The sequence below is a fragment of the Podarcis filfolensis genome (genome assembly GCF_964270895.1).
Source record: "Podarcis filfolensis genome assembly, chromosome: 14".
In the NCBI taxonomy this organism is placed as follows: Eukaryota; Metazoa; Chordata; class Lepidosauria; order Squamata; family Lacertidae; genus Podarcis; species Podarcis filfolensis.
Genome location: NC_139616.1, coordinates 42237698 through 42810765, shown reverse-complemented (window position 1 = coordinate 42810765; position 573068 = coordinate 42237698). Strand labels below are relative to the sequence as shown.

Genomic DNA, 573068 nt, shown 5'->3' with positions numbered 1-573068 from the left:
TATCCAGCTGTTCACTGTAGGATAATACCCTTTGGTTTTATGTGAATATTTTTCATTATTTAAGAGCCCAGCATTTTCTAACCCTTTAATTCACATTAGTGGTACTTCCTGTATTCTGTACTCTAAAAAATCAATAAAAATTTCTACACCAAATTCTAGTATAAATTAGCAATCAAAGTGAAGTCATATTGCTGGAAATCTGAGATCTTTTCATGATATAAAGCTATGAAAAATAAACTTGGTTCCTTGCCCTCCCATTTGGTGGTATTCTCAGGAAGGCTGGTGAATTCTTCATTCAGATTCTGTAAATTTTCCTATACATTCACAGAATTACAGAATCTGGGTAGACCTGAGTATGGCAAAGTGTATTGCCCAGTATTGTCTTTCTGTTATTTCTCCCCATTATTTCCCTGATATTCTTGTGTTTATATTTATGTAAGAGTCCTACTTGTGGAGATTATATACTGTAGTAGCATCACATACAACCTAAATCCCAGCAGAAAAAAATAAGCATAATGACAGGGCTATCAGAAGCCCTCATGACTTTCTTATTAGGTGTTTTATCTACTAACTATTTACTTTCCCATCCTCATTTCAATTAATACATTGTATTTCCCACTCCTTGAAGGAGCTTTGGTTAACCAGGGAAATTCACATGACACTTAAAGCGAGGTCTGATAAGCACTGGCTGCAATATTGTACCAGGGCATTTAGCTGGCATACAGTCATACCTCGGGTTAAATATGCTTCAGGTTGAGCATTTTCAAGTTACGCTCCGCTCAGAATGACATCAGGCGCAGAAGCGGCGAATCATAGCACGTGCAGACACGGATTGCGTTCGCTTCAGGATGCGAACGGGGCTCCGGAACGGATCCCATTTGCATCCAGAGGTACCACTGTATTTAAATTTCCCAGACAATGTTTTTGATCATACGCTACCCTCTTAGATCATGGTGGGGGAACTTCAGGCCCAGTGGCCAGATGCAGCCCTCCTAACTTCTGTTCAGCTCCTGAAACACTTCCCCAGGCTACACCCTCTTCCAAGGCTACACTACCTCCTTCTGCTCTGCACTTTCCTCCACTGCTTTTGCCAGGCTAAGATGCTGCTGCTTCCTTGCCTGGATGGAGGGTGAAGAGATGTGGGTTGGTGTGTATAGAAACCTCTCACTTCCACAAGTCTGAAATGATCTCTGTTGTACAAAGATAAGAATCACATTTGTTGCTATGCCCACTTATGTATCTCACCCACCCACTTTTGCATCTGAGCCTGCCCATCCGTGGCATGTGGCCCTTGGAAAGTTGCCCGTGAGGGAATGTGGCCCTCTCTTTGGAAAAGGTCCCCCACCCCTACTCTAGATGGTTAAACCAGTAAACAACATTGCTATTTGTCAACAGCTGGAAAAATTAAGATCTCAGTCCCAAGTGCTGTGTTACAGGCTTGCATAATTTCTTTAAACTTTAGTTTTGTGAGTTGCAATGCTGAATGTCATAAATAGCAGCCGTCTATATTTTTAACACTCCCGGCTAATGATTCATAAGCCACCTTGATGTTGCCATGTTCTATCTTTTCCCAAACTTCCTTGAGCTTTTGAAAAAGTCGTGATTTGAAAAAGAATTGCATCATTAGAAGAACTTTTTCTTTAACTAGAATAGGAACAGATTTGTTAGCGCTCTTTCGGGTGTTTGGTAACAAAACACACATGAAAGGGCTTCTGAGAACATGCTGCCTACTTGCCTCTTAGCTGCAGTCAGTGGTTGACTGAAGAACTACTTCCATGGGGATGCAATCTCTGCATCTGTGTTAGGTCTTCTTGAAAGGATGCTGGCTTCACACCAGTCAGGGTCAAAGTCAACACATGTATTGGCATTTAGGCGGTGGGGCTAGCATTCATTTGAACAGGAGTTCTTGCTTCGCTGGGTGTTATTCCTTCCCTCTCTTTTCCCCGGAATAATTTTGGCAGTTAAATAGTTATCCAAGGCAGCTGACAGTTTGTCTAACCCAGTGTTCAAGCTGCTTTCTGACACATTGGTGCATATTGGCTCATAACTAACATTTGCCTAATTAAACTAGCTATGGCCTTTTAAAATGTGTGTGTGGGGGGGGAGTATTGTTTTTGTTTGTTACAATGGTATATATTTTTGTGTTTTTATTTTGCAAACCACCCTGTGATCCTCGGATGAAGGGCAGTATAGAAATTTGAACAAAAATATTTGTTTAGTTCTTGCCTGCAAGCTTGAGAATTTGCTTTTTTATATATGTGAGGTCAGAATGGCTATTGCCTCTCTACTAATACGTTGGCTTCTTACTTGCCATTGACTAGTCTGCTGTGATGTCATAGAATGTTCCCAAACATTCTAATGTGAGTGGGCATTCTAATTCTTGGGCATTCTCAATATGGAAATGGTCTATTGTTCATTGAGAAATGTCAGGTTAGTAACATTTCTTTAGAATAAGCCCAACTTCTTCCTGCCTATACCTACTTAGCCCACCCTCCTTGGGAGTTCCTTTTCCTGTCCTTACTTCTCACATGTTTTTTTTTACTTTTGAAGACTGCCAGGAACAAAATGATGTCACTTTCTGCTAGTCATTCTTGAGTGCCTGTAACAAAGTAGGTTCTTTTCTGTTACCTCATTGTGTTCTGTACAATCAAATTAGAAACAAAATTGTCAAGAGTTGTTGACATAGTGCCTTTCATCAGAGAGATTGCTCATATTTTAGCCATTTGTACCCAAGAATGACAGCTCTGTATTGATGCATTATGAAATTTGCAACTTTTATGTAAATAAGTGTTGGAATTGTATCTATGTTTAAAAATAATCCATAAAATAGATAGGCGGTTTTGGGTTTGTAAGAGGATCGGTTTTCCATTTAAAAAATATTGACGCTTTTTCATAATACAATACAATAAAAAACAAATTAATCTAAATGAAAAAGAAAGGGGAGGGAAGAAAAGGCAAAGTGCTCTCTCAAAGGTAGATCTTAACCCTTGTCTCACACAGAAAGGGGTGAACTCTCCCAGCTCACCCAGTCACTTCCCTTTCTTCTCCCAGCCTCCCACCCTGGGAGCTGTTGTAAGTGGATCTGTTTTCACCTCTCAGCTTGGATGCGATGCTTAAGTCAAAGTTGGACTTAAAGTGTTTTATCCAGCTAAGTTCTTCTCTGGGTATACTCATTGGAATTAACAGACATTACTAACTTAGGTCCATTAGTTTAAATGAGTCTGCATTGAACAGAATTTGGTTGGCTGCAATGGTTAAATGGTTTTGGTTTTTTAACGGAGTGCTTAAATGGTTAACCTCCCACCTGAATTTAATACCTAACCATTTCCTAAAGTCTGTGTGTCGAGACCAGCATGCAATTTTAAATTGGTACCTTCTGACTTCTGTACAAATCTTGGCAAATGGAATGGGGACAAAAGGGCTTTTGGTAGACATAGAATAATAAGTACAAACAAAACAAAACCCAATTCCCAATATTTTAACGTATCTGGAAAGTAAAACTCGGGGGAAAGAGATGCAGATTGGAACTCTCACACTTCTCTGGGGCAAAGTAAACAGACTGTGACACAGCTGAGGAGACTAATCCTGAACCGAGTGCTGGGATCAAAAGAAACAGAAAGCATGTCTAACCTCCACTGCAGTGATTTTTCTGTATGTACCCCTTTCTTTTCTCAGTAGGAATGAATGGTCATCATCCATGAATGGACTAAAATAAAAAGGATACTTGGGGATGGAGTTGCAGTGGGGGTTAAAACAAATCAACATCCCTGGCAGCAGGTGGCCAGGCCTTCGCTGGCAAACTATGTGTGTAATATATCTTTGTTGTGCACGTGAATACATCCTTCGTCCCCATCATACATATAAGAGACATTTTGCTAGTCTAAAATGTGTTGTGGTACTGCACAGTGGTGGGAACTCTCTCCGTATATTATCAAAAAAAGTCTTTCCTGTCTTTTCTCACATCTTTATAATAAGAGTTCAGTGCATCAGAGAGTATTTCTCCAGCAACTTTAGCTGCATAAATAAACAAATAAGCAAGTTATTAATCTGATGAGTTTTATCTGCTTAGCTATCCATTTTAGCAGTTTGCAAATCTTAATTGACTAAAGACATCTGATTGGCTAGCAGAAGGTTAACAGAATGTTGCACCACTTTCTAATAATCTCTAGCTGTTCTGATAGGTACTGTTTTGGATTGTATCTGTGCCATAATAAATAGGGATGGACCAACAGAGGTATGGGTTTATAAAAGTGTTTCATTAGTGGGAAAACATGCACAATAGCTATCTGCATATCATTTTTGGATGGAGAATTCAGTTCTAGCTATCAGTCTGGCTCATTTTAATACTGGAAAGTAGAAATAAATGTCACACATATGTTAGTACTTATAAACCTAATCAGAGAGTGGATGAACTTACACAATAAAGTATTTGCTATTTGTAATGAATATCATCTTTGTATTTCAGGCAAAGTCGTGCATCTGTCATATGTGTGGTGCCCATCTGAACAGACTTCATTCTTGCCTGTATTGTGTTTTCTTTGGCTGTTTTACAAAGAAACACATCCACGAGCACGCAAAGGCAAAGCGACACAACTTAGGTAAGCAATCTTTTTAGACTCCTGCAATAGCATTGCTTGTTCACTAATGCATGATTTTTACAATGTGGAAAATACTACATTTAGATCAGAACCCAGACAACTTGACTCTTCCGGTTATAGAGGATATTTCATATAGAGATTTTTCTGGCTGATATGACTGGCACCTCTGTCGAAGCCCTAGCCAACCTCTGGAACACCTGAATGGCTTGGGCTATTGACACAATCGCCCCTGAGCACCCGCTCCCACTTCATGGAGCCTGTTTGGCCCCCTGGTATACTCCAGAGCTTAGGGCTGGGAGACAGATTGAATGCAAGTGGAAGAAAGATCCGAATGAATGTAACTGAACTCTGGTAAGTGCTCTTTATCGAGCCTACCTAGTGGCAGTGAAGGCTGCAAAGAAGGCATACTTTGCTGTCTCTACTGCATCTTCATCATGTCGTCCGGCAGAGCTTTTCTGGTTTGTATGGAGCCTTTTATAGGCTGGCCCAAAGGAGGTGGTAGAACCAACTGTATCTCGCTGTGACTTGTTTGCAAAGCATTTTGAGGATAAAATCGCTTGCATCCCACCAAGAACTTGACTGTGCTGTTACAGCAGGTGAATCTCATGGGGTGCCCAGAGCACAGTCTAGTCCTGTTGTGTTGGATGAGTTTCAGTTGATAAGGCTCGAGGATGTGGATAAGGTGCTTGGATCGGTCAGGGCGACCACTTGTGCTGTAGATCCTTGCCACTCTTGGCTGATAAAAACCAGCATGGACGGAACAGCTGGCTGGACCAGGGAGGTGATCAACGCCTCTTTTCAAGAGGGGGTGATCCCTGCCTGTTTAAAAGAGGCAGTGGTAAAACCACTCGTTAAGAAACCTTCCCTGGATTTGGAAAACCTAACCAACTACCAGCCAGTTCCTAATCTCCCTTTCTTGAGCAAAGTTCTGGAGTGAGTGGTTGCAGACCAGATCCAGGCACTTTTGGACGAAACAGATTTTCTGGATCTGTTTCAGCTGGGGTTTAGGCCCAGTTTTGGCACAGAAACTTCTTTGGTCGCTCAGTATGATGACCCCTGCCTAGAGAGAGACAAGGAAATGTGTCCCTGTTAATTCTTCTTGACCTCTCAGCAGCTTTCGATACCCTTGACCACGGTATTCTGCTGGAGTGACTGTCTGAACTAGGGGTGGGTGGCACCACTTTGCAGTGGTTCCAATCCTACTTGGATGGTCATTTCCAGAGGGTGTTGCTTAGGGAATGCTTAACAACAACAACAACAACAACAACAACAACAACAACAACAACCACCACCCACTCATTTTTTCTGGTAGTTTACAGTCTGAAGTTACCCTATAATTATGGCCTTGATTAATTGAGACTAGCTAAAAATAAATAAGTCAAACACACACACATACATATATATATATAGAGAGAGAGAGAGAAAATAACTAACTGCTTTCTAGTTAGTGGAAAGGAGAGTGGTATTTATGTTTTCCATTTTATTATGATGCAAAGCTCATTTGTAATCATGAAAGATGTTGGTGTACCTGAGTGTTACAGTTACAAAGCTGATCTCTTGATTTTAACAGAAAATGCCAGACACTTAATTCCATTGGATCTTGATATCTTTTAAATTTTATAATTTCCTGCCTAAAATCAAATGGTCTTTGGTGGTTTATCCTGGAAAACCTTCATTTTTAAAATGCTTAAATCCCTTTTATTTATAAAGAAGTAAACATGTTCTCAGTTCACCTAGCAGGACTTCCAGTTAGGCCTGCATTAATGTATGAGCTCTGTTTTTGTGACTTGGATAAACAACCTCCTTTTTGTGACTTGGATAGACAACCACCTTGAAGGTGTTTTTGAGTGTTTTTAAAAATGAATTTTGATTGTCATGTATTTACTTCGTTAGTTAAAAACTTTCCATCTACTGCCTCACCTTCCCAGACTTGTCAGATGCTCAGCCTGGTAGGAGTCAGCAAACAGTATGTCATATTATCTTATCAATGTCTATGCAAATGTCCTATTATTTAAATAATTATTACATATAGTACTTCTTACTCTTACTATACATCTTGAAAAGGCTTAACTGAAAACACGAAGCTTGAATTACCTGTTCACTTACCGTATTTTTCGCTCGATAACACGCACCTGACCATTACACGCACATCGTTTTTAGAGGAGGAAAACAAGGGAAAAAACATTCTGAATGAAACAGTGGATGTATCATTTTTGTGCTTCATGCTGTGGCCACAGACATGTGATCTGATGGTGAATTTGGGGTGACCCAATGCAAAAATCCTGAGAATCCCTGTGGATCCATGCTTTGTAACCACGTTTTTGCACCATTGCAGCCCCAGGCAACAGTGGGTGTGTGATTTTGGGGGGGGCAGGCTGTAGCCATGGACATGCTATGTGCTCTGATGGTGAATTTGGGGTGACCCAATGCAAAGATCCTGAGGATCCATGTTTTGTAACCACGTTTTTGCACCATTGCAGCCCCAGGCAACAGTGGGTGCGTGATTTGGGGGGGGGGCAGGCTGTAGCCATGGACATGCTATGTGATCTGATGGTGAATTTGGGGTGACCCAATGCAAAGATCCTGAGGATCCATGTGGATCCATGCTTTTTAACCACATTTTAAGTGGGGAAGGAAGGAAAAATACAGAATGGACAAGGAGCACGAGAGGGGTGTGCAGAGAAGCAGCTGGCTAAGAATGCAGGAGAGGGGTATAACGGGAGGGAGGAAAGGAAGGCAAAAGTTTTCCCTCACCTACCCACCCAAGCCAGCCAGCTCTCTCTCTCTCTCTCTCTCTCTCTCTCTCTCTCTCTCTCTCTCTCTCTCTCCCTCCCTCCCTCCTGCATGTTTTCAGCAGCACCGGAGCACAGAGACGACACTCTGCTTGCCTGGAGGGGAGGGGCTTTCCCTGCTCTTTGTTCCGTTTGAGCAAACACAGCAAGGAAACAGAGGAGGGTGGGCAGTAAGACCCTGAGGCAGAATGCAGGAAAGCAGCCACTTCCTCTTTTCAGGTTTCCCTTCTCCGAGACGCGCGATTTGATTTTTGCCTGATTTTTTTTGCCATTTGGCTCCAGGGACCACACATTCGCTCAATAACACGCACAGACATTTCCCCTTCCTTTTTAGGAGAAAAAATCTGCGTGTTATAGAGGGAAAAATACGGTAATTATCAATGCATAAAGTCAAACATTTTGCCCACATTTTGTGCATGGTTGCATGCATGCCGTATCCTTTCTAAAGTACATTAGTTTTCAAACTTTTGATACTGAAGGAACTCCTAGTGATCCAGGCACCAACTGAGATATTCTCAAGGACAAATCCAAATTAGCTGGGACCAATTGCTTGGTTGCAGTCCTCTTTCTTGAGACCCCTAAGAGCTACTGCCAGTTAGAGAATACAGGAAAATATTGGGAAAGGACCATAGCTCAGCAGTAGAGGATTTGCTTTGCATACAGAAGGTCCTTGGTTCAGTCCCTGGCATCTCCAGGGAGGATTGGGAGAGGCCCTGTCAGAAACCCTGAACAGCTGCTACCAGCCAGTGCTGAACTAGATGGACTTAAGTGTCTGACTTGCTATAAGGCAGCTTCTTATGTTCTACATACTGGTCTAGAAAGAGCATGATCGGATCCAGTATAACGGGAGCTTCATATATATCAAATGCAGTCAACTTGTAGTGGCTTGGAAAATAGCATGGGAGTTGTCACAATGAAACCATAATAGGAGGGCCAGAATTCTTAAAAGTTATGTGTGTGATTCTTTTCACCAGCTAAGGAGTTTTTTCAGTTGCAGGAATTAGGAGCAGGCAGACCAGAGTGCACCTACCAGTTTTGGGAATGCTCGGGGAACGGGTTCCCAGTGTTGTTTCATGATTATTATTTTTTACAGTGCTGCTGTTACCTTAAATGGGATCTTGCAGGCCCATTAGCCAGTGGCTCACCTTCTTGACCTATACTCTGAGGGTAACATGTGGGTTTCAGTGTGAGAAAAATGAGGCTATTGCATGATCAGAGAAATCTTACTTGAATAAGTTTAAGTTCATTTTAAATTAGCATAAATTTACATATCATTAACAGAAGTTTTGAAGAAAGGAAGCATACTTTTAAAAAAGATATTGTATATCACAGCAGACATACATCTTGGAAAAGGCATTCCTTCTTGTGTGAGAGTGAGGGGTGAGTGCCTCTTAAGATGGTCCTTGCCACCTGCAGGGTTTTTTTTTTGAAGAAATACTTTTTTAAAATGTAATGATTATTTAGTTGCTTTACAAATTGGTGGTGCCAGCATACAGCAGCAAAGTGTGGGGATGCTTAGATCTGCAACCAAGTAGAATAAGAGTGACATATCTGTAACTTTTTGGGGGGAGAGGATTATTGGAGGTAAAGGAAGCAATCCAATGGGAACTGGCCATTAGCTTAAGAAAACCTTAAGAAAAATGGGAGAGAATGAGAGATAAAGTGTGTGGTCTAATTAATTGCTACAATTAATTGTCTGGGATCTACCGTATATGGTAGTAATATGGTTTAAATCTTCTGTGCTTAAATTTAGAGTGCATATAAGTCTTAAAACTTATTCTAAAAATTCCTTCTTGCCAAGGTTATGAGTGGGGAAACTCTCTTTTAATGTGTGCTAGCCCTGAAATGTCAGATGAAAATATTCTTTACAGCAGTGCCTGAAACAACACCATTGGAATGCCATTTGATCACCCCCCAAAAAAAACATGTTACATGCATACACATCTCAAAATGAACTGAAATTATTTTTGAAGCACTTGGTGACTTTGCTGAGCTTACATCAGTCTCCATGGAGACAAGCAGAACCTGAAGCTCCAGATAACAAATTGTGAAGCTTTAGCAGAAGCAGCTACATATATGCTGCAGAATGATGCATTTGCATGTACTAGGGGTGAAATCCACCCACAGCGTGTAACCCCTGAGCTTGAGGACAAGTTTCCCTTCTCATTCAGTATTATGCATCTCACTACTTTTCTCCAAAACGGAGATATAGTTAGAATTCTCTAACACCTTGATTTCTATGGCCTTTAAAAGCAACCTAAATTTGTCCTGTGTGTATAAGTCAGAACGGAGGTGCATATAGGAAGAACTGTGCCAAAGCATCTGTTACTGTTCCTCCTGGGCAGAAAGAACTTGGTGCCGTTTACTGGTGCATATGCTTTGAAGGAGGTGAGTTGGTGGGTGGAGCTAGTCCATCCCCAAGCCCTTGATCAGTTCAAAATACGACTCCTGATTGAAAAAAGAAACCAAGTTGCTGACAAGGTAATTATAGGCTTCTGTATTCTACAGTGGAGACCCCAGCCTGTGGCAGTCTTCTTCTTTGTGAGTCTCATTTTGTAGCCCTTGGCATGCAGGACCACACTGCAATATTAATTCCTTGGATTTTCAAAGGCATAGCAGATAGAGGCAAGATCTTTGTTTTCTGAGAAGGAATGCATGTTTGATAGGACTGAAAAGATGGTCTCCACTCCAGCCACCTGCTACTTATTCAGTGATGGTGGACAACTGGAGTGCTCCTTGAGCCGGGTTTACTGTGTACCGGATTTGCTATGCAGAAAATATCATAAATTAGGATCAAAATGGGAGTATGGAATCCTCATGCTTTGCATGCAGAAGGTCTCTAATTCAGTCCCTGCTATCTCCAAAATAGTAAGTGGTGTGAGAGGCTTCTCTCCAAGACCCTGGAGAACTGCCGGGCTAGGTTGAAAAACAGAATAGAATAGCTTTCGACTCAAGAGTTAGAAACAATAGAACTGGCTCCTGTTAGTTTCAGCTCCATAGTAATTGTCCTATGAACTGCCCATAATGGCTAAATGGGATAAGAGACAACAAAAACTAATAACAGGGTATTTTACTTTGAATGTAGTCAAGGTGAATTAGTCATTAAAAATAACCAACTGAGATGAAATTCTGCAGGAGGTTCATGTTTTCTTTCTCTTCCTTTTTCTCTACATAGACTGCAAAGTGCCGCAAGACCTATATAAGAGCTGCTGCCAAGATGCATGTTGTTTTTGTAAATACAGTGACTTGTGCATCTGTGCTTAATTTCTGAGCCATAGTTAGATCAATTCTATTATATGGGAGGGTGAAAGTGGATATTCCAGTGTAGTTAACATACACATTTGTAAATAAGCAAATAATGAGTTTCTGGGTGCATCTGGAACCATAGATGGCTGAGAGAAGCAGAAATCATAAATTAGTTCAACTTTTTTTTGGGGGGGGAGGGTACTATGTTACATTTTCCAGAGGAACTGAAAGTCTGCAGCAATCAGTATTATGGACAAGGCAGTATTGTGATCTTTAAACACCTCCTGTTTCTTTCTGTGGAGACTGACACTGCAGACCTCTTCTTTTTCAAATACCTTTTAATCAGGTTTGTATTGCTCACTTGGAAAGAGTTGGTTCTGATGTAGGTGACCCTCCTCCCAAAGAAGTGCACTGACATCAAGAAATTTGAAGGACTTTAGGCATCCATTTGTTAACCTGTGGACTCTTGATCACAAAGGAATGCCTTTCTCCAGGTCCCTTGGTAGCTACCTGTCTGATCCCAGAAGACCAGTCACAGATACGTTTCTTATGTACCTCTTTGCCTCTGCATGCCTGGTAGGACTTAGTCACTTGCCATCTTTCACAGGATGGCTTTAAATCTTTCTGTTCAGACTGATGAATTGTTGCTGCTGTTTCTGATTCATTCTTGGTGGAGCGACTCCTGGGGTGATTATAAATGGTTAGGTACATTTTTCTGGGGGAGGGACCATGGCAGACGGAAGGTTTTTTGTTGGCTCCCAATGGAGATAGCAGCATGGTGTTTGATGATAGCCAGATACAAGTTTTGCTGTCAGCTTTCACTTCCACAAAGAAGTTGAAATGAAGGGATTGCCCCTCTTGTTTGCTTGAAAATTTGCTCTTCGCACTTTAGAGAGACTGTTGGAGGGTTGTTTTCCTGCCCTGTGGGTTCAGTGCCTGGAAGCCACCATCTTACCCAAACCACCCTGCAGCCCTAATATGGGCACTGCGACTGCAAATGCATCACTTTCTTAATCATCTTTGGAACAGGATAACTTACAACCTAAAAGAGTTTCTGCGTCCGTTAGTAAGAATCGCCACCTGGTGAGTTAACTGCTTTCCATAATAAAAGAAGGAGAAGGAAAGAAAGCTACTGCTTATGGCATTGAGTAAAAGTGACAAAAAGCTGGATTTATGGTGTGAAATGAGAAAGTTTTAAATGGACAAGGGGAATCTCTGTGAAGCTTTAAGTGGATTATTTTTCATTTTCATTTTTTATTTGAAGAAAGTGTGTTTAAGAAATTGAAAGTTAGTTTGCCAACTGACACTATATCCATGGAAATGGAATTAACCTTGTGATGCTGCTGAAGTGATGGAAGCCATTAAGGGACAGAAGCCCTAATAACTTCAGTGAAGCAGGAAAATAGCCTCCCCATTCAGAATAAGAAAAAAATAAGAAAAAAAAGGCAGAAGGGGGGAAAAGAGGTAGAAAATAGGAGATCTTCAGGGTCCTTGCTTACTGTGGATGTTCTTAAGCAGATGATGACAGAGCAAACAATGTCTCTCAATGAAACAATATAGGCTTGGGGGGGAATAGATAAAAAATTGACAAGACTAAAAGAACAGTCAATGAAGTGAGGAATGAAATTAAACCAGAGATGAATGAAATGGAAAATGGAATCAGATATGACATAGAGGCTTTAGATGACAAGGAACTGGCAGGACTGAGAGCTGAAACTATGGCAAAACTAGAAGGGACAACTGATGAAATTGAAGAACCCACTATGCATAACTATGAAGTTATGGATGGAGAAAGATCTGGATAATCTGACATTGATGGAATTGAGAGAGAGAAAGGGTTCCATATACAATTTAGAGTAATCCCAGAGGATAAAGCTATTAAATCTCGGGGGGGGGGGATTTCAGAAAAAGAATGGAAGGACCACAAATGGGTCATTAATAGATAACATGGAGAAAGCATGGCAGATATAACAGGAAATGGGAATTGAAGAGACAGAACTGGGTGTGAACAAATGGATACAAAAGAATTATGGAATATTATCTCAACATTTGATCACAGTGGAGAGACTCTCATATGTGCCAAGAGGGAAACATTTACCATTTAATATGGAGGCATGGTTTCTGAAATTGTTGGAGGCAAAGTTGATACTTTTAATTAGAGAAAAACTATTGCTGACATTGAATTGGGAACCCCTTTTGGATTTTTTGTGCGAAAAGGAAAATGGACACAAATATGAACCAACCCGGACCCTGTGGTCATCTGAGGCCCTTCCTTGGGCGCCTTCCCCACGTAAGGTCTGGAGGGTGGCAGTGTGGGAACGGGCCTTACGTGCAGTGAAATGCTCTCCTCGAGGAGGCCTGCATGGCACCTTCATTACATATCTTTAGGCACCAGACAAAAATGTTACTCTTCAACCGGCATGTGGCAGATTCTAGGGCTTTTTAAATGTGTGTGTGAGAGAGGGGAGTTAATGGTTCGTTTTGTTTTTGTTGTGCATTTTGTGTTTTCATTTTGTATTTTTATGTTGTGAAGGGCAGTATACAGTTGATAGATAGATAGATAGATAGATAGATAGATAGATAGATAGATGATAGATAGATAGATAGATGATAGATAGATAGATGAACTCTTCTGCCAGAATGCAAGACAGTTAAGGCAGTTTTCAACAACCGAATCCTGAATCCCGAGGAAACTTCATTCCTATTTCAGATCCACCATCATCTGTGACTGTGTTTGACACCAAATGGTTAGATGTCCTACCACAGTAGCACTTTGCTCTGTTGGAAAGCCAGTGTGGTTCAGTGACTGGATGTCGCAAATCCAGGTTCAAATCCCTGCCAACTATGAAACATCCTAGCAAGGGCACAGCCAGGATTTTTGCTGGAGGGATGGAGCCAAAGTTGGTAAAACTTTTTTTAGTAAAAACACCCCATATATAGAAAATTGTGGGGGCCATCCTACAATGGAGTACTTACAATAAGGGAGAAACAAAAGTCAGTTCCTAGGGGGAAGGATGAAGTTCAAATTCTTGCCCTCTTTGTAAGAGGGTAGAACAGAATATACAGAAGAACATAAAGTAGAAAAGAACCAGTATGTGCTTGTTTGGAGTTCACACCCATAATGTGCAGGATCTTTTCTGCTGTGTCCTTGGCTTCTATATATCCTACCACAGGAGCTTATATTACATTGTCTAGAGAATGTGTGCATGTAAGCCTTGCAAAAATCTGTCTTGCCGGAGGCACTATAGTCATTTTGAAAATCTGGACCCCTACCCCTTATTTGGGGACACGGGTGGCGTTGTGGGTTAAACCACAGAGCCTAGGGCTTGCCGATCAGAAGGTCGGCGGTTCGAATCCCCGCAACGGGGTGAGCTCCCATTGCTCAGTCCCTGCTCCTGCCAACCTAGCAGTTCGAAAGCACGTCAAAGTGCAAGTAGATAAATGGGTGCCGCTCCGGCAGGAAGGTAAACGGCGTTTCCGTGTGCTGCTCTGGTTCACCAGAAGTGGCTTAGTTATGCTGGCCTCATGACCCGGAAGCTGTACGCCAGCTCGCTCGGCCAGTAAAGCGAGATGAGCACCGCAACCCCAGAGTCGTCCACAACTGGACCTAATGGTCAGGGGTCCATTTACCTTTTACTGCTTATTTGGGAAAAAAAAGTTGGACATTACAGTGCACATTGTTATAGAAGTGGGGCAGCCAACCAAAATATTGGCTGTTAATTCTGAGAGAGGAGCTGAGGCATGAGGAAATTCATGTTGCTAGTCTTGGCCAATAAGTGGCTGGGATAATAGCTGCAGGTACAGCGATGTGTGAGAGCAGATGAGAGGGAATGTACAGGTGCAGTTTGTTAGTGATTCACTTGGCAATGTGTATCATGAGCCTCAAAGTTAGACGGGAAAGGGTATTTTGAGATGCCATCTCACTGATTGCTTCCAGGGAATCTGTTAGCAAAGCTGTCTTGTCACATGTACTGCTAATGAAAAAGGTTTCTAAGGCTTGATGAAGGCCTTGGCCCCCTAGTCCCTAAATGTACTTGGGTAAAATCATCTTGCAAAATTGGTGTCAATTCAGAGATATTGAGTACTAAATAGGTCTTAATGAAAGAAGTTAAAGTAATTGCAAGCTAAAAAACAGCCTTTGTTCCACCTTTCCATCTTGTTTTGTTCCAACTTGTTTTGAAAATTCTTCATGAGGCAGGATTATAATAAAATGAGAGCCATAAATATCCAATTTTTTCTTCAAATCTCCACATACTGCATATAACATATTGGAGGACTTTGTAATTGACTTCTGTTTTTAAATTTAAACTAATTGCAGAGGTTTCCTTGATTTAATATAAAGTTGTATATGGTATATATAAAGGGCTATGATAATTCACTTGAAAATATCTGACTATTTTAAAATATAACATTCAGATATCACTTTATGAGGCTCCTAACATCCACCCACCCTATTGCTATGGCAACAGTTAATTTGTATGTAACTGTTATATAAGCAAGTACCATAGTCTATGTAACAGTTAAAATTGGCATTTTATTTTTTTAATCTACACTGATAATAAGCAAGAAGGGTAGGAATAGGAACCTTAGTTTGTAGGTTAGTTACTATAGTCATCTTTTAAGATTAAGATACATAATATCCCTAACTTACTTTGGTTAGACTTACAATGATTTCTAATGTTTAGAAGCAACAGCAGTGCACACTTGGAATGCCTGTAGTGGTACTTCTTTCAATGGTCTATTTTAAAGATAAAGTTTATGAAAGGTATCTGGCCACCGTTGAAACACAGTGTATTGGCTTTGTTGGAAGAACAGCTTTTCTCAAAACGTGCTTTGGGAAATCTAATTTAAGATATTTTCAGATACTGCTCTGAACCTTCGCATACATTAAGTCCTTCAGAATTCAGGGCTGCTATACCTGAAGATTTGAAATTGGATATTTGTGGTTCACATTCTATTTCAAAACAAGATGAGAAAAAAGGAGGTTATAATAGCTTGGACTTGAGGTTCATTTAGCTCTTGTCACATACAGGCTTTGCATTCAAGTCAACCTGGTTTCTTCTGATGGAGGAGGCTTACTGTACCTCTGGCATGTGTGAATTAGATACAGTGGTACCTCGGTTTACGAACTTAATCCATTCCGGAAGTCTGTTCTTAAACCAAAGCCGTTCTTAAAGCAAGGCATGCTTTCCCTAATGAGGCCTCCCGCTGCCGGTGCCCTTCCACCGTTCGGCTTCTGTTTGTTGACCGAGGTAAAGTTCGCTAACTGGAACACCTACTTCCGGTTTTGCAGAGTTCATATACCGAATAGTTCGTTTACAGGGCTGTTTGTAGACCGAGATACCACTGTATCTGTTTTTATCCCTGTCAACTTAATTATCAGCTGAGAAATAGGGCATTTATCTGTAAAATGAGACAGAACACACTGGCAGCCACCTGAACCCGTGGGAGGTTTGAAATCCTGGTTCTCATCTTTTATGGGTCAGTGTGGCACCAATCTAAGCCAAATTAGGATGTGGAACTGATGCAAGAAATTTTTTTATGTGTCTTACATCAGTCTGAACTGAAATTTCTTAATGGATTTGTGTATATAATATCTGTAAAAAATGTAAATAGCTTACGTTGTCTTTATTGGGAAGAAACTGATTTGGCTCTGTTTTTGGAGTTCAGTGCATCTTTAGAGGGCAACTTTGGAACCTCCATTTTCAGCAAGAAGTAAGTATTAGCAGATAAAAACCAGCTGATTAATTAGATTGAATCTGTTTTGTATAAGAATGCCCTGTAGGTTTTGAAGTTCATATAAGAACACTAAAGAAGTGTATGACTTCAAGAGCTGTTTGAAGATTGAGATAGCAAAATATTGTTGAGAATCGGATATGATTCACAGAGGAAGTTGCTCCCAGTACCATTCACCACAAGGAAGGAGCTTAAGGTCCAAATAGTTTTCTGTATCAGAAGATCAGTAAAACAGTTCTGGACATAGTTTTTAGGCTTTTGCAGATACAGATACAATCAAGTACAAAAAAATTCCGTTGCTCCAAATAAACTCAGCAATTCAAGACGTAAAACCCAGCAAGGAACACCAACAGATTGATGAGTCACAGACTAAGTCTGCTGAACTGATATGCATTAATCACTCCTTCTCATGTCCAGTTACTCAAAATGGGGGCGCTAAGATGGTGTGGCAGGGGTGCTGAAGGTGTAAATGACTACCAGACTTTGAGAAGCTGGTATCGCTGGATCAAGTTCATTAATTTTGTTGATTTAATTAAATTAAAGATTTTAAGTTAGACTTTGAACAAATGTGCAGTTGTTACTGTTTTGAATTTAATTGTATTGTTAATCTTCCTTAGTAGGTCATACAAACCACTATTTTGAATAAAGCTTTTTATAGGGCGGGGTAGGAAGCACTGGGGATGACCCAGACTGAGAGAGAGAGAGCACACATTTGCACAAATTATTTGCTTTTCCACAGTGTCTGGATGAAAATCATATCCAGTAAAATTAAAACGGATCTTCTTGAATTTTCTTGATTTTACATGAGTTTCCCACCCCAAACCACTACCCCTAACAGTGATGGACTATACAGTAAAAATCACCGAAGTAGTGCTTGTCAGCACCATAAAAATATTGATTCAAGGCATGGGTGCTCATAGATTCTCTTAAATTTTACATAGGATAACAGCAAAACCACCAGCAAATTGCAGAATACGTCTGTTGACACATGTGACATAAGATTTAATGGATAAGTGGCTTGGATCCATGTTTTTGCACCATGGCAACTCTGGAAAATAATGAATCTGTGTTTTTTACACTTCAGTCAATGGAGATAGATGTGATTTGTGATTTATTTACCAAATTGAGAACCCTTAAAATATTGAGAGGAATGTGCTGATGTTCATCTTAGAAAAAAAATGCTTTGGGATATAGATTTTTGCCCACTTCAGTCTCTCAGGCAGAAGAAATACAGTAATTCTGTTACTAGCCTAGCTTTGATGCAGCTTTCTATAACTGAACATATTTCATATTTTTTATATAACACTAGTGGACTGCCTTTTTTATTTGCAAGCTGTTTGTTTTCTGTATCTTAGTCCTTATTAGAGATTTGCCTGTATTTATATTTGAAAAGAAGTAATTTTTATCATGTTGTCCATGTTGAGTTCAAATCTGAGAGTCCATGGCAATGAATAATGTTAACTACCAGGAGAATCTGAGAAATCTATTTTAAATGTTCATTCCTTAATTTGTCTGAGAATACTTGTTTGTAGAAAAGGTTGTTGGCGTAAAAGTGTCATGTGACATAATAACACTTGGTATTTTTGTTCTTTCGTCCCCCTTTTGAGGTCAGGGGATATGTGTGTAGATGCTATTATGGAAACCAATGCCTACAATTTTAAATTTTTGTGTGTTTCTCTCTCCAACCCCCTTCCCAACCACCTTATGTTTCTGCAGCCATAGACCTTTTGTATGGGGGTATATACTGCTTTATGTGTCAAGATTACATATACGACAAAGATATGGAACAAATTGCCAAAGAAGAACAACGGAAGGCTTGGAAGCTACAAGGTTTGATTTTATTTAAGTATCTGCTGAAAGAATGCTCACTTTCATTCTTAGTTATACCTGGCCCTCCCACCCATCAAAAGGTAGAAATCAATAATAGGGAAATGGGGTACCAATGCAAGTTGTAGGAGCAACAAATGTAGAGATTATTTATCTTCAGAGGCTAGACTGCTTAACATGCACACCTCATAAAATTTCAGCCAACCTACACTTTTAAAATTTACTTTCAATGAAGTAACCCCTTCTCTTGTGATTGTGCAAAGTTAAGGATAAGATAGAATAAATCTACTTTTAAGCATAGCAGAAAAGAAATCTGTTCCCTTCCTACAAAGTGTCACCTCTATCCCTGTGTGATTATCTCATAGAATGTGCCAGCTTTATAAGCACACACTCTTGTTTACACATATAGTATGTATATCTGTAACTATTTACACACAAGTATATGTACACACATTTGTTTTGTTATTCAGTTTGCTTTCCCTAATTTTTTCTTTTTTAGCCTTCACCCCAACAATGGTTTCTCACTACCAGTGTACAATGACAGGTAAGAAGTGTGACCTGGCGACGCATTTCACTAACAAGCGTCGCTTTGCTGATTATCTGCCATTTTAAGACAAGAATCATGGTTTACAATGCCGCTTTTTCATTTATAGATTGCTTTCTTGTTATAGAGAATGTGTATCAGGAGGTAAAGGGTGGTAAACCTTTGCATGAACTTTCTATGGTTGACCTACTCCAAAATATTCCTTTCATTTTTTGAGAGGAAAGCAAAACTAAACATTGTTCTGGCCAAATTGAAGCATTTTTAAAAGAACCTCTGTGTCAGTTTCCAAAATAATGACTACTAATATTTTGAAGTAGTTCAGGCAGAGAAAGGGGGGGAAAGAGTGGTGGATTTGAGAACAAGAAAATCATAGCATACAATGTTTCATGCAAAATTCATTTTAAGGTAACTAACAGTGCTGAAGAATACCCAACAATAAATATTTGTGAAGGTATTTTTAAACCTTGTGTTCTGTGTATTGTAATCAAATAACCTGTTAAATGTGTTAATATGGGCTTGTTTTTGGCCCAAGAAGTAATTAAATTGAAAGAGCAAAACAGCTTCACTGAACAAAAAATAGAAATTGGTGACTTGTAGTCTGGCATTGATAGCCCAATACAAAACATGCAGCCAGGTCTCATTAATGGTTGTGTGGCATACTTATAGTTGTAAATATTACTTAGAGTTCAGCTGATATCCTTCATGAGTCCCCAGGGTTGTGTGTGTTTAAAAACATATTGCAAAGGAAAGAGAAAATGTTGAGGTATATTGTTTGTTATCCTAGTATGGGAACAGCAGGCCAGTGTACCATATTTATGCGAATCTAATGCGCCATCTAATCTAATGCGTACCTTGAAGTTTTCAAAACCTTGAAGCCAAAAAAGTATTTGTTGGTGCCATCAAATCTAATTCCCACCCTAAATTTTGCAACATAATTTGGCCAAAAAAGTGTGCTCTTCATTCAAGTAAATACTGTATTTTTATATTATTGGCTGCAAGATGGTAATCATATTTTAAGAATTAGAACTGAAGCACATGAGAATGTAGAATGTTAGTGTAGTGGTAAAGAGTGCGATCTAATCATCTTAGCATAAGACTAGGGCTTCCATTAAGCTGCTGTCTCTCATCTTCAACCCCTACCTGCAGTATGAGGATAATACTCATTTAATTTAAGGTTGTAATGATAAATTATAGAGGAAGCTTTTTATAGCCCATTAAGACTATTTGCCTAACTAACCCATAAGATGACCCAGTGGGCATCATTGCTTAGGTGGGATTTGAACCTAGGTCTCTCCAATCCAAGTCTTGCCCTTTATCAACTATGCTGAACTGGCTTTCCTAATACATTGGCACTGTTTGGAATGCTCACAGAGAGCTCTGTGAATGCTTTGTTACTATTAAGCAATAAGAGCTGTTCAACAGTGCAGCAGGCTGCCTTGAGGATGATGGCTGTCCTTCAGTGGATAGGCATTTGCCATGGATGCTAGAGTCTCATCCTGAATTCACACCCTGCACTGAGCAGGGGTTTGGATTGGATGTCCTTCAAGGTCCCTTCCAACTCTGATTTTACGTTGCAAAATGACCGTTTTATATTCAAAGTGTGGTGTTTTTATCATTTAGAAGAAAAACCTTAGCTACACACAGTTATCTCTATATTCCTTTTAATTTCTGTAACTTTGTAGAACCAATCCCCGAATGCTTCAGTGGTTAACACTACTAAAAGTCTCTGTCTGGAGCAGCCACTGGCAATACTGAGCTTACAGTATTCTTTGATCATTTTCAGTCTGTCAGTATCTGCGATTCTAGTTTTAGGTTAGTCACTACTGTTGTCATTATATTAATGCACCTAATTTTATGTCACAACAGACCATGTGCTGAAAAAGCAGTTGTATATCTGCTAAAATATTGGCATCAGCATTCTTACCTATTTGAGTGGTACCTTGCTTTGTTTTAAGTGTTTCCCAAGGGAAACAGGAGACCACCTAAGGCGCCATTACAGTTGGCTTGCACTCTAAAACTGAACAAAAGTCATTTTCTAAAGAGAACCTAGAAACCCAAGCTGTTTTGCTCTAAATATTTGTCCACATAAATAACTGTGTGGTTATTTTTCTGTTTCTGAGCTGGCCAATTGTTTCTATTAAGTAGTCGGGCACTAATCCACACAAACGTGTATGCCTATTTCTGTTTGATTTGCCCTAATACATGCTTTCCTTGCATACTGAATATTTGTTTATAATTTTTGTTCTGAAGCCTCTTTAACAGGCTACACCAGGTTAACTCCTTCATGCTAACTGTAGCATAACTTAATATTAGATTTATAATGTTTTCAATTAGTTAAAGCAGCATTGGGTTGTGGGAGCAGATGAGTTTCTGTAATATATGTGCTGATGGACAATTTTAAATGCTGTAGTGAAGATGCCAGCGAGAAGCATCTGGCTAAGTAGTTGTGTTGTAGGTACGTATTTGTAATGGTACCTCATTCATCATTGCAAATGCAGACTGTATAATGTACTGAAGCACTGTAGCTGCTTAGCCCAGTATTTCATGGGAATTAGTTTTCCCTTTATTTTTGTGGGTCATATTTGTTTTTCTTACTCTCTTCAATTGTTAGGAGAAAAAGATGTTGATGGGATGTATGCTTTGTTGAATTTCACATGAGGAACATTCAATTTATTGGAAGATCACTTATGTGGAGTTCTTTTTGGCCATATTCTCTGCCATAAAAATGGCACCCAATGTGGTGCACAAGTTAAATTTAAAAAAACCATGAAAAAATATTGGAATAAAAATATTTTTTAAAACATTTTTTAAAAAATGGAATCTCAAATAACTATTACACTTCACAGCACACTATACATCAGGCGTCCTCAAACTTGGCCCTCCAGATGTTTTGAGGCTACAGTTCTCATCATCCCTGACCACTGGTCCTGGTAGCTAAGGATCATGGGAGTTGTAGGCCAAAAACCTCTGGAGGGCTGAGTTTGAGGAAGCCTGCTATACATGCTTACCACCCATTTTACCCTGGTCTTGCACAATGCATTTGCTTGATTGCTTTCTGTACTACCACTATGAGCAATATGTATTCCACACAGAACAAGATGAACTTTAATTGGCTTTAAACCTCATTTTTACAATAGTGCATTTCATAATAGTACCCAAATGCTTTTATGATTATCAATAGCCTTGCACGTTTCTCCGTTGGGTTGCTTCTTAGATCATTATTGGTCCCTTAGTATCTCAAACTAAAAATCTTGTGCACTTGGTTCCTGCATCTAGTCCATTTTGCTAGCATCCTTTCTAAAGAACAATCTCTTCAAACTGCGGCTTTTCTTCCTCACAAGCATTATTGCTTTGTTAGAATGACAAATTTTCAGCTATAGCTTTTTGAGATAAGGGTGTTATTTATTTATTTTTTGTTCTTGTTGAGAGATGATAACTGCCCTAAGACATTAAAATCAGTGCATCTAAATATTTTTCAGGAGCATGTAGATTAACTGAAGCCTGGAACCCAAAGAGCTGCTTAGACTCACCCAAGGGGTTCATGCTAGCCAGATTAAATCTTTTGATTTCTCTTTGAATACTGATCACCAGAATGGCCTTTGAAATGTCTCTGTTTCAAAGCTGCTTTACCATCCATAGGGGACTATTCTTTGAGAAGGATGAGTCTAAAGCTGCCTTCAGGTCATATAACTTAATTTATGGTTCTTTGGGTCCTGACATATATTTCTGGAGATCCAGTCTGCAGTGACAGTTTCAAGGAAATACAAGGTGTTCCTTGATATATACATCCCAAAATGTGTTTGTTTTCTTTCTTTCTTTCTTTCTTTCTTTCTTTCTTTCTTTCTTTCTTTGGAAATACACTATTTGGTATCCCTTCTTACATATCTGATTCTATGTTATGCCTTTTAAACATAGGTGTGTAGCTTGTAGTTGGGTTGCTTTTTTGCTGTATTTGCCATATTTTATTGAACAGAGCTGGACACAGTGGGGCTGTTTTTAGCCCATTTGTATTGAGCTTCAATGAGTAGTTGTGCTGGCAGAATGACCTCTGTGAACCCAAAGAGAATGGTGGGTGCTCGAAACAAATTCCCACATGAAGGGCAATCTGTTGTTGTGATTTTAATTGAAGGTTTTTTCACCCATTGTTGCGGGTGGAGAGTAGAGAGAGAACTGTTACTTGGAAACGGGTAGGAATTCTATACAAGTAGCTGCCTTTGTGTGCTTTTAGTACATGTTTATGGGAACATAGTGTGAAGGTCAATTGCTGCCTTTCTGAACTATAGAGAAAAGCAAGCCTACTGTTGGGGTAATATGTATGGGGAATCCAGCCTAATGGATGGTACAGCTTACGTTGCAATGTACCCTTGTAGCTCTTTTTCAAGCAACCCTCTGAAGTACATATCTATTTCTCTTCATTACTCAGGTATTGGAGAGAAGTATTCAACGTGGGAGCCAACCAAACGAGAGTTAGAGCTGCTTCGACACAACCCCAAGCGGAGAAAAATAACTACAAACTGCACCATAGGTAAGCAAGAGTCTTCTGTTTCCATGCCATTCTACAGTACTGTGGTCAGTATCCCTGTTTCAGGATAACATTTTTCCTTTTCAAGGTTTAAACGCATATCTATTTTCTATTGTTTTCTGATCTGCCCCATTAGTTTGACTGCACTTTGACTTCAGTCCTCTCCGGTCACTTAAAATACTTAAGACAGTGAATCTTCATTGGAAGTCTTCAAAGCAGGAGACTTGAGTTCTATTTACACTAATCCTAAGGAGCCAATGTGTGAAAATGTAGTGACCCAATAGGAGAAAATCTAAAAAGCTTCTGGAGTTTTGCTTATCCTGTTTCAACTCCTGCAGTTTCCATTACAAATGAGTTGTGCAGGTACAAATCACTCAGCCAAATCAGAGTGTTTGCTTAAGTTTACGACTGCAGACCATTAGCAAAGTGTAACATGTGGCTCTTTTTTCTGCTTCAGCTTGTGACAGACTTCAAAAGGAATTCTTCAGATTTCTGCATTTCTTCACTGATTATATAATGTGGTTATTTCATATTTCTATCCTTTAATCATTTGTATGTTCACTTTAGACCTAAAGAAGGGCTAATTTGAAAGGCAGGTATGACTAGAAGTTTCCAGGAAAAGAGGATTTGCATAAAACAATTTTACTTCTGGACCCTTTTTAAATAATGGATGATCTGCCTGTCAGTCATTTGTGCCCTGTGTAGAATTGACTATAACTGTCTAAAGGTTTTGTGTGGTTGGGGAAGGGATTGCAATTACATGCCCCACCTAATAAGGCACACCTGACATTTTTTCAGGAGCCCAATTAATACAAAAATATCCCCAGTTTTCAGAGGGTAACAAAACTCATGGATTTGGGACTATTAGAGTTCAGAATGAAAACAGCTGGATGATCTAAGAGCAGGATAGGTGAGCAAAACCCAGCTTCTTCAGTGCATGTATCAGGGGTCCGCAAGCTTTTTCTGCAGGGGGCCAGTTCACTGTCCCTCAGAACTTGTGGCTGGCCAGTGTGTGTCCGCATGCACACATGCCTTCCTTCCCTCTGAGACAGAGCGGCTGAGATACCTCCACTCACCTTGTTCAGACTGCTAATGTGCCACTGCCGAGCAGCACAGAGGAGTCTTCCTCCTCCTCCCTCCTCGCAGGCTCTCTCCTCCCGCTTCTTCCCGCCCCTTCACTTCTCCTCCCTTCTCGGAGCTAGCCGTCAACAAGGTACTGTGCCCTGCGCCTCGCCCCAATTGGAGCAGCAAGCCTTGGGAAGGGTCGCCATTCGCCGCCGGCTTGCGTCAAACTGGCCAATGGAGGGGAGGCCTGAGGTTGCTAAGGCTTCGGATTGGCCAGCGTTGTGGAAGTCTGAGCAACCTCAGAGCATGTTGGGATTTGTAGTCCTGGGAAAGCACCTCTCCGCAGAGCTAAACTGGAGCTAAACCTGACCGAGTGGGCGGCAAGCTCCGTGGACTGGATTTATGACCCTGGCGGGCCTTATCCAGGCCCCGGGCCTTAGTTTGCCGACCCATGATTTAGATTCCACATAACACTGTATACAGCATGTTTGGAGACTCTTTGGCTCTCCAGATATTACTGAACTACAGTTTCCATCAGTCCCTACAAGCATGGTCAGTGGTCTGGAATGACTGGGGTTGTATGAGAATATTTAAGTGTCCTTGCTATCAGTGTTGCAGGAGCTAATGAACAATAACTTTCCTGTGCCTGCTCCAAGCTATGAGTTGGCAGGGTGGTGGAGCAAAGGTCCAGTGGCAATAGCAACAGGCACCCCAAGCTTCGTTATGGCAATCTGGCTAGAACTCCACATGCACTGCAAAGTTACATGATGGTAAAGCACAGGGTTGACTGGAGCTTCTGCCCAAAATGCAAAAGTGATTTTGGAGTGTGTGTGTGTGTGTGTTGGTGTGTCGCTCAGTATACACAATTTTGAAAAAATGTCCATTCATTTTTCATGAGTATTGTGGGTGATGCAGCTGTGTTCAATTATTGGTCCTTATTCTGTTTTCAATCACTTATCCTTTAATTTCTCTTTACAAGCTCTTTAAAAGTTAGCCCAGTCATTCTCAAACTATGGGATAGACTGAGGTTTCTTGAGATTGGATGTGTTCCTATGGTAAAGTCCCAAGGATGGATAGGACTTAAAGCAAGTAGTACCTTTATCACCAGCCAAGACCTGTGTAGATTGAGCACCTCTGGCAATGGACCTGCAGCACTAATCACATTTGGATTTGTAGGGCTGAGTGGGGCACTTGCTTGCCCCATCATCCTAGTGTTTTTTGGGAAGGAGGAGTTCCAAAAGAGCTGCTACTTCCTATGTATTTCTCTGTGTGTGGCTTTAAGAGGGGAACACAGATACTCTGCTTTATTTTCCTTATGCCAGTGTGGCATTACTACCCTGAGCTACAGATTGCAGCAGCAAGCAGTTCTGTGCACAACTTGCACAAAAGATAGCTATGCATTTACCTGTGAAAAGTCTGTCTAACAATCTACAGTCTTTGAGAGCTGTATAGCCCCATCGAAGCAGCTCACATTGCAAGCTGCCTTTCACCGAGGGAATTTAACCCTCTACCATCAGGTGGGATTAAATGCATCTAGACAACACTCGACAATATTCGAAAGAATTTTTGTGCCAGTCTTCATGCTCCACATAGTGCATAGCTATGCCATGTAGTATTTCAGTGCCCCATCCTTTGTTTTATGGCAATTCAGTGCTTTTAATTCATTCACCTTTTGGGGGCAATTTGACTCCTATTGTGGAATGACCGACAAAGCTGAAACAACATGCTCACAAGTTGCTGGGGTCAAAGTAGCAAAATGCTGTTTGAATTTATTTGTTTATTGTCATGTCTGCAGATGTTTAACCTGTTTTTTCCTCGTCTCATGGGAAAGGAGCATGGGGCATGACAAGAAGTTTTTGTTTGTTTTCGTCATAGACCGATTACTCTGTCTTTTAACATTGCTACAAATGGCATTAGGGTCAACCGTACCTCACAGGTTTATAAAAGCCCTTTATAGACCTAATTTAAAAAATAAATAAATTCTGAGTTAGAACCTTCCATGTGACTCAGCAAAAGTATCTCCTGTAAAATAATCCTAGTAATTTGGCATTTATGGTTACTGTCATTGCAGTTGCGTCTGTAAACATTTGTAAGCAGCATGTATGCTGACCTCAGCCAAGTGCCTGACTTAATGGCAACTGAGTCGAGAACCATTGGGTGCCCAGTTTTCTATGTTCATGTCAAGATGAGGGTTACATTCAGCACTTCTAGGGCACAGTGTCTCACAGTGTCTCGGCATTTTTCAAAAGAATCAAAGTCCTCAGATAGGACTATTTGTTTCAACACTTGGCATTACATGTGAACCTGGGTTTGTGGTTTATTTTGGGGAGACAAATCTCAAACCTGGGCTTGTATGTCTCACTAAGCCAAATTATGACGTAGTTATAGGTAGCACAGCAGCAGCAGAACCAGAGGAGGAAGAAAATGGAAACTCACACGCTGGTTTGTTCTCATTAAACCATGATTTGGCTAAGTGTTATGTGCGAACAAGACCAACTGTTGTAGTTGTCTTTTTCTATCTTCAGCTACTTCTTCTATCTTTGCTCTTCTGTTTCTCACTTTAGTCATATTCTTCTCTCTCTCCTAACTTCCTTTAGCCTTTCTCCTCTTACTCTACTCTTGGGGTTTTTTTTTACAGTATATCACCTTTGTTTATTTTTCATCACTTCAACTTTTGCTGACACCTACACATCTGCTTCATTCTGGTGGTTGATGAAGATAGACTCTAAAGGTTTATTCATCTATTTCCCAATAAGGGGCAGAGATAAGCATTTTCAGATATCCATGTCACTTTCTTTGTTGTTAATCTCCTTTTCTTCAGACCTACCCAACAGGGTGAATAAAATTTAATGATTTTTAAAAATAGTTTTTTATGTTTAAAATTGGATTTTTCCCCAAAGCTTTTTTCAAATACAAAGCTTCTCAAATACTAATTAGGTTAATATTAAATCTTAATTTAAACTTGTTAGCCTTACAGTTAATTTCTAAAATGAATCAATGCCTCTTCCAGATAGTTTCTCAAATATGAATATTTACAAACCATAGGTATTCAATTTTGATCTGATGAAAATTAGCTACTCTACTTTGCCCCTACCTTATTTTTACCTATCAGTCAAGTATATATTTCATTCTTGTTTTGCTGTTTTGGTTTTTGAGGGTGGGGGTGGACCAAGGCAGAGTGGAAAAGCAAGGAACAACACTAGAAAGAAGAAAAGATGAAATTTCCCAGTGTACAGGTTCCTGTATTCATATAAAATTGTAAGAAACAGTGTTAATTAACATGATTTAGTGGTCAGATTTGCACCATTGTACAAATATATGAAAAGACAGGAAGCATTGGTGGAAATGTGATTTAAATCAAACATCTTGTCATTTTAAATCAATCCTCCCTGCTAACCCGGTATCTCTTTTGGCTCCTTTCTGGTGTTACGATTCCTGTTCTTATTTGTCTGTATAATTGTGGGCAGGGCTTGCCTCTCTTTGTATTGTCCTTAGTTGCTGGCTCTTTATAAATAATACTGCACACTTTCAACCTACATATATGGAAACAAGTTTCCCCTCGGCTTCATAATTACTTTTGCCATACTGTGTTAATGTTTTGAAATGTCTGTTTCTAGAAGCCTATTGCATAAATCATGAAAAAGTTTCACATGTGTAACTTTGGGGTTGTGTGACTATAATGTATTTCATTTCAATTCACTTTTAATTTGTATACCGCTTTTCTATATTGCTATACACAAGGAGGTTTACAACAACAAAATATACATCAAAGGTCACATAATAATCCAATCCAATAGAAAAAACACCATAATAAAACATAGCTTTAAAATAAACAACTTATATAAAATAAAGTAACATTCAACAATCCATTAGAATATAATAGTACTGTACACAATAAAATTGACTCTCAAAATATCAGCAAATAATAATTAAATAGAAATTTAGAAAGTATAATAAATAATTACCAAACTATAATCAACAGAAATACAAGCAAGTCACAATGCATAAAATACACGATGTAGGTTCAAAGAAATAGTTAACATATAATAGAAAATAGAAGCTCCATCCATACTGAATAGCAGGGATGGCGTGTGAAGCCATGCCTGTACCCCAAGAATGGTCAAGTTGTTTGGAGATAGTTCAACTGATTGCTGAAAGTTTTATTTTGGGATTTGCAGTTTACCACACTGTATTTTGCTGAACCTTAAAAATATTTAGGGAGAGATTCACCTAACCAGCCCTGCACATGGACTTTCCCTTCTCTCCTACTCCTGTGCCTTCCCAAATTGCCTCAGGTGTGCGTGTCAGGAGAACCCCCAGAACAGTGCATGAAGGGAAAGGAGGATTGCTCCTTCTGGCAACCTGCAATGTACGCCTAGATGGAAAACATTAAATTCTACCCTCAGTGCCTCTGAAAAGTCTTTTGACTCCATGGAAGCTTCTGTGCCATAGTAAGGAGGGGGGGAGCTCCTGAAATTCAAAGCATAAGGGGAAATGACTGATCTTTATTTCTGAAGGCATGTTTTTTAATAATGTCTTCTACTGAGCCTTCAAATTTTGTCTGTGTCAAGATTTAAAAGTATCTAAAACTATGTGCCCAGGGAGTTGGGGGTTTAGGGCTACATTTGACAGGAAAAAAATGATTTCTTCCACTAAAGTACTTTTCTTGAGGGAAGTGGGGATACATACCTGCTTTCAACCATTTCTCAGTGTATTATCTTACATACTGATTCATCAGCATTGCATACAGATACAATTTGCTGTTATTTGGACAGCCCCTCCACACGTGTTCGTTTGTATATATTGTTGGCTATTCAGACGACATGGCTTGCCTGCAGTAGGCATTAGTGAATCTGTTTTAATCCTTTTTGGTAAGAAATAATTGAGAAGAAATGCTTTCCTCCCCTTTACCTCATTATATCTTTATCTGTCACATTCTAGGCTTGTATATTTCCTTGTATAGACTCTATTATAGGTTTCCCAAAGGCGCATGAAATTTCACAGGTGGAGTGTTGGGGGCAGATGGTAGGTTGAAGGGGAGAGTTTCATCCTCCTTTGGCTAAACAGTCTTTCTTCACCCATCCTCCTTTCTCCTGTGCTGCTGTACATTCTGCTGTTTGCTCTTTCCCTTACTGTTGGGGGTGGGGAAAGTATTCAAGATGGCCCTTTTCCCTAGAGCCAGCTGTGTTCTGCAGAAGGGGTGTTGAAGTGGGACTGGGTAGGCAATGGTGGCAGAGGGTGTTCTCTCAGTCTTCTCCCCACCCAAACCCCTGGCAAGCTATAGACATTTTGTTTACGTCTGTCATGCTTGGTCCATCAGCTTCTTAAAAAATATCTACATGCCCTGTTGTTCAATTTGGAAATGTCCAGTGATACATTGATTAGCTTAAAATTTTGATTGATTACACTACCTGTAAATTATATTAGTCCAAGTGATTAAGAATACTGTGCTACACAGATATTTAAACATTTATGATTTTATTTTATGCACTCTTGTATCTGAAGAGAAGCCTGGGATTCTTATCTTCATACCTAATCTTATGGCATCATCTCTCTTCCCTTCCCCTCCCCATTATTATTTATTTACTTTCCCTTCTGTTTTGGGATTTTTGTTCCAGATGTATATACTACTTAGGCCATGTTCTTATGAACAGGAAATTACATGATCAACTTTTTATTACTTGAAACTGTTAACAAAGCCCATTTTGTATAACAGGTTTTCCCTATTCTTTATCCAAGAGCTGAATTCCTATGTCCTGCTTAGCTGTGCATAAGTGTTTCTTAAATCTGAATTTTTGAATATCCCAGTATTGTAAGTCTGATTCTCTCCCCCCCCCCCCCGCCAATGAGCTGAAAGTATAGTACAGTGGTGCCTCGCAAGACGAAATTAATTCGTTCTGCGAGTTTTTTCGTCTTGTGAATTTTTCGTCTTGCGAAGCACAGAACTGCACCTCTTCAAGCAATGCACCCTGGGTATTAACGGTTTTAAGAAAAAGGAAACAAACTCGCAAGACGTTTTCGTCTTGCAAAGCAAGCCCATAGGGAAATTCGTCTTGCGAAGCAACTCTAAAAACGAAAAACTCTTTCGTCTTGCGAGTTTTTCGTCTTACGAGGCATTCGTCTTGCGAGGTACCACTGTAATTGTTACAGACTGAAGAGGCAATGTAAGAAATGATCACAATCCTTTTATTTTGGAAGAGGGTGGTTTGAAGTGTAATTGCTCATATATTGCAGGTAATCCAGTTATTATCCACAAGAGCAACAGAACCCCAGAGGAAATTGCATTTCTCAATATTTTGTTGCAATGAAAATGCAAAGCATCTTACCAGAGATTGCTATCACTGCAAACCAAGAAAATTTAAATATCATTGGGAAATGCTTAAAAGAAATCAGGCAGTTATAAAGATTAAATGTCATAAGGAATGAGGTTGCATAAATGTACTCCAGGCGGCTTGTTGTTTAGTGCTTGTGACATTGATAGTACACCTCATCATCAGGTTTTATGCATGTACTGGTTGGTGTGGGTAGAATATCTCAGGAGCACTCATCTGCAATCTACCTGCCCTATTTCACGCACACTCCTTCCTCTTCAGAGCATTCTTTTATTGTTACAGTTCATTTCTGTACTGCCTATTGGTCAAAATGGCTCACAAAGGTTCACACCTTTGAAATAGAAAATTCAAAATACTGGACTTCCTTTAACCTTTCTTTAAAATTCTGTATGCCTGTTTCCTGCAGATTGATGCTTATTTACATGGGTAAAGGTAAGAACTTCTCAGTAACCTTTTACTGTTCTTTGAAAGTGTCAACAAGCATGTGGATAGGAGTGATCCAGGCCAAAGACTGTACAGTCCTTGAACTTTCAAAAAGCTTTTGACAAAGTCTCTCATGCAAAGGCTTCTGAATAAACTTAGCAGTTATGGATAAGAGGATGGGTCCTCTTATGGTTTCGTAACTGTTAAAGAACAGAAAGCAGAGAGTAGGGAGTAGGAAAAATGGACAAGTCTCACAATGTGTAGTAAGAAGTGAGGTTTCCCATACATCTGTATTGGGGCCATTGCCTTTTAAATGATCTGGGGTTCAGGGAGTACAGTAAGATGGCCAAACTTGCTGATAACAAAATTTTTCATGAGTTAACTGGAAAGATATATTGATTGTGGTGAATGGCATGAAAATGAGAACTGATACGTGACAAGTGGTGTGGGTGGTAAATTTTATGCTTGGGAAAGTTAGAAAGAAGGTTCAGAAATAAAATTCTAATTTATGGCTTTATACAGATGTGACCATGGTTGGCATACAGTTCTGGTTGTCACATTGTAAGATGTTAAAATCTTAGAATTTGTAGAACGAGAGAATATTCAGAGAAGGCTGACACGCTCTTCACAAACCTGAAGTACCTCTCCTGTGATTTGGAGGTTGTTGTTGTTGTTGTTTGGTTTAGAAAGAAAGGCTAGTAAGAGGGGACATTATCAAGAATTATAGCATTATGCACGATGTGGGGGAAAGTGAGTAAGGAGAAGGGTTGTTTTTTTTTAACATTAGAACGTGGGGTCCTCCAATGAAATTAAAGGGCAGGGGAGGAGTTTCAGTAGAGACAAAAATATGTATTTCACATAATGCGTAGCCGTGTGACAGTTGGTTGATGCGTAGTTATCTATGCTGAGTTGGATAAGCGTATTGGCAAGGCGGCTACAGCAACAGCTTGCCTCTCCAAAAGGGTATGGGAAAATGGGATGCTAATGATCAATACCCAGATGAATGTCTACCAGGCTTGTGTGTTGAGCACATTGCTTTATGGTACTGAGACGTGGGCAGCTTACACTTGCCAGGAGTGACGCCTCTAAGCCTTCCACATGCGCTGTGTCAGGAAGATTTGGGGCATCACATGGCAGGACACAGTCTCAAACAAAGATGTGCTCTCCCAAGCTCACATTCCTAGCATGTTTGCACTCCTGTCTCAGTGACGTCTACGCTGGCTTGGTCATTTACACAGAATGGAAGACATGCTCTGTGGGAGGCTGGCTTCAGGCACCAGGCCTGTTGGCAGACCAACTCTGTGTTACAAAGATGTCCGCAAATGTGACATGAAGTCTGGCAACATTAACTTCACCATGTGGGAATCCCCTTGCAGATGACGGCAGTGCCTGCAGATGATCAGTCAGGTTATGTATCTGCAACAGTGACCAGAGTAGGAAGGACCACTGGGAGAAGTGCAGAAAGAAGAGACACCTTGGTACATCTGCACCATCAAAAACCGGATATCTTCATTTGCCCTAGCTGCAACAAAACATGCCTCTCTTGTATCAGTCTCTACAGCCACAGCAGGCCCTGTAACTCTCCAACAGTTTGACTTCACCCCCCAAAGGTGCACTCTTCCATTGTCTCCTGAGATGGATGAATGCCAACCGTAGTTACCTTACAGAATTTGATTTTAGATGATGTGGTGGCTACAACTAGCTTAGATGGTTTTTTAAGCGGTTTGAACAGATTCATGAAGGATAATGCTGCTTGCTGTTTTATGGTTCAGATACCTCTGCACCGGGGGACGCGGGTGGCACTGTGGGTTAACCACAGAGCCTAGGACTTGCCAATCAGAAGGTCGGCGGTTCGAATCCCCGTGACGGGATGAGCTCCCGTTGCTCGGTCCCTGCTCCTGCCCATCTAGCAGTTCGAAAGCACGTCAAAGTGCAAGTAGACAAATAGGTACCGCTGTGGCGGGAAGATAAACGGCGTTTCCATGCGCTGCTCTGGTTCACCAGAAGCGGCTTAGTCATGCCAGCCACATGACCCGGAAGCTGTACGCCGGCTCCCTCGGCCAATAAAGCGAGATGAGCGCCGCAGCCCCAGAATCGGTCACGACTGGACCTAATGGTCAGGGGTCCCTTTACCTTTACCTCTGCACCAGTTTCTAGGGAGCTGTGAGAGAGGGCTGTTGTCCGCATGCCTTGCCTCTGGATTTACTAGAGGTCTCTAGCTAATTCTTCTAGGGCAGAGGTTTTCAACCTTTTTGAGTCCATGGCTCCCTTGACCAACTACATTCTTTCTGCGCTACCCCTGTGGGACTCAGGAGCCAGTTATGTCACCCCTTGCCTGCAGAGCCAGCAGCCCTGCACCCTTTTTTGAACACCCTTCCTTGTTGAGTGTTCCCTCAGCCTCCTCTCCCTTCTCCTTGGGAGTCCTCTGGGCAGCCGCAGCCGCCACCCCTGGTCTCTGAGCTTCCTCATCCACCCCAAAGAGAGGTGCCTTCTCACACTGACCCCCAGGGGCCTGGGAGGAGGATGCCCTCAGCCTTAGCGGCCTGACAGATACTGGAGAAAGCTGAATGTGAGGCCAGCACCTTACTTTGGGAAGCAGTAATGGCAGTGGTGGGCACTCAGCTCCCAGGCAGGCATTGCACACAGTGAGCACAAGAAAGGCGAGAACAGTTCCTGCCTGCCTGGCCTCCCATTAGTCTTTCCATTCCCAGCAGCAAGGGCTGGTGGGCTGGCTGGCTGGGCTCCCTCACCCGCTTACTTGCTTACTCCGAGGCTGCCTCAGCTCCTGGCAACCAGCACCCCCTGGCCAGCCCCAGAGGCACCATTCGCCTGGGGCGCTTGTAGCCAGGGCTGCTGCAACAAACAGCTGTGCAAGCCTTTGGGAGGCAGAGATGCAAGAGGGCATAAGAGGAGAGAGGGAAGAAAAGAGGGACAGAGGCCAGTGTTGCCCGTGGCACCCCGACCATCATTCAAGACACCCCAGGGTTTAAAACCCCTGCTGTAGGGAAAGGAAGCTGGACTAGATAAGCCTCTAAATAGGCAGGGACCCCCTTACAAGTATGGGGAGGAAACGAATACAGTGGTACCTCGGGTTAAGTACTTAATTTGTTCCAGAGGTCCGTACTTAACCTGAAACTGTTCTTAACCTGAAGCACCACTTTAGCTAATGGAGCCTCCTGCTGCCGCCGGAACACAATTTCTGTTCTCATCCTGAAGCAAAGTTCTTAACCTGAAGCAATATTTCTGGGTTAGCGAAGTCTGTAACCTGAAGTGTATGTAACCCGAGGTACCGCTGTATGTACATTCTTGTGAAGTACTAACAAGGTATCTTTTCCCTGCATGTTAATGATTGTAATGATAGTATTCTGTGGCTTCTATAAACATTTGGTTACAGTATAGACAGGTTGTTTCCACACATGGTGTACTTTTATCTTTCCTTGCGTAGAGGAAATACAGGCACCCCCCCCCCCACTTAAGCAGAGGTTATGTTCCGGGTCCCTGCACACATAAGCAAAAATCGCGCAAGTGAGGAGCACAGCATAAAGCAACAAAACATAGCTGGTTGGCTGATATAAAACAAGCTTTATAGACATGGCTCTGAATGAACCCTGGCTTCCAGTCTAAGGCTTAATTGTTCTGTTGTGGCATACCAGACAGCCTCTGCATACTCTGAATCGGAAGACAGAAAATGTTTTGACTGGATCACTCTTGAATGTTTTCTAAAGTTGATTGAAACAGAATTATTATTTTTCTTCCTGTTTTCTTTTAATGTTCAAACTAATTTGCAGCAGTAGTGATAGAAGCAGTGGAAGGAGGGAGGAAAATTCAGTTTCTTGTTGGTCTCCTTGCACAACTTACATTTTTGTACCATCTCCCTCCCTCCCTCTCCTCCATAAGATCAGTACTCCTCAACAGACCGAGGTATTAGCTAGGGATCAGCCTGCCTCTGATTAGCATATGAAGTGACTTTGTGGCTGAAGACTCTACTGCATTAACAATAGGTGGCATTAGGTTCCCGAAGCACATGGGTAATTAGCTAGAGCCACCTGGGATTCCCATTTGCATTGTTGCCAGAAAAAATAATTTTAAAAAGGCAGCGAGAAGAAACTTTTTGTTGTTGTTGTTGTTGTTTTACTTAGCCAAAAAGAAAGAGAGAGAGAGAGAGGACGAAAAGGGAAGGAGTTCAAATCCTTTTCAGGAAGAATGATGAGATCTGGGGGAGGTGCCACAGACAATGGCAACACAACAGTGGCAGGTGGCTTTTGCAGCTGTGTGACACTCGGGCCGCATGACCTGAGAGTGAGGCATGAGTGGAATAAATATTGCAATAGTTCTTCAGCATAAAGGTGGCACAGGCAGGGAGTGTGTGCAGAACAGTGGCCTGGAAATTACTTCTGGTTCTCTAGGCAGCAACCAGAAACACTGCTTCATCTTTCAGTATTGTATAAACTATGCATGAGCTTCTGTACACAAGGGCCTAAGTAGAGATGTTGGGAAGATGTGGAAGACTGCCTACTTTTAAAAGTAGAAAATGTGCTACTTTTTTGCCTGTTTATTTTGCTTTCCAATATCTAGTTCAGAGGTGAACTAGAGTAAGGAACCATCAGCTTTGGTTACAAATTTTAACAGGGGTGGGCTAAGTGTTGGTAATTTTTTTTGTACTGAAGTGGCAGTCTTAACAAGCATGCTTGAAAGTGGTTTTTGCTATCTCCAGTTTTGACTTAGAATACACATGTTGAGTCAAGAGTGGCATAAAATACTGCCTAAATATTTTTAATTTGCGTAGTATAGCTTAAATTTACTGGGAAATGAATAATTAGAGCTGTTCCCTAATTAACCTTTTTAATTAACTGATTTGCTTTCAGATTGCTGAAATTTATATTTTATATCTACGCAAATCATGTAAGGATATTTCAGACTGATTTTTTCCGGACCAAACTGCAGGCTTATCCATATTTCTGAAAACAGTTTGATTTCCTTGCATAAACTGTTTTACAGCAGTACTAGCAAAATCACCCTCTCACAGGGGACTTTTGGTTATAAAATAAATGTAAAATTCACATTTTAAGCCCTGTACCAGTAAATACAGTAGAATCAACTGACAGGAAAAAACCACCTTTCTTTTATTCACCGAGAATATGTTTTAAAACAGACCAGTTTTTTTTTTACAGCAGATACAAAGATCTAAACACTGCTCTTTTTGAAGTTGACAGCACCGTAACATTTTACTTTTAAAAAATGCAGAAAGGTAGTTTTGTGCTTTCAGTTACCACTATCTCTTCGGTCTTTCTAATACTTGGGCCTTTGCTTGTCATCTTTGACTAATACAGTAATAATGAGAGAATTTAAAACCTTGATGTGTATTTTTTTCCTCCAAAAAAGAAAAGAAAAAGACATGTATATAAATGGCCAGAAAGCTTTTCTGAAAGCAGACTGCTCCAGGAGGCTCAATTGTACCAGCCATCTGTGAAAGAAGAATCACACAGCTGCTTCAGAGTTCTAAGAGGTTTGTTGCTTCTAGAAATCTGTGGTTGATGTTAAATTTTAGTCAAATCAAAGCTCCCAGATTTGCTGCCTAACGGGATGTGTCTAATCTGGTGATTTGGATGCAGTTCGCTTAGGTTTTCAATACCTAATGATGTTCATATGTCTGGTGTGATCATGCGCCTTAGTGACGCTACTTACAGATTTCCATTTAGGGGATTGGATGATAAATCACAAGTTCAGAAATTAACTCTTCAAAAAGTTTGTGGCATAGATGCTAAGTTATATTGGATCTGTTGCTGTTCTGAATGTTCGCTTCCTTTCCCACCCCTGTTTTATGAAGAACTTTCGACATTCCTTATATTATGGCATTTAGAACTGTGTAAGGTAAAAAGAGACAGAATGCTTGTTGGTTTACAGTTTTACTGGTTCTTTTTTTGCTCTTGTCTACCTGTTTTCCTATATCTGATTTAACCTCCAATGCATCCTTGTTATCAGGATTTTACTGTTTAGGAATGCAAAACACACTCAAAACATTTGTTTGTATTTCAGTCAAGAGAGTTATGCTTACGTAACCATTGGCTTTTGTGGAAGTTTTGAATTATTTATTTATTTGAGCACATACTGGATTGGTTTGATTTTGAGACTTTGTTTTTCCTTTATATAGAATGTGAGCAGCAGTGGCTTTGTTTCTCACTTCCAGTTTTGGATCTGGGCATTTTTAGAAACTGAGTTCTTGAGAGCATAGAAAGGGGGCATACATAAATAATATGATATCCAGGTCCTGAGAATATCTGTAGTTCTTTTACATAAATGAACTTATAAATTATGTTGCTGCAATTTTTTTGTTCATCACATTCATTTGTTCATCACATCCCCTAAAGCTTGGAACACAAGTAACAATCATGTTTATTTAAAACCCCACAAAATATATTTGTGATTCTGTTTGAAATCTAGTTAAATGAATAAAGACATTCTGGTGTACCTTCTCATGGATGAACGTTCGGTCTGCAAAATCTCTTCCAAAAGTACATATTTCAAAATGCTTTTTGAAATAAATACGTTTGCTAATCACAATGCATACCTTAATTCTGTAGTTGCAATGTACTCAGAATGAAAACTGCTCTCCTTTTTGTTGCATCTTGTTTTCCTTACTCCCGGGAAGTAAGCTACTCCCTAGGAAAACAAATAGTGTAGCATCCACTTGCTTATACAATGTAATTTAGTTCTGGATCTTGCGACAGATTTTTATTTTGTGATGACTCATGTATGAAGCATTTTTAGAAATGTAGGAAACAGCCTATGACGTCCCATTCTTTCTCCATCTAACCCTGTACCATCTGCTTTGACTGGTAGCAACTCTATAGGGCGTAAGGCAGGGATCTTTCCCATCACTTGATACTAGGCCCTATTAATTGAAGTTACTGGAGATTCAGTGTGCAGCCACCTGCACAGAAAGCATGTGCTCCGTCACTGAGCTATGGTCCCATCAAAACGGGCGGACTTTGGTAATATGGTGCCCTGAGCAAAGGGAAAATTAAGTGCCCCCCAATATATTTATTATTTTCACAATAATTCATTTTTTATTATTTTGCGCCCCTTTGGCTCGGCGCCATGTGCTATTGTATAGTGGAGGGCCACAGGTCTCCTATCCCACCAAGAAGTAGGAATGCCACAGCCTCTCTGTAACCACCAAAAAGGCCCCATCTCTTGTGCTTGCATACCTGTTCTCACAAGTACATGGAGCAAGACCTCCAAGACAGGTAAGAGTGTTCATATGGGACTAAGCAGTTTCTGATATAATTTGGTTTTAAGCCATTCAAGGTTTTAAAGGCCAGCACCAGCAAACCCACAAACCAATGGCAAACGTTATTGAACGTTGACAGTTTGCTAACAGTGGAATGTGGGAGATGTTAATGTTTCAAACTGTCCAGAATAGCCTTGCAATGTTGAAAAAGAGAGTTAATGCCACCATCCACCTCTACTGCTGAGAGCAATTGCTGTCTGGCAGAAATACTACACAGTAAGTGGTCTGCTTGAAGGGTTCAGTTGATGATCCTTTTTAAAATGCTGCTCTAGGTTTACAGTATACATCTCGGCAACCCATGTGACCCACAGAAATCTCCAGTTCAACCTGTGGAAGTACCCATGCTGCACTCTTTGCCAATTTCTCCTGTTGAATTTGCTTCCTCCCTGTTAAGGTTTACATTCCTCAAAGTCCACTGGCATATACCAACCACAGCTTTCTCCCCACAACACCTGGCCCTTGGGGGCAAGAAGGGTTTCCCTCTCTGTGTAATATGGTTGGATGTCTCAATTTATGCCAATCTTAATCCTTTAAAAATACACTAAATTCTCTTCAGGAGTGCATGTCTCATATTGTTGGGATCAAGTGGTTGATGAGATCTCTTTAGCTTCTTTTGGATGTCTTTTGGATGTCTAATCTGAGTAGAAGAAATCCTACTCAGAAAGGACCAGCAAACTTGATTTACTCATACACATTTTGCAGAGCATGAAATTGAAGATTACAAGCATCAGATTCACTGAAGTAAAAAATGTCCTGCTGAAGGGAATTTTGCTTTGGCTGACTGCTGAAGACCAAGTGAGATTTAAACTTCATGAAATTTGTTTGTGAGAAAGTCTGATTAATTCAGCCACAACAGCATTTACCCTTTATAAGAAAACTTATGCATATACTTCACATAGAAAACAACTTAATCATATAACCCCTAGCAGCTAACTTGGGGATTTGAAAGTGAGGAGGAGTGTCTTTGTATGTTACTATGGGGTATAATTTAATCTGCAATCTGTTCCAATTATTTTCTTCCTAGGGGCATATGCTTGAAGCCTTTAGCTGTACTTACTTTCTTTTAAAACAAATGAAATATTGATATATGACTGTTAACCTAACTAAAATATTCCTAAAGGGATGGATCTTACTAGATATTATGGGGGATTTTGGAAGCCTCACATGTGGTGGTGGTGGTGGTACTCATGCATTTTGGAAACTGCTGGGAAGCTTTCTGAAGATCTCCTCCCTCCTCCAGAGCTAAGGCATCACTGAAAGAATCTTGGCAGTTACATATGGCCATCGGTTATAAAGCCAACTTTTTGACGCAGATATTTTCACTTAACTGGTGAAACAACTGTGTGATAAATCAGTGAGTCACAGAATTGTCTTCAATTATCTGTGCACCCAGGGCAATGTTAACTATACCACACCTGCCTTTTATTATGATTTTTAATGAGTCACTTGTTCAATGTGGGTGGGAGGAAAGGTATATCTCAAGTAAAGGATTACTCTGTACCTCAGAATCTAGTTGAAGCGTCTCATCTCCTGGACAGTTCATATTATTTGGTCGTCATCCCCCCCACTTCTCTTATGTTTAGATGAGACTTAAAAGACTTAGGGTGTGCTTACATGTCCTCTGTAGCCTCACTCCTCTGAAACCGCTGCTTCTCCTCCCGGCACAGTACTTAGCTGAGTCAGTAACAGGTATTTCTACTCATCAGTTGTGTGCAAATATGCCCAAACTGTGGCTAATGTGTATGAAGAAGTGATGATGTGCAGATTGTTGTAAGTTGCTTTTTAAGAAGGTCCTACATGCACATCCTAAGGGACGCGGGTGGCGCTGTGGTCTAAACCACTGAGCCTAGGGCTTGCCGATTGGAAGGTCAGTGGTTTGAATCCCCGCAATAGGGTGAGCTCCCATTGCTCAGTCCCAGCTCCTGCCAACCTAGCAGTTCTAAAGCACGTCAAAGTGCAAGTAAATAAATAGGTACCACTTTGGCGGGAAGATAAACAGCGTTTCCATGCACTGCTCTGGTTTCGCCAGAAGCAGCTTAGTCATGATGGCCACATGACCCAGAAAAACTGTCTGTGGCTCCCTCGGCCAGTAAAGCGAGATGAGCACTGCAACCCCAGAATCGTTCGCAACTGGACTTAACTGTCCTTTACCTTTGCCTTTTTACATGCAGTCAGCCATTTGGGCCACTGAACTGCCAAATCAAAGGTTTGTGGTGGTGTTTTTTTGGTGGGGGGAAAGTATGCTCTGTGTGGCAAGTGGGGACATGTAGGCCACTTGCCTTAAATGGCAGCCTCCATACAGAGTGATTTGATGCAGCCCACACAGCACCTGCCAAGTTGCATGCATCAGCTTTTCCATGGCTGACTTTCAAGAACCTTTGTGTGTATTGCAAGCAACCCTTCAGTGGTCTCTTCTCCTCACTAGAGTAGGCCTGGGTGATATATTGGCGAGGCGCGATACAATCTGTTCCTCCCTCTGCCTCTTTAGACTGCTTGGCTGAGGAGCGCGTACTGCCCTTGCTTCAGCCAAGCAGTTTTACCAAGCCCCTGACCCTCCGATAATGTGCTCCCCTGCTCCAGCTGAGAGAGCCTGGATCCAGCTCCTGCTTGCCCGCGAGCAGGAGCAGGATTGTAGCTGCTCAGCTGGGGAGGTGCAGGCTCTGTTAGACCTCTCCCCCTGCCCTGCCAAGGCTGGCACATGCTTCCCTCATTCAGGGTCAGGTGGGCTCAGCCAGGCAGTGCAAGGGCTCTCCGATGGTGCTTCTAGGCCCAGTGCTTGCCAGCAGCCTCACCTTGTGGACTTCACCTGGAAGGGTGGGCTGCGTCTTTCCTCCCTGGGTAAATGACCACCCCAGGAGAAAAGAGGCAGCACCCCCGCACGGGCAAAGGCAGTCAAACACACGGAGCCTGGTGAGCTCTGTGCACTTAGCTATCACTGCCTGGTCCATCTTTAGGGAGTGGGGGCCAAGCAAGCCTCAAAAGGAGCCCTGTGGCCCCTATTGTCTGCATGTGAGTGGCAAGGACACCGGGGCTTGCTCAGCTGGGGGCAGGAGCCTTTTCGCCCCTCCCCCCCAGCTGAGCAGCTGGCTGCATTGGCCCCAGCCTGCAAGGCGCTGGGGTGAAAGCGCCTCAGCTCCCGCGGTGAGAGCTGAGGCAGTTTCACCCTATGCCTCGCTAGCTGAGGCCAGTGCAGCTTGCTTCAACATTGTGGTTTATCGCCAAAGCACGATGTTTGGCTGGTGATACATAGCAGTGTTGAAAATCTAACATCGACCAGCCCTACAGTCGAGTGTTCATGTTGCAACGTCAACTCCAGTATGATAACTTGCCCACAGTTCCTGCAGCTGGGCCCTTACATAAGCTTATGAGCTACAAGGTGTTACTAGCTAGGCCAGCCTTACCACATTTGGTCAAAAGGCTCAGAAGTGCTGGCTGATCAGTTACATAGATAATAGTTTATAGTAGCAGTTACCATTACAGTCTTTATGCAGTTGTATAGCTCTCTTTGACACTGGAATTTTTTGTTATGCTGGGTGCAGACCTCCAAGGCATGCAGTGTTTTGATTCGTGTCCCTCTTTGAGCAACGCTCAAACCATTCCTAAGCTGAGCTATGGTGCTCTTTGCAGCATTTACACATGGATGCCAAGTTAAGTGACAGCTACGCTGACACCTTGAGACCTTTCCATGCGGCTTGTGAGTTGCTCCAGCATGGAGTAAAGAAGCTGGGGGCCAGGATGTTAAAGAAGAGGATAAACTGTTTGAATACTACTTGTAGGCTTGCTCTATGTAGGCACACACACAGGACAATCTGCACTGTGTTGGGAATTTTGATAACCTAGTGATTTTTGGCAGTACGGTACACAAGGGATTTCTACGGAAGCTTCTTTATCTGCTTCTTGTGCTTTACATGTTTGAGGTTAGAGCAGGTGTGGGGAATCTTTGGCCCTCCATATGTTGCTGAACTACAACTTCCATCAGCCCCAGCAAGCATGGCCAATGGTCAGCGGTGATGGGTGTTGCAGTCCAGCTACATAAGGAGGGCCAAAGATTCCCCATGCCTGGGTTAGAGTGTATAGTGCAGCATAATCCAGGTTTGGTGGTTTAGGATTTAGTTTTAGGTTGCTTTCCAGGTTTGCATATTTCAGCAAGTTTATCATAGTCTTGTTCAGCCCTGAACAGATGGGGAAATTCTTGTTGTTTGCTACTGCAATAGGACTGCTTAATGTGTGGACACCTGCTCATAACCTGCACAGCTGGTTAAGGTACCCATCTTGAGAAACAATGGGTCAGGTCTGAGAGTGGATGGCTCCAGGTTCTACTTCAAATATGCTTTTCTCTGGATATGAATTCCGTAGATGAATTCCCTACCTCCTTTTCCAGTTTAGATCGCTGTATTTTATAAAACAGAATAATATGGTTTTGTAAACCATAGGTCTTTTGGATGATACATTAAGTAGCTGTCTAAAACAGTCACTCCTTGTAACCTCATTCAATATGAGAAGACAAGACAAACCATTCTGGCCCCATGGAAGGAAAAGCAATGTGTTTATACAAATAAGTAACAATAGGCGAAAAAACAGAAAGCAGCCACCACACCCAGGGAGCTTCAGAGAAAAAGAAGAGCTCTGTACTGCACCAGGAAGAATTTTGAATCATGTAAGATTCTCTATACTAGCAGGTTGGAACATATAGGTAGCATTGTTGAAACAAGCAAAATGGTTCCATGGAAGTATCAGATAGAGCTGTCAGTAAAAGAAGCAAGCTCCCGTTCAGATGGCAGCATAGAAGAACACACTCTTTCTGGAGTTGAGGAGGAGGAGGAGGAGTTGGGATTTTCCTGCATCCCACCCCCATTCCCATTGTTGTTAAGGGTAGTGGGGACCCTTTCCTCTCCCCAACTTTGCACCACACTTTTCAATGTATAGTGGCATCACTTGACTGTGGTAGCTGAGGTATAGAGTGAGGCCATATCTGGGAGGAAGTGATTAAGTTGCTGTTTGTATGATATAGCCCTAAATGGAAGTGGGTGAAAGAGATAGTTGTAAATTATGTTTAATGCTGCTAGGGATTTTTGTTGACCAGACATACGCTTTGCAACAAATGCTTGGCTGGGGATTAGCTGTGTTATCTGCATGGTTGGCAGGAACGCTTGAGAATGAGGTTTGTATGTGGGAATTTGCTAAGGATGTATTTGGGAGAGGTTACTCAGGTGAAGGAAGCATGGGTGCAGTTTTTATTTGAGTTACTTTGTCGCTAATAATGCTGTTTTGTGTAGTTTCACTGTATTTTTGTCTTTGATTTTTGTCTGTGACATTTCTAAGTTTTCCTACTAATCACACTGCTTTAAATGTATATTTTGTATTTGATCTTTATGTGTAATACTTTATTTTGATAATTCATAATGTTCTATTTTATGTTTTAAACTGGATTGTAAACCACTTTGAGATTATTATTATTTAAATATAAAACAGAATAGAAATGGCTTAAATAAAATAAAGCTAGACATCCAGAAGACCAACTGGATCTCTCTTATCTCTCTCTTACCTTGAGTAACACAGGCTCCTCATTCTTTTCCTAAAACTGGGGACTCAAGGCAATATGTTTCCCAGTCCCCATTAGCAGGTACTGTAGTTCCTGGAGTGTTTTGCTCAGGCTTTTTGTTCTAAATCTTGAATGCTTCCCCATGGCATCACTGCACGCATACTATGTGAGAGAGCCACAACAGCATCACTTTACATCAGTTCCTCCATGAAGGACACCCGTAAAGTGGCCACTTAGACAAGAAGGTGGACAGATACACCATTGGCAAATGGTTTAGCCAGGGTTACTCTTCCTGCCCGTTTTTCTGGGGATACCATTTCCGAACATCCGTTTCTTGTATTCTCCACTCCACTAACTGAGAATTAAAAGTTGGACTTACTGTGAAGCAGTGGCGTAGCGTGGGGGGTGCAGGGGGGGGCCGCCCGCACTGGGCGCAACATCTGGGGGTTAGGGTTAGGGGGCGCAAATCCACGGGTTAGGGGTGCAAATTACTTGCCTTGCCCCGGGTTCTGACAACCCACGCTACGCCACTGCTGTGAAGCGTTCTGGTTAGCAGAGAATGGAGCATACAACCCTGTCCTGTGAGTCAAACATGGCTTGGGGATGTGCTCGCCTTTGCAGGACTCCTCTGTTTACTTAGGAATTCGTGGCCATTACTCCTGTTTGGTACCTCGTAAGTTTTCTTCTTTTACTGATCTTGTTTTCTCTTTTAAAAGTTGATATAAGTGTCGTTGCTTTGGGGAGGTTTCTCCTCAAAGCTATGGCCAGCTTGGGTCTGGAGGAGGGGTTCCTCTTCCCAGGGCCAAAGGGGGGGGAGTCCTTGTGTTGACTCTGCCTTCTAGAAGAGAAGTTAACCCTTTCTCCCAGTTCCAGTATATTTTCGCATAGAGCTTGCTCATTTTGTGTCACAGTTGTGTTCATCTGTCTGCAACCACATACGTCTTATTAGCACATGTATGTAATCCTTGTAGGTGAGGCCACCTGCCAACTCAACACCGGTTTGGAAGTGCCTGATTTCTAGCAACAGGCACTTTTTCAGACCTTTGTATCTTTTGACATGCCTTTTTGGTTTTCGGGGTGGTTACTTCTGGCACTATTATGGAAGGGTTTGTCTCCATCTAGCTTTCTTGGTAACAAAATGTTCTAGCACTTCAGTTGTGATTCTGAACTAACCATTTGCCTTGAAGAGTGACTCCTGTGCTCAGATTTCCTTGAGCATCTTGTGGGTTCTTAGTGAAGCACTTTACAGTGATAGTGTTTTCAGTGGCACTTGAAGTTCTTAATAATCACCTAAGTATTCCCTCCCTAAATAAGTGCCTTGTTGCTGCTTGTTGTCAGAGAAAGGACTGGATTACCCTAATTACCTCTGCATTGACCCTGCCATTATTCTTAACCTTGCTACTGCCAATTGTACCCTATCAGGATAAAGGAACTAGCCACGAATCTCTCTTCGCTCTCTTTGCTCTAGTTTCAGTGTAATAATAGAAGCACAACATATTCCTCAACTATTATTGCACATTTAATTTAACCTGATTTTTTTCCAGGGGCAAGTCATTATTTGTTTGCGTTTCTACCAAAACGGTTCCCTCTGTCAAAGCTTGCAGACTCCCCACTCAATCTTTGCGGGTTTTTAAAAAACCAGTATCAACCCTTTCAGTCCCAGTGTTAGAAAATCGTCAATATATAAGCTAAGCACCAAATTGCACTTTAAACCTAGGTTATGGTTGCCACAATGGAATGTCTAGGCCCCCCTTTTTTGCAATGAGGTTTATTATTATTCTTAATTTCATGTTTATACTGCTTTATATTTTAAAGAAAAGAATTCAAAAGCAGCTTAGAACAAATGAAAACATCAAATAAAACAATCCTGAATAAAACAAATTCAAGCCTCCTCAAAATTATTTCATATCCTTCTCTAAGTGACATTTTGCTTTCCACATACTTATTTACCTGCTTAATTTATAGAGCTGCCCCATAGCAGAAGTATTCTAGGAAGCCAGTGTGGTATAGTGGTTAGAATGTCAGACTTGGACCTGGGAGATCAGGGATCAAATCCCCACTCAGTCATGACGCCCCCTGAGTGACCTTGGGCCAGTCACAGCCTCCTAATCTACCTCACAGGATCGTTGTAGGGATTAACTGAGGAAGGGGGTGAACCATGTACTTTTTGGAGAAAAAGGTGGACTATACATGCAGTAAATAAGCTGTTCTGTATACCTGCTAAAGAAAGCTGGAGGGAGCAGACAGAGGGAGATGTCAGTTGCCAATCTGGCATCCAGAGATCGCCATATGGTCGCAATTGGAACTGTGACAGTCGCAAAACGCATTGGCACCTGGGGGATTTCTAACACTGGCTGTAGCTTAGTGGCATAGCACACAATTTGTATGCTGAAGATCCCAGTTTCAAACTGAATCATCTCTAACCAGTGTGCTCACAGGCTTCCTTGCAATATTACATGGATTTTGGGGCACCTTTGAGTTGCAAAGGCCAGCATGGTTCTGGAGTGGCAGCGCTGCAAGGGATCCTTGGTCTTGTCTCTTGAATTGCATGCTGCATCCTCATCTCCTGGCTATCCGAGACAAAAAATGCAAATCCTGTGCCCTTGGTGGCCATCAGGAATGCTTCTGAAGCATGGAGGCATGGAATGGAGCCTTAAATACTTGGCGTATACTTTTTATTTCTCAGATTTACTGAGGAAGGTGAAGAAGCTTATTCTTTTACACATTTTTTTGTTGCGAACAGCCTAAGCAACGCTATGAAACCGTGTTGTCTAGCTGACTGCTTTTGCAGGCTCACCCTGCTGTGCCTTTAGTCCAGTGCTGTTAAACTGCCTTGGGATTGATTTTAAATGAAGGCGCACAGTTAGATGCAAGGTCACTGCAGAGCTCCTCTAGTATTGATTTACAATGCTGCTGAGGGCTGCAAACTTTAACTGTCTCCACTGTTTCTAGCAGAAGGCTTTGTATGGGCTGGAATATGGGAACTTAATGCCTGCTGTATCTCCAAGCCACTTTCAACAGATTTTAGGACCTTTAATATTTTATCAGCCAAAGTGTGACCATCTTTTTAGCCTTGTTGCATTGTTGTGAAGAATAGTAGAGTTGTTCATTACTTCATTCAATTGTGTACTTTATTGGTAAAGGTTGATTAAGGCCAGTGGTGTTTGTAAAAGGTAAAGGTAAAGGGACCCCTGACCATTAGGTCCAGTCGTGACCGACTCTGTAGTTGCAGCGGTCATCTCACTTTATTGGCCGAGGGAGCCGGCGTACAGCTTCCGGGTCATGTGGCCAGCATGACTAAGCTGCTTCTGGTGAACCAGAGCAGTGCACGGAAACGTCGTTTACCTTCCCGCTGAAGCGGTACCTGTTTATCTACTAGCACTTTGATGTGCTTTCGAACTGCTAGGTTGGCAGGAGTAGGGACCGAGCAATGGGAGCTCACCCCGTCGCAGGGATTCAAACCACCGATCTTCTGATCGGCAGGTCCTAGGCTCTGTGGTTTAACCCACAGCGCCACCTGCGTCCCTAGTGGTGGTTGTAGTGATTAAGAAAAACCTGTGACCCCCACAGCTCACTTCCAGTTGTTTAACCATGGTTAAGTCATCATGAACATCAGGTCTGTACTGTAACCAAGGAAGAAGAAGGTGAAAATGTCTGACCACAAAAGAGAAATATGGAGGCAATGCATTGGTGGATTTCTTGTGTGATCGTGGATATCAGTGAACAAGGAGCTGTCCAAAATGCTTTATACCTACCAGTCTGAATATAGCTGTTCTTGCTCTCCTCTGATTCATGTTGCCATGTAATGTCTATATGTTTGGATGTCATGCCAATTCTGAGTGTTATTTAAACAGAATAATGCAGAGGAGGAAGAGTAAAATTGATTGAACCCAAAGGGAATTAGTAATGTAATGTTATATTTTGTCAGGGCCTTATGCACCAAAGTCAGCTGTGAAATTATTTTTTACAATAGGTCTTATTGTCCATAATACAGTCCTAAATTGTATAAACCCATGAGAAACTTATGTGCTAATTACTATTCTAACATGGACTGTAGTTTTTTGGGAACATTTTAAAGTCTAAACTGTTTACCCGGGATGCACAAAGTTTGGCTGACCTTGGTATCCAGCCAAAATTCAGGTTGCCATGACCCCAAGGGCAAAGTTTTGTCTTTGGCATAATGATCTTTGACGGTGCTGTAAAGTACAGTGTGAGCTCACCAGCATGAAAAGTAAATTTGTGGACCCACAAGTTCAACACAAATCTTTATAAACAAAAAAATGATTGTTGAGAAATAGCATTATATGCATGAGGAATTTTTATACAACAGCATACCCTTTTTTTGTTCAATTTATTTCAATTAAAACCCATGGACGCGTTCCCCTCCCCTTACTATGTTGTACTCAGGACTGTGCCAGGGAGATGTCATGTTTCGTACTTACTGCCCTGCTTATCTCAACTGGGAAATTTATGAAACTGGGCATACTTGCACAAGTGGAGCAAAAAGGTCTGTTAATAAGGTAAACAGACCTATAATTACAGCCTTTAGTACATCACTAAATACACCTTGCATTCCCTGGAGGAAATAACTTGAGCTTTTTAAGTCTCTGGACTGATGGTCCTGTGTGAAACTAAACAAATAATGAATTTGTAGAGGTAGCCATAATTCAAGGGCTAGAGTATCTCCATTGTATACAAAAGGTCCTAGGTCCAGTCCCCAGCTGGCAGAACTTGGAAAGTCCACTACCTGACACCCTGGAGAATCACCGTGAGTCAGAGTAGATAGTAATGACTTGGATAGACCAGTGGTCTGATTTGGTGTATGGCCGAAATTTTTGAATCCTTTACAGAAGCACAGAATTGCATCTTGCCAACAAGTGAATGATGTATTCAGGTGACTAAAAATGATGCTCTTCCAGATTATTGCATGAATAACTCCATAAATCAAAACATTTACAGATACATGGTAATTAATTTACAACTTCAGAGATGCACACAGGCACCAGCAAGCATTTTGTTGGAGACCAGCCCTGATAGTGTATAAAGAAATGGAAATGGTAAGCAGTGGTTACTCTGTTGTGGAATCATATTGGATGGACTACAAGTGGTGATGATGATTGGACTTGAACCAGACTGCCATAAAACATGTACCTGTCTGCAGTGTGTTAAGTGATCTATTGCCAGCTAAAATAAGGTAGCAAAGGTGAATGAGCAGGCAGTTATGTGACTTTATTATAGTCAGCTATAGCCCAGATTGTGAAATCTTGATTTTCTTGAACTAGCTTTGAAATCTGAGAACAGAAGTCCTTCAGTTTTAAGGTGCATTGAATACTCTTCCCAGGCTTATGTATTGTGAAAAAGTGTTTTCTAACAGTGATGGCTTCCTCTTTTTGCATACTTGGGGGACAACCTAGGAACATAGAAATGTATTAGCTTGTGAACTAATTGGGTGGAATTCAGCGTCACACTATTTAAATTGTTCTGCCAATGCAAGTATTTCTGCTTGCCAGACAGAATTATCTCCCCTCTCTTCCCCCTGTACACTGTTCTTGGGGGGCGGGGAGTTCTGATTCCCACCAGCCAATTTGGGAGGAAGCCCCGGTTGTGCCAGCATAACTGGTTTTTCTGGCTCCCATTTAGCACAGCTATTCAGTTGAATCCAGCCCATAGAAATTGTTTAAGCCCTGAGCATAGCCCACTCAGTGCCTTCCACTACCTGCACAGAATGTTTCCAGCTCTCTTAGTATCACTAGAGATACCTGTGACTGAGAACAACGGCAGCAAACAAAGATGGACTTCCTCATAACTTGCACCTGGAATTACAGTTTCCAGTTGTGGCACTCTCATAGGTGATGTACAGCAAGCATATTTACATGGTTTTGTCTACTCAGGCTGCAGGGGACATCAAACATCATCTTTAAAATCCTCTGACGGTTACTGTGATAGGTGCACAGTGTGGTTAGTTTAATGGCGTAAGTATATTGCACAGACCGGTGCTGCACCAACACACACTTGCATTTTGTTTAATCACCAAGTTTTGCTTTGGCTTCCTTTCTTTCTGCTTCAGGAGTTCTATGTAGGGAGAGTTTCTGCCATTCCCGCTACTGGCTGCCAGCATGAATGTTGACTGTATTTCTTCCCCAAGGTAAGGATGGTAGTCATTTTAAGAAGTCAGTTGTTCTGCTGTGTAATATTAAACTTAACTGAATATATGTTTTCTTCTCAGGTGAGGTTTCAAAGTGTGTGCTGTACCTCCTCTACTTACTGATTCCCTATTGTAATCCAGGTTTGAACTCCTTCCTAAGTAAGTTCAAGATTTAGGGTAGTATCTAACATTAGTCATGCTCTGAACAGATTCATTGAAATGAATGGAAATTGTCAACTTAGTTCCATTACTTTCAGTGAGTTTACTTAGAACAGCTTAGTTGGATACAACCTTTAATTCTAGATTCTTCTTTAATTATGGACTGATGAGATAAGATGGTGTCTAAAGCTTCTGTTGTTTTTGTGTGTGTTACAGGCTACAATGTGACCAGTCTATCGGACTGCCATGTGACCACAAGAACCTCCATCAGAACCTTAGGTTCCTCCCTGCCATCCCACAAACAAACAAATAAACAAACAAACAAAAATGAACACCAGAAGAACTTCTGAAAGCAGGTCAACCGTTGCCACGATGATCAGATTGTAACTGTGGACCTTCTATCACAGCATGTTTGAAGCAATGCATTTCAGTGGACAGCAGAGGAGCCTAGATCTAGGTGGCCTTCACTGAAACAGCAGCTGAGCCATGGATTCATCGGGTGGCATCTTGGGCACATCTGTATTGCTTAGGGTTAACTTATTATGCTGTAACTGAATAATAACGCAGGTGGCGAACATTTTCTGCAGGGGTTCCGTTCCTAGCCCCGTGAGCATCGGCGGGGCGCAAATAAGCCTGCCCCGCCCTGTTAATGTCCCTGTTCCGCCCTCTTCTGGGTCCGAAAGGACCTGCACATTGGCAGTCGCTTGTTGGGGCGGGGACAAAAGTGTTGCCGCCTTTTGTGCCTTCCCTCACAAAGTTATTGTGAGAATTAAAAAAATTGAATATTATGAACTTACATTAGATGTGGGGCAAACTAAACATGTAAATTTTAATGAAATAATACCAAGGAGATCAACTTGTACTAAAGCAGATGTAGCCACCAGCATGTATAATAAAACAATGTTCAATAAATATGTGCCAAAAACTATCTGTACAAGCTTTACTTAAGAGCACTTTACAACACTTCAAAATACGTAAGAAGTACATTTTATATTAAGCCTCTGCTCCAATATTCTTCTGTACGGTACTGTGTTTGTTTGTGTAATCATGGGAAATGACTTGTCAAGGGAGATTTAGAAATCTTGGTGGTGATAAATGAAAGTGGGCTTGTGGTTTCTTGAAGCTCAACTTTAGTCTTGTCTTATTTTTAAGCGCTTATGGAGAAAACATGTAAATGTGTGCTGTTTCCTGAGTACCGAAAATATGATGATTTCATGGGCTTTCAGACACGCATAAAACATGCTCTTTCTCTCTCTCACCCCAAGGTTGGCCTTATTTGACTTTTAACCTACAGTCCTCTTGCACATCATGCCATCACTTCCTGTTTATTGAAGCTGCTGCTTCTAATTTGCCCTTTTCTCCTTTGCAAGAACAAGATTAGGGCAGAAGATGCTATAAAAACAGGAAGTGATTAAGCCATCTAATACAGTATGGCAGAGAGGGAAAAGGACAGGCTCACTTCTTTGTAGGTGGGTCATAGGAGCCTGGATTGTTGTGCTGTTGCCACATACCACATATGCACAAAGGCCTAACTACCTCTAGCAAAGGCTGGGAGAATGTGAATAGGGTTTACACTGACTTTCTCATTTTGCATCAATCATTTGGTTTGTATGTCCTTTTTACTACTGCAAATGTGCCAGATTTGGATAAATAATTTTTAATTGGCTTGTTTATTTTCTGGTTGAAGAATTTGGATTTGTTACAGAAATAGAATTCTGCAATATTGCCTTCCCCCAGCTCTTTTTATTAGATAAAACTTGTACTAGACAGTTCTCTGCTTCACACCCTTCATAAATTTACTTATTTGTGCATGCATGCAGAGATTTTTCTTCACTATATACTATACCTCGGACCTTCCTTGTTTCAAAGGCACACAACACACATGAACTAAAATATACCTGCATTTGCAATGTATGTACCATAAACCACAGTGAAGAATAAACCATTGTACAAGAGGTTATACTAGTACCGGGAAAGAGGGGGAGAGAGAGAGGTAATGGCTGGTCTTTGGGGATGAACTAGTGTCTTGTCAGTTAGGTTGGAGAGGAGGGCAATTTTCTGCTAATGGCAATGATTTGGGGAAGATTTGAGTATCCATCGACTGATGCTCTGTGTACAATCCAGCACAGTGATTTGCTGTCTTCAGTCTGCAGTAACCTAGCAACAAGCTACACACCCTCCTTGGGAAGAAAGCCAAAGGGCTCTTCAAACACATTATTGTGTATTGCCAGAGCCTTTAGTATTTTGGACAATCTCAGCAGTGCTATCACATTGTATCCTCATGGGCTGGTAGACATTTGTGAACCTGCAGCATCATAACATCTACTCTAAAAGCAAAAACTAAGCTCACTAGAGCTGTTGCATTATGTAAGCAATGATTGTCAATTCAAGGTGGAGGCATTAGCCAGAGTTCTTGCAGTACTTTGATCAATAGTTCACAATACATAGAATTGACACAGATATAATAATACATAAAGTTGTATGAGAGAGAAATTGCCATTCGTTTTTTCTTCCTTCCTTCCTTCCTTCCTTCTTAAAGAGCGAGTTGTAGATATAGATGAAATCCAAACACACCATTCCCTTCGTTATATGGGTACCAGCTTCCCTTTCTTGAAACTTTCCGGGTTTCACAGAACAGAGGCAGTCGGAGGGCGAAGTTCTGAATTTGAATTTATCTCTCTTTGATACCCTGTCTCTTAACCCAACTGCAAGGTAAAGGAATGCACTTCCACACTAGAGAAGATAGCAAGTTCCATTTCTCAACCACAACTGTTCACAACTGAATTATTGCCACGGTCCTTTTCAGCGTCACTATTATTTAGCAATTTTTATTCCAGTCTTTGGTTCTCAGAATCCTTTTAAAAAAGCAGAACAAGTGAATATATGCTTGATATGTTTATGCCAGGATTTGACATCCACTTGGTGATCTCCATTTCTATAAGCATGGTTGGATTTACAGGATATGACTGCAGCTCCAAGATACTATTGGGTGTAATCCACTGCCCACATCACCTACTCCACAATAAGCCAGTGGATAGCTACGGATGCAGTTCAATAACATAATATAGCCTTATGCCTGCAGCCACTGAATGTTTTTGGTGATCCTCTCACGGCAGCAAACTGATACATATTCTTCTAGCAAATCAAGCAGTTTGTAGTTTTACTGTTTTTGTTTCTTTTGGGTGTTAATGGTGGGAGGGGGCACAACTGCTTCCTGGTGTGTGTGTGTGTGTGTGTGTGTGTGTGTGTGTAAGTGTAAGAAAGAAAGGGGACAGGGTTCTTGAGCCAGGAGGCAGAGCACTGACAAAATTTCAAAAAGCAAATAAACCCATCACTACAATATAAGATGCAATTTGTTCTGCATCAAGTTCATAGTGCTGGTGCCAGTGGGGGTTAAGGATGGGAGCACAGCAGTAAGCCTGCTGTAGAACCATGTAGCCTTGCTGCCTCTTCGTAGACTGTCCTCAGCTATTTGTAGAGGGACCAAATCTTCACTTAGCATTATTGTTCACAATGGGTAGCATCCGCTCCTTTGCACAACAGTGAGGGGCAAAGCAAACATGTATCTGCTTTTTATCAGCCCATTTTTAGCAGGAGAGGCTGTTTCTAGATTAATTAGCCCAGTGCAAGATATAGCTGCGATAATGTTTTTCAGGCTTTATAATATTTGAAAGTATTTTGATGTGCATAACTGTGCGTGTAGCTGTGATACATGAGGCATACACATTTTGTGAAATGTTTGTTTTATATAGATGTCTGGCTTGCTGTATCTCAAAGACTTGATTATAAGAGTATTAAAAGTCACTTTCAAAGAGGAGGAAACGAGTTCTCTCTTGTGGAATGGACCATATCACTGGATACATCATCAGCCTTGATTCTTAAAAAAATCATGATTTGCAGCTGTGTGTTGAATGTGGTGATTTTAAAAATCAACTAACTTAAGCAAACTACAATTTTGTAAGCCAGGACAATTAACAAAATCTCCCCTTTTTGCTTGTTTTAATAGGTCTAAGAGGGCTAATCAATCTTGGGAACACATGTTTTATGAACTGTATTGTCCAAGCACTTACCCACACTCCACTACTGCGAGATTTCTTCCTCTCCGACAGACACAAATGTGAAATGCAAAGCCCCAGCTCATGTCTGGTCTGTGAAATGTCTACACTTTTTCAGGAGGTGAGTCATCCTTTCCGCTTATAACTTGTACATTCACACATTTGTAACACACGGGAACATTACTTTTTAAATTTTGGGTTCAGATTAGGTTCTGAGACAAACTGCGGGTTGCTTTAGTTATAGTTGAGAACCTAAACTGTGGTTTAAGCTTTGTAATGTATAACAGGCAAACTGAGGTTTAGAGCTTCCTTTTTTGTCCCCTCCACACTTCGCTTTGTAAGTTCACTCTCCTCTCTATGTGCGGGAACCTCTTGAGGCAGTGCAGTCAGTGGCCATTGCTATAGTTTGTCTACTCATTTAACAAACTGGTTAGCACAAATCGCAATTCTTTTTAAAATATATACTTTATTGAAAGATAAAAAGTACATAATTACAAGTGCACAGAGTAAGATAAGGTGCAAAAAGGAAGAAAAAGAAATAGCACCCACGTGGAAAACAAAATAGCACAAATCTTAATTCAAAAACTCATTTGAAAACATGATTTGTAATTTGTTTTACTAGCTGATCACAAAGCAGAGTTTGTCAGTTCAGAAATCACGCTAAGCCATATTTTACCATTATTTATTTTAAACATTTCTACTTCTCTCTTCAGCTGAAAAGACTTCCAGAGCAGCTTACACACAGTTAACAAAAGCAAAATAGTCCTTGCCTGCAGGCTGGCAATCTAAAAGACATGACATAAAAAGAAAAGGGGATGAGGAGGGAAAAGGAAAAAAGAAATCTTAGGCAAGGCAATAGTTCTTAAAGAGTAGTTCTTACAAATGATGAGGTGGAATGAAAGCTTTTCAGGGAGCTGAAGAGCCAAATATAGCTGGTCTCTCAGCAGAGCCTATGAGGTAAACCTTCTTCTCATCTCTTGCTGTGCCTGCAGCCTGATAGAATGGCTGCTGCCAGGTGACAATCAAGGGAGTGAATGCCAAATGGAGCTGTTCTGTTCTGTTGTCTGTCTATTGTGGTAGAGTGTTAATATGGTTAGAATTGCATAAAAACTGAATAGGGTTTCCATTGCCATGAATACTTAGAACATCTAAGTATTGTTTCATTAGCTTCTTGCCATAGGAAAGAAATATGAATATATTTATGAGTGTGCATGTGTGTAGATGATGGGTGATTCAGTCTTCTAATACAAGAATGCAGTTCTGGAAATGTGTTTCTTTTCATAGGACATCTTGGTGTACAGTTAGAAATGAACTTTTTGCACCTCAGATTGCAGCCCATCCTTAACCATGTCTCTCATATTCAGACATACTGCTTAACCGTGGCTGCTCTTTGTGGCCTCAGCGTGCAGGTACACGCATGGGTTTCTGTGACCGAACAAGGCCTCATTCAGAAACTTTTAAAGAAGGCTATCTGTAACACAGGGCAGCCTAAACAAATAATAATAATGTAGAATTTGTTCATCAAATCAAATGAAACAGGAATCATGTAGTGCCCTTTTCCTGCAGCCTCTTATCACCAAATAAATTAATTTAGTGGCTTGTTCGCAAGGGAGCTTTAGTTAGTTCGAAATGTTCTTTTTTTTGACAGTTCATCTCTGAAATAAAGATGTATGAGGAACTAGAATAAATACAAGCATTTGATGGCAGTGTGGAAGACTTTTTGGCTTATTTTCCATCCATATTTGTGTGGTTATGCCAAGACACTTTGGGGGTACTGGGCAAGATTGTAGGACATTCTTACCCGTAATTAAAAGAATTACCGTATTTTTCGCTCTATAAGACGCACCAGACCAAAAGACACATCTAGTTTTTGGAGGAGGAAAACAAGAGGAAAAAAATTCTGAATCTCAGAAGCCAGAACAGCAAGAGGGATCGCTGCACAGTGAAAGCAGCAATCCCTCTTGCTGTTCTGTCTTCTGGGATAGCTGCGCAGCCTGCATTTGCTCCATAAGAAGCACACACATTTCCCCTTACTTTTTAGAAGGGAAAAAGTGAGTCTTATAGAGCAAAAAATACGGTAATTGGCACTGGTGTTAACCACAGTTAAGGTTGATCAGGCTCCCTGCTTCACCATGTTTCTTAGTCCGATATATCCCTAAACCATGGCCAAGGTGAGAAGGTGAAACCCACTCTCCTAAGCGCAGGGCATTTCCACAGCCCTCCATTGTAGTTGATGCTGCAGCCATGCTGACAAGCAACACACAAGAGAGATAAATGTCCTCTTTAGGCAGCTGCCATTCTGAAAATGGAGACTGGATAAAGATGATAGATTCAAACAGTGATTCCTAAAAGGAAGCTTTGAGAAATTAAGCCTAAGATTGGAGTATAGGATCTTCCAAGGTCTTAATCCTGCTGGGCACGCTGTACTCTGTAGTTTATATGGTGAGACAGTGTTGGGCTCTTGCTACACACAAGCTTACCAGGTTATTGTTTGATTACCTTGGGATAAAAATCTTGGTGTGCTGTATGTGTGTGTGTTAACAGCTCTTTGGCACCCATCCCCACTCTCTTTTCACCTTTCATTTGGCTCTCTTTTCTAGTATTGAACTGCTTTTCCACATCAAAGGGTAGAATCTATTTTTGCCTCTTTGTCTGCTTACTGTTATTCATTGAAAATATTGTACATGAAGAACCACATCCAAGCTGAAGTCCGGGGGGGGGGGGGGCTAAACGAATGTAGAGGCACTATTGCTGCACCTACAGCATGGCTTGTGCTCATATACAGGTTAGGTACATTTTCATCCTCTGCGTGGTAATAGCCAGTGGATAGCATGGGCTGCTTCTTAAGATTCCTTTTCATCCTAATGAAGCACTAAATAATATAAAAAGGGTAGCTGCAGTGAAGTAATTATGGAAAGTGCTACTGGGTAGAGTGACCGGATAGTGCCAAGGCTAATTGTAAGAAGTGACAAATTTTATTGCTGCAGTTCCCTGAATTATGTTGTCACAGCAGCAGTGTCAGCAGATTTCAGTTACCACACCCGGGCTCTAGTCCCTTGGTGACATTCTCGTTGGCATCTCAGAGTTGCCTATTGATCCTCTTATGAAAAAAAGTGCTTGTGCATTGTTGCATTGCTGCAGTGTAGTTTCATGCCAAAAATACGGGTAGCTGTGCAAGAAAACAAACTTTCCTTCTTAATTGAATTGCATATAAGGTTATATACAACAAGCTGTTACTTCCCCATCTATCCCTCTCCAAAGATGGCTGAGCAAGATGTCTACTGCCTGCTATTATTATTATTAGTATTATTATTAGTAGTACTAGTAGTAGTAATTCAATTTATATGTTACCCTTTATCCAAAGATCCCAGGGCAGTGCACAACAATAAGAACATAATTTACAGTCCCGGTAATGAATAGAACCACATTCACCACAAGAAAACTTGAATAATGTAGAAAGGTGTACATGCTGTGTGTCAGTTGCAGATGTATTAATTTTATGGCTTGAAGGCTGTAAAATGGATGGGGAACCTTTTTGCCTGCATGGGCCAGACCCTTATCAGGATTGGCCCTGCAGGCTAAATTTGATAGGTGGGCAGGATTGCCCACATGTCAGTCACCTGATGTGATGCCAGGTGATTTGACACTGTCAAAGTCCGAAGGCAGCATGGCGCATCTAAAGCAGAGTTGTTGTTGTTTAAAAAGGCAACAACTTCATTTTACCTGGGGATTCAGTGCAAGCCCTTTCATCATCTTTGTAGATGTTTACATTGAAACCCCTGCTAAAAATGAAGGGGTTTTGCTCCATTTTAGCAGTGTTACTGTGCAAGACCCTTCCTGATCAAAAAACTGACCTGTACAACCAAACTGAGCAGGGTTTAACCCCAACTCATCAGCTGATGATTGAGATGGGGGTGGTTTGACGCTCCTGCATTGGCTGTGCACAGCATTCTGTCATGGGGCATTGGTGCGCACAGTCGACATAGATTTGAACCCCACACCCCCAAACCATCAGCGGATATCACCCCACCCACCAATTGGAGTGATGTCTGCAGTTTTTTGGGGGGGGGAGAGAAATGCCTTGCCAGCTGCCTTTTCCCATGAAGATAGAACTCTCTTGCAGAACTCTTCATTGCTTATTTGATTGGGTACTTCCTTCAACCTTGCCCTTAGAGTCGCACTGTTGTTGGCATCCATCTGTCTCAAAAGATAATGGAGTGTACCTCCGGGGGTGAAGTAAAACTGTTGTGTTAGCAGCAGTGAAGTGACCTCCCCAGTGCGCAAAGCCTGGGCGGTGTGTATGGAGGGCCAGGAGTTGCCAGAAGGAGGCATCCACAGCACCATCCAACTGTCATAGGAACTCTACTCTGGGTTTGTGTAGGGTTTACTCCTTAGTCTTTTCTTCTCCCAAAGATACCCCACAAGACAGCAGATGTTTAAGATCAGCAGAAGGTTTAAGACCTTCTTGACCATTAGACCCACTATTGGTCTTGTCTGCTCAATCTGCCAGATCTTGTCTGTGTGGATTGCACAGGCCTGTTCAATATTACTGCACAAACTCAAGTATTCCTGGTCCATAGTAGAGTATTTCATTTATTTTTTGCTCTGCAACCACAGCCTAGCACACCCTGAATCGTGTTGGCTGCTGAGGACAAGACTAGGAGATGAACTGGACTCAAAGTCCAAGTTCTAGGGTAGCCATGAATTCTGTACCAGATAAAAGTACTCTGTACCAGAGTAAAGGCTCTGACTTGACATTGCATATCCATGTGATAAAGAAACCCAAGATTGTATTTGTTACAGGGATGAAATATTCCAAGATACTAGATCAGAAATGGTTTAGGTAACCTAAAACATTTCTGATATGGTGGTAAATTGCTTGGGATGGTGGGTTAGATACGGACACAGAGGTTGAAATTCTGAACTCGCTTACCGTTGAACACAATAGTTAATCAAAGATGGAAGTGAAAGCTTCTGAACTTACCTTTTCAGCTGCAAAAAGGCTTGGACAGAGGCTAGGCACATTCTCATACCACTAAACAATGGTTTATTATTGCATTCAAACCATCCCAATGAAAAATATTTGACCGTTTCTTATATTCTTTTTCTGAGCAGTTCTACTCTGGGCACCGATCTCCTCACATTCCATATAGGTTATTGCACCTGGTATGGACGCATGCACGGCATTTAGCAGGGTACGAGCAACAGGATGCACACGAGTTCCTCATTGCTGCGTTAGATGTGCTACATCGACACTGCAAAGGTAAGGCTTTTTCCTGGCAGTTTTCCCCATTATGGCCTCTTCTCAAAGGAGAGCAATTTCAGCACTAACCAGGTTTCCTTCTCCATCTAGTATATGAGAAGCATTTCCCTTTTTACACTTTAATTACAGATGTAATAATACAATTTTCAGTTGGATCCATCTGGCCACATCATGTGGGACACATAGAGCTTTTAAAACCGGTCTACCTCACATAGTCGAACCTCTTCAGTTTTTACCTTTGCAGATATATTAGGGCAGGGGTAGGCAACCTAGGGCCCGTGGGCCAGATGCAGCCCAATCGCCTTCTCAATCCGGCCCGCGGATGGTCCGGGAATCAGCGTGTTTTTACTTGAGTAGAATGTGTCCTTTTATTTAACATGCATCTCTGGGTTATTTGTGGGGCCTGCCTGGTGTTTTTGCATGAGTAGAATGTGTGCTTTTATTTAAAATGCATCTCTGGGTTATTTGTGGGGCATAGGAATTCGTTCATTATTATTTTTTCTAAAATATAGTCCGGCCCACCTCATGGTCTGAGGGACGGTGGGCCAACCCACGGCTGAAAAAGGTTGCTGACACCTGCATTGGGGCATATGGAGCAGCATTTTCCTTTAAGTGATAATTTTCTTTCAGTTGAATAATACACCTTTTTGCTGTTGCTGCTGCTTTACATATTGACAGGTGCAAGTAGGTGGTAATTTCATCCCCCCCCCCCCTGTTCTTGCCAGATGCCATGGGAAGCCCAGTGAGTGGGTAATACCTTTCTGTGTTGCTGTGAACAAGCTTATAAAATAGTCTTTTGAGACCCCCTCCTCGCTGAACCTAATTGACTTGGGTAATTGAAAAGGGAGCAATCTTATCCTCCTTTGGGCAGAAATGGCTGTCTATTAAGCATATCCAGCAGGGATGTTGCCTGATGGACAGTGAAAATGTGAAGAGGCCATTTGTTGGCTTCTGTCTGAGGACCAGAAATCCTAAAGAGAAGGAAATGCTTTTCAGATGCAAGGATTAAATCTTGTTTCTTTGCACTGAAGCAGAATCAAAGTGATCCTCTTAGATAATTAATAGAAGCAATAATTAAATTTTAAAATTATATAAAATCATTACAAAACAAGAGAAATCAAAGCAGCAAGGTGATACTGTGCAGCTTTTTTCTTTCTATCCCACTCCACAACTGAGTCAGCAATGCAACTTTGCATGACTTCTTTTTAAAAATGAACAGAGAACCTATTGTGTGTTAATAAGAATTCAGCGGACTGTGTCTTCTGGCTGAAAGTTAAATCCCTTTTGATTGACAGTTGTTCCATAGTAAAATAGTTCACTTGTTAAATGCTGTGCAAATTTAGTAATTCACCACTAAAAATAATGTATTCCAAGCTGGTCTTGGCCCTTCTTACAAATCGGTGGGATTTCTACCTTCCCCAGTTCCAATGATATGGGAGCAGGTAACAATACTTTTTTTAAAAGGTTAAAAGCAAAATATAGCCCATTTTCAAGCAGAGAGTTTAGCTCTATCCATCCCAAATCAGCACAATGCAAAAATACCTTCTTACAAAACTTGATTTTGTCATCCTGCTATTATGTCTTAGTAGATGCATTTTTAATGTTGCCTAATGGAGTATTCACTGTGGTTGACTTTGGTGGCAGTGGGTTACTCTGATAGAATTTGAAGCTAAGTCTATTTTTTAAAACCTGTTTACCTGCTTAGTGCTTTCAACTGGTTATTTCTCGTTTAATATATTGCAACCCACTTGCAGCCAGAGGAGATATGCTTTTTCAAACTGTATAAGAGATTGGAAGTGGGTCGTGGGATTTTCTTTTTTCTTCCCTCCAATAAAGCAGATTTCCCCCACCTACCTTAGTGCCAGTTTGTAGATGCTGTGTCACAGGTAATAGTTATGGCTAGATGGGTTCCCTGATGATCTAGGGTTGTTAACAAAGTTCATCTCTTGGTCAAGCATTGCACCTGACTAGGCTTACCTGCAGTTTAAGTCAGTTTAAACATATCCCTTACCCCTCCTGGCTTTAACAGTGATTAGATGATACTTTGCTCTTATCTGTGGTTGAGAGAATTCCACTTGGCTAGAACATGAAATAAGAAACTTAGCCTTAGAACTTGCCTTTAGCTTATTGAACACGGTAGGGTAACCAGATTATTCTACAGAATTTATACTATGTTTAAAGCTGCTGATGCCTTCTTTTCTTGCTTAACCGTACTTTGGCAATTTCACTTAGGTAGTGCATATATGATTGCATGTGTGGTTTTCTTAAGTGGAAATAACCATTTTGCCAGGAAATGCTTGTTGTTTCTAGAAGTACATTTGTCGCTCACTGGTCCTCTTAAGTGGGGTTAAGTAGTCATTTTCACTAACCACCTCAGCAGTGCGGCCTATTCTGAAATCAGTGCTTGAATTAGGCCAAGTCAAGCCATTCTTCTGGTTAATAATAATAGATTATCCTCCCACACCACTATGGGCTCTCGCAGAGTACATTTTGGATTAACTGACTCTCCACTCTGCATTGATTGAACTCAGTGCAACAGGAACAATAATATAGAGGTAACTTTCACACTTGATGGGTTTTTTTTCTTTCTTTCCATATTCTTCATGCACCCATTTCCTTTCACCTTGGCTTTCTATAATAGCAAAGAGGCTAAGAACTTTCTATACGTGCTATTGCTGTTATGTGGAGCCTTTTATGCACACCTGCCTATATACATTACGTAGGGATTTGTTTCAAAGTCTGTTCCATTTTATTTTATTTTGTTCAGGTGACGATAATGGGAAGAAAGCCAACAACCCCAACCACTGTAACTGCATCATAGACCAAATTTTCACAGGTGGACTACAGTCCGATGTCACTTGTCAAGTCTGCCAGTAAGTATGATGGAGTTAATTAATTTCATTTTAAAATACAGAATAACTCACTTGACGTTGAAATGATGAGCATGGAATACACAAAATGACATAGCCAACACTCTTTTATGAAAGAATGTGTGCTTCACACTCCCCTGGTTTAAAGAAAGTAGATCTCTTCTTCCTCACCCCCTATCACCCTGGGTCCAGAGTGGAACTGCCAGAATTCTGTACCACTAAACCCCATGGACTACTTGTTCTAAGTGATCGTATTCCAGTATATCGCATGGGGTGGCTATTGCTGTAAATTCCTCAAAATTCTATGCCCTTTAATAGGTTCTTAAAGGTCCATTTAAAGAAAGTTGACAATAAAAGAAGCTGTTTTGATGGAGGTGCTTTCTGTAGTCTGAGCACCCTCTAGAGGTGAAGTACTACCTCTCCCTACCCCCCCCCAAGTAAACAAAGCCTTAAAGTAAGGGCTGTTCCACACATTCAATTTTGAGATAAGAGGCGCCATAAAAGGAGCTCTCCTCCTAATTTTTACATGGTTTAATTGTCTTGTGAACACATTTTTGTATGCCAATATCAAATGATACATACTTTTAAGAAGGAATAATTTTTCAGAATCCATTAACTTACAGGATTGTTAATATTTTTTATCATTCACTTTTGTCATGTGAATCATTCAAAGTCCTTTATTGCTTAAAAAATGGATGTGCCAACCATTCCTATGTATCATTTTTGCCCAAACCGTTGCTTAGTTTATCCATTTGATTGCAGTCTCTCCTCTTCCTCCCTAGTGGTGTTTCCACGACGATAGACCCATTCTGGGACATCAGTTTGGACTTGCCAGGTTCTTCTACCCCATTTTGGCCTCTGAGCCCAGGCAGCGATGGCAGTGTGGTGAATGGGGAGAGCCACGTGTCAGGAACCACGACCCTCACAGACTGCTTGCGAAGGTACAAACTGTGGCAGACGGCCTTTAGCAAGGAGCAATCTTAACTCCCCCTCCTGCTGTCTGCAGACCAGCAGTTTTCGGGCAAATGGCCAAGGAGCAAAACAGCACCTCAGCTGCGGTTATTAACTGCTGAATCATCTTGCAGAGCAGTTCGGTTCACTTGCAGAAAAAGAAACCAGGACAAATCTAAGCATGTAGCATAAACTGACAAACTGGTAGGTAACCAAGACTCAAGTGGTCCCACCTGATGACCACTGGTTAGTTTCCCCATGGATAGGCTTCAGCACTGCTTATCACACATTGTTGTAAGTATAAACTGCGGAAAATACGGCTTCATTTGGCACAAAATATGCTCATCTCAGAATAATCGGCAGAGATACAGATGGCTAAAAGAGTCTTAGAGCTTGATCTCTCCTCTTCCAAGACATTTTTAATGTAGATTCTGTTGAACTATGGACTTCACTATATCTGAGAATCAGGGGCACACCTTGACATAGGAATATTGCTCCAGCTCTCCACAAGACTTCCAACCACTCCTTTACATTCTTGTTGTCGGGACAGAAACAGAATCTCTCAAGGGACAGGGAGGGGTTTATGATGCTGGGGAGGAGGAATAGGTGGGCAAAACAGCCAGTTTTCCCAGTACCCTTTGGGCAAAGAATCTAGTACTGTCTCCTTCCTTTTCTCTTCTGTACCTCTTCTTCAGTTCTTGTAGTGTGGAACAGCTAGATGCGAGAGAAGTCTCCAGGCAGCTAATTCAGCATTGAAGAGCAGAGGTCCAAATGACAGAGTTCATTGTGATACTTGTACACAGTGGGGAAAACTGAGTTTTAAGATTTTCATGGCAAAAGAAATTTATTTATGTTATATAGCCTTACATTTGATAATTGGCCAGGCTAAAGGAACTTGATCCTCACAGAGATCCTATGTGAGGAAATACACAGAATCTCCTCCTCCCCACCAAAAAAGCACATTTCTATGAATGGAACAGGATTTTTAATTCTGTCAGCTAGGGAAAGCAGGGTGTGTGTGGTGGGTGATGAAATAGCGAATGCAGGGTTCCCTTCCCACCTCTAATTACAAAGATTTAATGGAAGTGGGTTTTCCAATTCCTAGGTAGGAATCAACCCTAAAAAAGGGGGGGGCAAAGTCAGCCAGATATAGGGTGTATATTTCTGCCATCTTGCCCTTAAAGCTGGGGTAGGGAACCTTTTTCAGTCCATGGGCATCTTTCAACCATGGCCCACCCTTGGGGGGGCACCTGTCAGTGCTGAGAGTGGCCAAAGTGGGTGCTTGCACATGGACATACCAACACCCCACCCCCCAGCTGATCCATGCAGATCAGCTGTGAAGTAGAGTGTTAATTACCTTTTTTTTTACCTTCACCTTATTTACCTCCCTCCCTCATGTGATGAGCAGGGAGGAGGAAATTTTCATTCCATAGCAGCTCTGGACTGAGCAGAAAATTTATACCTCTCTACCCAACACTACAGAGGAATGAATCATGGGTTGTGCCTGCTTGATTCTGGATTTCATTATGACACAGCCACCACCAGAAAGTTGGGCCACTGGGGAAGGCTTGGTGAGCTCTATGAGGCCCATTGGCTAGAGGTTTCCTGCCACTATTCTGGATGAACTTAAGCAATAACAGGCAACATGTGGCTAATAATGTTATAACAACATACAGTTGGACCTCGGGTTAAGTACTTAATTCGTTCCGGAGGTCCGTTCTTAACCTGAAATTGCTCTTAGCCTGAAGCACTACTTTAGCTAATGGGGCCTGCCGCAGCGCAATTTCTGTTCTCATCCCAAAGCAAAGTTCTTAACCTGAAGTACTATTTCTGGGTTAGCGGAGTCTGTAACCTGAAGCGTATGTAACCCAAGGTAACACTGTATATATCAACTTATAAAAGAAATCAATATTCTGTGAACAAAATTAGAGAAGGTAGTCAATCAATATCACTAAGGCAAACAAGCCTTTCAGTAGTCCCAGTTCTGCAATCATGTGATAATTAGAAGCTCAAAGTGTAGATGATCGCGGGAGAGCAAAGATAGGACTCTTTCATAGGGGCCCATATTCCATAGCCCTCTTTGGAACAACCAGAAGCCTATCAAAATAAATAAGTCCATATTGCTTGCAAGCAATGTTTCTGTCATTCCGATAGCCTTACAGTCTAGCAGTAATGACCAACTGCAGTTATTGGGGAAAGCTAGAAATGTACTGAAGAAAGGAGCAGCAAAATCTGTCTACCAAGACAGTCTTTAGATTTTAGCTCAACAATGCAGTCCCACGTTGCAGCTGACAGCTTCCAGAGCAGTTAAAAGAGGAAGAACCATCCTAGTTTAATCCTTGCTTCAGGATTGCCAAGTCTTTCATAAAGAACTGTGAAATGTATGAAGAGGATAAAGCCAGCAGGACCCATCACTTCACCTACCTTTTTGGATGCTGCCCGTTGATTGCTTTGTTATGGAAAAAGAAAACATTGCTTCACCTTGCCTGACATAAGCTGCTTCGCTGTACATGTAAATGTAACGAAGACCAGCATATGAGCAGAGTCCAACAAGAAGCAAGTTTTGTTCTGGTTTCAGAGTAGGCACGCTATTCCAGCCATCCTGATGATTGTACCATTGAACAATGGAGCTGAGAAATTAATCCAGGCCTAGACTATAGAATTTGTTAATCAGCTATATCTCCATCCCTTTTTGAGAAGCCACCTATTGCTCAAGAAGATTCAAAAGGTCCTTGCCAAAGAATTTGTCCAGCAACATACATGAATTTGTAGGCAATACTGCATGGAGTTTCTTGACCTCCAAATAAGGTGGTGGGTCAGAGGAGCCTTACATGTCTTACTAAAGTTCTGCATGGTTACTATCCAGGAAATTCTCCCCACTGTGTTCCGCAGCTTTCCATTTCAGTAATGAGAGTGAGGAGGTGTTTCCATATATCTCCTTGGCTTAGTCCTGACATCATATTATTATTCATAGCTCGGGTTGAATGCTGCAGAAGTCCTTCTGTTTAGGCTTTCCGCATCAAGACATCACTAAGCAGTTCTCTGCTGTAGCTACAGGGAAGTCACTCCAAAGAGATGCTCCACTGCTGTATGATGGTGATTTTCTGCTTTATTCACTACTTGTGTTAGCAAACAAATATCCATACTTTCCCCTTCTCCAGGCCCCTGCTCACTTGTCAGGATTCTCAAGTGCACATTCCAAAACAAGTCATCAGATTAGTCAGTTCTATGAAATACTTGGTCTTCAGTTCTCCTCCTTCATAGTAGCTAAGAATATAAGAACAGGCCTTCTGGATAAGATTTAGGCTCCATCTAGTCCAGTATCCAATGCCCAACAATGGCTGTTGGGATGCCTCTGGAAAGCAGGCTTGAAGGCAACAGCTTTCCCCATTGTATTCCCCTGGCATCTGCTATTCAGAGGTACACTGCATCTGAACATGTGAGATCCTATTTAGTTGTCATGACTTAAAACCATATCTATACCTTTTAAGAGATCACCTGCCCTTTTAAACAGGTATCTATGCCACTGTCATTACCACGTCCTATGGAAGTGGACATCAGAACTTTGTTATACAGAGAAGCGCTTCCTTAATTTTTTAAATAAATAATTGCACACATTCTATTATTCCCCTATCGTAATAATTTTCCCCAAATTTACCCCCCCCTCCCCAAATGCTTTAGTCGTTACTTAGAAAGAGGTTCTCAAACTCCTAGTCATGTTAGTTACTCCCCCCCCCTTTTCCAGTGCTACAGTATCCTTTTGAGAATGGGCGACCAATGCTGTACACAATATTCCAAATGCACCCACACCAAATACTTCTATAACAGCATTGTGATGCTGGCCACACCATCATTAGGCTTCACATGAAGCCACTTTTGGCTAGAGCAGTGGTTTTCAACCAGTGGCCCGTGGCATCCTGGGGTGACTTGAATGATGGTCAGGGGTGCTGTGGGCAACACTGGCCTCTGTCCCTCTTTCCTTCCCTCTCTCCTCTAATGCCCACTCACATCTCTGCCTCTCAAAGGCTTGCACAGCTGTTTGTTGCAGCAGCCCTGCTGCTGCTGCCACTGCTGCCTCCCAAGGTAAGGTCCTGGCCTCAAGTTCACCTTTGGCCAGTCTCCGTTGGGCCACTAACGCTGGGGGCACCCTTTGCCCAGGCCCCTGTGGGGCAGAATGAGGAGGCACCTCTCTATTGGGAGGGGGCAGCTCAGAGACCAGGGATGGCAGCAGTGGCTGCCCAGAGTACTCCCAGAGTACTCCCAGGAGAGGAGAGGAGGCTGAGGAAGCACTCCACAAAGAAGGGTGTTCGAAAAAGGGTGAGAGGCTGCCAGCTCTGCAGGCAAGGGGTGACATAACTGGGCTCCTGAGCCCCAAGGGGTGCAGAAAGAAGGGGTGCAGAAAGAAGGCAGTTAGTCAAGAGAACCGTGGACTCGAAAAGGTTGAAAACCTCTGGGCTAGAGAATGCAAGGAATACCAAGTTCTAGCTGGGTAAATCTAAAAACCTTGGCATTCTATACCTGCCTACCTTCAAAGTAATGTGTTTCTTAATGTTCAGCTGAGTAAACCTGGTAACTTTTGGACAAAGCAAGTTCCATAAGACTGGTTCATGCATAACATTAAACCACAGCCTAGCTCTATGTAGACATGCCTTAGTAAGTCCAAGGGAAGTACCAGGCTTGCACTTGGAAACCTTGCTGCCACCTCCTGCTGCGCAGCCAGAAGGACAACTACTGAGATCACTTTCCATTTCAAAGATCTCATTGTTACCCATGAACCAGGAATCATGGGTTAAAACAGACAGAGGTTCATACCATAAGTTATCATACTGACTTGTTTGTGATTAACCAGGAGGCTTGAATCACCCGGAACACTAAGCCAACATCTTTGAAAGCTCATCAGAAGTTGTCCTCTCAGCTGTGCAGGAAGAGGAGAAATGAGGGGGGAGCATGCAAGTCCAATGCTTTCCTCAGGCTTTTTGATACTCCTTCACATAGCACTAAATCATTTGTTACCTCAAAACTGCACTAGCACGTTGCCTAAAAATAGTAATTTTACTATATCCATCAAGTTGTTTTCTGCAGGTTCATGGGTTAACCTCATTCTCAAGTTCCACGGTGGGTTGGGCAAACACATTTCATTATTTGGGACAGTTACTTCAGAACAGAAGTACAAGTGATCAGTTTAGAGAAGGTGCTTCAGGCTTTAAGTGCACCTTGTCACAGTTGCAAAATCAGAAGAGTTAAAAAAATAAATCCATCCATATAGAAGGGGGCTCTAGCCTGGTCATCTTGACATATAAAGGGAAGGAGGAACATTCAGTGTGAGAGGCCCCCCCCTCTAGTCTGAAACGATACATTGCAGATGCAGGCTTTTTATTAAATTTGAATACTGCCTTTCATCCATAGATCTCAGGGTGGTTCACAACATAAAAATACAAGATAAAAAACACAAAATATATAATAAAAACAAAAACAAAAGAATAATCCCCCTCCCCACTGTTTCATTGAGACTGCATCTGAGTGGTGTCTTACTGTTTGGACATTATAAAGGCTTGTGCGAGAAGCCAAGTTACAGGGAACCAGGCAAAGGGCCTTCTCGGTGGTGGCACCCACCCTGTGGAACACCCTTCCACCAGATGTCAAAGAGAAAAACAACTACCAGACTTTTAGAAGACATCTGAAGGCAGCCCTGTTTAGGGAAGCTTTTAATGTTTAATAGACTATTGTATTTTAATATTCTCTTGGAAGCTGCCCAGAGTGGCTGGGGAAACCCAGCCAGATGGGCAGGGTATTTTTTATTATTATTATTATTATTATTATTATTATTATTATTATTATATATTATATGTGCTTCTTTAAAGAATGAGTCAGGAAAAGTAACAACCAAAGTAGCCTAGTTATGAAGTCGGGAATTAAAATTTCCGCAGAAGTAAATTCCAGACAAGGTAGATAAAGTTTGGTAATACTAAGCATATTTTAAAATATACTTAGGTTAAAAGAACAGTAATTGTTGCATCTCTTTAGGAAAGAGTTTGCGTACATATGAGATACATATGGCTTCTTTCTGGATAAGGAAGAAGGCTTTGTGAATGTAATTTTATCATGTATGTCGCAGGGTGTTTTAAACATCACAGAAACCAGATGAAGGAAATTAAGTAGTGGAGACTTTATAGATGTGAGAAGGCAAAGCCTGTTTTAAGAAGAAGGTCATTGAGTGGAAAGTCTAAAGGAAAAAACCCCAGATGTAATCAACACCCATGTAGGAATTGTCAAGATTGTGTTTTAGTAACTACAGACTCCTTGAGCAACTGTATTTGTAAACAGATTGGTTTGGTTCTCTTGTTTATTGCAGTGTGAGTAAGTGGAAAAAATTGCAAGCATGTTGTCTTGGGTTTGTAGATTAGAGCATGAAAAAGAAGCTCGAGATGAAATTTTGAAACAATTTTCCATGCTTATATGCATTATCTCTTCTTGCAGAGCACCCCTTCTCAAACACTTGTCTCTTTTGCAGGGCTGGGACTTGGGATAGAATCCCATAGTTTTGCCATGTAACCGAACACAAGCCTGCCCATCATTAACTTTGCATCACAGTTATTGCAGTAATGGGCAAGGAGAAAAAATAGACCAAGCCATGTAAGAAGCATCATAGCCAGTTTTTGCGGATGACCAATGGCTGGTCTCCCTTCCTCATGGTATTCACATGGTGATAAACATCCAAATTGGAGGCTGAACCAAAACTGAATCCATGTGGTTTTAAAATTGTGGTTTCATGAGTGTTAGCAGTGTGGGTAAATGTCTCCATAAAGAAACTTTATTTTTTCATAAGGTTGTACAAAGGTCTTTGATATCAATAATTTCCCCCAATACTTTCTAAAACACTAATCTTAGTAGCAGGTCACATGCCAAGAGCCAGTTACGTATTGGGGAACAGGATTTGAGGGCTTTTTGGAAAATTGCTGAGAAACCAAGAGCTGAAAGTGCTACCTATTCTTTTTATGGATGACCAAGTGCTAGCCTTTCTTTGATCACGGTGGCCCATTTGCTGTAAGCATCCATATTGACAGTCCTATGCATGCTTACTTGTGAGTAAGCCAGTTAATCTGATAGGACCTACTTCTGAATAAACATGCCGACGATTGTGCTGGAGATGTAAGTGGAAACTCAAGGTGCAATAGAAATGATTTACTGGTGCTGGTCGTTCACTCTTTTCTTAAAATATTTGTTTAGGTTTACGAGGCCAGAACATCTAGGAAGCAGTGCCAAAATCAAATGTAGTGGTTGCCATAGCTACCAGGAATCTACCAAACAACTCACTATGAAGAAATTACCCATTGTGGCCTGTTTTCATCTCAAAGTAAGTTACCAAATCATGATTTCAGGTAGAGAATCCTGCCCTTATAGGCTTGATAGATTTTTTGGGGGGTGCCAAAGACCTCTGAGTCTACATCTAAGAACCTCAAGATCTAAGACAGTAGTTCTCAGTGGATGTGGCAGGAGAGGATGGCAAGTGTGGGAAGATTCAAGGACAATCAAACATTTAAGCATTTCGGTGTAGTATAGCATATAGTATGCAAAAAATTTTTTTTTTATTTGCAGAGTATGGATAGATATATTTTCAAAATGAGAGCAGGCGCAACTGAGCAGAATCCTAGTTGTGTTTTCCAATGTATCTCTAATACAACATTCTGTGTGGAGCAAGCAAATCTTTATTCTAAAAAAAAGTTTTGAGAACCACTGATCTGATATGAAAGTCTAGTCCATCCAAGACTTTGCATGCTCAAGTCTCAGAGCCCTCTCCAAGAACAGGTGGAAAATTGGATGTGCAGCATCGTTCCCTTTGCTGTCGGGCAGCAGGATGCCTCTGCATTGGCTAGGCCATCCACAGACCTAAAATAAATACTTGGAATCTGGCCTTCTGTTGTTGCTGGGTCAAAAGAGCTGCTTTTGACTGCTGTAATCAAAAGTTTCCAGCATCTGGCTGTAAAATCCCTGGATTGGAGTAACCACTTCTGGTCCAGTCTCAGATCCAAAGGACCCTACCGGGCAGAGGTTTTTGCTACTGGAACTATGCTCTCTGCCTTTCATTGTGTGATTTATGGAAATGACAAGCATGCGTAATTGGGTGTTCACAAGGATGTTGGTCTATTAAGCATTTAATGTACACCTCGCAAGGTATATGCTTTTAAAACATTCTTAACAGACTTGTGATGGGCTTCAAGTAGCTCCCAGCACTTGCCAGCATTTCCCGATACTGTAATCAGAATGTCCTGATTTTGTTATAGGATTAAGAGGAAATGCTTGTGATAGTTAGCAGATTCCACAGTAGGGAACCTCCCTTTGTATTTTTATTTTTTGCACTTCCAGGTGTATTCATAGTTGTGCAGACACCTGGTTCCCGCTTTACCTAAAGTACAGAAAAGTATGGTTTCAAACTGAAACCGTATTCGTAGATCTGTGCTGAATAGCAGAGGAGGATCTCTTGCCACAAGCTATTGTGCCATCCTTTCCAAAATTAAGATTTAATATTTCCTGCATCAGAACAGCATTCAGACACTGGTGAAAGTAATTTTGCTAAATTCCACCAGCTGTTTAATTATGAAACTGTAAGTTATTTGTAGCTTAACTAATGATAACAAAGTCATTATGAGGGGCATATGTTCTGACAGTGTTAATAATGCTGTGGAAAAAAGATGAGGAGAAATGCAAAAGGATATCTAGTCCATGTGATTCTTCTTTTTTAAACAGCCTGATCTGTTGCTAGGGAATTGTTATGGTGCTGTAAGCTGAGAATAATTAACAAAGAGTGTAAATAGGACAGGAGTTCCGAGAAACGGAGAGAGGTGCCACCTTCTTAAAGAACAGTTCATTCATCTTTTTGCTCCCTGCTCTCATTCTTCTGTGGCATTCTGCTTAAATGATGATGAAAGTGTGGCGCTTATCACACTTCCCATTGTCTCAGAAATTAATCTCTCCTTGTCTCTTCCTTTCCACCTTCCTTTTCTGTTTATTTCTTGTCAGGATGTGGCACTTCAGTACGAAGTATTCTTTGTTTTTCTTTCCCTTTTTTGGCTGTGTTTTCCCCCTTACTGATACTGAAGTAAGCCTTTAATTATAAGCCAATACAGACACATTGGGTAGCACCTGGGCTATTGTCTATTAAAATTCAACCCCTGTCAAAAATCAAATGGTGCCATTTATTTATTTATTTAGAACTATATACTCTGCTTTCCCATTGCAGTATCCACAGGAACACTATTATACCCTATTTTATTATACCCCGTCCATCTACACTCTGAGCAGCATATGTAAAAACATAGTAAAACATCAAGAATTAAAAACTTCCCGATAGCAATTAAACTTTCAAAACCAGAGATGGGAGCAATTGATGAAAACCTAAAGAACCAGATCAGCTTATTAAAACTACTCAACCCAATAGGTTGAATGCCTTTCAGAATAAAATAACCTTGAGCAGACAGCAGAAGGTCAAGAGAGAAGGAGCCAACTGAACTTTTAAGGGAAGAGAATTCCATAATTTGGGCACAATCACACAGAAGACCCTCCCGTGTGTTCCAGCCAAACATGCCTTTGCTATTGTTGGGGTGTGGAGAAGAGCTTCCCCTGCAGATCTTAGAGTGAGCAGAGTCATAAGGGAGTAGCTGATCCTTTTAAATATCCTGTGTCCAGTTTAAGGCTTTAAAATCTAGGATTTTGACTTGTACCCAGAAACAAATTGGAAGCCAGTGCAGCTGCAGGTCAGTTGAGCGTTGCTTGTTCCCACGGGCTGATACTCAACAAGACTCCTGCTGCCTCACTCCGGACCAGCTGATGTTTCTGTAGTATTTTCAAAAGCAAAGATCATTGCAGTAATCCAACCTGCTCATTCATATTCAGAACGGGAAAGGCATCTACACGAACGTGTGAATGGCAGACCGACCGTCTGTTCTATTCCCAAGACTCGTATTATGAAGCCGGTGCTGCTCTTGTCACTGGCGGAGGGGCAGGGGGAGCACATCACCCCTGGCACCATTGGGGAGGGGGGTACCATTGCGGCCGCCCCCCTTGGAGACACACCGTGCACCCCCCACCGTGCTGGGCACCATGCTCCTGGGATGCCTGCCACGCCCCCGCAGGCGACGTGTCACGCCTCCTGGGACGCCCATCATGACCCCCCCCCCAGGATGCACACCAGCCATGCCCCCGCCTGCTCTCCGCCCCCGGTGCCAGAACATGCAGCGTCGCCACTGGCTCTCACCTGTGTATCTGAGATGAAACAGATGCTTGCTTACAGTGAATGACTTCTTACCAGCTTGTTGAATGGGTGAAACTTGGATTGCTGGCCCTTGCACTTGATAAACAATAAATTCAAATTATTGTCATTATTGACTTAATGATTGAGATCTTAAAGGTGTATCAGCTTTCCTGCATGCTAAAGGTTGTGTATTGCAAGTCTGTACGCTTTGTTGCACAGACTTGAATTGTACATAGGCCGTTGCGTTTTGTTATGGTCCATCACAATTCCTGCTGGAAAGAGAGACGCTACAGAAACATTGTGCAAATAGAATGCGGCTTCTTCATTTGATCTCACCTTTTCAGTAGTTTACTCCTACTGTCCGCTGGTTTGACTTAGGTAGAAAGAAATGATACTATCTAGTGAGATGTGCTTACATAAGTCATGCTTAATTTCTTTATTCTAGCGGTTTGAACATTCAGCCAAACTGAGACGAAAGATCACTACATATGTCTCCTTTCCGCTGGAGCTGGACATGACGCCTTTCATGGCCTCCAGGTATGTTCCAGGGCCTGTTCTTGTGAGAAAGCATTCTTGTTTGGGGAGACGGCTTAAAAAGAGTTTTGGAACCCCCTCTGTGGAACAGCATGCAGAAAGAAATGACTAAATGTCACTTTCCGGTTGGAAACTAGCTGCAGCATGATTTGGTTTCTGGGGTTTTTATGGTAGTCAAATTTAAACTTATTTCAAAACTTGATTAAGTGAAAGTACTCCTGAACTGAAAGGAGTCTGATTCAGCTCCCCCCCCCCCGCACTTTCCTTAAGGCATAGATGCCATTCAGGTCATTTAAATAAAATATCAGTACCTAGACTTCCACTTGTGGAATACCTGATTTAGCTTTAATCCTAATTAACCAAGATATATTCTCTTTTCCTTGATGCTTCTGTTTGCTGGAATACTTTAGGGAGAGGCATGTTCACAAATTACTCCTGCCATACAAGCTCAGGCTAATAAGTTGTTAGACACGTCAAAATATACTTGCCCATAGGAAGTGAAAGTTAAACTCTTTTTAGTGGCAGCTGACACTTGTTGTCGTCTACTGACAATTTCAAAGCCATTTCCTGCAGAAGTGGGTAGAAACCTTGCATTTTAAAACTAGTCAGTGTTTTGATACTTAAGTTCACATCAATCTTTTGATTCCTATTCCTATTGTTATTTTACTAAAATAACACTTCAGATGTTAGCTAACGTATCTATGGTAAGTTTGAAATTATTGGTTTCTCCACCCCTTACACAAGGAGCTTTGTTAATCAGTTTCACTGGTGAAACAGAGTAATCCAATTGCCATAGTCGAAAACATAAAATATGCTAATGAACAAGAGCAAGTGTGGTTCAGCAGTGTAAAGAGAGCTAATGCAATTAAGGTTTTCTTTTCAGTGAAGAATTGGATTAATTTTCTCTTCCTTTCAGTTTTGGGATTTACACAGAAGTATCCTTAGTCTTAGATTGTCATGAAATCTGTCATGGATGATCTCAACACAAAAGGCTTCCCAGGGCTCCTTTCTTTAGCAATGCATCAAATATAGGACATCATTGTGATTGGATAATATGAGAGGCATGTTTGGAGTGGATAGAGCCATCCATTGGCCATCCTGCTGAACTGCTTTTACTTATCATAAAAGAAGAAATCTATATGAGTGTAAATTGGTCAAAACTATATTTTCCACCCTTACAGCATCTGTTGTTTTCAGACAGTACAAACAACGTCCAACTCTGTGATTCTATGATAATAACAGAGCACCCTGGGAACCTATTGAGGCCTATATTGACCACAAGGGTGGCTAGTGTGTGGACCGCCAGATGCAGCTTGACTTCAGCTCCCACCATCCATGACCATTGGCCTTGCTGGCTTGTCCTGATGGGAATTGTAATCCAACATCTACAGATCTTCCCAAATGCCCTGGGGGAAACCCCCTGTGTGCTTTTTAGAATTTAACTTCAGGATGCTTCCATGTGACTCCAGTCCACATTCTGGATATGGAGCAGTCCTTCCCCCTCCCTCAAAGATAAGAAGGGGACATGACCTGTAAAAAAAGGCTGTACTCTGACCTCAAGCATTTTAGCCCCCAGATATACACATATCCTCATCAGACGGTTCATTATGTCAGGTGCATTTCACTTACCTGTGCTTGCTTTTTTAAAAAATAAAATCATTACGTTGATTAACTTTTACATAGGCAGCCTGAAATCTGGCATTGTCCCTTTGAAAACTACCATGGGGCAGTGGCATGAATTTCTATCCCCTGCCTGTAAAACTTTTGATTTTTTCTTTCTTTCTTTTTTGAAGCAGTGTTAGCCTTTTTAGTGTGTCCCATCTTCTCCATCAGCAAGTGTTTTATAAGTCAACATGCTGGCTGGGGCGGATGGGAACTATAATCTAGAGGTCACCAGGTAGGCAAAGGCTGTTCTAGAGTCTTAGCCTTCACTATCCGTCTCAGTTTTGTAAGGCAAAAGCTTTGGTGAGCAGAGCAGGCGTTGGAAGCATATGGGCACATTATGATTTCTCCCCCTGCCCTGCCGATTAAGAGGCGGCTTTATTCTGATTGGCTGAGATCACTGTGGGTCAGGAGTAGACTTGATTCCCACCCTTGTTGGTAGTGCTCCTTTGTTTCCTCTGTATAGGCAGCCCCCTCCCCCCCCCCCCCGGTTTATGCACGTTCAATACACACAATATACGCACATTGCAGTGAACCTGGAAGTGACCCAGAAACGTCATAAATATGTCTGTGAAACGTCACCAAATGGGCAGAACAGGGGCGGGGTGGGGGCGTAGCTGAGTGTTTGCAGGCTTTTTCAGTGGGTTTCAGTTATATGTGATTTCACCAACGTGTGCAGTACCTCGGAACGGAACCCCCGCATAAACGGGGCGGCTGCCTATATAGGGAAATGATTTCTCATTCATTCTGGGGGGTGGGGTGGGGAGTAAAGTATTGCCCATATGTAGCACAATGCCTTCCACCCTCGACCCCAAATTGTGCAACCCTCAGTGGCAGAGATCATACAGAAAGGTGTAACACAAACACACACACACACACAGGGGGCGGGTGAGGAGAGGTGTACAGGTCCTTGCAGTACACAAACCCTCCCACACAGCCCACCAGTCACAATAGGTGTTTTTTATTAGTACTGCAAACACCAAGTTCTGTTGATCCATGGGTAGGTGATGCCAGTTCCAGATGGCTGTTTATATTAAGCCCCCTGCCTCCTCCTTTTGAGAAGCATCTTCATAAGTATGAACGAAGATTTTTTTAACCCTCTTATATGATGTACGCCTTATAAATACAAATCAACGTTTGGAATCTACTCTGTTGAGAGAAACCAAGGAACTATTTACAACCCTTTGTCTTTTTAAATGATTCTGAATATTTGTGTGTGTTTTTGTTTTTTGCTGTAGTAAAGAGAGCAGAATGAATGGGCAGTACCAGCAGCCGGCAGATAGTCTAAACAATGATAATAAGTAAGTAGTATTGAATTCTGTGGCTCTCCCTCTTGGGTGAGATGGACTAAATTGGTTGAAGTGGAATAGAAATCTGTTCTGTGTCCTGCAGAGGTGTAGAAAGGCGTGGGTGTGTTGAGCATGTAACATTATATACCACCCCTGATAATAAAAATCCAAGAGCTAGGTCTTAAGCTTCAGTTTGCTTCTGTTCCTCTTCCGTTTGCCTCCTCTGTCATTGCCAGCTACCAAATCCCACAGTCGGCTCCAAATCCTTCTATCAGCTATCCAATTTTAGCATCTGTACTGTATCTGCTTCTACCACCATTGCATACCCACTAGCCCAGGGGTCAGCAAACCTTTTCAGCAGGGGGCCGGTCCACTGTCCCTCAGACCTTGTGGAGGGCCGGACTATATTTGGGGGGGGGGGGAATAAAAAATGATGCAAGAGCACCACAAGTCCCGGTGGCTGCTTACCTGTGTCTTGTGAGCGGCAGGGGCTGGTGGCGGCAGAGGGACAATGAGCGGTACGCAAAAGGGCTCCGGAGAGGGGCTGCTTAAAATGGTGGCCGCTTGAGCACTACTTCTGCTGGCACCAACAAAGCCCAGCCCCCTTCCTCCTCTAGGCAGGGCGGGGAGAAGCCAGGAGGAGGGAGGGAGGAGGCGCCACCATCGTGTGAGGGAGAGGGAAAGAACGCGTGCGCTGGCAATCCACGCGACAGTTCCTGGACCGTTCGCGGGTCAGATCCAGAAGGCAGTTGGGCCTGATCTGGCTCTCGGGCCTTAGTTTGCCTACCCATGCGCTGGCCCAATGACTGACCTACTCTTTTAAAGCAAGGGTTTGCACTCTTAGTCACCAGAGCAATGCAACTACAGCTGCTATTCCCAGATTTAAAAGGTGAAAGGAAAGCAGTGTAAATGGGTAGATAGCAGCAGGAGAGACTGGTATCTGCAAGTGACAGGCTAAGCTGGGTGCATCGTTATACTTCTTTGTGTAAAATGAATCTTGGCCTCTGTGCTTTGCTAGCTGTGGATTGTAGCCAATGTTAATCCCACTTGGAACCAACTCATTTTAAGCCCATTATCAACAATGCAAAGAGGTGAATGCTTTTGATACAGGATGTGAGATTGTGCTCTTTGGAGAACCTTATTACAAATAAGCATTATCTTTATTGCTTATAATTGTTGCTTAGAATTCACCTCACAGGTTGCCTCTCATAGCGTGGGGGGGGCTGTGAAAAATAATTAACTAAAAATGTGTGCCGCCTCAGTTTATTAATGTTCGTTAGAAGCCATAGCAAGAAATAGCACCTCATTCTTTAAGGGCAATATTCCTCTTAACTGCTATATGTTGGGAGCAATCCAGGCATCAATGTTGGTGGGTCTAGTGCAGCCAGGTGAGCAAAATGCTGATTTTCAGCCAGGTAGGCAGTCTGGGATATGAAACCAGACAAGCACATAGGTTAGTCTGACAACAACTTGACCTTCTCTCTAGAGATAATTTGGTATATTATTGTGGAATTCTAGGCCCAAGTAAAGCTTCTTGCGTCATCAGAGAATCTCTGCAGTAGCTCCCATTTCTGGTAACTGCAGAGGGTGAGATGCTTGAGTCCATTTACTTCAGCCCCTGGTTGAAGACCCAGACCCCTTACACAATGGAAACCTTGTGCCACCATGTCCTGTTTTATGCGTTTCCCAGAGTCATTCGGTTGGCCACTGTAGGAGAGTGAGTGCAGTGCTGACCTAATTTAGAAGTCAGTGCTGAAGTCTTCTAATGTGTACTACTTACAAGGAGACTTTTGAGAGTTACATTCCATATCATATCCCTTATTAATAGTTGTTCTTATAGTTTTAAACACTGTTGGCATTTCCCAAAGTTCTGGGTGCAGAGCACAGGAAGCACCCTTGTGGATATGCCCCGCTTTTGCAAGTATTTTATAAAGACTCAAGTAACATTGATTGAAATAGCTGCTGCATTTCCTCTTGACCTAATTGCTTTCTCCCAACTTGTTTTGCCACCAGGTATTCCTTGTTTGCAGTAGTTAATCACCAAGGAACCCTGGAGAGCGGGCACTATACCAGCTTCATCCGGCAACACAAGGACCAGTGGTTCAAATGTGACGACGCCATCATCACCAAGGCTAGCATTAAGGATGTACTAGACAGCGAAGGGTACGTCTTGAGCAAAACACAGAGGAGGGCAGCCTCCTGTTTAAGCCATAAAATGCCAGTTTCGATCATTTCCTTTTCGGTACGTTCATGAAGTGTAAAGTGCAGCAGACTCCAGATGAGGAGAAATGGAGAGGAACATGTGCAGTCAGATTTCAGGCTGACCTTTTGGATACACTCACAGGGGACAGGCAGTGGGGATTCTAGCGCCTTTCCCTTACATATGTTGCCTTGGGTTGAGCTTGTTTTGTCCAGCAGAATCCAAACTGCATACTCGACAGAACTTAAAAGGTTGTGCTCGGGGAACCTAATAAAGGTCCCTATATATAAACTCTGCAATTTGTCAAGAATGCAGAAGCCACGCCCCCAGCTGCCAAAAGTCATACACTGCCCCCTTTTGTTTATAAGATTTTGATGCACATTGATCACATGCGTTTGCAAGCTTGTCTTTGCAGCTGATGTCAATAGAAATTGTATTTTTGTGTGTGTTTGGATTTTTTAAAAATTAAAGCTGAAAGCTGCACTTTGCAGACCTGTGACATATGTAGCCCTCTGTACAAGACACCCAGGGGTTCCCACTCTCCATGTCACATCCAGGGTCTATAACTGGTGTGGCATATGATTCTTGCCACTATCCATAGCTAGGTGTTGTTAAGGCTGCAATATATTGTGATGTTCTTTATCACTGTAGAGCTGCATTCTATTTTTGGGGGTGGTTTGGGGGTGTGGAGAAGCATGACAGTTTGAAATCTGGAGTTGCCTCCACTTCTGGCATTCCACGCTCTTGGCTATGATAAGATTGATCCCATCATCCTGTTCTTGTTTTCTTAATTACACCTGACATTTTCTCCCCACTGCTTGCTTAAAGGGTAGATGTGTGAGCTTGCAAGTTTTAAAAAAGAACTCATTTGAAATCTTCGGAACGGTCTCCTCCAAAGGCAGGCATTTTTTACTCTCTCGGTATCTCTCAAAGTGAATCCTTGAGCTGGTTTTTAATTCAGAAATGTTGTACCACGGCTTTTAGAGGTTTGAGAAATGCTGGTTATTTATCCAGAGTGAAACTTAACTGTAGAGACCAGAAGCCTGATGGCCACAATGTTAATCATCTGGGTGCCCCCTACTGGCTTAGCATCATCATTTGTGTAGCTCTGACCTCGTCCTGTAGGCCTCCTTTCTGGGTACCAAACTAGACCAGTCTCTGCATTAAGCAGTCTAGTGCAGATCCAGAATAGAATGGGCACATACCATGATGAGTCATTGGCTTTAAATTATTTAGAGATTCACAGTATGACCACGAAAGAGAGCTAGCGTTGCTGCCTCCCTGGAATAATTCCTGCCTTGTGAGAAGTAGTCCTGCTTTTAACATGGCTGGGAGAAAGAGAGAGAGAGAGCTGTATGGGAATGTCAGTCAGTCAGTCAGCTGCAGACAGCATTAAAATGGTGCCTTGTCCTTCCTCTTTTTGTCATCTCCCTGCAGATATTTGCTGTTCTATCACAAACAGTTCCTGGAGTACGAGTAGCCTTCTTCAGCAGCTCAAGAGAGAAATGAAAGGAAGTGAAATGAATGGCAGCCTTCTGAAAAGACACACAAACCTACCTGAAATGAAAAGACACCCATTCGACATCTAGCACTGAGCTGCGACAGGACCTGCTTGCCGCTGGCTCGTGGCCTAGAGGAGTAAGAAACGAACAATGTCCATCGTGTACGCAGTCCTGCAGGGACAGAAGAGGGGGGGAATGTAAAAGAGGCTACAGTCAGTGACTTTGAAAGAAGAAATATAATAACGCAAAGATTGCTCTGGGTGGGGAAAATAGGAGCAGAGGAATCCAGGCGCTGGCACATCTCCCTCCGTTCCTCCAAAATGTGTGTGGGAAGGCCGGGGGGTGTACTCTCATCTCCATAAAGCATCTTCTCCATTGGTGCTTCAGCTCCAACTGACCAATCATACAACAGTTATAATTAAAAAAAAAAAAAGTCCAAGCCCATTTTTTTTTATGCCTATGGGTCTGAAAGCAGTAAAATGGAGGAGAATTGGGACGACGCAATGATATGGACTTTGCAAGTACCTTTTTATTTGTGAATTTTAGTTATTAAATAAATACAGTATGAAATTACCGGGCTCTTTGTTTTTCGGCAAGCATTAAAAGGAAGTCCGGATATGCGGAACTGAAGTCGCGATGCTATGCGAGGCTTCCCAGCATGCCTCCTCCTGCTGCTGCTACTGCACAGGTAACCTTCTGACACCTTGGGACTGCTCATCAAAAGTGTCAGCACTGATTCTTTTTCTGTCTGAGCCCCCCCCCTTTTTTTGTTTTCTATAAATAGCTATTTTCTTAATTTCCACACCCTTTTGTTCACCCTCCCCACGAGAATGAAATTCATATTTGCAACCATCAGTAAAATGAATGAATTGGCGTGTTTATACTGTAAAAGTGGTCTTGATTGTTTATTTTTTTGTGGGGGGCAGGGAACCTGCGAATTAAGTTGGAATTCTCTGGACGGCGTTGTTGTTGGGTGTTTTTCCACCCTCTCAAAGAAATACTGCACTCGGGAGACACTTGGAATCGAAAAACCTGCCATCTGCTAACTCTGGTAACTGGGTGCCACTGTTGCAATTAATTTTCAACTATTGGACACCTCTGCCTCAACACCAGACACTAAGTAAACAAAGGATTTCCCCACTTGCTCTGCTTTTATTGGTCCCTTATCTCTCAGATATATTAATTTTCTCATACATCACTCCCATTCTGTATACAGAGCCTCCTGGCTTTGTCATTACCTCCCAAAAGCCCAGGAGCTTGCTTGCTTCTGCCTTGTCACAAATGTGTTTATCTTCTTCCCCCACCCTCTGCTTTCTTCTCCCCCCTACTTACTGTCTAGACACTGGCTGGGAGTCCACATGGGCTGTATATTTTATAACCCAGAGGTGGGGCTGCGTTTGATTTGCTGCTTATGGAGAAAGGGGCTTTCTTGCCTAGTAAAAAACAAAAAAGCCCTGCTTTTGGTGTGGGTGGGTGTGGTTTTAAAAAAAAAGAAAGATCTGTACACAATAGCGAGAGTGAATGGTTTTGTAACCTCTTTTCCATTTACAACCACTTTCGCATTTCTGTGAGTAAGGAAACACTTTTAAAGGGCCCACTGATAGTGCTGGGGTGCAAGCTAAATTTCTGTAAAAATCTCCTAACTTTTTATTTTGAAGGCTGCTTCCTACTTTTAAAACATCAAGCCCATCATTTATACAAAGCCTTGGGGGGGGACCCAACCATTCAGCATTCAGAGATTGTTACCAAATTCAGCAGTCTTCTAGCACATGTAGAACAAGCGTTGTGTATTAAGACCAACTTCCCCACCCTGGTGCCCTCCAGCAGTTTTTAGACTACAACTCCCATCAGCTCCTGCCAGCACAAATGCTGACAAGCTGATGGGTGTTGTAGTGCAAAAACCAGATGAAGAGTGTGGAAGCTTGGTCAAGATGGATCCTGGATCCCATAACATTTGGTGGGAGAGAAAGGGTAGTAAATTCACTGATCCAGCTTTTGCATGTTCCATCCAAAATGGGATCCTGCGGCACATGGAGAAGCAGAGCAGTCCTGTGCGACGAGAGCAGATCTTTGGCATGAGCTGGAAGTACACAAGGATTTCTCTAGGAAGAGGTGAGTACAACTCGTGTGTCTCAGACCAATGTAAGACACTTGCTTCCATTCTCATGAGCGTCTGGCCTGTGCTTGTCTCATGGGGTTTTTAGATGTCAACGTGCTCTTGGAAGATGAATTAAAAAAGAGAACAAGGGGATTTTTTGTGCTGCTTTTCTTATTTCCGGTTCTGAAGATAAAGTAAGATTGGTACTTCCATTCAAAGTTAGATCATGTCCTTGCTCAAGTTTTTAAAGCTCTGTTCTGAGGAGCCCTGTGCTATTTAAAAAAGATTACTAGGAGCCCCTCATGTGAAGTTCTGGGGCTATTTTCAAGTGCATATCACCATTTGATGTGTACAGATTACGTAGAAATCCCAAAAGATGCCCTGACTTAGAGAGCTGGCTGATTATTGTAATGTTGCCCTCCTTATTCCTTTTCAATAATGCAGCAAGCTTGCAGTGGAAGAGGAGTTGGCCTACTGTTTCCTGCCCAACACTGGAGCTCAAGCTGCATTAAAGTGAAAAAATAAATAGAGGTATGGCACCCCCTTGTGGCTGAATCATACATAGGATCTCTCTTCACTTCCAAGCTCTATATTTACTGTCAGATGTCAAAACAACTGATTTTTTTAAATCATTGCTTAGGCAGAAATTTATGTGATCATTAAGCCCTGCATGCATCCTTGATGCTTTCAGTGTAATAACCAAGAATAACCAGCTGCAAATACCTTCCCGCTGCAGCAGTACCTATTTATCTACTTGCACTGGCATGCTTTCGAACTGCTGGGTTGGCAGGAGCTGGAACAGAGCAATGGGAGCTCACCCTGTTCAAACCGCCAACCTTCTGATCGGCAAGACCAAGAAGCTCAGTGGTTTAGACCACAGCGCCACCCACATCCCATAAAACGGCTTGCCAGCAGTACACGTGATAAGGATCTAGGAGTCTTAGTTGACCACAAGCTTAACTGAGTCAACAGTGTGATGAAACAGCAGAAAAAGCTAACGCTATTCTAGACTGCATCAACAGGAGTATACTGTATTTACGCAAATCTGATGTGCACCTCAATTTCCAAAACCTTGAAACCTAAAAAGTATTTGCTTGCATCATCAAATCTAATGTGCACCCTCATTTTCGTGAAGTAATTTGGCCAAAAAAGGTGCACATTATTCGAGTAAATATGGTAGTTTCCTGATCAAGGGAAGTAAGAATGCCACTCTGTTCTGCCTTGGTTAGACCACACCTGAAGTACTGAATCCAGTTCTGGGCACCACAATTTACTAAGGTTATGTAGAAGCTGGAATGAGTGCAGAGGAGGGCAAGCAAGATGATCAAGGGTCTGGAAACCAAGCCTTATGAGGAATGGTTGAGGGAGCTGGATATGTTTAGCCTGGAGAAGAAGAGACTGGGAGGAAATAGGTTATCCATCTTCAAATAACTAAAGGGTTGTCACATGGAAGATGGAGCAAGCTTGTTTTCTCCTCTGGAGGATAGGTCCTGATCCAATGGATAAAAGTTGCAAGGAAGGAGATTCTGACTAAACATCAGGAAGAACTTTCTGACAGTACAAGCTGTTTGACAGTGGAATGAACTCCCTTTGGAGGTTGTGGACTCTCCTTCCTTGGAGGTTTTTAAGCAGAGGTTGGGTGGCTACCTGTCATGTATGCTTCAGAGATTCCTGCATTGCGGGGGTTGGACTAGATGACCCTCGGGATCCCTTCCAACTCAACAATTCCATGATTCTAGGATGCCACATCCCACTTCCCAGGGCTACAAGTTCTTGAATTCCCTGCAAAGAAGGATTGATTGTCAAACTACTCTGGAAATCATAGTTCTAGGAGGGGAATAGCAGTCTCTCCTAACAACTCTGCAGTCTTAACTCCTGGAATCCTTTGGGGAAAGCCATAGCTCTTTAAAGTGGTTTGATGCTGCTCTAAATGTATGGTGCAAGTGTGGCCCAATGTCAAACATAACATGGAGGAAGGAGAACTATTTGTCATCTTCCAATGGGTCACTTTAGCGAGATCACCCAAAAAACCCACAACACCCTTAAAATATATTGTGCAATCCCCTTTTTTATAAGCATGTTTTAATTAATTTGAGGTTACCTTTTGGCCTTTTATGTTCCAACTCTTCTGTTTCGGTTGTGCTTTTCAAATGCAGGTGGTGGGGAAGAGATGTGGTTTAGCTCAGTCTCTTCCAACGCCCTTTCCCCCCCCCCCCCAGTTTATCATTATTTTGAAAGCACTCCTTGACAACAAGCCATGCCCATTTGAAATTCGGACAATACAAGCTGCATTGTCTCTCTTAGCATCGTGGGCTTCTCCTTCCAGCCGGCCGCACAGTGAGCGCTGGAAGAAAGAGTTGCCATCCTAACATCCGCTCACATGCATGGGCAGTGCTATTGCTCCGGTTGCCTGGTAACCAGGGGGAGGCCTGCCCGAGGGCGAGCGGATGCTGAATTAAATAGCATCTCGGGTCGGTCGGTCTCAACGCTACTTTCTGCTTGCTGTCAGGGGCAGGCTGGGAATGGGCTTTATTTACAACTGATGGCTCAACTTGTCTTTGTTCTGCTGGGGAGCATTTCAGCCCAAGGAAGCCGTACGTAGTTGGCGATGTGCTGGTGGTGACTGGGGCGTGGCCCGCTTTCGACCATAAAAACCACTCCTGTTTACTATACAGTGGTACCTCGGGTTACATACGCTTCAGGTTACATACGCTTCAGGTTACAGACTCTGCTAACCTAGAAATAGTGCTTCAGGTTAAGCACTTTGCTTCAGGATGAGAACAGAAATCGTGCTCCAGTGGCGCGGCAGCAGCGGGAGGCCCCATTAGCTAAAGTGGTGCTTCAGGTTAAGAACAGTTTCAGGTTAAGAACAGACCTCCGGAACGAATTAAGTACTTAACCTGAGGTACCACTCAGTGGCGTAGCGTGGGGGGTGCAGGGGGGGCCGGCCGCACCAGGCGCAACATCTGGGGGTTAGGGTGCACAAATCCACGGGTTAGGGGGCGCAAATTACTTGCCTTGCCCCGGGTGCTGACAACCCACGCTACGCCACTGGTACCACTGTAATGAACTTCCAAGTATTGGAAGCGATTTGCATGTGCTGACACGTCGTTCAGTCTCAATATATGTGGAGGGGTTTGTGTTTGCTGGGGCTCCTACCCCAGTCAAGAAAGGAAGCCACAGAAGACTGGATCGATAAGGGGGGGGCAAGCATTTAGCCCTTTGCTTTCCAGCTGTGTGTTCATTCTAAATCTCCTCCCTGGGGTGCGGGGTTGGGACAGAGTGATACAGGCATCCACATCTTTCCTTGCCATGGCTGGAACCAGCTCTCCACACACACCCCTCTCCTAGAACTTGCAGAGAAATGAAGAAGGCACAGATGCAGCCTGAGACTGTGTGGGAAAGACCCTGGAGAGGAGGATGCCTAGTTGATGCTGAGAAAGCAAGGGGCCTTTGGTCCTTTCGACTGTCGTGTGGGAGCAAGGCCTACTGGGAAGAGTTGGTGAGATCGCTAGGCCTACGCTGTTTTCGGTTTCTTTAATAAAGAGTTGACTTCACTGAGACCATGTTTTTCTTTGCTGACTTTGGCTCCTGACAATTAAAATAATAATCTCCCATCAGCCCCAGCCAATATGGACAGGGAGGGTGGGAGCAGTTGTGCTAAAACACCTGAAAGATCACAAGTTTCCCATTTCTGTTTTTTTATATAATTTTTATTAATAGGCCAATCACATCACATTAATTCCAAATCACAATAATTCCAAATTACACAGCCAAATTTTTAAAATTTTTGTTGGGGGTACCCATGCTTCGAGCTCCGAAAGGGATCCGATCATCTCTCTTGCTGCTGCTTTAATTACACAGTTCTGTCAAAATAATATTCACAGTTCTGTTCAATCTTCTCTTTGTTGTTTTCCTCATCTTCTTGTTGTTATCATATATTCCTTTCTTTGTGATCTCTGATAATCTCCACAAGCGGGTTGAAGACAAACGTTGTTATATTCTGTGTGGATTTTACACTCATCCAAGAGCCATAAAAGTAGACAGACACCATTTCAACACCTCCATACAAAACATTCCAACAGGCTGTCCTGATCTCCCCAGGCCTGCCTCAAGTTTCCCATTTCTGGGGGGGAACCGCTCCTTCCCCAGTGGCTGGGAATACCAGATGCTGAGAACCACAGAGTGGGGTTGCACTCATGACCTGCTTGCAGACTTTCAATTGAGGCATCAGGCTGGCCACTGAGAACAGGCTGCCGGACTAAATAGGCCTTTGGCCTGATTCAGCAGGGATCTTCTCAATGTTCCTACGTCTCTGTACTTCATAAGCTGCTTTTTGGAGGGCAAGGAAAGGCGTTTGCTTGCTAAGCTATACTCATCTGCCTCTGACATGACGTTTTTGCTCTACCTCCGCAGCTGCTTTCCACCGCCTCTCGAAAAAGCGTTTGAGATTGTTGAGCCTTTGCAGTGATCGTAGCTCTCTACACTCACAAAACATTTCAAATAGGCATGCCTAATTGGGCCCCAGTGCAAAGTGTTGTGCAACCATTTTCCTGGGAATCCGCCTATCCAGTAGGTTTCTTCGGCTTTTGCATGAAATCTAGGGACATGAAGACCAAGGGATGCCCGAGTAGAGTAAAACCTTCTATGGCAAAATGACTCAGAGCTGATGTACTTTTTAGGATGGCGAAAAGCCTGCCATGTAGCTGTGATGGGATTTATTAGCAGTCCTATTGAAGGTGGCTCATTTCATGCCACTCTTTAGGGAAGGTTAAAGAAAAATATGCCTTTCAGCTTCAGAGCTAAGCATGCAGAATTTGCAAGTGAGTGCCACTGAAATCATAGAATCGTGCAAGGAACCCCAAGGGTGTTATCGACTGGTTGGACGCCGAGGAACCAGCTGGGGAACCCCCAAGGGTAGAAGGCTCAGAGTCTGGGGATTGGTGGTGGGATGTCATGAGTGGTCAGAAGGAGAAGACTGGGAGGAGGAGGTGTCGGGGGAGAGTCTGTGGCAGAGAGAAGTCCAGATGCAGAAATGGAAGCGGAAGCAGGAAAGGAGGGAGACCAAGAGGCAGAGATGAGTCTGGCTGGCGTGGAAGCCAGGTTGCCTCCCCCTGCTGCTGCGACAAGCTCCCCTCTTCCCTGGTCTCCCAGAACCAAGGGAGGCATGAAGTGGGAAGAGCAAAGGCAGGCATGCCTGCAGAGTCTTAGATTGCTTGGGGAAATGATTAAATGAGGAGGGGAACCATGTACATTACTCCTTTGAGGAAAAAGTCGTGTGTAAAATAAACACTGTAGGCATATCTGATTTTATATACCTGTGAATGATTGCTGTGGCACGTATTGCAGAAAGTAAGGCATGTTTATTTGAGATCGGGGTCAGTAGAAACATGATCTTTCATTCAAGTGTTTTTCTTTTGAAAAAAAGGCAATGAAGGGCTTTCCCCCTGGGATGTCATGCCCACTGCTGATCTAGAACATGTGCAGAGAGGAGAGCAGGGAAAGACTTCCTAACTGTTAATGTAAGTAGCAGGTATGTCAAGAGAGAAGACTAGGCTGCAAAACTCTTATTTCTGAAGCCCTGGCTTTCTATATGCGGGGAGGTCTTTCCAAGGGGGGTAGAATTCAGACATGCAAATTGCTGCCACCTGCAGTCCTGAAGTGGCTGAGTCCAGGAATTGTTTTACCTGCTGGATTCTGCAGATTGTGTAAGGAGGCATTCCCAAGGGAATTGTGTGGAGGAAGAACCTGGAAAATTCACGCAGCTTTGCTCTAGTGTGGAGGGGCAGCTATGGTCCTGTAGTATCTCATTGCCCCGCATCTCAATTCACCTGCATCTTTTCTTGCGAGGGAGAGCAGATAATTTGGAAGTGGCCATCTTCAGGGGTAGGAGTGGTTCCCATACTCCCTGTGCCAGCAGACCCTGCCACGGCGGGACTCCCTTCCATCCCGGCTTGGTAAGTCCTGTGACACGCCCTGGTTTCCTGAACAGCAGGGCTTGCTTCAGGGAAGCAGAAGCCACAGGTTTCAATGGGCTCTGGTGTCTGGCTGCCGCTGGATCCGCTCCCCACGCTCCCTGCTTCCATTAGACACTCTGAAAAATAAGCCCATGTGCATTAAAGTGGGAGTCTTCCCAGAAGCTGCCAGTGTGGTGTGGCAGGCAGTATCAGGTAAGGAGCATGAAGACACGAGTTCAAATCTCAACTCAGCCATGAAAATCACTGCATGAGGTTTGGGCCTTTATTTATCCAGGCCAAGTGTTCTTACTTTCCGGGGACAGTCCCAGATTTACAGAAGCCATCCTGGTTTCTGGTTTTATCCCGGAATGTTCCACTTTTCCTTAGGATGTCCCTATTTTGCATCAGAGAAATATTGGAGGTTATGGGTCCCTATTTTCATTGGATAAATTTTGGAGAGTATGTAGTTCTGCCAAGGAGATAACTAACTATACAACCTTTAGAAGACATTTGAAGGCAGCCCTGTACAGGGAAGGATTTTTTTTTTAATGTTTAATGTTTTATTATGTTTTTTTATATGTTGGGAGATGTCCAGAGTGGCTGGAGCAACCCTGTCAGATGGGTGGAGTAATAATAATAATAATAATAATAATAATAATAATAATGATGATGATGATGATGATGTTATTAAATAGGACATCCCTATTTTCATTGGAGAAATGTTGGGAGGGCATGTTTATCCATTATATTTATAATCCATGCAGAAGGCAATAAAGCTGGGCATTTGCTGAGGCCTCCACACCAAAAGAAGCACAACAGAGCGGAATGGATGGCACAATGCACAAAGGGTATCTGAGGAGGCTGGGAAAGGCGTGAGAGAATTCTTGGGTTGCTGTGAGGTTTGGGGGGCAGAATAGAATCTTGCACACTGTCCTGAGCTTAAGAAGCAGAACAGTGTGCGCTAAACAATACCTTTCACTGCTTGGGGTACATCTGTTGGTTTTATGCCAGTTTTAACTGCTTCGCATGCCCTCCCAAGTGTCCCTATTTTCCAGGAACAGGCCAGGAATTACAAAAGCCATCCCTGCTTCTGATTTGATCCTGAAATTCCCCTATTTCCCCCATCAATCTCTTTCCCGCTTGGGAGAGCCCTTGCCCCTTCACAGAACTACTCCACAGGGAAGCAAGAATTAATGTCAAAGCCTAACCCTGTAGAGTACATACTAGTGTCATTTTTTTTTAGCTGCACAGCTGGGAGCTGTAATAAAATGTTGTAGCGTGAAGGCTCTTTTTTGAGGGGGTGTTCCTTCCCTTTCTTGCGCTGCTGCAAACCAGGAGGTTCCACCAGTCCCCAAACTCCCTCTTGTGCATGAGCAATGCTGTTTTGACTACATAAACAATGGCACCCCCAGCCTGAGCCTTTCTCTCCCCATCACTGTAATTTCTAAAAGTAAGAAAATAAAAGTGGAGGGGAGATAAAGGGGTGGTTGTTGCAGCGACCTGTGGCATAGCCTACTTGTGGAATCTTTCCTTCCAGTTGAAGACCAGTGTGGTATAGCTCTTGAGAGTGTCAGACTGGGATCTGGGAGGCCAGGGTTCGAGTCCCCACTCAGCCACAAAGCTCACGGGCTGACCTTGGGCCAGTCATTATCTCTCGAGACTAACCTATCCCGCAATCTTGCGGGAATATGATTGGCAAGGGGCAGGGGGGGAGAGAACCACGAACGCTCCCTTGGAGCTCCTTGGAGGAAAAAGAGGCTGTGAATGCAGTAAATAGCAATGCCATAGATAAAAGACAAATGCATTAGGGGGGGAAAGGCCTCTATGAGGCTGAAAATGTAAATGAGAAGAGGCAGTGGCATGGTGCTAGGTTTGCCAAGCTTCCAGCCCTCACTCTGGCTCCCTGCAGGTGGCAAGTGGAGCGCTGGCATCAGAGTGCATTTAATAGTATTAAGAAGACTGTATATGTGTATGCATATTGCAAGCTTCTGCCCAGCGGGAACCGACTGTGGATGTGAGTCTGGATGTGTCTTGGCTGCCTTCTTCCATTTCCCCCTCCCAATTAACCTCCATCTCCAAGGTTCACCGATGTGACACCACCGGAGGCTGCTTCTAGATCTCAGGTTTGTGCTCTGAAATCTCGGGGTCTGGGATGCTCCTGGCCTGGCAACCCTACACAAGGCAAGCCACCATTGAGTGAGGAATCCAGCAGTCTACGAATCCTGAATTTTGCTTTGGGAAAGGTTCTAAGTCCTGGTGGCAAAGACACACTTGAACATTGTATACCAGGGAGGTCTGAGGAGATGGGGTGTGGCTAGGGAAGATTTTTGGTGGTGTGTGCGTGCTTTGGAGATGGGAGTGTGGGGCTTCCATTATCTTCATAGTTTCCTGCAAAGTCCCCCTGGCCTAACAGAAGCAGGAAACAAGTGAGCATGTTTTTAAGTGGGTTAAATAATTTATACAGTTTTTCTTGGCACAGGAGAGAGAGTGTGTGTGTGTGTTTAGGGCTGTCCTCTATTGAAAGAGATTTGTTTGATTTCTTATAGGCACTTGATCACTTAAACTAGTGAAATACAGAAATCCACATATGGGTAAACAATTATAAAAGGGGTGGGTGGGAGAGAACCAAATTATTATTTATTGGGTGGGGGGAGGGTGTTAGTGCCTGCCAGAACAGATGAAAGCATTCTCTGTCCTGTGTATGTCACTTTTTTTTTGAAATATTTAATGTTTCAAAAAATTAAATTAATGCCAGCTTTTCTATTAATCAAATATATTAATTTACTGTGGGTTACATCTTTAGACCAGGACAGTTTACTGTGGCATAAACACAACCTTTGATAAAGCAGAATGCTGAGGTCTGAAAGTAGACTGTGCTCCTTTAGACTTCAGTGGGGAATCGTAGTTTTTAACATTCTTCAGACAAACCTCACTGCAGTTAAGAGTTCTAACTCAGCCAACTTTACGCTCTGCTTTTCCTCTTGCAGGGAAAGCTTAAAAAAAATAAAATAGGAGGAGCATATACCAATGTGATCACCACACCCGCTTATCTAAAGTGTACAGTCCTCCCCACCACCTGATTCATTTTATTTTATTTTATTTATCTTGACAAAGTAATAATCATAAATAAATAAGAATAAAAATGTGCACCCCACCACTGAGACCATTCCATTGTAACTATCCAACCTCCCAAAACTTCAACACCTCTTGCGACGGTTTAACCCCTTTCCATTTTAACAGTACAAATTCTACAAACGCCCTCCATATCTCCTCAAAATCATTCCTCCTGCATATTCCACCGTCTTACCTTAATGGCACATGTTAATTTATCATTAATAGCTAAAGCCCACACCTCTATACCATTCTTCCATTTTATATTCTGCTGCCCCTTCCACTTCCTAGCTATAATAACTCGTGCAGCTGTCAATAAATTTGTGAGCGAGTCCTTTATTGCCTCCCACCACCTGATTTTGATGCATCTGTAGATCTGACCCGATTCTATGCTGGACAATGTAGATTCTGCGTTTGGGGTGGGTTGAGAAATCTGAACTCAAATGATAGAAAGCATTTACCTTTGGGGCTGTCATTTCCTTTCCGGCAAGCGATGGTACCGGCTTGGCAGATCGCCGCATCCACCCATTTCCTAAAGTGAACCCAAGTCAACAGCAAGGAGAAGAGCAGAGTACACAGACAGATGCCCAAGACCATGTAGATGACCATCCGCTGGTCACACGCACTGTCCATCTTGCACTGGACACCCTGGAAAGCAGCCACTGCTGGTAAGGTAGGTGTAGCATCCTCTGAAAGTCAATGGAGGGGCAACGAGGTCAACAGCTGCTTATCTAGCAGGAATCCTCCATGGAGCTTTGGTCAACATCCTGTGTACAGTGCCTAAAGCAGGGATCAGGAACCTTTACCAGCCCAAGGGCCACATTCCGTGCTGGGAAACCTTCCAAGAGCCACGGGCCAGTGGTGGACAGGGCCAGAGGCAAAAGCTAAATCTTACTTTGTACACACACATTACACTATTCCCCACCCCCACCCCCAATCTGCCTGGTGTGTTGGCACATCCGCCGTACACGCTATACCTTTAAAGAATTCTGCGCACTGTAGTTTCCCCCTCACAGAGTTACAATTCCCAGCAAGCCTTAACAAACTACAGTGCCCAGAATTCTTTGAGGGGAAGGATGTGCCTCAAATGTGCTTTAAAGCCATAGCGTACACTGGATCTTCGCAGCAGCATAGAATTCTGTCCTTTATACCCCAACGTTTTGGTTTATACAGGCATGCTCCGACACAGAAGCTCTGTAACCTAATTCTGGAGTGTTGCGTCTGGGCGGGGCGGGAAGGAGTTGAGCTGTATTTACACTCTGAGAGGGAACGCTCTCTCTATATGCCTGGAGGTATCATTTGGGGCTGAGAATCCAGCGAGGAAAACCCTGCTTTCCAGCTCTAATGTGGCCCATTCATCCCAGGTGCTTACTTTTGCAAAAAGGGTTGCATTCCCTGGGGTGCTGCCCACAGATACTAACACAACTGAAGCACTGCCTCAGGAGCCAATCGTAGTAGAAGCCCTCATGTTTGCTGCAGTCCATGGAACCTGAGGAGAAGGAGACAAAACAGGGTTTGCATCCATTGTATTAAATAAATAACGAGCGAGATGCTCCAGTCACGAGTCAGCATTTTCTCCGGTCCAATCTTGGGCCCGCCTGCAGTTCATTGGCTACCAGCTCATGTTGCCATGGGAACAGCAGCATCCTTGAGGTTGGCGAAAGCTGGAAGAGGGATTGCTCTCCTCTCGCCACTGAACGGCTGGAGCATCTGGCTTGCCAGCCGGTTCACCTTATTCCGCGAAGCTTTTTGCACCTATTGCCAGCTGTTAAATCAGCCTGCACCCACCAAGCATGGCTGGCGCGCCCTTCAGATGTTGCAAAGCGCTTGTTGTCAGAAATAAGTGCTGATAAATAGGGATCGTGATTATTTTTATGGGCTTCATAAATTAGCTCATTATAATATTTTGTTGTGACGGGGATGGGGGAGTCTGTGGCACTCCCAATGCGGTTAGACTCCAGCTGCTGTCAACCCCAGCCTTCATGGTCAGGGATGATAATAGTTGTAGTTCAAAATACAGGGAGAGTCACAGATTCAACATCCCTCTTCGTAAATGAGCTCCGTAACCCGTGCCAATTCCAATTAGGGTTGCAGCTATATTCAATTAGCCATTAGACCGATTGATTAAAACCTTTTCAAACAAAGAAAATATGCTTCTTGCTCTGGAAATTATTATTGAATTGCATTTATAGCCCACCTTTCCTTCAAGGGGGGGGGTGCGTGGTTCTTCGCCGCCTCCTTGAATCTTACAAAAACCCTGTGAGGCTGATTAGGCTGAGATGTTAGGCTGGTTAGTGACTGATCCAAGGTCGATGTCATGGACTGGCTGGGTACTGAGGAGTAGTGGGAGTGATCAACTGGAGAACCATCCAGGGAAGAAGGCTCAGATCCCAGAGATTGGTGGTGTGACGACAATGAATGGTCACAGGGAGAAGACTAGGAGGGTGAGGTATTGGAAACTGAAGAGGTAACAGGGCTTAGTGAGCTGGGGGAGCCTGTGACAGAGCAAAGTCCAGAAGCAGAAGCTGACTCAGAGAGTAGGCCAAGAGTCAGAGATGAATCAGGCTGGTGAAGAGTTATGGGTGTCTCCCGCTCCTGCTGCAACAAGCTCCCTTTGGGAAGTATGTTGACCAAGGCTGAGTACCAGTGGGAACATCTGGTGGACTCTGGAAGAGGACTCTGATGAAAACACTCCCTCTCCAACACTAGAGCTTCTTTCCTACTTGGTGGAGCTCCCTATTTGAAGGGCTGTCCAGTCCAAGTCTGGCCAAAAGATAAATACTAGAGTTGTCAAATCAGGAGCATCCCAAACCCTGAGGTTTCACATCCCAAACCTCTGAGCTAGGGTGGCCCCTGGTGATGTCACAGGATGGGCCCTGGAGATGGAAGTTAATGGGGGGGCACTTCCCCACCTCCAAGTATGCTACAATTTGTAGCTGGCTCCTGCTGGGCTTTGTAAGCTTGCAAGCTGCATGTAAGTCTTCTTAATAATATGTATTATTATTAAAGGGACTTTTGTCCACCTGGAGATTCACCTCCATCTGACATCTACAGGGGGCCAGGCACACCTGGAGACTTCAGGTCAGACTGAAGGTCTGGCAACACCAATAAATACCCTTTAGAAAGGAGGGCAAGGGCCCTTTCAGCTTCCCATCAAAGATTAGTAGCACCTGAACAGCAGGCTGTGCAAAACACACAGCTCACTTGGCTGCCCATTTCCCCAGGACAGAGAAATGCAATATTAAATCATAGTCACACATTTTTCATTTAAGCTTACAAATTAACATATTCAATTTTTGTGCAAATTTTATGCAAATGAACATCCTCTTTTTTCTCTCTCTTTTTTTTACGAAAAAAAAATTATACCACCATTTTTCCAGGAAAGCGAGCCAGGAGCGGTTATCTTTCTCTGGGACCATCAAGGGCTATTTCTGAGCTGCCATTGCAATGGGAATGCAGCAAGTGATGTCAGCGGATCTGATTCCAGGATCTGGGAGCAGCATGGTTGAAAAGAGGCATGCAAATATTGCAACTTAAAAAATAAATAAAACAGCACATGTTCCCAGGACACTCACTGCAGGCATCGGCACATCCTTGAAATGGGCGCGGGTGACATGTGACATTGCAGGATACGCACTTTTGCAAGAGCTCGTCCAAGAACTCATCCTTTGCACACAGCATGGCAACCCAGGAAGACTGTAGAAATAGAGAGGGGTAGAGTGAAAATCTCACTGAAGGGGCAATGGCGCCAGGCTCACTCTCTGCAAAAGAGGAACTGGGGGACCACAAAGAAGGGTACCAGGGGTGGGTTTCTCTTAGCCCACAATCTCACCATACAGTGGTACCTCGGGTTAAGTACTTAATTCGTTCCGGAGGTCCGTTCTTAACCTGAAACTGTTCTTAGCCTGAAGTACCACTTTAGCTAATGGGGCCTCCTGCTGCTGCCACACGATTTCTGTTCTCATCCTGAAGCAAAGTTCTTAACCCGGAGGTAATATTTCTGGATTAGCAGAGTCTGTAACCTGAAGCATATGTAACCCGAGGTACCACTGTACATTTAAAGCAGTATCATATCACTTTAAACAGTCATAGCTTCCCCCCAAATAATTCTGGGGTTGTGGCTTGTTAAGGGTGCCAAGAGTCATTAGGAAACTCTTCTCTCCCTCCTCAGAGCTACAATTGCCAAAGTGGATTAACAATCAACCCCTCTTCACAGGGAATTCTGAGAACTGTAGCTCTAGGGAGGGGAACAGGGGCCTTGTAAAATGTCTCAGAACCCTTAATGAACTACTGATCCCAGAATTCCTTGGGGGAAGCCATGGCTGTTTAAAGTGGCGTGGTACTGTTATAAAGGCATGTCATGAATGTGGCCTTAGTTCTCTCTCCTTCTTTTTTTCAATCTTAAGTTTCAATCTCCAGCATCCTTTTCTCACAGTGGCCAACATAGGAGCTAACTCCTAGGGGCTGAGGTCCCTTTGCTTCCTTGCCCATAACCATAGCTATCAACTTTTCCCTTTTCTTGCAAGGAATCCTATTCGGAATAAGGGAATTTCCCTTAAAAAGGGGGAAAAGTTGACAGCTATGCCATGAACTATCTGAGGGGCCTTGGACCCCCAAAGTTGATGGGCACTGGCATTCAAATGCTGTGTGTGTGTACGTGTGTGCGTGTCTTGTGGTTGATCATGTGGTGATGGGCTTAACTGGGCCCCCCAACGTTTTGTTCAAGTTGGCACCCCTGCTGGCCAGCCACATGCCCATGGACAGCCTAAAAGCAGGACCTGAACCTCTCTCCCCCCCCCTCCCAGCTGTTTCCAGTCACTGGCATTCATAAGCATCCTCCCAAGCAGCTCTTGATACTATTCATGGGTTTGCCTAAGCCTGTTTCAAATCCATCCAACTTGGTGACCCATCACTGCTCCTTTTGGGAGCAAATTCTGTAGTTTAACTCTGTGGTTTGTGAAGAAGGAATCACTGAAGAGTTGGAAGGGAGCCTGAGGGTTATCCAGCCCAACGCCATGCAATGCAGGAATTTCTGTTGTCTGTCCTGCGTCTTCCAACATTCTGCTTCTTTGGGTCCCCAAAGGTCTAGCATTTCGAGGGAGAAGAACTACTTCTCTGTGCTATGTATAATTTTATGTGCTTCTATCATGCCCAAAATGCTATAATCTGTCCTCACAGGGGAGTCGTTTCATCCCCCTTGATAATTTGGGTTGTCCTTCTCTGAACCTTTGGGGGAGGTAAAGGTAAAGGGACCCCTGATCATTAGGTCCAGTCATGAACAACTCTGGGGTTGCAGCACTCATCTCGCTTTACTGGCCAAGAGAGCCGACGTTTGTCTGCAGACAGTTTTTCTGGGTCATGTGGCCAGCATGACTAAGCCGCTTCTGGCGAACCAGAGCAGCGCACGGAAATGCCGTTTACCTTCCCGCTGGAGTGGTACCTATTTATCTACTTGCACTTTGACGTGCTTTCGAACTGCTAGGTTGGCAGGAGCAGGAGCGAGCAACGGGAGCTCACCCCGTTGCAGGGATTCAAACTGCCGACTTTCCAACTGGCAAGCCCTAGGCTCAGTGGTTTAGACCACAGCGCCCCCCGCATCCCAAGGCTCCATACCGGAGGTAGAGCCCAGAACCTATGACAGGCAGAACCAACGAATTCCCCATCATCATCCTTGCTTATTTCTACAAGGAGCAACACTGAGACTTAGCTGACTTAGTTTATAATGAAGAATGGAAACCCTTTTTGGAATACCTGAGAAAGAACTGTACTCAAATGAATTTTGAAAGGGGTTGAATTATGAGCAGCAGATTAAGAATGGCAATAAGTGTAACAGAGGAAATGTGTTATTAGATATAGTTTGACATAAAATGCAGCAGATTATGGGTGGAAACAAAAACACCACAGTAAGGTAAGGGTGGGAAGCCACCCTGCTTATTTGGAAATAAAAATGTATGCTGAATTTGAAGTTAATGTGTTTTAAGTTTTCAAAATGGAATAAAACGTATTAGAAATGAGGGGAGAGACTTAGCTGATACTACGATCCTCTGGAGTGGTTGCAAGTAAGAGGGTTGACAGAGGCTGGTGGGGCAGTGCCCCCCCATCTGCCCCAATGGTCAAACCACCCCTGAATGCTGGACAATACATTGAGGCCAGTGAAAAAGGATTGTGGCAAAGGAAAGTGATACCATTTTTTAACCTAATTTCCCAAGGAGAGTCTTTGGACTCCATTCTAGAATCATAGAATTGGAAGAGACCACAAGGGCCATCGAGTCCAACCCCCTGCCAAGCAGGAAACACCATCAGAGCACTCCTGACATATGGTTGTCAAGCCTCTGCTTAAAGACCTCCAAAGAAGGAGACTCCACCACACTCCTTGGCAGCAAATTCCACTGTCAAACAGCTCTTACTGTCAGGAAGTTCTTCCTAATGTTTAGGTGGAATCTTCTTTCTTGTAGTTTGGATCCATTGCTCCATGTCCGCTTCTCTGGAGCAGCAGAAAACAACCTTTCTCCCTCCTCTATGTGACATCCTTTTATATATTTGAACATGGCTATCATATCACCCCTTAACCTCCTCTTCTCCAGGCTAAACATGCCCAGCTCCCTTAGCCGTTCCTCATAAGGCATCGTTTCCAGGCCTTTGACCATTTTGGTTGCCCTCCTCTGGACACGTTCCAGTTTGTCAGTGTCCTTCTTGAACTGTGGTGCCCAGAACTGGACACAGTACTCCAGGTGAGGTCTGACCAGAGCAGAATACAGTGGCACTATTACTTCCCTTGATCTAGTTGTTTGCCCTACATGTACCTTTGGAAAACCAATAATTTATACAAGACGCAGCAATGGTTATATTTTCTCTCTTTCGAACAGTTGAGCCTATCCAAGCTCATTCTCCAGCGGTGCTTTCATTGAAAAACTGGCACTGTTAACTGTCTCTGCACTGTGACAATTTCAGCTTCAATACGCCCTCCTGTGGTCGGATCTGGTTGTTGCCATGGCAGGGCAACGCTTTCTTCTGTGGCAAATGCCAGAATGTGATTAAGGATGTGTGGCTCTGGCTATTTCCATTCTGTGCTGCCATTCCCTCCCCACCCCCCCACGATATGCATTTAAAGCAGCAGCATATCACCTTACAGCAGGGTTGCCGTATTTCAAGAAGAGGCTAATATCTATCTGATATTATCAGATGGAGAAGCCATGTGATGCAGGCTCTGACAACCTCGAAAGTTGTTGAGCTTTATTTAGGAACACCCCAAAATTGTTGAGCTTTTTTTTTTTTTTAGACTAACCCCAAAGTTGTTGAGCTATTTTAAACAAAAACGCCAAAAAACCTGCAATTATTTTTCGATTGACTTGCCTAAGATCCAGGACAATGTGTCACCTTCCCTCCCGGACGTCAATTCCACCTTTGAAAGCCCGGACGTATGGCAGTCCTGTTTAAAGAGTCAGGGGATATCTGGCATTCCTTTTCGTGGAAACGACCCTACAGGTAGAAAACAAACACAGAGGCAGGGTGGGATCCAGCCTCCTTCAGGAAGGGCAACGTGTTAGCAGCCGTGACTTTTCAGAAGTTTGAACCGTCTGTGCGCCAATCTCTCGTGAGAAAGAGGGCTGCTGTGTCTGTCAGTGATTTTTCAGCACCAAAGACTTTGTTTTTGTCTTCTCAGACCTTTTAGCATCTCTAATATCTTTTAACACAATTGATGTCATCCGCCCCCCTTCCGGAATTACAGAATTACGACAACTCTACCAGTTTTAGGTTTTAGCATATGTTTTGTTATGCTATATCTATCTACCTATCTATCTACCTATCTATCTATCTATCTATCTATCTACCGGTATCTATCTGGTTGGCCGCCAAGGTTTGATTTGTGAAATAAGTTGGAGTTCTTGTTGTTAAAAACTCTGTTAGAGTTTGTAATCTCTATTTGAGTTTGTAATCCTTGTCAGAATACATACTTTTGAATGGATTACCGTAGTTTTTATTACAACTGACTATTAATTTGCAAGTAGGAACCACTCCCGCTATTAAAACTTACATTGGCCTGAGTTCTTGGTGTGCTTTTTTCAAGATTTGATTTGTGCCTGCTGATATATGTTGGCTTTTATGAGTGAATTTTATTATTTGCTATAGCTGGGTTGGTTTCTAAACTAGATGGCATGCTATTTAAATTTGTCTATTTCACTCGGTAAGCTGCCTAGAGAATTATTACTATTATTATTATTATTATTATTATTATTATTATTATGGCAACTCATGAAGGAATAAACATGGAGAGGCTTTCAAAAACGGCATTTCCCAACACCAATGGCTGTTGCTGTCCATTGGAACTGATGGGGCAGAAGGCAGGGAGGTCAAAAGGAGGGGCAGCCAGAGCCAATGATAGGCAGGACCAAGTAAATCTATATTCATCCCCTCTCTACCTCTCAGCTGAGTTATGCAAGGGCAATGCTGGGTTTGAGGAGGAGGAACAAACTGATAGGCAGCACAAACACACCCTAAGAAAGCACCCTCCAACACTCCTCCAATGAAAATAGGGACTTCCTATTCCATAATAATAATAAGAAGTAATAATAATAATAATTTTACTATTTATACCCCGCCCATCTGACTGGGTTGCCCAAGACACTCTGGGCTGCTTCCAACATATATAAAAACATAATAAAATATGAAACATTGAAAAAACTTCCCTATACAGGGCTGCCTTCAGATAAGTTGGGGGTCGGATAACTCCACACCCTCCAGTATTTCTCTGATGAAAATAGGGACATCCTAAGGAAAAGCCATGGGATCAAATCAGAAATTGGGACAGCTTCTGTAAATCCAGGACTGTTCCTGGAAAATAGGGAGCCTTGGAGGGTTTGGGGGAAGTGGGTACTGGCTAAGGCCAGACTGAGGTTGCCCTATTTATCCTAATGGACCAGCGTCCACAGCAGCCTAAAGTGAGCCAATCTACCTCAGGATTCAATCTCCTCACCATCCCTTGCAGGTGTGGCCCTCCAGAGATTGCTGGGCTACAATTCCCACCAGCCCCTGCAAGCATGGCCGATGGCCAGGGATGATGGGAGTTGTAGTTCAAGCAACATCTTGAAAGGCCAATGGTTCCCCACTAACGGTTCTCTTGCCTGTTTTTCACCAGGCTTTATAGATGCTGGCTCTTTTTTTCTTTTAAGTTTTGTGCTGACAGAGTCCATACAGTTAAGCAGGCTGAGGTGGCGGATGAGGTGGGGCACAAGTTGAATTTTCCACCTCAGGTACTGACAGCTGGGCTGTCTCTGGGTTTTGGTACTGACTTTCACAATGGCGTGGCTGTTTTCAAGCTGCGTTCTGGTGAACTCTGTGGTTCCTCAACGAAAACCGTATTAACAGTGCTCCGGCTTCCCTGAAAGCCAGGCAGCCTGCCATTGTCCATCTCCACATGCAATGCAGCCCCACAGAGCGGTATGGACTGCGTTCGTGGCCACACTCCAACTAGACCAACAGGCCTAGTCAGGGAATGGAGAGTGAACCCTTAAAATATGCTCTCCCTACCCACCACCACGATCATAGCTGTCAACTTTTCCCTTTTCTTGCAAGGAATCCTATTCGGAATAAGGGAATTTCCCTTTAAAAAAAGAGAAATGTTGACAGCTATGACCACAATCCTTTGTACTGCACAAGGGGTTCCTGAGATCCCCCAGCAAACAAGCCAGAAAGTTCCCATAAGGTGGCAGTTTTGAAAGCTACTGGTTTAGTGACTTGGGCCATATCCCCACAGTACATTTAAAGCACTCTCATGCCATTTCAACAGTCAAAGCTTTCCCCCAAAGAATCCTGGGAACCATAGCTGTCAACTTACAGATTTGAAAATAAAGGACCAGCAGCCTTGAAAATAAGGGATCAGCAGCCAAAATAAGGGATTTTGCTCAGCTTATGCACGTTGGGGTTGCTGTCGTCCTGGCATGAGGAGTTCCATCGGCCCTTCCCCACCCGAGAGGGAGGGAGGAAGAGAGACTCTCGCCCGCGAGCCCAGCATGAGGCGGTTGCGGCGCCCTTCTGCGTCCCTCCCCATCCCCTCTTCTTCCTCCTCCCTCAGACCGCCTCCTCAGCCACCTCCGGCTTCCCCTGGCAGCGCGGCGGAAGTCTCGCAAGAGAGGGACTGCCTGCCCGCCTGCCGCCACCCGTCTCCTCACGACACACCCCTGAGGGGGAAAAGGGAGAGACGGAGACAAAGCAGCTCATGCGCGCGCTCTCTCTCAGCGGAGGACCCCGAGCCGCTGCTTCCCTTCCGAGCTGGGCGAGCATGAAACCCGGGAAATTTAAGGGACATCATCAATCCGGGACAGCAGTGGGACACAGCGCTGGGATAAGGAAGTTTCCCGCCAAATAAGGGACGGTTGACAGCTATGCTGGGAACTGTTGCTAAGGCTGCCAAGAGTTGTTAGGAGACCCCTCTTCCCCTCACAGATTCCCAGAGTTCCCTGGGAAGCAGGATGGGCTGCTAAACCACTCTGATAACTTGTAGCTCTGTGAGGGGAATAGGAGTCTCCTAACAACTCTCTCTCAACCCTAAATAAACTACAGTTCCCATCATTCTTTCGGTGTGGGAAGCCATGGCTTTTAAAGTGATATATGAATGCGTCAGAAGTTAATGGCGTGCATGTGACCTTAGCGTGCTTCCACACGGCAGCTGTTGCAGACTTGGTACGGCTCATGCATGCAGGGTTTTTGAAATGTCCGCACCCTGCTGGTGTCATTCCATACTTCTTCCTCCATGTAAACTGGTGTTGCTGTTTCCATGTTGTTTGGTTTATTACTTATTATTACAGGGCATTGCAAGGATGGTGTGCATCCATGAACAGCACCGGGTCCATAATGCAGAGTGCCCTAAGGCTCTCTTGGAGAGCAGTGGGGAACCTCTGGCCTTCCAGAAGTTACTGAACTACAAATCCTATCAGTCCTAGCGAGCATGGGCAATGGCGAGGGATGATGGGAGCTGTAGTTCAGAACATCTGGAGAGCCAAACACACAGCTGCTCCATTACGTGGATTTATTTTTCACTGTTAGCGACGTTGCACATTGGAAGAGATGGCCTATGCATTTTAGGCTCCATCTGCACTATGCATTTAAAGCAGTATCAGACCACATCATGGCTTCCCCTGAAGAATTCTGGGAACTGTATCTTGTTAGGAGTGCTAACAGTTCTCAGAATCCCCTTGGAAGAGGAGTTGGTGTTTAAATCTCTCTGGGAATTGCAGTTCTGTGAGGGAAACTGGGGTCTGCTAACATCTCTCAACACCCTTAACAATCCACAGTTCCCTAGATTATTTGGGTGAAGCCATGACTGTTGAAAGCGGTATGATACCACTTTAAATGTATAGCGTAGATGTGGCCTTTAAAACTTAATAAACCTAAACATTGTCTGTGCAACACTGATACTTTATTCACAAGGCATATTGAATAAGAATAATCTTATTATTTATACCCTGCCCGTCTGGCTGGGTTTCCCCAGCCACTCTGGGCGGCTTCCAGCACATGTAAAAACACAATAAAACTTCAAACATTTAGAACTGCCAATAGTAATAATAATTTTACATAGCCTCCATTTGAAGCAGGGATGGGATGTTGCTGGACTCCAACTCCCATCATCACACTGGCCATGACCATGGTGGCTGAGGCTGATGGGAGCTGGAGTCTAACGCTCTCAGGAGGACCCCTGTCTCAATGCCATTTCACAACCAGGCCTTGTCATACGTGCGGAGAGAACACGGCTCTGCTTGTCTCTTTGCTAAGACTGCATAACTATTGCATCTGCCGGGTTCAGGCGGAATCCCAGGTTTGTAAGGTTTGTAAAGGGGAGGGAAAGAAAATTGTCACAAGAGAGCTACTCTTTGAGGTTTGCACGAGGCTCCTGTCATCTTGAATACAACATGGTTGGCTGCCTGGACATCGCTTTGTGCTGTTTTTTCTTTTTCTTTTTGGGGACAGAAAGCTCTCAACAAGTCACTCTCAGAATTAGGTCTGACTGAAACCAAAAGCTGTGTAGCTTTGGGTTCTTTCTGACTTGCCAGGGTTGTTTGTATTCTGTATGTTAAGGCGTGCTAATTATCCTGACTCTCTGTGGCTGCTGAGGTTATTAAGGGCTTGGAATTTCCACAGCTCATGTGAATTTTAGAGTCGGGAGACCCAAAAGGATTTCCCCTGCCACTTTTCATTTCCTTACGTCACAGCTTGCGATAGCTATGCCTGCAGCGTGCTCTGGGTTTTCTCAACCAATATGGATTGGGTCCAGAGTAGGGATGGATGGACCCATCCGCTCCAGTTTTATCATTTTTTTCCAGTTTTAAATTGAGTCTTCCCCATTTCTACACCATTTCATGATTCTCCCCCCCAAAAAAGCTTATGAAAATTCACCAGCATTTTAGTGTGAATTTCTTATAATATACACCTCAGTATGCAATTATGCAGATTTTTGGAAAATACTTTTCCCTAATAGAATGCATTTTTCTTTGCTGTTTTCAGTAATATGTGCATTTTTAAATGCACGATTTACCTTATCAAATGCATTTTTGTACAAATTATTTGGCTAGAGAACTACGCTGCAAAACTTGGAGAAGAGCAGGTTTCGAAGGGTGGTTGTGCTTCCGTTTGCATATTGTTTTGGTAGGTGTGAATTAAGTAGCTTTGCCTATAAATGTGAACCTAATAAAAACTCTCCGCCTGTCCAGGAGGAAAGGATAAGCAAATGGACCACAACGAATGGTCAGGAAGAGGCTGGCCCATACCCAGAGGGGGCAGATCCACTGAGGGCCTTTTGCCCAAGTCCTCCAAGCTTGTAGCACTTGTTCTGCCATCCCCAAAGGCCCAGGAAAGCTGCCTTATACTCTCTCAGAGCATTGATACCTCCATCTCAATGTTTCCCAAACTTGGGTCTCCTGCTGTTTTTGGACTACAATTCCCATCATCCCTAGCTAGCAGGACCAGTATGGGAATTGTAGTCCAAAAACAGCTGGAGACTCAAGTTTGGGAAACACTGCTCTAGTTCAACACTGTCTACAATGACTGGCAAAAGTTCTCCAGAGTTGCTTGCAGGGTGTCTCTCCCAGCACTACCAGGAGATGCCTCTTACCTGAAGATACCACTGGCATGCCCACCAAGTACCCTGGAAAAAATGGGACATCTGTTTTTTTGCCTGGGATAATGGCCGCCATTTTGGGTGCTGTGCCCTCATATACTCTTCTTGTGCTTCGCTCTTGCCCCTCAAAAGTGCTTTGGGGGGGCGAGAGCAAGGCGTGGGTCACGGGCCACACCCAGGAGTGCATCCTGGAAGACACGTGTCTCTGTTTTGGGTCCCCAAAATTGGGACGATATGCATTGGGGACCTTCAGCTGCTCTACCACTGAGCTATGCCTGTTCCCCTGCTGATCCTGAACTAAATTTGTGATGCAGGTCTCAGCACTGGTTGTAGATATTGTAAGACCCCCTTGGACAAAGCACCCTTTGCGGGACCCCCTCCTTCTTCCTTATTGCTCCAACAACCTGATTTCTAGCAAGGCAGATGGCCGCTACATAAGTCGTCATTGCTCTTCTTTCTCACCACTGCTTTTCCCTGGGCCAGAGTGAGAGACTGGTGAACGAGCCAGCAGGTTTCGGCGTATACCGGGGGAGCAGGTCCAGGGGTCTTTCCAGTGACGTAGCGTGGGTTGTCAGCACCCGGGGCAAGGCAAGTAATTTGCGCCCCCTAACCCTAACCCCCAGATGTTGCGCCCGGTGTGGCCAGCCCCCCCTGCACCCCCCACGCTACGCCACTGGGTCTTTCAGCAGTGGGCGCCCTAACTGTGGTAGGGCCCCCTCAGCAGATGCCCAACCTCGCAAAACTTTGGCGCCAGCCCTGATATAGAAAAAGCCATGCTTGGTGAAATTCTCATTCCTAGATAGCTATCAGGGGTCCAGGCCTGGGCCTAGCAACTAGGGCAAGCTGGTCCATTAGGACGAATGAGTCACTAACCCGCAAATCTCAGCCAGCCCCACTCATCTGCCTTCTACTCTTCCTATTCATCATCCAGTCTTCCTATTCACCCACTCTTCCTATTCATCATCCAGTCTTGGCCATGCCTCCCTCCCAGACCCTCGCGACCACGTAGGAAAAGAAAGGGACTTGCTTTTACTTACACTTCCCCACCTTCCTGGTCTGCTCAGAGGTTCTCCCAGCTGTAGGTCATCTCCCCTTTGAGCCCTGAGCCTAGTCACTCTGGTCCTTGACAGAGAGATTTATTATTAGTACTTGATTTGATTAGCCTCTCTGCTGTTTGTTTCCGGGGGGGTTTCCCTCGCATTCTTTTGATGCAAATGAACCCCACAATGAATCTCTTGAAATGGTAGGAGGCCCTTTTTCTCAGCTGTCCCAAGGGGATAGAGAAACTCCTTGTCACACCTTTTTTCTGAAGAGAGAGGATACGGCTTAGTTTGTAAATACCCAGGGATGTAATTTGCCAGTTTGAACCCTGCCAGGGGTCGTGGACCTATAAGAAGGGGCAGATTCTTCCAAATATGGCTCTCCCCGCCCCCAATTGCTATACACGTACTATTCCCAATTTAGTGTGTTTTTTTTTAATCTGAGAGATTGGTCACCGTTTTCCAATACTAACTGTTGGTTCAGGTTCTTTTCACCGTCACATTGGGCCTAAAGCTGGGGAGATGGACTAAGGGTGGGAGAGAAATTAATTTTGTCTGCATTTTAATGAGAAACTGCATCATTCACACTTTACAAATTTGCACTAGGCAACCTGAAACACAGTTCACACTCCTCTGAATTTTGCAAAGCCATTCTCCAACTCAACGAAGTTTAATGAACTATGCAGAATTGGCGAAATTGACACGCAAACTACGAGACAAGGACAACTGTGATTTTAAAGAAGAATGGGAACCTTTCACAAATTACTTAAAAAGACAACAAAATGAACTGGACTCCTTGGCATGTTTTGAATAAACAGACACAAATTTATTGAGGGTCAACATAGTAGATAGATAATATAAAGATGTATATAATTTTATAATATGCAGAAGTTAAAATTGGTTGAGAAATCAGAGAGAGGAGCTGAGAGAAGTTGTAGGGGGGAGGGAGGGAGGATTTGCTGGGGAGGGGGAGGGGGGAAATGGGGGGAAATAATGGAGATGATTTGTTTGGATAATTTGTTATGTGAAAACTGTTAATATTTTTTTTAAAAAAACACCACAAAGTTTACAAAAAAACATAGAATGGGAGAAACGTACATAAAAGGCATATATGGGGGGTACATACACAAATTCATTACATTGGGGAGAATTGCTTGCAGAAGTGTGTATATTAGTCAAAACTGATGGGTTTTTTTTAATTCTCATGCAAATTCATCAACATTTGAGCAAAAATTTCTCCTAATAATCCTAATAAAATACATTCCCCCTAATAGACACATTTTTTCCTAATATTTATATCTTCCCTAATGCCATGCATTTTTGCATCGTTACTAATATATGCATTTTTATGCACAATTTATTTCAGTCCATGCATTTTTGTACACGCTACTTGACCAGAGAATTGCACTGCAAAATTCAGAGGAGTGCAAATGTCAAAGGATGGCTGCACTTTGGTTCTCTTTCGTTGCTTTGGAAAGTGCAAATAAGTTTGCCTTTAAATGCGAACTGTGCCGAAATTCTCTCTGGTCTCTTATTCCCCATCAAACGTCTTCAGAAGAATGCTTCCTCCGAGCACAGAAGGGGCAGCTTATAGCCATCACGACTAGTAGCCATTTTTAGCCTCATCCTCTTTTGTTGGCGGCCATCTCCGCAAGTCATGGAAGCGGATTCTGTAGTTTTATAACTATGGTTCAAACAGGGATACAAAGAGCCTTCAGCAATGTGTATCAGTGGAAGGGGCGACACTTGCGAGTTATCTTTCCCAGTGCCTTTTTTCCTTAAAAAAATGTTTAGGGCTACTTCCATTTTCCTACTCATATTGAAATACTGCTCCTCAATGAGGCCAAACTTAGATTCACAAAATGTTTAGGGGTATTCGTACCCCTGCGGCACTGGTCTTTCCTATGAGCACGGGGGTACTGCAGCAAGCACGCCCCTGTTTTTCACTTCTGGGAGGGTACTTCTTCCTTGCACATTTTGCTTTTCTGCTTCAGCTGCTTCTGAGATTTAGGTCACCTCAATGACACGCATTGGGCGGCCAAGCGTCCAGAAGACATGAAACCAAACACCCATCTTCCCGTTCTGCCTTGTACTGCTGCTTGTTGTGACATGAATAATTAAGGCCTTCTCCCGCCCGCCCTGCCCTGCCCTGAAACGTGTTTCATAGGAAATATCCCTTAGCATCTTTGATTTCGTGTGAGAAGCATCAGCAAGCGAGGGGGAGAACTTCAGTGCAAAGCAGCAGCCTTGCTCTACGATTCAGCTGGGCAGCTGTTGACTACGCAGTGGTTTTTTTGGCGAGGGTGGGAAGGGAGAAGCATCCTCTTAGGCTGCGAAACTGTCATCTGCGGGGGTGCCCCAGATTTCTTTTCTCCATTTTAGCTTTGCACGTAGCCACTCGAAGCCTAGTTTACCTACATAGCACAATGGTGGGGCAGAGGGCCAAAATGCAGAATAGACTGTACCACTTCAGACAGTTGTTAGGGAACGGCTTTTTTGAAAGTTCTCCTTTGTCAAAAAAACTCATTGCAAACAGAAAACCAGCACAGCAGGGAAAGAACTGGGGTTGGAGCCTTTCTCCTTGATGTGCTAGCTTTCTGCTCGTGGGGATTTATTAACTTTATTTTACACAGGAGCATGTACAACTGAAGTCCACCACAGTCATTCTACCACGTCATTCCTATCTCATTCTTTCACCTGTGTAGACCAGGTCTTGCCCCTAAGCAGGGAGTAAGAGGAGAGAGTTTCCTCACTGGAAAATCCTTTTTCTTTCCAGTCTTAGTACATCCACCACCCACAGTTCATCCTGCAACTTCCCATTTTCTAATCCCATGCAAAGATAAGGTATAAGGCTTCCTGCCTTTTCAGATATCCATTAATTTGTTTAACTGGGGGGGGGGGGGCAGGTTACACAACTTCACATAGTTTATGTTCAATCTATAACATTTTTAGCCGAATCTAAATACTTGGTTTTTGTTTGTTTATGAAGTGTTTTCGAGTCACTTTGGATTATGTGGGTGCTATGGTGTGTCACCCAGTTAAAGGAATCTTAGCCAACTAATTGTGTGACGTTTACTTCGTTTTAATTAAATTTATTTGCATATGAATAAAAATAACAGTCATGAGGAAAGTTGTGCCTCATCCTAGAGAGATTGGCAACACGAGAAACAGGCCCTTTCTGTGGTGGCTCCTCGACTGTGGAATGCTCTCCCCAGAGAGGCTCACCTGGCACCATCACTACATGTCTGCCAGGCAAAAACATTCCTCTTTACCCAGGGCTTTAGCCATTTAAGAAATCTATGGCTTGCTAAAGCTAGGGGGACCAGGAGGCTGTTATTATGATCATTTTATTAGTATGCTATCTGTTATTGTGCTTTTTATTATAGATGTTCCATAAAATGCGCTCTTAATGTTGTGGATCACTCTGGGATCTTTTGATGAAGTGCAGTATATAAATACCATTCCCAGTGTGTGGGATGAGAGCTGTGGTCATTCAAGGAGCACTCTCTGCATGCCCAGAGGCGATCTCTTTATTACTTCTTCACCTATAATCCTCCCCCCCTTTCGCTTTCCTCACAGGGGTGGTTCCGGATTTCTTCTCAGGTTCCGAGCTCCAGCCGTGGAACCGGGTTCTGGTGCCTCACCTCCAGCCGGCATGACACCTCAGCTTGCAAATAAGCCCTGTTCACCCAGCACTTTTGCCAGTCACCAAGGAGGAAGAAAACCACGGTGCAACGCTGCATCATGGGAATCGGTTCGCAGGCGCCAAAGCGCTTCTGTCAGCCATGAAGGCCCGAGGCCTCCGCAGGAGAGAGAAGACCTAGCAGTTTTCTGACTCAACCAAGGAAGGCAACCAACCGTGTCAGGGAAGCCAGTGCTCTATAAATTGTCAACTGAAACCCCCAGAGCATTGAGGCAGCCCCCCCAGAGGGGATGGAAACTCCTGCGGCTGAAATTCACACAGTCAAGCAGGCAGCAAAGAAAAAAGCCAGTCAGAAATATGATGTGATTCCGGCTTCCAAAGTCACTTACAAGAACTGGGCCTCGTTCCTGCTTACAGGGCAGAGCGGGAAAACCTAGAGAAAAAGCCGTGTTGCAAAGAACTGCTTGTTTGTTATCATATGTGCCAACTGCGTGGGGCAGCCCGTTTCCTCTCTGGGAAACAAGGGGGACAAACTAGCTGCGATGTTTGTCATGTTGTTTGTGTCGCTATTTCCCCCCTCGCTTTTTAAATTTTTATTTTACAAAAAGATGCTGTGCTGTAGAGGACCACAAGCAGGACCATGTTGGTGAGGAGGGGAGGGTTAAGTCACCCCTCCGTGACATGTCCCAGTCTGGCTTGACCCTCTCCCTACATACCAGCAATGCAATATGCCAAATTTAGTTTGGCTCTCATACAGTGGATGCTCGGGTTGTGAACGTGATCCATGCGGGATGCAAGTTCGTAACCCGCAGCGTTCACAACCCGCAGTGGAGCGTCTGCGCATGCACAGGTTGTGATTTGGTGCTTTGGGGCATGTGCAAAGCGCGATTTAGCGCTTCTGCGCATGCGCAACTGCCGAAACCCGGAAGTAACCCGTTCCGATACTTCTGGGTTTTGGCGGTCCGTAACCCAAAAAAACACAACCTGAAGCGTCTGTAACCCGAGGTATGACTGTATTGCCCTTACTGTCTTCTCTGGAAGGGGGAATTTCAGACCTGAGGGCCAAATGGGAACCCCCCTGGCCTTTCTATTTGGTCCTCTGGATTTCCCCCAGCTGTGCCTGTTTACCAGGCCTGCTTCCTGCTTCCACAGAGTGGTTTTTGTTGTGGTTGTAGTTCTGGCGGGAGTGTGTCCTTGCACTCTGACCATGCCTCTTGCTTGCGTAGATGCAGGACGGAGAGGGGTGTGTGTAGTGTCTACAGAAACTGGCCCAAGGGTGAGATTTGCAGTCACCGTTCCATCCATTTTGGCCCAACTGTTTTGTTAATTTGTTCCAACTGCACTACACACAAGAATACATGCTCGAGGAGTGAATTGCATTTGGCTGCAATCTTCATTGGAACAGGTGGGATTTACTTCTGAGTAGACATGTTTTGGTATCACACAGTTAGTCTCAAACACACGTAGAGGATAGTTCCATTCTGGCACTTTAAAAACTAGCAGGTGTCAGGGCCAGAGTCAGACACACGAAAGAAGCAGAGCTCCCTTGTCAGTGAAGTTAACTCTTTATTCAAAGAAATGGCTTACTGTACAAGACCTTACTTGGAAAATCAATACAACCCAGGTGGTTAGGAAAGCCCAACAGAGACTCCATCTCCTCAGAGTATTGTGAAAGAACGATGTCAATCAACATTTGATTATCTCCTTCTACACGTCCACAATAGAAAGTGTCCTTTCATACTGCATCACGGTGTGGTACACTGGTTTGACATCATCTGACAGGAAGTGCCTACAGAGGGTGGTGAATACAGCACAAGATATTATGGGCTGTCCCGTGAATCCGCTGGATGAAATAGCGGAAGAACGTTGCCTCAGGAGCGTGAGGAAAATTCTCAGGGATGATTCACACCCTGGCTGGCACTTTCTGGATCTCCTGCCCTCGGTCAGAAGATATAGAAGCATGATTAGTTGCACCAACAGGGTAAAGAACAGCTTCTATCCATGGGCTGTTAGGCTGCTGAATGAAAAGATAACAACAGGGCAACTGACTTTCGTGTTTGGTGGGTGTGCGTCAGTAAACAAGGGGAATTAAGACTAAGAGAGCTGAGTGGGGGGTGCTCGTGTAATCTCACTGTATACAAGTTGTACAAGTGACAATAAAGTATTTCAATTTCAGTACAACTCAGCAACCCTTCCCAGCAGCTCCTGCTCCTATGGACTGAAGTTCTCCGCCTCCCAACATCCCTAACACTCCTCTCCCAGATGTTTCCTAAGCAGTCACGTTGCATCTGCGCACCTCTGGTCTGCTCTCATTACTCTTCAATTTATTGGAGACCAGGGGTGGAGCTTGTCACAGCAGGCGAGGGAGACTCCCTGGATTCCCCAGCTGCCGCTTGACCCGCCCCCCCCCCTCTGCTTCAGCCTCGGAGTCTAAACTGCTCTCTGTCACAGCCTCTTCCTTCTCACTAAGCCCTGTTGCCCCTTCAGCATCCACCCTCTCCTCCCAGTCTTCTCGCCCTGACCTCTCCTTAGTGTCCCACCACCAATCCCTGGGCTCTGAGCCTTCCTCCTCTAGGGTTTCCCTTGGGGGTTCCCTAGCTGGTGCCTCCCACCACTCCTCTTCGTCCAGCCAGTTCCTGACAGCAGGTGTATTGAGACATTTATGCTGTCATATGCCTGCTGTAATAACTGTGATCTCTCTGCTCCACCCCCCCCCCTCGCTTTTCAATGCTACTGATTATCTGCAGGGCCAAACTACAAATGGTTGACTGACCACCAGTGAGATCCTGAACATTTTCTGCTCAACATTCCCACTGGATATAATGGATCCTACACAGACCCGTTGAAGGCCATGAACATGCCTAAGTTAGGTGCATCAATGCATCTGAGAAATAAATTATTTGGATACTATCCATTTACAGTGCATGGTTCCACCCCACAGGAATCTTGGGAACCATAGGGTGCTAGAGAACTATGTTTCCCAGGATTCTTTGAAGGGAAAACACGTGCTTTAAGGGCAGGTCATTATTAGACATTTAAAGCACATTAAATGTGCATAACTCTCCTCAAAGAATCCTGGGAACCCTAGCTTGCATAGGATGCTGGGAAGTGTGGTTCTGCACAGGGAAAACCTGCAATTCCCAGTACTCTTCGGTGGGGAAGTCATGTGATTTAAATGTACAGTGCAGGTACGGCAGGTGTGGGGGACCCATCAGTCCCTCTGAGCAGGGCAGCAGGGCCTGTTCCGCCGCACTGGGCGCTGAGCCTAGGGGGCACCTCAAGTTGTTGCAACTATGACATAGTGAACTGAGCAGAATGGAAGGCAAGAGGTGTGGAGGGTGTGTGTGCCGAATTTGAAAGACCAGGTGTTGCTGAACTACAACTCCCACCTGCTCCAACAAGCCAGGAGTGGTGGGAGTTGTAGTTCAGCAACATCTGGCGGGCCAAAGCTTCCCCACACCTGGGGTGTGTTTGTGTGTGTGTGTGTGTGTGTGTGTATTAGGCATGTCCAACAGGTAGATCGTGATCTACTGGTAGATGACTGGACATCTGTGGTAGATCACTGGTAGATCACTGGCTCCCCCCCAAAAAAGCGCAACCTTATTGCCTTGCACCCCCCAAAACGGGGCTTTCCTCCTCCCTAAAAAAACCTTTGACCTGAACCCCTAAAAAACGGGGCTTTTCTTCCAACAAAATCTCAACCCCCCCAAAAAAACCAGGGCTTTCCTTCCTAAAAAAGAGCTCAACAACTTTGACCTGAACCCAAAAAAAGGGGGTAGATCATTGCCAGTTTTTAACTCTGTGAGTAGATCGCAGTCTCTTGGGAGTTGGCTACCCCGATATATAGGATCGCACGGGGGCGTCGGATAGCGCCACCCTCACCTGGAGATAACAGAACTCTCTTGTGCTTGCGCTGCGCCTTTAATATTTACGGTTCTCCTCCCCGCTGGAAGTACAGTACCGCCAACACCAAGCCGGGCTCCTCCGCAGTGGCTTTTCTTCGTCTTAGGATGGATGAATTGAAGATGTAAGCCTGCCCGACTGGGGACTATGCCTAGCTGGGGGTGTCTCCTGGTCAACCGTGAGGGAGAGGAAAAGGAGCCACCTCCTGCCGTTTGGGGGGGAAAGAGCCAGGATTTGCCCCACCCCGCCCCTAGGAAATCCCTTCTGCCAAGGACCCCTTCCCAGGGTAATAATATTATTGCAGGAGACCTTCTTATGGCTACTAGGGCTTTACGCGCTAGAGCTTCCCAACTAAGGCCATACTCGGGAGGAGACCCGCTGAAGTCAATGGCCGGAAGCTGGGCGTGAGGGGCCAGGGCTTTCAATGGGCCTACTCTTGAGTAGAAGCTTAGTCGGAGGCACAACCCACGGATCTCCTTTTCTCGCCCATTGCATCGCTCAGGAAGCGAGCGGTGGGGGAGCAAGGAGTATTGAATCTCACCCAAAGGTGTACATCTCCAGGCCTTCTAAAACTGAGAGGTTTGGTTGAGTGAAAACGAAATAACGTTTGCAAAAGGAAATAAAACGTGTACGGAGGGACTACCCTGCTTGGGACCTCTATAATAATTGTGTGGATGGTTTATTATCCCAGCAATCCCCACCCTGTCTTCAGAACACCCTGTGATTATTTATAATTTCCTACTATTCCTGCACAGAAATAAGTATAATTGGTGTCGCCACTCGCTGTCATTCCCTCACTTCCAAAATTAAAATTTAATTTTGGGGCATAAATGCACAGTTTACCTGGGAGTAGATGTCATTGAACTGGGTGAGTCCTACACCTGAGTAACTGTGCTTAGCACTGCACTGTTAGAAGGTTTTTATTTTATTTTATTGAAGTGGTGTTTTGGCAAAGCTATGAGTTAACGTACAACCAGGGTAATAAACCGATATTAAAAGTATCTCGCACATATCTGCCTGTCTAGATATGATAATATCTGGGGGTTTGTGCAAGGAAACCACAGGTATTTTCCTTTTTTGAATGAGGGGAAATCCTGTGGACCTCTTTCATTTGCTGTGGCAAAGATCTTTGCTTTTTATAGCAGAATGGTGAAATGGTTTTGTTGACAACATGCTTCATCCAAACACAGCGGGGGGGGGGGCAGACTGGAAGGCAGAGATGATGTTTTTCCTTCAGGTAAATAATTGGCTTATAACAGGGATGCAGCAAAAGTTAGCAGTGCAGGTGGTTCTCCCCCAACAATATCTTCAGATGTTTTAAATAGCTCAGTTGGTGGACCATGAGACTCTTAATGTCAGGGTCGTGGGTTTGACCCCCGGGCAGAAGATTCCTGCGTTGCAGAGGGCTGGACTAGATGACCCTCTTGGTCCCTTCCAACTCTACAATTCTATTCTTCTCTGTGTCTTATGTCATGAGTGCCGAAAAGAAACATGCAGCAAAGTTTGAAAAAAGTGTGCTTGTAATGCAATAATAAATGGAGATGGAAGGCTGTGCCCTTTGTATCTGAAGTATTCAGATTTATCCAAAAATCACAGCCAAACTTCAAAGATGAATTCCCCAAATACTGGAATCCAAACAATCCCTGTGTGCCAATGAGCAGCTTTGCGTTTTTATTGTTTGCACTCCAAGCCAAGGCCTGGTTACTCCAAAGTAAACCCCACAGATTTCAGTGGAATTTACTTCCATGTAAGCACACCTGGCCATTGCTGTATTATCCCCACAAGAGGCGTGAGGTAGAATTCTATTTAACTGCACCAACTGTCTCCTTTTAAACTGAAACATTCTGAAGCGACGTGATGCAAAAGCAGTTCTCTGTTGCAGCAGCCTATGGGGAGAAGAGACTTATTGGCATATGTAATACGATTGACTACCTTTTACACCAGATTCTTCATTGGAAGATGCTCGTGACCACTTTGGTCTATGGTCCCAGGAGTATAAGAAGCGGTTGTTATTACCTTGGGGTGACTAAGAGAGATTTATTTATTTATAACAAAATTTACATATCGCTTGATTGTAAGAAAACCTCTGTGTGGTTTTCAAAAAAAACCAGCCACGTTGGGGGTTAATAATGACTACCGTTCACCAACCCACCCTCTTCCCATTAAGTAAAACGAAAGCAAAATACAGCCCCACATCTGATATATTTTGTTTATTTCATACAATGATTTCCACCCAAGACCACAAGGGGGTATATATGCTTACTTCCTTTTTATCCTTGCGACAACCCTGCGAGGTTGGAGAGGCTGAGAGATCATTGTTGCTCCTTCACTCCCTACCAGGGTGGCAATGGGTGGCGTGATGAGAAGCAGCTACATAACGAATGAACTAGGCTATGGGTTCCTTCTATGCCCTTTCAAGCATCCTTTTTAGTGCTCATTCATGATTATTTGGGTTCCTAATGCTTTTGGGATGGTCACATATGACCCCACCCATACAGCGATAACATACTAGCATTGTGGAAGTGTCACAGAGCGAACGTAAACAGAATAATTCCACCACCAGTGCTTCATTTTACTGTGTGATGAACATGTTGCAGTAAACACTAAAAATTTAATGCTTGATTTTATCTAGATCTTGCCAGATTGAATGCAATCTAAAAAAGAGAGCTGTGCCATGTAGGAACTCATTCCAAACACCTAACTGGACGGCACAGCGTTTACACAATTAGCAATTGAGATAATGACTTTTTGAAGTAAATTGCAGGCAAGGGGGCCCTGATCTGCGTTGGGAGCCTGCTGCTTTGGGGGGCGGGGGGGGGGAGGCGCAGAGGGGCTTTAAATCTTTGCTTCTTGCAAATGTTCAAACCTTTAAACCTTTGTCTCTGGTTGGAAATGAAGCAGTATGGCCACCCCAAACTTTTTGCAAGTGTGGATTGCATCAAAAACAGAAGTGTGTATGACCCCCGTTAATAGCACTGTGAACACAAACGATCATGAATGTGTGATAAAAAGGCATGGGGCCATAGATACAGAGGAGCAATATCCTGATCTCACCATGGCTAACCAGATCCCCGTAGGAATACCAAAACAGAAGTCCGCTTTTGTTGTCTTGCTGTTAATCCCCATGCTACGGGAATATAATTTAAAAATACGCGGACATCTCCAAATATCAAGGGTTTTGCTAATGCAAAGTTGATGCTGACAACTTTGGACCAAATATAATTTATCACTGGAGAAGCCCGCCTCATATGCCCCAGTGAGGCATTCTCAGAAATGCTGAGAAGTGTATCACTTTTCATAACATCACAGCGTGTTTCTTTTTAATTTTCATTACCGAAGTTGAGGACTATAGGGCAAACAGCAGGATATCAGTAGGGTATTGATAACAGAACGCCAAAAAGTTAAACATTCATTTGTGAATAAGTGCTACATAGAGAAGCCATATATATATATATGTTCCTTAAATAAAATGTTCCTTAAATAAGAACCGGACTGAGAAACATGGAAATCTTAGAATCAAAGAATTATAGAGTTGCAAGGGACCACGAAGATCGTCTAGTCCAGCGGTTCTCAACCTGTGGGTCCCCAGATGTTATTGGACTACAACTCCCATCATCCCTGAGCTCTGGACTTGCTAGCTGGGGTGATGGGAGTTGTAGTTCAACAACATCTGGGGACCCACAGGTTGAGAAAGGCTAATCTAGTCCAACCCTCTGCGGTGCAGGAATCTTAAACCCATGGCCCTGTGATTAAGAGTCTTATGCTCTACCAATGGCGCTGTTATTCCGGTAGCAACAGCAGCAACAAAATTGGTCTTTGTGCTCTTTCAACAGGTTATGAGAAGGAGATACTTTTGCTCCTACCTTGGTGGAGTTTTGTAATACCAGATCCGGTGGATCCCTGAGGCCCCCCCCCCCCCCGTAGTGCGCAATGGAGACATCTCAGCAGAAAGACCGAAAAAACCGCAAATCCTCTAAACAAGATGCCCAGCCTGCTGAACAGAAACTTGACACCGGTAACCGAGGGCTGAAGAAAGTGAGCAACAAGACAGTGATAACAGGAGGTGCTGGCTATTTTGGCTTTAGCCTTGGCCGTGCCCTTGCCAAATCAGGAACCAGTGTGATTCTCTATGATATTAACCAACCCCTCTGGGAAATTCCAAAAGGAGTAGTACTCGTACAGGTATTTATCATTTATTATTATGATCGTAACACCCCACTTTTCTTTTCCATAAGCAACATATCATGTAGAGAGAGATTATTATCTGCTGTCAGGTGTAAGGCAGGTAAAGTGTGGTTGTGGGGGAAGGGTTTGCAAGCACCAGTGATCAGTGGCACCTGGTGGGGTAGGTGACTATGATCTCTGCAAGATCGGGGGGGGGGGGTCCAATCCTGCCTGTTTTGAACTTTCCAAGGACCAGGAAAACCCTCATTTAAAGGGGGGAAGTTCCAGGACAACACTATGGGATGGGAAGGACAACCTGTGGCTATCCCTATATTAATGAGACAGGCAAGTGCAAATCCAGAGTTCTCCAGTATGGACAAACACTCTCTCTTTCTGCACAGACACCCGTTGGATTTGCTTTGCAGTCCTTCCATCAGAGGGATGGATGGTGTGTGAGGCCTCCTCCAACTCTTATGATGGCATGATTTGCACAGTATGTCTCATGACCCTTTGCAATGACAGAGAAGATCTGCGTGATCAAAGAACCGGGTCCTTGCCCTCTCTTCCCTGTTGCTGGTGGTCTTAGAGTGTGTACCTTGGCTTCTCAGCATCCTTTGTTGTCTGTTGCCTGGGGAAAAACATTGCTGACCTCCCCAGCCCTCACTCAGGAGTATGTGATCTCTGTGTTCTAGGCAGACGTGAGGCACTATGACCCGCTTTATGCAGCCTGCGAAGGGGCAGACTGTGTCATTCACGCAGCCGCGTACGGAATGACAGGATTGGAACAAGTGAGTTGGCTTCTCTTCGTCTTGAGTTTCTGCAAGGAATCAACCCCTTTCATGTGGCCTTTCCAGATTGTGTTGAACAGATTTTCAGAAAATTTCCCGCTGCCCTAAATCAAACGGAGATCTATTGGTAGTTTTTTTCCAGGGCCCGTCCCTTTCAGAAAGGAAAATAAAACACACTAGACTCTCAGCCAAAGAAGCCCTGAATGGATACAGACAGTCTGGGATAGCTCAGTCTGTAGAGCATGAGACTCTTAATCTCAGGGCTGTGGGTCCAACCCCCGCATTTGGCAAAGGAATCCTGCACTAGAGGGGGTTGGACTAGCTGACCCTCTGTCAAGGAGCTGTCAGGCGAGCACAGGTCATCCACAAGCCAGGAAAGAACTTGAGACACAGAATGCAATAAGCTTTTAATTCACAGAAAGGAAGCAACACAGCAGCGTCCCTCTGGCTCGTCTCACCTAGCTCCTTCCCCTCTCACTCCAGATCCCTCCCAGGCAGATGTAAAATACGGCAAGGGCGGGGGCTCCTTCTCTGGGCCTGTCTGGCCCGTTGCTGAGCAGCTTGCAGGACTCTCCTCAAGTGGGGAATCTGGGGAGGAGAGCCAGTTTCTTGGCAGCAGAGGCAGCCTCGGACTCTTCTCTCTCTGAGTCTGCACTCACGCTGAGACTCTCAGCACCTAGCGCTATCTTGAAAGACCTTCTGACCCCCTCCCCCCCCCGATCACTCAGCCCTCCTGCATCTAGCATCTCCCAGCTTGACACTCCTGCACACTGGCCCCCTGTGTCCCACCACCACTGTCCTGGGTCTAAGTTGTCATCTTCTGTGTCCTCCCTGGAAGGGTCTCTTGTTTAGGCGGCGCCCAACACTCTTCCTCATCCAGCCAGACCCTGACACCCTCATGGTCCTTTCCAATTCTATGATGCTTTGAAAAAAGATGCCTGAGTGATGCTGAATTAGATCACAGACATTAAGCAAAGGCAACAGTAAGAATATGTACATTTTTTAAGAAGAGAAATGTTTTATTTTCAGTAAACAATGTGCTGAGAGGGGTGCATAAGTAAATTATCATTTGTTGTTCCACATCCACTTTTGGCCCCACCTAGAAACATGTGACCTCTGGAGGACTATTAAAGGTTCCCTAGGCTTGATTTCACCCAAGACTAACTAGCAGTTCTCCAGGGTCTTGGGCAAAGACTCTTTCCCAACACTTGTGGTCTGAACCTTCTAACTGAAGATGCAAGGGAACGTACCTGGGACCTTCAGCAGGTACACAGCCTCTGAACAATAGCCCTTCTTGACCACTTTTTTCAGAGGATTTTTTCCCCCTTTTTTGGAGAAATTCAACTTTTACAAGCTGGCCTTCTTGCCGCCTAGGGAGCAAGCCAGGCCAATTCTCCAGAGACCAAAACAAGCTAAAGCAATTCATTTTGCTTTGATTGCAGCAGCTGGTGCGACATTAAACCTCTTCCTGCTTTTCCTAGATGCACAAGAGACATATTCGGTCTGTCAATGTCGGAGGAACCAGTGTCGTCATTGAAGGTGCGTACAGCCTCAGTGCTTTGTTTTGGATGAGCCCGGGCTGAGGATCGTCGATGGTCGGCTTGTTTACATACCACATCTCCCACAAATAAATCTGTGCTCAAAAGCAGTTCGCACAAAAGCCAGTCTAAATACGATAAAGAATAATAATGGTAATTTATTATTTATATGCTGTCCATCTGACTGGGTTGCCCCAGCCACTCTAGGCAGCTTCCAACACATTAAAACATAGTAAGACATAAGACATTCAAAACTTCCCTAAACAGGGCTGCCTTCAGATGTCTTCTAAAAGTCAGATAGTTGTTTATTTCCTTGACATCTGATGGGAGGGCGTTCCATAGGGCGTGCGCCACTACCCAGAAGGCCCTCTGCTTGGTTCCCTGTTACCTTACTTCTCACTATGAGGGAACTGCCAGAAGGCCCTCGGAGCTGGACCTCAGTGTCTGGGTTGAATGATGGTGGTGGAGACGCTCCTTCAGGTATGCAGGGCCAAAGCAGTACAGTGGTGCCTCGCAAGACGAAAATAATCCGTTCCGCGAGTCTCTTTGTCTAGCGGTTTTTTCGTCTTGCGAAGCAACCCTATTAGCGGCTTAGCGGATTAACGCTATTAGCGGTTTAGCGGCTATTAAAGTCTTAGCGGCTTAGCAGCTAAAAGGCTATTAGCGGCTTAGCGGCTTAGAAAAAGGGGGGGAGCGAAAAAAATCGCAAGACTCGCAAGATGTTTTCGTCTTGCGAAGCAAGCCCATAGGGAAATTTGTCTTGCGAAGCGCATCGAAAAACGGAAAACCCTTTCGTCTAGCGGGTTTTTCGTCTTGCGAGGCATTCGTCTTGCGGGGCACCACTGTATAAGGTTTTAAAGGTCAGCACTGACACTTTGAATTGTGCTCGGAAAAGTACTGGGAACTAATGTAGATACTTCAGGACTTCAGGACTGGGTCCCGGCAGCTGCTCCCAGTCATCAGTCTGGCAGCTGCATTTTGTCTTAGTTGTGGTTTCTGAGTCACCTTCAAAGGTAGCCCCACGTAGAGCGCATTGCAGGAGTCCAAGTGGGAGCTAACTAGAGCATGTACTACTGTGGCAAGACAGTCTGCGGGCAGGTAGGGTCTCAGATGGAGCTGGTAGACAGCTGCCCTGGACAAAGAACACAGTAAGACAAATAACATCACTGCAACATAATGCAAAAAAACCCCCAAGAATCAACAATTAAGAATTAATTTAGCAAGGATAAACATTTAAGAAGTAAGTATACTGCTTACTAATAGTTCAGGCTAAAGTATTCATTAAGCAATTCCCTTCTGCAGGCTCCTAGGGCTGGAGGGTACAGCAAAACCAATCACCCCCAGATAGCAACTCCAGAGTCTCTCTCTCCCCCCACCCCACGGTTCTTTCTCTAGAAAGAGCTCCCTTTTGAAGGCTCCTGGGGCTGGAGGATGCTGTAACGTGAGCCGGGGCAGAATCATTTGTTGGCTGCTGTTGCTCTCAGCCATCCTGAGATACCAGCCCTTTCCCTCAGGAAAGCAGATTTCCATTTGCCTCCTTCCCTCAACAAAGTGCTTTGTGTTTCCTATGTCTCTGCAGTCTGCAAGCGACGAAGCGTCCCCAGGCTGGTCTACACAAGCAGCATCAACGTGGTGTTTGGCGGGCAAACCCTTATTGACGCCGACGAACAGAGTGTGCCTTATTTTCCTTTAGCAGAGGTATTGGGGCTGCTCCCCTTTTTAGCATTTGGCTGCAACCGACGGTGGGGGGGGGCAAGAGAGAGGAGGGCCGAATTGTTTTTTTAAATGACCTCCCCACAACACAAGGGAAATTACGTGTTGTTTTTTCCCAGCCTGTTGCTTTGGATCCAAAGTGTAGGGGTGGATCCGAAGAACTGGCGGAGCCTGGTCTATTAGCCCTCGGTCTGCCCCCCCCCCCACCTCCATGCCTTCTTGCTTAGAAGCTCATAGATAAACTATGGTACTTTAGGGGCTGTGATGGCCCCTAACTTGGGTGGCTTTAAAAGAGGATTAGACTGTGATGGCCTGGGACTCGGGCTCGGACTCGGAACCAGAGGAGACTCAGTCTGCACCAGATCCTCTGCCTCAGGCATCATCTGAACCAAGTCTGGGGCCTGATCCTGAAGATTCCCACTCTGCACAGGTTCCCCTGCAACAAACACCAGCTGGGCCAAGTCAGGGGCCTGAGCCTGCCCTGGCTCCAGATGCGGGGATTACCTCGTTGCCTTCAGCTGGGCCATCACTTACAGCTGCTCCACTATCAGTTGGGTCAGGGGAAGCTGGGTCTAGTAACCCACCGACGTCTCCCAAGCTGCAGAGACTATGGTCTGAGAGAAGGAGAGACCTGAGTACTCGCAGGAGGAGTGCTCACCTTCGGGCGAAACAGGGAGGTGAGTCGCCGGGGGATCAGGACCAGCCGCTACCCCAACAAAGATAAAAGGCTGTCGGACCCTGCCCCAGGTTGCGGGAGCAACATTGCTGTATGCTAGATCCTGCACCTATCCTTGCCTGGTTTCCTGCCTCGTGTCCTGCCTTGGCCCTGTCGGACTGTCTCCCAGCGGAACCTTTGGATTCTGGACCGTGTTTCATGTGTTACCCCCGGGCCCAGCACATAGACAAATTCCCAGAGGAGCAGGCTATCAAGGACAGCTAGCCATAATGGCTCTGCTCTGCCTCCACAGTCAGAGGCAGCAGTGCTTCTGAATACCATTTGCTGGAAACCACAGGAGGGGAGGAGAGGCCTCTTGTGCTTGGGTCCTGCTTGTAGGTTTCCCACAAGCATCTAGTTGGCCACCGTGAGAACAGGATGCTGGACTAGATGGGCCCTTGGCCTGATCCAGAAGGTCTTAGAACCAGTCATGGTGTGCCCCTGCCTGTCTGTCGTTGGGTTTGGCTACTGCTAGTCTCCTTGCCTTCTGTTCTACCGGTCCTAGTGGGTACTTGCCTCTTTTTCCTCCTCCTTCTCCTCCTCTCTTCCCCACTAACCAGTGGTATATGATGGGTTGCCAGTGCCCAGGGACACGTGGAGGGGTTGGTTGGATGTGAGGGAAATGGATGCTTGCGCATCCAGCTGCTTAAAAGCATCCGCAATCACCCAAGAGATTGCAGCCACAGAGGTAAGGAAAAAGAGCTCTTCCATTGTCTGGAGAGGTTGTTCCCAGTTTGCATGGAGAAGCCATTTTCAGTGGAGCCCAGTGATAGGAGCGTGCAGCTGGACTGAGGCAGCGCTGGGTGTTGAAAGTGTCCAGGGAAGCAATTTTGCACCCAGGGCAACCACCCCTGTGCTACAACACTGCCACCAGCTCTTGCTCCTGCTATTTCATCTCTAGACTTAGGTTACCACTAGAGACCCTTGGGCACGCTGGGATTAAGAACAGCCCTATTTTTCTCTCCGTATCATCCCTGTAGGGTTACACCCCATGCTTTGGGGAAACTGAATCACATCTTCTCACAGGTCTGTTAGGAGTAAGACACATGGAATTATTTTCACATGACATCACTTTCCCTACTGGTGTCCCATACTCCTGTAGGGCAGACTGACCTCCTCCCCACATTATTTTCACTCTTTTAAAAAAATAAATGTTATTACAGTCTTGGTTAAATCCTAAGGGAGAAAGTGTTCCCCAGATTCAGGCAGAAATAAACCCCTTCCATCCATCTTCTAAGTTGGCACATAGAGGTGTTCTATGTGGTCCTCCTCCAATTGTGGAAGACCCTCTGCTGGGGGTTTACCCATAACCCCGTGGTAAGACTTGGAACTGTGATTAAAATCTCATTATACAGGCTGTTCTTTGGCACCTGGGATGTAGATAGTGACTGACTGAGGGGGAGAAAAACGTATTATTTGTTCAAGCAGATCTGTTGGCTTACGTGCTTTGGTATTTGCTAAATAATCCAAACTAATTAATTTGATTTCTTTTTAGCAAATGAACGAGTATTCCAGAACCAAATCAATTGCGGAACAGATGGTTCTAGGAGCAAATGGAGTGTCTCTACCAGGTACTTTTCTGTGATCTTAGCCTGTGGCAAACTTGGGGGGGGGAATGATTTTATTGTATCTTTCGTGACCCCCAGGGTCAAGCAGTGATTAAGGTTCAGACTCAAGAAGGTTCAGACTCAAGAGGCTCAAGCTATGAAGTTATTCCAGGTTCACAGCTCTGGCCCTGCTCTTGGAGACTGAGAGACCGCAGAGCCTGGGGTTGGCTGGCAGGAGTCCGCAGAGGACACTCCCATACCACCAAGGCCTGTAGGCTCAGAGCCAGGACCTCCGTGGACACCTGCCCTTGAACCTGAAGAAGCCAGTGCCTCCCATTGCACCTCACTGGTCCAGCAGCACAGAGAGGGATGCTCACCTTCAGGATAGAAGGTTGCCCCTTTAAGACTCCAAAGCTATCCATCAGAGGAGCCTAGAAGCAGGTAGGAGGAGGAGCCGGGAGATGCTGAAACCTCTGGCCTCTCTTGTCCCATGTGGTCCAGCATCAGCCCTAAACATGGCGGTTTCTTCAATTGACGTGTTCGGAATCAGCCAGCGGCTTCTTGTCCTGTTTCCTAGGAGGTGGTAAGCTGCACACCTGTGCTCTTCGACCGCCCGGCATCTATGGGCCAGAAGAACAAAGGCATTTTCCCCGGATGGCCGTACGTATTGTGACTTGCTCAGAACACTCTTCTGTGAATGTGGGGGGAAACACTACCATATGAACCTACCCGGACCCCAAGGTCATCTTCTGAGGCCCTCCTTCGTGTGCCTCCTCCTCGAGAGGTCCGGAGGGTGGCAACACGGGAAAGGGCCTTCTCTGCAGTGGCTCCCCATCTGTGGAATGCTCTCCCCAGGGAAGTTTGCTTGGCGCCTTCATTGTACACCTTTAGGCGCCAGGCAAAAACATTCCTTTTTAACCAGGCCTTTGGTTGATCGGATTTACATCCTATTCCCTTTTAAAATGTAGGGGTTTGGGGGGGAGGGGCTATTGGGTTGTTGCTTTTATTTTTATTAGGTATTTTGTGGTTTTATATCTTGATTTTATTCTGTGAACTGCCCTGAGGCCCCCGGGTATAGGGCGGTATATAAATTCAATTAATAATAATAATAATACCACCATGGGATGAGACCAGTTACAGTTAGGTACCAGAGAAAACAAGCCACGCAAGGAAAGGTTGAAACAGCTGGATATGTTTGGCCTGGAGGCGAGAAGACCGAGGGTGAGGTGGGGGCAATGAATAGTGTTCCTTGAACAGAAGAAGGGTTGGCACATTGAGAAAAGCAAAGACATGCCCTGGGTTTACTCTGCTTGGAATACAGTGGTACCTTGGGTTACATATGCTTCAGGTTGCATACGCTTCAGGTTACAGACTCCGCTAGCCCAGAAATAGTGCTTCAGGTTAAGAACTTTGCTTCAGGATGAGAACAGAAATTGTGCTCCGGCAGTGCGGCAGCAGCAGGAGGCCCCATTAGCTAAAGTGGTGCTTCAGGTTGAGAACAGTTTCAGGTTAAGTACGGACCTCCGGAACGAATTAAGTACTTAACCTGAGGTACCACTGTACCTGAATAGGGCTTGCTTTAAAAGTCTCCTGTTCTTCAGCTCAGGAGAGCCAGTGACAATTCTGCATCACATCTAGTTTGCCCCTCGTTGTAACTGGCAACGTTATGCTTCAATCATACCTTCCAACAGTTGAATATTCAAAGAGGGATGTTTGTCTTCACATTTGGGGGACCAGAGACCCGGATGAACTGGGTTCATGTCAAGAATCTCGTGCAAGCTCACATCCTCGCCATGGACGCTCTCACTCCTGAGAAGAACTATATAGCTGTGAGTATATCGTTACACGTGCTCCAGTTTTTCAGGTGCCAAACATTCTGGGGATGTGCAGAGCATTTCCTTGGCGTGAGGCACCTGGAGGGCTGTGGCATTTTGGGGATAATTGATTTACTAAGCAGCTTTTCAGCAGGCATTGCTCGCTAATGCTAAGAAACCCACAAAAACACCAGTGTGGTTTTGAAATCAGTGGTTAACATCAGTGCAGCGTCAAAAGGTTCAAGTCCACCATGTTGATTCAAAATGGCTTCCAGGTGTATCCAAATATAGATGATGATGATGATGATGATTTATTTATACCCTGCCCATCTGTCTGGGTTTCCCCAGCCACTCTGGGCGGCTTCCAACAAAATATTAAAATACAATAGTCCGTCAAACATTAAAAGCTTCCCTAGATAAAAACCTGTTCCTTGCTGTCATGCAAAATTTGGCTATAGTACCCTGGGAGGTGCCCAACTCCCTAGAAAACAGATGTTCCAATATATATATTAAGTTTACTGTATGGCTCACTGCTATAACTAATTTCCCCCATGAACTTTCCCTGACCCTGAGGTCATAATCTGAGATTCTCCTCTATAACCCGCCTCCAAGGAAGGTCTGGGGATAAGAGTGGGGATAAGAGAGCAGGACCTTTCTATAGTATCCCGCCATTTATAGAATGCTCTCCTAAGGGAGGCCCACCTGGATCCACCCTTGTCCTCATTTTGGCGCCAGGCAAAGCACAGGCATTTGGATAGCACCAGTGACATGACGTTGCACTGTTAAATTAGTTTTTGATATGTTTTGCCTGAGTTTATTGTTGTATTTATACTTTGGCTATCAAACCATCAGGGTTTTTGTTATTGTTTTGTTTTGGTGGGCAATAAATTTAATGCACCTAAACCTCTGGAGTTTCCAGGAAATTATACAGTTCTCGGTTGAGCACAAAAGGTGTCCAGGTAGGTTATTTTCCTTCCTAAGGCTGCACGCAAACCGTACATGTAAAGTTCATTGCCAATGTGTGCCTTGCATGATCATTGGCCATTGGGGCCGAGGAGAGTTTAATGTCCAACAATGTTTGTATGGCCACAAGTTCCCCCTGTCTATTCTGATCTCTTTCCCCTGTGTTCTTTGTAGGCTGGCCAGGCATATTTCATCAACGATGGCGAGAAGGTCAACCTTATTGAGTGGTTAACCCCACTGGTGAGTGCAAGAGCTGTTTGTTATAGACACAATTGTGCTCTAAAACCTCTTAAGCCTATTGGCTGTGGTGGTTGTGATGGATGGGAGTTCGAGTCCAGTATCATCTGTTGGGCTTCAGTTTCTCCGGGGGTTTTTTTAATGTGCCTCGAGTCTCATATGGCCTGATGTGATGCAATAATTAATAAATTATTAATAATAATTTATTATTATTATTAATAAATTATTATTAATGTGGGGGGAATCAGGTGAATATAGGGGGAGGACCCCCTTACAAACCATAGATGACTATGTATAATGCAAACCTTTGCTGAGTATTTTACCAGTGAAAATTTCCAGACACAGAAGTTTTCTGTAAGAAATTCAGTAACAGGAGTTTTAATTTGTTTTGGTCTTAATTTTGGACTTAATTTTAACCTCTATATTTTAAATTATGGTTGTAATCTGCGAGCGTTTTATTGTTTTATCCTTTTCGTAAACCGCTTTGAGGTTTTCCTACAATCAGTACAGAAATGTTATGGAATGGATAGATCGATAAATGAACAGCTGTATTCAAAGCTGTCTGGTTTCAGTATTTCAATGTTTCTTTCAGTTTAAAGGATTGGGTTGCAGCAAGCCATGGATACGTGTTCCTGTTCTTTTTGCTTATTTTTCAGGTAAAATATTTCCAGTTGTTTGCTCAACAGTTGTTTGGGGTTTGTTTGTTTTTACAGTAGTTCTGACAAAACCTTGGGTTTGCACTTGGTGTGAATCAGGAATTTTATCTTGCAATAAACCATGGCTTGAGAAGCTGGCTTGTTGAACTGGCCATTGTGGTAAACCATAATGCTTAAACTGAGAAGTTTGGAAGCAGAAGCTAAACTCTGCAGAAATCCTTCTCCCAATCACAAAAGATCTGCGTTTCTGAAGCTTGACAGCCATTGTTTAGTGTTATGTGCAGATGAGCCTATTGCACTATATTGGCGCCCATCTCAACTGAGACCTGAGGGGGCAGAGGTCAATGTTTTTCAACCCTGATGTTGTTCCATAAAAAATAGCATTCTCCATGCACACACACCCCTGGCTACAACTGCATTGCCTTGTGGGAAGGATGGGGAAAAGTTTCTGTGGGGAAGTTCACTCCTATGCAGGTGTTGAGGAGGGGGGGAATTTTGATCAGGACAACAGCAAGTGAAGAAAAGGATCAACCTTTCACAGCATGGCCTCAGCCCAGATTGCGGCTGCCCATGGTGACAACTGTCTGAAACCCAAATGTTACATATATTTAATTTAATGTATAATTTAACCCAACCTTTTTGGAGCTCCGGGCACAGGGAATCCCCGATGCCAGAGAACAGTTTAATTGCAGCTCTTTTTAGCAATATAAACAAATAAGTTGCCAAAGTTAGACTCGAGAAATGCAGTCAGGGCTCAGCAGCAGAATGTGTTACTTGCGTGCGGAATGACCCTGGGTTCAATCCCTGGTATCTGCAGGCAGGTATTGGAAATATGTCTGTCTGAATGGAGCATTGCTGCCTGCCTGTACTGAGCTAGACAGACCCAAGCATTTGACTCACAGCTTTGTGCATGCGCTGCTATTTCAAGTGACCATTGTATTTATCAAGTGCTTTTTTTTTCTTTGTACAGCTGTGGCAATGGAACACTTCCACAACCTGTTAATGCCCATTGTTGAAATCACACCTTTGGTCACCAGAAATGAGGTAATGCATGCCTACGTTATTACGTACTGGGTTTGTTTCATAGAATCAGGAGTGTAGAGTTGGAAGGGACCATCAGGGTCATCTAGTCCAACCCCCTGCAATGCAGGAATCTTTGGCTCAACCCTACAATACTCAGATTAAGAGTCTCATGCTCTACTGACTGAGCCATTTGTTGTAGTAACGTATACTCTACCCATCAAGCAAATTACCAGGGCAGAATACAAAATAGAAAAGCACAAGAAAACAAACTTAAAAACATACCAAAAGCCCTTGTAGTGCAGAGGGAGCTTTGGAATCTGGCTGGCTGGCTTTTGTCCCGCACAAAGAGCCCATTTTACAGATGGAGAAATCTCCCAGGTCACGTCCCAACATTCTAACCATTACACCACACTTCTTTCCCCTTCTAATTTTTCTTTCGTCTTTACTCTGTTGTTACTCTTGGCTTGCATTACATACGTCTGATGTTCTTAATGGTATTATGAATTGGCATGCTACCATATACATTTTTGTTGTTGTTTATGTTGGCAGAAATTCTAAAATAAACTATTGTGCTTTTCAAAAAGAGGGTTCAGCAGAGTCGTGGGTGAGAAAGCTATCACTGGCTACATATCACAATAGCTATGTCCATAGCTGTCAACTTACAGATTTGAAAATAAGGGACCAGCAGCCTCGAAAATAAGGGTTCAGCAGCCAAAATAAGGGATCAACAATTATTTTTATAAAATACCTATTTTGTTGCGTGCAAATGGCTTTAGATACCTATTATATAGATATCTGCATATAATAGGCTTTAGATACCTATTATATAGATACCATCATATAGCATATATTCAACACAAAAAACAGCAACAATTTGTTGACAAAGCAAGCTGGACATAGAAAGGGCCCCATTACCTTCAGTAGCTTATTTCAGAGACATCGTCAATAAGGGACAGCAGCGGGACATGGCGCTGGAATAAGGGACTGTCCCGCCAAATAAGGGACGCTTGACAGCTATGGCTATGTCCTGCCTCCATTGGATGCCTCTTAATATCACCTGCTGGGAGTCGCAAGTGGGGAGAGGGCTGTTGTTCTCAGCTCCTGCTTCTGGGCTTCCCATAGGCCTCGGGTTGCCCACGGTGAGAACGGGATGCCAAGACTAGGTCGGCCTTTGACCTGATACAGCCGGTGCCTTCTTAGGTTCTTACAAAAAGCATCATTTTAAATGTGTGATGGAAACGATGATGGGATGAAGGGAATTGTGGTGCAGCGACATCTGGAGGGCACTGAATCTGGGAAGCCCACCCCAGACCAGGCACCCTCCATTGTCGTTTGCTCTCATGTTGTTTCAAAACAGTTTTTAAAAGAAACCCAACTCCTTTGCTTTCACTTCGCAGGTGTACAACATTGCTTACACGAACACGTTCAAAATAGATAAAGCCCGGCAACAGCTCGGCTATGCCCCAAAAAAGTACTTGTTTGCCGACTGCGTGGATCATTTTTTGAAAACCAGGCCCCGCAAGAAGAATTATTTCATGTTGAAAAGCTTCGTGGTGATAGCCCTGTTCATCGCCCTGATCATCCTGGCAGTTTACCGTCAAGAAGTTTGGGAATTTGTTCACAAGAACTGGGGAAAGTATCAGCATCTTGTTGTGCGATAAACCAGCCATTCTCAGGCACAGGGTTGGCCGGGGAAACATTGCCCTTGGATCGCATGGTCTGTTTTTCTTAGCTCTAAAATAGTAGGCAGGCAGGCAGGCAGGTACATTAAGAGGAATAAGAAACATACAAATCGTCCTGCGGTGGCTAACGAACAGAAAGCCAAAATGGCCACCGAAAATCACACTCAGGAGACTCGCGCAAGGGGAGAGGGTGTCGTTTTTATATCAGCGGCGTCTGCGTTCAGTTGGTTCCTCGACTTTCGTCAAACTGGAGAAGAGAGGGGGGCTTTCAAAGGCTGCGTACAAATAATCCTCCACAGGATCCTGCACATCAGGACAGCCTCTTGCCTCTCCAGGTCATGATGAGAAACGGGCCCATGGAGGTGAGAAAGAGATCCAGGAGAACAGTGCCAACAGCGAACCATTTTGCACGGCACCGGATGTCTCTCGCCAACTTTGCAGCACGAGCTGAAAATAAAAGCACGCCTGAAAACCTGCCTGTGTTTCTCCGAAGCGGACAAATCTGGCCTGTGGAAAAGCAGGTCCACTGGTCTTGCCATGTTTACATATAATATGTGGTTGGAGAAGGCGGTGGTCTGTCCTTTACATGTGAATAAGCACACTTGAGGGCAGGGGAAGGTTTCTCTGTGTTGTTTGAAAAGGGATGGGGGGGGAACCTGTGGCCATTGAAATGTCGTTGGACTACAACTTCCATTGGCCCTGTGATGCAGTGAATTGAGCAGAAGGGAAGGCGGGGGGTGGGGGGTGGGCAGGCCGAATTTTGGCCTTGCCCAAGGTGAAATTTGAAAGACCAAAGACAATCCCTGGAGGTTCCAACACCACCTGGAAGGGATCACAGTGCCCTCTGGTGTAAAGAGAGGAGCGCATCGGCCTCACCCATCTATTCTTGTTTCTTTTTATATGTTGGCTCCTCCAGTTGCTCAGTTTAACGGATTAATTTATAAGCCCTGCCTTTCAAGAATCAAGGTCCTTTCCAGCATTAAATGCTACATTTAATAACACTGGTCTAATCATCAAAAATACAGCATGAACTGAGACCAGGCAACACCATCTCATCACTTAGCCATAGTCTGTTTCCGTTAAGTCAAGGTAAAATATTAGGGTTTCAAAATATATTGGGATGGGGCCTGCATAATGCTGTGTGTTAGCATTGCGCAATTGTGGGGCCACTGCCAAAAAGGCTCTGGCTGATGTGTATGTCATCTGAACTCCCTTTGCTGGTGGGCATCGGAACAAGGTTTTGGATACAGGTATGGAGTTACGGGCAGGCGTCTATGGATGTAGGTGAGCCTTTAATTTCAAGGTCACTGCCAGTATTTAAAAATGGGCCTGGAAGTGCACCAGTAACCAGTGCAACTGGTGCAAAATTAGTGTAATATGCCTTGCCTGGACTGGTTCAGGGTATTAACTTGGTACTGCAGTATCTTCAAGTTAATGTTTGGGGGGGGACGTATTTTTTGTTTTAAAACACCGTATTTACTTGAATGTAATGCACCCCTTTTTTTGGCCAAATTAAGTTGTGAAAATTAGGGTGCACATTAGATTTGATGGCACCAGCCAGCAAATAATTTTTTGGTTTTGAGGTTTTTGAAAATTCGATGGCACATTCAATTTGCGTAAATACAGCAGATGTGATTGGGTAGGATATGGCAAATCCATAAACTGGATTGTGTTCCATTGAAATACATAGACTAACAATCTTATGGTATATAATTGTAGAGTTTGAAGGGACCCTAAGGCTCATCCAGCCCACCCCACCCCCTGCCTCCTGCTGTCCCTAGCTGAGCTCGAATTCAGTGGGGCTTGCTCCCAAGTAGGGATGGGGGAAGAAATTCGGTTCGGTTTACATTCAAAGATGGATTTATCAAAATCACCCTTTCCGAAGCAATACAAAATTCATGCATTGTATTCAGGGAAACTGATTGCAAAAATGTGTGGTTTAGTAAAAAAACCCACATAGGAACAAAAAGCGGTATTTTTAGGAGAAATTTGCACTAAAATACTTGTGTTTTGGTGTGTTTTTTAATTAAATAAGAAATTGCTGTAGAAATAAGGAGAACTGAAGACTGGGGAAATGAGCAACGGAGAGAATCGAAGGTGACAAACGAAATGGGCATGTCGTTTCATTCCTACATGGTTTTGCAGTTCGTATTTATTTAGTTCACCGTCTTTCGCTCTTCTCCCCATTGAAAACGCGTGGTTTTTGTCTAGGCAATGAATGGGCTGATATGCATGTCAGGCCTGTTTTAGAACAGCGAGAGCTGCGAGACAGAACAGTATTTTCAGTCCCCGGGGGGAAACGACGAAATAAAAAGCGAAGTATAAAGGGAATTTCACCCGGCAGCCTTGAGAGTGTTGGGTCTCCCAGCTGCATTCCTTAAGGGCATTGCAGAGATCGCAATTGCACTGCAAACGGCAGCTCATCACGATCCCGAAACCCGGGATTTTGGAGAGCAGCAAATCTTTCAAGATCACCTTTCCAATCAACGGGGAGCAAATTACCGAGATTTCGGGTGGAAGAGAGAGAGAGAGAAGGGGAAAAAAATAAAAAAGATGTATCTTGGCAGCGGTGGGATTCGAACCCACGCCATCGAAATGACTGGAGCCTAAATCCAGCGCCTTAGACCACTCGGCCACGCTACCATCTGATTGCAGAGAGGCTCTGAACGGCATATAAGGGACGTCGGGAAATTCTTGCAAAGCTATTTCCGGCTTGCTTGCTTTTTTTTTCCCCTTCCCCGTTCATTGCAAAAGGGAAGGAGCTTCGCAGCAAATATTCCCCTGCAGTTCTCTGTTGCTCGCCGCCGCCCTTCCTGCCACATAAGATGGTTTCCCCGTTGCTCCGAGCAGAAAAGCAAAAAAAGGAACCACCGTGCAGACTCATTGCACTGCCATGTCCTGCCAGGTTGTGGATTTATTTAAATTAAGTGAGCAAGGAAATAAAATGCGAACTCTCCGACACGGTTTGCTGCTTGCTCCGAAAGTATATATATATATATATATATATATATATATATATATATATATATATTTAAAAATGGGTCTGGAGATTAGGATTGCTCTGCGTTAACTGCGCCATGGAAGGCAACCCCAGACGCCCAAAGCTGCAGTAAAATAATGGCGGCCCTCGCACCGAACTGCAAACGTGGACCTGATTATTGCAAGGGTTGCTGTTGTTGCACATTGTGGGCACGGGGTGGCGCTGGTGCTCCAGCATTTTCCTCCCGGGTCGCAGAGTTAAGAGAAAAACGTCCAATAGAGACTATCATTTGCTTCATCCTATTTTCTTGCCCTAGTTAGTTAACTTGCCACAAGTCCCAGAAGCTTTCATGCTAATTTCTAAAGGAAGCTGGCCATGTGTAGATAAAGTGGGAACCAAGGAAAGGACAGTGCTGCTCTTATTTTCCCCCACCCTCTTCTCCAAATATGCATGCAAGCATATTGCAGTTTGCATTTGCTCCCATACAAATGAGTGGGTCTTTATTCTTTATTCCCCCAAAATATTTTTTTTCCTGGGGTGGATGAGGGTGAACAATTGAGGCTATATGTCATGGGTAGGCAAACTAAGACCCAGGGGCCGGATCTGGCCCAATCGCCTTCTAAAACAGCATGTTTTTACATGAGTAGAATATGTCCTTTTATTTAAAATGCATCTCTGGGTTATTTGTGGGACATAGGAATTCGTTCATTTATTTTTCCCTCCAAAATATAGTCTGGCCCCCCACAAGGTCTGAGGGACAGTGGACTGGCCCCCTGCTGAAAAAGTTTGCTGACCTCTGCTATATGTCCAGATAATAACAGTTGTACAAGCATGTATGAATAAATTGTTGGTTTCGTACGGTCACAGACCAACAGGATTAAATGCACAATTAAAACCATCCATCTCCTTAAAACAGTTTAAAACAGATATACGAAAATATGTTCGCTTGCTCTTTCTTAAATGAAGCCGGCAAGACAAAATTATCCTCTTCTGCACTGAAGTCGGAAGCTTATTTATTTATTTATGGCAAACCTTATGCAAAACAACACCGATCTACAGAAGAATAAGATATTCCTGGGAGATTTCTTAATGGGGGAGAATCAGCACATTATACACTGAAAGCACTTAGAACCAAAAAAACTGTAGAGTTGGAAGGGTCCCGAGGGTCATCTAGTCCAACCCCCTGCAATGCTGGAATCTCAGCTAAACAATTCCTGATAGATGATGGCCATTCAACTTCTGTTTAAAAACCTCCAATGAAACCCTTGCACCCACAATAAAATACTTCTGGGAACTGTAGACTTTCTGGGTGCTGGTAATTGTAGCTCCGGGGAGAAGTAAACTACAGTTCTCTAGGATTCTTTGGGCGGGAATGGGTTTTAGGGACATGGTCAACAGACTCTATTGCTCCACATCTGAAGCAAATTTGCTCCCTCAAATAATTCCGGGCGCTGTTGTTTGTTAAGGGTTGGGGGGGGGGAAACTACAGTTCCCAGAATTCTTTGAAATAACTTGCTCTGAATATGCTTTAAAGGTGTGGTGTATACACAACGACAGATAGGAAACGGACATTAGCTAATCAGAAAAGAGTGAGGGTGATAAAGGAAGAATATGACAGTTTAACTGGCAGATAGGGCCTGGCTAGCAAAAGAGCAAGAGGTGCTTAGGGGTCTGTCTGGCAGGATAAAGCTGTTTATAATTTCCTGAGGAAAATGACCTAGAAAGGGGCTAGAGGCAAATTAACAGCAGATAGCCATTCTATTATTATTATTATTATTAATCATCAATTTTTCCCTGACGGACTCAAAGCGGCTAGGAAGCAATAGATTTAACAGCAGCCGTTCAGTTGTGGGGAATTATAAGTGAAGCTCTTGTTTAAACCCGAAACAGTGTTTCTGACAGAAAACGACCATGCATTCATGAAACTATTTATAGTTCGCTATCTCATGAAGAACATCAAAGCGGTTTACAACAAAAGCACACGAAAACTGCACAGTAAAAAAAAAAAAAGTCTGAAAGTGTGTGTGGTGAGGGGAAACCCACATGTGTCAACCATTGTGGAAAATTCTTAATTTCCTGACTAGGCCTGGTGGAATCATGCCTTTAAAAGTGAGACTGTCTAGTTTGATCCCTCACCAAGTATTAATAAAATTACAATTGTCATAAAATAAATCATTTTTTTAAGGCAGTTCTTGTTGCCATCTGTGCCTCAGCTTCAATTTGCACCTGGTTCAGGGAATAAGTGGTCACTGGGAACCCCAACATCAAAGAGTCCTTGCTGTGGATTTATATCCTGCTCTACCACATAAACTTATTTAATACTGTACATTTACGCCCCACCTTTCTTTCAGGGACCTCAAGGGGGCCTACATACTCCCCCCTCCCCGTTTGACCCTCACAACAGCCCTGTGAGGCATGGGCATAGCCAAAGGGGGGGCAGGGGAGCAGTTGCACCCCTAAATCAATACAATGCAAATCTTAGGTTTCCCCCCCAAAACAATCCTGGCTACGCCCCTGCTGTGAGGTAGGCTAGGCTGAGCTACAGTGACTGCCCCAAGGTTTCCCAAGCAAGCATCATGGCCCAGCGGGGATTTGAACCAGGCCCAAGTCCAGCACTCTAACCATTACGCCACACACTGGAATCCCCGGTTTCTTGGTTGCTACTGACAGGGTGCGGCAACCAGGGCTGCAACCAGTGCCGGATTTATGTAGAAACTAAACAAGTTATAGCTTAGGGCCCCACACTCTGTTCGAATTCCGGCTCCATGATTGCAGTCATGGGATTGTTGTCTTTCACATGACGGTATATGTTTCGACCCCACAGAGTGGGAAGTGATGGAGACGGGATGTTTGTGTTACTGTGTTCCGTGAAGTGGGACTATTGTCCTTCGTTCTTTTTCTCTTTGCTGTCTGATGCTAGAGAGAGAGGGAGCCATGTTGCAGTGCTCCGTGCGTAAATAAGTAGATTAGCCAAAATGTAAATAAGTAGATTAGCCAAAATGCTGAGTTACTGAGGTCTGTCACGTGAACTGCGCAGACTCTGTGGATCCCTAAGTGTGCCGGTGTCTGTTGGCATTGGTCACTGTGATGTTCGGACTGAAGAAAGCTTAAGAAGCTCCCGAATGATCGACCAGGAGGGAGGGAACATGCCAGTCGGGCATGTGTCTCTGCCAGGGTCCTACTCGAGTGTAGGCTGAACTCCTGACACTCTCTTGGGAGCCCCAAAAAAATTTAAAGAAGGGAAAAACTGGATGTACATTTCCAAAATATAAGATAAAAAACAAATAAAATAAAACCTACATACAGCAACAGTGTTTTGTGTTGTGTAGGCTCCTATGCTGTAATTAGGTCCATAAATTACCATATAGCATATATTCAACGCAAAAAACATTTGATGTTGACAAAGGACAGCTGGACATATAAAGGGCCCCATTAACTTCAGTAGCTTAGGGCCTCATCAAATCTAAATCCGGCCCTGGCTGCAACCACCCTAGACTGTGCTGCCTGCTACCCAGCTCCGACAAGGCACCTCGTCTCGCGCTTTAAACGCGCGCTCGATGCGCTTTAAACCCGGTCTGCATGCGGACGCCCAGAAGCTCTGCCTGACTCTGCTTCTCGGCTTGGAGAGCCGCCTCTTCCCTCCCTCCTTCCTGCTCCGGCTCCTCCTCCTGCTCCAGCCCGGGGTGAGAACGAGGCGTGCCGTCGGATCCCTCGCTGCGTAGGGAGAGTTCAGCGGGGAGGCTGCAGGCGCCGCGCTCCGGAACGTGCTCGGTGCGCCCCAGTCCCGTCCCCGGGGGAAGCAGCAAAACAGCAGCAGCCGGCGCGCGCGGCTCTTGCACGTCGCCTCTGCTCCTGGCACGCTTGCAAAAGCCTGGCCTGACTCTCTGGAGGCGACTAGCTGGGCCGTCCTTCTGCAGAAGAGAGAGCGAGAGGGCTTGGCGGGGTGGAAAGCAAGCAGGAACCTTTGCTATTTTGCAAAGGTGTGGATCTGCGTGGAAAGGTAGGCCCGGGGCATGCAATTGTTCCTGTCGTTTGTTTGGGGCGGGCAAGGCAAGGAAATGCATTGGCATTGGCCTCGTGTGTATTTGCGTGGGTTTAGGTCAGCTTGGGTGCATAGGGGACGCTTGTGTTTGCAAGGCCGCCTTTGCAGACGGCCCAAAGCTCTGGCTAGCGGCAATCGTGGCAGCCCGGAGAGGTTTCTCTTCCTGCCCCTCCTTAGGAGCGGGTAGATGCAAGCAGCGCCCCGGTTGACCCTCCTGCCACCCCCCCCGCCTTCTTTTGCTGACACGTCTGAATTCGAGAGCTTTCCTGGGAGCGTCCGCGCTGCTGACCTCAGTGCTGGCGACTGGGGTGTAGGTAGGGTTGCATCAACACACAGCTGTGCTGTTTGTGACTGTGGGAGTTGCGAGCGGCCGTGTGGACAGAAACAACCGTCTATTGTGTTCCTGGCTGCACAGTGGGCATTTTGTTTTATTTGCCTCTCGTGATTCGTTCTGTCAATCATCGGGATCAGGAAGGGTTTGGGTGAGTTTGCGCATGTGTGTGTTGGGTTTTTTAATTTTCTAAAAACCAAGATCGTGATCAGCTAGGAGTGTGTTTATGAACCGATCTCCAAATGCATTGTCATTTAATGAGAACAGATTGGGGCGGGGCGGGGGAGGACAGCTCCTCCAGAGTATCTATTGGTTGAATATGCCTCCTGGTTTGCTTGCAGGGAGGTTAGACGAAGTTGGCTGTTTGTTGAGCGTTTGTCCTCATCTGTTTGCGGGGAGGTCTGATGACAATGCATCAAGCCTTATCCCACGCTTTCCATTGAACCTAAGAAGCTGCCCTCTACTGAGTCAGAAAATTGATCCATCTAGTTCAGTATTATCTCCACTGACAGGCAAGGGATACCCCTAGCTCTCCTTATTGAAGAATCTGATCTTTTGGGGAAACTGATTTCTCTTGTACGAGATCTCCAATTTTAATTGCACAATTCAAATTTGCTGCAAAGTGATTGAATTGCACCCGAAAATAGCAAGAGTTTGGAAACACCTTTGGTTGCGTGTGTCCTTCTGTAGAGTTGTTGGGTTCCCTTTCCCTTTGGATCTGGCTGAACACCATATTTGGGTGGCGGAAGGAATTCTGTCCCCGATTAGACCACAATCCTATGCACAACAACTCAGAAGAAAGACCCATCAAATTAGGAATTAGTTATATGATTGCCGCTTTACAGCACAATCCTAGGCATTGCTACTTAAAAACAAGTCCCATTGTGTTCAGTAGGGCTTAGTCCCAGGTAAGTGTGAGCAGGATTGCAGCCTTGGTTACTTTGTTTTGAAATTAATATACTGTATACTGCTTTATTCAACTATGGTTGACTGGCGATCCTCGACTATTTGTTCTGTTTAAAGGAAGGGATTTTCTCTTGTGGCGGAGAATGTGCTTTGCATATGGAAGGTCCCAGGATTTTACCCTCAGCCTTTCTTAGGTAGGAATGGGAGTGAGCCTGGACAGTTGTTGGTAATTGGTTTAGACAGCATCGAGTTAGATGCACCAGTGTTCGGATTTGGTACCCTGGACTGATCTGTGAGGAAGGCTTATATTTTTCTTCAGGGATGAGCCCAATTCTCACGCATCACCAAACCATGGCTAAGTGTGAACCGGTGAGTGTGTGAATGCACAAAGCAAAAACTGTGGCTGCTTTCAACCTCTGCCTCCTGCCGCTGCTACCCTACCTGTAGATAAGCCATGGTTTGGTATAGCATTGTAGCCAAACTTGGGCTTGTGGGTTGTCTCGCTCCCAACAAACCACGAACTCTGACCAAGGTTTGTTCTTGGGGGAGACAGACCATGAGCCTGGGTTTGGATGTAATCATAAGCCAAACTATGGCTGAGCTCCACGTAATGCAGCAACAGCATCTCCAGGGGAGTGAAGCAGGCCGGATTTCTCCCAACTACGTGGGCATCATCCCTTGTTCATGCCAGACCATGTGTTGAGTTTCTGCTTCATGTGAACAGGTCTATGGACTGTCCGTTTCCCCTTCGCTCTGTAACATCTGTGTTAAAACCGCTGTGATGTTGACAGACCCTAGCTGTAGCTGCAGCAGATTAGGAAAAGGCTGAGCAGACAGAAAGTCATTTTGTTCAAGATTCAGCTATCCCAGTGTAAATGCTCCCAAAAGACAGGACGTTTGGTGCCTAAATGATGGGTAGCGTTCTGCTAGGGTGCTTTGTAATAAGGAAGCAGCCATTATCTTTTAAGGAACAACTCCCTTCATGCTGCTATTTTCCAAAAGTGCTATGTTATGAAGCCTTGTCTTCTAGTACAGACCCTAACCAGCTTGGAAACTTGTTTCTGTGGGAGCACGTTTGAAAGTACAGTGGTACCTCGGGTTACATACGCTTCAGGTTACAGACTCCGCTAACCCAGAAATAGTGCTTCAGGTTAAGAACTTTGCTTCAGGATAAGAACAGAAATCGTGCTCCGGCAGTGTGGCGGCAGCAGGAGGCCCCATTAGCTAAAGTGGTGCTTCAGGTTAAGAACAGTTTCAGGTTAAGAACGGACCTCCGGAACGAATTAAGTACTTAACCCGTGGTACCACTGTAATGGAGAACAAGAAGGCTTCATAACTGCTTGAGGAAGGAGAATGGGCGAAGGCTTTGGAGTCGTGCTGGAAATAAGGGGAATGAATGCTGGTTTTCCCCACAATGCCAGCACCATAAATTAACACAGAACATGGCTGGGAAACCCAAATGAGGCCTTCCAGGCCTCCCCCCCCCCCCGCTTGAAATTCTCCCCAGGACAAACTCCACATTTTTACCCCCATGTAACGTGTGTCAGTGGATTCTGGTGATGCCCCTTGCTTGCCTGGAGAGAGAATAGGGGAACTAGCCTGTTGTTAGGATGGCCAAATCAGGAACACCCCAGACCCTGAGATTTCAGAGTACAAACTTGAGACCTAGGGGTGGCCCTGGCCCCCGGTGATGTCAGAGGAGTAGGGTCTGGAGACAGAGGTTAATTGGGAGAAAGGAGTGGAGGAAGTGCTTGCACTGCAATTTGCAGCTGATTCTTGGTGGGTTGAAGCTTGCAAGTTGCATGCACAATCTGATAGGTAAAGGTAAAGGGACCCCTGACCATTAGGTCCAGTCGTGACCGACTCTGGGGTTGCAGCGTTCATCTCACTTTATTGGCTGAGGGAGCCGGCATACAGCTTCTGTGTCATGTGGCCAGCATGACTAAGCTGCTTCTGGCAAACCAGAGCAGTGCACGGAAACGCCTTTTACATTCCCGCTGGAGTGGTACCTATTTATCTACTTGCACTTTGACGTGCTTTTGAACTGCTAGGTTGGCAGGAGCAGGGACCGAGCAATGGGAACTCACTCCGTCACGGGGATTCGAACCTCCGACCTTCTGATCGGCAAGTCCTAGGCTCTGTGGTTTAACCCACAGCGCCACCCGCGTCCCATACACAATCTGATAATTGTGTAATTAAAGACACTCTGGTGGACCTGGAGATTTAAGCTTTCCACCTGGAGGGGGGCCAGGCAAACTTGGAAGACATCAGGTCTGACCTGCAGGTCTGGCAACCCTGCTTACTGTACCAGGGTATTTGTCATTAGTATGGTGTTTGTGTTGTGGAACAGCGTTTTAGAAACTGCAGCACCACAGTCCTGTACATGTTTACTTGAAAATAAGTCTGGCTGAGCTTTCTCCCTGGTGAGTGTGTCCCACTGAACACACTGGGACTTTGCTGGGTTTTAATGCATCCAGTGTTATGTAATGGAATTAAACATTCTGTAGTTGGAACAAAGACAGGGATGATTCTGATACCCAGGAATAGCCATTTGTGTTTTTCCAAAAGTAGGCTTCTGTTCACCGGCATAAATGACAACGAGGTTGCAGCCTGCTTCCTTTTCTAAGCAGAGAATGCTCCTGCACTGTTTGATTGCAGGTTGTTGATGTAATGTCATGGCAATCAAAGGCGCTCAGTCAGCAGATCTGCTTATTGACAAGCTTGGATATGTTCACATATTTATGGGGATCTGAACATGGAACAGATGGAGGAAGGGGGGATACTTCCCCCCCCAAAAAATCATGGCTGCACAGTACCAACCTCCTGCACAGTTAAATGTTATGCAATCGTTGCTGTGCCAACGCACCAAAGTGTTGCAAAAATAAATAAGTAAATAAACATTTAACTCGATATGTAGATCTCTCATCATGTCCTACATTACTTGACCAGATTATAGCTTCATGGGGACTGAATGAACATACCTGTCTGGGTTTTAATTCAAAGAAAACCATACTTTGGGCTTACAATTTATGACCTGCATCACGTACAAAGATGAATACGAATTTGAATTTTCTGCATGGTTGGTTCAGAGTCTGCATTCAGACGCTGCATAATTCCTTCACTTTCTGGGTGTTACAACCCAAGAGATTGTTGTGTTTCCTAAAGCTTGATGCACACTAGGTAGAAGCCCTAAAGAAGAAGTAAAAATAAATTTCAAGATACAAAATGGGTGGGGAATTGTTTACAACAGTATTTGTTGGAATGCTGTGTAAAATAACCACTGCTGTTTTCAACATAAGGTAGCAGGCTCTGGAAACCTCGCGGGACAAAGACAGCGTTCTGACTTACACTGTGAGCGCAGGCAGGAAATGGAAATGACGGCCATAATCATCATTATAATAATTGATTCTGTGGTTTGGGAGAGAAAGTAGTTGTTGTCTCTGCAGACTGACTACTGAATAAATTTTGAAAGTAGCATTAAAAGTATTCTGTAACGCTGTTTCCCTCCCTCCCTGCTAGTAATTCAGTCAATCAGTCAACCTTTATTATTACAAGTAATTATTATTTTGTGGCTATTGTAATGCTGAATTTAGAGCCCTGTTGCACTGTTCAGGGTGCAGATTTCTACACACCCAACCTGGGCACAAGCCCCTGAGTGCACAGGTAGAGGACAGCAGTCTTGTATGCTTTTCTGTACTCTGTTAGATACGGGTGTTTTACTGCGTTGCATTCCTGCATTGCTGGGGGTTGGAATAGATGGCTTTTGGGGGTTCCTTGCATTTCCTTAGCACAATTATAGCTTTGCAGCTCTGATCCTGGCAAGTAACAAAGTGCACTTTCTAAATTCCATACTGAATCGGCAACCCGTTTAGGCGGCAATCCTAAGCACCTTGGACTAAGTTCTAGTGGACTCGATACGACTTTTTTTCCTGAGCAGACATGCCTAGGGTTGTCTCGAGCCGCTGGGTCTTGTGCCATTCCCAACTTGCACACTTTCTCAAGATCTCAGGCAACATCTGGAGATCACACAGTGTTTCCAGAGAGTGCTGAGAAACAGTTTTGGACAAGACAGTTCTGGGAACCAGAACTGGTTCCCAGTTCTGGGGTTTTTAAGATGTAGGCAAAAGGTGTTATTTTAATGCAGTGATGGTGAAGAAGCCATGGCTATCCAGACATTACTGGACTCCAGATCCCTTTAGTTCCATCCAGCATGACCAACAGTCATGGATAATGAGCCATGTTGTGTATGTTGCATGTTGTATGATAGTCTACCATACATCTGGAAGGCCATAGGTTCCCTATGCTGGTTCTAAAGAAATGTGGGTTTTGAGTTAGAGGAGAAGCTGCATAAATCCCGCTTGCTTTCAGCCTGATCTCTAGATGTGTCTGGGTTTGTTTTTATATATATAAAAAAATCATAGAGTTGGAAAGGTACCCCATGCAATACAGGAATCACAGCTGAGGTTGTTTTGATTGACTGTGTTTATTGTAATTGGTTTTAGGATTTATGCTGTCTTTGTAAGTTGCTTTGAGTCCCTTCCATGAGTAAAGCGATGGAAAAAAGAAAGTCTCACCTTTGCTTATTTGGAAGTAGGAATGGGGTAGAATTCAGTTCACACTTACACATATTTACAGGCAAAATTGTAACTCTGAAGGGTAAACTATGGAGTCCAGAATGACACCTGCAGAATGGCAAAAGCAGGAAGTGTACAATTTCCAAATATCGCAGCAGGAAACCTAGTTGTTGGTCATGGCCCTCAAGACCTAATTTGGGCTTATCAGCTGACAGTCTAGGGGACCTGTCCCAGAACTCCTTCCTCAGTTCTGAGACGCAATTTTAAACTTTGGAAGAAAAGTGGTATATAAATGTAGTCAGTAAATAAATAGGCTCTGTGTACACAACAGGCAGAAACTGATAACGGGAGCAGAAGTCAGCATTCTAAGAATTTCACCTTTTACTATTCAAGTTTTTAGTCCTTATGCTTTTTGAAATTCAGGAAAGGGACAAAAATGTGGCAAAAAGGAGCATATTCAATTAAGTTTTCGTCTCTCATTATCTGTATCCCTTGGAGAATTCACAGAATTTTGGGGAAGCAGAATTTGGATTATCTTATTTTGTGGGACGAGGGAAGCACAGAATATATACATAGCACCATGATGAAATATCAGGTTGACCATCAACAATAAGAACCTTCTTGGAGCTGCCAAAACAACTCCAGCTTGAGCACAGGGCAAGTTGCCATTCCTTTTAGATGAACCTTTTAAATAAAAGGTCTCTGTCCTTTTATTGGCACAAGGTAGTGAGACTGGCCTCATTGACAGGCTCGTTGAGATCTCGAGCAGCAGAATGACTGGGGGTGGCAGGAAAAGAGTCTGCTCATTTGGCACCTGTACGTGGCTGCCTTCTTAAAACAGAAAGCACAGGATGTTCTCCTGGAAGCAAACAGCTCTCTGCTCCTGCATGCCAGGAAGATAAGGCCTGGAATTGGATCTGTTTCAGAAGCATGTTCAGTACTGCTGATGGTGCAGAATTAGTCCTCGAGCTTAGAGCACAAGAGAAGTGCATTTGAATATTCTCTGCATGAGATTTCCAGTTAATAATAATAATAATAATAATAATCTCCAGGGTTGTGGTGGTGGTGGTGGTGGTGGTGGTGTGTGTGTGTTCTCCAAATCTTGGGGAATATACATGGAGGTCTAACGGACTGCAAAAAACACACACCCCGAAAACCAACACTCTGAATACCGTATTTTTCGCTCTATAACACGCACCCGACCATAACACGCACGTAGTTTTTAGAGGAGGAAAATCCGTAGGCATGCCACCCGTAGGCATTCCCTCCATAACACGCACAGACATTTCCCCTTACTTTCTAGGAGGAAAAAAGTGAGTGTTATGGTGCAAAAAAATACGGTAATTCTTGCCCTGGTTTTCGTAATCTTTCATCATTCATGTAGTTGTGTGGCTTGGTTTAAGGCCAGAAGTCAAACCAAACAAACTTGTTCCTGTGGAAACAAGGAATGCCACAGAAGGTTACTTATTACTTTATTGAAGGGGTCAGCAACCTTTTTCAGCTGTAGGCTGGTCCACCGTCCCTCAGACCATGTGGTGGGCCGGACTACATTTTTTTTGGGGGGGGGGGATGAACAAATTCCTATGCCCCACAAATAACCCAGAGATGCATTTTAAATAAAAGCACACATTCTACTCATGCAAAAACACCAGGCAGTCCCCACAAATAGCCCAGAGATGCATTTTAAATAAAAGGACACATTCTACTCATGTAAAAACACGCTGATTCCTGGACCGTCCGCGGGCCGGACTGAGAAGGCGATTGGGCTGCATCCGGCCCACGGGCCTTAGGTTGCCTACCCCTGCTTTATTGTTTAGTGACAATTGTTTAGGTACCGTATTTTTCGCCCTATAGGACGCACCGGCCCATAGGACGCACCTAGTTGGGGGGGAATAAAGAAAAAAAATTATCCCCCCCCCCCAGCCGCGGGAACTCCCGCGGGCTCCCCAGGCTGCGGATAGCTTCCCGAAGGGCGGGGCGCTCTGCTTCAGGGCGCCCCGCGCTCCGGGCAAGCAGGCTGCTATCCGCAGCCTAGGGAGCCCTGCGGGAACTCCCGCAGGGCTCCCCAGGCTGCGGATAGCTTCCCGAAGGAACTCCCGCGGGCTCCCCAGGCTTATGGATAGCTTCCTGAAGCCTGCATTCACCCCATAGGACGCACACACATTTCCCCTCCATTTTTGGAGGGGGAAAAGTGTGTCTTATAGGGCGAAAAATACGGTAATTCTGGTCCAAACTTAAGGAGGTGCCATTTATACAATTAGCAATTGCATGGGCGACTTTTTAACAGTAAGCAGGGGAGGCTGATTTGAATCAGGTGGCAGGAAAGGATTAAAACCCCTTTGTGCCCCTGCCCCACAGGAACTTCCTGGTTAGTATTGGGCCCAGTGCCTGCTACTTTTTTTTTTTTAATGAAAAAGTAATTGTTGTGTGAGAGCCAATATGGTATAGTGGTTAGCGTGTTGGACTAGGACCTGGGAGACCAGTGTTCAAGTCTTCCCTCCGTCATGAAGCTCACTGGGTTACCTTGGGCCAGTCACAGACTCTCAGCCTAACCTCCTTCACAGGGTTGTTTGTAAGGATATGCCACCTTGAGCTCTTTGTCAGAAAGGTGGGGCAGAAATGAATAAATACAAATAAATCCATCCATGCAATTGCTAATTGTCTTCTCTATGTGTTCAATGCTGGGGTCCTTCATTGGGGCAGGATCAGTCCAGCCATGGCGGCAAACGAGGCAGCTATCTAGGTGGCTCCCCGCTTTTAAGAAGTTGGGGGGGGGAAATACATTGGTGCCATCGGTTGTTTCCTTTAGCTTGATATTTTCTGCTCAAGATTGAACAGCCTCATTGAAAGTTGTGCTGCTTTTCCGCAGAGAATCACATATACACTTGCCTTTGACTGGGAAAATACCACCTCTAATTTTAAGCTTGTGTCTTACTTTAGAAGCGGTCAGAGGAACATTGCACTGTGCCTGACGGTGAGATTTGTGGCAGGCCAGCTCTTAGTAGTGGTGGCTAACGGGACATTTTTCTCCTTTACCTACAGGGTTATAGTTTTTACAACCGCTGGTACTTCTGTGTGGCCTCCTGCCTCACTCCATTCCTGCCACGTGAGGAGGCTTGCGTTCAACTTCTGCTGCCGGAAGTTGATCCACCATAGGTAAGTGCCTTTCCTTCTTATTGACTTTAACTGTAGGGTGAATTCACTGCGTGGATCTTCAGCAAACTAGTCTCTGTGCCTGGGTTTCCGCATCTGAGATCTGAAAGGTCTCTTTAAGGCAGTACCTTCCTTTTGCACCAAGCAACCTGGGAGTCATTGATGATTTGTTATTTAGTGTGGCAGCACCTGCACTTTGGAACTCCCTGAGATCAAGTAGGGTCATTCACTGTGCTCTTTTTGGCGCCTCCTAAAAAAATTAGTGCTTTGACAAGGCGACCCAGATGTTTAGAAAGCTGAGGTAATTCTAATCTGTTTTAGTATTTTAACTTTTGTATGCCTTAAAGTACGGTTGTGTGTGCAAGAGCATTAAGGTATAAGAACATAAAAATAAGATAATAATTAAGCAGAAGCAGTAAATATTTAAAGAACCAGAAGGGGAAGTTGAGGGAAGTCACGAGAAGGGGGGGCGCTTCTTTTTTCTTTTGTATGATAAATGTTACATTGTGTTGTCTGATTGAATATAAAACTGTAAAAATTCAATAAAATTTCATTTAAAAATAAAATAAATTATGTTTGTGGATTTTTCTCCATGTTAGCACTTTATCTTTTTGTAAACCATTTTTAGGTTGTTCTTTTTTTTACATCCGAGCGCTGTGTAAATTTTACAAAGCAAGTTAGTAAATAGATAGATTAAAGTAATGAATAATTCCACCTTTCATTTCTAGAAGAAATACCAATTGCTAATCAGAGACACAGTATGGAATCAGTTTGAGGCTGTGTCTTTGTTGTTTGTTCAGATATGTTTCATGTGTTGAGTATTGATTGCCTTCAACAAAATGTGCTTCTGTAGCCAGCCAGCCAGCTATAACCCCCTCCACAATACTCCATTGATTCCATCCCCTTTTCCACCTAGTGTTCCATTCACCACTCAAGACAGTTTTCTGTACCCACTGAGCATGCTCAGCCCTCATCTCCCTCCCCCTGGCTAAGCATTTATTGTACTTCTGAAAATCTTGGGGTTCCCACCTAGGGGTTCTTTTATGTCTGTAGGTGGTGGCATTTTTGGCTGTGCAAATTTTGGCACGTGCAGCCTGGACATGGGAAATAGAGGGAGCGATTTACCCTCAGTCTAGGTTTGATGAGTTTGAAATGTCTTGGATAAACACCCACCAAAGTGCTGGCACTAATTGGACCAGTGGCTCAGCTGGAAAGAGTAGCAGCGAGGTCCCTTCCCAAGAGAGTTGGATTGGGAAATTTCTGGATGCATTGCACAATTTAGCCTTTTGCAAGTAAGCGTTTAAGCTCCACCCGCCCCCCTCAAATCTTCCCCAACCTTTTTAAAAACGAGTCCTGCTCAGAAACAATGATGATGAGATGTATTATTTACCAGGCGCCGTACAGAAGGTAGAATTACATCACCCTGCTCTCAGGCTTGCAATCTCATAAAAGGAGAGTGAAGCAAAGGCATGGAACCAGAGGGGGAGGAAACCAGATCAAAAGTTAGCTAGAAAAAAGGCTAAGGGAAGTCTCGTGTTTTTAAACAATGGAAGCACGCCTCTACGGTATATGTGAAATTCATCTAAGGCACAACTATAGCCATAGAGAAGGGTTGTAGCTCAGCCGTGGGTCATCTGTTTTTGTACGCAGGAAGTCCCAGGTATGTCCAGTTAAGGGGCTGGGAGAGGATCCTGCCTGATGCCCTGGAAAGCCACTGCCAGATAGTGTGTAGAGCATGGGTAGGCAAACTAAGGCCCGGGGGCCGGATCCGGCCCATTCGCCTTCTAAACCCGGCCTGCGGACGGTCTGGGAATCAGCGTGTTTTTACATGAGTAGAATGTGTGCTTTTATTTAAAATGCAGCTCTGGGTTATTTGTGGGGCCTGCCTGGTGTTTTTACAGGTAAGCAGCCACTGGTGCTGTGGAGAAGGGAGGGGAGAGTCGGTTGAGGGGGTGGCTTATAGTCCGGTCCCCCAAAAGGTCTGAGGGACAGTGGATCAGCCCCCTGCTGGAAAAGTTTGCTGACCCCTGCTTTAGGGGAAGCTGTGACAGTTTAAAGTCGCATAACACTGCTTTAAATTAATAATGTGGATGTGGCCAGGAGGTAGGAGACAAATTCCATGCATACGGCCTGCATCGTCTCTGGTTGGTGGGTGAGGCTAGGCATGTCTTCTCCATTGCTGAGAAGACCTCTGCTTCAGCCCTCTCTGCCTCCCAGGAAGGTGAACTGCTACCCCACCTGGGAATACAGGCCTCAACAAGAAGACACTTCATATTTATCCAGGATCTGGGATATTTCTCCAGGTTAGGACGGAGCGCCACAAGCCTGAGCTTGCAGGTAACTTCACCTGTTCTCCCCCACATAATGAATGAAGAAACGGCAGCAAAGAGAAATGAGAGATCTCCGTTGGCTCAGGAACTGCACTCTGCGATGAAAGCAACATTCAAACCGTCTCATCGTTTTATTAACCACCAGGGGAACCGCCCAAATCTTTAAAGGAACGCCACAAACAGAATGCAGCTGTTTTCACACACTAGGCTGATTTCATAAACTCCTTTCCTCAGCGTAATTTTTAAAAGGGATATATTGGCGTGCGAACCTCTCCCGGCCCAAAGGCTGCCTCATCTCATTAATTTCAATGGGTCTACTCGGAGAGGAACTTAGCTGGATGCAACTCAGTGGGGTGTGAAAAACGGCATCATTTTTCTTCCAATTAATGCTAACCTGGTACACCTGGAACAGGGCAGCCTACCTTTCCATACCACGTGGGTCACAAGAATACTTTGACATAGAACCCACGGGCCGCACACTGATTTGGGGGTGAGCAAGGCCAAAATTAAACGTTCCTCCCTCCCCGAGTCCTCATGCTGCCTTCCCAGAGCTGGTTAAGTGAGGGAGCGGACTTTGGGAAGGAGGCAGGAGGCTGTGACAGGACTCTAGAGCCCTCCCGTCTCCTTCCCAAAGCCCACCACCTTGTTTACCTGGCTTTGGGAAGGCGGGCTGGGGGCAGGGGCAATCAAATGTTGCCGAAGGCCACCCAAAAAAGATATTGAGGGCCATATGTGGCCCTCAGGCTATGTGTTGGACTGCCCTGGTCTAGAGCATCAGCTAGTACAGAGTGCGCGCAGAGCTACAGACAGACACATAGGAAGCTACCTCCTACAAAGTCAGGCCATTGGTCTATCCAGCTCAGTATTGTCTAGACTCTACCAGGAGTCAGCAAACTTTTTCAGCAGGGGGCCGGTCCACTGTCCCTCAGACCTTGTGGGGGGCCGGACTATAAGCCACCCCCCAACTGACTCTCCCCTCCCTTCTCCACAGCACCGGACGAGCCCCGGTGGCTGCTTACCTGTGTCTTGCGAGCAGCAGGGGCTGGCGGCGGCGGAGGGATGATGAGCGGCGCACAAAAGGGTTCTGGAGAGGGGCTGCTTAGAATGGCGGCCGCTCGAGCGCTGCTGCTGCTGCTGCTGGCACCAACAAAGCCCAGCCCCCTTCCTCCTCTAGGCAGGGCGGGGAGAAGCCAGGAGGAGGGAGGGAGGCGGCGGCAAGGGAGGGAGAGGGGGGGAAACGCAGGCGCTGGTGATCCATGCGGCAATTCCCAGACCATCCACGGGCCGGATCCAGAAGGCAATTGGGCCTGATCTGGCCCGTGGGCCTTAGTTTACTGACCCGTACTCTAAAGCAGGCATTTCCAACAGGTAGATCGTGATCTACTGGTAGATCACTGGACGTCTGTGGTAGATCACTGGCTCTCCCCAAAGAAGCTCAAGAACTTTGGCTCCCCTAAAAAAAGCTCAAAAACATAGACCTGAACCCCCCAAAACAGGGCTTTCCTTCCAAAAAAAACCAAACCCCTTTCAGAGCTGCAGTTCCCAGGGTTCCCTGCGAAGAGGGATTGATTCTTAAATCACTCTGGGAATTGGTGCCATGGGAGGGGAATAGGATAAGGTTACTAGACGTCCCCGTTTCCCAGTACAGTCCCCATACAGAATCCATTGAAGTTGCAAAGTGTCCCCGGATTCATTGGAAAAAAAATCTGGTAACCTTAGAATAGGAGTCTCCTAAGAACTCTCAGCATCGTGTTGGCCTTCAGGGCCATTTTCACCAAACTGTAGCCGCTCGCCCCCACACCTGGTGCCATATGCGAGGTCAGGTATGGAGCAGTTACTGCTGTGGCTTCAAAGGAGGAATAGGGAGCTTGAAGTGAGCTCCTGATGGTTCATTTCCTGGAGGAAGGCATGTTTCCCACAGTGCCTTACCATGGAATGGGAATTCGTTTCCGTTGAAACCACTGCTAAAATGGAGATACGTAGAATGTTGTGTGTTTTAATTGGTTGTTATTTTATAATTGATTTTAATTAAATGTCTTAAACAGCTGTTTCTAACATATTTAGTTAGTTATTTAAGTTCTAACATTACATCATCGGACATTGTCATATTACATCACAAAACTTACTATACTATAATTTTCAACCTGTATGTATACTTTATATACATAAAGAAACAAAGATTATTGTATATTTCTTTACTTTTTATCTAATACATTCCTATATCAATATGTATCCTTGGTCTTGTTTCTCAACTCATTCTCTCTCCAACGTCAATCAAATGCTTGCATAGATAGTGAACCATTACTGTTATTTTTGAACATATATCTTATATCTATCCCACTGTTTCTAACTTTTTACTGATGATTTTGTTTTATTCTTTTTTTGCAAACCGCTTTCAGGTTTATTCAGGGTTTGTTTTGTTTTTACAACCAAGCGGCATGTCACTTTTATTAAATGAACAAATGTAAAGCCTAAAGATTCCTACATACTGACCCATCCCCGCCCCCCCCCCCGTTAATTCAGATATTGATCTCCCGCCTTTCCCTTCCTTAGGTTCCTTCATTTGTAATACTGGCTACTTCAGCCCCCACCCGAGCAAAGCCACTCTCCCACCAGTATGGCAGAAGAAGACCTTATCTTTCACATGGAATGCTTCGATAACACCAAGCCAGCGAAAGCAGTCTCTGGGAATTACCACGACACCGATAGCGAGGATGAAGATAATTACTATATCTGCCCGATAACAGATGACCCTGTTGCAAACAAGGCAGCTGGTGACAAAGTCAGCAACTATTACACCAACTTGATGAAAAATGAGCTGTATTCATCCAGCGCTTCTCCTAGGAGTTCTTTTGACATCAAGGTTAGTCCGCACCAGTCTCTCTCTTTCCTGGCATTTCCTGGGCTGGCATGAGGTCAAAACTTTCTTCCCCTGCTTTGTTTCTTGTAACTAACTCCTGTGATGTCCAACTTGCGCTCAATTTACCCAGACCTGTAGCTGCTCTCAAGACAATGGCCCACCCCTTTAGACCAGTTTGCAGTTTGCTCATTTCCTGTGCGTAGACTGAAGTGTGAAGCGGTAAACATTTGGCACAGAGCAGGCTTGTGTGTTTGTAAATATGCAGAAGACACAGGTTGTGGACCTGCAGTTGATCATGGCCACAATTGTTGGCAAAGTCTGTTAAATAACGCAGACAGAGCCCAAAGAGAAAATAAATCCTGGTAATACTTTGCTGAGGCAACTGAACGGAAGGCAATGTATAATTTGAAGAGAAAGGAACAGACATGTGCTGTCTTTCTCTATCTCCAGGCCTTGTACATAGCAGGGAGGTGTCCAAGCAAGCATACAAAGGAAAACTCCCTCAGAACTACACAGCCTATCAAGGCAGTGTGCCACAGCAAAACATCATGCCACCTGAACTGCAGCCCTTGTTGAGCTGGCTTTGGTCCTAAGGCCTCCATTATTATAATAATTATTGGCAACTCTCCATTTTCAATTATAATTACTTCCCATGGTAACAATGTATTACGTACTCTTCAGTCGTTGCTCTCTGTGTGGGATGTGAGACAACAAAAAGCTACAAAAGTCACAATAAATAAAAGCATAACTAGTTGCAGCAAGCTGTTTCATAAAAGCAGCATAAACAAAAGGTAAAGCCAAAAGGTATTGGCAGGTAAAATGGGTTTTCACCTGGTACACCTGGCAAACCTCTCAGGGAAGCTGTTTTCCCAGCTAGGGTGCTATAGCTGAAAAGGCCCTGCCTTCCACTGCCATCTCTCTTCCTTCTGATGTTAGAAGGACATGGGACAAGTTTACTGTGTTTACCTCTGAAAAACACCACTCTGTGTGCAGCAAACATAATTGCCCTGTGACTCATTTGAAAACTCTGGCCCTTGCCGTTAGCTTCCATATAACTATTTCACAATGGGATGTTGTCACTGATGTTTCTTAAGAAGTAGCACTCTGGGCAGCAGAGGAGAGGAACACCAGTTGAAAGAGAAGTGAGCAGTACTGTATTCTAGATGATCATAGAATTGTAGAGTTGGAATGGATCCCAAAGGACATCTGGTCACAATCCCCTGCAGTGCAGCATGCGATCCCCCATCCAGTTTGAAACCATACTGGACCCAGTCTGCATTGGTGAATCAGATGAAAGGTAGCGTAGAAAAAGTGGCTTTCAAAAACTTTCACCAAGCACAATGGATGTGTCGATTGTCTTGAAAAGCGACTTTCATTTAAATGCTATTTCGCTCTGTTCTACATGCTTACTGTAATTGTTTCTCATGTATGTCCTTTAGAATGGCACTCAGCAGCATTCTAAGCATGGCTCTGCCGTTGACCATAGCCGGGTAGGTCAAAAACGAATGTGGTAACATTTTAAAATAAATTTCTTGTTTGAGGTGGGCGAGTGGTTTAAAACCCAGATCACACCATTTCCAGAAAAATCATATGCAGTTTTATGCACATTTCTCTTAATAAACACAGTTTTGTATGCAGTTTCCCCTCACATAAGCATTTTCACTAATACGCACATTTTGTGCACAGGATTGGGCTGAGTGTCTTGGAGAATGAAACAGCCATTTGTCTGGAGTTGTAATGTTCATCTGCATCCTTTACATACTAACATGCCTTTTGCTTCATGTGGTGAGCTGGGATTTTTGGTTCATTTTCAAGCGGCTTTTGCTTCTCAGTTTGATTATATGTAGCTTGTTTTGTGTTCTTCCCCCCTTACTTTTTCCTCAAGAGCATGTTTGAGTTTGACTGTATCACTGGGACATTAAAAAATAAGAAGAGGAATGCATGAGCAGATCCAAAGAAAGAATATGTCTGGCTGAGATTAGCGGTCAAAGGGCTCCCACCAGCTGAGACAGGGACGTACTCCCAAAATATTTTGTTGTAAAAGAAAATAGCTTTGCATTAAAAGAAAAACACGAGTTCAGTCTTGGCTCTCATGTTGATTATCATTTGTTGAGCAAATTAAGTTACTTTGGATAGTCAGAGAATATTAAAAATACATTAAAGAACCGCAGAAAGAGGGGGAAGGAAGTTTTGAAATGTTGAAATGACTGTAAAATTATTGAAATGTATAAGATTGAAAATCATAAATAAAATATGTTTTTTTTCAATAAAATTTTAAAAGCAAAATGCATCCAGCGGAGGGCCATTGGCCTGAACCAGTAAATCCTTACACATATTTACCTCCCCACTCCTTGATATATATATGATATATATATGAATGAATGATGTGATGTCAGAGTAGTGCAGGCAGGTGTGGTTTTTCCAAAACTGGTCCATATGTAGAGGCAGGCCCACGAGACTTGTGTCCGCAGACAAATATCCTTTATCCTGCACCGTTTTCGGGCTCTCTCTGCTTCCCTTTGCAAGACTGAGGTCCAAAATTACAATGGGAGATCAATGATTGTGCATTATTTCGGGCCTTTTGTGAATAACTCAACGCTTTCCAACTTCTGCAGCAAGCCTGGAAGCACGCCATTGAGAAAGCCAAGCACATGCCTGACCCATGGGCGGAATTTCATCTGGAGGACATTGAAACGGAAAACGCAACACGTTACAGGTTTGTAGGCACTTCTGCTTCTAGTACTGATGTTGCATGTGTGCCCCTGTGGGCCTGGGTTGGGGACAGGGGCACCATGCTGCGGCCACTGCTCCTGCCACTACCTACCTACTCCTGCCGCCATTACGTGCCCTACTACATCCACCAATGGTGGCACAGATTTCATGCAAGATCTTGCCTATTTTGGGTGAGATCTTGCCCCAAATCGCATGAGATTTTTTATTTTTATTTAACTAAGAAACAAGTTTTAATGTAGCTATTCAAAATTATATTCCAGCAGAAAGCATCCTTAGCTGCTGTTAACAACACAGAAGCAACACAGTTCCCCTCCCCCCCCCCAACAAACAGTCTTCTTATTCCCTCATTAATCACATCCTGGATTTCAAGTATGTAAGAACATGTTGATTTTCCTCCTTTTAAACTGATACAACAGGCTTTCAAAAAAGAATAAGCCTGCCTGCTCAACCATACCTAGTTATTTGTGATCCATTGTCAGACATGCAGCACAATCCTATGCATATCTGTTCAGGAAAAAGTCCCATTGTGTTAACGGATTTGAGTCCCTAGTATCCATGAAGACTGAAAGAAAAACAACAACTCTTGTCCATTTAAAAATCTCTTTACATCCCTGATGTGTATAACCTCTGATTACACGAATTAGGCCAATTTTGTGCCAATACAAATTGATGTAGCTTTTTATGTCATGTGCATGCTTACATATAGTAAATGGCAAAGTCAGGTTCCAAGACAGCAGTTGGTTGTTCAGTAGAACACAGCAATGTGCTCTACAAAATCTTGTGCGATTTTGGGCAAGATCTCGCCCCAAATGGGCACGATGTTGTCCAGAATTGGTGCCGATTGCGGCATCACTTCTCTGCTGTTGGCAGAGGTGGCAGGCCAGGCGGGAGACCTGCAGGCGGGCAGCCTGAGGCAGTGACATCACCCTGCCCAATGGCTGAGCCGGCACTGGCAGGGGAGGGCTATGTGTCAAAGGGGTTTGTTTCTTTTTCAAAATAGTCCATGTGAAAACAAGCAGAAGCATCTTGAAGCAGAGGCAAATATTAATATATCTCTCTCCCCCTGAGTATGGACTTTTTAGTGGCACCCTAGGAGGAAAAATATGTGATCAGGAAGAGGCTTGCTGCTGATTGATGTGCAAATAGGTTAAACAAAATGGGCAATAACCACATTACTCCTTTTAATTAGTTGTCATATTTATGGCTCTTGCCTGTATGCCCTGATAGGTTCTTGCTTGCGGGTGTTCTGTTCTATTTCACATTTTATTATTAACTTCCATTGCAGGTTTTTAAAATAAATACCAACCAACAATTTAGGTAACCTTTATCTGAACCGGAGTTAAGCTGGTTATCCAGAGTCCGTGCGGCTTGTCCATTACTGCCCCCTGCCTCACCCCTTGTAAACATGTCTTGCACGTATCCTGATTTTTGATTCTCCAAATCTTATCTTTTTCTTCTTTGTCCCAAGCTACAATTGTGAGCTCATTGGTGTTGTCTTAGGAATTAAATCTTCATAAGGAAGAAGGCTTCCAACATGCTTTTATGCAAAGCTATAAATAGTTGGGCCTCTTAGAAACGCGCTGTGCCGTTCTTAAAATAGTGTTTGCTTTCTCTCGGGTGTGCGTGCTCCTCTGCTACGCACAGCCAGAATGTAAACCTTTAAAAAAGGACCAGTGCAGGCGTGCGCAGAGCAGAACTGACCTCTGACTTGTGTGCGTTCCTGCTGGGCAGACAAGCTCATCGGAACATGCTGTACATAATGCACATCTGAAGTGTGCATTTGCTGGGTGTGAAATGAGTGCAACTAAGCATGTTATGGCAGGATTACATGAGGAAAGGTGGAACAAAACTGTCAGAAATAGATCGTTGCTCAACACAGTTCAATTATTATAGCTCTCTTTTCCTATTAAAAAGATCTTGAATCGCAGTCTCTGCAGAAAAAGACAGATAATATTTGAAATACATTGGCTGATAAATGGTCTCCTGCGCGACTTTAAGGAAAGTGTTGGACACACCCTTCTTCCCAGGTCAAGTCAGTCCTTTGCTTAATCTGAAACCCCCTTTCCATTATAAACGAAAACCTCAGGAAAACCAGTCATGGAGCTATATGGAAATTTGTAATTCCTCCATAAAATATTATAACCACATGAAAACACTTTTGTTTCAACAAGGTTTTCCAGCTGGATGAAAAAGTATCCACCTTAGGTGTTTATTCTGTACTGTTTTTCAAACTTCCATTGTTTCATACTGTATTTTAAACTACTTTATGTTGCAACCCTCAATGCCACCCCCCCTGCCGCCACCAAATGCTGTCCCAAGAGTTCCCCCAACCCTTGGATCAGATTTGGGAATGGGGGCAAGGGCTGTGGAAGGAAGGGGGAATAATAGAAAATTGCCTCCTAGTGCCCCTTCATGGAGGCCTCCACAAGATAAAGGAGCTTCTTTGAATGGTTGCAATTGGGGGAAAAACAATGACTAAAATGTTTTGATTTGAAAGACAGTTAAATTGATCTTTTAATCGACGATACCTGATGGATGCTTATTTTTATATGTTTCATTACAAATATTGTACATGTGTGTTTTAAATTCTATTTTCCCTCTCTGGTATTTGGGGGGGGTGTTTTGGGTTGTTCTTGTTTTTATTTTGATTGTATATTTTGTGTTTTTATATTGTGATTTTATCCTGTGAACCTCCATGAGACCTGTGGGCATAGGGTGGTATATAAATGTTAATAATAATAAATTTGTGGTATGAGACTCACATGAAAGGCAATTCACAAGTTAATAACACAGACCAGTTCCTCCAGTTTCACATGTGCTTCATGTGTGTTGCATAGCATGTAGTGATAAGCAACATGTGAATCCACATGTACAGAATTGCACATAAGCCAGTTTGTGGCTGCCTCCACACCATACATTTAAAAGCTAATTTAAAGCGCACGCACGCGCACACACATCCTTGAAACTATAGTTTTTACCCTTCACAGAGCTACAATTCTCAGCTCCCTTAACAAACCAGAGTTTCCAGGATTCTTAAGGGGGGAGAATGTGCTTTAAATGTGCTCACAGAGGCCTGGTCTCAGCATGTCTGATGGTGTTTGCTGTGCTGATCCTTTAAAGGAAAAAATAATCCACATTCTTGTACTTACAAGGGAAAGTAGAAACTATTTCAAGTATTGTGTAGTGCGTGTTCCCAAACACTTATGCACAGTCACATGTGGCTCTGCAGAAGTTTTAAGGACAGAAAGAGAAGCATTTCTCCCTAGCTGGTGCCGAAGATATGCAGATGATGGCTATCTGTCTCTGGCAACTTGCTGTTTCAGCTGAACGTGAAGCGACCAGTTAAAAGAAAACCCGCAGTGAAACAATCACACAACTAAAGCAAGGATGTTGTTCTCCCCTTCACGGTCTGAGGGAGGTGGGGGGGAGGGAACCCCTAAAATCTTTGTTTCTTGTTCAACCAAACAGTGATTAAGGGTGTTGAAAGTGGGCAGTGGTTTGTATAGCCAAATATTGTTTTCTTTCTCAGCTCCCATCCGTTGAATTTTATTTCACTCTGAGGAAAACAGAATTGCATTCTTCCCTTCAGAGTTGTTGTAATACAGTGGTACCTCGGGTTAAGTACTTAATTCGTTCTGAAGGTCTGTACTTAACCTGAAACTGTTCTTAACCTGAAGCCTCCTGCTGCCACCGCGCCACCGGAGCACGATTTCTGTTCTCATCCTGAAGCAAAGTTCTTAACCTGAAGCACTATTTCTGGGTTAGCAGAGTCTGTAACCTGAAGCGTATGTAACCTGAAGCGTATGTAACCCGAGGTACCACTGTATATATTTATTAGCTGATTTACTTGTAAAAATGAGTCAAAGTGATTTACAAACACAACAGGAATACTAAAACCAATTATGATAAACAGAATCAACAAAAATCTAACAAACACGTCTATTTGTTTTATCCTGTTCCAACCAAAGAGGTCACAAATACTTACAAATGCTGCAAACAAGGGGGTGGAAACCTGGGTAACCACCCCCCCAGCTCCTAAAACTAGCTAAAGAAGGTTTCCAGGCAAGCCCGGGGGGGGGGTTGGCATTCCACAAGCAGGGAGCCACCACCGAAAAGCCCCTTCTTGTGTTGCCATAAATCTCCTTTGAAGGGGGAACATGGAGAAGGGCCTCAAATGATGATCGCAAATATTTTTCTGTCACTTAAAAAAAACTGATGTTTTTCATTTTTGTCTATGTGTGTGTTTAAACTGCTTAATGTTGTTTCTGTGAGGCTCCTTCAAAGGGCTTGTTTTTTGTCTTGAAATATAGCATAATAAACAAACAACAAACGATTCGTTATTACTTCTACTTTGGCCCCTACCTCCAGAAGGTTATCTTCCAAAGTATATATGTATATATTAATATGTAAACACGCATAACTCCCTTGGGTGGGGTACACAGATAATATCCCAATAGGCCAAATGACTTGGTAGAAAGTGAAATAGCAGTTTTGCTAGGCAGCCTGCCAAGGAAAAATTGCTGCTCCTGCCCTTAAAACAGTGGCGTGTGGCTGTACCTAAGGGCATGTCTGAATTATTTGCCCCTTGTGTGCTTAATCCCATTTTCATTTGTCCCTCTTTGTTTCTGTACAGTACTGCTCTCTGCTTATTCACACTAGCAGGCCAGCCGCCAGCAGACAGCACTCTCAGGGAATTGCTAGGACTCCAGCCTCTAGGCTAACCCACGACTGACTCATGTCTTTAGTATTTCTTTCCGTCTCCCAGACCTTCCAGCCAGCTTTGTTTGGGAGACGTGAGACAAGAGCAGGGGCATTTCTCTTCCACTATCTGTGGGTTTCCCAAGAAGTGTCTGGTTGAACACTGTAGAAAGTAGGATACCGGATTCTGTCAGCCATCAATCTGACCCATGAGGGCTCTTCTTGTGTTCTTAATTTTTGTTGACTACTGTAATTCGCTCTACGTGGGGCTGCCCTTGAAACTGTCCCACAAACTCCAGCAGGTGCAGAATGCTGCAGCGAGGCTCCTCACGGGGTCCCTGCTAAGGGAGCATATTCACCTAGTGCTTTACCAGTTGCACTGGCTCCCGGTGGAGTATAGGGTCATGTTCAAGGTGCTGGTCTTGACCTTTAAAGCCCTTTGTGGCTTAGGGCCCTCATACCTACAGGACCGCCTCTCCTAGCATGTCCCGCAGAGGACCTTAAGTTCCATGAATAACCATAGTTTAGAGGTCCTGGTCCTAAGGAAGTCAGACTATCCTCCACCAGGGCCAGGGCCTTTTCAGTGATGGCTCCAACCTGGTGGAATGCTCTGTCCCATGAGACTAGGGCCCTTCAGGATTTAACCTCCTTCTGTTGGGCCTGTAAGACAGAGCTATTCCGCCTGGCCTTTAATTTGAATTGAGCCTGATCTTTTATTTCCCTTCTCTTCCCTCCCCCTCCTCTTTTATGAAGATCACCCACTCTGAGACCCCACAGCTAATTCTCCCCTGAGCTCCTCGCTGGCCCAAGTAGGACCAATTCAGCCAGCTAGCCCTGAGGATTATCTAATTGATTTTTGAATTTTATTGTTATTCATGTTTTTATACCCTATTTTATGCTGCTTTTATAATTTTAAGTGTATAATTTTTAAAGTGTTTTAAATTTGTTGTTAGCCACCCTGAGCCCAGTTTTTGAACTGGGAAGGGCGGGGTATAAATAAAAAGTTGTTATTATTATTATTATTATTATTATTATTATTATTATTAATTTCCCACAATGCCCCTGATGTAGCATCACACTGGGGCACTGTGGGAAATTGAAAAGTGAAAAGCAGACTCTCCATTTAAAGCCTGGCAGTGTGGTTAAAACAAATAATAGTTTCTTTTTCTTCCTTGGTGATTTTTAACTACCAGACCCATGTTGTTTCTTACTTGGCAGATACAATGCTGTTACTGGAGAGTGGGTCGAGGATGAGGTTCTGATCAAAATGGCTTCACAGGTGAGAACTTTGCAAATTCTTGGCTTCCGTTCCCACCTGCCTTAATGGAGGCAGCCCCACGACGGCGGGGGATTGTCGGCGAGTTTATTTATTTATGGCATTTTAAAAGTCCTGCTCTTCCTCCAGGATACATAGTAGCCCCCCTGCTTTATCCTCAAAACAGCCCTGCAAGGTTAGATTAGGTGAAGAGTTAGTGATTGGCCCAAGGTTACCTGGTGAGCATTATGGCTGAGTGAAGACACGCGCCTGAGTCTCCCCTACTCCTTTTCTAGTCATTTAACCTCCACAGTGTTGTGTAATGGTTAGAGTGTTGGACTAGGATCAGGGAGACCCAGGTTCGAATTCCCTCTTGGCCATATGGAGCTTGGGCCAGTCACCATCTCTTAGCCTAACCTACCTCACAGGGTTGTGAGGATAACATGGGAAGGAAGAGAAATGTGTATACCGCTGTGAGCTCCTTGGAGGAAAAGTGTGGAATAAATCCAATAAATAAATAAATGGGAGTTTGTACTGAGCCTGTTGTTGCTTCAGACTGCTCCATTCTGAAAATACTTTTCCACAGAAAACATTTATATTCAACAGGGAGTTTGCCCCTTTTTGGCCGGGGAGGGCAGTAGTCTCCTGTCTCTCACCTGCTGAGTCTATTTCCAAGTCTCAGTACTTGGCCTGCAAATTCCCTCTGGACCTTTATTGCTTGGAGTGAATCTTCACATTACCTGTTTTGACTGGGATGCTTAACCCTTCCCACACCGGCTAATTTTCTCAAGCAAATAAATGCCTACCCATGATTTTTCCTCTCAGATCACCTTCCCATCTCAGAGCCCATTTAAGGGTGAAAGTGAATTAATAACATCTGGGAATTAATAGCATCTTGAAGGGGATACTTGCTGGGAAGAATTGGATGGGGGGACACTCACTGCTTCCTTCCCACCAATTCTAGCCTGCAGCTCAACCTCCAAAGCAATTACAAAGCTTCTGCTTGTGAGCTACGATAAAAAATAAGTGTACCCCTTCTAGGGCTTAACTCACACTTAAGATAAAAGGCGCTGTCTACATATTACAGAATGCTATGAAAAGAGACCATTAACTCCCACTTTAGCTTTTTCTTGCCCTCCCAGTAAATTTAAAATACAGTAAAGTAACCTATTTCAGGGTTTGTTTGGTTTTTTTTTGCTTGATGAGCCTGTTTTCACATCATTTGATTTTTATATTGCTCTTTCATTATGGGTTGGGCTGTTCTTTACTGTTGCAAATGGCTGCTCTGAGTAATATGAGTGCATTAGAAGGGCAGGAATCAGGATATAAATATTTGAATACACATGTAAGGAAAACATTGACTGGGAGAGTGTATTTCCAGTACAGATGCTTTAGCTGTTGTGACAGTTCTCTGCATTCTCAAAAGGATGCCTGCAGCTCATAGGATTTTCTTTCAGTTACTGGGAGTACAGGCAGAATTTTTCAAATACAAATAACCTTTGGATGAGTAACGATTGATCATATTTATACTGATTTTCAGCCTTTTGGCCGTGGAGCAATGCGGGAATGCTTCAGAACGTAAGTGTATCTCTGCCTATAAATATTCTTGGGCTGTATTTTGTAGGATGGGAGATTGAGCCTAAAAGCCATGAAAATAAAACAATCAGGGCCAGAGAGAGAGATGTGGGGCCACATCTGGCCCTAGATCTGAGATTTCGCATTCTTGCCCTACAGGCTATGGGGTAAGAACCCAACAAATATAAGAATGTCACCTTATTGCAGAAATTATCCTGGCTCCCATGCTATCATGTTTTTAAAGAGCATTAAGTTCAATTTTTCCCCCTATTCCTTGTTCTCTCTTGGTCTTTGGTCTTGCAGGAAAAAGTTATCTAATTTTTTACACACTCATAACTGGAAAGGTGCCTTCAACTATGTTGCCAAGAGATACATAGAAACCGTGAACAGGGATGTCTACTTTGAGGACGTGCGACTCCAAATGGAGGCCAAGCTGTGGGGAGAAGAGTATAACCGTCACAAGCCCCCTAAGCAGGTACCTTGTTCTAAGACAGTGAGCAAAACACCACCCCCACCACGCAGGGGAGGCAAACAGTTCATTGAGTTTCTGAATTAATGCCGGTTAATTACGACGAATAAATCCATGACCATTTCACTGGCAGCTTAATGTAAGTTTGAATTCTGTGGCGATCACACACAGGGCCCCTAGACGTTTGACGGTCTATTGACCCTGTGCCGCCACTGCGATTGCTTTTTCCGCTGCCACCACCCTGTATCTCATGGGGACACACGGAGTCCAGTCAGTTGTTAACATAAACAAATAATCAAGTTTATTTTTAGATGCAGGAACAAGCTTATGGTTTCAGTTTGTTTTTCTTGACAGTTTCTTCATCTTAGTTCCTAACGACTCCAAACTGATTATTCCATCTATCTATCTGACTCCACCTAACAATTCCTCTCACTCTCTCACAATACAACTCTACCAACCCATTTCCTATTCCTCCCTCTTCCTTCTTCAACACCCAAACCTCAACTCTCAACTCAAATAACCCAACTGACTCAACTGACTTTCAAAACCTCCCACTCTAACTTTTATTCCCCCCTTGCATTCTCACTGGCCAATCACATCACACCTATTTTAACCCTTTCCTTATGACCCATCCGAGGAGGCAAACACCACAAATTCCCAAAAAAGCATCCAGTGGAACTTGCTGTGATTTGTCTTCCACAATGGAGTGTGTAACACGGGCAACGTTCCTGATGGACTGGGCACAAGGAGTAATTTATAACTGGCTGAAATTTGCTCTTGTTCTTTAAATAGAAACTTGAATTGTTTTCAAGTGAAGGCATTTAGCTGTTTGTCACACCCTTCTGCCCAAATGCCATAAAGAGCGCCAGAAATTATACTCTGATTTCAGGAAACGGATCCTCAGCATTTACCTGCATACGTTTATCCTGGGAACTATAAGTCCCGTCAGGGGAAAAGGCAGGGTATAAATAAATACCGGTATATTACAATAATAACAGCAAATTTGCCCCTCACAGAACTACAGTTCCCAACACCCACAACAAACTTCAGTTCCTACAATTCTTTGGGGGGAGTGTGCTTTGAATATACTTTGGAAATATGGTGTTTATGCTGCAGCCCGTGTTCCTTCATAGCCTCCTTTTTTGGCCAGAGTTTACCATTTGACGTGAACTGTTTCTTCAAAACTTCCTTGCTTCCTTCCTCAGGTGGACATAGTCCAGACCTGTATCATTGAAATGAAGAACAGACCTGGCAAGCCTCTGTTCCACCTGGAACATTACATAGAGGGCAAATACATCAAGTACAACTCAAACTCAGGATTTGTGCGAGACGACAACATCCGCCTCACCCCGCAGGTGAGACTTTCTTGGTAACTGGATTAGTTTTAGTGGGCTAGCTGTGGGCCTTTTCAGCCTGAGCTGGCTGTCATCAGAGGCAGTCCAGAAGCAGACGCCCGGCCCCAAGTGTCCAGGCAGGGGGTCAAGATTCGAGGCAGTGATTGGAAAAGTCGAGCAGCAGCTTATGCTCTGTCCTCAAAAAAGAAGACCAATGTCACTCTGAGATAGGGGCTTTACAGGCACCAAAGGACAGGGATTGGCCCCACTGAGGTCACCTCACTGAGTGACCCGGCAAGCTGTTCCTGCAGTGTAGATGGCGCTCACACTTTTATGGCTATCCCTGCTTTGACTTCCTGTCTCTGAACTGGAGACTATCTGAACACTCCCTGATGCTTGATATACCTGTTACATGGGGCTCTGTGACATTGCTGCCCTTGTAATGCTTTTTTGCTGAGTTATTCTAGCTTGCCAATCTAATGCCCCTTAAGCTTTTATGGCTCGAGCTTTCAAGGTTCCGTTACTTTTTAGTTAGGAAAATGGGAATACCTTGATATCTGCTTAATGAAGGCAGGAGCTCCAAGTCTGCCTTCTGCCTTAAGTTGTCTTGGAGCTGGTCCAGATGTTATACTCGTACCTTGGTAGCTTCTGAAAAGTTGGGAACTGTGTGGCCAAGCCTTTGTGTGGGAAGTAATTAGTGTGCAGAAGTTCCTAATCCAAGAGATGAGCCTGTTTTTCCATTGTGCTGTGGCCTCTAATTTTTGGGTGGTTGAGCCTCTGTAGGTTGCTGGCTTGTGTGTACAGCTTCCCGGGTGGAAGTTCCATATTTATGTGGATCAAGAGCTGTAGCTCAGTGGTGGAGCACCTGCTCTGCATAGTTCAGTCCCCAGCATCTCTTGATACCACTGGGAGAGATGCTTATCTGAATTCCTGCAGGGCCACTCTATTCAGCATAGATTAGGTGTTCCCAAACTGAGGTCCACAGACAAGCTTCATTCAGGTGGTTCACGGCGGGTCCGTGAATTTGTGGCTGAAGATGGGAGACAGCGCATCCATCCCTTGAAATATTCCTATTGGCTTCCAATTGCATTTTTATTGCTTCTTCTATTTCCTGTATTGTATCTTACTGTATTTCAATTTGCGTTCTGCAGAATCCAAATTGAAACACAGTAAAATGCAATGCATGAGAAATAAACGAAGCAATGAAAATGCAATTACAAATCACATGGCATCTAGCACAGAGCATTGCAATTGCTGCAGGCAGGCAGAAAATCAGTAAGTGGTCCGTCAAGAACCTCCGCAATTCTCAAGTGGTTGGGGGGTGCGTGTGTGGAAGTGAGAACTTTGAGAACGGCTGGGGTAGACAGTGCTGAACTAAATGGACCAGTTGGTCTGACTAGATATAAGGCAGCTTCCTATGTTGCTAAGCTTACAATTTCCTGCAGGCTTTTAGCCATTTCACGTTTGAACGCTCGGGACACCAGCTGATTGTCGTTGACATCCAAGGAGTCGGAGATCTTTACACAGACCCTCAGATCCACACAGAGAGTGGCACAGACTTTGGCGATGGCAACCTAGGTAAAACCTGGCCTGTCGTTTTTGTAGCCTTGGTAGTTCGTTAGTGAAGCAACTCATAGAATCATGGAATTGTAGATTTGGAAGGGACCCTGAGGGTCATCTAGTCCAACCCCGAAGTGCTGATGGGCTTTGGGCCCAATGCTGAGGCAAACTGCCCCTTACGTTGCAGCCGTTGGTCAAGGAGCCCTAATAATGTGGCTCCTTGTGGCTTATTTCCCTTGAAACCCTGTTTAAACATGCCATTATTCATGTGCAACATTTTGAAGTCCCAAGGTGTTTTGACAACAGTGAGAGATGCCTGTTTCTGCACAATTTCAGGGGGAGATTTAGAGCTTTGCATGCTGAAATTCTTCTTTGGATATCCTCAGGTGTGCGAGGGATGGCCTTGTTCTTTCATTCTCATTCCTGCAACAAGATTTGCAAAAGCATGGGACTGACACCTTTTGACCTCTCCACCAAAGAGAAAGATGCCTTATTTCGAAGTAATAAATTGCTTGTAAGTGCTCCCTCTTGTATCACTAAACTGTGACCCATTTTTGCTATCATATCCAGGTCTGCTTCTACATCTAGACAGCTAAGCAGCATCTAATCACTGCTGTTCCATTTGAGCTGGAAATGGAGCATATAAATTAAAATGATGCCTCTGGTTATTCAAGAAGCAGTTTTGTTGCCCCCCCGCCCCCCTGCCATGGTCCTGGCTCTGCTGTTCACATTGGAAGGAAAGCTTTCATTTCTACAAGTGGGGTCTTTCTTCCCAAAGCATATAGCATCCAACTGAGATTGGGACATTTCTACCCCTTTGTCCTTAAGGGGTAAAATTCCTCTTACTCCAGGCACAGAACTTGCTATTTTCTATTTTTTTAACCCATTCTCACAATTTCTAATTGCATAAATCAGGACACATCCACATCGTACGTGGCTTTCCCAAAATAATCCCCAAACACTGTGGCTTGTTAAAGGTGCTGGGAATCCTAGCTCCATGGGGAAGGAACTACATTTCCCACGATTCTTTGGGGGTGGGGGAAGCCATGTGTTTTAAGTATATTGTGTGGATGTGATGCATCGAGTCTATAGTTTGGGCCCTGGGTCTGTTTCAGATGTTTTCCTTCATTGTCCCCAGTCTACATCTTCCCTTGAAATGGCTGGTGAGGACAGGGCAGCTCTTTATGACTGCATAACAGCAGCATTTCCCATTCTGACTGGGGCTGATGGGAGTTGTAGTCCACAATACTCAGAGGGCACCAAGTTGGAAAAGGCTGCGTCGGGCCCGCCATGCCTAGAACGTGTCACTGGATCGTGGCTTATCTCTTCAGATGTTGTGAAGAGAAAACAGGAACCTGATATCTGAGGCACTTCATGTGGAGTTTTGTTTTGTTTTGCCAAGGAAAACGCTCAGACCGTTCTGCGAGGAACAGAAGAAAAATGTGGCAGCAGCCGTGTCAGAACCGTCTCTGGCAGCAGGCCTCCTCTGCTTTTCCGTTTGTCCGAAAACTCTGGAGATGAGAGCATGAGCGATGTGGCCTTCGACTCGTTGCCCTCTTCACCTTCTTCAGCGACACCCCACAGCCACAAAACTGAACATCTGCGTAAGTGGCGTATAGGGTTGTCGGACGATTCTGGCTCACTCGGCATTTAGGGATGGGCCTACCCATTTTGGCCACCCCCAGACCATGCACGGATCGGAACAAATGCATGTGGATTTCCCTCCTATATTCTACGAACCGATACATGCATGCGTTGCAAAAACACAACTGATATACTTACAAGCTATTTCATAGAATCATAGAACTGTAGAGTTCAAAGGGACCACAAGGGCCGTCTAATCCAAACCTGCAATGCAGGAATCTCTCTTTTATTTAGACACCCCACTGCTGGTTTTCTCTCCCTTTACTTTTTAATTTGTATTTTATTATGTATTTCCAACTGTTCTAATTGTATCTATGTAACTTTTTTGTTTCTACCTTGTGCAGGTAGCATTGACATTTGTGTTGTAAACTTCAGTTTGCCCTTCTGCTTTTCCCTGAGAAAACCCACAATTTAGTGCTGAATAGGAATAAACGGCAAGCAGGTTTTCCACAGAAAATAGTTGGTTTTCTGAGGGTGAGCAGCAGGGCAAAGGCAGAACCGCCCAGCTCTGTGCTTTCTAGGCATGGGACAAGGAGGAGTGTGGTCTTTTGACAAATGGCAGTATATAATTTTTTTTAATTTATTTCTAAAGTGCAGGGGAAGTGTATGGAGAAAAAGATGGCTGCCCTCTGTGTGCCTTTGGGGGATGACATCTCCCCCCCCCTCCCCGTACCAGATCCCTGGTGGCCTTATTGGAACACTGAATGAAAAAACACCACCACCAATGACTGCTCCTTTTGGCAGGGAGTTTAATTTGAGCCTAAACAGGCTTTGGGCATATCCCCTTTTCTATCGGTGATCCACAGTGCAGGTTGCCAATCGGTTGTACCTTGGTCCTGTTTTAGGTCTAGTTTTTCTGGCCCTGAGGCGTTTTGTGAATCAAGACTATTGCCATTGAATTAATGCGTAACATTTTGCCCCCCAGACTGGCCGGTATTCAATGAAGTGGATAACTTGGTTCATGATGGCCTTGACAATCAGCGGGTAAGTGCCAAAGTAGATGTGATTGTGGCAGTTGTGTGTGTGTGTGTGTGTGTGTGTGTGTGTAACGTCACATAGACACCTTGTGGGCCTTTATGAGACCAGGATGCTGGTCTAGATAGGCTTTTGACCTGATCTAGCCGGGCTGCTCTGATGTTCTTAAGAGCTGCCCCAGCCACACAGAAAGAGTGAGATAGGAATCTGATTTTAAAAGCAAAGAGGCGTGCACCTGAGGAGTGCAGTATCGTCATCTCACCTTTCATTTTGTCCCCCCAGCCCCTCTTCCCCAAGTGCTTTTCTTCCAACCAGAGCTACTCTTTCTGTGGCAGGGATTGCTATCCTTTTTTGGGCCCGTGGCCACACATGCAAACTGGATAAACTGTTGTGTGCATCGTTTGCATGCTTCCAACACGCACTCATGCCCTGCAACCATACACACACATGCAGACTCATCTCCCACCACCATTTATGCTTGGAAAAAGTGTTTTTGCTACTCTCCCCCCAATCCTAATTTACTGCCGGAGGGTGGAGGGTGGGTAGAAATATCTTCCTGAAGAATGCAGCTGGTGAGGCAAGATACAGTCATACCTCGAGTTGAATGTGCTTCGGGTTGAGTGCATTCGAGTTGTGCTCCGCGGCAACCTGGAAGTAACGGAGCGCGTTACTTCCAGGTTTCGCCGCATGCACAGACACTCAAAATGACGTCATGTGCGGTAGCGGTGAAACGTGACCTGTGCATGCGCTGTCGCGTCTTGCGTTCCATTCGGGGTGCGAACGGGGCTCCAGAACGGATCCTGTTCGCATCCTGAGGTACCACTGTATAATCTTTATAATCCTGAATTCAGCAAGGTAGGTTCCTGCATGCCCTAGGGACAACCTTGGAGAACACATGTGAACTCACAAGCCCCACAGTGGTGACCCCTTTTCAATGTGATTTCATCAGTTCTCGTGTATTTAAACATGGGTGTTGGTTTGCCATGTCCAGTTTGAGCCCAACATTCCATGTAGAGGGACTGTATGAGCTTTATCTGTTTCAATTTAAATATGAGCGCGAAGACATTGAACTCCATACAGTGTTTAGGCTTTTAAAAGTGTTTATTTATATATTTTAGTTTTCTGTGGCTGATTTCAGTTTCAAAACATAATAAAAACAAAAAACAAAATATAATGTAAGACCGTCACTCTTGTTCCATGCAGTTGTAAAATGCCACAAAACTCTCCTAGTCAGAAAGGAGAAGGATGTTGAAGAATTTCAGAAAAAGTAGAAAAAAAAGCGGAAATTGCTAATGTTCGCATATTTAGCTCGTGTCCAGAATGGAAATCAATACGGTGAATATGATCGGTATTCGCTGCCGCCGTTGTTTTCAGTCAGCAAATGATATTAATTGATTATGCCTCCCTTGCATTGGGTTTCCTTTGCACTGAAATGAGCGGGGTGGTATAACATAATTACATAAATTATGAAAGTTATTTTGCCACAACAAACAGTGAGGCTGACCTGTGGTGGAACGGAAAGTGTTGCATGAAATGAATACAGTGTGGAATGGAAAATAATGCCATCTTGCGTCCCTGCTCTAGAGCAAACGTATCTCTGGTGGGCATTCATTTCAGTATAGACTTAGCAATCTATAGTATAGACAAGCAGGGATCTTTATTACCTGCTGCTGCTTCTACACAAACACACAAACACACACTTTCCCAGTCATCTTGATTTTCCATCATTGTGCCACTAGTTCCGTGAGCTAGTTAGGAATAATCTTTTCATGTCTAGTTTGTTGTGCTGAGAAAGCAAGGTACAAAGCTGCTATGTGACTGTCCTGGAAGGAAATACAGTGGTACCTTGGGTTAAGTACTTAATTCGTTCCGGAGGTCCGTACTTAACCTGAAACTGTTCTTAACCTGAAGCACCACTTTAGCTAATGGGGCCTCCTGCTGCTGCCGCGCCGCCGGAGGACGATTTCTGTTCTCATCCTGAAGCAAAGTTCTTAACCTGAAGCACTATTTCTGGGTTAGCGGAGTCTGTAACCTGAAGTGTATGTAACCTGAAGCGTATGTAACCCGAGGTACCATTGTAGCTGAATTTATAAAGCAGGGGTATTTGTACTGCCTTTGCACATTGAGAGTTCAGAGAAAGTACTGGCATTGTATCCTGTTTTTTCTCCATAGGACTCTGAAAATGGAGGTGACAGTGGATACCCCAGCGAAAAGAGGAGTGAACAAGAAGACATGGATCACCGAGAAAAAGTAACGCCTTTTCCCTCCAGAGTGAATAAGCCTTCCCCTTGCCCCCTCATTTTTGTACAGTGGTGCCTCGCAAGACGAAATTAATTCGTTCCGCAAGTCTTTTCTTCTTGCGAGTTTTTCGTCTTGCGAAGCACGGTTTCCCATAGGAATGCATTGAAAATCAATTAATGCGTTCCTATGGAGACCGCCTTCAGACCAGGTCCGGGGACAGCCTGTCCCCGGACCTCTTCTGAAGGCTGGCGGGGGGAGAAGGACTTTTCTCCCCACCGCCAGCCTTCAGAACAGCCTTCTGAATCTCCGGGGACAGCGGGGAAGCGCAGCGCGCCTTCTCCTCTGTTCCCGGACCTGTCCTGAAGGCTTGCGGTGGGAGGAGGGCTTTCCTCCCCACCGCCAACATTCAGAATGCTGTTCTGAATGTTGGCGGTGGGGAGGAAAAACCCTCCTCCCACCGCAAGCCCCGGGAACAGAGGAGAAGCGCTGCGCGCCTTCTCCTCTGTTCCCGGACCTCCCACCGCAAGCCTTCAGGACAGGTCCGGGAACAGAGGAGAAGGCGCGCTGCGCTTCCCCGCTGTCCCCGGAGATTTCCCTATGGGCTTTCGTCTTGCGAAGCAAGCCCATAGGGAAATTCGTCTTGCGAAGCCGCTAAAAATCGGAAAACCCTTTCGTCTTGCGGGTTTTTCGTTTAGCGAGGCATTCGTCTTGCGGGGCACCACTGTATTATATAACCCATATATAATTTGCTGCTTGTTTTTCATTCTATGAATTTGAATTGTGAGCAGAAGCTCACAGCAGGCAACTGGGAGGGTATCAAGCTGTAGTTTAAGGGCACTGTGACTTGTAGGTCTGGAAAAGATAAACTGAAGTTCCCAGGATTCTTTGTGGGAAGTCAAGTGTGTTTAAATGCATAGTGTGATTGCAGCCTACATGAAAGAAACGCCATGTTGTGACAGGTGCCTGTCTCCTCTATCCACCTCTCTTTTTCCTGACCTTAACATCAGAGGAAAGAGGACAGGAGGAGTGTAGCAAAAAGGGGGCAGATTCACCTGCACTTCTCTGCTCACCTATAGGCAACTGCTAGTCACCCCAGGTGAGGTAGGAAGGGACACACTTCATGTCTCTTCCAGCTATCGTTATAAGAACCAGTGCTTTCCCCCCTAGAAAAATAGGTCAGTACCATGATGTTGTTACAGTAAGTGCCCCACTTTTTAACAACATAAAAGAGGTGCCAGTACTTCATACCCTTGAGTAACCCCTGAAAAAAAGCACTGATAAGAACTTAACATCATTTTTACTAATTTTCTGCTTCCATATTTGAAATATTTAACTTTACTCATATTGAAATGAATGCATCACTCCAAAATCTTGGGAAAGGGAATTGTTTCCTAATGCTGCAAAGGTTCCTAGCAAAATGTGAGTCATATTCTGCACCTTTCTTTTCTTTTAACATTAATGTAGGGGCATTCCAATTGCAACCGGAGAAACGAATCTGACGAAGACAGTTTGGGCAGCTCTGCACGGGTAAGTAAACATAAAATGTCTTCAGGTAATAGCTGATTGCTGTGGTTTGGTCCTTAAATATCATATGCATATTAATGCACTTAGCTTTTCTCAGAGTAATATTTCACCCTGACTTTTTAATTCTTTTTCCTCCCTAATTAGATAAATGCTGTTGTAAATAAATCCTCTGTGACCACTAAAACCAGTCTTCAGAGCAAACTGGTGATTCTGCATGAATATTTCAGTTACATGCTGTTATTTGTTTTAACTTTTTCCCTGCTGTTTGGTTTTGTTTTCATTCTGTTCTGCTGTTGCTGCTCTGTCCACACTGTTTGAATGTTTCTCTACAAAAGGCTCCAGATCTTGGAGTACTCAAAAATCTCTCGTTACTGCTGCTCTTTTTATTCCATATTTCCTTCTATTATTATTGTTAATTCAAATGAAACTTCTTTTGATGCGTTCGTTCATTCATTCATTTATCCTTACTCATGATTTTCAACAGCAATTTTTAAAACAACCTACCAACTCATTCTAAACTAGAAGAAAGATAAGCTAGCTGAAGCCTAGGGTTGCCATATTTCAAAAAGCACATTTCCTGACACCCGCAAATTTGTTTAGCTTTTGGGGGGAAACCTCCCCCCAAAATAGTGATTTTAAGCTTCTGGAACTGTTTCTGCTGCTTTTTTCCATCACGTTGCCATACTTCTGGGTTTTCCCTGACATTTTGCTGATTTGGCGAAATTCTCCCATGACATCATTTATACACCCCCTAACAAGGATGTGTCAGGAATTTTCCTGACGTATGGCAAGCCTAGCTGAAGAGTTCTCGTTAGCTGCAAATCTCTCTGAAACAAAGGTATTGTTTCTAGCTGTAAGAAGCAGCTAGAGGATGCTAGCAAAAGAAAAGTCTTAATTAAAATACAGATTCATTTGTTTTTAACTGCCAGAAGAATTGTGAACAACTTAAAATGCCTGAAAATAGGCATTTGCAATTCACTGGCGGAAGTTTCCAGGCATCTGTACTGATGGGGACAGATGGACACATTGAAATTACCACGTTATTGCCAAGCCGCAGTCTGAGACTTAAAGAGAACAGCATGCTGTTATCTAGCCTGCCTGTGCCTGCTTATCTGCAGCATTTCAAGAGAGATTGTTTCAATTGTTACTCTCCTGTTCCTGCTTTCCTCAACCTGGTTCCCTTCAGGTGCTTTTGACTGCAATTTCCACCAGCCCTAGGCAGCATGGCCTTCGATGGTGGCGGTTGTGTTCCAAAACATCCAGAGGGTGGGAACGTTTGGGGAAGGCTGATCTGAGGGCTTAAGCATGTGCCTTGGTGTGTCCTCTCAAATTTCTACATAATGCATTTCCTGCATTGCAGGATATTAGTCTAGATAACGCTTGGGATCTCTTCCTGGAAATGGTTCCTTGCCTTTCAGGCTGCTGTGGTTTTAAGGCTATTATTTATTCCAATTATTATTATTTATTTCTCACTATTCCTGACCCAGGACGTGGGTGCCGCTGTGGGTTAAACCACAGAGCCTAGGACTTGCCGATCAGAAGGTCGGCGGTTTGAATCCCCGCGACGGGGTGAGCTCCCGTTGCTCAGTCCCTGCTCCTGCCCACCTAGCAGTTCGAAAGCACGTCAGAGTACAAGTAGATAAATAGGTACTGCTCCAGCGGGAAGGTAAACGGCATTTCCGTGTGCTGCTCTGGTTCGCCAGAAGTGGCTTAGTCATGCTGGCCACATGACCCGGAAGCTGTACACCGGATCCCTCAGCCAATAAAGCGAGATGAGTGCCGCAACCCCAGAGTCGGCCACGACTGGACCTAATGGTCAGAGGCCCCTTTACCTTTTTTATTCCTGATCCACCTGTGTTTTAGTTGGTTTTCACTAGGGACTGAGCCTTTAATGAGGCAAACCCTGCATTCTAGAACTCCCTGCCAGTGAAGTTTGGCAGAAACCATCCCTCCCATCCTTTAGACGTCTTTTGAAAACTTTTTTGTGTGCAGACAGGCATTTACAACATTTTTTTCTTTTAACCAATCAGCATATTTTTAATGCTGTGAACTGCCCTGAGATCTGTGGATGAAGGGCAGTAGACAAATCTAAACAACAACAATAAGAATAGAGATGATTATTTATTGATATTTTTTATTAGTGGTTCTTTATGGCTCTTTTGTTGATACTATCCTTGTACATAACCTTGCAGTGCTTTTATGCAAATGTGGATTATGAATTCAGAAAGAAGAAAGAAAGACCACAAAGATATCTGGGGTACCGGTGGCAAAAGCTTCTAAGGACATTTTCCAGGCCTCTGGTTGTGTAGTGCAGCGTTAAACCAGGAGTTTGTGGGTGTGACCTGCCTGTTCTCCAAAGTTGCTAGAAATTCTGGTTGCGGGCAGAGAGTTAGGTGTTGATGTTGTTTTCACCCCTTTGCTTCTGTGCACATTTCTGTTTTGAAAAGCCCAACTATAAAGGTTTGCTGATCAAAACTCATGGCACAAGAGGGATCTATCGGTTGGCGCTGTTTGTTTAGATAGGGCAGCACGCGCTTTCTCTTTTTCCTTTTCTTTTTCTTCCTTCTTTTTCTTTTTACGTTTCAAACTCAAGTCACGATGCATTCGCCCTGTTTTAGGTCAGTGTGGAGAAATGGAATCTCTACAACGCTTCCAGAGTTCACATTCACAGACCCTCCTGTGTGGCGGTGGAAGTGCAGAGACTCAATGCCTTGGAGCTTGAGAAGAAAATTGGGAAGTCCATCCTTGGGAAGGTTTGATCACCACACAGTCTCTTGCATCCGGCAGGCACCAAGTATCACCTGAGCCCGATGGCTCACTCTGCAGAAAGAACGAGGGTTTTCACATAAATTGCTTGTCTCCTTAAGTAAAGAGGACCAGCCTGGTTCTAGGGCCAGAAAAAGGAATAAACTTGTAATCTGTGCATCAACTAATACTTAATTTTCCATTGACAATGCATTTAAACTTACTGGGTGACTATGGAGTTGTCAGCGTTGCCAGGGATAGGACAATTTAGATTAGAGAAAGGGCATCAGAGAAGGGAGTTAAACACCTCCCTCTTAGAGCCGCAGTCTTCCAAACTGCTCAGTGAGACTAAAGATTAGTAAAGCAAAACAAAAAAAAGTTTATTTTGGCCTTAATACTCAGGGATGAGCTGCTGATATTTCCTCAGGGGCAGCAAATGGCTAGGAGATTTTTTTTCCCCTGGGGAGTGCTTCATAGTACCGTATTTTTTGCTCTATAAGACTCACTTTTTCCCTCCTAAAAAGTAAGGGGAAATGTGTGCGCGTCTTATGGAGCGAATGCAGGCTGCGCAGCTATCCCAGAAGCCAGAACAGCAAGAGGGATTGCTGCTTTCACTGTGCAGTGATCCCTCTTGCTGTTCTGGCTTCTGAGATTCAGAATATTTTTTCTTGTTTTCCTCCTCCAAAAACTAGGTGTGTCTTGTGGTCTGGTGCGTCTTATAGAGCGAAAAATACGGTATTTTTGAGGAGGCTTAGTATTGGCACCCGGCACCCATGGGCAGCTGTTCATCCATATTACAGCCTTTTGAGGACTGCATCCAGGGGGAGCAAGAGGATCTGTGCAGGGCACCAACAATGAAGCTGTGTCTGTCCGTACAGCCTCAGTTGCAGTGCAGAAGTGACTTTGAAAGCATTCAAAATGTGCTGTTCCTTCCTCTGGTTAGCATGGGTGTTCCTCTGAGACAAGCTAAATACATGGTAGCGTTAGGTGAGATAGAGCATGCATTTGGAGCCCGCTCCACACATCATTCTTTTCTCCAGCTTGAATAGGAGGGAGGGGGGAAATATTATCCCAGGCAGTACTAAGATAGTCCTGTGAATCCACTTCCAGGAATTTACCTTGCTGGCTTTTAAGGTTAAGAAATTGCTTCAGGGTTTCACGGAACAATGCCCAGTGTTCTAGGTGCTTCTGGTGTGGCGGCATTGCTAAGACTAAACACGGTGTGGATGTGCTCAGCCCCCTAGATGGGAGACCACTATCAGTTCCATGTAAGAGCAGACATAACATACATAATCATAAAACGATTCCTTGAAAACGTTTTGCGGAACTGAGCAGGCCATCGGGTTATTCTTCACTGGGTCATCTTCCTTTCTGATTTCTTCCGTTCTCTTGATGTCTCTCTGTCTCACAGGTGCACTTGGCCATGGTTCGTTATCACGAAGCGGGCCGTTTCTGTGAGAAAGACCAGGAGTGGGATGAGGATTCGGCTATTTTTCACCTGGAGCATGCAGCTGACTGTGGAGAGCTGGAAGCCATTGTTGGCTTAGGGCTCATGTACTCCCAGCTGCCCCATCACATTCTCTCTGAGGTCACACTAGAGGTAAGCGAGGCAGTGCTTAAAGTTGCCAAAACCTGGAGAGGAAACGGGGCTCCTGCATGACCATTCTCGCACCTCTGGATTCGTGTTTGAACACAGAAACAAGTCAGGGATGTTGACTATTGTAGCAGCGGATTTTTGTAGCAGGGGATTGAACCAGATCACCTTTGGGGACGCTTCCGACTCTTGTGAATCACATTTGTCTGTACACTTTAAAATGTGAAGTGTACCAACACACGTACTGTGGTACATTTGAGTGAATGAATGAATTTTATTATTACGGTCACAGACCAGTTTCGGCTCACTTACAGTATCAGGAAAATCATAAAACGCAACAGGAATACATTGAATTGCAACTGGGTATAACAGAGACAATTCAGATCTAGTGACAGTTAAAAATATATATTAAATCTTGATCACTAAAATATAACCTAAAATTATCATTTAAAACCTTAATCATGATGATAGCACAGCTTGTTCCCTAAGTTTTATGGCAGTTGCACATATTTTGGCCACCCTTAGCGTGATCTCTAGATCATTGTCCTCTACCAGGAGTTTTAGACATTGAAGTTCGGACCCATTTAGAGATTTTTGTATGACAGGAGTGATAAATACTGAGCATATATCCCCGTAGAAACGGCAGCGTAAAAAGACATGAGAGACAGTTTCTACCTCCATCAAGCCACAGGGGCAGACTCAGTCCACGTATGGTTTACCCTCGAATCTGCCCTGTAATAAGGCAGATGGCAGCATGTTGAAGCTAGTGAGGGTAAATGACTGTCTGTGGTACATTTGGGTAATTTTAGAGGATCTAAAGAGGGGAGGGGCTCTTTAGATGCTAACGTATCGTACTGCATTTATTTCAAAATATTGTTGAGGGGACCCTTTTGCTCGTTCAGTTGAGCTGGGCTCTGGATGTTGTTCCAGAGCCTGACCTTGGCATTGCTGCTGCCCATGTATCTTACAAATACTGTTGCTGAGCCCTGATTTGCTGCCCGGGAGGCAGTTTGCTCTGCATTGTGTGTGGAAGGCTCCCTGTCCCCTTGAAAGGGAACGATGCCAACATCTTTCCTCACGTTAGCTGTCACATTCAGCATTCCACAAATGCAGCGTCTCTTCCTGGCAACCTGATAGCCAGCTGCAGTACAGTAAGACAGACCCCCCTCCCCAAATCTCTTATTTATCTGTGGCACACACAGAGGACATTTGGTGAGGTGGGGTGGGGGTTGAGCTGGGAAGACGGCTTGTGGGGAGGAGCTAGGAGTAAGAAACTGGTTGAGCTTTTCCCTGAGCCTTCTGCACGTTCCTACCACTCCAGGGTGGGGAAAACTTTATGGACTCCTGACCTTACAGGTCCTGCAGTTGCTCACTCTGTCCCTCCACCACCCATCCGTTCCATATCTTTATTTAAGATGATAATACACAATGTTCCAAGGAATGCGGGTGGCACTTTGGGTTAAACCACAGAGCCTAGGACTTGCCGATCAAAAGGTCAGCTGTTCGAATCCCCACGACGGGGTGAGCTCCTATTCCTCGGTCCCTGCTCCTGCCAACCTAGCAGTTCAAAATCACGTCAACGTGCAGGTAGATAAATAGGTACCGCTCCGGCGGGAAGGTAAACTGCATTTCTGTGCACTGCTCTGGTTCGCCAGAAGCAGCTTAGTCATGCTGGCCACGTGACCCGGAAGCTGTATGCCGGCTCCCTCGGCCAGTAAAGCGAGATGAGCGCCGCAACCTCAGAGTCGGCCACGACTTGACCTAATGGTCAGGCGTCCCTTTACCTTTACCTTACACAATGTTCCAGTAGATTAAGATCCCATACAAAAATCTCTTGACAATAGTTCAGCTTTTTCTACAAGCAGATATGGCAACTATGATAATTGATGGTTATCCTCTTTTTGCTTTTACAGGACATCAAGGAAAATAGAAGCAAAGGGTTTGATTATTTATGCAGAGCATCAGAAGCAGGAGACCGTCCTTCCATGATTCTTGTTGCTAGAGCATTTGATACAGGCATGAACCTTCCTCCTGACAGGTACTATTTTGTTAAGGGCCTCTGACAAGTGGAAGGTGTGTGTGTGTGTGTGTTGATTCTTAAATCACTTTAGGAATTGTAGATTTATAAGGGGAATAGTGGTCTCCTAACAACTCAGCACCCTTAACAAACTATAGCTCCCATCATTCTTTGCGGGAAGCCATGACAGTTTAAAGTGGTACCATAGTGCTTTAAATGTATACTGCCATTTCTTTTCTCACTCTCTCATTCTGCCACGTTTTTCTCCTTTTGGCCACCACTTCTTTTCCCTCTCTCTTATTGCCACCTTCCTCCCTTTCTCTCTGTGCCATCTCCATTTTAAGCCGCATGAAATAGGCCGAAGCCTGCATGAAATTAGGGCACTTTTCCGAGGACAGTTTGCCCACCCCTGTTGCAGAGTTTGGCAGATCAAATAACAAGACTCAGCAGGATGCAAGATCAAATCTTTAAGCAGCTCCAAATGTATATCCCCTCCCTAATTATCCTTGGAGTTTTCCATGATTGATTTGTTGTTTAATTACTCAGATGCCGGGACTGGAAGGAAGCCATACATTGGTACAATTCGGCATTGAACATGACAGATTATGACGAAGGAGGGGAATACGATGGGACCCAGGATGAGCCCCGGTATCTACTCCTGGCAAGGGAAGCCGAGATGTTGATGACTGGAGGGTTTCATCTAGACAAGGACCCACAGAAATCAGGTACAGTTCTGGCTTTTTTTTTTTCCTTTTCCTTTTTTTAACTTTCTGTGTTTCATCTGTGCGTGTCTTAATCTTTATAAGATGCCTTGAATCCAATTGTTCGAGACTTACACTTCTCTGCATTCTGCAGTGCTGTTCTCCAGTGAGGGAATGTGTACAAAAATGCATATACCGGGGGAGCGTTTGCATAGAAATGCACATCTCAGTGAAAATAATATACAAAAATGCTTTCGTATTTGTTTTGTATGTGTTAGGCAAAATTGCATGCATGTGAACGTTAGCAGAAACTTGCATTAATTTGCATTCATTCAAATTTCAAGAGGATTTTTGTTAAAATCATGAACTGATGTGGAAACGGGGAGAAGTAAACTTAGGATTGAAAAAAATGAAAAACAGAGACAACCCGCAACTGACAGCTCCATGCATTCCTATTTGGAACTGCCTTTCATGTGATCCTTCGTCCTGTTTTCTTTAAAAATAATAATTTTATAATAGTACAGAAGGAACATTAAAACAAACAAACTGATATAAACACACAAAACATTCCAAAGATCACATTGAGAAAAGGAATACACAGGTGAACCACACATCCTCATTACACACTTTGAAAAGTATACATTTATAAATGCCAAATGTGTAGCATCAATTGCAACAGTGAAGTTAACAACAACCTTCTTTAAACCTTGGAGAAATTCTGGGACGTGATATCTAAATAAAGAAAATCTAGAGTATTGAGATAACATACCTCTCCAAAAAGAAAAGTGAATAGGAGGTTCTTCTGGTGAGGAATTAATGAAAGAAATGGAAGCTACTCATCTTAAAATTTATCTCTGCTACAGTTGTCTCTGACTACTCAGCAATATTGTGTTAGTTTGCCTACAAGTGCAACCTTCCAAAGCCTATCATACCAGTTTTGCATAGTTAACAAATGATGGCTTCTCCATAAGAGTGGGATCTCCCCCTAGGCTCCTTCCAGGAAACACATTATTGATGACTTAAATTGACAGATCCAGCCATCTCTTAACCGGAGACATCCTTCATGTGATTCTTCATCCATTTTTCTTAGGTGAGCTGTTTACTGAAGCTGCGGAAGCTGCTATGCAAGCCATGAAGGGGAGATTGGCCAACCAGTACTACCAGAAAGCAGAAGAGGCCTGGGCCATGATGGAGGAATGAAACTTGAACAAAGGCTGTTTCCGTGTGTGTGCATGTGCATGTGTGTGCGCGCATATCAGTATAGATGCTTTTTTAAAAGACTTCTTTAGTGCAAGGTGCACGGAGGGTGGGAGGAAATTTAAAAAAAGGTTTTTTTATGTGGTGTTAACTGATAATTGTGTTTTTCATATGACGATTTTTCTAACTCTGTTGGAACAGAAATACAAAGCAGGAGTGGTGAAATGTACTGTTACTGACATTCAGAGATGCAATATCAGTTGCTGTTGATAATTTTGTAAAAATGGTCCAACCTGTCTCTTCATTTGGAAGAAATAAAGCAGACATCCACTTTTATGGTAGGCACAATAGAAAGTTGCTTCATGTTTTACTTCCCTCTTCTATCTCTGCCTCCCTCTATTAGGAAATGCAGATATTTTTGCATTTGGGCCTCTTTTGTTAGAAATGCATGCTTGTTATTGGTTCAAGATTTGGTCTTCCAGTCTAGGACATAATAGATGTGAGGAACTGGGGAATGTGGCCCTTCTATCCCCACAGTTCTTGACTCTATGGTGATGGGCAGGAAGGCAGTCTGGAACCTCCTTCTTTTGAACTTGGAAGAAGCTGTAAATTAGGAATACATCCAAGGGTGATACTTTCTTCATCGTACAACCACTGTTGCCTATTAATCATGGAGCCAGGATGGTGGTAGACTCCTTGTTCGGTTGCCACAGGGAGCAAACCTTTCCCAATTTCCTGCAGTCTGCTGATTTTGTTTTCCCCCCTGCTCAAGCTTTTAAAATTCTTTGAAAAGAAAAACCCTGAGAAGTGATTCTCTCCAATCTCATCCTGTTCTGTGGTTTAGGAGCCAATTTAAATATTCAAGAGGTCCGTGAGGAACAGTCTGTTGTGACGTGGGGTTTGTGATTTCAGCTCTCTTGACATAATATGCTGGAGACAGTTCTGTAGTAACGCTTCTTTATTACAGCAAACAAGACTGAGAACTGAGGAGGGGAGAGCTACATTTATAGGGACAGGGAACTAGCTAGAAAGGATACATTTTGGAGGGAACAATATCAGGCAATCACAGTCCTGCCTTTTGGATTAAACCAATAAGACAGAGGATCCAAATACAGCAGCTTAAATGAACCAATAGTAGCTGTACCCTCTGGAACCAAAAGGCAGTTACTTTACCCTAATGCAAATACAGACAATAATAATACAGATATAAAATCCTTTGACTCAATACACAACAGGAAACCTTTTTAGACCGACAGCTTCCATTTCCTCATGGGCAGCCTTTGGGTGTCTGCCGTGCTGGGCAGAGCCAGAGGTGAAAGTGGGAGTAGCAACAGGTGTGGCACTTACCTGTTGTACAGGAGACTACATTTCAGCCACACAAAATCCAGCTACATACATACACACACACCCCAACGTATTTCTCCATCCAGGCAAGCAAGGCACATATTATCACAGTTGAAGGACACATTCTAACAAGGCAAAAGCACTAAATGATGTGGAGAAGAACATGAGGTGGGTGTATCCTGGGGGGGGGGGGAGACACAGCATGGGGAGAATTCGGAGGACCAGGCAAAGCAATCCAGATGGTCACATTTGGCCCCTAGCCCCAAGATTCCCCACTCCTGGTGTAAATGAATGCAAAGGTAACAAATAAGGTGCTATTTTTGCATATCCTGATGGAAATGAAAGTGTACGGACATGGCTTCCTCATTAGAGCTCTTTCAGAGCAATTGCTTTTCTGCAATTAGCAGGAAGTGAAATTAAAAGGAGATCCAGTATAGCAATAAGCACTATTATTGTATAGCAATTTCCTTCTCCATAGTCAAGAGCCAGTGAGTCCCTTTTCAGCAAAAGGCCTTCTGTAGTGTTAATTAAAAGCTCCTCACAGGTTTAGCCATCTTACTGCTTCATGTTCAGTGAACAGGAATTAGTAATGAATTTCCCCTTTAATTAGCTTCTCTGGTTTTCTCCTATTTTGTGTGTGTGTGATTTTATAGCATAATAGCACTTTAACATCAATGAGATCACTTTGCTATGTTAGCTACCACTGCCACCCTCCACAGAACACACCTGGCTAAATGAGGAGCAATTGGGGTACAGTTCATTACTAATCCACCAGCTGTGCTGAACAGGATGTAATAAAACAGGCAGAGCCTGCACAACTTGCAGTTAAATGCACATTTGTCCTTAAAATGCATTGCTTGTGCACACTTGGACAGGGTTTTATTTTATTAGTAATATATATATATAATATTATATATAACAGTAAATACAGTGAGCTCCCCATGAAAAAGTAAGTGAAGAAGGGATGGCTATTTCAGACAAAAGTTTTGAAGCAACCAAAAATGATCTTATGTGGGCTTTCTTGGAAGTAAACCCCACTGAACTTGGAGGGTAAGGTAAACGGTGTTTCCGTGCGCTGCTCTGGTTCGCCAGAAGCAGCTTAGTCATGGTGGCCACATGACCCGGAAGCTGTCCTTGGACGAACACCGGCTCCCTCGACCTATAGAGCGAGATGAGCACGCAACCCCAGAGTCGTCCGCGACTGAACCTAACGGTCAGGGGTACCTTTACCTTTACCTTTAATCATATATAGGATTGGGTTGCAACAACTTTTCTGACCTCACTCTGCAATACAGTCCTTGCTTGTTTGTCTATGCAAATAATGGTTTTGTGCTTTCTTCCATGGTAGCATCACTTTTTCTGCCTGCTTTATTATCATTAGTGACATCTCCATTCCCAGTGAAGTTCCCAGAAGCCTCTAGCCTAATTCTGAAAACGCAGCAGATTTGATGATGAATCTCTATCTAGACTACATGCTTTAATGTTCATGCATTTATTTGTTTTTTTAAAAAAACCCTATATATAGAAAACTAGATATCGGGGAGAAAGCTAGAACTAGGACCTAGCATCTAGATTTCTACATTCAGAGTAATTTTTTATTTTGTATAGAGGAGCACTCGGTCATGTGATCCCCCACCTGCAATCCAAAGTTGTAGACTCCTGACTGCATCTACTGCATGTAACTATTGGGCTTCTGGCTCTCCATTCCTTAAGAAAACATTTTTGATGTGACAGCCAGACTTTCAATTAAGTAGCAGACTGTTAATCATTAGTTAATTAACTTTGTCGCCTTTGTACCAAGCCACTCAAGAGATGAAAGCAATTTCTAATAACATCTGCTACTTCACTGCAGAAACAGAAGACCTATTAGTAAGTTCCCTACAATGTTCATTCATCTCAGATTTTCATTACGCACCTAAATTTGCCATGTCCACTCTCTTTGGAGATTTCACTTGTTTCCTGATTTACTAACCTAAAAATCCTGAAATCACCTTCCAGCTGCCACCAGCACTTCGCTTTTGAGATATTCTCCTTCTGGGTTTGATCTTCTTTGGGGCATATTCCACAGCAAGAAATGCTGGAGGGTACTTGATGGTTACGGACAAGTACTCAGAACTTGTTAAAGATTTTGCTGAGCTTTGTTGCAAAGCATAAGAGGCTTGAGTTCCTGTATCATGTTTACATTGCCTGACGGAAAGGAAGAAGCACAAAAATGTTGTGATAGGTACATTTTCAATAAATTTATGAGGAAGAATCTTATCCAAAGCTTGTGTCTTTATTTTGGGACTCTTGTGTCAGGAATGTCGACTTCATTATTGATCTGGTGTCTAATTGCATATACATAATAAAAACCATATAAGGATTTGAAATTACGGATCATCAGCTGACTATTACAGAAAATATTTTTATTGTCTGCATGATGGTATGGAAAAGTTTTCAGCAAACATTTAAAGGTGAATATGGAAGGTGCCTGCTGTATCACTTAACTGGAAGAGCATTCTACAAGACTGGGCCAAATAAATGAAAGGTTAGTGTTGCCAAATGAGCCTCATCAACTCAAAAGAAAAATCAGTGATGCTCCTGCAGTGGATTTTGATGGCTGTGCTGGGATAGAATCATAGAATCATAGAGTTGGAAGAGACCACAAGGCCCATCGAGTCCAACCCCCTGCCAAGCAGGAAACACCATCAGAGCACTCCTGACATATGGCTGTCAAGTCTCTGCTTAAAGACCTCCAAAGAAGGAGACTCCACCACACTCCTTGGCAGCAAATTCCACTGTCAAACAGCTCTTGCTGTCAGGAAGTTCTTCCTAATGTTTAGGTGGAATCTTCTTTCTTGTAGTTTGGAACCATTGCTCCGTGTCCGCTTCTCTGGAGCAGCAGAAAACAACCTTTCTCCCTCCTCTATGTGACATCCTTTTATATATTTGAACATGGCTATCATATCACCCCTTAACCTCCTCTTCTCCAGACTAAACATGCCCAGCTCCCTTAGCCGTTCCTCATAAGGCATTGTTTCCAGGCCTTTGACCATTTTGGTTGCCGCCCTCTGGACACGTTCCAGTTTGTCAGTGTCCTTCTTGAACTGTGGTGCCCAGAACTGGACACAGTACTCCAGGTGAGGTCTGACCAGAGCAGAATACAGTGGCACTATTACTTCCCTTGATCTAGATGCTATACTCCTATTGATGCAGCCCAGAATTGCATTGGCTTTTGTAGCTGCCACGTCACACTGTTGGCTCATGTCAATATTTGGATATTTGGGTTCAGATGGTGCCTAACGTACTTACGTCGTTCAGGGTTTTGTAAACCTTGAAGCTTGGATAGCCACTGTAGATGTTTCAACAAAGGTGTTGGCCATGTGCCTCCATCAGTCTGGCTTCCACATTCTGCACCAGCTAGAGCTGCTGGACCAGGTCCAAGGGCAGCCCCATGTAGAGTGCATGGCAGTGCGATGCTCATGCCCTCCGTGGGTTTTCCCACAGGAATCTGGTTGGCTTTTGTGAGAAGAGAATGCTGGACACAACAGTCCATTGAATTGCACCAGCAGGGTGCTATTTCATTCATTCAAGTTAGTATATTTCTAATATGCCAGTTTCTGGGCAGCATACAATACAGTTAAAAACCACCCCTGGTGACCTAGGCTTGGGCAGAACATTGTTGTGGGGTGGCTAAGAGTTGGGGAGAAGTTAGATTAAGGCAAACATACAAAATCCATGCTTTCCAAAACAACACAAACTAAAACAGCCATCCTTTGAAGTTTGCACTTCACTCAATTCTGCAATGCAGTTCTCCAGCCAAATAATGTGCACAAAAATGCTTATACTGGAGTAAAATGTCCATAAAAATGCATATAAATAATGTACAAAAGTGCATTGTATTAGGGGAAATTCCTTTACCAAAAATTGAATATATGAGAAGAAATTAGCACTAACGTTTGCATTTTCATGTGGACTTTGAAAAATTGTAAACTTGCAAGGAAATGTGGAGAACTGAAAACCGTCAAAATGGGAGCGAACAAAATTGGCAGATTAACCCATCCTTAAAGTCCCCTAAAAGGTCCTGTCACGGGTCTCTGCCAACTGGGCAGCCCTGGTGGTAGCACAACCAAGGCCTCACCTGTTGTTGTATGTGTATAATGCCCCATAATTCCAGGATTCAGGAAAGAAACACTTCCGACCATTCCAACCTGGTTTGTCATCTTGCCTATCGTAAGCTTGAGCAATAAATGCAAGTCACTACGTAGCATGCATTTTCATTTGTCAACCCTTCATCAAATCAAATGAACTGGGCTGCTACAGGGCTGAAAGCACTTTCTGAAGAAAATGTGATCTTCATGCTTCGAATCATAGAATTGTAGAGTTGGAAGGGGTCCCAATAGTCGTCTAGACCAACCCCCAGCAATGTGGAAATCTCAACTAAAGCAATCATGACAAGTGGCATGTACCCAGATGAAATGCACCCAGAATCTTTTACAATTTTCTAGAAATTAACATTTTAAAATTGTGTGAGAACCCAGGAGATTATTTATTTATTAGACTTTTAAAGTCGCTAGTTACCTGAAGTTCTTCAAGCAACTAACAATGCATTAAAAATATAAATATGCTAAACCAGGGGCCAGTCCGCTGTCCCTCAGACCTTGTGGGGGGCCGGACTATATTTTGGCCCGGGGGGGGGAATGAACAAATTCCTATGCCCCACAAGTAACCCAGAGATGCATTTTAAATAAAAGGGCACATTCTACTCATGTAAAAACACGCTGATTCCCAGACCATCCATGGGCCGGATTTAGAAGGCGATTGGGCCTTAGTTTGCCAACCCATAAGCTAAACCATCAAAACAAAAATTACCCTGTAACAGCTGTTATAAGAATTTTAAGGTCTTCTATATATAAAATAGATGTTCATAAATGTACCAAGCAAACATACAAATATGTAAACCCACAGAAAAGTCCTGAAACCATTTTCTCTCTCCCAAAATGACCTCAAATATTTCTCTGCAAGGTCAAAGGCAAAGGGGAAAAACCTCCCCATTATTTCTGTGCTCACAAATCCTGCCTTAAAGGCACATTTAAGGTGTGAATAGGGTGAACCTGTGACCTGTGACCTGGATTCAGGAATTAAGTAGTTATAATAACAAGAGAGTGGCCAAAACCCAGATAATGCAATCAGCTAACCTGCCAGACAGGAGATAAGCAACACACTCAGGATTTTGTTTTAGAGGACCGCCTCCTGTGATGTATGATGCATTGGAGGAGGTGGTCCTGGGATACACCCCTTCTGTGATGTATGTATGATGTTTCTGGGGGTGGTCCAGAGTTTGAAGGTGGGCAATTTAAAAAGTCTATATAAGGGTGGGCACACCTTTGTTCTGGGTTGCTTCTCTTTCCTGTTTGTGGTGAGGACCCTGTTGGAACAGTTTAATAAAGATCAGGTTTACTAGCTGCTTTGGTTCTCAATATTCTCTGGTTGGTCTCTGTTATTTTCTCCTACCAATAGAGAACCAACAAAATGACTCTATATGGGCTCTTGGGAAAAGGAGCAGGTTTTTTCTCATAACACAGCCATGGGAAGTTTGGGCAGCACCCTAGTAACAAAACATCATAATTGTAGTCTATCGAAAGCCTGGGGAAAACATTTAAGTCTTTTACCTGGTGCTGAAAATATGTCAACAAAGGCACTAGGCACACGCTGCTCAAAAAACCTTTTTCACCTGGCATTGAACCAATGGAATTAATTCTTTGTTCAGAACTCATACATTTCTGCTGTCTCATGGCCCAGAAGTCATGTTTTCTCAGTATTTTTGCACAACACCAGGCCACAATATCTTTCCTCAATGTTCTGAAAGTCTGCTAACCTTGCCGTTTTATTTTTTTCTGCACTTATGTGTAATTTTCTGCACAATCTGCAGCCTCTCTCAGTTTCACAGGGCTGTAGCCATAAACAAAGCAGAGTCCTGGCTCCCTCAGAGATTCTCTATGCCTCCTTGAAGAATTTTCAGCTTTCAGTGTTAAAATAGCAAGTTTTTATATATTTTACCTGAGAGATATAAGAGAAACCATGTGCACAGTATTCTATGTGATCCCTCATTAAGATAGGGCTGGGTAATGTTTTTTGTCAAGACGAGGGCCACATTCCCTTTTGGCAACCTGCTGAGGGCCATATGGCTGTAGCCAGCAGAGCAGCAAATGTAAATTTCTACACACAGACCTTTTTATCTTCCATTCAACACCCAGGGCGGAGAAGCAAAGCCAGTGAGGCAGAAGAGGAGATGACTTGGGGAACATTCTGAGGGCCAAATAGAGGGGCCTGGAGGGCCGCATTTGGTCCCTGGGCCTGAGAATCCCCCAGGCTCCACTAAGTAGCAAAATGTTTACAGGGTAATCCTTCCATGTCTACTCAGAAGTAGGTCCCATTCATTTCAATGGAGATTACCTTCTGGTACCTGGGCATAGGATTGCAGCCTTTAAAGACCTCTAAACATTTTAGGTTAACTGTTACTGAAATACTCGCTGTTCTTTAGTCGCACCTTCTCCCTTAAGCCGGCCCTCACCGCAACATGGAGGCTACGGCCTTCTTGCGTCTCTATGATAACAGTGGCAGATAGGATCTTCCCCATCTGTAGAAACTAAAGTTGTGGGGGCTTGGTTTTTATAGACATGGAGTGAGGAGTGCAGGATCCCCTCTGCACCTTAATTCCCTGAAATTACTCTCCTTAGTGCTTTTCTTCTGAGCCAAACTGCAAACCAGGGAGTGATGTTGGCTGATGGGGCAAAAAAAGCTTGCAGAGAGAGGGGCTGTGGCATTGCTAGATTGCCAAATAGGCAGAGTAGGCACCAGTCTATGGGTCCCATGCCTTTTAGGGGCCCCACGCCTTTTAGGGGCCCCACAACAACAGACCAAAATAATATTGATTTGATCTTGAAAGAAAATTACAATCATGCTTTCTTAGTTCACTGTTATCCCACTAGAGCATCACACCCCCCCCCCAGATTTCGACTGCCATGGGGCCTCCACAGGGTTTAACCCGGGACTGGGCTGTGGCGAGAAAAAAAGTGGCATAGGGAGGTGCCTAGAGAATACCGGGAACTATAGTTTACCCCCTCACAGAGCTACACTCCTCGGCACCCTCAGCAAACTACAGTTCCCAGAATTCTTTGGAGTATTCCAAAGAATCCTGGGATTCAATGTGCATTTAAAGCCAATGTGCATTTAAAACCTTTCTGGCAACCAGATGTTCCCCAGGAAGACCCTCAAGGTGAGGATGAAGACAAGATATTTGCTCCCACTGTCAACCGGTATTCCAAGGTACGCTGCCTCTGAATCTGCAGGTTCTATTTAGCCACCGTGGCTGATGAGAACATCGGGTGCTGGGTCAGAGCCGAGGACCAGCTGGGTCAGGATCCTGCCTCTCGCAAATGCCTTTGGGAAGTCCACACAAGCAGGGGAATGAAGGCAATTGTTGCTCTCCCCATCAACTGGTATTCAGAGATATACTGCCTCTGAATATGGACGCTTCATTTAGCCTTCATGATGAATAATTGACGGAATCTTTCCCCAAAGAGTTAGCTGGTAGCCTAATTCTGATTATAGAGTTGCTTTCCCTCCTGCAAGCTGACCAGCCACACAAAATAATAATAATAATAGATTTCCATAGCATAACCGTTAATTTCAATGCACCTATTGTTATTTCATGCACTGTGCTATCTGCACAAATACAGTACAGCTCTGTCTCGTTTCAGACCTTGATGGGGAAGGATAATAAAATTATTATTATTATTATTATTATTATTATTATTATTATTATTATTATTTAAACAGGGCCAGGTAAGATATGGAAGGTGAACTTGGGATCTGGATGGAGAAGGAAAATTAAATTACAGTATTAAGGTAAAGGTAAAGGGACCCTGACCAGTATGATAATTATGATGGCAATTATTTAAACAGGGATGTCTAAAGCATGGAAGGTTGACAGATCTTTATGGGAGAAATAAAAGTGTGATTATTCTTAAAACAGGGCCAAGTATATGGAAGGCCGACTCAGATTCTAATGGGGAAGAAAAATTAAATCAAAGCATTAGTATTATGGTGATTATTGTCATTTAAACAGGGAAGAATAAAATATGGAAAGTCGAGCTGTACACCTTGATGGAGAGGGAAAACAAAACCATAAACTTTTAGTATTATTCAAACAGGGATGAGTAAGAAGATATGGAAGCCGGTCTCTCCCATCTCGGTAGCGTGGCCGAGCGGTCTAAGGCGCTGGATTAAGGCTCCAGTCTCTTCGGGGGCGTGGGTTCGAATCCCACCGCTGCCAGTACGCTTTTGCTCGCTTCCTTTTATTCAAGGGAGCCTCTCTGTGACGAGGCGGCGGCGGCGAAGAAGCCTGCGCACACAGCGCCCCCTGGCGCCCGCGTCCTAGCAGGCCGCTTCCCCGGCGAGCATTATGGGTAAGAGGAGGAGCCGAGGTGTGTTTCCCCACCCCCTCCCACGTGCCTGCCGGAGTTACACCAACATGGCTGCTGGCTGAGATTTCCCCCTGCCGGACCTGCAGGCACGTTGCCGCGAGGAGGAGGAGGAGGAGGAGGAGGGGGCCGGGAAAGGCAGCCTCTCCCCTCCACCCCTTGGAGCCACGAGGTAGGAGAAACAGCAGCGGCGGCGAATTGCCTCCCCATTCCCGGACTTTTGCAAGCTTCTGGGGTTGGTTGCATGCTGCTCTTTTTTGCAAGGCCCGGGTCGTGTGGATCCTCCTTTCCTCCTCCCCCCCCACCTCTCTCTCTCTCTCCCCCCCTGTTGCAAATCTTGGGAGTGGGGGGAGCAGGAGGGGAAAGTAAAGTGGGGGAGACACGCGCCAGCCCTGCAATGTTTGCCTAGCAAAGTGGGTGGGCCCTATAATCTAAGGGGGCATTTCAAGGGGGGGGGCGGTGAATTGCATATGTGGCGAGGGAGCCTTCACGCTCCTTTTCCTCCTCTCCAGCAAAAGTTACAAGGCCAGGGGTTCGAGATCCAGCGCTCCCCATCTCTCTCCGCACCTCCCCCCAACCCCCCCCAATAAGCAGCCTCCCTAAATATGTGTGAGCTCTGCAAAGCCTTCCCATTGCTGCATAGTTACATCAGCCACGCTCCTTCCCGGCAAGGAGCCTTCAGGAAAATATAAAATAAAATAAATAATGAATGAATGCTTTGAGTGAGTTTTTCAGGCTCTCCTTCCTGAAGTTTTCCCTGGGAATATTCTCTCCTGATCAGGGAGAGAGTTGTTTTGGCTGGGGCAAAAATCCGTTTCCTCTTTCTCTGCTGTATGGTTACATCAGGGTGACTTGACTTGGGAGGTTTAGTCACTGCCAAGAAAAGGAGTTTGTTTTGGGTTTTTTTAATGAGCAGGTGCCAATGGACACCTTGCTTCTTTTCCCCAGACCAGCGGGGTGGGGGGAGTTATTAGTAAAATAGAATAACCTCAGTTTCCCTCAGCCACAAGTTCTATCTAACATTGCAAACTTATTGAGATCTCCTGATAGCTCTGAGAGAAAATAATTGTCGTCCAGTTCAGCTTGAGCTTTGCAGTCATGGCAGGTGATTTATATATGTGGAAGGGTTCTTAGATAAATGACATTGGGGTGGCTGTTTTTCACCTTATCCTTGGCTGCTGCTCTTTTACCTTTAGGAGTTGAATGTGGGTTTTGAGTGTTCAATGCTAAATTACTTTAGAGCAGGGAGTGGCACTCTGTACTTGGGCCCAGCCTTGCATAGCAGTTGCACTGACAATGAATGAGCTTTACCAGGGAGTTCTTGGTGACTCACTGACCACCTGACCTGCCCTGGCTCCTGAGTTGGCTTCTGTTTATTACGCTGCCCTAACACAATATTGGATGATGGCTGTCCAAATAGATTCCTCTGCTAGGGTTGCCAACTCTCCCCACCCCTTACAGTCCCTGGTTGCTTCTGTGCCTGTAGCAGCACTTCGCTCAGCAGAGCTTTGTGGGCATTAACATTTCACAGGCTGCTGCCAAGAAATTAATCCGCTCTGAATTCTGCAGATTGAGCAGCTGACCTTAGCAGGTAATTAATATATACACACACACACACACACACACACACACACACATTATTTTCATAAGAATACAAGGACTGAATAAAAAACAACAGCCCTGTCCCTACCGATGTGTCTTACCTCAACCCAATAATATTTATTATTTTTAATGCGTTTATCCCACCTTTTCTCCAGGTGGTATCCATGGTTCTCTTCCTTCCTAATTTATCCCACAACAACCCTGTGAGGTTGGTTAGGCTGCGAAACTGTGACTGGTCCAAGGTCACCCAATGAGTTTCATGGCTGTGCAGGGATTTGAACCCTAGTCTCCCAGGTCCAACACTCTAACCACTACACCACTTTGCCAGGGGTTGGGGGAGGTGTTGCTGGGTAGTCTGCCATGTTCATATACATGAGGAAAAAAACCATTCCTCTCCCCAAGTCATTGTCCTATCCTCTTGCATCTCTGAACTGACTTCTCAGTTCTTCTGCTGTGACAGCTCATTAGGTAAATATTATTATCATTATTTGTTTACAGCATGGAGACAAACTTTACCACTCATGAAGTTCTGCACATCAAGCTGCTGTTATGCCAAGTTTGCTAACAAATGAGAAAAAGAGAGTCCTGGCTTAATCGAATTTTGTTGATTTCTCTTTCTTTTCTAGTTCTCTCGAAACAATACTAGCAACACCACTTTTCTTTCCATGCTACTATGGCAAATGAAGAAGATGACCCAATTATACAGGAGGTAAATAGATACATGTCTTCCATTTGCATTGGCTTCACGACAGATTAAAGAGCATTGTATGTGTAAGGGTATCAGGGGGTTGCTGGAGAGCAATCAGGCAAATGCCTCTCTGGTCGGCTGTAAAGCCTTGTTATTGGTGCCAAAAAAAACCTTCACCATGCAGAGCGCCACTATTCCGTGGCTCGCTCATTCACTGGCAGAATCTGAGAGTGGGCGGTCCTTAAACCTTCCCCAGCAGAATAGTTTCTTGATGCCCAGTCTGCGCTTCCCCTCTCTGCGTAGAAGCCTACTGCGCAAGGAGGGCGTGGGTAACGGAGGACCTCTCTCCTCCCCGCTTTGCTCAGGCAAGGTGTCCGGGCACCGCCTCGCCTCCCCCGAGCCCTGCAGCTCCTCTCCTCTGGAGACGTGGTTACTCTCCTCCGCTGACGAGGTGCTGCTTCCCACGATCTTTGGGGGCTCTCTGTAATCCATCCGGCTTTTCCCCTCTCGCCCCTGAGCTGATGGCAGTTCCCTGACAGTATGTTTTGGGGTTTTCAGCTTTGTGGTGGTTTTGGCCATGGAAATCAGTGGCAAGTAATTGGTTCAGGTTGGGCTCCATGATGAAGCACTCTAAATATGGTGCTGAGCCTGAGTGGCTTCCAGAGAGGGTTGTATCGTTCTTGGGGATGATTTTGTAAACTTCTATGTGCTAAATAAAATGTAACATGTCTTTTTTTTAATCCCCCCTCCTCCTTTTGTTAGATTGATGTGTACCTGGCCAAAAGTCTGTCAGAGAAGCTGTATCTGTTCCAGGTATGTTAATTGTCGAATTAACCTGTTTAAAGGGGAAATGAACTAAAGCAGGGGGCAAGGAATCTGTTCTCCTTCAGATGTTAGACTTCAGTCAGTGCTGCCTCATTGGGGGGCGGCGGCAGTGGTGTCTTCCTAGCAACAGCAGTGCTGGATTTGCTGGGATGGAGAGAGGTGAGGCAGCAGCATTGAAGTCAGGGGAGCTTAAGGGCAGTGGCTCCACAGGTGTGCAGACATCTGTGAGAGCCCCGGTGATGACCTGGAGCTTCCCCAAGCTTCCTGTGACTTTACCTAACCTCCACCAACCCCCACCCCGTGAGTAACTCCTGACTCCCAGCCCTTGTCACTTCAAACCAAGCATGGCCATGTGATCGGAGTCGAGTTGTAATTCAGCATCTGGAGAGTGAGAGATACAGGTGGGGTCCAGGCAACAAGGCCAAATACTCCCAACTAAAGATATAAAGGCTAGTTTCTAACAGTGAGGAGAAGGGTGCCAGCACATCTCAAATCCTACAAATTTAGGGTTGTACCCATTGTGGCTGTTGTGGTCACTCAACTGGACTTCTCCCTCCGCTCATCTTCCCTGCAGGCAAAATTTGCTCCAGAAGGTTAGGGGGAACCCCCAAAATGAAATTGGCGAGAGAGAGGGGGGACCCCCTTATGAAGCATTGGATTTCAGCTGGAAATCAGGGTTCATTGGGAGGAGGCTGCATCTTCTCACCCCCCCCCCATATGTGAATGCCCCCAGTGACAGGTTTCCCCCATTCTTGCACCAAACGTGGTGGCTTGTTTTTGCCTTAACAGCAGCAACATCTTTGTGTTTTCATAGTATCCCGTTCGCCCAGCTTCGATGACGTATGATGACGTAACTCATCTTTCGGCAAAGATAAAACCAAAGCAGCAAAAGGTTTGGGCCTATTCTCTTTTTTTGGAAATAGTTGTTTAATAACCAAACCGAGCTGTTTTCAAAAGGTTATGGCTTAGTAGAACCACTGCAGTCGGTGTGCCAGACCTAGGACAGCCGGGGTGAGGCATCACCAGGTAGGGCTGGGGACATTCTTCATCCTCAACCCTGGAAGGCTGCTGCCAGTAAATGGAGACTGTGTTGGGCTAGATATGCAAAGTGGTCTGGCTATTTATTTCTTATTTCACAGAATTTGTGTACCTCTTGGTCATAGGAAAAAAACCTCAAAGCAATCTATGAAAAGGATAAAGCAATAAAATGATCACTAAAATATTTACAGCGATAATGAAGAGAACAATAAACCACGCTGGGCGACACGCCCCCAGGACGCACGCCAGCCCCGCCCCCCGGTGCCAGAGCAGGAAGCTCCGCCACTGAGTGAGAGTATTATTTGGCACCTGTAAATGTGCCAGTTCCACCGATCGAAGCCGTCAACCATTCCCATCAGGCTTGGTTTCCAGACCCTTGATCATCTTGGTCGCCCTCCTCTGCACACGTTCCAGCTTGCCAACATCCTTCTTAAATTGTGGTGCCCAGGATTGGGCACAGTATTCCAGGTGTGGTCTGACCAGGGCAGAATAGAGCGGTACACTTAACGTATTTTTCCGTCTATAAGACGCCCCCATGTATAAGACGCCCCCTATTTTGGGGGTCTCAGATTTAAGAAAATGGGGGGAGATGACCCCGTGTAGAAGACACCCCCTAATTTTTGACATAATTTTTAAGGTAAAAAAACCTAGTCTTATACATGGAAAAATATGGTACTTCCCTTGAACTGGACACTATACTTTGGTTGATGCAGCCTGGAATAACATTAGCTTTTGTATGTTGTCACTCTTGAAAACCTAGTGCATATTTTTTTAAAAAAGATTTAAACACATCTTTTTTTCTTTTCCCTTTTTTAAAAAAGATCTCTCACTCCTAACACAGGCTTACAGTAACTGTTAACAGATTTTAATCAGACACTTTGTGTTTTGGTTCATCTTTCCCTAATTATTCTATTCTGCTTATTAATGGTCAATGTACTGTTGATCTACTGGTGCTTAGGTTGAGCTGGAAATGGCCCTTGACACTTTGAACCCCAATTACTGCCGCAGCAAAGGAGAGCAGATTGCGCTCAACGTCGATGGCACTTGTACAGATGAAACGAGCACGTATTCCTCGTAAGTACCATTTTTGCTATAGATCAAGGAGCTGGGTTTTGACTCTGCTATTGCTTGGCCAGCCGAGTGAGGCAGTGGAGATGTGCTGGGCCTGTAACCAAGACCCCAAAGTCCTAAAACGTCCATCGCTGGCATCTCCTAGGAGAGACTCCTTGTCTGCAAAACCTGGGCACCAGCTGCATGCCAGTGTTGGTGATATTGAGGTAGATGGACCACTGGGTCTGGCTTTTGGCATAAAGCTGCTTCCTGAATATAAGACCCTGAGTGTTCTGGGGGACGGCAGAGAATCTGGTTTGCAGGTGCAGTCCCTGGAGCCTCCAGAGAAGGCTGTGGAAAGCTCCTGCCTGAAACCCTGGAGGGTGGCTGCCAGTCAGAGTAGACAACACTGAGCTGTATGGACCAATGGCCTGACGCATACTAAGGCTGATTTCCCTGTTAAAATCGAAATATGCATATAGCCTGAAAGCTGAGCTACCATACATGAATGGAGCAATTTGTGTTGCAGCTGCTCAACCTTTGGCTCTTTTATCATGTGTAAAAAGATACACATGGGTTCTGTCCCGCTTCTGAACACAGAGCATCCTTCCACACATTCTATGAGAGCCAGTGTGGTGTAGTGGTTAAGAGTGGTGGACTCGTAATCTGGTGAACCGGGTTCGCTTCCCCGTTCTTCCACATGCAGCTGCTGGGTGACCTTGGGCTAGTCACACTTCTCTGAAGTCTCTCAGCCCCACTCACCTCACAGAGTGTTTGTTGTGGGGGAGGAAGGGAAAGGAGATTGTTAGCCGCTTTGAGACTCCTTCGGGTAGTGATAAAGCGGGATATCAAATCTAAACTCCTCCTCTTCCACATCATTGTTTTCTGTAGTAGAGTTGCTTTCAATCGTCATCCTCCATCTGAATCTTTGGATCCAAACTTAATTACTTAAACGTAGGTCTCTCTTTCTCCTCCTCTTCCCTTTTCTCCCTCTGTCTTGGAGTGCATTTCCATAGTAGACATACTGATTTAGCAGCCACCCCTTTTCCCTAAAGAACTCTTTTTATTGTTTGTGTATGTGTGATAGAGCTCTCAAAACAGCAGCTGGCATTGACAACCCCCCCAGCTTTCCAGGGTGGAGAAGCCAGGTTTAGATATAAAGATCTTGATTGTGTCTGCTCTCCCTTGTCCCTGAACTTGACTTCATATGCTGGTTGGAAGTCGGGAATTTAAACCACAGTTTCCTGGTTCAAGTTTCAATGTAAACGATGGATTGAGAAATTCAGGAAGCATAGAATTGCGATACTCGGGGAGAAAGTTCATGGGCCCAATCTGAAAGACCATGGCTTATCAGTTATGTCAGAGCTTTCCAAACTTTTCATGTCAATGACACACTTTTTAGGTGTGCATCATTTTGTGACACAGTAATTCAGTTTTACTAACAGACTAACTCCAGCCCTGGGAGGAGTATGGGGAGTGTTCACACGACACAGCTACACACTGCAGTGAGCACACTAAATGTGTGGCGACACACAGTTTGGAAAGCTCTGAGTTATGTAATTTGTTAACATCTGAACTGGGCCTTGGATTACAATCCTGCACATATTCAGGGGCAAACTCTGCGCGCCTTACTTCTGAGCAGACACGCAGTGCCTAACTAGAATGTATACATTTGTACAGTGGTACCTTGGGTTAAGTACTTAATTCGTTCCGAAGGTCCATTCTTAACCTGAAACTGTTCTTAACCTGAAGTACCACTTTAGATAATGGGGCCTCCGGCTGCCACTGTGCCACCGGAGCATGATTTCTGTTCTCATCCTGAAGCAAAGTTCTTAACCCGAGGTAATATTTATGGGTTAGCAGAGTCTGTAACCTGAAGCATATGTAACCCGAGGTACCACTGTACTATGAACATTTCCCCTGTCTGATCCTGGGCTGTGACCTGCTAGTAGAATACCACTGCTTTGGTAGATATAATTGAGGCAACTTCCTGTCCTTTCAGGAAGATGATGGACAAGCAAACGTTCTCCTCCTCACAGACGACCAGTAACATATCGCGATACGCTGCTGCAATCTACAGAAAAGGTTACTTTTTAAATTTAGCTTTTATTAAGTATTTTCTTGTGTAACAAACAAGCAAAGAAAGAAAAGTAGAAAAGGTGACACTTGAATTCTCAAGACTTGTACCAATTTTGGTAGAAGGGATGGGGAACCTGTGGCCTTCCAAGTGGTTTGTTGGACTCTAAAACGCTACTAGCTTCAGCCAACCTGGCCATAATGGGAGTTTGCCAGTGAGCTTCCAGCCCCAATTCAAGGTGTTCGTACTAGCATGCAAAGCCCTATATGGCTTGGGATCCAAGAATTTATAAGAGCGCTTTCCTCAGCATCAACCATCTTGATACTACAGTTGGCAGGTGAGGCCTTGTTGGTGGTGGCACCATTGGTTGACCTGTGGCAGGGCTTTTTCGGTGGTGGCTCCCCAATTGTGGAATGCCCTCCCTAGTGAGGTGCATCTGCCTACATCCTTATTAGCTTTCAGGAGGTATTTGAAAATCTTCCTGTTGATGCAGGCATTGGGAGGCTGAAGTATATTGTTCCTGGCAAATCTGAGCTCACCGGATGTTTTTAACTATGACTGCTTTTATTATATTTTTAAAAGATTTTTATTGGTTTGGCATATGCTTTTAGAATCTTTTAAAACTGTGATTGTTCTTAGAATGTTTTTGTTTTTCAGTTGGCTCCTTTTAGGAAGATGGGCGTGATATGAACAAACAAATCTACTAAATAATTGAAATAAAGAAATTTGCTGAATAAATACTAGTCCATATGCCCCTGAAGGGCCACAGATTCCTCACCATTCCTTTAACAATTCAAATACTTAAACACTCATTCCTATATATATATATATATATATATATATATAATGTCGGGATTCTGTTAACGGGATGATTGGCGACAGTATTTCCATCATCCCGCCTGCATGCTCCGGGGTGTGGCTCTGCCTGCTTCTTTCTTCCCCGGAAAGTGAAAATGGCTGTGAAAATGCCCATCTTTTCCCTCCAGGTGAGCTCCACCTTACGCCTCTCCATGGAATCCTGCAAATGAGGCCGAGTTTCACCTACTTGGACAAAGCAGATGCCAAATACAGAGAGCGAGAAGCTGCTAATGAGCGTGAGTGGCTTGCTAGGCTTTCTCTGTCCACGGGCTAGTCAGACATGGGCCTTTCTCAGCGGTGGCTGCCAGCCGAGATGGCTTTAAAAGGAGGATCAGAAAAATTCGTGGAGGGAAAGGGCTTGGCGACAGCTACTAGCCATGATGGCTGTTCCTCCTCCTCAGTCAGGAGGCAGCTGTGCTTCTGAATACCAGTTGCTGGAAGCTGCAGGGGCAGAGGGTGCTGTTGTGCTTGAATCCCGCTTGCAAGTTTCCCCGCAAGGAGTCTAGTTGACGCCTGGGAGAACAGGATGCTGGGCCATTGGTCTGATCCAGCAGGCTCCTCTTTTAGGGTGCAAACGGCTACAGTCTTGGACGACTCCAAAAGTGTGTTTGTGGAGGATCATCCCATCAAGTGAAAACTCAGTGATGAATATATATTGCACACAGAGCTGGAAGCTATATACGAAAGAACAAATTGTTGTTATCATTGTTACTAACGTTTATATTGTGTCCTTGCTCTCAAGGGAGGGTGGGTGGCTATTGCTTTTGTGTTAATAATAATAATAATAATAATAATAATTATTATTATTATTATTTATTATTTGTACCCCGCCCATCTGGCTGGGTTTCCCCAGCCACTCTGGGCGGCTTCCAACAAATATTAAAAATACATTAAAATGTCACACATTAAAAACTTCCCTGAACAGGGCTGCCTTCAGATGTCTTCTAAATGTTAGGTAGTTGTTTACCTCTTTGACATCTGATGGGAGGGCGTTCCACAGGGCAGGCGCCACTACTGAGAAGGCCCTCTGCCTGGTTCCCTGTAGCTTTGCTTCTTGCAATGAGGGAACCGCCAGAAGGCCCTCGGCGCTGGACCTCAGCGTCCGGGCAGAACAATGTGGGTGGAGACGCTCCTTCAGGTCTACTTCTTTTGGATCTCCCAGAAACAGCAAATTGGTCCCTATAGGGAAGCAAAAACGGTAGATTAGATAGGCCTGTGGTCTGATCCAAGAGGGCTCTTATATCAGGGGTGGGTATCTTCAGACTCGGGGGCCAGGTGTGACTCTGTATGCTCTCGAGATTCTCCTCAGGCCTCAACCCTCACATGCCCCTGCTTTGAACCCCCAAGCATATTTGTCTGGTTGGGGCATATTCTGGCTTGTTGGGGTGGAAGATGTGAAGAGGGATGTGTGAATGTGTGTTGCCTACCATGTACCAAAGTCAACATTTACATTTGCTGCTTTGCCCTTTCTTGGCCCCTGATCCTTCCCACCACCAGCATGTGGCCCTCAGGAGCCCATTCAGAATGGAAAGCGGCCCTTGGGCTGAAACTTAAGTCCCCCCACCCCTGTCGTGAGGTTCCCCTGGCAACTCCAGAAAATGTAATGGCATCTATCTTGGAGATCGCACATCCCTGCCTGGAGAAATGTTGGCTGTCAAGGCATTTTGGTAGTGATTTTCATGCTTCCCTCCCCCTTGTTAACAGCTGGCGATTCTTCCCAGGATGAAGCAGAAGAAGACGTCAAGCAGATCACGGTAGGCCCAAACTCCCTATTTAGCAGCACTTCAGAATCTGTAGCCTAGAAATGTATATAGGAAGCTGCTTTGTACCAGCTTGGACTATTTGTTTATCTAACCCAGTAATGCCTTCTCTGACTGGCAGCTTCTTTAACTGGAGAAGCTGGGGACTGAAGCTGCGACATTCTGCCACAGAGCTAAGGCCTCTGCCTTTTTAAACTCCCTGTGTTTCTTTAACCAAGAGTGGCAAAACTACAACTCTTCCAGATGTAAGGAACATAGGAACCTGCCTTATGCCATGTCAGACCATTGGTTCATCAAGCTCAGGAGTGCCTACACTGGCTGGCAGCAGCTCTCCAGGGTTTGGGGCAGGGGATATTCCTAGCCTTACCTGGAGATGCCGGGGATTGAACCAGGGACCTTCCGCATGCAAGACAGATGTTCTACTGCTGAGCTGAAGACCTTCGCCTTGCTCTTGCACTACAACTCTCATAATCCCTGGCCCTTGGGCCATGCTGTCTGGGACCGAGTCCACTAGTGACTGGAGGCTACAGCTTCCTTGCTTTAAGGCTGTGCTTCTCAAACTTGGGTCCTCAGCTGCTGTTGGACTACAACTCCCATCATCCCAAGCTAGCTGGACCAGTGGTCAGGGATGATGGGAGTTGTAATCCAACAACAGCTAGGAGACCCAAGTTTGAGAAAAGCTGCTAAGGAATGCAGTTGGCGGGGGGGGGGCATTAAACCCAACCTTTCAAACCTATTTCCTTGATTAGTTGAGTCTCGTCTTCCCTTTACTATCAGTCGCATCCCTTTTTCTAACTTCCTGGCCTCCCACAAGTCTTCTTTTGACTCTCCCTTCGCCAGAGAGCCATCTTGAGTATGCTAGGACAGTGTCCTTCTAGACCAGCCTTTCTCAACCTGTCGGTCCCCAGATGTTGTTGAACTACAACTCCCACCACCCCAGCTAGCAAGGCCAGAGCTCAGGGATGATGGGAGTTGTAGTCCAACAACATCTGGGGACCCACAGGTTGAGAACCGCTGTTCTAGACAATGTCCTTCAGCACCATCCCCAGATGTTGTTGGACTATGACTCCCATCGTTCACAGCAATTGTAGCCCACAGCCAGGGATCATGGGAGTTGTCGTCCAAACAGCGCTTGCGGACGCAGCGTTGAAGAACGCTGGTCTAGGAAATCTCCTTGGGCTCCCCCCTCCAGCTGTGTGCTTCCTAACATGTGCATGCCCACATACATGCACAGAGACACATCTCCACCCCCTCTGCTTCCTTATCCTCTTCACACTCGAGCATATAGTCCTATATCTCTGGGCGTCACCGCTTCAGACAAGGAAGCGAGGGATCTCGTAATGCTGTTCAGTGCCTTTCGCCCTGCACATAGAAAACTTGGTGTGATGCCTCGGTCTGCATAAAAGGACTGTGAAAGAATCTGGAAATAATTCATAGGTGAGAACAGCGTAGGAAAGCAGAGGCAAGTCGTGTCCATATCAGCCATGAGGAACTCTTTTCCTTCCAGAAAACAGGAGTAATAACAGGTGGAGCTGTGAAAAAGTGAAAGCAGTGGCTCCGGCCGCAGCTGCAATGCCAGTAATTTTGGTTGGCATTCTTATTTTTTTAATTGTATGTTCTTTATTGAAGAATAAAAATCACAGAATTACAAGTGCACAGAGTAAGTGAAGACACAAAGAAGAAGAAGAAACAAGAAATAGTGCCCATGTAGAAAACCAAACAGAAGGAAAAAGAAAAAATATATTGTGTACATTACAAAAAGGGGGGGGGATTGCTATTGTAGTTCACCAGACCTCATGGTATTTATAAAAATGAATTTCAAATATTGTTAGTCATGTCGATTGTCTCTATCACCTTCTGCCAGAATTTTTTCCATGTAGGACATTGTACAAATAAATGTTTTAGGGAAGAAGTATCCCAGTTGCAGCTAGATGTCTTAGAGACATTCCTTTCAAAAACAAGCTTTCTGGCTTCAGTGCATTTTTTATTCCTTGCGTACCACTGTGGACTCAGAGAGGATTTCCATACATGGGATTGGGGGGTTGGACTAGGTTTCTTCTGTCTGACATTTTTGGTGCTTGGATCCTGTGGCTAATTGTGGGGAAATGACACCTTTTCCAGGTCAGGTTTTCCCGCCCCGAGTCGGAACAGGCCCGGCAACGTCGGGTTCAGTCTTACGAGTTCCTGCAGAAGAGACAGGCGGAGGAGAACTGGGCTCACTTACATTACTACGGTTTAAAGGTAGGTGTGTAGGCACATGTACTTGTGTTTCTGCTGCAAAAGTGGATATGCTAAATATGCACGGTGAGTTTTACATTTTACGCTGCCCCCTTTGCAATAAACAGAGCTGCAGTTGCATGCAGTCGGGTCTCAGGCCTCGATCGATTGAAGGCCACTGGACTAGACTAACTCTCAGGGTCCCTGTGATACTGGCAACCTGTTCCTGTGAAAGTTTTACTTCTCTGTTTGGGGCAGCTGCATATTCCTGCATTGCAGAGGGTTGGACTAGATGACTCTCAGGCTCCCTTCCAACTCTATGATTATGTTGTCTTTTCGGCACCTGCTAAAGATGTCCTCCTTTCAACAAACCACCTAAGGTCTTTATCCCAGCGGGTATCTGTCTCAGACATGAGCTGGTTTTACATAGGCGCCGTCGTCGTTTTGAATTGTTTTTACATATGCAAATGTTTTAGCTGCTTTTATTTATTTTTCCCCCGTTCTAAATTTATTTATTCAAAGATGTATAAAAATACACATCCATTGCAAAGTATATATATATTTTTATAACATGCTGAGATAAAACAGCTACTTAGTCTAAAAGGGAACAAAGTCAGAAGGAGGAAAAGACAAGGAAAGTTTAAAGCTAAAGAAAGGGAAAGCGAGAGAAAAGGAAAAGAAAGAAAAAAACTAAAGATAAAAAAGAATGTTATACTGTAACTTTTTTATATTGTGACGTGGATTGCTTCAAGATGGGAAGCCATTAATAAGTGAAATAAATATAAAATATAGTGCGTTTTCTTGAATACATTAGAGATTAGTTCCAAGGAAGCCTAAGTAATAATAATAATAATAATAATAATAATAAATTTTATTTATATCCCGCCCTCCCCAGCCGAAGCTGGGCTCAGGGCGGCTAACAACAATAAAACAATACAAAAGTACAACACAAACAACGCTCTAAAATCATTCATTATAAAATGAATACTTCTGTAATACTTCTACAGTGTTTTTTTCCTCTCCCCCTTTTTATAGTCCCTTTTGGTGGTGATTTGGGGAGAGGGGACTAAAGACTGGATGGCCAGGGCAGTGCTTCGCACGCTATATTATGTGATGGACTGACATTCCCCCCCACCACACAATTGTGCCAAGGGACCAGTTCACTTGGTAGACCATGAGACTCTTAATCTCTGGGTTGCAGGTTTGAGCCCCACGTTGGGCAAAACCATTCCTGCATTGCAGGGGCTTGGACTATATTACCCTCACGGTCCCTTCCAGCTCTGCAGTTCTATGATTTCCATGATCTTTGAAACATTCCACCAAACCTGGACTGTGGTGGAGTTACTGCAACCAAAAGCCGGTGGCTCGTGGACCAGCACTGGAGTAAGAGTTGTGTGACACAGGAAGTGTCCATATACTTCTGGTTTTCTCAGTGCATCCAACAGGACTTGAAATTTGTGGGGGAAAGCTTTGCTTTCAAAACCCTTACAAGTCTGTCTTACAGCAATTTGAGGGGAATGCCAGCTATTCTGTTTCATATTATACGGGAGAAATGTGGAGCACAGCAGGGGTCTGAGCAGTTGTTCAGAGTATCCCTTAAGTCTCTAAAGATTGCTTGGAATCTGTACCCCATCATGAATCTTGGGCTTCTCACCCCTGCTTTCCCAGGACAGCCGTTCCGAACACGAGCGCCAGTATTTGTTTAGTCAAGGTCACGGCATGGCTGGGAACACGGAATTAATTAAATCTCCAAGGTAAAGGTCTTTTAATTCCTCAAATTGTTTCGTTGGGGGCAGTTCTGAAGTGGGGGGCTCACAAGCGCACTTTTAATGCATTTTTTATTAGCATGGGAAATGGCATGCCTACAGTCCCCCTCCCCCCTGCATTTAATAAATTCCAGGCCTGACAAAAAGCTTGTATACGTAGACTTTCTGCCGGCTTTTCCACCTCTGCAAAGTTAAATGGCCAATTCACAATGCCTTGGGCCTCATTCTAGCACTGCTACCATCTCCCCAGATGATGTTTGCTGCTGTTGCTTTCTCACAGCTGTTCCCCTAGGCCTCAAATGAGCTGTGCTGGCAGGTTTCGTGTTCCTTGTGTGTGGGAAGGCAAAATGGAAGATGAGTTTCTTTTTTTAAAAAATGTATTTTTATTAAAGATTTTCTTGATTTACAAAGGTATGTGCAATGTCTCTCGGGAGATGAGTTTCTGAATGAAGATTCCCTAGACTGGGGGAGGGGGGGGCTAGTCAACCTGGTGCCCTTCAGATATTTCTGACCACAATTCCCATCAGCCCTTGTCATCTGCCACCCCAACAAGGGATCATGGGAGTTGTTGTCCAGGCCGCCATGTTGGCTATCCCTTCTCTAGGCAAGCAATATGACCTATTCTTTCTCTTTCCCGCAGTGAGTACTTGATGATGCTGGTGCCTCCGAGTGTGGAAGATGAAAAGTAAGTAAGCCAAGGGCCACATTCTGTTCTGACCCATCTTCCAGGGGCCACATGCCAGGAGTGGGCGGGGCCTGTGGCAAAAGTGGGCGGGGCAGCAAATGCAAATTTTGCTTTCTACCCAGGCATTCTTCACATCCAGGGGAGCAAGAGGCATTAGAGTTTTCAGGGACACTTTCTAGGCAGGCAAAACAAATCAGGCAAAGGGGGCGTTTCTGTGAAGCTGACCTGTTCCCATTTGTAATAACCATGGTCGCATCTCCTGCTCCCACATCCCGCCCCCCGCCCCCCAAATCTGGGCTGATTGGTTTCTCCCAAGCCAATATGGTGTAGTTGTTAAGAGTGGGGGACCAGGGTTCAAGTCCCCACTTGGCCATGCAGCTAACTGGGTAACCTGTAACCAATTGCTCGGCGTAACCTACTTTGCAGGGTTGTTGCGAGGGTGGAAAGGGGAGGGGGAGAGCCACGTATGTCGCCTTGAGCTCCTTGGATTATAAATGAAATAAAACTCTTGCTGAAATGGGGAGGGCAGCTTTCCATAAATCTCCAAACCTCAGTTATCTGTGGTGGTTTCCCAAATCGTACCTTTCTTTCCTTACGTAGGGACAAGCCTGTAGCCCCAAGTAATGTGCTTTCCATGGCTCAACTGAGGACTCTGCCCCTTGCGGACCAGATCAAGATCTTGATGAGAAACGGTATGCTGTTTGACATTACGCAACTCAGGCAGCCTCTGTGAACTCCTTTGACTTCCTGCGTTACCAGCCCCTCCTGCTCCCTCTTCCTGGTTAATGGATGCAGTCTGCCATATTAAACAGGGAGACACCGGGCCCCGCCTGAAATACATAGTTAAAGCAGTATCTTGCCGCTAGAAGCAGTCATGGCTCCCCTCCCACAGCAAAGAATATTGGGAACTGTAGTTTGTTAAGGGTGCTGAGAGTTGCTAGGAGACTCCTATTCTCCTGGCAGAGCTAGAATTTCCATTCCTCTTCCCGGGAATTGTTGCTCTGTGAAGGGGAATAAGGGTCTCCCAAGAACTACAAACTACAGCTCCCAGGATTCACTGGGGGAAGCTGGGATAGCTCAGGCAGTAAGAGCATGAGACTCTTCTCAGGGCTGTGGGTTCGAGCCCCATGTCGGGCAAAAGATTTCTGCATTACTGGGGGTTCTTTCAACTCTTCAGGTCTATGATTCTAGGATGGTTTAAAGTGGTCTGATGATGCTTTAAATGTACTAGGGCAGATGGGCCGTATTTCACTGCTTGCAATTATTTGCTCTCTTATCCTATGAACGTTTACCTTCAACCAGAGATTGGAAAGCCTGCAGACATCCAGATAATTGCTAGACTCCAGCTCCCATCAGCCCCAGCTGGCATGGCCAAGGACAATGGGATTTGCAGTCCAGCAACGTCTAGAAGGCCACCGGGACTCCATCCTTGACTTAGGTATTTGAATCTCTAAGGATTATTTGCATTTTCTGCTTTCCCCCCTTCTGCAGTGAAGGTCATCGCTTTTGCAAACCTGATGAGCCTCTTGGCTTCTGGGACGGATCCTACGGCAGCCTTGCGGTGCATACAGCAGGTGGCGCTGTTGGTGCAGGGAAACTGGGTTGTGAAAAGGTAAAAATGCCTTTTGTTCTTGAGGGACTCACCCCTTGCAAAGAACGCCAGTCTGTTGTTTGAATTACGGCAGCTCTTATTCTTGTTGCTGCTGTTTTTTTTTACAGTGATATAAACACAATGCAAAGCATGACAGTTTGTTAATGCGAGACAAGGGTGTATTGCTTGTGTACCCATTGCATATTTTCAAGCTGGCTCCTTGTTGGATACAAACCATGCACCTGAGTTATGTGGGATCATAAACAGTGACTCCCGGCACCCAAAGATCTCAGGGATCAGGCAGGGATATAAGCAATCAGGTGACCCTTGAAGTATCCTGGACCAAAGTTGTTAATGGCCTTGTAAGTGAATGCAAGGATCTTGGAACCTCATGCAAGAGTTGTGCAATTGTATCAGAATTCTCCTTGGGAGTTTCTGATCAGAGGGAACCGCTTGTACGTAGACCTTAGAACCACTTCTTCCTCCTCCTCCTCCTCCTCCTCCTCTTCTTTTCTTTTCAAATTTAGTTTTAAAGTTATTTACTACACCGTCATTGCACACAACTGCATTTCACACACCTTTCTGGTTCTTTCAAAACCCTGGCAAATAGAAACCGGTCGTGTCACATGCAGTTCTATGTAGCTTTCACTATTGTGAAATTCTTTCCGGCTTTAATATATACAAAGCGTTTTGGTTTCTCCTTGGAATGCCTTTAGCTGGTGGCTTGCAATCCCAGGCAACGTTTCAAGGTACCATGGGATGGGTGCCCGGAATTTCTGTACATGTGTTATTATTGGGTCGCACTGTGGTGTCCTGCGGCTAATAAATGGTTTGTCTTCAACAGCGATGTCCTCTATCCAAAAGATACCTCCAGCCCGCACAGTGGGGTCCCGGCGGAAGTGCTCTGCAGAGGAAGGGATTTTGTTGTGAGTATTAAAAAAAACAAGAAAGTCAAATATTCCTTTGGCTGCAACAGCATTGCAAAGAAGTTTAGGAAATCTGTTTGCCCACTTGAACATTTATTTTCTCAAGTCCAGAAACCCTTGGAAGCCACCCAACACAAAATGTGTGTTCTCTACCAGCCCTGCGCTTGTTTTGTTTTGTTTTTTAAGTGTTCAGAAGCATTGGGGCAGTGGGCAGGGGTTGTTGGTCCCTCCCAGACCTCCATACAAGGCTCACTCCTTGTCCAACTTTCACTCGGCACTTTGGCAGGTGCTCGCCAGATTGAAATGTATGTTTGCCCTGGCAAGCACACCTGTGGGTTCCTGCTTGTGTTAATCATTTGAGGTTTAAAATTGGAGGGGGGGGAGAGCTTAGGATGGAATCCAGCACAGCAAGACCATTGTTCTGTCAGCACAAGGATTTCTGCTTGTTCAACAGAACATTTGGGCCCCCCCCTCTTGTTGGTGTGTCCCCTTCAATCTATCTGTCCAAGAATTTCCCCCAACCCTCTTGAGCAGCATTGGGTGGGAGGAAGGTGTCTTGTTGCGTAAGAGGAAATCCTTAAATTGGTTAACCGTTTTTTGCCCAGGGGAGGCCTTTACTTGCTTCCAGACTGGAGATTCAGTACATCAGGTTCAACAGCAGTTCCCTCATATTAACAGTTGTGCTTTTTTTAAGACTGCGGCTGTATTCACACTGGAGAACGGCCTCTTTTTAATACGATGGTGTCCTTCTCTCCCCTTCCCATGGCGTTTTCCCTCCTCAGATGTGGAAGTTTACACAAGACCGCTGGGTAGTTCGGAAGGAAGTAGCGACAGTTACAAAAGTGAGTTCCTTTTATAGTTCTTTTGCTTCGTTCGGGACACTCATCTTGGTTCAACCTTCTGTTTTCAATCCAGGGCTTTGATAACTTCTTTCAAACCATTCAGTATATGGTGAGCCTCCTGCCCCATAGCAGAGTGGTGAAAGGGGCCTACAGTTTTATAGAGGAGAGCTATAAAGAATTGGGCCTTGCTGATCTCCCCCCCTTGCTATGGTCTGAGGAGAAAGCTGTTCTCTGGGTCTTGAACCTCCTTGCCAAGATGTCTTCCCCCAAAAGGGAACAAAAAAATCCACAGAAAATTTGCAACCGTGACAAATCACACAGATAATGCATGCTTGTTGCTAAAGCGTTTTGTCATGCACTCTCACATACGCAACGTTATTATTATTATTTTTAAATCATCAGGCCTAGGTAAACTCGGCCCTCCAGATGTTTTGGGACTACAATTCCCATCATCCCTGACCACTGGTCCTGTTAGCTAGGGATCATGGGATTTGTAGTACCAAAACATCTGGCAGGCCAAGTTTGCCTATGCCTGATTCAAAACAATCTGCTGCATCTTTTGGTACTGTGTCATCAGGGTTGACCCTTCCAAAACATCAACTTCGCTGCTACCGGTAAATATCCAGTTGATGGTTTGAAAGGAACAGTCGGGTTTTCCCCTTGCAGTGAATTCTTGTCACGTCCCTACCGCAGGTGTGCAGGAAGGGTCCCTTAATTTTGCACGCACACACCACAACGCCACGGGGTAGGAATCGGATTAATATGCATGAGGCTTAGAGGAGCATGTTTCCGCTTCTGAATAGTTTGCGGTGCATTTTTGTTATTTATTTAATTTTTACTAGAATTTTATTTACAACATAACACAAACCCCCCACCCCCCAATACACCAATCCACCCTCATGAAACGTGAACATAACATACAGTGAACATAACATACAACAATACAAACAACCAAATGAAAGACTTCCTTTATTCTGAACCTGGCCTCCTTATTTACTTCTTATAAACTGTTTCCTTTATGAATAATTATTAAGATTTTTCTAATTATAACTTAAATATCCACAAAGTCTCCTGCATTTTCCTTAAATGAAGCGGCAATTGCTTTGTAGGGGAATTTTGCCTTTCCATTTGTAGATATGCTGGTTTTACGCCCTAAGCATAGGGATTGCACAGGCAAGTTGGAGCTGGTTTATCTATCGGACTTAATGCCTTCTCTGAGTTTCGGCTTCTTGGAGGTGCAGTTTAGCCTCCCATGTTTTTCTTGCGGGGCCACACCCTGGCGCTTTGTGTGGCCGCCGATCTCGTTTAAAAAGGGTTTTGGTTTCTCCTAAGCAGCTGGTTACATATATCTATTGCTTCGTTTGTGCAGCTCGGCCCAGAAGATGTGAAAGATTTCTTGGAGCACATGTCTTTTCTGAGGATAAACAGGGGCTGGGAATTCAAGCTCCGTTACGACGAGGATTTTGTCCAGAAGCACCCAGATGTGGTCCAGAGGCAGCAGATGCTCTGGATGGGCATCCAGGCCAAGTAAATGGTTTGCTTTTCCTTGGGGGTGGGAACAAAACCGAGATGGGAAAGAAAAAAATGCTGGTTTCTCCCTTGCATCTTCACACTACCTGTTGCAGTACAGTTGCGTAAATGGAGGCCGGTTGCTTAGACGGATTTAAGGGTTTATTTTCTGGATCCTATTACATACGCCTGCTTGGGCCTGATCTTATTTACAGCACATGGTGCCAGCAAAATACCTCAGTAACTTGTAAGACCATCTGCGCACTCCCCAAGTTACACTCAGAGACTCATAGTGTTATTGCCAAAAGAGAATAGGCCAAATTGCACATGGTATACTCATCGATCTTTGAATTGGAAAGATTGGTCCAGTATACCTGAAGGAGCGTCTCCACCCCCATCGTTCTGCCCGGACACAGGTCCAGCGCCGAGGGCCTTCTGGCAGTTCCCTCCCTGCGAGAAGCCCAGTTACAGGGAACCAGGTGGAGGGCCTTCCCGATAGTGGTGCCCACCTTGTGGAATGCCCTCCCATCAGATGTCAAAGAGATGAACTACCACCAGACTTTTAGGAGACATCTGAAGGCAGTTCTGTTTAGGGAAGCTTTTAATGTTTAACAGACCAGTGTATTTTAATACTTTGTTGGAAGCCGCCCAGAGTGGCTGGGGAAATGGGCGGGATATAAATAATAAATTATTAGTATAGTTATTTATTATTATTTGCTGAGCAACACAGCTGGGTTGCTCAGACTTTCTGTGACATCACAGCAGCTAAGCCAGTGGCAACTCCAAGAGCCATGGCACTTTCACCTTACCAAACCCCATTGGTGAACATTCTGAGGATAAGCAAGACAGGCAGAGATGTCGGGCCTTGCAAGACCTCAAGGACCGTCTCTCTCTCCCCTCCCCCCCTCCCCACGAACCAACCTGGAACCTGTGTTGTCTGAGGCTCTCTTCTCCATGCTCCCCTCCAAGGGAGTTGGGGAGTGTGGCAACATGAGGACAGGGCCTTTCCAGTGGTGGCTTCCTCCTTGTGCAATGCTCTCCTGCGGAAGGCAAGCCTGGCACCATCCATCCTATATTTATAAGTGCCATACAAAAACATGTCTTTTCACTAATGCTTTGTGGTCGTTAATTAGAGGGTATTAGGTATACCTGTGTTCTCCCCACCACCCTTTTACTGGGGGTGGCTTGTGTTAGACCCACCTTTTTATATACATTATGGATACGTTTTTAGATTCTGTTTCATTTTGGTTTTAATGTTTGCACCGTTTTTCAAATCACTTTTGGTATCTTCCTGTGGAAAAAGTGGCTCTAATAAACGCAAGAAACATAAGCAGCAATAACCAGGTTGGATTCCATGAATACAGACACTCGTCTTCCTTTCCACATCATCGCCAGTCTTCGCAGTTTGCAAAACGTGGCACCAGAGATCTCTTTGGCTTTGTCGACCTGGTGGCCACCAGGTCAATGCAGTCTGCTCTAGCACACCTTGCCTGTTCCCTTACTTGAAAGGCTAGTACATTTGCAAAGCTAAGCAGGGTCCGGTATGGTGTCAAATTGGATGGGGGACCATGTGTTGATTCCTGCATTACAGGGGGTTGGACTAGATGGCCCTCGGGGTCCCTTCTAACTCTGTGATTCTGTGTGGTTCTTTCTGGACTCCACTGCTGAGAATCATAGAATTTTAGGAATCTTGAAATTCACCCAGTCCACTGTGCTGCTCGAGCAAGAATCTGCCACATTGCTGACAGATGCTTAAATACCTCCAGCAGGAGAGACCCGACCACCTCCTGTGGCAGACTCTTCCGCTGGCCGGTGGATCTTACTGTGTTAAGAAATCCCACCTAATCTTGAGCTGCGATCCCGGCAGTTTCCACCCATTGACTCCAGACCTGCCCTCTGGAGCAACAGAAAACAAGTCTCCACCAACATCTACATGGCAAACCCTTTGGTTTTCTTTGCTAAGCAGCTCCTTCAGGCTGCAAAAGTATGATCAGTTTTTAAATGCATTCCTCCATTTGTATTCTCCCCCACATGTAGAAAGCTAGCACATCAGTGCTGGGCCTGAAACCTTTCTTCCTAGACCCTTTTTTGCAGGCTGATGTGGTTCTGTGCAGGAAGGGACATTGCTGTGTGGCTTGGCTATATGTCACAACTCCACAAAGATGTATTTCATTGGGTGCTTGACATTTTCTGGGTTTTTCCTTGAACTGTATGGCGGCGGGATAAGTTGTTAATGTTCGTGATCTGGGTGTAGCTGTTCACAAGGCACTGAAATGCTCCTCCCACCCAATTTCAGGTTGGAGAAAGTCTACAACTTGGCCAAGGAACACGTGGCACCAAAGAAACAAGCTGCACAAGCAGGTGAGCCAACCTGATCGTTTTTATTTTATTGCATTTATATCCCCACTTTTTCTCCCAAGGAGCTCAGGGTGGCGTCTGTGCTTCTCCACCTCCGTCATGCAGTCTTCACAACAGTTCTGTGAGGTAGGATAGGCTGAGAGTGAGTGACTAGCCCGTGGTCACCCAGTGAGGGGGGATTTGAACTCTGGTCTCCCAGATCCCAGTCCAACCATAATGCCACACTGGAAACCAGAGGGTTTGATGCAGATTTTGTAGGTCGATAAGCTCTGTGGACATCTAATGGCTTTTCTGTAAATGGTGATACGCTCTGGTGTCTCCCCCCCTTTTTTTCCTTAACATTAGGGCTAGGCGATATCTGGTTTTCAACATCACAATATATCACCAGCCCAAACATTGCGATATATCAATATATCACCATGTCTGAAATAAGGGTGGGAGTATGTGGAGGTGAACGTGGGCTTGAATTCTCCAAAGGACCGTGTGTGTGTGTGTGTGAGAGAGAGAGAGAGAGAGAGAGAGAGAATAATTCTGGTTTTTTAATCAAATTTATACCCCACCCTTCCAAACAAGTGATAAAACAATAAACATATTTTTTGGGTGGGGGGAACCAACCTAAAGAAAGCATATAAAAAAAATCCTATAGAGATCGAGACTGAGAAAGATTTCAGGCTTGTTGAAAGAGCGGGGACACAAAAGAGACAGCTCCTGTCTAATATTCAAGGGGAGTGCATTCTAAGGGGCAGGCGTCACCACACTAAAAGCCCATCTCCTGCATTGTGCAGAGCAGACCTCCTGATAAGGTGGCATCTGCAGGAGGTCCTCACCTCCTGTGCTCGATTGGGTATATAAGGGGTGAGGCAATCTTTCAGATACAGTGGTACCTTGGTTCTTGAACAGCTTAGTTGACAAACAAATCAGCTCCCAAATGCCGAAAACTTGGAAGTAAATGTTTCAGTTTTCTAACATTTTTTGGAAGCCGAACATCTGATGTGGCTGTCGGCTGTTGGTTCCGGGGCGCCTGCGCCAGTCAGAAGCCGTGCCTTGGTTTCCGAACGCTTTGGGAGTCGAACGGACTTCCGGAACGGATTAAGTTTGAGAACCAAGGTTCCACCGTATTATGTTCCCAAGCTCTGTAGGGCTTTATGCACCAGAACCAGCTGCTTGCACCAGCAGGACTCTACACATATTGTACGCTAGAAACTGACTCTTCTTCCACTAATCCCTTCCCAGGTGTTTTCCTTGGTGTAGTCAAACTTTCTCCCTAGACACCCTACCTTGCTTTTCTTTCTCAGGAACTCTGTGTGGTCTGCCTCCTTCTCACATGTGCTTAATACAAGGCTCTGCAGATGCTGTTGTGTTCCATCTCCCAGCAGCCCCTGCCAACATGGCCTATGGTCAGGGATGGTGGATGAGAGCCAAGGTTTACTCAAACCACGGTTTACCCTCACACCCCTTCTGTTCACTTGTTTTTTGTAGCTGCCCCCTTGCTGGTTTCTGGAGAGCAGCGGGTCAGTCTGGCGAAAGCAAGAGTCAAGCAGACCTACGGGCAGTTGGAGCAGGACTTCCAGAAGCTGAAAGCGGAGGGCAAAGCCAGCCAGGGCACTTGCCCGGTGGACATATTTGGCGTCCGTATAAAAGAGGAGCCCGTGAGCGATGAGGAGCCTATGGACACCTCTGTCTGCGACGGCCTCAATAATGGACTGGCCAACGGCATCCATTCGGAAGAGAACTCTGTGGACTCCGTGAACGGCCTCTTGCCGGTGCAAGAGAGAGTCACGCAAGAACTCAGAGCCTTTGTGGCGGCGACGTTTAAGAAACAGTATGTGCTAACCCTGAACGAGCTCAAACGGTTATTTAATCTCCACGTGGCTAGTCTGCCTCCTGGGAATCTCCTGTTCAGCGGCATTTCCGACAAAATGTTACAGGACATGGTGTTGGACATGGGCTGCAAACAAATTATGGTGCCTGTAAGTGATTTTTCTGCTCCTGTTTTTTGTTTTGTTTTGTTTATAAGTGCCTTTGCAGGCTGTGAGTGGCAGGTTCGATTGATGTGGCAGGGGGCTGGTGGAAGAGGTGGGGTCATGGTATTTCTGTCCATTGGCTTGGCTGCTGTGATGTCATGGAGGTGCTAGGCAGCCACTGTTTGGAAGGGCCCTCATGAGACCTGGTAGCTGGAGTTCTACTTCTGTTTTAATGTGTTGCTGAAATATTATCTGCAGGCTTTTGGATGCAGATCTGTTGTGCAGTTCTAGAGCCTTTTAATGCAAGCTATTGGAGGGGCGATACCTGGTGTTAGAGCAACTGCTTTGCATGCAAAAGATCCCATGTACAGTCTCTGGTATCTCCCTGTTTAAAAGGATCAGTTGTTGTTGGCATCAGTCTTGAGAGACAATGGAGTGCACCTCTGGGGGTGAAGTCAATTCGTTATGTTAGCAACACCAAAGTGACCTTCCTGGGGTGCAATCCCGGGCAGGTGTGTATGGAGGTCCTGGGCTCCCCATGCAACAAACCCTCCCTTTTGGCATCACTGATGTGGTCCAAAGGAAAGCAGAACAATACATTTGGCACCAGTTTGCCTGGCTGCAGGAGTTTCTGGAAGGAGGTATACAAGGCATCATTCAACTATCTCAGGGATTCCATTCCGGATTTGTGCATCCCTTTCTTCTCCCGAAGGAATGCCACAAAGCAGCAGAGGCTGAGGACCAGAGTTTTTTTTCTCCTAGTTAGGCAAAAACTCCATAAAATAGTTTTTAAAATGGCTCAGAAATCTCAAAATCCTTCAAGCATTAAGTCCTTTTAGGCCAGGGGCAGGGAACCTCTGGCTCACCAAATGTTGGACTCCAATTCCCCTCGGCCCCATCCAGCATTGTCAGTACTTGGGGATGGTAGTTGTTGTTGTCCAGTGATATCTGGGAGGCCAGCGGTTCCCCAGCCCTGCTTGAGGCAAAGACTGCTCAGAATAGGTGAGTTCTGAAGGCCCACTTAACACCCATATTGTAGCAGCCATATGTAATTCAGTTGGGAGGGAATGCCATGACAGAGGGGCCACCACTGAGAAGACCCTGTCTCATGACTGCCACCCTAAGTGATGTTTCTGATGAGCACAGAAGCAGGGCCTCCAAAGTCAAAGGACACTCCTCTGTACTTAAACATTCTCTCCATCAAAAACTAGCTTAATAGCTTTTTTAAATGGCCTAGTTTTTACAGAGGTGGCAAATTCCATGGGCTTACCCTTTCAGGCTGCAGGTGAGCTCTCATACAAAGGAATGTTTCTCCATGCAACCACCCCACAAACAAAAAATGCCTCCCTGATATGCTAGTTTTCTGTGTGCAGGGAATTTTAATTTATTTATTAAGGAGCATTCCAGTATCTGAGGTCCCCACAGACTTTTAAATCCACCGTTGAAAAAGGCAGGTTTCTCCACTTGTTTAGTTGCATACCCAATACTCCCTCCTGTACTTGCATGTTGTAATTAAAAAATATGCAGAGTTCCTGGACTCGTTTCGTTTGATCTGTAAGGAAGAAGGCGGTGCCCATGATACATAACTGCAGGTAGCTAACTGGAGTGGAACAAATGCCATCTTGTCACAAGGAAGGGTAGCTGATTTGACGGTGTATATCTGTGTCTATAACAGTAATTTAAGGAAGTTACTTGTCTAGCTGGAATAAAACGATCATGGCTTAAAGGCGCTGGCATGTTGGAAGGGAGTGACTATTTCATCGGTCTTTGTTAGTCAGAGCTTTGAGGCATATGCACTTTAAGCTGGGAGAGTTTTATGATGTTCCCTGTGAATGAGATTAATGCTGTTGCCTCTGGATCGCCAGGCACTTCCGCAGCCACAGATGTGATTAAAAAAAATCCCACTGAGTAAACTTTGAAGAAAGCCAGACTCTCTTCTCCGCTTGCAAAGCGACAAACAAGTATTGACAGTTACAAGTATTGAAAGTTGCCTCTTTTTCCATGACCTCCAGGAGCAGGGCTTTTGGCAAGCTGAACCATGGTTCTAAGAAACCAACAAACCCTGGTTATCACTAAGGTTTAAAATGTTATGTCTGCACAGGGCCCTTCTTGGACTGTTTTAAACCAGGATAAAGGACTAGCACATCCCTTTTAAAACATAGGTTTCTGATCTGCCACACTGTCCCTTTCCAATCCTTATATCTCTGCATGCTCTTTGCTCCTTATGTTCTTTATCTCTTTCCATCTCTTTGGATTGTGAGCTGCCTGGGCTGTGGGCAGGATGGGCTTCACTTGGTTAAACAGCTCATTTGTGTAAGGGACTGTATAACCATTGGAATTGGAGAGGACAAGGTTTCAGTTAGCCCACTAAACCGTGTTTAAGGATTGTCATTTATGGTTTACTGTGATGTCACGTCAAACTAGGGGTTTTTTGTAGACCGCAAACCAGCATCAGGACGCTTGGCTTGTAATATTATTATTATTATTATTATTATTATTATTATTATTATTATTATTATTTATACCCTATCCATCTGGCAGGGTTGCCTCAATAACTCTGGGCAGCTTCCAACATAATATAAAAACACAACTAAACATCAAGCAATTAATGCTAACCACGGTTTGGTGTGACTGCTGAGCCATAGTTATGGTTCCAGCCCCTCTTCCTAGAGGTACCCATATCCTAGAAATGAGAGTGAAGGGAAAATGGAAAGACACAAACTATTCTAAACCACTGTTGTATCTCAAACACTCCACAGATAACACCAAAGATTGGTTTGTGCTAACCATAGTTTAGGTTCAAGCCAAAAGTGCAAACAAGTAACAGTTTGCATGGTTTTCCCCCTTCCTCAAAAAATCCCTACGTACTGTGTCAAGTAGTGGGCTTGGTGGATGGAGCAATGACCCAAACCATGACTTGTTGGCTAAGATGTAACGCCCAATTACAGTTTACCCAAGCTCTTGTTTATAAGAGCTTGCTCCACTTCCCAGCTTGGTGGCCACCTGCGTGCCATAATTAGTCATGCAGTTTTGATTCATACATTGCAGCAAGCCACAGTTTGATGTTGCACCTGAATCGTCTTGGAGGCCTGATTCAGGCCTCATGCAAATCTGTAATGGTGGGGAACCAGATAATGCACAGTTCCTGTTCCTATCAGTCCCTGGGGGGGGGGATGATTTGAATTTTTGTCCCAATAACATCTGGAAGGCCACAGGTTCTGTGCCTGTCTGTTCTCCCCACCCGAGTTGGAAAGCTGCTTTTTAAGCAAACCAAAGTTCCCTGGGTCATCTGAACCCCTGGAACTGTGGCTTGTTTAAAATTGGAAGTGAATTCTAGTCTCCTCTTGCTGGCATGGGAAAGGGAAAGGGGAAGCCCAAAGCTTGCTGTGGCTTGTTTAACCTGTTCTAGGTTAAAAATCTAGGAGTGAGGCACAGAAACCTAAAATGAAAAGAAGAAACTTGTTCTGAAAAATGCCAACTAGGTGGATTAACTACAGCTTGCTGTGTTCCTTTAGGAGGAATCTAAAACTTCCAAATTATGTAGGACAGAGTGAAGCATCTTGCACAGTTATTGCTGCCCATCTTGGCACCATTTGAGGTGGCTCCTGAAGAAAGGAACCCAGGTTCCAAAAGGCATTGCACTTTGGAGGAACAGCATTCTTTCCTACTTGAAGCAAGCCAGTATATTTTGGCGCGGTGTCTGAATTGAACCCAAACTGAGCTTGTTTCAAATGCAGGAAGTGAGAGACAAAGGAAGTGGTGCAGTCGAGAGTGTGGTCCTTTCTTTTAGGAGACTGGCGAATTAGATTTATCACATGTCTGCAAAACTGTTGCTATGAACGGTGTTTGTTTTTAACAAGTAGGGGTGGACTCCTTCAGAAAGGCAATAAAACTGATTCACATCATAGCATACAACAGCTCTGGGCACTGCTTGGCCTGGAAACCCATCTTTTTGCCAGTGCGCTGTTAATAGGGAATGAATTCATCTTCTCGTTGCCATGAAAGCAGCTTTAAATATTTTAAGTGCGCAAATTGCCGCTCCTAGTTCCTGGGTGTGTGAGCACGGGGGTAATTCTGGGAGTTGTAGCTTCTTTAGAGTGCTGAGAGTTGATAGGGGACCCCTGTTCCCTTCGCAGAACTACAATTCTGAAGGCAGCCCTGTTTAGGGAAGTTTTTAATGACTGGTGTTTTAATGTACAGTGGTACCTCTGGATGCAAACGGGATCCGTTCCGGAGCCCCGTTCGCATCCTGAGCAGAATGCAACCCGCGTCTGCGCGTGTCGCAATTTGCTGCTTCTACACATGAGCGTGATGTCATTTTGAGCGCATGCACGAGCGGCGAAACCCGGAAGTAACCCGTTCCGTTACTTCTGGGTCGCCACGGAATGCAACCTGAAAACGCTCAACCTGAAGCTACTTTAACCTGAGGTATGACTGTATTTTTAATCTCCTGTTGGAAGCCGCCCAGAGTGGCTGGGGAAACCCAGCCAGATGGGCGGGCTATAAGTCATTAATAATAATAATAACAATAATAACAACAACAAAACAACAACAACAAATTATTGTTGTTATTGTTATAATTACAATTCCCAGAATGGTTTCATCCCTCTTCACAAAAACTCAGAGAATTGTAGTTCTGTGCAGGGAATACAGACCTCCTAAGAACCCTTAAGAAACTACGGCGCCCAGAATTCTTTGAGGGAAGGCGTGACACACCCAGGTTGCAGGTTCAGTCCCCACATGGGACAGCTGCATAGTCCTGTATCAGACTTGGTGACCCTCAGGGTCCCTTCCGACTCTACAATTCTATGATTCTATGGCTGTATAAAGTGGTATGGTACTGATTTAAATGCAGAGTGCAGATGGGAGTAGCGAGGGCCAGCAATAACTGTCTGAGCAACTGTGAAAGGGACTCCCGCTTACTGACAGCGCGTTACCTCCGGGTTTTGCCGCTCGCACATGCGCAGGCGGTCAAAATGACGTCACGTGCATGCGCAGAAGCGGCGAGTCGCGGAACACGCAGTCGCGGGTTGCGTTCGCTTCAGGATGTGAACGGGGCTCCGGAACGGATCCCGTTCGCATCCTGAGGTACCACTGTATCTGGTTAATGTGACTTGCTGGAATATTACAGCTAGGTAAACATACAGGGTTGCAGCCAGCCAGCTTAAGTTTTGCTCAGAGTAAATCCATTAAAATTAACAGACTTAAATTAGTCATGCCCGTTTGTTTGAGTAGGTCTTCTCCGAGTAGGACTAGCGTTGAATCCAACCCATAATCTCTCCATCAGACTATGTGTATAGAAATCATTAGCTATGAAAGAACAGAGGTATTCAAAATCTTTACAGCAAAACGTTCTGCCTTCTGGTGCTCATCACGTTAGAGAAGCTGAAAGTAGACGCCAAAACGTTTTGCTTCAAGATTTTGAATACCTGTTCGTTAGTCACTGTAATAAAGTATATGGTGTTGTTGGTGCTTAATTACATCCTTCCAGGACCCAGAGCAAAGTATGGTGTGATGATGCTTTTAAAAAACTGTTGTTGTGTGTCATGCGTAACATTTGACTCCGAAAAGATTAACAACCTGCTCTTTCCTTTCCCTAATTATAGTGCTCTGGAGGCATTACGGCAGCATTATGTGACTTTTTAGACCATGCCCCAGGTCTAAGCAGAGCTGTAGGCAATCTAAAGCAAATAAATAGGGTGTTTTGTCTCAAGGGGTGTAGGAAACACTTCCCAGCTTCGGCGCTAAGAGTCCTGTTGAGCCCCCACGAGTCTGGTTCAAAAGTTCTGTATTTGTCACCTGCCACCATCTAAGCACATGTCTGACGCGCATGTGCCCAGGCATGAATGAAGGTGACGTAGAAAAGCTTAGACCTCTTCGTCTCCAAGTGCTGGCAAACCTATTTGCTTGGATCCAAGTGGGGTGGCAGTAATACGATCAGAATTGTGGAGGGGTTTTCCTGTGAAAATGATCAGGCACTAGATGCTAAAGCTTTGTGGTGGTTGTTGGGCAGGCTGCAATTGACCGCCCTTTACTTTAAACGCACAGAAGCAAAGTTTGCTATGTAAACAAGTTTTAAGTCCTCCTTATGTCCTCAAGATACAGTCTTACAGGCTTTCCGCTCAACTACTCTCTTGCCAGGGGATACCGAGTTGTTGTTCTTCCTGCATTAAGTTGAAGCTTAAGATTGTAGACTCTGCGTTCTGTCCCCCTGGGTGCAAAATCCTAATTGAATTATTCTTTTTTCCAATCCTGTCTTTAAATACCCTAAAGCCAATAATCCTAACCAGCGCAACCTGTTTGATTTATTTATTTATTTATTTTAGTTTCCCCCGCAGACGACTGCGTTGCTGGATGAACAAAAGGTCTTTGCACTTTGGGAAGCTGGCGACATGTACGATCAGGTAAGCTGGTAATTGGAGCTGTTGCTCCAGCAGAGTCCTGCCTAGAGCAAGGGACATTGGCACCCAGCAGCATTTACGCATTTGCTCATCAGTCGTCCAGTCAGCAGCAGTGCACTTTCAGCTCATTAGGAAAAAAGGCTGGTCCAAGAGGTGGTTTTATCCTCTGGGGCTCACTGTACCATCCACCCTTGATGATGTGCTGCTTTGATCGTATAATTCCTCCTGCATTAAATGATAATTTTAGGTGATATTTTAGTGACTTAAGTTTTAATTTATATATATATATTTAACTGTTGCTATATCTGTATTGTCCCTGTTATAAAGGTAAAGGGACCCCTGACCATTAGGTCCAGTCGTGACCGACTCTGGGGTTGCAGCACTCATCTCGCTTTATTGGCCGAGGGAGCCGGCGTAGAACTTCCGGGTCATGTGGCCAGCATGACTAAGCCGCTTCTGGCGAACCAGAGCAGCGCACGGAAACGCCGTTTACCTTCCCGCCGGAGCGATACCTATTTATCTACTTGCACTTTGACATGCTTTCGAACTGCTAGGTTGGCAGGAGCAGGGACCAAGCAATGGGGATTCGAACTGCCGACCTTCTGATCGGCAAGTCCTAGGCTCTGTGGTTTAACCCACAGCACCACCCGCGTCCCTGTCCCTGTTATACCCAATTGCAAATTCAAATGTATCCATATCGTGTTTTATGACTTCCTTGATATTGTATGTGGGCTGGAACTGGCCTTTGACCGAAATAATAAATTCATTCATTCATTCGTTGTGCACAGAAAATATTCACTTTGCCTCCTGCAAGCAGAAAGTCATGGGGAAGGGCTGTGACTCACGGGTAGAGCGTATTCAAAACCATAATCTGCTTTGCATGCAGAAGGTTTCGGGTTCAAGCGTATAACACAGCTCAGTTAGATCTTCAAGGTCCCTTCCAACTCTACAATTCTAAGATTATAATCCCAGGCATCTCCAGGCAGGGCTGGGCGAGAACCCGGCATGAAATCCTGGAGAGGAGACAATACTCAGCTAGAGGGGCCGTGGTCTGGCTCGGTGTAAGGCAGCTTCCTGTGTAAGCGTTTCAACCCTAGCATTTCCAGTTAAAAGGGTCGGGTGGCAGGCGGTGGAAAAGACCTGCAGGACCCCTGCCAGTCAGGCAGGATGCAGGGAGGCTGGAGTCTGATTTGGAAGAGGGGGCAGTGGTCTGTGAGGACCTGTGCCAGCCAGGAGGCAAGAATCAGCAGCAGGGGAAGAGTCAGACCTGGAGGAAGAGGAGGAGGAAAAGGCAGGCAAGGCAAGCGCTTCTTCACACTCCCCTGCACTACTGTCTCCCAGACCCAGGAGAGAATTGAAGTGGAAGAGCAGAACCAGCTTCCATGCAGGCACCATGTCTTGCAATGTGAATGCAGCCCATCAGGGGAAGAAGGAACATAAACTGGTCCAGGGGAGAGGTCCCCAGTTGCTGCAACTGCTCCATAAAGCATGGACCTGAAAATAGCTGCCTAGATGCTGTTGTTGTGTTCCAGAGCAGTAGAAGCGACTTGGTTCCCTTTGACAATGAAGAATTAACATTCCACCATGTGCATTCCTTGGCTGTGAAGTGCCAAGGATGACCATACACTCTGGTTGAGCCCCATGGACATTGCATTACTTCACAGTTGGCACAAACCAGGATCCACTTTGAGCTGGACTTCCCAATTCTGACTTTCCAGCTGGCTTCAAATCGTGGTTTGTCCATTTAGGCACCAGTCAAGCCTTGCTATGATTTCTGAACTGAACCGCTCTAAAATTAGTGCACTTAAGTTGTTGTTTTTCTCGATCTTGCTCTTCTGATCAGTGCAGTGGGATGAATCCCTTGCAGCTGGCTAAGTCAGTTGTTTTGCATGATGCACTGAACAGAGCAATCGGTTTCTCGATGCTGATAGACCACTCTGCTGGCCCGGGATTGATTAGAAGGAATCTGCTGAGAGGGGCTGTTTCTATTCCTAAGTCATCAAAGAGTGGTGCAAATTATACTTATGCCTCTAGGTTTTGTTTTATGCTGACATGAGCTTTTTCTTGTTTCCCTCTTGTACTAACTTGAAGTTCACTCATTCTCTCTTTCTCAAAGCACCGGCAAATTTTGCTCGAAATCTTTTCCAAAAACTACAGAGTGCGCAGAAACGTCATCCAGAATCGGCTGGCCCGGGAATACGGAGAGGAACTAGATAAACAGGAGATCGATAAAATCTTGAAGGTATATATTGAATGGGATGCGTGCAAGCAGTTTTAAAAGGAGACAGTCAACAGGCCCCATGTTAATAGGATCAGTCCTTCTCTAATCCAGGGATAGTAACCTTCCAGGCTTAACTGGACTACAATTCCTATCATCCCTGCCCATTGGCTTTGCAAGCTGGGGCTGATGGGAGCTGAGAGTCCCGCAGCATCTAGAGGTCACCACCCTTGCTCTTAATTCATTTTGCAAATAGAGCTAGAGAGGGAGTAGACAGACTCTGGGAAAGAAGAGAGGTGGTTGGTATTAGGGGTATGAACGTAACATTTGAAAGCTGACTTCTGTAGAGTCAAACCATTGGTTCATCTAGTCGCTTGGTATTATCTAGGCCATGGGTAGGCAAACTAAGTCCTGGAGGCCAATCGCCTTCTAAATCCAGCCTGCGGACGGTCTGGGAATCAGTGTGTTTTTACATGAGCAGAATGTGTGCTTTTATTTAAAATGCATCTCTGGGTTATTAGTGGGGCATAGAAATTTGTTTTTGGTTTGTTTTCAAAATATAGTCCGGCCCTCCACAAGGTCTGAGGGACAGTGGACCGGCCCCCTGCTGAAAAAGTTTGCTGACCCCTGATCTAGACTGACGGGCAGCTGGCGTCCCAAGTGTCCTACTTGTGTCTGGGATTGAACTCGTGTGCAATGCATGTGCTCTACTATTCAGATGCAGCTGCTCCCCAAGTATCTATTCAGAATCTGTCCATTCCTGATTATAGAGAACAGACCACTACCTGCTCTTTCGATGCAAATTTCTAATGATTTGCTAGAACGTGTTTACACACGTGTGTGTCCAGATACTTGCAGATGCATTGATGTTTGGGTGATAGCACACTTAGCTTTATTACTGGATTGCTTTGCTCAAGGCGATTCCCAAAGGCCGCTGCCTTTTAAGTTTACTCTTAATCCATCGCCCTAATTGCATTGCATAACTCACTTACAGCAGGTCTCTACCTGGGGCATCTATATTGCTTAAGCTTTAATTAAAATCACCTTTAAAGATTATTTATTAGATTGCCCAATTAAGCAGCCGAGCAAGGGCCAGCTGTGGTATTGAGGCTGGAAGGTAGTGTTTGAAGCCCTACAAAGCTTTGAAGTCCCCTTTTCCTCGAGCTGTGACCCTCTTTGCAGAGTGGCTGCGAGGGGTACAGTCAGTTGTGAAATGCGGTTTTATAGCAAACTATAAATAGCTACCGTTGGGTGGGAAGAAATAATAATAATAATAATAATAATAATAATAATAATAATAATAATAATAATAATTTATTATTTGTACCCAGCCCCTCTGGCTGGGTTTCCCCAGCCGCTCTGGGCAGCTTCCAACAAAGACCAAAAATACACTAAAATGTCACACATTAAAAACTTCTCTGAACAGGGCTGCCTTCAGATGTCTTCTAAATATCAGGTACTTGTTTATCTGTTTGACATCTGATGGGAGGGCATTCCACAGGGCGGGTGCTACTACTGAGAAGGCCCTCTGTCTGGTTCCCTGTAGCTTTGCTTCTCGCAATGAGGGAACCGCCAGAAGGCTCTCAGTGCTGGACCTCAGCGTCCTGGCAGAACGATGGGGGTGGAGATGCTCCTTCAGGTATACTGGGTCGAGACCGTTTAGGGCTTTAAAGGTCAACACCAACACTGAATTGTGCTCGGAAACTTCTGATATTGCGGATTGTATGGTTCTTGGTTTCACGAATCCTGGGAAATCTTGCTGCCCCCATCCCTAGGTAGGCTTTTAATAACCCTGGGCGGTGGGGTCCCATTGATGCCCTCACACCTGTAGAATATTCTTGGAGTTCAGGGACCATTTTCAACCCAAGGACCGCATACACTGCTCTGCAACCTTCTGGGGGCCACATACCAATGGTGGGCAGCGCCAAGGGCAAAAGTGGGTGGAGCAATGAATGCAAATTACCTTCGCTGTCCTTTGTACCTTCTTTCCAGGCGAGCAAGAGGCATTGGAATTCAAGGTCACATTCCAGCCAGGCAAAAACAGAGCACACAGGGAGAGGCCAGAGGGCCAGATAGAGAGACCTGGAGGGCCACATTTGGCCCTCAGGTCCAAAGTCACCTAGCCATATTCCCCTCAGTTCCAAACTTCTGAGGTGAATACCAGTCCTTATATAACCAGAATGGGATAGTCCATGGATATATGAGCAGGCTTTGGGGGAAACCCCTAAGGCTTGCACAAATAAGGGCCCCCCATCTGCGGAAGCTGAAAGGGCATGCTCAGTGAATGGCCATGCTACGCTGAGCAGGTGGAATGGTATATTCCCAAAAAAGGGTACAGGTAGCTGGGGGGATTCCTTAACTGGGGTGTGCTATACACTGCAACGTTTTGTTTCAGATCCCAATCTAGTGTCTTAATCTGATCAGTTTGGGAGCTGTATATAGCACGGGTTGGTGGGGAAGCTGAAAAGGAGACAGGCCAGACGGCTGGATGTGAACTCTGGGAGTGCATGCGCTCTCGCTCTCTTTAATCTGCATTCAGACGGCTAATTAGTTAATTGCACCAATTAGCAGATTCATGCTTTCTGGTCTCTAATGGCGCTTCCAGCCAGGTAACGAGTTGCAATGCTGTGTTGTGATTGTTTCTGTAGGAGGTGGGAAAGGGGTGCCAAAAGATTCCCATAGGAAGTGTTACCAGGGCAGGTTACGTTCTCTGAGGATCCTTCTAGTTGCCTAGATTGTATCAACAGAAGTTGGCTGCAGGCACCAAAGCAGTTGCTTTTTTCAGCCAACAGCTCTTCTCTGTGGCCCCCCTGGGTTGCTGCCTCCCTTGAAGCTGCCGCCCTGTTCACCTCATGGGGAATGATGACGGAGAGTCCTTGGGAGTTGTGCAGTTTAGAGGATCTTGACAAATAGCAAGGGTGGCAGTGGATTACACACACACCATACCTTTTTTTTAACTGCTTGGGGCTGTTGAGAATGATGGCTCCTTTCCTTTTAGTTTCTCAAAAGTACATGTTAGAGGCACATGCTGAGAATCCTGGGTTCGTTGAATGAGCATTGACAATCCAGTTAAACCCCACCATTCCTAACCTTCTGGGGTCCACAGATCCACTTGCAGTGGGTGGGGGGGCTAACTTCCTTCTGGTGACTGTGTCAAGCACAGAAGGGACAACCTCCATTTCTCCTCTAAGGATGTAGAGCTGGGGGAAAGCAGGTATCAAACCCACAGACTAGCCCTCCACTTGAGTTTTAGAGCTGGAAAAGCAGCTGGCAGATTGAAGGTGCTCAGAAGTTCCCCTGATGTTGTGCATGACAGGGTGACCACAGTTTTTGTTGGCTCCCAACATCCAGCAGTTGCTGCCTCTTTACCTATTTTGCATTTCTGCATCCTTGTGAAGTGTGCAAATGGTAAAGCTTTATAAATAAGTTGACACACTTTATTTAAAAAAATGCTATGCAGTGTTTAGTTTGTAATGAAAATGGTAAGAATTACTGTATTCCTTCCCCCACATTCTTGGTATTCTCAACTTAGAGAGGACAATGGCTGCCTGTTCACTCTTCCCTCACCCCTCCACCCCACCTCACTGACCTTAATTCTGGTGGTATGCAATTGGGGGCAGAAATCTTCTGTTGCAAGTCTACTTTAGAAGATTATAACAATACTTCTCAACAGCTTTCCCCTTTCTTCCAGGACTGCTGTGTAAGCCAGGGTGGCATGTGGTATCTTAAAGGGACAGTACAGCAACCAACATCTTGACGAAAGGGGTTTTGCTTTAATCGCATCGGATGAACTCCAGGACTGAAGCAGAAAAGGTGGAACAGGCAGGAAAGCAAAATGACGAGGGGCAGAGCCTGTTCTCACAGCCCTATGGACGGATGAAGTTATGGACACGGAGCTGCTCATTTACATGTCTGCATGGCATCCAAAATGCCACCGTTCAACACAAAAAGAAAAAATGGATCTTTGCGAGTTGTTAGGTTAATTTGGGATTCCTAATATATTAACTTCTCATCACAAAAAAGGAAAAAACCCCACCTACTGACCCAGATGTCACAGATCATGATCTAATGTTTTATTTTGTAACTAATGCCAATAAATTGCAAGTTTACACTTAGATAGTGGGAAATTATTTTTAAAATCCCAAATGTTTGTTCTTCTAGTTCATCCCCACCCCTTCCTTTTTTGGAAAGCAAGGAACAACCCTACCTCTGGTTCTAGGGAAGAGTTGTTGTACTAAATACTGTCTCACGTATGAAGCTGCCAATTGTTTCTGGAAATAGGAAGATATGGTTGGGGTGTGTGTTCTTTTTTGCATAGCTAGCAAATGGTGCCTCGGCTATGTGCAGTTTGAATCACCATACTTTGTGCCAGTACAGATCTTCCATTGCTTCAGATAAAATTTTACCTTGAAGGTTGACAATAGCATTAGCTTGAGCACCACCACTTTCTACCTTTGCCCTGAAGGTGGGTTTTTCCTATGAATCATAGAATGCAGTGCTGTAATAAACTGCAAGTGTAGTTAAACGTAAGGGTTTTCTCTGATGCTAGTTGGGAAATCTGTCGAGATTTATTCCAGAACAAGTGGGCTTGTTAGCAGCTATGTATTTCATTTTAAATGTATAGGGTCATTGCTAGTCATCTTTCATACAATAGGTGCACCCTGTAGTTGTGATTTTAATGATCAATGATAACACAGCTCATCAACCTCCAAAAAAACATTTAGGCACATGAGCTGGACTGCAGTGTTCTGAAGTCAATGCAGGTGGAGAGACTTTATTCTTTTAAACAGACATTTGCCTAATACAGCAGCAATACCAAGTATACCAGTGATAGACTGAGGCTGCCCAGAATATCCTTCCCCTATCCCACCCCCAATAGTTCTAAAGGTATTGAAAAAAGCATTAAGTGGTTTTTCTACATGCTTCCAAGCACCTAGTTAGTAATCAACTGGCAAATCTCACTTAAACACAGACATGCACACACAAACGTCAGAAGCTTATTTTGTTGAAGGGATTTATTTGTGATGGGATTAAAAAAAACAAACCAATATTCAGAATAGCTTACAAATCTTTAAATAAGCTTAAATACAGTTTGGTGGAGTGTGTCCGTATCCAGGAAAAACATGTAATTCAAGAACAAGAAGCCATTCCCATTTTACACTGTACATAAGGCAGAGATGTTTGCAATAGCAGCAACCAAGTTAAAGCTGCGATATCCCTTAAGCCGCACATGTTCAGTTTAACTAGTAATCACAACACTACTGTTGACAGATACAGTACCTTTTACTCTTGAAAAAACATGTCATCTTATGCAGTACTGGTAAACCCTTCTAAATCCTCAGCTCTGTTACTTATCATCTTTGTGTATTTGAGAGCAACTTTAGGGAACAGAGGTCTGTTCTTAGAGCTATGTGCTCAGTAATATAAAAGCACTGCAATAAGATTTGCTTTCAAGTTCAACTTGTAATCGCAGAAGATTCTTTTGGGAATAGTTTTGTACAGCCTAGAAAATATGCATAGTAACACCTACCTATTCCTTTTACAGCTTGTTCAAGGTTTTCTAGGCTACATGAAGCCATCCTCCATGTTAAATACAATATTCTTAACACAAGTGAACAATTACATGCGCGTGGTCTTGGCAACAAATGCCATTATTAGCAGCAGAACAGTGTGTTGAACCCATAACCTTCTGCCATAAGACAACACTCTATACATTAAATATACCTCAAAAATACCCCCCATCGCACCGTAGTCCCTTTTACATACAGAACATTTGCTACTCCAATGACAACTCCATGCATAAGAGGCATGGTCACTGGTTCAGGCAGCTATGATGGGGCCCATCTGATAACTCAAAGCATTAATGTTCAAAATCTTACCAATTTAGTCTTAAACTGGATATTTAGTAGGGGGTGAAAGATCCAGGAAAAGAAGCTTAAGCTGCCAATTCATGTGAAATCAAGGTCCTGCCTGAAGAATTCCCTGGCATTTTTCCTTTGATGTGACATTATAATCACTGTACCTCATATAAAGTAAGCATTCAGCTCAAGCCTTGTTTAGTTCAAAGTATTTAATGTTTATGCAGTGAGAAATCCTGCCAATAGAATAATCCAGGCTCCCTCCACCTCGGCCCTCCAGATGTTTCGAGACTACAATTCCCATCATCTCTGACCACTCTAGCTAGGGGATAATGGGAGTTGTAGGCCAAAAACATCTGGAGGGCCGAGGTGGAGGAAGCCTGGAATAGCTGGACCTATTTGAGATGTTCAGTGAAAAAGACTGCCCATATTTCACAGAACAGTGGAAGCAATCTTTGCTCATCTTTTCAGGGGATGAAAGCTTCCAAAACTCCCAGCTGGTCACTGAAAGATTGCTTGCTTCCAGGAGCAATTTGAACTAGCATACACATAGAACGGATACATACAGAATGCTTGTTACCCAAATGTAGCACACTCGGCAATGGCCACTTCTCTGTTCCAATCATTCCTATAGCAACAATTTCTTCTCAAGACAGCAACTGTACTTTATTTCCAGAAGAACCAATGCCCATCTACTCAAGCAAATTAAACCAGTGCTTGATCTCTGCATGGACATTTCTTGTTAAATTTATTACTCTGACAAAAACAAAAAAATATTTGGAGTCAAATATTAAATGCAAGGAGGTTGCCTTTTAAAAATGAACCAGACTTGCAATTTAATTTCATACCATGTTTAATAGCCGAATTGCCATTGTTGAAAATAAACACAACACTACAGAAGAATTTCTACTTTCCAACTCAGGACCGCAGAAATAATCCAAAAACTAGACCTCCATAAGTGACAACTCTTTACATGCAGCCACTGGGTGGTTTCCAATTCTCCAAAATACAACTTTTATTACCAGGCATTTGGTGCAGTTAGCAGAGTCACGTAACCATTTCATCTGCCAATTTAGCATATCTGCAATGTCCTGAACAAATCATTGGCAACAACTGTGTCAAACACACACACACCCCAAATCAAGTGGACCCAACCCATCCTACAAGTTCAAAAAGTCAACCTACATATACTCTAGCAGAACAGACATGCAGCAATGTCTCAAATGAAACATTCAGACAGCTACTTCAAGAACAACGGTTTTCTAAGGTAGTAGTGATGTACAGAAAGTTTGTTAAGGCTGAGAAGGAAAGGATTTATACTTTGCTCGGTGTTCATCTATTTCCTGTTTGGTTTTCTTGATACAACTAAAGATTTCCTTAAAGAGAAGCTTGTATTCGGGTGGAGGGTTTGAAGGCAAGCTGGCTGGGGCTGGGTCAGCATTTGTGGGTTCAGCTTCTCCAACACACATGTCCAAGGATTTATTCCCCACTCTGACATCTTTGGAATGCTGTTTAGAAGTTTGTACAGCTTTGTGTTTCAATGACTCCTCGTCTAGTTGACACTTCTTCAGGAGTTCTTCATACTTGACCTTCAAAGCATTATACTGTGCATCAACCTCATTAAGCAGAGAGATGCCCCTTTGCTTTACAGCTTCTGTCCGCCGGACACAGGTTTCTTCATGGCCCTTTATTAGAAGATCCCCACCGGCAACACTGCCAAGGAAGGTCTCGCTGGTGCTTCTTTTGAGTGACCTTCTGTCGGGTTCTGGGACAGTTAAAAGAACCCCATCAGAAGAGCTCCAATCTGAAGGGCTCTGACTCAGATCTCTCTCTAAAGAATCTTTGAAGGAAATAAAAAAAGACTCTGGAACAAGCTTTTCCACCCCATTAGCAAAGGTGCTTTCAGACTGAAATATCTGCTTCATTTCAGCCACTTCAAACTCAAGCTCTTCAGCTCTGGCTCGGTATAGATCGACATCCACCAACCTCTGCTCAAGATCACAGTTCTCCTTCAGCATGAGATTGTACTCTTCCTCCATCGTCATCCTCTTCTCTTTTTCCATGCTGAGCTGTGCTTGCAAAAGAGTCATTGCCTTTTTTAACCTCTGGTTTTCTTCCTCCAGAGGACTCAGTTGGCTATCCACAGAAGTAATTTTTTCCGCAAAAACATGGTCATAAACAAAATACCTAGACACAAACAACAAGAGCCAATGAAAAGCATTAGTTTGCTCTTCCCAATAACTCGCTTTTTTTGTATACAAAGGGTAACTTTATTATGGATGAATAAAGCACAGCAGTGTGTGTGCCAGTTTCTAGACATGAACCCTAAAGTGAAAGAGCTGCCTGTATTAGGTCTCGACAAAAACTAGAGCCTTTGTAAAAGGCTAGAAATACCTAGGTAAGCATTGTAGAGTTAAATCAACAACTTAGATAATTTTCTTCAGAAAGAGGATCTGGGTTGGACAATTTTACGGTTTCCACTGTCCTGAAATTCAGAGAACGCACATCTATATCAACAACTTGTAACAGTCACCATCAAGTCTCCATCCCTATGACTCTCTACCAACCTTCTGAAAGCCATACTGTTCATAAGGATACAATACCAGTTCTGACATAAGGCAAACACCTTAATGGTTGACCTTAAAGAAACAGGTCTGTCACTAGTTGGCCTGAAGAGAACAGGAAATAGGCTGATTTAGAGACCTTTGAAGGGCTAATGAAAGAGACCTAGATTTCCCAGGATCTTCCTTTACAAAAATTCCCAACATCGTTTTCAACTAAAGTGCAGAAATCAGCCCAAAGTTATCCAGAGCATCAAAAACGTCAGAAAAATATACACATGTGGCTATATATGACAGGTTCACTTTAGAGCTGATGAGGACAGGTCTTCAATAATCTTTGTTTAATCTTTGTTTAATCATATGCCATCACTAAACTTGACACATTTCCTAATCAGAATATTGACTTTTTTTTTACTTCTCTACCAAAACTGAACAACATTAAATAACTTTTCCACAGAAAATGAACTTGAAACTTACTTGCGAAGGTCATACAATTCCTTCAGACATGCAAAACTATGAACAGATCTTGGATGCTCACACCGTTCACGATTCGCATACCCTTGCCCAGAATTCTTTAACTCTTCCACTTGTCTCTGGAGATCATCAATATGTCCTTGAAGACTTTCAATAGTCTCAGTAAGGCTGGGGAAAAATTGCACACACAGAAGTACACAAATTTATCAGCATAAGTCAAGTTTGACACATCAACAATTGTTTAAACTGCAGTTTTGAGAGATGTTTGTGTTCCAGGATCTTGACTCTGGGAGTCAGAAACTCGGTCTTTTGGTTATTTCTTGACCCCCAAAGTATGATTGGGAGAAGGCATCAGGGTTCATTCTTTTTCCACCACCATCCTGAGGAGGAAAAGCTAACAAGTACCTCCAAAGGCTCCATGTCACTTTAACATACATCTCCCTCACCCAGATAAAGACTCTGCTTTTCTAGTGGATTCCATTTTGCAAGATTAGAAAGAAGCTATATTCAAACAAGGACGGAATCTTTCAGTTCAGCTGTTAGCTTAATGAAAGTGGTGGCGGGAGGGATATAGGGGGACACAGGGAGAAAAGTCAGTCCCTACTCCCAACCTCAGCCCAGGCAGAATCCAGGAGGGTCAAGCAACAATTGAATTATACAGACATTGTTGGAGTAAAATATGCATTATATATATGGTGCACGTTAAGGAAGGGAAACAAAGTGCCACAGGAGCATATTACCTTATTATCTTTTGCTGCGAGGCTCTACTGTCAAAAACTAGCTTTTGATTAGCATTTTCCAGTTCTCTGGCAGTGACATCAAGCTGTTCGTAAACTTTGGCATGTTGATCATTCATTTGACGCAGAAGTTCCACCTGCTTTGTAAGATACTACAAAATAATGTACGGTTAATGTTGCAAATGTAATTAAAGAGGGGTTCCTTAACCAGCGGTTGAAATTACATTATTTTTGCTGCTTTCCTTGCAATCTCAAGCAATGATAGTTAAGAAGATTAGCAGGACGATACTGAAGTACATACGCCTTCTTCTTACCCCAAATAAGAGGCACTATACAACTAACCTTTTTCAAACAACTCAGGCCAGAGTAATCCCTCAGACTGCTAAAGGTCTCTGCAGAAGTAAACACAGAGCTCTCCCATTTTACTCTCCAAGCACACAAGTCATGGTAAAGTTACGTAGCAAGGAAGATAAAATTAGGTCTAGGATTCAACATAGTTTAAGTACATGGCCCAACAGGCTTTCTGTCTCAAACGTGACCCCCCCCCTCCACCATGGCAAATCACTTTGGAAATTGATGGGAGCATAAAGTTTGAGACTGACTAATCTCTTGTTCAAAGTGAAACACTCCACTGGGCATGCTTAACCCTTAGGCACACTTGAAGGAGAGCTTTAGATTTTGACTCAAAAGTTTATTTCTAAAACTACAGACACTTTCAAGAAGCTGAAAAGACATAATGGGTAAATAGGGCAATACTGCATAGCATATCTTGTCACCTGAGAGTGAGTTCCTACTTTCCCCTTTATACATTGAGTTACTCCTGCAATCCCTGTCAAGGGGCTCCTGTTTTAAATCTATATTAAATGTTTAGTGCAAGCCTCTTTATTCAATAAATATAACAGGTGCTTTATTTTTAAAGCTGTGAAAACTACTTTCAGAAAGCCTTGGCTAAGAGGTGTCCGGCATAAGAATACTAAACCATTAACTTTAAGCTGCTTTGCAAGAGGGGCAAACTCTGGATTTCCGCCTCAAACACTATTCAATCACATGCTCCCAACTATGAGAAACAGAAATGCAGTAAAATGACTTGAGTTCACTGGTGAGAACAGTTCCATTTGGCATATTTCAAGGGAATCAATATGCCAAAGAAGTTGCACAGGAATAATTATGATAACTGAATGCTGGAATTTTGTACACATTGCTAATACATGAATCTTTCGGAGAACCTGAAGTTTAAAGCCACTACTCTAAGTAGCCTAGTAGCCTATTGATTATATAATCAAATCTTCTGTGCTGGAATCTTTTTATTTCCCTCATTAAAATGATTGATAGGCTTACATTTTGAGAAGTCTAAAGCAGGATTACAAGTTAATCTAGTACCACCCGCAACCTTTACCCTATTAGAATCAATTAGACATATTACCTGTTGCAATTTATAGTCCGCCTGTGAGCAACACAGGGTTTAGCCAAGGTTAGCATTAGCCTGAATCTCAGTGTAAACATGAACCAGATTAATTTTGTCTGCTATTCTGAAAGCAAGCTGAAGATCTTGTTATAATAAAGCTCTGCCAGCTAAAATAGCATCTACAATGTCATGTTATCAGAAACATGGAGAGGAAGCTTTCAAATTGATCAGAGCCAGCTTGTAGTTGAGAGTGCAACTAGCAATGCAATCTTGTATATTTTTGCTTAGAAGAAAGCCCCACTGAAATCAATATGAGTTATTCCCAGGTAAACTGGTAAGGTTGCAACCAAAACCATTTAAAACATGCTTTATGTACAACTTCAAATGAAGCACACATAGATGCTCCACACCAGCTTTCCTCAACCTTTTGCCTTCCACATGTTTTGGATTTACATTTCCATCAGCTCTGACCAGTGGTCAGAGACGATAGTTGTGGTCCAGCAACATCCAGAAGGCACCAGATTGGAACTTTATTCCGTACTCTTCTCATTCTGAAAACTTCCATACTCTAGAGGAGCCACATACTCCTTCAGCAGAAGCAGATTTGCACCCTTGGTTGGTAGATACAAAAAGCTGAATCCATGTAATTGAACAGAAAACACCACCCTCAATTGCAAAGCCTTTTACTGGGGCAAACTTGTGTTTATTTGGTACATTCGTATTCTATTTTTTATTTTTTAATTATTATCATTATTAATTGAATTTATATACCGCCCTGTAACTGGAGGTCTCAGGGCAGTTCACAGAATAAAATCAAAACATAAAACCACAAAATACATAAAATAAAAACAACCCCCCAACCCCCCCAAAAAACCCCACATTTTAAAAGAGCATATGGTGTCAATCAAATCTATTCTACCCATTAGTTCTACAATTCCCATGGCAGCTTGTAATACAAAAGTTAAACATAAAAACCAAATTGATAGGCACTGAATGCTACAGCTAACTTCAGTAGCTGGTGTCCTTTATTTTTATCTGTTTTTAAAAATACATTCATACACCAATATGTTATTTCCCCCTAGATCTAGAAAAAAGGAAGGAAAAGGAAAATCCTCAGTGCCTTGTACACATCGAGTCTAAGATTAGCAATATTGAATATTTGGCTTTCATGTGTTCAAACACTTCACTTCCATTATCTTGCAGTAATTCTAACCATGGCCCCATAAGAAGGAACCTAATATTGCAGGTAGGCAGTGAGGCCATGCAAAAGACAGCTTGCCTGGGCCATCTGTGAGTTCATGACTGAAGATTCAAATAGAGGAGTTTCTGGTTTGAAGTACAGTCACTGCTCTAGGCCAGAATAATGGGCATATAGCCTTTGGGCTGTACATTATGCTCGCTTGAACCCAATGTGCAGTTGTTACCTCTATCTCCTGCAGTTGCTCTTGATTGGTGGAATACATCTGCTGCAGGGATGTCTCCAACTCTGTGTTCCGATCCAAGAGCGTCTTCCCAAGCTCAGCAGCAAGATGGAGATCTAAAATGAGTTGTGTGTATTTAAACTGGTTCAATGGCTATTGTGTTTTTCAAGGACAAGCTTTGCTAACAATGGTTACGGCACATTTTTTTTTCAAAAAAACCTACAATTCCTAAGAACAACTAATCACAGCTCACATTTTTCCATTTTTGTTTTTTGTGTGTACTTTATGGATGCTAATACATCTCTAATACATCCTCATTGCAATGTAAGTAGAGAGAAATTAGTGATGCCCTCCTAGGACTTGCCTATTTCAAGTCATACATTTTGAAAAGCAGATGCTTCAAGTACTCTACCCAATTTCCTACCCGTGTTCTAGTGCACTAAGGTGCCACCTGACCACTAAGTTTTCAAGTTCAGGTATAGAGCTGTAGTGATGAGGTACAGGTATCAGAGAATGCATGTTATTTGAAAACAGATCAACTTCTGTTGATACTAAAGGCTTACAAGTTCCAACATGCTGAAATTCAACAGATTCTTAAAACCTGCACACCCTAAATACTATCATGAGAAGTCGGCAAAATCAAAATCTGTCATTTTAGCCATTTATCAAGCTCAAGAGCACTCCCTGCCATCAGCACCCCTTTTCCAACTGTGAGAGCTTACATATATTCATGCTGCCTGTCTGTGATGTGTCAAGAACCTGGTATAACCCTTAAAGATGAGTTTTGCTTAGATATCATGCTATTTGTCAACATGACAGTTCTCCAATTCATTTTGGAGCGGTGCTCCCTTGAACAGCATCACCTAAGCCCACAGTTTGTACTATTTCATACACATTTTTATCCTTTTGTTTCCAGTTTTAAAAAACATTTAATAACTAATATGGACATTTGAAGAAGAAGAAGAAGAGTTTGGATTTGATATCCCGCTTTATCACTATCCGAAGGAGTCTCAAAGCAGCTAACATTCTCCTTTCCCTTCCTCCCCCACAACAGACACTCTGTGAGGTGAGTGGGGCTGAGAGACTTCAGAGAAGTGTGACTAGCCCAAGGTCACCCAGCAGCTGCATGTGGAGGAGTGGGGACACAAACCTGGTTCCCCAGATTATGAGACTACCGCTCTTAACCACTACACCACACTGGCTTCTCCTAGCAGTATTTGCAAGACTTAAAAGCAGATAATTTGCAACTGTCTGAACAAGTTATTCTGGTTACCAAGTGCTTAGAATACACAATTTTATTTAATGCTTTTCCTTCACAGCTACATAGATCAGCATCTTAAAATATATCAGGAAGAACTCACAGACTTAACAAGTTGCCTCCTCCTATGCCAAGTTAGCTTTTTAAGTAACAAGTGACCATTTTTTGCTCTACATCAAAGTTAAACTAAAATATATCCAAGCTAGAATTCAACACAATCCTCTAACAATTTCTGGAACTGCCATGAAGACAGCTGTTATCAGGTTTGGAGGAGAAAATGAAGAAAAATGCAGAACCTCTGTTTAAATGCCACCCAGAAGAGTGGCAATACAAGGAAACTTGATTAATACTTGAGACACAACCTTCCTAATCCATTACTCAACCATAAAATGCATTTGCCTATGCTTAACAGTCCAAAGTTCAGTTACTCCATCCTGAACGTAGTATTAGATTCCCTACGAAGCTGCATTCAAAATTTAAACAGCAACAGGACAACAATCCCATTTCAACTCTAATTTTCTACATCCATCGTACTGCTAGATCTATGACAACACTGCCACACACATGCATAGTGTAAGCAAGTGCGCAATCCCTGTCACACCCATGCAGAGCCAGTGTCGTGAAGTGGTTAGAGTGCTGGACTAGAATATGGGAGTCCAGAGTTCAAAACCCCATTCAGCCATGAAGCTCACCAGGTGACCTTTAGACAGTCACTCTTTTTCAGTCTATCCTACCTCACAGAACTGTTGTGAGGATAAAATGGAGAGGGTGGGGGGGAAACAACCAAGTATGCTACCTTGAGTGCTTTGGAAGAGCGAAGGAACAGAAATGTAATTTTTAAAATGGACACTGGGGATGTAACTGTTGAAAGTTTAGATTTGGAGCAGCGACTAGGAATCTGTGCCCCTCCAGGTTCGTTTATTTCATGAAATTCATATACCTTTCTATATGACTCTCAAGATTCTCCCTAGGCCTTGCCCCCTCACCTTCCTCAAATGCTTTTGCCTGGGTGGAATATGCCCTTGAATGTCTCATGCCTGCCTGGATAGGTAGGTGTATGTGTGTATAAATCTCTGATTTGTGTATAGCTGGAATGTGAAGTTAAGCGTAGCCTACTGCTTCCCTCACTTTCCCCTCTGCCCCAACAGTGGCAAGCAGCCCCCCCAAGGTCTTCCACGGGGGAATGTGGTACTCTGGCTAAAATTCCCGTTCTGAATGCTTGATAAAATGATATCTTTAATAATGATTCCATCACAACAGATGTTATACCAGCTGGCCTGCAGTTCCCTTGATTTCTTTTTAAAAATCAGTGTTCTATTGGCTGCTTTCCAGTCCTCTAGTACAGAGGTCAACCTTAGGGACACGTTACATATTTTTGCTATACAGTGGCGTAGCGTGGGTTGTCAGCACCTGGGGCAAGGCAAGTAATTTGCGCCCCCTAACCCGTGGATTTGCGCCCCCTAACCCTAACCCCCAGATGTTGCGCCCGGTGCGGCCGGCCCCCCCTGCACCCCCCACGCTACGCCACTGTTGCTATACAGTCAGCAATTTCATATTTGAGTTCTTTAACTCTAGATGCCAGACAGACAGACCTGTTAATTTTTAATTTGTCCATGACATCAAAGAACTTCGTCTCTTGTCACCACTGTTCACTTAAATTCTCCACACACTCCGCCTGCAAAACTAAGTTCAGGCATCTACATCTTCTGCAATCATAGTAAGGAAGCCATCACTGAGACTAAACAAGGAATGCTTCTGGAAATTAAAGCCTCTTTGCAAGTTTATATTTCTCCACCAACATCTTTGGTGCCTGGAGAATTACCAGTTTTGCAATTTGTCATTCCAACTAGATTAAACAGTCTTGAAGTAGCAAGGCACAGTATGCTGCCTGAGGCTGCAAAATGAATCATAAATGCCACATTCCAAATATTGAAATGCATTAGCAGTATAATAGAGGGGAGACTGAAGCTGCTCAAGACAACTGCTTAGATAATGAGACATTATAAATCATTTGTCCACATGGTGCAAGACAAAGCTTAAGGCAAAGTTATACATGTTTATTGAAATCTTCCATTGGAGAGACAAAAGCATATATTTTAACTTTTAAAAAAATCAGCAATACTTTGAACTGGAAATTTCAAACAATGTAAAATCATTTAAGTGTCTCAGAAACTTAACACTTTGGGTGTGTGTGTGTTTTTTTTCTAAATCACACCTTCCCTTTTCCACAACTTGAAAATGCCAATTTAAAATTGAATGTTGGCAGAAGAACGGTTAGTTGACTGCAATAATGCAATAAAGTTGGACTGTCAATGCAAGAATAACAAAGATCAAGCTGACTTATTAAAGGAGCTACATATTCAAACAGTTGTATAACAATGCCGTGAGCAAGAGCTTTGACTATATAAACACATCTCAGACGTGCCTTTGACTGTCCCCATTTCCTGGCTATTTCGAGGTTTTTAAACTGGGTAAAACAAGTCCTAGATACTATTTGAAGAAAGAGCTCTATTTTTAAACACACTGCAGTTTATTGGCTTATGTAGAAGTAATGCATGTTGAAGTTACTGAAACTACAAGAAATGCTGTTACATGAGCAAGAATACATATATCACATCAGCTTCTGCACAAACCAATATAACACAGACCAAAAAATAAAAATAAAAATTGGAGAATTTCGACAGTTACACTTCCAGCATCCAAAGGTGAATTATGTGACACCCTCAGCTTCCTAGATACAAGTCTGAGTCTAATTCTTGGTCCTTGAAAAAGCCAAGCAGAGCTGTACTGTAAAATATTGGCTGCTTTTACCACAAGAAAGGCACTCTTTCTACCTCTGTACCCCACAAGCCTCCTCCAGACTGCATACCAAACTCATTTTTCTTCTATACATACCCTACTCAGCAGCACAATTATATTGTTGCCAGCTTTATGGCACATCTTATAGCACAACCTGCCTTATTCCTTGAAAAGCTATTTATTCTAAATATGAATACATGGGCACCTGTAGTTTTTAATATTTAGGATGCCAGAACAGGGTCTGAATCTTTCTATGGCTTACTTAGTCTCATTGAAGTAAGTAGTGCTAGAGTAAAATCTTGAAGGTCTTCCACCAACTGAATTTCTCCAGTTTAATTTATATTCGTTAACCCAGAATAACTCATACCCCAATTTGATTATGAATTCAGACTAGAACCAGTGCTTCTCGCAAATGTGCATTAAATGGTGGGAAAACTGCATGTTTAATTTCACTGGTCTGTAAAGAGCTTTCCAGAAATCTAATTACATACTGTACATGTTTATTTGGAAGTTAAATTTCACCATGTTCAAAGGGCTTACTTATGAGCCTTTTAGGCACCTTCACTCTTGAAAAAGTCCCACTGAAGTCTGAAGGATTCAATTTCCAAATAAAACTTGTAAGGAATTGGCCTGTACCTATATCTTTAGCAGAATCGAAACAGATTTAAATGCCCCTGAGCACACATAAGATACAGATACTTTTTTATGTGACCACAGACCCAAACAAAATAAAACCAACAACTGTACAAGTAAAATACAATTGCATACAAAATCCATTAAAGTGGTTTGCAATGCTGGGAACTCATTTTGAGAGCCATGCCTTCCTGACCTTCCATGGTCCTCTCCCCTCATCATGCATCCTCAATACATCTTCCACAAGTTCTTGTCACAATTCCAGTTCCTCCCCCCAAATAACTGGTGTCCCCAAATCCCCATTACTCTTCTCCAGACCACCATCAAGTAACGTCTCTCTTCCTAAGTGTTCTTCCCATTGAACTTTGGTCGCACTCAAACCACTCATACCCCATAGCATACTACCTCCCAAGTCTCTACCCATACATCCCTGTTTTTGTTACTTTATCCCCATAAGTTCTCATTACTTCTTCCCCCTCTCTCCTTGTCTAGCCCCTTAGGTGTGCTTTTATTATGCCACAAATCACATTTTGGGGTCTAAATGACATGGGGTACTCACTTATGGTGGAGATAAATAATTAAAGCTGAATATAAAATGTGCTTTGATGATGATAAAAAATATGACGGGCGGGGGAACTAAACCCATTAAGCTGATGGGTGAGGGATGGGGTGACAAAGAACTAAGTCTGTGATCCTAACCATGTGTACTCAGAAGTCCTAATGAATTCAGTGGGGCTTATTCCCTAAGTCACAAAAAGGTGCAGGTGAAAAGCGTGAGATGAATACACCCTAGAGATGAGCTAGTTGGGCGGGAGAAAAAGCCATGAGCAGGTGAGCATGAAAGGCATGATAGAAATACTTATCTGAGACCAAAAGAAAAGAAAACAAGAAGAGATAAACTATGACTGTGTGAAATAAAGGAAAGACAAGGAGGGACCTACTGCTGCCAATATCCATTAATTGGTCTCTGCTACTGAGAGGCAGCTTGGTGTGGTTAAAGTCCAAGCTTTCTCCAACTTGGGTCTTTAGAGTTTGCTGGACAACAGTTATCATTTCCAGCCAGCATGGCCAGTGGTCAGGGGTGATGGGTGAAGAACATCTGGGGACCCATGGTTGAGAAATGCTGGGTTAGACTGCTGGACCAGAACCAGGGAGAAAGGGATTTGTAATCCCCCCTCAGCCATGAAGCTTCCTGGGAGACCTTGAGCCAACCTCCTTCTCAACCTAACCTCCCTCACAGGATTGTTGGGAGCAGTGCTTTTTTCTGGGGCGACTTTTTTCTAAGTTTGGCCTCATTGAGGGGCATTCTTTCAATAGGAGTCGGAAAATAAGCGTACCCCTCAACATTTTTTTTTTTGGAAGAAAAGCACTAGTTATGAGAATGAAATGGAGAAGAGGAAAACTATGTATATTACCATTTCATATTTATCCATATCCCACCAAAGCGCCTTACCGCTAAAATAGAAACGTAGAATGCAATCATTTTTTAAAAAATAATGTATATCACCTTCGGCTCTTTGAAGGAAAAGCGGGATACAGTACTGTATAAAGAAAGAAAGAAAGAAAGAAAGAAAGAAAGAAAGAAAGAAAGAAAGAAAGAAAGAAAGAAACGGGCGGACACAGGCTGTGCTTTTTACATCCCACTGCCCTTTAACGCCAGCCTCCGCTGCTCTTTCGCCTGGGCGCCCGGCGTCTTCTCCACACGGGCGTGCCCCACGCGCATCTACCTGCGACACGTGAGGATGGATCTCCGCGCTTCTGAAACCCGCTAGTCCTCAGTGAGGCGCCACAAGGCTCTTCACTTATTCGAAAAATTAAAGAAAAAACCCAACCCCCTCGCTTTCCTCGACCGTTTCCTGGTCTCTCTTCTCTCTTTCCCGCAGTTTCCACCTCGGCTCCCCTCAGCCATTGTCTCTCCCCCCCACCCTCCATTGTCCCAGTCCCACCTTCTTCCCTCTCCGGCGGCTTCTCCTCGCCGCCTCTTTCCCAGCCTCCTGACCCACCCGCAGCCCCTCAGGACCCTCGGCCGACCCGCTCCTCCTCCTCCGCCGCCGCCCTCACCTTGCTGCAGGTCCTGCTGGTCGTACCACGGCTCATCCTCGCGTATCTCGAACTCCTCCACCAAACTGTCGGTGAGCATGGCGGAGCCGCCCTCGCCCTCGCTTCCCAACCCGAGAAGCAGCGCCGCGAGCCTCCCGGGACCGACGCCCGCTCCTCGCCGCGCCTCTTTATCCCCTGCCCGCCCGCGCTTCGCCTCAGCAGAGCGCTCCGCTCGCCGCCGTTTAAACCCGCTTCCGAACTTTCCCGAGCGCTTCCGGACTGCGCCGAACACCCCTCCCGACCAAGCCCGGCATCACCGCCGAAGGGGAAAGCGGGGGGGGGGGGGGAGGAAGGACGCCGAACAAGGAGACGTGCGGCTGTAGCAGAGCAACGTGGCAAGAGGCTGGGGCGGTAGCGATTCAAAACACGGAGTCAGCCGGAGCCCACCCTAAGAAGAGCCAATGGCGGGCCGGCGTCCGCGGCTCCTCTGGCTTATCCCGTGCGGGCCGCTCCCAGTTTGGCCAATGGGGTGGAAAGGGAGGGGCCAGGCTCGAAGGCGAAGACCCGCCCTCCGAGTATTTCTGAGCGGCCCAAGCGCGAAGGCTTGGTTAGTATACGCGGGTCGGAGGGGGGAGGAGGGTCGGGTTGGGGTTGTTGCTACGAGGCGCGCGCGAAGCGGGTTGCTAGGGAGGACAGGCAAGCGGGGTCCGCGCGCGGTGGGCTTGGGGGGGGGGGCATGCTGTGCACCCTTACCTGCGAGTAAACCGCGTGCACCACAGTGGGGCTTACCGTCGGGTAAGGATTTCGCGTGGTTTTCAGAGCTGTGGGGGAAATGGACGCCTTTGGTCGGGCTCCGGAGTAGGGCTCTATTATCAAATACCGCTGAGGAAATAAACCTTGCAACCCCACCCCCTCAAAACCCCAACAACCTCGTCACATATTATATTTTTGGAGAGGACTTAACTAAAATTGCATTATAAAATCTTTGAGGATGATATGTGGTGTCCTCCTGTACCTGTTTAGTCAGAAATAAGTCCCAGTAGGGCTTTACCGCCTCGTAAATTAAGATTTAAATAAATACATTTAGGGCCTAGTCGTCACAAGGTGGCTCACACAACAAAATTCTCAAAGCCTGTTAACAAAACAGCAGTTTAAGAGCAAGGCCGAGGAGCTCTGTTTAAAAATGTTCATCGAGGTTTTAAAGCAACTCTGCACTGGAGCTTCAGAAATGGAAGAAAAACAAAAGTGTTGTATTTTCAGAAACAAACAGCCTTATGCTAGAAATACAAAATAGATTGCTTTCGTTGAAGTAGCCGGATAATGCTGTTTTGAATTGTGGGTGCCTGGTTCTCCTAAATTCCTGAGTTTGATAGGTGTTAGAACTTAATCAGTGCTTGGAGTGTTAAAAAAGGCTGACAGACACTGGAGTTAGCAATATTAAAATACAGGCCAAACCAGCTTCCAGGTCAGGAAACCACCTGGGAAATTAGTTAAAGACAAAGGAAAGGCAACGGCCATTAGAAATGTAAGAGACATGAGACTCTGGGCCAGCCAGCAAACAGGCAGAGCCCCACCCAGAACTCCGAGATAGTTAGCTGAGACAAAATAGTTACAGTCTGTAAAGTGTGGCAAGATGGAGAAAGGGCGAGCCTTGGCTGGTGTCTTTTTTAATCCTAGGCTGTTGTGGCTATGGGAGAGTGTAATGCTGGGAGCCCTCCATTGCAGGCTCAGGTTGTATATATGTATAAATAAACCATATATCGTAAAGACACCACAGTCCCTGCTTTTCCTCATTTCTAGACCCTGGAACCCTTGGGATCTCGCACAGCTTGGAGATTGGGGCGGTGTGTAACGATACAATTACTGTAATTGCTTTTTGAAATGGACTGTCAGGTCCCACTTGTAGATCACAAATAGATTTTAAGTTACAGAAAGTAAAGGGTTGGCATAGTGAACAGTTCTCCAAATGGAGAAATTGGAAAACTAGAGAGTTAGGAGTGAGCAGTGAAGCGACTACGTTTGCTGATAAGGTGTTTGGGGTCTTCCCACAGGCGTCTGGTGGGCCACTGTGAGAAACAGGATCCTGGACTAGATGGGCCATTGGCCTGACGCAGCAGTTCTTGTGTTCACTGCTGCTACAATAAATGTTAAGTTTTAAGGTACTGCGAGAGTCATAAAACAACTGTCCCTTTTGTTAGAGACAGCTTGTGAATCAGGGTATATTAAAGGAGGAGGAGAGAAGGGCCTCCTGTATCTTTGATAATTGAGTAGAACAGGGAATCACAGCAGCACAAGCTGCACCTGTCAAGCTTTCCTCTTGTATGCAGCTATTAATGGGCAACCTTTGTACCTTCAGGTGTTGTTTGATTACAGTTCCCATAATTCCTGACCATTGGCTGTGCTGGTTGGGGTTGATGGAGGAGCTGGAGTCCCAACAGTTTCTGAAGGGCCGCAGCTCCCGCCGCCCCTGTATTTAAAGGTTAACGGCAACCTTTTCATTCTGAGAGGGGGCAGCCACGCCTCCTTACAGCAGAAACAGCAACAAAAAAAATGGCATTTCAAAAGCTGGGAAATGTGTTTGAATCATAAGCTTTTACTGGATTAGAGGGCACCTTCAAATAATTCCATTCTTCTGTTTTTATATTTAAATTGCTTTTTCCTGATGAAATTATTTGAACTATTCAGGACTTTTCTGCCGTATGTAAATAGCTTTAAGTAGAGTTCCTTCATCTTTCCAGTGACATTGGAGGCTTCTGCTATTCATACTTTTAATACAAGCCCTTGTTTCATACAATACATACTGTGGCATCACCAACAGACAGAGTTTGAGTATAATGGAGGTTACAGAGAAAACCTAACTAGTGCTCACTGTTCCTTGTGTTGATTATAATGCCATTCATGCTTACCTCAGGCATCTGTTTAAATGGAGGAATCGATTTACTTTAATCAATGTCATTATATGTCTACTTCATCTGTTGGAGCTAAATATTGATAAAGGTCACCTTTGCCATCTGATTAACAGTTTTTAGATTGCTGTTTCACCATTCTGTTCAAGCATTTCTAACAGTTTGTTTTATGGTTCAGGTGGATTCAGTATCCCAGTTTTTGTTACAATATCCTAAAAAAACATATATTCTTACTCCATCTTCTCCCCCACCCACTGACCCAGATAGGTGGTGTGAGAGAGAGGGAGAGGTGTTCCCCTTTTAGTTTCACCTTCCATGATTTTTTTTTTTACTGGGAGACATTACTGAAGAAACTACCACCAGAAAGCATTTAACTACATAGATATGGGATAGAAGGGTTTGATCCTGTTCTTGTCAATTGTAAAGTGGAAGCTGTGAGGGCAAAATATTTATTACAATGTGAGACAAGGATAAATAGATGAGAAAATGTTGCCCTCTTGTGGATCATGCGAAGCCACTGATCGTACAGTATTCATTGTCACTCCGACAATATTCATCTTGATCCATGGAAGGCATTTTGCATTTATGGATATTAACTAGCAAAAATAAAAATAGGGTTTTTTTTTACTAGATTTGGAGTGTTCATCTTTGTAACTTTCAAAATATTCAAATTCTGGCAACTGCAAGAAAAAACAAATAAATGTAAAGCTTAAGATTTAAAACAAAAACAAAAAAATTTTTCTTTCCAGTAGCACCTTAAAGACCAACTAAGTTAGTTCTTGGTATGAGCTTTCGTGTGCATGCACACTTCGTCAGATACACTGAAACAGAAGTTGCCAGATCCTTCTATATAGTGAGAAGGTGGGGAGGGGTATTACTCAGAAGGGTGGTGGGAATGGGTGGTTGGCAGATAGCTGAGATGAGCCTGTTGACGGCTCTTAACGACTGCAATAGGTCTTACAGGAAAAAGCAAGGGGTGAGAAGGTGAAAAATGGCTTTGTCATGTATAATGAGATAAGAATCCAATGTCTTTGTTCAGACCAGGTCTCTCCATGGTTTTAAGTTTGGTAATGAGTTGCAATTCAGCAGCTTCTCTTTCCAGTCTATTTCTGAAATTCCTTTGTAGTAATACAGCTACTTTGAGATCTTGTATAGAATGTCCTGGGAGATTGAAGTGTTCTCCTACTGGTTTCTCTGTCTTGTGATTCTTGATGTCCGATTTATGTCCGTTTATTCTTTGGCGTAAGGTTTGGCCTGTTTGTCCAATATAGAGAGCTGAGGGACACTGTTGGCATTTGATGGCATATACAATGTTAGACGATGAGCAATTAAATAGTCCCGAGATGGTATGTGTGATGTTGTTGGGGCCAGTAATGGTGTTGTCCGGGTGTATGTGGCAGCAAAGTTGGCATCTGGGTTTATTGCAGGCTCTGGTGCCAGTGTCCGTGTTACGTCTGGTTGTAGTATTATTGTGGGTTAGGAGTTGTTTAAGATTGGGTGGCTGTCTGTAGGCAATGAAAGGTCTTCCTCCCAGAGCTTGAGAAAGAGAACTGTCATTGTCCAGGAGAGGTTGTAGATCTCTGATGATGCGTTGTACTGTTTTGACTTGGGAGCTGTATGTGATGACTAGGGGTGTTCTGTTATTTTCTTTTTTGGGTCTGTCTTGCAGCAAGTTCTCTCTGGGTATCTGTCTGGCTCTGTTGATCTGTTGTCTAACTTCATCTGCTGGGTATTTTAGTTCTAAAAAGGTTTGCTGTAGATCTCTTAGGTGAGAGTCTCTGTCTGTAGAATTGGAACAGATACGGCTGTAACGTAGTGCCTGGCTATATACAATGGACTGTTTGGTATGTTTGGGATGGTAGCTAGAGGCATGTAGATATGTTTGTCGGTCAGTTGGTTTACGGTATAAGGTGGTGTCTATGCGTCCATCCTGTATTTTTATAGTAGTGTCCAAAAAATGTATTTCTTGCATAGATTGATTCATTGTTAGGTTGATTGTGGGGTGAAAATCATTGAATTTCTGGTGGAAGGTGTCCAGGGTCTGTTGACCATGTGTCCAGATGATAAAAATATCGTCAATGTATCGCAGGTACAAGAGAGGTTTGAGTGGGTAGGAGTTTAGGAAACGTTGTTCTAAATCTGCCATGAAGATGTTGGCATACTGTGGGGCCATGCGGGTGCCCATTGCTGTGCCGCTGATCTGAAGGAACAGGTCATCACCGAATTTGAAGTTGTTGTGGGTAAGGACAAATTGGCAGAGTTTGGTGGAGAGACCTGGTCTGAACAAAGACATTGGATTCTTATCTCATTATACATGACAAAGCCATTTTTCACCTTCTCACCCCTTGCTTTTTCCTGTAAGACCTATTGCAGTCGTTAAGAGCCGTCAACAGGCTCATCTCAGCTATCTGCCAACCACCCATTCCCACCACCCTTCTGAGTAATACCCCTCCCCACCTTCTCACTATATAGAAGGATCTGGCAACTTCTGTTTCAGTGTATCTGACGAAGTGTGCATGCACACGAAAGCTCATACCAAGAACTAACTTAGTTGGTCTTTAAGGTGCTACTGGAAAGAAAAATTTTTTTGTTTTTGTTTTGACTATGGCAGACCAACACGGCTACCTATCTGTAATTAAGATTTAAAAAATACTATATATATTCCATCACTTTAATTTTGCCTTGTACCTTCCTTCTGCTCACTCCTTGTGTGCAGGCTTATACATATCCATCTCATGACAGAATTATTCCTAAAGTGCATTTCTTATTTTTTACAAAATTGTGGTTAATAGACTCAAAATATGAATCATATCTAACAGTGACTTCCCTCTTAAAGCTGCATTGGAAATGTGGTAATGCTCACAGTTGAATTTGCAAATAAAAATTGAAAACCCTCTTCCATACAGCAGCACACAAAAGTGTTTCAGTTTATTAGGTACAACTATTCAGCAGCGGAACCACAAGTTGTTTGACTACTCCCAATTGCTTTAGCTGGCAGGACCATGGTCAAGGATAATGAGAGTTGCTCTCTAACATCTGGAGGTCTTTGGGTCCGCTATCCCTGAAGCATAGCCATTTGTGACGCTGTAGTTAAACTGAACAAAAGAGCCCTGCTGGATCTGACCAAAGGCCCATTTAGTCCAGCATCTTGTTCTCACAGTGGCCAACCAAATGTCTCTGGGAAGCTTCCAAAGAGGACTTGAATACAGCAGTACTCTCCCCACTTGGGATTCCCAGCACTAGTATTTACACAGAGACAATGGAGGTAGCACATAGCCTGTAGTTACCCATAGGCTTATCTGCTATGGATTTGTCTAATTCCCTTTTCAAGTCATTTAAGATGAGCAGCGGGCTTGAGGTATATGATCTGCAAGCTGATTTCCAACTCTAAAATTCTGTTGTTCTATGTAAATGCTTTAGATAATCTGCAATTTGCCTTTCTGTTTCCTATAATAAAGTGTCCAGTCATGTGCCATATACTGGTACTGTAGTGTTACTTCCAGTATTGTGATTTCGTTGTTTGCTGTTTTCCTCCTCACAGTCCTACAAACATTGCACAGATAGGCAAATGCCACAAAATTATCCAACTTTTCATTGGAATGAAACTACAAAAATCTATACAGTATCTGAAGGCATAAACTCTCCATTGGAACTGTAACAGCCTGCAACTGTTTTATCATATTATTATTTACCTCCTAGGGGAAGAAAAAAACCACCGTGGAAAAATGAAGTTTTTTTCAAGAATTCATCCAAATGCCCTGGCATACTCAATGACGACTTTAGGTGCTGGGATGATGAACAGCATATTTAATTTTTATTATGTTAAACTCTTTTTAAACAAATACAAGATATCTGAATCAGCATTCCATCAAGCACAGGTACAGTTAATGTCATCATTAGTTTTTCTATTGTTTTTGGGTGTTTCCCAGGTCATTATTTTGAATACAGAATTAGCAGTGTCTTTTATTTTAATGTAAGCAACTTCTATACTGCTTTTCAAGTCCTCCCAAGGCAGCATAAAGTAAAAAAGTCACAGCAAAACAATAAAACAATTAATAATTACCAGCGCAATTGAAATGAATATGTTACTTTAATCAATAAAAACAAACCAGCAGCAGATTAAACCATATAAAACACCACTGTCTGCTCCCTCAATGCTAGCTCAGGATACTAGCTATCCTAATTCGACTAAATGAAAAGCTGGTTGGAAAATAAAAGTTTTATGGCTTTCCTAAAAGAAATCAAGGACACTACTGTAATTCAGTACAGTTTGTATGGTTTATATGTTAGTTTGTGTTATGTATTCAGTGGTGTGGGCCTCAGAGGTGGCCTCGTCAGCCGAGAATTGTTGATATGCCTTGTTGAGGGTGCACTTAAGGGGAATGACAATTGGGGTCTCCCATCAAGTGTGCAGAACTGGCTCGAGGAGCCCTTGTTGGATGAGGTGATCCAGCTCTGCATCCATCTTGGGCTTCAGGGCGAATGGCACACGCCAAGCCTTCATGCGGATTGGTACTACAGCCGGGTTGAGTCTCAGTGCAACTGGTGGATCCTGAAATGTTCTGTGATTGGATATCATGTATTGAATCAGAACACAGGGGCTCATAATCCTTAGTCCAAAACTCCAGCTCAGACAAACACAGATCACTGAATACATAACACCTTGTACATATGTTTATGATTAAAAAAATATAAAAATATATAAACGATTACCGACATTGCCTTGCGACATATGAGGAATGTGGTTAATAAATTATAAATTTTAGTTGGAATTTTATTTAATGCTGCTGTTTTAGGTACCGTATTTTTTGCTCTATAAAACTCACTTTTTCCCTCCTAAAAAGTAAGGGGAAATGTGTGTGCATCTTATGGAGCGAATGCAGGCTATGCAGCTATCCCAGAAACCAGAACAGCAAGAGGGATCGCTGCTTTCGCTGCGCAGTGATCCCTCTTGCTGTTCTGGCTTCTGGGATTCAGAATATTTTTTTCTTGTTTTCTTCCTCCAAAAACTAGGTGCGTCTTATGGTCTGGTGTGTGTCTTATAGAGCAAAAAATACGGTAATTGTATTTTTATATAGTTATATATGTACCTTTGAAAGATACATACAAATATTTTCATTGTACAGTGGTACCTCGGGTTAAGTACTTAATTCGTTCCGGAGGTCTGTTCTTAACCTGAAACTGTTCTTAACCTGAAGCACCACTTTAGCTAATGGGACCTCCTGCTGCTGCCACACTGCCAGAACACGATTTCTGTTCTCATCCTGAAGCAAAGTTCTTAACCTGAGGTAATATTTCTGGGTTAGCAGAGTATGTAACCCGAGGTACCACTGTATTTCCTTGTGTACCACTGGTACATTTTTCAGTGGGTTTTCCAGGGTCAAGAAAACACCCATCAACATATGCTTTTAACTTGTAATTTTGTTGGCCCACTCTTATGCCCCTTATTTTGTCATTATTCCTTATCTTTTGTGCAAATACCTTCAAAATCAAAATAAACAATAATGGAGACAACAGGAATCCTTGTATGCTTCCTTTAATAACCCTACACACCCATCAGTTGTTGTATTATTTACAATAATATTTGCACATTGTTCAGTATATATTGCTTCTATGGCCTTTAGGAAGGTTTCCCCCAGGTCCACTTCCCTCAAAACACTTTTCATAAATAGCCAAGTCATGTTGTCAAACGCTTTCTCCGTATCTAAGAATATCAACGCTGCCTGTTTTTCGTTATGTACTTCTAAGTATTCTATTAAGTTAATTATATTTCTAACATTGTCTTTTAACCGTCTGCCAGGAAGAAAGACTCCTTGGCCCTCATGTATTAGATCGCTCATAATTTTTTTAAGCCTGTTGGCCAGTATTGCTGCAAACATTGTATAATCACAGTTTAGCAATGAAATCAGGCGAAATTTTGTCATGTTTAGGTATCAAGGTGATATAGGCCCCTTTCCAAGTTTCTGGTACTTTTCCTATTTCCAATACTTTATTCATAATGTATTTCAATGTAAATTAGGGACATGGGAGAGGGCCTTCTTGGTGGCTTCTCCCAGACTTTAAAACTCCCTCCCTAGAGAAGTTAGACTGGCTCTCACCTTGTTCTTCTGTCAACAGGTGAAGACTTTCCTGTTCCAACATGTTTTTGCGAACTGACTGCTTTTAATGAAAGGGCTGGTGCTATGCTGTTTTTATTGTACTTAATTGTACAGTGGGTGCATGGGGATGTCTCTCTGTGCAGCATTTGAAACTCCCATTATTCCAGGCACGTTTTGCAACGGAATTTCATTAATGTGAGCAGTTTCTGAGCTCTAGGCACAGTACTGTGCCCAAGAGTTCAGATTAAAACTGCCACTGCTGGAAGGAAAGGAGGACCTTTATTCTGCCTTCCAACTTCCAGCCACTCTGAAGACTGCGGAAGGGACTCTCTCATAAGACTATAAGGGGGGGGTGGGCAGGGGAAATGCGGCTCCCCCCCCCAGTCTTAAGATGAGGACTAGACCATGTGAAAAATGAATTTAAGATTTTAGCTGCAGTTCATTCATTTTCAGCTTTGTATTCTTGTTACTAAATAATTTGTCTAGACACTCCATTGCAGTTCCCATAACCTAGGTTTAAGGTGCCATTCAGCGCCTAGCTTTCATATCTTAGTTTCTAACACTGTCTGTGTCTGTATAGGTGTATTGATAGTTGTTTTTCTATGTTTTTAGTTCTTATTTTTATCTATAAGCCACCTTGAGTCCATGTCAAGGAAAAAGGTGGGGAATAAATAAATAAATAAATAAATTTATTATTATTATTATTATTATTATTATTATTATTATTATTAGTGTTTAGAATCAGTGTTTTTAATTACAGGTGCAAATGCAGCAAACAGGATGGTACACACCCACACCCACAGCTTAATTTTTGTGGAAGTTCTCCTTGGCAGCTGCCATCAGCACAGACACTAGAAAATTATTTTCTTAGGCATCCCTAAGCCCCAGTTTCCCATCTCTACTCAACTCAAGAATAAAGCTCATTGGGTGATCTTGGACTGGCCGTTATCTCTTAACCTAAGTTAGGCTTGTAGTAAAGGCAAAAGGAGTGAGGGATATCCAAGCTTCTTGGATGAAGGTTAAGAGACAAATAGAATGAGTGCAACATTTTCTCCTGAGTTTTAAATCGCCCCCGTTCCAATCGCGTTTTCTTTTCTTTACGTTACTAGTGTCGATTTGTCATTCATTTACTGATTTTAAACATTTTCCATTTTATAATCCATGTTATATTTTTATTGATGCGATATGTTTTCAGTTGTACAAGCTGCTATGTGATTTCTGCTGAGCCATGAAAAGTGGTGCAAATAAATAAACTGGTGTACTTTTTTATTATTATTTTACTCAGGTTGTTTTTATGATCTGGAATGCCATTAACGACCCTCTCTTTGGCTATATTCAAGACAACTCCAAAGTGCCATGCTGCTCCAGGCGTCAGTTTTCCATTTTGTATGGAGCTCCCTTGTATGCTTTGGCCTTTCTTCTTCCTTGGTTTCCTTGGAAACAATATGAAGAAGGTGACTGGCTTAGCGGACTTCATCTTATCGTTGCTTTGTGCGCTTTCGATGGCCTGCTTACGTTCGTCTTGCTAGCACAGTGTGCCCTCTTTGCAGAAATTTCAACTAGACATGAAAATAGGCTCCAGCTTATTAAGTATAATCAAGTGGCAACCTTGGTTGGCTCCACCAGCATCCTTTTCTGTGGCTTAATTTCAGATAACATGGAGAACTTCACCTATTTTCAAGCATTTGCTGTTCTGGTAGGAGCAGTTGCCACTGCTTGCATGTGCTACACGGGAATGTATAGCACCACTCAGTATGAACAAAAAGAAACTCTAATGGAGGAATTTGAGGAAAATGCTGAGAGCTCTCTCTCTTGGTCCTCTGTGATTTTGTTGACAAAACAGATCATGACTCAGAAAAACTTTTTGCTTTTTGTGACCATGAACTTCTTTCAAGTCTTCCACTTGGCCTTCTGCAACAATTTCATGATGATCTTTGCAGATAACCTCATCCCTAACAACGTTCTATCATCATCTATCAGAAGTATCATGTATGGGGCAGGTTTTATTTGTCCTCAGGTAGGCAGAGAAACCTTTTGTTCTTTTCTCTTAAGACGAAAATATGCTGGTTCTCAGCAGATTTATTTGCTTACACTGATTGCCAAGAATAATTATGCATTAGCTTGCAGAAAACCTTTATACTGCAAAACTAACCTTTGGTGCTACTGATTTCTCCCAAAGGAATTCAACTGATGCACATACGGTTTGACTAAAGGGGAAGCTGGCTCTTCAGTGTGTGTGTGTTTGCTTTTTGGTACTTTTGTAAAAAAAAAAAAAGTTGGTAAAAACCTATAAGAACAATTATGGGATTAAGAATTGTGAGGGATCACATTTTCTGAAAGCCAGGTAAATCTATGGTGTTGAACCTGGAGCAGTAGTTCTCAAATGATAAGGCTGGCCTCTCGAGGGCAGGGGAATTTAATAACAAATGGCTTCTTTACTATTCAGGTTAGAGGGCAACATATTTTACTTACTGATTTCCTTTCATTTTTTCCTATTCATTAGTACTGTTTTTTCCTCTGTTCTTCTCTTCCACATTTCCCCCTCACTAAATTCGGAGATTCCCTATACAGTCATACGTTGGGTTAAAGTAGTTTCGGGTTAAATATTTTCAGATTGCGTCCCACAGCGACCTGGAAGTAACGGAATGGGTTACTTCTGGGTTTTGCCACTCGCGCATGCGCAGACGCTCAAAATGATGTCATGCGCAGAAGCGGCGAATCGTGACCCACAGACGGGGGTTGCGTTCTGCTCAGGATGTGAACAGGGCTCAGGAACGGATCCTGTTCACATCCAGAGGTACCACTGTACTTTGAAAATGTGAATAGGAGAGCTGCATCTATTTCGTAGGGAAGGGAGGATAAAGTGTGGGACAGCAGTAGTTGGAGGAGAACACCACATGGATGAGGAGGAATTAAGAGACACAAGGGGTTCATGCGCCACATTAAGCTGAGGCGCATAGATGGGCCCTTAGCATGTTACACTGGATATACGAATAAGCTGTTTAGCTAGCACAATAGCTATGTATTTGCAAGTGACATTTTGATGTGGGTTTATAATTATTAAAATCCAGACAATGCAACACAGTATATATATGGCTCGATCTAAAATGCCACTTTATTTTTATTGCTATTTTCAGAATGCAAATAGAACAACAAGAAAGGAACAGCGTCAGCTTCCATTAACAATTTAAAAATCCACCAGTCCTTTGGACAGTCATTTGTCCAAATAGATATCCAAACGAGATTGGCTGTTATAAGGCGTATGTTCAAATGTTGGTGATGTAATACTGATGTTGCCTTTTTGAAGGATTGGGTGGTCAGGGTATCCTGTGGTGCTTTCTTTCTGGTTAGAAATAATTCTATCTTTGACAGGGTTTCAATACTGTATTAATGTAGCTTAAGATTTCTGTTATATTTCAGTGCCTTGTGCTAATCAGTCAAGCTTTGTTGAAGAAATTTGGTTACTATAAGGTGGTCTTATTTTCCTTCTACTTGGAAGCAATAGCTGCCGCTATCATGCTTATTGTAGGTCCAGAACACTACTACATATTGGCTATTTATCTTACGGCAAACATGTAAGTAACTTTAGTTTTAAGAGCATGGCAATTTTGACCAGGATTCAGAGAGATCTACTTCATGTATGGCCCAGGGGTGGGGGGGGGGGTAGAGGAGAGAGGGGAAAGCAAGATGCCCCTCAGTAGGATCTCCATGTATTATGGATGGAATCAATAGCGGTGGCTTGCTCACATCTGTGCTGTTCTGGGCCCAGGAAAAGCCTTTTGATTCTCCCTTTCTTCCCCTACACACCAACCATGTCAGCCCTAGGACCTAGCACCACTGTTTTCATTCCCCCACTATTCTATCATAGCATTGTGGAGTTATAAAATGGTTGTGCCTGAGCACTGGGGGAGGTAAAAACGTATTAAAGGAGCCAAGGTCCTCAAGTAGTGTGGGTCATGGAGGCACCAACACTAGGTCTCGTTGCAGAAGTCCTCTTACGTTAGGTGCATGTGGGGGGATTCATTCCTAGCCCCAATGTGCGTTGGTGGAGCATGCATAACTCCAAAAATGGTCACTGTCTGTACAAGCAGTAATGTCATTAATCAGGAAAATGACTGGTAGTTCTTTGGGGATTCTTTAAGGCAGATGGGGTCACAGATGATTTGGAACTGATTACATTTTTTATAAGTAATGGCAATTGTCCTAAAGTGGAGACTATTGGGAACCACTTATTCTAGTTTCTCAAATCTGGAATGTATTATTTTATTTACATATTTATTTAAATGATTTATATGCTGCTTAATTCTCCAAAAATCTCTTAGGTGTTATTAGAAAAATGAGACAAGTTAACAGTGAGATCTTTGGGAGGAAAGCCAAGATTAAGTTTTCAACAGAAGTGGACTTTATTCATTAATTTCTAGAATCCTTATTCTTCTGGGTCCTCATATCCTATTTTTAACTTTGCTGTTTTATTAATGTATTTATGTAGTAGTTCACTATACAAATATTTTATGGTACTAAAAATATCCAAATTTAACTTTTATTTGTCCAAGGCAATTCAAATCTAAGTCATTTATTTATTTATTTATTTATTTATTTATTTATTTAGGGTCATTGTTCAAGCTTCTTTCAGTCTGTTTAATTTGCCTTTGGCCGATATTGTTGATGCAGATTTAAAGAAACATAAACGGAGGTAAGCATGGTTTGTTTACTTTTTATGATATGCAAACTTTCATTGTAGATAATAAATGTTAAATTGTTTTTCAGTTATTATTGGAAAGTCTCAATTCAGCATGCTCATTACACTACATAGAATGATTGTTGATACATTCTATAACACTTTTCAGTGTATGAAGTGCTTTACACTCCTCCCCCCCCCCAAATACCCAAACAATTTGTCAGTGACCTTGAGTTGAGCAGTTTGGAGCCTGATTTTCCCCAATTTATTAAATTATCCCTATAAATTGCATACAAAAATACATATATTAGGAGAAATTCACACTAAAATGTTGGTGGATTTTCATAAGGACTTTTAAACCAAAAAAAAGGTGCAGCTGAAGTATAGAAAATGGAGTTTAAGATTGGAAAAATGAGAAACTGAGGAAAGCTGAAGTTGACATATTCTTAGTATTACTATTGAAGAATTGAGTATAATCCTAATAGTGGTACATTCCAGCATATATAATGCTTGACTGTGTTTGACTATAACTTTCTGCTGAAGTATTCAATTTGCAATTTAAATAATCACTTGCAGTCTATTAAAATTACTGCTTAACATTTCAGATTACCACTTTCCTCCATGGTTTTTGGAACAAATGCCTTGTTTACAAAACCAGCCCAGTCTTTAGCCCCTATGCTTGTGGTTACCATACTAAATCAATTTGGTTATGCAAATCTGAATGGGAAGGTTGCTCATCTTGACCCAAGGTAAGTAAGAGACAATTAATTGCCATGGTGATGTTGTTTTAATCTGATGAACCCTTTGGTCTATTTGGCTATTACAGCTTTCTTCTTTTATTCTGACATTAAATTGTTGGGAATTTGTGTTCTAAAGCATGTTATCTGGAAAGTTGCAATGGTTGAAGGTAATTTTTGTTTTATTATATTCACAAACAATTTCTCTTAAGTGCATTGCAGTTTTCACTTGTGCTTCTTGAACATGAAAGTTTGCAAGTTTGTCCAGATAAAGCTGTCCCATGCAATCAGTCTAGTCCAGGCACCCCCAACCTGCAGCCCTCCAGATGTTTTGGCCTACAACTCCCATGATCCCTAGCTAACAGGACCAGTTGTCAGGGATGATGGGAATTGTAGTCCAAAACATCTGGAGGGCTGAAGGTTCCTGGTCTAGTCTGTACTTGGTTAGATCTTCATTTGAGTATAGCAACAGTGTTTCCTGTGTTTGCAGCAGCGGGATGAACATACCTGACAGATCACATAGGTCCAGTTCGCATGACACGCAAAACTGTTCTTAAACCATGGTTTATTGATCAAACCACCCTTAAACCAAAGAACATTCTGCAGACTATCAAAGTAACTGGTTTGTGTTGTCATCCTCCATCCCACCTACTTCCAACTCACAACTGTCTCTTCATCTGATACCCATCAAGCCTTTGTGGCAACTGCTGGCATTTCCTCACCATGTCACTTTCCATTGGTCAGGTGTGGTAATCTTTGTGCTGATCTTCTGCAGCAGTCCTCAAGGAACCACTTTCCTCCCTTCCCCAGAAAAAAACTGCCTGTATACCTTTGCAGCTCGTAAGGGTTTTTTAAAACAATTTTGCAACTGCTGTTTTTATATTCACAACCGACAACCACTTTTTACTGTATATTTATGCTTTTAGATTAGTAATCAGAACCTGTGTTGGTTGTCTCAACAAATGAAACTGATTTGTAAAAATGTTACATGGAAAAAATACAAGAGACGTTACACATACTTCTGTAAAGCAAGAAAATCTTTAGTAATAATAAAAAATAAAATAAAAGAACCTGTGTTGGAGCCAACTTATTACTACTTCCCTATCTCTTATAGGAGGTTTGAAAAACTTGCTTTTATTAATGCACACTTAAATATTTTCATTTGTGCGTTCTAGTCACTGTGAGGAACAGAGGCTCATTTTGAAACCCCTCTCACTCAGCACCTGCTCTGCTTCAAAACAGCATTTCATTCACACTCCCATAAACAGACCTTAATGTTTTTATTTCAGTGTGTTTAAATGCAAACCTTTTCCATCTCCAAAACTTTTTTAAGAATTAATATTTGCTGCCTGTGCTTTTCCTTGAAAAGTTGACAAGATTTATTGAAGGTAATGAATAGATGCCAACACAGTAACACACACCCCCCCCCCCCGGTAACCTAAGTCCTATTTATTTGTGTAACTTTCGATTTATTGTTATTTTTCTTTTTAAAAATCCAGATTATTATTTTTTTATAAAAGCTGACCAAATTTATCATTCATTCATTTACCAACCAATAACAGTTAATCATCCTGCAGTCGAAACATCTGCAAAGCAGTAGTTTAAAGAAGTTGCTTTTAAGTGTTCAACTCTCCAGTTCAGGCTGCTGCCATGAAGGGGGTACAGGGTAGAGTTGGGAAGGGAAGAGGATGCTGTTACCAGACAAAATGTGCAGCAGCAGCAGCTTCAGGAAATGCACCAGTGAGAGCAGCTTGAGTACTCAGGGCAACTTGTCTAGTGTCTCTGTTGCTTGGTGGGTGATGACAAAACAAATTATGCTTAAACTATAATTAAGTATGTGCCCATGTTTTCAGGTAACACTAAGCCATAATTAAGGCAATAAGCCAACAAACAAACTATCTGAACAGACTATAGTTCAGACATTGCTGGGTTCAGATGTACAGCTAAGGCATGGTTTGTTAACTAAGGTTTATTTAAACCCTGGTTTAACATATTATGCAAATCGGGTTATAGAGAAAGTAGTATCTTTTTCTTTTTTTGTAAACTGCTTTGCTGAAGTAGCCCTAAATATAGTTGCATCAGCCTCAGACGTCCAGAGACCTCCACAGAATACTGTACCATATAGCCTCTCTGAAATATTGTTAAAATGAACAAGACCGTTCACAACACGTGCTAGTTTTTCAGGCCCCTTCTGGGTACCCCAGCATATAAACAGAATGGTAAAATGCTTCTGTAAAACAGGGTGTAAATGCCATTGTTCAGTAAATTCGCATTCAACACCATTGATTTCTCATAATCAGATGAAACAAGTTAAATTTTATATAGTATTGGTATTCCACTTAATTTATGTATACAAATGGGGATAGATGATTTCCTAATTTGAATTAAGCATGATCTTGTTGAAGTGCTGGAACACAACTCTGATAAATATATACTGCAATGAGTTTTGTTTTGTAGTGATTGCTGAAAAAAACTGAACATTTAAAAAAACCTTACTTCTCTTCCAGTTTGTTTCTAGGTCTCCATGATGCCATGTTCTACATGATCTGTCTGGTTCCTCTTTGCATTGCAGTTATACAGATTCTGACATGGACACCCTTTTCCATTCAGAATAGCCACCTTACACTTTGACATTGAATTGCAAATGTGTGGATCGGGAACCGTTCTATTTTACAGAGGTCAAATGAACAAGAATATTGGACTTCCTTGATTTAGGGGGATCATCTGCAGCCTGAGCCAGTAAATTCTTTTCTGTTATATCTGTAAATCGTGTGTGTGCCTTATCATCATGCCATATCTCTTTCTAGTTCAACTGTATGCAAGTTAGATACCACATAGACTTACTGAGTAAACCAAAATGCCACTACCTCACTGGATGCCTAAGAGATAAATGCATAATGGTGTGGTGTGATTCTGTGAACAATAAACGTGACACTCTTTTTAGAAGAACTAAGGGCCCATGATAAATCATAAGAAGCTGCATTTGAGCACCCTCTCTCATAAAATGTGAAATGCTACCTCTTTGCTGCAAGCAAAACAAGGTCATTTCCCCCCATGGAATATTGGAAAATGTATGTTAGATTTCTCTCCCCCAAACTGGTATATGGTCTGCAAAACACAACATGCTTTCTCTACATGGGATACCTTAGCTTTGCAGGGGTTGGAAAGAAGGGCAATGACAGCACTGGAGCACATTGGATAAATTTGTATGGACTGTTCAGCAAAGAAAGCTTGGGCAATATTTAGAGGGGGAGGCATGCATATCTGCGATGTGGAGAGAACGTGAACTGATGTTTATGTTTACATACTCATTACTACACGAGTAGTGCTGAAGATTGTCATTGGCAACGGAAAAGGGGGAGACAGAGGGGGAACAGTATAGTTGATGCAGCATAGTGGGAAACCCAATTAATCCACATGGTGGAGATGCAGGTGGCTGCCTGAAGTGGAGGGCAGAGAAGCTTGCACGGAAGCCTGTGGCTTGTGATGGGAAAACTTGATAATGAAAGAAAAAGTGTTTGGGCGTCTCCAAAGCATAATAAATGTGATTAAATCAAACTGCTGGGTTTATGGGACTGTGGGAAAAATAAATTTACTGGGTGGTAGGCTCGTAAGCTTTGGATTTCTTGGCTGCTTGATGCCATGCAAAGAGGGATAATCATATGTAAAACTGTACTATAGCCCTTGGAACTTGCATTAAAATATACTATTTGAAATTGTCTGTCACATTTCCTTTATTGTCAAGTAGCTAAATGCAGCATTTTGGATTTGCCCCTGTTAAAGCCTTTTCCATTTTTCATCTTTTGAAAAGATGGCGATTAAAGAGAAACTAATGCTACTTGATATGTTAAAAGTCCGAATTATGCCATATTAAATCCTACCATCCTGTTCTTTATCCAATAGATTATATATAGTAGCACTTTTATTTCTCATAAAGCAGTCTTTTATTTTATTAAGCCAATTCTTTATAGCTCAGTTCTTAATTCAACACTGGAGGAACAGACTTCTTAGCCTGTTTAAGGTGGGGTTTTTTGGCTCTTTCCCAGATTTGTTTTCTTGTAGAAAAGAGAATTGTTATCATTTTCTAGCCTATTTCTTACCCCATTCATTAGCTACGGTGACAGATAGTGCAGGGATCTCTAATTCTGCCTCTATACATTTAAAGTCTCCTCTAAGGCTGCAATCCTGATGTGGGTAGGTGGGAATCTGAAAGCAGTTTAACTGCCAAATCTAGTGCTGGAGGCAGCAGGCTGGAAGTGAGGAGGTAAGAATGCTGCCCCTGTTGCTGTGAATCTTCCCCAGCTCTACCTGGCGATGCCAAGGATTGAAATGGACCTTCCGCATGCAAAGTAGATGCTGTACCACTAAGCCAGGGGTAGGCAACCTAAGGCCCGTGGGCCGGATGCAGCCCAATCACCTTCTCAATCTGGCCTGGGCTATTTGTGGGGCATAGGAATTGGTTCATTCCCCTCCCCCCCCAAAAAAATAGTTGGCCCACCACATGGTCTGAGGGACAGTGGACTGGCCCACGGCTGGAAAAGCTTCCTGACCCCTGCGCTAAGCAATGACCCTTCCCCAGCCATAATGAAGTGACTGAACATAATGCACTGCAATTCACCTCACATCTTTTTGCTACTCTTCGGAAGCAGCTGTTTTATTTGAGCCAGGGTTCCCAAGATCTCGGTAGGAAGCCTGGGTCCTCTTAGGTGAAAAAATAATGGGTGAGGGAGCTCTCTTGAGCATGTACAGACCACACACTCCTACGGATTAGAAACCGCCCAGTCCTTCCCCTACACATTTGGAATTTGAGCAAACGGGGCTTGGAAATCAGTGAGTGTGGGAAAAGTGAGTAGAACAGGCAAAATTCATGGGAGGGTGAAGGTCCCTCAATTGCCCACCATACCTAAATAGAACTGCAAAGGCCAGAGGAGAGCTACCACCTTCTCACAGAGGCCAGTTTGGCCACTGGGGGGAAAGGATGCTGGACTACATCGATTTTTTTCAGCCTCCTCTTGTATTCTTGGTATATTCTTGTCACTCCTGCTTAGTAGACTCTGAAGACAATAGCAGACGGGCCACCACCTTCCTTGCCTGTTTTGTGGGATTCCCAGGGACGTGTGCTTGGCCACTGGGGGAAACGGGATGCCTAACGAAATGGTGCGCTGGTCCCGATCCGCGGCGCTACGTTCCTGCCTTCCTGGGTGCGAAATCTGGGCTTTTGTTTACCCACCCCCACGACCCCCTTTAGTCCTCTGCACCCCTTATTCCTGTACAATCGGCCATTCCCGTTCAGCATTGGTTGTCACAGCCGTGCCGCAGGGGGCGTCCTCGCCCACCCTCCCGCCTCCGAGAGAACGCAGCCTCCCTGTCTAGGAAAGGCCGCCTTGGGAAGTGGAGGCGCCTTCCTCCTCCTCCTCCTCCTCGCCTCGCTCCTTCCCCTCCCTCTGCGCATGCGCCCCGCAGCGGCGGCCATTGTGCCGCCTCTCGTTTTGAAAGCAGCGCCCCCAGAGGCGCTGTCCTGCGCCGCGCCCTGATTGGCCGAGAGGGCGGACAGAAAGGCTGGGCGCCCGCCCGCCCACCGGCCCGCGCGCGAGCGAGCGAGCGAGGCGTTCTCTCGTGCGGGTGGGTTGGGTTGGTTGGTGTCTCCGGCCATCCCGTCCGGCCTGGGCCCTCGTCCCTGGGCTCTCGGGTTCCGGCCTCGCATGTATGCATGTGTGTCTGTAATGTATGTGTGTGCGTGGATGTGCGGGCACTGAATGGGGAGCTCCGCGCTGGCTGCCGCCGCCGCCGCTGCCGCCGCCGCCGTTGCTGCAGCCATGGAGAAAGGAGGCGGTGGTTGCGGGAGGGGGTGATTGAGCGCCCCTTTCTTCCCTCTCCCACCCACCCCCCATAACCCCACCCCACCCTCATGAGACTCTGCCTGGTCTGGCTGGGCTGCTACACCTTGTCTCTGTGGGTGCTGAGGAAGAGGATGTGGTCTGGGCCTGCCAGGTACCTGAGGAGCCCTTTATCCAGGTCTCTCTACATGAATATGATGGGCAGCCACAGCCAGCCAGCCCCGGGCATCAAGGAAAACCACCAGGTATGGACCCACCAGCAGGAGGAGCAGTACTTCTAAGCCCCCCACCACCCCCACCCAAAAACCTTTTTGTGAGGGGGGAGGGGCGGCAGGAGGAAGAAGGGGGAGGGGTGTGTTTTGAATGGGCCCCACATCCATCGCCTAACCCGCTCCCCTTCCCCCCAAATAGAGAAGGATTTCAGGGTTTGGGGTGTAGGGTAGCTTCTCCTTTATATTCATCTCTCACTTCTTTTGGAAGCGTGTGATTTGAGGTGAGAGATGATGTTGTTTTGGGGGGAGAGAAGAAGAATAAAAAGCTCCTTGAGGAGAGTTAACCTCTGCCCCACTCCATTCCCCGCACAACACACACACACAAAAAGAGGATTGGAAGAATCTCTCCATACTTGGCCTAAGAGACAGAGAGAGAATATGGACACATCCGGGTGAGAGATCAGGAGAAAGATTTGTGTGTGTTGTGCTTTGTGCATTTAGTCTGTGCACAAAATAAAGGAGGGGAGGAATAAATCTCTTATGGGACATCCTTTGGTTGTCGGGGAGATCAGCGAGCTTCTGCTATTTCTGTGGGTAACAAGACTGGCTCCTTTGCCCCCCTTTGAGTGTAGGGCAGGAGACTTCGGAAGAGCACATGCTACTGGTGAAAGGTGGGGATACAGGGGTGGGGGGAAGCGAAGCTGAAAAGTTGCAAGGAGGAGATGAGGATTTACTTGGACCGTGATGGGACAGGGAACAGGAAACTTAACGTAGTATAATTGTTCTCTTCCTTTCTCTGCCTCAAAATGTTCTGAAGTACAATCGGGTGAATTTGTGCTGAATGTGTAAATATAAAACAGCGGGGAGGAAACACAATCTGTGTTCAAAAACAATAGTTCTGGCCATGAGGCAGCTTTGTGGCTTTTGTAAGTATGAGCTAAGCAGGCATGGGGAGTTGCTAGGGAAAACAAGGCACAACGCAATTTTTGTATGCTTGTACCTGTATAGACAAGACTTCTGCACACACTTAGAGCTGAAAATTCCAGCAGTGCTGATTGCTGTGCTGTTGCAACTTCCTCTCTCTCATCTTTGATATGTGATAACGATTCTCCTTTGTGTCCATTGACAGTATGGGATGGATAATTTAGCAGTCAATCCCCAAATGCTGCCTTTTATTCAGAACTCACAATAGGACTCCCAAAGTTTGTTTTCTTCTCCCAACTCCAATACATTTGTCATCACTTTGTGTTCTTTTCCTTACCCTTGTGACCTGAAGGACTGGAAACTCGTTTGCAAAACCTGTGTGCACCCAACCCATCAATCCAGTTTACTGAACATGACACCTGCCTATCCATATTTCTGTCATTGCTTCCTTCCATCCTGACCATATATTTATTTATAAATATATTTTTAGCCTGACATTCATCACATGATCCCCAGGGCATTTTACGACTCGATTAAAAATACATCAGTTTGAAACAGTTGAGAGCAGAGAAAAACACAGTGCTAAAATTCCATGAAGAGTTTAGTCACAAATTGCATTAGCCAGCCTCCCATAACACCTGGGTAAATAAACTGGCCTTTGCATGGCACTGAAATGCCATAAGCATCAGCACTAGGCATGCTTCCAGGGGAGAGATGTTCCATGGAGTGCCACCACAGAGAAGGCCTCACACCTGTCAATCTTTCTCCTCTCAGCGTTTTTTCATCTGAACAATCACAGATCTAGCCACTGAAGTTATCTCCCAACCTATACCTGCCTCTCATTCCCACCTCTAATAAGGCCCTCACGTTTCCTTCCGTCCCCAAGGACAAATGTTCTGCTTTGAATTGATGCATGTGGCCTCACCCACCTCTTTCCGCTGCTAGCAAAGTGCAGTGCAGTGATACTGAATAATGTTGCAGTTTGACCTCCAAAACAGAAAATGTGAACTTGCATAGTGAGGTTGAAATACTCTGAAATGTATGCAAAGAGAACAGGAATCAGTGAAGCAACAAGATTAAAGGAGCTGTGGAGTGGTCGTGTGCAACAAGTTAGGTACATGTTTGTAATGTATTATGCATGGCTGGAAAGCTCCCAGGCATGCTTCTGGAAACTTAACACCACCTTCCGAAATCTGCAATATTTTTCCAGTAATGTGGTTGTAGGTAGCTTTGGGCTCTCTGTTGGCATAAATTGATGACTTCAGGGAAGGAATGCTAGTTTGATATGCTGGCATTCAACCTGGAACACTGCGTACAGACCACTGTGCTTAATATCTTAAAAGCCAACTGGAAAGAATGGATTTGTGTATTAAAATACCCAAACCATTTTAGATTCTTCCTTTTAGCTCTTTTGGTAGAGTAGGGTAGCAAGATTGAGAGTTGTATAGAGCTCATTTCAAAGCACAAGATTTGAATTGTTTGAGATATAAATATAAATTGTGTGTTAATAGTGCCAGTAGGCATTTATATTGCATAAGTATTTTCAGGCCTTGAACAGGGAACGGCAAATGCTGGAATGTTGAAGTTTGAGCTGCGAGAGCTTTGTAGATACCACTGTCACACCGATTAGATATTATTCTGAACACAGTTGATTTTAGGTGAATTTAGCAGTCAAAAGCCAAATGGTTGATTGGGCCAAGAGTGTCTTAAGAGCTATCTGCTTCTGTACAAGCCTGTCTGACCCTTAGGGGAGGTCCTTCTTTGTGTACTCCCAACTTGAGGCAAGGCAAGTGGTGAGTGAGGATGGGACACTATCTGTTATTGGCACCCCAGCTGTAGAATACCGTCCCCAGCAAAGGCCAGTCTCATGATGCCAGTTCCTGTGAGCTGTAGTTTACTGCTTACATAGTACAATTTTCGGCACCCCTAACTAACTACAGTTCTCCAGATTCTTTGGAGGAAGTCATGTATGGTGTAAATATGACCTGAAAGACATTGACACTCAGGGTCACAGCAGGAGGTCCTCATCACTTGATTCTTCTGTTTGCAAAACATGTGCTTTTCAACTAAGCTGCCACCCCTCCCCAATCCGAAGACAGTGTTAGAAATTGAGATATGAAAGCTAGGAGCTAAATGGCACCTTAAACCTAGGTTATGGGTGTAACAATGAAATGTCTAGGTGAGCGTTTTTATAACAAGAATACAAAGCTGAAAATGAATGAACTGAATCTAAAATATTATGTTCATTTTTCATATGGTCTAGTCCTTCCACTGCCCACCCCCCTAATATTCTTAAGAGAGTGGCTGGAAGTGGGGAGGCAGAAAAAGCTCCTCCTTTCCTTCCACTCTGCAGTTTTAATCTGAAATCTTAGGCGCAGTACTGCACCCAGAACTCAAAAACTGCTCACACTAGTGAAATTCCCTATCGCAAAATGCGCCAAGAACAATGGGAGTTTCGAATACTGTCCAAAGATCGTTCTCCTTTACTTAAGCCTGGCTTGGCAGTGCCGACTAGGGCTGGGCGATGTTAGATTTTGAACATCACGATCTATCCCCAGCCAGATATCGTGGTTTGGCGATGTTGAAACAAGCTGCATTTGGCCCCAGCCAGCTAGACACAGGGTGAAACGGCTGCTGCTCTCACTGCTGGACCTGGGGCCCTTTCACCCCAGCGCTTCGCAGGCTAGGGCCAATGCAGCTGAGGAAGCCCTGACACCTCAGCAACATCGGGCTTCGCTCCATTGTGGCATAGAAGAAGTCTTCCCCACCCCATCTGATGGGACGGGGGGAGACTTCTTCCAGCCCCCAATCTGAGCGATCTGACACCACAGCAGCATTGGGCTTTTCGCAGCTGGGGCGAAGAAGCTTCCCACCCACCCCAGCTGAGTGATCTGATGCTGCTGAGGCCTCGGGGTTGCTCAGACGGGGGTGCAGTTTCACAGAGCCCCCACCCTGCTGCCGGCTTGGGCAAGCTAGCGCAGACTAGGGGCTCTGTTAAATGCTTGGCTGAAGGGCAACCAGGTGCCCATCAGTTGAGCAGTTTAAAGATGCGGAAGGGAGGAACAAGCACCTTGCTGATACAGCTTGTTCCTCCCTCTGCGCCATATGAGGGCAGACCGCAACATTGGTTTCACTCAACGGTATATTGCTGGTGAAATCTCCGTGCTTCCGAACCCCCTCTGCTAGCAGCATCTCCTGGATGAAGCTGTGCTGCTAGCAGAGGGACTCAGGAGCGGAGCAGTTTCACCAGCGATATACTGCTGAGTGAAACCAGCATCACGGTCTGCTCCTCATACCGGTCCTGGGCGATAGGTCGATATATCACCCAAGCCTAGTGCCGACATGTGAATAATGATTCTTGTCCCTTTTCCTCCCCCTGCAGTGGTACGTGTGCAATACAGAGCAGCTGTGTGAATCTCTTCAGCCTATCTTTGTCCAGAGTTACCTTGACCAAGGAACACAGATCTTCTTAAATAACAGTATTGAGAAATCGGGCTGGCTGTTCATTCAACTCTATCACTCCTTCGTGTCCTCTGTTTTTAGCCTGTTTATGTCCAGGACGTCTATCAATGGGTAAGTGCCAAGTGGAAAGTGGCGAAGGGGAGGGTGTGTAGGTCTCAAGCTCAAACAGAAACGTTCTTGCTTCTCTTGTGCGGCTTGACTTTTGCACCAGGGAAGTCCACCTCCAGATCCTAGTTAAATGAATTATCTAAGTGTTTTCCTAAGTGGTGTCTTATGAGATGACTCGGAGGCAGCTATGCCACGTGATTGCCCTGGTTTTGGAGGGGAGAAGGAATTGTCGCTTTGACAGTGCAGCGACAACTTTTCCACAAAGAATGAGCATGCATCTTCTGATGTGTCCATCTCATTCAGTATCCTGCTTCCTGTATCTTGTTTCCAGATGCCTCTTGGGAAGCCCACAAGGAGGACATGAGTCCCTCAGAGACTGATATGCTGAGAGCATACCGTCGCCATGGCTAATTGCCATTGACGGCTGGTCCTAACAGCCATCATACCTTGTAGCATTCGGGATAGCTCAGTTAATATTACCTCCCGGTATCTTGCTCGCGACCGAGGCTGTTTTTCAGCCGGAACTCTCAGGAACACAATTCTGGAACCTCTCAGTTGGGCGCCATTGCCATTCTAAGAGAGCGAGGGAGGTGTTTGTGGTGGGATCCTGCACCTATTTTCTGGAAAAATAGCACGATTATGACATTTCCAGCAGGAGCGACTGGCGAAGAGGGACATTGTCATATACCTGGCCTCCTAGCACTAGCGCTGCTGCAGCTTACCTAGAGGGGGAGAAGCAAAGAGGCAGGAAGGTGGGCTCTGTGTGGATGTACCAGTGCGAGTGCTGGATTGCCTCTGCCAGTGCTTTTCCCCACCCCCTCATCCCCATCTTTCTCTCCACACTAGTGCTGGGGGAGCCACTTCTGATTTCTAGAATTCCCCCATAGGTAGCATCTCTACATGAAACATTTAAGTGCCTGCTTAAGACATTTTTGTTCAGGCAAGCCTTCCTGGAGATGTAGAATGCTGAAACATACTTTAATCTCTTTTTGCTTGCTGTTTGATTTTGATTGTTTTAAACAGCACTTTTAATAATTGATCATTTTAATCCTGTTGTGTTTTTTGGGTTTTTTTTTGTAAACAGCTTAGAGGTGTTGTTCCAGTTGTGAGTGGTATATCAAAGTTGTGAAATAAATAAAATAAAAAATCCCATTCGAGCTGGAGCATTTCAACCGGAGCAGTTCTCTCTGCTTCCAAACTCAAGAGGAGCGTGCTGTAAAGCTTTTGCTCTCAATTCTATATATCAGTGTGTACAGATGGAAGGAGGGGGAGTGGTATTTGATTAATAATCAAATGGTTCTCCATTCTCTTTAGCCTAGGAAGACTGAAGATAGCCAAGTACATAATGGAGTTGCTTGTCTTGGAAGGGTCTGTTCAAACAGGTTTTTCACAGGAAACTTGGAGCAGATACTCAGCATGGAGAAAGCTGCCCTTTAGTGTCCTTTGAAAAAACACAACGCCAGTTCATTTCTACACATTAAGGCCACCTCCTCTGCTTTGCCTGAGCTGACAGATTGAACTAATATGCAACTGGAGCCTTCAACCAAATTTTTCACTGTAGCAAATTTCCTTAGAGATGAGCCCATAACTAAGCATTCAAGCTGGGTGAAGACTTAAAAGCTGCTTTATTGGGGGGAGGGTCTCCAAATTCAATCAGAACAGTGATACTGAGGAAGAGACCTACCACTACCCAATCAGTATTCTTGAAATTACACGTACACACTAATAATACTTTTATTGTCAATGTACAACCTGTGTACAGTGAAATTAACCGAGCCTCCCCCCCCAACACTCAATCCCATTGCACTCTGTGTGCTTGTCGCACAACACACCAACCCCGAAAGTCAGTTGCACTATATTATTTTCTGTTCAGCAGCCTAACAGCCCACGGATAGAAACTGTTTTTTAGCCTGTTGGTACAGCACTGTGGGTTAAACCACAGAGCCTAGGACTTGCCGATCAGAAGGTTGGCGGTTCGAATCCCCGCGACGGGGTGAGCTCCCGTTGCTCGGTCCCTGCTCCTGCCAACCTAGCAGTTCGAAAGAACGTCAAAGTGCAAGTAGATAAATAGGGACCGCTCCGGCGGGAAGGTAAACGGCGTTTCCTTGCGCTGCTCTGGTTCGCCAGAAGCGGCTTAGTCATGCTGGCCACATGACCCGGAAGCTGTACGCCGGCTCCCTCGGCCAATAAAGCGAGATGAGCGCCGCAACCCCAGAGTCGGCCACGACTGGACCTAATGGTCAGTGGTCCCTTTATATTTACCTTTTACAACTGATTATACTTCTATATCTCCTGCCCGAGGGTAGAAGATTAAAGAGGTGCTGGCTGGGGTGTGAATCGTCCATGAGAATTTTTCTCGCTCTCCTAAGGCAACGATCCCTTGTGATGTCATCTAGCGGGCTCAGGGGACAGCCCATGATATCATGTGCTGTGTTCACTACCCTCAGTAAAGACTTTCTGTCTGTGGCTGTCAAGTCAACGTACCACACTGTGATACAATATGAGAGGACACTTTCTGTTGTGGTCATCAAGAAGGAGGTCATCAATTGTTGTTCAACATTGTTCTTTTGCAAGACCCTGAGGAAATGGAGTCTCTGTTGGGCCTTCCTAACCACCTGAGTTATATTTGGGGAGACGTGCATTACACCTGCCAGGGTGGTGTGCCTTGCCTAGCGCCACCTTCAGTAATATGCTGGCAGACAGCTGCTTGAGAGCTATGCATCCTGCATCCCAGTCATAGATGCAACCCTGGCAGTCCTTCCCATGCATTTGCACCCAGCTGCTCAGTTTCCTTTAGTGCCAGGCCCTCCAAAGGACTCCAGGCTTTATGTTTTCCTTTGATGCATGCTTGACTCTACATCCTCTTTAGCTGAGTGAAGGAAATACCATGACTTTTTTTTAAAAAAACTCACCCTTTTACACGTTATCCTGCTATACAGTTTGATCTGAGCTGCTGCTGTTTCAATGAGAGAGGAATTATGTCATGAGCCAATCATATTTCTCAGCTAGACGTTTCCTGTGGGGTGCACAGTCGACTGCAGTGCCTCGCTGTATCCCCTTGTATCCTCGCTGTTTTTGCTCCAGTCCAAAAGGTTTCTGTTGCTTTGAATGCCTTCTTGCGGTGTCTTTAGGAATAATGCCCTTGAGCCAATTTATGTGAGGGATGCTCAGATGTACTGCCAGGGGGCTGGTCTTTGAAAAGTGAATGCCACTCGCTTTCATGTTTTTCTTCCAACGCCCGTTATAAAAATGGCAGTTCCCTCCGGACCATTCCATTCCACGCACATTGGTACGTTTTTACTTTTCCCACTTTTTATCTGCTCTCATTGTCTTCACCAGCCGTTCTCTCTCCTTCCCATGTCCTCTCTCTTGATCATGATTCTGCTCTTTGCAGCTGGGACTCGCTGGCACAGATCACCTTTTTACCCTTCAGCTTGGGCTCCTTCCTGTGGTTGACCTGACTAATGCATTGCTTCCCTCTTGTGTCTCTTGCTAACCAATTATTTTCTTTCCCCCTGGATTCTCCCACTCCTTATTCTTTCATTCACTTGCACCTCTGGCACAACTACTGTAATCTTACAGTATAGACTTCAAAGTGGGACAAGCAGAGATGCCATTGATACAATCCACAGAGACCCCAATTGTCCCTGCTGCAGATTCCTTAATGAATGGCTCATTTGCCATTCCACGTTCTTTTCTATCGCACAAGGAAGCTTCGGATACCTACTGTGGTCTTTGCTGCCAGTTTATACCGTTTTAAAATATTAATCTCCTTTCCCACTGCTCTAACGATGTCATCTCTTTCAGTCTGTTTCTTCTTCTATTCTTTTACATCTTCCTTGTCACTCTTGTCTTTTTAAAGCTAACCTTTTTTGAGTCCTCTTCTCCTCTAATGCCTTTGAATATCAAGTCAGCATGTAAGGCAGGCAAGTCCAAAGTCCGCCGGTTGGTTTAATCTGGTGCCTGTGGCAGTTTATTTCCTGGGGTAAAATAGTAAAAAAAGCTCGACAACTTTGGTTGGCCCTTTGGTCAGCCCTCACACATGTTCAGTTCATCAAATCTGCCCCTCTTTGAAAAAAGTTTGGACACCCCAATAAGGCTTCATGGCATTGCAAGTTGGATGTCACGTAAGTGGAATGTTGTCTCTCTTATTGGGCCAGGCAGCTTGTTGTAAAATACTGCAGTTCTTCATTAGGCGACTTTAAATGCTGGTTAAGGGCCAACCCAGGTCAAGCCCTATCTGCACTATTCATTTAAAGCAGTATCGTACCACTTTAAACAGTCATGGCCTCCCCTAAAGAAACCTAGGAACTGTAGATGTTAACGGTGCTAACAATGGTTAGGAAAACCCATAGGGACTGAATGTTAAACCACTCTGGAAATGGTTAAAAGGTTCCCCATTGCTATGTCTACACTGGTTTGAAATTAAAGAAATGTTGTCTCCACTTCCTAAATTTGCCCACTTTGTTCATAAACAAATAAAACCTCATCGTCTTTTAACATTTCAGGTTACTGGGAAGAGGTTCCATGTTTGTGTTTTCACCCGAACAATTTCAGAGACTGCTTAAAATAAATCCAGACTGGAAATCCCGCCGGCTTCTCGATTTAGGAGCAGGAGATGGAGAAGTCACAAAAGTCATGAGTCCTCACTTTGAAGAAACCTATGCTACCGAGTTGTCTGAAACTATGATTTGGCAGCTTCAGAAGAAGAAATACAGGTATATTGCTTGCTAAGTGGGCTGTGTGCTACGTCAGTGATGCTACGTTAGCTATCTTCTCCCCCACCCCTGCCATGGTCTATCAAAGCATATAGGCTGTTACAAGATTTCTATCTGATAACTATAATTATTTCTGCAAATTAGGGAAGATACAATCTGTTTGCTTTTTTAAAAAAAATCTCATTAGGATTTACAGTCGTACATTGGAAGTCAAACGGAATCCGTTCTGGAAGTCCATTTGACTTCCAAAATATTCAGAAACCAAAACACGGCTTCTGATTGGCTGCAGGAAGCTCTTGCAGCCAAGCGGAAGCTGCGCCAGACATTCGACTTCCAAAAATTGTTAGAAAACTAGAACACTCACTTCCGGTTTTTGATCGGGAATCGAAACATACGAGTTCCAAGGCGTTTGGCAACCAAGGTACAACTGTATATCCTTTCTGCAAAATATCTAAGGTGGTTTTTCAGACATGGGGCAGTGGGGTAATGTGTGCGTTTCCCTTGCGCTTGCTGAAAGGAGGAAAGCTGAGCAATAGCCGTGTTGTAGTTGTAGTAAAAAAGGTAAGGTAGGTAAAGGACCCAGTTAGTCCAGTCAAAGGCGACTATGAGGTGCGGCACTCACCTCACTTTTCAGGCCGAGGGAGCCAGCGTTTGTCCACAGACAGCTTTCCAGGTCATGTGGTCAGCATGACTAAACCGCTTCTGGCGCAGTGGAACACTGTGACAGAAACCAGAGCGCACGGAAATGCCATTTACCTTCCCGGCGCAGCGGTACCTTTTTATCTGCTTGCACTGGTATGCTTTCAAACTGCTAGGTTGGCAGAAGCTGGGACAGAGCAATGGGAGCTCACCCCATCGCGGGGATTCGAACTGCCGACCTTTCAATCAGCAAGCCCAGAGGCTCGGTGGTTTAGACCACAGCACCACCCTGCTTCCTTTGTAGTTGTAGTAGTGCAGCAGCTGGGACCTTGGTGCCACGAGGCCAGCAGCAATCAAGACTCTTGAGTCACAGGCTGCAGAATCTCCAGCTAAGGAGCCAAACAAGGAACCAGGCCAGCTTTAGGGCTCTAAGCCTGTTGGTGGAGACCAGGAGTCCACTAGGCCTGAGGCTGTCAGACAGGAGCCCCCAGAACAACTATCAGGGCTTGTAGGTCCAGAGCGAGGACCATCACAGGTATCAGAGCCTGAGAAAACAAAGGCTTCTCACAGTACCTCACCAGTCCATTGGTACAGGGAGCTAACAAGGCAAGCGGCTATGGAGAAGTGCCAGACGGTTGGTCCTCTAAGAATCCTAAGATTATCCACAAGGGGTGGAGCCTTCAGACGAGGTCTAGTGGCAGAGGCTTAAAGATGTTCTGTCTGCTCTCAACCATCATCAGAGCAAGTTGCTCACCTGGAGCTATCTGTGGTTCTGCAGCTCCTGACCTGCCTTGCTGCTTTGAGATCCAGCTTCAAACCACAAGAAGACACAGAGGCTGCTGACTTACTGCAAAGGAGATCTCTAGTGTCCAATTTAGCCTGAATTACATTTGTGGGTCTCTTAACTTATAACTCTTGAAATGTTTTGTTCCTCGTTCCTTTCTCTCTCCTGCCCCTCTGCCCCCTCCCAGAATTAAATACAGTGCCTGCAGTTGGGCAGAAGCTATAGCTTGTGTTTTGCAGGATGGCTGTACCATGATGATTTATTTTCTTTTTTTAAAATAGCCCATTCTTATTTTTCTGAATGAATATAACGAAAGCAGTGAACATTTAGAACAGGTATCACCAGCCGTTTCAGACCCAGGATCTACTTTTAACCCAAGCAAGCATTTGGAGGCCCATTTCTTAAACCTTTACCATATATTTGCATTGTAGTAGTGCTCCTGCTGTGACCCACTTTGGATCAGGCCAAGACCCACCAGGGCAGGCATGGCCAGACTTGGCCCTCCAGATGTTTTGGGACTACGACTCCCATCATCCCTAGCTAACGGGACCAGTGGTCAGGGATGGTGGGAATTGTAGTCCCAAAACATCTGGAGGGCCAGGTTTGGCCATGCCTGCGCTAGGGGGTTCCGACCCACCAGTTGAAGACCAGTGGTTTAGAGCACATTAGAAGTATGGCCATCAGAATGCATCAAGCAGGTTTCCTTTCAGATACTTTGGACCAGGGGTCAGCAAACTTTTTCAGCAGGGGGCAGGTCCACTGTCCCTCAGACCTTGTGGGGGGGCGGACTATATTTTTGGGGGGGAAATGAACGAATTCCTATGCCCCACAAATAACCCAAATTATCTGAAGGACTCCAGATTGGGTAATGTTGATTAACAAGTGCAAAGACCTGTTTGGCTTAGGTGAGTTTCTGGCAAAAAGATACTTGTGACTCTGGGAAGTTGTAAGCCAAACTCCCTTTTCTTTACAAATGAGAGAAATTCATCTCGTTTTGATTGTCCCCTGACGAAGGCTTCTGTTATGTGTCAGCTTCTCCAGCCCCATTATTTGCCAAGTTCTGCTGTATCAGCTGTGGCTGGTATAACCTCTTAAAGTTTTCTAGTGTCTGGCGATTTCAAGACAAGCTGCAGCTAACAGAGCTAATACAAGCCCTTTGTATAAAATTGTCATTTTAGAGTTATTGCAAACAGATTATAATGCTAACACTGGCTCTGATGGAATTATTGACTGTATTACATCTGCGATCGGGACAGACACTCTAGGCTGCAACCGTTCTGCAAACTGACAAGTTCCTCTGCGGAGAATATAAAGGTCCTGTCTGTTTGTTCCCTCTTCAGCATGTACCCAGCAAATTGCTGTTCGTGTGATGAAATCTTATTGGAGCAAGACGTATAATGTTGATTTGCAGATCTCCCACTGCAAAATAGATGCTAACGCTATAAAGCCCACACTCCTTTTGCAGGATCATCTGCATAGTGGCCTAGACTTAATGAGCAGAGGTTAACGCATTATTTTCTTACTTTGCCTCACATGTAGGCAGAAAGAAAACAATCTCTCCTTGTCTGGTTGTAACCCTCAACACTTTCCCCCCCTACCTATACAGAGTGCTCGGCATCAACGAATGGCAGAGCACAGGGTTCCAGTACGATGTCATCAGCTGCTTGAATCTGCTCGATCGCTGTGATCAGCCATTGACTGTATTAAAAGATATTAGAAGTGTACTGGAGCCTACGAGAGGCAGAGTCATCCTGGCATTGGTTCTGCCCTTTCATCCATATGTGGAGAATGGTAAGTGTTTAACAGCTGATTGATGGGGATTGGGAGGGAAGAAAAGGGGGACTTCCTCACTCCTGCAATTTCATGAGAATCTGTTCTGCAGGAGTTTCCCAAGAGCTGTTTGCAATTGCAGACAGCCTGCCTAGAATCCACGGGCGCTTTACGTCTTGCTTGGAGTGGCATGGCTGGCCTCGCTTCCACTGTTGCTCCCACGCTGCTCTGAAATGTTTAACGTGTACACCAACAAGTGCAGCCAGACCACATTCCCAGAGCTGTATGGAAGCAACAATGGCTCCACGTATGTAAAGTGCCTCTTAGGAGGACTTATTTAGAGACTTCAGCCAGTCATAGCCTGTAGTCAGAATAGAAGGCTGGACCAAGTTAATTTTTTAAGGAGCAATACCTGGTTGAGGTTATGTCTCCACACCGAAAGGACTCTGGTTGTAGTTGCAAAGGAACTACTCCACCCATGCTCCAAGTTGACTTTTATAATAGTTCATTTTTTCCAATATTCTCTCTTTCTGTTTGTGTGTGTGTGTGTGTGTGTGTGTAGTTCTGAGTTTTTGTTTGTTTTGTTCTGAGTGGTTTTTTTTAAAGGTTTATTTAGTCTTAACTAAGTACAAAAACTCACATCTCCAGCATTTTGGTCAATAATGCCCACTGTACAAAGCAAATTTAAAATAACCAAAGGAAGGAAACTAAGCTTACAGCCTATGCACAAAAGCTACAAAGACAAATCTTAATTTGCAGGGAGTCTGTTCTTCCGTGGAACTAGATACCCATACGTCAGCATCATACAGATGACAAATTGCAAGAAAGTACTTTGTATACATTCAAATTTTGGCAGTCATGTTTTGCTGGGGGTGGGGGGAGTTAATATGCAAGAAAAAGAGAAATGAGGTGAGAAAAGACTTGTTGTGGCTTTGATATCCAGTCTTTCTTCTTTACAAGTTCAGTTTCTGCATTACCTTCTATTCCCACCCTTTGTTCATCCACTCATGAAAAGTGGGAAGGATGTGTTGTCTCTCTTTCTGTCTTTCTTAAAAAAATATATGTAAGCTTATAAATCATCATTTGTGGCAATAATATATCTTGTGAGGAAGAGGTAGTTCCAAACTGGTTTGCAAGAAAAGCACAAACCAAAGGTTCCTGGTTCAGACAAAATGCCAAACTATAGTTTGCAACAAACCAGGATCTGTGGTTGGGAGCTGATGGTGCAGGGGAAAGGGCACAGTCCAGAGACCCCTTTCTGCACGCTATCGTTTGGGATTCCATTTGAACCACCGCAACAGATCTCTTAGCTTTTGTACTGTTTTGAACTACGTACCGTATTTTTCGCTCTATAGGACGCACTCCCCCCCCCGAAATTAAGGGGAAATGTGTGTGCGTCCTATAGAGCAAATACAGGCTGCGCGGCTAAGCCCAAAGCCAGAACAGGGAGACGGAGCGCTGCGGAGCGCTCCATCTCGCTCTTCTAGCTTGGGGTTAGCTGCGCAAAGCCTCTGCAGGGCAGCGGGGTGAAGGCACCCCGCTGCCCTGCGGAGGCTAGAAAGGCTGTCCCTGAAGCCAGAAGAGCGAGATGGAGCGCTCCGTCTCGCTCTTCTAGCTTGGGGATGGCTGCGCAAAGCCTCTGCAAGGCAGTGGGGTGCCTTCACCCCGCTGCCCTGCAGAGGCTAGAAAGGCTGTCCCCGAAGCCTGACCTTTGGAGCACAGCGGGAACTCGCGCTGCACTCCAAAGGCTTCAGGGATCTTTGAGGCTGGCGGTGGGGGAAAGCAGCGCTTCCCCCCACCGCCAGCCCCACAAACTCGGGAGCAGTGGCAAGGCTGCGCGCAGCCTTTGCTCTGTTCCCCAACCTGCTCTTTGGGGCTGGCGGTGGGGGAAAGCAGCGCTTCCCCCCCGCCAGCCCCAAAGAGCAGGTCGAAAGGAACCTGAAGCCTCTGGAGCCCAGAGGGAACTCCCGCTGCACTCCGGAGGCTTTGGGTGAATGCACCTTCAACGCACCTTGTTTTAGAGGGGGAGAACAAGGGGAAAAAAATTCCCCTGTTCTCCCTCTCCTATGGTCCAGTGCGTCCTATAGAGCGAAAAATGTGGTATGTGCTAAAGTAGAAACATTTGACTTCCCATTAATTTTGATAAAATGCCATGTTGACAAAGAACATTTTTTTTTGTCTTGCTTGAACACTACTGAGGAGTGCACAAAATTGTTGTTGTTGTTAGTATTTATATCCCATCTCTCGCAAATTAGGATTCTGGGTGGCTTACAACATTTAAAACGGCATTATAAAATACAAAGCGATAAAAACAAACTAGTTAAAAACAATAATTAAAATACAGCAGAACACATTCAAAACCAAAAATTAAAACCCACTTTGCCCTGACCGCAGCCCAGTGTCTGCACCTCCATTTTCAAAGGCCTAGGAAGGCCTTAGCCTGCCAGTGGAAGGATAACAAATAGGGGTTTTTTGTTTATTCGTTTAGTCGTGTCCAACTCTTCGTGACCCCATGGGCCAGAGCACGCCAGGCACTCCTGTCTTCCAAATAGGGAGCCAGTCTTAACATCTCTTGGGAGGAAATTACACAATGTGGGAGTAGCCGCAGCAAAGGCGCTCTCTTTTGTCACCAACAACTGTGTCACTGATGTCGATGGGACTGAGAGAAGGTGCTCACCTGAGGATGTTAGCACCCGGGCAGGTTCGCGTAGGGAATTACAATATTTCCTGTAATCAGGGCTCAAGCATATAGGGCTTTATAGGATACAGCCAACACTTTGAATTGTACCCAGAAACGAACCGGTAGTCCGTGAAGTTGTTTTAATGACGGAGTAACATAATAATAATAATGCTCTCTGCAACCGGTACTAGTCAGCACTTTGGCCCAGAATTCTGAACCAGCTAAAGCTTCCAAATACAGTGGTACCTCAGGTTAAGAACTTAATTCGTTCTGGAGGTCTGTTCTTAACCTGAAACTGTTCTTAACCTGAGGTACCACTTTAGCTAATAGGGCCTCCCGCCACCGCACCATTTCTGTTCTCATCCTGAAGCAAAGTTCTTAACCTGAGGTACTATTTCTGGTGGAGCCTGTAACCTGAAGCATCTGTAACCTGAAGTGTCTGTAACCTGAGGTACCACTGTACTTCTCAAAGGCAGCCACACATAGATCACGTTACAGTAGTCCAACTGGGGCGCATCTAAGTCATGCATCACAGTGGCCAGATCCGATAAGGAACGGGTGCAGTTGGTGCCTGAGTTGTAATTGTGTAAATCCCCTTCTGGTCACTGCAGCACCCATGTTCGGGGCAGAATCCCAGGAGTACAGTTGTATGCCTGGAGATGCTTCTTAACCTCAGGTGCGTTGCCAGTTTTGAGGGGGCCTTGGGCAAGATGCCCTTGCAGGGGGAAGACAACACCGCCCTGGTTGCCCTTCTCCTTTCCTGCCTTGCCCTGGCTGCTTCCCTACTTACTTCCCACAAAGCCCTTCCCTGGTTGCTCGGCCACTTCCTGCTTTCTCCTCTACTGCTCCCTGCTCTGTAGGCTTAAGAGGGAGCAGCAGGAAGTGGTCTCTTAAAGGGAGAAGAAGAAGAAAGCAGAACTGGGGAAATTAAGATGTTTGGTGCAGCTTGAACCTCAGCAGGTCTTTTCCTGCATAGCAAACCCACCCAGCTATTTAAAGGGGATACTTCAGCAACTGTCATCAGCCCCAGTATGTGCCCTGGACTGGTTGTTCACACCATTCTCCACCATGGACCAGTGCTGCTGTTTCTGGTCCATTTAGGGAGAGCCCCCATAATGTAGCATGCAAGACCTAGGCCCCAGAATCTGTGCTTAAGCTGGCCTGAGTTGTGAAATGGTCGTCGTCCTTGCATTTTCCATATCTTACTTTGCAATTCTACAGTTCTGTTTCTCTCTCTCTGGGCTTGTAACTTCTCAGGATTTCCAGGGTGTTGCTGTTTCTCTCCCACACCTTTATGTCCAGGATCCTGTTTGGTAACTGTACAATAAAACTTAACGCAACTTCCTGGCAAGGCAGCCAAGCACATACTGGCATTTGTTTCCTCATGGTTCAAAGACCAGTATTTACTTTGAGATCAGGATGCTAGATATGTGGGCCTCTGAAGTACAAGATGGGCTTGCCTTTTGAAGAGGCACAGGCAGCTAGAAACTAAGCAAAGAAGGGTGAGGGTGGGAGAGAGAATGTGGGGAAGATGGAAATCAATGAAGGGAAAAGGAAGGAACACCAGTAAAACTCAAGGACATTTCTGATTAAATAGGTTGTATTCCCTGTTAGCCCCTGCTCAAAGTAAAGCCACTGAAATTAATTCCAGTTCTAGGCAGCTCCTGGCAAATGTGTAAATGCTACATTTTCATTTAACATTCTGGGTTAACTATATTTCAAAAAGTAAAAACCAAGACACCCTGAAAGTTGTTGAGCTTTTCTTTTCTTTTTTTACAAAAACACCAAGAAAAAGTGATTTTTCAATTGACTCGCCTAAGATCCAGGACAAAGCGCTGCCTTTCAAAAATTCCCCCCGGACGTCAGTTCCGCCTTTGAGATCCCGGTGATGTCCGGCAAAATCCAGACATATGGCAGCCCTAGCTTGGTATGACACAATAGGAGATTTTTGCTATATGAAGCTCACTTTTTCCCCTTCGGATGTTTAATGTGTGAATCACGTTTCCAGTTCTACCGAACCCATGAAAGTGCATCTGCTATGATAATTCATCCATTTTGTGGCTTTTATCCAAATGTCCCTGCAAGAAAAGAAGCATGTTCAGTAGTTTGCTAGTGTGAAATAAAACCCAAAAATACTTGATCTCAAAGGGTTATGTTCACTGCAATGGTGCACTTCTCTGTCTCTTGTTGTTTTTTAAAAATACCACATATACATAGCTATCCATATACCAGCAGAAGAAAACGGCTGAATCATAAGCTTCCCAAACAACTGCAAATTCTCCGAGAGCTTACTCAGTGAAGGGATCTCTATACCATACTGGCATCCATTGGCAAGCTCAAAAAGATTAGCTTTCTATGAAATATTATTCTGTCCGGAATCTTTATGTGTAAGACTGGGTTGTTTGTTTTTTAAGCCTACTTTCTGTAGCTTGTTTTTCATTGCAACATTCCCATTTATACAAGATACATTTTTGTGCGAGTTGCAGGAAGAATTATGCCATTCTCAGAACAGCTATGCCACCTTCTCCAGGTTGAAATGGATAAGGAGGGACGGGTGCCAAGTCACAGCACAGACAAGACAATAATAATTCTTGCATTCATTGCTAAACTTAGAATACTGGAGCTACATTGGCATAGCAGCACAGCCTATAACCCGGCCTCTGTGCTGCCGCCCAATTGGTTCCTTTCCCCTTCTGTCACCGATGCGCTGCGGTTGCCCGTATGAACACAGTTCCTGCCCCCTTTCAATGCTCCTGGCTACTTACATGCCTCCGCTGCCTGTTGCGCTTCTTTTTGCCAAACTCCTTTGCGATCGCTCGACAAACGGCTACTTTGCTTCCCCCACCCTGGAAATTTAAAAACAGAAACTGAGAAAATGACCCCTTCTGACACTGCCAATGCGACAGGAAACATGACTGTTACTAACAGTTGTGGGGTGGGGTATTTATCAGCCCGTAGCCTTGTACAGAACCAGATCAGACCATCCCAACCATACCTCTCTTCCTTTGCTGTTATATTATGGGAGGGAGCACAGGTTGGTCAGTGTGCCCTGGCAAATAGCAGCAAGGCAATTATTATTATTATTATTATTATTATTATTATTATTATTATTATTATTAATATATTGCTCAGTGCCCAAATAGACTTCCAAGCGATCTCCAAGTATAAAAACCAGTTACACAAATGTTAAAATGCAAACGTTCATAATTAACTACAGAGCCGTGTACGTTAATGGCACGAAATAACTAAATAATAAAATTGAAATACGCAATGAAAAGTACCATTTGGAATACCAACATCTGTAAATATATCATGCAATGAAAATGGTCCCATTTAAACATGGCAGCAATTAAAAGAGGAAACGTGGGTCGAGGTGCCTCTGAAAGAGAAGGGGTGGCAGCTTTAGCCAAGCAGAGGCCCAGGCCTCTTCCTTGCATTGGTTCGTTCCCTGCTGGTCCCTCTCTCACTTTTCTTTCGGTCCAGCCAGGCTCCCATATCCACAAATGCAGCACACCTGAGTGTCAGGTGCAGCCCTGTGCCCATCACCTGCCTGTTCCCCATGGAGCTCTGCCACCAGGCAGTTACAAAGGCAGACACAACAAGGAAGGGGTGTTGCTGTTCCTGTTGCTAGCCATGCAAACTGGCTATCTCTAGAGCCGCCCACTCAGCATGTGCTCCCTTTCTCTTCCCGTAACACCACAAGAGGAAGGAGGAGGAGGAGGAAGCAACCCCAGCAGAATTCTGTCTTTCCATCTCAGCATAAAGTGGTGCATTGTGGTGCACTTACTTTTCTGGTCCTCCTTTCTAAAGCAGAAATGGATTAGGGGAAAACTTTCAGGTCTTGGATGTTGTCGGACTCCAACTCCCAACTTCCCTGAATACTGACCACGCCTGCTAGGACCGATAGGAGTTGGAGTCCAGCAGCATTCAAATCGACCGCAGTTTCCCCACCTCTGTTCCAGATTGGCAGCAGTCATAGTCTGGCTCCATTTCCCCAGCTGGAGAAATTCAGTCAGGAGATGAGGCTGCGCACATCTGTTTTCAGACGTCATATGCAGCAGCAGCGGTTCCCTGCAGGCTTTGGATTAACTCGCCATAGATAACCAAACTGCTGTGTAGCCTACAAACTTTGTGATCTTCCAGCTGCTAAGTGTGTATAAGATCGCAGGGTTTTTTTAGGCTTGCCACATGCCAGCCCACTGCAGATTTGAAATGCAACAGGCTGGACATACAGCCAAGTGTTGCCATGTGGAAGGCTCCTATTCAGGGCTCCAGCCAGCCATGTCTTCTTTTAGGATAATCCCTCTTCCCCCAGTTTTCTAAGGGGGTTTCTCTCTCAAGGGTGGCTACTGCGCATGCTTAGGCCTCACTGAGTAGCTTGGAAGGGTGCCTCTTTTAAGAACTGGAGTTTTAACTAAAGTTTTTTGTCCCTCTGTAAACCTGAGGGTTTCCCCAAGCTTGCTGATACCTCCCTCCTTTGCGTGGGTAGTTCCTTTTCCTGCTCATATAAAGATTCACCCTTGGAGAATGCATTAGCTACCTTGTGTACAGGATTGCAAACACTTACGCAAACATTGACATGCCTCTCTGTTTTCTTGAGTTTAGGCTGTGGAAACAAAGGTGAACAATGCATTTTAGCAAAGGGGATTGGTAGCTCTTTTTTTTTTAAAAAAAGCAAACATTACAGAGATTGGGGATGATGTGGTAATGGGTCTTTTTGCAGTTGCATTCAAGGAATCATAGTGATGGGAGCCACTTGTCACATGGAGAAGTAAAATGTTTGGGAGGTTAAATTGAAGAGCGGGTCATGTGGGGTGAAAAATGGAGATAGCACAAGGTATCTGTGCACAGGGTAGAGTGGGGGATTTAAACTGAGGCATCCCAGGTTCAAGTCACTGCATGGGCAGGAAGCTCTCTGAGTAATTTGGGCAAACTGCATGCTCTGTTAACCTAACCCACCTCTCGAAGTGATGATTGCGAAGATACAGGTCACATCCACGCTATTAAAAACACATGGCTTCCTGCAAAGAATCCTGGGAACTGTAGTTTACCCCTCACAAAGCTACAAATGCACCCTTAACAAACTGCGTATGGTGTGGATGTAACCGCAGTGTACTTGGGGGTGGGTGGGGAATATAACCCACCCTGAGTTCTTTAGTGGATACAAGGGTGTTGCATAAAATTTATTGATTGATTGGATTATTAAGAATATTTGTGGTATATCCTGCCTTTTCAAAAGTGGCAAACAAACACTGAATACATCAGTGTGCCAACACATTTTAAAACTGCCCCCCAAAAATCATCTACAGTGGTACCTCAGGTTACATATGCTTCAGGTTACATTCGCTTCAGGTTACAGACTCCGCTAACCCAGAAATAGTACCTCGGGTTAAGAACTTTGCTTTAGGATGAGAACAGAAAATGTGCGGCAGCGGCGCAGCAGCAGTGGGAGGCCCCATTAGCTAAAGTGGTGCTTCAGGTTAAGAACAGTTTCAGGTTAAGAACGGACCTCTGGAACAAATTAAGTACGTAACCAGAGGTACCACTGTACAAATGAAATAAGCATAGTACCATAAAAAAATTCTAGCACTAAATGATGTATGCAAGCAGCAGAAAACATCCAGTTAAAAGTGGCCAACTGCTAGACCAAAAGCCAGGCCCAAAAAAGAGGGTTTTGTCATCTAGACAGAATGCCATCAAAGGGGGGGGGCAATGCAGACCTTCCAAGAGAGAAAATTCCAGTGCTTGGGTGCAGCCACTAAAAAGGCCCCCCTCTTGTGTCCCTACTAAACTGGACAGGAGAAAGAGAAGAGGTTCACCTGATACAAGTTCGTTTTGGAGCAGGTATCCCTTGAGGTACCCTGGTCCTCAGCTGTTTAATGCTTTGAAGGCTGAGGCGAGCACTTTGAATTGGGCTTGGAAGTGAACCAGTAAGTCAACATGTTGTTGTAACAAGAGAGTCACATGCTCCCTATAACCTGCTCCATTCAGCAGAACCACCGAAAATTCAGGCCAGCTGCAGTTTCCATAACTTTGCAAGGCAGCCTTACGTAAGGACTATTGAAATAGTCCAAATCAGAAGATTCACCAATTGTATGATTCAGCTTAAGGCAGCTTCCTATGTATATTCCCAGTTTTGGGGTGTTTTGTTTTTTAAGAAGTGGATGTGGCTGACATCATATCTAGCTAGGCACCAACCAAATTTGCAGAAGTGGCGAGGGTGTCATAATCACATGCCCTCTTTTTTCTTTTTCTTTTATAAAAAAATATTTTCACAGCATGCAAATAGACTTGCAACCCAAGGCTGGTCTTGGGTTTCCTTCATTGAAAGCATTGTAAAGCTACTAGGACCTGGTATGGGAGAGAGATTGAGAGAGAGCAGACACAGAGAGAGACGAACATACCTTAGTGAATAACTTAGAAACTGCCAACAAAGCAACAAGATAGAGGAACAGCACAATTGAGATGGCCAGCATGCTGTACTCAACTCCTCGGCTGTATGTTCCACTCTCTTTTTTAAAATAAGAACAACAAAAAGAATATCGTTAGTTTAGTTTCAGTTTGCATTATTGGCATAGTATGGATGATTATTTTCTTGCGCTTTTTAATGATTTTATTAATCAAAAGGAACACGTAACAATCAGCTGAGACCTAAAAACAGTGATAACGCAGCATAAAGTAAGGAAACCACCGGCTCTTCTATGTAAGGAAGGGGATGGGAAGGAGAGAAAAAGTAGGTGTGGAGGAGGAAAAGGGAGCATCTAGACCTGGGTGCCAAGAGGTCGCCATGTAATCCAGTTGAAGACCCAAAGGCACAACAGGTTGTGCAAGTTGTATATAGAGACCTATGTAGATGTCACAAAGAGTTCCATATAAAGTTATATTTTGCAGGTACAATGTTCAAATGGGAACGATTCATATATGTCCTAAAAGTCCACAAAAGAGCTGCAGAGTCCCCAGGTTCTACGTTTCTAGTTTCTTGTTCTGATTCCACCTTGAGGAGTTTAGACCATCAGAGCATAAGAAGAGCCTGCTGGGCCAGTTCAGATGTAACGGTTCCAGCTTTATATGCCGCTTTATATGCCGTCAGTTCTCCAAGCTCCTCCCCTTACTCCTTCCCTGAAACACCAGCTTCAGCACTTCAGTCAAGTTCAAAGCAAATCACCATTTCCCATTACACTCAAACCTTGCTGCTTAGGACTGGTTTCCTAACCAGGATCTTAAACTGAGATCAAACCGTGGTTTTAGAAACCTGGTTATCAAACAGACATTAAAACATAGTTTTCTGTTTCTAAGATAGCAAGACACTCTTCAAATTGGGCTGAAGCACCAAAACAAGGGAGGAACACGCAGGACTAAAGCCCGTTCCCAGCTTTGTAAACCGTAGTTTGTCACTTAAACTATGGTTTAAGAACAAACTTAGTTGGTCTCTAAGGTGCTACTGGACAATTTAATTTTTTTACATAGTTTACCATGTGTGATAAGGTTGTCACGTGTGAATCAACCAACTGAGTTAGAGAGAGTTAGGCTTGCTTTGTATCTCTCTGGTTCTGATTAGTTTGAATATATGAAAATCCTTATGCAGAGCCAGAACATTAGTCCAGCAAACCTTGTGAGTGTCTACCCTGCCTTAGCAATTTTGCTTTACAGTTTATTAAAATAGTATTCGTAGGGAGCAGTCTTTGACCTGCAAGTGAGATATAAACAGTGGGTTTTTTTCCTGGGGGGGAAGCAGGGGTACACATACCCCTAAACATTTTGTGAATCTAAGTCTGGCCTCATTGAGGGGCAGTATTTCAATATGAGTAGGAAAATGAGAGTACCCCTAAACATTTTTTTGAGAGAGAAAAAAAGCACTGGATATAAATCTCCTTAAAATAATAGAGAACCCTTCCCCCTCAAAAAAATAAAGTAGCAACCAACCTCTTATCACTAACACTGTTCCGCTTCCTGTTTGCTTGGAGGTGGAGGAATTTGAACTTGAAATTGCTACCCCACAAAAATAAATTGCGCTGTCTTCTTCATTGATTTCGTTGATCCCAAGCTGAGCCTGGTTCTTAGATGTTAAGTGAGACGCTTTGAACTTTGTGCTGTTTATGCAGTTGGGGGTGCACAAGGCTTCGTGGGTATGCGCAAGATATCGAAACCACAGAATGGTCGGAGTGGATGTGGGGCATCCCTGAGCAGAAAAAGTACACGGTATAGCAATATATTTTGATGCAGGGTAGCCTTCCATGAGTGGAGGTTGAGATACTGTCACTTTGCAAAAGTTGGCACCTATTGAGGAGGATTAAACATACCCTGATGAGAAAGTCAATTGAAAAAGGGTGAGGAGTCGGTTCTCTGCATGTTACAATCTAGGAGCTTGCTGTTACCTGTTAATTGCACAATTTCCACAAGCCATTTGAAGGCTCCAGTCATCACCTCCACTAGTGTGACTTACAACCCAATCCTGTGCGTGATTCTGCAGAGATAGAGGAGGATTAGCTTCCCCCTATCCCCGCTGTTTTGGGTTTTTTTTGGCCATTTGCCTCACCCACCCCTGCCCGAGTTTTTCCCAAATAAATCTGCTTCTGATGCTTTCTGCAAGAGCTGTTATTTTTAAAGCTTAATGACAACAGAAAGGATTAAGAGAGAGAGAGAATTCCTTACCTGCATAATATGTCACCCAGGTAAATTGCAGCACCAGAATCAGAACCCATTGCTTGAACGTTGCCATTTTGCCTGCAAAGTTTCCTCTGAAAGGGTTTCAGCTCAAGAAAGTGGAACTGAGGGGAGCCTGAAGTGGAAACGGAATGGGAAGCCCTTGTCAGTTACAGTTCTTCATATTGCACAACTGAGGAAGTTCCTAGCTCTGTATTTACATGATGTGAAATAAAGCACAGGGTGTCTCTCTGTGCAACCGTTTTCAGCTTATTTGCTGGGTGCTGTTTAGTAGCTACCCCTCAAGAACCTTTAAAAAAGGAGGGGAAAGAATTATTTACCTAAAGTAAAAAGTAAAAGTAAAGGACCCCTGGACGGTTAAGTCCAGTCAAAGGCGACTATGGGGTTGCAGGGCTCATCTTGCTTTCAGGCTGAGGGAGCCGGCATTTGTCCGCAGACAGCTTTCCGGGTCATGTGGCCAGCATGGCTAAACCACTTCTGGCACAGCGGAACACCGTGATGGAAACCAGAGTGTGCAGAAATGCTGTTTACTTTCCCACCGCAGCGGTACCTATTTATCTAATTGCACTGGCGTGCTTTCGAACTGCTAGGTTGGCAAGAACAGAGCAATGGGAGCTCACTCCTTCATGGGGATTCGAACCGCTGACCTTCCGATCGGCAAGCCCAAGAGGCTCAGTGCTTTAGACCGCATCCCACCCGCATCCCAAATTATTCTTTCTTGAAAACAGCAGATTCCTATTGTTACATCTGGTTCAAGCAAATGGGAAAGACACTCACAAGTTGACAGATTATAATCATCATGCTTTCTTATCCCATCTTTCCTTCAAGGGGTGTGCACAGTTCCAGGGCCCCAGTGGTGCAAGGCAGTACAGTACTATGGAGAGGGCCATGTGAGCAACAGAGTTTAGGGTCACATCCACACCAGCCATCGAAAGTGCATGGCTCCCCCCCCCCCCTGTTTTTCCTCTCCGTCTCTCATAGCACTAGAATCTGAGAACATCCAGCAAAGCTGAATGTTGGAAGAAAGTGCATGGTTAAGATGGAATTTGCAGTGGTGGCCGCCAAGCTGCATGGCTTTTAAAAAATGGATTAGACGATCCTACTCTTATCAGTACCAATGACGATTTTAATTTTGAGCTTGGAAAGAGGAGTACGTGGTTCACACCTGCTCCTCGGTTAATCTCTGCGACAACCCTATGAGGTAGGTAAAGAGGCTGTGACTGTCCCAAGGTCATCCAGTGAGCTACAAGACGGAGTAGGGATTTGAACCCTGATCTCCTAGGTTCTAGTCTGACGCTCTAACCGCTACACCACACTGGCTTCCTAGAGTTCTTCTGCTATGGGGCAGCTATATAAAATAAGCAGGTAAATATTGGTGGAAAGCAATATGTCTGAAATACTTAAGGCCCTCAACCCTATAGTTATAATTGTGGGTAGCCATCTGAGTTTATTTTGATTTTAATCTGATTTTAAGCTGTATTTCAGTCAATTGCTGAATTTATATTGTAATGTATTATATGTTAGCCGCCCTGAGCCCAGTTGTGGCCGGAGAGAGCAGGATATAAATAAAATTATTTTTTTATTATTATTATTACTACTACTACTACTACTACTACTACTTAAAGCTTGAATTTGTTTTATTCTGGATTGTTTTATTTGGTGTCTTAATGTGTTATAAACTGCTTTGAGATTTTTTCTTTAAAATATAAAGCGGTCTAGAAATGAAATTAATCATCATCATCACTATTAAAAAAAAAAGGCACCTAGACATTCCATTGTGGCAAACATAACCTAGGTTTAAGGAGTCATTTGGCAAATAGCTTATCTTTCTGAGTTTCTAACACTTGAGTTTCTTTGGGCTGCAAAAGTTTTACCGCCCCTGTCTTAAGTCTTCACATGGTGGCTCATAGGGTTCCCGCACTTCCTTTCTCTTGAAGATTGGGAATGAGGTGGCTCTCGCCGAAACTGCTTTGCCACTTCCCTCACAGAAACCACACTGTGTGTGGTGATGAAAGAGCACTTTGAACATTGGCAATGCCGGAGCAAATTAGACTGAGGCAGGCAATAGTTTACAAGAGCCTTGAAAGTGGTTTGAGAGAGGTATCGCTTCCCACGGTTTATGTACTCATTTTGTCCCACAATTTGAAAATAAACGTTTTGGAGTTTTGAATTTATATATTTAAATGCAGAAGCACACACATAAAAGGAAATAAATTCAAGCATTGGGGAATAACTCACCTACCTATTGTTACAAGAAAGTAGAATAATTTGGAAGAAACCAAATGGTTAAAATTATCTGGTACTTATTACAATAACCACTAAAATAAAGGAGAAGTATATCTTTTTCTTTTTCTTTTTTATTGCTTTTCATTATAGACAAAATGCAGTGCTCATGACATCAAACAAAACCACACCAAACACCCAACACCCCCCCCCCAGTTACAGTCATTAAAGAAATATGGAGAATAGTAATAAGAAGATTTCAGGGAGACACACTGTTTAATTAATCAGTTTTGCAGTATTGGGATAAAGAAAAACACAGACAAATGCATAAATGGTAAAAAAGGGGGGACCTCATCATGAGTTTCAAACTGAGGCAGATTGCAGTGGGGAATTAATATTATCTTTAAGGAATTTGTAAATTGGAAAGGCAAACCAGGTTTTAATAAATTTATCTGTTTTAGAAATTCCATCAAGTACTCTCAGTTTGTGCACAAGTTTTTCCATATACCCATCAATGTTTCAGCGAGGGGAATTTGCATTTCTTGACCTAATAGGGAAAGGAGGTTTCTTTCCCTTGCTCCCGGTTTTTAGAAGATGGATTAAGATTATTCTCTTTCACCTTTTGATGTTGTCTGGCTATTTGGGAAGAGCTTGCTCTGGGCTTTATGGCTCTTGGCTGCTCATAGGATTTGTCCATTATTGTTCTTGATTTGTTGTTGTAATTTCTGCCTTTCCTAATGGATTCGCAGCCTGCCTTGTTCGAGTCATTAGGCCAAAAAGCAGGATAAGTGAAACAGATTTAAATAAAGATAAATAACTAACGCGAACCCCATGTGCTTTTTCAGTAGGTGGCAAGTGGGATAAACCTTCCGAAGTTTTGGAAATCAAAGGACAGACGTGGGAGGAACAGGTGAACAGCTTGCCAGAGGTTTTCAGGAAAGCTGGTTTTGCCATAGAGGCGTTCACCAGACTGCCATACTTATGTGAAGGTGACATGTATAATGACTACTACGTCTTAGATGATGCTGTCTTCGTCCTCAAACCAGTGTAAATGTGTCTTCTGAGTCAAACCCAAGAAGCAGTCTGTGAATGAAGCATTTTGATTTTGGGGTTTTTTCTCGGTTTTTATTAATTGCAGGATGGGAGGAAAAACTATTGTGGTTATCCATTCTAAATCGACATCATGTATGAAGTCTAAAGGTCAAAATACTAATTTCTTTGTAGTATGTTTTGGAAGGGGGGGAAAAGGAACTCTTTCTTTAAAAAAAAAAGACAGAACTCTTCTGTTGATGATTTCTTAACCCCCACGATGCACCTGCAATCCAACAATAAATCGAAGATATTTTTATACCTAACTATGGATAAGGATCATGATCCAGCCATAGCCAGGAAGCTACATAAACTGATTCAGTGCAGCTGGTTTTTCAAGGACATGCGAGAATACTGGCAATAAAGCTGTCCGTCCAGTATAAAAACTGGATTGATTATCAAGTGTTGGGATGGATTTTCTTCCATGTTGATGAAGTTATTTTATCTGTTGGTCTTCAGCACATGTTTTTAATCATGCTAATAAAACTTTTTTTGAGATGACTCATGTATCCAATCTTCATTTATGCAAACGGAGTCTTGTTTAGCCTTCGATAACTTGGGCGTGTGCATGTAAACATAGGAAGTTGCCTTGTAGTCTGTATCATTCAGCACTGTAAACCCTTAACTTGCAACAACCTGGGATGAACTCTTTCCCAGCTGCCTACAATCCTTTAACACAGGTGGGGGACCTGTGGCCCTCCAGGTGCTGTTGGACTCCAACTCCCATCAGCCCCAGTCTGCTTGGCCAATGGTCAGGGGTTATGAGGATTGTAGTTCAGAAACCACAGGTTCCCCACCTCTTTCCTTAGCAGGAAGTGCTGGAGACATAATCTTCACCAGTCTGCAAAGCTTGGCTGCTCTGCCTGTGGAGTTAAGGCATATGAACAAACGACACTGCCTTATTCAGAATCAGATCGTAGGCTCAGTAGCGTCTATTCTGACATGCAACAGCAAACTAAGGTAGCATGTAGGTGCTTGCTTTCCAGCCCAGTAATAATAATAATTTTATTATTTGTACCACGCCCATCTGGTTGGGTTGCCACAGTCCACCTGGAGATGTCAGGAATTAAACCCAGGGTGTTTGTGCCCACAAAACAGGCGTACTGCTATGGCCAAGGTTCTTGTTGCTATGCAGTGAGAAACACACACATAAGATGCTGATTCATCACAAACCGATGTGGAGAACTGATTGCAAGCTTGGAAACATGAGAAGCTGGCATTGCAGAGATTCATCCATCCCTGCATGCAAAGCTGGGAATTTCCTTGTTTTCCGTTTATGATTAAAAGACCTTGTTGGTTTTGTTGTTTATTTGTTAGAAGTACATTTGTCTTGTTAAGTGTTGTTCTCATTAGTCCTGTTGCCATGTGTTCTCATTGTCATGGACTGCTTGGCATGGTTTGGCAGCTCCCGGCAGAGGAGGAGCAGATGGTGAGGAGCTAGAGCAGGCACCCCCAAACTCAGGCCCTCCAGCTGTTTTGGGACTACAACTCCCATCATCCCTAGCTAACAGGACCAGTGCTCAGGGATGATGGGAGTTGTAGTCCCAAAACAGCTGGAGGGCCGAGTTTGGGGATGCCTGAGCTAGAGAGCTGGCAACCAGAGATGATGTCCAAGAGAGGGAAGCAGATCTGTTGGTTCTTTTTACTGCCCCTCCTACCCAGAGTGCAGTGCCTCAACAGGAAGTAGGAAGGACTCTAACCAGGCAGAGGTGTCTGTGCAAATTGCTAGCGTTTGGGTTTCCTTTTTCAGTCCACAGACCCTCCCAGCAAGTCTTCCAGAATCATTTTTCTCAGTTTAGCTCATCTGTTGGTGAATTCCCATGTGGGAATAAACACCTCACCCATTCCAGTTCTGCTTAAGTTATTTACTGAAGAATTAACATTACAGCTTATACAACTACTGGTCTAAGGAAAATAAAGTAAAACTATGTACAGAGACTCATTCCTCCCCTCTGGACAGAGCAACAGCCCATTCCTTTCTCTCTTTCTGAGCATGTCAAATAAAGACCTATTGCTGGGAGAAAACCTGTTGCTAGGGACAAAACTGTGCAAGGATCATTTAAAGTCTATTTATAGATTACACTAACAAGAGGGAGAGGCTGAACAATAGGAGGTGGCAGAGGGGCAGGACATAGTCTTGCCATCAAAAGCCTGGCGCCAAATTCATAGGTGAAGTCAGATGCATCTGCCCAGACAGATCACATGTAAGGGGAGGGAGCATGTCAAGGGGAGAAGAAGGCTGGGAACTTTCTCCATAACATCTAGTGTTATCTCTATGAAGATTTTCCCCCTTAGGAGCCTCCAAACTACCTTGCAGTCTGAAATGGTACAAAACATGGACAAGTTTACTATCTCGTTGAGGCCAGCTCCCATCAGATGTCAAGGAAATAAGCAACTATCCTACTTTTAAAAGGCATCTGAAGGCAGCCCTGTTTAGGGAAGTTTTTAATGTTTAATGCTGTATTATGTTTTTAATATTCGACTGGGAATATTGGGAAACCCAGCCAGATGGGTGGGGTATTATTTATTTATTTATTTATTTATTTGGCCTGAAATGACTCAGTAGCTGCTAAGGATGTAAGACAACAATAACAGCGAGCTGCCTTTGGGCTCCTTTGAACTCTTACAACCTGTGAGAGGTCTGTTTTGGGAACTATTTAGGGATCCATTCTTTCAGAATTGGACATTCCTTTTATATAATTCTCCAGTTGCTTCTCTCCAAAGAACATAAAGGTAAAGGTAAAGGTACCCCTGCCCGTTCGGGCCAGTCTTGCCAGACTCTAGGGTTGTGCGCTCATCTCACTCTATAGGCCGGGAGCCAGCGCTGTCCGCAGACACTTCCGGGTCACGTGGCCAGCGTGACGAAGCTGCATCTGGCGAGCCAGCGCAGCACACGGAACGCCGTTTACCTTCCCGCTGGTAAGCAGTCCCTATTTATCTACTTGCACCCGAAGGTGCTTTCGAACTGCTAGGTTGGCAGGCGCTGGGACCAAACGACGGGAGCACACCCCGCCGCGGGGATTCGAACCGCCGACCATGCGATCGGCAAGTCCTAGGCGCTGAGGTTTTACCCACAGCGCCACCCGCGTCCCTTCCAAAGAACATAAGGCAGCATAATCCTTTGAATTTTCACTCAGAAGTAAGCACCACTGTGCTCCATGGAGTTTCCTCTCAGATGTGCATTGGACTGCAGCCTATTATTCTATGAATCAGTTAACCAGGAGCAGGGAAGCAAAAAAACCTAATGTTGAAGGGAATCTTGTTGTTGTTCCCCTTCCTTCTACCTAGATGGCAGTGCAGCTCATGCTTTCTGATCTTTGTTCCCTGAAGGTTACGTTTTCCTGTATTTCAAACATCAATAATTCCTTTTCATATATGCGATAATATCTAAGGAGAGAATTCGAAGAAGGCTGGTTGTCATAAATAAAGGGGGAAGCATTCTTAAACTGAACAGGAGTAAAAGACTCTGCGTTTTCCGCATTTCGACAAAATAGTTTGAAAAGAATGAAAACTTATATTATTTTGGCTGCCAGAACCTGTGAATTTCTACTTCAGTCTTGTAATAAGACACGCAAACACTCCAGGGTTGTAGCTACAGGTAGGGTAGGGGAATCCAGACTATGGGTGCTTGAGAAAGTCATTCGCTACACATTTTGGAGCAAACTGACCTGATCTCCTCACAGATCTGTGTGTGTGGTTTTGTGGCGCAGTCTCCAGTTCTCTGGACTTTTCTGCTGAATGTTTCCATTGCTTACAGTTTTTAAAACGCTTCCCCAGGGGTGACGTTCAAGTTTTCATAGGTAGCAAAAGCTGCTCTAAGTGGGAAGAAAGCACAGCAAATACAATCTGGCAGCTCATTCTCTCAGGAACTTGGATGAAACAAAAAAAAAAAAAAAAGATGGCTGCCACAGGCTACTTCAAGGAACTGTTACCTGAGGCAGGTGGATGAGAATGTCAAATCTGAAAGGCAGCCTTTGAACTACCTTGTGAAATTGTAATTAGTTTTCTTTTCTTTTTTTGTTTACAAAATTCTCAGCTTGCAGGACAGCAAACACCCAAAAGCGATGCCATACCCTCCAACATTTCTCCGATGAAAATAGGGATGTCCCATTCCATAATGATAATTTACTATTTATACCACACACATCTTACTGGGTTGCCCCAGTACTCTGGGCAGCTTCAAACATACATAAAAACATAATAAAAAAGTAAACTTTTTTTAAAAAAAAACTTCCCTATACAGGATTGCCTTCAGACGGCTTGGCGGATTGGATAACTCTGTACCCTCCAACATTTCTTCAATGAAAATAGGGACATCCTAAGGAAAAGCAGGACATTCCAGGATCAAATCAGAAACTGGGGCAACTTTTCTAAATTAGGGATGTCCCTGGAAAATAGGGACACTTGGAGGGTCTGTGATGCTGACATCGAACAGAAATTGGTTTTCATTCCTCCCTAGCCAGGAACCCTCAGAGACAATATTGGCCTCCCCATTATATTTTCAGTTGTCATGCAACACTGGTCCTGAGAGATCTGCATTGGCTCCCAGTACATTTCCGAGCACAATTCAAAGTGTTGGTTCTGAACTTTAAAGCCCTAAACAGCCTCGGCTCAGTATACCTGAAGGAGCGTCTCCACCCCCATCATTTATAGCTGTCAAGTGTCCCTTATTTGAAGGGACAGTCCCTTATTCCAGCACCATGTCCCACTGCTGTCCCTTATTGATGGATGTCCCTTAAATGTCCCTTAAATGATGTCCCTTAAATTTCAAAGGAAGCGGCTCCTCTCCCTCCCTGCCTGCCAGCCATGGAGGAGGGAGGCTCCAACTGTGTTGCTTGGCTGTGTTGCTCACCCAATAAGAAGTCTAAGAATGACTGGGGGGTGGGGCTTGCATGCCTTGTGTGTGGCTAGTTAATGCAAGCTGAGGGGTTTTTTGAATGCTGGACGCCATTTTGTTGCACGTGCTGCTGCAAACTTTGCAGTGCAAAGCCAGGCCGGGGAGCCATCTTAAGCTGTGGCTGCATAGGCCTTGTGGTGCATGTGATTCAGATTCTATTCAGTTGAACCTCTGGTTACAAAGTTGGTTGGGCAGTGTTCTCGAAGCTACCCAGCATGAGTTTGACCAGACTGCAGGAGGACAGGAAGACTGGAGTGCCTGGAACAGGTGAGGCTGCAGGTCCCTTATTTTGGCTGCTGGTCCCTTATTTTCAAGGCTGCTGGTCCCTTATTTTCAAATCTGTAAGTTGACAGCTATGCCATCATTCAACCCAGACACTGAGGGCCTTCTGGTGGTTCCCTCACTGCGAGAAGCCAAGTTACAGGGAACCAGGCAGAGGGCCTTCTCGGTGGTGGCGCCCACCCTGTGGAACACCCTCCCACCTGATATCAAAGAGAAGAACAACTACCAGACTTTTAGAAGACATCTGAAGGCAGCCCTGTTTAGGGAAGTTTTTAATGTTTAGTGCTGTATTGTGTTTTTAATATTTGGTTGGGAGCTGCCCAGAGTGGCTGGGGAAACCCAGCCAGATGAGCGGAGTATAAATAATAAATTATTATATAACATATGAGGAAAATATCTGTAAAAGTAGTATAAGGGTTCTCATGGGCATCTAGTTCACCACAGCAAGAACAGGATGCTGAGCTATATGGGCCGCTGGACTGATCTATCAAGTTCTTCTTACGTTCCTATGTTCCCCTCACACAATTGCTAATAGCTTGGAAGCAATCGCCTGAAGTCTGCAACATCCCACACGCAGACAAGCCAACAAATTCTCAGAAGAAGAACAAAAATCATAAAAAATATGTCCATACAAATAAATTACAGAGGGGCATTCCTTACTAGTACCAATTCCATTACTCGTGCGACTTTGCTCAGCAATTTTAAGTCCTCATCTGGATACTTTGTTCAGGCCTGGGCCTCCCATTTGAACTTTGAAAGGGTTAAGAGAAAAGAAAACTTACAAAAATGACGAGATTTTGAAGAGAAAGACTGAGGGAACTCAGGATATTTACCTCGTAGGAAATAAACAGGTGGGAGTTGTGAGTGGAGAGAGAAAAGGCACATCGGCAATTCCCCAAATTTTGGAAATGCTACCAGAAAGCAAAAGGAGAGGAAAACATTCATTTATACAGGACAGCTCCATGTGAGATTATATTTGTGTGTATTGCTCAGCTGAATGGATCTTACACCCAAATAAATAAATATCCATATGTGTCTACTCAGAGGTAAGGCTCATTGAGTTCAATGGAGCATAGTGCCAGGCAAATGAGTATCATATAGAATTGCAGCCTAAAATACTCAGTTAAAAATCATTAAGGGTGTTAAACTATTTCTAAACCTCCTTTAGAAGTAGTAAAATGGAATTATACTGCTTAACTCTCAACTTTACACTAGGGTTGCCATATTTCAAAAAAGCTGTGTGTGTGTGTGTGTTGTTGCACTGTGCAATAAGGCGGCTTGTCTTCTCATTTTTGCCAAAAGTTGCCCTTTGCTGTTGAAAACCAAACACCATAACCAACTTTGATACTACAGCTTTGTAAATACAGAATACCTATTAACTCTTTTTAATGTGCCCTTTCAAAATAAGTTTATAAAAGTATATGTTGTTGATGGAAACTGTTAGGGCATTTCCTGGCAATTTGATATTGTGAGCGGGCTTTCTGGGTTAGCATTGCCCCCAAATCTCTCAAACCTTAAATGCAGAGAGTAGTACTTGAGAATATTTTGCCCCTGTTTGTAGGGCAGTCCTTTTCCATCTCTCAGGTGACCGACTGCCTTGCTTGGAAGCTACCAGGACCATGAGCTGCAAACCCCAAAGGAACAGCAGACAAACAGAGTCAGGTCAGTTTTCCTGTTTCAAGTCACTTTTTCTTTGACATCCAACCCCTCTCATGTTCTTTCCCTTTTTCTCTCTTTTTATAGCCTCTCAGCTGCCTTTTGACTTTCTCTTCTGTTCTTCTGTATACCTGAGCCTCTTTCCCAGTCTCCTTGTCTGTCTTCACCTGCCAAGGTGCAGAACTGGCGTTTCGTAGCAATCTCTTTTTCCAAAAAGTAAACCTCTTAGAATTCGTGGTGGAGCTGAGAAAAATAGCTGCTTGCGATTCTCAGAACTTGACCTTCACAGATTTTGCATAAGGTAAGTCACAATGTGAAGTTTGCCTTTTCATTCCACTACCATTTTTAAAATGCTTGCAAATCGAGTAATACCTCTTTTTTAAACGCTTGCAAATAATATTTGGTTTGTTGTTTGGTATTCTTTATTCGTCAAAGTTTCTGAAGTAAAACAAGGTGTTGCTTTTCCCCCTCTGATGCTGAGCTGCTCAAAAGGAACAGAATCAAATCCTTCCGTTTCCCATTCTTTTATTTTTTATTTTGGCATTTGGCATCAAATATATAAGGGGCTTTCTAACATACAAGGGCATAAGCTGTGTGACCTAAATGAATATAATTCCAAATGGTATTCATTTGTCAGAGATGATGGAAACAAAACCTGTTGTTGGGGAGAGAAATCAGGAACATAAGATATATTTTCTGGGAATGCTTATAATCCATGAAAATGCCAGAAATTCAGCTAACAAACTTTCAAACTGACTCAGTACGTAGGGTGGCCCTGTGCCCTGCTTTACGGAGGACAACCCTCTATTTGCAGGTATCATTTATTTATCGGTTTGTTTATTATTTATTTGTAGCATTTTTAGCCCACCTTTTTCTCCAGTGAGCTCAAGGTGATGTACATGGTACTCCCCTCTTCTCATTTAATCCTCACAACAACCCTATGAGGTAGGATAGGCCTAGCAGCAGTGACTGTCCTAAGGCCACCTAGTGAGCTTCATGGCTGGTTGAACACTCTAACCACTATACCACACTGCCTCTGTTTGAGGTTTGCCCAGTACAAGCCTGGCTTGAAACTAAGGAATCATACAAAGGAGGAGAAGGAACCCTCTTAATTGTCTATCTACAGCCAGCAGACTGAGTACGCAAGCCTCATGGTGCCTTTTCTACTCAGATGAGATGCACTGTATTTCTACTTAAATTATAGAAATTATCAGTTTGCAATATGCATACATAAATTTCATGCAAATTGATGCCCTATTTTTTGGGTGAAATAAATCCTCTTTTTCGTCCCTGGGTGTCAAGCCACCTTATCATCACCACATAGGACAGCGATGGCACAGGTTCCCTTCCCAGCTCTCTCTCTCTCTCTTGCATTCCCTAGCACAGCAGTTCCCAAACGGTGACCCATGGGTGGTCTGCAAGCATCATTCAGACACCCCATGGCGTGTCTGTGGTTTTGTCGCTGGTGACAGGCTGGACAGCACGTCAGTCGCATTAAATATTCATATTTATATTTTCATTATATTTTTTATTGCTTGTTTTGGTTGCGTTTAATTGCATTGCAGTTTGGATTCTAATGCAACAATACATGATGTGTAAGAAATAAAGGTAGCACAGTTCATCGCAATTGCTACAACAAGCAGGAAAATCGTTCTATGTGCTAGGGCAAGACCTGCAGCAATTTTCAGGTGGTCCGTGGTGGATGGGGAATTTTGGGAAACATTGCACTGGCACAGATATATAGGTGGGACAACCATGGCTGCAAAGCAGAACTGCTACTAGTAAGTATAGCAAGTAGCCCTCTCAACTGATCTCTCCCCCCACCCTCCATTCCCTCCACCACTCCAGCCCTGCAGAATTTTGAGAGCTCCTTCTCACTGGCAATCACATCTGGGAGATGCGGAGGACAGGTATCTCTCTGTGTGCACCTTTATCGTTGCTTCTGGGTTGTAATGCCAACTGGAGATCAGTGCAAATGCTTCCACCGGGGCACTGTTTCACTCAAACAATCCAGCGATAAGGCTAGGAATTCATTCCCAATGCTGCTTTGAACTCAAAAGGCAAATAAAAGCTTGCAGTAGTTTTACCTTCTTTGTTTCAGGATCTGCTATCAAAATAATCGCCGAGAAGAAACCTGATAGGTCTTCTGAGTACAAGTTGGATTGTGTGTGGTGCTTTTTTTCCTTCCTTTTTTTAAAAAAAGAAATTCCCCTGTGTATTCTGTGATTTGGAACAGCCTTGGGATTTCTTCTTTGATGCACAGTTTTAAAACAAAACATGGTTCTAGTCCTCACTGTTGCAAAAGTGAAAGGAATAAGTGTGCGAATGGGGAGCAATGCATGCCAAAATCTTAGAGGTGTCAATTGTTTGTTTATGACAGTCAATGCCACCCCCATAAGATGTTTTCTGGATGGCTTACAACTACACTGTTGTGCCAATAGAAGCTTTAATTCTAATGCAAACAACAGGCTTGGAGAGGAGTCAAAGTGGGTTTGAAACCCCATCAAGAGGCGAAGGGTTAAAGCTCCCTCACCCACTTCAGAGACTATTTACTATAATACATTTTAAAAATGCTAATTGAAGGAATTGTGTCACATCTACAATCCTAAAAATTATATTTCAAGCCCATTATTTATTTATCGTTGATGGGAATTTTATACAATGAAATATAAAGGAAAACAGTAGATACAGGAGTGAACAAGGGAGGCTACAATCCCAGGCTTGCTTACTTGGAAGTAAGTCTCTTTGACTCAGTGGAACTTATAAACATGCATAAGTAAGCATGCATAGGATTGCAGGATTGCTTCGAAAGATGAGTCCACTCTGACCACTTTGATCTGCAGAATTGGCACTTTTACGAGCACCATGTATGTTTGTTCTACCCTTGAGAGGTATCAGTCATTTAATGTGGCAGTACTTATTCTCTGGAGCTCCCAGTCTATTGATATTAGCCTTCATTGCACCATTTTTGACATCCGCTCAAAACCTTTTGGTTTAGGCAAGCCTACACTGGCATGCCACTTTTATGAAGCACATTTGCTTCCAAAACTGTTGATTTTATCCATATTTCGATAATGTCTAAAAGCAGGTCTGGTGAGTCTATTGGTATGTTCTTCTGAATATTTTATATTATTTCATGTAAACCACTTAGAGGGCTATTGTTGTTTTATTAAGTGGTATATAAATCTGGTTAAATAAAAATTTAAAATGCAGAAAAGCAGGAAAGGCAGAGGACTGAATTTGTCAGTGGAGGACTGGATTTGTAAGCCATGCCATGCAAATTAATAGGGCAAAGGCAGAAACAAATACAACTGAGTTCATTGTAAGGGAAACTGAATACGTATGAATGACACAGATGTACTGGAGAACTCCCCATGGACTAGCGGAAAGGGGAGTACAGGTAGCTTTTCCACACAGCGAAGATGGATGGGTCTAATAAATCAAGCTGGTTCCCAAGATCAGATGCTCATAATCTTCAATCACACTATTGTTGATGTTATTTTATGCTCCATGATGCATGGGACGTGGGTGGCACTGTGGTCTAAACCACTGAGCCTCTTGGGCTTGCCAATCAGAAGGTCGGTGGTTCGAATCCCCGCCACAAGGTGAGCTCCCATTGCTCTGTCCCAGCTCCTGCCAACCCAGTAGTTTGAAAGCACACCAGTGCAAGTAGATAAATAGGTACAGCTGCAATGGGAAGGTAAACGGCGTTTCCATGTGCTCTGGCTTCCTTCAAGGTGTCCTGTTGCTCCAGATGCGGTTTAGTCATGCTGGCCACATGACCCGGAAAGCTGTCTGTGGAGAAACGCTGGCTCCCTCTGCCTGAAAGCAAGATGAGCGCCACAACCCCATAGTCACCTTTGACTGGACTTAACCATCCAGGGGTCCTTTACCTTTACCTTTAAGCTCCATGATATTTTTGATCCTGTTCAGGTTGGCTTGCAGAAAATGGTAAAACTGTCTTATTCAGCTGTTTAATTTTTTATGATAGATAGATAGATAGATAGATAGATAGATAGATAGATAGATAAACTTTCCTGGGCAATTTGTTTGAAGAGTAGTGGCAGTAATTTATGTAATAAACAAATAATAGGGTCAGCCCACATTTGGAAAAAATGATCAAGCCAGGTGAATTTGGTTTAGGCTGGGATCTCACACATACAAAGCCAGGGGCAGGTCCTTGAAAAACAATTAACTCACAAAGAAAACTGGGCTGGAAATTGATCCTCATATCTTTTTTAGTTGTAGACTGGTCCAGCCCACACGAGGCAAGGTGAGGCAACTGCCTCAGGCAGCATGATACACAGAGGCAGCAGATCCTGATGTGGATCATCATTCGCCAATTGTTCCAGACATATATTTTCACTCACTCCTCCTTCCCTGGCAGGGAGGGAGATGCCATTTTGTGGTTCACCTCAGGTGCCAAAATGTTTTGGGCTGGCCCTGGTCGTTGTAATACAAGTCCTTGTTGCAGGTGGCCAGGACCATTTTAGGAGAGACATTCCCTCCAGTTTGAGAGAGAAAGGGGTCGTGGTAGCTGGTGCCCACCGGGGCTAGTAGGACAAGAAGAGGGACCGGTTGTTAAACCGCTCTGGGAATTAGAGCTCTGTGGGGGGAAAGGGGGTCTCCAGGCAATGGCCGGCACCTTTAACAAACTACAGTTCCCAGGATTCCATGGGGAAGCCATGACTATTGAAAGTGGTACAATACCGCTTTAAATGTATTGTGCAGATGGAGCCTGAATAACATATGTTAACATCAAGCATCAAAAGAAAAAACAGTGTGTGTCCAAGCTCTTAAATTTGCTGCAATTTTAAAAAAAATTACCAAAATTTTACAATCAGGCAACACTACAATGGCAACAAGCAATGCAGATATTATTTTGTTCAAATCACAAAGCTGGGTGAAACCTCTTTCTTCCTCTTTCTTTTGTAATCTGGCTATCACAACACCATAAGGCAACAGGGAAAATGACCCCAACCCTGAGGATATTTTTCTTCTTGATGTTAACAAATCCTATAGAGGCTTCAAGTCATCAGAACATCAGTCAAGGTAAGATGAAATACTTTTGTGCGTCACAGAGAGATTCTGTCTGTGAAGAAATTTACGGCCTATTAAAGTGAAATCCAGTAATACTGAGGAAAATGAAGCAAGTTTCCTACTAAAATAAGGGCAGTGCAATCCTATTCATGAAGTAGGAGACAAACAAACAAATAAATGGTGGCAATTCCACTGAACAGACCGAGGGTTGAACTGCCCTCATTTAAAAGGCTGCATAGTGTTTAAGAGATGAGATGTTCTTTTGAGCAGGAACATTTAAATGTGTAAATTACAGTATATGTCTTTTTCACAGAGCTAATTTTCAAAAGAATTATTTCCTGCTAGCTAGGAGTTACAGTGGTACCTCGGGCTACATACGCTTCAGCTTACATACGCTTCAGGTTACAGACTCCGCTAACCCAGAAATAGTACCTCGGGTTAAGAACTTTGCTTCAGGATGAGAACAGAAATCGCATGGCGGCGGCGCGGCGGCAGCAGAAGGCCCCATTAGCTAAAGTGGTGCTTCAGGTTAAGAACAGCTTCAGGTTAAGAACGGACCTCCAGAACGAATTAAGTACTTAATCTGAGGCACCATTGTACTGGCACTGCACAGTAATTTGTAGAAACCCCAAAATACTGTGGGTTTTTTAACAGTATAATTTGTGAGTTTGGACCCATCACACCAAAAATCAGGCAAAGTCTCACCAAAGTCACATTTTGGTCTGCCATCTTGATTTAAAATGGCGCCTGGCATGCAAGCAGCAATGAAGACTGCCACCCCTGCCTTGTGAATCCTCATGCTGAGTTTGACAACGATATCCAGAGAGCCAGTCAATGGGAGAAAGCACACCAAATTCACATTTCAAAAGAGCATCGGGTGCCGAAATGGTAACAGTCCACCTTCCCCATATCAGGAGTCATTGTGGCAAGTTTGGTGATTATATATTGAGATATATTGAGAGGCAGACAAACTTCTAGAGGACAGGAAGACAGAGAGACAAACTACTTTCCAAAATATAATAGTAGATTGGGTATTCTTTTTCTATCATTAAAAAAAATTGCAGAATCTTTTGCAAAATGATCTAATTTCTCTGGCCCACCTTAGACTCCTTCCCAAACCTTTTCTTGAATTGCATTATACCGTATTGGCCCGAATATAAGCCGCACCCGCAAATAAGCCTCACCTTTAAAATTTGGCAGCTTGGGGGGAATTTGGGGGGAAAGTGCAGCTTATATTTGGGCCAATACGGTATTAGCAGATATCACTAATATATACAATGTTCATGATGCCTTAGTTTCTGTGTTTCTGGCAGCGCAGTTCTATACCTGTCTACTCAGAAGTAAGCTCCATTGAGTTTCATGGGACTTGCTCCCAGGTCAGTATGCGTACAGCACTGCAGTCAAAGCAGTTTCTATTAACATTTTTTTGTACTGTTTCCTTCTTCAGATCTGCCTCCACAGCTGCAAAGAACCGTGGTCAGTATTTTTACGGTACTTGATATTTTTAGCTACATTCCACAATCCCTGTTATTGCATGCATTTTGTCCTCTTCTATCTCTTTTTTTAAGGAAGAAGTCATAGCTGGAAAGTATCTAAATGGTAATTGTGGACTATATTTGCATTTATTTTTTAAAATCCACTTTATAATATGAAAGAGAGTATTAACCTTTTGGATTATTTTTCCCCTTTTTAGCTCTCCTTGATATACTTCACTTTCAAAGGTAACATCTGATTAGTGTTCTTTACTGTATAGTAGAATAGTGGAGAGTGCCTTGGGCTACCTGGGAATTTGTAGAAACAAAAAAAATGTGGTATTTACTGTATTTTTCCGTGTATAAGACTGTATTTCCCCCCCAAAAAATTAAGTTTAAAATTGGGGGTCATCTTACACATGGAATGTTGCAATTATTTATTTCTTTATTTTGGGCTCAAAAAATTGGGGCCGTCTTATACATGGAAAAATATGGTAAATGGATAGTGAGGTTTGTGAGTTTGGCCCAGTTTGGCCTAAAATGGGGCAAAGTCACACCAAAATCATGTTTTGGCCCGTCACCTGAATTCAAAATGGCGCTTGACATCCAAACATCAATGCTGTTAAAGGTAAATAGTACCTAGTAATGCAAACTATATAGCTATGTTAGTATGAGGATGTACTAGTTATAGAAACATTACAATTTCAGAACAAATTATTGAATATACTTTTTTTTGCTTCTGTTTTCTTCTATAGCACTAACATGTGGACAACTGACCTACTTGACCAAATCATGGCAAGCCTCCATGATCAGGATATTGAAATTACTGCTAGCAGCCTACAGGTTTGCATAACTCTGATATCTCTGCTACTAGAATATTTCAGTCAGGTTGGGTGGGCTGCTTCTGCTGGTGAGTGGTGGAATAAAATAAAATAAAAATTCCTAAACTCCAAACCTTGAAGTTGGGCAAATACCTATATGACGACGGATGACAATGTCACAAATTTGTGGGAAGCTTTTGAGTTCTTCAGATCTCTTCATTGGAAGAACTCATAGCATAGCAAGGAGGGTAGCCAGCTACTTTATACTGAGACAGACCATTGACCTATCTAACCCAGGGCTGTCTACACTGACTGGCAGTAGCTCTTCAGGATTTTAGAGAGGGGTCTCTCCCAGCCCTGGGATGTGGGTGGTGCTGTGGGTTAAACCACAGAGCCTAGAACTTGCCGGTCAGAAGGTCGGCAGTTCGAATCCCCGCAACGGGGTGAGCTCCCATTGCTCGGTCCCAGCTCCTGCCAACCTAGCAGTTCGAAAGCATGTCAAAGTGCAAGTAGATAAATAGGTACCGCTCTGGCGGGAAGGTAAACGACGTTTCTGTGCGCTGCTCTGGTACGCCAGAAGCGGCTTAGTCATGCTGGCCACATGACCCGGAAGCTGTACGCCAGCTCCCTCGGCCAATAAAGCAAGATGAGCGCCGCAACCCTAGAGTCGTCCACGACTGGACCTAATGGTCAGGGGTCCCTTTACCTTTACCTCTCCCAGCCCTACCTAGAGATGCCAGGGACCTTCTGCATGCAAATTCAGAACGCTTGTCAGGATTTTATGACAATTGGCTGGACTTTTGGAACATAACTACCTTTGTTTTGGATGTACATTTAGGAAAGAAAAATTGTTGAGTTAGCTATAGAGATGGGGAAGAAATTATATTAATTTCATGTTAAAAGCCAAATCTATTGAATCTCCACTTTCCAAACGCATTTTCACAATTCAAGGATAGATACCAGGCAGGCAAAAGCAATCAAAGGAGGGCACAGAGCAGGGCTGGTGATGGGTCCCAAGGGCCACCCAGAGATGCCTAGAGGGCCACATTTGGCCCACAGGACTGAGGTTCCCCATCCCCAAGGGTTTCATTGGGTTTTGAGCCTCAGTTGATGTGGTCCTCAGCCTAATTTCAAATGCCAACGAGATGACAATGAATTTAAGGTAGATTGGAAGGACTTTATTACATATATACAGAAGCAATGTACACAGGTTAATACATTAGCAGGGTTTTGAAAATACTTGTAATTTAATTATGAATGGACCATAAGCAATTCAAATGATTTATAAATTTTCAATGGACACATACAGTGATAAACAATGGAACCAAGGAAGGGACTAGGGGGAAGTCAATTTGTTTTGTTTTGATTTTATATTGTTATTGTTATTGTAATTGTTTTTATTATTGTTGAAAATTAATAAAATGTTATACACGGCTTAATTTCAAATGCATGGCAAGGAGAGGGAAATTGGATGAAAGCGGATGGCAGAGAGAGAGACAGAGAGAGAAAGAAAGGACTGCAGAAAAAGAGAAAAAATGAAGAAGTGCCCTGCCCACTTTTAGCTCTAGTATGTGGCCCTTGACAGATGTGGACCTGGGCCTTGGCAGAAAAAAATTGATCCTCTCCCCGATCTATGACTGTGTCTCTCTTCAGTGTGCAAGTTCATAAAAAAACCCCAAGGTGAATCGTATGTGAATGACTTATATCCATCCTCTCTACCCCCTCTACCCTGTTTTTCAGGTGTCTGTAAAAAATTACCTGGGCAACCTCTTATACCACCCCAAAGTGCTGCTGTCAGAGTTTCAACAGATGAATAATCCACATTTTCAAACAGCAATGAAGTATCTCTTCAGCAGCAAGCAGGAGCATTTGGTAAATCGGTTTTGGTTAAAGCATGCTGCAAACTGGAGCAGTCTTGGCCTAGATTCTCTTTTACATATGCTGGTGCCATCACCGGGTGCAGAAGAGAGGTGCTCCCCTTGTGACCCTACATGTCAGAGATAGAGGTCCCAGCTCCCTCCTCTGCCCCTCCAGCAGAGAGCAGAGCCTCATCATGGAAGGAGGAGGGCTTTGACCAGCCAGAGGGAGGTCTGAAAAGGAGTAGGTGGCAGCAGAGCTGAAGGCAGGGAGGCAGAACAGTCTTGCGACTGAGATGCAGGCACAGCCTTTGGATGTGGGATCAGGTGTATCTGCCCAGAGGGAGTGCAGGTGTGCACCTGGAATAGACCCATAGGGCGAGAGAGTCCTGTGAATGAGCTCACTCCACAGGCCTTTAAAAGCTTGGCTGGAGGGGGCGTGTCAACTGTTGGGACATCTTTGTAGCTTCCATTCAGTTATGAACCTCCTGGCTTGCTCATATACCTCAGAATCTTGACTTCTGGACCTTGTGCTTGCTTCTCAACCTGTGCCATTATTAGCCTGATCTCTTCCTTACTTGCAAGTCAGTGCTGATGTCATTGTGGTTTTTTGGCGGCAGCCTCATCATTACCAGCACACCAGTGCAAGTAGATAAATAGGTACCGCTGTGGCGGGAAGGTAAACGGCATTTTCGTGCGCTCTGGTTTCCGTCACGGTTTTCCATTGTGCCAGAAGCTGTTTAGTCATGCTGGCCACATGACCTGGAAAGCTTTCTGTGGACAAATGCCAGCTCCCTCGGCCTGAAAGTTAGCTGAGCACCACAACCCCAGAGTTGTCTTTGACTGGGCTTAACCGTCTAGGGGTCCTTCCCCTTTTTACCCATCTAAAGAGGTGTGTGTGGCAAAAGATCTTGACTAGCTGGAGCACCTGCAATGGTTTGTTGCATGACCACGTCCTATGACTAATAGCCATTGATACAGCTGCATTCTTTGATTTCAGGAGTTGGGAAATATTGTTATTGATCTGGCCGGCATAAGAGAGAGGATTTTCCAAAGTCCAGGAGGAAACAGGACATTGTTCCTTGTTACTCTGGAAAGGTGCTTCCTGATGCTGAACGCTGTGGAATGTGTGGACATATTAAGCCAGGTCCTTCAGGCATCATCTATGACCTACCTACAACGCCACACCATAGCAAGGCTCCCAAACGATCTGCAAGAAGATGCTTTTCGAAACCTGTAAGTTACTTTTACAGCTGTAAATAATTCAAGGCAACAAGTGGTTTTATTTTATAACATCAGTATAGAAATAACCTATATGAATAGCAAGTTATATGAATATGAATGCTTATGAATACCAACATCAGTATAGAAATAACCTATATGAATAGCAAGTCAACCAAAGCAAACCCTCAGTCCTATAAAAATGTGCTGGGTGATTTAATTCACAAATATAGAATCTTTGGACTACGGGTGAGAGCAGGGTGGGGAGGGAGGGAGAATTTTGGCTGACAGGCTAATGAAAGGAAAGTCAGTCAAATCCATCCATCGTGTGCTGCTTTTCTCTTTCAGATCAACTGTGTTCAGAGACCTGTATGACAGAACAGGAGCAAATGCACAAAAGGCTCTATACGACTGGATGACACAAATCCTACAAAAATCCTATAATACCAGTGGTAGGTTGAATACCAGCAACCAACAGGTGCCATATACATTCCTAAAGGCAGTGGTTCCCAAGTGGTGGTCGGAGGACCACAGGGGTTTTGTGTGACCCACCTAGGCAGTCCGTGGCACCATTCACATAACTAAAACTACCAGAGAGATATAAACATTTTCAAAAGTAGGGGGTCCATGGCTTGACTCTTGAAAAACAGGGGGTCCACAGTAAACTAATTGGGAACTAGGGAACTACTGCTTTAAGGGCTTACCAATGTGGCTCCCATATGCCCCAATGTACTCACCTGTTCCTCATATGGTGCTTACAAAAATCACAGGAAATCCCCCTTCAAAAATTTATAATGCACAGGTGACGGCTGCTGAGTTTCTGATTGCATTGGCCCTGCCTCTTCTGCATTGACACCCCCCACCCTGCTTAAACATGCTAAAATTTCTTTGGATGTCAAGTTTGGCCACCCTCCCACTCTCTCTCTCTGAGGAAAGGAGGGATGAAAAGAGCTTCTTGCCATGAGTGAATGTGGTATATTGGAACTGATGTGGGTGCCTTTTCCCCATCTGAAATATACTCTGAGTCCTGCAGTGATTTCATGCTCTTTTCTGCAGCTTGTTAAACGGTGATTGAATTTCCCCCCCAAACCTCAGTCTTTTATGTACATTATTTACACAATGAGTCCCGTCTGATTGGCTGATTGTGCTTCCCTCCTGGAGCCTGATTGGTCTTCTCCTGCAGGTCAATCAGTTGTTGCATTTTATGATCCTACCAGCCTAATAGGCTGATTAACTTCCTCCTGGAGCCTGATTGGTCTTCTCTTGCAAGCCAATCAGTTGTTGCATCCTAGGATCCTACCTGCCTATTGTTCCAGGATCCAAGCTTAGTACATAACACCGTCAATGGGGATTGACTAGAGGGCATTTTGTCTCTCTCTCTCTCTGCTCTTTTAGATACAGCAGCCATTTTGTCCCCTGAACCTGAAGACTTCACCCTTGCCTCTCACTCTCTAGGGTTTAGCTGTCTCCCATTCAGCCATCAATAGGGTTGCTGGGTCAGGAGCACCCCAGACCCTGAGATTTCAGAGCCCAAACCTGAAACCTAGGAGCAGCCTCTGGGGATGCCACAGTGGATAGCCCCCAGTGATGTCACGGGGAGCAGGCAGTTCCTGGTGATGTCATTAAGCATGACACCCTAAGCATCAACCACAGTCTCTGAGAGCATGTCAGTTACCGTAGATAAGTCTATGCAATAATTTTCAGCCAGCTTCTTGCAAGCTGCATGCACAGTCTTCTTAATCATTCTTTTTAAAGGCACTATTGCCCACTTGGCGATTCAAGCCCTCCCTCTGCCATCAAGCAGGTGGGGGGGGGAGTAGGCAAATCTGGAGAATTCAGGTCAGCCCTGGCAACCCTAGCAATCAACTGCACTCCACGCACTCCACGCACCCTGCTCCAGGCTTCATTGGATGTAGTGCATACCTTCTACATTTCTCAGATGAAAATAGGGACGTCCTATTCCAATAGGGACGTGGGCGGCGCTGTGGGTAAAACCTCAGCGCCTAGGACTTGCTGATCGCATGGTCGGCGGTTTGAATCCTCGCGGCGGGGTGCGCTCCCGTCGTTCGGTCCCAGCGCCTGCCAACCTAGCAGTTTGAAAGCACCCTCGGGTGCAAGTAGATAAATAGGGACCGCTTACCAGCGGGAAGGTAAACGGCGTTCCGTGTGCTGCGCTGGCTCGCCAGATGCAGCTTGTCACACTGGCCACGTGACCCGGAAGTGTCTGCGGACAGCGCTGGCTCCCGGCCTCTTAAGTGAGATGAGCGCACAACCCTAGAGTCTGGCAAGACTGGCCCGTACGGGCAGGGGTACCTTTACCTTTATTCCATTATTATTATTATTATTATTATTATTATTATTATTATTATATTTTATTTATACCCCACCCATCTGACTGAGTTGCCCCAGCCACTCTGGGCAGCTTCCCACATATATAAAAATATTAAAGGTAAAGGTACCCCTGACAGTTAGGTCCAGTTGCGGATGACTCTGGGGTTGCGGCGCTCATAGAATCATAGAATCATAGAGTTGGAAGAGACCACAAGGGCCATCGAGTCCAACCCCCTGCCATGCAGGAAACAACATCAGAGCACTCCTGACATATGGTTGTCAAGCCTCTGCTTAAAGACCTCCAAAGAAGGAGACTCCACCACACTCCTTGGCAGCAAATTCCACTGTCGAACAGCTCTTACTGTCAGGAAGTTCTTCCTAATGTTTAGGTGGAATCTTCTTTCTTGTAGTTTGGATCCATTGCTCCGTGTCCGCTTCTCTGGAGCAGCAGAAAACAACCTTTCTCCCTCCTCTATGTGACATCCTTTTATATATTTGAACATGGCTATCATATCACCCCTTAACCTCCTCTTCTCCAGGCTAAACATGCCCAGCTCCCTTAGCCGTTCCTCATAAGGCATTGTTTCCAGGCCTTTGACCATTTTGGTTGCCCTCCTCTGGACACGTTCCAGTTTGTCAGTGTCCTTCTTGAACTGTGGTGCCCTGAACTGGACACAGTACTCCAGGTGAGGTCTGACCAGAGCAGAATACAGTGGCACTATTACTTCCCTTGATCTAGATGCTATACTCCTATTGATGCAGCCCAGAATTGCATTGGCTTTTTTAGCTGCCGCGTCACACTGTTGGCTCATGTCAAGTTTGTGGTCAACCAAGACTCCTAGATCCTTTTCACATGTACTGCTCTCAAGCCAGGTCATCTTGCTCTATAGGCCGAGGGAGCCAGCGTTTTCCACAGACAGCTTCTGGGTCATGTGGCCAGCATGACTAAGCCGCTTCTGGTGAATCAGAGCAGTGCACGGAAACACCGTTTACCTTCCTGCTGGAGCGGTACCTATTTATCTACTTGCACTTTGACGTGCTTTCGAACTGCTAGGTGGGCAGGAGCAGGGACTGAGCAACGGGAGCTCACCCCGTCGTGGGGATCTGGTAGTGGGTTTCCCTTTGGTGTGTGTGGCCAAATGATGGCAAATGGACCTCCCTCCGCTCAAAATCCTTACTCTGACCTCTGCATGCCTCTCCTCTTTCAGAGACAAATCCTCTTATTTATCTTTCTGGGGGAATAACCGTGTCTTTGACGCCATGGTTTATTGTAGGCAATTGTCTAAGAATTACAATGAGGTAGAAGATAATCTGTTATTGGGAGATATGTTTCCCAATGGACATATGGATTCTGGACACTGTTTCCTGGGACGGATCGATACAGCAGTCTACACAGCATATCTAGATCAATGCTAGGAGCTATGGCAGGAAGAACTGCACATGAATCCAGCAGAGGGCTCCAGAGCAAAAGCTATAGATCACTGCTGGTTGAAATCTGCCCTTGGAATCAATCACCCTGCCTCCAAAGAAATGAGTAGATCTGCTCAGTTGGATTATTGTAATCCTGTGGGACTGCCTTTGAAGGAAGTTCAAAATGCAGCTGCCCGAGTTTTGACTTTAGGTTGCGTATTCTGTATATTAATAGTGAACTAATTATCTAAGGGTTGTTCCTTACATTGCCAAAATGATACCATCCCCATCAGTGCCAGGTTTAAAGGTAAAGGTAAAGGGACCCCTGACCATTAGGTCCAGTCGTGGCCGACTCTGGGGTTGCAGCGCTCATCTCGCTTTATTGGCCGAGGGAGCCGGCGTACAGCTTCCGGGTCATGTGGCCAGCATGACTAAGCCGCTTCTGGCAAACCAGAGCAGCGCACGGAAACGCCGTTTACCTTCCCGCCGGAGTGGTACCTATTTATCTACTTGCACTTTGACATGCTTTCGAACTGCTAGGTTGGCAGGAGCAGGGAACGAGCAATGGGAGCTCACCGTATAAGCTAAACAAGCTGTAGTTTAGGGCCCCACTCTCTTGGGGCCCCCCCAAAAAAAATTAAAGGGAAAAAACCCTGGATGTACATTTCCAAAATATAAGATAAAAAACAAATAAAATAAAACCTACATACAGCAGCAGTGTTTTGTGTTGTGTAGGCTCCTATGATGTAAGTAATGGGCCCCAATCATTTTAAATTAGAGCTTAATAATTATTTCACTATTAATATACTTCTTCTTAATTGTATTTCAGTTCAACAATTACTTTGATAAAATGCATATTTTGTTATGTGCAAATGGCTTTAGATACCTATTAGGTCCATAAATTACCATATAGCATATATTCAACACGAAAAACAGTGGCAATTTGTTGTTGACAAAGGACAGCTGGACATATAAAGGGCTCCACTACCTTCAGTAGCTTAGGGCCTCATCAAACCTAATTCCGGCCCTGATCCCCTTGCACAAGAGTGTCTGGCGGGTATCAGCAGGCTTGTTGTGAGAGTGGGGACCCCAAGGTTTGCAAAAGTACAATAATTTTTCTCCCCCAACAAATCAGAGGGAAACTGAATAGGTCATGCACAGGAGTTGCAGAATGTTTACTGACAGCTGGCCAGAAAACCGGGAGGAGAGGCCACTGAAAATGGCATGGCTGGCTGGCTAGAGCCCTAAATAGAAGCACTTTTCACTGTAACATTTTTTGCAAGGCCAACTTGTTTGTTTATAATAGTAGTGATGCTCACTGGTCTATGAGCATTTTTCTTTTGTGGTGTCCCCAGAACCGGAGAATTCTACTTCGTGGGTCAGTGCAGACAACCTGTGGATTCTAGGAAGATATATGGTTCACCTCCCACTGGAAGAAATCACAAAAATTAACCCTAATGAAGTAAGTAATGATGAAGTACTCACCTGAATTTTGGTTTTGGAATATATAAGGCTGGGTTGGTGTCATTCTTATGGCTCCAAGTACTGCTCTGGATTTCAATCACAGTACCAGTTTGAGTTCTGAGTACACACACACACACACACACACACAGAGAGAGAGAGAGAGAGGAGAGAGAGAGAGAGAGAGAGAGAGAGAGAGAGAGAGAGAGAGAGAAATATAGATATATCACTCATGAAAGAAAGCAAGATTCTAGCAGTAATCAAATCCACAGTACTGTAATGATCTCTCCTTTTTAAAAAAACAGTTCCTGAAGCTATAATAGGTCAAAACTGGCTCTCACACACTTTTATTGTTTAATAAAACAAACATTGAACAAAAGTAAGATCTCCGTAGGAAAACAAAATATAAATGTAGATATTTTATTTTTATTATTAAAAACAGTGTTCTGTTTAGAACACATAAGTTGTTAAATCCAATTAGCCAAGGCAACAGGTCTTATCAAGAGCATTCTAAAATGCAAGACTCTTCTTTGCTGGGCAGAGATTGAGGGAAATGGGAGCAGTGGAGGGGATGTAGATAGGTATCATATGGAATATGAACATTTAGTGTATACTGCTGAGTTCAGTCCTGATAACACACCTTTAATCTCTCTTCTAATTAGATGAGATTGTTCATCAGTTATGACAATGCAACAAAACAGCTTGATACCGTATATGATATCACACCGGATCTTTCGCTGGCTTTCTTGGAAAGAATAAATGCATCAGGATTTGATATGAGAAACACCTCAACTCTCTATAGGCAAGTCATATTTTTCAAGGTTGTATTTTTTGCAAGCTGAGCATGGTGGTGAGGAGGAGAGAGATGAGGCTAAGTGTTTCAAGGATTGTTATCAAGTCATGCAAAAACTGTTCTCTTCTGGACGCCGCAGTGTTATATGATGGGTCCTCTTATTTTTATTTTATTTCATAAAATCTATACACTGCTTGACAACAGCAGCAACCTCAACGTATTTTACAAAAAGATAAAACAAGAAAAAATGCATCAGTACTTTCAAACATACAAAAGTTAAAATATTAAGAATATAATCACCTTAACTTTCTAAGCACCTGGGTAGGCTCATCTAAAGAAGAATTTGTTTTTAGCAAGTGCCGAAAAGAGTACAGTGAAGGCACCTGGTTGATATCAATAGGGATTTTCAAGTGTAGGTGCTGCCACACTAAATCATTGAGTTCTTACAAATGTGGAATGGGTATTATGTGGTATCTGTAGTGGTGCCGATTCTGCTGCTCAAAGAGATCAAGTGGCCGCATGTGGGGTAAGGTAATTTCATAGGTAAACTGGTCCTAAGTTGTCAAGGGATTTGTATACTAATGTGGGAGAGCATTCAGCCAGCCAGTTCTCCCCTGTTATATGTTCTGAAGTGGTACAGTCCCAGAAGGGCTGTGTCATGTGATTTTTCTGGACATGTTTCTGGTACTGTTATATCGGGCAACCAATCAAAGCAAATTATTTTGAATCAAATTACAATAATTTGCTTTGATTGGTTGCCCAATATTACAGTACCACTTATATACAGTGCGTTTAGAGTATGGAAGGCACGTTGTGTGTATTATACTGTCTTATGAGCCTTAAAGGTAAAGGTAAAGGTACCCCTGACCATTAGGTCCAGTCGTAGACAACTCTGGGTTTGCGGCGCTCATCTCCCTCTATAGGCCAAGGGAGCCGGCGTTTGTCCACAGACAGTTTCCGGGTCATGTGGCCAGCATGACTAAGCCGCTTCTGGTGAACCAGAGCAGTGCACGGAAACGCCATTTACCTTCCCGCTGGAGCGGTACCTATTTATCTACTTGCACGTTGATGTGCTTTCAAACTGCTAGGTTGGCAGGAGCAGGGACTGAGCAACGGGAGCTCATCCCATTGTGGGGATTCGAATCGCCGACCTTCAGATTGGCAAACCCGAGGCTCAGTGGTTTAAACCACAGTGTCACCTGCTGTTGTATGAGCCTTACAACATCTCTAAAAGAGAGGGCAGGATTATTAACCCCCTTTTACAGAAGTCAAACCAGGGACGTTCTGGTTTATAACTCAGTCTCTTAACTACTACACTATGCTACCCAGCTGCACTGTAGTGATGGGCATTCAGTAGGGGAAGGCTGCCAATTCACTTCCACATTTTTTTCATGCAGGTTAGGCTTGCTGGTTTGTTTTTACAATAGCCTGGAACAGATGGATGCCAATGTGGCCCGGGTACTGCTTCATCAAATGATTAAATGTAACCAGCTGAGGGGTTTCCAGGCTGATGTTCAGAAGGTGGGTATAGACTTTATTCTTGCTAGAATGAAGGACTTTGGAAGTGACAGAAATTTGAGTTTAGTGTCATGTCATGATGGCCAGCCTGCTGTCATTTGGTTCTGTAAAAGACTATCCATTCGGGCACCTGATAATTTTGGCGGCACTGGGTTCCGAATAACATGGAGTACTATGCCCAGACGTGATAGTTGCTGGCAAGCCAATAATCCACCCAACAAACTGCCTAGGTTGTTACATCTCTTTCCAACTCCCTCTGGGATTTAGAATAGTATATCCTTGGATATTGTCACAGATCTTCCCCTGCCAGGTGGTCGTGGTGGACTTGTTTGTAAAAATGGCCCATTTCATATCTTGCATCCTGTCCACCAAGTAAATAGCTCACTTGTTTATCAAGCATGTCTTCCACCTACATGGGCCGTCAGAAAGTATTATGTCTGATTGAGGTTCCCAGTTTACTACATGGTTCTGGCACAGCTGCTTCCATTCTACTGGATGTAGATCTTCTGCTCTCCATAGCATATCACCAACAAACCAATGGCCAGACCAAATTTACCAACACTACTCTGGAGCAATATCTCTGCTGCTCCATTAATTACTAGCAGGACAACTGGGTAGATCTATTCTCACTTGTGTAGTTTGACTACAATAACTCCCAGCAGTCTTCCACACAGCCAGCATACATTTATTTATTTATTTATTTATTTATTTAGTGAACTACAACTGCTATGGTTCAATGTGGTGTGCAACCCAGGCCTTTATGTATTTACACGTGGTGAGAATGTCTGTTTAGAAAATATTGCTATTGATCAGAGAAACAAAGGAAAGTTAGCCTCAGAAAGCATACATGTTTTAGCGTCTGATCAGTTTCTCATCAGTCCTTTAACACACTTTTAAAAAACCTGTTTCAGCTCAAATCCCAACTTCTTGACATTGCCATGCAAAACCAGACGTTGAACGACACTCTTGGGTCACTCTCGGACGCAGTTGTGGGACTAACTATCAGCCAGTTGGAGTCTCTCTCACCTGAGGCTGTGCACAATGCTATTCCAACCTTAAACCAAGTCTCTGGATGGGCCAAAAGCCAGATCATGATTTTATCCAGCAAATACCTGATGTATGAAAAGGTACTTTGTGGGATGTTGTTGTAAAATGAATCTAAAATGAACTATTCATAACTGCTCTGCATTGTACCCAGGCAATGCCAAGTAAAAGACTGCTAGTACAATATAAAGTGCAAGTGGCTCAAAAGCCTTCTGCCCATGGTGTGAAAAAACAAGCTTGGAGATTTTACATATAACCTATGCATTCTGTCCAAATGCGGTCTTCAACTCTGTTAATCAGCTGCTGTTCAATTCTTTTGCTCTTCATGCAGGCTTTGTCGTTTCATAATACAAGTCAAATGGGTGCTTTGGCGACTGGGATCAGCACCCAGGCATTCCGCAACATGAGTCCCAAAGAACTCTCTCAGGTTGTCAGAGGCGCACTGGCGCAACGTGCATCAGATTTGTCACCAGCACAGCACCAAGGGATCCTCCGGAAGGTATTTGCAGATCTTTGTGTGGGAGGAGTAGAGTTGGGGGAGAAATCCAGTTCACTTGACATTTTGCACGTGGGTTTGCACTTTCCAAAACGATACACCATGGGTAGGCAAACTAAGGCCCGGGGGCCGGATGCGGCCCAATCGCCTTCTAAATCCGGCCTGCGGACGGTCCAGGAATCCGTGGACTGGAACACCCATTGGCCTGATTCATCAAGACTCTTCTTAGCAGTGCCTCTTGTGCTTCTTCTGTAGATGATCGAATCCACAGAGCTGATATCAGTGATTGCCGATATGCAGGGGGCCTTTTTTAAAGAGGTGTCACTTGTTACTTTGTGGATGGAGGAAGGACTGAACTCTTCACTGGTGAAAGACAAAGAATTAAGGCCAAGTCAGGTAACTAACAACACAAATGTCTCTCAGGTATTCCCAGGGCCGGATTTAGGTTTGATAACTCCCTAATCTACTGAAGGTAGCCCTTTATATGTCCAGCTGTCCTTTGTCAACAACAAATTGCCGCTGTTTTTGTATGTTAAATATATGCTATATGGCAGGAATAGGCAAACTCCTGCCCTCCAGATGTTTGGGACTACAATTCCCACCATCCCTGACCATTGGTCCTGTTAGCTAGGGATGATGGGAATTGTAGTCCCAAACATCTGGAGGGTCAGAGTTTGCCTACGCCTGATATATGGTAATCTATGGGCCTAATAGGTATCTAAAGCCATTTGTACATGTTGTCATGCAACCAGTCCATGCAGAATGTAGGCACCCTATATATAGAAATGAGCAAACCTGTGATATTTTAGGCAGCAGGCTAGCAGGCTTACATCATAGGAGCCTACACAACACAATACACTGTTGCTGTATGTAGGTTTTATTTTATTTGTTTTTTATCTTATTTTTTGGAAATGTACATCCAGGTTTTTTCCCTTTAATTTTTTTGGGGGCCCTAAGCTATAGCTTGTTTAGCTTATACGTAAATCCGGCACTGGGTATTCCTAAGTACAGACCAGGTATGCAGAAAAATCCCAAAGCAGCCTGGCAAAAACCTGCAAGCTTCTGGGAGGTACTGAATGTCACAATGTCAACTAAGTGTAGCAAGGGAAGGAAACTGAAGTTGGGAGAGGAGACTGAAGTGATGAAAAGGAGCATTCCTTTAGGGACTGGGGATGTCCTGTGCAGTTTTGTTGCAGATCCCATGTGTGTGTGCAGCTAATTTGATTTCAGTACTTTCATTTCAATTTATAATTTCATTTCAGGCCTTGTTTCTGTATGAATTGTTGTCAAAGAAAACCCCTCCTCCCGACCTCTTAAGGTATGAGTGCAAATTTCACACTGATCCTTACCTTTCCATCCTTATGGTGCCACAATTGCAAGTATTATTTTCTTGCTCTTTTGAGGTTCAGATGCCTGAAATTTCTATAGGCAGAGCATCACCATGGAAGTAACAGCACGCAGGAAGCAATTTTCCCTTTGTTCGTCCCACACCATTCAAGTGCATTTAACTGTTAATTTCCAAACCACAAAAAATCCAATTTTTAAAAAGTGGATTTGTTGAGCTGGGCAACTGAGCACTTTAATGTATTTTAATCAGTGCTTTTTTTCTGGGCGTACGCAGGAGTATGCATACCCCTAAATATTTTGTGAATCTAAGTTTGGCCTCACTGAGCAGCAGTATTTCAATATGATTAGGAAAATGAGAGTTCCCTGTCAGGGAACTGACATCGGAGCGAGAGGCGGAGGCAAGGCTCCCAAGCGATGCTGGAGAAGGGCCCAGCAGGGAGAGAGGCAACTCATCGGCTGGGGAAGGAAATCAACGTAACACCAGGTGTTATGTACTGAGTTGAATAGGATCCAAACTGCAGCAGTCTGATTGGTCCTAGAACAATAGGATCCAAAAGGCAGCAGTCTGATTGGTCCAAGAACAATGCAGCAGTATGATTGGTTGGAAGGAACCACCCAATCATGCTCCAGATAGAAGTGAATCCACAACCTGATTGGCTTACAGTAGAATTCCGGAATTAGCCAATCATGTGCAGCCCATTGTGTAAATAATGTATATAAAGCAGATGCTTTGAGGGGACTTTCATTCATTCCTCCTCACCACTATGAGCTGAATAAAGAGCACGAAATCACTTTGCGACTCTGAGTATATTTCACCAGGGATAAAGGGGGGCAGATGGGGGAATCGGCGAGGGGGCTCCAGGACTCCTCGCCGGAGACCAGCGGGGAGAGCACGGGTCCTCCGCTACCCACACCCACCCTGCGCAGAAGACTTCCGCGCAGGGAAAGTAGGCGTAGACTTGGCGTCAAATAACTTCTTTGCTGGAAGAAGTTCAAGAAACGCCCACTGACGGATTCTGCTAGCGACTGAACAGCCACAAAGTGAATGGCTGTCCAGACAGAAAAGGTTTAACCAGGCAACCTAGCCTAGAGTGGCGGTAACTTACGCACAAGCAACCCCTAAAACCATTACATTCCTCTAAACATTTTTTTTTTAGAAAAAAGCACTAATTTTAATTACCCAACCTAAATTTACACTATGTACTTTAGTTCCACCTACAAAATAAAGATGGTCTGGATACACTTCTCAGCACACTTCCTGAACGTTATGGGACTTACATATGAGTAGACATACATAGAATTGCACTGTAAAAGGTGCCAAGTCATGTTTGGTCATATAATTACTTAACTATCTATGCTTTCTTCAAATCAGCATCAGCCAATTGGTCAAAGGAGTAACATGCAGTCAGCTTGAGAGTATGAGCACAGTCTCTTTTTTAAACACATTCAAAGTTTTTGAAAAGAATCTTCATCTGCTATCGCCATATCAGGTAAAATGTGAAAGCACCGTAATGATTATTCTGTGTTCAACAGAAGCTAGCGCCAGGGTGGGTGGGTCTATTTCAGGCCAACACCACCTTCTAAAGCTTTTACCATAATTCTGTTACATTTCTGCATTACTCTGAGATATTTTTTTTTAATGCCCTCAAAATATTGTTTATATGTTTGCCTTCTTTCAAAATATATTTGAATATGGAATTCAAATAGAATTTGAAAGAAGTACGCAATTTGGTGTGTTTAAACGGACAAGAATCATGTTGCAACAATAGAAGGAATGCAAAAATCTGGTGGATAGCCAAATTTGGGTTTTGCATACTAGTCTAATTGTGCTTCCAGGTGCGACTTAATTTGCAAGTGAGTTGTTGAGAAATTGCAGACTGGTCATTGGCCAGTTTGTATATGGATGTGTGACTTTGACTGGTATGTTATGTGGATGTGGTGTCATGTTATATTATGGGGATCTGGTGTTATGACCCACATCTTCATAGCAGCACATCTACACATTTGTGGATGTTGTGTTATGTGCTGCTATGTTATGTGGATGTCATTAAGTGCTGTTATGTTATGTTGCATGAAGGTGTGGTATGGATAGGTACGTCTGGATATTGTCTGGAAGTTATGAGCAACTAACCTATCGAGGATTATAGCTGCTGCTGCTGCTTTTTCCATTGCTCCTCAACAATCACATATAGCTAAAAATGATTTAAGGATGTCTTTTTTGCAGATCAATTGTCTGGCTTGGAAATTTTGGATACTCGCCAATGCATCTGTGCCTCCCTATCTCTTATCAGTGCTTCCGTAAGTTCTCTCTCTTACACATCTATTTTAATAAAAAGCAAAGGTACCCTTGTTGGTCCATTAAAAAGCAAAAACACGAGGTTGTTGTAGGGGATTGAATGAGGTGCAGGAGAGCCATGTATGCCACTTTGAGATTCTAGGGGGGAAAGTTGGGATATAAATGGACCACAAGCTTAACATGAGTCAACGGTGTGATGCAACAGCAAAAAAAAAAGCTAACACTATTCTAGGCTACATCAATAGAAGTATAGTGTCCAGATCAAGGGAGGTAATAGTACCACTCTATTCTGCCTTGGTCAGACCACACCTGGAGTCCTGTGTCCAGTTCTGGTTGCCACAATTTAAGAAAGATGTTGACAAGCTGGAAGGTGTGCAGAGGGTCTGGAAACTAAGCCTTATGAGGAATACTTGAAGGAGCTGAGTATGTTTAGCCTGGAAAAGAGGAGACTGAGAGGAGATATGATAGCCATCTTCAAATATCTTAAGGGTTGTCATATGGAAGAGGGAGCGTGCTTGTTTTCTCCTGCTCTTGAGGGTAGTACTCAAGGCAACTGCTTCAAGTTAAAGACAGGAGATTCTGACTAAACATTCGGAAAAACTTTCTGACAGTAAGAGCTCTTTGGCAGTGGAACAGACTCCCACGAGAGGTGGTGGACTCTCCTTCCTTGGGGGTTTTTAAGCAGAGGTGGATGGTCATCTGCCATGGATGCTTTAGCTAACATTCCTGCCTTGCAGGGGGTTGGACTAGGTTACCTTTGGGGGTCCCTTCCAACTCTACAGTTCTGTGATTCTATGAAATGCAATAAATGAATGAATGATAAATAGTTCCAAGATGGCAATGGCAGACTGAAAAAAAAATACCTCTCAGATGCTATAGATTTCAGGTTACACTCATAGGATTCCGGGATAAAGAAGAAATGGCTGCTCCACATCTATAAGAGAGTGTAAGCTTTGCTTGTCACTCAGATCTGTCCCACACATTAAAGAAACACAAAGGCTCCTGGATAGACAGAGAACAGAAGTAAAGATTTCTGCCTTCTGCTGTGAAGCTACAATCCTATATATCTATGTACACACCAGGGTAGGGGGAACCAGTTGTCCTCCATGTGTTGCTGGACTCCATCTCCCATCATGCCCAGTCAGCATCACCAATGGCTAGGATTGATGGGAGATGCAGTCCAACAACATCTGGCGGAACCAGACGTTCTTCATCTCTGGGCTATAAGAACCCAATGTATGTCATACAGTGCCCTTCAAGGGAAAAGTGGGATACACTGATAAATGAATTTTAGTATGCAGTGCTCTAAAGATCCTAGTTTCTTCTTCCCCAAAACCAACATTTTAAATCTTTCCTCTAGCGCTGAGTATCTGGAATCCATTTCAGGACCTCTCTGTGCCCCTTTTGTGACCAGCCTGGGGAAGCTTGAACTTGACCGTCTTGTTTCAAATAGGCAGAAGAAACAAGCAATTCTGCAAAAAGTGCAAGACTGCCTGGTAAGAATATGACACTATTTTGTTTCGTAGAAATGTGTATGTCCCACTTTGGGGTCCGCACAGGCTCTCCAAGTCTTTTATGGGCAACCCCATACAAAACAACAATTTAAAAAACATAATATAGTGGTACCTCAGGTTACATATACTTCAGGTTACATACGCTTCAGGTTACAGACTCCGCTAACCCAGAAATAGTGCTTCAGGTTAAGAACTTTGCTTCAGGATGAGAACAGAAATCGTGCTCCGGCAGCGCGGCAGCAGCAGGAGGCCCCGTTACCTAAAGTGGTGCTTCAGGTTAAGAACAGTTTCAGGTTAAGTACGGACCTCCGGAACAAATTAAGTACTTAACCCGAGGTACCACTGTATACAAAACAACCCAGACTAGCTCATTGAAGCAGCAGCAAGCCAAACAACAAAGAAAACCAGGAATGAAACTGGGGAAAAGGAACTCAACATAATCCCCAGAGGAAATAAACCCTTAGGTTTTCTTAACTGTTTTTAATGGTTGTTTTCTCTATGTTTTTAGCGGTTCTGCAGAATTCATTCCATCTTGTAGCTTGATCACAATCGCACACACCCACCCAAGCACTGGCTTCTTTATTTCAGAACGGCTCAGCCATCGATGAATATGACATTGACTTGCTTGGAAATCTCATTTGCCATCTACCCCCGGAGTTTATTTGTGAGGGAATCTCGCAGGAAGCGATGGCAACAGCCCTTCACCAGTTTGGACTATGCCATCATCTCAGCGATGATCAGAAGACAGAAATCAAGCGCAGACTTATTGAATTACACGGGTAAGAGAATAATCTGGGAGGGTTTTGCTCTGAATCTTCGTGTAAAGGTAAAGGGACCCCTGATCATTAGGTCCAGTTGTGACCGACTCTGGGGTTGCGGCGCTCATCTTGCTTTATTGGCCGAGGGAGCCAGCATACAGCTTCCGGGTCATGTGGCCAGCATGACTAAGCCGCTTCTGGCGAACCAGAGCAGCGCACAGAAACGCTGTTTACCTTCCCGCCGGAGCGGTACCTATTTATCTACTTGCACTTTGACGTGCTTTCGAACTGCTAGGTTGGCAGGAGCAGGGACCGAGCAACAGGAGCTCACCCCATCGCGGGGATTCAAACCGTCAACCTTTCTGATCGGCAAGTCCTAGGCTCTGTGGTTTAACTCACAGTGCCACCCGCGTCCCGAATCTTTGTGTAGCAGCATATAAATCAGTCTGACACTTTAAAAAAATTAATTCTGTTGTATTCATTTAACAACACACAGTATATAACCATTAATGACAAAGGGCTTTCACCTTAAAGTTGACCATTTTCTTCAATCAGGACACAGGAGAATCTCACAGTTTACAGTAGAGGCATGCAGGGAAGTGGTGTCCATAGAACACATGTCTAAGTAATAATTTTAAAAGATCTTATGTAAAGAAAGCAACAAAAGGGCATTTTTGCATAGCTATTGGCTGTGTTCCAGCATATGGATTTTATTGGTACATTTGCTACATCATTTATTTCGGCATTGTGGCACGCTCTGAGATTTCTTTGTTCACATCATATTCCAAAATGTATTTGCAAGTTCCCCAAGAAACTGGACAGCTGAAACCACGCAGGACGTTGGATCATTCGTAGCCCTTTTGCCAAAAGCTGAATTAAACATCCTCGTGGAAAAGGTACTGTCAGAATTCTTGCTGGGGTGTGTGTGGAGTGCTTCTGTTCTCAATTTCAGCTAGCCAGTGATGACCTTTTCCAGGATATGCCATTCCATTCCCCCTCCCCTCTACTTTTCATCCCCTTCCCCAACAGGCAGTATTCTATAGCCACTGAGCAAGTTCTGTCCTCACTGGGCTGTTTGAGTCCCACTCCCCGTACTTCTGAAAACCTTGAGGTTTCACCCAAGGCTGCTACTTCCTTTGACAACACTTTGCCACACACTTGTGTTTCAATTGTGCCATTTTGGCTTCCGAAGGACCCACACTCAGATGAGTTCACTTAATACTATATATAGAGTCCTTGCAAGATGCAACATTTGCCTTGAAAATAAAAAATACTTGCCTTTTTATTGTAATAAAATGATACATAGTGCAGAGGGAGTGGATAGAGGTAGTTCTCTCTCTCTCTCTCTCTCTCTCTTGAACTGCATTAGAACTTGTGGGGGATTACCTAACAAAATGAAATGAGTGGGCAATAGATTTGGGATTGACAGTAAGAAGTTGCTGCTTCCCATAGCACATCATTTATTTGTGGAATTCACTGAATTTGGATGTAGCGATGGCGGCTGACTTAGATGGTTTTAAAAGCGGGTCAGACAAATTCATGGCTATTGATCATGACAAGCTGGACCTGCAACAAAATGTTGCAGCGTATTGCTATCTAGGGTGGCCTAATGCAAAAGAAGACAGGGCTCCTTCACCTTTTATAGTTGGCAGAATATGTTGTATCAGCCAGTGCACCTTGCATGATAATAATAACCATCTTTAGTTTGTCCCTCCCTCTCCGTAAAGTTTCCTGATATCATCTCGGAAATAGCATCAAAGATGACTGGGCCAGTTCTGCCAACTGAGGAGCTGCTCTTGGCTCAGTTTGAATCTATCCACAACTCCAGCATCCCAGGGACAACACCTGATTTGACTTCTGGTAGGTAGAATGCACTGCTGGCTTTGTATAGCTGAAAAAAATGCTGCTGAGTTTGGCTTCTTTTGTCTATTGTCCCAAATGAATATTTATACAGTGGTACCTTGGTTCTCAAACTTAATCCATTCCGGAAGTCCATTCCAAAACCAAAGCGTTCCAAAACCAAGGCACACTTTCCCATAGAAAGTAATGCAAAAAAACCCCTAAAACAGCAATTTAACATGGATTTTACTATCTAATAAGACCATTGATCCATAAAATGAAAGCAACAAACAATGTACTGCAGTCACACAATCAACCAATCGGTAGCTGAACTGGGTGCCACACAGTCACAAAAACAAAAAAAAAGAGCCACAAAAACAAAAACGCAAAATAAATAGCAAGAACAGACAGACCTCAGCGTAACATTCAAAACAGAAGTGTGGCACTCAGAACAGAAGCGTAACAATCAAAATGGAGCACGTTCAGCTTCCGAAAAAAGTTCACAAACTGGAATACTTACTTCCGGGTTTGCAGTGTTTGGGTTCCAAGTTGTTTGAGTACCAAGGCATTTGAGAACCACTGTACTAGGTTTCATAAAGAAAAACAGAAAGCAAGGAGAAGTGGCTTGCCAGGTGGGGTGAAGCTGCAATATTGGCCTCCCAGCAGGTGGGGCGCTGTTGCTTACTGAGAGGGGTGAGACAGCAGACAGGTCAGTGAGAAACCAACACTGACAAATTTGTCCATCCTTTTCTCTTCATGCGTATTGTTTACATCAAAGAGAGAGGATGTGGAGTAAACGCCCTTTTGCTTCTAAAAATGTGAAGCAATTCCAGTTTGACAGATGATGAATGGATTTTTGCTGGTACAACATCAGATTTACTGTTTGTTTATTATTGACCCTCCCTCCATTGGCCCAGCAGACACAATCTTGTTAGAATGTTTTGCTGGCTTCTGTAGTTCTGTTTGATTGAAGCAAATCCTTCCTTTCGCTTCCGTTCCAAGTACAAATCTCTTTGGTACATCCTCGCTGTAATTTGCTTAGTGGGGGAAAACTCGGCTCCTTATCAGCATCTGTGATGTTCTACTTTATTACAGGAGATAGCCCAATGCAGAGTTGCTTTCTTTTTTAGTTAAAATTGCAAAGCCACACTTTGCAGCTCAGACAGACGTTAACTGATTTTTATTTATTTATTTTTAAAGATGTTGGCTGATGCATCCCAGTAAGTGCTAGTGCTTGGAAGCTTTTTAAGCTCAAGGGCCACATTCCCTTAAGGGCAAGCTTATGGGGGCCATATGCGAGTGGTAGGTGAGACCAGAGGCAAAAGCGAGCGGAGAAAGGAATGCAAATTTTACTTTTTTACAGTAGCCCAGTTTTTACACACACACACACACACACACACACACACACACACACACACACACTTCTTTATCTTCCATGCAGGCAAGCATTATCAGAGTGTAAGGACACGTTTCCAGCCAGGCATAAATGTTGAAGTACATTACAAAGCTGGACCACTGAAGGGTGTGGCTTGGAGAGAGGGTGTATTGCAGTTATTAATATTGCGCTTTTGGAAGTATTAGGATAAATGAAAACTGATTCTCCTTGAAATAAAAATTGTCCAGTCTAAAAAATATGGTTCAAAAGCTTTACTAACGGAACTTGTTCCAAAACAGACACTCAAAATGACGTTACATCCAAATAGTTGCATCATATCATGTGCTTGTCCAAGCACAGGTACAGCGTCTTAGAAATATGAAATTACTTCATCCAGAACTGCAAAACCAAAGCTCTGTCCCTCTGCACACAGCCTGCATTCCAGCCTGAGGCTGTGTTCCTGGAGAGGGAGTCATTAGCACACCATCCTCCTCGGTTGCTTTCACAGGGAGAACACAGTCTGACTTTAGATCAGATGAGAAAGATATTCAGTTGCAAATCTCCATTTTGTGTGAGTTGAACACTTCATGACAGAGGAGCAGAGATAGGTACATTCTTAGTTACCGGTAATTATCAGTTGTAAGGGTCTCTGCTGCCCTTGCTTAGCTTCAATCACTCGTGCCGCCTTGCCCCTGTGGTTGAGGGGGCCGGAGTTGAGCCGCATCAGCATGCCATGTGTGCACCCCCCCAAGCATGCACGCATGACATCAGCACGCCCTGCAGTGCACTCACATACCCCATGGCGTGCTGATGTCCCTTGCACATGACACAGTGTCACTTGTGCACAACCACCGCAGACCTTTGAGGGGGCCCAGCCCCTTATTGAAATTTTTCAGGGGGGCTGGCCCCCTAGCTCCCCTCCTTCTTGGCACGCCTGGCTTCAATTGACTTTTACAATGTTACACCTTGTGCAATACACATACAAAGTTATTTTCCATTTCAATGTACAATTATACTTAATGGTGTGGCCTGGGGAGAGTCCCAAGGGCCAGGTAGGGAAGCCTGGAGGGCCAAATTTCCCCCTAGGCCAGAGGTCTCCCATTCCTGGCCTAAGCCATCTCAGCCTAACTTATTCAATGTAGGCAATAGTTGAAATCCAAATGCGCTTGGGATATCCAAGGCAAAAACTCTCGCACATGGAGCCCTGTAACAGGAAGTTTAAGGTGATGAGCCCCTCTCTCCCCCTAGAGAAATAGACGCGTCAAATGAAACATCTGCACTGTGGTAGTAACCTGCCTTGTAATGGAATTTGTTGCTTTCCCCCACCACCTGCCCAACATGGCAGTAATCTTGCAAAAGATTAGCATTACGATCTAATTACCGCTTAGCATTACAGTCAATGAGTTTGTGTCGGTGATTAACCTCTCTGCAAATATATCTTCTTCGGTACCAGATTGCGCAGACGTCATGGCACCTTCCTCAGAGGAGATTATGAAATTATCAGGAGCCAACATGTTCTGGTCAGCTGAAGAGCTGGCCTGCATGGATCCGGGCACTTTCGCCAAGACTGTGGAATACCTTGGCTCTGTGGTCCGTTTCGATACTTCTCAGCTTGCTGCGCTGAAAGAGAAAACTAAGGAGGTAGCTATGAAGAGTTGTTTTTTTTACCAAACTTCCTTAGATGTGCATTTACTTGAGCTTGAGGGTGGTTAGTGGGGTCGAGTGATTCCCGCTTTGAGCTGCAGATGTATCATAAAATACTGTTACATAAAATACCCCCAATCTCTGCTGAGCAGCAGCAAGATTCCACGGGGCTTCCTGGCGCTAACCCAGGGTTGTGTTTCCGTTGGAGAAATCGAGGCACACCAGAATCTAGTGTCTTTAGGAAATAGGATTTATTGGGCACATATTTACGCCTAAAGCTTTCAATGGAGGGATGGTGCAATGGCGCATCGGCCCTCTCTCTCCCTAGCACTGCTGCGCTAGGCCTCTGTTTCCCTTTCTCTTAGGTGAAATCCCCAGGGGAGAATGAATCACGAGTGACAGTGGGTTTTACTTTTGGGAAAACAGGTTGTAAACAAACTTTGTTATAACAGATGTAAGCAAGGAGTTTTGGTTCTTCTTCTTCCACAGAAATGGAACAAGCAGTGCTGTTGCTTTTTATTAAAATGTATACTGTCCCAAGTTATAGGCTGTATGCTGTTCAGGCTTAAGGTTGCTTTCTTTTACACATCTTCCATAGATCAGACTTCTCCACACGCCCTTCAGGAACTTAGGTTTTTAACTGGGCTGTTTCCCTTACAGACCCCCAAATCCTCCTTGGCCTCGGAATCACTACTGCCCTTTCCTGTCAGAGTATTCCCTCTGAGGATCCTTTTTCCTGTGAACATGGTGTAGGACTGTGTCTTGTCTATTTTTAACAGTGTTCTGGAGATTCAGAACCTTAGAGCATATACTGAGAGTTCTCGGCTCTCCTCAGCTCTACCACCTGTCAGAACAACAAACCCTCCTGACAGAATCCCCCTCACAGACCCCATGAATCTCTCCCACAGTCTCTCACTCCCCTCCAAGATTCATGGGGTCCATAGCAGCAGCCAGCCATCGCTCCCAGTCTCTCAGTACAGCCTCCTCCAGCCAGTGCCAAGATGGTTTTGCCTCCTTCCTCCTCCTTCTTCCCAGAACACTTTTAAATTTCAAAAAGGACAAATTTTCCTGTGACATCACATCCCTCCATCACCTTGGCAGCCTCCCAAACCTCCTGTCTCTGTCCACTCCTCGGAACAGGTGGGGAATGATAGCTATTGCCCTTAATGGCTCCGCATTGATCCTTAATTGTTCTGAAGTTAGCTAGCGTGGCATAGAATTTCTTGTCAGTCCCAGTTCTGCTGCTTGTATTGTCCCTTCATATCCCAAATATTATCTGAATACTACCGTTTATTCATTTCTGCCATTTCCTAACAGACTCTGGTATCCTAGATCTATGACAATAGGTTGAATGTCGGCTTAAGGCCAAACGAGGGCTGGATCTACACCCAGGGGGGAAAGCACACTATAAATAAGTCATAAATTAAATCGTTATAACAAAAGAAAAAGAAAAACTCTATGTAAAATCGCATAGACAAAGTTTTGTGCTCTACAGCACCATCTGGTGTTGCATGTTTACAACACAGTTATAGTGTAACATGAATAATGTAGCTGAGTCCTAGATGGGGAAGGGCTGTAGCTCAGTGGTAGAATATCTGCCTTGCATGCAGGTCACAAGTTCAATCCCCGGCATCTCCAACAGTTTTTAAAATATTTGTGATTTGTCTCAGAACAGATTACACTCCCATGTGAATTTGGAGTTGCATGTATAGGAGAAATTTGCACTAAAATGCTGGTGACTTTTCATGAGGATTTTAAAAAATCACAAATTAACATGGAAATGTGGAGAGCTGGATTTAAGATTGGAAAGATGAGAAACAGAGAGAAACTAACACTGACATATTTGCCCATCTCTAACTGGCAGCGTGAAGGTCCTAGATGGGGTGTCCTAATCTTCCTCCTCTGAGGAAACCACAGATTCCCAGGGCTGCACAGTGCTTACAATCTGACAGTTTTTGCTCCCACCCCAATGAAAGAAAAGAAAAAAAGCCGCAATTTACATGCGGGGAGGAACGCTGCAACCATAGAACAAGCCAAAGCCACTTCAATCTTAACAGCAAGATTGATCCGATGATTTGCTGTCATGAGTCAAAAGCTGCTTGCTGAGTTTTTTTTTGAAAAAAAATCCTTAGAGGGAGATCTCTCCAGCCCATAGAAATTACCATCAAGATTAGCATGCGCCAGCTGTGCTCAGCTGGAAGATACGTGCTTACTTCTGTAATGTACTAAACCATGCATAATCCTTCAGGCAGCAGGTATTTTTAGCAAAACTATATTGTTAAGCTCAAACCAAAAGACAGCCATAGCTCTGAAATAATTTTTGCAGGAGAACTTATTTTGTTTTGTGTTTTTAATATTATTATTATAGTTTTTTAAAATATATATAATACAAAAACAATTATACACACACACCTCCCCAAATATCAAATAAAAGGGGCATGTGTGCATAATTGACATGTTAAATTCTTAGCAGTTTTCATCAGATAGTTCAAAAGATGTAGATTTCTTGTTATATTCTTAGAATAAATTCCATTCATGTTCCATATGTCAACCCAGCAAATAGGAGTAACCGTTGTTTTTATTTTATTTTATTTTATTTTTATAAAAACGAATGTTACTTGCTTTACCCCTTATGTGTGGCTGTGATCTTTGTTTACTTTATGCCGTATTATTGATTTTAAATGATAATTTGTTTTTAAAAAGTTATCTTTTAAAAAAGTGAGGTGTCACACCTTCTTCCCTGGGAGAATTCCTGGCTAACCCCAATATATTGTTGTTGTTGTTTTAAAGTCTTGGGGGCCCCTGACAAGCTGGAAGAGCTACCACATAGTTTCCCTTGGGCACATTGCTGCAGTGCTAAATGAGACTGAAATTGGAATGCTGGATTTGGGTTCTATTGATACCGTTGTGGCACTCAGCCAGCAAACAGAATGGAGCCCTACGCAGGTGAGTGCGTCCAATTGGTGAATCCACTGTAGGGTGGTTGCCATCAGTGCTGGATTTACGTGTAAGCTAAACAAGCTATAGCAGAGGTCAGCAAACTTTTTCAGCAGGGGGCCAGTCCACTGTTCCTCAGACCTTCTGGGGGGCCGGACTATATTTTGAAGGGGGAAAAGTATGAACGAATTCCTATGCCCCACAAATAACCCAGAGATGCGTTTTAAATAAAAGCACACATTCTACTCTTGTAAAAACACCAGGCAGGCCCCACAAATAACCCAGAGGTGCATTTTAAATAAAAGCATATATTCTACTCTTGTAAAAACACCAGGCAGGCCCCACAAATAACCCAGAGATGCATTTTAAATAAAAGGACACATTCTACTCTTGTAAAAATACACTGATTCCCAGACCATCTTGCGGGCCGGATTTAGAAGGTGATTGGGCTGGATCTGGCCTCCAGGCCTTAGTTTGCCTATCCATGAGCTATAGCTTAGGGCCCCACTCTCTTGGGGGCCCCCAGAAAATTAAAGGAAAAAAACATGGATGCACATTTCCAAAATATAAGATTAAAAAAACAAATAAAATAAAACCTACCTACAGCAACAGTGTTTTGTGTTGTGTAGGCTCCTATGATGCAAGTAATGGGCCCCGCCTGCTAGCCTGTTCCCTAAAATATCACTGGTTTGCTCATTTATGTATATAGGGTGCCATACATTCTGCATGGACTGCTTGCATGGCATCATGTGCAAATGGCTTTAGATATCTATTAGGTCCATAAATTACCATAGGGCAAATATTCAACACAAAAAACAGTGACGATTTGTTTTTGACAAAGCTGGACATATAACGGGCCCCATTACTTTCAGGACAGTAGCTTAGGGCCTCATCAAACCTAAATCTGGCCCTGGTTGCCATGTAGAAAAACTGGCAGCTGATTGGGAACGGGCGGGGGGGGGGCGGTTGGCTTCCCCTTTGCTGAGCCAGAGATGTTAGCACATTCCTAGCTAGTGGCTCTTCCCACTCTACAGCAGCTCCATGTGGCAGAAAGGGCTGGGAAGGGCGACATTGCAAAAAACCCCACCGCATCCCAAATGTTCCAGCTTCTAGATCACTTGTTTCATTTTATTGCTTTGATTTAAGAAAGTTTATATACCAAACTGCGGGAGGCAGTGGAAGACAGGAGTGCCTGGCGTGCTCTGGTCCATGGGGTCACGAAGAGTCGGACACGACTAAACGACTAAACAACAACAATATACCACTTAAAATGACAGAAACTCCCCAAGCAGTTTATAAAGAACAGTGTACAAAAGCAAAAATTGGGAATTCCCCCAAGTGTCAGAAAAGGTTCTTTACGTGTGAAACAACTGCGGCCCGTGTTTTGTTAGCCCCAAAATGGAAAACGAGCGAGGTCCCAACCAAAGAAGAATGGCAACTTAAGTTGACAGAATATGCACAACTTGCAGGCTTCACATATAGAATAAGAGAACGAGAAGAACATACGTTTAGAGAGGGTTGCAAAATGTTTATTGAATATATGGAAAATAGTTGTGTACAGCTGAAAATGCTGGCAGCGTTAAGATAAATTCAACAGTGTGAATATGTTTTGATGGATGCAATAATGGAAAACAGATTGGTATAGTTTTTGTAAAATATGCAGGGATATAAGATATGTAAAGTGAGCCATGGAAAGAGAAGCAGGGAAGTCTTTGATATCTTACGTATGTAAAATGTTTATTTGAAATTGAAAAACAAGCTTACATTTGAAATCTATCAAAATTTAAATAAAACCAGCCATTTTAGAAATAGTAGCACGTAATAAAACAACATAATAGAATGCATGTTAAAATTTCGTGCCTAGGTAGGCATTTAAATGGGCACCGAAAATGATACAATGAAGGCGCCTTATGCATATAAATGGGCAAGAAGTTCCAGTGTGTAGATTCTGCTGCATCAAAGGATTGATTCCTTGCAAGTTCGGAATGACCATTATGTGGCACTTGTAAAAGTGCCAGCTCCACAGATCAAAGTGGTCAAGAAACTATATATTTGGTAAGGAAATCCTTCAAGTAAAGTGGTCCCAGACCTCTGGGACTAGCTTAAAAAGATCCTTTAAGTAAACTGCTTCTTTGCCATGGTGACATCCTATAATTTGATTCATGGACAATATTTGACAAGAACATGCATTGTCAGTTCAAAGAAGTTCTTTTTCACTTTCAATGCAAAAGCCACTTTTATCATTATTTTGTGTGCAAGCATCCTGATTCCATGATAATCAGTTGCATCATAACTTCCTGGGGTGCAGAGTCTTGTTGAGACCTTCTAATTTAACTGCTTTTAACTGAGTTAGATCTTCGTTGTGTTTGTTTTTCAGGCCAGGTCGATTTTACAGGGCTTTCTGGAAGACTCAGGTCAAGGAATGGACACCCTGAAAAGCTTTGACTTGGCTGGACTAGGCCATAACCTTTGTGCTCTGAACTCCACAGAGATCGAATCTATAAATGCAGTTGAGTTCAGGTACAGCACCACAATTCTTCCATTAACAATGCACTTACGAAAGATAAATTAGAAAAAAGTTAATGTTGTGTGGCTTTCATTGTGATCTCTGATTTTATTTTGCATGTTGAGCTAATTTTTTAAAAAAGTTGCTTAGAGACTCTTCATGTAGCAAGCAACTAATAAACTGAATAAATAAATAATAATATTAACAGTAAAAGTCATAATCTTTTCTGAAAAATGTTCCTTACAAAAAAAAATAAAAATCCCCAGGCTTACAATAAAGAGTACTAAAACAGAATACAGTTAAAACCAATGTGTGAAATACTAATAGTATCAGCAACAGTAGTAAAAGCATATTAGCTCGAAAGCTAGCAGCTCTGAGGGCCTTCTGGCAGTTCCCTCACTGCGAGAAGTGAGGTTACAGGGAACCAGGCAGAGGGCCTTCTTGGTAGTGGCACCTGCCCTATGGAACGCACTCCCATCAGATGTCAAGGAAATAAACAACTATCTGACTTTTAGAAGACACCTGAAAGCAGCCCTGTTTAGGGAAGTTTTTAATGTTTGATCGTCTTTTTAATATTCTGTTGGGAGCTGCCCAGAGTGGCTGGCGTATGTATGTATGTATGTATGTATGAATGAATGAAAGAATGAATGAATGAATAAATAAATAAATAAATAAATATCATTAAGAAACCCTGACAGTTAAGCATTAAAAAGTCTTGGGACTACTGGAAATACGTATGTTGTGTACACCCTGAAGTTCAGGAGAGGACCTCTTCACGCAACAGAGAACTGAATTATGGAATTCACTCCAACAACAAGCAGTGATGGCCACCAACTTGGATAACTTTAAAAGAGGATTTGACAAATCCATGGAGGACAAGGCTAATAGCCATGATGTGTATTGTTCTACCTCTGTTGTGGCAGGCAGTCTGCCTTGCATTGCCAGTTTCTGCAAATCACAAGCGAGGGAGAGGACTGTGGCACTCAAGTCTTGCTTATGAGCTTCCCATTGAGGCATCTGACTGACCACTGTGAGAGCAGGGATGCAGGACTAGATGGGCCTTTGGCCTGACCCCACAGGGCTAGGGTTGCCAGACCTCTAGTCTCGCCTGAAGTCTCCAGGTTTGGCTGGTCCCCTCCAAGTGACGGATGGGGAGCTTGAATCTACAGGTGGGCAAGATTCCCTTCGAAGCTTCAGCCCAGCAGGGGCTGGCTGCAAATGATAGCGTAGGTACACTTTGGGGTGTCTGCCTTCCTCTGCTCCCTTCTCTCAATTAACCTCCATCTCATGGGGTTGCCCTATGATGTCACCGAGGAATGCCTTCATGACATCATCACCAGGGACCACCCCAAAGTCCCAGGTTTGGGCCCTGCAATCTCAGGGTCTGCGATGCTCCTGACCTGAGAACCCTAAGCAGGGCTTTTCTTACGTTAAGCTATGAATCATGAACTAGTGCCAGATGCTAGCCCACTCAAAAAGAAAGAAAGAAAGTGCAAATTATTGCCTTTATCAACATATTAAATATTATTTGCTATCTCATCTTTTTCATTTGATATCCAGCTCATGCACAGAGCAGCTTCACACATGGCTTCTTCCGCCGCCCCACGAGTGTCAAAATTTTCAGGTGATAATTGCACATGTATATATGCAAGCCGTGGGAAGCAGCAAAATAGATACTCATCGTGCAAATGAACGTGATATTATTATGATTCCTTACAGCTGTCTAGGAAGAATCTCATGCATGAAGCGCCACGAAGTCTACTTTAATATTCAGGCTTTTCCAACTGTGTAAAATTACAGTCCCCTTTTTACCCTTTCTGCAGTGCTGTTGTTTCAAGAATTGGCTCTCTGCCATGCAGCACAAACGTTCTGAAAGAGTTTAAGAAGAAGGCAGAGTCTGTGTTTGGAATTGCTACAGGGTGGGACAGATCTATCCTGCAGGAGATTGGCAACATTGCAGGTAAGGAGGCTCGCATCCGTATCAAGGAAGCTCTAAGAAATGTGGTCCACCTTGTACCCTATATCTCTGAATCAGAAGATGGAAGGGAAAATAGGGAAAAGATGAATTAAGATTCCTGGAGCATAACAACTGCTCGCCTGTATCTGATCACCATTAACCTTAGATCCAATATTGATGGGATGTTGTGCTGGCCTACAATGTAACCAAGTTAGGAGCAATTAACCCCATTGAAATAAAAGAGTTTTAAAGTGCAATCCTATGCATGTCTGCTTGAAATATGTTCCATTGTGTTCAATGGGACATGTGTCAGGGTGAGTATGGGATGTATCCAACTAAGTTTACTCAGCTGGGATAGCTCAGTTGGAAGAGCATGAGACTCTTAATCTGAAGGTCATGGGTTTGAGCCCAACGTTGGGCAAAATATTCCTGCATTGCAGGGGGTTGGACTAGATGACCCCCGTTGTCCCTTCGAACTCCACAAATTCTATTATTCTGAGTAGACCCACTGAAATGAATGAACCTAACTTAGTCGCATATATTAATTTCAGTGTGTCTGCTCTGAGTTGGACTGCTGTTGGATACAACCCTATGGGTTGTGTCATTCCTTCTGAATAGACCCATTGAAATGAATGGGCAGGACTCACTTGTGTTCATTAACTTCAGTGGGCCTACTCTGAGCCCACTCTGGCTAACATTGGCAACTATGCTATGGCGGATTGTGCGATGTTGGCTTATAATATGTGTGGCACAGCTTATTTATATGTTCCTTATATGGATGTTTTGGGAGATGGGTAAGAACACAAGCAGAAATGGCAACTTTTGCCCTTAAAACAGTAACAAAAGGAAAAAGAAAACTGGATTAATAAGGTGCACTTTTACAAGGGCTGCGTATCGAACTTTTCATTTAACTGCAGAGAAGCGCCTTGTTTTCTTAAAGGCCTGATTTCCCAGAGGTGTCTGAAAACATTTTAGAATCAAATATTGATCAGCTAAAGCATACAGAGGCTCTGAAATGTACGTTTGCCCCAAATTCAGCCTAATCCACCGTGGTGTGAACTAAGTAAGCTGCATTCTGATCTCTTTTTCTCACTCTCTCAATCTTTTCCTCTCTCTCTAGCTGGCTTAAATGGGGAAGAATTAAAAGCTCTTGATAAAGAATTGATGCCCTATTTCCATCCAACAGCAATAAAATATATCCCTGATGAAATCTTCAAAGTAAGTGTTGTGGATGTTTTGATTCTTTCCCCATTTACTTCTGCTTTGTTATAAACGGTGACGTGAATGCGTATCTTCATTCAGAGAACACTTTGAAGGGCTTCTTCTTAAGTCGCTAGAAATAGTAAAGTAGGGTGTAGTGGCAGGGTGGAGAAGCTTTGGCCCTCCAGATGCTGCTGCACTACAACTCCCATCACCCCTGAGTATTGGCCATGCTTGCTGGGGCTGATGGGAGTTGTAGTCCAACAACACGGGGGGGGGGAAGGTTTCATACACCTGGTTAGAGTTTCAGGAGACTAGGGTCTGAATCCCCATTTTGCCACGAAGCTTACTGTGCGACCTCGGGCCAATTATTACCTCTTAGCCCAACCTACCTGACAGTAAAAGGGCAGCGTAAACAAATAGTCAATAATGGGTAACAATGGCCATGTTCCAGCAAAGCTGATATCTCTCTATATAATTGCATTTACTCCGTGGTGAAGCTAAGGACATAAAAGAGTTCCCCTGGGGTTTGCAGCATATAGCTTGTGCATGCTGGATTTTCTAAGTCCAGTGAATGATAGCAATGTGTTATGCACATAACATGAAGTAGAGATTGAGGAGATTTTCATTTACTCTGCATTATAAAAGCGAACCCGATGTAATTTGAAATTCCTGGACTTATACACAGGTCAGAACACGGTTAAGCAGGATCCACAGGCAAGTCGCAAGGCCATCCCAGGTGGGTCACAGCAAAGCTGTTGCCACCATATTGGTCTCTAGCTAAGGCTCATCAGACCACTGATAGTCCATTAATCCCGTCATTTGGGTTCCATATATGTAGCAGAGCTATTTCACTAAACATTGACGTCACCCCCTCTCCACCATGTTGCTTGTTGATTTTTTAACCAAAGAGAAATAGCTTTGTGATGCAACCTCTACTGCAAGGGTTGTTGTTTGAGAAAGTCCAAAAAAAGCTCCTTTCCTCTTGATGAAAGTCAATATCTGGGCTCTCTCATCCTTTTTATTTTTGCAAACTCTAAATGGGGAAAGAGAATTTTTTTGAAAGATGAAGAACGTTCTACAAAATCAAGGAGAACTCAGAGGTGCTATTATAGGTGTCAGTTGCACAAATTGCCATCTTTGTTCTACGTGGAAAGATAATTACTGTGCAATTATAACAGTAGCCGGTTTTCAAAGAAGGCTTAATAATATGGCCTCACTCGACAGATTATTTTGCACCTGAAGAAAAGATCCGACAGCCGAGGCAGTCGATGACATCTCTTCGGTTTTGTGGATCACATTGATTGCATCATTGTTTTTCCAGTGTAACATTTTGCAAGCACAAATGAAGACAGACGGTTGACTCTGAAGCTGCTGATGTGAAACGATGGAGCAGAAACCGCTAGGAGGATAAATTGTCATATATGGGAGATTGCTTGGTGCAGGTGTATTGTCTTCTCCAGCTCCTGCATCTGGTTTGCCATCACACACCAGCAAGATACACAACCTTCTATGTTGTATAGATGAAAATACAGATACTCCTGGATTCTTGTGATCATACACACGATAGATAGATAGATAGATAAGTAAATAGATAGATGATAGATAGATAGATAGGAAGGATATTCAGAAATAATTAAATACATAAGCAGAGGATGTTATCTGTTCAATAAAGTATGTTGATATAACTGCATTACACTGTTATATTTCCCTCACTCAGCAAACAAACATACACAGAACCACTAACAAATTAACTAAATGAAACAAACTAAATCCCTCCAATGTTGGTCATGTCCATTTATTTCAATGGGTCTACTTTGAGTAGGGCTAATACTGGTTGCAACTCTTCCTCAAAGTTGTTCAAGGTACCAGCTTCACCCCCTCTCCATTTTATCTAGTTCAGCACATGAACCGCTACCCCACGCTGGCTCCTATGTGCTGTGCTGTATACTGAATGCATTTACTCTGCAATGCCCTGTGTGCTGCTCACTTTTCAATCACCTGGTGCTGCTGTACAGGAAAACCCTTCATGAGTGCTGATGTGGCATAGTGGTCAGAGTGCTGGACTAGGACCTGGCAGACCAGGGTTCAAATCCCCACTCAGCCATGAAGCACACTGTGTGACCTCAGGCCAGTCACTGCCTCTCAGCCTAACCTCCCTCACAGGGTTGTTGTGGGGGGGTTAAATGAGGAGGGGGAGAACCATGCACACTAGCTCCTTGGAGAACAAGGTTGAGATAGAAACACAATAAATAAACAACATGAAAATGTGGTTTTGCTTTGTCCAGGAGCTGTCCCCAGATCAAATAGCAAACCTTGGTCCTGAAAATGCTGCCGTGGTGACAGAGTTGCAGCGTCAGCATCTCAATGGATTGCAGCTTCAGAGTCTTCAGCTGGCGATGGATGGAGCCAGAACAAGCATCCAGGAGTTTCCTCTCCATGAGAGCACAGTCAGACCGACATACACATCAGTTCAGAACAGTGAGTTAAAAATAATAATAACTCCCAGGCCATATTCATATTGTTGCATGTATCCCAGTCACTGAGCACTGAGAGGGGTTCCAGCACTATGTTTGGTTTCCTTGGAATGAAGGTCAGTGGAGACAGTGTTGTCTTTAGGATATATGGGTTTCTTTACACAACTATGCAACCTGAGCATAGCATGGAGGGGCTCACAGCATTAGCACTCCAGCAGGCTTCACATCCCCTTTAGGTTCCCAGCAAGATCATCAAGCCATAGCTTAAGGTCTAGCACAGAGCAAGACAAACCTCTGTGTCTCCAGCTTCCAGCAGTAGCCAAATCTCACACACAAAAATTCCTGCTTGCTCTATTGTTCTTCATCCTAGAATGACATGTCATCCAGCCAGGCGAGGTGGGAAAAGGCCCACCCGTTCGTCTTTATGGCAACAGGACGACCTCTTTGGACATGTAAATGGCAGTACTTAATTGGACAGCTAAGGCTATGGCTTCCAACTCACTGGATGCAGAATCACAGGCCCAGAAGGGACCCACAGGTGTCACCCAGACTGAAGCCCCACAAAAAGCCCTATAACATTAAGTTACATCCTTGGTCCACTGACATCTACTTTCTTTGACACTAAGAAAAGGAGCAGGCCAAAGGCCCATCTAGTCTAGCATTCTGTTTCCAACCAGTACCAGACCACAGAAGAACAGACAAACTGCAGCAATTTCTGTTTTCTTTTCTGTTTTTGTCTGAATTCGCTGAAATCCATAGCACAGAGTTCTGCTCAAGGTATCTGGAAAAAAACACAAAGCTCCACATAAACACAAAAGGATACTTTCCTTTCTGTAGTATCATGCAGCCTGCTCTATACAGCACCAGAGTGCTATCCTTTCCTTGTTGCATGCATCTCATTATGTAGGACCCATATGGTAGCAACACCCTTTAATTAACACAATGGCAGCTGTAGCTTATCACCAGAAAGCAAAATTCCAGTAAGAACAATTGCTGGATGATGATTCCTTTGGTGGAGACCATGGTTTCTTAGCCCTACGTAACTCAGCATACCAATTTCTTCTTCTGTTTTAAAGCATTGCCCCCTCCCCCAAAAGTGTAAAACATAATGGTATGAAACAGCTTGCAGTTTAATAAGTGATGTTTCGTTTAATTATAAAAGTTACAGGGAACCAGGCAGAGGGCCTTCTCAGTAGTGGCGCCCTCGCTGTGGAATGCCCTCCCATCAGATGTCAAGGATTTAAATAACTTTACAACTTTTAGAAGACATCTGAAGGCAGCCCTGCATAGGGAAGTTTTCAATGTTTGGTGTTTTATTGGAAGCTGCCCAGAGTGACTGGGGCAACCCACTCAGATGGGTGGGGTACAAATAATAAAATTATCATCACCACCATGGCAAAAGCAATCAAGGATGGAGGAGCTCTGCAGCCAGGATGGCTGAGCAGTTTAAAGCACTGCATACAGGTCACAGTCTCCCCTGGAGGAAGAGGTTTGAATCCCACATCTGGCCAGGCTACATTTTGGGGAAGGGCCATAGCTCAGTGGCTGAACACCTACTTTGCATGCAGAAGGTCACAGATTAAATCCCTGGCACTCCTTTGTGAAACCCTGGAGATCCACTGCCAGTCAAAGAAGACAGTACTGGTCTGGATGCAATCATGGTCCTCATTGGAAGGGCCCTGGCTCACTGGTAGAAGATCTGCTGTGCATGCAAAAATCCCTAGCATTTCCAGACACGGTTGGGAGAAGCTCCTGTCTGAAACCCCGGAGAGTCTCTGCCAGCCAGAGTAGATAGCAATGAGCTATATTGACCAATGGTCTGACTCAGTATAAGCCAGCTTCCTATTGCTACAAAAGTTGGGTGCCACCTCCACTCTCTGCTGAGTGGTAGCAAAATTCCAGGTGGTTCCAGGTGCTCACCCAAGGCCTGTGCTTCTTTGGAGAATTGAAGACAGGGTGGAGACTGTTGTAGTTTTATGATTTATTCAGATATTTACACCTAGGTTTGGATGGAGGGAGTCCAGCTGTTACAGAATGGTCATCTCAAGAAGGGCTTGTTCCCCACAACAGTGCAACACTGGAGTCAAAGGCATCTTTCCCATCCTGCCTTTAGCCAGCATGCCCAAGATGAATCTCTGTCTTTGTTCTCTCCCTCCTTCTTCCCAGCACACCTTGCAAAATACATGGTCACCTCTGTCTGTCTGTCTGTCTGTCTCTCTCTCTCTCTCTCTCTCTCTCACACACACACACACACACACATACCCACTCACTTTGGCAACCTCTGTCTGCCCAGACCCAAGATTCCTCTTAGATGGGCCACCAACACCTTTTGTCAATTTAACACCTCTGTCCTGGCTTGGAAAGGAAGCTTAGCCTGTATTTTTCCACTGGCCAGCAATTTGCCCTTTAATACTCAAAAAAATCAAAATCCTACCATTTATTAATTTCTGATGTCTAGGGCCCCCCAACCTTACAACACTATGTTCCTATGTTAACTCGGTATAAAGCAGCTTCCCAGTTATGGGATCCGTAGGACCTCAATGGTTCATCCCAAGATTTCTTTATTTTTCAATGACAGCTTTGAGAACATCATCCCTGTCTGTGACATCATGCGTTGCGACAGGTGACTACTATTCCCCTAGCTTGGTACAAACAGAGTAAATCAAATTTTCTTGTACTCACTGGCTCGTTGATTCTTCAGGGATAATCTCTCAAGAGAGCACAGATGCTGCTACCGGTATTCTCCCTCTGGGTTTTGGTGGAGCAAAAACAGCTGTCAGCTGACAGTGGAACTTCATTATCTCTCCTTCATGGAGGCACTGAAGAAGTTCCCATTTCCCAAATGATCTGGCAATGTTCCTTTTATGTCTGCTGTATCTTCTCAAAGGATCCTAGTCATTTCCTGCTCTTTTAACCACACACTGCAGCTGGTTTGTCCTTTCTACCTATGTAATGTAGATAAGGCACATATTGCTCGTGACATCACAAAGCTCAGTAGTCTAAAACACTACGTTTCTGCCCCCGCCCCCTGAATTCCTATTACATTATACATGTCTCCCAAACCTCTAGTAAGAGGTGTGGATGTAATGCTTTAATGCTTTGCCTATACTCCATACTAATTTTCTTTGTACTTCATACTCTCAGCAGCACTGCAGTTTGTTGGGTTGAAATAACGACAGACAGGTAGCGAGTGTCATCTGGGAGGCATCTCCTGAGCAAGTCTCAAGGAGCCTCTTTTATTGAGTATTACAGCATTGCCACATATGTGCTTATTGCTGATTGGTTAACACAAGTACAAAGCAAAGGTTACATTAATCACCAATGGATTAAAGGGTGGGAAAGGGAACACAGAATTGGACAGGCATGAAAACCTCCTTATTAAACTTTTACTAGTGATTGATATAGCATTCATCCGTAGATGTGGTCAACTATGCATTAAGAACAGGCACGTTACGGTGTTTCATGAACTCAATGTGGACTGAACATTCTGGGGTGGTGAGTGTCTTAGTATTAGAATGATTTGTGCAGAACGATTTATGCAGCATGTACAGAGACAAAACTTAAGAGCAAGACTTTCCCAAACATGTCACAGTCATGTGCAGAATCAAGACTTTCCTTCAGCAGTTCATTTACTTCCTGTATAGTGTAAATTATAGTTTGTTATTCCACCCAAACCAGGAAACTCTGGTTGCATTTGCAAAACAACTTTCAATGTGGCTTGAACGTGGTTTCCATTTCTGATTTAGAAGGTAATCACAAACCATTGTTTATTTTGTTCCGATGTAATAGCAAATTATGGTTTGTGTTGAACAGGAAGCAAGTCAACTGGAGCAAAGTGCTTACTGGTGGGAGGGTCCCCTGGAGCAAAGAGATGACTGCTATAGCTAGCAGCATGCATTACTAATAGGCCAATTTCAGTCGAGAGAATGACCTCTCTGAATCCTTCCCCCATGTTTTCTCAGATAGCTGAATTCACTAAGGAATATGTGCAAGTTAGAGATGCTGTTAATTCACAATACAATATTCTCTTTGCAGGTGCTCCAATTTCCTGCAGTTTAAGTCTTTGGGTGTTTACTGCATTCATCCTGCATCCTGTTTCCTGAATCAAGTTATCACTGTTAAGAGTTTATGGTAAGCATGCTCTTTTCAATTTCTCTCTCTCTCTCTTTCTTTCTTTCTTTCTTTCTTTCTTTCTTTCTTTCTTTAAACAAAACCTTGTCCACCAAGGGCATGTGATACCATGATAGCAGCTTACTAAGAAAGCTACATTTGTGCTTTCAAACATAGTTTGAAAATGTTTGTTTTTAAATCAGGAAATACTTTTGTGGATGGTTTTTGCTGTTGTATTCTTATGTACCGGTATTTGGTAAACTGTTCTTGTAGGGGTGTTCCCTCCTCCCGCCCACACTGAAAAAATAAGATCTGTAAAATAATAAAAATATGCCCTTAATTGCCACTTTGACTGCTTAGAAATGTGCAGTGCAACTCTATGCATGTTTACTCAGAAGTAAGTCCCATTAAGGTCAATGGAACTTGCTCCCAGAGAAGTGTATATGATTTAAATCTAAGGCTCCCTAGGAGCAAGTCCCATTGAACTCAATGGGGATTAGGTTTGAACAGCCATCTAAAGGATGGTAAAAATGCTGTAAAAATGCTATGTCAGGCACTAATTTTTCTGTATATCATTTCTTCCCTCCCAATATCACTCTACCTTGATGCAATTTTCAGACGGCTACAGCTCACCTGGGTGGATACAGAAACGGTCTTTTGGAAAGCCTACTGATGCGGAGAAAATAAAAACATTGCAGCTCTTTAAGAAGTACGGTAGCTGTGAGTCTTAGGAATCCATTCAAGTGATGTTTTCCATCTTCCCATAACCATGGCCATAAGAAGTAGCAATGGCCATTGATTGCCATTGAGGCACTACAAAACCAGATGTAATGTTTGTAGAATAATAGCCATAGCTTTTAGAATGAATCACCAGGAGAACACACTCATGTTGAAATCCTTCAGTTGCTAGGTGTTGGGACGTGAGCCAATGGGAGACAGAACACCCATTTAGTGTCACATGCTGTTGAATGATGATTCAAATGTACAGATATTGGCTGCTGGAAACAAGATGTTCACTATCCAGACCGCTGGCTCCATCACCCAGGCGTGAATGCTCTTAATATACAAAAACTCCATGGTGTATTATGTAGAACAGAAGTGGGGAATCTTTCATGGGCCCGTGTGCAGTGAGCTCCCAGGAGCCAGGAAGGGTTGGTGAAACATAAGAATAAACTGACACAACAATGTTGTGGAATTGAAAATCTCCACAACTTTATTGATTACAGACGTCTGTAGGCTTTGACGTTGGGTATGTGTCCTTAGTCAGCTGCCTGACGGATGGCTGACATTGAACAGGGCTGTGCCTAAGTTAAGGCTCACCTCAAGACGCAGGTCAACCAAGGTGACCCCCTGGGCTGCCATATGGGAAGTTCTATGGCTTATCCGTCGACCCCCAGCCCTGCATGAACTTGCAGACAGATTCTCCCACCCAGACTCCTTTAGCAGGTGACTCTGAGATATCGCACCTGCTCAAGGAGGTGAGGTAGTATCTCACCCACCGGAAACAGACTAAGGATTCAACCCAATGCCTTTTCTGCGAAAGATTGGGACAAACAACAAAAGCAAAAAACAACAACCCCTCACTGGCCCAATATGTCTGGAGGCAAACCCTTCCTGGCCATGAATACGGCGACCAATTATCTCCACAGTAAGGTTCTTCATACGCACTGCCCACATTCCTTTAGGGCACTGCCAATTTACAGGGTGGGTAGGTGGGTAGTTCAGCTTCCCCGACTGTGCCGCTGGCACCTGGCACAGCTGGCTTAAATACTCAGTGGCAGACCAAAATGAGGCATTTGTTTTCCTGGTCCACCGCTGAAGCCCTGCCCCAAACCCTGGCCGGTTTGAAGTGGGTTATCCCATTGCCCCTTGCGGCCGGCTGAGGCCAAAGCAAATGGCCAGCCGCAAGGGACATAGGTGTGTCCCCCAACCTCCAAGGGGCTGTGAGGGACCACAATCGCTGCATCCCTGGAAGGTAAGTGGTCCTTTCAGCTTGGGGGCCGCTCTCACTTCAGGGTAACCTTCTGAGGGCCATATGCCAGTGGTGGGCAGTACAGGGGCAAAAGTAGGCAGAACCCAGCATCCATTTCTCTTGAGGGTCCTTCTGTTGGAGACCAGAGCTGTGCACACCACAGGCCTGTTCATCCACTCCCTAAAATAGCATATGGCTACCAGGTGCACTAGAGGTAAGGATGGATGGATCTGTCAATTTCACTTGTCTTGATTTCTCATTGTTCCAATCTTAAATTCCATTCTCCACATTTCCACAGCTGTTTGTGATTTTGTTTTAAAGCCCGATGAAAAAATGGCCAGCGTTGTAGTGCGACTTTCTCCTAAGAAAACACATTTTTATATGCAATTTTCCCCAAAGTGAAAATATTTACAAAGTGATTTCCCCTAATATCATGCATTTTGGTATGTCATTTTTCACTATTATATTAATTTTATGCACACTTTTCGCTAGTGTGTGTATTTGTATGCATTATTTGGCTGGGGAACTGCATTGCAAAATTTGGAGAACTGTGAATTTCAAAGGATGGCTAGGTTTCAGTGGTACGGGAAGTGCAAATTTGGTGGGTTTGCCTTTAAATGTGAACTTAATTGAAATTCTGCCCCCATCCCTACCTGTAGGATGCTATCCCATTACCAGTGTGGAAGTAAGATTCAGCTTCTGTAAGTGGAATTTGGGCTGGTGGGGGCAGCATCTTATTCTGTGCCTGAGGCAACAAAATAGCTGGGGCCGATCCTGTTCCCCACAGATGCTCCTGGGAATCCCACAAACAGGATCTAAGGACAACAGACAATCTTGCTGCTGTTGCCCAGTGACTGGCATTCAGAAACATAATGCCTCTGACCCTGGAACCCCATGGCCATCATAATGACTAGTAGCCACGGGCAGCCTTATCCTCCACAAATTTGTCGATCCTCTTTTAAAGCCAATCTAATTGGTGGGTATTGCTACAGCGGGTAGTGGAGAACTCCATAGTGTAAAGAAATGCTTCCTCTTGCTGGTTCTGCATCTCCCACCATTCAAGTTCACTAGATGACTCCAAGTTCTGACCATCTGATTGGCAAGCCCAAGAAGCTCAGTGGTTTAGACCACAGCGCCACCCGATCAGAACGTCGGAGGTTCAAATCCCCGCGATGGGGTGAACTCCCGTTGCTCTGCCCCAGCTCCTGCCAACCTAGCAGTTTGAAAGCACACCAGCACAAGTAGATAAATAGGTACCGCTGTGGCGGGAAGATAAACGGCGTTTCCGTGAACTCTAGTTTCCGTCATAGTGTCCCATTGTGCCAGAAGTGGTTTAGTCAGCTGGCCACATGACCCCATAGTTGCCTTTGACTGGGCTTAACCATCCAGGGGTCCTTTACCTTTACCTTTTACAGCCTATAGTCCAGCACCATAGTCCAGAAAAGACAACCATGCGGTTTTTCTGTGTTTTAATTGTTCCCCCCTTCTTTATTATGAGTCAGGGCACACTTTTTTTAAAGGTGACCTGTAGTTAGATATAATCTTTTAATCTCTGTGTCAATTACTTTAATTGCAAAAAAATGGAGATTATGCTTAAATATGATCAGCATTTGATAACATATATCCTATCTATATGATATTTCGAAAGGAAGCAAACAGGTGGCACAATACTTTCTCCAAGAAGCCAAAATGCCTCATTGAAATATGGATTACAGTATGTTCATTATGCTAAGTGATCAATTAACACGTTGCAAGATTTTATTTTATTTTTTTAAATCTTTGTTCACCCTCTCTTTTTTGGATGAGCAGTTGAAACCTAATGTTAGAAATGCTGTGAAAATTCGATTTGTTTTGTTATGGCAAAAGTTCTTGTGGAACCAAAATGAATTACCATGCTTACAAAGTAAATGTTTCAACTGCAATTTGGTTGTCAGGGATGAAACCTTGTGTGGTCTACAAAGTGTTTTTAATTATTTGTATGCTATTCTAAAATTAAAAAATCCTCCGGAATTACCTTTTCCCATAATTTTGTATTGAATTGTATTCTGCAAATATAAGTTGGTGGGGGGTGATTACTTATAACAACCTTACAAGCTTATTTGGATTAGTTTATCATAGAATGTAGAGCTGGAAGGGACCCCGAGGGTCATCTAGTCTAACCCCCTGCAGTGCAGGATTTCTTTGCCCAATTTGGGGCTCAAACTCATGACCGTGAGATTAAGAGTCTCATGCTGTACTGACTGAGCTGAAAAAAAGAATTAAAAGAATTAAAATTGCTGGAAAACCTTCCAGCTTTTGTGGTATGGTAGATAATACATTTGTTGCTTCTGTTCCAGAAGATTAAATGGTACAGGATGTTGTTGTTGTTTTAATTCATTTGCAGATACAAGCCCCTTTATTTACTTTGAAACATGTTTCCTTTGATCCTGGATGCTGTTCTTTTGAACTCAAGATTGAGGATTCATAAAGAGTTGATTAAACCGAGGATGATTCTGCCTTTGCTCATTTCAAATTTTGAGAGAGCACTGCAGGCACCATAGCTGTCAACTTTCAGATTTGAAAGTAAGGGATCAGCAGCCTCGAAAATAAGGGATCAGCAGCCTCACCTGTCCCGGGGACAGTCTACGGGATATCTAACAATCCGGGATAGCAGTGGGAAACGGCGCTGGAGTAAGGGAATTTCCCACAAAAAAGGGAAGGTTGACAGCTATGGCAGGCACCAGTCTCAGAATAGCTGCTATGGGAGAAGGGCATAACACAAAATGGCTGTCGTAGGGAGTGTGGCATAACACAAGAGAGACATCCATCCCAAACAACCTTATGCCTGCCAAGGGAAATCAGCTATGTTCTGCTGGTCCTTATTGTGGAGGTCACACAATATTGATCTCTCTCTCACACACATACATTACTGTTTAATAGGCTGGCCCAAGACATTTTGATACCTGAGGCGAACTACAAAATGACACCCCGCTCACTGCCAGGGAAGGAGTGGGGGAGTGGAGATTGATACCAGGAGCAAAGGGGGAATAAAGATCTGCATCAGGATCTGCTGCCCCTGTGGATCCTGTTGTCTGAGGCAGTTGTCTCACCTTGCCTCATGGGTGAGCCGGCCTTGCTGTCTAATAGTAGCGGGGCACAATCCTCAAACCTGGGGGGGAATACACAAGGGCACAACATCATACCCACTCTCATTTCACAGAAATTGCACATTTTGCCTTATAATTTAATTTCTAGAGGGGATAAGACACCTCCGGTGAAAGCCCTGCAGGCACCATGGTGCTTGTGAGCGCTGGGTTGGCAACAGGGCTGTCTTTAGCAAATGCGCTGCCGCGGTGCAAAGATCCGCCCAGCGCCCCCAAATTTAGTTTAGCAGCCCCCAAATTAACTTTTATTGAGCTTTTTTGGGGAGAGGGAAGCCAATGTTGTTGACCTTTTTTTAGGGGGGGGCGAACTCAAAGTTCTTGAGCTTTTTTGGGGGGGGGAATCGCTCACCTGTAATGGCAATGCAGCCTGCTTTTGTTTCCTGACGCGTCGGTAATATTTCACGCTACGGAGTAACAGAGCGACAGAGGAGGGGGGCAGGGACTTTCACTCCATCGCTTTTCACTGCCGCCGATCGAGAGGAACCGGTATACAGTAGGTATACATTTGGCGCCCCCCAGAATTTGGCGCCCGGGTGCCCCTATCCCTTGCACCCCTGGGTAAAGACAGCCCTGGTTGGCAATCCCTGCTTTATGCCCTTTGTATTTGCTCCTTCCACTAAACTAGAACGCCTAGTTTAGAACTATGGATTGCTTGGTGTTTGTTTGTTTTTTAAAAAAAAAACATTATATAGATTTATGTTTCACATCTGTTGTGGAGACACTGTTGGAATCGCAAAATAAAAATTGGACAGGTGCTGCTTTTTTTCGCCCGTTGCTAATCTCCTTGCATTCCTGTCATTTACCATCCACCACCACTCAAGGCTTGTTGCTAGGAGATGCAGCGCATGTTGCAGGGAGACAGAATGAGGAGGGAGTGGAGAATGGTTAATAATCAGGGATGGTGACATGCTTCCTCCAGGTTCAGAGATTGTGTTGTTGTTGGCATCCATCTGTCTGTATACCTCTCTGTGAATACCATTCATTGGGGAACATCCAGAGGAAAAGGCTAATGTTCTCTTGTCCTGGTTTTTCCAAAAGAACATGAGACTATAAACTGCCCCCCCCCACGTGATAACCAATTTCAGGTTGCCATATTTTGAAGAGCAAAGAAGAGGACGCTATGACGACTCTCATTTTAAATACCCCTACTATATGAAGGCAATAGAAGTTGTGATATATTGCTGGGGGGGGGGGGCGGGAAGAAGAGAAGAGGAAAGCAAGTCTTTAACCACCAGTTATGTCTATGTCTCATCCAGAAAGTATAGCCAGTGAGTTCTTGGCAAATTTTTTAAAAATCCACCTGGAAATACATTTTGCACCTGAAAAAGAGGATGTGTCCTGGAAAAAGAGGACACATGGCAAACCTACTTTGAGGCTTCATTGCTCCTTGAACCCTGCTCTCTTGGGTGTTTTGGTAAAAGGCTTTTCCCTCCTTGCACTGAGACTCCAGCTGCTGAGAGCCCTCCCTGGAGCATGGACACTTAACAAATGAGTTTGTCCCATTACTACTGATAGACTGCACAGTAAATTCCCAGGAAATTCTGGAGACCATAGCTCTATGAACAGGGATAGGAGCCTCCTAACAACATGCAGCACCTGTTATAAACTACAGTTCTCCGGATTGCTTGGGGAAAGCCATGACTGTTTAATGTAGTATAATACAGTTTTAACTGCACTGTGCAGATGGGGCCTTAAATAAAAACACAGCAATTCATAACAAAAGCACTACATAGCATGGACATAGCTTGCTTGGGAGGTGCAGGGGGAACAGCTGCCCCCCTAAATCAAGTAAATAAATAAAAATACTTAACTAACTGTCCAACGGCATCACAGATACCTTGGTTTTGCCGCCCCCCCCAATAAATCCTGGCTACTCCCATGCTACATAGCAATTACTAATAGCAGCAGACAAAGTAAATTTTATTGTCTAATCAGGTCTCCCCTCCAAACACTTGCTGAAAAACCTGTGTCTTAATCAGTTACCTGGAAGTATGAAGAGATTGAGCCAGACATGCCCAATTTATTTATTTAAATTCATACAACAGGCAACAACAGTTCAGCACGGGGATGCATTCCTGACCCCTGTGCGCATCAGTGGAGCGCATGTTAAGTTTGCTCCACCCTGTTCCCTCCCTGACCCATCCCCACCCCGTTCCAGCCACTTCTGGGGTCAGCATTATGCGCGCGCACACTCCTAAAACAGTTGCTGCCTGCTCACAATAAGATAAATAAAAACAAACAACCCTACTTTAAAACAAACAAAACTTATTAATTCTAAAACAGATCAAAATCACCTCAACTTTCTAAACATCTAATGATGTCAAGGCAGAACTTTGGGGCAAATGCAGCAGTGGTAGATTATCAGTTTGAAGGAATTGAAGTGTGGCAACCAATATGATCAAGGGTCTGGAAACCAAGCCTTATGAAGAACAGTTGAGGGAGTTGGGTATGTTTATCCTGGAAAAGAGGAGACTGAGAAGAGATATGATAATCCATCTTCAAATATCTATAGGGCTGTCACATGGAGCAAGCTTGTTTTCTCCTGCTTTGAAGGGTGGGGCCTGAACCAATAGATTAAAGCTACAAGAAAAGAGATTTCGACTAAACATCAGGAAGAACTTTCTGACGGTAAGAGCTGTTTGACAGGGGAATGGACTCCCTCAGGAGGTGATGGGCTCTCCTTCCTTGGAGGTTTTTTAACAGAGGTTGGATGGCCATCAGCCATGGATGCTTTAGTTGAGATTCCTGCATTCCAAGGGGTTTGGACTAGATGACCCTTGGGATTCCTTCCAACTCTACCGTTCTATGAATCTAGTTAATATAAGTTACTACCTTGTGATATGGTCTACCTTATGTATGGTCTAATGATAAATTACACTAATGATCTACTTACATAATTTATACTGTGCTTTGTGTGGAAAGTGACAAATATATACCTTATTTATCATTGAATGAGTACTTTATGGTTGAGCTAATATGTGCACCATAATAACTTGACCCTGGGCAATTATTTCGTTTTGTTTTTCAAACTGCAGAAAAACTTCGCTACTCTAAAGTCGATTTTGTTGTGCATTCATCTTGTTAACAGTTACAATGTAACTGAATAATTATAGTAAAAATAACAGCAGGCCTGAGCCGCTTTGGACGCTGTTGCCCAGAAAAGCAGCTTTAAAAAAATACTTTTAAAAACATATTTGCACACCACTTTTTCTATATAAAAAACACACTAACGCAATTTCAACTTCAGCCTAAAACAATGCCCGAGCGCTCATAACGCCAGGCCAGAGCAATGCCAGTCGACTAAAAACATATGTGAGTTTAGCAACCGATATCAAACGCGGCAGCACGTCTGGAACCGACTTTTTAAAACCCGCTATTTTGGGCAACGGGCGAAACGGCGCAGGCGCACTCACGCCCCGGCTACAAGCCTTCCAGAATTCTTGCTTCTCCATACAGCGCAAGCGCAGCTCCACCTTCTAAGGACGGAACGGCAGAGGGCGAGTCTTGTGTTGTGGCGTGGGATATGTGCGCGCGTGCGCAGAAGAAGAAGAAGAAACAATCCGTCGTGCACCCTTTCCGTGGATGCGCGGGGGGGGGAGAGGGAGAATGTGCGCGTGCGTAGGAAAGGATCCCTCACAAGCCCCGCCTACCGGCTGGTGAGGGAAAGAAGGGGGCGTGGCTCTTCCTCTCTTTCCCCCCGCCTTCTCCGCTTTCCTTCCCCCACCCCCCTACTTCTCCCGGCGTGCACCGCGCCCGCGCTGGCTGTCTCTGGCCACGTCTCCGGGCCACGTCGCTCGGTGTCCGCTGCGCTCTCGCCATCTTCGGTCCGGTCGCCGGCTCCTCTCCCCGCTTCTCCTCCTCCTCCTCCACCTCCTCCTCTTCCTTCAGCGCGGCCGCCGGCGCCATGAACGTCTTCCGCCTCACCGGGGACCTCTCCCACCTGGCGGCCATCATCATCCTCCTCCTCAAGATCTGGAAGACCCGCTCGTGCGCCGGTGCGTCGGGCTCGGCGGGCGGTTGGCGGGGCTGAGGCGGCGCGAGGGACGTCGACCCCCGGCCATGGGGGGGGGGGGACCCGCCTCGGCCCCTCGCCTGTGGGGAGGGAGTGGGGGGGAGTGGTGGTCCTGCCCCCTCGTCACACTGCGAAACGAGCGGGGAAATTTGGGGGTGCAGATTTTTTGGGGGGTGTGATTCTCTCCTCCCTATGGGGTTTCCTTTCAGAGACTTTGGTGTGGGGAGTGGGGAGGGTGCGTCCCTCTTGCCACCCCCCTTTTTATGCTTGTCTTCAGTAGAGGGGGGGATTTGGATGGGGTGCTCCCTGTGCCCTCCTGTTTTATGTGGGTAGTTCGCCTCCTTCAGTTGTGGTGGAGCCTGACTGAGGAGGGAGTGCCGACTTTGGGGGGGTGCCCCCATATTCTCCTCTGTGTGTGTTGGCGAAGCAAGCTTGGTTGATTATGGGATGTTGAGGTGGAGCGATTTCCAACCCTCCCCCCCCCCACAAAAAATGCTGTCTCCTGTGTGTGGAGTTGGGCAAGAACGTCAGATGAGGGGCAATTTTGGGGGTGTGGAGGTGGGTGGGTGGTGATGGGGTGGAGATTTCTTGTAAGTGAGGAGCTTATGGGAGGCTGGAGCAGGTTAGGAATTTGGGGGTACTCATTGGGGGGGGAGTGATGGGTTCCCCCACTTACTCTTGTATTTGGTGAGGGTTTGGTGTAATTGTGGAAGCTCATGGAATGCTTGCAGGGGGGGTTGTGATGCTGATTTGGGGATCTTATTCCTGCCATGCCTCCTACTTCTAAAGGGGGAGATCTGAGAAGTGACTTCTTTTAAAGGTTATGGGATGTTGCATTAAGTGGAGTTGTCTGCTAGAGAAAACTTGTGGGGTACTGCAGAGTGGGGCCAGTGTAGTTCAGTGCTAGAGTGTTGAACTAGGGCCAGGTACACCCAGGTTCAAATTCCTGGTGGAGCTTGTCAGGTGACCTTAGACCTCTCTGAACCGTAACTGCCTTCACAGGGTTGTTGCTAGGGTAAGGATGTGGGAGATCGTGTGTTTTGCTCCTGAGTTCCTCAGAGGAAGAATGTAATATGTGATAAAATATATTGATTGGGGGGCCACTCCTGCAGTTGCATCAAATAAAGAGTTGGTAAGCCTATACTGCACTGGAAGATGTGAATTCTAGAGAGTAGAGGTTACAGTCACTGTCTTTCAAAAAGGGGAGGGTAGGACAACTCTATGAATATCTTTGAAAGGGTATCCTGAAAACAGGGCTTTGTGTTCATTATACGTATTCTGTATGGGATATATTTGTTGATGAAGATCCCATCGGAGTGAACTAAGTGCACAAACGGTTTGAGGTTTTATTTTTCTTTTAATAGTGTTGTAGGTAGAGAGATTTCATAGTGCTAGTGAAATGAAGCTATGTCGGTAGAGACTCGGAATGAGTCAAAATCTAGGCAACCTGATTTGCTAACTCCTCCATAATGATGAACATTCAGGTCAAATAACTTTGTTATCCCTTTCTTGCTTCAAGAAGAAAGAGCACAATAATATAAATGAGATGAATGAACAGATTAAGTGCCTTCTTAGCACACAGTGATGTAGTAGGTGAAAGAAAATTCCTGGAGCAGCATTCAAGCCCAAGCAAAATCATGGTACAGTGTGAAGGGAGCTGCAGGAAATATGACTTTCTCTCTCTCTCCCCATCCTACCATTCAGACATCGTATTCATTTTGAGGCAGTTGTGCACAAATAGAATGAATGGACTTAAAGCAAAGGGGATGGTAGTTTGCTTTCCTGAGGCTAGAACTTCCCTTTCAGATTCTGGACTTGCAGGAAAAAATGAGTTTTACCATCCTAATCAAGATGCATTGTCTTTTTGCAGTAGTTCTGAAATCGAAGACATATGACATAGCCTAAATTGTGCTTTTTCTGAGTGCTTTGCACAAACAGCAGGTTTTTATGCATAATTTGCAAGTTCCAAGGTTGATCTTCTGAATTCTGGAACCTCTGTTTATAGACTTTCATGCTAGACCCTTTATTTATTTGTAACTGAAGGGGTTAACCTGTGATCCGACTTGATCTGAGAGCTTGGCAAGCTCTTTTACTTGCATTGCCAGCTGCATTTGAAAATTGGAAGCAAATGACTGAATCAAGGCTTGGGAGAATAGGCTCTCAATTGGGATTCCTGGCCTAGTCTGACGTGGCAGCTAACAGAAGGTGTGGTGAACAGAGCGGCCTGGAAGAGAGAGATCAGTTGTATTCTTGCTGCACCCCATGTCATTTCCTCAATAGAAACTTATTCAACTGAAGAAATCCCTGGTTATGTTGCAAAACAAAACTTGTTCCCAAAAGGGCTGTTTTAATCTCTTATTTTGAAGATAGATTTTTGTTATTTTAACCTAGAAATGAGAATTTACTCACTCTGATGCTTCTGTGTGCCTGTTTGTTTACAGCATTTACACCCTGATTTTAGTCTCAGAATAGATTTTTGTAAGTTGCTTTAAGATGGCACGCCCTTAGGCTCACAGTCTAAAAAGACAAGACATGACAGGTGAGGGAAAAGGAAGGGAGGAAAGGAAAGCAAGCTCAGTCACAAGTTTTTTAAGCCGCTGAAGCTATTCAGTACATTTCACTTAGACGCACAGTCCTTGTTTATCCTGCATTGATGGTTTGACTTTGAACTGTGTTCTTATGTCTAAATACTATTCTAGACTGATTCTGTGTTGGTAATTTTGTTTGTAGTCTTTATGATCAAGCCAAGTAGATTTTGAACTGTGAACTTTGTAAGGCAGAGGAAATGCTATCTGATGGCAAAATGCATCACTCACAGTTGACTAATTCCTGGGAATTTAATAGAGCTCTTTTTAAAGCTGCAGACTGGAGTTATTGTAGAGAAGTAGCCAGAGTTTGAATAAACCATGAGTCCCCTCATATGCAGAACTGTTTAGAGTTAGAATTCATTAACTTTACATATATTTCTGTTTTGTAACCAAGCAGTCTTATTATCCCTACAGCTTGATGATATGGCATTCTTACGTAAAAGTAAGGCTAGTTGACCACAGGGCAGCTTAGTCCTTAGTAAGCTTGTATAAACTTATATAAATATTGTAAACTGGCTGCAATCATGTATACATGTGTGCTTGGGAGTAAACCTCAATGAACTGAAACTTCACTTTTTGATAAGGATTGAGCAGTTATATATGCAAAGGCACCTGTTTTAATAGCATGTTAATAGCTATTAAATTAAATGGCTATTAGAGTATGACCCATTCACTGTTAAACTTTGTTCCATGTACTATCCTAGCCTGCATACAGCTTATTGTATATTTATTTTGAATGCCTATAACACTACGTATTTATAGTGCATTCAGCACTAGCAAGCCCATAAGGAGCAAGTGAGATCAGGGTAGTTGGGAGACAGCTTATTGTGCCTTTGAGCAAAGCATCATTGGAACAATTGGTTGTACCCTTTCTGACTACTATTTTGCCCCAGAGCAGGGATAACCAGTGTGGTGTCATCCAGAAGTTGTTTGGACCACAACTCACATCAGCCTCAGTCAGAAATGATGGGAGTTGGAAATCCAGGAACATCTGAAGGGCACCATGTTGACTACCCCTGCCTCAAGGTGTTCTTGCAAAGGGGGAGGTTGGAGGAAGCTAGCAGAGTATATGTAGTGAGGTCATGTTTGGGTAGGGATCCTTTGCAAATCAATTAATGCAAAAACTTTCATAACCAGAATAGTTTATTCTTCTAGGGGCTTAGTGTTATCACTTCCTAAGACTGACAAGAAAAAATTGTTTAGCACTGGCATTGTTAGTGTAATGTGAAATAGTTACATTGAGTCTCAGTGTGTTACTTCTAGAGAATGCTGGCAACCAGCAGAGATACGCAGCCTCCCAAATTTAGGCCTTTAAAAGCTAATGTTCAAAACAAAGATAGTTGCTTATTCTTTAACACAATTTCTTTTTGAATAAGCACTGTCGATCGACAGAAAACAATTGCATCAAGATGAGAGAGGGAGAGTAGATGACATTCTGACATTTCACAGGAAAGTGCTTAAGAAAAACAATTATAACAGGGAATATTATTAACATCTACTTCCCATTTGAATAAAAGACATCAGATATTGTAATGAATTAAAATGATACAAATATGAACTGTCATGGGGCTACTGAAATAAAAGGTAATGTATCTGGCACTAAGAGTACTTATAAGCAACAAGAGGGCTGTAAGAGTACAGTTGTGCCTCCGCTTACGTATCTGTCTGGATACGTAATCTTCGGGATGTGAACGCGGCAAACCCGGAAGTATTTTTCTGGGTTTCGCCGCATGCGCAGAAGTGGCCCTCTGGTTGCAAATTCCTCGGAATGCAGCTGGACCTCTGGAACAGATACCGTTTGCAACCAGAGGTACCACTGTAACTTAAAAATTGGGACCTGTGGTAAGTTTTTGGTTGTTGAACACTTCTTCCTTAGTATTGGACATCTAATTCTCATGCTTCCATCAGCACCCTTTCTCATCAGAGGGAAAAACAAGAGACTGCAAGGTCAGTTAGCGCAGCCAGCACCAATTGCTGTTTGACTCCTTCCACCTCAGAACTTTCTCCCTTGGTGGCCATTGAGTCTGGTCATTACAACAATTACATGACACTCTGTGCCTGGTTTTCATTCCCTTTTTCATTTGTAACAAGTATATTGGATTGTATACCATTTTTTGAATGCATTGGCAGAAAGGTGGTATCTAAACAGTTGCCTTGACAAAATAGCACGACAGAACAGGCTGAGTCATAGAGTGCATCCATGCTTTTGTTTTATGTTGCTGAAAAATGCAACCTCTGTTGCTTGCTTTGTTCACATTGAGCTGAATGGAGTAGAGCTAATAAATAGGCATGTGCTACCACATTATGACATTGTAATGAGGCATGTATTGTAATCAACACCTATTTTACATGAAGTGAGACAATCTTTACAAAAATGTGATCTCTGAACTTACTGTAGTGAGTTTTTTTAAATGACTTGCCCATCAGAGTTTCAGTTGTAAACACACTTCAATGGGAGATAGGAAGCATGTAAATGTGCTCCAGATTGATGTCTAGTGTTGTGTTATCACCCACTGTGTCCTGCCTGAGGGATTCTCAATGCAGATGGTTCTTCAGGTATAGGGCATGGAGGATGTTTCAGTGGGAATTTCTCACAGTTTGGGATCAGATCTGATAGTGGGCCCTGCCAAGGTTAGATAGCCTCATTGTGACCATGATAGAAGGAAGTAGAAGACCATGGGTAGAAGGAAGGAAGACCCTAGGAACTGGGCTGGGATGGTAATTGACTGTATACTTATTTAATATCAGAAGGGTTTGAGTGAAAGGTGGGGGTCCAAGTGATGATATGGCATCTTCCATTAGTTTGGGAGTGGAATTGAGTCTTAGGAACATAGAGGCTGATACAGACCCAACTGCTTTCTTTAGTCACTCAGCTGGAAGAGAGGATCTTACACAGCACTGGGATACCCTCTCTCTGGCTGACATAAAAATAATAAACTGAAATGGCATACATGTGCCATACGTCTGGATTTTCCCAGACATTACTGGGATTTCAAATGCGGAATTGACATTGAAAAGTCCAATAATATTGTAATATTGTGGTTTGTGTAAAAAAAAAAAAGCTCAACAACTTTCAGAGTAGGCAAAATGCCCACAACCAGCTGATGGTCAGCTTTGATACACAGTGATTCCTGATCAGTGCTACTGAACCATTTCTAGGGCAGAGCATAGGAAGACATTCTGTGCGTGACAGTGGTCCATAGGACTATCCCTAGTTCTCTTCATTGTTGCATTTTGTTGTTGTTGCTCTCCAGTGACTAGTATTCAGTGAACCTAGCTTCTTTTCTGATAAATCTTCCTTTTGCTCTTATGCAGAGGGTTTATGATTTGACCTGTTCAGTATGGTGCCTGGTACATTGTTGGTTATGAATAAAAAGCTGAATAGTAGCAAAAGAGGTAAGTAGCAGAAAATTGCTAGCAATAGATGGCAATATATGAAACTTCTGGGTTTTCAATCTGGAGCTCAAATTACCATAAGGTTCTGTTGCAATGTGGCGGTTGGTGTGCAGTGAATCTTGGTGTTTGAACTAAGATAATTCACATGGCTTGGGTTTTTTAATACCCTTTCTCACACGACTTCTTTTTATTCCTTTAGGTATATCTGGGAAAAGCCAGCTTCTCTTTGCACTGGTGTTCACCACTCGTTACCTGGATCTCTTCACTTCATTCATTTCTTTTTATAACACTTCTATGAAGGTATGATACATTCAATATGCAAGAGGGGCTACTGAATTTTCTCCACATACCTCTTAATGAATTCACCTCCATGGTAATTTCGAGTAAAGGCTGAAAAAAATTCAAATGTGCTTCTCCCTGTTTATGTTAAAGTTAATGTGGGTCTGCTGATTAAAAAAACAACAACCACTGTGTTGCAGCCGTAGGGAAGAAGCAGGTTTGCAAATGCCACAATAAATTACCTTTGTATCGCCAGTCATCTGCAGTGTCTTGAGTCATACGAGTTTCACTCCTAGATGACAGCTTTCTCTGTTTTACACATGGATAAACTGTTTTGCCTGAAAGGGTTGAAGTCAGCTCTTGAGGCAGTTTGCTGCATTGCCTGATGGTCGCAACTTAGTTTGTCCTCCGATAGCTTGATCAGGTTCCCCCAGTTTTATTATCGCTATGACTATGTTCTTTAAAATTCCTACAAAGTATCTGACCAGCAACAAAGCCAGGGACTATTTTGTGTCCCTGGAGTATGCCCGACTCTAGGGCTGATTCAGCCCTTAGGTGGGGTGAGGCTGCTGCCTCAGGCAGTGGGGGCCCCCAAGGCAGTGCCCCTACAGGTGCCTCACCTGCCCCACCACAACCAGCACTGGTGCTGGTTTTGGGCAACATCAAAATGGTGTGAGAGAGCATGCAAGACCTCACCCAAAATTGGTGTGGAGGTGTGAGAGAGCATGGTGTGAGAGAGCATGGTGTGCAGAGCATGCAAGACCTCACCCAAAATTGGTGTGGAGGTGGTGAGGCAGGCAGTGCAAGCTGCAAGGTGGTAGCAGCAGGGCAGAGTGGCACTTTGCATTTTGCCTTCTGCGGCGAAATGGGATATGCCACCCCTGTCTGACTCTTCACCTTCTGAGGACTCTGTGCCTTACTTGAGGGGTTTCTTAGTTTTGGAGCAGAAGAACCAGGTGTGTATATATGTGATCATCCCAGTGCCTTTGGTGTAGAAAAAGAAAAGGTTCATGAAATGTATATGGTCCTCAGACAGAGTGCCTTGCTAATTAGTATCTATTTGCTTTGCAAAACTGGCTTTAGGTTTCTTTTCAAGAAATGAAAGAAGACTAAAGGTGATGGGGATGACAGTCAAGTTAGAGGGGAGTGGGAACGGTGTTCGGAACAGCAGTAGAACTCTGCCTTGTGTCTCCTGGAAGCACTCCTTATGCCCCCCCCCCAGGTTATACTTTTAAAATGGAAACTGAAATTCTTAAGGTGGTAAAATCTGTGTTGTAGCAAGGATGCCTTGAATGTATGGCAACGTGCTCAAACGGACCTGCCTTAATTGGATGCACATGACCCTTTTACAGCTCTTTTAGTCAACCTCCATAAGTTCAATACACCAGCTGCTCCACAAGCAGGCATGCAGCAATCCTGACTTGGACGCTTTGCTGGCAGAGCATGGTGGAGAAAGCCAACCTTGAGCCAAACCCACTTTCAAGGCTGGATTTCTGGTGGACTTCCATTTTGATATTAATGTGAATGTTTGCTTATGCAATTCTGACTACAAATACATGAAGGGGATGAGTATTGGTTGGGCTCGAGGATGAGTCTGGCGCACTTGTGCTGATATATATGCTCTCTCAAGCAGCTGAATTTTTATTGGATCCCAATGTATGCTGGTTATGTTATGAAATATTTATATGAATTGTGAGCTAAGTAAAATGACTTGGTGTAAAGAGTTATACGTGTAATACAAAAAGATAAAAAAGCAGGTCCAGTGAGGGGTATGGGAGCACTTGGTGCTGCAGAACCACTGGTGCTAAACAGATGTGTAGATCTGATTTGTCCCCTGGTTTTGGGATCACCCCATATGAAAGGATGATAGAATAAAAAAGTGATTAGAAGCTTGTCTCAAACTGTCATTGAATGCTTGTTGCTACTAATGAGGAGTGGTAATCGGTACTTAATTCGTTTTCCTTAGAACTGTCAAAAATTCCCTGTCTAGTCAGGGAAACACAATGGTCATAATTGCATCTTGTTCACACAGCTTTCTTCATGTCTGTGAGCCCTAGAATAAGGGCTGATCCTTTATCTGAGTCTCATTTTAATTTGGTCTACCAGAAAACTGTTTGCCCAGCTTTTTTACTATTCATGATGTGCAAAGAATCCACAAATTCTTCAACTTTAATTACTTGGAAGTAAATGATACTGAAATGTTTATGGAGCTGTGCTTAGTCACAACCAGACTATTTTGAATGTTCATTCAGATCTATCGCTATTAGCCAGTTGTATAGTCTGTAAAGACAAAAATATGAACCTGCCATTTTACTGATGAAAGGTTGGCTTCAAACTTAGAATTGTTAGAGTAGACCCATCAATGGGACAAGCTTGTCATGACTAACATAAGCTCCATTGATTGCCGTGTGTCTACTCCAAGCATGACTAAGTCTGGATCCAACTCCAAATAATTATCCTCTTGTGATTCTTTGGCGGAGTAGAACCACCATAATGACAGGAGAAGGTAAAGAAGATCCAATGTCTGCCCTACTTATTATGGGGATGCAGCTTGAAATCCTGGGAGGCTAAGGAATTGTGCAGTGCCATCTTTTATATAGCCTGCCCTTTTCTCATCTGTGGACCCAGGGACAGGGGGAGTGACACCCAGATATCTGTGTGTGCTTTGCTTGCTTATGCAAGTGTATGTGCAAATGCCAAAAGGAGGCACAAGAGAATTGGCAAGGAACAACCTTGGCAACCCCAGGAGGTTCAGTTTGCTTCCTTGTTTGTAGCTTTTGCGGTCGTCTTGAAGCCTATTTTGTGCAAGTGTTTGCAAGTAACGGAATTGATCAGGCCCTGATACACTGTTACTGTGGCCTGAAATTCTGCTATATGTTCTGTAGCAATTTTAATGTTTGGATTTTAAGATTGCGTTCTTTTATTATTATAATTCATTGTATTTTTGTATGAAGCTATTGTGTGCCACCCTACAATCATTTCAATGAAAGGCAGCTAGCAAATCCAATGAAGAAATTGGTTTAGCCTAAGGGTGGGATCTTGTGGCCCTCTAAATGTTGTGGACTCCCACTCCCATCAGGCCCACTAAACATCAAATTGACTACAGAACCCCATTGCCTGAGCAGGTCCCTCACCTGTAAAATTAACCAGCATCTCTTAATTTTCTCTGCTAGTAGGACTGCTTTGAATTTGTCTTTCCCCCCCAAGTGTAACTTTATCCAAACCGTGTTTCTTTTTTGCCTTAATAATCATAATCAGTTATTATTGGTGAGTTTTCTCCAGGCGAGCCCTGGCTTTTGCACTTTCCAGATGTTATTGTGGTTGGCATCCTGGCCACTGCTTTCTAGGGATTTTTCTGTGACTCACTGGCTACTTGAATACCACCTCTGGGATGGTGACTCATGCTGTCCTTTCTGTGTGCTACAGTGCATGGAAACTAGGTTCCGCTTGTTAAAGTGTTCTAAGTATTAGTTCCCTGAGAATATGCTTACAGATGGTGAGCGGAGAACCTTGAACATTTCGCTTGGGGTTGCTGTGGCCTAGTTAGTTAGGCAGTGACCTGGATTCCACATCTGACACAATTTGTGTGACCTTCAGCAAGTCATTTAATTTTTCTTAGCCTCGGCCTTCTCCACTTGATAATTAAGTCTGTGTACAGTATTTTTATCATGAACGTAATGAAGCCCAGTTTCCTCAAGGTAACCTCTTCTGGATGAAGCCCTGAAAACAGAAGCTGGGAGCTGCCTTTAACTGTAGGCTCATTAACTACGCTGGGTGCCTCTTTCATTAACAAGCCCACTACCAATGAAGCACTCTTCAAATATACTAAAGCAGAATATGTGTATAATTTAGATAGTGATCTGAACCCACTTCCAATCTAATCTATGCATGTCACGTGGAAGAACCAGGAGCTGCAGGCTGCCTAGCTGAAGTGGTGCCTGTCCCTGAGAGACCATGACATCTGCTGCTACCTGGCCCTGGTTGCCAGGCCATTATTTCAAGTTGGTTGCTATTCTCCTCGGTAGTCATAAAGAGAGCAGCATGAGTTAAAATATTCACTACAGTGGTGTAATGAAACTCCTGAGAGTGGACACTTTATACCAGGGGTCAGCAAACTTTTTCAGCAGGGGGCCAGTCCACTGTCCCTCAGACCTTGTGGGGGGCCGGACTATATTTTGGGGGGGGGGGGGATGAACGAATTCCCATGCCCCACAAATAACTCAGAGATTCATTTTAAATAAAAGCACACATCCTACTCATGTAAAAACACGCTGATTCCCTGACCGTCCGCTGGCCAGATTTAGAAGGCGATTAGGCCGGATCTGGCCCTCGGGCCTTAGTTTGCCTACCCATGCTTTATACCAATGGTTCCTAAAATTTCCCCCCCATGGAGCACTTGAAAATCCCAGGGGTCTGACTTGGCAGACCACAATGCTTTTTTGGGGTGGAGCTGCTGTAGCTATTGTAATGTGCTGTGCAGATGTTGTATGGTTTTAAATTTATTTTTAATTCATTTATTTAGAGTATTTGTACCCCAGGCTTTAGCCGAAAATACTCTGAGTACTTGACGTACAATCAATTAAGGCATTTCCTGCCCTGTCAGCTTACAATCTAAAGAACAAGGGGAAAGGGACAGGGAGTAAAGAGGAAAAGGGCAAACTCAAGCATCAATTCTTAAATGGTAGTTCTTCTAATGACCAGCTAGCACAAAAACAGCTCAGGAGCAGGAAGCAGGGGATGGAATCCAGGCATAGGCAAACTCGGCCCTCCATATGTTTTGGGACTGCAACTCCCATGATCCTTAGCTAACAGGACCAGTGGTCAGGGATGATGGGAGTTGTAGTCCCAAAACATCTGGAGGGCTGAGTTTGTCTATGCCTGGAATAAGCACTGCTTCCTATTGCTCCCAGTAAGTAGAAAGATTACAAACTGCAATACAGTAAAATGTGATATAGGAAATAAAAGTTGCAATAAAAATCATTATGAATATGTAATACAATAGATGTGCCACCGTACATCCACAACAACTCCACAGATATATCACAGATCAATCTGAATGAATCGCTGGTGGCCCACAGACCACAGCTTTAAATTTTAAACAGGCATTTATAAACTCCACGTGGCAATCACTATTTTAGGGTAAAATGCTTCTAAGAAGTGGTTCTTGCTTCACAACTCACTTTTACTCATATGCAGATTTAATAAATGATTGATTTCCTCAAGCGATGGCCATAACGTATTAACTTTCCAGACTTTCCAGACTTTTCATCTTGGTGACACACTTTTTAGACGTGCATCATTTCATGACATAGTAATTCAGTTTTAGTTAGTAAACTAACCCCTTTCCCGCGCCGGGAGGAACGCGGGGATCGTTCGCACAACACACCTACATACTGCAGCCGACTCACCAACATATCACGACGCTGAGTTTGGAATGCCCTGTATTAAATATTATTGTTTCTTTATCAATGACTGATTTTGGAACCCATAGAAAATTGCAGAAAGGTTGTATGGGAAAAGCCACTGCAAAGTGCAGAACTGTTCATATGAGTGCAGTGGCCCCACCCCCTTACAAAAGGGTTTGGTTCCAGGGGTCCATGCGCACAGTCAGGAACCCCCGAAATTGCCCCTACCCCCAGTGAGGCCGAGGGCTGCTTTTGGGACACTGCCAGAGCCCTTATGCTGCCTCCCCAAAGCTCAGTAAGATCTCCATTGATTGATTGTTTTAATGACTATTTAAAGTTGTGGTCCCATGAGTAAAGCGAGCACATGTTGCAGGTTTACTGTAGTTGCACCTTTTCTTACACAAATGCTCCAGCTGCAGTAAGTAGGGGGACAGAATCAATGAGATTTTACAACTTAAGCATCTATAGTTGAAGCTGCAGCATTAGAATTGACAAGATTTATGTTGCTTTCAAGCCATTAAAACTTGAGGCAAAGATCCCACTTTCCTTAAACTTCTGAAGGAACCCAAATCAATCAGTTGGTAGGTATGGGAGGGGGTGGGAATTGTACTTCCTTATGTTCCGGGTAACCGTTTTCTATGTTAAAAAAGAGCAAGTCCCCAGAAAAGGAATAATAGCTTTCCTGTTGTAGACGGTGCAATATGTTGATGAATGTAACTGAGCAAATGGGAGCAGGAAGCGGGAACATGCTTCAATGGTCAACATTGTTCCTTGTTGTATGTATAAAATGCTTTTTATGGAGGAAACAGACTAAAAGCCTGATAACTCATCTGGGTCTTTTCCTTTCAGCTTATCTACGTTGCCTGCTCGTATGCCACAGTCTACCTGATCTACATGAAATTTAAGGCTACCTATGATGGAAACCATGATACATTCAGAGTGGAGTTCCTTGTGGTTCCAGTTGGTGGGCTGTCTTTTCTTGTCAATCATGACTTCTCTCCCCTGGAGGTTAGTTTATTCATAAAGCGTTGGCTTCTGAAACAATGTAAAGAGGACTTGGGTAACTGGAATAAAACAGAACACTTTGTTCTTTATGCTGCATCGTAAGCTTGATGTTTCACTCAAAGCTGCACAGTTTGTTTGATATAGTATTTGTTTGTGGTCCAGTGGCTTAAAAGAGCTGGCGCTAGTTGTTTGGCTGGCTTAGATTTTGCTTCGGTGGGCTGCTCCCATATAGTGCTGAAAAATCCCAACCAGGTTTAAAAACAAAATTCTTTAGGAATTTTGAAATCAACTTCTCGTAAAACCTTGCTTGTAAAATGTCATTATCAAAATCTGTGTGTGATTCGGTGCAAATTGCTTATCTGTATTTAGGCAAGGATTTTTGTTTAATGAGTCCGTGGCCTCCAAAATTATTCATGTGAAAGTTCATTGGCACCTCTGTGCTTGTAGAATTAGGTTTAGTACACCACAGAGAGCTCAGTGGGCAGGTACACGAAGAATCTGTGATAGTTCAGTCGGTGGAGCACAAAATCTTAATTTCAGAACTGAGGGTCCGAGTCCCATGTTGGGCAAAAAGATTCTTTAATTGCAGGGGGTGGACTAGAATGACCCTCATGGTTCCTTCCAACTCAGGAGAGCCTGATTGATTTTAGCCAACCGTAGTGGAGAGCAGATGTATAGGAACATTATAAAATTCAAGCCCAGTTTGATCTTCAGGCACAAATGGGTGTTAATCCTGAGTTAATCCCGGAGAAGGTGGCTCCACCCAGTGGCATAGCGTGGGTTGTCAGCACCCGGGGCAAGGCAAGTAATTTGCGCCCACTAACCCGTGGATTTGCGCCCCCTAACCCGTGGATTTGCCCTAACCCCAGATGTTGCGCCCGGTGCGGCCGGCCCCCCCTGCACCCCCCACGCTACGCCACTGGCTCCACCATCGCTTCATGCAATCTTAAACCAAAGCAATACAGGGATTGGAGTTAGAAGTATATCCAGTGATCCCAGTTCATACCATTGTGTGTTGGTGGTCTTTCTTTATATCTGAGGAACAACACAGTGACCATAATCCTAACTATGTAAACGTAATTAGTTACTCAAATATTAGTGGTGTGTTCAGTGCACTAAACAAAAACCTTGAAAAATTGGTCTGGCTCTTATGACCTTCACTTCATGTAATTTAAGTTCCTGAAATAGGAAGTTGAGAAGTCTTTGGTGCCATCTGGGTAATTTAAGGAGAACTACAGTTATTTAAAGGGTGTGTTAAAAAGTAGGGGAAATGGAGAATATAGGCAACATGTATACATCTTATATTTTGGCTGATCCATGAAATGCACAGGAAAACTTTCATATATCAGTACTACCCACCTTATTTCCTACTACATTTTTATTCTGCTTTCCTTTAGAGTTCAGAGAGCCTCAGCCACATATTCTTTTTATTCATTTGTTTTCAAAAGAAGAAAACAAACACACCAAATGGGCATACTGTTGCTAAACAAAAAAGCACAGTATAAAGATAATTACAAAGCATTATTTCGTAGTTGATTGCTTTTAAGTATGTCCATCAAATTGTAGGATGTTTTGAGCATTTATTTTAACAGCAAGGTGAAATAATATACTTCTAGTAAAAGTATCCCTACATACTATTTCAGGATAGTACACTTAAAACATGGACAAAATTCCATAGAATTTTGGTTTTTACTATTTTAAGCCACTACTAATTTCCGCCCTGTACATAAGTCATTGCGCTATCACAATTTGAAATTTGCTGATAGCTTTGACATTTATTACATACCAGACTTTCCTGCACCTGCCATCAGTTTATAGAGGTTTTAGATTCTTCTTCTTTACCTATGAATATTGCTAAGAAGCTACTCTCCAGTCTTTTCCCAAAGATGTTTAAAAATTACATGTGTGGGGTTTGCAGGCGAGAACTCCTTGTTATTACCAAAGTTATTCCCATCATCTCGCTCAAAATTCTTAAATTTAAAATTTAAGGTAAGTCCATCATGTGACATATCATATTAAAGCCCATGAAGTTCTGAAGATATTTTTGTTTTTAGTTTTGAGGTATCTCAATTCTGGGTTGAGCTTTTAAGGTTTTTGTGTAGTCCGGCAAGGGCAAAATTGTTAATTTATTGAAATTTCAACCCCTCATAACTCACAAGTGGGATGAGATAAAAAAATTAAAATTTTAGATTTAAACTTAGTTTTGATCATTCAACAAGTATACAGAATATTAAGATAATTGGATGGCATGAGGTAAAAGAGTTGGATCACTTGATACGGATTGACCCATACTAGACGTCGAAGCTGCCAAGTGATGGTATCACCTTTACATTTTGTCTTGCTCTTTCAGATCTTGTGGACCTTCTCCATCTACTTGGAGTCCGTTGCTATTCTCCCCCAACTTTTTATGATCAGTAAAACTGGGGAGGCAGAAACCATCACTACTCACTATCTTTTCTTCTTGGGCTTGTACCGTGCCTTGTACCTTATCAACTGGATTTGGCGCTACTACTTTGAGGGATTCTTTGACCTTATAGCTGTCGTTGCTGGTGTGGTCCAGACTATTCTGTACTGTGACTTCTTCTATTTGTATGTTACAAAAGGTAAGGAGCGAGCCATGGCCTTCCTGTTCTGTAGACCTAAAGATTTTATGTATTCTAGATCCCTTGCACATGCTTTCTGCAGTATATTAATGCTGTGTATAATATTGTAGCTCTGTCACTCTTGCAAATAAGCACAGCTGTTCAGTACTTTAGAGGTTGTGGGTGTGCTCTGGGGTTTCCCACTGTTGCGTAACGCTAGAGTCAAATGCAGCCAAGATCTGAGTGTATTTATAACAAAGCAATATCAGCAAAACAACATGAGAATGCATTGAAATGTGGTTTTTGGTCCTGATTTGCAGGGCAAGCAAAAGCCATAGTTAGGCACAAGTGACGTGCAAACACAGTGGCTGAGTGGCAAGCTGAGCTTTGCAGCAAACCAGAAAAGGGTGGAATTGTTACACACAAGGGGAGAATAAGTGAACCCAGTGGTCCTTCAAAGCTCAGTCCTGTATGAATGTGGCGCAGTTCATCCAGTATTGTCACCTCTTCCTTATCTTGCCCCTGGCTCAGCAGTCTGCATTACCAGCCCAATATAAGCAAAGCAAATGTATTTTAAGTTTGCTTTGGAATTCTTCTACAGTGGTACCTCCAGTTACGAACTTAATTCATTCCAGAGGTCCATTCTTAAGCTGAAACCGCTTGTAATATGAGGCGTGCTTTCACTAATTGCGCCTCCCACTGCTGCGCGACTTCCGCTTGCATCCCAGGGCAAAGTTTGCAACTAGGAGCATCTACTTCTGAGTTAGCGGAGCTCGTAACCCAAAGTATTCGCAAGGAGGACAGTACATAACACGGGGTTCTACTGTACTGTATTGAATATCAGAGTTTAAACATTATAAAATATCAGAGGTAGCACCTCTTCCCATATAGGCCTGCCGCAGTGTTGAGATTTGCAGGGAAGGTCCTCTTTGTGGATCTGCTGCCATATGTAGTTTGTTGGGCAGCAGTGCATGAGAAAGCCTTTTCAGTGGTGGCCCCCAACATGCCCTCCGAGGTTTGTTTCACCTTGTCACCTTTTTTGCGTAGGTCTTTGGGTTGCACAATGTGACATGGCTTAATTGTATTGAGCTGTATATAACCAGCTTTGAGATTGCATGGTGAAATGCAGGCTACAAATGCCTATAAAATAATAAAAGGCTAGAGATTAATTTTCACAAATTCTACTAATATTAAATGTCACTGTTTCTCACCATATCTCCCCCTTTACCTTTTTGTCTCCTCGGGGTAGCAAGCTTCCTTTTTTGTTTATTTCGTTAAATATTTATAAATTGCACTTTCATAAAAATGCAAGGTGGAATGCATCAAAGAAGACGGTACAGTGGTACCTCGGTTTAAGAACAGTCCGGTTTAAGAACAATTTGGTTTACAAACTCCGCAAAACTAGAAAGAGTGTCTTGGTTTGAGAACTTTACCTTGGTCTAAGAATGGAATCTGAACAGTGGAAGGGCACCGGTGGCCTCATGGGAAAGTACATCTCGGTTTAAGAATGGTTTTGGTTTAAGAACGGGCTTTCAGAATGGATTAAGTTCGTAAACCAAGGTACCACTGTATATGCTTTGTTCATATTATTCCATAAAACCCTCTGAGTTTGTATCCAAGTGCATCATACTTTGAATAGACCTCTTTACTTCGGTGGGGCTTCTCTGAATATGACTTACTTGGGTGCAACCCAGTGTATCTTGGTGATGCATGACAGAATAACATTAGTTTTTTGGTGGTAGATAATTGGATGCATGCATACATTTAACAATGCCTTGTTTTGTCTTTTTTTTAGTACTCAAGGGAAAGAAGCTCAGTTTGCCAGCGTAAGTGCCAAAACTAATCGCCAGCATCTGCCATCCTGGATGCTTAGACAGAACAATCCTTACCACAAGCGAAAGGTGAAGATGCTTGAAACAGACAGTCTCCCACGTCTCTTGCAAGAATCATTGGTGGGCTGTATAGGACCAGAGAACAACCAGCTGACTTCTGTTTGATGCATCTTGCCTTTATCTTTTTTTATTACTATGTATAAAGATTTTTTACATAAAGAAACTTAATACTGTGTGAATTTAATTCAGTGTGTAGTTTCAATTGGAATAGTTCCAAAAGTGAGATTTTGTGGGGTTGTTTATGACCAGGAATAAGTGCAAACACTTCTTATTTTCAAATGATTCTTTTTGAATTACTGACTTGTTTCGGTGCACACAGGTGTGTGCTGACTGATGGATGGTAACCGTTCTTCTCTCTTGATTTCAAATTTCATCCCACTGTATTTATTTACCCCCTAAAAAGTTGAACATAGTGTGTCAACTGAAATCAAACTACAAATGACAAAATTCTCACGGTAGGATGTCACCATTTCATGAATGTCCTTAGTTATAATTACTCCATTTTAAAATAAGAATCATTCTATAGTGTCTGCCAGTGCATATTGTCTGATACCTCTCTTAACCTTCTGAATACATCAGCTTGAGAGTATTTGGTGCCAACGCAGGTTTTTTAATATAGATTTCTTTGCTTTTGTGGTTTAGCAGCAGACAATTTTTATTTCATTTTTTTCATTCAGGATAAAACGGTTCCTCATTTTTTGAGTGCATAAAGTTCTACTTTCATTCACAGCAGCCTTGGTGTTGCAGCTGTAAGGATGAATCTGTGATAGTTGTCCAATTGAAGTAATCTTTAGGTGGCAATTTTTAACTGTCTACAACTTTTTTTAATACAAATACTTTTACAAGTAATGTCCATGTTCAGCTTTCAAGCAGTTCTAGATGTACCAGTTTTGGACAATGAGTGTGATTTTTTATAAACTTATTCCTGAATCAGCAGCACCAAGTACTATACTTCATCAACTTTACATGATTCCCTTTTTTACTGAGCTGTTGCATGACTTATCCTGTGTTACCATCCTAAATAAACATTTTATGAAGTGGTATACATTGTGGTGGTGTTCTGGAACTAAGTCTCTACAACTTTTCTTTAAGATTGGTTGTAGCAATGTAATTCTTTAAAAATAATTTGATTGTGCTGACTTATGAAAACAAGAGCTTTATCTGCAGATTAGGCATGGCTTCTAAAGACACAAATTCCCTCAAATCTTGACAGTTATGAGTATTTCACTGCATTAGTAAGAGCCACAAAAGAGAAATTAGTGTAACAAAGGTGTGAACATAACACATTTAACTGGCACTTTGAAGACTGAAAAAAATAACTCCTGAGAAATATATCATAAAAGCCATTTCATCTACATTGTTAATTACCAGCCTATTTAAATATGTACATGATTACCTGTAATCACCAGTTTTTAAAGCACAGAATTCCCTAATAAATGAGACATTTGGATTTGGGCGTAGTTAGCCAAATGCGGTTTCCTACTCAGATGCTGGAGAAGTCTGAACAAACTGTTGAGACTTATTTCTCTCTTCCCTCTCCAACTTTGCTCATTAATTCTTTCCCCAATACTTCTCCAAAATGGGGAAGGCAATTATTGGAAGTGGTTAAAGAATGGGGGCAAATGCTGCAAAGACGATCATCCAGAAACGTGAAAGCTTCAATCATACCTGGAAACTAATCTGGAAAAATGCAGTCCCCAAGTCTCAAACCTTACTCATGTATATGTCTAATTTCTGTTACAAATATATTTTCTCACTACACTGTTGTGTTGCATTTATTAAATGTATGGTTTGGGTAGAAACTTCTGTCAAAAGACTGGAGTGCTGGATAGAGTGAAGAAGCAGCAAAATGAAATTGCAGCCTTGCAGATACACTGGGTAACTTATGACAGCACAAACTCTCTCAAAAGCCTGCTCCATTGAAAGTGACAGATTATATGTGTATATGTTGTGGGTTCCATTATGTACTGTATTTTCACAAGCACACTCTGCCTTGAGGGCTGGCTGCTGAACAAAACTTATTTGTATTTAAGTGCACTCCTTTCTGCATTTACGGGACATGGTTAAACAGCTGTCAAGCATGCCAATAGCAAAACACCTGTTAGAGGGCTGAATTTTGAGGCTATTTGGACATAACCAAGTTAGTGACTGAAATATGGGGGGGGGAGGTAAATGCCCACGTTCCACACCCTGACTTTCCCACAGCAAAACAACTCTGCTTCCTGTAATGCAATCATGCTAGGTCGCCACCCAGTGTGATTATTTCGAAATAACTACGATCTGTTAACAGGAAGGTCTGTTTGTCTGTCTATCTACAGTGGTACCTCGCGTTACATACACTTCAGGTTACAGACTCCGCTAACCCAGAAATAGTGCTTCAGGTTAAGAACTTTGCTTCAGGATGAGAACAGAAATTGTGCTTTGGTGGCGCAGCGGCAGCAGGAGGCCCCATTAGCTAAAGTGGTGCTTCAGGTTAAGAACAGTTTCAGGTTAAGTACGGACCTCTGGAACGAATTAAGTACTTAACCCGAGGTACCACTGTATCTTTATTTTCTATACCGCCCTATACCCGAAGGTCTCGGGATGGTTCACATAAAATATCAAATACATAAAATCAAAACCAAACCAACATCCCAATTAAAAAAACACCCAAAGGGCCAGCACTTTTAAAAAGGGTATAGGATGTAGATCAAGCCAGACTGAAAAGGAACCTTTTTGCCTGTCACCTAAAGGTGTGTTAAATTTTCACCCTGTTGACAGTTGAGTGCAAGTCCCATTGAACTGACTTGAGTTAACATACATGGGGCTTGAGTTATAGAAGTGGTCAAGTGTGCAATCTTGTTCTCCACGCGGATGAACCAAGGCGCTAGTCCTCGTGGAGTTCTCAAAGCAATATCTGAGAGGCAGTACTGGATCGAAGTTTCCGCCAGCAGCCGCAGCAAAACGACCCAACGGGTCTTTCTCCCCATTCCTTGCCAGGCGCTTCTCCTTGCAGCGACGTCCCCTAGTACTACGCATGTGTCTAAATAAGGCAGGGCATACAGACAAAGAGTTGCGCTCTCCACGGTTCCCTGGTAAAACGTCTGGTTCCCATTTGCAGCTGGCAGTCTTCTGCATGGGCGGGTCACAAACAGCAGAAATGCAAAAGAATTAATTCAAAGACTATAAGCAGGCAATCGGTTCTTTTTCACGACAAGGCTTTGCAGTCGTTAATTTACGTTGAAAGGCATGCCTACTCCAAAGTGAATCTTACTGATTTTAATGAGACTTACTCCCAGGAAAGCGTGACTAGGACTGCAGCATGCGAGGGGTCGGGGAGGTGGAAAGCGAGACGCCCCAGAGAAAAGCCATCCCCTCTCAAACTTTTTTGCTACATTTTTGGAGTGGAGTGTGATTGCATTTTTTTGCGAAGCAACGCATCCTAAGGGGGCCTCAGTCTAACCCTAACCTGCCTCTTTTTTCAATTTTTTTTATTAATTTTCCAAAAATTTTAAAGACAAACAAACATACATCCTAATTGTAATTGAACCAATCTTCATAACATTGTTAAGTGACTTCCTCAAATCCCCCTGGTTGAATTCATTGTATATCATTTTAACAGTTTTCCAAAATCAATTTTTTTTTAAAAAAATTAACTTAATCACTTAACATCTTTCATTCTTTCTAATTTAGCTTTAAACATCTTAAATTCTATCCTTACGTATTTAAATCCTAAGCTTATCTGGTATATTTGCATGCTTTTCCAATTAAGTTATCTTAACATATTTAGCTAAGCAGTCTTTAAATTTCATCCATTCTTCCTGGTACTCCTCCTCCTGGTCGGGGACTCTGCCAGTCAGGTCCGCTAGCTCCGAAAAATCCATCATCTTCATCTGCCAATCTTCCACTGTTGGTACTTCTTGTGTTTTCCTATTCTTTGCTAACAAAATTCTTGTTGCAGTTGTGGCATGCAAAAACAATTTAACATCTTTCTCTAACCTGCCTCTTTTTAATCAGCCTTTTCCAACCTTGCGCCCTCCAGATGTTTGGGCGGGCATCCGCTCAAGAGTCATCCAAAACAGCAGGTTGGAGAAAGCTGTCCTTAAAAGTCGGCCCAAATTCCTGGGCAAATATTTATCCGGCGCACGGAGGCATCTAATCAGAACCGGTGTGCTCGGGTGGAACCCTCTCCGCTTAATGCGTACCTCTTTGGTATGAAGCCCCGGCAGCTCCGCCTCCTCTTCTATGCGCACGCTCGCCTTCCGACAAGAGCGGCAGCAAATACACACCCCCACGTGCCCGAGGAGGGCGCGTGCGTAGATGAAAGTGGCCAGTGGTGGTGAGCGGTAGGAGCCGGAATCGCGGCGCGGACGTCAGTGCGTCATGACGCCGTGTTGTCAGTCAGTGACCTGCTTTTGAGCAAGAGGCGTAGAGAGAGCCGGTGGGGAGCAGGTAAGAGGCGGGCAGTTCTGGAGCTGCAGTAGGGGGCGCTGTGGCGAGGGCAGCTTCTTGGGTGAGGGAGACTTGAAAGGGGGCTTTTTGGCGGAGGAGGGGGGTGCAGTCCCCGGATGTAACTGGAATAGGTATGGGGGCTTTCTAGGCAGGAATAGGTTAGGGGGCTCTTTAGGCGGGAATAGGGTAGGGGGCTGTTTAAGCGGGAATAGGGTAGGGGGCTCTCTAGGCGGAAATAGGTTAGGGGGCTTTCCAGGCAGGAATAGGTTAGGGGGCTTTTAGGCAGGAATGGGTTAACAGGCTCTCTAGGTGGGAATAGGTCAGAGGGATTTCTAGGTGGGAGTGGGTTTGGGCAATCTTTAGGCCGGAATAGGTTAGGGGGCTCTCTAGGTGGGAATAGGTTAGGGGCATCCCTGCACATCACATGAGTAAAGCCCTGTTTAGGGAAGCTTTCCATGTTTAATAGACTATTGTATTTTAATCTGTTGGAAGCTGCTCAGAGTGGCTGGGGAAACCCAGCCAGATGGGTGGGGTATAAATAATAAATTATTATTATTATTATTATTATTATTATTAAGCAGGGGCCCTTGTTTGCATGGTGAAAATGTGGTTTCTTAGTTTCCCCAGAGGGGTGTTTGTGTGGCAGACGGGTTGGGGAAAGGGAGAGGGCATCTATAAGCAGTACCACAACACTTAACGTATAATAACATTTGAAACACACACCTGAACATTAAAAAAAAGAGTGTGTTGTGGCAGCATGAGAATGAGTGGTGTAATTGTGGTAGAAGAAGCACTTGTGGGCTTATGAAAGGTTGCTCTTGCCGGTGAAAGTTTGTGCTACAAGCCTGAGTCTGCGAGAGGAAAGGACGCCCCATTGCACTTCCTGGGGCTTGCTGCCAAGCAAGTGTATACAAGATCGCAGCTGTAAGTCGGTTGCAGTAAATGCAACAAAGAGGCTTGTGGGACTTGAAAGATTAACAGGCTTAACGTGGACTCTGGTCCCTGAAAGCTTATGCTATGAGGCTCTTTGATGAGTTTGCTGTAACAGACTAAGAGTCTTGTGGTGCCTTAAAGGCTAACAGAGTTGCTATAACCTTTCATAGACGAAAGGCTGCTTTGGTCCAGAAAAGCATATGCCACAATATAAGGCCTTGGTGTTTAAGGTGTCACCTCTTAAATGGGGTGTATTCATGTTTTGGAGAAAGTCTCCCCTTTAGGGAAACTTTTAATGTTTGACGAACTATTGTATTTTAATATTTTGTTGGAAGCCGCCCAGAGTGGCTGGGGAAACCCAGCCAGATGGGCGGGGTATAAATAATAAATATTATTATTATTATTATTACTATTATTAAGCCGCAGGGCTTCTCTGGTGCTTTTTTAATCAAATGTGTGGTAATGTTAAGGCAGTAGACTGGATGGAGATTTTGGTTGATGGTGATGAGGAGAGCAAGCGAGAGGTAATTCAATATGTTGTGATCCTGGGAAGGTGATCCTGACAGTGCAAAATGTATGAAAGGGAAGGAAGGCTTTTAGACTGTGAAAGTAGCCTGGGTGATTTTACAGGGGCAGATTGGATAGGAAAAAAGAACAGGTACAGGATGCCATATACCAGAGGTTTTCAACCTTTTTGAGTCATGGTTTCCTTGACCTTTCTGCAGCACCCCTGTGGGGCTCAGGAGCCCAGTTATGTCACCCCTCTCCTGCAGAGCTGGCAGCCTCTCACCCTTTTTCAAACACCCTCCCTTGTGGAGTGTTCCTTCAGCCTCCTCTCCTCTCCCCTCCACTTGGGAGTCCTCTGGGCAGCTGCAGCTGCTCCCCCGGTGTCTGAGCTGCCCCCCACCCCTCCAAAGAGGGGTGCCTCACTGCCCCACAGGGGCCTGGGAAGCAACCCTGACCAGCCCCAGAGGCACCATTCACCTGGGGAGCTTATAGCCAGGGCTGCCTCAAGGATCAGCTGTGCAAGCCTTTGGGAGGCAGAGATGCAAGAGGGCATAAGAGGAGAGAGGGAAGGACAGGCCAATGTTCCCTGTGGCACCCCTGACCATCATTCAAGGCACCCCAGGGTGCCACAACACACTGGCTGAAAACCACTGCCATATGCCATTAGATCTAAAAATTGACCAGTACCATTGATTGGGGGAAAGGAGGAGAGTTGGTTCAAAACCTGATAAAGTGGGCTCTAATTGGTTTCAGTGTATCTGGAACAAAGACAGATGTTTATATTTGGGCAGGAAAGGTATAGTCTCAAGATTCTATAGTGTTTGCATGTTCTCCTTCAGAAGCTGAGGATCCACACCAGTGCATCCACAATGCCTGGGATGGTGATGTTTGGAAGGCGCTGGGCCATTGGAAGTGACGACTTTGTCTTCCCAGGAGCCTTTGAACTTTTCATCAGGTTGATCTGGTAAGATTTGCTGCTTAACATATTAATGTTGTCAGTAATGAACTAGGCACTACCTGGGGAAAACAAGCACTGCCTAAATTTTTAAAAAGGGGTTTTAGCAATTGAGCTCATGTAGAAGTTGTACTTATTCCCCTGGGAACTCTGGTCTTTCTTGTGTTGCACTGATGTAATGGTTTAAAAGTAAGAGGAAACCTTTCTGTGTATACCTGTCTGGATTTTAAAGCAAGTTTTGGGGCAAAGCCGTAATGAGCTGCCATTTGAGTCAAGGACTGTAAATAAGGGTGTGTCTGTAAAGAGGTTTCACTCCTGTTCTAACCGTGGTTAACTCCCAACTAGTGGGCTGAATACTATAATTCAGTAAGGTAGATAGTAATCTAGGGAGGCGGTTGGAGGATGGATGGTGGCTAACAGATTGAGGTTGAATCCTGACAAGACAGAAGTACAGTGGTACCTTAGTTTGCAACCGTTTTGGATTACAACCACGTCAAATCTGGAAGTGCGTATCCCTTTTTTTGGATTACAACCCCCCCTTTTTTTTTGAAGGCCCCATTGGCGCCCATTGGCGAAAGTGCACCTTGGGTTACAACCTGTTTTGGTTTACAACTGGACCTCCGGAACGGATTATGGTTGTAAACCAAGGTACCACTGTACTGTTTTTGGGGAATGGGGTGGGTGGGTATGGAGGACTCCCTGGTCCTGAGAGGGGTAACTGTGCCTCTGAAGGAAGAGTTGCGCAGCCTGGGAGTCATTTTGGACTTACAGCTGTCCATGGAGGTGCAGGTCAAATCTGTGTCCAGGGCAGCTGTCTACCAACTCTACCTGGTACGCAGGCTGAGACCCCACCTGCCCGTGGACTGTCTCACCAGAGTGGTGCATGCTCTGGTTATCTCTTGCTTAGACTACTGCAATGCGCTCTACGTGGGGCTACCTTTGAAGGTGACCCAGAAACTACAACTAATCCAGAATGCGGCAGCTAGACTGGTGACTGGGAGCGGCCGCTGAGACCATATAACACCGGTCCTGAAAGATCTTCATTGGATCCCAGTACGTTTCCGAGCACAATTCAAAGTGTCAGTGCTGACCTTTAAAGTCCTAAACGGCCTTGGCCCAAGTATACCTGAAGGAGCGTCTCCACCCTCATCGTTCTGCCTGGACACTGAGGTCCAGCGCCAAGGGCCTTCTGGTAGTTCCCTCCCTGCGAGAAGTGAGGTTACAGGGAACCAGGCAGAGGGCCTTCTCGGTAGTTGCGCCCACCCTGTGGAATGCCCTCCCACCAGATGTCAAAGAGATAAACAACTATATGACATTTAGAAGAAATCTGAAGGCAGCTCAGTTTGGGAAGTTTTTAATGACTGATGTCTTAATGTATTTTTAACCTTTTGTTGGAAGCCACTCAATGGCTGGGGAAACCCAACCACATGGGTGGAGTAGAAATTAATAACAACCACCACCACCTTTTTGGCACCCTCACAAAACTAGTTCTCACCTAGATCTTTATTAGAGGAAGATTCTAAACTATCATTACTGCCAACTAAGCATGCCAGTGTCACAGTTAGCAGTAAATTTTGGAGCTGGCCTCAACAAGGGCCCCATACCTATATGCTAGTTGTGAAAATGCTGCATAATCAACTGTGTTGCCACCATATTTTGAAAAATGTGTATGTTCCCCATGCTGATCTCTATCAGCTGTACCATTTAGTATTCTCAAATCCCCCTGCCTTGTAAATGAAACTAAACAGAGTCCTACATAATTAACATTGTGTACCTTTGGAAACCGTCCCAATGACTGCAAGTATCTGATTCCCATATCGGGTGGTAATGGACTTATAAACTTAAATCATTGCTCCTTTGCATGCATTGAAATCTCCTGCAGTAAGGAGTGCAGCAGGATATAAAGGTTCTAAAGCAGGCATCCCCAAACTCGGCCCTCCAGATGTTTTGGGACTACAATTCCCATCATCCCTGACCACTGGTCCTGTTAGCTAGGGATGATGGGAGTTGTAGTCCCAAAACATCTGGAGGGCTGAGTTGGGGGGTGTCTGTTCTTAGGCCTTAATATAGTTGTCACAGATCGGATCCAGGCACTCTTGGAGGAAACTGATTTTTCTAGATGCATTTCAGTTGGGATTTAGGCCCGGTTTTGGCGCAGAAACTGCTTGAGTTGCCCTGTATGATGATGACCTTAGTTGGGAGAAAGACAGGAGAAATCTGACCCTGTTAATTCTCCTTGACCTCACAGTGACCTTCAGTACCATCAACCATGGTATCCTTCTGGAGTGGCTATCTGAGTTGGGGGTGAATAGCACTGCTTTGTGGTGGTTCCGATCCTACTTGGATGGTTGTTTCCAGAATGTGATGCTTGGGGAGTGCTGTTCAGTTCCAGGGAGCGTTCAATGCAGGGTTCCTTGTGGTTCAGTCTTGTCCCTCAAGCTGTTTCACATCTACATGAGACCGCTGAGTGGAGTCATCTGGAGTTTTGGATACAGCTCTACTTCTCCTTTACTTCTGCAAGTGTGACAACCGATGTACAGGACCAATGTCTCGCCTCAGTAATGGAGTGGATAAATAAACTGAAATTCAATCCAGATAAGACTGAGGCACTGTTGGTGGGTGAATGGATAGGAGGTGGCCTGCTGGTGATGGGGTTACACTTCCTCTGAAGGAGTGTGTTCACAGCTTGGGGGTTCTTTCGGATCCATTGCTGTCTCTTGAAGCTCAGGTGGCATCAGTGGTGCAGAGTGTCTTCCATTAGCTTTGGCTGGTGGCCCAGCTGTGCCCCTATCTGGACAGGGATAGGCTACCTTCTGTCATCTGTGCTCTGGTAACCTCTAGGTTAACTTTAAAGGTAAAGGTAAAGGACCCCTGACGGTTAAGTCCAGTCGCAGACGACGCTGGAGTTGCGGCGCTCATCTCACTTTACAGGCCGAGGGAGCCGGCATTTGTCTGCAGACAGTTTTTCCGGGTCATATGGCCAGCATGACTAAGCCTCTTCTGGTGCAACGGAACACCGAAACCAGAGCAGCACATGGAAATGCCGTTTACCTTCCCGCCAGAGCGGTACCTATTTATCTACTTGCACTTTGACATGCTTTCGAACTGCTAGGTTGGCAGGAGCAGGGACTGAGCAACGGGAGCTCACCTCGTCACAGGGATTCGAACTGCCGACCACCTGATTGGCAAGCCCAAGAGGCTCAGTGGTTTAGACCACAGTGCCAGCCATGTCCCTTATCTCGGTTAGACTACTGCAGTGCATTTTACATGGGGCTGCCTCTGATGATGGTTCGGAAACTTCAGCTGGTGTAGAATTCAGCAGCCAGGTTGCTCACCAGGGAAAGACTGTTTGAGCATATAACAATCTGTGAATAAGATCTGTGATCTGCTCAAGTGGAAGCAAGGATGCCTTCGCTTCTACACTCTCCTTTCTGACTGTGATAGCTGTGACCTGAGTGTGTCTTCAAAATGTTGAAGAGGCAACACCCTGTTCTGAATTCATTTAGCTCCTGCTAGCTATCTCTCCTTTTTGTTCTTGGGCTCTTTTGTTCATCTTTGGATGAGAGAGGTTAATAAGAAGAATATTTCTGAACTTCTCTCCTGACATTTTTGGGCATTTATGGGCAAAAGAAGGCCAAAGTTGTTATTCAAAGATCAGTAGACTTGGCTCAACAGCATCTGATAACTGCAGCTAACAAATAATTGTTCTCTACTTCTTAATAACTCATTAAACTGTGTAGAATCATGGCAGCTTTGTACTTTGCGCATTAACTGTCTCAAAGTATAGGAGAGCATTTAACTTTCCCATTGTAATTTGCTGCCTTTGGCCCTGTTAGAAAGACAATTCAGCAAAAACCCCAGGAAATGAAAGACCGAGTTTGTGTGGAGCTGGAGCAACAAAATCTGTTGAACATGCTCTCCTGCACTGTGATTTATATGGTGAGTGTAGTGAGAAATTGATTCTCCCTCTACTAAGAGCTCTTACAGGAAGATCCCTGGAGATTCAGTATTGTTTTACTTAAATAATGTTTCCTTCTATATTACTGAAAGTGCTGCTGATTTTTTCCTGGCTTCAGTGCAGATCAGGAGAAATTTTCTTTTTTTTCTTTTTTTATTAAATATTTATTGGTATTTTCAAAAAACACACAACAAACAAAAACAAAAAAAATAAACAAAATAAAAACAACACAAAAAAGCATATTCAAAACTAAACAGAAAATAGAAAAAACACATACAGTTTCTGATACTTATTTTCCTCAACCTTGTTTCTCAGACCTCCTCACACCTCCCCTTCTTGTATTCCAATTTAAATTGTCAATTCAGCAAGTCCTTAACTTATTTCTTCACCTTAACTTAAACATTTATTCTAACATACTGTTATTTTACTTTATTTCTTTTTTCCATTTCCTCCATTTATTTTTAACAGCCTTATTTTCACTTAATTTAAAAAAAAGAAAAAAACAACCAGTTTCACCTTATTGAAATTACTCATCAATACTTATACTTCATTAATTTATTCTTAAACCTTTTTCCTAAGGTCGACCAAAATTTCCCTTCCACGGTTTACCCAATTTCCTTACCACTAACAAAATATAAAACAAATAAAGCAATGCAAATTATCCTTATGTACCCTTTGGATTCCCAACCTCCACCCACCCTTCTCCCGGTTCCAGTCCCCAACCAATATCCATCAGTCTTTATATTATTTATTTAGCCTGGAGATCTCAGGTCCGAGGCCCTTATGTCTCTCTCAGTTCCTTTCTGCCGGTCTCTTTGATAGACCTTGATGTTAAGCCCCAGGTCTCGGAGGGGCTCCGGCCCAACAGAATCGGTGTTACTTCTAGCCAGTCCTCCATACTTAAAAGCAAAAGCAAAGCCTATGGGGTATTCCAACTCTTGTTTCAAATTTCTTTCAAATCCAAATGTCCCCACAGCTCCAGCTTCCACCTTCAACAAATTTATAATCCTCAGGTCTTCAGATCTCCTCAAAAGAGGATCTCTCCATTTTCCAAATTCCCAATCAAACCAGGCTTTCCGCATCCAGTTTTTATTGTCCTTTTTTATCATCATGTCAGGCCTCGTATTGTAGCTCTCCTTTGACTCCTGCAAACCTCCATCTCCTCCTTCGTTTTCTTCAAAAAGAACATATTGCTCCATCGTGTCTACGCTTTCGGTTTCATTTATTTGTTCAGTTGAATAGGCTTCCTGTTTCAAATCCTTATCAGACTCCAAGCTGTTGTTTACTGTCCAGTGTAATAGCGATACCTCTGTAGACAAAGCATCGTACTCATCTTGTAAGTTTCCCAAGAGAACCAGTGCTCTGTCCAATTCTGCTTGGAATTTAGACACTCCAGCCATATTTGTAATGTAGTATCCTTGTTACCCCTCTAGGGGGATTTAATTCCTTAATCTTCCTTTCAGCTCAAAAACCAAAAGTCCAGTTATTTTGTATCAACCTTATTTTCAACAAGTTATCCCGAATAAACCAGCAAAAACAGCAGAAACAATGTTCTCTTTTTCCAGCTGACAACTAGCTGACTAGCAGCTCACTTGACAGCTGTCAAAATCTTCCATGCAACAGGCTTTCTCATCGGACGTTCCCGGGTCTGGGGGGGGGTGTAGTTTCAGCTCCCAAAATTCTTTTTATCCTCCAGAATATCTTCTTATAATGTCCAAACCGTGAGGTCAGGATCTTTGTTAAGAAAAGCAAAAAACAGATTCTCTCGACCTTAGCTGCCCAGTCCTTTGCTTTAAGTTGTTTACAAAGAGGGGGGGTGGACTTCCTTTTTAGCCCCTTCCCGCTCGTTCCAAATCCAGAATAAGAAAATTTTTAAAGTTCCAATCTCCGTATTACTCACGGGTTGATGTTTTAGGATCCAATCACTCTTAGAAGAAGTTGGCGCTCTCTGTCAATGGCTTGCGGCTTCACTCCGTAGGCGAGGGAGTACTCTCAGCACCACGCCTTACCCTGCCTCCGTTCCGAAGCCTTTAAAAAGGCTCCGTCGCGGATTGGGGGGGCGCAAATGGTGCCCGCCGAGTCTCTGTGTTCACAGGCATCCGCGCCTGTGATTTTAAGGGTCCCCGCTTCGCCGCAGCGGCCAGACCCAGACGCTACGGAGCCGATTCCCTCCGGAGCTCGGAGGGAATCCGCCATTAAACAGTGGCACCAACCCGGAAGTCTCGATCAGGAGAAATTTTCTGCTGGCTTCTTGAGACGAAAGAAAAAGTATTATTTCTTCCAGGTATTCTATAGGAAGCACCTCATAAATGGAAAGCCATTGATAAAAACGGAAGAAAGAATAATCCATTGATAGTTTCCCCTCATCATGAATTGGTCCAGTCTCCATTTGAAGCCATGTAAATTAGCGGCCACAGTCTCTGCTTTGTGGCAGCGAATTCCGTAAGTTAGCTATGTGCTGTTCCTCAGATCCCTGTCTAACCACGACTGCATATAGTGGCAGGCAGCTCTAGCGCATCCTGAGCATTTTGAGGGCTGTAGCCATGTTGAGAGCAGAGCAGTGAATTTCTCTGTAGCAGTCACTCGCAGTTGAAAGCAGGTTACTAGATCAGCAGTGGGATGCAGATGGACCTATATCCAGGCACTTCTGAGCTCATTTCCATAAGTCTTCCGAGGCAAATCACACAGCAGCAATCGGTGGGCACCCTCCCCTGATCATCCATCGCCTGTGTTGCAGCTGGTTACTGGGAAATGGGGGTGCCTGGGTGGGATGAAGTTTGGGTGAGCACCACCTTTTCCCCTTCTACCTCTCAGTAACTAGCAGCAATGGGGGCGATAGGGAGGTCAGGTGAGCACTGCCACCCCACTGACAGCTTGGCTGAAGGTATGGTCGATGATCAACTTTTCCCGTCAACTTCAAGCTTGAGAGCAAAAGCTGCTTACATTTTAGCTAACAAACTCTCAAGAATCTAGCCTCAGTCCTAATTCTTCTTATCTGGAAGTAAGCTCCATTGAATTCAGTTGGATTTCCATCTGAGCAGGAATGGTTAAGGCTTGCACTGTGGAACAAATGCATATTTTAGGTTGAATGCACTGTTCTGATCTTATAACACGCCCAACCTGGAAAAGCAACTAGTTCAGTTTTCAGTTTCCTTCAGAGGTTGCTGATGTGAAGCAAAGGGCATTTGGAAAATTGAATCCATGAGTGATTTTATAAGATGTCTAGGGTTTAACGAGAGGGAAGCTTTCCTCGAGAATGCTTGTGACTGGAAAAGCATATTTTTAAAAGATAGGTAGAAAGATGACTATTTTACCAAATGCACACTGCTTGCTTTTGTGTTCAGTTTATCCCATGGAAATAAGGCTGTGCAAGGCAGATCTTATTTGTGTGACAATCTCAGGTATACAAAAATGCTGTCACTCAAGCAGAGTTAAGTGGTTGTGTAACGTTAATCACTTGTTGCAGCACAACAGAAGGTTTCGGCCTTGCTATCCCTGAATGAGGATACTTAATTGATTTAAATTGCTATGGTTGTTTTGAACAATAGACACTACGGGCTAATGCCTTATTTCCCCCCCCCCCCCCCCGCTGTGTTGTACTGGGAGATGCAACAACCTATCAGATTAGGCTAATTGTAGTAAATTTCTTTTTCTCTGTACCCTTGCACATTAGTTTAGTGAAAATGCAACTCTTGGATGAAATGAGATTGCAGTCCAACAGGGGCCGAGAATGATTTTCATTCCAGGGGCCACATTCCATCATGGGAAGCCTTTTGGGGGCCACTTGCAAGTGGTCGGTGGACCCTGAAGCAAAAGTGGGTTGAAAAATTATTAATATGTTTACATGATACTTTTCTGCCTGAAAGGGACTCAAGGTGACTTACAGCTAAAATAGAAACAGCAAAAAATATGGGGGGAGGGGGGACTCAGTTATTAAAAACAATTAAACTTCAATGGAATTAAAATGTGTGTGTGTGTGTGTGTGTACAGGTCATTACAATAAAAACAGACAGCACCAGCCCTTTCTGTACAGACAGTTCCCTAAAGAACTGTCCCTTCCAACTCTACTATGAACCTGCCAGTGGAAGGACAACAAGGAGGGAGCCAGTCTAATTTCTCTAGGAAGGGATTTCCAAAGTTTGGGAGCAGCCACCGGGAAGGCCCTTTCCTACATGCCTACCAAGTGTGCCTGTGAGGGTGGAGGGATCGAGAGAAAGCCATTGCCTGAAGTTCTTAAAGCCCAGGCAGGTTCATATGAGGGAATATGGTCTTTCAGAAAGCCTGGGCCTAAACCGCATAGGGATTTATAGGTGATAACTATCACTTTGAATTGTGCCTGGAAACAGACTGCTAACCCGTGGAGCTGTTGTAGCAAGCCATAACCAGCCCCCGGTCAACCATTGGGCTGCAGCTCTGTGAGCCAGTTGAAGTTTATGAGCACTTTTTTAATGCAGCCCCACACAGAGCATGTTTCAGTAATCTAAATGGGGTGTAACTAAGGCATGTGTCACCATCACCAAATCAGGTATCTCAAGGAACAGGCTTCTTTATGCAATAGGCTACATTCCAGGCATGTGGAAGCCAGAGGTTTTCGTGCGTAAACACACACGTGTACTTTTCCATTTGCCAGCCAGCCGGCAGGCGGCATTATCAAAGTTCAAGGACACTTTCCAACAAGGAAAAGCCCCTGATGTGGGTGCAGAGTAGTGCCAGTGAGAGGAATGGCCTGGGGAGGGGTGTATCCTAGGGGGAAGTCCCAAGGGCCAGATGGAAAGGCCTGGAGGGCCACATTTGCCCCCAGGTCTGAGGTTCCCCACCCTGTATATTTCTTCTAAGTGCATTAATACAGGATTTCACTGAGGATCTGCATCGTGGCCCAGGCTTCCTTCCTAGCTGACGTCTTGTGCCTTCTTTTTTTTGTTCTCGCAGGTGGATTGGAATTCTGGTTTTGTACTCCATCCACAAAGGGCAGTTTAACTGCGCCGGTGGAGCGTTGCTGCACAGTTACCTGCTGGTCCTCCTCATTCTCCTGGCAGCCATAATATGTGCTTTGTGTTCTATTTTGTATGTCAGCATGCAAGGTGAGTGGCATTCTGCATTGCAGAATTGTTCAGCCTGCATTGTTTAGCCTGTATGAAAAGCAAAGTGATGCCGGTCCAAACTGCTCTTAAACTGCCAATAAAGAGGCTTGGCATCCAGCATTAATACAGCAAAGGCGGCTGGGGAGGCCAAGTTGTTGTTTATTATTATTATTATTATTATTATTATTATTATTATTATTATCCTGAATTCCTTGGCTCCCGAACAATCGAAACCCAGAAGTGAGTGCTGCGGTTTTCAAACGATTTTCGGAAGCCGAATGTCCGACAGGGCCTCCGCTGCTTCCGATTGGCTGCCTTGGTTTCCGAACATTTTGGAAGTTGAACGGACTTCCAGAACAGATTCTGTTCAACTTCCAAGGTACGACTGTATGTCTCTTAGGTGGTGAGCTCACAGCAGGCAACTATTTTGTGGTGAGTGCATCGTGCAGCATCCAGCAAATGATAATTCTCGGTGTTCAGTTGAAATAATGGCAGCAATGTTTGGAGATTGGTTAGTAATAATTCTTTCCCCCCCGATTATTAAAACTCAGCCAGAGGAAAAATACTTCATTTTTAAAGCAGTTCAGGGATGATGCATTTTCCCTTCCTCCCATGGGAGACATGGCAGCACTCACCCTGTTACCTGCATTTAGATGTCAGGTTAAGACTTATTTTGTGCTTCAGGCCTTTGGAAATGGCCCAGTTAAGAGTGACATTCCCCCCCCCCCCCGCTCCTGGATTGCTGTTTTACAATGCACATTGGTTTTAGGGGATATTGCCGTATTACATTTTAATGAATTATTTGTGTGCTGCCCAAAGAGCTTTCAGGCTGAAGGGTAGGATATAAATGTAATCAATAATAACCTTTGAAGTTTGTGTTTTTTATTGGTAATAAAAGGTTGTAAGTTTTACTGTTTATTAAATGTGTGCTATTCAAAACATATTATGTATACATGTGTGTATGTCCCATTAGAGGTGTGTGTGTGTGTGTGTATCCCATATGTTTGTGTGTGTTGTATCCATTTGTGCAGCCGAATTTTGCCCACTTCACTCCCCTGCAGCCCTCCATATATCCTCAGAATCTGCTCTGGAGGGTTGAGGGTTCACAGGGAGAGGACAGAGCAGTCCCATTGGACACAGTCCATATAAAATCTATAGGAGCGTGTGTTCTGTATTGTACTCATTTTCATCAGGAATAATTTTATTATCGGCAGGCGGTAAAGGTATTTATTAAATTAATTAATTATTGCATATTGACTCTGTTATATGTGTTTCCCATCCCAAACGGTCAGGGTCAGTGCCGTGTGTTGTTATAAGCCGATCAATGGCTTCTCGCCACAATTACTTTGTTCCACCGCAATTTTTGGAGGTTGCCGGGAATCACGAATGCAGAGAGCGCTGTTGTGCTTCAGTCCTGCTTGTGGGTTTCCCAGAGGCATCTCCCTTGGGAGGTGGCAGACTGTCTTTCTTTGGGGTTTTTCAAGCATAGTTCGAATAGCCATCTGCCATGGATGGATTAGCTGAGATTCCTGCCTTGCAAGGGGTTGGACTAGATGAGCCTTAGGGGTCCCTTCCAACTCTACAGTTCTATGATTCCATGATCTGGTTGGCCACTGTGAAAACAGAATGCTGGACTAAATGGGCCATTGGCTTGGTCCATGGCTTCTTATGTTCATGCATCACCTTCTGGAATTGGACGCATCTTTGCATTGCAGGATTTATTCCCTTATCTACAGACGAAGCCTTAAATCTAGAATAACGTTGTGTTTAGTTTGTTAACTAGGACAGTGGACACCTAGGTTCTGCCTGGGTGAGGCGAGAGCAGCTGCAGCTCATCCTTGTTAACACGAAACCTTGGTTTGGCATTACGTGCGGGCACAGCCTTTGTGACTTTGGTGATACAAACTGAATGGGCTTGCTTTCTTGGAATTTGTACAGACATAGTTCACCCCATCATCATCAATTTTATTTATACCCCGCCCTCCCCAGCCAAGACCGGGCTCAGGGCGGCTAACAACCAATAATAAAAACAAGTTGATTGAAATACAACTTAAAAAACAGGATTAAAATACAACATTAAAACATTAAAATGCAGCCTCATCACAGGAGGAGAAAAGAAAAAAAGAAAGAAGGGGAAGGAATCAAATTGATTCCAAGCCAAAGGCCAGGCGGAACAACTCTGTCTTACAGGCCCTGCGGAAAGAAATCAGATCCTGCACTTTATGTATTGTGAATACTTTAAACAATACCTTCTAACTGGAGAGAGATCAAGATCCTTAGTTTTGTTTCATTCACACTCTTCGCTCTCTCTCTCTTAGATGAATGTTCAAAGACTGCTGCAAGACTTAGCCTGCAGCCCCGTGTCCACTTAACCTGGGAGCAAGCCCCCATTGAATTCTGTGGAGGCTATGTCTGAGTAGACATATTTAGGAGTGTTCCACTATGCTGCTCTGAAGTATTTATTAGGGCTAGCTTATGCTATCTGTTTGACATGCCCATATGTGAATATCTTCCCTTCATCCATATTAACACATTGCTTTATTGCTTGTGACGTAGTCATCTGCAAAGTTTGTCTTCCTGTTTTTTCCCCTTTTTCAGAGGTATGGGCAATGTTATGTACTGAAGTTCTCACCCTGGGCCAGCAGGGGGATACTGTAGATAGTTATGCAAATGAAGGATCGAAAGTGACATTCAGTGATTGGATAGTTTAGAAAGTTGTTACAGTAACGTGGTACTGGAGCTCTATATAAGCAGGCTGACTGAGCCCTTCAGTTCAGTTCTGTCCTGTCCTATGAATAAACAAGAGCTGTTTGAAGAATCGCTGTGTCGTCTGATATGTTCACCCACAACTTAACAGGCAACATGAACATTTAGGCCATGATTATGCTTGCAAAGCCCCTTTTGAAACCAGAGAAACCATTTCATGCTTCTTACTTCGACTGTACCTTTCAGGAACCATTTCCAACCCTGGGCCAAGAAAATCTCTTCCTAAATTGCTATATCTGCGCTTGGCCCTCTTCTTGCCAGAGCTGGTCTGGGCTGTTGTCGGAGCAATATGGGTGTCGGACCGCGGAGTGAATTGCGAAGGGGCTATGATAAGTGCCATATTTGGAACAGTCATTGCCAGGTAAGGATGTTCAGCTGCCTCCACCTAGGAGTGTCTGGGCTGGGTGTTAGCATACCTAAGCATCCTTGCCCAATCTGGCGGCTTCCACATACCATTGGGCTCCCAACTCTCAGGCACCCCAGCCAGCATGGCCGATGGTCAGGGATATTGAGAGTTATATTGTCGTTTATATTTATTAGATGCTTTCCTCACTAAAGTGACCCAAGACAACGTATACAGTTTAAGGTTGCAGGGAACCAGGCATAGGGCCTTCTCGGTAGTGGCGCCCACCCTGTGGAACGTCCTTCTGTCAGATGTCAAAGAAATAAACAACTATCTGACATCTGAAGGCAGCCCTGTTTAGGGAAGTTTTTTTATGTTTGATGTTTTATCGTATTTTTAATATTCTGTTGGGAGCCGCCCAGAGTGGCTGGGGAAACCCAGCCAGATGGATAGGGTGTGTGTGTGTGTGTGTGTGTGTGTGTGTGTGTGTGTGTAATAAATATTTTATTATTATTAACACTAAAACCAATTACAACAAACGATAGCTACGAATACCTAAAAAATTGTATCTCTACAAAGAGCAGACTGGTCTTACAGATCCTGCCCCACTAAAAGTGGCTGCAAGTACAGTGGTACCTCGGTTTACCAACTTAATCCGTTCCGGAAGTCCATTCTTAAACCAAAACCATTCTTAAACCAAGGCGCGCTTTCTCTAATTAGGCCTCCCGCCGCCGGTGCCCTTCCACCGTTCAGATTCCGTTCTTAGACTGAGGTAAAGTTCTCAAATCAAGACACTGTTTCTGGTTTTGCGGAGTTTGTAAACCAAATTGTTCTTAAACTGGACTGTTCTTAACCCAAGGTACCACTATACTTGAAAGTACTTAAGGACTAAAATCCTGGGGGAGAAGAAAGTTTTTGCTTGACGCCTAAAAATAAAGATGGTGCTTGGCAGGCCTCCCTGAAGAGAGCACACCACAAGCAGAAGAGCCACCATTTGCGGGGGGGGGGGGGACGGACCGCTCTTGTGTTGCCACACTCCTGTGGATGAGGCACACAGAGAAGAGCCCCAGGTTACAATCACAGGGTCTGGGTTGGTTCATTGGGGAGAGGTGGCCCATATACAGTGGTGCCTCGCAAGACGAAATTAATTCGTTCCGCAAGTTTTTTCTTCTTGCGAGTTTTTCGTCTTGCGAAGCACGGTTTCCCATAGGAATGCATTGAAAATCAATTAATGCGTTCCTATGGAGACCGCTTGCCAGGCTGGCGGTGCGGAGAAGGGCTTTTCTCCCCACCGCAAGCCTTCAGGACAGGTCCGGGAACAGAGGGGAAGGCGCGCAGCGCTTCTCCTCTGTTCCCGGGGCTTGCGGTGGGAGGAGGGTTTTTCCTCCCCACCGCCAACATTCAGAACAGCCTTCCGAAGGCTGGCGGTGGGGCGGAGAGACCTCCTCCCGCCGCCAGCCTTCCGAGCAGCCTTCCGAAGGCTGGCGGCGGGAGGAGGTCTCTCCGCCCCACCGCCAGCCTTCGGAGGAGGTCCGAGGATAGTGGGGAAGACGCGCTGCGCTTCCCCGCTGTCCTGGAGATTTCCCTATGGGCTTTCGTCTTGCGAAGGAAGCCCATAGGGAAATTCGTCTTGCGAAGCGCATCGAAAAACGGAAAACCCTTTCGTCTAGCGGGTTTTTCGTCTTGCGAGGCGTTCGTCTTGCGGGGTACCACTGTAGTTCAACAACATCTGGAGAACCCCAGAATAGGAAAGGCTGATGTACCGTATTTTTCCATCTATAAGATGCCCCCCATGTATAAGGCGCCCCCTATTTTGGGGGGCTCAGATTTAAGAAAATGGGGAGAGATGTATCCGTGTATAAGACGCCCCCTAATTTTTGACATTATTTTTTAGGGAGAGGGGAACTAGTCTTATACATGGAAAAATACGGTAATTGGATATTTCTGTTCAATTACATACAGTTCTTGGACGTGGATTATCTTGGGGCCTCTTCCATTGCCACTGGTTTGGGCAAAACAGTTGGAAGCAGGAGTTCCCCAGGGCTCATTTCTCAAAATGCATCTCCTGCGGATGCTTCTATCCACCACTAGCCTCTCCCAGTGCAAACATTGCGGTGGGTTTTCCCCGCTGTTTGTTGGAACTTGAAATTTCTTGGCGCAGTTCCTAGAACGTGTGGACTGAGCTGGCGTGTCGTGAACCGTCCTCGCCAGCCAGGGTTCGTGCAATTCTTCCCTTCTTCCTGGCAGCTGGATTATCATTGTTTTTACCGTGGCGGCCATCGTCATCGTCTTTGACCCGCTTGGCGGAAGGAAGACGGTGTACCTTCCCGATTGCGCCAATCGCGACCTGGAGAGCAGCCAGTCAGGCCAGCTGTTTTACAATGTTAAGAAGTCTGCGACCCGCGTCTGGGAAAAAAGAATCCGACTGATGTGCTGTTGCATCGTGCAAGATGACGACCACCGAGTCGCTTTTACAACCATTGCTGAGCTTTTCCGCACCTACTTCTCGGTAAGAAGGAAATGCTTGTTTTTCCTCATATATTTTTTTTCCAGAGAAAGGGGCCCAAGGTGGGCTTAGGGGTGATGGACATAGGGGTCATCTCTGATACTAGGCCAAGCCACATGAGCAGCCCTAATAATATCTGGGGAAAAGGGTAAAGAGTTTGCTCTTTGTTCGTAATGGTGATGTGTCTCTCATATATGTGCTTTTAAAAATAATTCGCTGTGTGTGACGTCAAGCATGTTGAAAAGGGACCAATCGCATGTCTTTCTTTTGCTCCTCAGTACCTTTTGCATGTGATACTGAGGTTCTCTGTATGGGCGACTCCTAATTTCTGTGGGGGTTTCGTTCCAAGGGACCGCATGTTTAAGTGAAATCAGATATATTTGAAACGCCTTTGGAAAAGCCTGCAAACACCCCATTCTGTCCCTTTTTGTGAGGTTTTTGGGTCACTTCTGGGCTCAGCGCATATGTGATTCTGCTCATATTGGATGTGCCTAATACAGTCGCTGCCTGTAAATGTTTTTGTTTTCTTCTGAACATATCTGTCACTTTCTCTCTGCAGGACACCGACTTGGTGCCAAGTGACGTTGCAGCAGGGCTGACTCTTCTCCACCAAGAGCAAGATAAAGTGGAAAATTGTCCTAAGGAGCCTGAAGAAATTATTACTCAGTCACCATTAACTCCTGCGGTAAGACAGCTGGATGTTTTGAACTCGTCGTCCGGGTTCAGATGCTGAATATATGCTTGGATCTTCTGTGGGAGGGAAACTCACCTCTGAGGGCCCTGTCTGGTGGGGCACCTCTTAAAATTCCCCACAATTGATATCACCATACCCATGTTCATCACCATAGCCACCTTCACTCTCTGTTCCTTCCCCAGGCCGACGATTTGGATGCAGAATTAGAAAATGCCGCTCACTACATGAAGTTTGCTGTGGCTACTTACGGTTGGGCCTACTACATAATGGCAAACCCTTTTACAGGCCTCTGTAAGCTTAAAGGAGACTGGTAGGTTGATGCACCGTCTAAAACAGGTTGGCAAATTTAATTCTTTAATATGGCATGTTAAGCGTGAGTATTAAATGTGGTGGCTCATCGTATAAGAAAGTTGCTGTTTGCAGTGTAGCATTTGAGGAGGCTCCACTCTGGGGGTTAACTTGTTAGCATGTCAAAATATGATTGTTGTTTTTCAAAGAATTGCTAGCTTTTTATATAGGTTCAAAAAGCTTGGAAACAGAGACTGGGTGGTGTAAACTGAGCTGTATAACTGGGCCGTTTAAAAAATAAAATTAATCTTCATAATGTAGGGGCGGGGAACCTGATGCTCAGGGGCCAAATGTGGCCCCCAGGCCTCTCTGTATGGCCCTTACGTCTTTCCCCAGGCCGCAACCCTCACTGGCTCTCCTTGGCAACTCACATGTTTTTACCTGTCTGGGAATGTGTGCTTGAACTATGACAATGCCTCTTGCTTGCCTGGGTGGGGGACTGAGTCACAGGAGTGGACATAAGAAAATCCCCGGTAGATCAGATGAAAATCCCATCTAGTCATAGATAGAATCATAGAGTTGGAAGGGACCCTGAGGGTCATCTAGTCCAACCCCCTGCAGTGCAGGAACATGCAGCTGTCCCTTACGGGGATCGAACCTGCAACCTTGGCATTATCAGTACCACACTCTAATCAGTGGAGCTACCCCAACATTTTGTCCCCACATTGGCCACAATTCGGACATGTGTGCAACAGCACTCTTCGCACTTGTGATTCCCAGAAACTGATATTCAGAGACGTGTTGCCCCTGGTTGCGGAGTTTTTCTGCTTTCCCTTTTATCCTCCCTGCCCTCTGTTATCCTTGCACCATCCCTGTGAGGTCGGTCGGTCGGAGACAGTGAGCAACTGGCGCAAGGTCACCTAGCTGGCTTTGTGACTGAGGGGGGATTTGAACCCTGCTCTCCCAGGTCCTTGTGGGTTGCTCCAACCTGGGCTTGCCAGTGTGGCATCCTCATGAGATTCAGAATCCCATAAACCCCAGTCAGCTTGTCCGGTAGCCTTATATGATGGGAGTCAAAGTCCACCAACATCTGGAGGGATGTAGGCTCCTCATTCTGCATTAGGGATGAGAACCCAGAGATTGATTGATAGGTGAGGGCAGTCCCTCTTACAACTGGGTCTGGATGATATTTTAACTTGATTTCCTATGCTTCTGTTATGCAATTTAAGAATTTGTAATGCAACCTATGCTTGCTTTACTCGATAGCAAGGACCACTGAGTTGAGTAGCACTTACTCCCCATTTCCCTTTATGACTCGCAACACAAGGAGAGCCAGTATGGTGTAGTGGTTAGAGTGCTGGACTCGGACCAGGGTTTGAATCCTCACTCAGTCATGATGCGCACTGGGTGACCTTGGGCCAGTCACTGTCTCTCAGCCAAACCTACCTCGCAGGGTTGTTGTGAGGGTGGGAATAAATGGAGAGGAGATGTACAGTATGCATGCCACCTTGAACTCCTTGGAGGAAATAGGTAAAGGTAAAGGGACCCCTGACCATTAGGTCCAGTCGTGGCCGACTCTGGAGTTGCGGCGCTCATCTTGCTTTATTGGCTTCCGGGTCATGTGCCCAGCATGACTAAGCCGCTTCTGGCGAACCAGAGCAGCGCATGGAAATACCGTTTACCTTCCTGCTAGAGCGGTACCTATTTATCTACTTGCACACTGATGTGCTTTCGAACTGCTAGGTTGGCAGGAGCAGGGACTGAGCAACGGGAGCTCACCCCATCCCAGGGATTCGAACTGCTGACCTTCTGATCGGCAAGTCCTAGGCTCTGTGGTTTAACCCACAGCGCCACCCGCGTCCCTTGGAGGAAATAGTGGGATATAAATTCATTAAATAAATGAAATAAACAAAACTGATGTGCTCGCAGTCTTCAAAAGAAGCCTTGTGAGAGACTTCTTTTACTTGGGAAGTGTAGCCGATTTGAATTTTGCATGTCTCATTATTTCTTCTTCTGTCTTCAATTTATGAAGTTGTAGAAGCAGCCCAACAGAGACCGATATAATCGGCAGCGATCGTCTTAACATGAATTTTGGAGCGATCTTAAAAATCACAGGACTTCAGTACAGAGATTTCATTCACATCAGCTTCCACAATAAAGTAAGCTGTTGGAACAAAAATAAACCAAGTTGGTTCTTAGTAGTTTCTTGATTATTTTTAAAGTCTGGAAATGAAAAGGGGCTTTCCACTCAGGCTGTTGATGTCAGTGGTTAGGGACCCAACCAGGATGGCTGAAACATAGTTTGAAACAGAAAACAGTCTTTAATAGACAGCAAGCCTATTCGACAAGGTTGGGGCAATTACAGCAAGAACGCTCCCTGCTTTAACATGGTGACGAAGGAAAGGAGTTCTTTCAAAGCACAAAGGGTGGCATCCAGTGCACTTGTTCCACTAGCACAAGGTTTTCCACTTGTGCAACAGAACTCTCTCTCCTCCCCCCCTGTACCCTGTGCCTTCCCCAAAACTTCTCTGAGGGAACCCCCAGAAAATATTTAGGGGGCACCTAGGGGAGAGGATGGGGAGGGGAAGTTCCGTTGCACAGCCCAAAGTCCTTGCACTGACGGGACGAGTTTGTTGAATGAGCGGCAGGTTTAACAGGTATCACTGTACATAAAAACAGTGCTTTTTCTGGGGGGACGCAGGGGGACGCATACCCCTAAACATTTTGTGAATCTTTGTACTTTTGTCCATTTACTGTACAGCCATACCCTGGTTTTCGAACAGCTTAATTCTCGAACATTTTGGCTCCCAAATGGCGCAAACCCGGAAGTGAGTGTTCCGGTTTGCAAACTATTTTTGGAAGCCGAATGTCCGACGGGGCTTCCGATTGGCTGCAGGAGCTTCCAGCAGCCAATCGGAAGCTGCGCTTTGGTTTTTGAACATTTTGGAAGTCGAATGGACGTCCGGAACGGATTCTGTTTGACTTCCAAGGTACGACTGTATTTGAACTATAAAATGGTGGTTTTCTTGAGTAAAAATGAGAGTACCCCTAAACATTTTTAGAGAAAAAAAGCACTGCATAAAAATATGCTTGGCCTGTGGAACCCGCTACCACATGACAGTTCAACAGCCACTGCCATAGCAGACTTTTTTAAAAGGATACATAACTCTGTAGAGGCTGGATCCATCAGCAGTTACCAGGAGGAGCCAATGAAGCAGGAATTGCATGGAAACCATCTCTCAAGGATGGTGTAGCTGCATCCTTCATTGAGCAAGCAGGGGGTCAGACTGGTGTGACTGGTTTCCATGCAATTCCCACCTCGTTGGCTCCTCATCCCCCAGGCAGTCCTCATCATCTATCAGTCAGAGAGATCCTCACAAAGGGACGGCCCTCTCCCTGCTTGACAAGCCTTCCAGAGGCATTTGGATGACGCAGTGGCTGAGCTAAGCGGACCACTGGCATGACCCAGTGTGGAAGATCTCATGCTCCCATGCCCGCCCTTGTGTTTTTTAGATTTATGAGATCCCGTTCTATATTGCACTGGATCACAAAAAAGAGGCCGTCGTCGTCGCTGTGAGAGGAACCCTGTCATTTGAGGTAATGTCTATTTCATAAAATTGAAAAATTGGGAGCACAGCTTACATTGCTTTTTGTTTTCTATGGCTTGACATGGATTATCACTGGCGAGTTGTTACAGAAATATTAGTTCTTGGGGTCAACAAACATTATTTGGGGATTCTAGCTGGGACTTTTAACATCTAGGGCAGAGGTGAGCAATGTTGTGCCCTCCTGGTGTTAACTGGATTTCAGCCTCCCGTCAGTCCCAGGCAGGAATTATGACAGTTGTCATCCAGCAACATCTGGAGGGACAAAGCTGCTGCTCTAGTATGAATGGGAAGCTTATACAGGAATAACTTGTCTGTACATCATGTAAATGTGTGGTGCATCCCTGTATATTCTGTTGTAATCACCACCGGTTGCATTTTCAGTGGACTTCAAAATAATTTGGACACCTTTGTGTACATGATGAACTGGCAGCATATATGCAAAACCCTGTAGTGCCAGATGTAGTACTTGGCATGAGGATCCTCTTCTTATTTATTTATTTAAAAAAGCAAATTTTAAAAATTAAGTATCTTAAGAAATACTACGCAACAAATCAAATGTATCAGTTATATGCAGCAATACTGCTATGTCTTTCCACTTCATATATCTCAGAAGTCTAATCTCATTACTTCTTTTGCTGAGAAGTATATTCCAAAAAATAAAATAAAATAAAATAAAAATCACAGACTGATTTTAGCTATGATACCTTATTTGGGCTATCTCTTTCCTTTGCTTGCTATATTATTATAAACAGTGCCCTCCATAGCCCATATAATCAGCCAAGCATTTTTTAAATATAGTTTTATTTTTTTAAAAAAAAAATTGTTACAAAAGCATGTGCTTTGTCTCTTTCAGCCAAGCATATTTGTTTTGCTTTTTTAAAATAATTTTTGAGTTATATTGCAAATACATACAAATCAAAACTTTGAAACGTGAAAAGAAGAAAAAAGATTTTAAAAGGTTACAAAGAACAAAAAAAAGAAAGAAGAAAAGAAAGAAGAAAAGCAGAAATCTAAATAAATTACATAAACTAATACAATTAAATCTTAATGAAGATAAGAAAAAATCATAGATAGAACAGCGTTAATTCATTCATTATTAAAGTAAGACTTTGCAAACCAAATACATACACTTTAAACAGTTACCTCTTACATATCGTCTGTTTTCCTAAGAAGCTAACACTTCTTAGGTATTTCATTTTTCATATTCTTTTGTTCTGCTAAGCCAAGCCAAGCATATTTGATTCCTCCACTGTCTTGGTCAGTTTCTGTGAAGCCAAAATGAGTGATGATCAGGGGTGGCCAACGTGGTGCCCTCCAGATGCCGTTGGACTACAATTCCCATCAGCCCCAACCAAGCACGGTCAATAGTCAGGGATGATGGGAATTGTAGTCCGCAGCATCTGGCGGTCACAATGCTGGCAGCCCACGCTCTAGATGTTAACGTGCCTTCCAGAATATCTTGAGTATAAAACCTCTGCCATCCGATGTCCAGTGGTGTCAACTCTGCAAGAAGGTATCCCTGATCCTGGCAGTGGGTGGTGTACTTTGTGTATGTTTGACAGGCAGCCAAAATGCTGAAACTGCATTTCCCTTATTTTGCATGCAGGACGTCCTCACGGATCTCTCAGCAGATTGTGAAAACTTGACATTGGAAGATGTTCTGGAAAACGGTTTTGTGCATAAGGTCAGCAGGTAGTTCTGTGACAACTTTGCAAAGCCCTGGAGATCAAAAACTCTTTGTTCCTGTGTGTACAGTGAGACGCTGGGCAGACTCCTATGAGATCCAGATAAAGGGTCTCATGCGCTACCGACTGAGCTATGGATTTAAGCACATATTGCAAACACAAACAAGCTTTCAAACTGAGACACTGTTTTTTTGTCTCCTAGGGGATAACCCAGGCTGCCAACTATATTTACAGAAGGCTAATAAATGACGGGATTCTGAACCAAGCCTTCACAATTGCTCCTGTAAGTTGTCGCTTCCAATCTCTGGGCATGCATCCCCCTTGCCTCCACCTACTCTCCAACATGTTCTGTTGCAAGCATTTAGCTGAGCTGCTCAGTTCATCAATATTTCTGTTTGTGTCCTAGCCCTTTCTGTGTTTTTTATCTCTAGGAATATAAACTAGTTGTCGTCGGCCACAGCTTAGGAGGGGGAACGGCCTCCATTTTGGCGATCATGCTCAAAAATGCATTCCCCAACGTGCGATGTTATGCCTTTTCTCCACCAGGGGGTTTATTAAGGTAAATTATATTAATTTTCTATCTCCATTTCAGGACAGAAATCTGTTGGCAAATAGAGCAAGGGAGCCCAACCTAGCTTAGCACGGTGAGCTTTGAGAAACCAGGGGGTATTTGGACATGAAATGATGTAAAGATAACTTGGGTCAGCTTAGGAAGAACTTACGTGAATTAAACTGGTTTGGTTCTGCATATAGATTTCTCCCCTGTAAGAGATGGGTTGGTTTCAAAAATGAACTACGATTCCTCTAGTTTATTTCGGACTCCTTTTATCAAGTGTAGTGTGTCCATCCCCCTCTATCCACAACGATCTGAGTGGGTAAGAACATTGTGTTCTTGAATAACTGGTAAGCAATGAAAAATAAATTGGCTCTGATAATGATATGGCTCTTTTTTAAAAGCAAATAAATTAAAAGCACAAGGAGACCATTATTGCTCCAGACTTGGTCATCCGCAAAGAGGTTTCTGCATCTAAGATCAGATAGGATCATCTGTATAAAAGAACAGAACGGCTTTCCACCCTATGTGATCCCTCCTGCCCATCTGCTTCCACATGTACACAGACCTGTACTTGTGGGAATGGTTTAGTAATCGACACAAGGTTCCTTTCCCCGCCTTGAGCTTAACAAGGTTGGCACTGGGACTGTGCAAGTGGAACAGCTTCTCCGCAAATGGAAGCCCTGCATGGCACACAGACAAGTAATGTGCAGAGATCTATCGATGGGCAAATACTGTGTCTTTGCGTGTGTGTCTGCATGTGCGCATTATGCGCATGAAAAGGGGAACCGTTGTCTTGGGAGATAATTCTACCAAATGCTGGTCCAAAGGGAAGGGCTTGCACTCTGGAAAGCATTTCACTTGTTCTGACTTCTTTTTTTAAAGGGGGGGAGACATGATTGTGGTGCAAACAGCGGTACTATTTGATCCTATTTTATTTACCAGTGATAGAAGATGCTCAGTGTAATTCTCTCTTGCTTAAGGGCCTTTTCTGAATGAAGTAATTTGGAGCACTTTTAAAACTCTTGTAATGCATGTCTGTATAAGGAAACTGGCAGTAGGTTTCAGTTAGCGTTTCTTTTCTTTAACACCCTCCCTTTCTTTTTAAGCAAATCACTTGCGGACTATACTAAGCAGTTTATCATATCTGTCATTGTCGGGAAAGACGTTGTTCCAAGGTAAGGATGCAGCTTACTTGCTGATTCAGTTTGAAAGTGATATCCTTGGTCAGATGGCTTAACGAGTGCTTATCTCCTTCCCCCTCATTGTTGTGTACCAAACAGGCTAAGCATGCCCAACATGGAAGACCTAAAAAGAAGGATCATTAGGATAGTTGCCAACTGTAACAGACCCAAGGTAAAAAGACAAACCGTTCTTATTTGTTCTAAAAATCTGAATGCTGTTTTAATGGTCGCAACCTCTGCGAACACAAGGTATATGTTAAAATTCTCAACAAGTATACGTAAAACGGGACGCGGGTGGCGCTGTGGGTTAAACCACAGAGCCTAGGACTTGCCAATCAGAAGGTCGGGGGTTTGAATCCCTGCAACGGGGTGAGCTCCCGTCGCTCAGTCCCAGTTCCTGCCAACCTAGCAGTTTGAAAGCACATCAAAGTGCAAGTAGATAAATAGGTACCGCTGCGATGGGAAGGTAAACGTGCGCTGCTCTGGTTTGCCAGAAGCGGCTTAGTCATGCTGGCCACATGACTTGGAAGCTGTATGCCGGCTCCCTCGGCCAGTAAAGCGAGATGAGCGCCGCAACCCCAGAGTCGGTCACGACTGGACCTAATGATCAGGGGTCCCTTTACCCTTTATACGTATAACCTGTCGTTTAAATATATGCATTATTTTTGTAAAATAAAGCCACCCGTTAAGATACATGTCAGCCATGTATAGCTGGGCAGGCAAACGAAAAGCCTTTTTTTTTTAGCAAGCACTGAAAACCAATGCAAACCAATGCAAGGAGTTTCAGGGTGCAGCTCCTGGCACACTGAAAAAGATGCTCATTACTAGTGCGAAAGAGACACTGCATGGCCCTTGTAAAAGTATTAGTTCCCAGACTGATGGGGAGGCCATGTATTGGGAAAGATGGTCCCTTAGGTAAACTGGTTCCAAGCTGTTAAGAGCTTTGACTCAGTATCAGGTTCAGCCAGTGCAGAACTCTGAGCACAGGTATTATGTGCTGACAGGGTCTCTCACTCCTGTCGTCAACCGTGTTGCAGTTTCTGGACCAAGTGCAAGGGAAGTCCCAGATATAATGTGTTGCATTAGCCCAGTCTTCACTTCCTCCCTAGACCAAGCCCAATAATTGCTGGCGCGGGTGTACTTGTAGGGAGTTTCATATGCAGTTAGTTGTATATAGCGGTGAAAGGATTTGGGATTCTAGAGATCATGTGCATTAGATGCAGAAAATTCCATTCTAGGTTGACTCTGGCATCTTCCCAGTTCAAAAGCTCTTTGGTGGCAGGGCCAGGAAAGATATTCGGGAGTTGTTGCTGTTGTCAGTCAGGACAGCAAGAAATAAATAAAGTTTCATTTTTCCTCAATCTGTATCCACCTGTGCTACCCAGGAAGTTTCAAAAGCAGTTTTTGACATGGCATCGAAAGACAGAGTCATACTCACTAGGATATTATAGACCTATTCCATGAGGCTAGTAGTCTGTTTGACTCCAGTCCGTTAGTTTCATGGTGGACCTGTTCGTCAAAGATGTCATGAGATTTCACTTTTTTGCTCTGATTTGCATTGTAGGAGCAGGGAAGTAATTGCCCAGGCGTCATACTTTTGGAATAACAGCACAGAATTATTGTGGGTGTAGATGTTCTTAAAAACTTCTCTGCACAAACTGAAATGATCCCACTTAGCCAAATGGCTTCGCGGTTTCTCATATGCTCTCCTTTTGTCTTTCAATTTCTCCTCGCACAGTACCAGATCCTGCTACATGGCTGTTGGTATGAAGTATTTGGAGGAGAACCTGATAACTTTCCAACGGAACTGGATGGTAGAAACCAAGATGCTTTGACTCAGCCTCTTCTAGCTGAAGAAAATTTAATGGTTCATCAGTCTCCTTCTTACACTACTCTAGGTGACGACTCGACTTTAAGCTCTCCGGCTCAGTATCCGCGCCTCTTTCTTCCTGGGAGAATCATCCACATTGTAGAAGAAAGCAGCACAAGGAGGTAAACGACTAAACCTGTTATCAGTGACCACATGCTCCCCCAGCTCTCTCTCTCTCTCTGCCCCGAATCTGCATTTTACATTCAGAAAACTCTTTTGGCAAGGATTGAGTGAGGAAAGGTGTGGTGAGGAAAGGAAAGATGTGGAAATGTGGTGAATGAAAGGTTTGAATAATGATGATGATAATAATAATGGTATTGTGTGGCTCGCAGAACATTTCCCTCGATCTGACCAGGTGTCCCAAGAAGCTCAGTTGTTGCAATTATTTATTATCCTAAGCTATATGGAACAGTCTTTCAGAAATCTAGCATTTTGTTTATTGAACATAGGTGTATACCACTTTTCTCAAACTCTAGGCAACTTACATAAAAATAAAGCATCACAACAAAAGCATTTTAGCAGGCAAAATGCAGGAATACAGAGCGCCCTCTCACCCATCAAGCCAGCCTCTTCAAAATTCACCCCAGATTGGGTTTGCAACTTTTTCGGAAGTCCTTGAGAGAGGAGTTGTTTCTGATAAAGGAAATCATTCCCAAAGCCTTAGGGCCCTTGCATTGAAGGTTCTGCTCAAGGTCATTGGACTACTTGACATAAAAGGTGCATGGCTTGACCCAGGCTTTCTCAGCCTCCGCCCTCCAGATGTTTTGAGACTACAATTCCCATCATCCCTGACCACTGGTCCTGCTAGCTAGGGATCATGGGAGTTGTAGGCCAAAAACATCTGGAGGGCCAAGGTTGAAGAAGCCTGGCATGACCATAAGTTTTTCACACTGAGTTATGGAAGTTAATTCAGAGAGACACCTCTCTTAACACTGGTTCTGGGCTTTGAAGGGCATCATAGGTGTGTACTAACACCTCACGTGTTGTTGTTGTTTTGTAAATATGATGTTGATTGCCTATCAAGCTGGCACTGTACTCACTGTACTTCATACTAGCCAGTTGTTGTCTCAGTGAGAAGCAGAGGGCTATCTAACTGTAGTTTTCTTATGCCTTCATTATGCACTTTTTCCAGGGGCACAGTGTTTCAACATGCCATCTGTTTTGCTTAAAGCAGAAAAGGAACTTTTATTTTTAACCACTACCTAAAATCGCTGATAGGGTTGAGGGAAGAACTTGAGGACTCGCGTCCACTGGTTTCTTGCCCTAGACAGCCTGCTCCATTTTTGCATTTGCAATAAAACCAGCACAACTTCCCTGTCTCAGATTTTTGTTGACCTCACAAAAGCAGAATCTATTTTAATAGCTTTCTCGAGCAGGGCAGCGTTAACACATTTTTGGCATTGAATAGTTGCAGAAAACTATTACTGCAAGGTTTGGAAAACTTTTGATAAGAACGTTATTAAAACCCTGCCGCTGCCTCCCCCCCAACCCCCCCCCCCCGCTCTTGCTGTATTTTGCAATTGAACAATATAGAAGTGATTTTCTTACAGTACTGTAGTTTCCTTCCACAGCCCAAAAACAAAAAGTAATATGTGCTCAGGCATCGAGGTTCGTCGGGTAGCTATTCTTACTGTGTGTCATATTTCTTGCAATGTGCCTCACCTCTTCTGAATCTGTTTAGATGGTGGTATGTTTCTTTTTTAAAAAAAAAGTAAGGGAAAGTTTGTAAAAAGCAGGGGGGATTGCAAAAAGAAAAAAAATCAGTGAAACAGAGTAATGTCCAAAAAAAGTGTGACAGTATGAAGAATTTCAAAGGGGGGGGAGTCATAGGTACAGAGGGTGTTTCACAAGTGGGGTGCCATACCACTCAGTATTACCAGCTGCTCCTTACAGAATACCTTGAGAGAAGCTCACATTCCTGTCTCAGCCCCTGGATGGAGTGGCATGGGAGAAAGGGAGTCATTTCACTGTTGTCGTTCAGATTACTCCTACAGCTGCTGGCAGTGCATTGCAGGTGGAAATCACAGTCACGGGAGGCAAGTTGTCTTTCAGGAAGTTCAGGCAGATCGTGTTGGCTTGGCTACAGCTATTTCTAAAAATCAACTTCCTTTTCCTGTCTACCCTAGGAAAGAGGATGCAGCCTTTTTTAACAGAACTTCCAAAATCACATGCACCAGGGATGAGGAGCCTGTGGGCCTCTCCAGATGGTGCCTGCTTCTCAACTCACAGCGGGGCACAGAGGGCAGCCTAGGCGATGGTGAGGTTTGGGGAGTTGCAGCCCAGCCTGATCCACTGCTGGCAGGCAGCTCCTGATAAGATTGCCCCTGTCAGAACGCAGCCATCCACAAGGCAGGGAAAGGCTTCCAATGGCCGAGTTCAAAGTCCTGCTTGAGTGCTTGGAGCTACATTATGCATTTACAAAGATCAATCAGTGTTTGAAATAGCTGCTGAAATCAGGGGTGCAAGTATTCCACTGACACATTGTCCTTTTTCCAGGTGGTGTTCTTCAGACGTCAAGTACACTGCAAGCTGGTCAAAAGAAACCGCCTTTGGTAATATTTTAATAAGCCCCAAGATGATAACTGATCATATGCCAGACATCGTCCTCAAAGCTCTAAATAGCTTGGCTCAGGAAAACGCACCTTGCATTTCTTGTCGAGCGCAAGGAGACTTTTCTACAAACATTGTATAACTGAAGACAAAGAGGACAGCAGCCTATCAAGTGTGTTTGGACAGACAGGCCTTTCGTACTTAACTCATGCCCCAAAAGTAGGAGCTGAGCGGGGCAGGTCTTCAACATTTTCAGGACGAAGCAGAGGACACACTTCTTTGCATTGCAGAGATTTTTCTGGGGTCCTTTTCAAGGCGAGCTGTTTCACTTTAACAGAAGCAAGTGAGCCCATCATGATTTCTAACCATCGATCAGTGGCAGCTGGTACAGAGAACTGCGAGGCTGATGGGAAGGCAAGACTAGCTAGAGTGACCATATAGGTTCATACTTTACGGTCTACCTCTGCCTTACATCTGTTTCACACAGCAGAGCTGGCCACCCCGCCAGGTTGATAAAGCACTTGTAAAAAGGAGACATGGGAAAATGAAAATATTAAATTGAAGACAACTCTACCACCGTTCTGGATATACAAAAGTGACACCCCCACCCCCCAAGAGGTGAGCTGAACTTCAGCCTATTATTGGCACTTCCCTTCATGGCAGAAATCTTGTTTTCTTTGCTGTTGAAGGAAGCCTGCATTTTATATAACTTTTGTAGGCTTAAATGCTACTTGGGTTCATGTGCAATATTTGTCTACTTTTGCTTACCGTTCAGTGCTGCTGAATGTTCATTTAATTATATAGAAGGGTTAAATCCTTGCTTATGGTATTATTCCACATTGCCCCATTCTAGGAGAATTGTGAAAGATCATTTGGACTAGCTATGTAAAAAAAGTTTCAATTTTAAAATATTCCTACTTGCAATCTTGTACAGTTAAAATGATTGTGCAGCAAATGATGTCACTAAAATGATGTTTTACTAAATGCAAGTCCTTCAGAAACTGCTTGCCAAGCAGAATCAGTGTTTTGTGATGGTATTTGTTCATAGATTTAGGTTCCAACTGAAAATGGAAATAGGAGATAATCTTGTTGTATTATGCTATACTTTGGCTTGTTAGTTTTCAGTGGAAAATACTAAGAAGCCCATCCCACAGTCTGGATCACAACAGATGGGAGGTATTCCTTAGCTGGGCTTCTCTCTCTGCTCCGCCAAAGGGATTTCTGTAAGGTAGTGGTTAAAAACGTTATCACTTTACCTTGGTTTTTTACATTTGAGATTGATGACTGAAGTGGAGAACAAGTTGAAATTAGTGAAAGCTGGTACAAGTGACAGCTGCACAGCAAGCACTCTGGTACTTGTTTGTAGAAGGGCAATCTTTGTCAAAATCAGAAAATGTTATGTGTTTTTCCCCACATGCAGATGCTTCCAAGCGAAGGTAACCCACTCCACGGTGGGTTATGCATTCACATGAAAACAAAAGACTTTAAAAAAACACCAAACACTTCACTGAGGAATCCTGTGATCACAAATACTGTCCCAGTTCACAAACCACAAAGGTTAAAATGGTGGGCTTTCTAAACACTCCAACGCAAGCATGACTAAAACCAAACTTTCCATATGGATGGAATGTACCAATAGGTAGCAAAGTCACAACTCACCCAGAAGCCAACCCAGTTGCATGCACACAACAGCCAGACTGGAAAATGGCAGTTGTATCACCCTTCGCGCTGCAGGGCTTTTGCCCAGTCTGGGTCAACTAATCCATCTGTGTCTCTCAGTGGTTTTCAACCAGTGTGCTGTGGCACCCTGGAGTGCCTTGAATGGTGGTCAGGGGTGCTGTGGGAAACCTTGACCTCTGTCCCTTTCCTTCCCTCCCTTCTCTGATGCCTTGTGTCTCTGCCTCCCAAAGGCTTGCACAGCCATTTGTTGCAGCTGCCTACAAACCTTGGCAGGCAAATGGTGCCTCTGGGGCTGGCCAGGAGGTGCTGGTTGCCAGGAGCTGATGTGGCCTTGGAGGAAGCAAGCCAGTCTGCCAGCCCTTACTCTGTAGGGAATGGACAGACAAGTCCCAGGCCCCTGTGGGGCAGTGAGAGGAGGCACCTCTTGGGGGGGGGGGAAGCAGCAGTGGCTGCCCAGAGGACTCCCAAGTGGAGGGGAGAGGAGAGGAGGCTGAAGGAACACTCCACAAGGGAGGGTGTTTGAAAAAGGGTGAGAGGCTGCCAGCTCTGCAGGAGAGGGGTGACATAACTGGGCCCCTGAGCCTCACAGGGGTGCCGCAAAAAGAAGGTAGTCAAGGGAGCTGTGGACTCAGAAAAGTTGAAAACCTCTGCAATATATGAATTCAGCTCACAAATTCAAGCTCGACCACCAGCGTGATTCAAGAAATTTATTAAGTCATACATGCAAAACATACTGCTAAATTGCATTACCAAAAAGATCAATGTAAAAACTTCACAATCTTGCAAACTCCATTTATTTTTATTTTTTTTGTTCTAGTAGTTGAAAGGTTGTAGCTCAATGTTGTGTTCTTGCCAGCATCTGGGATGTATGGAACATGGTTAGCACTAGGTTACAGAACCTCACATACCAACTGCCATTACTAGATCAATCAACAGGAGGCGAGGTCGAAAGGGCGATGTCAGCATTAGTAAAATTACAGCATCAGGTTACCTGGCAAATGGTGACATTAAAGGAAGGTGATTAAGGTGGTGTGAAATATAAAAAAAGTACTAGAAGTGGTAAATCTGCTGAACATGATTTTTACATCAAGTCACCTGAAGACTAAAGGAAGCCTTTCAAAAAAGCATGTATACTATTATGACAGGAGAAGAGGGGGAAAACAGAAACAAGGCTATGCTTGAATATATCTAAACTACAAAAAAATGCAAATATATCAGAAAGGTTTTAAAATACAAGTTATATTGCTCAGGAAGAAGATTCTACAATAAAGCATCTAGCAAGAACATGTGAGGGAATGACCAGTTCAAAATTGTAGCAAAATGAATGCGGCACTGGAAAATGCAAACAAGTGATCCATAAAAAAATACCAACCTTCCCCCTTCAGTTACTGCTTAGTTGCAACAGAGGGTTTCAGTTTACTGGTTTTATTAGACAAGAGAGAAATCCACTGAGTTTAACCAACTTGTGGACAATGTAGTGTAAATTGATCTTTACAGTGTCAAAATACTGTTGGGCAGTTTCCCTTGACCAATCCAGGCATCTTTCACCAATCAAAGCAATATACTGCTCTCAAGGAAGACAATACATTTCAAGGAAAAGATTAAATCACAGTCCTTAACAAACAGGAAAACTTTTTTTTTTAATTTAAAAAAGAGGGAATCTGTATGCTGTCAATTATTGCGGTAGTTCAGGCATGAAAGAAAGATACTAAGACCATCAGTTGGATGAGTGTATTAAACAGCAGCATTTTCCTACCAATAGGATATCGGAAGGGAAACCTATAAAGTTTTGCAATTCCTAATAAAACATTAGTATCTTTAAAGACACCTGTTTGTCTTAAAAAAAAACAAACAGGTTTCGTGCTCCATCTACAAAGCACAACAATACAACATAGATGAGCAGGTAATTTGGCAACACTCGATTAATCTGAGCAAAGGGACTTGGGAAAATAAGGCTTTATATAGGTTTGTCTTTTTTTTAAAAAAAAGGATATCTTTAGTAGAAGAAAAACAAAATCTAACTTTTTAAACAAAGGGGAAAGAGATAGTGATGATTGGTTCAAAAATTTTGATGTAAGAGAACTAATCTTTTTTAACAGAAGAACTTGGCATTGTTGTGAATGCTCCATTGTTCCAAGCAAAGCACAGAAGGTTCTGAGGAAGGGGCTGGGACTGGGGGCTGCATTAGAGTAGCAGACATTTTCTCTTCCTCTTCTTTACAGGAGGGGGGCAGAGAACTGCTCGAATAGCTTCGTCAAAGACTGTCTTGAGGCCTCGCTGTGTAAGTGCTGAGCATTCTAGGTATTTTACCGCACCTGCAGGAAAAAAACAGAACAAATCTGAGCTACTTAGAAATCCAAACACCCCAACCCCAAGGAATAGCAAGTCAAAATGGAGGCTGAAGTCCGTCCCCCGCCCACTGAGACCCAAATTCCACAGCCCTTCAGCTGAATTTAGGTTCTACAAGAACTATCAGCGCTCACACAGCTAGATCAAAGCCCTACCAATCTCTTTTGCCATGGCAAGGCCTTGTGGGTAGGTGATGGGAGTCAGTTTCTTCTCCTTCAGCTTTTCAATGGTGTCTTTGTCATCTCGGAGGTCAAGTTTGGTTCCCACTAGGATGATGGGAGTGTTAGGGCAATGGTGTCGCACTTCTGGATACCACTGGAAGGAAAAAGGGGGCAATTAGCTTCTCTGCATATGCAGACAGAGCATGCATATTAAGAATATAAAACAAAAATACAGGTATTCGTTGGGTAGAAATTCACATCATTTGTCTGCAAGTATTAGGCATGACGAACTGTATACCAAATGATGAGTCTCCAATGCATTCAACAAGCTTAAGAGCCACCCCCTCTACTTCTAAGCAGAAGCCCCCAAAACAGAGCAGAACAGTTCCAGGACCCAGCCTTTCCCTTTCGTCAGCTAGAACAGCTCTGAGACCCAATCCGCCAGTCAGGAACAGCTAGTTTTATTTATAACGCACTTGACGTTTTCTAGGATGAAGCATAGATCCTGCCTGTAGCTTACAACCAGACAGACATGATACAAAAGGAATGGAGGGGGGACTGGAAAAACAAAGAGGACTGGCACTATTATTATTATTTTTACAAAATAAATTTTACAGCACAATCGATGTCCCCCAGGGGGATAACAAAATAAGGACACAGTTCAGGGAGAGAAGCCAAATGACAGTTGGTTCCAGCCAAGCTGATGGGTGAGAGCTGTGTAGGTCTCTCTCTCATCCTGCTGCATTCAGGTAGAATGGCTACCCAGCAATTCTCTCAAAGGGTTTTTGTTCCAAAAGCCAGAAACACTCTGAGGAGGTAGCTGCATCATCCAACAATCTTGACTATTAGCTTTACTATATCTTACCCAAAATGAGGTTTGCCATAAACTTCCACATTTGATGTTAACACAAAATGGCAGGGGGGTTGATACCAATTTTGTTTTATAATAAGAATAAGAATAATATATGGAACTACCAACATGATTTTTGCAGATGAAAAAGTGATTATTGCATTCCAGTTGCCTTTCAAATGACAGCAGCCCAAAGTATCAAAATTTGGCATTCTGACACTTCGGGCATTCATATTTTATTTTCAAAAAATAAAAATAAAAATAGTTCTCAAATGCTGCAGAACTAATAACAAACAAAATCCAACCACTTATGTTTAAAATAGCAGTTATGTATATTCAACCTGAAATATTCCTTTTAGAAACGAACACTCTTGCACTTTTAATTTGAAGACTTTATTAAAAACAAACAAAACAGAAACAAACAAACCAAACCACTAATTTATTTTACTGCTGTCAAATAATGAAGGTTAAAAATTTGTGGGAAATCTCCCAAGGGAAGAAAAGACAAATGTTTTTCACTCACCTTTGCACGGACATTTTCAAACGATGCAGGACTCACAAGTGAAAAGCAAATTAAGAACACATCCTGAAAAACAGCATTTTAAGAATCTTAGTCTCTGGTGGTTACTTTCCAGATATAACGAGTTTGCCGTATAATCAGACTTCTAGTTCCACTCGTGGACATTTCCAGTTGCTAATGGACAGCAAGCTGAGCCAGCAGCACAGGAGGCCCAAAACCTCTTTTTTCTTTCCAGTTAAAGCTGCAATGCAATATTAAAACACAAGAAAATCCTGGAAGAACTTAACAACCTGAATCCTAACCCTGTATCTCAGTTACCTTCTAACCTATTAATTTATGCACTCACATCATTTGGCTCACTACTTTAGGAATCTCCTGGGGGAATTGTTGCTGTTTCCTCTAATCCCAATAATCTGGCCACAAACTGGAAATACAATATGCCTCTTTTATGCTGCTTAGGAGCATAATATTTAAATATGCTTTCCTAGAAATACACCCCAGAGTTCATGAGGACTTACTTCCTAGCAAGTATATTTGAGGCTGCATCTTCAATTTTACTATTACTAACCCAGTTCTTCTCTTACAGACCAGGGGAAGTTGGGGGCTGGTGACTTACCTAGAACAGAGGCACTGCCTATTTCAAGAAACGGACAAGAGCAGCCATTTGTGTAATAGACCAACCCTGCCTCATTGCTCCAAGTGCTCTGAAATTCCTGGCACTCAAATTCAGGATAACATAACATCTTAGGATGCAGCAGTTAGTATACCTCGCCCTTAAGTAGGTCTCTGCTGATATAAGGCTGCTAGTCTTAGAAGCTAATGGGGACAGTTTTACACAAGCTAAAGTGGTGGTCAGCTGTCATTCATTCCCAACAAGTCTTGCGCACCCAAGTTCCATTTGCAAGCGCCTGCTTAACTCTTCACATTGGGAAAGTCCTATTTTCTGCTCTAGCCTCCTTCACACACCCTTCCAGTTTACCCCACGTACAGGTAACAACTTGGCCACCAAAGAATCAGAGGCCCTTTGGAGTGTTAGTTGATTGGGTTGCAGCTCCAGGCTGTTAGGTCAGCACCTTGACTCCTCCAGAGTTTAGCGCTTGCAACAATAATTATCCATGCAGCAGGACACCTAGTGAAGAGCAGTGCTGTAAACTCATGTGCTCCCATAGCCCCTCTGCAGCTCCTCCAGCTTGCCAGATACCGAAGTGCCTCTTGTCCTTTTCGCCTTCCACCAATCCCAGACACTCCGTGGTTTTCCCATTCAGGAAAAAGGACTAGCTGAAGCCTTTTGAAGTAAATGTCCTTGGTACAATAAGAGTCTGGTCTGATGCGACAGCTGTGGTTTGTTAAATAACACGTTTACTTTTAAGAGAAGCAGAAATTCAAAGGATGTTTGGGACTGTAAGGTGGATAGGGACACCAAAATATGGGGAGCCAGTATTATGGCAGCAGGAGAAGCAGCAAAAGAAGATGAAAGAGCTTGGAGCATAATGGTTGAAAGTTTTACATACGCAGAACGGTTGACGTTTCACCCTGGGAGTTAATTCCTTACCATTCGTTCCTTCAACCTAGTAATAGCATGAAACAACTTAAGATTAGGAGAGACTTAAAAGAAAAATAAGCCCTTTGCTCATCATTTTTCACTCCTGTAATGTCAACATAATACAGTCCTCATGGGGATGTACTATGTCAGAATTGGATGTGAGTGAACCGCGAATGAAATCTTCCTCTATATAAAAATCAATAATCTCTCCTTTACCTGAAGGAAGCTGGTTTTTCTGAACTGTTCTAAGCTGAGTTCTTTTCTATATGTGAAGAGGTTGAGTTTTTTAAAAAAATGTTTCTATTGATTTTCAGGGGAGTTAATTTTTTGATGCAAAGAAGCCTTTGGGCATGCCCCCCACAGATACATGTTTTCTGAGCTTGGGCACTGCCAGGAATGATCGCCTTTGCAGGTCAACTGAACATGTAACTCCAAGCGCAACAACATTAAGCATGCTTTACTTGGAAATTAAGTTCTACTGAAATCATGGGCCCCCAATAAGGATATTGAGAATTTATTATAAAATGGTGCATTTGCAGAACTTTCTAAGAAATCTGTCTTAATTGCAATAGGAAAGCTCTGCCAATTGCTAGAGGCACACGATGTTATAGGCGTCATCACATTTGGCCCAAAGCATTGCAATGCCCTTCCTTGAACTTCCAAGTGTGTATTTGCATGAGCATGTCTGGAAAGTAGCTAAATATTTTGGTTTCAAAGCACGGAAAGGTGATTTAGGTTTGCAATATCCAAGTCTTTTGGCAACGTTATCCTTGGAAAGATGATTTGTTCTCTAGGTGCTATAGCACTTCATTCATCTTTAATTTGCATCTGGCCTATTAACAGAGGAGGACAAGCCAGCAAATCCAAGTAGGACAGACACTTGGACACTACAGTCGCTGATCTCTTTTCATCAAGGCTTAACACAGCAACTCAGCTGCACGCTTGAGGTGTGCTTCTTCCTCATGATTTTGTGGTTGCCCCAGATGAGTCACTCTGCACTCTGGAGTCTCTCTTGGAACAAAGAACCCCTTTTTGTTTTCCTTCTGGCTTTTCCGGCAGCTCTCTTGGAAGCAGCAATATAGCCAATGAGAATGTATTGCCAGCCCCTTAGTCTCAAGCCCTGAAAAGAAAAGGCCCTATTTTGCTGTTTCACAGAGCACATGAGCAGATACAAGGAACAAAATCTGATTTTTTCAGAAATGTAAAGTAGTTCATGAACCAAGCTGGGAAAGGTCACAGTACTAAGAGCTTGGCATTTTTTTTTCTTTCTTGGATGGCAAGAGTTAATTTTTTGCATTAATTGAAAGCACTAGGGAAAAGCTCTGCTCCCTTTCTCTGAAGTCCGTGAACCATTATCTATTCATTTTAAAAGCTGTTCTTATGACTTGAGAAGTCTCTGTTTGAATTTCTGCTGAGCCATAAGGAGCAGAGGGTGCTCTTGCTCAACTTGTGTTCCACAATCAGTGACAATTCCACAGCATGAATGAGATGAAGAAAGGAGACTTTCACTCTCAGTCTATGCACAGGGCAAAACTGTAAACCAAAAAAACAATCGGGAAGAAATTCAGTGAACCACTGTAGGTTTGGCCATTACTGAAGATTTAGGGGAAATTATTTGCTTCCTGTCTAACAGAGAGCAATATGTTCCATTCAGAGCTGCAAGATTTGCTGGAGCTGCAGAGAACGCAAGTTCAAAATTTAATGCAGCAAATGTGGTTACCCATCAAAATGTCCCTATGTATTGGGATGTGTTTACAAACAGATTACTTATATACTCCCTGTTCTGTTGCTTGTTTGCTTTTATTATGGGTGTGGTTTTATTTAATTTTTGATTTTATCTATGTGCAATAAAGTTTTGTTATAACCCAATTCATTAAACAATAAATTCTTCACTTGAAATCAAACCAATCTTAACCTATCATATAAGAGAAAAACAAATGCTATCTAAGAACAAGGAATTAACCTTTGTAATTAGTATCTTTGGGGAAGTGGATTTTGGAAGAGCTGAGATACAGTAGTCGCTCATCATTCATTCTGGACTCCCTGCCCCCAACAGCAGGAACGGACAAATGGCAGCACAAGAGCAATTCAGAAGGCAACACGCAAGGAGGCTGCCAATATATTTCATGCCCAGTGCTGTCAATACATTTTGCCCCTACTACTGCCATCCAGATCTACTCATTTCAGAGCTATAGCCTTGCTCACATTTTCATTTAAATGAGCCCCTGTGTCACAATTCATCTCTTGCCCCCAGTGAAAAGCTGAACATCAGTGCTTAGCGATGATAGTGTCAGACTGTGCCTGAACAGCAAGAATGAACAAAGGCTGCTTTTTAGCCGGGTTGCTGACCTCCCATCAAGGGCCTTGCTGATGAAACTATTTTGTACCCTAGATTATTTAACAGTGGCGTTGTTCTGGAATATTCTAAGCACAGCACAGATTCACTGTAACTATTTCGTCAATGCCGTTCAGCCTTGAGATCCAATGGATACTGTGCTAAATCAGAAACTTGAACGACGAGCTCAGCCAAAGGAAGGAATGGATTGTTCTGGAGGGAAACTACTATTGCGGTCTCAAATTCCATTCTAAAAAAAATGGGAGCAGCAGAGCAACAACTCCACAAGACGAGCAAGCTAAACATTTTAGAGCATGTTAAAAATGTAACATTAGCAACAGTGGTTAAATAGCAGTAAGGAGGCAGAAAGCTTTTGCATTAAGGAGTTTGCAATTACAGAACCTGCTTATTAAGGATTAGAGATTCTGACACCCACCGGAAGCTCACCTTCACAAGCCCCATAGAAACAAATGAGTCATCATGCAGAAGTAAAAGCTTATGCACAAGAATTACATCAGGATGGCTTCAGACATGGTAATGCTGCACAGCCAAGTAAAGATGAAGTTACTTTCATGTTTGGCTGGCAGCACGAGATCATGTCTGAAAAAAACCTGTGAAAGAAATTTGTAAAGGCATGTTGTTGTTCAGACATGATGATCCGGTACCACCTGCTCAACTGGCTGTGCAAGACATTACACCTGAAAATGCTCTTGACGTGAACTTACACAAGAGGCGTTTCCAGGAGCTCAGTCAGATTTCTTCAGCTGCCAGTGTCTAACACAGCTGGCTTGGGATTGCAGCGGTAAATTAGAACTGATCAGAAAGTTACCAAGAGACAGACACCAATTAATGGGAAGAGTTTGCTCAACAATTGTTCTTTTGAACTCTGCTTCTCACATAGCTGCTACTAGCCCCTGCTTAGACTAGCAAGGATTAATGCAGGCTTCACCATAGTCCCTGTGCAGTTTGTTAAGTGTCTTGGCATGTTGGTTCAGCACATTTTACACTCAAAGTGAAAGCATCCTTAATCTTCTGCAAGCCTGCAATTAGACACACACACACACACACACACACACACACACACACACGTCAAATCATCCACTATAAAAGCTTACTGTCTGCGGGTAAGATAACGGGCGTAGTCTGTCATAGTCCTCTTGTCCAGCTGTATCCCACAAGCCCAGATTGACTGGCTTTCCATCAACCATCACATTGGCAGAATAATTGTCGAAGCTACGGAGTGAGGGGGGAAAGTTAGTGTATTTTCTTTAAACCCTATCCCTCTGTGCATCACACTGCTGTCACTTTAGAGCAGGATTATCACCTAAAGGGATTTGCATGGCACCTTCTCCACTTAGTTTTAGGTGCCACGTATGTGTATTTCACATATATAAAACACTTTAAAATGTTTTGTCACATGAGGTTTAATCCACTAGGAACGACTCCTGAGCAAGCCTCATTACAGCAAATGGGATTTATGTAAGTCCATGACTTTGCTCTTCTACAGTCCTTATTTGCTTCAGTCAATGTAGCTTCCCCCAAATCCTATACCTTGCATGCTTTTTAATATTGCATGAAAATAACTTTTTTCCAGATATGCTAGCTTTTCGCAGGCAGGCAAGCATAACACTACTCCCTTGTTTGTAGACAGTAGGACTGAAATCCTATTTAAAGGGTTGTTTCTCTGGTTACAAAGGGCCAGACACATTTTCAATCACCTATGCATATCCCTCAGCCTCTGGCAAATACACCCTTTCAGACATATAATATGACTGAGGTAAACACACCTTTTCTTCTGACATATACATGACTTTTTGACATGTAACATGCACAGGTAGGAGCCAACTAATTCAAAGCACACGGGTGTCACAGACTGCTGCTTACAAGGTTTGAACAATTAGCTGTGTGTTTATGGCTGTGAACCAGTGGTCAGAGATGCAAGTCCAACTCATGATCAGCTACCAAGCTCATTGGGTATCCTTGGATACAATTTCCTTCAGCTCAACCTACCTCACTTCACTATTGTAAAAAGAGGCAAGTCAAGTGCTCTACAGCCCTTTGGACATGAAAAAGTGCTAATGATACAAAAGGAAATACTTACACAGTGGGTATATATTCTCCAGGAAATGCATTGGTTGTATAACTGATGAGTAGGCATGTTTTACCTACAGCACTGTTAAGAGAGAAAGAAAAAGTCCTGATAAGAGCCCATTCACATGATAATCTTTATTTTCATAATATATAGGGGAAATGTGAAGAGAAGTGCATTGTTTCATCTCTGGTTTAGACACTGAGATCCAGCTCCGAGGGCCTTCTGGTGGTTCCCTCAGAATGCAAAGTGAAGCTACAGGGAACTAGCTCCGAGGGCCTTCTCAGTATGGCACCTGCCATGTGGAACACCCTCCCATCAGATGTCAAGGAAATAAATATCTGACTTTTAGAAGACATCTGAAGGCAGCCCTGTTCAGGGAAGTTTTTAATGTTTGATGTTTTATTTTGCTTTTATATTTGTTGGAATCCACCCACAGTGACTGGGGCAACCCAGTCAGATGGGTGGGGTACAAATAATAAAATCATCATCATCATCTCAACCTATCAAGTTTCTCCATAACTGTTTTTGTGAAGTTGGTGTTGAGGTCCCAATTTCACTAGTTCTTGATTAGAGAATGAATCTGTACCACCACATGAAATTATCTTCCACGTTTGTTTGTCTCATTCAATCTTTGCTCTGTTAATCTTCCCATTACAGTTTATTCCCCTATTAAAATTTTCCATTATTGACATGTTCCTCCATCTTCAGCAGGGGTCGGCAAGGTTTACCTCGCCTGGGCCGGTTCACCGGTGCAGATTCATCTGTGGGCTGGATTGTGTGTGCACGCCGGCGATTTCCGGCACTGCGGAAGAAAGTTCCCGTGCTGCGCCAGTTTAGCACAGCACACGGGGACTCACTGAGCGGGCGGCTCGGGGGCCAGTTGAATGACTCCCGTGGGTCGCTTGTGGCCCATGGGCCTTAGGTTGCCTACCCCTGATCTACAACTTTCCAATTTCTGGCTATAACCTGTGCAGCTGCAGCTTAATGGCATTGTAAACATCTCTCTATATGGTATATCTGAATTTTGGTCATCAAATAATAGTTAACAAGCCTCATGTTGGGGAAGCAGATGTGTGTGCTCCATCCATGTATTTTCCCAAACATTATCACTTCTTCATACTTTACATGGCCAGGTAATCTTCAGGTAACATCTAGACCAGGAAACTATGGTTACCAGGTATGGAAAAAGCAAAGATTTTAAACCACAATTTAAAGTTAGTTTAGGATTGTTGCTTGTTCTAAGCCTCTATGTTCTTGGTTTAAATGTAATTTAAGACTTCCGGGGTTAATTTTGAGTCTTATTAAACCAATACAGTTGTACCTTGGTTTTCGAACAGCTTAGTTCTCTAATGTTTTGGCTCCCGATTTGGCAATGGTGATATTTAATGGTGAATTTAAATTGTTAAACTGTCTTCTGAAATGCACTGGCTATTGCTCCTTCCTCCTGTTTCTTCTAGCTTTGTTTGTTTCTTTAAAAACTTCAGATTTATAAGAAAGAGGGAACATACACATCCTGCTAGATCAGACTAAAGGTTCTTCTAGTTCAGCAGCGTTCCCCTCAACAAGAGGGCTCTAGAAAGCCCACAGGCAGAACATGAAAGCATTAACTCTCCTGCACTATTATCTCACCCCCACCTGCAACTGGTATTCAGTGACATGCTAGCCCAGTTTGAACAACTGTTAAACTTTCAGAAGACAGTTTAACCATTTAAATTTAATACTAGAAGAACTTTTCAACTTGCAATCCCAGCTCCAGGTCACAGTCTCTTCAGCTTTCTTAACTTGAGTGGTGAGGCAATTGCTTTGCAATTACTAGTGTTTGCAAAGTGCTCTGAAGATGAAAGTCACTGTGTAAGCACAAAGCATAATAGACATTTGTGGAGAAATCAGGCATTGCCAGGTGTGGTTATGTATCTTAGCACTCCTTGAATAGCCTGCTGCACACATTTCAAAGCTTGGAATATAGCAGACCTATCCAGACAATAGTTCACCTCAGAGCTGTATCCAAGAAAGATCCCTTGCCACAGGGCAAAGTAAATCAATGGCGGGATCTCACCATTTCATTTATGTGAATGCAGAATCTCAGGTATCATCCTCTGAGATCAGAGAGATGCCACATTAAAGTAGTCTCTGGTTTATTTATTAATTTCTCCCCACAACAGCAAAGAATCAGGAAGGAGCAGCCGGGAAAGAGCACGCATACAACACTAAGAGTGAAGTAGTACCTGAGCTGGTCCAGTGCCTTGAGACCAATACCAGTAAGGTAGCATATATTCACACACAAATGTGCACAAATTTGATTTTAGCTAAGACAGTACCACATAGCCCAGATATATTTCAGGGTTGGGGAGTGTGGCAGAAAAGCCTGAATTTTATTATCAAGAAAACACAGGAATCTGAATGCATAATAGTTGATCTGCATGTCATATTAAACCAGTTTATTTTAAACCATGGCTTAATTTGAAGAAGCAGCACAAAACCACTCTAACACTTTTTGGAAAGAAGTGGTGAAAGATTTCAAGTCTAGCACAGAAGGATCAAGAGCTGCCTCTGCCATGGCTCTATAAGCACATCAGGCAATTCTGCTAAAACTAATAAGGAGATGCCAACAAGAACAAACAGGTCCCACCGGCCTCAGCTCTACAGTTCTTCAGTTCTAGGCTTCCTGCCTTCTCAGTTTGCTGGCTCTTTGCCCTATGAATCAGTTCTGCAGATATTCCACTCCAAAATGAAGGTTTCATCTCCTTAGACTTCGTAATGATTCACTCAATTCAAGTACTGTACATGTAAAGCTTTGAATAGCCTCAGTAAACCCAACTCCTCTCTATGGAAAAATGTATGTGCTAGATGTGCAACTTTTTAAAGCATAAAATTAAGTCAGAAAGTTGTAAGTTAGGTGAGCATTGTTTCAGCTATGCTCTGCCTGACCTACTTGCACTAACCAAATTAATAATTTGATGGCATGATTAGAAAGTTTTAAATAAAGATAGCATTTCCTTCCTACTCTGCAATAACTTTCTAGTTTTGTTTAAAAAAAATATTCCCCAGATTTAAAAACAAAACAAAACTTTTACATGCACTTTTTTATTACCATAATATGGTTTATTCAAATACCCTCAAGTGAACTGTGTTGTGTGTCACAAGTTAGTCCTAAAACAAAATATTTCACTGTAAAATATTAGCCTCTTGATAGTAATATTATTATAACAAGACGTTTGTACATGGGTTACATACATTAAGTCATTTTTCTTCCAATGAGCCAATGGATGGTATGAAAAAGCTTTGTGACTATGGCACAGTATGGAAAATTGGTAGGAATATACAGCTTCCTGAAAATTTCACTTTCATATTTAACTTGTAAGCTCTTATTGTTGGAGAATAGAGCCTCAGAACTCAAAAAAACAGAAATGGAACTTCTGGTGTCAGTAATCAGGATTTCTGCATACTCTCCTAACTACTCCTATCCAAATCCACCCATCTTTCCACACCATCCCAATTCTCACCAAGAAACTGTTACATGCCTATACCTACATTCAGAATGAATAACCTATTCAAAAGGAATAGACCAAACAGGAAGGGAGGAGTAGCAGCATTATAGGTAAAGGAAATGTACACTTGTGAAGAGATCCATGACTTGTAACATGGAAGGCAAATTGAGAGTATATGGGTAAAAATCGTAGGAGAGGGAAACAACAGTGGCCTTACTGTGTCTGCTATAGGCCTTCAAGCCAGACTGAAGACTTGGATGATGCTTTTCTACAGCAGATTACCAAACATTCAAAAATGAAAGATACAGTAGTCACGGGAGACTTCAACTACCCTGACATCTGTTGGGATTAAAACTCGGTCAAGAATGTTAAGTCCACCAAATTTCTCCATTTCCTCAATGACCATTTCATTGGAAGAAGCAACAAGGGGGTCATCTATCTTGGACCTATTCCTCACCAACAGGGAGGAACTGATTGATAAAGTGGAAGTACTAGGAACACTGGAGGAAGTGATTATGTCCTCTTGGGTTTCATGATACAGAGGAAAGGGAAAGCAGAGTATAGTTGGACATATATTCTGGAATTTAAGAAGGCCAATTTCAAAAAGCTTAAGAAACTACTGGTTGATATATCATGGTCAGAAATACTCAAAGAGGAGTCCAAGATGTGAGTTTCTTAAAGATGCAATACTGAATGCAGACAATTCCAACAAGAAAGAAAAGCGGGAGGTATCTAAAAAAACTGGTGCGGCTACATAAGGAGCATACAGATGAGCTGAGATTTCAGAAGGGCATGCATAAGAAATGAAAGAAAGGGGAAATATCATTAAGGATGTGTATACATGCGTAACCAACAGTTGGGGGAGGCCAGGTGGCCAAAGTTCAGAATGCGCTCAGGCTTGCAAGAGAGGTTAAAAATAATACTAAAGGTTTCTCTGTCTATGTTCAAAGGAAGAGGCAGAACAAGCAAGTAGGAGATCCTATGCATTGAGAAGTCAGAGAAATGCTGTTGGGTGGTAGTGGAATTGTAGGTATGAGCATAACCACCATAACACTATGCCTCCAACTCCCACCTCACCACACTGCTCCTGGGCGACAAACATTGTTGATGGTACCAAAAGTCAACATGAGATCAAGGTGAATCAACAGGGTCATATTCCCCCAATCAGGGCAATCAAGGCTGTTTCAGCGCCAAAATCCAACCTAGAATGGGCCTAGATAATCCACATTCTCCAAGGATTACTGAAAAGTATGTGCTTTGAAGCCTCAAAGTATATGTTAAGCATAGACAATATGTTAAAGAGTTTAACAATAAAGTGTAGTGTTTTGAAAACTGGAGTATGGTACCAATATTTTTATTGTAAACACCAAATTAAACATTTATCAACAATTTCTAATAAAAAAGTGATATTAACAATGTGTCACTTATGTGAATTGCATATTACTTCATGCTTATCAAAATAATAAATAAAAAGTGTTGCTGACAACGCCCCCCCATAGCAACTAGACATTCTGTTTTGGCACCCACAACCCAGGTCCCAGAAGCCATTTGGCTCCTAGCTTTTCTATCTCAGTTTCTAACACGGGTTCCAAGTAATCTCCTCGGACAGGTAAAATGACTGGCTTACTATCAAGCTCAACTAATTACTGAGCTATCATCAATCTTTAGACTTTCAGCCCTCATACATATACTTTGAATTATATTTCATCCGTTATTTTACAAGAATCTTCAGATTTATTTGTAATCTGAAGACTAAACTACACATCATATTACATGGAGATAGCAATGGTGATACGCAGAGCTGTTATCTGTACTTCTCAGAGAAGCTACACAGATTTGTTGTAATGCTCAGTTATAGACAACACAGGATTTTTGTTTCTATTTGAAAAAAAAATCTAACGGGATAAGACTAGTCTTGTTTTCCAGCTAGCCTCCAATGCTCCTCTGAGCTGACATCTAGAAGAGGGGGGGAAAGAGACACACAAATGATGGAAACTGCCTTGTCTTGATAATTGAAAAACACCAGAGAGTTGAAACACACATACATTTTAGCACAATCTTTATAACAGAAGCCATGTGTCACATCAGTTTGGAGAACAAAAAGGGGTTCCTTTGTGTGTGACACCTTTATGGAGCACTATCAGTGCATAAACATATTTTCATACCTGTTATGTGATGGAATAAGCAAACATTACCACTGTGTAATCCAATACTAGTAGGATCACCTAAATATATACACTTGTACCCAAGTTTTTGTAATCTACAATAACCAAGAGAAGCCTTATGTTTGACTAGGACTGTAGAAACTGGAGTTAAATCCCTATTGATCCAAGAAGCTCTCTCTCTATATATATTCTACTCACAGGGCTGTTAGGGAATTATATAAGTAATATATAAACACACAAACTGAAGTAGGCATAACTTCAATTGCAGAGAAGCTGAATGGTGGGAGACTCAAGACTCACGAAATAAAGTACTTCTTCACACAGCGCATTGTTAAAACTATGAAATTCACTACCACAAGTTGTGGAAAGTTAAAACCACCTGGTAATTTGAAGCCATCTTATGTTGGTGGCAAAGCAGAAAAGAGGAGAACAAGACTATCAATGGCTACTAGTCACAATGGCTATCTTCTAAGTCTATGATCAGAAGAAGCATATTATCTGTATGCCAAGTTGCTGAGGAACAGCAGCAGCAGAGAGGGTTTCTGTCTGCATGTCCTGTTTATGGGCTTTCCAAAAGGCATCTGGTTCATCACCATAGGAAACAGAATACTGGCCTAGATAAGCCTTTGGGCTGATCCAGCAGGACTCTTCTGCTCTTAGAGGGAAGAATAGGTTTATCTGTTTGTTTGTTTGTTTTTTATTATTATTAATTTTATATACTGCCCTATACCCGGACTCAGGGCAGTTCACAATACAAAATTACAATATAAAAACACAACAACCAAATAACCCTTTTTCTACAAGTTAATTTGTATCAAGTTAAACTTAGTGAAAAATTCAAAAAATGTGTTGATCACTTACCCCTCCATATGTATGTATGAAGGTTTTGGGAAAAGTGAAGACTTCAGAGACAGAAAGTTACTAGCTTAAGTCATTGTTATATAAATGCTTATTTTTTTTTACTTTACACCAAATTCATCCCAAGTGCTCCAAGCAAGCAACATGTCTTACTTCTGAGCAAACATTAGGAACAAGCCAATTCATTCAATGAGATTTACTACCTAGAAAATATACATGGTAGCACAGCCTTGAACAACTTCTGAATGATTTTAGGAAGTGGGTTTCCTTTGTTAACCTCAAAACAAAGCAGAGGTTTGACACCAATACTACAGCTGGCAAAAAGCAATTCATACAAAGCCTACAAGACTAGTCACTGTATTTTGGAAGCATAATCGTATCTAATGATTGCAATAAATCTACACCTCACTGGAATCTACACAGATAACATTATTGCCTCAGTTCAAAACTTGCAAAGCCAGATGTTAAAGTCTCATTGTACATAAGCATTTCTTCAGAGATTACCTTCCTCTACTACAAAAGCAAATGCTGACCCCTTAAGTCTTGGAGCACAGTTGCTGCCAGCACACCTCCCATGGAAGGAAACCCCTCCCTTTGTATAGGTACCTCTAGAACTGCTGGATGCAATGTAGTCATTTCCCCTCTGTGCCCAGCCCTCTCCTTACTGCTGGAGTTAGTGAATACTTTAAAGTTCTGTGGCACTTCTGTCGAGAAGCTGCTCAACAGCAAATGGCCAGTGGCTGCTCTTAGCAGCAGTCACCCCAACATCAGGAAGCACCCTATGTTTCATCCTAGTAGAAGCAGCATTATCAGAGAGTGGGTGCTGAAATTCCTCAGGACTAACCACATACTACATGTTGAAAGAATACCTAATATTAGGAGCAGCTAGTAAAGGGGAGAAAGGAGAAGGGGAAAGCAACAGTCCAGGTCTGGCAGACTTGGGAGGTGATCCTATGCACTTCCTTGGGAGTAGCACAAGACTTCTGCATGTTACGCACGCTCATTTATGAAACTAAGTTCTAAGGGGGGTTAACCTGAAGTAAAGATAGCCTTGCTGGATAAAATCACTGCAGGCGCAAAGTCCTGCCCAGCTTGCATGGACAAACGGTGGCGACTAGTGCTACAACCCTCACAGTTCTTACAAGGAAGTAAGGTCCTACTGAGCACTGTGGCAACATCTGGATTCTAGTTGTGTTTACTCAGAACTATATTGAAGAATTAAGAGACTGGCAGGGGGTGGGGAGGAGAGCCAAACTCCACATGCTCGGGTCCAGGGAAGAGAGCGCCCCACCCCCACCCCACATAGCCAAAAGGCACAGAAAGACAAGTGGAGATTAGGGTTTGGCACAAGACGCCCATTCTTCCTGGAGTGTGTATGTGTATGTATTGGGGGTAGGGGCACAGAAATGACTTATATGTTGGGGTGGGGGGCTGTGCTTACGCATGTATTTGGAGGCGCACAGGAAAAAACCCCAATTTCCGTGGGGTTCTTGGGGGGGCATATTAAAAGTATATTCCCTTCTCATAATCCCAGAGATCTACCATTGGACTCCGCTGCAAACCTTCCCCCTCCTGCGACTCCTACACTCGGCAGGAAAAAGTCGCCCCCTCAGCCTGCGCTATCCAGGCCCGCCTGAGTCAGAATTTCCCCTTCTTCCTCCCGCTGCCGAGGCGCGGGGCTGGAGGCGAGGGCCCTGGCAACCCAAATATGCGGGAGGCCCGGACGGGAGAGGAGGAGGCTCTTATCCCGTGGGCAGGGTCCGCGGCGACTTACCCGTCTCCCACCACCACACACTTAATGGCCTGCATCGGGGCGGCTGCTGCTGCTGCTGCTGCTTCGTCGTCGTCGTCGCCGCCGGTTCCTGTTGCTCGCCGAGGAGCCCGCGAGGCGTCGTGGCGGGGAGGAGAGCGAGGAGGAAATCCCCAAAGGGCCTCGGCTCTTTCCCGTGGGAGGAGAGGAAGTTGACTGAGGGAAAACGGTCACGGCGCCGCCGGAGCAACGGCCACCACCCAAAGCGCGGGGCGGGCGAGCGGAGCCTGTGAGGAAACAGGAAGCGGCCGCTCCGCTCACATCCGGCCTCGCGGCCTCGCCCTCTTCCCTCCTCATCGGCGGGACCGCCTTCGGGAATGTCTCGCTGGGCCTGGCCTCACTCAAGCCCCGACGGAAGTTGGACGGCGAGAGGAGGTGGGGGGGCGGGGTAGGGAGTAGCGTCACGTTTCGGGCGCGCTCGGAATGACTTCGGGGAAACTCGGGTCAGTAGGACGGGGTCGGCCGTCGTGTTCTTCTATAAAAGACACTATTCGGAGAGCGCCCCTCCCGGCAGCATTCGGAAACGCTCGGTTTTGCCGGTCTTTCGGGAATGTTCGGAAGGACTCGGGGGGGGGTGGAAGGCGTTGAGGGGGCGACGGTGTTCTGCCAGCGTTCGGCTCTTCGTGTGCGTCCTCGCGCCTCGCCCTCGGGACAGTATTTTCCCCCTCCCTGCCCCGCTCGCCTCCTGTTCGGACATTTCCGCTGCCGGCCGATTCGGACATTGGCGTCGGTTGAGGAGGGGTCGCCATCTTTGTGCTACTAACCTACTCAGAAGGCGCGAGGGGAGCTGTGGGTCAGGGACGGGGACGGTTTCCTATCAATCTCCGTAGTAGCCATTTTATATATATATATATATATATATATATATATATATATATATATATATATATATATAATATATATATAAATATATATAAATATATATATAAATATATATAAATATATATATATAAAGAAAAAGCATGCATATATGTATGCATGCTTAAGTGTATGTATTTTCTACTCATTATATATTTAATATAAAAATTTTGATAATTTCCTTAAGCAAAGCGCCACATCTGAATCTCTTACCATCTCGGAAAAAAGTGGTTTTAGTTGTAGTGAAAATGACATGCAATTTTCATAAAAGTACATTAAAATGATTAAAAACGACTCGCCATAACAATATTGTCTTCACCACTACATACTTATTTTTATGTTTATGTCCCACCAAGTAGCTCAAGGTGTGCAATACTCTCCCCACCATATCCTCGCAATATCCTAGCAGGTCAAAATTCAACAGGCGCAGTGCGGGGGACAGGGAGAGGCAGTGATAAGTCTTACAATTCAGTTATGCTACTTGAGGGCTGCAGCTTTCCCCAACCTGATGGCCTCGAGTTGCTTCAGACTACAGTTCAACATCTGGAGGGCACTAAATTGCAGAATATGGCAGAAACCCCTGTAAGCCTGTAGGAAAAGCCAGCATGGATTTTACTGTAATTTATCTTATTCTGGATGCTAAACTGTTCTGAGGACCTTGCAAGCTGAAAGGTAGGATACCTGTGCTTTAAAAAAATTAATAAATGCTGTAAGCAACAGACTGGACAAATGGCATCAGAGTTGAGGAAGAGAGGCATTCTGTATTCCTGTACATTAAAAATACTCTACCACATAGGGTTGTGCATTAATGTCAATGCAAATTTGTTAATAAAAAATGCAGAGTTATTAATCTAGTTCAGGCACAGGCAAACTCGGCCCTCCAGATGTTTTGGGACAACAATTCCCATCATCCCTGACCACTGGTCCTGTTAGCTAGGGATGATGGGAGTTGTCATCCCAAAACATCTGGAGGCGTGAGTTTGCCTATGCCTGATCTAGTCACCCCACAGCTAAATTGGCCTTAAAGCTATGTAAATGCCTTGTCCTGATGTATCTAAGTGCACCAGCTGAGGGAAAGCCCTGCTGGAAGAAGTTACACTAGTGTAAAGGACCAAAAAAAGTATGTAAAGGGGATGGGAGTGTTGGGCAAATGAATAAACAGTTGTGCTGCATCAGAATTTCTTGCATCCACTGGTCCCATCCCTGAAGCTCTTTACACCCCTTACATCAACAAAAATACAATTTCGATTAAAATTCACCCCACAGTAGTCAATGGAAGTGTATAAACTGAAAGTTTACACTGCCTCCCCAGCAACCTACCACCAGGAACAGGTGTGATACAGCTTAATTTGCACAGGAAAGATGTCAGTGTATCTGCCTCCTGTCATATCTGTCTGGTTAAGTTTGCTCTCCTGGCTGCAATCCCTTATCTGGAAGCCAGTCCCATTGAACTCAGTGGATCTTACTTCTGAGTAGATGTGCATGGGGCTGTCCTCTAGCTGTGATCTGCAAGATTTGCTTTTCCAACAATAACTATTTTTGTTATTTCTTTCCCAGATCAACACTCCGAAACCATTACTATACACCTGTGCATTTTTATGTCATTCTGTTGTGAAGACTCACTAATGATGAGTACATCTAAGAACATAGGAAGCTACTTCATACTGATCCATTGGTTCATCTAGCTCAGTACTGTCTGACTAAGAGCAGCTTTCTAGGTTTTGAGGCAGGGGTTTCTCCCTGTGTCCCAAGCAATCCTGGGTTTTCTGCATTCAAAGCAAATGCTCCACCATTCACCCATAGCTCAGTGGACTGTATTTCTTTTGTTTAACTTTTTGCCCCATTGTAAAACACGGAAAACAACTCACAAAGTTTAGGAAATCTGCTTCCTGTTAATTTTTTACTTTAGACATTGAGTTTGTTACTAAACCGAAACCGGTACAGTACCTGCGTAAATGATACTGAATACTCTCAAAATGTGGACAAACAGTTCTTTAACTACCTGATGCAAAGAGGAAGTCTATTTAAAAGTTTTGAGAAGTTGTGTAATGTGACTTTATATGTGTATGTTGGCAGAAGAACAGCATGATTCCTGTACGTGGGTGTGGATTGCTAGAATAATCATGCTGATGTAATCCTGGAAAATTTGACACAGACTATAAAGGCTAGGGGAATCATGTTGAGTTTTTCAAGGAACACTGCCTTTTTATTTTTCACGTCGGCTTATATTGAAATATGTTCAGTATTGTTTGGAATTGTTGTCATCTTCACTGCTAAAAAGAGAATTAAATATTAAAACCTACTTGCAGCACTGTGTTATACATTCCTACTCCCACTGTCTTCAGTGAGGTTTACTATCAGATAAGTAGGCAGAGGGTTGTAGCCCATAACTTGAGTAATATTCACCATCCTGACCGGGATACCATGCCCTGTTCTTTTAACATCTTCTTTAAGCTCCAACCTGTACAGTGGTACCTTGGGTTAAGTACTTAATTTGTTCCGGAGGTCCGTACTTAACCTGAAACTGTTCTTAACCTGAAGCACCACGTTAGCTAATGGGGCCTCCCGCTGCCGCTGCTCCGCCAGAGCACGATTTCTTTTCTCATCCTGAAGCAAAGTTCTTAACCCGAGGTATTATTTCTGGGTTAGCGGAGTCTGTAACCTGAAGCATCTGTAACCTGAAGCGTATGTAACCCAAGGTACCAGTGTACTTTCTTGCCACACATCTGAATAATAATAATAAATAAATAAATAAATAAAATACAAATCAGGCAAAAATTGTTGCCTGACTAAAGAAATGTTAGCTGAATGTTTTGATAGTAGAATAATTCGTTAAATTCATTAAGGCTGCAGTATTATAATACACGGGAATGAGTCCCATTGAATTCAAAGGGACTTAATCCTAAGTAAATGTTATTTTTAGTGGATATCCTATCCCTTACCATAAGGTCCTAGAGTAGGTTACAGCAATAAAAAATACAGTATTAAAATCAGTGTTTATAGGATTGTGGTCAATTTTCTATAGATTTTTTCTGTTGTAGTACTGAGGCTATAAAACAGCTTAGTTGTACAGAAAAGAAAGAAAAAATAGCGGCTGATAGTTATAGCTGCAGTTTTAGATGTTCTAAGAAAGGCACTAAAATGAAAGTGTTGCTTCATAAGTTTCCATGAGTCGATGGAGGGTGAAAACTATGTCTTAACAAAGTGCATAAAAGGATACCATGTTGTATAGAAGGTGTGATTACCCCCCCCCCATAGCAATATTCCCTTTCTTGAATTGTTAATTTGTCCACAAGCACAATGTCCCAAACTTGTGAAATCCAGGCTTCAAAAAGATTTGCATTTAAAGTTTTCCCGTTTTTTCCAGCCACTAATCTAGCTGCAGTTAATAAATGGAGGGTGAGGTCTTTTATTGGTTATGTTCCGAATCTGAGAAGTAACATAATATAGTATAGCTAATTTGGGGCTGGTTGTAGTGATTTGTCTCACCATTTGATTGTTTGAAAAGCTTTTCCCCAAAAGGGAATAATTTTGGGGCAAAACCACCACATCTGCACTAGAGAGCCAGGTAAATTACATTCCTGACAGCAAGGGTTAGATGTGTATAATCTGTCTGGGCACATGTACCAGTGATGCACTATCTTTAACACATTTTCTCGAGTTCCAAATGAGATGGATGTACATGGTAGTTTATTCCAAATTTGTTCCCAGAGCTGTTCCTCTAATTCTTCTCCAAAACCTTTTTCCCAATGTAGTCTTAATGAAACGAGAGGAAGGGCAGCCAGTTGTGTGAGGATTTTATATAGTTGGGAGATTATTTTCTTTCCCAGTACGTTGGTTGAGTAGCTGCTCAAAACTATTTAAGCTATGTAATGCCCTTTGGACAAAGCAGCCAAAGAGCAAGGCACACATGACACACACAGGGCTGGATTTAGGTTTGATGAGGCCCTAAACTACTGAAGGTAATGGGGCCCTTTATATGTCCAGCTGTCCTTTGTCAACAACAAATGTACATCCAGGGTTCTTTTCCTTTAAATTTTTTTGGGGCCCCCAAGGGAGTGGGGCCCTAAGCTATATCTTGTTTAGCTTATACGTAAATCTGGCACTGGACATGCACATACAGTGGCTCACACCCTAGAGCTTGTTGTTTAGTCCTTTAGTTGTGTCCGACTCTTCGTGACTCCATGGACCAGAGCATGCCAGGCACTCCTGTCTTCCACTGCCTCCCGCAGTTTGGTCAAACTCATGCTGGTAGCTTCGAGAACACTGTCCAACCATCTCGTCCTCTGTCGTCCCCTTCTCCTTGTGCCCTCAATCTTTCCCAACATCAGGGTCTTTTCCAGGGAGTCTTCTCTTCTCGTGAGGTGGCCAAAGTATTGGAGCCTCAGCTTCAGGATCTGTCCTTCCAGTGAGCACTCAGGGCTGATTTCCTTAAGAATGGATACGTTTGATCTTCTTGCAGTCCATGGGACTCTCAAGAGTCTCCTCCAGCACCATAATTCAAAAGCATCAATTCTTCAGCGATCAGCCTTCTTTATGGTCCAGCTCTCACTTCCATACATCACTACTGGGAAAACTATAGCTTTAACTATACAGACCTTTGTTGGCAAGGTCCTAGAGCAGGCATAGGCAAACTCGGCCCTCCAGATTATCCCTAGCTAACAGGACCAGTGGTCAGGGATGATGGGAATTGTAGTCTCAAAACATCTGGAGGGCCAAGTTTGCCTATGCCTGCCCTAGAGCAAGAGCTGCTAAATTGTGGACCCCTCCGGGTGCTGCACCACAGCTCCCATCAGCCCCAGACAACCTCTGTTGCCAAGAACAGGAGCTGCCCTCTAGCAACAAGTTATAAACTCCACAGCTTAGCCATAAACCATGGTCTGTTTTGGCCCTTCAGATGCCGCTAAACTACAGCTCCCAGCATTCAGAACCGCTGACCTTGCAGGCTGGGGCTGATGGGAGCTGAAATCCGTCCGCATCTGGAGGACCACGAATTCCTTCCAGTTGTTTTTTAATCTCTCTTCCCTCGCCCGCCTCTCTGGGAAGAAGTGATTGGTCAGGAAGGGAGCTGTGCGTCGTGACGTAGCGGCGCCGCGACGACGCCGGCCGCGGCGGCAAACCCTGTTGCCCGAACGTAAACACCTTGCTCGGCCGGGGCTGCCTTTCCCTTCGCTCTTCCGACATCCGGGGTTTTGCGAGGGGTCAGCGCGAGCCCGGGGGGGGCGGTTAGGCGCAAGCTGTTTGGTGGGGGGGGGGAGAGGAGAGGGCGGAGCCTATGAGGCCTGGCTCTGCAGGTGAGTGTATATGGCGGTGGCGGCGACGACGCTGCTGTCCGCCCTGGTTGCCAGGTTCTCTCAGTCGGCGGCCGCCAGGTCGTACGGGGTCTTCTGCAAAGGGCTGACTCGGACCCTCCTCATCTTCTTCGACTTGGCTTGGAAGCTCCGCATCAACTTCCCCTATCTCTACATCGTGGCCTCCATGATGCTCAACGTCAGGCTACAGGTGACCCTCGCCTTGTGAGGGACGGGGGTTGGTGAGGGGGCGTTTGAGGGGGGAGGGAAAGGTGCCCACCCCACCCTTCTCTCATGGGTGAGGGTGCCGGCCTCTTCCAGCCGGTGGGTTGGGTGAGGGTGCTTCCCTATAAAGTAAAAGCACATTTCTGAACTTTGAATTTTTTATACTGTATTTTATGCTTCTTCTACAATTAAGTGTTTTAAATTTGTTGTTAGCCGCCCTGAGCCTGGTTTTCTGAACCAGGAAGGGCGGGGTATAAATAAAAAATTATTATTATTATTAAAATTAAAAACAAACCATGCACGTGTTTTTATGTATCTTCCTCTTTTAGGGGCTATACAAGGTGAGTCCTTTGAAAGAGGTCCCGTGGATACAGGGTACACATGTTCCACGGGGCCTCTTTTAAAAGACTCACCCTGTATATCAGTGCCGGATTTACGTATAAGCTAAACAAGCTATAGCTTACGGCCCCACTCCCTTGGGGGCCCACCAAAAAAATTAAAGAAAAAAAACTGGATGTGCATTTCCAAAATATAAGATAAAAAACAAAATAAAACCTACATACAGCAACAGTGTTTTGTGTTATGTAGGCTGCTATTTGTTATGGGCAAAAGGCTTTAGGTACGTATTAGGTTCATAAATTACCATATAGCATATATTCAACACAAAAAACAGCAACAATTTGTTGTTGACAAAGGACGGCTAGACATATAAAGGGCCCAATTACCTTCAGTAGATTAGGGCCTCATCAAAAGTAAATCTGGCCCATATCCCACTTTTCCCCCAAGGTGGATGGCTGTTCCCTATTTGTCACCCCCGCTCTTCCTACTTCATCCTCACAGCAACCCTGTGAGGTAGTCTAGGGTTGAGCTACTGGGGTGGGGAGTGGAGTTGAGAAGGAAGGAGGCGCTCCTTGGACTGTCCTTAGCTCCCCGCTTGAGGCGTAGGGCTTCAGATTGTGGGAGTCCGTGCTTGCATACCAAGTAAACACAAATGAACCCATCTTGCACATATTGTGTATTTGTTTCGTTAAGATGTTTCCTGGGCAAACGCCTGCCCAAAGTGGCTCACAGTCACAACAGGAAATGAAAATGGTTGAAGATTTACGAAATAGTTTTTAAAATTACTGCATTTTGTAATCCTGCTTTCCTCCGGTATTCACACTTCCCACCTCAGTCCTTCATTTTATTCTTGCGAAGCCAGTGGTGTAGTGGTTAGAGTGTGAGGCTAGGACCTTGGAGGCCAAGGTTCAAATATCTGCCCAGTTATGAAACTCACTGGCATATATTATTGGCATAATCAGAAGCAGTATATAATAATGTTGCTTTCTGGATGATAGAAAAAGGTATATTTTGAAGCTGATATTTCCTCAGTTATGTGGTAGGCTTTGATATTGAAACCTGTGGAAAGTGGTGTGCTCACTGCTAAATTTTACTTAATTTGCCAAACTTTGGGCAGTGTGTCTGCATGTTTTGCTCTTTCTGTTTTTTTGTTTTTGTTTGCATTTGTTGCAAATGGACACCATGGCCATTGGGCTAAGAAAGTCAAAGATTACTCAGATTCTGACCATTCTCTTGATCTCTTTTTCTAGTGCTGTAGATGGATCTGTAACTTAAAAAAAATAATCAAATATAAGAGTTTAGGTTTCTTAGTAGAAATGTGTATTGCCCCCTCCCCTCACAAATTATACACTTGTTTTTCCCCCAGAGGTCTCAGAGAGAATCTGGGACATTATCAAGGAGGGCACAAAGCATATTGGCACCTTCCCATCAGTTAGTTTCATAAAAAGGGCTCTTGTGTTACTATACAAACCCCTGAGCAACTTGGGTCCAAGTAATCTTAAGGACCACTTGGAACCTTATATTTCAGCCTGATCACTAATACAGTGGTACCTCGGGTTAAGAACTTAATTCGTTCTGGAGGTCCGTTCTTAACCTAAAACTGTTCTTAACCTGAAGCACCACTTTAGTTAATGGGGCCTCCCGCTGCTGCCGTGCCACTGGAGCACGATTTCTGTTCTCATTCTGAAGCAAAGTTCTTAACCCGAGGTACTATTTCTAGGTTAGCGGAGTCTGTAACTTGAAGCATCTGTAACCCGAGGTACCACTGTATCATCTGGAAAAGTATTGAGAGTTGTCCCCCATGATACAGAGACCCAGCTGGCTTCAGCCAAAAGCTGCACATTTAGAATGACTGACCCCATGCTATGGAAGACTCTTCCAGCAGAGATTTGGCAGGCATCCTCACTTTTAACAACTATCTAAGATTATGGTGTGAAGTTGCATGATACAGCAACCTTACTGACTCCAAGTTACTCATTGTCTAGTCATTGCCTGTATGGGAGACCACAAGGGAACCCTGTGTATGCTCCCTTGAGTTCTATGGAAGAAAGGTAGGATATAAATGTAATTCAATAAATCATGTCATACATTTTTTGGGTAATTGATTGCTTCACTGATCACAGACTGTCCTAGGTGTAATGTGGGAGGTATTGCATTGTATTTTGTATCTCTGTTCAAATCTATTTTCACCCTTACTATTCTTAGTTCCTTGACATGAGTGTGGTTTTACAGATTTGTCTGGAGTGCTGTGATAGGAACAAGCTGGGTGGGAGGGTGGGGAATTTTCCATGGCTTTTATTTTTTTTGTAGAAAATTCTCTGTTTCATAACTTGATTAGTAACAATGAGTGGGTGCCTATAGCAAATTTATTATTAGGCAATCTTGGAAGTTGCAAAAATTTAAAATTGTATTATATAGAAATAAAAGAAACATGCTTAATTAGATCACTCTCTAGGGCATCAGAATTTTGTTCTGATTCAGATTGATAATGTTCCAGTGCAGACCACAAATCAGACTAATTTGCAATTTGCATTTTTTCCCAGAAAACCAACATCACTGGTAGCAAGATTGATATAGCTACCTGCAAACTGGCTTGTCAAGTTGCAATAAGAACAAACGTTCTGTGTGATCAAACTTACATAAGGGTCTGTTTATATCAAGGTGGTCTTGATGTGTTAAATAGTTTTGCTATAGCATGATCTCTTCATCTCCTGATTTTAAAACTGTATGTAGATCAATGATTGTTGTTCAGAAAATGTGATGCTCTGCATTTTGATACATGCCCTGTTGTTGCCATGTTAAGATGGAATTTCCTACAGTCTCCTGGTCTCTCTTCTGCTTAGAGGAAATTATTCCTTGTTCAGTAGAGAAATCAAGTCACTGTTGTCTCAGCAGAAATCAATTTTTTTAAAAAAATGAGACTTCTCCAACATTTTGCTTAATATTTTTAAAGAAATTGTGCTCTAGAATGATTCTGGATTATGACATCATAATTTACCTCCTGGAATCTTATTGGTTGAAGTTAGCAATTGTTATGACAGTTGCGTTGCATCAGCTCACAAAAGGGCAAAACTAAATTACAGTATTCTAGTTGTAAAGCGAAACAGAAGGTAATGTGTACTAGAATAGAGGAATGTTTGGTTTTGAACTGCCTTTTTTTATGATCTCCAAAATGAGTACAGGCACACCCACCCACCCAACTTGCGGTTGACTTGTGCACGACCGCATATATGTGTGGTGGTGGGAAATAATTACATCATTTAATTCATACCCGGAAATGGAGGGAGAGAGCTGGAGAGTCCTTGGAGCCTGAGGAGGACTTCAGTGAGGGCAGAGAAGAGACTGAAGGCACAACCGGGCCTTGTTTAGCCTCTCTGCCTAACAGCTGGTGTGCAGGGTAGCTCAGCACCAGCAGCTGCTTTTCTGCTCGTCCTCCAGCCTCCTGCCAGCCTCAGAGCTTCAATTCCAGTTGAAGTTGGTTTTTGGTACAGTATTTTTGATCTGGATTGTAGAGCGGTAGAGAGGGCATTTAAAGGGTGTTTAGAGGGTTCTCTCCACATGTGATTTTCACTTACGTGTGCAGGATGCTAGAACATAACCCCTGCATAAGTGGAGGGTCGCTTGTATAATATTTGAGTACTCCATAGGGTGGTTTATGAGGCTAAGGAGCAAAAAGTAAAGACAGAACTTTCTGTGGTAAAAAGTAAGTGGGTTCAGAAGATCTGAAAATATGGTATAGATAGATACTCTTACTTTAGAATGGGATTTCTGTTTGCTTAAAACAAATACTTGGATATGAGATGGTGGTTAGAGTTTCAACTTTAAATCTGTTTACTCAGCAGATTAGCAAACCAGTGTTAGAAACTGAGATGTGGAAGCTAGGAGCTAAATGGCACCTTAATCTGAGGTTATGGGCGCAACAACGGAATGTCTAGGCTAATTTTTTTAATAACAAGAATACAAAGCTGAAAATGAATGAACTGCAGCTAAAATATTATGTTCATTTTTCACATGGTCTAGTCCTTTCCCCCCATATATTCTTAAGAGGGTCTCTTCTCCAGTCTCCAGAGAGTAGCTGGAAGTGGGGAGGCAGAAAAAGGTCCTCCTTCCCTTTCACTCTGCAGTTTTAATCTGAAATCTCAGGTGCAGTGCTGCACCCAGGGCTCAAAAACTGCTCGTGCTAATGAAATTCCCTGTCACAAAATGCACCTAGAACAATGGGAGTTTCAAACACTGTAGCAAACTGATTTATGGTAATGATGATGATGATGATGGACTGCTTTCCCCCTCCAAAATGAAGAAAAAAAGTCATTTGATCCAGCGACAGGCCACACATATTTTGGCCTATTTCTACCTTTTTTCTTAATGGTGACACAGACCATTCATAATGTAAGAATATTCTTCACAACTGTGAACAGGGCAGTGGGGTGGAGTAAGTGAAGACAAGCTACAACAATTAACTATAACGTTGTTCACTGCTTCTGCTCAGGCTACGCAGAAAAAAAAAAGGCATCTTGGTTTCTGAAATTCATTCTGATGATGCAGATAAAATGTGACTGATAGAATTATACAGGATGTGGTCCTAGTGTGTGAAAACAGTCAAGATCCAAGGATCTCCAGGCATGCACCTTCACTGGTTGCAAGTGGCCGATAATCAGGGTGCAAAATGTGCTTGGCACCTGGCTAATTTTGAACACTGGAGAGGGAAATGGACAGCATACAAGCCAAAGACCACTTGTGTACATAACAGTAAATGGGCCATTTCTTCAGTATCTTAGAAAAACACCTGCAGTGAGGTTTTGGTAATGTGCAATGATTTAATCAATTAATCTTTCAGTTCATTTTAATCTGCGGATTAGTACATTAGAGAAATCTTTGTTGTGCTTCATAGCCCTAGTGACAACAAGTAACTACTTCTGTTTTTTGTGTTGTTTCAGGTACATATTGAGATTCACTAAATCGTGACTTATGCTACAACTAAAAGGCATTCCATTATTTACTACAGTTCAGTACAATGCAGAGTTTGGAGGACAGACGGGTGATGCATATCTCTTATATTAATATGGAACAGGAAGATGATGTAGGACACCAACACCTGCGTAAAAATGCCCTGAATGAGCAGAATGAAATTCTTCGTCTTCCAAATATCCAGTCGTTAGTGAACAACTCTCACGTGGATAATAATCATTTGCAAAAGGAGTTCTTCTCTCTTAAGATCAGGAACTGCACTCTGTTTAAAGCTGTCCCATTGCCTCATATTGGCAAAAAAAGGCCACCACGCTTGAGTGATGCGGTGAATGGAGCTGCATCTTCCAAGGAATCGCTAGGTCCACTTTTTTCTCCTGAAAAAGATATATTTGAAAAGCTCTTTAAACACTTTGATAGCACTGCAGTGACAGGCTGGCTGGAGAAGGCACGCAACTTCATTACTGACATGGGCACATGGAGTTGTTGTGGAGATAACTTTGTACGCTTTGCACATTTCTGGCTGTCTGAACTCCAGTACAACCACAAAGAGCAACTGTTAGAACTGGAAATGGGAGTTATTGAGGATGAAGTACGCCTTGCTTTTGAGGGGTCAGGCTCCAAGGAGTTCCAACCATCGGATTTGAATTCCATTCTTGCAGCTGCGCTGAGTGAATATCCCATCGGACTTGTGAACGACCAGAACCCATATGTTTTTCTTGACTATTTAAACCTTATGTCTTCAGCGGACACATCTGAATATAAGGAAATGCTTTCAGCTATACAGTACACAACCAAGAACCCTCAGATAGCTCAGTGGTTGCTAGCTATACGAGCATTTGCACTTGCAAATCTCTGGCATGCAATAGTGAAGGTAAAAATGCAATAGTTTTGAAATGCTAGTGCCATTTTGTTGTAATGTTCCTTGTAAAGTACTTTTAAGATCTGTCAGTGGCCAAGAGAGATAATAACAGGAAGTGTTGTAGGAATAACTTTTAGGCAACAGATATAAAAAAAAAAGCTTTAGGGAGTTAGTGAGCTGTCATACCTTTTATTATGGTGTATGTGGATGGAGAAGATTTCAATATTTTCAGGCCTGTTGAGTAAAATGTGTAGAACTGGCTGATAACAGGCATTAAGGACCCCATCCTGTTATTTTTTCTGAATTAGTATATAAATATTACTAGGACAGGGTTGTATCCAATACTAGTCCTATTTCAATCAGACCTATTGAAATTAATGGACATGCATAATTTAGGTTTATTAATTTCACTGTATCTACTTGGAATATAACTTAGTTGGATACAACCTGCCATGTTTGAACTTTGTACCCCTTTGGGCTGTTTCAAATGTATTATGGTGACAAACCTATATTTTTCATTGCATCTACACTCGTCACGAACAACCCCAACTTTCTGCCTTGTGCATGATAGTTGAATGCAAGTATTGGGAGTGTATATTACTTTTTAAAACATAATCTGTTAAATGTCTCTGTTGGGCCTTTCTAAATCCACTTGCCCTTGTTCACACTATGAGATAGTTCAACTGTAATACCAAAATTGCCACCATCTGACAGATGCATGATTTGCGAGTGGCCACTGAGCCAGGATCTGAAACTGTGGCTTGAACTGTTTTGCAAACAGCAGTTTGGTCAAGCTGGTTTGGCATTCCACCCCAACAAAAACCACCATTGCGTCTGCTCTTGGAATCCGTTGTTTGATAATTCTCTGAAAAGACAGTGGCAGGGGGAAGCTGCAAAGCTCATGTTTTCCCTGTTTGGCATTTCAGTTGAACAAATCCTATGAGAAGTCTCCCTACTGTAGCAACGTTAGTAAGGTCTTTTTATTCTAAGCATATCTCTGATACTGAACACACTTATGTGCTTCTTTTAAAAGAGCTGGTTACTCTAGAGCTGTGAAATTTATCCGTAAGCAGTGAATGTGTCTAGAAGTCAGCACAAATGTCTCATTATTAATCTCAGCTATATTCGTCTGGGGTAGAGTGTTGGCCATGGTGCCTGCCAGTAGCCACTTAAAAAATTGAACTTTGGCAATGCAGATAAGCATCTTGCCTTGGCTACTATTGGCACTGGGGGAAAAAGAATGGGTGATGCTGTCAGGGATCCTTAGGGCTGGTTCCATTGCTACTCATGACAGTGGTTTAACTTGTTCCTAGGCAAAGGTCTTTAGCTGAACATGGGCTAAGCATTCTGTTAAACTGTGTTTAAAGGTGATTGTACACCAGCCTTCCCCAACCTGGTACCTTTAAGACGGTTTGGGCTACAACTCCCATTGACCATAGCCATCATGGGGAATGGGCATGGAAGATGGTAGTTCAAAACAAGGTGCAGGGGGAAGACTGGTGTTCAATATTGGGTAAAAAATTGCTATGGATGCAAGCCTTCATCCTGTTTAATAAAATAAACAAGAGTTGGAATGCTGTAGGAATCTTGTGTCACACTCTTCTTATTTGTTTTATTTTTCCTAAGAGGAATAGCTGTGCTTAGTTTCTTACAGGAAGAACAATAACCAAGTGTCATGGGGCACCCTAAATACTGACATACATTGTGGCATAATTTCTTGGGGATCAGTGATTTCGTATCCGTATTCTCCCTTTTTTTGTGCATTTGATGAAGTGGACTCTGGTCCATGAAAACTTTTACCATATTAAATCTGGCAGTCTTTAAGGTACTGCAAGATCCTTTTGTGTGTGTGCTTTGCTACCAAAGTCACGAAGACTTCTGTCTCCTTGCAGCTTTTTACTGATTTTTGCGTGTACACACACAACCCCAAATCAGAATGCTTGTGATAAAAGCCTTAATATGAAATTGTGGACTGTGAGGAAAGTCTTCCATTTTAAAAATGACACTTTAAGCTATTAAGAAAACATGTTGGTTGGGTGACTTGGTAATTTTCAGTTAGATCTGTGAGGCAATATATATTACAGATGTATAGCCCTTATGTCTTTTAACAGCATTCAATTTATAGTTCTGTCCCTAACGGTTCATTGCAGAATTTTTATCCTTATGCCAAATATAGAGGATATTGTGTATATATAAGCACCGCCAATAAGGCTTCTTTTTTTCCTTACCCATAATGTAGTTATTCCAAACAAATGCCAAAACTACTGCTTTGTCTGACTGTATATGAGTTTAAAAGATTGGATGACATAAACTTGATTTTTTTTTAAAAAAAAGAAATCCATATCCAAATGAGAACTAAATGTGTTGCAATAAAAAAACTTATCCAGTGAGCAGAATATAGCTGCCCCCTTTAGGTGTTAGGCTCTTTGTGGGCCACTATATGATTGAAGCATCTGATTGGGTGGAGGAGTCAATGGTGGTATCCACTTAAACTGTTTTGCTGGCACTATCAGCTCCCCTAACCTATCAGAGCAGATCTATAGGGTGCATCGGGAGAGGAGAGGGTGGGGAAGTTTCATTGTGCAGCTAACACTTATTGTACTAGTGGAATAGCTGGCTCTCACTTCAGGCCTTTTCGCAATGTGTAGGATGTTGGAGGAGCAGCCAGGCATGGTGTCAGGGCACCATGTTCCCCTGTATTCATTTGTTAGCCCTTCATGTCGCCAGTGTGTGACAAGAGCTAATCAAACCCTTGAAAGATAGAGAACATCCACCCACAAAGGACAGGAGTATTCACCGGTGTTTAGTGGTATGGTTATGCTCTGCTTTCAGCAATCATCTTTTGTTTTAAACCAGGGGTGTCAAACTCAAATTCATCGGGGGCCGCATCAGCAGTTTGGTCACCCTCAAAGGGCCGGTTGTATCTGTAGGACTATGTGTCCACTCTTTATTATCATAAATTATTGTCACTGCATTCAATTATTACTGTGACATTTTTGGGTTATTTGATTGTAGTTTATGGTCCCTATACCACTGTAAAGTGACACGGAAGTGGTCAGTATATCCAAAGTTTACCGCTCAGACTTTTAAGCAGAATAATAAGCAGACCCCCCCTAATAAGCAGACCCCCCTCCCCCCCCCCACATACATCATATGTACTTACAGTACAGGAGAGAAGGGTTCAGGCAGCCGTTGGATCTGTCACATCACAGGATGGCATGCGCTCAATATAAAAACAAGTGGAGGTTTCCTGAATGCATGTAAAGTGCAGGTTTCCTGTGTAGAACGGCCGGCACCGCTAGAGGGCAGACGTTCTCTGGCTTGTAGGCTGCCGTGCATGCGCTGAAGTGGCAGCTTTCTTGTGTCAAAAAAAAAAGAAGTGAGAATAAAAGGTGAAGGCTGGCGGCCGGCGGCGGCTACATGGGCCACATGACGAGGTCTGGCGGGCCGGATTCGGCCCGCGGGCCTTGTGTTTGACACCCGTGTTTTAAACCTTTTTAAATCTCCTTGAGCAGACATAATGTTTCCCATCCCTGAACCATGCTTAAAGGATTGAAAATGCACCATAGGTTTATTAGCTTCGTTTCTCCCCAACCCTTTTGCCATACTTCATTGTTTTGCCAACATTCAACAATAATGAGGATTTGCTCCTGACACTTTGGATTTGAAGTCATAGCTAGAATCTGGTTTCAGTTCCTGGATTAGGACCAAATCCTAGTTTGTGTTAACCCTGGCTAACATCCATGTACAATGGGTAACAACATCAAGCCATGTTTAAGGGATGAAAGTAATGTATATTGACTCATTGTCTGGAGATTACTTATCTTTAACAAGTTTTGGCAGCTTTACTTTCTTTGCGTTTGGCTGGCTTCTTTCTGCAGTCTTGCATCTTCCACTGGAACATTAACATAACTCAGGTGTGCACTGGTTTTCTGTGCATTTGTCATGTTGAGGCATCAGAATAAGCCAGTGGAGCACTTACGTTTTAAGGAATTTATGAGGGCAGAAAGCATAAATCTTAACTGGAAATCTTAATTAACTATGCTTCTTGTTTAGATCATAGCTGGGGGACATTTGGTGCTCTGAGTGTTACAGGACTACAGCTCCCATCATCCCTGATCATTGGCCATTCTGCCTGAGGCTGATGGGAACTGGAATACAACAAGTTGCTTCATTTAGATGCTGATTGATATTTTAACTGTCATTTAGTTACTGTGAAATACAGTGGTACCTTGGTTTGCGAACTTAATCCGTTCCGGAAGTCTGTTCTTAAACCAAAGCATTCTTAAACCAAGGCGTGCTTTCCCATTGCAGCGGAGGACTCAATTTACAAATGGAACACACTCAACATGTTCTGCTTCCAAGGCACAGTTCACAAACGAAAACGCCTCCTTCCGGGTTTGCAGCGTTCTTAATCCAAGTTGTTCATAAACTAAGCTGTTCTTAAACCAAGGTACCACTGTGTGCCTGTATGCTTTCTATAGTGTGTTGATCCCATCATCTTTTCTGTGTAAAATGTTGGTTGGTTTTACTTCTACCCATAGCAACAGCACTCCTGTTGATACTCTAATCTAGAGGCATAAATGGCACATTTAGGTGTCATTTGGTAACAGAGACAGAATTACAGGGATTTGGTAGAGCTTTGGGGGAAAGAGATTTCAGAGCCCTCTTATTGTTATACAGTTCAAGAGGTGTCCCCCAAAAGCAGTGACTTTCAAGAGCGCCTCTCCCCGCATACCTCATAATAACCAGAGACATGGGTGCTTCAGAAAAATAATCACAAGTGGTCCAAAATATTTGAAAACTGAGGTAGTAATTGAAGCACCCTTGCCCTCTCTGAATGACATTTCTGCTTAAAAGAGGCTGCATGCATTCACCTACCAAGTTGCATTTTGCAAAATATCAGAAACCTTTGGGAATAGATAAACACAGATGCATCTTAAAGCTCTGTGTGTTTAAAAGCCACAGGTGGCTCTCAGTATTTTGCTGTAAAACATCTCATCAGTCCAAGCTGCAATAATCATTACGGCATTAATGATACAGACTCATATCTGGGGGACGATGCAACAAGTTCTGCGAGCCCAAGAAGACTTTGGCTTTGTGTTCCTTGAATAGCAATGCATCGTGGCAAAGTTCTTTTTGAAATGAAAGTTTCCGAGAGCCTGCTGGCCATAGGGTTCTGCCTAAAATGTGTGTATCTGCGTGTATGTTAGCTTTCTAGCATCTCTCTTTAAATGTTTCGAGTGAATTTAGTGCACTTGTACTTTTAATGAAAATTGTGTACCTGCCTTGAATTTTAACTTTTAAAAACCTGGATGGTAGTTGAAACATTCCAGCAGAACTAAAAGGAAAATGGGTTTAGTGAAGTTACTAACAGTATGATCCACAGCTGTGTTAAGCTAAGAGAATGTTCAGCCTGATCGACTGTTTATCCCCTTGTGTGTTCTCAGGCTTACTCTCAGCTAAGCACAGACATGGGAATATGACTTTACCTTTTATTTCAGAGGGACTAGCAGCTTAGTCCTAACCACATTTGTTATTCAGATGTCCCATGCAGTCTGAAGAGGCTTACTTATCAAGTACATACATTTAGAAGTGAAGCCTACATTGGCAAAGATTTGAATACATCTCCTTAATTAGGCTGTGGATTGTATTGTAACAACATACTTGTAGAGTCTGCACTTTATACTAGGGTGGGGTGGGGAGGAATCTATTTTTAAAGAAGTTTCTTGCACTACTAGAATTATTTAACTGACAATGTATTTAGCTGACAATGAAGGCATATATAAAAATAAAATGTTTTGTTCTTGATGAGGGGGTGAGGAGTAAGGGGTGGGTATAAATCAAAGAAGGGCTTGTTTAATATCTAATTAGGGTGTTCACCACTTTTACTGCATGTGGCTTCTTGGTCCACTTTTGTGGAAAAAGAGACTTTAAAACTGAAGATAGAGTTTGATCTCCTAGAAAGCCGAGGCAGATTTTGGAGTTATTATCTGTAAATGCCCTTTTAAAGCTACGAGTTAAAACAACAACTGCATACTTGCACCTAAGTGAGTTTTGCCCTTTTGAAAACAGGGGTTGTAGCAATGTGAATGGTCCCTGAATTGCTTTCTAAATGTCCTTGAAGGTTTACTGTGAAATAGCAAAATATCATTAGAAGTCTGGGGGACGCGGAGGACTAATGCCCACTCTGCAGACTCCCATGCCTTATTCATGTGACATATATTCTCTAGATGAGTTTATATTTCCTGAGTAGTGACAGAATTGGAATTAAATTATAAGATTATTTGCTAAATGTCGTGCTTTTTAAAATTCAGTTCTATAAGGCATTGGTCAAAACCCAGCTCTCTTCTGAACAACCTATCAAGAGTTCTGTTTCTGCTACTAGAAAGCAATCCAGCGAAGTGGTTAAAGAAAGGTAAGATTACTTGCATTTAGAAAGTGAAACTTTTTGATAGCATATTTCCTGACTTAATATTGTGTTTAAACTAGAACTAATGCAAAAGCTGCACTGCTTTGTGAAGTCATTTGGCACCACCCACCATGATGTATAATTTTCCACTTGCCCAGCCAAGATGGTTGCTGGTGGATTGTGGCCATTGTCTTAAAGTTAGGTTGTGCTTTATATATATATATATATAAGCTTGAACTGAATATGTGCCTGTACTAAATTTTGTATGCAACGCCAAAAATCATAGCACAATAATGATTTGTTGATGTTTGTCAATAGTCTTGTTTATTAGTCATTTTTTTAAATAACCACACAAGTATGTAGAAAGGCTTTTTAGAATGTAGTATATAAGTTGGTAATGCTTATAGAGGCTACATATCTAATTCACAGTGAAGCCTTGCATGACTGAAATATTTGCTGTATGTGACTGACCAATACTCACTTGCTTCATAGAAGAAACTAACATAGCATTGTATGTTCTGTAGAGCAAAACCGTGTGTGTTCCTTTTTCTTCCTCCTCAAGGGTGCAACTTCTCAAATCAGCATCCTATCTGCAACATTAATTAATATCAATGGAATTTGTGCAAGGACTTCATTTAAATGGATTGATGTTCTTTGTTCTTCAGCACAGCTTAGCCAATTGCATTTCTGGGTTTCTCCCTCTATGCACAATGGGGCACTGGGTGGGATGCTAAAACGTCAGGGTTTCAAATCAGTCAGACATGGGCATAGTACCCAAATGTGGGAAAGTTCTGCCAGGCCTCTGTCCCCCCTAATCCCTCGACAGAACTGCAGATCTAAGCAGTATGAAAGACAAAATAGATTTGCACCTCCAGTATATCTGTCCAAACCCCATTAGTGCACATCAGTTAAATGGGAGCACAAGAGGTGCACTTAGACCACTCATTTTCTCCACTGCCTCCTGGCATTGTCTGTATGCATAACAACATAAGAACCTTGAAGGGTTGCATCAAAGGTTCGCCCATTCCTGCATCCTGAGTCTTTCTGTGGCCAGCCTGGTGCTTCCCAGGCATGACGATGGCAGCGCTCTCCCATGGTTTCGCCCCAGCCACTGGCATTTAGTGAAACACTGCCTGGGAGCATGGAAGTTTTTATGGCCTAGTCTCTTTTCTTTAGTTTTGTCCAATTCCCTTTTCAAAACCTCTAAACCTACCCTGAGGCCCATTTCCAAAATGCCTTGTGGCAGCAAGTCCTTTAATTGCTACAAAATTTAAAAAATCCCTTCCAGCAGCACCTTAGAGACCAACGAAGTTTGTTATTGGTATGAGCTTTCGTGTGCATGCATACTTCTTCAGATACACTGAAATTTAATTGCTGTGCTTTGTGTGAAGTGTTTTCCCCATGCCTTTGCACTGGGATGGGGAAAAAGGGAAAACAGAGCTCCATTGAGTATTATGGGATTCCTCTGCACATGCCTGTGTGCCACTGGATTTCCTATCAAGAAAACGTTTATAACTTCTCCTCACAGGTTTCTCTAGTAATAGTTCTAGATTTTGATTTGGCATGGACCACTGTTGAAGAGATGCAGCAACTTTCTTGATTTTTGCATTTTATTAAAACAATAGCTTAATGAAAGGGGGCTCATGTACCACATTCAAACTATGTTTCAAAGAGAATTGCAACCCAGGAGTGCATTGGTATCTGTACAAATACACAAATTTCAAGAAGCTGATGGTGGGATTGCATCCTTGCACCACAGGAGGGAGATAGAGGTCAAATTCAATGTTATTAAAAATATTGCAGCATTTTTAAGTATCTATATATCACCTGCGAATCTGCTGAATTTTAAATTTTTCTCTCACTGTTGTCATAGCAATTAGCATAATATATCAAAGCTGAAAACCATATATATGCATTGTGATGGTTTTAAAGTCTGAACACGAAATGCTGCTGGATGGTTTTTACTGAGCTGCGTGGAAAAAGAGAAATAAAAAGTTGTGGTCGAAAACCCAGAACCAATTTGCTTTTCCTGTCTTTTCCCAGTCTTTGTCGTTCTTCTGTCTGTCTCGGCAGGAAACAACACTGCTGTCAGCTATCCTTTTCAATATGTATTTCTGCTGTCACATAAAGTTGAAAGGGCAGATATACTGACACTGGCCAGGTTCCAAAGAACCGCTTTGAGGCTTTTTACAATCAAGCAGTGTATAAATTGTATGAAATAAATAAGTAGATAAACGATGGAACAAGTTTACCTCTTGGCGAGGGGAGTTTCAAAATCAGTTTGCAATAGGTGGTGGCTGCAGTGATGGTAGTCAGAAGTCTGGAGCAAAAAAATCAAATACCACTGTGTGTGTTTCATAGGGAGTTGCCAGCCAAGTATTGTCTACTCTGACTGGCAGCTCTCCAGTCATCAGAACCGCCTGGTACCTGATCCTTTTCATTGGATACGCCAAGGATTGAACTGGAATCTTACCAGTCAATCATAGTATTTCCTTTTTAAAAAATAAATAAACTGTATATTTTTAGTCCAGTGGCCATGCACCTTTGGAAAGGAATGAACAGACTAAAAAACTAACAAGGCACATCGTGGACGTGGCAGGTATACAAGAGAAGAAAAAAATAGCATAAATATAGATTTTAATATACTGAAATAAGTAAATAGGTAAATAATGCATATTTATTTTTAAAAGGCCAACAAAAGAGCATTAACATCTAATTGTAAGATGTATTTTAATATAAATTGTATTTTAATATTTTGCTGGAAGCTGCCCAGAGTGGTTGGGGAAACCCTGCCAGATGGGTGGGGTATAAATAATAAATTATTATTATTTATTGTAAGGAAAAAAATAAGGGGGAGGGAAATAGACACTTGAGGTAAATCATGGATGATGAAAATAAATAGGGGGGGATTCTAATTAAAGCTGCTTCCAGATGAATTCATACCTTGTGGGGAGACTACATTGAGATGAGACGATTATTAAGGTACATCATAAAGGCCTACCAAATAAAAGCGTAATCCTCAGGCTCTGCTGGCTCTCGGTAGCTTCACCACCCTCCGAAGCTCAGGGCGGTGGCTTGGGAGAAACCATTCCGTGTTGTGAAATTCTCTTTCTGCAGAGGTGCATCTGGAACCTTTATCATATAGATTCTGTCATACGCTGAAGACGTACGTCTTTACCCTGGCCTGTGACACCTGAGATGTATATTTTCAGGATCCACCCTGTTCCTGTGACTATGCTGGTTTTTAAAACTGTTTTAAATGTTTTTTAGATCTTCTCCCTTCCACCCCAGAAGAACTGTTTTTCATATTGAATTTTAAGTTGTTGTAACCTGCCCTGGGACTGTATAGCAAAGGGTGATAAATGAAATCTAATAATAGTTATAAAATATTGAATGTGGTGGACCAAGGGGGAAATATGTCTCTGTAGATTGCAGAAGCGACTCAGAGGTCAGTGCAGTGCAAACACACCCGATTGGTACTACCAATGTGTTCGTACAGCACAGACCTCCCTACTCCCTTCCCCTCTTCCTGTCAGTAAGCAACAGCTGCCCACCTGCTGGAAAGCTGGCATAGGTGCTGCACCCAACTCAGTGAGCCGCTTGTGGTAGGTTGAGAATGCCCTCCCCTACAAAGTGATTATGAATTTGCTTGAAATGCAGCAAAATTTCACGGGGGAGATAGCAAATCTAGTCTTGGTATGATTTGTTTTTAGTTTGAGGTTGCCTTGCTCACTGAAGATTTCAGAGGTCCATAGAGTGATATAGAGCATGTGCTTTTGCATTAATAAAGAATAAATATTTAAAGTAGGTGCAAGGTCATGGTATGGAAAGCGCTACGAACAACACTACATTAGTTGCTTTTCCTTTGTGCAGGAAGCCAGTTCTAGCAAAATGCACTAGAGGGAGCTCATGTATGTGGTACTGGAACATATCTGGTCAACTGTTTTCTGTTGTGTTGCAAGCCTCTCCTCACACATTCACACATTATGCATTGGCAGAGGCCAGTGTCCCCATACATCTCATGCTTCCATATGTATTGTGCTCCCTTGCACATTTATATGAAAATCTTATATCCTGTTAGCCAAACGTACTCGCCCCCAGTTAGAATCATGCACAAATAGTTAACTGTGCACTTCAAAAGAGAAAAGAATGGCCGGTCAATTGAACCAAAGTTAAGAAATGCATAAATAAACTTCCGGAAACCCCACATTTTAATCTGTATTTGATGGGGGATTATGCTGATGGGGACTGACGGGAGTTGGAGTCCCACAACATCCATTGGACATCACATTGGCTACCCCTAATGTAGCAAAATGCCTCTGGCACCCATTATTCCTGACTTTGGGACTTTGTCATCTGCACAATAATATTCTCCTAGAATGTCTTGTTGAATAAGGCAGGTAATAAATCTGGTTTCCACCATATAAATCTGTGCGGCAGAAAGGATGCAGGTAGAGCTGGAGTCAGGACTTTGATATTGTTGTGTCTTGTGTTTTTAAAACAATTTTTATTTATTTTTAAACAAATAGAAATGCAATAACCATTAAACACTTATCCAGCAGTACAGCTAATGGTGTTTGTTTTAGGAGTTTGGTACGGTTGAGTTCTTGCCTGCCCAATAGCATCACAGGAAGTTAGGCTCTAAAAATCAAAGTAGTTTTCAGCTGACTGTCCCTAGGAAGCATATGTTTTTATGCCAGACAGAAGCTTTACTGCTGCTGGTGAAGAGTCTAGCTGTGTGTAAGACTACTGAGGGAGAGAGAGAGAAGCAAATGGAAACACCTCCTCTGATCAGGGCCCAACTGAGAGCCAGGAAGACGTGGATTTCCCCCCCCCCCCCCATTTCTATGAAGCATGTTGTTGCCTGTGGCACCTCATGCTGCAGTAAATCAGTTTGTCTCTATAGTGCCCCAGATTTCTCAGCATTGCTGCAACAGATGTATTGAATCGCTCCCACCTTGTGACATGCTGACGGTGAGGTTGCATTGGAGTGGAATTGCTGTCAGCAGCAGCTTTGGTTTCCTTTGATGTACGGATTCTCATCTGCAAGTTAAAAGAATCCACGGGTTCGTTGATTTATTCTCAGCCATGGTTCATAGGCAGATATTTGCATCAGCCACCAACCATTGCAATTTGCTTAGAAAGTGCCAATGTGTATAAATACACCTATGCATATAAGATTGCCATACTATATTTAAAATTATACCATTGAAAACTGGGAGAGCATCCTCGTGGGCCTTATTTTAATATCAGCCACTAGAAATTATGCCGTCCTAGGCTTCTTTGATTTAGGCTCACCCATGGGTTAAAGAAAAGCTCTGAAGATGGCCTGTCCTTGTCAGAGAAGTTTTCAGCTTCTTTTGATCTGACAGAGATCAGGCTGTTTAGCCTGGAGCAATTCACTGTGATCTCAGTGTTTTTCGAAGTACTTCTATCCACCTACTGATTTTATTTAATTCTAGGCTATTACCAAGCTACCGTACTTGTGTGCCCCTTCAGGTCACTTGATATAACGTGCATGGCCTTTATACTACGATGCTCAGAAATGACCATAATTAGAGCAGCCCTAGCGATTTCTGTCCAGCACGGTTCGCAGACATACACAGGCATTCCTAGATGTTGCTCAATCCTCAAATGAGTTTGCATCCTGTCCCTGTGTGAAGAAGGAGCAGATGTATTGCTGAAGAAGAATGCAGAGCCAGGTAGACAGGAGTTCTGTCAGCGTTCAGCCCTGCCCAGACCTTGAACCTCAGGTCTCCTCAGGGGCAGGACCTTCTAGCAGATCTCACACTTAGCAGTGTGGAGGAGCCATCTAATTGGAACATCCCTGCCACAGCTTTGGAGGTCCCCACACCATTTGTCTGGGATCCTGGTTGATTCTTAGACACACACCCCATCTTCCCTTGGAGCAGAGGTGGCAGCAAACCAGCCATGCAGCTTCACTGCTGCTGGTGAAGTGTTTGACTAGCTGCAAGTCAGGCTTTGACCAGGCCCTGAGAGAAAGGGGCAGGATGGGGCCTTGGTCTCAGTTGTTTCATTGCTGAAGCATTTGCTCTCCTTCAAGCTCTAGCCTTCCAGACCTTGGGGAAAGGGACTCCTACTCATGCAGAAGCTTCCTCTTTTTTGTGATGAGAATGTTCCATGTATGCATAGGGATGTTCCATGTATCATTATCATTATCATTATTAATTTGTACCCCACCCATCTGACTGGGTTGCCCCAGCCACTCTGGGCAGCTTCCAGCATATATAAAAACATATTAAAACCTTAAACCTTAAAAAGCTTCACTATACAGGACTGCTTTCAGATGTCTCCTAATATATATATATAAAATTATTCATCTCCTTGACTTCTGATGGGAGGGCATTCCACAGGGTGGGTGCCACTACCGAAAATGCCCTCTGCTTGGTTCCCTGTAACCTCACTTCTCGCAGTGCGGGAACTGCCAGAAGGTCCTTGGTGCTGGATCTCAGTGTCCGGGCTGAACGATGGGGGTGGAGATGAGCCTTCAGGTATACTGGGCCGAGGCCATTTAGGGCTTTAAAGGTCAGCACCAACACTTTAAATTGTGCTCGGAAACGTACTAGGAGCCAATGTAGGTCTTTCAGGACCGGTGTTCTATGGTCTCGGCGGCCGCTCCCAGTCACTAGTCTAGCTGGCGCATTCTGGATTAGTTGTAGTTTCCGAGTCACCTTCAAAGGTAGCCCCACGTAAGAGTGCATTGCAGTGGTCCAAGCTGGAGATAACCAGCGCATGTACCACTCTGGTGAGACAGTGTGCAGGTAGATAGGGTCTCAGCCGGTCTACCAGGTGGAACTGATAGACAGCTGCCCTGGACACAAGTATGCAGGAGGAGTTTCTCCTGTAGATGGAAAACTATATGAGAGAATGATAATACTGTGGGTGCTGTGTGAGAACATGCAGACATACATGCTGAGATTGCTGTGTAACCAAAAAATTATATATATGGGAGTTGTAATGTAACAGCATCTCAAGGGACACAGGTTCCCTTCCCCTGAACTAGACAAATTGCTTTTTCAAGTCTTGTCTATAAATAGCTAGTCATTGATTTGGAAACAGTATACTTGCTTATATGCCTGCTGCCTTTGTCCATGGAGTTTTCTTGGCAGGGATACTGGAGTGGCTTGCCGGTTCCTGCTCCAGGTGGATCACGTTTGGTCAAAACTCTCCACTATTAACTGTCCATCTTGGGTGGCCCTGCACGGCATAGCTCATAGCTTCTCTGAGTTATTCAAGCCCCTTTGCCACGGCAAGGCAGTGATCCATGAAGGGTAAAAAGCAGAGACATCACCTTGCCAACAAAGGTCCATATAGTTAAAGCCATGGTTTTCCCAGTAGTGATGTATGGAAGTGAGAGCTGGACCATAAAGAAGGCTGATCGCTGAAGAATTGATGCTTTTGAATTATGGTGCTGGAGGAGACTCTTGAGAGTCCCATGGACTGCAAGAAGATCAAACACATCCATTCTTAAGGAAATTAGCCCTGAGTGCTCACTGGAAGGACAGATCATGAAGCTGAGGCTCCAATACTTTGGCCACCTCATGAGAAGAGAAGACTCCCTGGAAAAGACCCTGATGTTGGGAAAGATTGAGGGCACAAGGAGAAGGGGACGACAGAGGACGAGATGGTTGGACAGTGTTCTTGAAGCTACAAACATGAGTCTAACCAAACTGCGGGAGGCAGTGGAAGACAGGAGTGCCTGGCGTGCTCTGGCCCATGGGGTAACGAAGAGTCAGACACGACTAAACGACTAAACAACAACATACTTGCTTATAGTTTCATTCGAATGAAGGAGGATGTTGGGTCTTCCTGCTTTCTTTGCCTTGGTTCCACCTATTCTCCAGCAGCAGTATGAATCCTGCTGTCCTGAAACAGGCTTTTGAATTAAATTCACTCTGTATATTGATGAAGAGCGTGAGAAGATCCTGCTGGATCAGGCCAATGGCTCAACTAGTCCGGCATCCCAGTGGCCAACCAGGTGCTTATGGGAAACTTGAAAGCTGGACCTGAGCACAACAGCACTCCCCACACCTGTGATTCCTGGCAACTGGAATTCAGAGACAAAATTGCTCTGACAGTGGACATAGAACCTAGCCATCGTACATACACCATCAAATTGAAAGAGACAATACAGTGTAGCTGTAAATTATTTCCTAATACCTTTTGGAATAATAATAATATGAAGACACAATACATTCCTTATCGTTTGCTATTATTAAAGAACATATGCTGACTTTCTCAAATCAGTTAAGTACTTCAAAAAAATCTTTTTAGCTAAGGTTGGTTTGCTCATTGAGCAAGCCAACACTGGTATAAACTTACATGGCAATACATCTCTTGGTGTGAATCGTAAGCATATTTACATGGAAGCAAGGTCCACTGAAGTCAGTGGGAGACTTGCTTCACAAGTTAGGGGTGGCTAGCCTGTGACCCACAAGATGCCCTTGGATTTGGCTCCCATCATCCCTTACCATTGGCCATGCTGGCTGAAGTGATGGTAGCTGGAACTCAATGATGTATGAGCAACCACAGGTTCCCCATCCCTGATCTAGGTGATGTGGGTGAGATGACTGGGTCTGAAGCCTGACTCTCCCTAGGGCTTTATGAATGAAATTGGTTTCTGCCAGGAGCAGGGCCTTTTTAGTTGTGAACCCAGAGCTTTGGAATACTCCCCCTCAAGAGGTTATTTTCTGATCTTCTTTGATCATGTCTTCAGATATATGTAAAAACCTTTGGGCAAGATGCAGAAAGCAACTTCGTGTTTACCCAAAGGGCTCATATATATATATTTACCCTGTTGGTTCACTGCCACCACTTCTACTTGGGACATTGAACTCCTGCCTCCTATTGCAAACTGCTGTTGAAACTCTCCAGAGGGAGGGTGGCTTAGGAGGAAAAGTACCAAATTAAATGCGTAGTTCTTTGGAGTCTGGCTGTTGATCGGACATAACAGTGGCCAATCAGTTTGCATGGAATGTAAATGATCAAAATAGTTTTGCTTTTCTGTCTTCTATTCCAAGCAGTGTTAACTGTTAACATATTTGCTTTTCCCCCTCCTCAGAGCTTTACAGACAGTTCAGTTGGGATATGCAGATGTCTTGGATTACCTTGTTAGAAGCCAGAAGCTTGATCTCAGTGTTGCTGATGAAAAGAACAGAAATCTAATATTTTTAGCCACTATATATGATCAGTCAAAGATCTTGGATTATTTCCTTGAAATGGTCAGTCACTCAGAAGATTCACATTTACATTTATTTTTTAGGTTTTTGAAACTCTTATTATAAAGCAGGAGGTGTGGAAGATGTTACACCTGCAAACCTATGCACATTTACATGGGAGTAAGCCATATGGGACAGAATTACATTTACTTCTGAGTAAGCTTGTCTAGGATTGCACTGTAAATTGCTATTTAGGTGTAACTTTGATTCTGATCTGCACTCTCATTCCTTTAGATTTTAAAAAAATTGGATTCATTTTTTGTGATAACGTGAATTTGCAAACATGTCACATTTACACTTTAGATGTTTTGCCATCTACCGTATTTTTTGCCCTATAAGACTCACTTTTTCCCTCCTAAAAGGTAAGGGGAAATGTGTGTGCATCTTATGGAGCGAATGCAGGCTGCACAGCTATCCCAGAAGCCAGAACAGCAAGAGGGGTTGCTGCTTTCACTGCGTAGCGATCCCTCTTGCTGTTCTGGCTTCTGAGATTCAGAATATTTTTTTCTTGTTTTCCTCCTCCAAAAACTAGGTGGTCTGGTGCGTCTTATACAGCGAAAAATACGGTACTTAAAGCAGGCAAGGGGAACATTTGGCCCTCCAGATGTTGCTGAGTGACATCTCCTAGCATCCCAGGCCACTGGCCATGTTTGCTGGGGCTGATGAAAGTTGTTCTTCAGCAACATCTAGAGGACTAAAGAATCCCCATATCCAACCTAAAATTTCTTTGGTACACACCTGAAACTACAATGTGTGAAGCAACCTTCAGTGGTGTGAGGCTGAGTTAAATGTCTGCTTCTGAAAACTGCACAGCTGTTGATCCATTATCCCCCAAGGGTAATGTGCAGGCTTATGGAATGGTGATTGTTCAAATTCCACATGGTGTTGCAATTGTCTTTTTGCAGAAGCAAGCTGGTGTCAACTTTATTAGTTCAGGGAAACATCTGCCTCCCAAACTCAGTAGCATCTCTCGGAAATTGTTTTCCTTGGAAGTGTGAATTACAGGGAGATGAGCTCCTCAATAAGCTCAGAAGTCATTTACAGTGAATTCCTCGGCTTATCCACTCAGAAGTAAGTTCCACAGAGTTCAGTGGGACTTATTTCTAGGCAAGATTAGCACAGAACAGAAAAAGGCCAGTGTTGCAATCGGAATTCTTATAAAAGAGTTTATAAGACACCAGACTTACAATAGATGCCATAAGTATTGAGAGGCTCTGCAGAGGTACTGTTTCTTCTTAACACCCAAGAGGTCATCGTCTTGATCAAGAGCCATCATTATCTTCATAAATGGTGGCATTGGTGATGATGACAACAATTACTGAGGAGGTTATACAAGTTGAGCATGCTCAGTTGGCATGGAATGCTGACCTGGGGTGGGGGCGAGAGCAGGGTGATGGAGTGACAGGGAGAATGAAAAATCCAAGCCACTCTTCCTCTGGGTCCTGCATCTCGCATTTGGGTCCCTCCTCCAGCTCACTCCATTTCAACCCCAATTATTTTCTGCAACTACGTTCATCTATCACAAAATTTAGATACAAAAGCTGTGCGAAGCTGAGCATTTAAATAAATTGAGAAGAATTCTGCTGGATCAGACTGAAGACCTAACTTCTTAGTCCAACATCTTACTTCCCACAGTGATCAGCAAGATACCTCCAGGAAGCCAAAAAGCACAGGGAATGAAGGCAATAGCCCTCTCTTGCTACTCAGTGGTATATTGCCTCTGAACTTGGAGGTTGTATCCTAGAAAGCAGCAAAGGAGCAAACACCCCTCCCCCCTCCATTACTGGATCTCGGTTGCTTCTTGGAGAAAATACATTTTTTCACATACAAAATGAGAACTGAATCAAAGTGGAAATTAAAGCAAGGCTGGGACTTCTCTCATGTACCCCAAGCCAGCGTTAAGCAGGATTGATCTCTCAGCTGGTGCATGGAGAAGTCAACCCTCCTCCCCCTACCTCTACAGGCCAGCCTTGACAGGTGGGCACCATCACCCACCCGTCAAACATCTGATGTAACTAAGGTGTCTGGTGATTGACAAGCGGGCCCACCGCCTGACATAGTTGGCCCATGAGGTTGCCAGTGGTGGTGGGAGATAGAGATGGGAAACCTTTTTGGCCTTCTGGGCCAGATCTTTGTTATATGGCAGTGGTTCCCCATTAGCTAAGTACTGTGTACCCCGTTTTTCAAAAGTCAAGCCATGGAAACCCTTCTTTTGAAATAATGGCTATCTCTAGGGTAGTTTTTGTTATGTGAATTGTGCCACAGACACCCTGGGTGGGTTACTCCCAGGGGTCCTCAGGCCACCAATTGGGAACCACTATTATATGGCATTTGCTTTTCCATTTCATTTGATAAAACTGTCCTGTCGTTGCAAAGGCAGAGAGGGCTTCTCTTTCTAAGCTCCTGATAGTCCAGAAAGCCGTGTGCTCCACAGGGAAGGGGATGAACTTCCTTTTGTGGCGAGGTCACTTGGGTAAAGGGTAAAAAGGTTGCTGTTGCCTCCTAAGCAGGCATTGCTTCCTAGTGCCTGGATTAGCAGGAATCCTGCAACTCCCGTGCTGATGCACAGTTCTATTTTAAACTGCCGTACCCTGAGTCATGACAGTCTGGAGTAATATTGCTTCCCTTGCGTATTGCTGTCTTTCCATGATTTCAACAGGGATCTTTCCTATCTCGGGCTCTTTAGCCAGAGATTGCAGGAATTGAACCTGACACTTCATGAGTGGGAAGCTTCAGATCTGCCAGCTCTGTACCCCACTCCACACTCTGTTGATGCACTGCCATAGTGAAGTGAAACCTCCAGGTTCAGAGGCAGTATAGTGCTAAATAACAGTTCCTGAGGGGCAGCAAGAAATGTGTGCAATTGCCTTCATGCCTTTAGCGTGGACTTCCCAGAAGGTACTGACTCTGCACTGTAGGAAATGAGACGCAGTACCAGTTGGACCTTTGGACTGATCCACAAGGGCTTGATTTACGTCACTGTAAGTCTTTTAAAATGCATGTCTTTATACGCCCCAAATCCCCAAGCGTTTTGTAAAACTCCAAAACCGTCAATGAGATTTCTGATGCTGCTGTACTTACGTAGTTAAATTTATTTCAACATTGGTTCTAGCCTATCTGAAGAGAGGTGAGGTGGCAGGTTTTTTTGGGGGGGGGTGTATTTTTACATTAAGACCTAACCGAATAACAAAACTTATTTCTCCATGAGTTTTCTAGGTGGTTTAGAAATGGAAATTACTTTAGTTTTAAAACTTCAAGGCAAATGAGAATTAGAGATGAAAGTGACCTAGAAATCAAAAAATTTAATGCATTGACAAAGTGGGTCCAGCAACAAAATTTTGCAGCATGGAGTGTTTCTGTTTAGGGTTACAACCAACCATATTCTTTACTGGGAGAGCTCTTTTATAAGAGCTTCCTTGGGTTTTGTCCAGTCCAGCATTCTAGGTCCATTGAACATGCTCAGTCCTTATTGACCTGTTTTTAGGGTTCCCCCCTCAAAAAATATTTATATGTCTGGAAATCAGGGTTCTCAAAAGCCTGCTGATACTTCCTTTGGTGTGGATATGTGCAATTTTGGCTACATAAGGCTCTACATTCACAGAATGAGTTTGCTATTAGTATACAATGGTACCTTGGTTCTCAAACTTAATGCGTTCTGGAAGTCTATTCCAAAACCAAAGCATTCCAAAACCTAAGCCACACTTTCCCATAGAAAGTAATGCAAAATGGATTATTTCATTCTAGACTTTTAAAAACAACCCCTAAAACAGCAGTTTAACATGAATTTTACTATCTAACGAGATCATTGATCCATAAAATGAAAGCAATAAACAATGTACTGCAGTCACACAATCGATCCATCAGTAGCCGAACTGAGTCCCATACAGTAACAAAAACAAAACAAAAAGAGCTGCAAAAACAAAAATGCAAATTAAATAGCAAAAACAGACAGACCTCAGCGTAACACTCAAAACGTAAGTGTGGCACTCAAATCGGAAGCATAACACTCAAAACAGAGCATACTCAGCTTCTGAAAAAAGTTTGCAAACTGGAACACTTCTGATTTTGCAGTGTTTGGGTTCCAAGTTGTTTGAGTACCAAGGTACCACTGTACAATATACTAGCAGTGTTGCTCAGGAATTCTAAGAAACCAAAAAATCAGTGCAATTTTGAAAGGTTCAGTTCACCATCTTCATTCTAAATGGTGTCCAACTGTATCCAAACATAGGTGAAAACCTGCTCCTTGATCTCGTGAACCATTGTGCAAAATACACTTACGATATCTTAAGAGAAGGCGTTCAAATGCATAACTTGCAACATTTCCCCCCAAATATATAGTAGATTATGTAGGAAAGTGCACAAAATGCCGGCTTTCTGATTTTATTCTAGCTGGCCCTTAGCTCTGCTTCGGTGGGTGAGCAGTATTTCCTGCTAATTTTCCAGGCTCTTCCTGTGCCCAACATAAACCAAGTAGCAGAAAATGGAAACACAGCACTTCATGCCGCAGTAAACACTGGAAAAATGCATCTCGTGTCTTCGCTCTTGCATTACCCCGGAATTAACGTGAACGTCCCAAATCCACAGTGCGATGGGGCGACTGCGTTACATCTTGCTATTGCTTACGGTAATGCTGCAAACCTTTTTTTGATAAGTTTTGATTTTAAGGTAGTTCTGTCATTTTACAAGTGCAAGGAGGTAATACAGGTGTTTTGCCCCTATTTCTTATGGCCAAATTAGAGGAAACAGTGGAGATTGTGGTCAGATAGAAGCAGTCCAGTGTTGGGGAGAAATTGGGAGTTGGAGGAGGTTTTTCAACCCTTTCTCCCTATGCATGGGGTAGGGAAATCTCAGGATTGGGGACCAAGTCTCTCTGTCTGGGTGAAAAGCCTAGTTAGCGCTTCCCCAGCTTTGGGAAGGAGTTGGGAGGGCTCTAGGACCCCACCAGAGCCCTAATGCCCCCTTACCTGCCTTTGGGAAGGCAGGGTTGGGGGTGGGCTTGGGCTTGCACAAGGTGTCATAGTACCCAACTCCACCACCCCCTCATCCCAGGCCACACCCCCTCCCTGGCCCTGCTTCATGCCCTGAGATTGCCTAGCTCAGGGGTCAGCAAACTTTTCCAGCAATCTTCTGCCCCACAAATAACCCAGAGATGCATTTTAAATAAAAGCACACATTCTACTCATGTAAAAACACCAGGCAGGCCCCACAAATAACCCAGAGATGCATTTCAAATAAAAGGACACATTCTACTCAAGTAAAAACGTGCTGATTCCTGGACCATCCACAGGCCGGATTTAGAAGGCGATTGGGCCGGATCCAGCCCCCGGGCCTTAGTTTGCCTACCCATGGCCTAGCTGGAATGTGCTCCTAAACTCTGACAATGCATCTTGCATGTCTGGATGGAGGTTAAGAGAGGGGGTGTTGGTAGAAACTAGCCAACTTCACAAAGGTAAACGTTACATGTGTTGCTCTGCCTACTTTTGGATCTGGCACCACCCACCACTGGCATGTGGCCCTTGGAAGGTTGCCCAGAAGGGAATGCGGCCCTCAGTTTGCAAAAAGTTCCTGCCCTGTGACATTTTCCTGATGAGAAAATAATTCCCACCCATTTGCTCCCTAAAGGAAAGCATATGCATGCCATTATCCATAGGTCTTAATGGGGCAAATAACAGCTTTGGGCAGTGGTGCCATTCTGGCAGGGATCTGGGCAAATGTCTAGGGCCCCACTGAATAGAATTGACAGGAAGATCCCCAAATGCAGCCTTGCCGGCTTACCACATTTTAAAAGTTAAGTTCTTGTTGTTAGCATCTGTCTGTCTCGAGAGACAATGGAGTGCACCTCTGGGGGTGAGACTGCAATCCTATATACCTGTTTACCTGGGAGTGAGTCCCACTTGACTCAGTGGGCGTTTCTTTTCCGTAAGCATCGGATTGTGTTATAAGTGATGTAATACACATTAATACACAGTGACTGCATGCCTGGCATCAGGGTGTGTGTGGAGAGGTCAGTTTCATAAACCACAGTGCTAAATATGCTACAGAGTAGGGACACTGGGAACTCTACTGCAGCACTGCCATCTTAGAGGAGCTCTCTTAGAAAAGTTTCTATCTGCTCCCAGTGCTGGGTTCCTTTTATCATTCAGGTGTAGGGGAGGGAGAAGCAGACTACATTGACAGTGTTAAGTAGATCTCAAAATACTTGTTGTCTGCCCTGTTTGACACGGAAAATTGTTATGCATGCCACATACAATACCATACATACCTGTCAGGTTGTTTGTTTGTTTGTTTTAAATCCAGAAAATCTAGTCTTGTCCCTGCCCTGATCTTAAAGTCCCAACAGTTTGAAACCACAACAAAATTTAAGGACAAAAAAAATCACAAGTATTCTAAAATGTGCATTAATATTCCTAATGGTTGTGTTAACATAGGCATCATAATTAAGATGCTTTCTATTGTCATGTTTTAAGCCTGAAAGGTAAATTTGAAATATTTCATTTGGTAAATTCTAATCGACACATCTGTTGCTAAGCTAGGTAGGAGGTTGTTAAGAAACTTTGCAAAACCAGATAGATAAAATCAAGTGTCTTGGAAGACCTGGATTAAGTTCCTGAGATCTGAGCAATACAATTTAAAAATGCACACCAGGTAGTGGGTGATGGAGAAGGACCTCTGTCTGGTACCCCAGAGTAGGAGTGGTGAGCCTCAAAACGTTGTGAGACTCCCAACTCCCATCAGACTCAGCCAGCAAACCGGGATAGTGGAAGTTACCAACACCTGAAGGGTCACTAGTTCCCCATCCCTGTCCTAAATTGTTGGAATTTGTTGGCAACCCTTTCTCTCCGGAGACAAGGGAGGCGTGCACCTTTGGGGGTGAAGTCAAACTATTGCAGAGCATGCTAGATAGATTACTGTTGAAATTGCTCTGTGTGAAGCAGCTTTGGGTGGTTGTAGAAAATATATTCTATGCCAAAACACATTTACCTCATTCTTTCTCTCTCTTAAAATCTATTTAGGGCACCTGGGAATTTGCTATTTGTTGCTGAATGCCACCGCTGATGTAGAAAGTCCCATGGGAGGTTTGACACCTTTGCAACTTGCCGAGATGTTTGGGAATGAAACTATAATCGCCCTTATCAAAATGCACGTAAAGAAATTTAAACTTGAAAATAAAATGTTTGCCTGATCATCTTGTTGAACAACATCCTGTAGAATTTTTGAAAATATACCACCTATTTTAATTTTTCTATTAAAGCTTTTCCCCCGCACAAACTTGGGAGGTGAGTGTGTTTTCTTTTTTAGAAGACTGGCATTCTTTACCAATGGTGCTCCTTCAGTTATGTTCACATCTGTTTTGAGTGCTTTATTTTATTTATCTCAATCTGAGGCTGCTTCCTGGTTTTCTTATATTTCTGGGTTCTCAGCTGTGACAGAAGGGACAAACAGCATAGTCATACCTCAGGTTAAATACGCTTCGAGTTGAGCGCGTTCGAGTTGCGCTCCTCGGCAACCTGGAAGTAACGGAGTGCGTTACTTCCGGGTTTCGCCGCTTGCGCATGCGCAGACGCTCAAAATGACATCATGCGCAGAAGCAGCGAAAAGCGATGCGCGCGCAGACGTGCTGTCACTAGTTACGTTTACCTCTAGATGTGAACGGGGCTCCAGAACGGATCCCGTTCGTATCTAGAGGTACCACTGTATGTTGCTTTGAGGGCAAGAGCAAATTGATTCGTGGAGAACCTGAGAACAGGAAAGGGAGAAAGTGGTCATATGACAGCTAGTCCTGCCCTGCCTGGAGCAATTAAGTGAGAACATAAGAAGAGCTTGCTGGATCAGGCCAATGACCCATCTAGTCCAGCTTCCTGTTCTGACAGTGGCCAATCAGATGCCTGTGGAAGGCCTGCAAGCAGGACCTGAGTGCAAGAGCATGTTTGCCTTCTGCAGTTTCCAGCAAATGTTCTTCAGAAGCAGACACAAGATTTACCCACCCTGGAAGAATGACAGATGAAAGTGATGGACTATATGGAACTGGCGGAAATGACTGGCGGAATCCGAGACCAGGGAGAAGAGTCGGTGGAAGAAGATTGGAAGAAATTTAAAGACTATTTGCAGAAACATTGTAAAATTAATGAATGTTAAAATGATGTTGGATTGAAATCAAGCGGCCTTAGCAACAAGGTTAATAAGAATATGTAAAAATGGATTGATAACGGATGAAAATATAAAGTTATAATATGTTGAGATATAGAGTTAAGATAAAAGAAAGAGGGTAAGGATTTGCTGAATTAACCATGTGAATGGGAATACAAAAAAGGGAGGTGTGAGGAGGTCAGGGAAATAAGCAAATGAAATGTAAGATATGAAAAAATTGATTTGTTTTTAAATTTTTTTAATCTACTTTTTCTGTATTTTTTATCTTTTTTTCTATGTATTTTTTATATTTTTTTCTTTTTTCTGCTTTCTTTTTACTTTGTAATTTTCTTCTTTTTGTAAAACTTCAATAAATATCTTTTTTTAAAAAAACAAATGTTCTTCAGAAGCATGGTTGGAGGCAGAGCAATAGCCATCATGGCACGAGTTCTAGTATCATGAGACCACGGGGGCAGATTTTCTTCATCCACTTTCTCCATGCTATTAACTAAAAAGTCCCAAATGCTTCAACCTTTCCTCATAGGAGACCTGGACCCACCATGAACCAAGGTGGAAGAGTAGGAAAGAGGTGAGATTTGTGGGGAGGGCAAAGTACCTGGAATGTTGGGGGGGGGAGATGCTAGGATAGTTGGGGTGGAAAAGAGAAGATGGGAGGAGACGTTCCCAGTATTTATCAAATTTAATGGACATTTAGATAGTTTTGGGATATTCAGATACCAGACTCCTTTTGCAGTGGGATTGAGGGGCTGAATACAGTTGTACCTTGGAAGTTGAATGGAATCCGTTCCGGAAGTCTGTTTGACTTCCAAACCGTTTGGAAACCAGGGGATGGCTTCTGTTTGGCTGCAGGAAGCTCCTGCAGCCAATCAGAAGCCGCGTCTGACATCTGGGTTCCAAAGAACATTTGCAAACTGGAACACTTACTTCCGAGTTTGCGGCATTTGGGAGCCAAAACGTTCGACTCACAAGGCATTTGGGATCCAAGGTATGTCAGAATGAGCCCCAGAATAAAACAGCTTTCCTTCAAGATGCAGTTGACATAAGCTGAGTAACATTTACAGGAATAGAGAGGCCGTGAAATCACATTATGCCGATAATGTACTAATATTGTCCTATGAAACTCCAGTTATTAACCCCAACAGCTGATGAGTCAGCCATTAAAGAATCATGCAATGGGCTTAAGAGCCTAGGGAAGTAAAAGACTGCTTGTCTCCGTCTCCAGCTTTTTGAACCACTTGCTGTAACGTTGCATGATAACTATGTAAAATCCTGGGCATAGTAGTCTGGAAGTAAGCTCCATTGAGCTCAGCGGTACTTACTTCTGATTGCATAGGTTCAGTTTGTGAAACAGGTTCAGCTTTAGCGAAATATTTTCAGCCAGCCAAAGTACAGCTTTTAGCTTTTAGCTAGAAACACAGACATCCTTGACCATTTAAACTGCTGGCATGAAGTAGGAACCCCATCCATGAAAAGTTAAGATGTATCCAGCCTTTGCTTTATTGTTTAACTCATTCTCTGCCTTCCTCTATGCTAATCTGTCACAAACAAACTGGAATGGGTTATAATCACCTCATTCACTTGCCAGAGAAAAAAGGATCTGTCAATTCCCCTGGTGCTCTGGCAGATGACTTAATTGCTCCTGCTCTGGAAAAAAGTATTTTGAGCTGCATTCCTCTGCAGTCCCTCTGTACTGCACCACAGAAGCTGATTACTAATCACTGCAGCCCTGATTTGTAGCCTTCTTGACTACAAAAATGGTTCATAGCATAGCAATCTTTCATTTGAAATCACAAGGTGGTATACAGTGAAATAAATATTAAAATTACAATTAAAAAATAATCAGCAGCCAATAGGTTAGGGCATACATAAAATTAATGATCTGGAATAGTGCATTCTTGTTTCAATTTTGCAAAGAGAGCCAGTGTGCTGTAATAGATTGTTCAACTGTGACCTGAGTAACCAGGGTTCAAATCCCCACTCAGCCACAAAGTTCACTGGGTGACCTTGGGCCAGTCACTATCCCTCAGCCTCTATCCTACCTCACAGGGTTATTGTGAGGATAAAATGGGGAGAACCATGTATACCACCTTGATCTTTGAAGGAAAATATGGTATATAAATGTAATAAACTTAATCATAACAAAAACAATAAACATCGCTGAGAAATATGCTAGCATAAATTTCTCAGTGATGTTTGCAGAATACCAGGTACAAAATGAGATGGGCAACCTAATTTTTAAATCTTGGGTCTTCTTAGGGTAACAGCCATGGAGCAGTTAGAAACCCACATGCTAAATATATCAGATTCTGGGCTGCATAGTGAATTGTTTTCCTACACCGATGATGGTATAAATCCTATTCTGGCCACAAAGGGAATGTAAAGTGCCAAATCCATCTCAGTTCCAGCACCATAAACCACAGTGGGATTTCATCAGGTATTTATTTGACTCCTGTGTGCTTGCAGCTTCCTCGGAAAAATTCCTCTATTTAGTGTGTTTTTTTCCACTCCAAAATTCCTTCTTTGCCTTCTGAAATGCTGGGCTGATTTTCTCCTCCTTATGCAAAATTAACGGAAAATATAGACTGCGTCCCATTTTCTTAATTAAAATACAGATTTTAAAAATGGTAACCAATCCTTGCTTCTACACAAGTCTTTGTTGTGCAGTTATTCTATGCTGCGAATTAATGTTTCATTATTCTCTCTATGAATGCTTAATGATCTTTCAAGATTATTTTAAATGTTTTCCTGGAAGCTCAGCCATTGCAAAGCAGCTGCTCAATAACATGTATATTTTATGCTTATATGTTTATATTTTAATATTCATTTGGAAAATCCACCCTAAAAAGTTGTGTTTACTCTTTATAACAATGTAGGAAGGAAGGCTTGTTAAATTGTCAATAACCTTCCTCCAAGTGTGAGACATCTGGCTAATTAATGAATTTTAGTTCTTTTATGGTGTTATGAGTTTGACTGACTCAGTTAGCAGTAATGAGACGATTTGCTGGGGTTTTGCCTGACAAACTTGATGGGTGATTTGGGGACAAGAGAAAGGGGGTTCCGTAATCCTTAATGTTGCCTTGATTGCAATGTCTATCCAGGCTATGGGTTTTGACATACCTGAAAGAGTTTGGGGTGGGGTGGGGGTGCAGAACAGAAAGTTAGAAACAAGTTTGGATTTGGGAAAAGACAGCTATATAAAATGTGTAGCTTAAGTCAGCTAGCCTCGGAGCAGATTGGTTTGTTGCTTTGTAGAACCTGAAGCAGCCTCATTCTACCTAATGATAAGGCCGGTCCTACCTGTAGGATCCATAAGGGAAAAGCTGGATTTGTGATGGTTTGGCTTGCCAAGTGTAACAACCTCTCAGGGTACTCCCAGAAGGTTACCTTATATCACAAACTGGTCATTCAGGTCTGATTTTTCTTTGTGCACATCTGGTAGGTTAGCTCCTACACGTTTACATTTTTCAGTCATAATACTCACTGGTGTGCAGCCACTTGCCAACCATACCAGTGGTTGGAGCTCACTCAACCCCAAGTGCTTTCCTGTCCCTTCCCTCAAGTACTCCCGCACACCTCAACTACTTTTTTCATCATCATCATCATTATTATTAGAGCCTGACGATGCACTGTGACTGCAGTCTCGCAGCCAGGTAATCCCCCACATTTACTCTGTGGAGATTCTGAGTATCTGATATGATCCAGTATGAACGTGGCTTGTATCCATCAGCGGATATAAGTTTATTTGTGTCACAGGAGCGTACAATTCAGTAATCACACAATTCAAAATTGGAGTTAACTTATTATTAGCCAAAGCACAAACTCTACAGTCTTGGTTGAGTGTCAGGCCTAAAGAGCAGAGAAGCTCATTCCTGGTGGACTTACCGTATTTTTTGCTCTATAAGACTCATTTTTCCCTCCTAAAAAGTAAGGGGAAATGTGTGTGCATCTTATGGAGCGAATGCAGGCTGCGCAGCTATCTCAGAAGCCAAAACAGCAAGAGGGATTGCTGCTTTCACTGCGCAGCGATCCTTCTGGCTTCTGAGATTCAGAATATTTTTTTTCTTGTTTTCCTCCAAAAACTAGGTGCGTCTTATAGCGCGAAAAATACGGTATTCTATGAAAATCAGTTGCTGAGGCTGAAAGTCCCTGCCTCCTCACAGCCGTCTAAGTGCCCTCCTTCTCAGGGTTTTTTTCCAAGTAATCGGAGACTGCGCCTGCATGCAGCCAACCTCTCCTCCACCCTTTGCATGCCTCTTCTGATTCTGGGAGACAAGTGGGGAGGGGAGAACTCTTCACCAGCCTGACTCATCTTTGCCTCTTGGCCTCCCTCTTCCTACTCTCCTGCTTCAGTTTCAGTCTCTGATTCCGTCCACTCTTAAATGACAAATTTTTAGCCACCAGCTATTAAGTAAGCAACACAAAATTAGAGTACAGTAGTAATCTTATTGCATGTGAAATTCCTCAATATAATCTGAATGGCATGTTAAATTTCCTCACATGCGTAATAAACCATTTACTCAACCTTTATTAGCTTTCCCCTGAACAAAAAATTAACTGGAACAAATGTTCCCAAACTGCAATTAAAGCAACATAGTGAATGTAGGGAATATGATCTGTTTGGGGGAAAAAATAAGCTAGGGCCTAACAAAAAGGATAGGAAATCTTTGAGCCCCTCAGAGACGAAATCTGAACTGTGATATTTGAGGAACACTTTGAACTTAAACAAGAGTGTCAACACAGCACTAATATTTGTGAAGGAGCAATATAAAAAAACCAAAGAATAGTTCTCTCTAGGGATTAATAAAATGACAGTAGAGAACTTGAAAGGTATTCTGAGGAAGGTCAGACCCAGCAGTTTCTGAACTATGAACAAGGAAATATATATAGACAGAGAAAGGGAGAGAGGGGGGGGAGAGAGAGAGAGAGAGAGAGAGAGAGAGAGAGTTTTTCCCACCTTTCATATCATCTTTCTATGGCACTTACAACAGAAATCCTGGACATAGCACAAAATGTGGAAATATTCTAAAACGCTTCAGATTAATGCTGCAGCAACAATCTTACCTTGGTTACTAACAGTCCCCATCCCATTTCCAGCCATCATTTGGTACTCTCTCAATGTAAGGAGCTCAATATGGGGAAAATAATAATTATAGGATTGGCTTGTCAGCCCTACTGTGTACACACAATACCTTTAAAGCACATTTTAAGGACACCTCCCCCTTAAAAAAATAAATTGTAGACTCTGTCCTTTGTTAAGGGTTGCTGGGATTTGTATCCGTGAGGGGTAAACTCACAGAAAGAGTGTGTGTTGAATGGTTCTTTAGAGGTCTACAGTAGTATGTACTGGCTGCCCTGCACCCTGAGTGAGGAATTTTTTTGGCACAATCCCATAATATTTCTTATTATCACAGTAATTCATTTCCATACAGTTGCTTTCTTCTCTGTATTGTTGTTGTTATTCTTTTTATTCTTTTCATTATTATTAATTAATTTATTTAGCGCCCCCCTTTGTCTTGGCACCCTATGCAGTGGAACTGCCTCCACCACCCCAAGTTTGGCACTGGCTGCAGTTATAGGGTAAACCAATACTCTTTTGGGGTGCTAATGCTGTGAACCCCTCCACTGCAGGCTCAGGGTGAGTATATATGTGTACACAAACGATATAGCCCCTAAACTAAAGACACCAGTCTTGCTGTGTCTCGTTCCAAAAGGAAACATAAACCCAGAGTAAGCTCCGGGATCCCCTGCAATCTCGCACTGCTCCGAGAATGGGGTGCCAGGCAACTGGATCCCCACAGCTTCCAGACTGCTCCTATTCACCTGAATGTTTGCATATACATCCATGCAAGTAACCTCGCGTCTAGTTTGGCCCGAGTTAACACCCAGGCGGGGCGAAAAGTGTTTTTAACCTTGAATTTAAAACTGCCGAGAGGCGACCCAGGGGTGCCAACTTGAATAAAATATGCATAATCGATCACATGACGCGGTGCACTATTTGAATGGCGATGCCGACCGACTTTGGGGGAACCCTGCACCCTCAAATATTTTACTGGAGGGCCGAAGCCCCCTCCTTAGCCCCAAGGAGCTGGCTCCTCTGACCCGCCCTGAATAGCTGCCGTTGTTCAAACGACCCGCTCGCGGAGGTAGGCGCTCTTTTTGAGTTCCTCGGGCAGTTGAGGGGAAAGGTTTTGGGTTGCTTCGCTTCTTCCCAGAGAAACGATGCGCTGTATTTTTAACGGCGGTTTCCCGAGCGACTGGGCAGCCTTGGGAAAAGGGCAGCGCTCGCCTCTGCAGCGGCGACGTCCCTTCCTCGAGGGTCGCCTGAGGGAAGCTGCAACAGCCCCTCATTTCCCCTCACGGAAACCCGGCCTTTCGGAGCGGCGGCGGCGCTGCTGCCTTGTGGCGGAGCGCGGCGTCGAAGGAGGGCCTGAGCTTGAGGCGGCCTCTCCTCCTCCTCCCTCCCACATAATATTTCTTTCTCCCTTCCCCTGCGTGGGTCACATGAGAAGGGGCGGGCGAGCCTCGCTTAGCAGCAGCAGCAGTAGCAGCTGCGACGGGCGGCAGCGACAGTCGGAGAAGCTCCGCTGAGGAGAAACGAGGCGAACGAGGACATCGGCAGCCGCCTCGGAGCTGAGGGGAGCCGGAGCCGCCAGCCGCCAAGCGCCCCCCTCAGGAGTCCGCGCGGGCTCCTCGCGACGCCTCTAACATCGCCCAGTGCTCGGCCAGCAGCCCCAACATGGACGAAGACGGAGGAGGAGGAGGAAACGGTGAGTAGTGGCGGCAGAGGAGTTTGGTTTGGGAGCTTTATGAGGCGGCGGCGATGGTGGCCGCAGCAGCAGCGGCGTCGGCGTGGAAGACCATGGATAAGGGGGACTCCCCCCTCGCCCTCACACGCAGAGAGACCAGAGTGCTTCTGAGCGTGTGCAGAGTTTCCCCCTTTAACGCAGGGATTATTAGACATTTTTGGGAACAGTCTGTCAGCTTCATCCAAGGAGGATCAGGGGAGAGATCTGTGTGTGTGTGTGTGTGTGTGGTTTGGGTCGCCCTATTTCATCCTTGCAACAATCCTGTGAGGTCGGTTTCCAAGTTGGGCGGTGTCGGTCCCAAGAGTCTGACAAACCGGAGAGCTTCTTATACCAGCACTTTTTTGTTTATGTTTTTGGCTCTGCGAATTTTAATGCTTCTTGTTTGGTTAGTCTCCATAGTGAACCTATATGATTTGGGCGATCAGCTGCATCCTTCCTGTCGAGGTCCAGAGCAAACTTGCCTGAAGTGCAGTTTGATACTTTTTTAAAAAAGAAGAATCTCTCTCTCTCTCTTTTGCTTTGGTAAACTGTACGTGTGATTCCTGTGTGGGGAATGAAACCAAGTACCAATTTCTCGCTCTCCCAGTTCTGCACTTGAGGGAGTTTAAAATCCTTTCCAACAACACATGATTACATTGTCATGTCAGTGAAGTGCATTTTGATTCAGAGAAGAATTGAATTGACAGGGTCAAGTATGCAGATATATTCCACCCTCTCAGAATAGTCTCCACACAGCTTGAGGATTTTTTTGGTCTTCGGTGGACTTCTGCTCCTGTTCCTGACACGTACCCCAAGCACAAAGATCACACCCTTGCCTTCCATGTACTGGCCTGTTTCTATACAGTACTTGCAATCACCAATGAAGATTAAAGTCCTCCTTGCAACACCCGTAAGCATGCACTGAATTTTGGAAACAGCTGACTCCTTTTACTATGCTTTTGACCAGCCCAATTGTAATCACAGTTTTGAGGGACAGGCTGATTTGCATTCAGTTAACCATTTAAATGATTTGAGTGATGAGTGATCCTTGTTCTCCTGAATGACGCCAGTCACCATGTCCCTTGCTTCTTTTGTTGCCCCACTTCTCAGTTTCCAAATTTAGTTTTGCGATATGTCAGAGATTGAGTTGGGTAGTTTGATCCTGACAGCTCAGAACTGTGTTGCTTTTTACTTTTTTGCAGGGCAGGGAGGAACTCTGTGAGCTGGCAGCTGCTGTCAGTTTGTGGGGCTAGCTAGCAACCTGTTGCAGGTGACATATAACAGTGACTGTCCTCTGTGGTGACTCTGATCCCTATACAGTGGTACCTCGGGTTAAGTACTTAATTCGTTCCGGAGGTCCGTACTTAACCTGAAACTGTTCTTAACCTGAAGCACCACTTTAGGTAATGGGGCCTCCTGCTGCTGCCGTGCCGCCAGAGCCCGATTTCTGTTCTCATCCTGAAGCAAAGTTCTTAACCTGGAGCACTATTTCTGGGTTAGCGGAGTGTTTAACCTGAAGCGTATGTAACCTGAAGCGTATGTAACCTGAGGTACCACTGTACAACAATTTTTCCTTTCATTTTACCATCGCAAATATTACTATTTCCCCTACAGTTCCAATCCCCATGTGTTCCTATGTATGCTTAGTCCCTTGTTCTAAATTCCATTGATTCACAGACAAAATGGGATATCCCTTTTTTACATTTGTGAAGCTATACATAGTTTCACAGTGTTTCTGTCCTTTGCAGTTTTATTTTGGCAACATAACCTCTTCTCCTATTTTTTCATCCTGTTGCAGTGAGTGACCCCCTCCCAATAGCTACTCATATCATGTCTCCCATTCTCTATAACCACTTCCACTCTAAAAAAATAAAAAAATAAAGCCCTCCTCATGCGTACCTCTTGACATGGTTTGTTCCTATCTCCTAACTGCACACAACTCCCATTCATGTATATTTTTCTCTGCCCCCACACTGTCGCCCACGGATTGCTTTTTCACATATTTATCAGTGCCTCTCGGGATGGGGTAGAGGATTGAGAGACATGAATATAATAAGGAGTAGTGAGTAGTTCTCAGGCTGCTGCCTGCTATATAAAGAGGAGTGTTGTTGAAGGAGGAGCTGGGTTAATCTTTCTGGCAAGGCAAAGCAAGCACTGCCTGTTTTGCTAATTCTAATGTAGGGATGCTGTTCTGATTGGGACTGTTCCATTCAGCATGGAGGACAATAGCGAACTCTGTGTCATGGCATACCCTAACTTATTAATGTCCCCTTCCCATTTTCCCCCTTGAAAGGTCATCTGTTTCTGGAGGAGGAAAAATGAATGCATAGTGTTTAGGGGTTGTGTCAATGGTTGCAAAAGGCAAGTTAGTGATGCAAGATGAGGCCTGGGTATAAAAGATCCTATAGAAAGGGGAGAAGACTAAGAGACATTAGAAGCCACATGGAGATGCAATGAACAGTTTCAAATGGTTGATTTGTACCACCAGTAGTGTTAAGGTCGATGACAAATTGTTCGTTCTTTCACAGTGAAATCCTTGTGTGTTCTTTAGCCTGCCTGAAATTGTGTATACACTTTGCTGAAAACAATGTGTGATAGAAAGGTTAATTGTTTCTTATAGTTTGACATGGGCACTGTTGCTGCCTCACTCTAGGTGCAGCAGTAATTGCTAAGCGGTTTATCCAGTTTGAACAGGCATACAGTTTCCATAGACATTTGCTCAAATGTTTGTAAACACATACCTTTAAAATCTAGGGCGCGTATTTCATAGTGTCCTTGGGTACTCCTTCAGGCTGTTGAATTATAATGGATGTGCCCATAGTTTGAACATCATATAGGATTTTCAACAAAAGGGATTGGGTTAAGACATTTGAGTTAAGCTTTGCCTAATCAAACAGCACACAAAGGACAGTGGTAATAAAATTGTAAAAGTAATTTATGTAATTTCAAGACGAAGGCATTTTATCAAGAAGTCCTTAGAACAACCATGGGACCCTGTTTCCCTCCAGGTATATGCTAGACTGCAGCTCCAATCATCTTTGACTTTTGGGTATGCTGACCAGGGCTGATGTTAATTGGAGCCCCACAAAATCTGGAGGGTCACAGGTTCTCATCCCTGCTTTAGAATAAGGAAGCTGAATTTGTTCTGTGTTCCTTTATTTATATTTGTTGTGCAAATATATGAAGAGCTAGTTATGTGGCATGAGTAATAGTTGCATTATGATCTCTTGCACTAAGACTAAGAAGCTAGAATTCTGAAACCAAGTGGGTGTGGTGTGTTTATCTTGACATAAGGAAAAAATGCTAGGATTAATCAGTGACATGCTGCAGGAAGGCATCCTATAAACAAGCAATGCTGCCATTAACATTTCTCAGCAGTTGTTTCCTGAGCTGTTTAGTAGGTATTTGAGACTGTTCCTTCAAAAGCAAACGTGTCTTTTTGGCAGTCCTGTTTTCTACAAACTAGGTAGGGGGTAAAATGTTAAATAAGCTGCGAAAATGAGCAAAGTTAGACTTTCCATATTTAAAACACTTTTGTGTAGGTTGTAGTATGTGTTTATAAAGAATAATGGGCTCCACATGCAGTTACCTAAACAAAAAACTTTTGAGACTGTCTCCTCCTTTATCTCAGCCTCAGATGAAAATTGCCTTTTTGTGTCAGTTATGAATGATAAGGGGACTTAGAAGAATCCTGTTGGTAATTGTAACCCATCTTTAAAGCACTTCCCTTTGGAGGTTCTCCAAAACTTGAACCTTTATGTGTTCCAGTTTGATATGAATGCATAAAACAATCACAAAAGTGTTAAAGCTACAACAACAATATATTGAACAAATATAGTGGAAACTCTTCAAAATAACATTAGTTATTGTGTTGAACTTTACTAAGGTTTTGCACTTTATTGGTTGTTTTACATTTACTGCTCATAACTATACTGTTGCTGGAAGATCTCTTGCAAATTTAATCAAGGATATGTAGTTCATCAGGCCCTGATTATGGGTCCAAAACTGGCAATCCAGCTGGTGGTGCTTCCTTGTAATGTCTGAAAGGATGGGCATTGCATACAGTGAGTTTGAGCCCCCTATTATTTTTCCAAGCAGGCTAGCATTGTGCTGTAAAATTAATTTGGGGAAATAAATTGACTGAAGACAATATAGAGATGATCTGGAGGTAAGGGGTTAACTGAAGAGGAGTTGAATTGATTTGGAGCGGGATCTGTTGGGCAATTAATGGGATAAATGAATGGAAGAGGAATGGATTTGGGGTAATAATAGGGTGGATTGCAAATGAATTTAATTTATCTAGAGCGATTTGGATGGGGAATTAGTTGGCTTGACTTCTACAACATTTGAACTCTAAATTTGCATATCCAGTAACATATGCAAATCTGTAAGGAAATAACAACAAGCACACACTCCAAATACAGGCACAGCTTGTGAATGGCCCCAGAGACCTTTTCCTTCACATATTAAAAACATGCTTTGCCAGCTGAATATTCACACAGTCACTCATTTGGCTCTGGTTGGCAGCAGCGCTTGTAATGTCCAAAGATGTTTGTTGGACAACATTCTTCTTGTTGGTTTATGGAACTAAAAATGCCAAGTAACATTCAAAACGAAACCCAAGGATGTTTTGTCTTATTACACCTCTAAAGTAGCAAGTATCAACATTTTAATGTGGTTTCCTTTTAATATTCACAGCTTGTTCAAATTAGACTTTCTGAGACTGTGCATGCATTGCTGGAAATCTGTTCTCTCTTTTTTAGTCCAAATTTATTTTGGCTTTTTAAAAAACCTCTCCTGTGTTGACACCATGTTTGCATCTTTGTATTTTAAAGTGTATTGTGTTTTCATTTAGTAGAGCAGTGGCTGCTTCAAGCTTCCTTGCAGTGATCTTTTTCATGCAGTGAGATTATTTGAACTGCAGGTAATCTGTGCCTGCAGATGGGAAGGAGATTTTCCATCACTTCTCCTGTGTTCAGAAGAAATGGAAATCCAGATATTTATTTATTTATTTATTTACAGTATGAAAATAGAGGATATGAAATTTTAAGCGTTACTCTTATTGATGGTTGCCATTGGACTGTCAGCACTGCTAATCTAGAGTTAATTTTGTTCATGTCCTCTTTCCTGTTAACTCAGCAGGTGTGATGTGTATTTCTTGGTTTTTGCAGTCCTCTTGACATGAAAAACTAATATATTCAGAGACGCTAATCCTAGAGAAGGATTCTAGTGCTGCTTTCTATACAACTCACTGGATTTTAATTGAACATTTGGTGCTGTTGGAATACATTGATATTGGTTGAAAGTATTTGCAGCTGCATGCTCACATTAGCAGTTATTTTTTGCATAACGGGGCAAATCCCAAATCATTCTCCCTGCTTTTAGGTAATTCTGATTGGTCAGTGCATTACAGGTGGTGATGATCTCATTTTAGAGAATGTGAAGGGTTGTTTCCAGTTTGTGTCCTGAACTAGGACTCACTATGCTGTTTGGGAATGTGTAGCTAGAACACCTAAAACTGTAGTAGCTTTTACATATTTAACCTATAATAGTGTTGTGCCATGTGAAGCCACTTACTGGGGTTAGCAGTGGCTGAAGACTATTGACATAGAGTTAAAGCTGAATTTTAGTTGTGCCTTGTGCTTGTCCCTCTGAATCAGTATCTGTTAGCTTTATCTCAATGCTAACAGATTTATTTGCTTCAGAATTCTTTGTGACATTGTGGAGATATTTGTGTCTCATCCTTACAGTGCAGAGCAAAATCAGTTTTTCTCCTGGCAATACCTTCTTTCTCCTTAAGAAGATCTGACTCTAGTTGGAGTTTAATGGCTCTGGCCTAAGCTATTCAAAATATTTCTGACAAATGAAGATGAATGTGAGTCTTTGATATTGGTGTGTACACACACCCACACCCACACACACTTATGTGTGCACACACGAACACATCCAGTAAAAGTAGATGGGAGTCCTTACACAAGAAAATTGCATCACTTGTACTTATGGTAATTCTCTGTACAGTATTGGCAAAATATAAGGGTCTCATCTTGTAAACAGTAATTTCCTTGGTTTCTTTGGTATGCAGAACTTTACAAAAGCTAGTTCTTTATTTCTCCTAGGCCACAATTACTAATATATGATATGAGGGTTGCTCATTAAAGATTTCCCCTGACCCACTTCCAGTTATTGTAGGAGGATGAAATTGAACATGTATAATGATACATCTCTCAATAGGTAATGTGGTAATTTGTAGCTCTGAACTCCTAACAGTTTCTCTGTTATGGGTACTAACGTGGAGTAACGTCTGATAATGGAATCAGTTGAATTGCAGAGCGGTCATTGGGTTCCTGTACTTGAAAGGGAGCATATCCTGGGAGATGTTCAATGAGATAAAAGGGACTTATGGGGAGGGTGCCCCATCGTATGACGTAGTCAAGCACTGGCATCGTCAGTTCAAGTGTGGTCAGACTTTGGTGGAACGGCTCCCATTCCTGGGTGACCACAGTCTGCCATTGATAAAGACACCATCCGGCAAATGAAGGCCACATTTTTGGAGGATCGCTGCATAACCGTTAACCAACTAGCTGCATATGTCAAAAGCAGTGTGGGCTCTGTAGAAAAAAAAACCCACGACCATTTGCACATGGGAAAGTTGTCTGCACGGTGGGTTCCCTGGCTGCTGCTGCCTTTCCAGAAGCAGGAACTCTTTTGGCCATGGCTCTTTTGGCCATGTGTCACAAAAACCTTGATGACTTCTTCGCCAGACTAATTACTCAGGAAGAAACATGGGTCCATCCAAACAATGGAAGCACTCTGCCTTACCACCTTCAAAGTAGACACGTGTCTAACTGCCAGTGGGCAAGGTCATGCTCACAGTCTTTTGGGACCAGTGCGGAGTAGTGATGATGGATTTCCTGGCAAAGGGTACCATAATTACTGGGACATACTACGCTTCACTGCTGCAGAAATTGCGGAAGGCCATCAAAATCGAGAGGCATGGTATGCTGACCAAAGGTATCCACCTCCTGCAGGATAACACCCCAGTTCACAAATCTCATGTTGCTCAGATGGAAGTATGGTCCTGTGGCTATGAAATCCTTCCTCACCCCCCTTATTCTCCTGACCTCGCACCATCGGACTTTCACCTCTTTCCAACCATGAAGTTACTTTTGAAGGGCAAGCTTTCTCCAGACAATGAAATGCTGATTTCTGAGTTGTGGCGCATTTCTGACGCAACCTGCCGACTTCTAAAGACGAGGTCTCCACAGCTGCATAAAGCGATGGGCAAAGTGTTTGACTCTTGCTGGTAGCTATGTAGAGAAGGACTAATAACTGTGCCCAGTTTCGTTTGTCTCAGTCCACGGGAAGTACGTCAGGGGAAATCTTTAATGAACGTCCCTCGTAGTTAGTTGTATGTCAGCTAATTTGCAATACAATATGATCCCATTTTATACAATTTATCTTTTGGCCTAAAATATCCTTTTACTTAAGTAGAGATTAAAATAATGCTAGGTTATGACAGAAAATTATTTCTATTGAGGTCCTAAAATAAAGTACTTGGAAATATATCCTACTAGTTTTACTGGAACTTCCTTTCCCATTGTGATCTTAGGGTTGATATGACAATTGGTGCTAATCTTCTATTTTGTTCTAATTTCAAAGATCTCTGTATTTAACTGAATTTTTGAGATGATACTGCCTTCTCAATTGATTGCTTGAATTCTCATCTTTTTATGTAGCTTCAGTTGGAAGAGGCTTCCCATTAATCATAGCTCTTTGGTGTTGGTGCCTTTGAGTAATTGAAATCCTGGCATCCAGTATGGCATTTGATAGCAAGCTTTATGTTCTGTTAAAATTGTGAGTGTTTGTTTTGAGGATAGAATACTATCCTGAAATTAAGTAAGGACTCTTCTTGAATACAAATTCATAGTACAGTGTGGCTTCAGTTATCTTGTGTACTGCTCATACTTGATTTATTGCTTCCCATCCCTTTGAAATAAAGTCTAAGCTGCAGCTGCTTTATAAATTTTCTTTTTTTAAATAAGAATTCCACTTATGTATAAGTTTGTTGCTGGTTTTTTTGCACTGTTGTGAATGATAACATTCTTTTTTATGTTTAAAAAAGATAACATTTAAATGCAGTGATGGAAAGCTGAAAATGGCAGAAACATTTATGATGTTGCCTACGATATGTCTACACATTAACCCTGAATTTTGGGAGTGCCTTCTTGGAGTGGGAGAAATAGTTGCTTGCTCATCCTGTTCTTGGTCTCTCTGTGGCAAATGTCTTTCTAAGAGTTCCTAGTCTGGTATTTTATTTTTTTGGCACAAGGCACCTGTTCCTCCAGAACTGGACTGAAGCTATTCCACTGAGAATGTGAGGAGTGGGGAGAGAATGCATATTTAGTACTATGTGTAAATTACTTATGTTTAGGTTATAAACCAAGGTTGCTTTTGAAGGAAATAAAATTAAACATTTTAAAATAATTTGAATGTCTTACAGCTGTGGCTTATCTTTGTTCTCATCAGGAAAGATGAATGAATGCTGGAGAAAAATTGAGGCAAATGGCAAGTGGCATAATTTAGCCCCCACCCCCCGTTTTGTGTCTTTTACAAAAATGCAAATAGCTGCCATTCACTCAGAGAAAAACCATGTGTAATGTTAACAAATGGATTTTGTTATGACTTCATGACAGTCCTAATAATACTATTACCAACTGTAGACTTGGGAATTTTACCCTATGGGCCCACAAGACTACCTTTGCTTTTTATATGCCTGAAGTACAGTATACATAATCTATCCATTCAGGGCAGAATTTGCAACCAGAGGTGGATAATTCTCTACCATCTGAAGATGGGCTCTGCTTTTTCAGATCCTCTGTTAGGTAATGCTGCACTGTTTGGCTTCCATTGACTCTTTTACGTTATACAAGATCCAAAATTAAGCCCTGGCTTTGCCAAGGTAAAAACTACCATGTTTCTCTTTAGTTCTGCTCTCTGCGTACCCAGCAACCTGTATGCATGCTTAAGGTATTGGACAGATCTGGATTACAAGCTAGGCTTTATTTTCTCAAAACTATGGGGAAAACAGTCATTGCTGCTTCATTCCAGAATCCTAGGTGTGTAACCTGATATCTGTAGCACCTGGGAGGAACTTGTACAGTCTGCAATCTCCATTGTGGAATTGAGTCTACCAGATGATCTCATGGCTACAACATTGAACTTAATTTTGTACTCCCTCATCCCTTGTCCTACCACCTCCTGCTCTGTGCAACAACTTACCCAACGAAGAGTTCTTGAGAACTCAAAAGCTTGCCACCTGTTTGCCCCTTTTTTGTTGCTTTTAATAAAGGTATTGCCCAACTATGGACTTTGTAAGAATAGTCTGATTGTGTAACTGGAGTCTAATGTAAAACACACAAATGTACCTTGGATCAAGAAAAAGTTTGTGCCTGCTGCTTCAATTTTGGCATGTCCCGTGTCTGAGTGATTCACCTTGCAGTTTGGACATGCTTTTTATTTATTTATTTTCTGCGGCAGTGGTTTAATCTCTATAAAGTTACTTGGATATTTTGCATGATTGTTACCTCATTCGGATTTTGACTGTAAGCTTAAATCCAGCAGATGCTTCATAAAATACTGGCCCTGCAAACTGTTGTTTTGGACAGCAGCATTTCCTTTTTCTTGGCACAGACACACACAATCTGCTAGAAAGCCATGTGTTTTTGTGGACCCCTGAGATTTGTCTGAAGAAGGAAATGGTTTGACCTGTTTGGTTGCTATGAAGTAAAAACACTCTTGTTTGTATTTTTGTGAACATCTGTGTTGCATTTATTTAATTCCCTTTCGGAGATTCTTAAAACCCTGTAGCATGATGTTATAAGGTTTCATTAAAAATACATTGGTGCAGCTATAGTCAGTTCTAATGTCTACTTGTAGACAGGTCTTAAGTGGTGCTTAACCAGATGTTGAAACTGCTTGTCCCAGCCATGTCCCTAAAGGGGTATACAATACTCATAAAAGGGGAAGATGATAGGGTAGGGGTGTAGCCCTGATGATACATGCCTTCATAAAAATAAAAAAAACCTGCAGGATGTGACTGTATCATTACACAGGCAGGCCAAGGAGAGAGGGTGTACTGTTCAAAGTGTGTGTGTGTGGAAACAAGACTACTAAGGTGTGCCCCCCATCACTTTCCCAGCTTTGGGAAGAAAGTGGGAGGGCTCTAGGGCCATGCCAGAGCCTTGCACCTCCTTCCAAAAGCCTGGTGCCTCACTTAGGGAAGACAGTGTGAGGGTTGGGTGGGGGCATCAAATTTTGGCCTCTCCCCACCATGCAACAAAGCAGTGTGAGGCCCACGGGTTCTTTGTTGAAGTACTCTTGCGGCCCACGTGATATGAAAAGTTGGACCACCCTGGTCTACACTGACTGGCAGTAGTTCTCCAGAGGTTCAGTCAGGGGGCATTCTCAGCCCTACCTGGAGTTGCTGGGTATTGAATCTGGCACCTTCTGTACACAAAGCAGATGTTCTTCATTGTAATATGTTATGCATTGCAGATTATTTTTACAGAATGGATTTTCCATAGTAAGAGGAAAACGGATTAATTTTTTAAAAAAATACAGACTCACATTTTGATGGCAACATCATCATGTGGATGATGTTAACAAACCTGTGGGTATGAGCAGCACTGATTCCACAGTCAAACTGTGTGCAATCACTGCTGGTTGTTTTGGTGCCAGCATCATATTTTTATGACACTTTCTCCATCCCTGAGCAGGTCTTGCACCATTTGAAGGTGGTTCCTAAAGCATCCTGCCGTCTAAGCAGTTGAAAGACTTTGGAGATTGAAATCACCATCAAAGCATTTTCTTCTGTGTTCGTTTCCTTGGTTATATATCCAGTTATGCTTTACTCAGGATAGACCCTTTGCAATTAATAGACCTAAGTTAGTCATGCCCATTGATTTCAGTGGATCTTCTCTGAGTCGGACCACTATTGGATGCAACCTCTTATTGTTTAGTGTTTTCTTCTTACTCCCTTTCCTATCCTTAGCTCTCAGGACTAGAGACTTAATTCTTAATGAAAGCCAGGACTACTTTCTCAATGAAAGCTAATGTTTGTATGTTTTTAACATGGATTCCTCAGTAGTCCCCTGCAGGCTATATGTTGTGAACTTTTTCCATAACTAATTACATCAGCACCTTTTGATGTTGTTTAACTATGAATCAGAAACTTACTTGTGCAGTTTTAGGAGTGTAGGCTGAAAAGTGTAGCAGGGTAGGATAATTTTTGTAATCCTGAATCCTGAATTAGTCTTTATTAATTTTAATGTGTGAGGGAAATGTGGGGGCTTTGAAAACATTTGGAATGCACAGTTGTAAAGATAAATCTCTCCTGTGCCCTGTATGAGAGCATTTGTAATTTATAGAGTTGATTCATTACACAGCACGTCATTAATTCTCTGAATATGTTTTAGCATGAAGCCGAGTATTTCCTGCTAATTTATTCATGACCTGTTGTACCCTCCAGGTACTTTCTTTCAAAGATTTTTGTTACTTGGTAATGGATCATAAGTCTAGGAAACAAGGACAGTATTTTTTACGGGTTTGCTTTTTTAAAATTCCTAGTATGCCAGTTCTACAAAAAGAATCTTGGGGGTTTAAAAAGCTGTATAGGAAACAATGTCAAGCTGGTTTTCACTCTGGTTAGTAGTAGGCGGTGTGGCAGTACAGTAGAGCTGCATTGCTCTCTTGCCTTCCAAACACTGTGTGTTGCTGTCACTCACCAAGCATGGGAGGTGTGTGGTGCATAGGGCCTGGTGCTGTGTGTGGATGCAATAATGTTGGATTTGATGCACTCCACCATATCGAGCTCCCCAGCCTCATTCCTCCTGTCCTGGTAAGCGACAGTGACACATGGTGTTGGGAAGCTAGGAAAGCAACACAGGCCTACCTGTGCCACCCTGCTGGCCACTGCTGCATCTGGTGTCATATATGTGATACTTGGGAATGTAGAAAGCTCCCTTATACTGTGTCATGCCATTGTTCTACTGTATTTTGTTCAGTATTGCCCATGTTGACTGGTAGCAGCTCTCCAGGATTTCAGGTAGGGAACATTTCCAGCTCTACCTGGAGATATCAGGGATTGAACCTGGGACCTTCTGCTTGCAAAGCAGATGCTCTACCACTGAATCACAGCCTTCTCCAAGACTCTTTGGACCTGCCACATCCATGTCTGCTCTAGGAATCCAGCTTAGAGCAAGGCAGCGACTGCCACAAACACAGTCTTTCTCATGGCGCTTCCACATTGCAGTTTATTGTAGACTCAGCACTACAGTACTTATGCAGGAAAGCTTTGCACAGCATCCACACATCATCGCCCCTTATCAAAATACCAAGCTATACTGCTTTCCCTATTTACTCCACATTTACTGTTTCTGTGGAAAACCCTGCAGAAATGGTATATCCGGGGGGGGGGGGGGAGGTGATGGTGGAACATGGGACGGGATTTTGATAAGGGCAACTGCGTGGATGCTGCAAAAAACAACAACAACAAAAAAAAACTTGCATGCATGAGAAGCATCAAGTCCATTGCCATGTGGAAGGATCCTCAATCTCAATTCTCCTTTTGAAAAATATATTCCCACCTAACAGTGTGGGTGTGATATCAGAAACATATGAAGTAGCATTGTACAACCTGATACAGTTGTTATTAATTAATTAAATTTTGTATTGGCCTTCATCTGAAGATCACAGGGTGGCTCGCAACATAAAAATACAAAATGAAAGCAAAATATATATAATAAAACAAAAGCAAAATAAAAAACAATAATGCCCCCTCAGACACATTAAAAAGGCAATAGTATGTTAGTCAGCCAAGTGGCTGTTGAAATACCTTTTGATCAACAAATTGTTATTTGTTGAATGTGTGACCACATATGAACATATGTATTTGGGACTCTAGCTAGCTAGGTTGGAATTGGACAGTTTTACCACCATGCACTGAATTGGGTCAACTAATTTCTTAGGACATGGCCTGCCAGCAGATGAATCTGTATTGTGGTCTTAGTGCTTCTGAGGTAAACCTAAAATTGGGGTGTTGGATGGACTGCAGTTGGTGAATGACCCCTGTAAGAGTTAGTTTGGTTCAAAAATAAGACTTCATAGGCCAACACAATTAATCATCCCTGTTTTAAAACATTTAAAATCTTGGACACTGCATACCACCAGGCGACCTAAATATGACCTCTGCATTTAGAGCAATGGTATTACTTGAAATAGCTCCAGAAGGATTGTTTGTGGAATTAACATTGCAGAACAGATTGAGTATGGGGGAATTACAAAGTATTGTGGGAATTACAAAGTATTGGAGGTATTAAGTCTTGTGTGTTCTTCAGCCAGTCTTTGAATACTTTTCTCATAAGACCCACCAGTCTGCTTCCTGACTCCAACAGACCCTTGAAATAAAACTTTCCTAGCAGGATTGTGTATTTTGTCCCGTCTTGAAAGCACTAATGATGTACTTGTGCAAATTGTTTTGTAATATCCTCTTATAGAAAAAGAAGCCAAGGCACCTGGAAGAGAATGAGATCTAGGCTACAGCTGTGGAACAGAAATGTGCATGAGACATTTGGAAGGGAGTTGGCTCCATGGAGAAGAGACCTTGTTCTGCCTGACCATTTAAGGCTGTGTCTGCACCATACCTTTTAAGCACATCCCCCCTCCCCCCGCAAATATTCCTGAGAACTGTAGCTTACCCTTCACAGAGCAACAAGATATATAGTGTCCAGTTCAAGGGAAGTAATAGTACCACACTATTCTGCCTTGGTCAGACCACACCTGGAATACAGTGTCCAGTTCTGGGCGTCACAGAGTGTTTGTTATGGGGGAGGAAGGGAAAGGAGATTGTGAGCTGCTTTGAGACCCCTTCGGGTAGCGATAAAGCGGGATATCAAATCCAAACTCTTCTTCTCCTCTTCTTCTTCTTCTCTGGCTCCAGAGGGTAGGACTTGAACCAGTGGATTCAAGTTACAAGAAAGGAGACTCCGACTAAACATCAGGAATAACTTTCTGAGAGCAAGAGCTGTTTGACAGTGGAACGGGCTCCCTCAGAAGGTGGGCTCTTCTTCATTGGAGGCTTTTAAGCAGAGGTTGGATGGCCATCTGTCATGGATGCTTTAGTTGAGATTCCTGCATTGCAGGCGGTTGGACTAGATGAGCCTTGCAATCTCTTCCAACTTTACAATTATGGTTCTATGAATTCCTAGCACCCTTAACAAACTACAGTGCCTAAGGTTCTTTTTGTGTGAGGAGGGGGAGGGAATGTGCTCTAAAGATATAGTATGTATGCAGCCTAAGTCTTCCCAGCCCTAGCTGTGACTTTTTGAAGGTTCTTTCTTTTGTCTAACCATGGCTAGAGAAGAAATGAAGTCTATGATGGTTGAAAGCTTTAATATGCCTAGCCCTAAACAGCCTACTAAATCATGCAGGTAGATTTCCTATTATGATGGAGTATGTATCTACTTAAAAATTTATTTGTCCATTATGTTTGCTGGAAGGTCTTTCAGTTATCATTCTGGCACTCAGAGGGCTCTTGCAGTCACCTCAATTTATGCTAACAGAAGGACAATACATTAGCTCTTTCTCGTCATGGAAGGGAGTGTTGGACCCTAAACTATTACTGCTTTTTTCTGGTTTTTTTGTGTGTGTTTTTGAAAAACACATTGTGCCAACACTGAGAATCTTTGATGAAAGGACAGGATATAAGCCCATTGAAAGAAGTCTGACAGTTTACATTATAGCTGTGGCAATTATCCTAGGAGGGAAGGAAGGATCTGCTAACAGAATCAGGATGCATTTCAGATGGAGTGAGGATCTCAGTGATTTGGTGGGTCAAAGAGGTACAGGGAAAGAATTGGCTAGGCCGGAGCAGGCAGGGCCAGGGAGCATCTTCTTAAATTTCACAAGTTTATAATTATTCACTGTAGTCATTGTAGACATTGTAGCTGTCTCATCATTTTCATGAGCTTGTCCTTGCTTTGGGGTAAAGCTATTTAGTTAAAGTTTCCTAAAGTGAAGCGAGATTTCAGGGTTGAAGCAATAATCTTATTGTGGGATAGTAGCTGGGAAAAGATTTGTGTCTCTATGTGTATAATAAGTTGCATGTGATATAGCTTTGCCTCAGAGGAAGTTCTTGCTGCTGCTTGACTGTTCCATAGCAACATACATGGAGGTTGAGACACTAGCAGATGCTGGCGATGAGAAAATAGAGTATGTTGCACTGTTTGAATAGTATGTTTTCATTCTTCCAGCAGAAATGTTTGTGCATGTATTGGAGGGAAAAGAAAATCTAGATATTTTTAAAACTTTGAGCACCTTATTATCATCTTTCCCTCTAATTGCCAATTCAGGTGATTGGGTGCCAGTCAGTTTGGAAGGGAAACTGGGCCACCCAAAAATGATACATGGGGGCCCTCCCTCCCTTAGCATTACAGAAGATTGTAGATTGGAGAAGAGATTCAAACAAAACCCACCACCACCATAAAAGGTCTGACAAGGACCTGAGAGTTTTCATGGTGAGGACATAGGGATAAGAAAACGAGTGAAGAGTTAACATCTGGGTTCACATTCAATTCCTGGCTTTGCTCCCCAAAATCAGCACCAGATTTAGGGTGGTGTGGGTGGTTCCTGTGCAGAGAGTGCTGAGTTGAGGAGGTGCAAAATTGAGAAGATGCACTGAGGGCTACCAAATTTTGGCCCTACACAGGGTGCCATATTACAAAAGGTTACCAAAGTCTGTCCCTGCCCAAGTGGAAGGTAACAGCCATGCTAAAATCTCAGATCTTCCCATTGTTGGTTTTCTATGGCTACCTTCTGCTTACACATCTACCCTGGAGGTGAAAAAGGACCTAAAGCAGGGGTAGGCAATCTAAGGCCTGGGGACCAGATGTGACCCAATCGTCTTCTCAATCTGGCCCGCTGACATCAGTGTGTTTTTACATGAGTAGAATGTGTCCTTTTATTTAAAATGCATCTCTGGGTTATAGGGGCATAGGAATTTATTCTCCCCCCACTTCAAAATATAGTCCAGTCTACCACATGGTCTATGGGACGCGGGTGGCGCTGTGGGTAAAACCTCAGCGCCTAGGACTTGCCGATTGTATGGTCGGCGGTTCGAATCCCCGCGGCGGGGTGAGCTTCCGTCGTTCGGTCCCAGCTCCTGCCCACCTAGCAGTTCGAAAGCACCCTTAAGTGCAAGTAGATAAATAGGTACCGCTTTATAGCGGGAAGGTAAACGGCGTTTCTGTGTGCTGCGCTGGTGCAGGCTCGCCAGAGCAGCTTCGTCACGCTGGCCACGTGACCCGGAAGTGTCTTCGGACAGTGCTGGCCCCGGCCTCTTAAGCGAGATGGGCGCGCAACCCCAGAGTCGGTCACGACTGGCCCGTACGGGCAGGGGTACCTTTACCTTTACCTTTACCTTTACCTTTACCTTTACCTTTACCACATGGTCTGAGGGACAGTGGACCGGCCCATGGCTGAAAAAGGTTGCTGACCCCTGACCTAAAGACTCCAGAAGTTTGGCAAACTCTGAGAAGCTTATCAGTTTAGTATATGGGTGAGAGCATTGCTATGGTGGTGGCCAGAGAAGGAAAAAATAAGGGAAATGAAGGGGAAGCCCAAAGAGGAAATAGTTCTGCTCAAGCCCCTACATATTGTGAGTAGAAGGAGGATTAGGCTGGAGGGATGAATGCCTTGAAGCAAAGCAAAACAAAAACAAACTCCTCCCAACCCTGTACCAAATGGGAATGTTTCAGGGAAAAAGGAAAAGAAACATCCTTTCCCACTTCGCAAAGCCATCCACCCACTTTATAGCAACCATGTCTGAACCCAAGCATCCTAGTATTACTTTAGTACAAGAGGGGAAGGCCTTTGAAGGGGAGGAAAAAATGGTCTTTTTCTAATTCCTTCTGCTCAGTCTCCTAAATCTTGACAGGCCTAAAAGGTTACTGTTCCAGGCTGCTTGGAATAGGGTGCTCCTAGCAGGTGGGATTACACAGCAACATTATGTTGCAGTGTCCACCCCTTTATTGGTGAAGCAGATCAATAAAGCTTGTGTTTGAGATGTGCTAGTTCATGGGTAGGCAAACTAAGGCCCGGGGGCCAGATCCGGCCCAATCGCCTTCTAAATTCGGCCCGCGGATGGTCCAGGAATCAGCAAGCTTTTACAAGAGTAGAATGTGTCCTTTTATTTAAAATGCATCTCTGGGTTATTTGTGGGGCATAGGATGAGAACAGAAATCGTGCAGCGGCGGCAGCGGGAGGCCCCATTAGCTAAAGTGGTACCTCAGGTTAAGAACAGTTTCAAGTTAAGAACAGACCTCCAGAACGTATTACAGTAAGTTCTTAACCCGAGGTACCACTGTACTTTGCAATGAATTGCATGATGGCATGTGATAATCTCTGGTCTGTACGTTGCATTGTGACAGATCAAGTGGCATTCCAGTTGTTGCAAGTGGTGCAGAGATGTCCCATTCTGACTTACCATACCTCTCTCTTACGCCAAGCCTTGGGACCTGAACATCCCCAAGTGTAGGTCAAATAAAGTCACAAAGGATTTACAGCCCGATCATGGGAACTAGCATGCTGAGACAGTAGTTCATAAGTTGAAACATACGGTACTGACTCAGTGGGAATGATACAACCTCTCACACTTAATGCTGGAAAGCAACCCCAGCTCAGCAACTGGCATATGGCGACAACTACAGAACTTTTCTCCTGCCTGACACAGAAGCCCTATCCCCATGGAAAAACAGCTTGCCACATATCATTGTAATTTGTGACCAAGTTTATCTAGTTTGGGGGGATAACTAACCTTTAAAAAAAATCTGTGTTAAATTGCTTGATACACTAAATTGCTTTTTACTGTTGTTGGAGGCTGGATGAAACTAGTTATCTAAATGAATTATGCATAATTCTCAGAACTCTAATTTGGTGGGTGGGTGGACTTGGCACATGCATTCATTCATGGTGTTATATTTAAAAGTCCATATGGAGCTGATTATTTCCTCAGCTTTCTGTAGTAATTATTTTGCTTTTATTTTAAATAAGGCTCTTCTAGTATTTTAAAGCTCAAATTCAGAAAATATGCACATGCCTTTATATGTGACAAAACAGGAAAATGTTGGATTACATGATGGAGAAATAAACTGATTAAAATGTAGGGAAATTTCTCTCACGCTTTTCTTGGCTCTTTGCATTATAAATGTAGCTCAAGATCACTGTGCATCTGGGAATAATGCAGGATCCAGCTGTATGGGTGGTTGTGTGTGTGTATGTGCATGGTTCAGTGGTGGTCAAGTCTAAGTCATGGTGTAAAAATTCACTACAGGAAAAAGGCAGGGTGGGAAAAAAATGACGCTGTGTAAAAATATTCAAGGAATAGCAACAGGAAGTTGGTGCCTCCATTTCAGGCTTGTTCTTCAAACCCCATGTTGAAATAATTAGATGCCAAAGCTTTCAAGTTTAGATGAGATTAAGAATAGGCGACTGTGAATTTTCATGTTTTCCTTCAAAATGAAATCATGTTTAGATAATAAAAAATTGATACATTTCCTGTCCCAGCCTTTCTCATTCTGAAGTCCATGTGATCCATTGCTTTCTTTGCCATCAGATACCAGTAAATAGCAGGGTTTTTAAAAGTTGAGTGTTTTGATGGAAATGTTTCCCAGTCTCCAAGATGCATGAACATTTTACTTTTTTGAACAAAGGGAGAAGGAAGAAGAAAAAATGTGGGAAGCTTAATGAGGTTTAGAGTGGACAGAAAATGGTGGTGATGATGATAACTGCAATTATATTTTGTGTATCTTCTTTGTGGATACTTGTGCTCATGATAGTTTGAGGAGACATTTATACAGTTTAGAAGTGGGGGCTTGTTCCCAGCAATAATTATTATTATGTTAAGTCTCAAGTTTGTTACTCTGCACCTGTTGGAATTTAACTTCTGAACAACTGTTAACATGACAGTAGATATAATTATTTTAAATAGATTTGAAAATGTGTTGAGTGTCTGCCTTTTGCAGTTTTGCCAATTGTGATAACTTGCTGCTTTGCCAGCTAGGGAAGAAGAAGAAAATTATTCCTACACCTCTTGAAAACTGTGGGAAACAGAATGTGAGGCTTTCCTTTTGCTATGTGCCATGAAAACAGCCCACCTTCTGTCAATGAGCATGAAAGAACTCAGTCTATCCTTGATGATATAAGGCAGAGGTTTTCAACCTTTTTGAGTCCATGGATCCCTTGACCAATTACATTTTTTCTGCAGCACCCCTGTGGGGCTTAGGAGCCCAGTTATGTCAGCCCTTGCCTGCAGAGTTGGCAGACTCTCACCCTTTTTCAAACACCCTCCCTTATGGAGTGTTCCCTCAGCCTCCTCTCCTCTCCCCTGTCCTTGGGAGTCATAGCCACACAAGCCTTTGAGAGACAGAGATGCAAGAGGTCATCAGAGGAGGGAAGGAAGGAAAGAGGGACAGAGGCCAATGTTACCCACGGCATCCTGACCATTATTCAAGGCACCCCAGTGTGCCATGGCATACTGGTTGAAAATCACTGGTGTAAGGGATTATCTCTACCTATACCAGATTAGGGTAATCATAGGAATAATGTGCAAGAAGTCCTGAATTCCCTCATAACATGAATAAGGTAACATAACGTGGTAAGGCAGCCCCTTCCTTACACTTGTAAGGTATTTTCTTTATCTCTCATATTTGGAGGTGAAAAAGTTCTGGGTTCCCTAGGACTCTTGGAGCCCATACCCCCAGATAGGTGAGATACAGAATACCAGCTTCTGTGTACCAGTAAGTGAGGAAGAGTTGCTCCAGGGCCCTGAGTAGGGTGTTCAGGGAGCAGGAACAGCTTCCTCTCTTCCACCTAGCCACAATCCCTTTCTAGCTCTGATTGGAATTTATTTCCTTTATCTCAGAAGTATTCCAGTTTGAGCTTCCTTGGTCCAGGCTTGCCACACTACACTGATTCTCAGGGAAAGGTGATAAATATTTTATCTAGTTATTTCATAAAATTTATACACTGCTTGATAGTAAAAACAAAAAACAAAAACCCCTCAAAGCAGTTTACTGTCTTTTACTGTAATAATACATTCCCTATTGATAGGGAAAAGGTACCTCCCTTCTCCACACTTAAAAGTGCCCTTAAAAGTGCACAGTATCTGAAGAAGTGTGCATGCACACGAAAGCTCATACCAATAACAAACTTAGTTGGTCTCTAAGGTGCTACTGGAAGGAATTTTTTTATTAAATCATCATAACAAACTGGCTAGTATATTTCAAATTAAAAGCACATCATACATTAAAAGTACATTAAACAAGGCAACTAAAACCTAAACAAAACAAAACATGTTGGGTTAAAAAGAAAAGAGAAGAAAAAAGAGTTTTCAGGTCCCCAATCCATACACCTTTTACTTGGGATGAAGCCCCATTGAGCTTGGTTGGGATTCACTTCCGAGTAACAGCGGCAATTTTAATATGAAATATTAGGCGCAGTACTGCGCCCAGAGCTCAGAAACTGCTCACATTTATAAAATTCCCTGTCATGAAACGTGCCCTTGGGAGAAACTTCCTGGACACCCATATAGGAAACTGCAGTTTTATAGCTTGAAGTAAGTAATGGATGCAATGTCTACTCAACTACTGAAGCTCTTCACTCTTTCTTCTCAGTCAACAGATCATTGGGCTCTCTTGCCATTGCTGGCTGCTGAGATCTTCTGGCTTATAGAAATGATAGGGATAGCATGCATTAATGGGAGTGAAGTGATTGTTTTGTGTGGGTCTCTGTAAATTGTCACTTTGAATTTCCATTAATTGCTATGGAAACAGTGCGAGCTGTTTTATATGAACCCATTCACTGTAGCATGGGAAATTATATGGAACTGCTACAACACCCTTCCAGAGCATTTGTACAAACTAACTCTTTAAAGTGTGTTGTGCTAGAAAATTTATTCAAACTCAGAATAATTTTATTTTATTTTTAAAAGTACACTTCTTGTTTACACTTCCCACTAAAAACATAAATTAGCTTCAATTTTCTTTAGGTCATGTTCTAATAGCTATGTTATTGTGTTCCCTTATGTTACCAAAAAAAAGCCTCTGGAGTCTAAATCTGATCTTTTAGGAGTTCATAGCAGTTTTAAATTAAGATTTTTTTTTAACTTTCTAGATATAACAAAGGTTCCTTTATAAGTAGCATCATGGCCAGAGGCTGTTGCAGTTGTGGATTATGTTCTGAAATTTCTGTCATCAATATTCTTCCTGGCCGCTGCCACCTGCAGCTTTGATTTCTGCTAAAAGGTGTCAGAATCCCACTAATCTGTGTCCTCCTCCCATCCCCCAACTTCTGAAAGTGTTGTGTTGGCTGGACTGAGCACTCCGCCCCAAGTCGGCATCAGAATGTGCTTAAGATCACAGTCCAACACCCTGATACTAAGCCATTGCACCATTATATCTGCTTTTGAAGTTCAAGTGTAATTATGTTGTTATGTAATGTCATGTTTGTTTTAGGCTGTGCTAGCACATCCATTAACACATCTAAATAGCAATTAGATGTTGCTGCACACTCCAGCATTGATATATTAGCTTTGAGTCTCAGGTCTGTTGGTGCCTTCTTGATTAAAATGGTACTCCCTCCCAGCTATTCCACGAGTGAGGCATTCCACAGTGCTGGGAGAAGGGATAGGCGATTTGGTGTCGAAGTAACTCTTTTGTTTGTGTGAATTTGACACCTCTGATCTTAAGAGGTCTTTCTTTGGAATGGCTTCGCTCTGGGAAGTTTATATTATTAGAAAGAGAGGTGTCAACAAATGCCTTGATGCAAAAAAGAAAAAAGAAAAGGCATCAAGGAAGTGTTATTATAATGTGATAATTAATTTTAAGAGAAATACCTCTCATCTATTGGCAATACAGAGGTTGTTAGTGATAGTGATTATGCTTCCTTTTTTAGTGCCAGGTGTGTGTGTTTTTAACAGTGCTGTAGTTTTTTTTAAATGAAGAGTGTTTTCCTATATAAAGAAAATGGAACTTCCATTTGGTAACAGGGATATTCCAGTGGTATGTGTGACTATTGTGAAAGTTCTGTGCTGCTGAGGGGGAAAACCATCTGGGGATTAGAGTATACAGAACAAGAATGAAACACGATGTCATGGAAAAACAGCGAAGTCCTGGGGGAAGCAGATTACAGGCATTTTACGGAGATGAAAAATAACATGTGCCAATGGCAACACACAGTGCTTTTAATTTTGCTACAAAAATTTACATTCCTTTCTCCCTCTGAGATGCATTATAAATATCAATCACTATCTTAAGCAGGACTGGATTTCCTATAGCCAGTCTCTGTTTTCCACTGAGCTTAAATTCTTTTTGTTTTGTTTTGTTTAACATACCAGAAGATTCCCCCCCTCATGTTTCAATTTTTGTTTTGAAATATATATTTTTTGGTATGAAACAGGTCCCACCCACTTTTGTAACATGTGGTACTAATATCTTATTGGCCTCTGTTTATATTATTGCAAGGCATTTTCCCTTTTTCATGGCTGAAACATTACTTTTATTTTATTCTTTGCTTTTCTGAAGAAAAGAAACTCAGCTAGGAATCTCTCAAAGGTGCTTTATCTTGGAACTGGATGAAAAAGGTTTTATTGCTTATCTTCCCATTCCTTATTCAGACTGTAAAATTCAGTTGGGGTGATCGTATCTTATATGCTCAAATACATTTGAATTTTCTTTGTCCTCAGGAGGAGAAGCTTGGCAGAGGACCAGACTATTTTCATTTTTCATTTTCTTTTCCATATGGAGTTTGTATTGTTGTAGCAATATAATTAATGTTTCATTTTGGAAGATTTGGGTTGTTATGGCTCTGAATTAGATGCTTTGTAAGATCATTTACAATGTGATGCCTTTATCTCAGGCAGCTTAACATGCTGAAGTCAGCAGATGACAATTTAACTAATGGACTTTGCTCAGAATTGCAACTAATGGCTTTAGTGTCTTTTACTCTTCATGTAGTATATCTGAAGTAGAAACATGGGAAGCTGCCTTATATTGCATCTTCTGCAAACAGAAGCATGACTATACCCATTATTATCTTTGCAGTACAGCACTGGAGGCCATATTCCTTCTTCTTACTTCAAAAATCATCTTATATTGAATGAAACTTTCTAGCTCTCTGTATTACACAGCATACTGTCAAATGCCTTCTTGAAATGAGTTGTATTGCTTTGCAGGGCAAAGTTCATTATTTGCTTCTGTTCTCTGTAGTTTTTGTTCTTAGTTTGGTAGTTCAATAAAGCCAAAATTTTCTTTCTATCTTTTTTCTTTTAAAAAATAATTTATTCAACTTGAAATATACTCAGAGTCGCAAAGTGATTTCATGCTCTTTATTCAGCTCATAGTGGTGAGGAGGAATGAATCGAAGTCCCCTCAAAGTATCTGCTTTATATACATTATTTACACAATGGGCTGCAAATGATTGGCTAATTCCGGAATTCTACTGTAAGCCAATCAGGTTGTGGATTCACTTCTATCTGGAGCATGATTGGGTGGTTCCTGCCAACCAATCATACTGCTGCATTGTTCTAGGACCAATCAGACTGCTGCATTCTGAATCCTATTATTCTAGGACCAATCAGACTGCTGCAGTTTGGATCCTATTCAACTCAGTACATAACACAACTCATACGTACAAACAAATCCACAACCATTGACAATTTAATTATCAAAATTAAACTCCTATCCCCTTACATAAAGAAAACATAAAAATAAAAGACTTCCTTTATCCCGTAAATGGCCTCCTTATTGTATACTGTTTTGTTTATATGTGATTATTACAATTATGACTTAAAAAACTGCAAAGTCTCCTGTAGAAATTAATCGAAACAAGTCCAGGTATATATTTTGGGGCACTGTTTGGTAAAGTATTCTTTGCATTTCCCCCATTATTTTTGTAATTCTTGTCTGGGTTATCCTCTAATTGTCTCTGTTAATCTGGCCAGTTCAGTATAATCTAATAATTTATCCTGTCATTCACAAATTCTTTCTTCCAATTTCTGGCAAATCCAAAATTTTCTTTTCTTTTACATCCCTGTTATACCCATGACACAACAAACTTGACAAGCAATGTTTAATGCAGCTTAAGAAAAGCAACCCAGGAAATCATAAGTTCATTTTTGGAAAGGAAAAGGTTGTGTGCGTTATAAACTTCTCAGTAATTTTCCCCGATACAGCACCCACTTTTTCAAGGACCCGCCCCCCCCCCCCGTTGTATCCAACTAAATTCTAGGAATAGATCCAGTGAATTGAATGAAGCTAACTATATCCTTTCATTTCATTGGCTCTGCTCTCAGTATGACTAAAGTTGGATACACAACCCATTATATTTCCCAAATTTGTTGACTTCTGGATGCTCTAGTCACACAGTTTGCAAATCAAAATCCTCATAACTTTATTTTTACATATAATACCTTGGTGATCTGATAATTCATGAGTAGCTAAAGGGCATTTTTAAAAATTCTGGAATGTTGCCTTAATGCTACAAACTCTCAGATGCAGATAAAGGCATATTTTCTTTTTATGTTTCATCAGAAGACTATGAGAAGTGCTGCTTTTGTGTTTGAAAATGAAAGAGATGAAAAGTTGGCTGAGGAAAAATATGTCTTGAATGAACAATGTGGGTTCATTACTTTTCTGTAGACCTTGATGGGGCCTGGATTTCTCCAGCTTTGCCTAAAAGCAAAAGTGTGAGTTTTAATGTACAAGTGTGTGTGTATGCACACACACAAACACACACACATGTATGTATGGATGGATGGATAGTGCAAGACTTTGTGTGTGGTTATTTGTTTGAATCTGATTAGAAAGACTTAACACTAAAGAGGAGCTTTGTCTGGACTGTTCGTCCTGAGCTTAGCGCAGCATTCAAAACTCCCATTGTTCTAGGTGCATTTTGTGGCAGGAAATTTCATTAATGTGAGCAGTTTCTGAGCTCTGGGTGCAGTACTGTGCCTAAGATTTCAGATAAAACTGCCACTGCTGGAAGGAAAGGAGGACTTTTTTCCGCCTCCCCACTCTTAGCCACTCTCTGAAGGCTGGAGAAGGGACCCTTATAAGAATATTATGGGAGTGGGCAGGGGAAGCATGGCTTTGGTTTGTTGTTGTTTTGAAGTCTTCAGATGAGGACTAGAACATGTGCAAAATGAACATAAGATTTTAGTTGCAGTTCATTCATTTTCAGCTTTGCATTCTTGTTATTAAAAAGTTTGCCTAGACGTTCTGTTGTTGCACCCATAACCTAGGTTTCAGGTGCCATTTAACTCCAAGCTTTCATATCTCGCTTTCTAACACTGGCTTAGAACTATGTTTAAGCTTCTTCAAGGGTAAGAAAGGAAAGGCAAAGTTAAAATGCAAAAGAGTAGCACTGATGAAACAGGGCTGTGTTTGAGCTAATGTATCTTCCGCTTAAAGTTTACAAATAAAGGAGCTGGAAGACATGCACAAACTGGGTTGGATGATAAATCTGGGTTGATCATTCTAGCAACTGTACATCTACAGATTGCCTGAAACAGGCAAGGCGTCCCAAAGTATGAAGCAATCAGTATTTATGGATACAAAACAAGAAGGTGGGGGCAAACTCTGTCCTGACTTAATAGCATGTAGAGAGCTCTCTGTGCATGCACTTATAAACATGAATATCTCAATAGATGTTTGAATGGATGCATCTGGGCCAGGGGAGGAGCTGGCTGTGAAATAGGGAAAAAACCTCCATACACCTCTGCTTGGTGCTAAATAAATAAATAAATGGATTTCATATTTGTCAGGGAAATAATATTCTATGGATTATCTAAATACATAAATGAGGTGGTAGCAGTTGTAGTAGCTCATCTTCTATATCCTTTGGCTGTACCAGTCTTACCCAATGGGCACCAGCCACTACTGGATTGCCTGACATGTTGACTGTGCTCTTGCTACCACCTGCAGTCTTGTTGGGTAGAAACATAGTGCATTGGTGTTGCCGGTGCGTGTCAGTGGAGGGAGTGTGGAGACACAGATGTGGTACATATGAAGTTGCCTTATGGCAAATCACACCATTCTAGAGTAAGTTCTCTAATATTCCAAAATCTGTCTTTCAGCTGATGGAATAATCGTAGATCAGTTTGCAGTGCACAGTGCAAGCTGGTCTTTGACCGTAGTAAATTATCTGTCTATCTATTCAGTATGTTTTGCTTCTATCTAGTTATGACAATTGCTCTGGAAAGCAGCATGGAAGGCATTACTCTTAAAATTGCTTTTGAGTAAATTTACAGAGGCAGCATAATGAGTTACTGTGCCAGATAAGCAAAAAATCTTCACAAACAAGTAGATTTTAATTTAATGTAATACCGCTTTTGGTGCCTGCACACTCATGCCTCATTGGTGGAAGTAATCCTGCCATATGCAGGATTAATGGTTGTTCTAGCTTAAATGATTATTTGAAAACTTTCCACCACAAAACTCATTTTATTAGAAAGCCCTTAGTGTGCCCTCATTCAGCTAATCCCTTTAATCCAATTATAAATATTAAACATGCCTAATAAGGTCTCAAGAGAAATAATATCTGAACTATGATTTTAAAAAGCTACCTATATTTCGTATTTGAGTTAATTTTGTCACTACCGTAGCAATATAATCTCACTAAAAGCTACAGAATATTTTTTGGCCCCTGCACATCACTGTATAGCAACATGATGGCATGAAGTGCTTATTAGCATTTACTTTTTCAGCATGATACTTTGCTTGATATCTTCTGGTTTGTCTGTTTTATTTGTAGGACAAGTGCTCTCTCTGACTGAGAAAGAGGTCCTATACTTCTCCTTTCACCCAGATTTCATACAGTGGCCCCTTGCAGTGTCACATTTCAGAGTAGGGGTGAGGAATCTCAGGGCAAATGTGACCATCCAGGCCTGTCTGTCTAGTCCTCTGGCACTCCCTGGACCATGCCTCCATCAGAGGTCACACACCCCTCACTAGCCCTACTCAGCCTCCCCACTTAGTGATTTTACATGGCTGTTGTGTATTGTTGTGCTTTTGTGTTGTCAACTGCCCTGTGATCCTTGGATGCAGGGTGGCATAGAAATTTGATAAATAATAGAAATAAAATAAAATAATCCCATGAATGTGCATGTTGCTCTCTTGTCATTTTCATCCTTTTTCCAAACCGTTCTTGGATACAATTGTGTATGTCAAATTGGATTCACTTGCTGTCTGTAGATACACGAAACTCGCTGACAGGAATTAAATATTGCATTGTGAGAGCAGTTATCCAATACATATTAAAAGGAATGTACCTGTTGGACAGTTTTTGCAGTTGAGGCAGAACTGTAGCAAGGTGGAACAGTATAATAATCAGGCATGTAGATCTTCTGAATAATGTTGTGGTTAAATTGACAGCAGCTTAACAGGGTTTGCATGGGGACAGGGTGTCTAGCCCATCAACTGGCCAGCTTGATACCTGGAAAGGTCCTAGGATAAACAGTTGGTCTGTGAGCAAGTCATGCCAGATGAATCTCATTTCCCCCCCAATGGTTACAAACTTGGTGGATCAGGGGAATGCTGTGGATATTGATTTCAGTAAGGCTTTTGGCAAAGCCCCCATGATCTTCCTGCAGAGAAGCTGGTAAAATGTGGGCTAGACAAGGTAACTGTTAGGTGGATTTGTAGTTGGTTAGCTGACCAAACCCAAAGAGTGCTCAGTTCCTCATCATCCTGGAAAAAAGTGACAAGTGGGGTGCTTGCTGCAGGGTTTTGTCCTGAGCCCGTTGTTGTTCAATGTCTTTCTAAAGAATTTGGATGAAGAAGTTGGGGGGGTGCTCATCAAATTTGCAGATGACACCAAACTGGGAACGGTAACTAATGATGGAGACCCTGCTCTTTGTGTCTTCCACAGCAGAGATTAGGAGGGCAGTAACATGAGAAAGCGTGTCACCACCAAGAATGTCCTATCTGTGAAATTTGCTCTGCCTTTACTGTAGAAACATCTGAGAGAAGGCTTAAGACATAGTGAGTGAATAATGTGTGTGTGTCTGTGTGTTTTACCTGCTAAAAATCTTCCCATCTAATAATTACCATACTATCCCTGAATGGGACATGAAGAGTGTGGGAAAAACTTGGAGGAAATTGCATCAATCTTATGCAATACTGTGAATCAGCCTGTAAGGATGTGAATGTGTGGGCAGCTGAAACAAACAGAAATTGGAAGGTAGAAAACTTGAATAGTTTCTGGTAGTGCAACATGGTGTGTTTATATCCCCAGACCAAAACCGTGCTTCTAAAAGATGGAAAATAAAATACGAGCATGCCTGCTTGAAGGGGATTCCAGAGGACTTTACAAAATTAGACTGTGTATGTCAGGCCCTCTGTAACTAGCAGCATCTGTATACTATGGCAGTCATCCAAAGGGTCTGTGGACCTTTTACACACATGACTTCCTGCTCTCCTCTGTGAGAAGGGAAACTGTGCAGAGGATTGCTGATTCTGCTAAGAATTATAAATACACAGTTTGCTTAAAACCCTGTAGTAGTTAGAAAAGTAGGTGGCTGAAGATGAACTTGTGATCTGCTGTAAACTGCAGTAGACAGGCTTTGTGTGAGATAGATTTCTGGAACTGGGCCACTGATTTTTAAAACAGCTTAACCTTTATTTTATTACATTTATATCCTATATTTCTTCCACCATGGAATATTTGAGTCGGGGGAGTAAAAAGGCTTGAATATTTGTTTAAATAGGAAGAAGAAGAAGAAGAAGAAGAAGAAGAAGAAGAAGAAGAAGAAGAAGAAGAGGAGGAGGAGGAGTTTGGATTTGATATCCCGCCTTTCACTCCCCTTCAGGAGTCTCAAAGTGGCTAACAATCTCCTTTCCCTTCCTCCCCCACAACAAACACTCTGTGAGGTGAGTGGGGCTGAGAGACTTCAGAGAAGTGTGACTGGCCCAAGGTCACCCAGCAGCTGCATGTGGAGGAGCGGAGACGCGAACCCGGTTCCCCAGATTACAAGACTGCCGCTTTTAACCACTACACCACACAATAGGTCCCATTAATCCTGGTCAGGAACACCTTGAACTTGAAGCTCCAAGGGAGCTGCTGCTTCAGCAAGGAAGCAGCTCAGACTTCAGTCTCATATAGGAGTTGAAGGTTTTACCCGTTGGTTGCTCTCAGCCAGTCATTGATCTAGACACCTGCTAACTCCTCCACCTGAATGCCTGACTCATTAGCTTTTCTCTTGTGAGCCTGGAGGTGAAGGATAAGGTCTGAGAGCCGAAAATAAACTTAGGCAAGACAATTGGTGTGGAGACTTCAGGTCCCAGGGTGGAAATGTCTAGATCTGATAACTCCTCAACATTGTGGGAGATACAGAGATCTGTTGGGGTGGTGATGGTCTTGCTGCCTGCTCTTCTTCCAAGGAGTCCCCAGGTTTCAGTCCTGGACAGGGGTGAACCTTGACAAATATTCTGCTGGGATTGTTTGTACTGAAAAATATTGTCCCACAATGAAATCTGACCACAAATCTATCATTGTAGGAAATTTTTGTGAGATCCTAAGTAGCTTACAAGTGATGAACTCTTTATTTATAAATGTTATATGGAAGTTGGGGAAGATTCTAGTGATTAAGTAGAAAAGTTGTGTGTGTGTGTGTGTGTGTGTGTGTGTGTGTGTGTGTGTGTAGAACAGTGGACACAAGAAAAGCTGTTCGGAATAATGGACTAGGCCGGTTAGTTTAGTTTTTGCAGTTGTGTTTGTAATAGGTATTGACTTGAAAATGACCATGCAATTCAATCCACCGGCCCCCCAAATATCATACAGGTTTTACTGGAATATAGAGCAGCCATTTTTGTAATGATAACATGCGTCTTAACAAAAAACAGAATACCATTCTTTATTTTACTGAAAATGACTGACCACACTCTGGAACCTTTTAAAGTATCTTTATTACTGGGATTGTGTGCTTAATTGTCACATGATACCATTTCAATGCTTCTGGTCTGTCTCTTGACAAGAAGCAAACTTGTTGACAGCAACCCTTTTTTACATCTCTTCTGAGGTAGAAGCACTAGTCTAATTTTTTCACAAAGCTGGGTTTTGGGGCTTGCAAATGGGCATCATCTTTGAAACTGTTCCAAAGAAAGTTCTGTGACTGGAACTTAGTCTGCTAAAGAAGTACACTGACTGCTAATAAAGACATAAATGGAAATTTAGTTCCATAACTCTCAATCCTCAGTTTAGCTTTACACATTAACTTTAAAAAAACCCTGGCATGGCCTGCAAGTAAATTACCCAGACTTTGCATGGAGGAAGAGGCCCTGAAGTGACCTATGGGGAGGCTGTTGGCTTGGTTTAATTCAGGTATCTGTGTAGTGTGGTGGCCTGCCCTCTGTCTAGGATGGTGCAAGGTTCAAAGTCTGGCAGAGGGTTGAGGACACTGATAATCTGACGTTTTTTCTGCCTAGCTGTACTCTCTCTGTCTATTCTTTACAGGAAGTAAAAAGTAGTAGGCCGTTCTCTCAGTATAGAAAAGAGAGTCCCTCAAATATTGGAACCTGTGTTGTTTTATCTTGCTCATAAATGATTTAGAGTTAGGGGTAACGAGGGAGGTAACAAAATTTGCTGATGATACCAAATTGTTCAGGGTTGTTAAAAAGGGATTGCGAGGCACTCCAAAGGGTATCTTCAGACCGAGTGAATAGAGAGTAAAATGGCAAATGCAATTCAGTGTAAAAGTGGTTCACTTTGGGACAAAAGATCCTAATTTCACTTATATGCTAAGCAGGTCTGACAGTGACTGCCTAGGCATGATAACTTGGGGTTGTAATGGATAGCTTCTTGAAGATGTTGACCCAGTGTGTGGTGGCTGTAAAAACATGTATTACAAATGAGGGATACTTAGGAAAGGGATTGAAAATAAAACTGCCAACTGACGTACTATGTTTTTTAAAAAGGAAAGCATTGTTCTGTTAGTCATATAATTTGCATTTATATGCAAAGACACTGAGCGGGGCATACACATCATGGGCTGTACTATCTGTGTTGCTTGTTCTCCTGGAGAAAGTTCACTTAAGGAAAGAGGAGTAAAGGTCGGCAGTTCAGGAAGTTGATTGGGAGCTTTTAAAGAGTCTTCAAGCAATTTTCTTCTAAAACCATCTTATTGAGCCTTTCCTCAATACTCTTTGAAACCCATCCTAAAAATAGCCCTTACTGTGGATGATTCTGGTTATCATTAACGAAATGTGAATTAACCAATAGATTTTGCATTTTCTTGCGTAGAACGGAGTTGAAACAAATTGTTTCATGTGCCCTGGTAAGTGACTTTTTGTATGCTCTGGCACTAAAAGAAATGGAAACTTCTTTTGTAACTGTATCATGATGGCATCAAGGTATGCTTCAGCTGCTTGCTCAGTTGTGCTGAAACTGTTGCCCTGTGCAGGAAATCTCTTGTTTTCTTTCTTTTTTCTTAAAAAAAGGTGACCTTTCCATCCATGCACTTCCTGCACAAAGCAGTGGACTACAAAAATGTTAGGAATTTGATAGTTAGAAAACAGTTTTTAGCTTTATTATTATTATTATTATTATTAAAAATGCTTAATATTAGAGGCTTCGTTCATCTATGGAAATCTTTATTGGTGTATATTTCAGTATTGTTTTAAGAAGCTGTCCGTGCTGTAGCCTTCTGGTGTCTTGAGGCAGTTCTCTTTAAAACACATCCTCAGTACCATGTCACAAAAAGGCTGTGGATGATTTAAGGTATGTAGAAATGACATATGACAGCAGAGATGGATGGGTGACTTCTTGTTACCCCCACAGACATGGAACCCGGGGCATACCGCCCCGCCCCCCGTTGTGATGCCACTGCATGGTTTAGTGGCATTTTGGGTAGCTGTATTTTTAGAATAATGGGTGGCAATATGAATCAGAAGTGAATCAGAATAAAATAGTGACCCATTTGGGTGGAGGTTACCTTTCCTCTTCCTAATTTCAGAGGAAATATGCCTACACTAGCATGTTTTATTTCCTCTCCCATTGCACCTGTTTTTGTGTGTGTGTGTGTGTGTTGTTGTTTTTTTTAACAGTGCTGTTCCACAGAACACTGAATTCTAGAGCAGACCACCGATAGAGTTAAGATTTTGTTTAGGATTGTCATGTTGCACTGCACCAAAACTCAGACAGCAGCAAACCCTTGTGTTGCATGACTGGAAGCTTTGTCACTTACAGCTTAGTTGCCTAATTTGGGTCTCATACCATAATGTCTTCTCATAATTTCAGCTCTTTGGCCTAGTTTCTTTGTTGCTTTGGCTATAGTTTCCAAATCCTATGATGTGTAAATGCTCTCCTTCGTATGGGTTTTCCCCACACCAGAGTCGGTGATCTTGATGGTGGTGCAATGATGGGTTGAGAAGTACCTACATGATCTGGAAATGTTACCCATAATTATATGGGAGCTGACTACAAGACAGTGACAGACACATCCCCCAATTCAATGAAACATAACTAAAATAGTAGCTTTAAATTCCACGTCTCATCTGTAGAATGCTCTCCCCAGGGAGGTTCGCCTCACACCTTCATTATACACCTTTAGGCGCCAGGCAAAAGCATTCCTTTTTAACCAAGCCTTTGGTTGATTTGATTGACATTGTATGCCCTTTTAAATTGTCATTCTTTTTTGGGGGGGTGTTATTGGGTTGTTGTTGTTTTGATTATATATATATTGTGGTTTTATAATTTGATTTTGTTCTGTGAACTGCTCTGACACCTCTGGGTATAGAGTCGTATATAGATTCAATGAATAAATGAATGGATAATTTAAATATCATCACATGGGAAGGAAGAAGCATCCATGTTTGCAAACCTATTTAAAATGGAGGACTTTTGTACTCAAGATTTTCCAGTTATTGCTGTGAGTTGACTTTTTTTTAAAGGTTGTGGATAACTAAACTGCATATTGTTCCGTCATGGTATTTCTTTGCAGTTTAGAATATATATATGGAAGAGTAAATTTGATTAGTTGGCAATACTTCATTATGTTTTATGGTTGATATTCCTAATTCTTTTGCTATTTATATTCAGAATACCAAGTATTATGAATGCTTCCAACTGGTGCTTATTTGGCGTTGAGAGTAACTTCAGTAGTGGTCAAATACATTGAAGAAGAGACAAAAATATTTATTTTTTAAAAAATAACATTTGCTGCTTCTTTTTATCCAGTTTTCAAAATGTTTGTGTTTTTAGATAAGCAAAAAGCATTTGCTGTTTGAAATGACTTCATTTATTACACTTTACTGATAATGTGGAAAAAATAAAGTTGCTAATTATTTCAATATTTGTCTATCATGAAGTCTGAGGCACGAACTCCTTTTATCTTTTTTTTAAAGCAAACAGTTTCCAAATTACCCTGTGCTGTACCTCCTCGTTGAAAAGATGTGTTAGTCCAGTTGTTAAGCTGACAGTGTTGAATTATGTATGGGAAAATGTGACAGCCTGAAGGTGTTTACTGTTAGACTAATACTTCCCCTAAATGACAAGAGCTTCTCTTCACAAGAAAACATATTATAAATATGCTTTGTTATGTCAGAACTAGCCCAAACTGTGGTTAGCTTTAATGATGGTTTGTTCAGACGCGCCATCTTCACATTAAGATTTTAAAATCCTGGGTTGTATAGTGAAAACTAATTACAGTTTCCAGTTCAGACATAATGGCAAATAACAATTAATTAAAAATTAATTAAAAATAGGGGGGCTGTATCCAACCAATTTTTATTGTCTCCATTAATTTCAGTGGGTATGCTTGGATGCAACTCAACAGCATATGCTCTTTACCGCCTAATGAATATGAGGGCAGTCGAGTGGGAAGCAGGCTCATGCATGCAACAATAAACTATGGTTTTATGTTACTGCTGAAAAAATATGCTGGCTCCCTTTGCTGGCTGTACTTGACTTGAGGCACAACTGAGGATAAAACAGAGTTACAAGAGAACCAAGATGAAGGAAGACTTTAATGCCCTTTGATTACTGGAATGATGCTTGTAATATGAATGTAATACACAATAGAATGGAAAGCAGTTTACTTTTTATAATGTGAAAACTATCTGTCATTCATATTGAAACCCTGAGACAATTGCATTTGTTAGTTAATACAAAGTTCTGTATACTGGCACCACTATTTTCTCCAAAGTTGGTCATTAAGAATGTTGTCTGTGCTTTCTTGGCACAAACTCTGTTGATGTGAATGAGGCTTTTACTTGTGAAACATGAAGTACCAGAGTATAAAGCAATTATACATAATTGTGTGTGTTTTCCCCTCCAGTGCCTGATGATCTTTCTGTAGAAGAGAGAGAGGAGCTTTTCAATATTCGCCGTAGAAAAAAAGAATTAATTGATGATATTGAGGTAAATATTTTCCTTAAATCAAAATGTCGGTTGCTCTGAAATTAATGATACAAACTGTGTATTGAGTTGTAAAACACTATGGTAGCTTTTTACCACAGTCTGAAGGGGTTAATTTCCAATAATTGCTATTAGAATTAGATGTCCCAAGTGCTGTACCTCTGCAGAAATTGATGTCATAGTTGTTGGCATCCATCTGTCTCAAGAGACAATGGAGTGCACCTCCGGGGGTGAAGTCAAACCACTGCAGTATAGCACATAGTGACCTCCCTGGGGCGCAAGCCTGGGCAGTGTGCATGGGGGTCCTGGGCTGCCCAGACGATAAGACCTCCCTTTTGGTCTGACTGATGTGGTCCAAAGGAAAGCAGAGCAATACACTTGGCACCAGCTTGGCTGCAGTAGTTGCTGGAAGGAGGCATACAAGGCCCCACCCAACTTTTTTGGGATTCCACTCCAGATTTGTGTAGGGTTTACTCCTTGCTCTTTTCTTTTCTTGAAGATATCCCACAAGACAGCAGAGGTTTAGGATCAGAGTTTTCCTTCTCCTACATGGGCTATCTTCCCAGCTTGACAGGCCCCATCTGCCCCTTGCTTCCCTCTACATGTGCAGAAACTGCATTCTTGACCATTGCATTGGACCCACAATTGGTCTTATGCGCTCAATCCGGCGGAGCCTGTCTTCTCATGCAGGGCAAGTCCTAACGCACTGGGGGTTTGAGACCCATTGGCTACCAGCCAGTCAAAACCATTTGCCAGGTGTGGCTGTTGTTGCATGCTGACAGCTTCTAGGAGCCACATGTGAGAACTGAGTGCAGGGTGAGGACCAAATGTGGACAAACTACCCCAGAAGGAGCACAAGGTGTCCCCCACCAGAGGTCCTACCCCTCCGCTAACACCTCATACACCCAAATGTCATAGTGGTGTGTGAATAGTATGAAATTGCAGGTAAATACAACAGAGCAGACTTTTGTGATAGGATTGTTGCTCCATTTCTAAATTCAAAAAGAAGCCAGTGGAATCCACCTATTTTTGGAAAAGCTGTTTAATGTTCGCTTTTATTCTTCTCTCATTTTTGCAGCGGTTAAAATTTGAAATAGCAGAGGTTATGACTGAAATTGATAACTTGACAAGTGTAGAGGAAAGGTAAGCTGACTTTGTCACATATGTGCTTTATGGAAAAGCAGCATTCTGTTGCTTCAGCTTTTTTGAGGGCCTTGCAGAAATAGCCTAACTTCCAGCAGAGACCTTGATCATCTTCTTGGCCCCTATGTACTGCCTGTCTTCAAGGTGGGGAATATAATTAGTAGTAGTTCTATTATTGAAATTTACTGCTTATTCCCACAAAGAGCTAGTTTAGCAAATGTAGGATGGGGTACAGCAACTAGTTAGCCCCATGATTATGATATTCAGCACCACGGGCACTACAAAGTTGAGAAATGGCAACTGAGTGCACTGTTTTGGGATGTGTCTCTCCCTTTTACCTTGCACATAACACCACTGTTCCTGCGTCATTGTAAGCTTCCCCTTGATGGCTGTGCATTTGTGTAGGTTCTGCACATTTAGTATTAAACTTGGCTAAGATGATTCTTGCTATTTGGTCCATTAAAATCAATGGAGCATGTGTCTGGAACCTATAGGACACAAAATGTTGTTGTTAATTTATTTATACCCCACCTTTCTCCCTTCAAACTGCTAAAAATATAGGAAAAATCATGATTAAAAACATTGATAGAATTAAAGCTATATAAATCTATAAAATACTGTATATTTAAAACATACAAATAATTGTAATAAAAATAATTGTAATGGAATGGCACACACCCTTTAGTTAAAAGCAGTAATTTCCCAAAAGGCTGTCTTCACCTGCTGGCAGAAGGACAGCAAATAGGCAGCCTGTCTAGCTTCTCCAGGGAGGGAGTTCTGAAGTCTGGGAAGCAGCCACCAAGAGGGCTGTGCAATTTACTTATACACCAAAGTAATTAAGTAGCATCCTGATCTTAGCAAATAGGGTGTATCTAGCCTGCTGTGCTGTCTGCCACTTTCAGTACTTTTGTTAAAGTTAATACTCAGTATGTCGCTCTGGGTGCATCTGGGTTTGTGTTGACTGGAATGCCATTAGAATGCAGTGTGTCCTCGTTTCTGCAACACTTTTTTCTGTCTTTGTGTGATGCAGCTAACATAGTGCAGACTCCCACAGTTTCTCTGGCACAATGTCCTCAGCTGGCATGTTCAGCCACTACAACATCATAGGCTGCTGTTTTGTGCTAGCGCTGCAGCAGACCTAAAGGCTTATTTGCCAGTACAGAGACTCCAAAGATTGCACCGCCAATTGGCTTGGATTGAAATAATCCAGTTTAACTGGTTTGTGAGTTTAAGCCATGCACATTATCCTCTTTAATGCCCTTCCTCTAATGTATGTCAGGAGGGTTTAAACACAATGTATTAAAAATCTATAATGAAGTCAAAGCTACTTTGAATTATTTTTGAGGTTAAATATTTCCCTTTCACTTTGGGAGTAAAAGTTCAGCCATTCCATCCTATTCATACTAGCTGTATAAGATTAACATGTAAATAACATTTAAAATGTATATATCAAAGGTGTTTAACCAAATACATCTGTGTAATCTTCTTTTCCTTTTACTTCCCCCCTTACAAATATACAGCAAAACTACACAGAGAAATAAACAAATAGCTATGGGAAGAAAAAAGTTCAATATGGATCCCAAGAAGGTAGGACTTTTGTGTTCTTGAGAATGTATGCTTCTTATATATTTATGAAGTTTTATATCCCACTTTTCAGTTACGAGAGATCCCAAGGCAGCTTGCAAAGTAGATTAAAAACATATATACAATAAAATCACAATGAAGTACGGTCGTACCTTGGAAGTCAAACAGAATCCGTTCTGGAAGTCTGTCTGACTTCTAAAATGTTCGGAAACCAAAGTGCGGCTTCTGATTGGCTGCAGGAATTTCCTGCAGCCAACCAGAAGCTGCGGAAGCCCCATTGGACATTTGGGTTCCAAAGAACGTTCACAAACTGGAACACCCACTTCCAGGTTTGAGGTGTTCAGGAGCCAAATCGTCCGAGTACCAAGGAGTTTGGGATCCAAGGTGCAACTGTACAGAAGAATGGAGAGTTAAAAAGCCAGAGCAACATCAAACCATTTGTAGCAGTTGGTACAAATAAAAAATGACCCCAAAGACTGGCAAAATAAGACTGTCTCAGCCATTCACCTAAGGCAGGGTGATTCAACATATGGCTTGCCAGGCCTTTTTTGGCAGCCCCAGGCAAGGCAGGGAGCTGCAGCACAGGGAAGGAGACCTGAGAGCTCTGTCAGAGTCCTAGAGTCCTCCTGTCTCCTTCCCAAAGCCTAGTTCTGTTTGCTTCATCAGCGCACATAAGGCACGTGTATTCTTCCTTGGTGGGGATTTTATAGAGACCTGTGCTGGCATAAGCGCTAACAGACAGCCGCTGACAGGGAATCAAGGCTGACTTCACAAGGATGATCCCAAGATGGAGCTTCATAGCTGATGCCATTGTTCTAGGGGGACTGCTCACCTTTCCCTGCATCACATGCAAAGTGCTGCGCTAGGCAACTGCCTTAGAGTGTTTGGCATATACTGAGTCACACCATTGACCTATTGCTCAGTATTGTTGCTGCTGGCCAGTAGCCTAGCTATCCAGATTCTCAAGAAAGGAATGTTCTCATCCCTACCTGGAGATGCCAGGGATTGATCCTGCACAGAAAGCAGATACAGCCCTGCAACCAGGACTAGTCCCTGCTCTGTATTTCTCCATGTTATCGTTCCTCTGAAAGATGTTGCAGCTCAATGTTTACATATACTGTATTTAATAATATAAAGCACTTTATGCTCCTTGTCTCATATCTTTGAGAGACAGCTTAACCAGCACATATTTGCCTCTTCTTTCAGTTCTTTGCCTTTTTCTTGTTCTTTTTTTCCTGCTTTAAAAGCTTGAATAGGTCTGGAGTCTTGTTTTCCTAAGTGGTTTGTTTCGGAAGATGACAAAATATTTGCTTGGGGCATCTGAATTTCCAGAAAGCAGGCTTTATTAAAGTGAAGTAATTTCAGAAGCATACAGATTTAAAAAATGGAGTCTATTGATGAGATTTTGAATTGTGACTAATTTCTTAGCTTTCAGTGGTTTTCAGCATGAGTGGAAACATGGTTGGCAGACATGTTCCCCTTTGCAGTGAAATGTGCATCTTTCTTTGCGATTTTTAAAAATGAAGTTGATTGTTGGTATTCATGTTCCAGCTGGGTGTTCAGGGAAGTTTTCTAGATAGTAAAGCAATTCAGAGGGAGACTGGGTAGAGGAGAGGAAAGATGGGGTAGGGGAAAGAGAGAGCATACAGTTTCCTATACTAAAAATAGCTCCTCAGACTGATAAAATGGCATTGGGTTTGCCCTGATAAAGTAGGTTGCAGTTGTTGACTGAATTGTCCAGTCGCAAAATATTTTACTGCTGTTGTTTCTGCAATCTGTCTGCTTACATCCAAATGCTCGTTCCATTTGTTCACAAATATTGTTTTTCATTATCTCCAGTTTATTTTTAAAAACCACATTTGAGCTTGCTGATTTTAAAAATGAACCATTGCCATTTCTGTTGCATTGTTGCAAGTGCCATTGCTGCTTAAGATAACAGCAATAAAACCAGTAATAAAAACATGATTAAACTCATTTAAATCCTGTTAAAATGCACACACGCCAACCTGAATAAAAAGGTGCAAACTTGCTTCCCAACAGAAAATAAAAAAGGGGAGGACATACTCTTCCTTGCCTAATCGCACCGACCCCTCTCGCTCTCCAGGCTTCGCGCAGATCTCCGCAAGCCGTGGGAGCCCGCACCGGGCTCCCGCGGCTTGCGGAGAGTTGCCTGCATGCCGAAGGCTGGGCGCGCTGAGCTCAGTGTGCCCAGACTTCGCGCGGCTTGCGGAGAGTTGCCTGTTCTGGGGCTGGGGTCGGGGGAAGCTCGGGCTTCCCCCGCCCCAGCCCCGCGCCTGGGGGGGAAATAAATTTTCCCCCCTTTATTTTCCCCCCAAAAAACTAGGTGCGCCTTATGGGATGGTGCGTTCTATAGGGCGAAAAATACGGTATCCATTTGCCTTTTTCCAACCCAGTAAACCAGAGTTTGTGTTTGCCCTGCAAACCGCCATTGGAAATGATGGTTTGATCCTGGTTACTAATCCTGGTTTGCAGGGCAAACACCCCCCCTAGTTTGACAGTTCTGATGAAATAGCAAAATAGGATGTGCCGCAAGCCAGGGAGGGAGGGAATAGCATTGTGTGAGTCCATGTATCTTTTAAAAGATTTCATTCATGTACTACCAAATCATAACTGTCTGTTATGTCTGAACCGGCTCACATGTCTGTGCTCTATTTCAAAGTCATTTGACAGAATTGGAGATTATTTTATTGACTTCAGGACATACCATTATATGTAGCTCTTTTTCAATCCTTTGTATGTTTACTTAGAGGTAAACCCCATTCTGGTCAGATTACAGGTTTCAGCCTTAGCTGAAATAAAGACACAAGTTTAGATTAAAATACGGTGCATAATATATAAGGCTATATATAATTTTATAGATACAAATGCACTGAATGCTAATGTCACAGTTAGCTCCATGGCTCAGATTACTATAACTAACTGCTTTATCTGACGATACAGTTGTAATTACATGGTGTTATCTATTTTTCTATCTACTCACATTGAAGTTTCCCAGATCATGCTGTGTGTCAAGTCATTAGCATGATGAACAGACAAATATTCAGTTATAAGAAGATTATCTCTGTAATTTGCATCCTGAGGGCTAACATGGAATAGATAATAATTTATATCATTACTATTTGTTTAGTAGATCTTCTAAAATGATTTAATGTAATAATAAAAGACTTGCAAACAACAAGCATCATTTGCTTGTCAACAATATACCTGCATTTAATAAATATTGAAAAAGAAAAAATAGAGAAAAGAAGCAGGGATTAAAGATGCGGCAGATTAAAATTCCTTAATCTGTTTATAAACATACGTAGGTCTCTTGTATTGACTCAGACAACTGGTGCATCTAGCTTGGTATTATCTGTTTCAATTTAGGGTCATGCATGTCTTTATGAGTCTTCAAATGTGTATTGAAGATCTATTTATTTCCAGTTTATTTTCCTTAAAAGCATATTAGTCTGCTGCTGATGCTTCATCTAGTGCTGAATTGCTTTATTTGTTTTTAATGATATTATCCTGGGGTGAACAATATTGTTGCCTATTTCCACTGCTATCTTTTCAGAGGGTTTAAGGTGAATTGTGATTGTACATTTTATGTTTATATCTTGTAAACTGCTTTAACTGCCCTTTAGTCGGGCTAAAAAGTCCTTAATCAATATACAAAGCAGCTGTCCAAAGCCTTGGGCAGAGTTATTTTCCACCTTGTATACTTATAATCTTTTAACTAGTGATACAAGGAATTTATATTGAGATGCTATGGAGACATGATTAGGCAAGGAAGAGTGCTATTGTGTTCATGTCTTGTTTGTGGACTTCCGCTAAGCACCTGATAGGCCGCTGTGAGAACAGAACAGAATGCAGGACTTTGTTGTGTAATTCAGCAGGGATGTTCATAATAGCTGATTATTTTGATTATACGTATTTTGATTTAGTTTCAGTAAGGTAAGGGGGATGATCCAAACAGTGGCGTAGCGTGGGTTGTCAGCACCCGGGGCAAGGCAAGTAATTTGCGCCCCCTAACCCGTGGATTTGCGCCCCCTAACCCGTGGATTTGCGCCCCCTAACCCATGGATTTGCCCTAACCCCAGATGTTGCGCCCGGTGCGGCCCGCCCCCCCTGCACCCCCCACGCTACGCCACTGGATCCAAAGGCTTCCCAGAAAAGGTGAGCTTTGAGGAGGGTGTGCACAGATGAGGCTGCATTTGTCAACCATAGGCAAACTCCTACTTATCAATGAAATCGATATAATAACTCCACAGCTTAATATTTCCAGAACATATAATCTTGTGAAGACGAAAGCAACTGAATTCATTTCCTCCTGCTGCTTTTTAGGGAATCCAGTTCCTCATAGAAAATGACCTCTTGCAGAATACTCCTGAGGACATTGCACAGTTCCTTTATAAAGGGGAAGGGCTAAATAAAACCGTCATTGGAGATTATCTCGGTGAAAGGTAAGTAGAGAACAACCTGTGTGTCTTTTTATGTTAAGCTTGACATGGGGAGCCATTCTTGTGATTCTTTTTGTTCTCTTTGACCATGGCTATATATCATGCACATCTGTAAGAATATATATGCCATGCAGGAAAATAGGAACACCTGAGAAGTTTTTCAGTATGACTATGATGCAGAAATATCACCCCACTACCCAGCAGATGAAAATGTACTTTGAGGTTTTTGCTTTTGTTTTAAAATGGTTAAATATTTATGTTGAAAGCATATGGTGACCACAGTCCAGCAAACCAGCAGTGCATCTTAATGGGCAGCTATAGAAAGCAGAGAGTCTGTAGGCACAGACTTTATCCTATCACCTGTGGCCTCCCTACTAAGTAATTTGCAGTATTCAACTTACCTCCTTATATAAGCACATTTATTATTTATTCCTTTGATAGGAACATAGGAGCGGCTATACATGACACCAAATGTTTGTCCAAACCATCCCAGTATTGTCAACTTTGTTTGGGCAGTAGTTCTCCAGGGTCTCAGGTGTTCACCTCACCTGCTGCCTGATCCTTTTAATTGCTGTGAATTAGACCTGGGGCCTTCTGCATATGATGTATATATTCTGTGATTTAGCTGTGGGCCCTTCCCTGTCTTTGTAAGGGATCTCCACCATTGACTCATACCCTTTCTCATAATGTGCTTCCTGATCCTTCTTACTGGAAAAGCCATGGATTGAATGTGGAACCTTCTGTGTTCAAAGTGTGTGCTCTACCACAGCTCGAAGCAGCTCATATAGGTTTGCGAATTCCAAGGGGCATTTTCTCCATTGCATTCCTTTTCTTCTGAAACTCAGAGTTCTTAAAAATAAAAATCTAGATAGGAATGCATGTGGTTGGGCAGGGACTGTTTCTTCTAACTGGAAGCAAAATGACACATTGCACAGGTGTATCTTCTTCACACATGCTTTCCTGAGTAGAGGAAACACTTATAAAAATAAGTGTATAGGATTAATGATAATTAAATGCTTGGGTTTTGTGATGCAAATCTCGGGAGGTTTCAGAGTTAGATTTTGACAATCATGTGTGGCATTTAATGTTGAGACCAGAGAAGAAGAGCCTGCTAATCTTAGGAGACAGCTGGCTACATAATTATTAGCTATCAGCAAGGCTACTGCCTGTCCTAATAATAGTTATTTTCGTCTGTTTAATGTTGTCTTCTGTGAACATCTTATTGGTGGTAATATATAGTTTAAGCCGGCACTTCAGAGGGATAGCAGCATCCCCTAGCTTTTAATGTGAACAAATATTAAACATAAAGGCCATTCTGGCTGCAAATTTGACCTTTAAAATGTAGAACCAAAACTGCAATCAATGTATAGCAAAGACTGCAAACTTAAATCATCTTGAGAGCTTCTTTATCCAATTTAACCTGGATTTCCTGGTCTGCAAACAGCTTCAGGTCCCTCACCCCCCCCCCCTTATACGTGACTGAAAATAGTACAGACTCTGGCAGAGAGTATCTTAATAGATACCAGATGCCTTATTGTGATGTAATGCTTCTTGGAGACGAAAATATGGGGCATCGTTCACAAGCTCCGTTGCAGTCGCAAAATGGCATGAACAAAAGTAGTAATTCATACTGGAGGACTAGATACTCTCAGTCTCTTTGGGTGTGAATATCTAACATGGTATTTCAGAGTTTCTTAGGAGTAAGGCTTTCTTGTGTTTCTAATGTAGGCAGTTGAAAGTTAAAGAACATTGTTCTGCAACAGAACTGAGCTGCTTTTTTGTGTTGTTCCTAATTTATGTCATTAAATTGTAGCTAATATAAAATATACTTTTTTAAAAAGAAAGTGTAGCTAACTATGTACATCTGGAGTGGGAAACTTCTGTTCTATGGATCTAATTAAACCTGCTAGGCCATCGTATTTGCCCTGTGAGGCCATTCTGGCCAAGCTGCGTCCCCCTGGCCTATACCTGACAAATAGCTCAGGAGGCCAGGCCTAGTGAACACAGCAACTCTTCCCAGTAGATCTTGCCCCAATGAGGCAGTTGTGTGGACTGTATGAAAGTTTTGTAGCTTAATACTTAGAGGCACGGTGGAACTAGGAAGTGTTTAGAACTGCAGTCCTAGCCATGTTTACTTGAAAGTAAGTCTCACTGAATTTGGTAAGATTTACGTCTGAGTAACAAGCTTAGGATTGTGCTGTACCACTTGTGAATGGCATGTCAGTTCAGGGGAGATAAGTTTTAGCCAAGTGCGTATTATCTTTAGCAAGTTATTTAGTGTCTGAGAATTTTCCAAACACTTTCTCGACATTTCTTCCGATGGTTAAATGCCTATATGTATACTAAAAATATATTTAAAAGACATCCTCACGTGCCCATCTGTCTTTGGGGAGGATCAGCTTGCAGTGCAGAAATGTACAATGTATGCAATAATTTGAATGTTTGAGATGGGAAGTTCAAACTGAGGAATTTTATAGCTTTAAGGTTCTGGGCAGGCAAAACTATCTTTTTTTTCTTTCATTTATCCTCCCAAAAATCATGTGGTCATTATTTTTTCTATTTTACAGATGGATGACAACTGTGTTGTCACTATTTCTGTTTTATACATGAACTGAGCCTTAGGGAGAGTTCCTTGTCAAAAGACACCCAAAGAGCCTATGGCTAAGCTACAATTGGTCTTCACACCCACATCTAAATTTCAGTTCCAGAGCACTGTTCTTTATTGGTGGGTCAGGACCCACAAAAGGGTGATACCAGGACCTAATATGGGTTACCCTAGTGGTATCACCACTACCTTCTTTTGAAAAATAATTAAACAACAAAAAGAAAGTCTGAAATCTTGTGAATGTCTTTATGTGTGTGTGCTTGGGAGAAAGGTGGGATAGAAATACTACTACTACTACTACTACTAGTAGTAGTAGTAGTAGTAGCAGTAGTGTGCAGAGGAAAAGTTCTCAGCGGCCTTTGATACAATTGACCATAACATCCTTCTGGACCGTCTAGAGGGGCTGGGAGCTGGGGGCACTGTTATACAGTGGTTTCACTCCTTCCTCCTGGGCCGTGTTCAGAAAGTGGTGGTGGGGGATGAGTGTTCAGACCCCTGGGCCCTCACTTGTGGGGTGCCTCAGGGTTCCGTCCTCTCCCCCATGCTTTTTAACATATATATGAAGCCGCTGGGAGAGATCATCAGGGGGTTTGGACTGGGTGTCCATCAATATGCAGATGATACCCAGCTCTACCTCTCTTTCAAATCAGAACCAGTGAAGGCGGTGAAGGTCCTGTGTGAGTGCCTGGAGGCGGTTGGAGGATGGATGGCAGCTAATGGATTGAAGTTGAATCCTGACAAGACAGAAGTACTGTTTTTGGGGAACAGGGGGCGGGCTGGTGTGGAGGACTCCCTGGTCCTGAATAGGGTAACTGTGCCCCTGAAGGACCAGGTGCGCAGCCTGGGAGTCATTTTGGACTCACAGCTGTCCATGGAGGCGCAGGTCAATTCTGTATCCAGGGCAGCTGTCTACCAACTCCACCTGGTACGCAGGCTGAGACCCTACCTGCCCGCGGACTGTCTCGCCAGAGTGGTGCATGCTCTAGTTATTTCCCGCTTGGACTACTGCAATGCACTCTACGTGGGGCTACCTTTGAAGGTGACTCGGAAACTACAACTAATCCAGAATGCGGCACCTAGACTGGTGACTGGGGGCGGCCGCCGAGACCACATAACACCGGTCTTGAAAGACCTACATTGGCTCCCAGTACGTTTCCGAGCACAATTCAAAGTGCTGGTGTTGACCTTTAAAGCCCTAAACGGCCTCGGCCCAGTATACCTGAAGGAGCGTCTCCACCCCCATCGTTCTGCCCGGACGCTGAGGTCCAGCGCCGAGGGCCTTCTGGCGGTTCCCTCATTGCAAGAAGCAAAGCTACAGGGAACCAGGCAGAGGGCCTTCTCGGTAGGCGCCCGCCCTGTGGAACGCCCTCCCATCAGATGTCAAAGCGATAAATAACTACCTGATATTCAGAAGACATCTTAAGGCAGCCCTGTTCAGGGAAGTTTTTAATCTGTGATATTTTACTGTATTTTTGGTTTCTATGGAAGCCGCCCAGAGTGGCTGGGGAAACCCAGCCAGATGGGCGGGGTACAAATAATAAATTATTATTATTATTATTATTATTATTATTATTATTATTATTCTTGCACTCAGCTGAAAATACTGCATTTTTTTTACTCTGAACTAGTCTTAAACCTTCTGCATTTACCACTTGCTTCTTATAGTGAACCAGATTTGCATGCAGGACAACAAATAGTTTTGAATAATTTTTTATGTAACTGACAGACGGAAAATCGGAAGTCCTTTTTATTCTTCTCTTTTCTCTCTGTCTTTTCTTCTTTAAGATCGTTCTTTTTATCTTCTCTCTTTTTTCTTTTGTTTTCCTTTGGTGTCCTCTGCTCTGGGCCGTTATTGGGGTCCAAGGATTACACACACATGGGTGGGTGGATGGAAGGACTCTGAGTGAGAAGTCAGAGAAGGGAAGACTTCCCAGGGTGAAAGGCTGGGAGAAGAAAGGAAAGCTCTCAGGCAAGAGCTGGGAGGGCCCACCACTTTGTGTGAGACGGGGCTTAATGGCTACCTTTGAGAGAGGACTGTGTTTTCTTTTCTCTTTCTCTGTTTTTGTGTTTCGTTTTAGAATAGTTTCTTTTATTGTATCATGAAATAAGCTTTAATAAGAGCTTATAAATGGATAACAAATAGTGCCCGGTTGCCATAGATGGCAAGGCATTGCATGCAGGCACTAGCTGGTCCACCCATTAGCAAGGTGAGGTGGTAGCCTCAGGTGGCAGATCCAGCCTCCTCTGCTGCCTCCTACCTCCTCCTCCTCCTCCTCCTCCATGCCCAGCCACCCCCTTTGCCACTACCTGCCACTTCGGAGGCAGCAGCAGTGGAGGGTGGGGGAGAGGTGTCAGGGTGGGAGCAGCATTTTCTGTTTTGCCTGAAGCAAGCTGGCCCTGTGGAAGTGAGTCAGTGGACTGTCATTGGCAAGGGCAGGGAGACCAGGACAGCAGTTCAACCTCCCTCTGTGTCCAACATAGAAAGCATGTAGTCTGCCAGGAGAGGGAAATCCCCTCTTTTGAACCCAGCATAGGATTGCAGTGGACCTCTGGACAAGGGACAGAATTTTCTACCCCTCCTCTACCAGCTTCCACCCTGCTGGAAAATACAGACTAGAAATGGCTGTACCATGTCCAGATAAGGTTGAAGTTGTGTACTGTATAACCAAGAGGGAAACCTAGAGGTATTTCTCCGAAGGATTCTTCTTGAGTGTATTTTCTAAATAACGTTAATTACTTTCTTTATTCCATTCCCATTGAGGATAAAAACATTCCTTTTGATGCGTTGATCTACTAATTTCCCCTTGGCAAGAGCTTCTATTGTATTTATAACAGCAACAACTTGCTCACATCCTATTTAATGAGTGGAGTTTTCAACATATTAATTAAAATACTTGAAAAGGTTTGTTATGTACACTTAAGGAGGCGATTCAGGCACCTGTTTGCTTTAGAAACCCGCCTACCTGTTGTTGAGTTAGAAGCTGATCTGCAACATTTTCATTTAATGATGTGATTCAAACACACCCTAAGGATTACAGGGCATCTGAGTCCAGTAGTATTGAAATTCACAATGGTGCTGAGTCAAAGACTCAGTTGTATTACCAATTTTCTCTTTCTTAAAAAAGAATAAAACAAGCATAGTTCATAATTCATGCCCTTATATGAGTTTACATTTTGTACAGTGCATAGGAGAATAAAATGTAAGTTGCTTATTAAAATATTAAATTGACCGATGCTCTTCTGCTGCACAGCTTTAATAATTCATAATGGCACTGGACTGAGATTTCCAGGTTTGATTTAAAGGGGGAAAATTTTCTAGTCCTTATGACTGTAATGCCAAGTTTGAAAATGTAATGGCAAACTGAAGCCCAAGCTCATTCTTTCTTCCTAACTTCTGGGAATTCTGGGAAGGCTGTAATTCTGGGAATTGCATGTTTGTTCCATTGCCTTTGAGATGGGAAACTGCATGTACAAACAAGTTGCTTGTATAGCTTTTTACTCCCACTACAGGCGACTGAGAACAAACATGGCTCATATTCGGTTCAACTTGACTGCCAGTTCAGATACAGAGGGTTCTTGGGTCCTGCAGGTGACTACTTGCAAATTGAACTTATTTGCACCTTGTTTGAAAGCAAGCCAGAAGAAGTTGAGTTCTGCGCTGGCTGGATACTTGATGCATTTATTGCCGTTGTTAAATATGTATCCTGCAGTTTTCAACAAAAATTCCTTCTCTCAGGGCAGCTAACAGCATGGTTATTTGTTAAGGAGGGCATTGCCTTGGACTACCTCAAATTGGATGTTGTCTGGCCTATGCTAAGCATGGATGTCCTTGTTGAGTGAGTGGTTACTCCACAACTTTAGCCCTGCTTTAAGTATCATCATATTCTGGATCCCTGCTTCCCCTTCTTGTGTACATGTGGTTATTGTGCAGGATCATCTGAGGAACAATGTTGGTATATGACACACAAGTGCCACGCCTCTTAACTGGGTCAGCTTGGTGTGCATCCAGTATTTCACTGTGGTTGGGGAACTGGATGTGGGAATAGTGTTGGGCCTCAGTCAAGATTCAAGTTCTAGGCAATGGGATCCCTCACGGGCTAAAAGTGAGTGTGGTCTGAAACAGGCAGAGGTCAGGTAGCAGTGAAAGGATCAAAGGGAGCAGGAGCGTAGACAGCCATCCCTACCATTTTAGGCAGTTGAATTTGGGGGCAACAAATAGTTGGTTATTTAATTTATTATTATTGTGTTTTTATTGCCAGGGGATAGCAAGAGGCACTTGTGAGATTTTCTGCCGCAGGTGCAAAAATAACTCAACTGGCCTTGAAAATCATGCAGCCTGATTGTGGAGGGGAGGATTTGCTGCTCCCCTTTAGGCAGCAAAGTGTCTTGGGTCAGCAGGGAGTCTCACTGTGCAAAAGATGAGTGCTGTAGGCTTAAGGAGCCAGCTCTGAGGCTGGGGCTTTATAGGACCTGGGACAGGTGGGTGCAGCAACCTACAAGGCAGTTCCAGAGTTAAGTTCTGCAGTGGACATTTGAGTGCTGGTGCCATAAGAGATAAGGCACTGGAACCTGAGTGCTGGGAAGCCCTAGTTCAAGTCACACATGTATGTATCTATGCACACCAATGCAACCTAGGTAGCAGAGGCTAAGCAAGAGAAGGGACAAAGGACCATTGGGACACCTGTTATTGATGAAGCCCAGATTCCCTTTGGTCATGTGAGCAGCCAAACCTTGTGGATAGGCAGGCTGGGTAAAAAAGAAGTCAGAATATTAAAATGAATTGCCGCTGACATTTTACTCTGTGTGTTTTATTTCACAGGGATGACTTTAATATTAAAGTACTTCAGGCTTTTGTTGAACTCCATGAGTTTGCTGATCTCAATCTTGTACAAGCCTTAAGGTGAGCACACTAAAAAAACCCTCTCTTACAACTTTTTCCTAAATATATTTGCAATTTTTAAGCAGAGGCCACAAAAATAACAGAATCTGCTCCCCCCAATGCCTCAATTTGGTGAGCAACACAAGTAACAGTGTGTGTGTGTGTGTGTGTGTGTGTGTGAGAGAGAGAGAGAGAGAGAGAGAGAGAGAGAGAGAGAGAGACTGAAATGTAAGGTTACGAATCATATAGCTAAAGAAAATAAGAATTCCAGGCCATGTTGATAAGTCACAGCAAATAGTGTTTGAGACTACCTTGACCTATTATGGTTTGAACCTTCACCACTGATAACACAATGTTACCCAAAACAGTAAATAACTCCTCTTTCAAGTTTTGCATGCTGTTAAATGAAGCATATAGGTTTTGTTGCCTAAATAATTCAAATAATAAATCAAATAATTTGTTTCATGGTGCATTTCAATAATGTATTTTGAAGGGTCAAAGGAGTGTTATAAGCAGAGCAGCATTGCTGGCAATAGTGTTAATGAACTCTGTCAGAACTCACCCAGGTGGAGATGAGTGATTACTCTAGTTGCCTTTGGACTTAATGTTAACCCATAGCATTACAGGAATGGTTGTGCAGTGAGGAAATTGCAAGCTTCTTTTTCCAATTAACTGTACTTTTGTGTTGTAGCCAAATCCTAAACCATGGTCAATCTTAGTTTACTAATGCAAGCCAATTTCATAAAAGTATGGTATGATATTGTTTAGTTTAGTAAGTCCTAGTTAGTACTAACTGTGGTTTGTTTGATTCAGATGTTATGAGTCATGACAAGATATGATTAGTCTAAAACAGAAGTGAAAGGTCCCAGAACTGTCCATGTGGCCACACCGGACAAGAGGGAAGGGAGGAACACATACCATGATGCTGGGTTGGGTGTAATATTAAGCCAGGAAGCATGGTTTTCTCCCACAATACACAAGTGGAGAGCCCTCTTGGGCATAGTCGTAGTAAACCATTAACTGTGGCTCATTGTAACACATGACTGGGGCATCTGATTAACGTAAGCTGCTAGGCTACCAATTTTATTTTGGAAAAAACTTGAAATCAGCACTGATCTACAGAGACATAGTGTTTGATAGTGTTGTAGCAAGAGATACTGTGGTGGGTGATATCTGACATGCAAGTTAATGTATATCTTTGCAGGCAGTTCCTGTGGAGTTTCAGGCTTCCGGGAGAGGCTCAAAAAATAGATCGCATGATGGAAGCTTTTGCTTCACGTTATTGCCTTTGTAACCCTGGAGTCTTTCAGTCTACAGGTTAGTGGTGATGGCTTTCCTAGCCTGTTTGTGTTTATTGTGTCAGTAATATTGGTTAAAAATTGGATGACAAGAAGCAAGCTAGAAACCTGTAACAATCTTGACTGGAGAGAGCACAAGAGTCCAAGCTCATTTCTCTGGCTCAGTGTCTCCACTGAGACCCATGGTTCCTCTCAAGAGACCCAAGTGGGAGAGGTGAACTGTTCATCTCTTTAGTCTAGCCTGCTTTGGAATGTTGTTTAATGGTAATTAAGTTACGGGAAATTGAGACTAATTTGTGAGTGGTTCAGGCATGCTCTTTTCTAAAAGCAGTAAATCTTCATCACTTTAGCTACCTCTTTTCTGGCATACATAAGAACTTTGGGTGGGTTCAAAGCTCCGGTTGCAAAGTGTGACTTATCACCATTGGGGTTTTGGGAGAAGAGAAGGGGCTTCTCATGTCCTTGCTTTCTTATTAATAACTAGCCATGGGCTGGTTTTATGAAGAGTAATCATTCCACTTTGATGTTGCATTTCAGATACATGCTATGTGCTATCCTTTGCAATCATTATGTTAAACACTAGTCTACACAACCACAATGTCAGAGACAAACCAACAGTGGAGCGGTTTATATCTATGAATCGAGGTATTAACGAGGGCGGGGACCTCCCCGAGGAACTGCTGCGGGTAAGCTGCTTTTACAACGGCAAGTGTGCCGACTTTCTGCTTTTGATGTGGGGCCAAGAAACAAGTGCATCAATTTTGGCACTGATCTCTTTGGGAACCAACACAGTAGGATTTATTATCATGTAACATTGGATCTCTGGAGAAATAATTCTCTCAGTAATGCTAGGTTGAGAATAGCTGGCTTGCCCCCAAGGACAGCAATCAGTCTTTAGGGACTGTGCTGGGAACTGAACTGGGGTTTCCCCAGTCTCCAGGTCCACCACGCCAGCCACTACTTTACACTTGCTTTTGTTCAGTTGTGTTTATACTTTATGCAGCATTTTGAACTAACTCTCTTGTGTGAGCAAGGGGCCATTAACTGTAATGTCCTCCACACATCTACATAACTGACATTGGTACATAAGAAGCTGAGTGAGACCTCTAGTCCATCTAGCTCAGAACTGCCTGTGCTGTGTGCAAGTGGCTCTCCAGAGTTTCTGGAAGTCCTAAAGTGGAAATGCCAGGGATTGAATCTGGGGCCTTTTTGCATGCAAGATGTGCTCTACTACGGAACCTTTCCTGGATAGGAGCTCCATCTCTGAAGATGAACAAATGCTTCCAACACAAATGGTTAACTGTACATTCACCTATCATGGTTGTTATGTGTTGACCAAGCTGGCCTCTGCTTCTTCCCTCACATTCAACTACCATAGTACCTCCTCTATGTCCTGCTGAATATGGAAAGATGTTTATGAGATATATATATATATATATATATATATATATATATATATATATATATATATAAAAAAAAAACGAGTGTGTATCTTGCAGGTAGATGCTTCTTCCTGCCGATTTCCAAAGTAGAACTACTATTTTCCAAGGAAAAATCTCATTAGCCTTTTTGCTTTCTCTAAAGTGGGTGATTCTCAAAGTGAGAGATTCATGCAAACCCATTTTGCCTGATTCAGGTGTTTCTTGGTGTGTTTTGAATGGTTGAACATGTTTACAGATTATTTAATTTCCAGTGCTTCCGTTTTTGCCTTTTTTGTGACCTACTGTTGAACAATTAACATAACTAGCACAATACATGCTTACCTTGCCCATGAAAAGTGCAAAATTATTTGCAAATATGACCGTGCAAATAGTTTCTCTGAAAATAATTGGTTTTAGTTTCTCTTTGAGGTGCTTTGACAGAACCTGCTGGCTGCACCTTGCAGCCCTGGCAGTGGTGTTAAACTTTTCCTCTCCTGTTTTCTTCCAGAATTTATACGAAAGCATTAAAAATGAGCCCTTTAAAATCCCAGAAGATGATGGGAATGATTTAACTCATACGTTTTTTAACCCAGACCGAGAAGGTTGGCTGCTGAAATTAGGTCAGTAAGTGGATAATTTCCCTGATACTTTATTTTGTGTATTAGCATGTGCTGCTTTTGTATCCCCCCCCGCCCCACTATTACGTTGAAAATTTAATGCAATGGAATCAGTATTAGTTTCTGCTCAAATATTGCCAACCACTTTACATAATTCTTTTGTCTTATTACTACTTTATTATCCTCCTACTTCACAACTTTGAGTGAAGTTTGATTTCCAGCTTCTTGGGGTTGAAAACCTCAGCCGAAACCGAGTCCCGGCTCTTTCTTTTGTAAAGGTAGCAGAATCTGATAGATTACAGGGTTGTTGTTGTTTAAAAAAAACTTTAAACCTTTTCCAATAATGCTGTTGTGTTGATTCACAATTAGGTTTTCTGTGCGGTCACACAAAAGAACACACCTCTCTCTTCCAAAGGTTATTCCTGTATGTCTTTAGTCCCCCCCCCCAAACCCTGGTACTTGTTTATTTCTGTTGGTTTGATTTTTGGCTATGATTTTTTAATGAGTGGTTTAAATGTGCCTTCTTGTTTTCCTTATGGCCTATGACCTATCACCTTTCTGTTCTGTGACTGGCTGTCTCTGCTTATTCTGCATTAGGAGGTACGTAACTGATGGCTTTCTATCCCCTCTCTCTTGTTCTGTTGCTCATTCTCTCTTTGATTTTACCCTCCCCGCCTTCCTCCTTGTCTTCCTCGTTGCTCAGTTTCCATTATTACAGCATTTGTGGGGTTACCATGCTTGTCACTTAATACCACTAACTTTAGTCTGGCGAAGCCAATGGGATTCTGCTCATGCATAAGAGCACAAATGTTAGCTGCTAGCTCACGTTTGAAATGCTCAACACTTAGCAGTTGACGACCTCGATATTCAGTACCAGTTCTGTGCAGCTTGATCCATATGGGATTGGTGAGCTATGTGCCCCCAATTTATTCATGTATGTATAAACAAACAAACATACCCTATCTGTTTTCCCAACAAAGTTTATTGTAACTTTCCCCTCTACCCTTGATGCCTCTGTGACAGGCTTGGACAGTTACAGAGAGGTACTGTAACCCTAAAAATAATCATGCAAAGACGTTAAGCAAAGACTTACCACAAAACTCTAAATTAGAGATTTTGGATTAGTAAGTAGAAACGGTTGTGGCTGCTTGTTTAGACACAGAGATGTCTACATGAATGGGAAAAGCAGTGTCGGTTCTGAAGAGAAGCTCTAGAATCATTTCGCAGGAAATAAATCCGAGAGGAAGGATTCTTTAGACAGTATCACACACAACCTTCATGTGCTTCAGAAATAGAATCGTTCTTGTAAGGAAACAGTATGTTAAGATGTTAGCACTTCTTTTCTTTTTTTGAATAAGTATTTCCATCTGAACTGTATAGTAAGTCCAGGAGCCTGTTTGTTCCGTGCACATTTTTATGTGTATGTTAAAGAGTTTATTTGAACAAAGCTGGAGACCTCCTGAGTCAGTAGGAACCTGAAACTTTTGGCAGCTGGTTGGTGTTTCAGGGCCAAAGTGTGCGGAGTCCATTCAGGCTCTTTTGAAATGTGAGGTAGCTTAGTTACGAATGTGGTCTTAATGAGACAGTCTCGCCAAAGATCAGGTTTTGTTTGGTCACCAGTGAATTTAGACTTTGCTTCTGCATTGTTTGTTTTAAAATGCTGATATAAAGGCCTAATCCCAACCAGGTTCAGAGGCAGCTTTGGGTTGTTGTTGAAAATAAGGTGCATTGAGACCCCCCTTGACACTTTTTCCATAAAGACTGGCCAGAAGTCTGATGTTTGTATTCTCCTAGTGTAAAGTTGCCTTGTAAGCAGGGGGGCCAACTTGAATAAAATATTGGGAAGGGGCGGGTAAGCCCTGCCCTGCATAATTGAACACAAGATGTAGTGCGCACACACTATTTGAAATGCAGTGCCCATCCACTTTGGGGGCCCCCAACCCCCAGCTGTTATAGGTCCTGGTCAAAGAATACACCATGCTTATTTTAAGAAGTTTAACATATAATCGCTTTATAATTGTTTAATCCTACTTCTTATCTTTCTTTACATAGATCAATCGCCTTCTATAAAGCATGACAGTGACTGTATTGGAGTGTGTGTGTTTGGAAGGAGACAGCAGACTGGGAAAAGCTAGCCAAAGATTTTCCTAGCAGCATCAGACTCTAGTTTATTTTGGGTTAGTTTGCAGGCATTGCATAAGGATTAATTGTGGGCCAAATGAGGGGGCGGTGGCTGTAATAAAATCCCTCCTTCTGCCCTTTCTAGTAGACATTCCAGCTGGACAAAGATCTCACAGGCGACAGATCCCGGGATGCAATTCTTCTGTACCAGAATTGTTTTTTCTTCTAATAACACTGTCTGCTGGCAATAGCTCAGCTAAACTGTCTAGTACTAAAGCATTTGTTGTACTTAGCTGAGGTCTGGCTTTAATATTTTCCTCTTGTGCTCAAGAGGTAAATATGTTAGCTTCTTGGGTTTATTTTTGGCCACTCTGAGGCTTTTACTGAAGATGAACTATTTTGCAGTGGGAATTAGAATGTGGAAGGGTGGGGCATCATCTGCCTTCTTTCTACTCTGCCAATTTCTGCACAAACTGGTGCCTTCCAGATGTTTGGGCCTTGGCTTGCCTGGACCTGATGGAGGGCACTAGGTTGATGATGCTTGTGATGTGTCAGTAATGATTCCCAAAGCCTTTTATTTTTCTTGTAAGGGAATGAGTCAACTACTGTACTTGTCCAAATTGGTGTCCTTTTTACCAGCAAGTTTTTTACCAACATTTTGTGGAAAGGTCCACTGTTCAGGATATGCTTTTACACAGACATGGTAGCTGTTAAATCCTACCTCATTTACCATCTTTTTTCATCATAACTCTTGGTGAAGCTTTTAGGTCTCCTTGATACAAGATACCTTTCTTTTTAATTTAACACCTACGAATGAAGGACATTGTTCATTTTTTCCGGTGCTCTAAAGTTTCACTTAGCTGCTTTTATTGATTTCCTTGTACAGTAATGTGACTTCTCTAATCTGCAAGGTGTGTATGTTTGTGTGTGTGATGTTTTATCCTTCCTGTTGACTCTTCTTTCCCTTTCCATTATTAACTGACCTTATGCTATGAATGGGGTACTACTACTACATATGATTTCCAGATGACCTGTCACTTGGTTTGCTTTAAATGTTTGCCTCTAGAATTATCCATTAATTTTATAACATGCTTGCTCTGTTTGTGGAGGGAAGACAGATTGCTTTGGGAGATGCTCCTTCTTTTCAGCTGTCAGAGTGAGGATGATAGGAAGGGAGAGCAACACCTTATGCCAGAATAGTCCCTGAAAAGCAGGACTTTTCTTGGGCTCCAGTTTAACTGCTTAGGTCCGCTCTGCTCTGTACATAAACACACCAAATTTGGCTTCCTTTTGTCTTTTACCTGCTTCATCTCCTCCCCTGTTATTTTTAATGATGGCTGTAGAGTGAGTAATGCTCAGGTTTCCTTCTTCTGAAAAAGAAGTCTGGACTCTCTATGTAGAGAGACATTAGAGAAACAGTGCGATTTATCTAAGTAGAGTATTATGAACATTGAAGCAGACTGGCTAAGGTGTCGGGCAATGGATCAAATGGAGTAGACTGGGCTCACAACTTGAGTGTCTTCTGCCAGATAACAAGAGCACAATAAGGAAATGTTACATTTTTCATGTCCTGGTGAACCCCAAGAATGCCAAGTTCTTCTCCAGCATTTTGGTTTTTGTATATTGGCTGATTCAGCCCTGGCATCCATTGACTTGACTGTTCTTGGATTCCATTGACTTGACTGTTCTCTGATTCCAAACCGAGATAAACATTTGCGAATGTTGGCTCTTTCCTGTTTGTTATCTGCATGCCACCACCTCTTGGCACTAGTTCAAGTTAGTAGTCTTTGCCATTAATTTTGAAGAGTAGTTTGATCAAATTTACTGTTAAGATGTAAGGATCAAGATGTGGTTTAACTTGTAGAGGCTCTTACGTTGAGTCAACATGCAGCGCACCACCAACTTGACTTCATCAAGTTCTGCATCTTAGCCTTCCTCTGTTTCTGCTCCTTGACCACACCCAACAGAAAAATGTTATTTTGACTTGTTAGGACTATGAAACATAGGCTTGCATGTGGTAGGAAACTAGAAATACACATGAATGGAATGTAAGAGCAGCACTGGGCTACGTCTGTGAGCCCTGTAATCCCTTTATGTGCTATAAGCCACCCAGAGTGCTGGGGAAACCTAGCTAGATGGGTGGGGTATAAATAATAAAATTATTATTATTATTGCTTTTGCTTTTAAAGTCATATTGGACATAATATAGCCTCTAACTTTAAGAGCTTACATTGCAGAGCAGTTTGAGAAAACTGCAGGATATCCAGCATATTCCTGTAATTGTTCTGCAGTTCAAGATCTTGTTTGTTTATTTTTACAATGTATTGTGCCAACAACAAGCTCAGAGAGACAAAGCCTTGTTGACCAAGGAAGAGCTGCAGATGCTTTTATAGCTGTGCCCTGGATTGAACAACCTGAGTCACTTAAAATGATTAATCCTTGGGTGAACTATACTGTTTAATGAGAGCCTGATGTTCACGGTGTTCAGTAATAAGATCAGCTGTGCTGAGAGTGAAGGCTAATGGGATTAAATAGCGGGTAAATGGATGAGGCACAGGAGGTGATGCAACTCCTAAAATCTCTTAACTGCAGAGATACAAAACCTTCAGAGTGAGAGCATCAAATCCATATCTGCATATGATTTCTTGTCTGAGGTCTGTTGATGTTTAGAACACAAAAGTACCAATATTATGGACCTTGTTATAACACATTTCTGAGGTTTTTCTCTCCTTATATTTGTATCACCTGTTGACCACAAAATAGGGGTGCTAAAATGTGAATGGTGTGTGTGTGTGTGTGTGTGTGTGTGTATAGAGAGAGAGAGAGAGAGAGAGAGAGAGAGAGAGAGAGAGAGAGTTTTCCCAGCCTTCCTCTCCATGTTTGTGTGCTGAGTGGTGTTTCTGTGATAATTGGTTAGCGATAAAACAGATTTGAGTTTGCAGTCCTATTATCAGTGAACTAATCTCTAATTAGAAGCATATAATCTTGTGAATTTACTCCTAATTCTATCGATTTACTGTACCTGATTAGGTTAGTTTATTTGTACCTAGTCACTCTACCCTCATGAAACAAAAGTTTTTACAGTATGAAAGTAATGAAAGCAACGTCAATAGAAGTTAACTCTGAGTCAAACAAACTCAAACATAAATATAAAATGCCAAATTTTCCTGGCCATTACATGTTCCCCTTTTTAGGAGGAAAAATAATTTACTTCCTTCAGATTAAGAAACTCGTGTAAGTAACTTGCGAGTCCAAAAATCAATCAGTCTCTCTTCCTTTCATGGCATTATCCAGTGAGCAACTTGTGCTTTTGGAAAGTGGGACACACAAGATGAATAAGAAATCTATCAGACAATGCCACCTTCTCTCTATCTCTTTCTGATGTGTGTGTTCTTAAGTGCAGAAAGTACAGTGACATTATGAGCAAGGTATAGTGGCTACTTGTGGTCCAATGTAGGGAAAAATGCATATCCCACCTCCACCCTCAAGCTGACTGTCAGTCCACCAAAATCCAGTTGGGTTGGGGTTTAATTAGTGGTGAGGAAAAGCCACTCTGCAAAGATTAATTTTGTTCTTTGATATTTGAGTGCAAAACTGTTGTACAAGCAACGTGCTTTCATGGGGTCTGATAGCTTGCCCATTAAGAATAAAAGTGCATATTGACTTACTGTCTGTAGAGCCCACTTTTCACATTTTAGGCAACCCAAATTTTATACATTTGTATTATCCACATATAACCCTCAAAAATATTAAAATGTTCACAGTTTAAATATCACAGGCACACTGGTTAAGTTGTAAGGTAGTGATTCGAAATAAAACCAGCAATACTGTAATCTAGACAACTGTTGGCATGCTTTGATACTGATTTTGTACAAGCAGGTTTCCTCTGCCTTCAATGAGAGCATAGAGACTGTATCCATCAAACAGATATATAGTTGGCAGTTTTGTAGTGCATCCTGTTTTAAAATAGTCAAGCACAATAAGAAAATTGGTGGCTGTGTATGTGAACTGGACTAGCCTGATAAAGCAAGTTTAGCTGCTCCTTTGATTATCTGAGCAAACTAGTTTTGATGCTGTGACAATGTTGTGATTTAGTGTTAGCTCCTATCTGACAATGAGCTTCCGGAGAAGAGCTCTACTACTTTTAACATATGCTGGAAAGGGAAGTTGGGGTCTTGGTGGTTCACCACTTCATGCTGAGTAAGATATATTTTGCGGTTTGAGGATGTCTTGTGTTCCTTTCAAAGACATGGCTAAATTATTGCACATTACATGTGCGTGTATGAAGAAAAATGGAAAAGGTGGTGATCTCTGATCAGCGCCCATTCAAGATGACTTTTGCATATTAAGCAAGAACTGCCCTTGCTTATTGGTGTGTGTGTGTGTGTGTGTGTGTGCAGCCTGATCCTACATGAAAGTACTTTGGTCACTAGGTCTTACCACCAAGTAATGGTGTATAGCCTGTTCGCTGTAAGAGACTAACAGTGGAATCGTATGCATGTTTGCAAAGAAGAAGAGGTGCCATCTTGTGCCCCAGACTGGGGGGGTGGTGCTTGTGATGTCATTATGCACAACGTTGCATCATCAGGAGGAGGCCGAGCACAGAGCACAGGGCAGTGTAGTTCAGTGGCTGGCTTCTCCTGAGTGCAAGAGAGGAAGCTGCACCACACTGGACTCCCCTATCAGCCTCCTCCTGCAATGTCATTCATGTGTTGCATGTATGATGTCACACAAGCGCAACACGCATTGTCAGGAGGCGGCTGATCAGGGAACACAACACAGTGCGGCTTCCTCTCTCATGCTCAGGAGCAGCCAACCATTGAACCGTGCCACTCTCGGCCTCCTCTGCCCCCTCAACATCAAGGAGGCTCAGCTTCCTGCCAGCAAATACTGAGGTGGCCACAAACCCCTCTGCCCCTAGGAGTTGGCACACCTGCAAAAAAGTAAGTCTTAGTGTTCAGTGAGGCATCTTCAGAGACAAGCATGTGTAGGGTTGTAGCTTTGTTGTAGTATCAGGCTGTAATATATTGTAGTAAAAATACAGTGGTAGCTTGGGTTACATACGCTTCAGGTTACAGACTCCACTAACCCAGAAATAGTACCTCGGGTTAAGAACTTTGCTTCAGGATGAGAACAGAAATCGTGCTCCAGCGGTGCAGCGGCAGCAGGAGGCCCCATTAGCTAAAGTGGTGCTTCAGGTTAAGAAGTTTCAGGTTAAGAACGGACCTCCGGAATGAATTAAGTACTTAACCCGAGGTACCACTGTACTGGGCTTTTTTTGGATGAAAAAATATAAATTTGATAAATAAATTTAAGGGGTGTTTTTTAAAGTTGTCTATTGGGTGTATTGTTTTGAGCATTTTGTGAAGCAGCTTATACATCCTGAAAAGGAACACATACATAATTTTTTTGAGCCACTTCAAATGTTTGGGAATACAGTGATTCTTCATATGGAATTTAAACTAATTACTCTTTCATATATCTTCAAAAGCTGATCTGAATGGGAAGAATTCCTCTGTTTCTTAAAGAGGAATATGAAAAACTGTCTCTAATTCCTCTTCCCCATCCCTCCACCCTTGCACAGGTGCCTGGATCACACATACTCATTCACATGGCCATCAGGTGTACTCACAGAACAGCATATGTTACTGCCAGGCTGAATGTCTGAGCTGGCACCATTTGCTGAAGTGGAAACTGTTCTGTTTGAAGATCATATCCCTGAGAGGTGATAGGATAGCCATCTTGAAATACATTCACATGGAAGATGGAGGAAGCTTTTTTCCTGCTGCTCCAGAGAGTAGAATCTGAACCCATGGATTCAAATCACAAGAAAGGAGATTCTGACTAAATATTAGGAAGAACTTTTTGACATAAGAGCTGTTTGATCATGGAATGGACTACTTTGGAAGTGGGTGGACTCTCCTTTCATTGGAGGCTTTTAAACATAGGCTGGATGACTTATCTGTCAGGGATTCTTGAGCTGCGATTCCTGCACTGAAAGGGATTGAACTAGATGGCCCTTGGGGTCCCTTCCAGCTCTTCAGTTCTATGATTCTGTTATCTGTTCTGTTCTGCTGATTCTACATTGAGAATGAATTAGAAATGTAGAGAATGTGTACAGTGGTACCTCTGGATACGAATGCTTATGGTTGCACACACGTTGGGTGTGCTAACCCGGAAGTAGTTGCTCCCGGATGCAAACTTTGCCCCGGGATGCAAGCAGAAATTGTGCGCCAGAGGTGTGCATGCGCAGCGGTAGATGCTCTTTCGCTAATGGCGCCTCATGTTAAGAAAAGTTTCAGGATAAGAATGGATCTCCAGAACGAATTAGGTTCGTAACCAGAGGTTCCACTGTACTTGTTTTCCCCCCTTTTGGTAAGAAAGGGTTTTGATTGGGGTTGGAGGGGGGAAAGGGACAAGAATTTCCATTTCAGATGCAGTGGGGAAGATGGCATTCCAACACCATCACCCTGTAATATCAAAAGGATATTCCCAATAACCCCTTACATTCATTCAACCTTGACTCATATGTTTGCTTTCACCGAAGCCTGTCTTTTGACAAGCCTAACCATTTAATGAAGTAACAAGTTAACCCAATTCCTGTTTGTCTGCCACACAGAAGCTTGGCATGATCTGGTGTAACTTGAAGGTGCTTTATGTCTTTACAGGCGGAAGAGTGAAAACATGGAAAAGGAGATGGTTTATACTGACAGATAATTGCCTATATTATTTTGAATACACAACAGTGAGTATGCTAGGTTGCAAATCATAATGTCACTTCTTCCAAGCGCAAGCTCGGGGCTGTTTACTGAGCACTGTCTTTCCTGGACTTGTAGGACAAAGAACCCAGAGGAATTATCCCTTTGGAAAATCTCAGCATAAGAGAAGTTGAGGATCCGAGAAAACCGGTAAGGCCTTCTCCTTCTTCATGAGATACCATTCTGACAGGAACCTCTGCTTTGTAAACACAGGAAAAATCCAGATGAGCTGCATAAGAGCACGGCTTTGATCTTAATCAGCTCCTGTTCGTTTCAATAGTGATAGTACTGGAGGCGTCCTTGGTGGAATGCTTCTCTAATATGATGTCCTCTTAAATGAAACTCATTATTTTGTACTATAATCCAACCTTATAGCAAATTTATAATTCTGTGCAACTCTGCCTTTCTGTTTAAAGATTTGGAAAAACACTAAATTAGAGAGAGAGAATTGCACATATGCCGTAAGAAGCCCTTGACCAGAACAGGCTGGATAGGACAAGAGAAATGACATAAAGATAACAAAAAACCAGGGTTGGTCTAATATAAATAAAGCATAGAATATTTGCTGGGGGAAAGCCTTATTTGGTGTCTCAGTAAAGTGAAGAAACCGTATCCCCAGATTAGCAACAGCAACAAAAAAATCCCTAGGCTAGTCTGATTCTTGCTTACTCTTAATTAGTGATACTTTTCCCGTGTTTGGGATGTGCCAAACTTCCAGACACTGCTTTTAATACCCATTTTGCAGTTTGTTTTCAAACTCAGTTTCAAAGACTGGAGCTGCTCTTACGTCTTTTTCAATTCATTATATATCATTTCCCAGTAAGCTTTTAACCTTACTGCAAGACTACCCCATATGTGTTTCTGTTTCCCTAGAATTGCTTTGAGTTGTATAATCCCAGCCATAAAGGACAAGTCATTAAAGCTTGTAAGACGGAAGCAGATGGCAGAGTGGTAGAAGGCAACCATGTGGTTTACAGGATATCTGCCCCCACCCCTGAAGAAAAAGAAGAATGGATCAAGTCAATCAAGTGAGTTCTCTCTCTAATACAGAAGTGCAACTTTCACCTAAAGCAGTGGTTCCCAATTAGCTAAGTACTGCAAACTACCTCTTTCTCAAAAGCCAAGCCGTGGAGCCCTACTATTGCAAATGTTGATATTTTTGGTGTAGTTACATGAATAGTGCCACTTTGCCCTCCAAGATGTCCCAGAGCAAAACTGGGCCACGCTGCTGTGCGAGTCACAAGACCTGCGCAAAAGCATGATGCCCCCAAAAGGCATGTTTTAATTTTTCTCAGCCTCTTTTCTCTTTTGCAAGGAACTGTAATATTCTCAAAATGGGATTCCTCAGCTTAGGGATGTCTTTTTATATTAAGCAAAATAAAATAAAATATGATTTAGCTTAGCCTCTGAAACAGTAATGGCTTCTGTTTGACTGGAAAGCCAGAATAAGAGACCATTGCTTTACATAGTTTTGTGGATGATGGTTTGTGCTCACTTTGATTTGGTGAGAGGCCTGATTTGATAGATCCTAGTTACAGCTGTTTCTGGAGGCTGCTGCACCATAGATATGGTGAGCAGATAGAACGTGAAAGCAGACAAGTAAGTAGCTTTAATCTAAACCATGGTTTGCCTGTATACATGATTTGGGTTCTAAACTGTGGTTAGCACAAACCATGATGTCTAAAACAAATCTCTTTGGAAATTTGTCAGTGTGGCTAGCAAAATGTGCATATGTAAAAACTAATTCACATCTCCTGTTCCCTTAGGGCAAGTATCAGCAAGGATCCCTTTTATGATATGCTGGCAACGAGAAAAAGAAGAATTGCTAATAAAAAATAGCACTAACAGGGGACTCTTGTGGATCTGCCTTAGCCAAATTGCTAGTACATTATAAAGGCAAGGTAAAGTTCCAAGAAAACAAGACTTGTATTGGAAATGTAGTCACTTTCCTGCAGCATCTACCTTCTCTTTGCCCATTTATAATATTCCATGAGATGCTGGAAGACGTTTCAAGCACATGGATCTATGTGAACTGAAAATTTGGAAACCTTATGTGCCGTTTTGTGTGTGGCAATGTGTGTCATTGAACCAGGAGGTGATGGTATGTAATCTGTCCCTCTCCTGTTTTGGGGAGCCTGTGTTCTGGATTGTGACCCGCTGCTGAATCTAGTATTCACAGCTAGCAGATTACTCTTCTTTCTGGGTATGCAGAAGTACTTTTCTCTCCCTTGTTCAAGCCTTCCCTTCCCTTCGCAATGCAGGAGTTTGAGCCCTGATTCAGCTCACATCCGGTCTCTGGTGCTTTCATTTAGAATCCCCATCCTCCAGCTTATGGAGAGATAGGAAGGTTACACTGAAAAAGAAACAACCGCCACAAGCCTGGCAGCTATATGATTAAGAGGCCTCCCTCTCATAAACAGATGGTCGTGCACTGAAAACATGAAGTTCTCGAAGATGAAAAGGTTACAAAAATGAGTTTTGGCAGTATCTGTGTAGCTTATCTTTGGTTTTTGGATGCTTTGGAGATGTGTGGCATTGCCTCTCCAAGTGTTAGCCTGAAAAGCCTTTCCCAGGTCTCAGTTCCGTCTGGTAACATTCAGCATCATCTTATATTTGTGTAAGGATGTACTAATAATGGTTTGCAGGGCTCCAAAGTTATTCAAAAACACCAGCTTTAATTGTTCTCTTTATTTATTGCCACACAGGAAAATCGAGCAAGATTTTTTTTTTTTTAAATGGGAGCAAGCCAAAAAAGAGAGAGTATATGTTTGTATGTGTAAAATATTAGTTATCCACTGTTAGTAGAGTGCGCAGAATTGCCTGAATCCTTGCTGGGCTTTGCATCTTTCTTAATGAAGATGTGTGCATATAGCTGGTTGGGATAGCCAACTGAGGATGATACAGTTTGGATGATCATTCGAGTTTTCATAAGCCATAGTTTATGAAGCTGGCTCCAAGCCCTCCCCACTTTTCACATTCTCCTGTTATGTGCCAGCTTCCTGTGAAGATTCTGGTTTCTGTTAAACCAGAGTCCCCTGTTGCATCTGAACTCTGGCTTAACGTTGGTTAACAAACCAGGACAATAAGCCAGGATCAACTCCTCTGCTGGGTGTGCAGGAGAACAGGGGATGGTGGGTCCTGCTAGCCTGGGACATGTTCAAGATTTGTGCTAAAGCACAGGTAAACATGACATGCCAAAATGACCGCTCTGTATGGTTTGAGGATAAGAAGACCCAGATTTGATTCCATTGTACTTCCAAGTACAACCAATAAATAACAGGAATAGGAAATTTGTCTGCAGTGATACCTTGGAGCTTTGAAATCACCTGTCAGTCAGGGATTGCATTTTTGTTTTAGTAAGCATAAAGCAAAAGCCTTAAGATACTGTTTGTATATTGTATGATACTGTTGGTTTATTGTATGTATGTAATTAATATCTGCAATATTCATAGGAGGAAAGCATTGGCCTGTGCAAGCAGCCACTGCTGTCCTCTCAGGTGGCAGCATTGCTTATGGTTAGAGCTGTAGATATTATGGGAGGTGTAAAAACTTGATGGGGAAGGTGTTACAGGATCAGCACTGCAGCCTCATGAGGAGAATCTGAATATAAATAGCACAGTGGCTCTAGAAGATAATGGAGGCAGCCTTCTATAGGGTGAATTAAGATATTTTTATTTAGATGTTTCTGTTTGCTGAACTCTGAAATTAGATGTAGATTTGCAGAATCATGACCAGCGGCCATTCTAGCTGGGACTGATGGGAGGTTGGAGTTCAACACCACCTGGAGGACCCATAGCTTTGCAGCATTTCACCCTAAGATTGTGGGCAATTATTATTTTTTAAATATTTTACAGAACTCTGATCCATAGTCTGGTCTGGCTTTACGCTTCCCTGGTTTCAGTTTGTCACATGTAATCCCTCAGTGAATGTGTTGAAATTACTGACATTTCTAACCCATCTAATTAGCAACCCTGTTTGCAAATACTGTGTAAATGGAGTAATTGCAGTGTTCCATGAGCTTCTTGTCCAAGTGGAAAATAACACACTTCTTAAGGGTAGAGAATGTTTGCATGGCTGCAGATGTTCTTATGTAACTGAATGATTAGGGATTGAAATTGGGCCAAACCTTTTTGCTTGCCTGTTGAGGCCAGTGAAAGAAAATTACCTAATTTGCAGGTACAGCTTTCCATATAGGTGCAATTTTCCAGTATTTTTCAAATACTGGAATCACTTTCAAAATGAAGTTTTATTTTTATCTATTAATTCCCTCAAATTTGTTAGTAGAATGCCTGGGGGCAGGGCAAGTTATGAAAATGTCTAATTTTAATATAGTTATAGTTATTGGTACCCTACCTTGCCAAAAAACATTTGCTGAATAGCGATTTAACCAACAGTGGAAAAAAATTCTTTTCTGCCTGCATTTTGGACAGATTACTGGAAGGCTTTTGTATATTTGGGAAATTCTTTGGGGAGATTGCGCAAATTTTTTTTTATCCTTTACCGAGAGATTGTAAATACTAATTGTCAGGGCTGCCCAAGGTCCCAGCTCACAAAGGACCAACGCTGCTTCGTTGTTAAGTACAAAAGTCTTTATTGAAGTTCAGTTTCACTTCCAGAGCCGCAGCGCGCAGCTCTACGTCTCAACTTTTAGAGCGCTGATGCTCCGTCTGAGTCTCCTCCCCCCTGACACCAATTTAAGATTCTAGCCTTACTCCACCTCTTCCTCAGTTCCTTCCGCCTCTGGTTCCGCCTGGCCGTTGGGGTCTCACCCTTTCTAGCCTCTTCTGACGCTGAGTCCCCTGAGCCTTCCCCCTCCGTCCGGCGGGCTTTAGGAGCTGGTTCCCCATCCGGGTCTCCTGCTGTTCCCCGCGCCTGTACATTTGAACTTGGCGCGCGCGCCCAGCCGGTAACTTTCCTCCTGACCGTTTCACTGCTGCTGCTGTCACTGCTTCCCCCTCTGGGGGGGCTAGCTGCAACTGACCTCCCCTCCGTTGGAGGCGTGGTCAGCCCTGACTCACTCTCTCTCCCCGCTGGAGGAGACGCTGGCCCTGACACATGTGACTCTTCCCCCCCCACTACGCTCTGGTGGGGAAACTGGTCCCAATCCCCCACTGCTGCTTTGGGGTTCCCCTCTGTCTCCTTGTTTCTGGTGCGTCCCCCCTGGGACCCCCCTTGCCCTGACCATCGGCGCCCCCTTCTGGGAATCTTCTGATTCGCTGGAGAAGCTCAAGGAATCTCTCGGGCCACTGTCATACTCCCCTACGCTGCCCTCGGATTCTTCCCCTTCGCTCTCCATTTCCTCTCTCCCCAGAGCTCCTGCTCCTGAGTCCCTGACACTAATTTTGTTCCAAATCTCCTTAGGCAGATTTGTTCCAAAGACCTTTTCCCATTCCTGAACATATCCGAGCCTTTACTTCTGCTATTATCCAGCATACTTTGGCTAAGTCTTTTGAGTTCTTCCAAGGCTAATCTCTCAGATTGTGTAACTTGCCTCAATTCTGTTCCTCAAACTGCTTGAGTTTCTTTATCATATATTTAAAGGATGCATTATTTCAAAGCTTTTCAACCTTTTTAGTCCACGGCTCCTTTGACCAACTACATTTTTTGTGCGACATACGTGGGGCTCAGGAGCCCAGTTATGTCATCCTTAACCTGCAGAGCTGGCAGCCTCTCACCCTTTTTCGAACACCCTCCCTTGTGGAGTGTTCCCTCAGCCTCCTCTCCTGTCTCCTCTACTTGGGAGGCCTCTGGGCAGCCGCTGCTACCACCGCTGGTCTCTGAGCTCCCCCCACCCCAGCCCAAAGAGAGGTGCCTCTCAGAGGCACTGTTCACCTGGGGAGCTTATAGCCAGGGATGCGGCAACAAATAGCTGTGCAAGCCTTTGGGAGGCAGAGACGTGAGAGGGCATCAGAGGAGGGAGGGAAGGAAAGAAGGACAGGCCAGCGTTGCCCGTGGCACCCCTGACCATCATTCAAGGTACCCCAGGATGCCATGGCACACTAGAGAGAGAGAAAGAGAGAGAACTAATTCATAGGTCTAAGTATGCAGATACCAAAAGATATTTGAGGGTAGAGATTATTTATCCCAAGCATCCTGCTGTTTTTTGCAGTACTGTAATGGTGCAGCTACTCCCATCATGTGATTTCTTATCCAGAGTAGTTTAATGGCCTCCTAACAAGTTTTGTTCTAGCAAACTAAGAAAATTTTGATTGCTCTTTACCATCTGTAACAAACAACCTAGTAATATTCACAAAGATCTGCTTGTGAAGATCCCTCTTCTTCTTCGTTAAACATAGGTAAAGGTAAAGGGACCCCTGATCATTAGGTCCAGTCGTGACCGACTCTGGGGTTGCGGCGCTCATCTCGCTTTATTGGCCGAGGGAGCCGGCGTACAGCTTCCGGGTCATGTGGCCAGCATGACTAAGCCGCTTCTGGCAAACCAGAGCAGCGCACGGAAACGCCATTTACCTTCCCGCCAGAGCGGTACCTATTTATCTACTTGCACTTTGACCTGCTTTCGAACTGCTAGGTTGGCAGGAGGAGGGACCGAGCAACGGGAGCTCACCCCGTGGCGGGGATTCGAACTGCCGACCTTCTGATCGACAAGCCCTAGGCTCTGTGGTTTAACCCACAGCGCCACCCGCATCCCATAGGTGTAAAACATAGGTGTAAGTAAATTCTAGGGTTTTTCCTTCCCAGATAATTAATATCTTTCAGTTGTCTGCCATCTCTTTATAATCCTGAAAAAGTATTTGTAGGAGGGCCAGTGTGGTTTGCCATCCTATTGCTTGGGTGAACCTTCTTTTGCTTGTCTTTTCTCTATATTACCTTCTCGAGGGAATTCTTTGTTCTTAGCAGACTGGACGTAGGGTTCCTCTGACCAGACCTATCAGGTGTGCCTTCCTTTTCTGAGGAAATACTCTTGCCTCCAGATCCTAGTTTTAACTGGGCAGATCTAGTGCAGACTGATGCTAGAAGGGCCTGATCAATTTGCCCAGTATTTCATTGTCAAATTTCACTAGATCACCCCCAAAGTTCTGCAGAAATCACTGTAAAAATTTTGACCTTTTAAAAATCATGTGCTCCGATCCCTGTTGGCTTTCCACAGCCCTTTTTCTAGCACGTGCATTTAGGGGATTGAATTTAAATGGGTTGGCAATGCCGGTGATTCTTCTCTGGTTTATTTTTGTCTGATTAAGAGTCCTCTGTCAGCAAAGAACATGTAAACCGAGTAACCATGATGCTCTATAAGCATCCTGCTAAAGTGCAGCGCAGCATCCTTTCTCCAGCTATAGAATGGTTGCAGATGTGTGTACGGAACAGTATTAGTAGGGATTGAATTTGAGCCAAAACCTCCAGAGGCCAGTAAAGAAGCAAGTTAATTTGCAGGAGTGGCTTGTGAAAGCTTTTGGCTTTGGTTGAGGTACTACCTTTTTGAAAATACAAAATAAACCTCTTCTTCAACCTAACTCTTGGTCTTGGGGAGTTGTAGCTTTTGAAAGCAGCGAGAACTGCAGAGGCTGAAAGCAGTGGAGGCAAATGGCATTGGGTACTTCTGTGGGTGTTATTCAGGAAGCTGTCTCCACTTCTGTCCTGTTCACATTCCCTGACCTTGTTCCATGAAGTAATAAGATGATTTGCCCCACCATTCTCTTATTGTGTTATCTGAACTGGACTCATGGTTATGCACTCTTCTCCTTAATCATGAGCTGTAGCACCCCCTCCCTTATTGTTTGTAGTTAAGGAGCTTAACCATGAAACAGGTTCAGAAGACATGCTAAGCCACAGGGACCAGGGTGGCACAAAGTGAATGCAGGCTTCCTTCCCCTCAGGAGTCAGCATGTTTGCCTGGTCCCCCCTAAGCCATAGTCATGCAAACCAGACCCACGAGAACAGAGTGTTAAGCTTCATGCCGTTCCCTTTTGCCCAGTGCTGCTTTTCAAGCCTTGAGGACTCTGGTTTTTGAAGGGGCGAGTTTTAAAAAGCACTTTAAGTTCAGCTGGCCTGACAGGTGCTGAACCTAACCTGAGGGAGGTTGTCGGTGGGTGGGGGGGGGGTGGAAGAGAGAATTTTGCTTTGCTCTGTCACTTAAGGTTTTGGATGTGTTGAAGTGTGCAGTACTTTATAAAGTGAGCAGCATTTACAGTGCTTTGTATTAAAAATGCCTATTTTTTAAAAAAACGTAGTACATATCTTTCTAGATATGCTTGCTGGAAGAAAGGTCTCTTGGATCCAGTGCAGATGTAATACTCTCTACTGACCATTGCTTGCAAAATCAAGTTGCATCCTCAGAAGCAATAAGCACCCTCTCTCCTCTGCCCACAATTTCCTCTTCGAGAGTGGAAATCTTAGCATTCCATTAACACTGATGCTGCTCTGGTTGAGGGGGAGAAAGTGTGCTGGCTGTTGGCATGCAAGGAACCAGGATTACATCTGCACAGGCCATTAGAGACCACATGCTGCAAACTAACCTGTAGCTCACCACCTTTTCTTTCTATATTTTCTTGAAGAATGTTTCTTATTGACAGTTAAATGTATATACTGTACATCTGTGTATTATTGATTTTGAAGGTTTGTTACTCTCGTATGCCAATGAATTTGCATGGACTATTCTGTATCTATAAACTGTTATACAAATATCTATGGTAATCTTGTATGACTGTTTTAAATCCACTGCAAGTATTTAGTTAACAAAATGCATTGCAGAGGGAACTTCATTCTCAAAAATAAAAGTTTGAGTTCCAAGTGCTGCTTTTCTATAACATACACACACTCCAAGCACCCGGACCCAGAGGCATTTTGTTGTCAAGCGTGTCCCTTGTGGTCCCTTGATAAACGCAGGTTGTCACTTGCGTAGACATACTGTTGGCAATCTTACATCTGAGCATGCAGACATAGGCATGACACTGGTAATTGTACTTAAATCAGACGTACACCCTGTCAGACAATTTACCCCAACCCTCTTTTTCAGCAGTGATGTCTCATGTGAGGGTTGAAACTCATCAACAATCTTTTTTACTTCCAACTCCTTTGGCATATCTTGATGACATCCACGTTTTCAGCTCTGCACTTAAAGGGTTATTTTAAAACAGGGGTGGGAAACCTGTAGTCCACCAATAACTCTCATTAGCCCCAGACAGCCAGTGGGCAAGGATGGTGAAGAGGTAGTTCAAGAACATACGCTTCAAAAACTTGATCGTGTAGAAGCCAGGATGCTAGCTCTCTGCAACTGCAGCAAAGGCGCATCAACCATAGTGTGATTTCTTGAATAAAATATACAGCTGCTGTATCACTTAACCAGAGGACACACACACTATACAGTAAGTGAGTAGTTATTACATTAAATGATTCACCCTTAGCTGGGGATATACAAAATACCACCATGAGCAGACAGCCTGAGCAGAGAGCATCAAGAATATAAACTTCGTTAAAAGTCATTGGTGTAGAACAAAATGAAAACATAACACTACACACTAGATGGAAACCAGTGTACATTGAGCAACATTGTTTTGACTTGTTGTATTTATATACTATATAAATTTTACATGCCATATATTTACAAGTGGGGCAAGTGCTTTATCTTTAAAAAAACAAAAGATCAAACTTTAGACATCTCTGAACAACACAGCTTGTATAAACCAGACAGATTATTCAGATGAACTGTATTTAATACAGTTTTCCCCACTCCGTCTCCTGATGCAGGACCAGTGAATTAAGTGTATCACAGTTTGATAGCAATTCATCATAAAAAAATTAAATCACAGTATGAATGTGTCTGTAACTAGAAACTTTTGAAGGGACAAGGACCAGACAACTGAGACCCCGTCAAGACAAGCAACGCTATAGTAAAACACAAAAACATAGTGGATGTATGAGGATGGCTCCTGCTGGCCGTTGTCGGAACGACGCAGGGGGACCCGCTGCCGCCGCTGCCGTCATCTGTGGGCGCCTGAAAGAGCCGTGGAACAGATGCCCGGGACAGGCAGCTGCAAGAGTGGAATCAAGGAGAGGCAAAGAGACAGGAGACAAGGGGAATAGGAGCTAAACATGGGGTGGGGGTAAAGTAGGGGAAGGAGAGAGAGAGAAAGTGCACAGAACAGGAAAGAGGAAGCCCCACAGAGTGAACAAGAGCCAAAGGCAGAAGCCTTCAGTGGAGGAAAACTGAAACGCAGCAAGAGAGAGTGTAGTGGGAGGGACAGAAGGAGAGGGGGGCAGACATCTGCCGGAGACATCCCTGCACCAGCCTTCACAAGTTCATGGGTGAGACGACAAGCCTGGCCATTCAAACACCCTGAAAGTGGCCAGCTGGCAGGTGGTTGGCGACATTGCAGGGCCCAGAGAGACAGCCCTATCCATGAGAGTGGCCGCAGCAGGCAAGGGGTCTTCAGACATGTTCCAAGATACATTCAAAAACTGGTAAAGAGTCCGAACGGCACGTTTCACATAGTCCAAGACTGGAATCCGACGGGGTGGGAGGGAATGGATCGAGTTTCTAGTAGCAGACATCACAGAAAAAACAGATGAAGCTCTTGCAAAAATTCTAGTTGTATGTGAAATTTTTAAATAAGTCTTTAAATTAAATAAGAGACTATCAGTTGCAGCTTGATAATTCTGTGGTTTCCTCGCCCCTTTGCACCAGGTGTGTAGACTTGGAGCAACATCACATGAATAACACAATCAACCTGAGTCTGTAACTAAGCAGCATTTGAGATGTTCTATTCCAGGGCATTAATTACTGTGACATTTACAGGGTATATTTTATGATGTTCAGCAGTTGTAGAAAGTTTCCATCTGTTTTTTTGTTTCTTTTTCTTTTTTTGGATTGCAGGTAATTTAAAAAAAAGTCTCAAGGTAAAAACTAAAAAAAAGGGTTTCTTTCAATGGTAAAATTCTGTACAGTATTTCTGAAGCACCAATTATGAATTAAAGAGTTAATCGCTTTTCGGTTTATAAATATACTGCGAGCTGTGGAGGGATGGCTTCCAGCAGACACTCTGGATCTGAAAGAAGAGAACCAGGTTATTCTTGGATGCCTAGATCCGAGGTGAGCTTTTGTCTAGTTCCTTAATGGCACAGCACAATTGTGGTGCTGTGTCACACAAGCTGTAACAACTGCATCACTGACAATTCCAGCACTGAATAATCCTCAAATTCTTTCCTGCTTTCCTTGAGCCTTCAGCAGCAGAGAGTGAAATGGGATCACTCTCCATCAATCACTCTCCATCAATCTGGCTAAGAGACCAGCTGCCATTTGGCTCCACCCCTCCCTGAAATGTCTCCGTTCAAGCTGGTCATCATAAGAACAATTATATTAGTACCCGAGTTTGCTGGTTTTCCCATTCCTTCCCTCTTTTTATGACATATTCATTGGCCTGCAAGCTTGTGGACAGGGACTGTTTCGTTTTCTAACTCTTTGTACAGCACCTAGGAAACTTTGCAGGTTTTATAAATGATCCCTAATAAACCATGCTAACCAAACTCAGTGGCTCAGCATCTGCTTTGGATGCAGAAGGTCCCATGGTCAGTTCCTGGCTGGCAAAAGACTCAAGTCTGAAGCCAGGGACAGGCGCTGCCAGACAGTGTGGACAATAGTGAGTCTGACTCGGTATAAAGCAACTTTCTATATTCCTATGATATTTTGAAGGAAGCTTAGGATTACATCAAGTTATTAGCAGCATAATGAAACATGCACTGTTGATTGAATCTTGGGTTAAACAGCACCTTGATGCAATCATTTGTCAGGAACGCAGTCATTTTCCATTTAGATACAGAAGGTGGGGAGCTGGTGACATGTTGGGACAGTCCTATGGTTGGCCTGGGAGCTCTGAGGCAGCGCAGACAAAGCAGCCTTAGCATGATTCTGGGTTCCCAATCATGAATTGTCCAGGTTTATGAAAGCGAAAGGGAGGACCACTAAGCCTTATGGGTGGGAATGCCTGCTAGAGGTTACCTCACCGACAGCGCGATACAAGGCTGGACCAGGGAGGGCCATTTCCAAGTAGAAAGCTCTGCCTGACCTACCTTCACATAGATCCTCATAAGAATAAAATGGAAGGGGAACAGTGCATGCCGTGTCTTGAGCTCCTTTGAGAGGATAGGAGATAGAAATGTAATAAAACAAAGTAGGAGGACTCCAGAGGTTGCCTGGGAGTGGGAGGGAGAGCTGCTTTACAGCAACTTCTGCCAGCGTGGGGATCCTCCAGGGATTCTGAGTGGCTACTCTCATCAGCTCCAGCCACCCCACTGGGGGTGCTTGTCCAAAACCACTGGGAGCTCCCCATGAAGGCGAAGGCTGCTCTCCAGACACCACTTGGAAATCCCCCTCCAAGCTTCTTACCTACGTTACGATCTGTAGGTGGGCAGCAGCTCTCTCTGTTGCTACCTTCTAAGCTCTTGGTTTTCTGGCAAACAGTCTCTCCATCCTGGGGGCCCTTGCCCTGTTTCCTATATGCATCCAAAGAAGAAGACTCAGTCATTTCCCATGCTTTGAGATTCTTGGTTTCCACGCCGATTGGCTTGGGAAGACGAGAAGCTGACGTTTCGGCGCGCTCTTCTTTCTTCGTGCGTTTCTTCTTCTTCTTCTTTTTCTTCTTATGTTTATGCTTGTGAGTCTCGGCCTCGGAGCTGGATACAGACGGGTCCGAATCCTGGTGGTACCTGAAGGAAGCGGAAGCAAGTTAACAGGAAAATCCGCAATGCAAGCTCCTGGAAGGCAACAGGTTCTTCAGCCAAGAGGAAAGTGTCCTGAGTGGGTCACTCCTTCTGTGTGTGTGTGTGTGCGCGCGCGCGCGCGCAAATGAGCACAGACATTATTCCTACCCAGTTCATAATAACAGAGTGATTTCAGAGTTTCTGCTCTGACTGGGTTTTGAGCCTCTCTACATTTCACTAGGTAATGTGGAAAGGGAGCCAACCTTAAGAATGCAAGATGACCAGTGGTCCACCAAGTAGGCTAATCCTCCTTTAAAGACATCCAAGTTAGTGGATGGGCAAGGAAACTTACGGAAGGGCCATGATTCAGTGGTGGGGCACTGCTTTGAATGCAGAAGGTCCCAGCTTCCATCCCTGACACCTCAAGGCTGGGCACAGAGAGACCCTTGTCTGAAACTCTGAGGAGCCATAGTCACTCAGTTGTGATGATACTGAGCTAGATGAACCAATGGTCTGACTGGGGATAAGGCAGCTTCCTTTGCTGCTGTTCACCTAGAGGAGAGGGCATTCCCTCCAGGGAGAGGCTCATGGTCACAGCTCACACACAGCTCAATCTGCTGTGAGTAACATGACCTGCTTTTTGTTTGCTGCCTTGGGATCAAAGACACGCTGTATTATCTTTATTGCTTTTGTTCTCCCACCCTGAGAAGAAGGGTTGTAGAGACCTCACACCACCTTCCTGAAGCTGGGAAAGCAATAACTAGGCTTTGGGAAGGAGGTGGGAGGACTCTAGGACCCTGCCAGAGCCCTCATGCCTCCTTCCCAAAGCCCAGGGCCTCGCTTACCCACCTCTGGGAAGGCCGCATGTGGCCCTTGAGCTGTACATTGGAGCATAGTGTACTAAATCAACCTTCTTCCCCCACCGCAATTTAAGGTCTGCTAAAGATCCTGTGGAGGATTTCATTTCAAGAAGCAGGACCTTTCCTGCTGTAGCCCTAGAGCTTAGTGTGTCCCTCCCTCCCCCCCCCCTCAATGGGAAGCACAAAAAGCCCCCTTCTTGCTTTCATGCCACAGCCAGCTTAAGCTTTTCCTCTTCAAACCTGCCTTTGGCAGCTGATCTGCTAATACACTCTGGACCTGAGATTAGCTTCATTTATTTTATTAATGGATTTTAAACAGAAAGTGTTTATGAATGAAACATAAGACACTTCCATACACCAATGAAGTTGTACCGCTGGCTCCATCTAGCTCAGTATTGTATACACTGACCAGAACTGCTTCTCTGGGATTTCAGGGAGAGAGAGAGAGAGAGAGAGAGAGAGAGAGAGAGAGAGAGAGAGAGAGAGAGAGAGAGAGAGCGCTATTTCCCATAGCTGGCACTACCTGACCCATTTCAACTGGAGATGTTGGGGATTGAACCCGCAGCCCCTTCCATGTGCAAAGGAAGCTATGGCCCCTTCCAAGTGAAAAACAGTAGAATAAAACATAAATAAATGCTGGTGCACTGCAGAAACCACCACATTGCACAGGTACCAGCTAGTTTGAGAAGCAGCAAGTCAATTCACCAACTATCCCATTCCAGGGTCATAAGCAACTGTCAGGGGAAGACCATAAAGCTTCACAAAAGTTGGGTATGTACCCAACGCTAGTCGTACTTAAGAGTAAGACTCTATCTCCCTTAGGCCTCCCCCCGACAACAGCCATTCCATTAGACTGCCTCCATGGGAGAGATAGGAAAGCTCAGCACCTCCTACCACTGGAATGTGCCAGCCGGTCATTGTAAGAACTGTTTAAGAATTGGTGCCTGAGTTTGATTCCACCCCCTCCTCTTGTGTGCTTTCCAGATTTCAAACCTGTGGGGAGGGACTGTCTTGCTAGGTAAGCCACACTAGCAGCCTTCTTGGCTGAAGAGGACTACAAATGCTCTAAAATAAATAAAGGAGTAGACCCGCAGAAATCAGCAGACATGGCTAATGGCAGGTCATTAATTTCAGCTGGTCAGCTCCAAGTAGAACTTATTTGGGAAAAGCCCTGGGCTCCTGCCATTGGCTTCCCCCCACCCCCACCAACTTTGCACTAACCTGGAATCTCTCTCTCTGTGTTTGCTTTTCAACTTCTTCTTCTTCTTTGACTTCTTATGCTTCCGCCCTCTTTGTTCCTCGAGAGACTCACTCTGTGAGAGCTTCCGGTGCCTCTTTTCCGGGGGGGTCTTGCTCCCCTCGGGGCTCTGGCACCTCCTCTTCCTTTCCTGGTCGTGAGTCCACCTGCTTTTATAATGATCATATTTATACGGGCTACTGTAAACATGACTTGATTTGCTATAGTCTCTCTCGCAGTGAGTGAATTTCCTATCCTGATTGTACCTGGGGCCGTGGGAAGAATAGTAGTAGCTGTAAGGCCTGCAGCTCTCCCATCTCCTCGGGCCGTCTTGGTAATACCGCTCCTTGCTCCACGACTGCTCCCCTTTCCCGTAGCAATGCCTGCTCCGTTCGGGGTCCGTTTTACCTCTGCTGCGAGATCTGTAAGAGGGATATTTCCCCATGCCCCTCTCAGGATCAGGGCTGCATGGGAATCTGTAATAGTTTGCATTGTAGTATTCTCGCCGGTAGTGCTCCTGCTTGGCTCTCTCCCTGCTGTAGGAGCACCACTTCTTGGGGTAGTGCCCTTCTGGCTGGCCCCGGGGGGCCACTGCTGCCTCCTCCTCTTCCTCCTCCTCCTCGCTTTCAGAGCGCTTCCTTTTGGAACGGTAGTGCTCTTTGTCTATTTTTTTTGAGGTGGATATTTTTTCCTTAAGGGGCGAATGGGATTTCAACTCTTGCCTTTCTGTATTTCCTATGAACTGTTTGCTGCTGCTCTCTCCCAATCTGCCGTCGTCCTTCGAACACTGGCTTCCTCCAACGGGGTCCAGCCTTGTAACGGAAGGTTCATCAGGAGGCGGGACATCCTCGTAGCGTTCCGCACTGTCTTGTGTTTCTTGGGATTTTTCTGCCACGTTTACAGTGGCAAGCTTTGGAGAACTACATTCACCGTCGGACCTTGTAAGGAGGGGGCTATGCACCCCCTTTTCTGCTGCTCCCCTGACAGGCTCAGGACTCTTTTCCCAAACTGCTTTCCCTTCTTTTGGTCCCCTCATCTTTTCAGGATGGTCCTCCACGTCACCTTCCCTAGGGAAGTCTTCTTCTGCCCCCAACGAACTGGATTTAGGGTCGGGCTGCCCATCACTCTCAAGAGGCGTGCTCTCTGTTTCGGCAACAGTCCTTTCACAGGGGTCTTCCGTCGTAGAGGTGATTTCAGGGTCTGAAGGGGCCAAATGAGTCTGGATGTTGTTGGGAAGAGTACTGGCTCCCTCTTCAGAAGGGCCGTCTGTTTTTTCTGTTCCACTACCGCTGCACATGAGAAAGAGAAAGATGCCACTGACCAGAAAAACAAATATATAGCAAACATTACATATACCTTCACACTTTTTTCGGCTTCTGGAAAACACTTCTCTCAAAGCAGAATAAAAGTCGCAATATAAAGTACACGTACCAAGATGGTTTTAGGAACTCTTATTATTGCGTGGACACAGAAACTTCATTCACGTGTCACAGTAAACCACAGGTAATGTCTAACTGTGATCCCTACTTTAGTGTTATGTCTAAACCAGGGATCATGCTTTATTTTGCCTCAACAAACCACAATACGTAGCAAAGACTTATTTCCCCCCCTTGGCTTACTGATCATCATTTATTGGGAGTAGAACAAACACAATCCCTGCTTTGGACATTATGTTAACCCAGGGGGTTGGGTTGTTTTCTTACAGCACAAATGGAAGCCTCAAAACAAACCAGAAAGGGGCAAACATGGTAAACTATTAACTATGGTTCAGGTCTAATTTTCTGATGATATTATGAACTTACATGCTTTGCTTCTATGTTTTCATTTTCCTTTATTATTCATGTTTGCTCTACGTATTGTTACAATGCTGTTTTTGAAAAACCAATCAACTCTGCATTTAAACCCCCCCCCCTTTATAAGTTTACTGTGATGCGCTAATTGACTGGGCCAATCTTACACTGAAGCAGAATTTTCAGAAATCTGCCTTGGAGCACCACTGTTGATAGAACATTAAATCCCACAAGGTATAAAGGCTCCAAAGACTTGTGTTCTTTTAAGGGAATGAAAGAAGAGATGGTAGCTTGCCACAATCGAGAAAGAATTTGTTCTGCCATAGCTCATACAATTCTATTTAGTCACGCAATACAGTCTGTCTTTAAATGAAGTCTTTGGGTCACTAATTTACATCAGGAATGTGGACTTCCAGATGTTGCTGGACTGCAATGCCCATTATTGGCTGTGCCTGGTAAGAGCTGGAGTCCATCAACATCTGGAAAGACAAAGGTCCCCATCCCTGTTTTAAATGCTCAATGTTGCCCAAGCTTCAAAAATCTCAAGAGAGATCCTGTTTAGACTGATTTCAGGACAATTACATAGAACTACTTTCTGGAGTATATTAGCATAAGGTGCACAACACCAGATGCTGTTGAAGAGAAGGCACAGCCCAAAGACTAAGCTCTGATTTCTACAAACCCTGCACTTATTTCCAAACAAATGGCTGCAGATCCTACAGAACTAGGCATTGGCAATATACTGTGTGAAAACACATGCGTCTGAAGGAAAGCGTATTGGAAAAAGCACATGTGTTTTACCTTATTTCCCCCGATGAGGTTTTCAGTTGATTGTATCTGAAAGAGTCTAAGATCCTGTCTTCAGGGACTGGGGGCAAAGCTGTAGGCACACCCTATTATTGAAAACAAATAGGGTTAACATGCAGTATCAACCAATAGGGACAACAACTACTTTAAGTGCTTGTGAGAAACAAATTGCCTTCCTTCCTCACAGGGGTAAGAGACGTACTAGCTAAGACTGGCTCCCACCAAGTACCATGCTCAACAAACACCAACTAGAAAAAGCAAAAGGAGTTTAAGTAGCTGTCTTATACAGAGTCAGACCCCTGGTCTGCTGAGCTTGGTATTGCTAAGGGATTGCTAATGTGGTGCCTCCAAACTTCACTGAAGCTGTTTTGGCACTCCCTGAATAAGAAGCAAAATTCTTCATCCAAGCCAAATTCTGCAGTACGAGTAAATGACACCAGCTTTTGCCATCCCTCCAGATGTTTTGATTTACATCTAGATGAATTACACAACCCAACCAACTGCCTATATTGGCTTACATCAATAACTTCACTTGTGAGACGTTCTAGATTACAACTCAGTCATCCCTGACCTCTGGCCACGCTAGCTGTGTCTGATGGGAGTTGTACCAGGTTATGGAAGGCTGCCGTAATGCAATGGCAGGTGTGTGGGGTATCCCCACAGCCATGCTGATAAGCCACAAGTCTGATGCAGACGGGATAGTGGTTTGGAATTTGGGAAGTTGCCCCAGAAATGCTCACTCCCCAGCAAGGATGGATAACCTCTGCCCTTCCTAGATTAGCCGTGGTTGTCTACACCAGCGCCAACCATGGTTAAGGCTGCACCAGGACTCCCATCCCAGCTGGAATATGAAGTTAAGAGGGAAACTGATTAGCACTAGCCACTGTTAGCATCATGGAATGCCGAAGCACAGGTAAGATCTACAAAGGGAGAGGGGAGAAAGACTTCATGCTACAGTGCAGAAGGAAAGGAGCACGGGTCTTGCTATCAACAGCTTCAAGTTTATTTGTATCCAGCCTTCCTTCCATAGAACACAAAGCTGTGTGCACTGGATTCCCAGGCAGTCTCTCATCCAGGCCCCAACTACACTCAGACCCTCCTAGCTCCAACAACACTGTTGCATCATGGGACTTCAAGACCACACCCTAGACCACAGACTTTGCAAGCCATGGTTTGAAGGGAGCTGGCATCACACCTGCACTGAGCCGCAGAAGCTGGAGCAGAAAAATACTCACTTTCCCAGGCAACCCATTTGCTTTGGAGAACGGGTTTTCGGCTGATTTAGCAGGCTTTGCTTGGCTAGTGGAATCGTTGCATATCTGTCCGTTTTGTTTAGGGGTATCATTTATACTAATGGAAACAAGAACGGTAATGTTTTTCGGCGCTTCGTGCTGCGGAGCCTCCTTCTCGGCGTTGTGACACGACAAACAAGAGCCCTCCAATGCGCTGGCTGCATTTTCAGCTAGAATGCCGTTGAGAGGGGCAGCGTGGCCGTTCTCTTTCACCAGTCCTTTGGACTCCTCGTCGGAGTCTTCAGAAGATTCTGCCCCGTAAGGGACCAACGTGCTCGGGTTCAGCTTGGACTTGCCATTCACTACCAACTTGGAGCAAGGTTCGCTCGGAGGCATTTGCTTGGGGACTTGGTTAGGAGCCGAGACGGCAGGTGCGCTTGAGGTAGATTGCACAGCAGCAGGGCTGGAAATGGTCGAGGACGGGGCAGGCTTGCTGGGGTTGTCCAAGGTACAGCTGGCGTGAGAGACACTTTGGCGAGCGGACAGCTTGTTGTGAATACTGATGGTTATTTTTTGCTTCTTGGAAGGGTCGGGAGTGGCGGCGGCGGTAGGCCTGTTCATCGTCCAGTTTGGGATAGACATGGCCGGAGGAGCAGACGAAGGCCTGGTGAGGGTGACGTTACTAGCGATTGCCACAGAACCGCTGGGAGTTTCTTTCAGGGATGCTGTTCCATTCAAATGATTTGAATTCTACAATGATGAAAAAGAAATCTTCTGAGAAAGCGAAGCCTATGTAGAAACTAGCTTACAGCAGAAAGGCAAAATTTACACTTGTTGCTCCACCCACTTTCATATCTGGCTCCACCCACTGGTATGTGGCCCTTGGAAGGCTGCCCAGAAAGGAGTGTGGCCCTCAGACTGAAATAGATCCCCTACCCCCGCATTAGAGCAACAAATGTACATAATTTGTTGTATCAAAAACCCAGATTTCCACTAGAGCCGTACCTCGGAAGTCGAACAGAATCCGTTCTGGAAGTTTATTCGACTTCCAAAATGTTTGACTTCCAAAGTGTGGCTTCTGAGTAGCTGCAGGAAGTTCGGCTTCCAAAAGAACGTTCGAAAACCAGAACACTCACTCCTGGTTTTTGATTGTTCAGGAGCCGGAACGTTCGACTCCTAAGGCGTTTGGGAGCCGAGGTACAACTGTACTTGTTTGAGAGCAAAATTTCTGTAAATGTTGCAACATTTACTTACCAGGTGTTTCACATGCATTGCAAAAAGAGGCACAGAGCAGTTACAATAACTTTCAGAGCTACAAGATTTCAGTGAACCCTGCTACCTTTATGCTGTTGGCTTCAGAAGAGAGAAGTACCTTAATCATGTGAGGGGGTAGTTGTGGTCCAATAAACCCTGGCGCAGTCTGCTTATTGACCACCCGCTGATTGATAACAGGTCGAGGAGAAGACTGCCCAGGAGTGTGAACGGAATGAATGTGTTCGCCGCCATTTTTCATGTCATGGGACCTAACAAATAAAAGACATATTGATCCACATTTGTTGACTAAATTTCTTTCTTTCTTTCTTTGCACAAACCTATTTCTACCATGAAATTCTCCCTAGGGCTCCTATGACTTATTTGTCTCTCATGCTTTCAGTCCTAGTCGAACGTTCTAACCACTACACCACACTGCTATGGCTAGCAGCAGCTGTCAAACACCGTCGCAGACTTGCTACACAAGTTGTCCAAAGAACAGAAAAGGGAAGACAGATAACATGCTTTTGATGTATTTGCAAAACCGCTTTCACTCCTTACAAGGCAACACCCCATAATGACTGCAGAGGGATGTCAACCAATTTAGGTTACCCAACTGGCTAAACAGCAAATGCTGGTTGGTTTGTGTCTCTGCCTGAACCAGCTCCCCCAAAATCCGTGTGCCAGATGCCGAAGAGTCAGTGTGTGCAGAAGGGTATTTGTATCCAGTGACTAGAACTGTCTGGCTAACAGGCTTTAGGTTAAGCCAAGAGTGGGTAAACTTCAACTTTGTGGAAATCTTCCTTTTTTAACTAGAAACCCAATGTCTACCAACTGGAGCCAAGTACACAGTTGTGGACTTTAAGGTGGTTGAACCAGATGTATTAACACTGGCCAACAGAGTTACAGGAAGGCTTGGTGAAAAAGACAGCAGTTAGCACATGTGTTTCAGAGACAAGTAAGGCAGAAGAAACCAGCACATTTTTAAAAAGCCAGCACATTTTTGCTTGCTCCTGCTGCTGCTACAATCTTTGGTAGTCAGAAACCCTTGCCGATCTATGGCAAACCACCCAGAATTCTTCCAGTAGACAGACCTTCTTTCTGCTTGCCCCAATTTCAGCCCTTGAATTAGGAATAATTTCTCAAAAACCAAAAGGCTTTAGACATAACTAACAGTGATGCAGGCACAGCGCAAGGGAAATCAACTTGCATTTGGCATTACCTGATATAAAAAAGCACGTAGGCTTGTTGATTCAATACAGTCCTGATGTCACTGTTTGAGACGGTGGAGTCATTCATCTGGTACCACTGCCCGTTACTGGCCTGCAAAAAAGAAGAAGAAAACGTTATTGTCGTCTTTGCAGCTGGTTACAACATGGCAGTGTTTTTACGCAGTGCTTGAGCACACAGTGACATCTCAAGGTATTTTAGGATGATGTGATTATCTAGATCAGGAATGAGGGACTGGCGGCCTTCCAGATGTTGCTGGATATTTATTTATTTCATGAAATTTATATGCCCCTTGATCGTAAAACAAACAAACACACACCTCAAAACGGTTTACAGAAAAAAAGGCTACCTCTCCCATTACCCTCTGCCTGCAACTGATGGAAGTTAAGAGTCCAGGAAAATTTAATAATAATACTACTAATAATTTTATTATCTGTACCCCATCCATCAGACTGGGTTGCCCCAGCCACTCTGGGCAGCTTCCAACAAATATAGAAGCATAATAAAACATTTGGTAGACTAGGAGCTCAGTGCCCTCCCATCAGATGTCAAGGAAATAAACAACGATCTGACTTTTATAAGACATATGAAGTCAGCCCTGTACTGGGAACCTTTTAATGTTTGATGTCTCACCACAGTTTTATAATTGTTGGAAGTTGCCCAGAGTGGCTGGTGGGAACCCAGTCAGATGGGTGGCATATAAATAGTGTTATTTTGATGGACCTCTGCAACTTTCAATATCACTGGCAATACTATCTCCAGAAGTGACTTTCTAGGATGTGGCTGAAAGGAACCGATGAATGGTGGGCACTTCCTGGAAGTGCTGCTACAGACCTCCTAGGCCTGCCCCACATAGTTTTATTCTATCCCCTAGTAGCAGGATCCCATGTAACACGCATCCTAGAAACCTCTGCAGAGGAAGAGGCAGATGACCTTACTCCAGCTGAAGACCAGGAGGAACCAACAGTAGTTCAAGGGCAACCTAAGAGACACCTCATCTGTCTCCCCATTTTAAGTCCTGCCTTAATCACCAATTTCTCCAACACCAAACTTAGACCTCAGGAGCGAAGGTGGCAATAGAGCTAATGGGAAGTCCCAAAATCACCAGAGGAACATTCATCTGGTTGCCAAGAAAGCTCTATCACCAGGGCTCTATTTAGAAGGGTCCATGTGGGAGGAGGAAAAAGACGCCACTGCAAGCAGTGACACGGTAGAGATGGAGTTGGCAGTCTCTATGTCTTTTCTGGACATTTGCTTGGGTTAACAGCTCCCTTCCAAGATCATTAATCTCCTGCGCTCCCTAGCTCAGCTTCTGTGCCAGTTCTGACTCTGGTTCCATCCTCCCCACCGGGTGTGGCTCACACCCATTTGTGGTCTTTAACATCTACGTGAAATCGCTGGGAAGACATCATCCAGAGTTTTGGAATTTCCTGTCATCACAACACAGATGGCACACAGTTCTACATCTCCTTTCCATTAAAAACCCAGTGGGTCATGAAAGTCTTGGTGCCACAACTGAAAAGGCCGCCTTCTGCCAGGGTACCTGCCTACCATATCAGATGGTGGCAGGGCCAAAAGAAGTGCCTGCAAAATGGAACAAAGGTCCTGGGGAAAGTTCACACAGCTGAGGAGCAAGGGATTTAATTCCTGAGATATCATAGGAAGGTAGACCAAATTCTGAAGCAGTCCAGCCCATGTTGGCCAGCTAGTTCTCCCAAATTATTCCATCTCGCAAGCATGCTAGGTATCATGTCCAGCAGACATGATAGAAGCAGGAAGAAAAAATTGTGTTTGATGGCACTTTGAGATCAGAATTTTCAGAATGCCAAGTTGAAAGAGAAAGTAAAGTGGAAAAGTTAAAAGCTGACTAAGAGTTCATCAATCTCCTAAATATATTTTTTAAGGGACAGTAAATAGCATAAGTAGACTGCTTATAATATGCCAGGAAACCATAATCTCTCTTCTGCCCCCAAATAATGCATTCAAGTTTTGGCATCATTTCCGTCCAACTTTTTTGCTCCATGCATCCACATAATTTGTAAGAACTTGTAACAGGCATAATTGTTAACTGTACCCTATTATCAACATAAACAAAGCTGCTAAGTGCACCTAATATTACCATACACCATATCCACTGATGTCTCCCAGTGTGATGTACTTAATTTCACGCATCAAAATTCCAGCAGCAGTATACACTGAATAATTTATATTCATAATTTCTCACGCTTCTGAGCAAGGTAAGTGGTTGATTTCATATGCTCCAGATTCTAACATAGGGACAGGGAACTGGAAAGCACAAACATCAAGTGGATTTATGATATTTAGAAACAAAATGTCCCAATCTTAATTGAAAAATGGCACTCTTGGGACCAGGCAACAAGAGAAAGCCTGCCCTCCGGTGGAAGAAATGTGAAATAAGCGTGCCATATTGCTGTACTACTAGTAGTTAAATGTGGAGATGACGTAAAGTTTGGCAGGTTAGCAAAGGGAACGGGAGGAATTCCCACAGGATTCATGTTTTAGAGAAGGCTTCCTTTTGAGCAAGATCTATGCTAGAAGTCCGTAGCAGGGATGGGGAACCTGTGGCTGTCCAGATGTTGCTGGGTCCAGCTCCCATCAGTCTGGGATGATGGAAACTGCACTGCAGCAACATCTGGAGGGTCCATGGTATGTTCCTACTGAAAGGCATAGGAAGTGGGGTGCAGCAGTGCACATATGTCTTGGACTAGGGAGACCCAGGTTCAAATCCTCAGTCAGCCGTGACTGTCACTCTCTCTTAGCCCAGCCTACCTGCAAAATTCTTAGGAGAATACAATCACATATGTTGCTTTAAGCTCACTGGAGAAAAGGAAGAATTTACGTGCAACAAATAAAACAGGACGATTCTGAAGTTATCACAGTCCATACTGGCCATTTAGTCCCCCCAAATTATTCCACGTCACAAGGGCAGGGTCACATTTCTACAGGCACAAGACAGTAATGCTGGATAGGTCAAATCGCATCCTACCATTCTAAAGCCTGGACATTATTATGTTAATAAAACCCGTAAGATTTGTCCCAACTGTCTGAAATTTGGCGGAGAGGGTTATTTGTGTGTTAAGTGCCGCACGCTGCCCACATTTCAGACGGGTTCGGTGCAAAATGTTTGAGATGTAGCAGCTTAAAGAATTCACCATTTGAGACAAATCTGGCTTCTTCCATTCATTTCTGCCAGGTATAACATACCTTCAGAGTTCTTGTTTTTTGCCCCTTTAACCGAGTCCAAAAATTCGAGGGAATAGCAGAGGCCTTGCCCTTCCTGTTTTGATAAAAACCCATTGTGTATTTATCAGCTTACACAGTTTTAAAACCTCAGTACATTTTCCAGCAACAGCAGTAACTACAAGGAAGCCCATGCCTCTGTTCACATGCCCAGGTTGAGCCTCTTCCCTAAACAAAGATGGCCACCCTGCAGGGAGTTGGATTAGATGACCCCTTAGGGTCCCTTCCAACTCTATAATTCTATTCTATAACCACAAGGGGGGGGGAAGGCTGGTTGTGAACAAGTTTTTTTGTGTGCGTGGTGCCTGCAAGTGGCTATGCCTATAGTGACTACACCACTCAGGAGGGATCTTTATTGCTAAGAATTGAGTCCACCACATCACATATTGATGAGATACTCAAAGCATGTCACCATGCAGGAAATGACCGAAGTAGTAATCAGAAAAAAGGAAAATAACTAAAGGCTACGGACAGTTAAGCTAAAAACATGATCAAGTATAAAGGCAAGACATAGGCAGTTACACAGGATGAAACTGTTCAGGCTTATCACCACAAGAAACAAACATTATTTTTCATCCAAGATACTGCTGGATGCTATATTTCAATAGCTGAAATAAATGCATCCTGGGACTTGCAGCTGACAGCTAATTTTACTAACAAAACAGCATTTCAGACTGTTTTCGAACAATCTTACTTCAGAGGATTAGTATGAAGTTTCTAGTGTCTGGTATAAATCATCCTCTCCCCCCCCCCACCCCAAGAGTCTTGTACGATTTTGAAATTAGATTTTTTTGGCAGCACAAATAAATCTCTTGCGTTTATTCAGCTACTCAAACACCTTAACTGACAATACAACTGGTACATTAGAAAATAAGAAAATGAATTGTGGGGGAACAGATATCTTGATCATGTTTATTCTACCTAGAAATGTACATTTTAAAGCATGTCAGCATTTTAAATTTGAGTCCATTTTGCTAACTGAAGGGGGGGGGGAAGTTTTTACTTAGCTTAGTATTATTGCTAGACAGATAGCCTAGTGCCACCAGTCCAAAAAACCTACTGATTTTTCTTGCTACAGAAACTAGTCCTAGTTTCTCAACTTGCTAGTCCAAGAATTCCTAAACTCTGTTTAGGCTGGTACCACAGATTTTTGTAGATTAATTTTATACCCTGCTAACTGTATAATGTTGTTTATAAATTATTGCTTTTACTGACAAAGACAAGTCAAGGCAAAAGACAATGTGGCTGGTTTGGATTCTGTGTGCAAGCTGAATATATATACATATCAGGAGGAAGAGATCAGAGGCATCCATTTCTGATTGACTAACCACATCTACTTGTCAAGCTCAAATTCGGGGCATTTTTGTTTGAAGTCTACTTAGTTCAAACAAGCCAGGATCAAACCATGGGAGTTCTCCATGTCTGGTCATAACAGGTAGCTGTGGCTTAATACTAAACATAGAATCTTAAATTTAATCTCCTCTGGCGTGTGAAAGCAAGCCTTGCATATGAGCAGTTCATCACGGGTTGTCCTTCAGAAGCTGTTCAATCCCATCTTTCCTGACCACCGGCCATGCTGGCTGGGATCAATGGGAGTTAGAAGTCCAGCACCATCTGAAAGGCCACAGGTTCCTCATTCCTGGCTTAAGGAATCAGTTTTTCACACCGTGAGGAGGCTCACAGAAAAACAGCAATCTAGCAGTCAACAACTGTCAAATTAGAAATGGCTACCACCAAGTCGACCGAATGAACTCCAGAATAAGTGGATTTTATACGCTTTCCAGAAGAACAGTTCTAAACCCGCATCAAGGACAGATTCCACAGCCCTGTGGCCATGACAATTAAGGCCCAGCTCCACGTGGCTGATATGCAATGAAAATACAAGGGAGTAGGGTCTGGCCCACAGAAGCACATGCTGGGAAAGGTGGTCCCTCACTCCGTAGAATCTGACCTTCAACTGAACCAGGAACATGAAAACCAAGCGAAGCTGAAATTTGTGAGGAGGCTTTGGAATCTGGGCAGAGAAGAAGAAGAAGAAGAGTTTGGATTTGATATCCCGCCTTTCACTCCCCTTCAGGAGTCTCAAAGCGGCTAACATTCTCCTTTCCCTTCCTCCCCCACAACAAACACTCTGTGAGGTGAGTGGGGCTGAGAGACTTCAAAGAAGTGTGACTGGCCCAAGGTCAGTCTTGCAGAGGCAAGACTACTACAGAAAAACAATAAGAGATGACAACCAGCTTCAAGGCAAGGAACGAGCTAAGAAGAACACAACACAAGGATTTTCCTGTGTATCCAAGCAACAGACAGCTGCTTCTCTTTCCTGCTCAGAGAGAAAGCAATAGGATTATATACACAGTTACAGTGAACAGGGCCCTTTTCACCCAGCCACCATTCAATTACAATTAGTCCTTAACCTTGTATTGCTTCAACAACAGTCAAATTTTCTTATGCTACAGCTCAGGCTGAAAATCAATTATAGAGCAGTGGTGGCCAGACTTCCAAGGTTTAGCGACCTTGTTTAGTATTCTTGTTTCACTAGAATCTCAAGGTCCACAAATTGGAGCCAGGTGCGAAATAGAGGCTGGAGGCTGCAGTGGTAGAACCAGATGTAAAACGGTGGCGCTGAAAGTACAGCCAACTATCCGAATCACTGTGTACTCCATGAGCCACACAATGAATTAAAGAAACCAGGATCTACACTTGAGTTACTATGAATCAGGAATCCCAACACAAAACTAGAGCGGCAAACAATTTATATTTTATAGAAAAGCTTAAAAATAAACTTTTTAAAATGTGCATTTCTACCTGCTTGTGTTAACTGGGCAGGCTTCTCCAACCTGATGTGCTCTAGATGTTGTTGGACTGCAATTTAAATCATGCCTGACCAGTGGCCAGGCTTGTTGGGGCTGATGGGTGTGGTAGTTTAAAACAAACTATACTGCACTAGGCTGGGGAAGCCTGCTGCTGATAGTCAAGAGACCCTTGCTGACTCAAGCACAGAGAGATCTACCAGTACCTCCAAGACCCCCTTCTGCCACCCGATACAGAAGAATGTTCACTGCCCTGTGAACTCCATGTCTGCACACCAACTGCACATGGCAAACTGAATGCAGAGACTTGCAACTGCTGCTGCCCCCACCATCTCCAGCAGGTGACTGCCCGAGACAGAAGAGGTTGTGCAGCTTTCCCTTCATGTCTCAGGTGTCTGGCAGCGGGGTTTCCCAGTTGGAGACAGGGATGGAAGCAACAGGCAGGCAAGCGAGGAGACAAGAATGCCACGTGAGCAGCATTTGATATGCTGGCATGCCAGAGTCAGGTGTTGAGTGCAAAAAAAACTACGCTCCTTGTTCTCTTTGTACTGCCACAGCAGGATGCTTCTGAAGTTCTAGGATGAGACTGACTCCCAACAGTGCAGACAGAAATGTATTCTAAAGCATGATGGTCAAAGCGATCTGAATACACATAAGCTGTGTTTGTTATCAGGATGGACAACATGTGTCTAAAGTCATTACCATTCAAAGTAATGTCCGATTGTTTTCACCCAGACACCTTTCACCCCTGCGGCTCTGTTTGTTACCAGCCCAGCCCGGTAACTAACGCAGGGATCCGAAACCCTGACCTTCCCAGTGCTGTTGGGTCTCTAAGGGACAGCCTGCCCTCAACCTTTCTTGGAGAGATCCAGTACTGGGCTCCAGCCTGCCTGCAGCATCTTCTAGCCCACTTGAGCCTTGCCTACACTGAGCTGTATACATCTAAATCACTGCACACAAAACAACTTCTGCAAAACTTCTCCTCTCCGTCTACCCCCTGCACAACATCCCTAAATATTTTCCAGAGGGACTGGAGGAAGGGAGACTAGGGAAGTCCCATTTCCTACACACACACAATTTTTTAGGTGGATACAACCCACTGAAAAAAACACACAAGATGGTAGTGACACTAGGGAGCAACACAAATCACAACCTCCTGGCATCACAGAGATGCAGGGTGGAATCCCCCCCTCCATGCTTCATTTTACCACCAAAAATAAAATCTGTTTCATAAGTTCAATGTTAATAATGAACAGGTGCCAACTGTAAATAAATACTAGGAAAATAAATGCAAATAAATACTAGGCAAGCATCGCAGTCAAAGCGATTTAAATTTCCTCCTATTAAGTAAAGGTAAAATAAGCATGATAAATTAAGTCACATTCTAGGGAATCAGAACATTTTCTGATTCAAACTGGCCAGTAATTTGCACAGGAAAATTCCCCAACTCAAAAAATTTCCAGAAAACCTGAATACCTACTAAAGAAAACAACTTGACACCACCTCAAACACATGCTTAACTGTTTAGTGAACAACTTGCCCCTGGCTTGTATGATGACCTCAACATTATAGATTAATCAGCACTCTTGTATTGGTACCTTGACTCTACTGAAATTGTGTTGTCTTCTCTCTGTTTGTAATGTCGTGTTACGTTTGCATGAAAACTTTTAGTAAATACAAATATAAATCCAGAAAACCCACACCAATTATTTCCACCCCTCTCTTATTTCAGGGTGGCAGATTCACAGAGCTGCATCACAAACGTTTCTGAGAGCGGCTTCAGAGATCACGTGGAATTCTAAGTCACAGGCCTACTGAGCTTCACAGTCGTCTTGCATGAACAGAAACTATGCCCCCCCACACTTGTGGTTGGACATTGCAAGAGAAAATAAATAGTGGTGGAGAAACTTTCAAGGAAGTATGTCCTAGTTGTCTGCCGTTTGCTGAGCTTCTCATTCAAGAACTCCTAATAAACTTCCAAAGAACCCTAGAGTTCCCTGAAACATAGTGTGAAAACCACTACATTGAAAAACAGCCCTTTGCTTTTGCTAGGGGCCTTGCTTATGACATGGAAGAAAACATATTTTTTAGTTGCTGAAACCATCCCTGGCACTCTGTCCTGGTGCAATGAGCTCCTAACAGCCCAGCTAAAACAGATGCAAACAACTAAAGTTACAACATGCAAGTATTCTGCAGCAGTTGAGGGCTCCAGGAGGACTACTGAGATGTCTCTGTAGGAAGAGAACATGTTCTTCCTTTTATCTGCCTCCCCTACCTAGCTTAGCATGTGTTACCTTTGTGTTACACCTAAGATATTTTGCTGCTGAAGCAAAGGATGAAACTTGCCCCCAGTACCAAAGCTGACCACAGTGGCAATTGAATCTTACTAGCAATGGGATAGTAGTAACCTGAGGACAGCAGACTAGCTTAGGGGATACAGCTCTGCCCTCTAACTCCTCACTGCCATCTCCTTAATTCTGGCTTATGTGGTCTGACATGGGTCTACCTAATGGTAAGGCTGCCCCTGGTTTTATTCTTCTGAAAATGAATTGGGAAAGGTATACATGGGGGTATCACGTTTTATCCTTTCAACAAGTCTATGAGGCAGGTACATAGGAAAATAGGAAGCTGCCGTATACCAAGCCTTGATCTATCTACCTTGGTATTGTATACACTGATTGGCAGCAGCTCTCCAGGATTTCAGATGGGGAGGCTGAGAGAGAGAAATAGAGAGAGAGAGAAACAAAAACAGAAACAAAAACAAAAACAGAGAGAGAGAGAGAGAGAGAGAGAGAGAGAGAGAGAGAGAGAAAGAAAGAAAGAAAGAAAGAAAGAAAGAAAGAAAGAAAGAAAGAAAGAAAGAAAGAAATTGCCCGGGGCCAATCAGCAAGTGTCTCACAGCTGAGTGGAGATTTGAACCCAAGGCTTCACAGTCCATCGCCAACACATTGTCCCTCCACACTTACTTGCTGGGAGTCCTCTGGAGCTCTCGGCTCCACAAGCACTTTCTTTCCTTTGCAGCAAACTGTGATCCAGATTGCATAGGTAGGCTTGTCTTTGTCTTTTGGTCAGGGGGTTGGACTAGCTGGACTTTTGCTCCTTTACAACTCTATGGTGCTGTGAAATTAATGGGAGGTTTTTGGGTAGTGCTAAGACTCAGCAGTGCAGAAGAGAAGCCCCATCTAGAAAGCAACAACAATGGGCCTCTTTCAAAAGGACAAAAAAAAGAGGGATAAAGGACAACCTTTTTACGGGAAGGGACCAAAGGAGGATATATCACAAAAAGTGCCTGCTTGCAAACGCACTGAACAGAGACTTCAGTGCAAAGAAAAGGAAAAGAAATCCTTAAGTGGAAAATTTTTATTTTTAAAAAAACTGGCTGCATTAAAGGGAGAGGCAACAGAGTGGAGCCCCCTCCGTCAGCTGGACTGGGATCAGCTGCTGTTTAGTTCCTCCATTCCCAGAACTGTTTCCACCAGCAGCCAATCCACTAGGCTGAATCTGAGGGAGGAGGTGACTGCAAGGTTCCCTCCACTGCTAGCTGGTGCCTCCCTTCCCAGAATTCTCTCCTGCAGTGACAATTCCACATTACATAGTTTTACATAACCAGTGGCGGACAGTTAATTCCTCTTCCCTCCCCATTCCTTTTTCCTCTTGTATCGTGACTCTTATAAATAATATTTACCTTTATATAGCAGTAGTAATGTCCTGCATGACAGCTGAAACCAGTATGTACCAAAACAGCATACAATGCATAAATAATTGGCTCTCCATTTGGCTGGGACATATATGGCCGAATGTCCAAATACTCAGGGTATTTCACCTCCTAAACAGAAATGAAAGGGGGGGAAACACTTGCATTTTTCTCAATTCAGCAGAACAAGGTTTTGGTATGAACATAAAAAGCCCTATATATCTCAGGACCAAGTTACTTGGGAAACTGCCTTATCCCTTTTATACCTAGTAGTTCACTGTTTTCTGCAAAACAGTTTCTCTTTCAAGCTCCCAAGGTATCAGAAGCCTGATCTGTAGCAGGTTGGAGCTGGGCTTCTAACGTGGCCCCCTCTGATCTGTGGGGCAATATTCCTGTCAGGATACAACAGGTGTCCACTATCTTTGCTGAAGGCAACTTTTGTTTCTAAAAATTTGGACGAAAAGATGTACACCTATATGTACATTCTGTGTTGCTTTTAAACCTATACTCTGCTGTTCCTGTGCTATATCATAATTAGTAGGATATAAAACCATTTTTATATCGTCCTTCACAATATTTGCTTCCAGGCTGCAGAATGCATTTTAACATGTGTCAATATTTATATCTGGGGTATAAAATCCAATCCAGTTGTAGCGCTGTGTTACCTTTGTAATTTTGCCACCACTGAAATTTGCGAACCGTTTCAAGGACAAGGTAAGTACGTTTGAAGCCCGATGTATTGTAAACCTCTTTGATGCAGGAACCATTTTTTTACACCTAAAACATAAGCAGAGGACATCCAGTTCAGCTTTCGAGGCTGTTTTCATTTGGTGTTATCCCATTTCCCTAAGTTCAAACAACTGCCTGCCCTATTTGAACTAGTATATGCAGGCTCAGATTTTCATAAATAAATTATGTCCATTCACAACAGCAGATTCAAGAAGGTTGCTCTTTGGGGCAAAGAGAAAATAAAATGCCCCTGCCATTTCCCGCCTCCCATATGCCCTTTGATCCAGGCCAATGTCAAAGGTCAGCGTGGCTGGACACTTGGACAGGGGGCCCATACCACAGCAGGGGCCCACTGACGAAAGCCCCCAGGCTCCTGTCCTCTTCTTCACTGCCAGCTGCTTGTCACCTGCTGTGGGCCAGAGGGGACAAGCAAGGAAACAACAGTGGCGAGAAGGAAAGGTGCCAATGTTTGCTTATTCATTAGCCCTGCCTTGCAACCAACCGTGATGCAGATGAGCAGCAATGCCTCTCAACAACAGCAGAAAGAACCATGGGCTTCTGAAAACCTGGAGCCAGCGCTGCTCTTATTTTTTATTCATTCAACTTATATCCCACCCTTACCTCCCCAAAGGAGCCCAGGGCAGCAACGACATAAATTCTGGAAACATTTTAAAAAGCATTATGAAAAACAGTTTAAGATATTTTCTCCTCCAATGGTTTCAGGGTTGCCAGGAACAGTATTTTTTAGCTGCTCTTCTAATGCCCCGTTTACTTGTTTCTGAGAATGGGGAGGAGAAAATGCAACTTCCAGTTGTCCTCAATGAATTTGGATAGCTTTTAATACGCAAGCAAGTGTCAAAATAAAGCTTGCTACACCACAGATCACTAAATATCAGTGATAAATAATTTAGCAAATGCCATTTTGCCTTGCAGTTGCACATTAAATGAAAGCCAAACTTTTTTTTAAAACCATGTAAGATTCATATGACAAATTGGTATTTTATTACAGAGAAACGTTAAATTTATTTCTTCTTACTTGCTACATTTATAGGCATTTTCACCATCCAGCTGTTCTGGCTTGACAAACTGCTCCAGAGCTTTGTTAACACTTTGAGCTGACTAGAAAAAGAGGAAGAGGAGAACTGAAGTGAGCGTCGCAAATAAAAATAAAACTATTCCAAGTTAACTCTAGTTCATGGCAGAATCTTCCAACTACCGAATGCTTTAAATCAGTGAATTAGGCACTCCAAAGTCATCTCTATCTATCATCCCCCAAACTACAAACATTGTAAAATCATTTCCATGGTTTTAAACGACGGCATAAAACCATTTTTGCAGGGGGCATGCCACCTAAATACTTCTTGAAGTACTTATTGAAGAAAATTCTTCTTCAAACAATAAAAAATTAAATTATCCAAGGGGACCTGCAAAAAAACTGCAGAGTGCTCCTGTCCATTCTCCCAGTTTTCTGTTTCCCCTCCCGCAACAGTCAGTCGGCATTCCACAGCCAATAAGCATGCTCAGTCCTCACTGAGCTCTTTCTGAGTTCCTCCCCCCTTCAAGACTTTTGGACTCCTCCAAACCTTGGGGTTCCCCCAAAACAGCTCCATCTTGTGCGTGCATGGTTTCATTTTTGCTTCGTAAGCAAAGCTCACGCTAGAACACTGGAAATGGAGAGAATGCTGGAACTCATGGCCGCAGGGAATGCTGATGGCCACTAACATACGCGGAGGAAAGACCTGTCAATGTCTGTTAATTACAACAGCTATATGGAACCCTCCATGTTGAGAGGGAGGTGATGCCCCTGATTGCCAGTTGCTGGCAGGGAAGGCAACAAGAGGCTGCCTTCTTGCATTCATGCCATGCCTGTGGATTTCCTGGAACAATCTGGTTGGTCATTGTGGGAAGCAGGATGCTAAACTACTTGGCCCTTTTGGTCTAATGAAGTAGGTCTCGTGTTACAGGAAAACATTTACTTTTCATGCACACAATGACAAAGACAGTTTTTGCAGTACAAGCCTTCATTGTGGGGATTGATGGGGACTCTCAGGCCTGGGGCCAAATGTGGCCCTCCAAGTATTTAAGTCTGGCCCACGGGACTCTCACGTGCTCACCTCAAGTGCTTTTGTCTGGCTGGAATGTGCTCTTGAGCTGTGATAATGGGTTGTCTCCAATTAAGCTCTACTTAGAGTAGACCCGCAGAAATTAAGCCCTCTGTTAGCTGTGTCCATGGGCGTAGCCAAGGGGGAGGGGCAAGGGGGCAACTTCCTCCTAAATCAATACAAATCTGAGGTTCTGCCCCCCTAACAAAAATCCTGGCTACGTCCATTACTTTTAACGGGTCTACTCTGAGTAGGACTAGCGCTGGCTACAACCCAATGCTTCTTGCTTGCTTAGATGGAGGATGAAGAGCTGTGTGGGCAGAAACTGCTGACTATTGCTACAACATAATCTGTTGTGCAAAGGTAAGTGTCACATAGCTGCCTGATCCAATTTTTGCCTCTGGTCCCAACCCATCACTTGCATGTGGCTCCCAGAAAGCTGTACATGAAGGAATGTGGCCCCTGGGCTGTAAAAAGTCCCCCCCCAGCTTTACTGAAATAGAATGGAACTAACCCCATTGGCAGCTTTCTTATATTTTGGAGTAGAAAAGCACATTCCTAATCTAACCAAGCTGCATTGCTGTTGGAGAATTAAACAAAGCCTTTTCTTTTTGCAAATTAGCATACCTTTATCTCCAATGTAATATCTAGGTATGGATCAAAAGTATCTGAAACTCCTTTGCAGTTCATACATTTTACTGAAACGGGAAAAAAGAAGTTTAGGATAATATACAGAGATCGAAGCCAGAATTCAACAGCACTCAGACAAGTCTGAATGTCAACAATACGCTACAATCTTGGTCTTTTAGGAACCTACCTCTAGATCTTAGGTATCCTCCAAATATTTGATGAATGAATGTGGTAGCTTGGGTATGTCTGTCCAATCTAAAAACAAATCACAGAAGTAGATAATTTAGGTCAAAAGAGATTTCACAAACACAATAATAGTTCCGGGGGTGGGGGTGTATTACTCCAGCTACAACTTACTTGTTGCTACCATTCAGACATGCTTTCTGCATAGCATCAACGGTGTACCGTAGAAATTCGTGTGCATCTTCCTGATTGCCAAAACGGAAATGCTTTGCTATTCCTAATATGCAAAGAAAGAAGTTACACTGAATATATCACATAAACTAAAGGTGGCAAAACGTTTTGGCCCAGCAGACCAGATCTTTACCTCCCCACACCCAGCAGGTCAACTTTAACAGGTGGGTGGAACCACCCATCTGATGTCAGCTAATGAACAAAGTTCAATCCTGCTTTCCCCAGGCAATGGCTGTGTGGGGCTGTCAATCAAGCCACGTCTCTACCAGCCCACATCTGACATCACATATGACATCAGGTGTGGGCATGGTTTTGGAAAACGGCCTGGTGGGCCAAATTTGGTATGTGGGCTGACAGTCCCCCACCCAGATATAAAAGTCAGGCTTACACAACCTGCAACTTACCAAACTGAACCATCAGGGGCACAACGTCCCTCCTGTTTTTGTTGCCTGCCTAAGACGGCAAAACTAGGAAAGTTGGTAGGCTACAATCTATGGCTTTACGCTGTGGTGGGCTTTGTGGTTTACATGTCATGCAGACGCTATGTAGTCTAAAGCATACTAGATGTCAAAGAAGATAAATGCTTACGTCTAAGATCATTTATGACAGGCATAGGCTTGATGACATTGCCGGAGTTTGAAAGCGCCTGGGTGATGTGACCTTGCATGGTGCACATCATGCAAAATCCTTGTTCGTGACCTGAAAAGGAAGGGGGGCAGGGGAGAAATACCCATCCTGTATTATAAAACAAGCAATTGGACAAACCTTTTTGCAGCTCACAAAAAGCAGTCAGTCCAACAAAACGTTGCTTCAAGGATAAGTCATTGCAATTGCTTCAAGGGGCAAAATTATTTACAACCAAGGGGAAAAGGGATGGATGCATATTATATGCAATTATCTCCAAAACAAGCAATAGACACCACTCTCAACATCTAACAAATTCTGAGCAGCTTTAGTAAGCAAAGCAATTCTATATGCTATGTGTGAGGCCTAACAAAAATGGGCTGGTTCTCACCCACCTGCCTTCATTCATACCTATAATTTGAGCAGCACTTACAGCTCAGGATAGAAAAAACACAGGGGTGTATACTCAGAGTAGATCTACTACAATTAAAAGGCACGACTAACTTAGGTTCCATAGGAACTGCTTTACACTGCTTTTAGCTTAATAGACCATGTTCTTAAGAAGCCTACCATATTTAGAATCATAGAATATTGTCCACATTTTTCGAGAAAGTGTGACAAACGTTAAAATATACTCACATGTTTTGGAGTGTTCATGGGAAAGCATGTAGTTGGCAAGAGGTGGGGTGTAGGTCAGACACTGCAGTGCAGAGTTGAGGAAGCATGTGTTGCCAAGGTTTTGGAGACCGGCTCCAACTCTGTGTGTTTTTTGCCATTTCAAGCATATCTTCTCTGCCGGAAAGAGGACCTTCTGCGGGGCAGTAATGCCGTCACCAACAGCGGCTGAAGACCAAAGACACATTTTAAATATACTGAAGCGATTTAAGATTTTGACAGAATGATTACTCAAAGATAGAATTTTAAAATTCAGAACAAAGGATAATGATGTTTGGGAAGCTCCAGCTAAAAGGTGGCCCAGGGTATGTGTGGAACCACTTTTAAATAAGTAATTTACAATGGTAAAGATAAATAAAAACCCATTTTAATCACCTTCCTGATCTGAACACTCTATCTTTTTAGTGTTAAAAATGCTAACCATTGAAGAAATCTTAGGTGATTAATAGTATATTTTGTTCTATTGATATACTGGGTATGCGTATCACAGGTTTTTCTCTTTTTTTAACATTTCTATTCCACCTTTCCTCCAAGGAGCTCAAGGTGGTGTACATGGTTCTCTTCCTCCCCATTTTACCCTGACAACTCTGTGAGGTAGGCTAGGCCGAGAGTGACTGACTGATCCAAGGCTACCCAGAGAGCTTAACAGCTGAATGGGGATTTGAACTCTGGTCTCCTAGTCCAACACTCTGACCACTACTTCACAGCAGCGCCACAAAAGAAAAGTAGCATTTTCTGTGTTTATATAGAATGTGCATGTGTATCTTAGCAGGCAGCTTCTTAGAAGAGGCACCCTCTTCTTTCCTACACAGGAAATAATGCCTCTCAATATTATGCTTGCCAGTTTCAGGTTTTTTAAAAAACGAATATTGAAAAACACTTACGATGCATAAAAATATTCTTAATCATCTTCTTAATCAATACCATTTTTAACGTGCTTAATGGTTCATCCCAACTGCTAAATGTGCCTTGTTTATAGTTACCAAGGTAACTGTGGCATAACTACTGCAATAGGAGAACATGGCTTTCTCCTTTGGCTCTCGCCACAGGTGGAACAAATTTTCAAAAATTAAGGTTGCACGAGTTGCACAATAGGCTTAAGAACGTAAGAAGAGACTGCTAAAACATGCCAGTGGCCCATCTAGTCCAACACCCGATTCTCACAATGGCCAACCAGATGCCTCTTCTGGGAAGCCTGAGTGCAATAGCCATCTCCCCGTCCTGCAGTTTCCAGAAACTGGTATTCAGGTGTATACTGCTTCTGACAATGGAAGTAGCTTGCAAATCCAAGTGTTCTGGTTGCTATGTTTTACTGCTTAGTGTTGGTTTTAATTATTATGCATTGTATTTTTCTCTTGTTTGTAATCAGACCAAGGAATGTTTATTGATGGGTGAGCATATGAATTTCATAAACAAAATAAAATCGTAAGAAGCTTCGCTGTGTGTTTTCTTTTCTCTCTCTTTGTTAATAGAGCAGCTTTACTTACACAGATCCTTCTGAGCTGAGGGCTTGGATTTTTCAGGTACTGATGAATTAGAGTACACTGCAGCTCCTGGCACTGGCCCCAAAGATATTTTGTGTTTTGGAGCTTCTAAAGAAGAAGACACAGCACCCCATCCTGCAGAGCCCGAGTCCATTTCTCCAGAAGCTGGTGCCACGGAGCTGAAAGGCTGTTTCTCAGAAGCCGAAGGCTTTGAGGACTCAGACGTCTTGTCAACTATGGTCATTGTTCATCTCTGTAAAACCGAGAGAGAGAAACATATCGTGGATGCACGGCAAAAGGAGTAGAAATCTTGATTCACTTTCTAAGTAGACAACACACAGTTCTTTTTATACATGACGGAAACTCAATCAAAGAAACATGAACCCCTCTAACAAAAGAAATGTACTGGTTCTTTGGCCATAGCACAATGTTCCCAAGTAGCACCCACCCACATAATCTCTCTTGAGACAGTCGCTCGGTGTCTCGGAGTGGCCACACTGGGCCAGTCAGGCTGCCCCAAGAGGTTCTTCTCCAGCTCCCCCAACCTCTCTGGCAAATAGACAAATCCATTGTGATGACCACAACCTAGGTTTAAGGTGCCATTTGGCACCTAGCTTATATATTTGAGTTTCTAACACTGCTGCAAGGTCAGAAATGATGACTCACTTGGTTTTTCAAGGAAGCTGCTTGCAACTCAGTAGGTGTCCTGCATAAAGTGACAAGGTGCTTCAGCATCTGTGCATTGTTTTCAGAGAACACTAAGGCTTCCATGTAGGTGACAGATTGCAAGATTCAGTATGGCCTAAGGCATGTGTGAGTATCAGCAGCACATTGGAAAAGAAAAAAAATCCCACCTTGCCAGACTGGATTGACCCTAATCAAGCACTTAAGAACCACAAGCCCCTCTTTTTGCCATGCCTGTTTTCATAACACGTTAAATAACTGATGTTATTTTTTATAAACAAGTTGCATACAACTAAGTACCGTATTTTTCGCTCTATAAGACGCACCAGACCACAAGACGCACCTAGTTTTTGGAGGAGGAAAACATGGAAAAAAATATTCTGAATCTCAGAAGCCAGAACAGCAAGAGGGATCGCTGCACAGTGAAAGCAGCAATCCCTCTTGCTGTTCTGGCTTCTGGGATAGCTGCACAGCCTGCATTCGCTCCATAAGACGCACACACATTTCCCCTTACTTGCCACTGCACATGACATTGTGTGGCATGGCAGTTTCTTTTGGATTAATGCTCCCCCCCCCAGGCAATAAAAGTATTCCAGTTCCCTAAATGGCTGCTTCAATCTCTAGATATAGGGGGTAAAGGGAGGAGGAAGAGCTAGCTTAGTTGCAACATCCTTGGCCAACCCTGGCTCATGGTGGATGGTGGGCCAAACAGCACCATCCGTCTACTTGATGATGCTGACGTTCACAGGGCTCTCTCTGTGTTAATATTAGTCTCAGAATTAGTTATGTCTCATATCAGCCTACCAATTGAGCCTGACCATGGCAACGTGCTGCAGCCTGCATTATCCCAGTTCCCAACTTGAAAAGACGGTGCTGCATTGCAGGAGATGCCAAATTTATGGCTCTCCCAATTCCTTCTGGCGTTAACATCAAAAGAGGGTATGGTCACACAGCTACCCTAGCATTGCATATCCTCATTTAAATAAACACATAAACGCTGCACTAGAGCTGCTGCCATCCATACGATATTTTCTGTCTTGAAGGCTGAAAAGTGGGGAGTGTACACACAGCTGCAATAGTGCTATAGCAGCTCTGATTGTGACACTGTCTTTCGGCTGTAAAAGGCTAAAATAAAGAGTAGTGCTACACTACTCCAGGCAGAGGAAACCAATTGCAGCATGTGCTAGTTTAGCTTGCAATTCAACTGCTGGCATGCACAATTTCTTCGTGTGCTAAGAGAATGACACATGCAAGGCTGGACCAAAGGCAATATTACAGTAACGCAGTCAGTAATGTCCCACCAGTGCATATCATTTTGAGTTTGGGAGGGAAGCAGAGAGAGGGAGGATCCAGCAGGCAGGAAGAGCCCATGTTAGTGAAAGGAACTGCTGGAGAGGGCTAACTGTAGCATGTACTATATTAACTCCCTACTGTATTTTGAAACCAGAGAGATCTAAAGCAAATCTAATCTCTCTGGGTGTCTAGATCAACACAAAGCCCAGAGATTGGCTTGACAGTAACTGAGAACTGAAGGTTACTGGAAGTGTTTCACACATATGAGGTTACATAAAGTAAATCTAACAGCTTTCATTGCTCTGTTAAACGACACATTCTCAGAGCTCCATATTAAATCTGGCTTCCTTTTGGAATTAGAGGGCTCAGGTTACCAAAATTGCCCAATAATGTAGCAGAAACATACTGAGAAGCACATCTCTGTGCCAACACTAAACATGCTTAAGTATTTACTCATTTCCTGCATGTGTCTGTTCGTTCTTAATGGGAATAGCAATGAAAGAAGAGCACATCCGAAGCGCAATTCTCTTCCCCCTATTAACTAGGAAAAGGTACAATGTGAAGGGGCGCGGGGAGGAAGGGGCAGAAGGTCAAGGAGCCCTCGATGTACAAATAAGTCAATAACACAATTGCTGAGCAGGAGTTCACTTGCAAGTCATCTGAGAGAATTGTTTATAGAAGAGAATGAACACAGCAGCCAAAATTCATTTGGAAGATAGTAAACTACAGTCCAAGTGCATCATTCCGGAGGCGACTGGAGCAAACCTAGTAATAAGAGACAACTCCAAAACTGTCAACTGCTCAGATAAGATTATCCGACAACAAACACAGATGCGAATCCAGACAAAGAGTACGTTCCCTTAAGCAGCGGGGTGGGGCAGGAAAAAAAAAAAAGAGGTTTATCATCTTTTCTCCTCTAAGAAACAAGGATGTTTCACCACCACTTGGGAAATGTAACAATAATGAAAAAAGGCAAAGAGGAAATTGTCACAAAAGTAAAGAGTGAAAAGTAATTCTACAGCACAGTCGCTGTGATTCACTATTTACACAAGCACTTTCTTGTTAAAATGGCATGGCTCTCAATACTGTTGCCAACAACACATTAAGAGAAAATATTTATGACTCCTAATAAGCCACAGAATGTGGCGTGTGCCTAAATGGTACCCAACCAGCGACTAGTGTTGTGTAACTTCCACTGATTTCAATCGGGTGGGACCTGCAAGTCTTACACAATCCTACGTGACTGGATGGTGAGTTACTTCACGTGGGCATACTTACTGGGAAGTAGGCCTTACTAAATTCAGTGAGACTTGCTCCCAAGACAACAGACCTAAGATCAGCTTTCATGGGAGAGGTCTCTGATCTGACTTAACAAGCCATACTGCACTGCTCCCAGTTCACTGCTCCTTGGGAGCAGCAAACCAACCAAGCAGTGGGCAGGCAGCTTATGACACATGCTGTGTCTCCCCAATCTCAGCCTATACAACACTGACCCAGGTAGTCACCGGTCAAGGCACTGACCAGACCTGCTTAACTTCAGCAAAGGTCCTGCATCATGTGCCCTCAGACAATGCCCTGGGACTAGTCTAATCACCTGCTTCATAGCAGGACTCTCAGCTTCTGTAGGTCAATCTACCCAACGTAGAATACAATACAAAGAACAGGAAGATGGTTGCATAGCAGTTAGCTCCTGATGACTCAAAGCAAATAAGACAAATGGCATGCACTATACAGCAATGACAAACCTAGACAGCATCTTAAAAAGCAGAGACATCACCTTGCCAACAAAGGTCCGTATAAGCTATGGTTTTCCCAGTAGTGATGTATGCAAGTGAGAGCTGGACCATAAAGAAGGCTGATCGCCGAAGAATTGATGCTTTTGAATTATGGTGCTGGAGGAGACTCTTGAGAGCCCCATGGACTGCAAGAAGATCAAACCTATCCATTCTTAAGGAAATCAGCCCTGGGTGCTCACTGGAAGGACAGATTGTGAAGCTGAGGCTCCAATACTTTGGCCACCTCATGAGAAGAGAAGACTCCCTGGAAAAGACCCTGATGTTGGGAAAGATGGAGGGCACAAGGAGAAGGGGACGACAGAGGACGAGATGGTTGGATAGTGTTCTTGAAGCTACCAGCATGAGTTTGACTAAACTGCGGGAGGCAGTGGAAGACAGAAGTGCCTGGCGTGCTCTGGTCCATGGGGTCACGAAGAGTCAGACACGACTAAACAACAACAACAATAGCAGCAGAGAAAATACATATACAGTGGTACCTCTGGTTAAGTACTTAATTCGTTCCGGAGGTCCGTTCTTAACCTGAAACTGTTCTTAACCTGAAGCACCACTTTAGCTAATCGGGCCTCCTGCTGCCGCCGCACCACCAGAACACAATTTCTGTTCTCATCCTGAAGCAAAGTTCTTAACCCGAGGTACTATTTCTGGGTTAGTGGAGTCTGTAACCTGAAGCGTATGTAACCTGAAGTGTTTGTAACCTGAGGTACCACTGTAACACAAAGTACACAACAAACAAACACACAAACTCAGGGTCACTGGTCAGCCTGACCTACGCATAGGAGTTTGCCTTCCAGATCTCCAAACTGCGCCCCAGTTCCATATTGCGGTTATATCCGTGTAAGAAAATTGTCAGTGTGTGTGAATGGTGTTTCAGATGGGAGACTGAGCGGTTTGTGAAAGTGCAAGATTCTAATCACTGGTATTCTGAAGCAATCTGCAAGTCAAAGACTGCCTGAATTAAAAGCACCACATGAAAATGTGAATTGACCTTCAACAGTTGCTATAAACCATGGTTAGGCAAACTAAGACCCGGGGGCTGTTTCCAGCCCAATCACCTTCTAAATCTGGCCCACGGATGGTCCGGCAATCAGTGTGTTTTTACATGAGTAAAATGTGTGCTTTTATTTAAAACGCATCTCCGGGTTATTTGTGGGGCATAGGAATTCATCCCCCCCCCACAAAAAATATAGTCCAGCCCCCACAAGGTCTGAGGGACAGTAGACCGGCCCCCTGCTGAAAAAGTTTGCTGACCCCTGCTATAAACATTGAACAAAACAATTAATACTACAGGGGTAGGAAACCTGGAACCCTTTTGATGTGGTTGGATGCCAATTCCCATCAGCCTCAGTCAATGGGTAATGGTCAGGGATTAAGGGACGTGTAGTCCAGCACTTCTGGAGGGCACAGGGTCCCCATTCCTGTAACAAAACTGACCAATCTGAGAAAATTGCAGGGGGCAACATTTATGCTTTTTAACAAGTTCAATAAATTGCAATGCATCAAGTGTTTAGAATTTATTTCCTGATAATTTATGGCGGATACAGACTGGGGGAGGGGGTTATTTGTTTTTGTTTTTATTGTGTATTTTATGTTTTTTATCTTGTATTTTTATGTTGAAACTGCCCTGATATTTACAGAGGAAGGGTGGTACACAATTAACAACAACAACAACAATAATGGGAAATTATATTTTAGAATAGCATAGCAGGTGGATGGATAGATGGCTCAGCTCAGCTATAAACTTCAGTAACATTTAGCAACAGGTAACTGCCCAATTTTCAGTCTGTTTGAAGAAATGTTGCACACCACATTTACAAGGGCACACCTTGCCATAAAATCAAATACCTTAATTGGAAACATCAGGTCTCTCATTAAAAAGCTGTAATTATTTTAAGAACACCGACCATTAAGAATGTAAAGTCCCAGCAATTACCCCAAGTAGTTCCATTTTGTTTTACTTTTTTTGGATTCAGAACCTCTCTGCACAAGCCCTGTCTCCCCCCCACTGGCCGCCATTTCTGTTCTCAATTATTTATTCTCCCCAGCTTCTTGTTTCCTTTCCCCCACAATTGTCGACCTTGTGCCTAAATCTTTCAATTTAATTTCACTATGGTCTTTTACAACAAAGTTAACTGGTTCTTCTAACATATTCCATTCTGAAAGAAGCAATTTACTTGCAAAGAGGCAGCTCTGTGTGTTTTAAAGGTGCCTTCAAGATACATTTGTGTTTGCAATTTTATACTTACAAAGCATCGTTTATGCCAGGAGAGCCTAAAGTAGTATGTTTCCAGCTACTGAGGCTATAAAATGGGTTTTTAGTAGGGGGCGTGGTAGTCAGTACACACAGAAGGTAGAATATCTGTAAAATGTCTATCTCCCCTATCCCTGGAAATTAATATTACTGAAGGTAGAAGCATTTGATACATTCCTCCCTGGGGAAGGTGGATTTTGCAAGGAACAGAAGAGGCATATTGATACTTTCCCTCCCAGCTCTACTACACAGGAATCTATTGTGCTGCTGCTATAATATCATTCATGCCAAATACAGAGCAACGCGGCCCTGATGTCAACATGTCACACAGCCAGCGTGCATACAGAAAATGTCCATGCGGGAAACAAGATTCGCCGCCCTTGTTCAAACCCAGCAACAGCTGCTGCAACATGTCTAATCAGATGTGGCAAAAGGATGAACTGGACTGAAAAGGTGGACACGTAAACTATGGACCTAAAAGATGCAAAAGGACCTGGGTGTCTGTTAATTCCCATCCCCACCACATCAAAGCCCGATTTCCAGACACAGGGGGAAGAATGAGAAGACGGGAAAGTACAGGAATCACTCATTTGAGAAGTAGTGTCCATGGCAACCAAGCAAAGGAAGTAATACTATATAGAGAATGACAGGAGACTTTCAAACCCACCCACCCCTTCAGCAGCAAGGGGGAGGGGCATGAGCAGGGGCACCAGAAGGAAATGGCAAAGTGAAGACAATCTTACAAATCAGAGGGAAATAAGGGGCACCCACAGAAATTTTTCCAAGGGAGAGGAATAAACATATATACATAATTGAAAGGTGGAAGCAGGCAAGTTTCTCACAAAACAAATGAGAATATCTCTGGTTCTACAAATATTTTATTTATTATTTGGAGCATTTGTATCCTTGCTCTTCAACCAAAAAGGCCTTCAGAGTGATTTGCATACAATCAAAACAAGACAGTCCCTACCTACCTCTCATTTTTAAAAAACAAACAAACCCCACAACAACCCGCATGATGCACAAGGAGAAAGGAACAGGCAGGCAGAGGAAAATAAAATAAAAACTCAGGCACCGATTTCTAAAGAGTTGTTTCTGTAATGACCAGCTGGCACAAGTCTGGGCCAGGAGGTGCCTTATGTCCCCAGATGACAGCTGAGGGGAGAGGGAGGCCTGATGGAGCTGACCTGTCACAGAAGCTGATGAAGCTCTCAAACTGCTGGAAGGGCTGCCATTCTTTTTTCTATATGAAAGCTGACAATCTGGGGCTCATGGTCTGTTGTGTGGGGACTGCCCCCCTCTACCCGATGTGGACAGCCAAGGTGGGGGGAAAAAGACAATGTAGGCTACTCACAAACTGGGAAGGAAATGGGAGAAAAAGCAGTATATATTGGACCAAGAAAAGAGGGAATTCTGTAACTGCCTCCCCCCAAAAAAACTGGGAGGCCAGAGGAAGCAAGGCCCCTGCTCCACACTAAAGCTCAAGTCCTTCCTAGAGGTGGAGTTAGACCATGGGTAGGCAAACTAAGGCCTGGGGGCCAGATCCGGCCCAATCGCCTTCTAAATTCGACCTGCGGATGGTCCAGGAATCAGTGTGTTTCTACATGAGTAGAATGTGCCCTTTTATTTAAAATGCATCTCTGGGTTATTTGTGGGGCATAGGAATTTGTTCATCCCCCCCCCAATATAGTCCGGCCCCCCACAAGGTCTGAGGGATAGTGGACTGGCCCCCTGCTGAAAAAGTTTGCTGACCCCTGAGTTAGACAAATACGATGCACACACAAAAACAGAGAATGGAAGAGTGGGGCAAACTATTCAAAAGCCCTCTGACAACCATATGCACAGAGAGAAGTGCGCACACACAAAGAATTGGATGTATAAATACCCATACTCCTCTGCCAACCAAAATGACTATATATGTATATGCAATACACACACATGCACACACTAATACTCTAAAAGCCAAATGTACACACATCTCTCTGTATGTACATAACACCAGTGGTGTGAAACGCACGCTTTGCAAACCTCAACTATATATAAAATGTGCATATATGCATACACACACTTGCCAGTATACAGACACACACTGAAAGAAAACCAACTTTATGCGGACGCCTGTGTGTATATGACACCAGAAATATTTGTGCATGCACACCAGGATAAATATGCACGTATACGGGTAACAGTAGTACACAGACATAAAACACAAGTGCATATACACACCTCTTTCCCTCCAAACCACCCAACTGCCTTCCCTTCCCTCTCACTCCCCCCCAAATCATATAAGCAGCAAAGCGGGGTTGAAGGGGGGGGGGAAAGCATTTCACAAGCTCCCCCCAATTCTCCCCCAGCCATAGAAAACAAGCCCACGCACGTATCACAGAGCCCATCCCCCGCGTATCTCCAACGCCCCAAACCTCGGGCCCCATAAAGCCTCCACCCCCAGCCCCCACTAGCACTGTGTGAGCGCGGGGGCGGCGTTTGCAAGAGGAACGGGGGTTGCTGGGGGGGTCGAGGCGGGGTGGGGGGGTCGGAGGTCACCCCGGGGCAGAGATGGCTGAGGAGCGGGGGGGTCGTGAGAGAAAGAGAGAGAAAGAGGGGAGGCAAATGGCAGTGGGCGGGGCGGGGCCAGGACACGCATGGGCCTAGTGGGGAGGCGGGAAGGGAAGCGCCGGGAGAAAAAGCGACGGGCGGAGGAGGCGGCGGCTGAGGAGGCGAGGAGGGGGCGCTCCCGCAGCAGCAGGGGGGCGGGAACGGGCCGCGCCAAGCAGCCCCGGCCCGGGGAGGCGGCCTAGCCCGGCGCGGCTCCCCAGCGCAGCCCACCCGGCCCCTCGCCCACCCTCTCCCGCTTTCCCCCCTCACGCTCCCGCGGTCCCCCCTCAGCCTTCCCCGCTTCAGTTACCTGGGACGGCGCTGCCGGCTCCCCTTTCGCCTCAGCCCGGCCGCTCCGCCTCCCTCCCCTCCTGCTCCTGCTTTGCCCGCGTCGGGGAACAATGACGTGCCCCGCTCCGCCCAGCCTCTTGCATCCGGGGCCCCGGCGAAGGCCGGCGCGGCTCTGGGTCACACAGGGACCAGCGCCGCCCCTGCGGCTTCGACAGGGGGCCGGCAGGGGGCGCTGCGCTCGCCGGCGTCTGTTTTAAAAAAGAGATGGAGGGCGGGGCAGGGGCTCGGCGGAACTGCGGGTTTAGGGGCGGTCGGCAAAGAGGCAGGAGGAGGCGGCCCCGCCGCCGCTACTGCGGCGAGGGGCGGTCTCGAAAGTGCGAGCCGCGAGTGGAACGCAGACTCGGAGTTCGGTTGCGGCTGCTGTTTAACGGGGGGTTTGGGTTGTTTGTTTTCGCGCAGACCGGCGGTTTTGCGCACGCCTTGCTGGGAGGCAAGCCCCGCTGATCTCACTGGGGCTTCCTTGCAGCCTTAACGGTGCAGCCCTAACCATGGCCGCACATTTAAAGCAACACGTGGCTTTCCCCCCAAAGAATCCCTGGGAATTGTAGTTGAGAGATGTTAGGAGACAGCCTATCCCCCTCAGTTTGGAATTCCCAGCGCCCTTAAACTACAACTCCCAGGGTTCATTGGGGGAAGGTATGTCTGTTAAAGGGACACAGGTGGTGCTGTGGGTTAAACCACAGAGCCTAGGGCTTGCCGATCAGAAGGTCAGCGGTTCGAATCACCGCAGCAGGGTGAGCTCCCGTTGCTCGGTCCCTGCTCCTGCCAACCTAGCAGTTCAAAAGCACGTCAGAGTGCAAGTAGATAAATAGGTACCACTCCTGCGGGAAGGTAAACAGCATTTCCGTGCACTGATCTGGTTTACCAGAAGCGGCTTAGTCATGCTGGCCACATGACCTGGAAGCTGTCTGTGGACAAACGCCGGCTTCCTGGCCTATACAGCGAGATGAGTGCTGCAACCCTAGAGTCGTCTGCGGCTGGACCTAATGGTCAGGGTCCCTTTACCTTTATGTCTGT

General features: G+C 43.5%; 16 protein-coding genes and 8 long non-coding RNA genes across 44 annotated transcripts in view; 13 read left to right on the top strand and 11 right to left on the bottom strand.

Annotated features, from left to right (window-relative positions):
- The window catches only part of USP22 (ubiquitin specific peptidase 22), a 104854-nt gene extending 23484 nt beyond the window's left edge, over positions 1 to 81370 (top strand). Inside the window, exons 2-15 of one of the 3 annotated variants that reach the window (XM_083585750.1) lie at positions 4466 to 4598; positions 6492 to 6564; positions 18089 to 18202; positions 18699 to 18743; positions 23167 to 23268; positions 54229 to 54398; positions 59393 to 59540; positions 62308 to 62413; positions 63193 to 63351; positions 70589 to 70715; positions 74056 to 74147; positions 77045 to 77107; positions 79109 to 79258; positions 80733 to 81370. In XM_083585750.1, coding sequence (XP_083441876.1) covers positions 18124 to 18202; positions 18699 to 18743; positions 23167 to 23268; positions 54229 to 54398; positions 59393 to 59540; positions 62308 to 62413; positions 63193 to 63351; positions 70589 to 70715; positions 74056 to 74147; positions 77045 to 77107; positions 79109 to 79258; positions 80733 to 80775 — 1284 coding nt within the window. In that variant the 5' untranslated portion in view covers positions 4466 to 4598; positions 6492 to 6564; positions 18089 to 18123 and the 3' untranslated portion in view covers positions 80776 to 81370. The remainder of the gene's footprint in view (positions 1 to 4465; positions 4599 to 6491; positions 6565 to 18088; positions 18203 to 18698; positions 18744 to 23166; positions 23269 to 54228; positions 54399 to 59392; positions 59541 to 62307; positions 62414 to 63192; positions 63352 to 70588; positions 70716 to 74055; positions 74148 to 77044; positions 77108 to 79108; positions 79259 to 80732) is intronic. The other 2 variants (XM_083585748.1, XM_083585749.1) reach the window with 2 other exon arrangements.
- A 5222-nt stretch (positions 81371 to 86592) lies between these two features.
- Positions 86593 to 129496, bottom strand: TNFRSF13B (TNF receptor superfamily member 13B). Of its 3 annotated transcripts, none has more exons than XM_083585907.1 (6): positions 129482 to 129496; positions 99317 to 99442; positions 95539 to 95659; positions 93336 to 93452; positions 92425 to 92652; positions 86593 to 88989 (listed from the first exon to the last, which is right to left on the bottom strand). In XM_083585907.1, the coding sequence occupies exons 3-6, from the start codon at positions 95642 to 95644 to the stop codon at positions 88718 to 88720; spliced, it is 723 nt and encodes a 240-aa protein (XP_083442033.1). In that variant the 5' UTR covers positions 95645 to 95659; positions 99317 to 99442; positions 129482 to 129496; the 3' UTR covers positions 86593 to 88717. The 3 variants fall into 3 exon arrangements, with proteins under 3 accessions (XP_083442033.1, XP_083442032.1, XP_083442034.1); XM_083585906.1 differs by lacking the exon at positions 129482 to 129496 and adding an exon at positions 106112 to 106187; XM_083585908.1 differs by lacking the exons at positions 99317 to 99442; positions 129482 to 129496 and adding an exon at positions 106112 to 106196.
- On the top strand, positions 113659 to 130974 carry SDR42E2 (short chain dehydrogenase/reductase family 42E, member 2). Of its 2 annotated transcripts, none has more exons than XM_083585804.1 (12): positions 113659 to 113784; positions 117494 to 117842; positions 118517 to 118612; positions 120094 to 120151; positions 121730 to 121848; positions 124074 to 124149; positions 124703 to 124785; positions 125817 to 125954; positions 127077 to 127142; positions 127732 to 127795; positions 128766 to 128839; positions 130216 to 130974. In XM_083585804.1, exons 2-12 carry the CDS (start codon positions 117591 to 117593, stop codon positions 130477 to 130479), a joined length of 1290 nt encoding a protein of 429 aa, XP_083441930.1. In that variant the 5' UTR covers positions 113659 to 113784; positions 117494 to 117590; the 3' UTR covers positions 130480 to 130974. The 2 variants fall into 2 exon arrangements, with proteins under 2 accessions (XP_083441930.1, XP_083441931.1); XM_083585805.1 differs by lacking the exon at positions 113659 to 113784 and adding an exon at positions 115591 to 115682.
- Positions 130975 to 137025: 6051 nt separating this feature from the next.
- On the top strand, positions 137026 to 180292 carry EEF2K (eukaryotic elongation factor 2 kinase). 9 transcript variants are annotated; one of them, XM_083585675.1, is made up of 20 exons: positions 137159 to 137480; positions 146376 to 146489; positions 151370 to 151679; positions 153116 to 153166; positions 154292 to 154392; positions 160326 to 160386; positions 161903 to 161940; positions 162241 to 162412; positions 163612 to 163761; positions 165186 to 165318; positions 165687 to 165814; positions 166703 to 166904; positions 167870 to 167928; positions 170092 to 170169; positions 171625 to 171687; positions 174303 to 174437; positions 175841 to 176029; positions 177937 to 178061; positions 178587 to 178765; positions 179832 to 180292. In XM_083585675.1, the coding sequence occupies exons 3-20, from the start codon at positions 151434 to 151436 to the stop codon at positions 179939 to 179941; spliced, it is 2220 nt and encodes a 739-aa protein (XP_083441801.1). In that variant the 5' UTR covers positions 137159 to 137480; positions 146376 to 146489; positions 151370 to 151433; the 3' UTR covers positions 179942 to 180292. The 9 variants fall into 9 exon arrangements, with proteins under 9 accessions (XP_083441804.1, XP_083441809.1, XP_083441808.1 ...); XM_083585676.1 differs by lacking the exon at positions 137159 to 137480 and adding an exon at positions 137852 to 138004; XM_083585678.1 differs by lacking the exon at positions 153116 to 153166 and having other exon boundaries at positions 137026 to 137480.
- LOC310749325 lies at positions 162682 to 163374 on the bottom strand. Its single transcript, XR_014541571.1, has 2 exons — positions 162928 to 163374; positions 162682 to 162890 (listed from the first exon to the last, which is right to left on the bottom strand). It is a non-coding gene; the product is annotated as an uncharacterized lncRNA (long non-coding RNA).
- A 9460-nt stretch (positions 180293 to 189752) lies between the features above and the next one.
- POLR3E (RNA polymerase III subunit E) lies at positions 189753 to 226237 on the top strand. Its single transcript, XM_083585698.1, has 21 exons — positions 189753 to 189919; positions 191976 to 192058; positions 192800 to 192850; positions 193677 to 193754; positions 194859 to 194974; positions 196953 to 197035; positions 198014 to 198121; positions 199590 to 199639; positions 201767 to 201886; positions 203531 to 203616; positions 204269 to 204313; positions 204914 to 205005; positions 205805 to 205925; positions 206749 to 206830; positions 207613 to 207672; positions 209042 to 209199; positions 211478 to 211542; positions 213019 to 213509; positions 219830 to 219907; positions 222021 to 222146; positions 225814 to 226237. The coding sequence occupies exons 2-21, from the start codon at positions 192023 to 192025 to the stop codon at positions 225877 to 225879; spliced, it is 2112 nt and encodes a 703-aa protein (XP_083441824.1). The 5' UTR covers positions 189753 to 189919; positions 191976 to 192022; the 3' UTR covers positions 225880 to 226237.
- Positions 226238 to 227123: 886 nt separating this feature from the next.
- On the bottom strand, positions 227124 to 241476 carry CDR2 (cerebellar degeneration related protein 2). Its single transcript, XM_083585786.1, has 5 exons — positions 241330 to 241476; positions 234582 to 234694; positions 231756 to 231904; positions 231019 to 231183; positions 227124 to 230167 (listed from the first exon to the last, which is right to left on the bottom strand). Exons 1-5 carry the CDS (start codon positions 241406 to 241408, stop codon positions 229273 to 229275), a joined length of 1401 nt encoding a protein of 466 aa, XP_083441912.1. The 5' UTR covers positions 241409 to 241476; the 3' UTR covers positions 227124 to 229272.
- Positions 227124 to 401221, bottom strand: LOC310749313. The gene is made up of 2 exons (XR_014541560.1): positions 399525 to 401221; positions 227124 to 228287 (listed from the first exon to the last, which is right to left on the bottom strand). It is a non-coding gene; the product is annotated as an uncharacterized lncRNA (long non-coding RNA).
- Positions 241806 to 259443, top strand: LOC310749196 (transmembrane protein 180-like). Of its 2 annotated transcripts, none has more exons than XM_083585787.1 (7): positions 241806 to 241915; positions 247914 to 248092; positions 251598 to 252329; positions 253733 to 253887; positions 254922 to 255005; positions 255596 to 255739; positions 258235 to 259443. In XM_083585787.1, exons 2-7 carry the CDS (start codon positions 247940 to 247942, stop codon positions 258356 to 258358), a joined length of 1392 nt encoding a protein of 463 aa, XP_083441913.1. In that variant the 5' UTR covers positions 241806 to 241915; positions 247914 to 247939; the 3' UTR covers positions 258359 to 259443. The 2 variants fall into 2 exon arrangements, with proteins under 2 accessions (XP_083441913.1, XP_083441914.1); XM_083585788.1 differs by having other exon boundaries at positions 241915 to 242103.
- METTL9 (methyltransferase 9, His-X-His N1(pi)-histidine) lies at positions 261245 to 289338 on the top strand. The gene is made up of 5 exons (XM_083585863.1): positions 261245 to 261809; positions 266083 to 266273; positions 270779 to 270988; positions 274018 to 274202; positions 288594 to 289338. The coding sequence occupies exons 1-5, from the start codon at positions 261636 to 261638 to the stop codon at positions 288797 to 288799; spliced, it is 966 nt and encodes a 321-aa protein (XP_083441989.1). The 5' UTR covers positions 261245 to 261635; the 3' UTR covers positions 288800 to 289338.
- On the bottom strand, positions 278607 to 311327 carry IGSF6 (immunoglobulin superfamily member 6). Of its 2 annotated transcripts, XM_083585909.1 has the most exons (7): positions 311309 to 311327; positions 285514 to 285640; positions 284785 to 285138; positions 283266 to 283372; positions 281402 to 281467; positions 279627 to 279707; positions 278607 to 278939 (listed from the first exon to the last, which is right to left on the bottom strand). In XM_083585909.1, exons 2-7 carry the CDS (start codon positions 285578 to 285580, stop codon positions 278898 to 278900), a joined length of 717 nt encoding a protein of 238 aa, XP_083442035.1. In that variant the 5' UTR covers positions 285581 to 285640; positions 311309 to 311327; the 3' UTR covers positions 278607 to 278897. The 2 variants fall into 2 exon arrangements, with proteins under 2 accessions (XP_083442035.1, XP_083442036.1); XM_083585910.1 differs by lacking the exon at positions 311309 to 311327 and having other exon boundaries at positions 281429 to 281467; positions 285514 to 286364.
- On the top strand, positions 301470 to 344835 carry OTOA (otoancorin). Its single transcript, XM_083585973.1, has 29 exons — positions 301470 to 301600; positions 302160 to 302188; positions 302281 to 302311; positions 302406 to 302433; positions 302940 to 303027; positions 304746 to 304877; positions 305862 to 306097; positions 306431 to 306534; positions 311179 to 311285; positions 311947 to 312086; positions 313475 to 313598; positions 314507 to 314722; positions 314971 to 315138; positions 315391 to 315531; positions 316398 to 316453; positions 317855 to 317972; positions 318707 to 318780; positions 320139 to 320274; positions 320881 to 321071; positions 321853 to 321946; positions 322778 to 322910; positions 325718 to 325905; positions 328699 to 328854; positions 331223 to 331365; positions 333175 to 333311; positions 334429 to 334526; positions 336797 to 336989; positions 341021 to 341116; positions 341714 to 344835. The coding sequence occupies exons 1-28, from the start codon at positions 301510 to 301512 to the stop codon at positions 341086 to 341088; spliced, it is 3420 nt and encodes a 1139-aa protein (XP_083442099.1). The 5' UTR covers positions 301470 to 301509; the 3' UTR covers positions 341089 to 341116; positions 341714 to 344835.
- Positions 337690 to 339911, bottom strand: LOC310749299. Its single transcript, XR_014541543.1, has 2 exons — positions 339668 to 339911; positions 337690 to 337766 (listed from the first exon to the last, which is right to left on the bottom strand). It is a non-coding gene; the product is annotated as an uncharacterized lncRNA (long non-coding RNA).
- KDELR2 (KDEL endoplasmic reticulum protein retention receptor 2) lies at positions 349915 to 368412 on the top strand. Its single transcript, XM_083585923.1, has 5 exons — positions 349915 to 350205; positions 356406 to 356506; positions 362740 to 362898; positions 365246 to 365498; positions 367273 to 368412. Exons 1-5 carry the CDS (start codon positions 350115 to 350117, stop codon positions 367305 to 367307), a joined length of 639 nt encoding a protein of 212 aa, XP_083442049.1. The 5' UTR covers positions 349915 to 350114; the 3' UTR covers positions 367308 to 368412.
- Positions 371396 to 402299, top strand: DAGLB (diacylglycerol lipase beta). Of its 3 annotated transcripts, XM_083585703.1 has the most exons (17): positions 371659 to 371800; positions 374080 to 374204; positions 383083 to 383234; positions 386187 to 386361; positions 388591 to 388852; positions 389409 to 389534; positions 389726 to 389853; positions 391864 to 391990; positions 393345 to 393428; positions 395046 to 395123; positions 395327 to 395407; positions 395556 to 395683; positions 396787 to 396855; positions 396961 to 397033; positions 398600 to 398675; positions 398760 to 398853; positions 401228 to 402299. In XM_083585703.1, exons 2-17 carry the CDS (start codon positions 374110 to 374112, stop codon positions 401421 to 401423), a joined length of 1944 nt encoding a protein of 647 aa, XP_083441829.1. In that variant the 5' UTR covers positions 371659 to 371800; positions 374080 to 374109; the 3' UTR covers positions 401424 to 402299. The 3 variants fall into 3 exon arrangements, with proteins under 3 accessions (XP_083441828.1, XP_083441827.1, XP_083441829.1); XM_083585702.1 differs by having other exon boundaries at positions 371396 to 371748; positions 398600 to 398853; XM_083585701.1 differs by having other exon boundaries at positions 371649 to 371800; positions 398600 to 398853.
- A 1355-nt stretch (positions 402300 to 403654) lies between these two features.
- RAC1 (Rac family small GTPase 1) lies at positions 403655 to 421656 on the bottom strand. 2 transcript variants are annotated; one of them, XM_083585924.1, is made up of 7 exons: positions 421097 to 421498; positions 412821 to 412892; positions 411835 to 411952; positions 408353 to 408409; positions 406845 to 406907; positions 405466 to 405625; positions 403655 to 405276 (listed from the first exon to the last, which is right to left on the bottom strand). In XM_083585924.1, the coding sequence occupies exons 1-7, from the start codon at positions 421129 to 421131 to the stop codon at positions 405146 to 405148; spliced, it is 636 nt and encodes a 211-aa protein (XP_083442050.1). In that variant the 5' UTR covers positions 421132 to 421498; the 3' UTR covers positions 403655 to 405145. The 2 variants fall into 2 exon arrangements, with proteins under 2 accessions (XP_083442050.1, XP_083442051.1); XM_083585925.1 differs by lacking the exon at positions 408353 to 408409 and having other exon boundaries at positions 421097 to 421656.
- A 462-nt stretch (positions 421657 to 422118) lies between these two features.
- Positions 422119 to 424292, top strand: LOC310749298. The gene is made up of 2 exons (XR_014541542.1): positions 422119 to 422662; positions 423548 to 424292. It is a non-coding gene; the product is annotated as an uncharacterized lncRNA (long non-coding RNA).
- A 3061-nt stretch (positions 424293 to 427353) lies between these two features.
- FAM220A (family with sequence similarity 220 member A) lies at positions 427354 to 456592 on the top strand. Of its 3 annotated transcripts, none has more exons than XM_083585280.1 (6): positions 427354 to 427492; positions 432783 to 433684; positions 439990 to 440090; positions 449167 to 449326; positions 453767 to 453947; positions 456337 to 456592. In XM_083585280.1, the coding sequence occupies exons 2-6, from the start codon at positions 432860 to 432862 to the stop codon at positions 456504 to 456506; spliced, it is 1437 nt and encodes a 478-aa protein (XP_083441406.1). In that variant the 5' UTR covers positions 427354 to 427492; positions 432783 to 432859; the 3' UTR covers positions 456507 to 456592. The 3 variants fall into 3 exon arrangements, with proteins under 3 accessions (XP_083441406.1, XP_083441404.1, XP_083441405.1); XM_083585278.1 differs by having other exon boundaries at positions 453713 to 453947; XM_083585279.1 differs by lacking the exon at positions 427354 to 427492 and adding an exon at positions 430835 to 430955 and having other exon boundaries at positions 453713 to 453947.
- A 4585-nt stretch (positions 456593 to 461177) lies between these two features.
- Positions 461178 to 461872, bottom strand: LOC310748782. The gene is made up of 2 exons (XR_014541362.1): positions 461580 to 461872; positions 461178 to 461348 (listed from the first exon to the last, which is right to left on the bottom strand). It is a non-coding gene; the product is annotated as an uncharacterized lncRNA (long non-coding RNA).
- Positions 461873 to 463607: 1735 nt separating this feature from the next.
- On the top strand, positions 463608 to 527448 carry CYTH3 (cytohesin 3). The gene is made up of 13 exons (XM_083585326.1): positions 463608 to 464238; positions 498638 to 498720; positions 499796 to 499860; positions 501381 to 501447; positions 505789 to 505907; positions 513329 to 513409; positions 514593 to 514705; positions 515224 to 515372; positions 516616 to 516727; positions 525514 to 525590; positions 525682 to 525753; positions 526477 to 526631; positions 527370 to 527448. Exons 1-13 carry the CDS (start codon positions 464208 to 464210, stop codon positions 527440 to 527442), a joined length of 1197 nt encoding a protein of 398 aa, XP_083441452.1. The 5' UTR covers positions 463608 to 464207; the 3' UTR covers positions 527443 to 527448.
- Positions 499867 to 502419, bottom strand: LOC310749033. The gene is made up of 3 exons (XR_014541444.1): positions 501952 to 502419; positions 500206 to 500348; positions 499867 to 499997 (listed from the first exon to the last, which is right to left on the bottom strand). It is a non-coding gene; the product is annotated as an uncharacterized lncRNA (long non-coding RNA).
- Positions 527449 to 528287: 839 nt separating the features above from the next.
- LOC310749031 lies at positions 528288 to 531043 on the bottom strand. Its single transcript, XR_014541443.1, has 2 exons — positions 530939 to 531043; positions 528288 to 530120 (listed from the first exon to the last, which is right to left on the bottom strand). It is a non-coding gene; the product is annotated as an uncharacterized lncRNA (long non-coding RNA).
- A 735-nt stretch (positions 531044 to 531778) lies between these two features.
- LOC310749022 lies at positions 531779 to 534348 on the top strand. Its single transcript, XR_014541430.1, has 2 exons — positions 531779 to 531905; positions 532270 to 534348. It is a non-coding gene; the product is annotated as an uncharacterized lncRNA (long non-coding RNA).
- A 759-nt stretch (positions 534349 to 535107) lies between these two features.
- USP42 (ubiquitin specific peptidase 42) lies at positions 535108 to 572354 on the bottom strand. Its single transcript, XM_083584907.1, has 17 exons — positions 572011 to 572354; positions 563088 to 563337; positions 561565 to 561768; positions 560890 to 561000; positions 560245 to 560347; positions 560075 to 560142; positions 559885 to 559955; positions 558192 to 558274; positions 557092 to 557203; positions 556418 to 556558; positions 546654 to 546754; positions 545553 to 545703; positions 544184 to 544930; positions 542943 to 543034; positions 540336 to 541640; positions 537941 to 538260; positions 535108 to 536603 (listed from the first exon to the last, which is right to left on the bottom strand). Exons 2-17 carry the CDS (start codon positions 563326 to 563328, stop codon positions 536551 to 536553), a joined length of 3903 nt encoding a protein of 1300 aa, XP_083441033.1. The 5' UTR covers positions 563329 to 563337; positions 572011 to 572354; the 3' UTR covers positions 535108 to 536550.
- Positions 572355 to 573068: the final 714 nt, after the last annotated feature.

Excerpts from the sequence above, each read along its gene's own strand:
- TNFRSF13B (XM_083585907.1), bottom strand. The coding sequence starts at position 95,644 with ATGCTGTGTGCAAAGGATGAGTTCTTGGACGAGCTCTTGCAAAAGTGC. Across the intron at positions 93,453-95,538 it reads AGGATGTGCCGATGCCTGCA|GTTCCATGGACTGCAGCAAA; the intron begins GTGAGTGTCCTG and ends CCTTCTCCTCAG. Across the intron at positions 92,653-93,335 it reads ATGCAACCCTTTTTGCAAAA|AGGATGCTACACCTACCTTA; the intron begins GTAAGCACCTGG and ends ATTGACTTTCAG.
- SDR42E2 (XM_083585804.1), top strand. The coding sequence starts at position 117,591 with ATGGAGACATCTCAGCAGAAAGACCGAAAAAACCGCAAATCCTCTAAA. Across the intron at positions 118,613-120,093 it reads GAATGACAGGATTGGAACAA|ATGCACAAGAGACATATTCG; the intron begins GTGAGTTGGCTT and ends TGCTTTTCCTAG. Across the intron at positions 124,786-125,816 it reads GGCATTTTCCCCGGATGGCC|TTGAATATTCAAAGAGGGAT; the intron begins GTACGTATTGTG and ends ACCTTCCAACAG.
- EEF2K (XM_083585677.1), top strand. The coding sequence starts at position 151,434 with ATGGCAGAAGAAGACCTTATCTTTCACATGGAATGCTTCGATAACACC. Across the intron at positions 162,413-163,611 it reads GTCACAAGCCCCCTAAGCAG|GTGGACATAGTCCAGACCTG; the intron begins GTACCTTGTTCT and ends TTCCTTCCTCAG. Across the intron at positions 178,062-178,586 it reads ATGAACCTTCCTCCTGACAG|ATGCCGGGACTGGAAGGAAG; the intron begins GTACTATTTTGT and ends TTAATTACTCAG.
- POLR3E (XM_083585698.1), top strand. The coding sequence starts at position 192,023 with ATGGCAAATGAAGAAGATGACCCAATTATACAGGAG. Across the intron at positions 205,926-206,748 it reads GGAAACTGGGTTGTGAAAAG|CGATGTCCTCTATCCAAAAG; the intron begins GTAAAAATGCCT and ends TGTCTTCAACAG. Across the intron at positions 213,510-219,829 it reads GCAAACAAATTATGGTGCCT|TTTCCCCCGCAGACGACTGC; the intron begins GTAAGTGATTTT and ends TATTTATTTTAG.
- CDR2 (XM_083585786.1), bottom strand. The coding sequence starts at position 241,408 with ATGCTCACCGACAGTTTGGTGGAGGAGTTCGAGATACGCGAGGATGAG. Across the intron at positions 231,184-231,755 it reads TCGCAGCAAAAGATAATAAG|CCTTACTGAGACTATTGAAA; the intron begins GTAATATGCTCC and ends ATTTTTCCCCAG. Across the intron at positions 230,168-231,018 it reads GAATTGTATGACCTTCGCAA|GTATTTTGTTTATGACCATG; the intron begins GTAAGTTTCAAG and ends GTTTGTGTCTAG.
- LOC310749196 (XM_083585787.1), top strand. The coding sequence starts at position 247,940 with ATGAAGTTTTTTTCAAGAATTCATCCAAATGCCCTGGCATACTCAATG. Across the intron at positions 248,093-251,597 it reads CAGCATTCCATCAAGCACAG|GTTGTTTTTATGATCTGGAA; the intron begins GTACAGTTAATG and ends TATTTTACTCAG. Across the intron at positions 252,330-253,732 it reads CAGGTTTTATTTGTCCTCAG|TGCCTTGTGCTAATCAGTCA; the intron begins GTAGGCAGAGAA and ends GTTATATTTCAG.
- METTL9 (XM_083585863.1), top strand. The coding sequence starts at position 261,636 with ATGAGACTCTGCCTGGTCTGGCTGGGCTGCTACACCTTGTCTCTGTGG. Across the intron at positions 261,810-266,082 it reads GCATCAAGGAAAACCACCAG|TGGTACGTGTGCAATACAGA; the intron begins GTATGGACCCAC and ends CTCCCCCTGCAG. Across the intron at positions 274,203-288,593 it reads TCATCCATATGTGGAGAATG|TAGGTGGCAAGTGGGATAAA; the intron begins GTAAGTGTTTAA and ends GTGCTTTTTCAG.
- IGSF6 (XM_083585909.1), bottom strand. The coding sequence starts at position 285,580 with ATGGCAACGTTCAAGCAATGGGTTCTGATTCTGGTGCTGCAATTTACC. Across the intron at positions 279,708-281,401 it reads TTTGCAATCCTGTACACAAG|GGTGGGGGAAGCAAAGTAGC; the intron begins GTAGCTAATGCA and ends TTAAATTTCCAG. Across the intron at positions 278,940-279,626 it reads GCAACAGGCAGCGGAGGCAT|GGACATTTGGATAAAAGCCA; the intron begins GTAAGTAGCCAG and ends CTTTTCTTGCAG.
- OTOA (XM_083585973.1), top strand. The coding sequence starts at position 301,510 with ATGCTGAGTTTGACAACGATATCCAGAGAGCCAGTCAATGGGAGAAAG. Across the intron at positions 303,028-304,745 it reads TTACTGCTAGCAGCCTACAG|GTGTCTGTAAAAAATTACCT; the intron begins GTTTGCATAACT and ends CCTGTTTTTCAG. Across the intron at positions 322,911-325,717 it reads AACACCTGATTTGACTTCTG|ATTGCGCAGACGTCATGGCA; the intron begins GTAGGTAGAATG and ends CTTCGGTACCAG.
- KDELR2 (XM_083585923.1), top strand. The coding sequence starts at position 350,115 with ATGAACGTCTTCCGCCTCACCGGGGACCTCTCCCACCTGGCGGCCATC. Across the intron at positions 356,507-362,739 it reads TTTATAACACTTCTATGAAG|CTTATCTACGTTGCCTGCTC; the intron begins GTATGATACATT and ends TTTTCCTTTCAG. Across the intron at positions 365,499-367,272 it reads CTATTTGTATGTTACAAAAG|TACTCAAGGGAAAGAAGCTC; the intron begins GTAAGGAGCGAG and ends TCTTTTTTTTAG.
- DAGLB (XM_083585702.1), top strand. The coding sequence starts at position 374,110 with ATGCCTGGGATGGTGATGTTTGGAAGGCGCTGGGCCATTGGAAGTGAC. Across the intron at positions 386,362-388,590 it reads TTTGGAACAGTCATTGCCAG|CTGGATTATCATTGTTTTTA; the intron begins GTAAGGATGTTC and ends TCTTCCTGGCAG. Across the intron at positions 393,429-395,045 it reads GAGGAACCCTGTCATTTGAG|GACGTCCTCACGGATCTCTC; the intron begins GTAATGTCTATT and ends TTTTGCATGCAG.
- RAC1 (XM_083585924.1), bottom strand. The coding sequence starts at position 421,131 with ATGCAGGCCATTAAGTGTGTGGTGGTGGGAGACGG. Across the intron at positions 408,410-411,834 it reads CGTTATCTTACCCGCAGACA|GTTGAAGGAACGAATGGTAA; the intron begins GTAAGCTTTTAT and ends TGCTATTACTAG. Across the intron at positions 405,626-406,844 it reads TTGAAAATGTCCGTGCAAAG|TGGTATCCAGAAGTGCGACA; the intron begins GTGAGTGAAAAA and ends TTTTCCTTCCAG.
- FAM220A (XM_083585278.1), top strand. The coding sequence starts at position 432,860 with ATGCAGAGTTTGGAGGACAGACGGGTGATGCATATCTCTTATATTAAT. Across the intron at positions 433,685-439,989 it reads TCTGGCATGCAATAGTGAAG|TTCTATAAGGCATTGGTCAA; the intron begins GTAAAAATGCAA and ends TTTAAAATTCAG. Across the intron at positions 449,327-453,712 it reads TGGATTATTTCCTTGAAATG|CTGGCCCTTAGCTCTGCTTC; the intron begins GTCAGTCACTCA and ends ATTTTATTCTAG.
- CYTH3 (XM_083585326.1), top strand. The coding sequence starts at position 464,208 with ATGGACGAAGACGGAGGAGGAGGAGGAAACG. Across the intron at positions 515,373-516,615 it reads TCCCCGAGGAACTGCTGCGG|AATTTATACGAAAGCATTAA; the intron begins GTAAGCTGCTTT and ends GTTTTCTTCCAG. Across the intron at positions 516,728-525,513 it reads AGGTTGGCTGCTGAAATTAG|GCGGAAGAGTGAAAACATGG; the intron begins GTCAGTAAGTGG and ends ATGTCTTTACAG.
- USP42 (XM_083584907.1), bottom strand. The coding sequence starts at position 563,328 with ATGACCATAGTTGACAAGACGTCTGAGTCCTCAAAGCCTTCGGCTTCT. Across the intron at positions 559,956-560,074 it reads AGGATACCTAAGATCTAGAG|TAAAATGTATGAACTGCAAA; the intron begins GTAGGTTCCTAA and ends TTCCCGTTTCAG. Across the intron at positions 541,641-542,942 it reads ACCTCATCGGGGGAAATAAG|CGGTAGTGGAACAGAAAAAA; the intron begins GTAAAACACATG and ends TCTCATGTGCAG.